At 43.1% G+C, this 576716-nt stretch overlaps 6 protein-coding genes and 1 pseudogene across 13 annotated transcripts; 4 read left to right on the top strand and 3 right to left on the bottom strand.

The window, feature by feature from the left end:
- Positions 1-87836: 87836 nt before the first annotated feature.
- On the bottom strand, positions 87837-171754 carry ITIH5 (inter-alpha-trypsin inhibitor heavy chain 5). Of its 2 annotated transcripts, XR_010411716.1 has the most exons (15): positions 171573-171754; positions 161590-161634; positions 141706-141869; positions 140642-140743; positions 137391-137641; positions 122378-122547; positions 121653-121769; positions 106227-106395; positions 103239-103548; positions 100847-101379; positions 99259-99312; positions 97297-97413; positions 95553-95930; positions 90623-94542; positions 87837-90206 (listed from the first exon to the last, which is right to left on the bottom strand). XR_010411716.1 is itself a non-coding variant. In XM_064592087.1 (14 exons), the coding sequence occupies exons 1-14, from the start codon at positions 171660-171662 to the stop codon at positions 94262-94264; spliced, it is 2781 nt and encodes a 926-aa protein (XP_064448157.1). In that variant the 5' UTR covers positions 171663-171754; the 3' UTR covers positions 87837-94261. The 2 variants fall into 2 exon arrangements, 1 of the variants encoding a protein (XP_064448157.1); XM_064592087.1 differs by having other exon boundaries at positions 87837-94542.
- Positions 171755-201054: 29300 nt separating this feature from the next.
- ITIH2 (inter-alpha-trypsin inhibitor heavy chain 2) lies at positions 201055-234774 on the top strand. Its single transcript, XM_064592086.1, has 21 exons — positions 201055-201273; positions 202593-202667; positions 204213-204245; positions 206095-206264; positions 209072-209176; positions 209897-210059; positions 214013-214120; positions 214778-214906; positions 216298-216414; positions 216704-216872; positions 217478-217603; positions 219346-219527; positions 220381-220566; positions 220949-221088; positions 222134-222303; positions 224707-224844; positions 229667-229780; positions 230173-230371; positions 230947-231119; positions 232319-232430; positions 234504-234774. Exons 1-21 carry the CDS (start codon positions 201190-201192, stop codon positions 234649-234651), a joined length of 2841 nt encoding a protein of 946 aa, XP_064448156.1. The 5' UTR covers positions 201055-201189; the 3' UTR covers positions 234652-234774.
- A 7295-nt stretch (positions 234775-242069) lies between these two features.
- Positions 242070-274888, bottom strand: KIN (Kin17 DNA and RNA binding protein). Its single transcript, XM_045874455.3, has 13 exons — positions 274648-274888; positions 269694-269788; positions 265455-265498; positions 265249-265371; positions 264011-264192; positions 261174-261222; positions 260115-260172; positions 253997-254126; positions 251866-251916; positions 248975-249043; positions 247973-248072; positions 245978-246078; positions 242070-242430 (listed from the first exon to the last, which is right to left on the bottom strand). The coding sequence occupies exons 1-13, from the start codon at positions 274759-274761 to the stop codon at positions 242368-242370; spliced, it is 1179 nt and encodes a 392-aa protein (XP_045730411.1). The 5' UTR covers positions 274762-274888; the 3' UTR covers positions 242070-242367.
- LOC123845074 (U6 spliceosomal RNA) lies at positions 244012-244110 on the bottom strand (annotated as a pseudogene).
- A 60-nt stretch (positions 274889-274948) lies between the features above and the next one.
- On the top strand, positions 274949-296216 carry ATP5F1C (ATP synthase F1 subunit gamma). Of its 3 annotated transcripts, XM_045874452.1 has the most exons (10): positions 274949-275102; positions 284965-284999; positions 285519-285650; positions 288685-288889; positions 290062-290205; positions 290323-290387; positions 291625-291780; positions 292285-292381; positions 295438-295474; positions 296071-296216. In XM_045874452.1, exons 1-9 carry the CDS (start codon positions 275047-275049, stop codon positions 295442-295444), a joined length of 897 nt encoding a protein of 298 aa, XP_045730408.1. In that variant the 5' UTR covers positions 274949-275046; the 3' UTR covers positions 295445-295474; positions 296071-296216. The 3 variants fall into 3 exon arrangements, with proteins under 3 accessions (XP_045730408.1, XP_045730409.1, XP_045730410.1); XM_045874453.1 differs by lacking the exon at positions 295438-295474; XM_045874454.1 differs by lacking the exons at positions 295438-295474; positions 296071-296216 and having other exon boundaries at positions 292285-292385.
- A 7704-nt stretch (positions 296217-303920) lies between these two features.
- Positions 303921-482082, top strand: TAF3 (TATA-box binding protein associated factor 3). Of its 2 annotated transcripts, none has more exons than XM_045874450.3 (7): positions 303921-304293; positions 309310-309552; positions 435204-437029; positions 447411-447493; positions 476634-476889; positions 479835-479941; positions 480717-482082. In XM_045874450.3, the coding sequence occupies exons 1-7, from the start codon at positions 304128-304130 to the stop codon at positions 480829-480831; spliced, it is 2796 nt and encodes a 931-aa protein (XP_045730406.1). In that variant the 5' UTR covers positions 303921-304127; the 3' UTR covers positions 480832-482082. The 2 variants fall into 2 exon arrangements, with proteins under 2 accessions (XP_045730406.1, XP_045730405.1); XM_045874449.3 differs by having other exon boundaries at positions 435201-437029.
- Positions 482083-513239: 31157 nt separating this feature from the next.
- Positions 513240-534437, top strand: GATA3 (GATA binding protein 3). Of its 4 annotated transcripts, none has more exons than XM_064592084.1 (6): positions 513240-513261; positions 514819-515470; positions 517875-518411; positions 523814-523959; positions 528278-528403; positions 532324-534437. In XM_064592084.1, exons 2-6 carry the CDS (start codon positions 515230-515232, stop codon positions 532606-532608), a joined length of 1335 nt encoding a protein of 444 aa, XP_064448154.1. In that variant the 5' UTR covers positions 513240-513261; positions 514819-515229; the 3' UTR covers positions 532609-534437. The 4 variants fall into 4 exon arrangements, with proteins under 4 accessions (XP_064448154.1, XP_064448155.1, XP_045727380.1 ...); XM_064592085.1 differs by lacking the exon at positions 513240-513261 and adding an exon at positions 514197-514385 and having other exon boundaries at positions 523817-523959; XM_045871424.3 differs by lacking the exon at positions 513240-513261 and adding an exon at positions 514199-514385.
- The last annotated feature ends 42279 nt before the right edge of the window (positions 534438-576716 follow it).

Raw genomic sequence — 576716 nt, 5'->3', positions numbered from 1 at the left:
AGTCCCTCCACGAAACTGTCTCCTTATTTTACGTGAGGACTAAACATCTTTCAATTAAAATTATGTAAATTTTCACAAACTCTCTTCAGAGAGAATGCAATATTGCCCATTGGTTTACAAAAAATAGAAACAGAGAGGAGGGGTGCCTGGCTGGCTCAGTCAGTGGAGCATGCGACTCTTGATCGGGTTGTAAGTTGGAGCCCCATGTTGGGTGTAGAGATTACTTAAGAATAAAATCTCTAGAAGAGAATGAGAGAGAGAGGGAGAGAGGGAGAACGGATCATTGGCTTTGATGAGGCAGTCCAAATTTTTAATGAAGAATATAGACAAGCGTCAGGGGGAAAGTCTACATATGGCCATCAGGAGAGGAACAGTGAAGAACTTTTCACGGGTTTCTGCATTCTAAGCCGAATGGGTTTGTGAGAGTCTTTTCAAAATTACCATGATTATAATAAATTCTCCCCTGGTAGTTATCACTTCGAAGTGTGTTTTAACTACAGCTTATATTCCACAAATAGCAGTTTAGCTCTTACTGGGAATACTTATTGCAGGAAACATCATCCACCAGTCCCTCTATTAGGATGAAATGTCACCAGTCATTTTTAGGGCAGTGTTTTTTTTTTTTTTAATATTGGTTGGGTTCCACCCTCTGGCAAAGGCAGGTTCAAAAATGGATGTCCTTCCATTGGCTCTTAAATGTTTATTTTACATACACTTGTAAGGGCTCCTTAGTAACAACTTAATAAAGAAGTTAGCAGGATTAATAAAATGTGATCCTGACAAACCACCACTAGTAGTTTTCCAGAGTTTATCCTAGATTCTAGCTCAGAATTCTGAAAAGCCTAACTACTTGTTTAGGGCTTGTTAATGTCACAAAGTTTCCCAAAGGGTGTTCTGTCCTCAGTGCATGATCACTCTCCGTGTGTCATTATATCAGGAAGGTTTGACAACAAATGATAGTATTCACTATCCCATGTAACAGCAAGTCCAAAGTTATGGTAGCTCTACTTCTCTGGGTTGTCTTGGCTTTGCTGCCCCCTAACCCTTATGTCAAGTTTGTCCCTCATGCTAGCACCTCTCAAGGTTGCAAGGTAGGTAAAGCATGTCTGGGCATTCCATCTGACCCAGCAATGTCCAGAAGAGCCTTGTGACCTGCCAGTGCCTAATGCAATCACCAGCAAGGAGAATTGGACATATGTAGACAAGCTAGACTCCACCATCTTCAGCTAGAGATGGGCAATTCTGAGCTTCATCAGGAAGGAGGAAGGATGAACAGATGTTAGGTGACTCAGGAAATTCTGCCCAAGTTAGAATGTTCCATTGCTGGTATTATTGGTTTTTCACCACAAATTATAGTTTCTTTAGTTTCGATGTTATTAATTTAGTTTGTTGTGGACTGTTTGGCTAAGCCTACAATGTGGAGAAACGCATATCTTTTTCAACAATGTTTTGGACTGTAATATTTCCCATAACTAAATTTAAAGACACGTGACCTTTGGGGGCCAAGAATAGATTATCCACATTCCATCACCAAAGCAGATAAATCCACAGTCCTCACCACCATCCTCAGTACCCCCAACTGGCTTCTCCAGTGACCATCGTTGTTACCAGAGTTTTTCTTATGAAAAGAGGAGTTATGTGTGCTTATGGAGTACACTATTCTGCCTAAGTGGACTTTGCTCAGAAAGGTGTGGGAGTGTCTGTTTTGGGTAGGAACTCCCTGTGAGTTTCTTTCCATTTTTCTGTGCCACCAGGAAGAGAGGAAATGACTCTGTGCCTTAGCACCATATATGCTGACCTAGTCTTAGGGTGTGAGGACCCAGGGTCTCCTCATTAGTCTCCCATCTGGAATTGGCAGCAGCGAGATCACTTTCTCCAGTTCATGTATAAAGAACAAAGATCAAGGCTCAGGAACTACAAACACAACTATTCTGGCTGGAGTCCTTCCAAGTCAATTACTACTATCATTAGGCATTAAATTAAAACATTGGCACTTAAAACTACACAAGCTTCAAAGTTCAGGCTCTCATCACCTCTCATGTACATTATTACAACTGCTTCTTCCTTGATCTCTCTGGCCCCTCCAATTCATCTTGCAAGCCATTCCCAAGGGCTCTTTCAAAAACACAAATCTGGTCATGTCATTTTCTGGCTTAGAATCCTCACAACAACATCTACACATGCTTTAGTCCATTTCAGCTGCTAGAACAGAACACCGTAGACTAGACAATAACAATAGAAATTTATTTCTCACAGTTCTGGAAGCTGGAAGTCCAAGATCAAGGCACCAGCAGATTTGGTGTCTGGTGAGGACCACTTCCTGGTTCGTAGATGACCTGACCACCATCTTGCTGAGAAAGGGTGAGGGAGCCTCCTGGGGTATGAGGGCTCACTTCCCAAAGGCCTCACCTCCCCATACCATTACACTGGGTTTTAGGATTTGAACATATGGATTTGATGGGGGGATGGGGATGGGAGTGGAGAGGAAAAGAAACTTTCAGTCCATAAATGGGCATACTGACCATTCATGTTCTGGCCTCTGCCTGCCTTTCCAAATTCACCTCTTGCCCCATTCCCCAGCAAAATTTCACTGGGCACTGCAGTCTGACAACACCATTCTTGCAGTGTCTGGAACATACCGGAAGCTTCCAGACTGCACAACTTGCTCCCACTACCTGGAATGTTCTTTCTCCCTTATCGTCTGTCACATACCCATTTTATGCCTCAAAATTCAATCGAAGCACCACATTCTCTTAAAAAAAAATCTGTGTTTACTCCACTCGGAAAAGTTATTTACCTATCCCTGATGCAGTGCTAGTGGTGTTTAAGACCGTGGACTTCAGAGCCAAACTATCCAGGTTTCAAATGCAAAGTTCACCACCACTTACTGGCCATGTGGTCTTGTCAAGAATGATGTGGGATTGAGATTTTATCCTACTTACCAACCATCAACCTTACCTGTTAGTGTTTCATAGTGTAGAAGACCTGACTCCTGGGTCAGAGACAAATGCAGTAGATTGAGCTTCATGTCAGCTAGTGTTTGCTCCCCATGACCGCCAAGTCTCATGGGGGCCATGCCGAGGGCCCATTAGGATGGCTGCATAGGCAGTGAGTTGCATTGCAGGAGAGGATCCCTGAGCATGGGGGCAATCATCCCTTTCATAATAAGTGGAATAAAAAGCCTTCCCTCTATCCAGGGGGAGATGTTACCTCCTCTCTCAAGGCTGCACTCTACAAACACAGCCCTGGGAATCAGCCCACAGAAAGAGCAGTGAGGACCTTGAGTTCTTGGCACACCCAGCAAGATCCTCCAGGAATGCTCAGGGTCCACAGTGGACTGTCTCTCCCAAAAGTCTTGCACATGCCATTTCACCTCTGACTATCTCACTTTTCTTGTCTCAAGTTGGGAAAATAATGGTACCAGTATCATGGGGACTTCGTAAGGGTTAAAAGACTTGCCGTATGTCCAGCACTTAGAACAGCTCCCAGCCCAGAATAAATGGTCAGTAAGAGCTAGTTATTAGTATTAACATCCCTCCCATATCTCCCCTTCCCACTATCCACATAGTTGATTTATAGCTTCATCACATGTCACGGTATTTGTTTACCCATTTTTCTTGTCCACCAGCCTAAGTGCTTTTTCAGGCAATTCATCTTTGGATCCCAGATGCCAGTCCAGGATGGGTAATTATTACTTTTGTTGGACAAAGGAATGATTGACTAGTCCGCCTGCATATCAAACAGTGTGATCTCTGTGGCATGCTCTCTATATGTTCGATCAAATTTGAAGACTCTAAACTCTTCAGCCCTTGGTGGGGTCAGGGGAGGGAAAGGATGTTCTCTTTTATGTAGCTCTTTTTTCTCCCAGAATGACATGACATGGCAATCATGCCACCCACATGGGTAGATTAAGTAGTTCTTCCAATTGAAGGAAAATTACCTATTCTTATCCGTTTCCAATTCAGTAAAATGGCAAGAATAGCAGGGTCGGCCTCATATGCTTAGGACAGTGCTGAGCACCTACAAAATGCATGTTCACCTCTCACTCCTCACTGGATCCCACATCGCGTTATCCCCACCCCGTTAGACGAAGTTACTGCAAGAGGTGTTTTAGTCACTGGTGATGCAGAAGGGAAAAAATAAATCTGGTTTCCACTCTTCCTGTTGCAATTCAGAACACAGACTATCTGGGGACAGGAGGCAGATGGGCCACTGTTTTATCCACCCTTGTTCAGAAAGTAACCCAGGAAGGTCCCTGGGTCCCTGGCCGGACCCTTACCAGCACCTATCACAGATCCTGGTCTGTGACTCCCATTCGATAAATAAAGGCACGCATGAATAAATTAATAAGGAAGGAAAAAGTTACTGAAACTAACATGGTCCTTTTTTCACGCGCCTGATAGAAAATCATCACTAGTACTTTTTTCCTGAAATCAAACAGGCTCTCAACGGATGGTTGACTTTCCTACTTTAATGCCCGGTCCTTTTAGCTGTGTTTCCATGAGATTATGGTCCTTCATGCCCAAACTGCTCTGACTACACAGACCTTGCTGGAAAAAGACTTCCCTGTCAGTTGGCGCCATGCACTGTTTTATTAGCTAAAAAATGTCGCCTTCCCATTGGTGCACACATTACTGGTCTCTGGTGTGTACTTAACAGCCACAGCCCCTCTGGCCCAGAAACACAAGAACTGAGAAACGTGCCCGGCCCCATGGTGAGAGCAGACTGACTCCAGGTCTGAGGTGTCGCGGGTTGCACAACAGGACCTGTGTTTCTTCCACCCATGGCCACCTCGGGCGGGACTGAACCCACTGATGCCACCAATGTTTTGATCGCCCCTGACAACACCCACCTGCCTGGCTGGTCACCCCGTGATCTGCAGAATACACACACTTCTTCTCGGAGGGGAGAGGAAGACCGTAAGAAGATGTGATGAACAGAGAAGGTAGTCCAGCAAGTATGGAGCATTTGAGAGTGGACCTTCTAGTCCCGGTTCTTACTCTGCCTGACCTCGTTGTATATCGTGTTCGTCAGGGTTCTCTGGGGAACAGAACCAATAGGACTTATATCCAGAAACACCCTCCCAGACACGCCCAGAAATAATGTTTCATCTGGGCACCCTGTGGCCCCCTCCAGTTGACTCTAAAATTAAATCATCATAGATATGTATAGGATTTTACATGGGTGTATAATACAATATGTGTATATATTAATAGATGCATAATATACATATATCTATACAAATATAAAATATACATATATACACATGTAAAAATATATATTCTTTTTTTAAGATTTTATTTATTCATTTGTCAGAGAGAGAGTGAGCGCGCACAAGCAGGGGGATTGGCAGGCAGAGGGAGAAGCAGACTCCCCGCCGAGCAAGGAGCCCCACGTGGGACTTGATACCAGGACCCTGGGATCATGACTTGAGCCAAAGGCAGACGCTTACCTGACTGAGCCACCCAGGCATCCTAAAAATATATATTCTTTAAAAAATAAATAACCAGCTACTTAGCTGCAGCAATCATCAAATATTATAGCTCTAAGAGACTTTATTATTTTTTACATCAAGACATGTGCTTTATGTCCCAAATCACATGCCCAATCAAAAGCAGGTCCAGAATGAGCGCATGGATGTTCTGACTCTCATTCTAAAGCCCTTGCCACCCTGGACCATGGTTTCTCTTCTGTGCTCCTCAGTATTAACTATTCCATGGAACCCGTTGCATCTGAAAGAGTCTATATAAAGAACTCAAGCTCATTTTCCAAAAAAACTAGAGTACAGTATCCAGTTCATACCAGCGATTTAGAGCACTCACGAGTTCAGACAGAGAAATGAGAAGCATGTCAAGATATCGCTATCCGCTCACCAACCCCCTTACCCTCTTCTTGGCCGCATAGGAGAGTACATTTCCATACCTCCTGTGCAGGGAGGTGAGGATCACGTGGCTGAGTTTTGGGAAAGGCTCCCGCAGAAGTGACATCCTATCAGCCTGGGCCACCCAGCACCTTCCACACCATCCCTCCTCCCTGTCCACGGGTGGCAGGTTGGGGCGGGGCGGGGGGAGGACAGAGGGCTCTGAGATGGAGAACTACACAATGGACAGAGATAAGATTTGAGGACAAGCTGTCTGCCCTGCAAAGTGTATCTGAGCAAAAAGGGAATTTGTATTCTGTTAAACTCTGTGATATTAGAGCTGTTTGTCACACAAGTGTATGAGATTCTGTCAGTACACCCCCCATGTCCCCTTGGTCCATCCCAGAGGTCCCCTGAAACTTCTTACTCAGGCCCTGGGTCTCCTAAGGGCCCCAGGGGATGGCTTGTCGTGCATATAGAACAGGTGGTAAGTGCTCAGGAGTTAAAACCTTTAGAATAAGCCCTCAACCAGTAAGGGACGGAGGTTGGTGGATGGATAGCTCCACTTTCTTCCCTCTTGGGGGGATAACTGTAAGGTATCTCTGCATATTCTTTCGGAGGTCTTACGCAGACCTGAGCCCGGGTGCCCTTAGGTTCTCTCACTACTGCAGACTTCGTTGGTTTTCCTTCTTTCCCATCTTGCTTCTCCATTCCCTCACCATGCTTCTGAGATCCCTTCCCAAATTAACTACTTACCCTCAAATCATGCCTTAGAGCCCCACTTTGTGGAAGGCCAAACTAATACGTGGCACCTAGCACTAATTTCCCAAGTAAGAAGAATATAGTTCATCGAGTAAAGCGTCTGGTCACAAATTCCTCAGATTGTGACTTCTAATTCTGTCTGTGGTTCCAGTGCTTGATGCAGGTAATTAGGACAGTCTTACTCATCTAATATTTGAGGGAGCCAGCAATCCAATCCTGAAATTATTTGCAAATGTTGGGTAGTAGTTTCAACATAATCAGCAAAAATAAGTAGTTGGTAAAGAGCGTTTTCTGGTTACAAAAACAAAATGTAAATTTTGGAAAACCTATAAAATATGGAAAACATAGGAAAGCCTAAAGAGGGAAGTAAAATGCTTCCTGTGGTTGCTTTTGCAATTTGGGTATACAGCTTCTTGGTACTTGGTGGAAACAAACTGATACACCTTTGTGCTATATTTAGCCAATTCAGGTACTTGATATACTAAAATAAAAATATTCGAAGATCAGGATGATTTCAAATTTACTTAGCGCCCTCCACGAGATCAGAGATTTTCGGGTTTTTATTTTGCTATCTCTGGAGTCTACAGTGATGCTTGGCACAATAAGCTTTCAATAAATATCTACTAAATTAAAAAATGAACAAAGGAGGCATTCGACACCATCTTCCTGCTGGGATTAGAGCCAGTGTATAGTTAGGATGAAACCAAGCTCAGTGTTTAATAACAAGCCCTCATGAATGTCAGGTTGCGGTGATAATTGCTTATGCATTGGATCTACTTTATTCCTTTATTCCTTGTATCAACGCCCTGCTTTTCCATAACAACTGAACATCCCAGAACAGAACTCATTCCTGTGGCGAGAACTTTCCCTTTCCCACAATATGTCCTCGTAAATCATTCACATGTGACGTTCGTCAAGAAAATGGTTGAGAGCATTTTATGATTCTGTCACCTAGATTTGATCTCTGTTGCCAACGTGTGATCTTCCACCATGGGGCCACTTGCCTGCCATTCAACAGAGGCCATGGACCCATTGTCAAAAAGCTTATGGCCCAAAGTGTCATTGACATTTAATACCCTGAAATCCTCAGAGGCACTGAAAACAGAGCATCAGGCAGGCTCTTAGTCCTTTCCCTCAGGTCCAGACAAGATCTTCATGATTTATATTCATGTTCCTTCCTCTTGAGGGCTGTTTGAGATTTGAGAGCTGTTGAAGTAGCCTTAGAGACATAACTTCATGACCAGTTAAGTGTAATTGTCACCATTCTGGTTACTGGTGATTTCAGATGTCACTTGGTTGAGTAACATTGAAAATGCTACTCCAAAGGGTACCTTAGTTGTATCTGCAAACTGGCTCCCCAGGCAGAGTACTCTGCACCATTTCCAACCCTTACCACCCCTCCGGCTGAAGGAGATGGGAGACCTAGAGGCTGGCCCAGCCCCCATTCCAGCCTTTCCGGGCCACACTGTGCCACCCCATTTTTAGGTCGTGTCCACCATTTTTTTCCCTGAAAAATTAGCTTCATGGCATAAATGCAATGGTGGCCATCCATGGGAACAATAGAGGGGAATCCCAGGACCTTGAATGTCGTGGACATCCATTCAGAGTGAATTAAATGGAACCAAAGAGAATAAGCCATTGACTTTGTATCTTCCTGGCTGGCTTTGTACTGTTTCGGGATCAATGTACCCCTCTATCACAAACCTGAAGAAACAAGAGGCAATAGTAATTAGTCTCCTATCTAACCAGGACAGAAAATGAGCTGTGCTTAGTGATGGAAGATGCGGAGATAACTGACGGAATCAGGCAGAGTATTCTGTGCGGATTACTCACTGGCAATCATTAGAACACAGTCCTAGCTCGAGCGAGCGCATCCCAGCAGTGTAGGTGCAGGAGGCGGTGGGAAGGGCGAGAGAAAAGAGAGAGAGAAAAGCCCGGGGCTGAGACTCAGCCCAGCACTGATGCCTCCCGCGCTCACCAGGAATGGGTATCCTCATTCGCCAAGTGATATGTCTATATTAGACAGTGGCTGGAGAATTGTCAGGTTCTAAAACATTTTGAGGAGGCTAAACACAGTAATACATTTGACATAGAGGTTTAAAGATAGGGAAGACAGAGGAAAAGTCAATCTTTAATATCATGGTGCATCAAAAATACCCCTTACGTCTATATCACAATTTGGGGTAAATAGATGACAGAGATGAAACGCCAGAAAATAACCATCTCTGGGATAATAAAAAGAAATAGAATAACATCTTTAAATCACTTACGGTCTGCTCCTTTACAAAGAGTAATGGAGAAAGGTTCTATCTGAATCTCTCAATGAGGGAGCTTTGGGTGAAGGTGACTGTTGGTGGCCGCGAGTGGCAGGTGAGTTGGGAACAAAGAGCCACATGGAACTGGCCCGAAACCCTGCTTCGGGTCCCGGCATCCCAGCTGGGGCTCTAAGCTGCTCAAAGAGTCAGTGGGATCACAGTGGAGTTTTTCTTTTTATAAAGCCAAAGTGAGGACCTTAAAAACACAAGCAAAAAAAGAATCAACCTCTTTGCTTAAAATTTACCCAGTAGGGAGAATAACTATCTGAAAAGTACACCCTAAGTTTTGCAGATCCTGGCCTAAAGGCAAGAGCATGGGTCTGGGAGGGCTGGAGACCTGGATGACTCCTTCAAGAAATCTTTATTCAATATCTATGAGGCACCAGGCGCCATGGGAAGCTCCATGTCCTACAACTAAGGGAAAGAGTTCTGAGTGTAGGGCTGATAGGGACACAACCCCAAAGCACCATGTGGTGGGCAGTGGTTGGGAGAGGTAAGTACAAAGTGCTCTCATAGCCTAGGGATTTGGGGGGTTTTCACAGAAATTATACCTGAAGTGGCCACCATGCTGAGAAGGACAAATAGAGGGTGGGGGTAGGGGGTAAGTGTTGGACATTTCCAAAAGTTTCGAGATTGAGAATACCGTATATACAGAAAGAAGCCCAGAAGGGAGACAAGACATCCCCCCCAACTCATGTGCAACTTTGCACAGATTTTACCACGAAGTTATGAGAACTTCTAATACGTATTCCTCACGTCCCTCCTGGGACATAATGAACTCATTACAATGGTTTTGCTCTCTCTCATTCAATACATGACCATTTGCAGTATTTACTTTAAAGATTAAAATTAGAATTCATGGAAGGGAAGACTTAGTGTGAGAAATGGGGAACTAAGTGCCTATGTAAAACAATAAACAATTCCGAAGTTATGTATCAGGGTATTCACTCAATACGACCAGGGCACCTTGCCAAATAATCGGCCAAAATGTTGATAAAGTGACCCTGGCAAAAAAAAAAAAAAAGCACTACACAAATTTCAGAGACATTCTAATACAGATTAGACATCTTACACAGTGGATTATGTGAAGGGGTGGATTGCTCTAAGCTTCCATCCTTCAGAAGACACAGACTTGACTTGAAAAATTTTTGACCATGTAGCAAAGAGGCGGCAAATTAGTGGCATGACTAAGGTTGACAGTGTGCTGTGGGCTCACTGCTGGGGAGCCTGGGGGAAGCTTGGTCCCATTTCTGCTCATCACTCCTCCACGTCTCATTTCCACTTGAGTACGCCTCCTCCCAAGCCCATCGCCAGGCTTTGAAGACGTGGAGGGAACCAGAGAGAAAGAGTGCGGAGTGCAGAAAAGGAGGCTGGAGAGGCAAGGTGGAGGGGATGAGGGGGAGTGGAGTGAAAAGAGCAATGTAGAACCGAGAGGAGAGAATCAGGACCGCTGCTCAACACCGAAATACTGAAAGCAAGACCATAGCCATTGTAGGGTTTAGTGTGGTTTTTTTTTTCGCCAATGTTTTTGCTTAAAAATAGAGTGAAAGTATGGATCTGAGTGCCAGGGATGGGGTCGAGACAAGAACATGGGGGACAAATGTCTCCCTAGAGTTCACGCTCTGGGCTTTAGGATTCGATATTCCAGAGCACTAAGTTGTACCAGGTGGCCTTCTTAATTCTTGGGTCTTTAGTGCCTTTACTACCTGTTGATCTCTAGGGTCTAACAACAACTAAAAATGCCAAGGTTTCACTCAGCAGGGCCCCTTCTGGAAGGCACGTGATTCCTGAATCTTTATTAAACATCGAAATGCACTCGTCTTCCCCGTGAGTGAGCTCTCTGCAAGAGAGTGGATGCTGGGGATTTGCTGAATCTAGAACCTCCATCTCTGTGCACACTTCCTACCCCTGCTTTCTCAAACAACATCCTGAGGCTTATCAGAAACCTCCCCTTCTTCATAGGAGTTAAACATTATTCCTTTTCCTCATTTAACCTTGATCCGCAGCAAACTTCCTTCAGCTGAAGTGTTAAGTTTCAGTAAGTGAGTGGAAATACTCGAAGCTCCTGAATGTGCTCCTAAGTGCTCTGTGTGACCTCCTGACCTCTATTTGGAAGGTGTTTCCCTGCTGGAAGCTCTTTATGAAGGACTAAATAGTCATGTCCTTTCCCTCTTCGGCTCTTTTTTCCTTATGGTCAAAGGAGGAAGCCCCTTTCTCAGTTGCAGGCCAGGTTCTTGTGAACAGCTTCTCTTGTTTATTTCCAAAGGACCCAGTAAATGATGGGTTCCCTTCCCCCTCCCAGAACGTGTTGGACTTTTCCAGTTCAGCGCCCTGTGCTCTATCTGCTCTTCCTTAAGAGCCGCCCTCAAACCTTCCTGCGCTCAGCCTCTTCCGCCCAAGGCTGCAGAGGAGATGTGAGCGGCTGAAATAAATACAAAAGCTCAACACCTCACAGCATGGTTTAGGTTGGTATTCACAGCTTCAGGAAACAAAACATACTCCTTTTCCCAATGAACTTGTTCTATTTTTATTTCGCTTTTTAAGAATTCCAATTAGGAGCGGCTGCCCCTGTCACAGCCCCACCACTGGTTTAAATCCTGCAGCTTGAAAGTGCTGGTCCCTCAGCTCCTGACTTTCTTCAAGGACACCTGCAGTCGTCCTAGCCTCCTACTTCCTTCACGCTCAAGCATAGATTAGCTAAAACTGCCTTCGCTGGTCCCTTCCCCCTGGAACACCCCCTCCCCAGCTCTGGAGTGGAGATGAGTAGCTGAGATGAGTAGCTGTACCCAGTGGGCCACCGAAGCATTCCCCAGGCTCTGGTGGAGTCTTTTACATCTCAAAGGAACTTCTGGCCACTGAATTCCCCCCGGGGCGGGGGTGGGGGTGGGGGGGGCTGCAGAAGTAATCTCACTGTACCGCCTCCTGCAGAACTACATCTTACCTGGGGAAGTTATCTGGCTTTTTGAGGCCATGCACCACCCCAGAGAATTTAAGCAGCCCAGAAAAGTGCATGGATCGCAAATACCCCCAAACCAGCTAATTCACTCCTCAGTACCCCAATGAGGCACATCAGAATCCCCTGCCAGGCCCTTGCGAAGCGGGCACATGCTGGAGACCTTACTTCAGAATTCAAAGTGGTTAAAGAGTCAAGGGTCTGCCCATGGGCTGGAAGATCGTTAAGATGGCAATATTCCCCCAACTGATCTTCAGGCTCAACGCAGTCCCTGTCAGAATCAAAGTCACTTTTATTTTGCAGAAATTAACCAACAGATCCTTAAATTCAGAGAGAAACATGAGGGACCCATAATAACCAAAACGGTCTTGAAAAAAGAACCCAGTGGGAGGACTCACGCTTCACAGTTTTACACCTTGTTGCAAAACTACAATAAGCGACGTGGCATGAGAGGGCCATAGGGATAGATATATAAGTCAGTAAACAGAATTAAGAGTCCAAAAGTAAACCTTTTGCACTAACAGCCAGTTGATTTTCAACAAGTATGCCCAAACGATGCAATGGAGAAACAATGGTCTCTTCAACAAAAGATGCTGGAAGGACTGGACATCCATATGCAAAAGAATGAATTTGGGCAGCAGGTCATCGCAGCAAAAGGCAATTTCCCTGGGAAAGCCAGGAGCCGCGTCATCATACTGGCCTTGAAACGGTTTTAAAGAGAGCCTGGAGTATTCTATACCTTCCTAGCAGAAACGAAACTGGGTTTGAAGAACTACCAAGACCAGATAGCACAGATGTTCAGACCGTCTCTTCAGAGAGCCTGAAAGACGAACACAGGAGAGAATCCCTCCCAAGGGACGACGTGCAGCTGCTGGAGCGTGTTGGGGGCTTGCCCGGAGTGCCAGAGACACTTGCCAGCCTGCAGCATCTGCTGGGGTGTGAGCACTGAAGAAGCCCATTCTCTGGATTTTCAGGCTGCTGATGTGGTTGTGCCAGGAGCAGTCCCAAAGCAATGGTAGAGAGCTCTCAACACAATTCTAGCTCGGGCATTGCTCCAAAAATGATTCACGAATGGCCGGGAAGCGGATGACAAGATGCTGGACATCAGCAGTCGTTAGCGGAATGCAAATCAAACCCACGATGAGACTCCACCTCACTTCCACAAGACTGTAATCAAAGAAACAGAAAAACAGATGGCGAGGATGTGCAGAAACTGGAACCTTCCCACGTTGCTGCTGGTGGGAATCCGAATGGCACAGCCACCATGCGTAATAGCTCGGCAGTTCCTCCAAGACTTAGACTGAGGTTTCCATACGATCTAATAATTCCACTCCTAAGTATATACCTGAGAGAACTGAAAACATGGGTGCGTACAAAAGTTGTCCATGAATGTCCATAGCAGCATTATTCGTACTAGGCAGAGTGTTGGAATAACCCAGATGTCCTTCGACAAATGTATGTACACCTATGGTATATCCATACCAGGGAATGTTATTCACCCGTAAAAAGGAATGAAGCACGGGTCCATGTGACCACATGGACGAACCTTGAAGACATCATATTAAGTGAAAGAAGCCAGGTCTCTAGGGGCTGGGGAAGGGAGGAGAACAGAGTGACTCCTTAGCTACAGAATTTCTTTTGGAGGGTGGTGGAAACGTTCTGGAACTAGATCATGTGATGATTGCACCACTTTGTGAACATACTAAACACCAGCGGCCAGGATGCTTTAAAATGGCTAAAATGTAGATATTCGGTCAATTTTGGTTCCATTTAAAAAAATGAAAAAAAAAAAAAGAAGAGAAAAGGGAAAGAAGGAAACCTCATAAAGCATGTGGTTCTGGTCTGGAGGCAACCCTTGTCCCTTTCTTTTTTTTTTTTTTTTTAAAGATTTTATTTATTTATTTGAGAGAGAGAGAATGAGAGAGAGCACATGAGAGGGGGGAGGGTCAGAGGGAGAAGCAGACTCCCTGCCGAGCAGGGAGCCCGATGCGGGACTCGATCCAGGGACCCCAGGATCACGACCTGAGCCGAAGGCAGTCGCTTAACTAAGTGAGCCACCCAGGCGCCCCCCTTGTCCCTTTCTTAGCCCCAGTCTGCAAGAGTGTGCAGTCCATCTCTTCCAGCCACGGAGAGGGTGCATCCTTCAACAAATATTTGTGGTTCTCCTTCTACACACGTGGTAGAGTAAACAATCTTACTCTGACTTGCTCCAGCCAGTGAAATGTGAGTGGAAGTCACACAAAGTTGCAGCCAGGTAGCTTGAAGAGCTGGTATGTGGGTCCCCAGGTTGTCTCTAGGTTGGCGGTGTGTCACTGTGGGGGCCCGGGGGCCCCAGCAACGCATGTTAGCTGTCCCATGATGCCTACTTGGCATGAGAAGCAAGCCTTTGCTGTCTTATGCCACTGAGGTTTGGACATTGCTATTATCATGGCATCTATCCTGCCTAACGCAGGGAAATGTGCCCAGATAGCCCTTGGGGCATTCTCCCAATACCCCAGAGGGATTGATAACTAGGTATGGCTGCCCATTCTTCTTGTGTTCAGAAACTTTTGCTGCAAATTCTTTTAAATGCTCTTAAGACCGTGATAGCTGACAGGTCCTGGAGAGCCGAGGGCGTCTGTATCTTGAATGACCTCTCTCTCCCCCTCCCCTAGAGTGCACGGGAAGATGCTCAGCAGGCCCATCACGCCTAACATGCTTTGCCATGTTCTCGGGGCAAATATCGGTGAAGGGAGAGGGACTACACTTGAGATACTGTCGGCTTGAACTAGGCAGCAAAATACCACGACAGAAAAATCTCAGTTGCAGCCAAACCAGACCAGTGTGTCCTAGTGAGGCGTTGCAGAGAACGTAATCATTACCAGGCTGTTCCCCGGCTCCTCTGGGTCTAATTAGCCCAGAGTTCACCTGGGTGCTGAAGGCACGGCGGGAAAAATCACTGGACTCCCCCTTCACGGCAACAGGTTGAAAGGGCTGATTTATGACTCTTTTTTAAAAAAATATTTTATTTATTTATTCATGAGAGTCAGAGAGAGAGAGAGAGAGATGCAGAGGCAGAGGGAGAAGCAGGCTCCCCGCCTAGCAGGGAGCCCGATGCGGAACTCGATCCCAGGACCCTGGGATCATGACCTGAGCCGAAGGCAGACGCTTAACCATCTGAGCCACCCAGGCGCCCTGACTTATGACTCTTGGCAGGAACAGCTTGGCCCCGTGCCAGGGGACGCCACAGCCACAGCCCCAAGAGCCCGTCGGTGCTCCCCGCCCCACCCACCACGAGGACGGTGCTCTGGGTTCCCAACTGCTCTGGCCTTGCAGAGAGAGGGACAGCCAGAAACTCCAGGGATGAACTATAAAGATGAGGGGCACCTCCTGGGAATGGCCCTGGCCAGCCCAGAGTTAAATCAACACTGTGCTATTTTGCTCCCAACCTTTCCTCCCCAGTCTCTCGCCCCGTCTAGCTTCCCACCAAGCTGTCGAGTGCCTTCCTGCTGATCCCAGCTGTTTCTTCCTTGAGGCGGCCTGGCAACCCTTCAGATCTCTGATCTTTGTCTTTGGAAGGCCACCCGTGTCCCTCCTTCCAGGGCCATGGAAGGGGACTGGTTAGTGTATCCTGATAAAGGTAACGGCGCAAAAGGGTTTGTGGTGATGCGTCTTTCCCTGCCAGGGAGGCTTGCATAGTAAGCACTCTCTTGGGACACTATACCTTCACACAAAGAGCTGAATCTTTAATGGGTGTTTATTTTCTTAGAAGAATGAGGTGGAAGTAGGAGCTTGAGGCATCTCTTAAAAATTCACTTTGAAATAAGTATCCTTATAAAGTAAGGCCATTCTTGCCGGCAAATTGTGAAATGTGTGTTGGGGGAAATACAGAGACTCCTACAAAGCTGGCCTTCGGGGCAATCTGGCAAAATGAGGCACAGAGGCATGCGGACAAGGGAGGGAGCTGGGGAGAAAAGTGTGTTTCTAATGACGATATAGTTAGCTCCGAAGAGAAAGAGTCCTGTCCCAACTCCTGGTGCATTTTATTTTTTTTAAAGATCTTATGTATTTGTCAGAGAGAGAGAGAGAGCACGAGCAGGGGGAGCAACAAGCAGAGGGAGAAGCAGGCTCCCCGCTGAGCTGGGAGCCCCACGCGGGACTGGATCCCAGGACCCTGGGATCATGACCTGAGCCCAAGGCATATGCTTAACCACAGAGCCACCCAGGCGTCCCCTGGCGCATTTGAAAATTGTCCTTCTTTTTATAGATTCCTCAATGTGTTTGGATTACTAACTTTAATAGGTATATAAGAGTTTTAAAAAAACTTACCAGAATGGGAATACAAAATGGCGCAGTCTCTTTGGAAGATAAGTAGCAGTTTCTTTTTTTTTTTTTTTTTAAAGATTTTATTTATTTATTTGAGAGAGAGAATGAGACAGAGAGAGAGCATGAGATGGGGAAGGATCAGAGGGAGAAGCAGACTCCCTGCGGAGCAGGGAGCCCGATGCGGGACTCGATCCCGGGACTCCAGGATCATGACCCGAGCCGAAGGCAGTCGCCCAACCAACTGAGCCACCCAGGTGCCCCTAAGTAGCAGTTTCTTACAAAACTACACATACTCTTCCCATTTGATACAGCAGTTGTGCTCCTCGGGATTTATCCAAAGGAGCGCAAAACTTAGGTCCACACAACCTGCCCATGGATGTTTATAACAGCTTTATTCATATATGCTAAAACTTGCCCGAGGCCATGACATCCTTCAGGAGATGAGCCCATCCAGACACTGGGATATTATACAGCACTTAACTGAAATGAGCTATCAAGCCAGGAAACCCATAGATGAACCTGAAATGCGTATCACCGAGTGAAAGAGCCCGGTCTGAGGAGGCTCCATACCGTATAATCCCAACTGTATGACATTCTGGAAAAGGCAGAACTATGGTAAAGAGATCAGTGGTCGCCAGGGAGAAGGGAGGGAGGGACAGAGGATTTTTAGGGCCGCAAAAGTCCTCTGTACACTACCACAATGGTGGATACATTTATTCAAGCCCGTAGGGAGTCCCCCATCAAGAGTGACCTCAGTGTAGACTCTTGGTGATGTTGCTGTGCGGTGTAGTTTTGTGGATTGTAACAGCTGTCCCTTCGTCTGGTGAAGGATGCGGAGAGGGGGAGGCTCTGTGCCCGGGGGGCAGGGGGGATATGGAAAATCTCTGTACCTTCCCCTCAGCTTTCCTGTGACCCTAACACTGCTCTAAAAAAATAAAGTGTTCTTTAAAAAAGCTTACCAGTATTGATAACTTTCCTATAGATTAAATATATTCTTTTTTTTTTAAGATTTTATTTATTTATTTGAGACAGAGAGAATGAGAGAGACATAGAGCACATGAAAGGGGGGAGGGTCAGAGGGAGAAGCAGGCTCCCCGCTGAGCAGGGAGCCCGATGCGGGACTCGATCCCGGGACTCCAGGATCATGACCTGAGCCAAAGGCAGTCGCTTAACCAACTGAGCCACCCAGGCGCCCTGGATTAAATATATTCTTAAATGGTCACTGCCTACATCCACCAGGTAGAAACATAATGAATTTCAGGGCAGAAGAACTCCTTGCCTTGAGACACTCAGAATATTACCAACCATGATATTACTGTCTGCCAGGTTATAAATAGTCTCCCAGTAATATAGGTAACTATCTATTCATAAGGGTTAATTTAGGATTTAAGCTCTTTTTTTCATTTAAAATTTGTAAGCTCTTCTTACATTTATTTTTCTTTATTAAAATGTATATTTTGCCTTACTACATTCACCATACTAGTTCATTACAGAGAATTGAGAAAACAAAAATCCTAAGAAAGAAAGTAAAAGTCCTTCATAATTTTACCACCAGGGGTTCTTCCCCTTAATTTTTTTCTATGCATATTGATTTTTAAAACTCAAGATCATACTATATTTAATGCAATCTTTTTATATTTAGTGGGTAGCTCCTTTCCATTTCTGGCTCCCACGTGACCTGACTGACCTTTCTTTCTCTGCTCTCATAAATGGGCTTGTTTCGATCTCTTGATATTTTGCCTTTTTACTTTAATTATTTGAATAGACTTCAACGGAAGAGATTGATTGAGACAATTTATAATGTCATTTTGAATAGCTGAATAGTTTTCTCTTGTATAAATACATAATTCAATTAGTTAATTCCCTGTTGGTTATATATTAACTTGTTGCTATTTCTTGGCCATTCGAAAGAACATTGTAATTATTATCACTATGGCGAGATCTTTGCAAATATCTCCTTAGGGTAAATTATTAGATGAGGAATTATGGGTTAAAGGAAATTAATATCATTTATGTGTTCCATCCCCAGTAATGGTGTGCATGAATATTCCTGTTTTCTGCACCCTTGCCAACATTAAACTGACAACTGAAAAAAAGAAACCACTCTGCCAATTAAAGTAGCTAAAAATATTGTCTCCCAGTATTAATTTATATTATTTCATCACTGGAGTTGTAGATACTTCCATATATTGATTACTCCATCACTTATGCTGCATTATGAAGTACTCATTTCACATCTTTATTCATTTTCTTCTATTTATTTGTTCATTTACAACCTCTTGACTTTTGAGTGTACTCTTTTTTTTTACGATTTTATTTATTTATTTGAGAAAGAGAGAGAGCAAGCATGAGCGGATGGGAGCGGCAGGGGGAGAGGGAGAAGCAGGCTCCCCACTGAGCAAGGAGCCCAATGCGGAGCTCGATCCCAGGACCCTGGGATCATGACCTGAGCCGAAGGCAGACGCTTAACCGCCTGAGCCACCCAGGTGCCCCAAGGAGTGCACTCTTTTAAAAATTAAGGACATTACACTTCTGATGGTCACATATTTTAAAGTTCTTCCTCCTCATTACCTATTTGCTTTTAATTTTACATATGAGATATTTTGATACGCATTAAACAGGGATTCATATTGTCATGTGGTTTATTCCTTCGGTGTCACAACTAGAGAGTGGTTCACCTACTGAAGATTACATAATTACATACTTTCATTTTTAAGTAGGTACATTAGAAAAAAGGTAAAATACCATAGCACTTAGAAATCAAACACTTAAATGACATAAAATGGAGACATAAAGCAACATATACTAAAATAAAGACAAAATCCATTACTAGACTATCTCTAAAGTTTAGACATACTGAAAGTTACCAGTTATGAGCCATTCCTTCTACAGGAAAACAAAGGCGTTCTATCTCAGAATGAATTTCTTTTTAAAAGCTTTCCATCCTGCCTCAGATTCGTCTGGATTACCTAAGCCATTAAACATTACCAGGGAAAAAAAATAAGACAAGAAAATATTAAGGAATTCAGGTGGCAAAGACTTTTAACTATTTGTCTCTTTCCTGTGGATAAATTTGCACAGAGGCAGTGATGAGAGAAAATTCACTCTGGACCTCCAAATTCCTATAACCCCATTCTTTTGTGTGGGGGAGTAAGAACAATTATCATCTAAATGTAAAATGCTCTCATCTAGTGGACTGTGGAGTTCATCAGCGACATGGTTCCTATTCAGAAATGTCCCTAGAGAATCTTGAGTTGTCCGCCGCTTAAGGCTGCATCATACGTATTAACATTTTTGGGGTCTTGTGGCTAGCAGAGAAGTAAAACATGCATCGGCGGTTACAGGAGTTTTTCCATGATGGGTTGCAGCGCAGACCAGGGATGCAGGAGTTGGAGGAGGAGAGTAAAACGGAGACTGAAACCAACATTATCAAGGGCATGGCACAAACTAGTTGTTCCGTATCTCAGGTCAGGATTATTACCCCATTTTATAGATGAACAAACAGAAGCCCAGAGAGGTCTAGCAGCTTCCATGGTCACACAGCCAACAAATGAGGAGACAGGATTTGAAAACCAGGATGTTGGAAATAGCAGGAATAACTGAAGACACCAAGAAGGGTAGCTTGTGAGACTCACATCAGTCCCCAAGGGTAGTGTTCGGGAAGACAAAATTTAGAGTTGAGCATCGAATTCTTTCTAGTCAAGCACAAAAATACGTGTCTTAGTAAGGGGTGACTTTGGTTGGTTTATAGAAATTCGCTGACTTAGGATGGGTTCAACATAATGATTTTTCAACATTATGATGGTGCAAAATGATATGTATTCAAGTAGAAACCATACTTGGAATTTGGAATGTGGATCTTGTCCTGGGCTAGCAATGTGTGGTCAGTCCTCTCTCTCGGATGCTGGGCAGTGAACCGCAGATCCCAGGCAGCAATCACGAGGGCGGACGACCCATCCCAACAACCATCTGCACCCATCACCGTTCTGTTCTTCCCTTTCAGGGCCATCCTCAACACATGACACGGGACAGTCAACCCCTGATGACCAAATAGGCTTCGTGTGAGGTGTCTTACCTACCTGTCAGCTGATGGGAGTGTTGTGGGCATGTTTAAGGCAGGCCAGGCTAAGTAAGCTGTGATGCTTGGTAGGTCAGATGTATTAAGAGCATTTTCCACTTATAATGTTTTCCACTTATGATGGGTCCATTGGGACATAACCCCATTTTAAGTGGACGATCTGTATTAATTTCTTCCTTCAAGTTTTGACATAGGTGGGTACCTCAAGGCTTTTGCTTCGGAGTCAAAAGTGCTTGCTAATTGATTTTATGTAAGAATATCTATAAATACGTTGCGATTTTATGGCCTGGTTATCCACTAAGACCTTAGGATTGTCCCTACTGAAAATCGACAGATATGCCCTCTCAAGAATATACGCCTTTGAGGGGGGCCATGCTTTCCTCTGAACATCATAGTGCTGCATACAAATGTTCTCCGCAGCTTTAGCTTGCTTATTCCTATTCAAAGGATATGCTCTGTTTTCCCCCCAAAATAAAAGCATTTCCAGGAACACCAAGCACATCTTTTTTTTTTCCCCCATAGACTTCCTCTTGGCAGGATCAATACGGTTGATTTACAAATTACATGGAGGTGCGCCGAATAGATGAAGGTTCATCGGATGTGAGCCCGCTCACTACACCTCCCATGTGACCAGATGTCGCCCTTAATTCTCAGCTAATCGCTTCTGCAAACATTGTTAGTTCCGGCCACTCAGGCTGCGCTCTGATCAAAGCAGCATTAGCCGTCCTCTGCGTAGGAGAGGGGAAATAAGGTCCTTCGTGTTGCAAATGAGTGCCCTCAAAGCACGACTTCCCTTGTTTGGTTTTTACTAATCCGTGTTTGAAATAGGTCTCTGTGCCTCCATATTAGGCCATCTTCATTGGCCAAGTAATTTGCCTCTGTCTTTTTTCACTATCAGCTGCAGCACTCTTTCTATTTGAATAAAGTCTTTACAGGAAAGAGGAAGTGTCTGCAATGATGTTCCTCTCCCATGATCTGACGCCAAAATGCAGCTGCGTGAAAGGCAGGGCGCTTCCCCTAAACACAGCTACCCCAAAGGAGGAATTCTTTGCCGTCATGGACTAATTACTTTGTGCCGACTAATTACTGGAACTCTGTGTGTGTGTGGTCGGGGAGGGGGGGTGCATTCCAAGATAGAATTTTGGGATGGGTAAAATGTCTGGATCTTTGCATCATCCTACTGCACAACACATAAAAACCACACCGGCACTCTGAAACCCCATGTTCTCTCTCTGCCTGCCCCTCCCAGCTAGCTGCCTCACCTCTTCAGGAATGAAAGAGGAGGGAGAGGGAGGAAAGGGGCAGACAAGTCCCCTGTACGGAGCGCCCGCTCACCCCTTGCCTCCCACGTGCACATACCCCGTCCCCCAGTGCACGCTCTGGACTGTAGCCCACAGATGATGAAGATCCACAGGATGTGGTTGCCTTTCCCCTTCCTGGCACCTGGAGGCTAGGTGGACTAACACTGGGATGCTGTGACTGTTGACCTTCTGTGTCAAGCGGACGGGGCGAAGGGCTGCCCCGAGAGCTGGTAGAAGATTATTTCTGCACGTGTCTGTGAGCATTTCCATCCATAGGCTGGGTGAAGAAGACCCGTTCCCTATTGCAGGTGGGAATCTCTAATCCATTCAGGGCCTGAGTAAACCAAAAAGATGGAGGAAGGGTGAATTTGTTCTCTTGTTCCATGTGACATTGTCTTCTCCCGCCCTTGGCCATTGGTGCTCCTGGTTCTCGCTTGGACTTTCGGACCTGGACTGAATATATCGCCGGCTTCGTAGTGTCTCCAGCTGGAGGATGGCAGGTATGGGACTTGTCAGCCTCGGGAATTGTGTGATCTAATCCCTTATAGTAAATCTCCTCTTCTAGATCTGTGGCTATATCCATATCTGCATCTATGTCTGTGCCAATATGTCTATATGTCTACATCGATAACCGTACCTATACCTATTGATCTGAGGAATATATAGATATACAAAAAATACATGTAAATAAGAAACTGCATAGACAGACACAGATACGGCGGTTCTGTTTCTCTGGGGAACACTGAGTGACACATATTTAAAAATTAGAAATTACTACAATTCCTTAGACACAAGGAACCAGGTGGAAAGACGGAGGGGAAGTGATTTTTCCATGGCCACCCACGGCTAACAAGCATGAGAGCCAGGGCTGGATGGCTGGTTTTCAGGGTTCTCTGTCCAACAGCACCTTGCTCCCCTCTACAAGGCTCGGCTCCCCAAGTTGGGCGCCATGACGCCAGACCCAGCCTTCTTTCATGCTCCCTGCTTGGCATCACCCTTGTTTGGTGACACTTGTCACTCAGAGTAGGAAGAACTGCCACCATATTTACGGACCCACCAGAGGAGTGGTTTTCAACCAAGGGTGATTTGTCTCCTCAGAGTTTTTTTGAGCGATGTCTGGAGATACTTTTTGCTGTCACAACTTCAGGGGTGCTACTGGCTTGTGGTTGAGTGGAGGTCAGGGACGTTGCTGAACATCCTACAGTGCACGGAACGGCCCCCGACAACAAAGACTCCTGCCCCAAATACCAACAGTGACAAGGTGGAGAAGCCTGCTCTTGAACATCCCCAAAGTTGGTCTGCCCGAATCCAGAGCCACATGGGTCCCTGGGATGTGGTTTTTGGCGGGAGCCTTCCCAGATCTCTGAGCACAATCAGGTAAGGTACAGAGTAGGGTAGCAGAAGGGTTAAGATATCTGGGTTGTGGTCCTGGCTCTGCTCTGAACCAGTCCTTGCATGAGAAGCCACTTCCTGTGTCAGGCCTAAGATAGGAAGTACCTATGCTCCCTGGGTGGTCATGGGTGCAGAGACCCGAAATCACTCAGATACCACCCATAGGAGATGCCGAGGACACATCTGAGCATGCTCAGCCAGGCTTGGCTAAGGATGGAGAACCACCCGCCCCCTTCCCCTCCACTCGGGGGAAAGTCTGTACAGTGACCTGACTCCGTCGGCTTCCCTGCCCCTCAAGTCCTCAGCCACCCTCCCTGACAGGCTGGGGTGCAACCCCCAGACCCCGGGCATTTACCCTCCCCTTTCCACGTCCCACAGCTTCCTGATACTATTGCTTATTTTCTGCTTTTGCTTTGCCTCCAAGCTCTAATTCCATTTTTTAAATAATCATCATTGACAATATTTAAGGCTCATTGCAGATCAGATGTTTGATAACAGTAGGTCCACGAGTCCATCGATTTTCCTACTAGCTTTGCACTAAATTCTCAAAACCAGTATGGAAGGGGCGCCTGGGTAACTCAGTCGGTTAAGCGTCTGCCTTTGGCTCAGGTCATGATCCCAGGGTCCCAGGATTGAGCCCCACGTCGGGCTCCCTGCTCAGCGGGAGTCTGCTTCTTCCTCTGCCCCTCACGCTGCTCATGTTCTCTCTCTCTTTCAATCTCTCTCTCAAATAAATAAATAAAATCTTAAAAAAAAACAAAAAAAAAAACCAAAACACCACTATGGAAGCATTTCTACTTTCTCTACCACTAAAGAAAAAAAAAAAGAAGGCCTGGCTTTCCTGCTCCATCCGGTCCAGATCCCTGCTCTGGCCGGATCCCTGGCCGGATCCCTGGCTGGATCCCTGACAACACCTGAACCACTCCGCAAGTCCCATATGCCTTCATTTCCCCGGATCTCCTCCGGCTAAAAAACTCTTCTTGGAGGACCTTCAAGGTTCTTTGAGAATCACTGTTCAAAAGAAATTTTCTCTACCTGAAATTTCTTAAGGCCCATGAATGGGTGTATTTGGTGCCTCACACACAAGAAATCCTCAACTAATATTTGAGCAATAACTCGATTTGATAATCAGCAGCCCCAACAAATGTCACTGTATCCTATTGCTCTGTGTGATCATTGCTTTATGTCTGGGGAAAGTCAACCGTGTGGCATTTCATGAGTTTCCACGTCATCCGTGGAAATGCACAGAGAGCGTGTCTTTTTCTTTTTTCTTTCTTTTCTTTTTTTTTTTTTTGGAGCATGTCTTTTTCTTATCCCTGTTAGTTTCTTATCCTCTCACTAGAAACCCACCGCAGTGGAGAAAAAAAACAAAACCAAAAACAAAAAAACTCAGAAAGATAAAGAAGAGATGGAACCCAACAGAAATCTTAGGGCTCCTGCTGACCCCAAATGTCAATTTTAGAGAACACTGCTCTAATTCGAAGCCTTTCAACAAGCACGGACCCCATGAGAACACTAAGTTAAAAATTAACAAGATCTGCCTCTCGTTTTATATATTTTATAATATGGAGACACATTCTTTGGGAGTCTCTGCCTTGTAGCCCAAAGGAGAATCAATTTCAGTAACTTGCTGTAAATGTGGCACTTTGTGAACAAGAATCTGTTAATGTGCAAAGCCATACTTTTCCATCAGGTCTATTCTGCTAACTGATACATCTCCCCAGAGCAGAAACCACAGCACAAAATGTCACAATGGGGAGGGAACCACAGAGGGCACTTGTAACTCACAAGCTATCACTCCCCAGCTCCAGAGCTGTGTAGCAGTGAGATCTTCATTATTTGTGTGGGGCCCCAGGATGTGTGCTGGTTTTGCAAAGCTCTCCGGCAGAGCCTGCCTTCCTGTTTATTTGCCCCGTACGCTCGCACAGCACACGCAATTCAAAACACAAGTGGATGTCTCTTACAACTCAGAACCAGAAGAGACTGGAGCATTTTTAATTAGACTGAAAATAAAAAGATAGCAGCTTTGGAAGATGTGTTCCCCTAGCTCCTTTCCTTTCGAAGGCTGCAATGAAACATGTTTTCAGGAGGACAGATCCTTGCCACCCCAAGGAAAGGGGGAACATGAACCCAATTATTTGGTAGTCAGTTTCGCCCCTAAAATAAATGAGACTGCAAAGCTGTCTTTTACCAGATGCCTAGGCACTGACAGAAAACTGCACGACCAGAGTTTCGTACAGTTCCCCTTGGGGCATGATTTAAACCAAGAAATCTGTCATTAGAAGGTAAGCAGGGAACAGCTCCAGGGAGAGCCAAAAATGATGGTGAAGGGTTTTTGTCTCCCTCTCAACCCTGTAAAACTAAGTGAAACCGATCTCTGATTGATTATTAAGTACTTTGCGTGAAATGGCTGGGGGATATTCTGCTCATTAAATCCACGATTCTTAGCAGAGCCATTTCTGCTGGATTATATCGTGGGGGTGGGGGGGAAAGGGACACAGATAATGAGAAGGAAGTAGTTGTACCAAGTTGGCAAAACTCCTGAGGAAGTTAAAAAAACAAAAAACAAACAACAACAACAACAACAAACCAAACTTAATATTAGCACCATCCCCTGCAAACTGGAGAGCATTCTTTCTGAGATGAAGGAATCAGGTGAGCAAACCCAAGTCCTCACCTTTACCATGGGAAGCAGTTACTCACTACCCTACTGGGAGTGGAAGAGTAAGGTCTAGAGGAATCCTTTGTTTGGAAGGGTATACACGCTCAACATTTCCCATTCGCCTCAAATTGATTCCTTGAAGTCGTAACGCCAATAAAGGTCAATGTGTTTCTCTTTACTTCGGCCATGAATTATAATTCTTTCTGGCATCATTTTGTGTGTGTGTGTGCCTTCTAAAAATTTTGCACACCAGTGCCTCACACCCTGGTATTTAAGAGAAATGAGTTTCTCTGGTCTTAAGCAGAACCTTTAGGGGGACTCTGTGGTGCAAGTGCGGGAGGCATCATTAGGCTTTTATTTACTAGATGTGTTTCCCCCCCCTTTTTCGTGGTTTTTACTTTTTCCCCACTTTACTTGGAATAACATTGTCTTCATTCTATCTGGGAATAAAAGATGATTACCTTTTTGTTCAGAATCCCCTAAACTAATACTGTTATTCTATGCGTTGCTAAGCAACTGAGCCAGATTCCCCAGAAGAATTTCACTTCGCTGTTAGATCCTGGTTCCCGTTTTGGTAATTGACCGCGGAGAGAGTCTGCTGATGGGAAGAAGGAGCTCGAAACCAAGAGACCGCAGGAGTAAAACAATTTCACTGTCCTGAGTTCTGTGAAAAACTTTCATCTCAGATAAACAAATTGTGGTATATTCCTCACAACAGAATACTGTTCGGTGATAAAAGGAACAGGACGCAGACGGACACAACATGGTTGAAACTGAAGTGTGCTAGAAAGGAGCCCGACACAAAAGAGGACTGGGCTGATGATGGGAATGTCCCTTCATCTGTCTCCCGATTGTGGTGGAGGTTGCACACCAACATGAAATGGAAATGGGTGCATTTTATTGTTTTTTTAATTGGAAGAACATTGACATCATCTATATAGGTAAAATGCACCTTCGTTGTTAAAGAAAGAGTTTTACTTGGGAAGAATTGCAACTAAAATTTCTCTCTTGGCTGCTTTTCTCCTTTCATTTTTATTTTTTCTTTTTCTTTTTTATTAAAGTTATACATGCAAATAATTTGAAGAGCCTCCTACTCCATAGACACAATTACTTTCAACTGTTTTTAACTGTTTCTCTTAATGTCATATTCCTAGTAAAATGCTTATACTGCTGCTTCTTGATCTTTCAGATTTTGCTTTATTGGCTTCTCACTCTGGAAATTTAGTATTGCGTATCCTGTCTCTCTCTCTGTCTCTATCACACACACACACACACACACACACACACACACACACACACATTTCCATCCTTCATCTTCCCAATGTGGTTATACCATACTTTTATTTAACTTTGTTTACCTTATTGTGATCATGGAAATGCCATTCATTGCTGAGACAAGTAGCAAACGGATTCTCTTTCCTTTCCTGCATGCTGGTTTCCCCTGGAGTGACTGAGAGCTGGGGTTTGTTTCAGTGTGTGTTTAGTTTCCTTGAGCGTGGTCCCATGATGTGCAGGTCCCCAAGACGATGGTCACGTGGGGTCTTCCTTCCCCATCCTCGCGTGCTCCCCTTCACCTCTCATTGGACTCGCCTCTTCACCTGGTTTACGAAACTCCCTTAAAAAGGATACACGGCAGGTCTGCTTGACTAGAACCCCTTTTTAATCTGCCTCATATGTAAATGACTGCTTACCTGGGTGTAGATGTCTAGATTGAAATTCATTCCCTTTCCGAAATTTGAAGCTCTTTCTCCACTTGAATCTCAGGTGCTAGTGTTGTTTTAAGAAGTCTGTGCCATTCTGATACAACGTAGCTGTAGGAGACCATTTTCTTTCTGTGCAAGATTCTCAGAGACTCTTCTTTCTATTGTCCCAGTGTTCTGAAACATCACAATGACGTACCCTAGCCGGGGGTCCATTTTCACCCATAGTGCTAATAACTCAACAGCCCCTTTCAATCTGGCAACTCATTTTCATCTGTTCTGGAAAACTCTTTGAATTGTGTCCCTGAGCATTTTTTTCCTGCCTACCATGTGTATGTCTGGATATCCCAGACCCATCTTCCAGTTACCTTATCTTTTTGTTCCAATTTTCTTTTGCTTTGTGTGTCCTTTCAATTTTAGTGTCCAACACGTCTACTGAGTTGCTTCTGGTCATCATAATTTCCAAGCACTGCTTCCAAGGGTTGATATATTATTTTATTTCTCTCCATATACTAATAAATGTCTCTTAAAGTTTTGTTCTCTCTATTTAGGATCCTCTAAGTTTCTATTTTCTGTATGATTTGGTCTCTGTCTTGGTCCATTTGGGTTGCTGTAACAAAAAATGCCATAGACTGGATGGCTTATAAACAACCCAAGTTTATTTCTCATAGTTCTGGAGGCTAGAAGTCCAAGATCAAAGCACTAGCAGATTTGGTGCCTGGCAAAAACCCACTTCCTGGTTCATAGCCTTCTCACTGTGTCTTCACATGGAGGAAGGGGTGGGGAGCTCTCCAGGGTCTCTTTTGTAAGGACACCAATCCATCAATGGGGCCTCCACTCTCATGACCTGATCACCTCCCACCCAAAGACCTACCCCAAATACCATCGCACTGAGGGTTAGGTTTCAATTTATGAACTTGGGGGAAGGGGCAAAGGGACAGTGAACATTCAGTCTATTGCAGGCTCTCTCTTAGGATGAAAGCTTTCCACAGATGTCTGGTGATCCTTTGCTATCTGCCCATTTTTAAGACTGGAGCATTAAAAGGCCAACAGGGAGCTCTCTCTGCGTAGATGGGGCTTGTGGAATGTGGACCTCGCTTTCTAGTCTTCCATTAGGTGGGGAAGGAGTGAGTGGAAATCAGAGTCCCAGCTGCTTCTTAAACAGACTCTCACCTAATCCTCTTGTGCTCAACCCCATTTTCAGTGCTATTCTAGAAATATCAGTGTGGCATATTCCTGAATCTTCTGGGTTCTGCTTCTTGGCTTCCCTTATTGCAAGCTTAGAATTCATCTTTCTAGAATCTGTATCTCTTTCTACCTCTTTCCAGCTTGCAAATTTCCTCCATTACTTCCCTCCTCAGTTCTTCTTTTCTGTGTGGATTTACTGCTTCTTAGCAGATAACCCCTTTTGGGTTGCTTCTGGAGGTTTTAGGAGAGCATGGAGACAAATGCATGAGGTCCACCTGCCATCTTTAACTAGAAAAAAAATATTGTTTTCCAGTTTTATTGAGAAATGATCACTGCAGAATTTGAAGGCACTCAGCATGATGGTTTGATTTACATATGTTGTGAAATGATCTCTACAGGAGGTTCAGCTCACGTCCATCTTCTTGTATGGATACAATAAAAAGAAAAGAACAAAGAAAATAATTTTTCCTTCTGATGAGAACTCATAGGATCTCCTCGCTTATCGTCCCCATATATCACACAACAGTGTAAGCTGTGGTCATCACATTGCACATTTCATCCTGTGAACTTATTTATCTTATTACTGGAAGTTTGTACCTTTCAATCACCTTCTTCCAATTTCTCCTTCCCACTCCCACCACTCGCCTCTGGTAACCACAGGGCTGATCTCTTTTCTATGAGTTTTGTTTTGTTTTGTTTTAGATTCTATATATAAGTGAGATCATGCCGTATTTGTCTTTCTCTGTCTGATTTATTTCACTTAATGTAATGCCTTCAAGGTCCGTCCAAGTTGTTGCAAATGTGAGGATTTCCTCATTTTCTGTGGCTGAATAATACTCCATTGTATATATATTTACCACAACTTCTTTATCCATTCACCCATCAGTGGACACTTGGGTTGCTTCCATGTGTTGGCTGTTGTAAATGATGGGGCAGTGAACATGGGGGGGTGGTGGAGGGGGACAGATATCTTCTCCAGTTCATGTTGTTTTTTTTGGTATGGTCCCAGAAATGGAATTGTTGGATCACATGATAGGTCTATTTGTAATTGTCTGAGGACTGCCCAACCTGTTTTCCATAGTGACTGTACCAACTTAAAATAATTTTAAAAGGGTTTTAATTTTATATTTTGGATCAGTAATAGAACAAAAGAAGGACCCAGAAAAACATACACATATAGACAAAGTAAATATGGGAAAATACACAGAGAAGAAAGAGAAAACGCTGACCAAGTGAGACATGCAACAAAGGAGGGCAATTAAAAAACACAGATTACTGGGGCGCCTGGGTGGCTCAGTCAGTTAAGCGTCTGCCTTCGGCTCAGGTCATGATCCCAGGGTCCTGGGATCGAGTCCCGCATCGGGATCCCTGCTCAGCGGGAAGCCTGCTTTTCCCTCTGCCTGCCGCTCCCCCTGCTTGTGCTCTCTCTCAAATAAATAAATAAAATCTTTAAAAACAAACAAAAAAACACAGATTACAGGGGCTTTGGGCTGGCTCAGTCAATAGAGTTTGCAACTCTTGATCTTGGGGTCCTGAGTTAGAGCCCCAAGTAGGGTTTTGAGATTACCTAAAAAAAAAAGATTTAGAAAAACCACAGACAATATTAGGAAACCACAGGTGGGTGGGGTGTTGTTGCTGTTGAAGTAGCATCCTAGTTACACAAGGAGGACATCAAGAGCCAAGGTCTTGCTGTAACTGACCCGAGCTACTGAAGCGAAGCCTGCCTGGCAGTTAAGCAAGCTGGTTACTTGTTACATAAAGACTCTGGACTTACGCCTTTTTTGCAACTGGGTTTTCCCTCTGCAGTCACCATTTCCTCTCCCATGTCCCCTGCACACCATAAACAAAGGAGGATACTCTGCTGGTTCCTGCAGAAGGTGAAGTTCTGAGGGGCCCAGAACAGACAGGACCTCAGGTGACCCTGATACCTTTGGATTGAAGAATCTCTCTGCCACCAGACAGTTCAGTCTAATATTATCTATAATAGCCAATCACCCCCAAACAACTCAAGGGTCCAGCCGTGGAGGGACAATTTAAACAAGGTTACATTTGTGTACTTTGGACAGATATTACCTCTTAACTCCGCAACAAGCCTACAAGACAGATATTTGCATCATTATTTAACAAAGGCTGAAACTGACATGCAAACAGGTGATGTGACTTCCCCAAAGCCACGAGGCACATAAAGTATTTACATTTAATTCCCAAGCCAGGGGCAAGACGTCCTTTTCAGACATCCTCTTCCAGGATTGTGTGTTTTTTGTTTCCCGAGTTGATTTAAACGCAACAGATACTAACCAGGGAAGCAAGAAACTGCGAGCTTCAAGCCTCACCAGCCAGAGAGAAGCATTTCAAATAGGCAAAGGGACAGATTCTTAGCAAGCCAGTGAGCTGCCGACACCGTCAGACTTTCCAAGGCCCAGAGTTAAAAAGGCAAACAGCACAAATCTATTGGCAGACTGCCCATGCTTCTGTCTGTCCTCACAGCACAAGATTCTCAGAACTGCATGCCCTTTGCTGATGGAAACCCTGAAAAATACCTTCCTTCGAAGTATTTTGAAGCTTGAGAGGACCACAGAAAAAAAATCAGATGGCTCCCTCCCAAGCGAAGTTTCGAGATTCCACAGAAAACCTAACAAGGCCCAAATGGGAGGATTTTCAATTATGTAGCAACTTGTGACACTTTCCCCCCCAAAAAAACACAGCTGTTCCTTTGGCTGCCAATGCCATAATCTTGTTTCCTAACTGAGGCTTAGTGGAGGAGATTAATCTTCACAAGTTTACTTTGAAATCAATCTGCGTAAGAACCAAACCCCAAATCAGAGAAAACAAGGTAGAGTTGGTAATTATCCTTCACCATTTCTGCAACAACTAGGCTGCTGAGTGCTCTGCAAAGCACCCAAACAATGGTTTGAAGGAGAACCCTCACTTTGAGGAAGATTACAAATTATCTGTCCTATGCAAAGTCTTCTATATTATCAATGATAAGACTCAAATTGAGGGGCGCTTGGGTGGCTCAGTTGGTTGAGCGTTTGCCTTTGGCTCAGGTTGTGATCCCGGGGTTCTGGGATGGAGTCTCGGATCCACCTCCTTCCTCAGCAGGGGACCTGCTTTCCCTTCTCCTCCTCGCTCGTGCTCTCTCTGTCTCTCTCTCAAATGAATAAAATCGTAAAAAAAAAAAAAAAAAGACTCAAATTGAAGTTTACAGCTTTATTTAATCACACTGCCAACAATAATTCCCTCTGAAGTGTAAGCTACCCAAAATGCATTAAGATGCCACCCCTCCTGGGAGCATTTGCCGTGAACCCTGAGACGGGGTAGGGGAACTTCAGGCAAAGATGTGACCTCCTCCCTGCAGAATTTCAGACAGGAGGGAGCAAAAGCAGAACCCCAGAGCTGGAAAAGACCCAAGGGGTGGTGTGCACCTGTTTCCTCGTTTACAGAAACCTCGGGCACCAAGACGTGGCTGGTGTCAGAACTCAAATTCCCTGACTCCCCAGTTCTGGGCTGGCTCCATGCGCTACCTTATCTTCTCTATGGGAGGGAAGCTGTGTGTTGTGACAGAGGGACCCGAGTAACCGCAGGGTCGGAGAGCTGGCTCCCCGTCTCCTCCCCCAAGGTTGTGTGTGGGGTGGCAGAGGTGGGGTGGGGGGGATAACTCAGAAAGAAATCCAACACAGAAGTGTTTTCTGAAGACCGTGACCTTCAGCCCAGTCTTACCCAAGGTGGCAAATAGGGAAGATCATTTTATTTTTTTATTTTTTTTTAAAGATTTTATTCATTCTCTTGAGAGAGAGAGAGCACAAGCAGGGGAAGAGGCAGAGTGAGAGGGAGAAGCAGGCTCTCTGCTGAGCTGGGAGCCCGATGTGGGGCTCGATCCCAGGACCTGGAGATCATGACCTGAGCCGAAGGCAGACGCTTAACCATCTGAGCCACCCAGGCGCCCCTAGGGAAGATCATTTTAAAGTTGTGTATCAATCGTCTGAGGTGTGATGAGTCTCTGCAGAGTATGCTCTCCACAGTGCAGTTAAACATCTTGAGATGCGCGTGTTTTCCATTTGGAAAAGGCTCGATTTAATATACATCTTAACAGCTCCCCTGAGCTGCATCTACACAGATGGACTCACCATTCCTATGTTTTTCTGTTCTTTGGCTCTCTATTCTTTCTTGTATATTCTTTCCCCTTATTCTGGTATGCACAAGTGTTGCTTGGAATAACAAGGACCCACCAAACAATTATTACTAATTATTCCCATGGAGAACTCAAAATTTTGAAAAGGCGGCCAACACAGTTTATTCATTTGCAGAAAGATGGCATTTTGGAAAAGTTATGGGAGAAGTCTCAGCAACCATATTTTGTCTAAAGCTTGAATACTGGAAGGCAGGGCAATGTTGTCCTGATAGGAATCCAAATGGAATTAGATTTCTGCTTCTAAAAGCCTGATCAGATCCCGCAGAGTGGAAAAGCTGGAAGGTCCACTTAAGACACCACATGAGAGACCTCTGTGTCCCCCTTATCCGAGCTTCTCACTGGGGATCAGGCACAAGGTAATTGGAGAGAAAGAGCCAGTTCTGCTTAGAAACATCTCCACGACATATTTGGCTGATTAGTCAGCTCTCAGAGCGAACATGCACGGAACCAGGAAAGCGGGGGCAACAGGTGGAAACCCCAAGAGGAAAAAGACTATCTTGCAGTTTTGCGGTGGGCTCTGGTTACCGCACAGATTTCAATGCCTCAGTGAAAGTATTACGGCCCAGTTGGAAAGCTGAAATGCTTAGTCAACCCCAAATCAGATATCTTCTTCTCCTCTGCTTCTCTGAAGGAGAGAGAGTGAGAAGGAAGGAAAAGGACAAGGAGGAGGGTAGATGCAAATATTCCCAGCATCCGACCTTCTCTAGTAGCTCCTATGTGCCAAGGATAAAGATGGCAGCCGTCCCAGAGTAAGAGAATGTTTGATGAGTTGTGTGGCCTCACGAACTGCAGGCCATATCCTTGGGAACAAAGTTCGTGAAGGTACTTAACATAGTGCTTGGCAGATGGTATGTGTTCTAGAAGTTTTTCTTAAATCTCAATCTAATCTGAGTGTCTAGGGCCTGGTGTGCTTTATTGTAGGAGTGTGACTTTCATGGTGTACAATTTCCAGGGGCAATTAGGGAGTAAGGGCCCAGTGAGTGAGATTGGATGGTTAGGGGGCAGCAGGCTCTGGAGATAGAAAGACAAGGGAGAACAGGAGGCCAGTTACTACCCAACAGCCATCCATGCTCCCTTCTGAAGCACCAAGCCTCTATTTTGACCTGGGCACTGAATATTACATTTCCTGACAGTTTGAAAGGACCACACAACTAAGTTGTGGTTGATCAGATGTAAGTGAAAATGTTGTACGGGATTCCCATGAAGTTTTCTTAAAGGGCATAGGCTACTGGAAAGAGACCTTTTGGCATCACTGTCATACTTCTTTCTGCTTCCTTCCTCAAGGATGTGATGGCTGGAGCTCCGGCAGCTATTTTGGGCCATGAAGTGCCCTTGGAAATGAAACCCATGCATGCACTGAAACTGTCAGAGTGGAAAGATCAGAGCATGGGTCTCCAAAGACCACTGTAGCAGCCCTGTACTGCCTGTCTGCAGAGTTATATGACACAGAAGCAAATTTCCGCCTTGCTGAAACAACCATTACCTGTGGTTTTCTGTTACATGTGTCTAACCCTAATTTTAACTAACCTAGAAATCCACTCTCCTTTGCATCCAAATGCCCCAAGTGAATGTGAATGGCTTATCATTTACAGTTACTTACATCGAGTGGTGACAGTGGATGGTAATAGTTTTCACATCGTTAGATGAGGAAGATCACTTTGTTTTATGATTTCTTTGATTAAAACACTCATTTCTTTTTTACACATGCTCTTTCTGGTTTGCTCTCAGATTTCCAAGGAAAGGAAAGAAGTCACCCTGCTTTTGACACACCAGTGGTGGCCAAAAGTAATGCAGGATCCCCAAAACAGAACAGCCTTGCCTCTCAATCCTCCCCCACTAGCTCTAGAAATCCCAAAGAGAGGGTCTCACACTTGCTGGTGACACAGCCCTTTGTCCAATGACATTTTTCCTCCCCGAAGCCGCCTATGAGTGGCCTTGGCTCCCAACAAGCGTGCAGTCCAGACCTGCTCCCCCTCTGCTTAGGTAATGGCTTCTCCACCCTATGATTTACTCCAAATGCACCCTTCCCATCTTCCTGCATACGCTGCCACACGTCTGCTCTAACAAGGAGGTCTTGTGCTTTCAATAGTTTAAGTCGCTTTATTGAAAGAGCTCTTTCAATATTTGCTTGGTTTTCCATCACAGACCCCCTTCTCTAGAACCCAAGCGGGATTGCAAGGCCCCGAGGGGAGGTTTATATTTTATGATTCTTTGCATGGCTTACGCCTACCATAGTGTCTTCATCTACTGGGGCTGATAAAACAAAACTACCACAGACTTGGGGGCTTACAAACAACAAGCATTTATCTCTCTCAGTTCTGGAGCCTGGCAGTCTAAGATCAAAGCACCAGCGGGCTTGGGGTCCAGTGAGGGTTGCTTCCTGGCTCACGGATGGCCACATTCTCGCTGCATCCTCATGTGGCAGAGGGGCATGGAGTTCTCTGGAGCCTCTTTTATAAGGGTCCACCCTCATGAGCTTAATCTCCTCCTAAAGGCCCCACCTCCTAATACCATCACATTGGGGGGTAGGATTCAACATATGAATTTGACGGTGGGGGGGAATACAAACATTTAGATCATAACACAGAGTCCCTGGCACCTGGAAGGTATTCATTAAAGTTTCTGAATGAATGAAGGCCCTCGTGGCCCATATCATAAATCCATTTATTCTCTCTTCTATTAGTCTCTATTCTAACTTAAATAATCACTCTGGAGTCAAACTCAGCTCTTGTCCTTAACGACAAGCTCTTTCCCCAGGGACTCTTATCGACCTCTGAATATCAAAAGGATTTCTCTTGGTATTAGGTACTGTACACACTACTGGGCTCTTAGAGGGTTGGGGGAGAGGAGACAGTCTTTTGCCTCGTGTGCTTGATGGATCATCCGAATTATTCCTACTCCTCTCATCCCTACTAATAAGCTCAACACAGCAGGTGTAAGGGTCAGCATTTACCTGCAGAATTGCATACTGAAAGTGTTCCAAATCCTCAACTTTCTATTTTTCTCCCCCCTATGCTTCCACGGTTCCTGTGCTGACAGGGGACACAGAGGAGACACAAGGAAATGCTAGTCTTGGGATAGCCATTTGGGATGGGCAGGTAGAGGCCAAGAGGACAACTTTTAGGGACTCGGGCTAGACTCCCTCATGGGATATGTTTAGGTGAAGATGTGGGGGGTTAGCCCCTTAGCCTCGTACAGCAGGAGAATGAGAGATGGACACACTTCAGCTCCTGAATCTGGATGAGAAAATGAGACGGGGTGCTGTTTATTAAACTGTTGGGAAGAGCCACCATGCTGCCCAAATCTAAAGGGTAACGGGTGTATCCCATGAACGAGTTTCTGCGGACTCCTTCTTTGGAAGGTGGGAGGTGGTAGGCAGCTGTGCCACAGAATGCTCCAGAGCGAGGTAGATTCTGCAGCCACGGGGCCTGGTGGGGGCTCCCAGAGCAACAGAACAAGGGAAACTGGCTTAGCAAGACCCCCCCTCCCCACCCCAACACCAGCCTGCTCTGAAGAGCTTCCCCACAGGACAACACACTCCAGCTCATTAAATCACAACGCAGAATGATCTGGCCTGCTTCCTTATTACATACCCAGCACCTCGAACAATGCTTGGCGTGGATCAGGAACCCCGTAAATATTTGTGGAGCAGATAAATGAATGCACGCACAACGCAATTGCCCATCTGTGACTTTAAAGCAAATCTTCGGGACCGTGGCAAGTAGTTAGTACAAAGGAGGTGCGGCGCTGGGAAGCTTTGGGATGTAAATGAGTAGGTGCTGCCTCAGAATTTTGATAAGCCGAGCAAGAAATCTGTGGGGTAGCCCTGACCTCCATGTCCTTTCAGCCCGAGATGGCAAAACCTCCTGCTCAGCCCCAGAGACATTCAGAAACTCCTTCCTCTCTTTCCCTTCGAGTTGGCATCTGGCTCTAGTGAAGCAGATCGGAAGTTGAGAGTCCTGGCTTCAAGTCAGAGTTGCTTTTGATTATTTTCTTCCAGTTTCAGGTGTTTATGAATCGGTGCAAGCCCCAACACAATACACCAACGTGATTCTGTGCGTTTAGAGAGGAACCGTTTCCTGCACGAGTGGGGGATTGTGCAAATGGCTTCGGGAAGACCTTCGTTCTTAGCAGCTTTGTAAGTGAAATGTTTCATTCAGAAGTCTGGACTTCCTTCACTCCTTTGTCAGCTTTATTCACGGAGTAGAACGTGTCTTGATCGCGGGGACCCAGTGCGTTTCCAGGGTTCTGGGTGATTCCTCCTATCCCAGCTGATGTCTGGATTGAACGATGCCAAGCCCAAGACCTACAGCGCTGCACCCGTACGTGCCACGAGGGAGCTAAGCTTGAATATTCCTCAGCCTGTCCGAGGATCGCGTGTAACGGGGTTGTGGCCAGGGGCCTCGTGATCAGAAGGAGGAAAGAATAAATCTGCAAGGCTCTGGACTAAGTAAGTAGTCTCTGCACTGAGGATGAATGCGCGTCCAAAGTTACCCACAACCCCAAGTCCTTGTGCACGTGAGGAAGGGTGTGTGGCTAGCGTGGTCAGATGATGTCATCTCTCTGCCCACCCCCCCGCCCCCGTCATGGGAATCCTGGAGGTTCTTGCTCAACTTAACTCACAAGTTTGAGTGGACACCAAACTGAGGGATTAGTTTGAAAAACACTTTTAAAGCTCCAAAGTCTCAAATACAGTGCATAATTTCTGGCTTTTTCTGTTTTTCCCCTTCTTTTGTCCTTAGCACACATCTTCTTTTCTCCTTTTCCAGTGGTCTACTTACCTGTTTTTGTTGTGCTTACATGGGCTTGCAGCCTTTTAAAAAATGCTGGAAAAACCCCTTCTGACCCTTGAGCTCCGTGTGCTTTTATTTTCCACTAAACTGAGCAAAGGACTCGGTACAAAGCAGGTGCTCAGTGTAGGTATGGCAACTGTATTCTCCAGAACTCACAGCCTCGACATAATTATGAGGAAGCTCCTGACATGTTTTATGTAAAGTTGTTCGTGTCACCTCTGCATTTCCCCAATTCCCTTTTTGAACATTCCTGGATGAATAACAACATACAATCTCCATGGGAACTTCTGTACAAAGAGCAAAGAAGCTAAACTATTAATTCCGAAAGCAGGGCCCAGGAGCACCCGGTTAAAGGAGGAAGATGGCTTGAGTTTCCCTCTGGACACAGAACGTCATTTTGGTTAAAAATAGGACAACAGTGTGAGTGATGAGAGGAGTTTATCCAGCCGAGCATCTCAGCTCCATGATTGACTCACAGCCACAGGGAAGAGGTAACTCCTGACACAGTCTTTTCTCCCATGGGTCTGCTGGTCTCTAGAAGAGTAAGGAACAATGACCACGCCCGACACTTAGCAAGTCTACACTCATTATGTCATTTAACATCACCCCCAAAAAAAGAAAGAAAGAAAGAAAAAAGCCAGCACTATTATTCCGATCCTTTGGGCAAGACAGAAACTGAACTTGAGAGAAGATTAATAACATGCTCAGGGTCAGCAATGATGAACTGGCTTTCTGGATCATTTTACAGGTTTCTTGATGGCTAATTTATAAATTTATTTTGATTTTAAATACAAGAGGAGGAAGTTATGCCATTCACACTGCAGTCATATTATAATTTAAGTAGTGTAAATAACTAATAGGATCCCTGAGCATTTTTCCTCTGGACTACGCATAAAGCTACATTGTTGACACCAAGGGCTCAGATCCAGTGTCACGAGAGAGGGGATGGTTTGAGTTGCTCCAGACCTAAGCCTGCTGACAGACTGTGGTTCCACACACCTTGCCTGGTCTACACCGCAGCCCTTGTGCGTTAATTTGATTAAAAAAAAAAATGTCCCTTAGTAATACAAAGTCATGTTTATAAATTATAAGTTTTGATGAAGTTGATAGTGATGATATGATGGAGCAGGCTTAAATATCCTGTTTTTCTTTTCTTTCTTTTTTTTTAAAGATTTTATTTATTTATTTGAGAGAGAGATGAGAGAGAGAGAGAACACAAGAAAGGGGAGGGTCAGAGGGAGAAGCAGACTTCCCGCTGAGCAGGGAGCCCGATGCTGTACTCCATCCTGGGACTCCATCCCGGGACTCCAGGGTCATGACCTAAGCCAAAGGCAGTCGCTTAAACAGCTGAGCCTCCCAGGTGCCCCAAACATCCTGTTTTTCATTTATAAAAGTAATTTATAGAAATTCTAAAAATTTCTATAAAAATTATAAAAGAATTGCGAATCTAACAGGAAGAAATCCCTTATAATTGCTACAAACCACAGGTTATGGAATATTGGAAAGTTTGTGCTATACTTCCTTCCAACCTTCTCTTTTAAGTCCATAATTGGCATCATGCTTTGTTTGCCAGAAGGGTGCTATTTTCTTCATATTAGGGTTTTTTTCCCTCCATGTCACTAAAAATTATGTGAAAATGTTTTTATACCTTTCAAAATGGCAACTTGCCATAATTTATTGAACTATGTTCCCTGTAGTTAGTTGGTCACTTAGATTATTTCCTTTAAGAAAAAAAGTCATAAATAACTGAATCTATTTGTGCTTAGTACACATTCCCAGAGGGGGGTGACTGGGATGGGGGAAGAAACAATTTGAACATTTGCAATGCAATAATATGTTGCCAGCAAGTTGCTTCCCAGAAGGGCTGGATCAATTTGCACTGGTGAGGTCGACGCCCTCCTTGTGGGGTCCCAGGTCTCCCCAACATTTTGGGATTCATTCACTCCTGCAGCAGCCCTCTATGGCAGACATTCCCACTGCCACCTCCATGATCTGGTCCCTTCACCTCAAACATCTGTTTCCTGACTCAGCCAGTGACAGAGCTAGATAGAGGAGGATGTCCGAAATCCCTTTTAGAAACCTGTGTCTACTGCCTAGCACAGGCATGGGCACCCTTGAGCATCCAATAGCGCCCCACACACCCCCTAGACCCCACTGTCCACATGGTATGTCTGTGCTCTGAGACCTGCCAGGCTCCCCGTCCTGCGTACCTGTCTCCTGCCTGGGTGGACGGGGCAGAGGACATTTCCCAAGAAAGCTAGCCCTGAGGACCCTCCTCCCGGTCTCCCCATGTGCATCTTGCATGTCCTTACCCTTGACTGCAACAACAGGGTACCGTTGGACCCGTCTGGGTCATCTTCCTGGCACTCCCAGCTGTAGGCGCCTCCAGCACCCCGATGTGTAAGTAAGAGCTCCAGTTTGTATTCCTGGGGACACCCCATACTTTTAGGGGGCCACAGAACAATGGTCTATGAGGTTGTTACGAGTTCCACAGAGGTTTGGGCTGTTTGCAAACGTGTTCCCAAGTGGTGGGAGCTACCAGTGAGGTTTGTATTAGGATTAAGGGTGGAAATGGCACAGGATGATGCAGCTCGGATGGCAGAAGGCTGGGACTTGAGCTTTTTAGGATTCCGGCAAAGGAAAAGATTAATTCAGAAGCTGACTCCTTGTCAAGGGTCTTGAATCCCCCAGCTGGTGGGTGATGTGAATGGAGAAACTGATGCTCCAGAAAGTCCGACAGTAAAGGACCCTAGACTTGGAGTCCTGAATTGAGGGGGATGATTTCCTCCTTGCAGACCGAGCCTTCCTGCTGGACAAGGATGAATAGATCTGATTACTCTTGTGAGCCAGCGACCACATCTCTCGTTCTCAGTCCTGTGATTTTTTTCTAGGTCAAAAATATGACTTCCCAAGTTGTGGATAAAAGCCAGCTTTTTAAAAATGGGACTGAATGCCAGTGGCTTAATATACACTGTTCCACTGAATTATGATCATTAAGTCCATCCAAAAGGGTCTCCGAATGAGAAGAGTCAGGAAGTGATTTTTGTTCTATAGAGAAAGAATATGTGGCAAATGATTGATCAGATACCACTGAAATCTTTTCCAGATGAACTCTGTCGTGACATCTGAAATGGAAGGAAATGGTACAATGATTAGAAATTAACTGTACCCTCTTGCTTCTTCAGGCAGGAGGGACGGAAGACAAAGCTGGGTTCCATGGCATGAAAGCCTGGCCTGATGAGGAGGAGAAAGTGAGAGGCTGTAAATGCTGGGGCTCACAGAACAGCAGATGGTTGGGTTGGAAGTGGATGTCTGCGAGGGAAATGCGCTAAGTGGGGCTAGCACAGGCTTCCTTAAGTCCCTGACCTGCTTGTGTCTCAAAAGACTTTATTAAATGCTTGGAAAAATAGATTGGGAAGTTGATACAGCAAAGGAAAGTTAGAAAAGGAAAGGGGAAAAAAAGGAAAAAAGGAAAAGAAAAGAGTGGAAAGAAGGAAGGAAGGAAAGAAGAAAAAAGGAAAGGAAAGGAAGGAAGGAAAGGAAGGAGGGGAGGAAGGAAAGAAGGAAGGAAAGAAAGAAAGAAAGAAATTAACTCCCCGAGAGTTGTGCCCTCTCTCCCCTATGTGATTGATTTGTATTACCAGTAAGAATTTCTTTCATCCTGAAAAATATCAAAGCACTACCCCATCCCCACCAAATTTCCTGCCCCCTTGTCCCTGGCCACCACCCTATGGGCAGCAGACAGAGAAGTAGAAAGCTAGGAGAGCAGCTGGGCCTTCGGCCTGTGGGCAGGTGCAGACTTGGTTTGACCCCACAAGGACTTCCTGCTGACTCTCATCCTGGGACCATCCACACGGGTGTTCATGGTGCAGCCCTGTTGGTAAGAAGGACACCACGTCTCTGAGCTGTTTATTCAATAAAGGAATATATTTCCGAAGTGTATCAACAGTTTTGCTCATGTTGGACCAAGACTTAACGTTTCTGTTTGGCTTTTCTCTGACTGAGAAGTAACCCATTGGCCTTATTTATGTCTATCCTTGGTTCATGATATTGTCAGCTCCCTGAAGGAAGGCTGCTTGTCTTCCCTGCACCCAGCATGGGGCTTCTACCTTGAGCAAGAAGATGCTCATTCATGATCCCACTGCATGGTCTATGAACGGTTCACTAGATTATCAGTTCTCTGGTGGCACAAGTCATGTTTTCTCTTTGAATGCGGTGATGCTCCATAGCAGCAGACAGACATCTTGCACCTCAGATGCTCACTAAAGGTGGAATCAGAGTCTGTGGTGGACAGAACACACCCTCTTCTCTTCCCAGCGGGAGAGAGCTTCGCGCGTGGGAAATGGGCTGCCGTGGGTCCATCTGGACCTGCCGGATACATCAGCGAGGATCAGACTGTGCCTGCCTCCTCCCTGGAGCTGCAGTCCTACAGAAAGCAGGGCTCTCTGGACGGCCCGTGGTATACTGCTCCCGAGACTGGATCTCTGCACCCCCAAAGCAACATTCCAGCCCTTCTGTTGGCCGCTGTTGGCTAGACAAGTGAACGACATCAAATCAAAAATCTTCTTTACACCAAAGGAAACAATCAAGAGAGTGAAAAGACAACCTACAGATGGGAAAAAAGTATTTGTAAGCCAGGTGAGGTGTTCATCTCCAAAATATATAAAGAACTCCTACCACTCAATGACAAAAAAACAAAAACAAAAACAACCCTAATATCCCAATTAAAACTGGGCTAAGGACTTAAATAGATATTCCTCTAAAAAAGACATGCAATGGCCAACGGATATGAACAAATGCCCATCATCACTAGTCATCAGGGAAATGTGAATCAAAACCACAATGAGAGATCATCCCACACCTGTTAGAATGGCAGTTATCAAAAAGATAGGAAACAGGAAGTGTCGGCGAGGCTACAGAGGAGTTAGAACCCTTGTAGAATGTTGGTGGGAATGCAGACTGGTGCAGCCACTGTGGAAAACAGTGTGGAGGTTCCTCAAAGAATTAAAAATAGAACTATCATGTGATCCAGCCATTTCACATCTGGGTATTTATCTGAAGAAAATAAAAACACTAATTCAGAAAGATGTATGCACCTGCCTATTCACTGCAGCATTTTTTACAGTAGCCAAGATATGGGGAAAACAACATGTGTCCATCGGTGAATGAATGGATAAAGAAGATGTGGTATATATGTATATAACAGAATATTATTTAGCCATAAAAAAGAATGAAATCTTGCAACAACATGGATGGACCTTGAGGGCTTTATGCTAAGTGAAATAAGTCAGGCTGAGAAAGATAAATCCACATGATTTCACTTAGATGTAGAATCTGAAGAAAAAAACCCCACCAAAACCCAAAGCAAAACAAACAAACAAACAAACAAACAAAAAACAAGTTCATAAATACATAGAACAGAATGACGGTTGCCAGAGGGGGTAGGAATGGGAAAAATGGGTGAAGGGAGCCAAAATTTCCAGTTATAAAATAAATGTCACAGAATATAATGTACAAGGTGGTGGCTATAGTGACGGATTCCGTATTTATCTGGAAGTTGCTAAAAAAATCTTAAAAGTTCTCACCACAAGAATAAAATTCTCTAACGATGCATGGTGATGGGTATTAACTAGACTTACTGTGCTGATCATTTCGTAATATATATGAACAGCGAATCGTTATGCTGCACATCTGAAACTAATATGGTGTCGTATGTCAATGATACTTCAATTTTTGGTGTATTTTTACGTATTCAGAAAGCATATCCAACAATTTTTAAAACACACACACACACACACACACACACAGGATACCATCCCTACAAGCCTCTCATTGTTTCTTTGGTGTTCAGCATATCCCAGGACTGCTTGATACAGTGTCTTGTTCTTAGGGCAGATAAATGCACCACTTTTTAACATGTTGTTGTAACCTTAGAGATTTCCAGCTTCAACAATGTAAGTTGTTTTTTCCCCCATGTAGCCAGGCACTGGATCAATAGAGTAAAAGCATAATGACTTTGCCCGCTTTATTTTAGTAGGTTATCTGATACTATTTGCTTCTTTAGTCTTAGTCAATATAGGTTCCTCCCGGGAGGCAGAGATGATATCTCCTCAGGAAACCCATTTCTCCACAAGCACAAATGAAAAGCCAGCCAGGACAAAGGATGTGGACCGGAGCTGGTCATTCTTCAAGAAGTTTTCCAACAAATGATAGCTCAGCCTAATTTGTATCATAATAATTTCCTGTGCTACCAGAAGCTAAGGTGTCCTCGCCTTTCACCAGTAGCTCCCAGCTGAGTCGTCCTTTAAGGACTGTGTTCTGTAATAGGGCAGCCTGTCCACATTGCTCCGCTGAGGGCCTGCCGCAGCTCGGGGACAGATTTGAAAACTCAGGTGCAGAAATTCGGGCTGCATTATCGAACAGGAGGGAGAAAAGAGATTCCTTCCACCCCCTAACACAAACCCTGGTTTTCTCAAGTTCATGACATTGTGGGAACACCATACCTTCCCCTTCCTCGTTTCTGACAGCTTCCTCTCCTTCCTTCTTTCTCTCCCTCCTGATTTCTTCAAGGGCTAATTTCAAATGATTAAGACCCCCCAGCTGCCTGATATGACCAAGAATAATTACCTACAGATCCTATCTCCTCGGGCTTTCAAACTTAATCCAGTGTCAGAGAGCCTGCGTTCATGGGCCTTTCTTCTTCCAAATCAGACTTTGACATCAACCGTGGCAGTGGTCCACCAGAAAGCCGGTCAGATGACTTCTCATCAACAATTAAAAAAGAAAATGTTTCCCAGGAAGTATCAACAGTATCTTTGTACGCCTTAACCTCATGCTGTGACCATGGTCATTGCCTGGGCTCTCATTCTGTATGTGGGTAGACTGAGGCAACCAGGAAATGGACTCTTTGAAACCCATAAATTGAGTATCGAAAATGCACTGCTGCTGGACGAGGTCCAGTGTGGCTGTGAAAATGATGTAGAAAGTATGGGCTGCTCTGAGCTCGATTCTCAGCCCTGACGGTAAGTGTTGTGTGACCCTGAACAGGTCCTTTTACCTGGGCATCCTCATTCATTGAAAGGGAAGAGGTGGGTGCACAGGGCTCTGAGGTGCTAACGTTTCCTGATTTCTGGTTGCATGTCCCATAGGACAAAGGGCATACACTGAAACATACTTACAATTTGCAACTTATCTGTGCAATGGAATAAAATACTTCTTTCATGATGTTATAATTTGCAAAAGGGGAAAACTTATCGGGCAAACTGTGTATGAGTCGCCAATAAAACATAGCTCTTGAAAGCCCTATCTGCTGAATCATCATCTTTTATGGCTTTCCCACGTGGAAAATGTTACCCTCCTTTCCTTGTCTCAAAGAGTCAAGATGATGGATGGAGAGGGTCGTTTTCTGAAGTTACATTTTTAGCCCTAGTGCTTCCGGTCTTTCAAGCTGCTATTTCCAAAACATTAAGCATAACATGTTGAATTTGGAGGAGCTCCCTTGCCTCTTCAATGTTTACGAGCTAGACACTCTCCTCACTGGTTCTGCTTTGGAAACCGAATTATTTTTATCCACCTAAAGATGAGAATTCAGCATGCGGGTCCTAGAATAAATACATTCAAATGAGTCCATTTTGTTTTCAATAAAATCTTACTCTTCCCTACTTATATTCAACTCCTGGAAAACGTTCAACAACAAAATTAAATATGGATTCCTTTACTCCTTATTTTCAGGATATTTCTAGATTAGTATTTCTTAACTAGGGGTTTGTGCATTGTGTCCTGAACAATAAAATGGTTTTGAGTCCTTGTAATGGGGTTTAAAAGACTTCACGTGTATGTCTCTCCCTGTCACTTTTTTTTTATACCTAGGAAGAAATTTCAGGGTTTTTATCCTATTTTCAAAGGAGACCATGACTCTCAACAGGAGAGGACTCTCTGCTGAGACAGTAATTCATACGCTTGACTTGCTGACAGCCTATGAGTTCTTTTCATCCACTTCCTTAGCAGATGGGAGCTGGGTTACTGGAACAGCACTAAGGTTTTCATTTGAACTAGTGAGCGCCTAGGCTTAAAAAAATACCCACATTTCCAAACTGTCCACTTTGTGGATCAGAATTGCTCCCAGTCTGGGGAGATGGGGAAATTCTGTGTCCTCGGGACTAAGGATCTCTTTGTGCCCCATTTGGTACAAAGTTAACGTGCCGCATTTATTGGTCTCAGGAAAACCCTTTTGTAAAATAAATGTGTACAAGATTGTGAATATCCTTTTTAAAATTGCATGTCTTTTGGGAAGATGTTTATGTTTCTTCTTTCTCTCATTACCAAGCAAACAAATAAAAATGCTACAAACCCTCTTTCGCTCTACAACTGAGCTCTCAAACCGGACCATTTTAAGACACGCTTGTTTTCCTTTTTCTCCCTTCCTATTCACCAGTTTTGAAATTTGACTGAAGTTAAGGGGCACCTGGGTGGCTCAGTCAGTTAAGCATCTGCCCTCGGCTTGGGTCATGATCTCGGGGTCCTGGGATCGAGCCCCACGTCAGGCTCTCTGCTCAGTGGGGAGTCTGCTTCTCCCTCTCCCTCTCTGTGCTCTCTCTCCGTCTCTCAAATAATTAAATAAAATTTTAAAAAATTCGACTGAAGTTAAGTGTATAAAATGTCTCCAGGAAGACTATTGGCAGAAATTGAGTAACTACAAAAAGATTTAATGAAATAATCTGTCCTGTATAAAGTCATGTGATTTATAATCTATGCCAAGAAGGTTCCTCTTTCTTTTTCCACTACCCACAAAATTAATCATGTTAATCTAGCCAAATAGTCATTTTAGACTGTATTTTTAAAAATGGATTCCACTGTGACCTCGGCCCCAGCAACTTCTTGCTAGACATGTCTCCAAAGGCAAGGGACACAAAAGCAAAGATAAACTCTTGGGGCTTCAAAGATAAAAAGCTTTTGCACAGCAGAGGAAACAGTCAACAAAACCAAAAGACAACCGACAGAATGGGAGAAGATATTTGTAAAGGACATATCAGACAAAGGGCTAGTATCCAAAATCTATGAAGAACTTATCAAACTCAACACCCAAAGAACAAATAATCCAATCAAGAAATAGGCAGAAGACTTGAACAGACATTTCTGCAAAGAAGACATCCAAATGGCCAACAGACACATGAAAAAGTGCTCAACATCACTCGACATCAGGGAAATACAGATCAACACCTCAATGAGCTACCACCTCACACCAGTCAGAATGGCTAAAATTAACAAGTCAGGAAATGACAGATGTTGGTGAGGATGCGGAGAAAGGGGAACCCTCCTACACTGTTGGTGGGAATGCAAGCTGGTGCAGCCACTCTGGAAAACAGTATGGAGGTTCCTCAAAAAATTGAAAATAGAGCTACCCTACGACCTAGCAATTGCACCACTGGGTATTTATCCCACAGATACAGAGGAAGTGATCCGAAGGGGCACGTGCACCTCAATGTTTATAGCAGCAATGTCCACAATGGCTAAACTATGGGAAGAGCCCAGATGTCCACCAGCAGATGATGGATAAAGAAGATGTGGGAGATATATACAAGGGAATATTACTCAGCCATCAAAAAGAATGAAATCTTGCCATTTGCAATGACGTGGATGGAACTAGAGGGTATTATGCTAAACAAAATAAGCCAATCAGAGAAAGACAATTATCATATGATCTCAGTCGTATATGGAATTTAAGAAACAAAACAGAGGATCGTAAGGGAAGGGAGGAAAAACTGAATGGGAAGAAATCAGAGAGGGACACAAACCGTAAGGAACTATTAATCATAGGAAACAAACTGAGGATTGCTGGAGGGGAGGTGGGTGAAGGATGGGGTAACTGAGTGATGGGCATTAAGGAGGGCATGTGATGTAATGAGCACTGGGTATTATATAAAATTGATGAATCACTGACCTCTACCTCTGAAACCAATAATACATTATATGTTATTAATTGAATTTAAATAAAATATCATAATAGATAAAAAAATAGATTCCAAATGCATACTGGGATCCACATAAAACAATCAAGGTCATCCTGCAGAAATGATGTTGTAGAAACTTCACGTCCACTTAATTCATGTCTTTTCCAGTCACCTCCTGAGTGTCTGGCACCCGGGGAAGGACTGAGGAAGTGATGTGGGGTGCCTGATCCTATCACCTGTTCACTTGCATTTGTGCCTGGGATTCTCACCAACAGAATAAGGAACCAATGAGTGGAGTGGACAGTTCAATTGTAAAGTAGACCCTGATTCAGTCTACAGGAAGTTGGAAGAGGGCTGATTGGAGGCACTGAAGCAGTTGAAGCCAGAGTTCTAAAAATATACTTGGAGGAGGCCCAGGAGGTGGAGAAAGCACTAGAAGTTGGGGCAACACATAGCAAAGGCTTTCTCAGGAACAGTGAGAACCTACTGGAAGGAAGAGGATGGGCTGGGAAGAGTGTGGGAAATGCTGCATGGGGGCATAAGCCCGGGCTGATGGTGACAAGGGTCAAGTCTCGTCCCTACTGATACAGTGGCTACTGGAAGTGGGGTGGGTGAAGACGCAGACCCCTGGAAAGAGCGAGGAGTCCCCTCACTTCAGGCACCTCCAGGGTCCAGCAGTGCCTGGACCGGGAATGGCGCCCGGAAGACTGGACACGTACAGTGGTAGAGGGAATGAGAGAGAGGATCAGGTGGTGAGGAAGGGAAGAGGGAGAAAGACAGAGAACAGAAGGGAATAGACTTATTCCATTGGATAGCTACTCATAAGCAGGGCTTCATAGGCCAACCCAACTCGGTGGCATTTCTGCTTCATGAAACGCTTCAGTGGGGATGGTAGCTCCCTGTGTCATAAACACAACTCCTCAGAGATGTTTTGATCTCCCTAAACTAATTTCTTTCCTGGGACCAAGCGCTTCTTGACATAGATGCACATCTTTACTCCCACCTAATCAGGAGACCAATAAATATGAATTAAACAGAAATAAAGTTCCTTTAATATAGTTTATGAAGGATGACCTTGATTTTTTTCCATGTGGATTCCTTAACTTAGATCCCACTGGAGTGTGTTCAAAAGGGTATGGCCCAACCACCTCACACCCATGAGGATGGTTATTATGCAAAATGAAACAAAACAAAACCAACCAACAAAGAAATTCCAGGACAAAAAAAGAGTTGGTGGGGATATGGAGAAATTGGAACCCTTGTGTACTATTGGCAGAAATGTAAGGTGATACAGTCACTGTGGAAAATAGTATGGTGGCTCCTGAAAAAAATTGAAAATTGAATTACCACACGATCCTGCGATTCCAGTTCTGGATATACACCCAGGAGAAGAGAAAGCAGAGTCTTGGAGAGGTATTTGTGCGCCCCTGTTCATAGCAGCGTTATTCACCGTAGGCAAATTGTGAAAGCAACCCAAAGGTCCATCACCAGATAAATGGGCAAGCAAAATGTGATATATACATACAATGGAATATTATTGAGCCTCAAAAAGGAGGGAAATTCTCATGCATGCTACACCATGGATGAACCTCCAGGACATACGAAGTGAAAGAAGCTAGTCACAAAAAATACAAATACAGTAGAATTCTGCCTGTAGGAGGAATCTGAAGTAGTCCAAGTCATAGGCACAGAAAGCAGAAGGGGGGTTGTTAGGGGCTGTGGGCAGAGGGCATGAGGACTTCTTATTTAACGGGGACAGAGTTTCAGTTTTGGGAGATGAAAAAGTCCTGGAGATGGATGGCAGTGATGCTTATAAAATGATGTGAATAATATAACTAATGCCACAGAACTGAACGCATAAAAATGGTTAAGATGGTAAATTTTACGTCACGTATAACTGACCACAATAAAAAACTTAAACAAAAGAGGATGTGGTCCAAATAATGATGTAGCATGAGGTCCCACGGAGCAGAAGGGCCCCCTCTGCAACCTCTCAGAGTCTGATCGCTGGACCCAGCAGCTAGCGAGTGCCCTATTAAGCACTTAATTATTTGTCTTTGATACTGGCTTTTTAAAAATTATCTTTTAATACAACAGTTTTACTGTCTCTGATAATTACTCTGTCTCGATAGCTCTGTTAAATCTAATGAGGCGTGGCAAGCTCTGCTCAACAAGGCAACACATCATTAGCTTCCTGCCTTTTTTGTCATCTTATCTCACTTAATTGCTATATCACCAGCCAGACACAAACCTGTCACTTGCCATTAGCCAAACAGTGTGAAATGACCTGCCGTCCGGGCAGTGAGAAGCGGTACTTAATAAACTTCCGGTCCTGCATTTTATCCTGCCCACAGTGTGGGTCGAGGGGACCCCTGGTAGAAATCAGCTTTCCACTTACCTAATAACAGGATCTTTAGACGGGGCCATCTGCTTTCTCACCCCCTGCTTCCAGGAGATTCTAAGGTTTTGTCTCAAGAGCCCCTGGGAGAAGTAATGCAATGAACATTGGGTTGAGTCAAAAAATGTTGGGACTCTCTTGCTGAGCTGCTCACCATCTGTATGGCTATGGGCAAACCATTTCATCTCTCTGAACCTAAGTCTCAGCCCAAACAGCATATGTATGAAGGTGTCTTGAAAGGTAAATGAATGAATTGCCATCTCCTTGGAATCTACTTTTAAAAAGAGATAGTGTTATAAGGGGGTGGGGGAAGAGTTAGGGTATAAATCAATAACAGAGTCGAGATGCTGTCAAAAATCTACCTCTTGGGGCGCCTGGGTGGCTCAGTCGTTAAGCGTCTGCCTTCGGCTCAGGTCGTGATCCCAGGGTCCTGGGATCGAGCCCCACATCGGGCTCCTTGCTCGGCCGGGAGCCTGCTCCTCCCTCTCCCACTCCCCCTGCTTGTGTTCCCTCTCTCGCTGTGTCTCTGTCAAATAAATAAATAAAATCTTAAAAAAAAAAAAATCTACTTCTTTAGGTCTTCCTTCTTCCCCACACTTTGTATAACTGCCACCAACTTTCTATTGCCTCGTTCCCAAATCATCTGGGGAATCCTGGGGGTTCATTTATTTCTTTGGCATCTACCTCTGTTCCAGACCGTGTGCACGGTGGCCCGTGAGGTAGGGATGGTCTCTGGCCCTGGGACACCGATTGGCTCAGTAAGTGTGTGCTCTGTGCAAGGGCACCCATAGTCACAGCTTCGTACAAACGGAAAGAACAGCAGAAAGCTCGTCACTTTCCACTTCCTTCTTCCCACTGCCCAGAGCAGTGTCCGGTCAAGTTCAAAGTTCAAAACACGGACACCAGTGGCCTTTACAGTGAGTGAGTGTAATGAGAAGGTAGACGGCAGTGACCACACAGAGGTACCATTTTGAGGTTGTGCGTGTGGTGTGGTGGAAAGTGCGGAAGATTTGGTGCTAAAAGACTGAGTTTTTGTTAATACTATGCCCTGGGCCTTTAGTAAAAGGGAGATGATAATGCCTCTCATAGGCTCTTGTGAAGACACGGCTGAAGCATCTGAAAATGATAGACTGGAAATAGCTATGGGAAATATTTTTATTGATTGTGGTAATTTCTTTTAGCTGTGGACAAGATAATTACTTACAATAGAAAGGGATGTTTTTAAGTTAAATATGCTCTATTAGAATAATTAAGATTTTGGGGATGCCTGAGTGACTCAGTTGGTTAAACGTCTGCCTTTGGCTCAGGTCATGATCCCAGGATCCTGGGTTCGAGTTCTGCATCGGGCTTCTTGCTCAGCAGGGAGCTTGCTTCTCCCTCGGCTTCTGCTCCCCCTGCTTGGGCTCTTTCTGTCTCTCTCTCTCTCTGGCAAATAAATAAATAAAATCTTTTTTTAAGCTTTTATTTATTTATTTGTTTGGCAGAGAGAGAGAGAAGGAGAGAGCACAAGCAGGGGGAGAAGAGGCAGAGGGAGAGGGAGAAGCGGGCTTGTAGCTGAGCAGGGAGCCCGATGTGGGGCTGGATACCAGGACCCTGCGATCATGACCTGAGTCGAAGGCAGCCACTTAACCAACTGAGCCACCCAGGCGCCCTAAATAAATAAAAGCTTAAAAAAAAAAAAAGAATAATTAAGATTTCAAGAACTATAATTTCAAGAACCATCTCTCCCTCTGCCATTTTTTTACATCCATATTCTTGCTTTGCTTCCAAGCTCATTCTAAATCTGATTCTGTCAATGAACATTGGAGGCAAGAACCCAAGGAAGGCTTTCCATCTTACCAGGATTACTGATAAGATTTTGAAACGGGTCTCAAACACGCATCTTTAATAGAAGGTCGGTTTTCACCCAAGCCCACAGGTATCTTTCATTTTCTGAAGATACAATGTCAAGTCATTTGTCATTTGTCATGTGTTTCTTCCAAGTTGTCATGATGTGAGTTTGATCAGTTTACAATAAATATAACAAACTACATTTTCATGCTTGCAAACCTGGAAAAAACATGGGATTGTTGTTACCTTCAAAAGCTCCGTCCTTAGCCCAAAGCAGAAAACCTTGGGGAGTGGGGTGTGAGTGGGCATGTGGGGGGAGGCTCTGAAAAATGTCGACAGCAGTGGGTGTCCTTGTTGCTGTGCGAACTGCTGGCTCCCAGGACGCTCAGGACCCCCAAGAAAAACCACACGTCTCTGTTTTCCTCACTCCTTACACTGTCCCAACTTTGCCACCAAGGTGTTTCCTCCTCCTGGTCTGTTCCAATACCCTGGAAGTTTCTTTTTCCCCCAGAGAAAACAGGTGAGGAGTGAGAGACTGCGGCCCCCATGAGTTAGTGCACCCTGTTCGGGGGCAATAAATATCCCCTGCTCCTTGACCGTAAGTACCATCCCTACCCAGAGGTGTAGACTCGGATGCACCCCTGTAACCATATAGGGACGCTCTTCAGAACATTGAGTAACAAGGGACCCTCATCCCCCTAGGCTATGCAAAGTGAGCTACCATGGCAGCCTCCACCTATCTAGTCCTTTGCATCCCTTACCAACTTCATAGGCTTAATCATTAATCCGTTCTTTCTTTCAACATATCAGCTGAGCACCTGCCATGTGCCAGATAGGCACTTAAAAAAAAATACATAATACATTTACACAACTCAAGAGTTCAAAATTAGATTAAAAAGATACAAACTGAGAAAGCTCCCCCACTGGTAGGCATTTTTACTTGTTTCTTATTTATAAACAAATATAAATATATAAATCTTGCTTTATGTGTTAGGAAGCGCCCTATGTATCCTGTTTTGTACCTGGATCTCTCCATGTCTGCACACAGATATCTTCTTCAGTATTTTTTATAGCTGTATAGTATTCCACTACCATATGTACCATAGTTTATTCAACTTGTTTTCTACTGATAGGCATGGGTTGTTTCTAATTTTTTGTTATTGGAATACAAACAAAGTCATGGTGACTCCTTTTATGTACACACGTGCAATCGAATCTGTAAGGATAAATGCCCACAAATGGGATTGCTGGATCAAAGGACAAAGGCATTTGCATTTGGGGGAGGTCAGATTCCCTTCAATAAGGGTTTACATTTTGCACCGCCTCCAGCAATGTATAAGGTCCAGGCATCGTCTGCCGGGAGTGAGGACACAGTGGGGACCAAGACGGACTGGAACTCAACTCTTACGGAACGTGCATTCCAGTATGGACAGCCTGACACCCTTCAAGTTCAAATAAAGAGATAATTGCAGTTGTGATTGAACGCAGTGAAGACAGTAAAGAAAGCTTGACACTGTGGTAGAGAGTCGTGCAGAGTGGTGGCTGGGGGTGATCCAAGACACAAATGGTGGGAAGGAGGCAGCCATGAGATCAACCATGAGGCCATGAAAATTCCAGAACATCTGGGGAGACACGGCAAAGACGTTTAGGTTCCTTCTGGAAAACAGTCCCTGCCCAACTCACCAGATTACCCCTAGAAACAGGTGGATCAGCAAGGCACACGGCTTAGTTCTGAGATTCCTGTGATGCATTAATCAAGGGTCATTGAATGTAGTTGTTCTATATTTCCAACCCAAAGAGCATGTCAAGGTAGGTGAGGTGGAGAAAAGCCAAGTTCACTTTGTTGCTTGAAATTGGATCTTTTTGTTGTTCCCAGATATTTTTTCATAATGCTTTTAAAGTTTCCAGAATATAGTAGGTACACAAATTTTTTAATTGTGCTTTTCAATTTCAACACATAACCTAAAGTTTACCCTCTTAACCATTTTTAAGTGTATAGTTTTGTTGTGTGAGGTTATATTCAGACTGTTGTAGATCTTTCTATTTTTTTAACTAAAAAATAAAATAAAATAAATAAGCCTAGGCTGTTTGTCAACCGAGATTGAAAGTAGGTAAAATAACTAAAATGTGCAGCAGAGTTAATGTGAGTACCTATGATTCCAAAGTTGAAAGGAAATCCAAAGAGGGAGCAGTCACTTGTGGATGAGGATGTCACTGGGGGTCCTTGGCACCTGGAGATGTCCTTTCTCTAAAAGGTTTCGGATGAAGCCACCGGCTCAGAGCATGCTCACTGTGCACTCCCCTCTGGGTTATAAAATTGTTGCAGCTTTTCAACTCCTACAGAGCGCTTTCATGTTTGGGAACGAATCACATCTTTTGCTCAGCGATAGAAAATAATTCATGCTATTTGGTAAATGACTGAATGAAATGAAGTCACCCCAGGCAGGTCAGTGTGGCTCTGAGACTCGGCGGCTGGCCCATGTGCTTCCTCAGATGCAGCCCCGCCAGTCTCATATTGTCACTGCCCCGGTTCCCGCAGAGTCAGTAAGTTCCTGACCCCATGTCCCACGTGCCTGCCCACATGTGCTCCTTAGCCTCCCACACCCCCAGTGGTAATTACAGGGAATATAAGAATTGGCTACTATATAATTTTATAACCAATGTATTAATTTAAAAAAAGATTAGAGACATATCATCTTAATGGCTGACAGTGGGCTGAATTCTGAGCCCCCCTTTATGGGGCGAGGATGTACATAGAGATGATGTAACAGAAAGTAGCTCTACTACCGAGAAATGAAGTGGGAAATCTACTGATAATGAAATAACATATCCTGGAGTGTCATCTCCGTTTCCCTCTCTCCGAGTTTTTGATTTGGTTCAGGTTGCCTTATGACTTTAATCCACTAGATGGTGCTGTCCACCCGTTTATCTGCCAGATGCCGCTAAGCCCTGCGCGGAACCCAATTTTGAGACTTGAAAGCTATAGGACAAGAGTTCCTTAGAAATAACTTGTCAGGGGCGCCTGGGTGGCTCAGTCGTTAAGCGTCTGCCTTCGGCTCAGGTCATGATCCCAGGGTCCTGGGATCGAGCCCCACATGGGGCTCCCTGCTCCGCGGGAAGCCTGCTTCTCCCTCTCCCACTCCCCCTGCTTGTGTTTCCTCTCTCACTGTCTCTCTGTCAAATAAATAAAATCTTAAAAAAAAAAAAAAAAGAAAGAAAGAAAGAAAGAAAGAAAAGAAAAGAAGAAATAACTTATCAGTTAAAAAATAAATACACTAAAGATCCCTTTGGGTACAAAATGCCTACGAAGGTCCCAGGCTTCTTAGCTGCAAAGCTGGGCTTGCCCCAAGGAAGCCATGGATGCGAGGGATTCGTGGTGTCCCGGAGGTGGACGGAAGGCATGGAGGACAGACTAAGAGGTGCCACGGAACACCTTCCCGAAGTTCAGTGATCCGTTGCACTGCCCGACAGTGCGTCTTAGGTCTGTGCGCTTTAGTCCCCGTTGCCAGCCCACTCTGGACGTGAGGACTGGGACGCGAGGGGCATCCCCCCCCTTGCCAGGGTGGGCGCGCGGAGCTCCGGCGGTGCGTCTGGGGAAGGCCGTCACCTGGAAGTCATAAAGCCACACTGGGATGTTACTGTTCGCGACCGGGGCTCAGGTTTCGAGGCCTTAACCGGGTCTGAGCCCCGAGGCCCGAGTGGGCAGGACGGAGCGCGCATTCCCACCGGAAGGTGTCGGGGCAGCTTTTGCGGGGCGAGCTCGGCCTTGCTGGGGGTTCCCTGGCCTGGACCCGCCGCGGCCCGCATGCTCTCCCTTCCTTTCTTCTCACTGCCGTTGTCCCCCCTCTCTCTTATCAGGAGCTTGATTTTCACCTGTTCTGTGACCTCCGGCCAGAACAGTCTGCTACTTTATCTCTTTTACAATCGTCCTTTTCAAGGTTTCCTCCAACATATTTTGGGGCGTAGGGAGGTATAGGGGCTGATTATTTCAGACGCACGAAGAATCGCCCTTGTCCTCAGAGGGCCTGATGACCAGCCCCTTCACGCCGATGACCGCCTCTCAACCTGGAAGTGGGGGGCAGGGGGGTCACGGAGGCTGGGGACAGGGCGCCCCTTCCTGCTAGACCGTCGAGCTGATGAGATGCAGGGTGCCGGCTCTCCCCAGACCACCCTGGGGCGCGCCCACCTGCATTAATATCAGCGTTGCCATGGCGACGCCCCTCCGCTCCCCAGGAAGGAGCCGCTGACCCATTTAGGAGAGGAATTCAAGCAAACTCGCCACCCACCCCCGTTTCTGTGCGGTCTCCCCCAGCGCCGCCTGTCCCGGGCCGCGTGCCCTTTCTCCCGGCCGAGGGACCTCGGCGACCTCATTTCCGCTGCTTTCCAAAACTGATTTTACTTCTTACTTATTTACTTTTTTAAGTAGACTCCACACCCAGCACACAGCCCAGAGCGGGGCTTGAACCCACCGCCCTGAGATCAAGACCTGAGCTGAGATTAAGAGTTTGACGCTTAAAGGATGGAGGCTCCCAGGCGCCCCTTTGATTTTACTTTTCAAGTTGAAGAAGGAGGGAATGTGTGGGGAAGCGGGAATGAGTATGAACAGCTTATACAATATGGGGTGAATTCCCCAATGTAAGTGGAGTCATCAGAAGAGTCAACTGATTGTGTTCATTTCATTTAACCAGAGATGTCAGAGATAGAGACAGAGATAGAGAGAGAGAGAGAAAGAGAGACAGAAAGAGAGAGGGAGACACATGACTGACAGGTGATGGACAGTGGAAGCTGGACAGATGGACTTCGTACTCCAGTTTATTTTTCATACCTGTAAAGGTAACCCAAAGGCACAATTTATTAGTTTACTTCATAGAGAAATCCTAGTAAAAGTGAGCTGTTTGCATATTTTGGATAAAATGAGCTATAGATCCTCCTCGAGTCTGCGATGTCTCAGCCAGGTGCTCTGCCCGTAGGAAGCAGGCAGTGGGAAGGGGCTGGACGGTCGATGCCTACAAACGGTAACAACACAGCAGAGCAAGAATTTCGGGGCAGCGCAATAAATACACGTTTATTCTACCTTTCAATGGCAGAGGGCTCAAAAGACCTCCCCCCAGGACGCTGCGTGTACACCTCCTTTTGAGGCAATCTCTAGGTGCAGGTCCAATGTCGTCCTGGGAGAACTGTTCTTCAACCCAAGAGCACCCTGCTGGTCAGTTGGCTGTTGGAGGAAGATGGGCTCCTTTTTTTAAAAAACAATTTTAATTCAATTAATTAACATATAATATATTATTGGTTCAGTGATTCATCAGCACATATAATACTCAGTGCTCATTGCATCACATGCCCTCTTTCATGCCCATCACCCAGTTACCCCATCCCTCCACCCCACTCCCCTCCAGCAACCCTCAGTTTGTTTCTTGTGATTAAAAGTCTGTTATGGTTTGTCTCCCTCTCTGGTTTTGTCTTGTTTTATTTTTTCCTCTGGAAGATGGGCTCCTTGATGGAGGACCTAACTGACAGAGTTCGGGCCCTTTTGTTGAGAAATCTAAATATTCAACTGGAAGTCACATTAGAAAATGCTCTTTTCAAATTTCTCTACAAGTCTTACACACATTCAGTGATCAATGCATCCTTAAGGTTTGTATACTTGCCCTGAATAAGCCACTTTAAAAATAAGAATGATTAATTACGACCAGCTCCACCTAGTCCTCTCTGCTTTTAAAAAGGATCCCCTCCCCTCCCCCCAACCACAGATTTGTTGTTTTCTGGTTTGGTTTGGATACAATGGGCTCGCTCAATAACAACAAAGCCACAGGCTTCACATTTTTTTGCTGAAACTGATCAGGTCCCAGGGAGACCCTCCATGACAAGGGAGGTTGTATAAATGCCCCCCCAAGGGGGGAGAAAATGAAGATCACTTCAAAGGTTTTGGTCTTGTGATTAATAACAATAAGAAAAAGACTCTACCAAGTTAGGACAGGTTCAAGCCTTCTGCCTTTACATCTTGTCAAAGACTTTTCCTATCTCGGTGAATCTGAAAACATTGTGGTGGAATTCTGACTTTTCTTTTTCCTTCTCCTCTCCTGGAACATTTTAAAGAACCAAAAGAAGAAAGACTTCTGTGGACAGCTGGTCAGATTTGGCCACTTTCAGTGTGGATGGAAAGAGTTCTACCAGTTTCTCTTAATGGATGGTAATCATACTGCTTTTCGTTCCTGAATATCCCAAACATGACCCATGTGGGAGGCATTTTTTCTTAGTTTATAATATAACCTCTCACACAAAAGTTGTTCTTATTCCTGACTACATGTGAAAGTCAACTGAGATAAACCTAACATTTACCCTCTCAAAGCATAAAACTTCGGCAGAAATACTTCCTGACTTGAACTTCAGCTTATTTGTAAGATGCTGTTGGTTTGGGTAAATCGACGTCGGCCAGATTTCTAGTTGATCCACAGTCTGGCTGATTCATCCCCGGATGTCTCTTAAGCTCTGCATGATTTCCTCATTTTGTGAAAATAAAATGGCCTTATTACTTACAATCAGAATTACAGTGAAAGCAAGTAAAATATAAATATTGTCACTTCATTCCTTCATTGAAGTCATTGGGACCAACATCACAATGTATAAAGAGCATAATATGTACTTTATGTTCCTCTCATTCTTTCCTAAATGTCTGCCCACGTGAATGGCATAAAATTGAATGCATTTGCAAATGTCTGAGGTAGAACAGGGCAGTGTGGACTCTGGTGGTGCACCATGATTATGGCTTTTAAGGAAACATATTTCTTGGTTCTCTGAGGACTCAAAAGGAGTAATAGGAGCTCTTTTCATACACTTTGCTGACATTTCCCCAACAGATCTTACAGAACAGGACCCCGTTCTCTGCACATATAGATTCTGTCTCTAAAACACGCCATTGTCCTTGTAACCAAAAGTAATTGAATTGTGCATATAAATAATATAGATAATGTATTTAACTGTCACTAATCGGCTCTTGTTGGCAATCAGCAGGTGCTAAGTGAATCTACAATTGGTGTTTGGTCTTTCTTTGCCACCATGGCACTTTTTAAGGGGGAAAAACTGATGTCATGGTGATAAGCTTTTCCTTTTCCTCAATCCTTATTTATTTGGCTAACAGCATTTAACATTAAATGAACACATCTTTAGGAAAAGAGCTCAATCCATTTTCACTGGATATGCTGCATTGCACCTTGCCTTTGATCTGGGAAAGTGCACTGGTCAGTTTTTTTGAAAGCTATTGAAGATTCAGTGGTTGTCAGAAATGAGACAAGCGTTCAATTCGACAGACATTGATTGGGACCTACCTCTACCTGCCAGATGTTGTGCTGGGTTTGGAACACACAGAAATTAATTAGTCTTTGCTCGGCTTTTTGATTTGTGAAAAACTCAGGCATCTGATTCTCCTGCCCTGTTCTATGCTAGGCCACATCCTTTTCTGTTTATTTCTAGGTATAATCAATTACTCAGCACTCATCTATTTTACAATTCATTCATTCATTCATTCATTCATTCATTCATTCATTCATTCAACAAGTCTCTCCTTAGGACCCACTACATGCCGGGCAATGTGCTGGGTACAAGGATGGATGGAATGAGTTGCAACAGTAAGACCTGATTCCTATTCGTGGAGCTCACTTCAGGAGAAAGATGTTTTGTTTTTTTTTAATTTATTTATTTGAGACAGGGAGATACAGAGAGAGAGAAAGAGTAGGAGCAGTGGGGAGAGGCAGAGGGAGAGGGAGAAGCAGACTCCCCGCTGAGCAGGAAGCCTGATGCGGGGCTCGATCCCAGGACCTGGAGATCATGACCTGAGCCAAAGGCAGACGCTTAACGACTGAGCCACCCAGGCGCCCCCAGGAGAAAGATGTTAATCAAAGAATTATCATGACCAAATGTAAAATTGTACCCATGACAAGGGCTGTGAAGGAGAAGGGTGGTGGGTGCTTGGGTCATGGGATGGTGGGGGCGGGCTCTGGGCTTAGGATCTGAAGGTGGGTGAGGGGATGAGAAGCAGGTGGTGTGTCCAGAGCAGAGAGCACAGGGTGGGAGAGGCAGTTTGGTGCAAGACCAGAGAAGAAAGAAGAGCAGGAGTCAAAGCATGGTGGGCCTTACAGGAATCATTCTGGATGGAGTGGTGACATATCAGGTTTGGATCTTGAAGGGATCTCTCTGGCTGCTGAGGCGTACCTTGTTGGAGGTTATAACTTCAAAGGACTTGTGATATATGAGGGAGAGCAGAAGGATGCTCATGCCCTGATGCCTAAGTGAGGGGCACTGTGTCCTGTGCACTTCCTAGCCAATCCTAGTGGTTGGGACTTGCTGGGTTGGTCTTTATCATCCATCTGCTAGAATAGACCAATAGCCCTGGGAATAAAGTTACTTCCAGTGGAGCCCTGAAAAATAATATGGATTTTATTCATTATCTGTCTATTGTAAAAAGCTATGAAAACATGGCAGAGTGAGTCAGATGGTAGAAGAAAATAACACTGTGGCCTCCTAAAATCCTCAGTACTTTGCAGACTGTTCTCTCCACGAGGGCAAAGACCATGCCTTCACTGCTGGGAAATCATGGTGCCTGTGTTCTTCAGCCAAAGAATAATGGGAAAAGACTGGATCATTTCAATAAAATGGGATTGCCATTAAAGAACTGCCAATAGAAAGCCTCTGAATTTCTTTAAGCCAGGGAAAGAGAAGCCACGTTTTCCACGGTGGAGACCCACCTATGGGGAACTTTTTGACGGGCCAAGCCCACAAGTCTTGGTTTAGCAGCTGTGTTCCCTTCCCTTTTTACTTTGTTACCCAGTGAATTTTGTCTGGGATGCCACCGTGGGAACGTTACTCCTACGGTCTGCAGTGGAACGAGGGGGACGCCGGGGTTCTTCCTGGTGGTGTTGGAGAGGATGCTGAGTAGAGATGAGATCCAGATCCACTCGGGTGTGGAGTATCTGTTTCCTTCGAGCTCCAGCTTCATTTCCCTCACACGGGCCTTCATAAAAGTTCTTTGTGAGACCACTGTCCCCCCCTCCGGCGTTCCGCTAACAAGAGCACTTCCAGGAGCTAAAGTGACCAATGTCCCACGTTGGTCAGGGTTCACTTGCCAAGAGCAGCAGTCCAAGCAGAGAAGGATTGATTACAGGGCGATAAATGACTCCCGGGATAGTTGGGAAGGCGGGAGAAATTGAAGAAACTCTAAGTGGAGTTTCCAGGAACGACTCCCAAAGTCACAATGCGGAATTGGGCCACCAGGGAGCTGTGGTCCTGTCATCATTCCAGCGGCAGCTCTGGGAGTTCAAGGTCCCGGCCGTGTCTGAGCCAGCACACAGCCTGCCTCGCACCCCGCCTCTGTCCCACGTTATGGAGGACGATCTGCTTTGGACTTAAAGGGTAATCTCACCCACAAACACCCTCACAGACACATCCAGAATAATGTTAGGACACATACCTGGGCACCACCATGGTGCACCCACATTGACACAGAAAATAAACCATCACAGGCCCATTAACAGACATCTCCCGTCCCTACTCCCTGCAGTACCCAAGGGACGCCCGAGGGAGGCTGGAGGAGATTGGCTGTGAGCCAGTCTGCAGAAGCTGCTAGATCATCCTTCTGCCGTTACGACAACTCTTCAGTTTATGTATGGAATCTTGAAAACCAAAAATCGGGTATCACTGTTCCCGTCCTTGGTTTCAATTCCAAACGAACAGTTCTGTTTAAGTTCTGTCCTAGATGTGGGGGTAAAAATATCTCTATTATAAGCATGACAATTTAAGTTACTAAAACAAGAGCAGGGTCATACACCAACAAAGAAAAACTTATAAAAAAGATTCTCCTAGTCTAGTTCATGGGTATTTCCAGGGGCTCCTGAAACAACGATCTTCAGTTTCCACCTTTCCTGTAAATAAGGTAGAAGTCTCCTAATTTTGGCCCTTTCCCCAAATTCATAGAAAGTGACCAAATTTCTCTCAAAATTTTTAGTTTCTCTCAAAATTTCTCTCAAAACTTCTGAGATGAGATCTCTCTCTTTTAAAATTTTAGTTTCTCTCAAAATTTCATCCCAATGCCCTTCCTTCGAGAGAACGCCTTGGGACCTCCCACTAGAATTGAGGCAGTGAAGGCTCAGAGCTTCTGTCTTGATGACTGAACAGGGCTGCCGGTGAATCAGGCGCTAATTAAAGCACATAATGTAATAATCCTTCACCTTTCTCTTTTGAAATGTTTTCGTATCTGTTGCATTCTTTGGTCTTCCTGACAACCCTTGAGGTTGGTTGGTTTGTTTCAGATGAAAAAAAACCCTGAAGTTCAGGTTCATTGACTGTTCCTTGGAACACAGGGTCAGTCCTGGAGGAGGCAAAGCCCACTCTCCTCACTCCACACCAGTTGGAGGTTCCAGTCCCTGGGATAGCTCAGCACACGTTCCCGAATTCCAACACGATCCGTAAGACACAAACTCTTAGGTCATCTCAGCCTTGGTTCATGACAATCTTATGTGAGCCTCCTCAAAAGTGTTATGAAATACGCCAAGGCCTTGATCCTAATTCACTCCACTGAAATGTCCGTGAGGTGTCTTATTCAAGGTGTACTCAAATGCACTTCTTCTGTCTCAATAGTTCTCAAACTGTCCCACAAGGGGGCGACCACAGTTCTTGGAGCGGGCGAAAATTCTCCTACAGTCTTTCTTGTGATAGTTTGTTAGATGGTCTTCGTCCACCATCAGACCAGAAAACTTACTGTTTACGAATTTTGTGACCAAAAACCCAAGAAAATTTACTACAGCTAACTTGGTAAAAATTCTGTTTTAACCCCCTAGTTTGACCTGTTTTCCTACCAGCAGTACATGCTAAATGTAAGGTTTATTTCCCTCACCCCCTTTTTGTTTCTCTCTGCCCCCTCTTTGTTTGTGTCAGTATTTTCTTATAATTAGGTCCCTCCGATGTTGATGAGATCCCCCGCCACCGTGCTCTCAGCATGCCCCCTCACAGGCCCCATGGCATCCTGGGTACAGCAACTCTAAGAACTAAGGTCAGAATCATGTTAATTTAATGTTGTAAGAGAAAAGAACCATGGCATGGACTTCTTTGTCTTTGCCATAAGCACTGGAAAATGGGGCCATCTTGGTTCCCATGTGGTAGGGTAGTTATCCTCTGCACAAAGCAACCCCTTGAACCCTTGTCGAAGGTATAGAAGAATAAAGGAGGACACGAGTGAATTAATCAATGATTGCTCTGCAGGAGAGATGGAACAAGAGGATCACGGACTCTAGAGTCCAGTGCCCGTTTCCACTAAATGATTTGCCATCCCTGAGACCCAGGTGCATCTCCTGAAGCCTCGACTCCTTTGTAGATAATAGTCACAAACCTTGTTGCGTATCTCTTTTAAATCTCTTGGAGATGCTGAAAAAGTGGTTTCCAGCCTGCAGTGTGTGCAAATCACCTCTGGAGCTTTAAAAAATTCAGATGCATGGGCCTCACCTCTAGAGATCCTGACCCAGTGAGTCTCTCCTGGGGCAAATTTTATGCAAGTTTAATGGTGTATCTGCACGCCAAAGGATAAAAACCACCGTCCTAAAGAAGACCACAGGGTCCAAGCTATTGAAATCTGCAAGAGCTTGAAAATAGTTTAATTTTTGTTCTTCCTCGTGATACGCTTTCTGCTGAGAAAGATGAGTCTATTTTTTTCTTTTATTCCCTACAAAGAGAACACTTCTACTACATTTACGCTCAGGAGGTCCTTCAGAGAATACTTCCAATTCTATCACCTGAGTGAGGCTTGGCTAATTTGTCATTGCCTCCCTGAAATAAACCGAAACCCACTTTCTCTTTGTCCCACTGGTGTTACTGGATATGAAAGTCGACGTCTAGAAAGTTACAGAAGACTTAAGGAAATTCCAGCAGATCCTCTCTAAGTCAGAGCAATACTCGTTGAACATCCACTGAGCACCTACTCTGTGTTGGGTCTTGCATTTCTCACGTGGCTTTTTCTCATTTAAGCCACATAACAATCTGATTTGGTACAGTTTCTTATTTGCACCTTAAAGATGAAAAAAGGCAGGCTCTCCGAGGCTAAGTGACTTGAATGGAGCTAAGGCACCAGGGCTCAGAGTCATGGTCAGAGTCAGAGTCATGAGAACCTCCATGGTTCTCAACCACTGTGCCATCCTATTTCCTACTGAAAACTCCATTTAAAAAGCATACATTTGAGCTTCCTTTAGCTGTCTTTAGAATTTGTTGCCCCTTTTTGTTGTTAAGTCAAGACGATTGAATGGCAGAAGGAAGGATGGGAGGAAGGAAGGGAGAAAGAGAGGGAGAAAAGAAGGAAGGAAGGGAGGGAGGAAGGAAGGAAGGGAAGGAGGAAGAGAGGAAGGAAGGAAGGGAGAGAGGAAGGAAGGGAGGAAGAGCAGAAAGAAGGAAGGAAGGATGAAGGAAGGAAGGAAAGGAGGAAGGGAGGGAGGAAGGAAGGAAGGGAGGGAGGAAGGAAGGAAAGGAGGAAGGGAGGGAGGAAGGAAGGAAAGAATCAGGAAGGAGAAGAAGATGATCTTTAATCATGCTCCAGGGAGTGGATAACTGGAAACTCAGCAGACCCAGCCGTGAATTGCAAGCTGGGAATCTTTCTAGATGGAACAGATTCTGGCAACTGCTTGTTATTTGGGGTGGTAACTGAATATGAACTAATTTACAGCTTCCCCTACAGACCTTATCAATTAGGGATACCTCCATTGCACTTGCCAAAGACCCCAGTTTTGCCCTTGCTAACTGAAAGAACATAATGCATGTTTGTAACTAGTCATGGCATCAACATATCAGAACAATGAAAAAGACATACAGACTTGAACCTGGAATTTTTTGGTTTTGTTTTTCAGTAAATATAGGTGCGTCTTCCTCCAAAGCCCCGTGTAAGACATAGAAACTGCTCAAGAGACTACAAGAGTCACGTGGACATGGATGAAGCTGGAGAGCATTATGCTAAGTGAAATAAGTCAGACACAGAAAGACGAATATCACATGATCTCATTTAAATGTGAAATCTTAAAAAAAAATGTCAAATTCAGAGTATCAGAGAGTAGAATGGTGGTAACCAGAGGCTGAAGGGAGGGGGGAAGGAAGAGATATTAATCAAAGTGCACAAACTTTTAGTTATATAACGAATAAGTTCTGGAGATCCAAGATACAGCATGGTGACTATAATTAATAGTGTGTTGTGTACTTGAAATCTGCTCAGAGAGTAGATTTCAGGTTTTCTCATCATACTCACAAAATAAGGCACCTACAGGAGGAGATGACTATGTTAGCTTGAGGGTAGTGATTATTTGACAAGGTATTCATATATCAGAACATCACACTGTATACCTTAAATATGTATTTTTTGTTAAAAGTAAATTTAAAAATTAAATTTCAGAAAGGAATTATGTAAAGTTCTAACCCTACCACTTATCTCTCTGATCCACAGGAACAGGAAGACAAGTTTAAATAAAGGGATGTGGACCACTTGTTCTAATGCAGTCTTCGTGGGAAATTTAACCTGAAAAACATGTTGATCGGCATCACCAAAATTGAAAGACAATGTGTATTCGACCAAAATGTCACTTTAACCTCACTGCCTTTTCAGATACTCTGATTTCCTGCTGGAGTTCTGGTACTAAGTGAAGGCTAGACGCGGGATCTGTTCTATTTATTGATTACCACTGAACGGACCGTTCCACAGGTTAGAGATTTAGAACAATAATAATATCTATTTTGGGGCACCTGGGTGGCTCAGTCATTAAGTGTCTGCCTTCGGCTCAGGTCATGATCCCAGTGTCTTGGGACTGAGCCCCACATCAGGCTCCCTGCTCAGTGGGTAGCCTTCTTCTCCCTCTCCCACTCCCCCTGCTTGTGTTCCCTCTCTTGCTGTCTCTCTCTCTGTCAATAAATAAAGCCTTTAAAAATAATAATAATAGGGGGCGCCTGAGTGGCTGAGTCATTAAGCGTCTACCTTCGGCTCAGGTCATGATCCCAGGGTCCTGGGATCGAGCCCCGCATTGGGCTCCCTGCTCTACGAGAAGCCTACTTCTCCCTCTCCCACTCCCTCTGCTTGTGTTCCTGCTCTCGCTATCTCTGTCTCTGTCAAATAAATAAATAAAATCTTAAAAAAATAATAATAATATTTATTTTGTTCATGAATCTGCAGTTCAGGCAGGGCTTGCAGGGGTAGCTTGTCTCTGCTCTACTCTGTCAGCTGGGGCTGGAATATTCTGAAAGCTCATTCACTCTGGTGATTCACACTCATGACTGGGTTTTTCTGCTGGAACATCTACATATGGCTTCTTCACAACATGGCGGCCAACTTCCAATGGATAGCGTCCTGAGAGAGATAGACAGAAGCCACGTCGCTGTTGATGACCTAGCCTCCGAAGTCCACTGCCATCCATTCATGGAGACAGCCACAAAGGGGGTCCCACCCACATTCAAGGGAAGAGGAAGACTCTATCTCTTGATGGGGGCATTGGAGATACCCTAGAATAGCATGTAGGACTGAAATATCATGGTGTCCATTTTCTTTCAAATATTTAATTAATTAATTTATTTATTTAGAGCACGTGTGAGGGGGGTGGGCAAAGGGAGAGGAAGAGTATCCCAAGCAGACTCTGAGCTGAGCATGGAACCTGATGCAGGGCTCTAGCCCACAACCCTGAGATCATGACCTGAATCAGATGCTTAACTGACGGAGCCACCCAGCGCCCCTGTCCCATTTTTGGAAAATAAAATCTGCCTCATAGTCCATTGTGTGGGAGTGCCCAGAGAGCCATATGGAGGCAGCAACATCCTTTGATGGTAGTTGGGCACTCTGAAGAGCAGATTACCTTGTCACCATGATAGGATGTCCCACTGCACCCCTATGCTAACCTCTGTCTGTTCCAGGAAGGGCTGTCTTCTGAGAGTGGGCCTTGAGCATTTCTCTCTCCTCTTGACTTCTGTTATCCTACCATATTCCCAGGCTCAGCCACACCAAATCCCATGCCTTCCCTGGCTTCTCTAGTTCACAATATTCTCTCCATCCTCTGAACTTTGACTCTATACCCCTGACCGAGCCCTGCATATAATTCCTCCTATTGTGACTTAATTTTCTTGTGTGCGTGTTTGCCTCTCAACTAATAGTAACCCCTCAGCATCTCTTATGCTGCCCTACAGAGAGTGGGCCATTCAACAAATGGTCCTTGACTAGATTATACATTCATTGCATCACTGTAAAGCTAGTCTCCATGGGTTACATGTCAACACGGAAGAAAACTGCAGCCTCATGGCTTATTTAAAAATGTGACATCTCACTTGAGTGCTGGACTGCCCTTCAAAGACAAGAAAATAAATGTCAGATTTTCTTCTTGTTTTTCTGATCTTCATGCAGTCATGGCTTTGTACCTCTAGGGATGGAAAGAATTGGATTATTTTGTGATTGCTTAGAATTAAGCATGAAAAGCGCTGAGGCATGTAGCTCTGGGGGTGGTAGGAAAGAAAGAAGCTGAGAAGGGTCAGCATTAATGGAATCTGGTGGGGCACTCCTCGCTTTTTCCCTTTGTGAGGAGAAGAGCAGATGGTGGGAGGGTGGAAGAAATGACTATTTCAAGTTGCTCCAAAAACTGGGAGTGGGTGGGAATAAAGCAACTACCAAGGCAAATTACTACTGGCTCGTTAGGGAAGTAGAGGATGGTGAGCCATGGCATTGATCTGTTTAGAAGAAATCAAAAGCCCCAGCTCTACCTAACTTAATGCTTATACTTTTCCAGAGGAAATTTCCATCGACTTACTGAGGCTCTGTTGTCATTATGAGTGAAAGTTTATATCTTTCTTAATCCGAAAAACCCAATGGGGAGAGAACTGGTGTTTGTTTTCCTCTGATCTCTTCACTTAATAACCCTGCTCCTGGTTGTCTTCAGAGAATATTCTTAGCAGAAGGGGTGGCCACACCCTCCCTCCTATGCCAAGACTTGAAGAATGTGCCCTGGTTGGAAGTGAAAAACAGACCGTGAAATGCGCTCTGCAGCGGTGGGCACCCTGGGGGAGAAGGAAGAAGACCGAGGAGCTGAGATGAATTGTAGCAGTAATGGGTTTAGAGGAATGGGATGATCCTGTTACTCATGCAAGAGTGGAGAATCCAGAATTCAGTTCTTTTTGATTGAGAATAATGATGTGCTGTTTTCATGTCAAGCTTTGCTTTTCAAATAGTGTTCTATCTGTTTAATTAAAATTTCTCTGTATTAAGGCAGTGAAATGTGTCCTGGAAATACGTTAGCTTCAGGAGTGAGACAAATTTGTACCAGGTATCCATTCACAGATAATAGACTTTTTTCATTCTTAGTTGACAAGTAATAGCTATGACTGATAAAAGGTGAGAAAACTTTGATTTTTAACATGTTAGGTGTCCGTTTCAATTCCTCCACATTTTTAAATTTTTAGAAAGATTTTATTTATTTATTTGTCAGAGAGAGCACGAGCAGGGGGAGCGGCAGGCAGAGGGAGAAGCAGACTCCCCGCCGAGCAGGGAGCCCTATGCGGGACTCGATCCCAGGACCCTGGGATCATGACCCGAGCCGAAGGCAGACGCCCAACCAACTGAGCCACCCAGGAGTGCCAATTCCGCCATACTTTTAAAGCAAAGATTGAAGTTCACGGAGAAGCCTTATTTTATTTCACCTTTTGCACTTTTGAGGTTAAACTCCTTGAGGACGGAGACTGTTTCTTAGGAAAAAACCCTGGAGCATGTCATACAACACCAGGCAAAACAGCAAGTATGTGGATGCCTGGGGGGGTAAGAACTCAAAAACATTCTGTACAAAGAACAGGATGCAAGTTTGCCCTTGGGATCTGTAGTCGTTCGTTGTGCAAAGGATGAGGAGGCATAATGCCCTCCAAACTAAGGTTGATGGTGAACTCGGCTGGTCCTTTGCAGTCCTGTGGCAGACACACACCCTGCCAGGGGTGGAGGCAAGGGGGGTGGGGGGTGGGGTTCCCAGCGCTGTTGCCATGGCGCCCTGCAGTGTTTCTACAACACAGCCTTCCCACACTCTGGGCAAGCCGACTTGGATGGTTTGCCCTGCATGATGCTAGTCAGGCTGGAAAGTGATCAAGGACCTTTTGGGATTGATCCTCTGGTTTTGTGTGTGGAAGTTTGACTCTGGCTGGAATGGGGCAAGTACACGAGCCTGGTTGGTCCTGGAGTTGCTCCGGGGTCATGGCACACACTCCGCCTCCTTTCCTTGCCGTTGGGATTTGGTGAGCTTGCAGGGTGTGCTGAGCGTGCACGTGGCAGGGCGTCTGTGTCCGTGAGACACAGCAGCTGTAGGGGGAGGAACCAGAGTGAGACAGAGGGGAGGAGGTGGCAGAGCTAATGACAAGGGCCCAGGTGGTGGCTGACTTTTGTGGCTTGGAGATTTTAGCCTTTTCTACAAAAAAGAGTGTGCCAGCTTCTCTTGTCCCCAAGCCCACCCATCCCAGAGTCCTCCCTCCGTCCCGCTGACTCCATCGCTCATCCTAGTGACCAAAATGGACCGGGTATCAGAATATTTTTTCCAAACTTTCCCAGCTGGTAAAGTATGAAATCATTATATATTTGCTTTTCTTATCTTCCCTATTAAACAGCATATTCATCGAAAACAGACATCATGCTTGCCCATGTTTGTATCCCCTAACTAACCTGTTCTGTGTATACATAATAAGCAAATATCTGTTTAAATAGCATAAATCAAATATTGTGATGGGTTTGGGAGTGGACATCTACCAAAAAGGTATCAAACACAGGCAATGGTGCGATTTCGGAACCCCTTGATCTACCAGGAAATTTTTGGTGACCATACAGATGATTTTCCCCCCACAATACCCCGCTCTTCCCATAGAATATATAAGACAATAATTTTGTAAATCTGTAAGCAATATTCACTTCTTTTCTTTCTTTCTAGACCCATCTTTGCATGTGTATGTACTCCATGTACTGCGGTGTGGTAAACACAAACAACCCTCGGTGTGGTAAACACAAACAACCCTGTCTTGATTCACAACCAGCATCCTTAGAAACAACTTTATTTATTTTTTTGGAAAAGCATATAACATGGGATCTACTCTAGGCAGATTTTTAAATGTACAGTGCCGTTCTGTGAACTATAGATACAATGTTGCACAGCAGATCCCTAGAACTTATTCACCCTGCAAAAGTGAAACTTCATACCAATTCGCAACTCCCCATCTCCATTCTACTCTCTGCTTCTCTGAGTTTGACGATTTTAGATTCCCCACATAAGTGAATCACACAGTATTTGTCTTTCTGTGACTGGCTTATTTTAGTGTAATGTGTGAAGTTTCCTCCATGTTGTCGAACAGTACAGGATTTCTTTTCTTTTTGAAGGCTGAATAACACTCCATTATATGTGTGTGCGCGCCATGTTTTCTTGATCCATTGCTCCACTGATGGACACTTAGCTTGCTTCCATGTCTTGGCTATCGGGAATAATGCTGCAATGAACATGGGAGGGAGGGTCTCTCTCGGAGATCTGGAATTCAGTTCCTTGGGATATACCTCTAGAACTGGGATTGCTGGATCTCATGTGGTGGTTCCAGGTTTAATTTTTTGAGGCAGCTCAGTACTGTTTTCCACAGATCCTGTACCATTCTGTGTTCTCACGACCAGTGATCAGATTTGCTCTTAATGTTTGTAGATTGGGTTAGTAGTTTGGCTGTTTATTTGCTCTGAAGAGATCCCCTATATAAAGTGCCCCACCTATGGTCAGGGTTCAGTAAATCCTACTAGTGCCCGCCTGTCCTCTCCCTGCTACTAAGACCCTAACAGTATGCACAGGCAGAGATTAGAGCCGGGAGCCCTGTGCTGGCTCCAGATTCTGCCACCTTGCTCAGGTGACCAGCAGGAAATCGTGTCAGCTTCTTTCATCTGCTGAGAGGGAGCCAGGGCTGTTTTTGCCTAAGAATAAGACACTACCTTTAAAGCACTTGGTGATATCCCAAGAAAAGAATGCTCAAGACCCCAGGTCATTTCTCTACTGCTTTTACCAAGAGTCTCGTGTGTCTGGTAACCAGTAAAATATTTGAGTGAATGAAGAAGCAAAGCCTGGACTATCAGTGGAGTGATGCATCAGTTTCTGGCCATCTCCTCCTTTGGGGACCCATCCAACTTTTGGGGAAATCCTCTGCTTTGAGCCCTGCCTCCCATGTGGAAACCTTCAGAGGGCTTTATATCGTGGGGCCAAGTTTCAAGTTGAACAAGAAAGCTCTGCACTCCACCCTCATGTTTTCTTTTGCTAGGGGAGACGCATTCTTAGCAGAGGATTCCAACTTTGGTCTTTCTTGGTCTAAAAAAGTTCAAATTCTGCAGTCCTGATTTTCAGAGGGAAAGAGAAGCACGAGGTAGAGCTGGTGGAGAGGGAAGAAGGTGAAGACAACCACAGTCAGGAATCAGTGTGTGGTCTGAGGACAGCTGCCTGGGCCTCCCCTGAGAGCTGGTTGGGAATGGAGAATCTCGGGTCCATCCTCCTCCCACCCAAAATCAGAGTCTACCATTCCGCAAATTCTCCGGGGGACTCATGAGCTCTTTCATGCTTGGGAAAACGGGTTTAGAGAAAAGCCCGAGCAGCAGTGTTCAGAACTGAGACAGGGAATGTGTCCTTGACCGAGTCAGAAAGAGTTACCCGGTGTCAACACTGAGAAAGAAAGTTCTAGAAGGATATAGAAAGAAGGGTGTAGTTCTAAAGCAGACATTCCATTGCAGAAGCTTCTGGGCTCCTTTAGCTGCAGATTACAGGGAGATTAACCGTCTGAGTAGGCGCAGGTAGGGGAGGCTGTGTGTGGCAGGAAGGCAGTGGTGGGCAGGAGAGAGAGGAGAGAGATCACATTATTTTCTTATGAGTTTTAAAGTGATACACATCCATTATAAAAATTTTAAACACTACATAAGAGCATAAAGTAAAAACAGACATTAGAATTGCCTTCTTGGGCACAGGCTCTGGAACCAAATCGACGGGGCTGGAAACCTGACGCTCACGCCTGCTGGCTGTGTGATCTTGGGCAAATTACAAACTTCCCTGTGCCTCAGTTTTCTCTGTCATAAAATGGAAACAACAGCAGAGATATGTGTGTTATGTTATGTGTGTAAAGCCCTTCACATCGAGCCTGCACATAAGTCTTATGCATTGGCTGTTACAATTCTAATACTTTAAAGATATTTCACATTTAAAACTTTGGTCCCTTTGAAGGGTGCCGGGGTGGCTCAGTCGGTTAAGTGGCCGACTCTTGGTTTTGGCTCAGGTCATGATCTTGGGGTTGTGGGGTTGTTCTCTCTACTTCTTCCTCTCACTTGCTCTCTCTCTCTCAAATAAATAAATAAAACCTTTAAAAAATTAAAAAAAAAACTTTGATCCCTTGGAAAAAAATGAGAAATAAAAAATAAAACTTTGATCCCTTTGGTATTTCAGCACAAGGAGTAAGGAATTAAAGGAATTCATTTTTCTCCCAAATGGTTAGCTCATTATCCACACATCATTTATTAATTAATTACTCTCTTTGCAGGTGTCTTCTGGGTTGAATTGTGTCCCCACAGCAGATATGTTGATGTCCTAACCCCCAGTCCCTCAGAATGGGACCTTATTTGGAAACAGGGTCACTGAAGATGTAATTAGGTAAGATGAGGTCATGCTGGAGTGGGGGAAGAGGGCCCTCATCCAATATGACTGGTGTCCTTGTAAAAAGATGAAAAGGACAGAGACGCAGGGGTGATGGGCAGCAGCAGACAGAAACAGGGACAGGAGTGATGTGGCCTTGAGCCCACGATCACACAGGCCTCCCAGAGCCTGGAAGATACGAGGAGGGACCCTCTCTTAGGGGCTTTAGAAAGAGCATGGCCCTGCCAGCACCCCGATTTCAGACCTCTTGCTTCCAGAATCGTGGGACCATAACTTTCTGCCTTTTAAGCCACCTTGTGGTTTATTCCTATGTGTTAGTGGTATGTTTTAATGACCTGTAAACCCAGTTCAGAAGAAAGAGATATTCAACATTCCCATTTTTTTTTTCCGATTCACAGTTTTTGAGATAAAATTCGATATCTTGATATGGAAAGGGCCAAATCAGCAACTAGTACAGGCCGTTGTAAAAATTCTCCTAGTTTTCTGAGAGTCTGAGCTCCCGTCAACCCCACTGCCCACTGTGGGGCTCCCGACACCGTGACCTCGTAAATGAAAAATTTAACATGTCAGCCGCCATGCCTCCTCCTATTAATTAAGGGGAGTTCATGAAACCTAGTGGGATGCCATCGATGATTAATAAGCTCTACCCATGGAGGGCGCTGAAGACTGTATTAGTGCAAAATACGTCTTCATTCCTTGGCTTATGACAATGTTAATTGTGTTAAGGACTCTCGGTGGCGCTGGAGAAAGAGAATGCCAATGCCAAGTTCGATTTCGCTTGAGTCAAGAAAATCAGATTAAAATAATGAATGACACTCCGGGAACTCTGAGGTTTCCGGGGGGAGCTAATGAGTGTCCATGGTCTTAGCATGAGACCCTCTCCGTGGCATAAATAGAGGTGCATTTCATAGCACCTAAACGTCAGGAAATATGCTTTTAATTATCACTTAAGATGTAACCTGTCAGAGGTATTAGTCTCACTTGTATTTAACGAGAATTGATTTTCAGATTGCATTACTCAGAAACCTGGTGCCTTCCTGAGACCTCAGTCGCCCCATGTATCTATGTCTGTGCTGTCCCCGGTCGGCAGCTGCCAGATACACGATCTGCTCACACGCGGCCCAGGCAGGGGCCTACTCATTAGCCTTGAAGTGATTCCTGATGAGTGAGACTCCGCAAAGCTGAGCCTGGCTCATGTACTTCACTGCAAAGTGGGGGAGTCCCACGGAAGGTTAATAAGGGGTTGAACTGCTGGCTGTGGTCACAGATGGGTCTGGCCCGCTCAGGGATATGGCGCAGAAACAAGGAATCGTGGGAGAAGCATCCATGTGAGCAGTGTCCACCTCCCGCTCGACCTTCCCCTGGTTTCCTTTCTGAGCTGGTCGAGCACGTCCTGGAGAGGCTGGCCAGGTGTGTCTCTGCCGAAAGGCAGCGAGAAGGAGGAAAGGGTGTCTGGCTTTGCGAGTGTTTCCCCAATTTAACTCATTCATGTATCATAACAGCTTCCTGTTTTTCTTGCTATAAACTGGTACTGCCTTTGCAATGATTTATGTAATATTGTGTAAGTTTGAGGTGTGCCCCATGCTGGTTTGGTACATTTAAATGTTGCATGCAGTGTTAGTTAGCACCTCGATTATGCCGCATAATTATCATGTCTTTTTTGTGGTGGTGGGAATAATTATGCTTCTCAGTTATAGATGGATATTGTGATGGTCTGATGGTCTTGCCTGGGATTCCTTTGTTCAAATGGATGTTCCAGAGGTATTCAAGGCATAGTCACATTATCCAGGACCTTCGCTTTTTCCTTGTCAGAATCAGAAGGGTTGAAAGAGAATTGGACAGGGAGTAAATTTTTCGCTATGAGATCCCACAGTGGTGATTTTTATGTCTGCATAAAACCTAAAACAATGGTAATGTGTGTCCCTGTATTTGGGAAAGTGATAGGATCCATGCATAATTGTGCGAGGGGCATGCTGGCAGATGATGTAGAGGGAGGTCAGAGGAAGGTGGAGGGAAAGAGACAAAGACGAGTGAAGAGGCCCCCACGATCAAAGGGCTGCTTCTCTCCAGTATGGAAGAAACAGAGCTCTGAAAAGAAAAATGGTCCAGCCTAAAATCAGCCCCACCTCAGTCTCATGGTCCCTCCAAATTACTCTTCCACTTGGTGAGTATTAATGGCCCCCCTTGTATCCACACCGTGAGACATCCTGGAGCCATGAGGACAAAGAATCGAAGGCCTCAAGGGCTTGTCTGGTTTGGTAGAGACAGAGAGGCATGTGGACAGCGGGGGGTCTACTCAGAAGTCCCCTGACTCAGATTCTGAGAGACAGGCTGCAGCAGAGGGGAGAACGTGGTTACTGGGGTATCACCCTAATGGAGTATTCTCATCTGGGAAGTGGAAAGTCATCCCAATCAAACCGGCACATTTTGGAAAATAGTACACACCATCCTGGCTGGTTCGGCCCCTGACTTTCTGGGCAGAGGGCAAATGTTGTTCCCTGCTTCACTGTTTGGCTGACTACAGAAGGGTAATATTAGTGCTCAACACCAGATGGCGCCAGTTATTAAAATTCCAAAGCCTGGGTCTCGCCATGTTGGAATTGGAAAGTTGGCTCTGAACTCGGGAACAGTGTGGCTAAATGGCTTGATGTGATTCCTTTGGGCATCCCCAGTGTGGGTATTAGCCAGTGGCTCCCACTGGGCTCATTCTGTCCTCCAAGGGGACCTTTCCCATCCAAGGAGTGGACGGGGCAGTGTCTCCTGAACTTGCTGACCATGGTGCATGAGAAGGTGGCCACTGGCTTTTTTCTGCTCATCCTAGGCTGGACCACGGTAAGAATTTGGGTGATGTCTCTGGCAGGTCTGTGGGCTGATGATCAAGAAAGTGGTGAAGTTTGAAGCCAGAAGGAGGATTGGATCTGGCCAACTCTTGTGTACTCAAGCACTGATGATAGGGATTCAACCAGCCACTCATATTTGACCATTTCCCTAATCCTCCAAGGGAACATAAACCAGCCCATTTTACTCATCTTGAAACAGTTCTGGCAAAACACATATTAGGGCAGAAAATGAAAATGAAATCTTTGTGGAGTTCCCCTGGGGCTGGGAACATTTCTTGGATTCGGGACTTTTCTCTGTGCTTCCATTACCCGAATAATGGAGAGTTGCTTCTACTTGATTTCAACTCACTGGCCCCAAGCATCACTGCTTCATTTGCTGTGTAATTGTGAGCTATATGCTTAATATCTATTTTCCTTCACATTTCCTGATGACGGGGAGAAGCACAGGGGATTTTAGCTCCCCAGTGGGAGGTTGCCATGGTGTCGATGACTGAGACCCCAAGACAGACTCTACTGCCTTGTTGTGTGGTGGTGTTACTCTCTCACCTAGCTCCAGAAGATTTTACTGCACAATATCCCAGACCCTCTGTGGGATCTGGTCCTTATGATGTTTATTGTGCCTTTCATTGTCATCGTAAGTGGGTCCAGAAGGGTTCTAGAGTAGCTCGTGGGTCAATACAGGAAACTGGCCTCTGGGCCCCCTCTGTTCAGGATGAGGTGGAAGCCAACAGAACCCCCATGTGTCTTCCTTGGCACAGGATGTTCTCTTAAGGATTGGGATTTCCTCCAAGGAACCCATAAAACAATAAAGCAATCTTTCCTTTGAGTGGACAGAAGCACATGTGTTTGGAGAGTGCATTGTGTGAGATGCACATCTCATATGTCCCACACGAGAGTTTTGCCTTGTTTGTTTTCAAAGTATTCTCCTTGGGACATAGATCTATTTTGGCTTTCTGTGAACAGCCTGGAAACTTTGATGACTTGACTTCTGTCCTGATGCTTCCTGTCCTTGATTCAGTCTCCAAATGAAGGAGGCATGATGGCAAGTTTAAACTAACATGATTGATGGCTCTCATTCGGTTCAAAGGACAGGAAGTGGAAAATAAGTGCATCAGTTATAAGAAGTAGAATGACCCCTTAGCTCCTTAGAGCATTCAGATACTTTTGGTTTATTCAAATCACTGTGGTTCTACACCATCCACACCATCACCCTCCCTTCTCCCCAACACTTTTAATCATAAAGATTCTTCCCACATTCTTTTCTTCCACTTCCTTAACTTCTAGAATCTTCTTTCACCAGAGACACATCAGATGACCAGGAACATGTGGTCGGGACGGCTGGAAGTGAGCTGACTATGGGGATCGAACTGGAGACACATGGACAAGAAACGGTAAATGCTCTCTGTCCTCATTTCTCCCCTTCCTCCTAAGACCTTTACCATCTTCACAATCCACTATCAGGATTTTATTCAAAATCATTTCCCATTAATAGTAATAATTATTAAAATTTACATATCTTATTTTCTTTTCAAGGCCACATTTTCTGGGTGGTGGACAATGTCATCATGAGGAAGTACAAAAAGAAGACAAATAGTGGGGATGATCTTTAATGCAGATGGGAAGTGGGCAGTCTACCAGTCACAAAGCAGGAAAGTATCATGTTCGGATTAGTCCGTGCAACTTTAAACGTGATCCTGTGGCTGAGTCAGGATGCATTAAGTCAGGCATCTGGGTGCAGAAATGGTGCAATTATATTTGCAATGTTTGTTACAAAAGATGGAGACACACACACCTATAAATTCACTCAGAAAATTTATCTTTATTGTAGGAACTTTGGATACTTCTAAGTTAAAAAAAAAGAGAAGTAATAATGGTGTTTAACCTTACCACCTAAAGGTAATCACTATTATTATTTTGGCACATTTCTTCCAGTTTTCTTTTCTATGATTTGTATATGGCTTTCTTTTCCATGAATGTAGATGAACATTTTCCCATGTCAGAAAACATGCTTTGCATCATGAGACTCCCTCGAATGAGTACACCAGGCTCAATGTCACCAACCCTCTCTTGTTAGACACCTGAACTGTTTCTAGTTGGACTACATCATCATCCACGGATCTCTTGCCTACATCATGATGATGTTCATAAATGACAACCCTTGTAGAAGTACACTGAGTCGGGGAGTATGCATGTGCTTAAGATAACACTTGCTGCCAAGTTGCCCCTAGACAGTCAGCACCAGTCTTTCCTCCCACCCTCAGTGTATGAAGTGCCTGTTTTGCTGGGAATTATCCTGTCTCATGGACGCTAGCGCAAGGCTTCAATATGAAATCTAGAGTGAGTTGGAGAAGACTTGATAATGATGAGGCACAAAAGATTGCCCTGAAAAGAAGAATTGGATTCTCCAAAATTAAATGAAGTTTCGGGGTCCTGAGTTCGAGTCCAGCTCCAACAAGCTGCATGACAAGCTTGAACAACTTTCCTTCTCTAGGCCTCAATTTCCTCTCCTAAAAAGTGAAGTAGTGATTGAAGCAATCAGCAATGGGCAAAAAAAAAAAAAATCCCTGAAATTAGGCTGCCTGCTTCCAAGTGGGCCCCGAGTGCAGGGCAGCTGCTGGAGCTGCATCCGTGGTTCTGCATGAGAACCCAGTCGCAGTGACGCTCATCCCCCTACAAGAAGGAAGCTCTGTTCTTGGCCAACACGCACATAGAGCCTTCCTCCCCTCGTAACCAGTGGGGTCAGATGTCAGTAGTGATAACCGACTTGTACAGTTCTTTTTTTTTTTTAAGAATTTTATTTTTCTTTTTTTTTTAAAAGATTTTATTTATTTGAGAGAGCGAGAATGAGAGAGAGAGAGAGAGAGGAGAGCACATGAGAGGGGGAAGGTCAGAGGGAGAAGCAGACTCCCTGCTGAGCAGGGAGCCCGACGTGGGACTCGATCCTGGGACTCCAGGATCATGATCTGAGCAGAAGGCAGTCGCTTAACCGACTGAGCCACCCAGGCACCCGACTTGTACAGTTCTTAAAACATTTATTGCAGCACCAGTAGTCTCCTTCCAGAGTTGAGGGAACCAAGTGGACCCCATGCTCGGGACCTGCCTAAAGGTTTTCTAGCTTTGGCGGACAAGACAGGAGTCCAAGCCTCCTCACTCCTCCCTGAATGCTTTCTTCCCATGGGTGACTGCCTCATGAGCTGTCAGCTCACCTGTTCTGTGAATGACGCGGGTTTAGGATTGTGCACAGTGAGTTATAATCGCACATTATGGACAGAATTGTGTTCTCCCAGAATTCATTTGTCAGATCCCTCACTCCCAATGTCATGGTAGTTGGAGTAAAGGGAGAATGAAGGATAAATGAGGTGATGAGGGTAGAGCTGTGATCCAGTAGGATTTGTGGCTTCACAAGGAGAGACGCCAGAGCTCGAGCACTCTCTCTCTCTCCTTCATATGAGGACGCAGCAAGATGGCGGCTGTCTGCAAGCCAGGAAGTTCTCACCCAATTGGTTAGCATCTTGCTTGCGGGCTTGCAGCCCCCCGAACTGTGAGAGATGAACGTTGTTTAGCCCCTTAGGCTGTGGTATTTTGGTATGGCAGCTCCTGCAGATGGAGACACCACATGACAGAATCAGGAAGAATCTATGAGGAATAAGCATGGCTTTCACCATGGCATGACCCCTACCAGACAAACACAACTGAGCCTTCGTGGTCTCCATCGAGGCCCCAGAGAGGGTGAGGGTGGGTGGGTCCCATGCCCCACACTGGTCTAGGGGCTGAGCGCCGAGCTCCCTGTGGCCACCCTGCTCTGGGCAGATGAGGGGTGGCTCTACCCTGTTGCAGAGCCCCGTTTGCTCCTGCTGGCAGCCCACACTTCTGGAACGCCATGGGGGGATCAAGTGTCTCCAGTAGACCTCAGCCTCCATCCCCAGGGCAGATTCTGTCTCTGGCCTGTGGTCCAGGAGTCACACACTTCTCACTTGCAACGGAGCAGGAAGACAGAAACATGATGAGGCTAACTCCTCACCGGCGCCTGGCGCCTGCCCCCCCGTCCCGAGAACCTGATAGCACCCCACAGGCTCAGGGCATCACAAGCCAAGTCAAAAAAAAAAAAAAAAAGACCAAGCAAGAGCAAGCTGACCACTCCTTGGATACACACACGTCTGTTGTCTTATTCAGAAACGCTCCCTGCCTAGAGGTATTCGTGGTGACTCAAGGTGCGTTGCGTGGTAGAGAAATCCAGCTGCTGGGCTGGTTACGGGCTATGCAGCTATCTCTCTTTTGAATACTTAGTGTATGCCAGACATGGCACCAGGCTCCAGACATTAGCTCACTGATCCCTCTCAACAGCTGGGAGGCCCTCACCGAGATTTCCAGATTACAGGTGAGGAAACGGTCAGGTCACCACGTGCTCGCTTGCCACCCTGGCGGGGACCAGGACCCTTTCCCACTCACGGATTTGTTTCTCCATGGGCCCAGTGTCTTTCTCCAGGGTCAGACAGACATTCACTGGCGAGGGACAGGGAATCTAATAATATAAAACTACTGGGACCTCATCTTTTTCTCAGTGTTAGCTAAATATTCTGAATCTCACTGCTGAGAACACATTTCTTGCTGTTCCCTGGCTTGGCTTGCTCAGACTGTCAGAAGAGGGGTTTTATTCCTCACAGATCATCTCCTGGAAGTAGGTCTCTCTTGAAAATAATCTTTCCCCCAAACAGGACCAAAGAAGATACAAAAATCAAATTAAAAAGAAATTGGTTCTTTGGGATTTTCTGTAATTTCCAAGGTTTAATTATTTAGACAGTGCATATGCATTATTTTGCAACCAGATAACAATTGCTCTTTGTTTATGATTGCAAATGGAACGCCATCAGCCCAGCTCTAAGTGGGAGCACAGAGCGCCATTTTGCAACGTGTTCCCCACCCCCACCCTGACTTTGGGTGCTGGCTTTGCGGAATGTTCTTTCCACCACTCTCCTAAAGAGGGAGGCTAATGCAATGTCTTCCAATCCAGGAACAAAGCACTTCCACACACAGTATCCCTTGTCAGCCACTGACAATTGAAGCAAAGTTCTTTTCAACAGTTGGTAGTTTAAATACGAGACTAGAAAGCTGAATATATTTGCAATCATTTTAGAAGTGATTTTGGAAGTAGGGGCATCTACTACTCATCTCAGACCCACGTCAACCTAGTACCTCCCTCTTTCTTAAAAAAAAAAGATGTAAAGTTGTTAAAACCATGATCTGAATGAATGATGGTCCATTTTGAATATTTTGAATTACGACAACTGCTACTCATTTAAAATGTTTTTTTCTTCAAGGTTTAGCTTCTTGCAATGAGGGGGGTTGGTCACAGTGTTCTGGGTGTGCAGACTGGAAAAGGAGGTGTCAGGGACACAGTGTTTGCTCAGTTCAGCACGGCCACGTGGGAACCTTCACCATCACAGGGGTGTCTATCTAAGCGTGCCTCCAGATCACATCAGAAAAGTGGGGGGAAATATGCTATGTGGCTTATGTGCAAGCACTAGGGTGACTTATTAAGAAACATAAGAGCAGATGTAAGGATTTGATATGGAGAAGAGAAGAGGAGGAATAGGGAGAGGAGGAGGAGGAAGAGGAAGAAAGAGGAGGAGGAGAGGAAGAGGAAAGGAAGGAAAGGAGGGGGAGGGGAGGAGAAGGGGCGAAGGGGGGAGGGAAGCCCGGGGAGGAGGGGGGAAGAAAAGAGAGAGGAGTTACCCCATCTCATCCTACAAAGAAGCTGGATATTTTCTTTTTAGAATTTTTAAAAAATTTTGGGCGCCTGGGTGGCTCAGTTGGTTAAGCGACTGCCTTTGGCTCAGGTCATGATCCTGGAGTCCTGGGATCGAGTCCCGCATCGGGCTCCCTGCTCAGCGGGGAGTCTGCTTCTCCCTCTGACCCTCCCCCCTCTCATGCTCTCTCTATCTCATTCTCTCTCTCAAATAAATAAATAAAATCTTTAAAAAAAAAGAATTTAAAAAAATCTTTTAATTTAAATCCAATTAATTAACATATACTGTGTTACCAGTTTCAGAGGTAGAGGTCAGTGATTCATCAGTTGCATAGAACACCCAGTGCTCATCACATAACGTACCCTCCTTAATGCCCATCACCCAGTTACCCCATCCCCCACCCCCTCCCCTCCAGCAACCCTCAGTTTGTTTCCCATGATTAAGAGTTTTTTATGGTTTGTCTCCCTCTCTGGTTTCGTCTTGTTTTTTTTTTTTCCTTTTAGAATTTAAAAACTATTTCTGGATCTGTCATCTACTTGTGCTTTTCTCTGCTTCCTAACTCTCAGGAAACTTGTCTGGACACAACCTCTTTTTTTTTCTTTTTTAAATAGTATTTTATTTTATTTTTTAAGTAGGCTCCATGCCCAATGTGGGTCTCGAACTCAAGACCCTGACGTCAAGAGTCATAGTCTACTGACTGAGCCAGCCGGGTGCCCCTATACAACCTCTTCTTCAGGCCCTGCTTTGAGGGACCTGGGGTCCCCTTTCCATCCCAGATGCTGATTGCCTGTCTTCCAAGCGAAATCTTGAGTTGCAAACATCCCAGAGGCCTGTGACCCTCCAGATCCCCCTGCCCGCAGCTGTGCCACCGACCAGAGAGGATCCAGGACTTGGTGACCGCCTGGGATCCCCCGCGGTCATGGCCGTGGCCCTCACTGCCCAGATCACCTTCCCTCTTCACTTTGGAGCCCGTGGGGGTCTGTTCTTCAGGTGGGAAAGCAAAAGACCCGGAGGGTTTGTTTAAATCATGGCAAAATATAGAACATAAAATTTTAACCATTTAACCATACTTTGTGTGTTATTCTTTTCATGTATTCTCTTCGCCGATAATTAATGACAAATTTTTTGCATCCATGTTCATAAATAAGTTTTTGTCTGTCATTTTTTCTCATCGTGCAGTTTGTCAGGTTTTTCTATCAATGTTGTGCTCACTTTGTCTGTCGTGGTAAAAAGCAAGTAACACTGGGTGACAGTGTGTCAGCTCCAGTGGGGTTGTCGACAGGGGGGAGGCTTTGGCGGGGGGCGGGGGGCAGAAGGGAACTCCCTGTACCTTCCTCTCAATTTCGCTGTGAACCTGAAATTGCTCTAAAAAATAAAGCCTAATTTTTTAAAATAACATAAAATGGACCGTCGTAACCACCGTTAGGTGTACAATTCAGTGGCGTTAAGTCGTAAATTAGATCTCCTGAACTTTTTTCACCTTGAAGATCTGCAACTCTGAACTCATCCGACAACTCCCCTCATCCGCTCTCCTCCAGCCCCTGGGAACCATCATTTGACTTTCTCTCTCTATCACTCTATTTGCAATACCCCATAGAAGTGGAATCATACAGTATTTGTCTTTTAGTGGCCAGTTCATTTCACTCAGCACTATGTCCCCAAAGTGCATCCATGTTGTAGCCTGTGACAGGATTTCCTTCCTCTTTAATGCTGAATTTGATTCCATTGTACCGAGAGACCGCATTTCGCTCATCCATTTACCCATCGATGGACCCTTGGGTTGCTTCCAAATCTTGGATTTTGTAAATAATGCTGCTATAAACGTCAGTGTGCAAATATCTCTTCAAAACTCTCTTTGGGCCATTTTCTTTAATACTTAAGTTTTACTCTCTTAGCAAATTCCTATTCTACAATACAGTTTACCAACTGAATTACCACACTATACAAGAGACCCTCAGATCTTATTCATCTTATAACCGGAAGTTTGCGCCCTTTGGCTAACACGTCCCCCTTTTCCCCGCCTCCCAGCCTGTGGCAACCACTTTTCTACTCTCTGTTCCCATGAGTTCGACTGTTGTTTTTTGTTTTGTTTTGTTTTGTTTTTTATTTTTTTAGGACTCCACACACAGTGATACCATGCAGTTTTTGTCTTTTTCTGTCTGGCTTATTTCACATAGTAGAATGCCCTCCAGATTCATCCATGTTGTCGCAAATTGTTTTTCAAGGCTGAGTAATATTCCATTTTCTGTATCCATTTATCCACTGAAAGACTGGTAGGTTCTTTCTGTGCCTTGGCTACTGTGAATAATATGAACTTGGGGATGCGGGTATCTCTTTGAGACAACAATTCCATTTCCTTCAGATGCATACCCATAAGCGGGGTTGCTGGATCGCATGGTAGATCTATCTATGACCATTTTTTAAGGCAAAATTCAGTGTCATCAAGTGCATTCACATTGCTGTGTGTGGAGGCTGAGGATTTTGAGATTAGGCACACAAAATCGGATTCCCCCAAGAGAGGTCACCCCAATCTCCAAGCCTAGAAAGGGAAATGTGGGGTGTTGTTGCTCTCCCAAAGGAGAGGGTTTCTCACCAGCTTGTCTAGGAGGCTATGGCAAGGGACTCTTTGCCAGGGGGGCCCCATCCCCAGCTCTGCTCACCACCACAGAGTCTGATCCATGCGCTGGTGCCCTGGGGCCTTCTAGCTGCCCACTCCCTCCCTCCACCCCGCCTGCCCAGGCCCCAGGCAGGACCCCCTCCTAGCTGTGCACCTGCCCCCCCCTGCAGACCCGTTATATCACCAGACCAGTAGTTGAATGGGCTGACCTGAGCAAACTCCCGCCTGCCCCTCTGGAAATGCACAGAGCCCCCTCCCTGGGCTTCGTTTCCCAGCCCATCCCCCACCCGCCCCAGGGCCCCTGCACTCTCCATGGAGTGCTAGAGTTTCCAGGCGGGTGCGGGGGAGAGTGCCTCCGGGTTTATCAGAGTTCATCTGACTGTCTAACAGCAGGCTCCGGGCTGCCAGCATCCCTGCGACTAGAATTTCAACCATTTTCTCTGCGTAACACCTCGCTGCCCCCTCCACCCCCCACCCCACATAATAAGCTCCATTCTTTCCCAGCCAGCCGGCAGCCAGGGCAGCCCGGGACCTCCCGCGTGGGGACACAGGCTTCACTGAGCCTGCCAGAGAGTCTCCCCTTTCTGCCAGCACATTTGGCTGTAATCCTAGCAGGCCCAGGTAGAGGGGCGCCAGGGCTGAGCTGGGGAGAGCCCGGGCCCCGCCGGGGTGGACGGTGTGCTCATCAGCAGGTCGCTGGCTCTCAGCTTCCACCATGACCCTGGAAGCAAGAAAGGATAGTCTTGCCCCTCCCTGACCTTGCAGGGAGGTCTGGGAGCTGCTTTTGTGTCACTGTGGAGGAAGGAGAGGGATTGAAGTGAGGAACACAAACCAGAAACAGGGTCAGGTGTTGTCCCGAGAATTAGGCTCCGTTCTCTCAAAGGGACGGGCAGTTGGGTGACCCAGGGGAGTGAGGGTCATTCGAGGACCCGGACCAGACGAATTCAGCTCAAATCATTGCACAGGACCCTTAGCTTGGACTGTAGTGTGGTGGCCGCCTGAATTTGGCAGGAAATGATGTGCTTGGACAACTTTTATTAAGAGAGTCAGCTGTGGTTAGCTTTTTTTTTTTTTTTTTTGTAGAGAGCGATTTCCTATTTTAGCTTTTGTATTTTGTCAGGTGCCCACGAGCATCCATGACTAAAGCGATGTCAAGCACCAAGATGCTACGATCTGGTAGGATCGTGCCGATGCAGTGACCTGTGTTCTGATTTCACAGGCGTTTGCTTTCTGCGGTAACATGTGCAGCTCCACCAGCCCTGGGATTGGTGTTCCCACGGTGACCATTCGCTGCCACCTTCTGATGGCCATTTATGCCATTCCTTGGTGTCTGTGTGTTTGTTTTTAATATTATTAAAAAGCAGCCAGGAACATCCTGCGCAAGTAACTTTGCAACCTTATGTGAGCTTCTGAAATAAATTCATACAAGTCAACTGAAAAAAACCAGATGGTGTGATGTGTCCAGACCCGTTGGGTCCCTGATGAGGGTGAAGATGCTCATCTTCTCCCTGTCCCTCCCCCTTTGCTCCAAGCAGCTGGTGGGGGGCAGGCAGTGTGGACGTGAGCCAGTGGACCCCACAGCAGGGATGGGGCCCAAAGTCCCTTGCGGGGCTCAGGTGGGGGTGAGGTGCCCCAGACAGAGGGAGGGTGAGGAAGCAGGAGACGGGACACATAGGGGGGCTGCCCTGCATGGGCCCAGGCAGCAAGGCCCATTGCAACAGAACCCAGCAGAACTGTAGAAATCTGTAATTGGCTCCAGACCCGGCAGGCTGTCCCTCCGGTTTGCTTCCCTCATCCCCATGCGATGATCTAGGATGTGCCAACAAGATTGGGTGACATGAGAGACCTTCTCCAGGTACTTTACCTCTGGGCACCTTCCCACCCTCCTGCCGTCCTTGCCTGTGGCCCCAGAGCTAAGTCTGGGTGGGCTCCTTCCTTCCTCCCTGCTCACGCAGGGCTCTGCAGGGGCTCGCCTGTCCCCTCTGCAGAAACTAGGACATGTCCCCTGTGCACTGCGGCGGCTGTCTGACAGTGGGAAAGGGAAGCTGCCAGAGCGCCCGCCTCCCCAGCCCGAGCCCCTGCCAGGGGCGCCTGCGGCTCATTAATCAACGTCCACAGCCGCTTTGTCTGCACCTCTCCAAGGAGGGCGAGTGACATTTCAAAGCCCTTGAGTGTGCACGGGAGTTCTGCGGCTCTCCGTTTCTGCGTATGTGATGGTTGCAGGTTGGGACCCCGTTCTCCAGCTGCTCCCCGTACCCGAGCTCCCCAGACCTGCTTCCATGTCCCTCCAGCCCACAAGGATCTGCTTCAGAGAGCTGCTTCCCCGGTGGTTTCTAAGGTAAAGGGAGAAAGATGTGCTTGGAGTGATCCTGTGGCCTCCAGCCCAGCACATCCCCTGCCCCTTTGGCGCCTGGACCAGAGCCAGAAAGCAGCCCAGCCTTCCTACCATGGACACCTGCTTTCAGAGGGTGATGCTCGACTTACCGCACCGGGCCGCCCTGCGCCGTCCTTTCTTCTGTCCTTGCTCTGTGACACGAAGCTGATCCCCCAGGGTGGGTGCTGGACGTGGGCTCCAGCGATCCACCGGAGTCGCAGCAGAAGCCGCCTTTGTGGTGTCCAGAGCATGCCAGGGTCACCAGATGAGCAAAGGCACTGTGGTCAGACCGGCCTATGCTCAAAGAGCAGCTCTGTGATGAGAGTGAGGCATTCGAAGTCTCTGGAGTTTTAGTTCTTTTACACAACTTATTTTCCTTTACCTTAGTGTTTTTATTAAGAATAATTAAAGTTCTGGAGGGTGCCTGGGTGGTGCCGTCGGTTAAGCATCCAACTCTTGGTTTCAGCTCAGGTTGTGATCTCAGGGTCATGAGATCGAGCCCCATGTTGCATCGGGCTCTGGGCTCAGCATGGAGTCTGCTTGAGATTCTCTCGCTCAGCCCCTCCCCTGCTCATGCTCTCTCTTTCTCTCTCAAAGAAATAAATAAATCCTTTTTTAAAGAAAAAAGAATAATAAGTTCTGGGGGGCACCTGGCTGGTGCAGCCGGCTAAGCATCCAACACTTGATCCAGCGCAGGTTGTGATCCCAGGGGATAGAGCCCCACATTGCACCCGGCTCCATGCTCAGGGGGGAGTCTGCTTTTCCCTCTCCCTCTGCCCCTCCCCCCTGCTCAGACTCTCTCTCTCTCTAAAACAGATGGATAAATCTTAAAACAAACAAACAAAAAACATAAGTTCTTGGGGCGCCTGGGTGGCTCAGTCGTTAAGCATCTGCCTTCGGCTCAGGTCATGATCCCAGGGTCCTGGGATCGAGTCCCACATCGGGCTCCCTCCTCGGGGGGAAGCCTGCTTCTCCCTCTCCCACTCCCCCTGCTTGTGTTCCCGCTCTCGCTATCGCTGTCTCTGTCAAATAAATAAATAAATAAAATCTTTAAAACAAAACAAAACAAAACAAAAACATAAGTTCTTACATAAAATACTCCTAGTTTTCCCCTCAAGCTTCCCCAGTTCTGTAAGACTAGACCCAATGCAAGTGCCCCTTCCCCCGACAGGCCGAAAACAGGCCCTTCCTTTTCAAACTTGCATACATTTTATCTGAACCTTTGTGTGGGCACACGGCTGTCCATCTTTTACAACTAATTGCATGAAATGTTATCTCCAGGGGTGCACTCTATCCCCTCCACATAGTTAGTGCCCACTAAATACTGGTTAAATGAAAGAATAGGTGAACATGTTAGTTTTGAAATATTTTGTCTTCTGGGAAGGTTGCATGAACAATAAAAAAAATGTTATGGCTCATCAGTAATACACACAGTTTTATATTATGTTTTCATCACAAGTTCTCAGAGTGCTCGATTTTAGTCTTCCAGGCAGGCTGAAAAGGCTGAAGAGGTTGAAAAAATAAAGAGTTGCCTCCAGATTGCAGAGGAGAACTTTCAGTTTCTAGAATATTCCTGGTCTCCAGCCTTCTTCAAAAGCAAATACACTTCGCTTCTGAGCTGAGCCTTCAGACTTTGAACTGGTTCCGCCTTCCCCGTGGAAAGGTCTGTTTTTTTTCATAGCGTCCATATGAACATGCAGACTAGAAGCTGGCTTTCAGCATTTTATGACATTTATAGAGCTGGAAAATTCTAGCAATGTGAGGCAGACTTCTAGTTGGAAATTTAATAGGATAAAACAGACATGTATACCACGCATACATTCATTCCACTCAAGTATCAGGACTATTGTCTCTTCTACATTGCCCTTATACATTTCCAGTAACATTTATTTTTAAAGAGCATACGAAAATGTATTTATAATGAATTTGGTACTGGCAGTGCAATGAAATTATTTAATTGACATATCAATAAACTTTGCACGTGTGATTTTCATCTTATATAACCAGAAATTCCCAGTGAGCAATCAGGACATTGGGTTTTCTCTTACACAAACACAGCTGTTGTTTTGAGAAAATAATATAATTAACAGAGAATTTTCAGGAAGAATGTTGTGTCAATAAAAATTAATTTTAAACTGGACTCCTATGAAATGTATCCAACACACACACACACACACACATACACACTTCTACCTTCATTTGCAACAACTGAAATAGAAAGGACTATTGCTAGAACTTCTTCCTTTCTTCCCAGATCCCAAACACTTATAATAAAAACATAGACACTTTGAAGATAGAAAGTTTGCTTCTATTCCTGAGTTTGAGCTGATGCCAGGATAACAAAAAGGAAGTGTCCCCAAACAAGCAGTCAAGCCCATAAATCTATTTTCGGGGGCCATCTATGCAGAGCCAGATGCTGAAGCAAGAAGTGAATGAGATCCCTATGGAAGAGCATAGAGGAGACCGAGGGGGAACCTGAGGGTAAGTCTATAGGTTGGTAGGAGGAAAGAAATTCAGCAAAAGAGACTAAGAAAAAAAAAAATTTAATCACACAAAAGAAGCAAAGTGGTCCAGGATTCCAAAGAGAAGAAGAGGCCGACATAGTCAGGTAGAAGAGGCTGAAGAGCCTGATGGCTAGAAGTGGGGGTCAGGACAGGGAGCGTGCCGTCTGAGATACACTTCTATTAACGTGGTGAGGACAGAAGCTAAATCTGATGAGTTAAGCACCTAAAAGGTAAAAAGAAAAAAAAAAAAGAAAGAAAGAAAGAAAAAAGAGGTTTTGAATACCAACCTCTATAGCAAGCCTGACGCAGACATGAAAGATGGAAGCTCGAGGGAACCAGGTTGGGGACAAGAGTTTCAGACCAGAGGAGACTTCCAGAGTGATATTTGGAAACAAGAGGCCATAACCTGGTGGGAAACAAGAGTCTGGAGATTTTAGAAAGAAAATCACCGACTCCCCTGCCCAGAGGCCGTGAGAATGGAGGTGGCCAGTGATACTTGGAAGGAAGGGGTGTGAAGATGACAGAGCCACTTCGATACGAGCGCGAGTGAAGGAGGGAGCTCCTTCCACAGTATTCTCCCGCACAGGAGGCCAGTGACGGGGGGCCGTGGGGCGAGGTGGTCCAGAGAGCTGGAGCAGAACAGAGAGGCTGCTGAGTGCAGGGCGTGTTGCAGAAAAGAGGGACCTGAGTTTGCTCAATGCCAGTGGGAGCCCTGGGGACGGGATGGGCCATGGGGAGCGGTGACTGTCCCTGGGCTGGGGACGGAAGCAACCCCCAAATCCGGTGCAAAGCGGGTAGAGTAAGAAGGCCCCTGCCATTCGGAAGATGCTCCCAGCCGCCTAACATTATAGAAGACGAGCTTCTCTGGTTGCCTCTGCACATGCTCTTCCTGCTTGTGGTGCAACACCCTCCATCTCTGGACTGGTTTCCCCACCACCTTCCTGCCTTCACAGCTGAGCTTCCTCTGCGCAGGGCGCAGCCCATGGCCAAGCCCACGCACAGCATTTCTGGTGCTGTTTCCACCCTTGCATTCGTTCTCCCTCCTGCTCGGAACTGTCACCTCCCTGGAAGCACGGGCTTTGTTTTCCTCTGAATCCCTGGGTCTGGAACACTGGATCTCAAAATCCACTGGAGTCATCAAGTGAATCATTCTGCATTGGTTACTTGGAAGTCTGGGAAGTATCTTCATCTGCCGGCAGCTGATAAAGACCCTGGGGTCTTAGTGCAGCCCCTTCGTGTTACAGATGAAGAAGCCAAAGCCCAGAGGGGCTGACTTGACGCCCCGGCTCTCGGTGTCCTCTGGTTTTCTCTTTCATGTGGCCTTCCAGTGCCTTTGCTCACGTTCCATTCCGTGCCTGCGCTGGCCCTGACCCTGGGGGTGCTCCATTCAGAATTTAACGGAGCTCAGCGGGGATCTCCATGAGCCCCGGCAGGACCCCTCAGCCCTGGGGGGACAATGCCACAACCACGGGCTAGAAAGACTGCTTGAGGAGGGAAGACGCCCCAGAGGCAAATGGAAGAAACAGCAGCAAGATGGTGGGGGTCGGGGTGTGCAAATGAGGGACCCGATGAGGTGGCAGAAGTTCTGGGATGTCGGAGCCCCAGAAGTTAAGGGACAGAGAGGTTTAAGGCGCTTCTCTCTGTTTGACAGTCACATAAATCCGGTCAGGACTGTTTGCTGCAGTTCTATAGCTTGTGTTGTTTTACCGTTACACTTCCGATGTCACTTACTCCTCCATTTACATATATCTTCATGTCATTCAGAAATTGCTATAAGCAAGCAGCACAGTTAGAATCATCCAGCTTTATTCTCTGCAGCCCTAACTCCATTTTCCCTCAAAACAGAAGCGTACCGATACGCTGTTTGTCTTTAGACATCAATCTCTTTGTTTAAAAAAAAATAGGCTCTTGAATGAGAACTATCTCATACCCTCCTTCTTAAACTGACTAAGATAAATATTTAAGGTTATGTTTCTAAGTCTTTGCTTAGCTATGTAACTTTATTTGCTGTTTATTTTAGCTGGACCATGGTCTCAGGGTTCCAGGAGCCCTCCCGATTAAATAACAGCACTGTATACATTCTGGGGAGCTTAACCAAGGGGACAGAATGCATATTTTGGCCTCAGTGTCTTAGTCAGCTCAGGCTGCTATTCCCAGAATACCATAGATCAGATGACTTAACGCACGTTTCTTGCTCACAGCTCTGGAGGCTGGAAGTCCGGGACCAGGGAGCCCGAAGATTTGGTGTCTGGTGAGAGCCTTCTTCCTCCTTCACAGACGGCCGACTTCTTGCATCCTCACATGGTGGAGAGCAGAAAGATCCTCTCTCCTGCGACTCCTCCTGGAAGGGCACTAATCCTGTCAGGGGCCCCACCCTCAGGACCTCATCCCCTTCCAAAGGCCCTGCCTCCAAATACCATCACACTGGGGGTTTAGGCTGCATCCTATGAATTTTAGGAGGGCCCAAATATTCATTCCATCCAGTTTAGCCAAGAAATACACATAAAGAAATGAATCCTGTCCCTCATCCCCCTATGAGGATTCCATGAAAGACTTCATGTCATGTCTGACAGAATCAAGGAGGGGTTCTATCCAGCTCCCAGCGCCAGAGCATCACCCTGTGGTTTATCCTCCAGGTCCCACTCCCTCTGGCTGGAAGTGGTAAATCCTTGAAAAGTCAGAATGAAGAAGATAAAGCACCCAGCATGAGTGGGTAGAGAATATCCCGTCCATTTTATTTGGGGAATGGGATGCTTTAAATTAGGAAACCCTTAGAGAGGACCCCCATTCAGATGTTTCTCTTTTTCAGATGAGGGAGGGCATAGGGACCCAGGAGGGGACCTGCTAAGACCCCGGTCAGTCAACTTTTCGGTTGTGGTGAGAACATGAGATTCATCTCCTCTGACTGCAACACAGTGGTCAGTCTCCTTTAACTGCTCACTTAGCACCCTACCCCCCATTTATAGGTGCTCAAGGGAGAGAAATGATGGCCCACATGGTGAAATCGTGGCCAAGCTAACAGAATGAATTCTGGGGGTTCAGCCTGGCCCTGTTCTACCATCTTTCACATAACGTGGGAAAAATCACTCAACTGGACTCTGCCTCAGTTTCCCCACCAGAGAAGGGAATTCCTCCTTTCCTCTGTTACTTTTAAGCAGTTTTTAATTTATTTTTTAATTTTATTTTTTTAGAGAGAGAGAGAGGGAATGTGTGCACAAGTTCGGGAAAGGGTAGAGGGAGAGCGAGAAAACCCAAGCAGTTTCCATGCCCAGCATGGAGCCCGACATGGGGCTCGATCCTATGACCCTGAGATCACGACCTGAGCTGAAATCAAGAGTCAGCCGCTCAACTGACTGAGCTACCCAGGCGCCCCTGTATTTACTTTTTAAAAAGCTTGCTACCCACAACACACATGACCAACAGAAAATACTATGTTTTCCGATTGAATTACAAGGTCCTAAGTATAACATGGCTGCAGAGTTTTTTGGAGATATCACAGCCTCAGGCTAATATAGATCATTTAATGGTAAATAAGTTTTTCAAAAAAAAGAGACAACGAAGAGGAGGAAAAAGAAAAGTGGGATTTGTCTAAAGTAAAAACATTAGAATAAAAGCTCAACCTTGATACTCAAAAAACATTTTTTTTTCCAGAAGAGGAGGGTGTGGGGGTAACTTGCTGGAATATTCCTCTCTGCTCTTAGAAAGCAGCAGTAACTGGTAATGTGCAGTAACAGCCCTCCCTGAAGTCTTTCTTTTTGAGCAAACTCCATGCCCAACGTGGGGCTTGAACTCACAACCCCGAGATCAAGCATCGCTCTTCTACCGACTGAGCCAGCCGGGTGCCGCTCTCCTAGGAGCCCTGAGGCCTACCCTGGACTGTGGGTCACGTCCGATGCTGACGGGCGGGCTGGGCCCCTAGGCTCGAGGGACATCTGGGGCTGAAGTTATGTAACAGGGGGGTCCCCTGGTGCACTGGCCCACCCCGGTGCACACTCCTCCGCTTCCTCTGAGCTCTGACATGTGGCTGTTTCTGCCGGCCGTCTGGGCTGGTGTCTTGGCATCGCTGGTATGAAAACAGGCGGTCGAGTCTGGGAAGATGGGAGTCCGAAAACCAAGAGCTGGCTGGGCGTAGCCCGGTGGGGGCGCAAAGTGGGGAGAGGCCGAGTCTCTGGGAACTGAAAATGCCTTCCCCCCCCCCCCCCCCGCCCACTCACAACCTCCCGAAGCCGCCTGGTCCAACAGGAACATGTGGATGTCATTTTGTTGCTCGAATGTTCCCCATGGGAGGGCAAATATGATAAACAATATTCTTAGCTCTGATTTCTCTCCAAGTCCTAAGTATGCTTCCACATCTCAGGAAAGCATGCTCTGGAGTCTCTCCCGACTGGAAGAAACCTCCTGTGAGGCCAGCACAAAAGCTTTTATTTAATTCAGCCTCACGTTAAAATATTCCATTTCTCTGTCCCCGATCTTTCTCTGCCGTGTGGCTCGAGGGGGGCCTGCGTCCATGTGCGTCCCGACTGCTCTCCTCACCCAGTGAGGACCAGGCTCTGCTGAACCTCCGTGGCTTCGAGAAGACCAAACAAGGCAAAAGCAAGAACTAGCGAGGAGGGCAGGGAAGGAGGATGCCTCCCCCGGCCTGGCTTCCCCTGGGTAGGGTGACGGGCTTCGCATGGGGGGTCCACTAGGAGAAGAGTGGTGCTCCCTGACCTCTGCAGCCCTGGCCACTGATTTTAACCTTTGCCTCGTGGCAGCAGATTGCTTGTCCAAGTTCTGGAACCAAAGTACCCCACCTCGCGCCCAATTCGCTGGCTTTGCCTCTCTGAGATGCGGACAGGCTTCTCAGCTGTGTAAGCACGCCCGCACCTTCAGCTGAGATCGTGCAAGCCGATCCCTGGAGGAGGCTGATGATGCGCTCCGTGCTGGCTCTACGTCCCATTCCAGGGCTGCGAGGGCCTAATCTGTCACCTCCCTGAGGACCGCCAGCAAGTAAGGCCGCAATTATGACAAGGAGAGGAGAGTGCCAAGTCAAAGGTGGGTCAGCTCTCCAACCAAGAGAGGCGAGTAAAAAACAGCCACGTGGGGTAGTCCTGTTTATTAGCTTTACTGGAATAAATAGGAGAATACCCATCAGCACAGTCAAGTGGTTTACAAAGCCCATTAGACATCGGTAGCTGGGATGAGGATTTTCTATTTTCAACCAATTTTTTTTTTTTAATGCAAACTCACTTTCAAGGGCAAGATATCACAGTGGAAGAAAATCCTCTCCCAAGAAAAGACTTAATTGTTTACAATGATCAAATCTATGAGCTATTTGCCTGACCCATGGCCAGGGCCCAAGGAGAGGTCCCCCTGAGGCAGAGGTTGGCCACACATCTGGAGAAGACGGTAGTTCTAAGAGGAGAGATTGCTAAGCATTAGAATAAGGCGGAAAGCAGAGTGCCCAAACTTGGTCATTTCTAGAGAAAGGGAGCTTTGTGGCAATGTTTCTTCATCAGTTACCTTATGACAGGCTAGGAGACAGACAAGCCAGTTGGAACGAGATGCAGACGTCTTGCTTTCCCCCTTGGGGCCACCATCTTTCCCTACCGGACAGAGGGAGGGGGGAGGCAGGAGCAGGAAGTAGAAGGAAATAACATTTCTGCTTCCGAGTCCTGACTCTACCCTTCACTCAAGCAGACCCCGGGCCTACATGCCACCGAGGGAAGGTCACTGGAGGCAGCTAACTGCCAAGACACCAGGCATGCGCGAGCGACAGGAAGCGCACCGCGGGGACCCCAGAGACCACTTCCCTGTCACGCTCTCGTGCGTTCAGGCTGCTGGTGTCAGAGTCCCCTGGAGAGTTCCAGGCCAAACGACGTCTCTGAGTCAAAAGGATGGGTTGCCAGGTAATCTTTGTACTCCCCGTCGATCAGTTTGGCTGCGCTGTTCCTGGCAAACCAGCAGTCCACCTGCTCTTCCCCATTGTAGATTTTCCGCTGTTTCCAGACCACCGGGACCTGGTGTCCTTTCACCTTTAGGAAGGTCTCAGACTGCTCGCCTGCCTTCTGGAACGCAGGGTGAGTAGGCTCCTCTGTGAGGCTGGCATCCTTGTTCAGGAACTGACCTGGGAGGACACAAAAAAGCATCGGGTCTAAGTCAAGCGCAGGCAACCATGGGTTGAAAGATCTCATGTCAGTTTCCACCACTGGTGACCAGTCAGTGCATGGTGTTACCCAGAGGCGGGGGGGACGGGTGCTCTCAGAGCGGGGGGTTAACTGACTGCAGTCCTAGGCTGGACTCTCCCAGAAGACTCACACCTGTCCCGTGTCAGGGACAAACGTGTGTTTGCTGGGTGTGGACGGGGAGTCCTAGGTGGGGTCCACAGTGGCCTCCTCTTCTGGAAGCCGCCCGGCTGCTAACACGGGAAAGCCACCTAGACTCATACAGACAGTTAACCACCGTCTCCTCGTGAGCTAGGAGAGCAAGACGGGCCAGACCCCTAGGGAAGAGGCTGGGGTCTTCCCTCTCCTCCAGGCCCCAGCTCCCCTCCCAGACCGTGCATCCGGTGGGTACGGCTGAGGGGGTGGAAAGCGGTCGGTTCGGCCCGTTCCTGATCCGCATCACCAGAATTCTGCAGGTCAAGTGAGGGCACTGCTAAGGCCGCAGGAATCCCAGGCTGCGTCTGGGCAAGGCGGCTCATGCTTGGCAGTCAAGCAGGACAGAAACACGTCCAGCTCAAGTGCCAGGAAATCCTGCTTTCTAAACTGGGCCCTGGCAGCAGCTCACCCTTTATTTGTCGAAAGCAGCCAGAGAGGACTGCCTGCCGCCCAGGGCAGGGTGGGGGACCCATGCCCGGGGCCTGGGGGCTGTGCCCTGCCCTTTACCAGCATCTTCTTGCCCGGAGTCAGGAGCCAGACGTTGAGAAGATGCCTCCCAAAGTCTTTGCTCACTTTCCCAGAAGGCCAGTGAGAATCACTGTGCGCAGCCCGTTCCCACTCCCGGGAGTCGCCAGGGGGCAAGGCATGCGATTTCGTGACTGCGTTTCTCAGTCAAGCTGACCGTATTGGCAACATCAGCCTCACTTCGGGAAACTGAATCCTGGGCTCGGAACCAGCGTGAAGAGCAGCGGCCTACCTAACAGTCCGTGGCAGTTGCCAGAGAGGCCCTCGCTGTTGGAGATGTAGAAACCCAGGTGGTTGCGCTGGTAGGGGGCCGGCTTTTTGTACAGGTGAATGAGGATGACGAAGGCAATGGTGCTCTGGACGGTAACGGTGACGTTGGCATTGGCGGACACGGACACCTCCAGCCCCCGACTCCCCACCGCCGTGCTCTGGTTGCAGGGCAGGACCAGCCTATCCCCACCGTCCCAGATGACTCTGTTGGGTGTGATCTCCAGATAAGATCTCTTGGGCTTATTGACGAGGATGGTGATGGTGCGGAAGTAGGTGCGCTGCTTCTTGTGGCCGCTTGGGGGCGCCGGGGCCCCAATCAGCTCCCCGTTCACCGTCACGCCTGGAGGGCCGAGGGGAAGGGCAGTGGTTAGCGCACCATCCCACCGTCACGCTCAAGGCTTCTAATACAGTTTCCTTCCTCCTTGGGCCCCAGCGCTGTATCTGGCCCGCGGGAAGGGGCCCCTCAGTCCCACGGAATGAGTGAAGGCACGCGTGCGGGACGGCGTGAAAGAAGCCATCCCCAGGTTATCAACACGTTGGAGGAGGGGAAGCAAGATGTAGGCTTGCCCTTGGGGCGCCTGGGTGGCTCAGTCGGTTAAGCGTCTGCCTTCGGCTCAGGTCATGATCCCGGGGTCCTGGGATCGAGCCCCGCATCGGGCTCCCTGCTCTGCGGGAAGCCTGCTTCTCCCTCTCCCACTCCCCCTGCTTGTGTTCCCTCTCTCGCTGTGTCTCTCTCTTTCAAATAAATAAATAAAATCTTTAAAAAAAAAAAAAAAAGATGTAGGCTTGCCCTCCCTGGGGCAAGGGGAAGGGGGGAAGGAGAAATCCCAGCCTGGGCAGAGACCAGGTAGGGCCGCCTCAAGGCTCCAGGCATCTCCGGCTGTTTCCCATCAGGCACGCCATGCTGATCACAGAAACACCAGGAACGGCCCCTAGGAAGGTGGGCGCCTCCAGGGAGGGGTACAGTCAGGCCCCCACTCCCTGCTGAGCCTGAGTTAGGACAAACTGAGATTTAGCTCAAAGGCCAGGAAGCCTCGCAAGAGAACAAGGTGGGAAAGGAGCCCCGGGATCACACGTTACATAATTACATCACACGTGTCACCTGGCCTTCAAGAAACACACCCTTTCCGAACCGAGAACTGCCCCATGGCCATCCCTGCGTGTGGTTCCAGAGCTATACGTGTACTGACCTCTTTCCCCCAGCCCCTCTACAGACCCAAGGGGGTCAGAGCCCTGTTTACCTCCGTGTTCAAGGCACACAGAGCTGGGGGCTGAACAGCGGCATTGCGGAGGAACCGAGAGAGATGGCTTTAGGACTCCGGCCTTCCCACCATTAAGGTTTGGGAATGGAGAGACATGAAAACAATAATAGATCCTCAATCTCTATAGCATCTGTGCATTTACAAAACCACTTCATACCCATTACTGAATCTGGTCTTTGCAATGATCTGATGAGCCTGGCAGAGCAAGGACCACTGTCTCCAGGTTACAAGGGAGACGTGTGCCCAGGGCTAAAGTCAGAGCAGGCTTCCAACGTTTGTCTTCTTGACTCCAAGCCCCACACACAGTCGACCTCCTTTAAAGAAGCACCAACAACCCTCAGTGAATGTCTGTGATGTGCCTCCTTATCTACGTGGACATCTGTCTCAAGAACAGAGGGGGTGGTCCTACCTACCTTACCCTTGCCCAGAGGTCACAGAACCTACCAGAGTCCGCGTGATCGGAGACGAGCCTTAGGATGTCCCCCGGCTGCCCATCGATGTTGAAGCAGACGGTGAGCTTGCTCAGGGGGAAATCCACGACAAAATGGGGATCTCCATCCACTGCCAGACCAGGAAAAACAGGAGAGAGCAAGAGAGACAAGACATTTACTGGGTGTCTCCTATGCGTATACTCTCCTGGCTCAGGCATTATTTGTTTAGCCTGTCACTGATCCTCGACTTCGAAGCGAGGAAGGTGCCTGGGGGTGAAGGGACACACCAGTGTTATGCATCAGTGTGTGAGGTGCATCTGTGAACTCGGGTCCCCTCCATCCAGACATGATACTCCTTCCACCACAATTCAGCAACAGAAAATCATTTCCTGTCTCCTCCGACCACCCAAGGGAAGAGATGTGGATGCAAACCCTCCCTCTCCTGGGACTGGAGCGCCACGGCCCAGAGACATGGCGCCGGACGTCCACAGTCCCTGCGTGACAGTGGCCATGAGCAAGCCCAACTGAACGCAGTGACCACGAGGGGTTCAGAGTCACTGGGGGTTAGGAAGGACGGTCAGTGGTGGCCATGGAAGTCCCTCCTCAGGGGCACGCAGACTTAAATGCTCTCAAAGTTCTGTCCACAGAGAAAACCCCAGCGTGTGGCCGGCCCCTGTTGCTTGAGCATTTTCGCCTCTGGTCAACATGAATAGCCTTGCCTCTTATTGTACAGACAAAATAATTCCCAACCATCTACATCAATGCTCTCCCCTCACAAGACTAGAGAGTTAGTTTCTTTCTAATTTTTATGCCAAACACAACGTGTTTCTGAATGCATCTCTATGTTATGTGCACACGCATGTACATACACGTGGATACGGTCAGCCTTTTCAAGTCTCAGCAAATTAATGTTCTCGGTTAACTATTTAAAAAAACAAAAACAAAAAACACTTTCTGTCCCTAGCATGACTCAGAAAGGCCCAGGAAAGAACCTGGCTGGTCTCACTGTGACGTGTGTCTAGCACCCTATGATATATAAAGAAATACAAGGTACTGGTCTTTTGTAGATGAGGAAAAAAAAAGAAAAGGCACCCATAGGAGACAAAAGTCCTGGTCCATATATTTGGCTCTCTGTAGGTATGAATGTAACTACGTGACGGTTCTTTGAGAGCTTCTTGTACTCACACCACTTCATTTCTACTCGAATCATCCAAATCCTGTTACCAGGAAAGCAGCTGCGGTTTGAAAAAGGAGGAGAGATGTCTGAAAGCCATTACTCCACACAGCACCCGAGAGGAAAGTTTCCTCGCATTCCACAAAGCACGTGTGTGCTCAAAAGAGTTGTACCTTCCCCATCAGAGACCGAGTGCATCCTCTCCTCGTGGCTAATCTCTAGAACTTTCCTGGCACGTTGAGTGCGTCAGCAGCACGGCAATTCACAGATTTACAAAGGAAGACGTGTACATTTCAAGACTAAAACCCTGCCTTCCTGTTGCTGTTCCATCTGGAGGCTTATTATAATCCCAGGAAGCTGGCCAAAGGAAACTCTATGGTATTTTTGTCTTTCCCTTCTAAAGCCAAAGACTAAAATAATAATAATAATAATAATAATAATAATAATAATAATAAACAACTCTGCCCATCACAGATATTCGTACCACTGGGAGCTGGAAGCACGTATATGTCACGTCTCTGAAACAAGTAACGTTTAAACTCAGTCATGATGCAAATGGGCCTCTGCTGTCCGTCTGTCCTGCTGTCAGGCTTGCCAGCCTCCTCGGGGCGGCAGCCGCGGTGTTTAGGGTTTACCGACCGCCCTGGTTCTCAGAACTGCCTCCTGCCATGGCTGAACGACCATGGGTCCTCGTGCCAAGTTCTAGGAGCTGGTATTTTCGCGGGCGTCAGGGAACTCCGGGCCCTCCGCCTGGAAACATCTCACCCCTCAAGTGACACAGAACCATGTTCTTTTCTTTACCTGAGGTTTTGGAGACTTTAATTCTTGGGCTGTATGGTTTCTTGAGAGCAGGTCCTAGAAAGAAGAGAACCCCCATTGTTATACATTAAGGAGGATGAGGTGAGAGGCACCAACAAGAGGTGTGGGGTGAGTAAACATAAAGCTTTCAAATGCAGTTGTGGTCATTTAAAAACATCACCTGTTGTGAAGAAGGAGCTTGGCCTCACAGCACACAAATATCACGTGAAGACTTATTTTATTCTTTTATAAATTAGAGCATATTCTTCCTGTCTAAGACTTCTGCGTGTACAAGAAAGGAAAACATTCTATCATACGTAATGTACAGTTATGGAGTTGGGGAGGGTAGAGTTGTTTAATGGGTATGGAGTTTCAGGTACGCAAGATGAAAAAAGTTCTGGAGACCTGTGAATATACTTCAAACTACCGAGCTGTACACTTAAAAGTGATTGATGGTAAATTTTATGTTATTTTTTACAATTTAAAAACTACGAAAATGTAAAAAAAAAAAAAAAAAGACAGTTATAATCCATATATAGTTATAATCTGAACCTTTTAATAAATGTCTGGGGCTACACCCCTCAAGGCAGAGGGATCTAACATTTGCAGAACACTGGCTTTGTACCAAAGATGTTAACACATCTAATCCTTGTAACAGCCCTTCAGAGAAATCATTAGTATCTACGTTTTATAGACCAGGAACAGAAGCCCAGAGAGGTTCAGACACCTGCCACGAGCCACACAGCGGGAACCGGACCCAGCTGTGCCTGGGTCCTACCCTTACGCTCTACCACACCCAGGTGCTTCTCAGAGTTTAGAGTGTGAGGAATACACGCGACAGCATTTGTACGCCCTGGGTTCCTGTCCGTTCCCTCTCTTTAGGAGATGTGAACTTGGCAGCCATTCAATAAAAATGTTAAAACGTAAAAAACATGCTGTTTCCCACAAGCCGTGATCGCTGAGATTATCATGCCCTGCTTCAGCAGAACTACCTTTCCTCTGCTTGTCGCTACTGATTTCCCCCAACAAAATGACAGGAGACCGGACGTGGCCGTTGCTGTTTAGACTCTGAGTGAGAAGCATGTAAAGGATGGCTTCTCTCGAGAATCCACAACGTGGTCCTTCACATACCTCGTCAGGACAATGCAAACCAAGCACCCCAGAGGAAGGTGTTCTCGTTGCCCAAAGCAGGTGTGTGGGGGCAGGAGCTAGGGTCCCCCCTTGGGGGCGGGGTCTCATCGCTAGATGCCCAGGCTCTGGGACGCTGCGCCCCCCGCCGGTAAGCGGCATGGCTCCGAGGGACTCACAGAGGCAGAGGGGACGCGAAAACACTGGTCTCTGCTCATCCTGGTGCCTCCGACACCGCGGCGCACGGGGCGGGCGCCCGACGCCGACGCTCTGCCGGTGGACTGACTTTGCCGGACACCATCTCTGGGACAAACGCCTCGTCTCCTAATTTCTCTACAGAGACGCCCCCTTTGCAAGCACCCGCCGCCCACCGTGCAACACCCCTCTGAGGCGGGCGCGACGCACGCGGCGCGGTAAGGCGCGCGGGACAGCGGGCCGCTGCCGCGGGGCGGGGCCTGCTCACCTGGCCGCCCGCCGGCGCCGCGCAGGCGCTGCACCACCGGCTCGGGGCCCAGGGCGGCGGCGGCGCCGCGCGCGTCCTCCAGCTGCTGCGTCTGCGGCGCCCGCCGCCTCAGGTGCAGCGCGGTGAGCGGCGTGAGGAAGCCGCGGGCCACGGCCAGAGTCCGCGCGCTCTGCGCCAGGCGCTGCTTCTCCCGCTCGTCGCCGCTGTGGCGCCAGGAGCTCAGCAGCTCCTTCAGCGTCAGGTAGCTCCAGAGCCGCTCCACGTGGTTGCGGCCCTCGGCGCCCCCGCCCCTGGCCGCCTGGGGGGGCTCCAGGGGCACGTCGGTCTTCAGGAGGACGAACCTCTGGCTGTTGCTGGCCGTGACCTCCACGCGCAGCCGCCCCGCCTGGCTGTCGGCCAGCTTCCCCGCGGTGACGATCTCCGAGCCGTTGAAGTAGTTGGGGAACGCGGTCCTGGTGGCGTGCTCCACCGAGGCCGGCGGATAATCGACGCGGATGTCCGAGAGCAGCGGGGTCCTGATCTCATCGTAGAACCTGCAGTGGAAGCAGAGAGACGGAGAGTCGCTGACACTCATTCAAGCATCCCCAGCTGACTGGCCTCTCGGTGACTCTCCTTTGTACACACCCCCGTTTCTCAAAGAGCCTCTTAAAACATTCTGAGAACGAAACACATATCCCAGGTGCACTTTAAGGAGCCCATTAGCCTTGAGAAATCTCATCTTGACTCTGATATTAAGCTTGTGGGTAATGCCTCATTTCCTTGCTTTAGCTTTCCTCCTGGTTGTTACAGGTTGCTTTTTGCTGAGGAAGGGGACAATCAAAATCCCCCTTCCAAAGAGCTAGACAGCACGGCTGCGGAAGGCAGCTCAGCCACTTCCTGGCTGTGTGTCTTGGGACATGTGAGGTAGCCTCTCTGAACTTCGGTTTCTTCCTCTATAAAGTTGGAATGTTGAAGTAACTGCTCTGGTAGATTACCAGCTGTCCCCTCAAGCTCAGTCTCCCCTTCTTTCCTAACTGAGTTCTACCCATCCAGGTATCAACCACATTTCTTAGCCTCTGCTCTGGCCAAATATGGCCATGTTCTCACCAACAGAGTATGAGTAGAAATGGTAAGTACAACCTCTGCAATGCTTGCTTGAAATAAAATGGCTTCTTACTCTGGTTTTCTTTTCTTTCCCCCTTTTTGGGGCCAGAATATAGATGCGATAGTGACCTAATTTCAGCCTTGCAGCTAAAGACGACACCTGAGGGGTGCAGAGCAACCAAAGGGAAGGAACGGGAGTCTCTGAGCGACTTCATGGAGCAGAATCTAGTGTGTCCAGACGTTACAGGAGAGGGTCATCTGCATGGCAGCTTTGCTTGGATCCTACTATACCTGCTCCTAGGCTTTCTGTGAAGCTCGCCAGAGACAACAGATGCAGGAAAGCCTGGCGCATCATAAGTTCTCGATAAATGCTGGGTATGGATGATGGTTTTGGTAATATGACAGTGGTTGGTTTGTTTCAATGTCATTGCTTTTGTTTTTGAGAGCGTTATTAAATCTTAATATACAGTGCAATAGATTCTGCCTCTTTGAATATAGTTTTGAATAATTTTGAAAATGTGGGAAGCAAATCTGTCTTTTTATTTAAATCTTTGACCGAAATCCTGGGGGCTGGGAGAACGGTGGCTATCCTCATACCAAGGAGCCACCTTTACTGCCCACCTTAGAGACCTCCAATTAGAATGCATATTCCTTGAATATGGCTGTTAAACAGCTGCGAATCTACCCAAACCTCACTTTTCCTTTGAAGTATCTACTATACATGCTGTAAAGAAGAACCAAGCACATCACGTCAAACGGAGAGTCAGCACTTCCTCAAATCAACAGCGAAGTCATACTCTGTGTTTGGCAACATGACAGCTGTGGGAAGGCTCCAAACGGAATTAGAAAACCTAAGAGCTAGTTTCTTCTCCACCTCAAAACAGTAAGAGAATCAGCGGCCGGTTTTAACCAGGACACAAAATGGAGACAGCACTACGTCTCCTACGTACACCTCAGCTGAATTAACGCAAACACACTAGACAGTGTACCAGCAACTATGCTAGAAGTGTCGAGAAGACGACAAGCTAACTGAACACCTAACATGCAACAGCCATCCTGACAATACTTGCCACTGGTTTTGTCACTCAGTTGTCAACCGACCATAATCCTCATTTTACAGATGAGGAAAGTGAGTAACACTGGCTTCAGTTTTGCCTAGTCACAAAGCAGGGCCCAGCATCGGAACCAGATCGACCTGGGTTAAACACCCCTTAGGACGTCTCCCAGTGTACTGAGTTATGACCCCACCACCCTCCATCCCCTTCTGAGAGCCCCAGTCTCCCTGTCTCGAGAGGACAGATGTACGGACCCGATGAGCTGCGAGCCCGCGTCGTCCTCCTCAAGAATTCGCCGTGTGAGGCCACAGTTCTCCAGTGACAGTTTCTCCAGCAACATGAAGTCCACGTCATTCCCGATGCCGATGGTGAAGATGCAGATTTGGCCTCGGGCGGCCTCCTTGGTGTTGTTGAGAATCTTGAGGGTGTGGGTCTCCCCAACAGTGGGCTTCCCATCGGTCAGGAAGATGATGAGGGACACGCTGTGGTCTTCGATGTCGTTGTGGGCCACATAGTCGTTGAGCAGCTTGATGCCCCTCTGCAGGGCCCCGTTGATGTCTGTGCCTGGGGAACACCAAAATGCACCCCCGCTCAAGCCTGTGTGCCCGCCTCCTTCACCTGGGCGCACGGTCAGGGTGATGCTTTACCCACCACCGTTCAAGCGGTAGCAGGAGGACGTGCATGGGGAAAGAAGTCACCTGGACCTACAGGGTGATGCCAGCCTATCTAGACACTTGGTAAGGGTTTGCTAAATGAATGGGAAAGGCCTGGAATTATCCCACTGTATGGCCCTTCTCCTGAATGCATCTGACGGCACCCTGGCTTAGAAATCTTCAGTACCTTAGCATCAATTGCTCCTACTCCTTTCCTGGGCCTAGCTTTGCAAAGGGCAGGAGGGGGTTAGGTAGAGGAATCTGGAGGGAGGGCGAGTCCCAGGGGGAAAGAAAGGGCACTCACTTTAGGTACACACTTAATTACTTTTAGTAAATTTATAAAGCTGTATACCCATCACCACAATCCATCACCCAGTCTGGAGTGATTTTTATCTACCCGCAAAATGTACCATGTTTGAGCGAACCAGGTGATTTCTCCCCATTGTTTCACATTCTCCAGAATTTCTGGCTAAAAAAAAAAAAAAAAAAAATACACGTCTAGTCTGTGCAAACACACTGAGAATTCGGAGATGCACACAGATTCTGAACGTAAGGGAAAGTTACAGCTGAAACAGTATCTACCATTTCTTTGGGCTCATTAATTTGCCTTTCTGAATGCCCAGCCTAGTTTCAGCTGACCTCTGGATGTATGAGCCCGGACAAAAAGGCAGATGTTTATTTTCCCTTTAATCGAGAAGTTGGCAATGGTGCCAAATTTTTTATTCCACTTTAAGGCCAAGGGGAGCCCAGGCAAAGGGACAGACTTAGCTTTCCTAGTACCAGGCACCAAGGCACAGCGGGGCGTGCAATCAAGCCTGTGCGAGGCCAGGGCATGTCCCATGCTCTTAAGAACAGGGGGGGCACGCTCCACAGGGAGACCCCCACAGAGCTGCCCCAGCCATCCTGCCGAGAGCCCCCCGGGTCAACAGAGGACCCAAGTGCACCAGCAAGAGGGACTACATGGGTGAAAATGGCTATGTCTGACTCTGAAAGAGGACTTCCCATGTGGCAGCCACTGTTGTAAGCACTTCAGATATTTTAACTGATTTCATCCTCATCACAACAATGTTATCGTCCACATGTGAGATGAGTAAACTTGGGCACGGACATAGCCAATGGCTTATAGATGGTGGGGCTAGCTTCAGATCCAGACAATCTGGCTTCAGAACCTATGCTCCAACCCTACCATTCCCCTTCTCTGAGAGGAACAGACTGACCTTCTGTTCACTGCAGAGCTTGGGGTGATGAAATGCTGAGAGAAAAGTAAAGGAAACTAATTAGGTTTCTAAGGTGTAGATTCCAAAAGAACATAATACACATCAGCTGTTTCCTAAAGCTTTATCCCCACACCCTCTGCCAACACACACACACACACACACACACACACACACACACACTGTTCTAGTAATGAGTAATGCCACTGAAATAACGTTTAATTGAACAAATACTCATTGAGCACGAGCTATACACGTCAGGACCTGTGCTGAGAACCAGGGGTCATACAAAGATGAAGAAGAGTTTCCTCCCTCGAGGACTTGACGATCTTGTCAACTTTCTCCCATATTATTATATCCAATCTTTTCTCTCTCTCATTAACCAGTAAATCAGTCCCTAGACCACACTGTTGTGGAGACCAGTAGGAAATCCCATGTCAGAGTTCCATCCAAGCAAAATCAAGTTCTAAATAAAGTTCATTTGGGAAATCACAGCTTCATCTTGGAAAGAAAATAATACATGGACGGAAGAGGAAAAATGCCAGCAGAAAACTGAACTGGATGTTTTATATGTTCCCCAATAACCAAATTAGAATTAACCAAGACAATAGCCCCAGAAGACGGCATCTCTGTAAAGGCCCTTGTAGAAGGGGCAGAGGGAGTCTAGATGAGCTTCCATACACGCTCCCGCACTGCGCACCTGTCATGGGTCCACTGTACTGGAAACAGAGAGCAGCGAGAGTAAGCCCCACATCCTGCGCTGAAGGAACCTGCCTCCAGCACGGCTAGGTAATGTTCTGTTCTGATTCTCTCCTCTCCCTAGAACCCTGGGGGACCTTTTCCATCCTCCGCACTCTCCCCAGGGGACCATACCCAAGCCAAGTGTGCAAAGACTCAGAGCCCATCACACTTCTCCAAGCACAGCATCTCCCTGGCCACCGGGGATGCATGCTCTACTTGCTGGCGCAGCCCTGCCGAGAGGCTGATGGTTCAGCAGCGCCGTCCCCCCTGCTGCCCCCCAAGGTGCAAACATTCAAACACACAAAACACCGAACCATCTCTGGCTTTGATTCCTCACCCAAGAGCAATTTCCAAAAACAGCTTCATTGTTCGGATCCATGAGATAAACCACGAAAGGCTCCAAAACCTATCAAGTATTTTCCCCCCTAACTTACTTGACCATCAGTTCGGGACCTGGAAGACGAGAATTTCCAGACTTGGTGTTCAGAGAAACATAAGCTTCTGGGAAAGCTCTCACCTTTATCTCCTTTCCTGTGATTGGCTTCAACTTTCAAATCCTCGTCTCCTGGCAGAAAATTAGCTACTCGCTTATTATCACGTCAAAGGCAACAAGAAAACAAGGTCTCGTATTTACCTCCAGTGGGCGACATGTGGTGAATATAGACTTTGCCGTCTCTCACATTGTCCGGAGTCACCGACACCAAATGGTCCTTCCACACTTTGATGCGGTTGGAAAATCCAATGATATTGAAATGATCCTGGGGTCGGAGGTCGTGGAGAATCCTGAACAGGGCATCCTTGGTCTAAACCAACACAGAAGCAAAATGGGTCACAGCTGATCACCTTCATCCTCACGTCTCCTGGCTTGGAAACTGCACGCGGGGAGCAATACTGGGGTTAATATTAAGTGCCTGAGATGTAAAGGGACTTGGATAAATGTCCAAGGAGCTCTGTCCTCTAGCTGGAAAAACACTGGCGTGAACATGTTACAATCACAAATGGGGGCTTTAACATCTGAAGTGTCACAGGCTGCTGCAAGTCTTGCTCTCTCAGGCCTCCATACCGTCATAGCGGTGATGGAAGGTTCTTTTCCTCTGCCTGACGCCCATTTGTCACCTGACAAGCTCCTACTCACTCTTCAAAACCCAGCTGATGTGCTATGGCCTCCATCTGAAACCTTTCCTAACTCCTCCAAAGAGAGCTGATCCTCTCTCCTCTAGGCTAGCACTGCCCTCAAAATACTCGGGTTATAAAGTGCATAATGACCCAGTCGTGATTATTTGCCTTTTATCTTTGTCCCTGACCGTACTGCAAGTTCTTGGCCAGCAGCTTCCAGTCATCTTCATATCACCCTGTGCACAGGAGAGTGCCCGACACACGGGGGGCGTAGACGGTTCAGTGAACGAATGAGTGCATACACATTTTACGAATTGTAAGACTAGAGGTATAAATAATAAACACCCCAAGAATTTAAAAGAGAATGAGAACACGGGGCGGGGCTGCTGCAGCGGTATGAGAAGACTTCACAGGGAAGCAGGAATAGGAGGGTAAAAGGAACCGCATAGCTTGGAAGACTAGGAAGGGCATTGTGGAAGGCAGCGAAGACAAGTGAGTTGAATGAGTAAATGAGAGAGAGAGGGAGAGGGAGGGAGGGAAGGAAAGGGAGAGAGAGAGAGAGGTGTGTGGAATGCCAAATACTTCCCGAATACAAAGGAAGTCAGAGACACCAGCCCCCACCCTTGAGAACCTCGGAAAGATAATCCTGAGAAGGACGATGGGTAGGAAACAGAACTGACTGCTAGATCATGTTGGAGTAAAAATCCATCAGATAACTACATTAAACAGATGTGGGGGGAGTGCCCTAAGCGTTGACCCGGTGTCAGCCAGGAAGCTGGCAGGACTCCGACTCCTCACCCTTCCTTCCACTCGGAGCCCACACAAGCCCGGCGTGAGCATCGGCCAGGCCCAGCCTCATCCCGGCCCCGCAGCCTAGACCTCTGGGAGGCCTGAAGGCCTGCAGCTGTGAGGCGACAGGACCACAGCTGACAGCCGTCCCTGAGACGGCCCCACTGGGAGCCCAGGCCCAAGGCAGGCACTGGGAAATGCTCGCGCTGCTCTCCACGGGAGCTCGGAGCTGGCCAGGCACCACCGGCTGGCTTCGGGCTTGGACAAGGGGCAGCTTGTCGGGAGGCGGGGCTTTGTTCAGCTGCTGACATCCTTAGGGATCCTTATAACGTGCGCCAATGACCTCGAGAGGAGCCCGCCTGGCTTCTCGGCGGCTGTTTTCCTCCCGTTGTGATGGATGCTCTGCTTTAGGAAGAGTTCTAGCCTCTCCACCCTCCTCCCCTTCACTCGGCAACTACAGGTTTCTTAGGACCTTGTAAGGCCACAGCTGCAGCGTATTCTCACGTGCACTGAAGGCGGGCAGGCCAGTGGGCTCACATGGCTCCGTTTCCAGTTGCATTGGGACCTTCTGGATGGCCTCCCCTCCCCCCCCGCCCCAGGGGCCTGGGGAGAAGCTGTGACCACTGCCTGCAGCCAGCACCATCCTTGATTGCTCTGTGGGTTCCTGCTCTCCCCTTAGATGGGCTGACAGCCCTGGGCGCTCCGCATTCTTGGAAGGCTTACAAGGCAAGCAGAAGGTCCAGATAGGAGAGTAAATGTGAGTGGACTTCAGCTGATGTTTCTGTGAACTGTGTTTACATGCTGAAGATGAACACCAACCTCGCCAGACTTCCCAAGAGTACAATCCAGAGAACAGGGTAAGCACATTCCAGAAAGATCAGAGGAAGCCCGGAAAGGCAGAGAATGTGCAGTCTGAAGGCCTGAACTACCCTGGAGGCAAAGAGGTGTCACAGGAGAGGGGCTGGTCTAAACCCTTAAGGGCCTGGAGGATGACAATGGAGAAGACCAGTTGACTCTTCCAGTGCATGCGGATGGACAACGATAGTTACCACCTCTCCCCCAGGGCCCTCTTCCAATGAATGTGACCTAAAGGGAAAGACCCTGGATGTCCCAGCAAGCCATGTTCCTTGGCCTTCTTCCCCGCCCCCAAAGCCCCACTTACTGCCCTTGCACACTAGGAAGAAGCCTGCCTGCTAGAGACAGGTAAACCCCAAGACACACCACCTGGAGTGAGGATGCCCTGAAATTGTTACTAGGTGACCACCGGAGACTGTGCAAATGTCCTCCTTGGAGACCTTTTAAAATAGGCACATACAATGTATGATTATGTACTTTGTACAGAGTTTCTGTGGAGATGAATACAACTGGTGGTTGTGTGTGATTAGTGAGGGCGGCTGGATGTCTGGCATTGACAAGCTACCCTCAGTCTTCGCGATCATCAGAGTACTTCCAGCGTGTCAACACCGTTCATGTTTATTGTCGGGGACGAGGACGGGGCTTTCTTGGGAAGAGAGGTTCGGGGTACCGTATGCAACTACCAGGTGGTCAGCCTGTTGGGGAGGAATCAGTGAGTCTTGGGGAGAGAGGGCGATCGGGAAGAGGCAGGAAGACCATCCCCTGTGCAGAGGGAGAGAAATGTAAGGAGCACAGGGGGACGTGGCTGAGGAGGAGGAGAGAATTCTTAGAGATCGGCCAGCCCCAGAGCCATGCATCTCCTCTGTTGGGGGGAGCAGTTCCTGGAGGCGCCCCTCCACAGACATGGGCTCCCACACGTTCCCTGCTGATCAGACAGGGCAGACACTGGTCCGCGTACAGACCAGAACATTCCAGATGGTGTCTGGCCTGAAGAAAGATGGAAGGTCCACAAATACAATTAATAACATAAAAGGACATATTTCTTACTATCCAGGTCATGAGGAAGCACCTTGGCCTGCCAGATCATTAAAGATGCCTTTTAGTCCTAGCTATCAAGAACAGCGAAGAATGGGGACCGTTCTCTGCTTAAAACAATTTCATGTGTACTTTCCTTAGGTGAGAAGGAGGAAGCATTTCCTTTGAAAACAATGCCTTAGAAGTTAATTTCAGCTCTGCCTTGGGGTTATTCTTAAGTTAGTCTTTTCATCTCTGTCCTTAAATTGAAGTACCTTCAGGAACAAGGTAGATATAAATAACTACAAATAAACTCTCTGTTTCAGGATCTCCATTCATTCAGTGTGGTTGGCTACGGTCCCCCGTTGTGGAGCTTCAGGAACGAGACGTGTATGGTGTCTTCTGATGGTGTCCATTGAAAGGGCAGAGCCGGGTCCCTGGGATTAATGCATGCCGCCCCTCGGCAGCGCCACGACCAGGGAGGGGAGTGTCCAGGAGGCAGCTCTGGCCCGTGCACTTGGGGTCCCTGCAGTAAACTAGGGCAAGGGATGGACACTTCCTCTCCCCCTTCCCGACAAAACGGAACCCTCGCAGCTGCAGGCTCTTGGCACAGGCCCTCAAGCGGGTGAGCATTCCACTGGTCGTGAATGACCATTCAACATTTCACAAGCAGGGAGGCACTGTACAATAAGACCCTCCGAGTGAAATGTCAGCGGAGCCCGTGACAAACCCAGCTGCCTGCCCACCCTTGGGACCACTTCCATCAGGGTTCCCAATGACGCAGCTTATCTCAAATATTTCTGTGTCTGCACCAAATCACACTCGACAGGAAATAACTCTGACACAAAAGGCCTTTTGTGCCACAAAGTCTGGGTTCTTGGGCATCTTACAAGGGGAGCCATGACATCATAGATGAAATCCAAGTTCAAGGGTAGTAGATATTAGCCATTCTATGTTCTCAGCAGAATGGTCGTGCTGTTCTCCTAAGCACTGCTATCACTTGCCTCATTTTAAAATGTTTACCAAGAAGTGCACATTTTCCCTTTCATTTTTCCACATGGTCCTTTGAATGAACTCAAGAGAAAAGGCGCCTATGATAAACAGCTTTAAAAAATCCCACAAAGAGACCTAAGTCCTTCTCACGTCTCCTTGGGCCACAAACGAGAATTGTGATCAACAGATACACACCATGAAAACAGCCTTAAATTTCGGAGAGAGAACACCAGGAAATGGACTACGTCTGGCTATGGGTCAGCCTTCTCCCTTCCCTAGGTGGGTACGGGTAATGGGGAGAAGGGGGAAGCATATTTATACAGTCCTCCTGTTAGCCCGCAGGGGGAAACCCTCACTACCTGGGTGGCAGTATGTCCTTGTAGTCCTTCTATGCAAAGGGACAGACACAATTAAAAAAGTCTGACTCAGGGGCGCCTGTGTGGCTCAGTGGGTTAAGCATCCGACTCTTGGTTTCAGCTTAGGTCATAATCTCAGGGCCATGGGATCAAGCCCCGAGACAGCCTCCATGATCAGCAGGGATTCTGTTTGGGATTCTATCCCTCTCCTCCTGCCCCCCTCTTAAAAAAAAAAAAAAGAGTCTGTGACTCCATGAAAGTTGGCAACATCAGATCCTCCCAGCAACCTTAAGGTGCGTAAGCCTGCAGCAGGAGACTCGATGCATCAGCCATCCCAGCATCTGTCTGCACACTCCACAGGCTTCCACTCATGGTGCTGTCCCAAGTCTCCCTGGAGTCAGGATCATGGTCAAGATCACAGTAACCATGAGGTGCCAGCAGAAGTTGCAGTCCACGGTATCAGTTATGCTGCAGGGGGACTATTTTAAGGCCACGGTATTTCAAGATCACCAAAAATCCGTAAGAGGCAAGAAAACATTATATTTATACACTACAAGTCTTTCAATGATTCGAAGGAAAGTTTCCTGAAATCTTACTGTGACTGACCCATGAAATTATCGGATTTTTTTGTTTTTAATCCCAACTTTAGGAGCAAGGCAAATTGAGTAAGAAAGACTGTTTCTCCATAACATATTCAAGTCTATATCATTGTTACACTTAAAACAACACCAACAACCAAAAAAAAAACCTAGCCACAGACTGGTTTCAGAGAAGACACCAAAACATTGAAAAATAATGTTACTCCACTGATTACAATATAAGGACCGCTCAGGAGGTTCTGTCAACTCACAAAGGAAATCAGTGATCACACAATGCCTCTTGTCACCTCTCTGCCACAAATATTCCCTAAAACCAACCTCATTATATAATTTACATTAAAAATAAAAATTCCAAACTATAATATAAGAAACAAAGTATTGAAAAAAAGTGTCTTGGTCAGATTTGAGGAATCTTGTTGGAAGAAGCTAAAACTCTTTTTCTAGTGGCCAATATGTTCTTTACAAAAAGAGTAGAAACTAGAAGTTGGCTTTATATAAATGGAAAATTTGGAATAGAAGTCATCACATCTTCTAATGCTTTCAAAGTTTAGTAGATGCTAAATAGTAACTTGAAATTTCACCCAGGAGTAAACGTAGAAAACACTATTTCTTTGGTCTCTACATTTTAATGCTCATACTAGTAAGAATGGAATATTAAATTAAGCAAAATTGTACGATTGCTGTATTTAAAAGTGTATGATTTTACGCTGTAATTTTCTTTACTGTTTGGATTCTAATTTCAAATGCTCTTTCAGTGCAGTAGTGTGTGAGGTTATATACAGCAGCTCTGTTCTGATACCTAATTACTTACGCTTTTGCCTGATCTGTATAAAAATATAAAGTGGTGGTTATTTCATAGAGAAAAACACCTTCTTAGCCTAAATATAGGTATTACTTCAGGACTGGATCTAAAAGAAAATGTTTGTTAAACACTAAATTCTGGCTAAATTCAGCCTTAATCAAAATAAAAAAAAAAGGTCTGAATAGGTTTAGATATTAGAATATCCTTTGCAATATAAACATAACCACATTTCACGAGTCTTTGTGTTTGAATAACCTTAATCTAACTTGAGAAGTAAATGATCTCTCATGTTAATGCTCTGGCTAATGTTAAGATTCATTACCTAATGTTTGGACTTTTTTTTGACAAATGTATGAAACATTTGCCTAATAATGTCGTTGTACATTTTTCTAAAAGGCTCTCTGCCAATAACATTAACATCTTTGATTTTTTAGAGATTAAGCACATCCATTTTTCATGCTTTATGTGTAAATAACTCAAGACTCAAAACAGATTATTTTTTCACTTCTCTTCATAGGTCAGGTTAATACTCCTCAGGATTTGCTCTCAGTGTTGATCCCACATTTCTCACCCTGGCCAAGGATGCAGCCCTACCACCTCTATCTGTAGACTCCCCGTGGCCATCCGCAGGTGTGGCTTCCTGCTCTGACAGGAAGTAAATAAGAGGATGCTGACCAAGAGATTTTCACCTACTTTTACACGTCTCCTTTGTAACTGGTGTCCTTCATCCATGTTCTGACACACCTACTGATCGACATGACTGAATCCTCAGTCCCCCCGTGCCTGGTCTAAATTGTTAAGTTTATATTGCCCAACTGCATGTTTGGATTCTGGAGCCCTGCCTGTTTCATTCTATAGATTTTTTTTTGGCGTCTGACTCTTTGACTGCCCTTTGACTCATTCAACTTTCTCCTACATGTGAGTTCTCATGATTCCCATTTCCCTGGCATGGGTCCACCTTATGCCCTCGCTATAAATCTCCGGGGATGTGCCTTGACAAACACTGAGAACATAACAGAAAGATTGGGGAGGCTGAGAAAAAGCTATGCTAGATATCAAACAGTGGAACAGTTAGCAAGTAAACACGGCATATCAGCACACCTACATGGTATCCACAAGAAATTATTTACAGGAAGGGGAGTCATCCCCCACCAGGCAGGGAGAGCAATGACATCCCTGTGTCTCTTCCATCTTCCCATACTCTTAACACTGTGAGACTGGAAAGTGAGATTCTGGTTGCAGGAGGGAAGAGATTCTAAAACCAGGTGAATTTCATTCTTGGGGCTTGGTTACTTTTTCTTCTGAGTTTGGTAACACTTATCCTTATTTGCAGAAGGGGACTCATTCTGGAGAGCTAGAGGAGTTTCCCTCTGCCCACTGTTCCACCAACAGGGCTGTCCTTCAAAGGAACCAGCTTTATGCAAGGGTCTCAGGCTCTAAGCCCCACTTTCCACAATGGCATATTCACTCTTGCTTCATGACTTTTTTCATGTTTTTCCTCAGCCAAGAATTCACTCCCTCCTTTCCTGTCAAGAAAACTGTGCCCTAGGGGCGCCCGGATGGCTCAGTTGGTTAAGCGTCTGCCTTTGGCTCAGGTCATGATCCTGGGGTCCTGGGATCAAGTCCCTGCTCAGCAGGGAGTCTCCTGCTCCCTCTCCCTCTACCCCTCCCCCTCCCCCCACTCATGCACTCTCTCTCTCTCTCTCAAATAAATAAATAAAATCTTAAAAAAAAAAAAAAGAAAACTGTGTTGCATCTTTAAGGACTAGTTTCTATGTCACCTCTGTCATTAATCTTTTGTTGACTACTTCAAACTCTTTATTGTCCCTAAAATTCTTTCCACTGTCTATGTGACATGTTGGTTTGATGAACATGTGATTGTTGCATATTTCTTTTCTCCAGCAAAAGTCTAAGGTCCTTTTAAAAATTTGTTTTTAAATTTAAATTCCATTTAATCAACATATAGTATATCATTAGTTTCAGAGTTAGAGGTCGTGATTCATCAGTTGCATAGAACACCCAGTGCTCATTCTATCACGTGCCCTCCTTCATGCCCATCACCCCACCTACAGCAAACCTCAGTTTGTTTCCTACAGCAACCCTCAGTTTGTTTCCTACAGCTAGGAGTCTCTTAATGGTTTGCCTCCCCCTCTGTTTTCATTTTCTTTTTTCTGAGGTCCTTAATTAGAGTGATTTAAGTAGGCTTCTCCAGTACACATGTTTTCTCTTGCTTCCATGCTTTGCACATGCTATCCATCCCCCTCTGTTTGGCTCCTCTATCCGTTCCCACCCCACCAACTTGACTAACTTCTAAAAGACCTTTAAGGCTCCACTACCCCTGCTCTGAAAAGTCCACAATCCCCTTCTCCACTCCTACAAAGGACTGATGGGCGCCCGCTCTGTGCCATGACCAGACCATACACACATCTCTACCACAGGGAGTGCTCTGCATACAACCGTCGCGTGACTTCGCTTCTCCCCGGGTGCCTCAAGAGAAAATGTTCTGTCGTATTTATCTTTGTATCCCCTCTGCCAATACCTCTCCCATGGCATATAATCAATATTTGTCTCATTCCTTGAGAATCTGGAGTGTGCAGCCAAAGCCAAGATGGGATCGGGAGGCCGAGTCGGGCGTCCTGCAGGAGGGAAGGGGGCTGCCGCACTATGGGGCAGGGGCAGTGCTGAGGCATTCCACCAGGCGTGGGTGGGCAATCCCTGTTACGACTCCCACATGTGTTATCTTGTGCAATTTATCTCCTTGTTACTTGTAGCAAGTTTCCTTTTGGGCCCTCCCCAGCCCTTTACAGAGAAAGTCTGCTGATCTGAGAGACTTGAGTACAAAATTAGGACGCCAGAAAGCAGAAGCTAGGCTTTTTGGTGACACCAGGACCGTGCCATCAGATGCTGACTAGGAGGGCTACCCCCTAAATGGATCGTGGGGGACAACTCAGAGCTCTAGCTTGTTCACTTTTTCTTTGTATGGGAGCCACACAGCGCCTTCATTCAGAGAGCCTCAGAACTTTTTAAACGTGGCCTCATTTGGGTAAATCTTAACTGCCTCAACAAAAATTTTTTAAATGGGTACCTCCAACCTATTTAAAATGATATCATCTTTGTGGAGGGGCGAATCTTTCTGAAATAAAAAATCCAAGTTTTCAGTTGTGACCTAGGGGAAAGAATACTGTGCCCTCTGTCCATCAATTATTTCCTCATATTCTGAGTCAGAGTCAAAAACACATTTTCCCCACTGCCTTCTGTCCCCTGCCCGAAGCCCCAGATCTCTGTTTTGCAATGTATTTCTGACCCACGCATCTGCTGGTGGCCATGTTTGGACAAGAGCAGCTCAGTAGACGAGAATAAATAGTACCAATTGGAATTATCTCTAGCCCTGCCCATTAGTCATCCCTGCGGACCAGGGGTCAGCAAACGATGGCCTGCGGGCCAAATCCAGCCTGCTGCCCGTTGTTTCTTCTGTGCAGATGGCCTGTGGCTGGCCTGTGTCTGTCTCTGTGCTAGGCAGCGCACCTGAGCAGGACAGAGACCATGTAGTCTGCAAAGCTGAAGATATTCACTATCTGTCGCCACTGAAAAAGTTTGATGACCCTTGTTCTAGAAAACCGGATGGGGGAAGCTAGACATTCTTATTATTAGCTGAAGCCATGCTTTCAGATGTTTACAACAAGGCCTATAGCCTGAAAGGGTAAGCAGGAGAACCCAAACCTTCCACCATCCATTTTTATTCGTTCGAGAGCCATATAGTGCCTATCTCTGAGACCCTCCATATTTCCGAGACACGATCTCATTTGGCCTTCCTGCATCCTCCTTGCCTGAGCTCCTTCACTTGTTCAGGTAGCTGTCTCCTCTAACCAGGTCACTACTCGCCTGATGCCCTCTGGGCTCGCTGGCCTTGTCTGGCAGTCTTCCTGGCCGCTCACTGACACTCAGGCTGCCCTTCCTTTGATCCCCATCACATGAAAGCTACTTTCTTGACAACCTAATGTTTTTCCAACATCTTCCCTTTCAAACTGTGGCAGATCCACACGTTCTTGAAGAAGACAGCTGGAATGAAGGTCATGACCACACGGGCCTCATAGTCACCAATGTCGTCCTTCTCTCCCCACCCCTGCTGTCTCCAGGCTGGCCCTCAGCCTGTCCAACCCAAATCGTGAAAGGAAAGATGTCTGCATCCCTGTCCATGGCCACAGTGTGCTTAAAGTTAAATAATAAATCTCTAATAGTTAATTCTATGCATCAGAGCAGAACAGCTCCATTCATGACACCAGCTGCTGGTTGAAGCCTCTTAGCCTCTCAGGGCAACTGACATCTGTGTGCACTCACCCCCATCACATCACTTGGCCCTGAGGACAGGTAGAGCCTGTCCTCTTGAGAGATGGTCTGATGTTAGGGTCTATGTCTAATGGTACAGTGAAGAATGGTATAGGGAAGAGCTGGGGGAGACTGCACTTGATGCTGAACTTCCCTACTTACAGCGTTCTGTATTTAGCATAGTGATGTCACCTCCCTGCCCCTCACCTTCTCGTTTATAAGAAGGGGATGACAATGTCTATTTCACTGGATTACTGAAAGATTCAATGAAAAAATGTATGTAAAATGTTTCAAGTGCTTGGTACATACTGGCCACTCCATGGTACGTACTCTGACTCAAAAGCGTGCGCCGCATTTAATGTTTATGTGCTGGTATGTATTTCAGCAAAAATCATTACCTGCTAAGTGTCAGGCCCAGTGCTGGGCACTGGGAATATGTACGCTAATGACCAAAAACAAGATGCTTCCCAAATCTATGGAGCTTACAGACAGGCTATTTGCCTGTAGGGTTGCACATAAAATGCCCAAATGCCTCTTGGAAGCTGAATTTTGGACATGAAGATGAAACTGATGACCTAGAGCATGAAGTAAGCCAATGAATGAGCACAAGCAACGTTCACGTTTCCCCTCACTTTAATCTGCAATTACAGATAAGAAACATCATGCTTGTTCTCTACCCTCCAAAACTGATGACTAAATTCAATGGAAAAAGGAAGACAAACTTCCAAAAGCTCCAGGGGAATCTAGGATTAGCCCAGAATGGCACAGATGATGGGAACGAGTCTGTAGAAAGTTGTAGCATGAAAGCATCTGGTAAACGATCCATTAGCCTCTGCTTGGTTGCCAGAGAGAGTCCCTCAACCAAGTTCCTTAATATGAAAGCGAAAGTAGATCTAGTTACATAGATTAGGGAAAGGGAAGAGAAGAACATGTAAACCTTGGTCGAGGAATAACGTATTTCACACATGTATTCTCCTTCTGTTCCCAAGGACGTGTATTTGCTAGTGCCAGGGCTTTACACCTGAAAGGAATCAGGAAAGAAAGGGCTATGCTGATCACATTTTCTGTGGCTCTTCTCAGCCCCTCCTCCCACTGAGAGGTTTTATAAGCTGAAATCGGGAGGCAGAAATCTTGCCTGACCTAGCATGAAGCCTCTCTCGCAGCCGATTCGCCGACAGAGGCTCGCGGGATAGAAAGCAAAGCAAAGTCATGCACCAGCAACCTGCGGGAGGCTCTGTCGCTGTTCCTAAGCCAGTCAAGTCCTGGCTTCCAGGCTCTCATTCCCACTGGGATTAGGACCAGAACCAGAAAGTGCCCAGGTACTGACATACCCTTTAGGGAGAATACATTTTAAGGTTAAAAAAATCTTACAATTCTTTATAAGTCAGTTGTTCGAATTATTATTCAATACCAACCCTGTGCCCTTCACTGGGATGAGCAAAGTGAAGTACTTCGGACCCGTCAACGATGAGGGGAGCCAAGAACCAGCCCCCACCACCCCGTGTGACAGGGAATGATTCTTCACAGGAGCCGAGGGGACTTGTGACAAATGTCCGATGTTGCCAAGCCTGTTGACACACCGCGAAAGCCCTGTGCTTGGAGCCATCTTCCTCTTCACCAGTGGCCATGACGTTGTGTATAAGGTTCCACCATCAACCAAGCTTTTCACTCAGCACTGTGGCCTTGGAGGAGCTGAGCGCTGCAACAACAACCAGCAGTTTTCCAAACACTCCAAGGCAGCAACGGGCTTTAGAAACTGCCTCGAGGCTTCTGACATGTGTTTGGCTGGTCCAGGGTGGTTCTCCTGGAAGGGGGCCGTGCTGTCACTTAGAAGCCAGCAGACTGCATGCCAGACTTTCAGTGCCCAGCAAGTAATGGAATTTTAATATCCAGGAATGAGGGAGGAGGGGAGGATAGCAACTGGAGTGACTTCTCCCGTTACACTGCTCTTGCACAGTGCATGGAAATCCCTCCTGAAATGCATCCATCTTCACTGGCTCTTGAGATGTCAAACTGCACTCACCTTGGATCCGCGGGCACCTTCTACCCTTGTACACGAGAGCACTGTCCCATCACACCACTAACCTGCACCAAGACGCCACGCCATTGTGGTTTGATGCATGGGCCTCAGAGTCAGACCGGGCTCTGGAGCCAGCCCTGCCACTGACTAACTGAGTTATCCACCAGTGTAAAGCCTCGGTTTCCCCATCATTAAAATGGGGATGCCAGCCAAATTGTTACAAAGATTAAATATTCTTTTATCCAATAATTCATGTAATACCTTTAGCATGATGCCTCCCGTGGTGAAAATGTTCCATGCTATATTTTTAAGAAGTGCCTGATTTTATTTTATCATTAATGGTGAGTCTAAGAGATCCTGATTTAGTTCACTGGTTTTCTCTGAACAATTTGGGGCAGGATTTACCTTTCTGGGAGTTTAGTAAGAAGGTTCTTGATTGTTCTCCCACTGGAAGTGGAAGATCCTGGGCACTAGAACGGATTGGGTTTGAGGTTAAAGCCTGATGTGACTCAGACGGCTAAAGATATGAGTCACTCAAGCTGCTGGGAAAGATGAAAATTTAAAGAGGCAGTCTCAGCATTTGGGATCACTTTTATCTAAAGGATGTTTGTCAAGGCCAAAGAAGTATCTGAGAAGCTGAGCATCACTTTAGTAGCTTAGGGGGTCAAAAGTTGAAGTCCAGAGCCCACCAGGGATGGGTGCTCTGGTAAACCTCTACATTTTGTGCTATACAGAAATAAACCAGTCTTGAAAGGATTGCAATCCAGCTTTGAGCCATCTGGGCTGCCCAGAAAAATCCCAAGCCCTGAAAATGGACTAAAATGATCCCAGATTGAGGTGCCTGGGTGGCTCAGTTGGTTAAGTGGCCAATTCTTGATTTCAGCTCAGGTCATAACCTCAGGGTTGTTGGATCAAGCCCTGCATTGGGCTCTGCACTCATGCGGGCTCTGCCCCTCTCCCCACTTGCACGAGCTCTCTAAAATAAGTAAAGAAATCTTTAAAAAAAATGATCCCAAATTATAATCCTCCAGGTACCTGACAAAAACATCCCTAACTTTCTCTAGCAGAAAAGATCATCATCCTAAGCCTTCAACTATTTCTAAAAACAAATGTTTGAATATAATGTTCATCATGCAATCATAAATGACCAGTCACACAAGGAGAGAAGAAAAATAATAAAAGCAGCTCCCAAGGGGCTCAAGTTTGGAATGATCAGATATGGACTTTAAAATAACTATGTTTATGATGCTCGAGAAAATAAAAAATGTTATTAAAAACTTTGTGAAATAACTAAACATTCTAAAAAGTGACAGAACAAATTTGAAAAGAACCAAATGGAAATTCTAGAATTAAAAAATGCAATAACTGAAATAACCCAATGGATGAGTTTGAGAGCAGACTGGACATACCTGAAAAGAGAATCTGTGAACTGTAAGATACGTTTGGAATGAAGTTTGGAAAGGCAAAAGTAGGAATAAATAGAAGAGAGCAAGGGAAACAGGATACTTTTCTAACACTGGAATCCCAGAAGAAGTGAGCCAGTGGGATTTCAAAAATAATGGCTGAGGATTTTCCCATGAATCCACAAATTCATGAAGTCCTAGCAACCTCAGGCAGAAAAAAAAAAAAGGAAAGAAATCCATCTCTGAAATCATCATATTATAAGTACAGAAAATTTAAGATAAAGAGGAAAATCTTAAAAACAGTCAACAATAAAAGATTACGTTTAGAGGAACAAGAGTTAATATGATTACTGACTTATCAACAGTAACAATGGAAGCCCAGAGACAATGGGATCTATCTTCAATGGAAAGAAAATCACTGTCAATGCAGAATTCCATTCCCAATAAAAATATCCGTCAAGAATGAGAATGAAATAAATGATTTTCAGACAAGCAAAAACTAAGAGAATTCTTTACTGGCAGACCCACATTTAAGAAGACCCCGATGAGTATTCTTCAGGCAAAAGAAAAGTAATCCCAGATGGAAGGTCAGAGATGCAAAAGGAAGGAAAAGCAATCAAAGTGGAGAAGTTAGCAGGTTGAATTCTGTACAAGGATGTGATGTGGAAGAACTACATGGAACTGACTGACAGGGCGAAGTTATCTTGCTCCTATACAAGTTAGAAATTATATCTGGCAATCTTCTGAAAGAAAAGAGTTAAACCCTATTTTTGCATAGAATGTATTTTTTACTATTTTGGGGTGGAGAAAAATAAGATGCCATGAAGAAAAAAAATCAACAGATTCTACATGATTTTTTAAATATAAACAGCCAAGGAAAGAACTTACAAAGTAGTAACTGAGAGAAAATATTTACAAGAGCTTATCAGCTAAGATCAGGTTCAACTACATGTGGAATAGGATGTAGGGGTGGAAGGAGGTAGGGTAGAGGGTTCTTTTGAGGTATGAGGGACTATTAAACCACATATTTATTATTAATTGATAAAAATAGATAATGAGTTAAGATAGAAAAACTAAGAGAACTAAGTGTTTGATGAATGTAGAATTATAATTTGGTCTGGCAGCCAGTAGCTTTTTTTGTTTTCTGTTATGTGAGTTGAAACTATATTATAAAAGCAAATTTGTGATATTTTATGATACCAGAGCAAGATAAGGAATAGCCCTTTCCAGTGGCTTTTTAAAAAAATTTTAATACTTATATTTTCAATATAGTTTAATATTTCAGCATAGACTACATGTCCCTTAATGTCCCTCCTATCCCTAGAATTTTAACATTTATCCTAAATGCTATAAGAATTTCACTCCTGAATTATTGAGATGGAAGTTCTTTGTTCTAAGGGTAGGCCAACAGGGCTGCCAATGACTCTCTTCCATTGCTCTGAAAGGACATGATTACCACACAGAATTATTCCATCAACAATAGTGCTGTTGAGTGTCCCTCTCAGCGTATTCCTGTCTCACATTATCTAGTTTTCCAGTCCCCTTTTTTTCAGAGTGTCTCTATACATGCCCCTCTGCTCTCTCTCTCTCTTTTTTTTAAACACCATCCTAAATGATAGTTTATGTCAATGGCTGAATTGGATCATCAGTTCAGAAAGGTTCTGTGTAGGCAGGAATAGCTGGCTGGTAAAGCAGACATTTGGCATCAACTGAATTTTATTCACAGAGTGCATCAAGGTTCCAGGCAAAAGTGAGAAAGAATAAAATTGGCAGTTGGCCTCACTCACCTGCCGGAGCTTGGTTCCTACCATGGAGGCACTGCTGTCAAGCACAAATACCACGTTCTTGGGCAAAGGAGGTAGGTCTTTGGGGGCAAAGTAGTGCACAAAATAGCCATTTAGAACCTGGTGGAGGAAGAGAAAGTAAAAATGTGCCTGGAATAGGCAGGAAAACTACCTGAAATGGAGATTCTATATAAGTTCTACAATGAATGAAACATATGAAACAGATTTTATAAAGATAAAATCATCCCTTTAATACTTACCGCCTATGTTGACTAATTCAATTTTAATTATCCACCCCCTATGGCCCTTGCCGCTTGGAATTCCTGCTTCCTAATATGTGGTTTTTACAAGTTGAGATATCAAAGTTGTCTACATTCTGGATGCGTGCTAATGCATCTTAATATTCCCACCCTGTCTCTGGAGCCATAAAACCTAAAGGGAAATGAGCCATGGAACAGGCTCTCTTAATTAAAATTGAAGATGAACTAAAATTCTAACTTCATCTAAAACACCGCAGGGAAAATTACATTACAGATTTCATTTGCTCTCCAGATTACTGAAGCAGGAAATAGGAAGGGAACACCCTAGTCCCCTTGGAGACATATTTTAGGTTAAAACAAATTTCTAAGAACCAGAAAGTTCTCCCTCCCTTAGATAAGAACTGGAATCCTCGTTCTAACTAAAAGTATCAAGCAACTAACACAAAATGGCAACAATGAGCCCATTACCTGGATGTCCCCAATGCTCTGTTCCCTGTTGACATCATATCTAATGATGAAATCTCCCAAAATGCCATTCTGAGCAATCCTGGCTTGTTGGACCACACTTGGCTTAAAAGTGACTTTGGCGAAAGTGTCATTTTGGTTGATAACAGTAGAAGGAGGCAGCCCAGAATCATCTGCAAATAAGATACAAACATAATTCATAACTGCATGTATCAATATTTTTTTTGGAAAAGAAGCACGGCTGTTTTGCATGGACACAGAGGGCTAGACTTTATTTTATTGCAGGTTTATATTCCATATGAATTTCACAGACTTCGTACCGATAATCCATCACAGTGCAAGAGATGTTAGAGATTTCACCTTTATGCCTTCTTTTTCATCTTTTATGTGAATTTTTTAAACACACAAAAGTAGAAAGAATAGTAAAATGAACCCCCATGTACGTTTCACCCAACTTTTAACCATTATCAACCTCTTACCAATCTTTCGTATCTGTTTTTATGAATCCCCTCACCATCTCTTGCTAGAGTATTTTAAAACAAATCCCAGATATCGTATTTCATCTGTAGATACTTCAGTATATATCTCTAACTATAAGGACTTTTTTCCACATAACCACAAAACCATCATCACAAATTACAAAACCAATGCTCAATGTCATATTATCCCGAATATACTCAGTCTGTATTGAAGTTCTCCTGATTCTTTAGAATGTGTCTTGATATGGCTGATTCCTTCGAATCTGGATCAAAAAAAAAGACCATACACCACATCGGGTTTATGTTTCTTAAATCTCTTTTAATTTACAAGTGTTTCTTCTCATGCTACGTAAATGTGTTGTAAAACCCTGGTTATTTGTCCTGTGGAATTTCTCACATTCTCACATTTTCATGATTGTTTTGTCTTATCTTTTAACTTGCGTCTCGATTCCCCTGGTTTCCATCCTTGGTTTGCGCTGTAACATCTGGGGGAACTAGAAAAAAATACCGATATCCAGGCCAAGAGCTCATTTAATTGGTTTGGGGCATAACCTGGGTATCAGATATTTAAAAATCCCCCATGTGAGTCTACTGTGCAGTCGATATTGACAACCCCAGATCCATCTTCTCTGCTTCCCTGTGTTCTGGTAGGAAAGTTAGAGGCTTGCTTAGATGCAGGTCAGTACCACTGACAAAAACACTTCACAGGTGATGAGGTGAGGCTGAGTGCTTACCATTTTTTCACATCAGAAGCACACAGTATCTACCTGTCTGCTCTCAGCTGTAGTGAGAAAGATGGTGGGCTCCCATATTGTCAATCTGATCACCCATTATAAAGCTCCTCATCGATCTTTCACTACATAGTTTTACCAGACACTGTCAATGTCTGTCTGGATCCCCTATTCCATTAGAGTTATAAAAGGGTGGGGTCTAATTCTATCACTCCTTCTATATGGAAGTCTTCCAGAAGAAACACCTTCCCCCACCAATCATTTGGTTGCCCTAACATACTGTTTGTCCAGAAAGTTTATGGTTCTTTAAAAACAAAAAACAAAAACAAAAAAAACTCCCAAAGTTTCCCCTAGCATAAATCTTCAAATATAAATTAGACTTACAGGAAAAAAAACCCATAAATGGATTTTATATGATTTAAGAAAAGTTAGTGGGATGAAAGATTAAGTACAGCACAGCCGTTTTTTACTCCTGAACTTCCCGACCAACAGGGAATTACTTTGCAGACTACCCACCTTTATAAATCCAAACATCACCAAGTCTATATACTTAACAACAGAAATTCAAATTTTTTAGCTCTGCATGTGCCAAGAGGAATATAAAAATAAAATGGAGGATACATAAATGTCAGTATATGTGGAGACTTTATCCAGATATTGAATCAAAGCCAGGCTTAAAACTGCTGCAAAGCATCTGATCATTTTTTTTAAATCTATTCAAGTCGATGCCATGCATAGAGTGAGCTGATCAGCAATCTTCCATCCCTAATTAGCAAAATAAAATAGGAAACAAGGCATAATTTGCCCATGGTAATTTGCACGTAAGAATAAACTTCCTCTTGCTAAGGGTTTATTAGACATTAAAATCAGAGGAAGTTTAAACATTTCCTTCAACAGAACAGACAATTATTTTTCAGAGACAATTTAGGTGTAACCTTAACAGGAACCACAGGGCAGAACTGATTCTTCTATTATTTGCACCCATTGAGGGCAGAGGTTTCAGGAGCGACCAGAAAGCCAGCAATTAGGAGATCTTCTTCTTATTGAAGACAGTTGTATGAAAGATAACATGCTTCCAACAGATCTGCCCATCTGAAGAAGGAGCTGGGAAAATCTCAATGGCACGTTGACAAGTGCTGGCCTCCAGCTCACCAGCATGGGCGTCGACACCTGAGAACCACTACAGAGCCGAAAGGAAGAAAGGCTGAAAATGGAAACGTTTTTGAAAGAGAAGGAACCTGCATACTCTTCCGAGTCAGTCTCTCATGCGGTGATTACTGGTAAAGCACCAAGAGTGAGAGGCATGATAACACAGCTGAGAACTCGGAATCATGAATGAGTCAGAAGGACCTGCATTCGATACTGGCTCAACCTCTCTTTACCAGTGAGACTTTGGGCAAGTTACCGAGCTTTGGTTATCTCATCTGCAAAATGGGTTAATGGTCTACCAAACTCACACTATTGAAAAGATCAAGTGATGTCATGGACCGTAGTCCCTCCTTATCCCCACCCTTATCCCTGTATATACTATGCTTTTTTGAATACATACATATGTATTAATTTATAAGTTAGGCATAGTAAGTGATTAACAACAACAGCTAATAATAAAATACAATTATTAGAACATACTGCAACAGGACTTATGTGTATGTGGTCTCTCTCTCAAAATATCATCCTTCTTAGGATGACGGGAGAGGATAAAGTGCTTACGTGCTGGATGAAGTGAGGTGAGGAATGTAGGCGCTGTGACACAGCATGAAGCTCCTACTGCCTTCTGACCACATGTCAGAACGAGGACCATCTGCTTCCAGGACCGTGGGTGACCGGGGATAACGGTGACTGAGGGACACGAAACCATGGGTAAGGGGGAACGACTGTACTTGGGCCATTCTGATTCATGCCAGCCAACGTTATTATAAACCTTAACAATATACAAAGTAGGAAAAGGGCCAGGGAATTAAATGTAAGACAATTCAACAGATGAAACTTGGGATAGTACATGCAGCAAAAAGGAAAGAACTACTGCTGTCTATGCAGCATCTTGTAGTCATTTTGAACATAGATACAGAAAAGAATACTCTCTAGACTTCTATTTACATACAGCTCAAGAGCAAGCACGACTTGGGGCGCCTGGGTGGCTCAGTCATTAAGCGTCTGCCTTTGGCTCAGGTCATGATCCCAGGGTCCTGGGATCGAGTCCCGCATCAGGCTCCCTGCTCGGCGGGAAGCCTGCTTCTCCCTCTGCCCCTACCCCTGCTTGTGTCCCTTTCTCGCTGTATCTCTCTGTCAAATAAATAAATAAAATCTTAAAAAAAAAAAAAAAAAAGAGCAAGCATGACTTTGTCCACAGGACGCAGAATGATGGTGAAGAATGGTAGCCACCTTTGGGGGGTGAGTACCTACTGGGAAAGGGTGCGGGAGTCCTTTGGGGTGGTGAAAATGCTCTAAGTCTTGGCCTGGAAGTAGCCGTCTGGGTGTATACACATGTGAAAATTCATCAAGCTGTACACATGAGATTTATACACTTTATTCTACGCATACCCCAATTTTTTAAAAATCGGAACTCGTTGGGAGTTGGGATGGCAGAACAGAATGAACAGGCATTCCCTAGAATGGAACGGATCAACGTTATTTGCCAAACAGAGCCTATCTGCTCTTTTCCTTAGGATAAGTCTGTTGTGTAGGCATTTATATGGGGATTAGGTGTATTCAGAGTAATTCCAGCTGGCAGAATTAGGACCGGGGGTAGGGTTACTGGGAAGCACTCTTCGTGCAGCCTCAAAAAGCTCTAGGAAAGATGTCCCCTGTGGGCAGAGGCAGCAGTCACAGCCCATCTCGCTGGAAGTGTTCAAACAAACCCACTGGCGGGGATGGTGCCGAGCGCCTCTCGTGACGTGGTCTGGGACCAGCAGCAGCGGCATCACCTGCGCACTTGCTAGAAACACAAATTCTTGGGCCCACCCAGAAACTCTGAATCCGAAACTCTGGAGGGGGACCCAGAAAGCTGTATTTGATTAAGGCTTGCAGGTGAGTCTGGTTCTTGCAGAGACAATGGTCACGTGCCCTTGGTGTATGTAATTAGGCGGCACTAGATTATCTCCAACTTTAAAATTCTACGTTAGATTCGACCCTCTTTATACTATCAGCATGTACCTACTCTTCCTTGTTTCAAATCTCTCTCATTGAAATGCTCTTTACAACTCCCCTGAATTAATACCATTCATGGTTGAGTGAAAGCACTGAGGATTAAAGAGTATAATTTCTCTCTTCATAATTCATTTGACTGGGGTCTTTGATATAAGCCATGAGAAAGATAGCGTATTATTATTTTGGTTTCCTATTGACCTCTGATGTTTGCTAGTTCATGATGAAAATTCATGAGATTCCTCTAAATGGGCTTATTTTCTATGCCCAAAGAGTGGGTTGATTCCCGCTTTGGTTAAATACCAAGAAGCCTAACTCCTGGGGCTGACTTCCACCCATTAAGTATCAGACAGTCAATGTGACCCAGTGAATTTGCCATTAACTACCAAAAAAAAAAAAAATTTTGCTGGGAAAAATTCCAGAGCAATAACTCTAGAAAATAAAATCATCTTTTTACCAGAGAAGGAAAAAACCTTTTCATCAATGAGGTTAATCTAGGCTGCCCCAGAGTTACTGACCAACATCTCAAACCAGAATAATACTGTTTAGCTTTTCCTTGTGTGAATCGTGGCTCGTCTTGCTGATGGCCACAAAACAGCTCATGAGCACAATGAACTTGATTTACAGGCCCTCCACAGTCACGTGTGCTCGTAACGTAATGAAGAGTGCAAGGGAAGAGGCCTGGAGCAGACCAAAAGAGTGAGACTCTGACCTACTTTTCTAATGAGAGCCCACACATCTCTTCCTGCTCTTGGCTTTCTCCCCTCAGTGCCCACTTTGTTAGGGGAAGGAGTGCAGTGCCGTGATTGCTCTGGATTGGAGAAAGCCAAGTCTCCTCATGTCATCTTCCCGTTTCGATGCAAGCATCTGTGCTCTTGTGCAAGATGACCTTCTGTGGCCCACCACGGAATCAAGCGCGTCCTCGGGAAGGTTCGCTAACCGCTCCTTCTCCACCCACTCTTCCCCGCTCCTCAGGTCGCCAGCATCCCCAGGATGCACTCTTCCTGTCTAGAGCCCGGTCTTTTTGAACAAGAAGGTACACGTTATTTTAGAAGCTGCATAATACCGAAGAAAGTGGGGTCTAAGTTTTGACAGACTCAAAATGACTGACTTAATATCTCTGAGCCTCAGTTCCACATCCATTCAACTGGAGTAAATCCACATCATAGAATCGCCATCAGAGTTAAGTGAGATCACATATATAAGGCACCGAGCATGGTGCCTGGCACATAGTAGATGCTCAATACATATTAGCCCCCAGCCTCTGCCCCTTCTGAAGTAGCTTCTTATACTCTTTGTATAGGATGAAAGGCAACTCATGAGGAAAAAAAAATACTCTTTGATAACATACAGTTCACATTTTTGCCATAATAGGTGTCTCCATACAACTGAGAGCTTAGTAAAAACAAAATAATCATTATTTGGAGGAAAAAAGATAAATCATAATAAACATTCATAACAGGGAGTTCAACAATATTTATAGAGATAATAATCTTTATAAAGTATAATGGAGTGGGTAGCTTCCCAAGAGGCCCCTGAAATTATATACAGAATTTTGCATAAAAGTATACATGTGTGTATTTTTTCTGGACAGAGGGCCCGTAGCTTTCCCTAGACTCTCCAAGGAGTCTACATAAGGCTAAGAAGCAAGTACACAAATTCTATTGAATATTCTTCCCACGGATTCTGTCTTGTAATGACAAAGCACTTCATATATTTTAGAGAACACGTATGTCTTTAGTTTTGTCCTGGAACATGGATGTTATTCACAAATAAACATTCTCCTCCTAGACAACCACATGGGGACAAAAGGAAGTCAATTGCTATGTAACGTGTCTAAAGGTGAAAAGATTTAGGAGCAAAGAACCACAGTCAAGGATATCAGCTGGAATCTGTGCCCTTTGGGGTCAACTGACAGAGGGGTTTCCTGCTTCCTTCCTGTGGACCCTGGGTTTGCTAACTGTCGGAGGAAAGCGGCCAACACCTGGTGCTTTTACAAAAAGGATTCCCAAACAAACACTGCCTGCTCATTTCCCTTGGAAAAGGGGCTAAATTGTCTATGTTTGTTTATGTAACCTGCTCACCTGGACCCCAGTGGAGAGATTACTTCAATATAGAGCAGTCAAAAGTATTGCAAATAACTGGGCAACTACCCTTTGATGGTAGCAATACAGAAAAAATTCAAGCAAATTGGCAGAGTATTAAAAGAAAAAGTGATGAGGAAGCAATGTACAGCATGGTGACTACAGTTAATAATGCTGAATTGTACATGTGACAGATGCTAAGAAAGTAAATATTAGGGCTCCTGGGTGGCTCAGTCAGTTAAGCATCTGCCTTCGGCTCAGGTCATGATCCCAGGGTTCTGGGATCGAGTCCCATGTGGGGCTCCACACTCAGTGGGGGAGTTCGCTTCTCCCTCTGCTGGTCCCCCTGCTTGTGTACTCTTTCGCTCTCTCTCTCTCAAATAAATAAATAAAATCTTTAAAAAAAGAGAGAGAGAGTAAATCTTAAAAGTTCTCATCACAAGAAAAAAATTTCCATAACTGTGTGGTGATGGATGTTAACTAGATTTAGTGCGGTGATCCTTTTGCAACATATACAAATATAGAATCATGCTGAAACTAATATAATGTGTGTGAATCACACTTCAATGAAAAATATATATTGGCGAGGTCTCGGGGGAAAAAGCGGTGAAGTTGGGCAATAAAGATGAGAAGGAATTTGGTTAAATACCTTCATAAGCCCCATAGTATCGTTTTTTCTTATGGGAACCCTTTTTGTCCCCTAGATTGATAATAGGTATTTTAAATCCTTTTGGAAAATAGCATCATATAGACATGATGGCAACATGTAGCATAAAATACTAATGCAAAATGACAGCTGAAAGAGTTCCGATTCAACTCTATCACTTTATAATTAAGTGGCATTTGCCTTCTTCACTAGTTACTCAATGCTTTTTCTTCCTAAAATCATACATTCCTGAGCCTCAGTTTTCCCTATGTGACTGACTTTCCCTGAGAAACTACACGTGAACCAAGTCACCTCTCACATATTCTATCCACCGTTACCCCCTAAAATCATGTGTTATATCACTTCATGATACCGTTTTGTGTCCATGGAAGACCTTAAATACTACTGCTCTAAGCATCTGAAACTAAACCAAATGGAAGCCTACCAAAAATGGTGCCAGAGAAGCAGAGGACTCTAAGATTGAGAGATTTCTGTTAAATGCCTCTACATTGCCCTCCTGCACGAAGGTGGAACATGGCCCAATCACTGGGAAAACCTTCATGGCATTTCACAGAGTCAACCTGCCAGGTTTTCTTTTGTTATTATTCAAAACTGCCAACTCTACACATCCACCAGGATGACTGCTATCAAAAAGACAGAACATAACTAGTGTCGGAGAGGATGTGGGAAAACTGGAACTCTTGTGCACCGTGAGTGGGATTGTAAAATGGCACAGCACTACAGAAGACAGGATGGAGGCTCCCCCCAAAATTAAAAATAGAACTACCAGATGATCCAGTAATTCCACTTTGGGGTATATGCTCAATAAAATTAAAAGCAGGATCTCAAAGATCATATACACCATGTTTATATAAGCAGCACTATTCACAGTAGCAAATAGTGGGAACAACCCAAGTGTTCTTCAACAAAATGTGGTCTATGCATTAAAATGGACTATTTTTCAGCCACGGAAAGGAAGGAAATCCTGCTCTATGCCACAATATGGCTGACCCCGGAGGGCATTGCACTAAGTGAAATAAACCAGTCACAAAAAGACAAATACTGTGTGGTTCTACTTACATGAGGTACCTAGAGTAGTCAGACTCACAGAGACAGAAAGGGAATTGGTAGTTGCCAGGCGCTGGGGGTGAGGCTGGGGGGGGGGGTGGGCAACAGGGAGCTGTTGTTAAGTGGATACAGAGTTTCAGTTTGGGAGGATGAAAAAGTTCTGGAGATTGGTTGCACAACAAAGTAAATAAACTCAACACTGTTCAACTGTACCTAGAACTGGTTTAGATGGTTAATTTAACATTGTGTGTTTTTTACCATAATTAAAATTTTTTTTAAGAATTGCTGACTATAAATTCTTCAAAGACAGTGACAATGTCTTAGACACATTGAGGTTCCAGGCATCTAGCACACCTGCCAGGAATGTGGTGAGAACTCAAGACAAGCTTGTTGAACACTTAACATGGAGGTGACTCAACACATTGGCACATAGTTGGGCAGATGAAGAGGGGAGCCTTTCAAGAGAATCCATCTTGAGAGTGTTTTGGTGGGCATGGCAGATGCTCTCAGTAACCCATGTCACATGCCATGGACACATCTCTGGCTTCAGCCACAGCTATGGTGGACAGTGCCACATGCCCAGACAACATTCCACCTCATACACCAAACAGACGCAGGAAAAAGGAATAGATAGAGTGTGGTCTCCTCGAGAAGAGTAGGTTGCTCACCAATGTCAAGTTCAAGAGAGAAGACCACCCTCCTGGGTCTCTCAGAGCCATCCTGCTCACAGCTGGCCCTGACTGAACTACAGCCCATGGCAGAACAAACAAGATAACATGGTTCTCATATCAGCATTAAAAACAAAACAAAACAAAACCAACTCTGGAGCCAAATGATTCATACCTGAATAATTTCTGCACTGAACAATGCTGGAAACCCTCACATAACAACCAGATTATTATTTCCTGGCAAATGTACAGAGGCCAAACAGGGCCATTCCCTTCCAGCTGTAGAGTGGAGACTGTATCTGGAGGAAGAATACAGAGCAGCAGGGAGTTGGAACCAGGGGTGAACCATCAGTCACAATGCAATCCCTTAATAGAGCAGAGCTGCCAGATTTAGCAAATAAAAACACAGGATGCCCAGTTAAATCTGAATTTCAGATAAACAAAAGAGATTTTTTTTTTTACTGTAAGTATGTCCCAGAGATTGCATGGATATAACTGTCTATCTGAAATTCAAATTTAACTGAGCGTCCTATATTTTATCTGGCAACCCAGGAAAAGGAGATCTATGTATTTGTAACCAGTCTTCTGGAACCATATTCTGCCTTCTAATCCCCCCTTCACAATGAAATAAGAGCTATGCCCAAGATCTGGCAAAATTAACCAACTTAGACCAGGAGAGTGTTGAAAACCTAGTTGCATCCTTTTTTTTTTTTTTAAGTCTTCTGCCCATATCTTAATTGGGTTGTTTATCTTTTTTTGGTTGAGTTGTAAGAATTCTTTATATATTCTGGACACCAGATGCTTAGACATATGATTTGCAAATATTTTCCCCATTCTGTAGGTTGTCTTTTTAGAACGTATTTTAAGAGCACAAACTGATACTCTAGCTTTCTTCTGTGTTCTTGAGTATGGGCCCGTATCATAGATGAACCATACACTGGGAGAAAATGAAGATGATCTTCTAGCTCCTGAAACTAAAATTTCCTTTATTGTCAGATTAGGGTGACTTCACATGAGTCCATTGGTTTTGACAAAGATGAGGAGTTGAGATTTACTCAGGAACTCCAGCTGGGAAGCTTGGAAACAGAGTCAGCAGCCCAGGACTAGAGTTTTAGGGAACAAAGAGGTAGGAATGAAGCCAAATAACACTTGAAAACAAGAAGGCAATCCTCTGATTTCCATCCCTGATGACTCTAATTTAATTGGCATGGCTAATTGATCTCCAAAAGCTCCCTGGTTGGTACTAATGTGCGCCAATGTTCGGGAGCCACTGAGCCAGGCAAAGGAGCTGTGTGAAACAGGCAGGATGAAGGCGGGACAGTAAGCCGGGCTTCGAAAGGTAGGAGCCTCTGCTCTCACTGTGGTGTGGGGAAGAGTGGGGAAGAGCAGAAGAGGTCAGAAAGTCACAGTGGGAATCAAGGAAAAGAGAGAAGCTCTTTTGACCCCAAAAATGCACTGAATGATCATATTTATCTTTTCCAAGAGAAAATGGGATACCTAGTTTAAGGAGCTCAAGACTATACTAAAAAGATTGCACCAACCCCACTGGGATGGCCTGTTGGTACTTTTCCATTTCAAGTTCCATCTATGTTGATGAACAGAAGACGCCGCATACAGGAAGAGGTTATTTTCCACCAACTGTGTGAGTAATCCTATGTTGGCCTGTATCCAGTAGTAAAAACATGTTGGTGGAAAAGAGGAACGATATACATTTTAATAAGGATCAAAGGTATTCTGAGGGTCCTGTGAAAGTTAAAGAACAATCTTACTTATTTTAAAAGGTGTTTCTGTAGGTTCAGATTTTGACATAGTTAATGTCCCTAAAGTCTGCTAGTAAATTCAAAGTAAAGTTCCCAACATTTATAGAGCATCAGAATCACCTGGGGTGCTTTTAAAACTACAGCTATCTGAAGAGACACAGCACGTGGATTAGTGGCTGCCTGGGGCTGGGTGGGAACAGGGAGTGACTGCAAAGAGATACAAGGATCTTTTGGAGTGATAGAAATGCTCTAAAACTGGATTGTGGAGATGGTTGCACAACTCTGCAAATTTACTAAAAATCAATGAATTATATACTTAAAATGAGCAAATTTTATGCTATGTAAATTAAACCTCAATAAAACTGCTTTTTTAAAAAGCAAAGAATATAAAGGGGAAACTCTATGAAAGTCATAGAGCCATACCTATTTAGTGGTAGAAAAATAAGCATTATTCTTTAGCTTTACAACTAAATAAACATGTCAAAAGCACTCATATATTTTTTTGGTTTCTTGTATAAATTCATAAAAGTATCACACCCAAAAATACAGCTACCTAAGCCTTACCCTGAGAAATTCTCATTCAAGTGTTTGAGGTGGGACTCAGGCATCTGTATCTTTTTTTTTTAACCTCTCCAGGTGACTAAAGGGTATAGCCAGGTTTGAGTGTCATTGATTTAAAGCAAAAGGCAATAAAACAGGCAAGACACCTTATTTCTTACTTTATCTCATTCTGTTTTATTCTCAGCTATCAGGGATCTTATCATAAATAAGAATTTTCTGCCAAAAGCAATTTGAAATCATGGAAAGGGCAGTAATTTAGGCACCCTGGAACATTAGGAAGTTCAAGATTTTAACACAGAAAGTGAAATAACCAGCCTTGAACCAACCACATACATGAAATATCTATCTTGGCATACACCTTCAGAGACTCACACATCCCATGATGTTCAAGGAAAAGTCTTAGTTTCAGAGACTCTGTCCCACTGAGCTCATAAATCACCAAAATATTTTAGGGGGGAGAGGAACTGGGGGTGGGGGGCATAAGAGAAAGAGTCTTGTGTTTCACTGGAAACCAATTTATAATCTTTTAGATTTTGAACCATGTACATGAGTTAAATATTTTAGTAATCCAGGGGCGCCTGGGTGGCTCAGATGGTTAAGCGTCTGCTTTTGGCACAGGTCATGATCCCAGGGTCCTGGGATCGAGTCCCGCATCGGGCTCCCTGCTCAGCGGGGAGCCTGCTTCTCCCTCTGCCTTTCTCTCTCTCTCTCTCTCTCTCTCTCTCTCCCCCTCTCCCTGTCTCTCATGAATAAATAAATAAAATCTTTAAAAATAATAATAATAAATATTTTAGTAATCCAATAAGTATAAAACTTTGGCTTCCAAATTAGATCTCACAGAAGTAGTTTTACACTGAGATGGAGCCCATGAATTTATGGTGTAATGGCTCTGGGCCCGATCCCAATATACCAGATGACTAAACTGATCAAAGACAAGTTCTATTGCTTTGAGCCTTTCTTTTCATTCTTACACAACTAGGGAGAGATGAGGAATGTGAACTCACATCCTCAGGATTTTACAATCTTCTATGTACTCAGTTCAGTGGGTAAGGGCATGAAGTTGGAGTCAGTTAGCTCTATGCTCAGATTCTGTTTCTAACAATAATTAAATATGAGTCCTTGTTCCTATTGCTTGAACTCTGCAAACCTTAGCTTCTTCACAAATACAATGGGGACAAAGAGTACAACCCAAGAAGGCTGTTATAAAGACTGAATGAGATACAATAGAGCAAGTGCTGAGTCTAGTACCAAGCACACAGTAGTCCTAATCCAGAAGCACATCCCTAAGGATGCGAATGGGTCCAGTGGTCAGAGATTTGCTTTGAGAAATTCCAGAAGTCTGATCTCTTAGTGGCAGGGAGATCTAGGAGAGGAATGTACTGGCATGGCTCCACATTCACACAATTACAGCTCATGTTCTGGTGCAAGCCTGATTCTGGTTTGATCTCTACCCTGGATTTCTTTTGGTAGCATGCAATAGTGTCCAGACAAAAATCACAACATCTTGTGCCTCTTCATGCTGGGCTGCCATTTTGCAGGGACAGTAACAGCTGAGTGCTGAAGGATAGGAATGAGCAGCCAAAAGGGAATCAGTCCACTGCACCTGGCTTGGGTACATACTTGTGAAATCTCCATGCTTTGGAAGGCTATATATCCGCTTTGGTACAAAAAGCTAGGAAAACAACTTTCTTAAAAATAATAGATCCCAGAGGTCAATGGTCTGGAAAAATTCCTCTGAGATTCTCACAGGCCCAGAATAAAAACAGTAAGCAACTTTTTGACTAACAATCATTAATTTGTAGGGCCTCCAAATATAACACACACACACACACCACAACTCATAAACATCCCTGGAAGGGTTGCGGTGGTTCTGAAAATGAGGCAAAGCGCATACATTTCATTACTGCAGCAGGACCACCTGCATAGTCCCCCACAGCTGAGTGCCTCCAGGCGTGGCTGAGCCCTAGGCCCCGTCCCATACACATGGGCCACAGTGGCCCTGCCCTCTCGGAGATGCCAGCAACTTGTAGAGAATCTTCTTCCTCCTGAAAATATCCCTCCTTCACATGGCTAAACATAGGAGAATTTCCCTAGAGATGATGATTAGGAAGAAATGAAATTTTAAAACATCCCTCGTTATTAGTTTGGGTGTGTATTTCTTTCTCTTTCTTAATTTGCAAGCACGTAATTAGCTATCCACTGTTTAAAAGGCATTGTGTTAAATACCGGAAGGAGACAAAGTAATCGGACACAGAACTGCCTTCCCAATCACTTATGCTCTAATAGGGGAGAGAAGATTTGCACAGAAAAAGTCAATATAAGGTAATAATGGTAATAATAATATAATACTTTGTTATTAAGCCCTTACTCTGGACAGGGCACTTCACACGCACACACACTTCCCAATGACCCTATGAAAGAGTTGTTGTCCCTGCTTTACAGTGCAAGCTGAGTCTTCCAAGGCCTAGGTAATTTTTTTCAGGGTTCTAGTTAACAGCTGAACTAAAATCCATTAACCACACACAGGGGGCCTCTAGGACATAAGAATGGTGTATTATATCTCACACCATTTCTGAAAGTCAGATACCTTGATAATATTTTTAATTTTTTAATGCAATCTAGATTGAGAGTATCAAACTCAGTGTTGGGAATGGCCACATAACAAAAGACCTGAGTTTCCCACAGAACCAAGACACACTCCAGTCTCTGAGATGAAACTCCTTGTCCCGTGGACAGTAATGAACAGAACTGTGTGCTGGCGAGAGGAAAGAGCATCTTCCGCATGGTTCACTCTTCTGCACACCAGCCCTGGGTCCTGACTATTTTCACATTACATTAAATAACAATGTTCTCCTTTCCCCCTTGTCAAGTCATGTCTCTACTCTCTTCTCAATCTCATTCCTAAATATTCCTGCCAAAGCAGCCTTCTTGGGATCCTCCAGACTCAGATACAGATACCCGAAATTGAGAGAGTCCAATCCTGGTGCAACTTTCTGACACATCTGTCTCGTTATCGGATTTGACATGAAGCCTGACTGGTCTACTTAGGGTAAGGCCCAACACCTGTAAACATTTCATATAAACTATCAGCTGAAATTAATATAGTAAATAAGACTAGATTGTATTGAATTTATCATTATCATTTCAACAGAGTGCGATTTTAAAAATCAGAATTTAAGAAAAATCTCACGGTGGTCCTGGTAATGAACCAAAATGTCCCTGCACTCAATCAAATGTACAGTACACAGTTTTCACTGTTTAATTTTAGAAAGAGTCTCATACATCATTGAAATGTGTATGTTAGTGTTAAATGTTTAGTGTTTCAAAAATAGATTTTTAGAAAAATAACCCTGTAATCCCTCACCCCCTAGAATAAAAGGATTATTTTATAGAACTTTCTAGTCTTTTGTCAACTTCACATTTAACAAACTTAACATATTTAACATTACAAAGTGCGTACAAGTGTGTCTTTTTCCTCCCCATCACATGCTGCATTGTTGTCATAACCCTATTTTACTAATCACGTTTGTATGGCTGAATATTTAGGATGACAGAATGTTTTTGCTACTACAAATGTTACCAAACAGAATTGCGCGTATAACATTCCCAATATTTTAGATGCTTCACCTGGATTAGATGCCCAGAAGTAAGATTACTGTGTCAAATGATTTAAACATCTTTAAATCTCCAGATAGAAACAGCTTTAAAAAAACAAAACAAAACTGTACAGGGCTTTGCCTTTGTTGTGTTGCTATCTTTCAGATTCTTGCCAACTCTTGGAGCCTTTGTTGAAGGGGTGCCCTCTGTCTTATAGATTTCTCTGAAGCCCACGCCCCGCTCTGAGTTAGCACAGGAGACCCGGCGATCACACTCACCTTCCCCTCTCCCACTGTCCTTCTGCCGGCTGTGCTGTAAGGGTAGCACCTCCAGGGACTCGATGCCGGACCTCTCCAGAATGTTCACTTCCACCATCAGCCTCCCCACCAACTGCTGGGGCCGCACACTGATAACGTGCTCATACTTCCCCAGCCGCCTCTGTAAGAGTTCTTCATAACTGAGGAGGAAGGCAGCTTTGTCCTTGCTGGGAATCACGACAGAGGCTCTGAACATATCAGTCCCCTTCTCCCTGTAAGGAAGAGAAAAGGGAACACAGGGTCGGTCAGAGAAAGCCAGGTTCCCTCAAATCCCTTCAGGGCACTGGCCACCCTCTCAAGAGAGTCCTTAGAAGAAAAACTACATATTAGTATTGGGAAGAGAAGCAAAGACCTGAACTAGAGGAAGGTTACAAAGTTTCAAGGAATACTGAAGAGTACAGAATTCAAAGACTGCTGAACTTTCCTACCTCTCCCTGAGTCACGCTTGAGGGGGCAAAGGGGAAAGGGAATATTGAAACCGGTGAACTGCTGGAAAAGAGAGTTTTGGAGTCAAGATGTGAACTGCATTTTTCTCTTTGCTGGAATGACCAAACGAGCCTGACATCTGAGGTCACTTTAAAATAGCTAATATATTAGGTTTTTACACTTTGCAAAGTTTGGTGGTTGTGGCTAGGGGTAAAGATAAAGAATAAAGGATTGCAAAGCATATAAAAATACAAGCCATTCCAAATGTTTTCAGTGCTCGGAGTGAAGGTTCTCTGATTCAAGATGGCAGACTGACCATAAAAGGGATAGTAAAGGATTGAACCAAAGGAATGAGTGGTAGGGGCAATCATCAGTGGGTATGGCACTTCAAAACATTTCTGGAAGATGGGGAATCCAGTAGAGCCAGAACTCTACAGCTCAGACTATGTAGGCAGGGGCTGCAGCGAAGGATCAAGATGCAAACCATCTACAGAACATCAGAGAGATGGCAGGCTCTGGCTCAGCATAAGATGTGAGTGGGAAGGGCACCAAATACAGGAAGGAGACCTCCAAGTCCATATATGAATGAATGACCAAGATGACAGACTTTCTACACTCCTCTTTCCCAGAGCTAAAAAGCTAGGAAGAATGACTGAAAAAAGACTGACACTTAAACCCATTATTGTAAACTCCCAAAACATCAGGTAGAGGAAACACAGAAAAGGAGTAGTATTAGACCACATTAGATGCATCATCAGCAATGCCAGATGTTATAAAACACTGGGAGCAATGTCTTCAAAGTTGGGATGATAAATTATTCTCAATCTTAAACTCCATATACAGTCAAAATATTAATCAAGGTCTCAGAAAGTGTGTCTCTCATACATCTATTCTGGGGGAGTTACTTTAGAATATACTCCAGCAAAGTGAAAGTGAAAAAGAAAGAGGAAGTTATGGAATATAAGGAGTAATAAAAGCAACCCAAAAGAAAATGAAAAGAAATCCCAGAGTAAACATTGATGACAAGGCTGCAAAGTAATGACAGTATTCCATGGACCTAGAGACACCATTCTTCCATGATAGACAGCTCTGAAATCATGATGTACCTCCCAATCAGTGATGCCTTCCAACTGCTGTTGGCAACAACAGCATTGCAGAATTTGCATCTGCAATGACAGCATCTGTAGCATTGTCATCGCTTGCAGAACTAGGTCATAGCTGTTCATTTAGTCACCATTTCAAAAGAGTTATGTGTCTTGCTAGATGTTAATAGTAACAAATTATGTTTTATGTCATAAGAAAAAAGAGAGACAATTAAAAACTCCAGGAAAAACAAATGCATATGTTGTGATCCAACTGAACTAAACTGTGGCATAATTATGAACAACTTATGAATTGTAATGTGAAAAATAATCTTCATAACACTCATCTAATAAAGACCACTCGGGATCCATCTGCAGTCCAACAAAATTAGATTTTAATAAACTGCTGCAGGAGGGGAGACTACATACCAAAGGCATCATGGAGAATCTTGCCAAACAAAGGAGGACATAGGGTAATATCATAGGATTGGGAGAAAAGTGGAGTGTAGATAAGGTTAAATGAAACAGTGTTTGGAGGCTTGAAAAAAAGCAGGGCTGTGTGTAAAGTGGTTAGTGGAGGGAGTCTTCCTTCTCAGCCTGGAGGGAGAAGCAAACTCGAGGTTCTCTGTCCTTAGGAACTACAAAGTTAAGATAAATGTGGACTTTTGTGTCCAACAATGCCTTATCTGAAGCTGTGGACCTTGGCTGCTTTTTGTATCAAAGTAAACCCATGACTCACATCTTCCAGGCAAGAGTGAGATGTTCCATTCTCGCTAATAGGATTTCCAACAGCAAAGTTTCTGACAGTCTATGATTTTAAAGAACAAGTTTTCCCCAAACTGCATCCTTTTATTAAGGAACAAAAACAGGGTCACATGTTCACACCAACTTATCTGGATACCAAGATCATTTTTCTTCAAAGGGAACAGATCACTTTTCTTCAAATGGGTAGAGAGGGAAATAGAATCTTAGTATACCAAGTGGCTCTGCAGTTAATGCCATTTATGTAATCATTAAAACTCAAATACTAGTTAATGGTTTTCAATGTTTAGATTCAAGTTATAGACAAAACAAAGAAAATACATGTCATTACAGATCAGAATTTAAATGTTGGTAACTCTGACAGCGCAAAAGTAAATGATCATGTAGAAAAAGATGGGCACTGGAAATGGGAAAGGAAAGGTAGGGTTTCAGTGAAGGAGAGGGAATTATCATTTAAGATAGTAGGGCTATTCTAAGATGGTGTAACACGGCTTACATTGATGGAAGAAGAGATAAGAATGTGAAAATGTGGAATGCAGAGGGAAAGTGGGAGTGTTGTACATATGCTAAATCGTCTTCCTTCACAGCAGAGAATCAACAGATAATGTCTGATGTTTATCAAGAAATTTTTAAAAAACAAGAAAGTACTGTAAGTTTTAGAGTTAGGGAGGTCACTACAAAAAGAAACTACAGAAATATTAGAAGTGGGTGTCTCTAGGAAGTGAGACCTGGGGAGTGGGAGTGGTAAAATATTCCTTTTTATTATAAACTCTTTCCTGCTATACTGTTAACTATATATATTTAATTACTTACTATATGATAACAATAAAAAGCAGATAAATCCTTGAAGGAAGGGAAGAGAAAAAGATGGGTAGGCAAAGGAGTAGGAAATGTGGCCCTTTGCTGAAGTGGATTTTAATTACTTAACTCCATGGCACTTACCCATTATCTTCTGAGGTTTTATTCCTTTTCTCTTTTACCTTATCACCATTTTTCTTTTCTCTCCCTGTAATTTCTCCCTGATACACCTTGTCTCCAATGAGCCTGAAATACAAGAGACAGCTGTGTTACCACCTTGCAGTTCCAAGACAAATTGAAACATGGATCTCATAACCATGACAACCCTAGAAAATATTTTTATGTGACTCTTGGATATCCAGAAAGAATGCATTCCAGACCAAGGCACTATCCTTGAATCATTCATTTCATTCTAGGGCAATTTTCAGCAGGTCCAAATAGTCAGGCCTGACCCATGGTGCCTCTGGGATTCTCCAGGAGGAAATCAGATCTGCTCAAATTTCCATGAAGATTCCCCAGCTTGAATCTTGCCCAGACCCAAAAGGACACCCCCCAAATCCACCCTATTTTGCATGTCTTTACCTCCTAGTTCAGAAGAAAAGATGAAATAATTCACCTCGTATATCATAGGGATCACGCCATCTCATCATTCAGATCTCGACTTAAACATGGCTTCTTCTGAGCCACCTCCCTGATTTCTCCCTGCCTAGACAAGCCCCTCTCAGTCCTATTTGCCATCTTTAAGCACTCGCTATGGTCTGAAATTATCTCACCTATTGATTTGTGTACTTACTTATTATTTCTCCCACTGCCATTTCTGCAGCCGAGCAACATTGTCTGTTTCATAGAAGTACACACTTCACTTTGAAGAGCTCCTGGCCCGGAGTGGGCACTTGTTTGTGGAGGGAAGGAGAGAAAGACAGAAGAAAAGAAGGGGAATCGAAGGCAGGAAGAAGACAGGAACAGAATGAAAGAAGAGATCGTGAAAAGGAGGGAAGGAAGAAGAAGGGGTGGAAGGGAGATAGAAAAGGAAAAAGGAAGGTAGAGAAGGAAGGAGACCAGGAAGGAGGGAGTCATCCTTCTCCCAACCATTCGCTGGGAGAAATTCTCACACCTGAAGGCTGTGGAGCTCACATCCTCTCAGGGTCACCCTGGCCACCCCACACAGACATCTCCATTCCAAGGTCTCTGACCAGACTGTCGCTTACAAAGTGAAGTTGGTGATGAAAGCTGCAGCTGGAATCTGCATCTGAAACTCAATTTCCTGGTCCTCGGAAGCTCTATTCAGCATTCTACAGGAAACCGTAGTGAAGGCGTAACGGGAAATAATGGTAGACTTCACCGAGAATTCCGTCATCAAGGGTTTGGTTTTCTGTTGGAATTAAAACACATGGTATTTTCAGTGATGTGTGAAAGTGGGAATCAACCATTCTGGGGAAGGTGTGAGGCTCTGTTTTCTTCAGAGAAATAATCTTCAACTTCGGAGCCTTTGGCATGTGATTCCTTTCTTCTCTATCTTGTCCTGGCTTTCCCATCTACCACTCTCTCCACTCATAAAACAACTGTGGTTGGACAACCAGCTCATGAGACAGAAGCACATCTTTTAACTTAACCTTAACAAATGGACACAGTTAAGATTTCCTATTTAACAGAGAATACACAGTGCTGAAGTAGTTTAATGAAGTATCGGAATTTTAGAAGTGAAGTATGAGAAGTACATAACGCTTTTCTGTTATAAACTCTTAGATCACATTTACAGGATCATGAATTGATGAACACATCAAGGCACACCCAAAGAAATTCTCATATTTTCAAATTAAATTCAATATCCACTTAGAGAAACTAGATTCCAGAGCTTTCCCATGGAGACTACAATCACATTACTGGAAAGTGGGAATCGATACTGAGCTCAAGACAGTATTTGGGCAATTAGAACCCAGAAAAAGGAAAGTTTCTGCTAATTAAATTTATCCCCAAAGGCTCTGATAAGAGAAGCTGCTACATGGAACAAATTTAAAAGCTGGTTAAAACTTTTCAGTGTATTTCTAGCCTTTACAACAATGCTCCAAGTGATGGCAGCAGACGCTGGAGAAGGAAGGAAGCATTCATGAGGAAAGTTAGCAGAGTGGCTCTCTAACTCCAAGAACTGGCTGAACAACTTACAGGCACGGACTGAACGTTTGTGTCCCCCGTCTTCCCCCATCCCACCACCACCACCAAATTCACATGGTAAAGCCCTAAACCACCCCCCCATGTGATGGTACTTGGGGATGGGCCTTTGGAGGTGAGTAGGGTTAGATGAGGTCACGAGGGCCTTCATGATGGGGTGAGTGCCCCACAAGAGGAGACACGAGAGAGCTTGTTCTTGCTCTCCATGGGGACCTGGAGAAAAGGCTGTGTGAGTGAGAATGTGGCCATCTACAAGCTAGCAAGAGTCTGCACCAGAAAATGAACCCTGCCAGATACTGATTTTGGACTTTCCAGTTTCCAGAACAGCAAGAATATAAATTTCTGTTGTTTATGGTATTTTGTTATGGCAGCCCAAGCAGACCTAGACGAGGCATTATCTCATTATGGACTTGGACACACATTCAAAGTAGGTGTTTTTTATTCCCATTTCATACATGAGAAGAAGTCAAGCTTGCAAGTTTACATATTGGCCCATCATTAATGGAGATGAGACTTGAATTCAATCCTACCTGCTCCAGAGTCCACACTCACCACCATGATGCTAGGCTGCCTCTGCGGATACATCTTTCTATCTCTGTGTACTCAAACCCCAGCATGGTCTTCAGCATACTGCAGGCTCTCAATAAATGCTGAACGGAACCAGGTTACTCTGATAGGATTCTACTTTCTCCTATGGGAATTGACCAACCTAGTCAATGTTTATCTCAACCTGTGTCTGCTCTCTAAACTTCTTTCCAGGCCTAAGCTAGTTTTCAAAATAACCATAAGATAATGACCTGCTGAAATCAAGGCATATTTAGCTCCTGTGATATACAGAGGGAAACTTAAACCCCATTTCAGTAGAGTTTCACAGTGCGTTGCTCTCTTTAAGTATATTTAAATGTTGGGAGTCAAATCATACCTTTCATAACAAACTACCAAAAGCTGACAGATACTTTATATGACATGTTACAGAAGTAAGACTGAGCCCTCCTTAGCCCCCTACATCTGAGAATACACAGGAACAGCTGCAAGATGGGGAGCTGCATAGGAGCGAGGCCAGAATGCACGAGTGCTGGGCACAGAGGTCAAGGGATTATTCATCTTTGTGGCTGAACTTCTGGTCTTGGTGACTCAAGGGATAAAGACAAATGGCAACATGTACCAGAACATGTACCTTTCTTGGAAAGTTGGAAAAATATAAGCACATAGGTTCAGTGAAATGATGATCAAGTAGAAAAAAAAAATCTAAACATATTTGAAAGATTTTTTTCACCAGCAAGAGGAAAAGAAGTTCTCTGATTTGGTCTGAGAAGGAATTAGGTCAAAGCAACGGTTCTCAAGTGTGGTCCCAGGACTAGCAATATGAGCATCACCTGGAAACTTGTTAAACATGCAGAATCTCAAACTCCGTCCCAGACTTGCAGAATTAGAAACACAGGAGATAGGGCCAGAAATCTGTATTTTAACAAGACTTCCAAGGGATCCTGATGCTCAAGTTTGAGAACCACTGTTTTTTTGTTTTTGTTTTTGTTTTTTTAGTTAACTGTGGATAGATTTTTTTATTATTATGTTATGTTAGTCACCATATAGTACATCATTAGTTTTTGATGTAGTGTTCCATGATTCATTGTTTGTATATAACACCCAGTGCTCCATGCAATACATTTTAAAGTAACACAAGGAGGTGGCCCTCTTCATATTTCTTCATCTCTAAGTTAAGAGAGCTTGAATAAATCACTAAAATTATGTCCACGTCGAGATCCAAGAACCTAAGGCAAAGCCAAAAGTAAGGAATAAAACTGGGTTTTAGGAAACTATTCCGGAATTCAGAAATACTTGATTATGAATAGTCTCCATGAAAATCTAGTCTCCTTAGGACAATATCTGACTCTCCAGAAGTGACTTGGATTAAAAAGAGATTCTAGGGGTGCCTGGGTGGCTCAGATGGTTAAGCGTCTGCCTCTGGCTCAGGTCATGATCCCAGGGTCCTGGGATAGAGCTCCACATTGGGGTCCCTGCTGAGCGGGAAGCCTGCTTCTCCCTCTCCCTCTTCCTGCTGCTTTCCCTGCTTGTACACACTCTCTCTCTGTCAAAAATAAATAAAATCTTTAAAAAAAAAGAGAGAGATTCTAGATGTGGTTTAACCAAATGCTTCTGTTAAAATATATACCACAGACCCTGAGCAAGATGGCAGAGGAGTAGGAGACCTAAATTTCGTCTGGTCCCAGGAATTCAGCTGGATAGGGATCAAACCATTCTGAACACCTACAAACTCAACAGGAGATCGAAGAAAAGAAGAGCAACAACTCTCTGAACAGAAAAGCGACCACTTTCTGGAAGGTAGGACATGTGGAGAAGCGAATCTGAGGCGATATTCGGGAGGATAGACAGCGGGGGAGGGGGCCTCCACCAGCCCCTACCGGCAAGTGACAGAGCAGTGGAGTACAAAATCGGAATGTTTAGAAGTCAGCTCCACTGAGGGACGTCACTCTGGTGGCTAAGCAGGGGGTGGAACCCTCACGGGACAGTGTGGTCTCAGGACCCTCGGGGTCACAGAAAGACCAGGGGTGACTGAGTGCGGCAGAGCTCCCAGGTATCGGAGCGGGGAAGCCGGCTGCTGAGACAGAGCCGAGGCGCGGGCTCTCAGCTCGGGGTTGCCATGGACCGTGATCCGCAGCACAGTCGGGCCACTGCTCCTCCAGCAGGGACCCAACAAGCGGCAGATCCAGGGAGACTCCCCTTCCTCCCCCGGGAGGAGCAGCGCGGGAGTGCACCGCAGGGATCTGCTGGGTTTGGGGACTCCACACGGTGTCAGGTGCCAGAGATAGAAACGCTTGGTCACAGGCCGGGTGAGCACGGAGTACAGCTGGAGACTGGGGAGACGGGAGTGACTGACTACTTTTCTCTGGGGGCTCACTGAGGAGCGGGGCCCTGAGTTCTCGGCTCCTCAGGGGTGGAGATTGGGAGGCCGTCATTTTCACTCTCATCCTCCAAAGCTGCACAGAAAGCCTGCAGGGAACAAAAGCTCCAGAGAGCAAACCCTAGCAGATTACTTAGTCCAGCCCAGCAGAGGCGGGACAATTCACCTCCAGCAAAGACATTTGGGAACTATGGCAACAGGCCCCTCCCCCAGAAGATCAGTGAGAACAGCCAGCCAAGACCAAGTTTACCAATCAATGAGAACGGCAGAACTCCAGCACTAGGGGAATACTGCACATAGAATCCATGGCTTTTTTACCATGAATCTTTAGCCTTTCACAGTTAATTTTTTTAACTGTCTTTTTTTTTTTTCTTTGTCCCTTTTTCAACCAACATTTTATCAATCCCTGTTTTAAAAAAACATTTTTATTTTTCATTTTTAGAGTCATATTCTATCCCTTCATAGTAGTTACCCTTATTTTTGGTATACATATATAAGTTGTTCTCTCTTTAAAATTTTGAGATACAGTTTCTTCTAATAGATCAAAATATACCCTAAATCTCTAGTGTATGGCTTTGTTCTAGTCTCCTGCTTGATCACATTCTCTCCCTTTTTTTTCTTTTTTTAATTTCTCTTCTTTCTCTTTTCAACCAACTTCTTATGAATTCCTTTTATAAAATCTTTTATAATTTTCTCTTTACACTCATATTCAATCCCTTCATTGTATTTACCCTTATTTTTGTACATATATAAGCTTTTCTTTCTTTAAAATTTTGGGAGACCGTTTCTTCTAACAGACGAAAATACGCCCAAAATCTAGTGTGTGGCACTGATCTGTTCACCAGGCTGATCATATTTGATCATATTCTTTTTTTTTCATGTTTTTCTTTTCCTTTTTTTTTTTTTCCTTCCCTTCCTTTACCCCTGGTTTCAGGTCTCTTCTTATCTGTTTAGTGTATATTTTTCTGGGGTCGTTTTTACCCTGTTAGCATTTTTTTCTCTCATTCATTTATTCTCCTCTGGACAAAATGACAAGACGGAAAAAATCACCTCAAAAAAAAGAACAAGAGGCAGTACTGACTGCCAGGGACCTAAACAATACAGACATTAGTAAGATGTCAGAACTAGAGTTCAAAATGACAATTATAAAGATATTAGCTGGGCTTGAAAAAAGCATGGAAGATATTAGAGAAATGCCTTCTGGAGAAATAAAAGAACTAAAATCTAACCAAGTCAAAATCAAAAAGGCTATTAATGAGGTGCAATCAAAAATGGAGCCTCTAACTGCTAGGATAAATGAGGCAGAAGAGAGAATCAGTGATATAGAAGATCAAATGATGGAAAATAAAGAAGCTGAGAAAAAGAGAGATAAACAACTACTGGATCACGAGGGCAGAATTCGAGAGATAAGCGATACCATAAGACAAAACAATATTAGAATAATTGGGATCCCAGAAGAAGAAAGAGAGAGAGGGGCAGAAGGTATACTGGACCAAATTATAGCAGAGAACTTCCCTAATTTCGGGTAGGAAACAGGCATCAAAATCCAGGAGGCACAGAGAACCCCCCTCAAAATCAATAAAAATAGGTCAACACCCCGACATGTAATAGTAAAACTTACAAGTCTCAGAGACAAAGAGAAAATCCTGAAAGCAGCTCGGGACAAGAGATGTGTAACCTACAATGGTAGAAACATTAGATTGGCAACAGACCTATCCACAGAGACCTGGCAGGCCAGAAAGTACTGGCATGATATATTCAGAGCATGAAATGAGAAAAATGTGGAGCCAAGAATACTATATCCAGCTAGGCTGTCATTGAAAATAGAAGGAGAGATAAAAACTTCCAGGACAAACAAAAACTAAAGGAATTTGCAAACACGAAATGAGCCCTACAAGAAATATTGAAAGGGGTCCTCTAAGCCAAGAAAGAGCCTAAAAGCAACATAGACCAGAAGGGAACACAGACAATATACAGTAACAGTCACCTTACAGGCAATACAATGGCACTAAATTCATATCTTTCAATAGTTACCCTGAATGTAAATGAGCCAAATGCCCCAATCAAAAGACACAGGCTATCAGATTGGGTAAAAAAACAAGACCCATCAATATGCTGTCTGCAAGAGACTCATTTTACACCCAAAGACACCCCCAGATTGAAAGTGAAGGGGTGGAAAACCATTTACCATGCTAATGGATACCAAAGAAAGCTGGGGTGGCAATCCTTATATCAGACAAATTAGATTTTAAACCAAAGACTATAATAAGAGATGAGGAAGAACACTATATCATACTTAAAGGGTCTATTCAACAAGAAGATCTAACAATTGTAAATATCTATGCCCCTAAGATGGGAACAGCCATTTATATAAGCCAATTAATAACAAAAGCAAAGAAACACATCGATAACAATACAATAATAATGGGGGATTTAAACACCCCCCTCACTGAAATGGACAGATCATCTAAGCAAAAGATCAAGAAGGAAATAAAGACTTTAAATGACACACTGGACCAAATGGACTTCACAGATATATTCAGAACATTCCATCCCAAAGCAACAGAATACACATTCTTCTCTAGTGCTCATGGAACATTCTCCAAAATAGATCACATCCTAGGTCATAAATCAGGTCTCAACCAGTACCAAAACACTGGGATCATTCCCTGCATATTTTCAGACCACAATGCTTTGAAACTAGAACTCAGTCACAAGAGGAAAGTCAGAAAGAACTCAAATACATGGAGGCTAAAGAACATCCTACTAAATAATGAATGGGTCAACCAGGAAATTAAAGAATTAAAAAATGCATGGAAACAAATAAAAATGAAAACACAACTGTTCAAAATCTTTGGGATGGAGGAAAGGCAGTCCTAAGAGGAAAGTATATAGCAATACATGCCTTTCTCAAGAAACAAGAAAGGTCTCAAATACACAACCTAACCCTACACCTAAAGGAGCTGGAGAGAGAACAGCAAATAAAGCCTAAACCCAGCAGGAGAAGAGAAATAATAAAGATCAGACAGAAATCAATGAAATATAAACCAAAAGAACAGTAGAACAGATCAACGAAACTAGGAGCTGGTTCTTTGAAAGAATTAACAAGATTGATAAACCCCCGGCCAGACTTATCAAAAAGAAAAGAGAAATGATCCAAATAAATAAAATCATGAATAAAAGAGGAGAGATCACAACCAACACCAAAGAAATACAAACAATTATAAGAACATATTATGAGCAACTCTATGCCAGCAAATTAGATAATCTGGAAGAAACGGATGCATTCCTAGAGATGTATCAACCACCAAAACTGAACCAGGAAGAAATAGAAAACCTGAACAGACCTATAACCACTAAGGAAATTGAAGCAGTCATCAAAAATCTCCCAACAAACAAAAGCCCAGGGCCAGATGGCTTCCCAGGGGAATTCTACCGAACATTTAAAGAAGAATTAATACCTATTCTTCTGAAACTGTTACAAAAAATAGAAATGGAAGGAAAACTTCCAAACTCGTTTTATGAGGCCATTACCTTGATCCCCAAACCAGACAAAGACCCCATCAAAAAGGAGAATTACAGACCAATATCCTTGATGAACATGGATGTAAAAATTCTCACCAAAATACTAGCCAGTAGGATCCAACAGTACATTAAAAGGATTATTCACCACAACCGAGTGGGATTTATCCCTGGGCTGCAAGTTTGGTTCAACATCCACAAATCAATCAATGTGATACAATACATTAATAAAAGAAAGAACAAGAACCATATGATCCTCTCAATAGATGCAGAAAAAGCATTCGACAAAGTCCAGCATCCTTTCTTGATCAAAACTCTTCAGAGTATAGGGATAGAGGGTACATACCTCAATATCATAAAAGCCATCTATGAAAAACCCACAGTGAATATCATTCTCAATGGGGAAAAACTGAGAGCTTTCCCCCTAAGGTCAGGAACACGACAGGGATGTCCACTATCACTACTTCTATTCAACATAGTATTAGAAGTCCTAGCCACAGTAATCAAACAACAAAAAGAAATAAAAGGCAAAGAAGAATTCAAACTCTCACTCTTTGTAGATGATATGATACTTTATATGGAAAACCCAAAAGACTCCACCCCAAAACTGCTAGAACTCATACAGGAATTCAGTAAAGTGGCAGGATATAAAATCAATGCACAGAAATCAGTGGCATTCCTATACACCAACAAGACAGAAGAAGGAGAAATTAAGGAGTCAATCCCATTTACAATTGCACACAAAACCATAAGATACCTAGGAATAAATCTAACCAAAGAGGCAAAGAATTTGTACTCAGAAAACTATAGAACACTCATGAAAGAAATTGAGGAAGACATAAAGAAATGGAAAAACGTTCCAAGCTCATGGATTGGAAGAACAAATATTGTGAAGATGTCAATGCTACCTAGAGCAATCTACACATTTAATGCAAACCCTATCAAAAGACCATCCACTTTTTTCAAAGAAATGGAACAAATAATCCTAAAATTTGTATAGGACCAGAAAAGACCCTGAATAGCCAGAGGAATTTGAAAAAGAAAAGCAAAGCTGGTGGCATCACAATTCCAGACTTCAAGCTCTATTACAAAGCTGTCATCATCAAGACAGTATGGTACTGACAAAAAAACAGACACATAGATCAATGGAACAGAATAGAGAGCCCAGAAATGGACCCTCAACTCCATGGTCAACTAATCTTCGACAAAGCAGGAAAGAATGTCCAACAGAAAAAAGACAGTCTCTTCAACAAATGGTGTTGGGAAAATTGGACAGCCACATGCAGAAGAATGAAACTGGGCCATTTCCTTACACCACACACAAAAATAGACTCCAAATGGTTGAAAGACCTCAATGTGAGACAGGAGTCCATCAAAATCCTAAAGGAGAACACAGGCAGCAACCTCTTCAACCTCAGCCACAGCCACTTCTTCCTAGAAACATCGCCAAAGGCAAGGGAAGCAAGGGCAAAAATGAACTATTGGGACTTCATCAAGATAAAAAGCTTTTTCACAGCAAAAGAAACAGTCAACAAAACCAAAAGACAACTGACAGAATGGGAGAAGATATTTGCAAATGACATATCAGATAAAGGGCTAGTATCCAAAATCTATAAAGAACTTATCAAACTCAACACCCAAAGAACAAAGAATCCAATCAAGAAATGGGCAGAAGACATGAACAGACATTTTTCCAAAGAAGACATCCAAATGGCCAACAGACACGTGAAAAAGTGCTCAACATCACTCAGCATCAGGGAAATCCAAATCAAAACCTCAATGAGATACCACCTCACACCAGTCAGAATGGCTAAAATTAACAAGTCAGGAAACGACAGATGTTGGCGGGGATGCGGAGAAAGGGGAACCCTCCTACACTGTTGGTGGGAATGCAAGCTGGTGCAGCCACTCTGGAAAACTGTATGGAGGTTCCTCAAAAAGTTGAAAATAGAGCTACCATATGATCCACAATTGCACTACTGGGTATTTACCCCAAAGATACAAAAGTAGGGATCCGAAGGGGTACGTGCACCCCGATGTTTATAGCAGCAATGTCCACAATAGCCAAACTGTGGAAAGAGCCAAGATGTCCATTGACAGATGAATGGATAAAGAAGATGTATATATATATATACAATGGAATATTATGCAACCATCAAAAGGAATGAAATCTTGCCATTTGCAATGACATGGATGGAACTGGAGGGTATTATGCTGAGCAAAATAAGTCAATCAGAGAAAGACATGTGTCATATGATCTCACTGATATGAGGAATTCTTAATCTCAGGAAACAAACTGAGGGTGGCTGGAGTGGTGGGGGTGGGAGGGATGGGGTGGCTGGGTGATAGACATTGCGGAGGGTATGTGCTATGGTGAGCACTGTGAATTGTGTAAGACTCTTTGAATCACAGACCTGTACCCCTGAAACAAATATTACATTATATGTTAAAAAAAAGAAGACGATAGTAGGAAGGGAAAAATGAAAGGCGGGGAAATCAGAGGGGGAGACGAACCATGAGAGACTATGGACTCTGACAAACAAACTGAGGGTTCTAGGGGTGGGGTGGGGGGATGGGTTAGCCTGGTGATGGGTATTAAAGAGGGCACGTATTGAATGGAGCACTGGGTGTTATACGCTAACAATGAATCATGGAAGACTACATCAAAAACTAATGATGTAATGTATGGTGATTAACATAACATAATAAAAGAAAAAAATATATATATATATATATTCCACAATTCAGGGCGTCTGGGTAGCTCAGTTGGTTAAGCATCTGACTCTTGATTTCTGCTCAGGTCATGATCTCAATCAGGTCTGTGGGATCAAGCCCTGCATATGGCTCTGTGCTGAACGTGGAGCCTGCCTGAAATTCTCTCTCTCCCTCTGCCCCTCCCCCCATTTGTGCATGTGCTAATGCTCTCTCTAAATTAAATAAATAAATCTTTAAAAATACACACACACAGACACACACACACCATATTTCAGTAAGGACAATGAGAATAAGGCTGGAGAAGGTGGTAATGGTAATGATCTCAAGAGCACAATAACCCGTTGGTTTTTTTTAAATTAAAATTTGTATCTCCTCATCTTTCCAAAATGGAACCCTGAGATAAATTAAAGCATAAATTGAGATGCAGTGTTTTACTTTTACTTAGGGTTTCCCTGGAGATAGGTTTTCTTCCTAAATTATCCATGTTTCAACATATTCTTTTATCTCCAGTATCCTTATATTCTTATAATGTGAATTTGTGAAGCATCTCAATACCACTGCGCACAACTCTAATTTCTATACATACATTGGGTAAAAAGGAGCCAATGCTTAAAAAAACAGAGAAAAATCCCATGAACTCAGAAAATTCTAGTTATCATTTTCCACTTTATTTAAAATGGAAACCAGTTTTTTAAAAAATATCAAGTAACAGATGCACGTGGTAAAACTTTCAAATTACACAGAAAATAAAAGGAAACACAATGGTCTCCCTCCCACCCTAGATCTAAGTTCTGTTTCCCAGAAGCAATACTTAAATTAACAGTTTTTGGTATATCCTTCCATAAATACATGCTGTATTGATTTGCTTTAATTTCACCTAATAATACAGTGTGTTCATCTTTCTGTATCTGTACATGTTCCAATTATCTCATGCTGCATAACAAACCACTCTAAAACTTAGTGGTTTAACAGTAGCAATCATGGCATTTTTCTCTTGTGGTTTCTGTGGTCAGGAATTCTAGAAAGGCTTGGCCGGGGAGGGGGAGCCAGTCAGAAGGTGGCTGGAGCTGGAAGAGTGAGCTCCTGAAGCGGCTCAGGGCTGACTGGCATCTCTCTATCTCGTGTTGTCCCAGGGCCCCTCTACATGGTCCTTCCACATGGTCAAGTTCAGGCTAACTCACAGCATGGACTACACACACATTAGTCCAACTGATGATGTGGAAGCCAGAGGCTTCATGAGTGCACATTTCCGAACATTGAGGTGGAAGCTATATCCCCTTTTATGCCCTAACATACTCTACCGGGCGAAAGAGTCACAAAAGCACATTTGATTTCAAAGGCAGATCTCAATGGGAGGAGTGGAATATCAAAGGGCCACTATCTTTGAAAAAATGCAATCTGCCACCGTACAAACCAATCCCTCTCATTCTTCTTTTAATGGATGCACAGCACTTTCTTTTCATAGATGCACTATATTTTAATTAACAAGTCCTCTATCCCCCATCAACCCTTTATAATTATTTTTCCTGATCGTGTGAAACTTCCTTCAGATGTCCCAGCCTTCTGACTCGTCTACACCAGGCATCGGCAAACTATAGCAGGCAGGCCCACAGGATTTTGTAAATAAAGTTTTATTGGAACAGAAATTCATTTATATCCATTCATCTGCATATTATCTGTGGCTATCTACTTTCATGTTACAGGGTAGAATGGTTGAGTAGCTCTGTAATTGTGACAGACTACATAGTCTTGCAAAGCCTGAAGTACTTACTATCTACGCCTTTAAGTAAAAGTTTGCTGATCCCTGGTCTGCACTATTTAAAGAGATAAAACCCTGATATCAGTCATTTGCATACCTTTACTGAGTGGTGTGTTTTAGGAAGAAATCTCAAATTACATAGACCACAGGCATTTTTATTTGACTTGCATAGTCTTTTAAAATTTTTCATTTAGGGGGACAACATTTAAAAATTGGAAAGTTCGCATCAAAATCCATAATGCCCATTTCTCTTGAAACAGATAGTGGGGGCAACTCTGGATGCACATTGCCACATGACCATAGCTGCTGGAACTAATTAATGGTGGCTGATGCTCTAGATCCAAGTCCTATACGAACAGCTCCCCACGCCTACCAATCCCAACTATCTCACAGACCCTATGGCTGAGAGTGAGCAGCCATTTCACTGTGTTTTTACTAGATTTTTCCTTATTCCAAGCTTATTCTGCTCATTCATGTCCTCTGTTCTACTAGATTAAAAGTGACCACCATCTCTACACCTATGTTCAGCACATTATTCACAGTAGCTAAAATGTGGAAGCAACCTGTGTCCATTGACAGATGGAGGGATAAACAAAATGTGGTTTATACATATAATGGAATATTAAAAAGGAAGGAAATTCTGACCCATGCTACAAGATGGATGAATTTTTTAAAAAGTCTTTTTAAAGATTTTTATTTATTTGACAGAGGGAAAGACAGCGAGAGAGGGAACACAAGCAGGGGGAGTGGGAGAGGGAGAAGCAGGCTTCCTGCCGAGCAGGGAGCCCGATGCGGGGCTCAATCCCAGGACCCCAGGATCATGTCCTGAGCTGAAGGCAGATGCTTAATGACTGAGCCACCCAGGTGCCCCTGGATGAATTTTTTTTTAAGATTTATTTATTTTAGAGAGAGAGGGCGTAAGCAGGGGGAGAGGCAGAGGGAGAGGGAGAGAGAGAATCTCAAGCAGACTCCAAGCTGAGTGTAGAGCCCAATGCGGAGCTCAGTCCCACAACCATGAGATCATGACCTGAGCTGAAACCAAGAGTCAGATGCTTAACTGACTGAACAACCCAGGTGCCCCAACATGGATGAATTTTGAAGACATTATGCTAAGTGAAATAAATCAGTCACCAAAGGACAAATACTGTATGGTTCCACTTGCATGAAATACCTAGAGTAAGCAAATTCATTGAGACAGAAAGGAAAATGGTGGTTGCCAGGGGCTGGGAGTAGGGAGGAATGGGGAGTTAGTGTTTAATGGGTGACTGGAGATTGATGGTGGTGATGTTTGTATGACTGTGTGAATGTACTTAATACCACTGAACTGTACACTTTACAATGGCTTAAAAGGTAACTTTTGTAGAAAGACATGTATCATATGATCTCACTGATATGAGGAATTCTTAATCGCAGGAAACAAACTGAGGGTTGCTGGAGTGGGGGGTGGGGTGGGAGGGATGGGGTGACTGGGTGATAGACACTGGGGAGGGTATGTGCTCTGGTAAGCGCTGTGAATTGTGCAAGACTATTGAATCTCAGATCTGTACCTCTGAAATAAATAATGCAATATATGTGAAGAGAAAAAAAAAGAAGAAGAAGAAGGTAGCGGGAGGGGAAGAATGAAGCGGGGGAAATCGGAGGGGTGGACGAACCATGAGAGACGATGGACTCTGAAAAACAAACTGAGGGTTCTAGAGGGGAGGGGGGTGGGAGGATGGGTTAGCCTGGTGGTGGGTATTGAGGAGGGCACATTCTGCACGGAGCACTAGGTGTTATGCACAAACAATGAATCATGGAACACTTCATCTAGAACTAATGATGTAATGTATGGGGATTAACATAAGAATAAAAAAAAAAGCAACAGAAAAAAAAAAAAGTAACTTTTGTGTTATATGTATTTTAATACAGTAATGAAAAAATTGAACAAAATTTTTTGATGACCACAAATTCTTTTTCTTGCCACTGAGAGGTGGAGTTGAATTCATTTAATCTTTGAATCTGGGCCACAGTGACCCACCGCTTACTTCTTTTACATAAAAGTAGAGTAATAATTGGGAAAAGAACTTAGTAAGTTCCCAACTTAGAGGAACACAGTACACAGCCCCAGCTGTAGACCATTCCAAGTGAAATCCAGCTCCTTCAGTAGGTAATCCTTGCCCAGCACTGTTCTGACAATAATATGAAATTTTCTTCACTTGGTACCCTTGAGACTGTTTGTAATGTCATGTTAATTTGTCCTTATTCATGAGATAATTGTCAATTATCATTTCATTAAACTTAAAATTCAAATGTGAAATTAGAAGACATCTGACAAAACACTAAGCTGAACCATTATGGTATTTTTTTTTTTGGCCTCAAATTAAGATTATGGATATGGTAGACATTTTCCACAGTACTACATCAAAAATAGGACACACAGTTTATGGGCCCAAGAGACAGATTGAGAAAAGTTTCAAGAAACTATTTTAGTTTTATTGCTTCTGCCCAGTTACTATTTTCCCACAGGAGACCCCACTGTTACTTATGCCTCGTGGCCCTTGCCCTACTGGACAGCACCCTCAGCCTACAATCTACTAAAGCCACTTATGTGCATTATCCACCCCACCCCCAAGCTGCTCATCCCTTCTCCTGTCCCTGTGAGACCATACACAGAACAGGGACCATGACTTCTTCCTTTTTTTTATTTATTTATTTTTTACCCATAGCTGTCAGCATAGAGTAAAACTCAAGAACATTAATGGAATTGAATTTTTGAACCTTGAACAATGAAAGAAAAACACACATCCCCCCCAAAAGAAATGGTAATTAACTCGAATTTATTAACCACTCCTCTAGATTAAATTCCATGAAGGACTGAGAAGAACCACTACACATGGATCCTTCTCTCAAGGCACCTATGATCACATTGGGAAGAAAGGGCAAAACATAGAAAGCAACATAGGAAGATATATAGAGATGTACATATTCACTCATTGCCTGAAGACCTTCCAGAATTCATAAGAAAGAGAAATCAGTGAGGTCTGTAAAAGTAAGAAAAGGTTTTAAAATAAATATTGAATTTGTATGTGGTGAAGGAGAACAAAAAGAACATTCTAAAAACACAAAAGGCATAGAAGCAGGAATGAGCCTTAGCACATTCCTGGAACAAAGAATCGAGCAGTTTAATTAGAAAGGGGGTGCATTGTGAGAACACTGGACGGGTACACAAGACTGTCAGGAAACCGACATGCCCAAAGCCAAGGACAGAACTTGGAATGGCAGAGGTTCGTGAAAATTTGTCATTAAAGGAAGGATATAAAATAGTTGCTTCAGTTTTTCCCAGTGCACGGTTCTTAAAAATCCAACATGCTTTCCATATTTATAGTTAACTCATTATTTCATTTGGGGATGTCAACTGGAAAATCGGAGGCAAAGTCAAGTCTTCCTGTGACAAAACAGCTTCTTCATTATTTTTCCTATAAAGGCTAAACAGATGGAAAAGCAGTTTGAAGCAGGGAGTGTCTTAATTAGCTGCTCAAGGGACCAAAGCCTTCTGTGTGACTCATGTGAGTCACTTAAAATCAAGCCACCCAGAGGATGTCCTGAATTACCCAAGATGCCATCTGGAAATTAACTGAGCAATGTTTGGTCAGAACCAGGACTCTTCCCAGAAGATTAACCTTTTGTTGTTTTATTCTGGTCTAACGGTTCCCTAGTGACCATTAGAAGAAATAATTTTGGAGATGGTAGAGAACCACAGAAATCACATAACTCAGCATCCCCTCACTTTATAAAGAAGGTTGGCACTGGGCACTTGGTGGACTCTGGGTCCAGAGACCTTCATGGCACCTTCATGTCTCTCCTTTTTGAGAAAAACAACCAGCCCATGTTGCTGTTACATGAAGCAGAAGACTTTTAGACAAGGCACCTCCCTGGGGACTGTATTTGCCACCTGGGTGACACAGTTTTACGCCTCTATAGACAGAGGGTGGCATCAGCTCTGAATTGCCTGTTTGTGGTAATACATTCTACTGAGCAACGTTTCATTACGATTAGAGGAGAGGAAACATAAAATGCAATTATCACTTCTATGTTAAGAAAAAAACCCTATTCTATGTTATACGAAAACAATGAATTGTGGATCACTACATCAAAATCTAATGATGTATTGTATGGTGACTAACATAATAAAATAAAATTAAAAAAAAAGAAAAATTAAAAAAAAGAGAAGACTGTAAAACAAAACAAAACAAAACAAAACAAAACAAAAAACCCTACTCTATACACCTCCTAACAAAAAATAAACCACAATGGCTAGAGTCGGGACAAAGGAGACAGACACATATGTAACTAGCCCTCAGTGAGGTAACAACGCTCAGCACCATACTGGTTGACTATATTTTCTATGTTCTTGATGCTCTGGCATTTGGGGCCTTGCTCCTGGAGAGACTGTCCCTCCCAGGGCAAGCTAATGCCTAGAGACAGCAAACTACTCCTGCGTGAGCCCACCTTTGACACACAACCCACCCGTCCAGAGCCCACACTCCCAGCCACCTCCTTTGTCAAGCTCTCATACACCAAGCCAAGATTCCCCTTTCCCCAAGTCACCCCAGGGCCAGATCCCAGACAACCAGAGACCAGCATGGGGCCTCCTGTTCCTAGGGACCTGTGAGTATAAACTCCTTTCTTCGTGATGATCAGTTCCAGGTCTCCATGTCTCACCATATCTGCTTATAACAAACCCCAGGTACAAATTTTAGACTACCAGCTATGAAGAAGATGCCAAGACATGCTCCTGCCACTGAGAGGTTAAATGATGACAGTGAAAATCAGGCCACTATCTGTTAAGGACCATGGATACTCAGATACAAAGATACCCCCTGATTTTTAAAATACAAATTTTCTTTGCGTATGTGTTTGCCAGAGAGTGTCATAAAAAGGGTATCTAATTAATTCAAAAGAAAATCAGGCAAATCTCTGTGGTTCATGAGCTGGCAGTGATACAAAAGGAACAGCTATTGCTGTCCACATTCTATTCATTACTTAGAGAACATCCAGAGACCTTCAAATTAGCATGGCCAACTAGAGCAGAAACTATAAGGAGACTCACAGGATAAACTGAGGCTACAGAGGCTGACCACAGTCAGATCACACAGGGCCTTAGGTGTCCTTGCAGTTTATCCTATAGGTAACATGAAGTCACCACAGACATTTGCAAAAGAGAATGATGCATCAGGTCTACTGCTGGGAAGAGCATTCCGGTACCCATTGGATGTACTAAAGTTCATGGTAAAAAGGCATAATGCGTGTTAAAGTAAGACTTTTAAAATTCTTAGAGATTTCTAAGAAAATCTCAGTGATTATATAAATATTGAAAGTCTAAGGGTCAAGAAAATCTTTGAAACCAAAAATGAAAATTCAAAGGCTATAAAGAAAAGATAAACTTATTTATTACCAAGGCACTTAAAACTTCTACATGGAAAACATACCATAAACAAAGTTAATCGACAAATGACACATTTGAGGGGGGAATTCTTCCAATTTGGAAGACAGAGATCTCTATTATTATTACAAAGATCTCTAACATACTGACCACTGGGGGATAAAAGACACAATAGAAAGATGGGTACAGGACACACACATGCACACGCGTGCACACACACACACACACAATTCACAGAAGAACCACTCTAAATGGCCAATAAATGTATGGGGAAAAAAGTCTAAATTCATAAGTAGTCAGGCAAATGCTAGTTAAAGGAACAATGAGATAGCACTTTATATCTAAGAGACTGACAAGCCAAAAAGAGTGATTATATGTTTGCTGGCAGAAATGTGCATATTTACCATCGCTCATAGAAATGGAATTAATACAGATAGTATTAAGAGAAATAGTATTCAAAAGCAGTCTGACATCTATCAAAATGTAAAACGTCCATGCACTTTGATCCAGCAATCTTTCTATTGAAAATCTAGGCCATAGACTAAAAAGCACCCACATAACAGAATGATCAGAAAAATTTTTTTGCAGCATTTTTTACAGAGGCCAAAAAACTGGAGACAAATTGAAAGCTCATCCAATTTATTAAGCACAATGCTTAATAAATTACGGTGTGCCAACAACGTGGAATTTTTTTCACCATCTAAAAGAATGGATACACCGTTAGGCCAAATGACATACTGTTGATTGAAAATAATAAGAAATGGGAAAAGAGACCAGTATTTGACAAGGCAGTGCGTGTGTAAAGAGTGCACGCAGAAGCCAGATGTGGGGCTCAAATCCTGGTTCTGTCACCTCTTCCCAAACATGTAGTCTTGGGTGAGTTAGTCAATCCCTCTGAGCCTCTGCTTTCTCCTCTGTAACGCCTCAAAGAATTGTACAACGTGACACACTTAGAATAATGCCAGGCCCACAGCAAGCCCTCAGCCAGCCTTAGCTGTCATTATATGATCCCCCTGTTTGAAAGCGAGGATCAGTAATCTCATATATGCAAATGTCTCTATTTCCGCCATCTTCTTGCGGCATGTTCTTTTTCTCAGTGGTACCTGTCATCTCCTCCGTTACTAATACACTTATCATTTGTTTATTCACTTTGTCTTCTTTGCCTATCTCTGCCCCACTTTAAAATTCAAGGTCTATGAAAGATAGGGTCTTTGGTCTGTCTTGTTCATTGCTGTATTCCCAATGCCTATGATGCAGGGTAAATAGTAAGCATTCAAAAAAAGAAAGATCAGCTGGAATAGATGCACGCATGAGTGAATGAATATGTGTACAGGTCCTGCCAGGAGACTATTCTCCAGGAGCCCCTGGTATTTCTGCACATTTTTCGAGCAGAGGCACTAGCTCCCTTTGTTCTGAATTGTCTTTTCAAGGATGTTTGGATGGTGAACAGCTCTGGAAGAGTGAGGTGGGATCTCCCTCCACAGCAAAGGGGAAGCTGGTTTAATATCTAGAATAATAAAGAGAACGTGCCCGTCCAGGGACAAAGATCAAGCAGGCTTGGTCCTCATAAGAGTCAGGTTCCCTCCGCGCAGAGCTCCTCTCCTGTGTCGGTGTCTCCAGGCGCCCTCCGTATGACCATATGGGAACAGGACGGGGCCCAGGAATGGTACAAACACTGACACTCTGGCACTGCTATTCTGTGAGCAATAATCGCCCTCTGTCTCTGACCCAGGAGTCTCCTGCATTCTGCTGGCATGCATGCAATGGCAACAAACCCACAATCCTTGGCTTGCAAGCTGGGGAAAATCCAGACTCTTCACAATTCTTGACATGTTTATGTTTGTCTACGTCTGTCTACGACTATGTGAATGTGGGAAAAAACGTGAAAGAATGATTATGAGGTTAACAAACTTGGGAGGATCAGGAGAAGGAAGGGGGAGGGGGAAGCCAAGCAGGGAATAACAAGAACACAACATCCCAGCCCGACAATGATGGTAATGATTGTGCCATGGGTCATGGTGAAGCTAGAACTGACTCAGACACCGCCCCGGTGTAGAGAGGCCCTGGAGGGACGCCTACCTCCTAAAGAACTGCTGCTGAATCCATATCTCGGAATGGAGATTGGTTCAAATAAGCTCTTCAAGTTCCTGAACACTTGCCCAAATTCCAATCCGATAGCCTCCAACACGCACTGAGAGCCTCGCTCAACTCCATTCCATGAAGCTGTAAGCTACCAATGTGAATTCTTTGCTTGCTTTAGTTGTTTACTTCACTACAAGGCCTTTATTTCTTGTGTAAGAATGCCATAAAAAGTACAGGTTAGTTTAAGTTTTTTATTTTTTTGAAACTCTTTGAAACTCCATCCTTTGTCCTTAGAGCCCTACGGAAATAATCAGGTCTCTTTCCAGACAGAAAAGTCCACTTCAAGAAAGCCTTATAAAAGCTACACTGTTTAATGTCAGCATTCTTCCGCAAGCAACTTTACAAGCTTTGGAGGAGCTGCAAGCCAAGCTAGGGCCTGATTCAAAATACACAGAGTAGCGAGGGAACAGACGTTGAAGATGCCCCCAGAACATACATACCAGCCTTTGCAACAGTCGGGCTTGCCTTGGCAACCTGCGTCCAACCTATAAGAAGAAAAGAGTCATGAAATATGATTGTGAGGTCATTCTGAAATGCATTACATGAGGGGGGTTAAAATCGATTCAAATTCACAGAAGAGACGGTCCATCCTGAAAAGTAGATTGGACCTTCGATGAAGGAGCTGCTGGGCCAGAGCGAGAACCCACCCCCTCAGCCCGGGTTGACTGCTTCAGCCGTGATGGCATTACCTCATCACCTGCGTGTTCTTCTGTCTGTTAGAGGAGTATGAAATGACAAGAGCAAAGAATTCATCAGAATATCCGCACTCCATTTTATCCTATTTCTGGCTTCAAAAGAAGCTCTTTGCTATTGTGTCTATTACAATGAGTAAATGTATTCAGTTCTTCTCTGAGGGGCTCAACTATTCAACTCAAAACTTCAGGAAACTGCAAGCAAAACTGAACTTACCTTGAATTTTCTCACTGTGTTTTTTCTGGTTATTTAACCATACTTTCCCACACGGGGAGTAGGGGCATGGGAAGGTGATAAAAATCCTCATTTAAAGAAAACTTGTATTATGGGAGGATGGGTTAGCCGGGTGATGGGTATTAAAGAGGGCACGTTCTGCATGGAGCACTGGGTGTTATGCACAAACAATGAATCATGGAACACTGCATCAAAAACTAATGATGTAATGTATGGTGATTAACATAACAATAAAAAATTAAAAAAAAAAAGAAAACTTGTATTAATTAATCAGCCACTCTGGACTAATTTAAAAGTCCTAGCTGGTTGTTGAACATTATTCATGGCAAATCACTGTTCAAATAAAGTGTTAACTACTATTGCTGTGAGTAATGAATCATCCTTTCTGGAGGGCAATTTGATAATGTTGATTGAAAACTTGAAAAATATGCTTGGATTTTAGGTGTATCTTTTTTTTTAACAGCTCAAGGATGTGTAACTTACAAACAATACAATTCATTCACTTAAAGTGCACAAGTCAATGTTTTTTAGCATATTCACAGAGTTGTGCACCCATCACCACCATCAATTTAGAACATTTTTATTATGTCAAAAAGAAACCATGCACCCCTTACCTGTCACCTCCCAACCAATAATCTACTTTGTCCCTGTGGATTTGCCCATTCTGGACATTTCAAAGGAATGGAATCATACAATATATAGTCTTTTATGACTGGCTTTTTTCACTTAACATAACCTTTTCAAGGTCATCCCTGTTGTAGCATTTATCAATACTTCATTCCTTTTCATGTCTAAGTAATATTCCATTGTATGGATATGACACATTTTGTTTATCCATTCACCAGGCGACATTCAGGTTTTTTCCAGTTTTGGGCTATTACAAATAACGTGAACTTTTATAAACATTCACATGCAAGTCTTTGTGTTGGACGTAAACATCCAGGAGTAGAATGCCCAGGTCATATGGTAAATTTAAGTTTCCCTTTTTTTTTTTTTTTTAAAGATTTTATTTATTTATTTGAAAGAATGAGAGAGAGAGAGCACATGAGAGGGGGGAGGGTCAGAGGGAGAAGCAGACCCCCTGCTGAGCAAGGAGCCCGATATGGGACTCGATCCTGGGACTCCAGGATCATGACCTGAGCCGAAGGCAGTCGCTTAACCAACTGAGCCACCCAGGCGCCCTAAGTTTCACTTTTTAAGAAATTGCCAAACTGTTTTCCAAAGTGGCTGCAACATTTTTCCATTCCCATCAGTATGCATATCTTTTAATTTAGAAATTCTACTTACAGAAAAGTACCATAAGAGGAAAAAAAATAAGAAAAAATTTTGCAACTTTTATAACAATTGTTAATAATTAGAAATAGCCTAAAATTTCTTTAAAAAAAGGTCTGGTTCAGTATATTATTCAGTATATTCAGTATATTATGGTACATAGATTAATTATATGGCTATAGAAAATAATGATGTGTGGGGTGCCTGGGTGGCTCAGTCATTAAGCGTCTGCCTTCAGCTCAGGTCATGATCCCAGGTCCTGGGATCGAGCCCCGCGTCGGGCTCCCTGCTTGGCAGGAAGCCTGCTTTTCCCTCTCCCACTCCCCCTGCTTGTGTTCCCTCTCTCGCTGTGTCTCTCTCTGTCAAATAAATAAATAAAATCTTTAAAAAAAAATAAAACAATTGTTAATAATTAGAAATAGCCTAAAATATCTTTAAAAAAAGGTCTGGTTCAGTATATTATTCAGTATATTCAGCATATTATGATACATGGATTAATTACACGGCTATAGAAAATAATGATGTGTGGGGTGCCTGGGTGGCTCAGTCAGTTAAGCGGCTCTTGGTTTTGGCTCAGGTCATGATTTCATGGTCATGACATCGAGCCCCACATCAGGCTCCTCGCTCAGCCCAGAGTCTGCTTGGGATTCTCTCTCCCTCACCCTCTGCCCCTCCTGCTCGAGCTCTCTCTCTCTCAAATAAATAATCTTTTTAAAAAAGAAAAGAATGGCGTGCATCTATATTTACTGGCATCAATAAATGTTCACTTTACTGGACTTCAGTGCTGTCCACCAAACATTTCTCTGGCTGTCTGCCAGAAGGGTTGCATTTTCTGGGACCATTGCAAAGGCAGGGGGCCATGCAACTAGCTCCAGCCAATAACTTAGGGATATAAGTAGCATTCGTCACTTCCGGGTCAAGTGATTTAATTACAGACGTACGATCCTACAGAACTGCTTTTGCTTTCTGGCACAGTAATTAGCAATGTTTGAACTGGTAGCTGCTCATCAAGCCCGACTTCCCAAGTGACCACCACCAATCCACGATGGACAGGTTGTGTAAGCAAGACATAAATGTGTGGTATTTAAGACACTGAGATTTTGAAGACATTGTTACCACAGGATAACCTAGCCTATCCTGATTAATATATCCATGACACATTTTAAGTGACTAAATCTGGTAATAAAATATTATAGAAGGGAAAAATGAAGGGGGGGAATCAGAGGGGGAGATGAACCATGAGAGACTATGGACTCTGAGAAACAAACTGAGGGTTCTAGAGGGGAGGGGGGTGGGAGGATGGGTTAGCCCAGTGATGGGTATTAAAGAGGGCACGTTCTGCATGGAGCACTGGGTGTTATACGAAAACAGTGGATCATGGAACACTACATCAAAAACTAATGATGTAATGTATGGTGACTAACATAACATAATAAAATAAAATTTTAAAAAATTGTATTTCACATGATCTAATTTTCATAAGTGTAAGTGTTTCTATGTGTAGAATGTGCAGCACAGTGCTAAGGGCTGCTACCTTTGGGTGGTTGAATTATTTTTCTTTAAACTTTCCTGTATTATCTCAGTTTTTCACAAATTAACATGCTTTACTTCCATAACAGAAAAAAACAATAAAGATATTTCTGTTTGGTAAACTAAAGTCATAACAGTAATGTTTTAATCCCTATCCTCCTTTGATCTCCCCTGAAAAAAAAAATATAGATACTATTGTAAATTATCATTATAAGCCATTACAGAGCCTCCTATTCTATAGAACACGGAACAGGAGAAACAGTACAGGATTTAGGTTGACACCCACCACCCTGAGTACAAATGAGAACCAAACAATTAGTAGGATGATACTGGTTTCTCTCTCTAAAATGAGGTTTTATATCTGAGACACTGTCCACGGAAAGCCAGAATAAGCATTCTGGGCAAGGTCTTCACCAGCTCTGCAGGTTCATGTCAGGTCTTTCTCTTCCTCAAATTGTGGAATAGGCTGGGGACCGCTTAACATCTCAATGGTCAGAAGGAAAGCCCAACCTCTCTCAGGTATTATAATCTGTGATTGATCTCAAGTATTTTCTTTGAAGTTTCGTCCTCTGTAAAATAGGTTTTCCAAGAAAATAAACAAGCTTTCAGGAGAACAAGAGAAGTTTGTTTTTCATTTTTGAGATGACTATCTGATGTCTCAGGGGATCACTATGGCAACGCTTCAGTCCAAGTTTAAAGGAGATTGAACCAGAATCAAAGCTTCCTGGTGGAGACAGACTCCTGGTGCCAGTGAGGATTGGAACTGGAAACGACACCAATGTCGTCATCGTTGTTTTTAGTTAGGAATTCCTGATCCCTTTTATGGTTCGAGTGTTTCCCAAAGCCTCATAAGAATTTGGGAGTGGGGTTTCAGGACAGATATGTAACTGACTCCAGCTCACTGTCAAGGGTGCCATGAGTAGTGATCTCAAGAGCTTGGAGTTCCAAATCATAGACTTAGGAGATGGCCCAAATAAGATTCTTTATTCTTCCTGAGCTGGGCTTATTCAGCATTGGAACAGAAGATGTCCAGGCCACAATATTTATTGAGAAACATAAGCCAGGATCCTTGCCATCAAGGACCATACTATATAAGTTGAAAGAAAGAAAAGTACTCATGAAAGCTTAATAGAGAGGGTGGTTTTTGTAAGTTACAAAGGAAATGGAAAAAAGTAGAGTTTGCTATGCCCCTGAGTGACCATGAGAGGCTCTACGCTAGAGGTGTGATTGAACCAGTCGTGCAGGCATTTGTTGGAGTGGGACAAAAGGGCAGGAAAAACTGATGGAGCATCAGGTTCAATACAGGAACTATGCTGAGAAATAGCTTCAGAGACCTACCACCGCCTCTCAAACTCGTATGGACCAAGCAGCACTCACTACCAGGAGTGAGAGGGTTAGTGAAGATTTCCTTTGCACAAAAAGTGTAGCAATAACACTGTCGGGGCTGTGGAGTCTAGAATCCCCCATCTATGTTATCATTTAGTCCACCTATAGGTAAAAGATAGCAGGCATTGCGTAAATATTCATAATTTGAGTAATATGGACTGTATTTTCCCCCCAGATTTATCACAGTGTTGGATCAGTATTAGAAGAAAGAGAAATACCCTTAGAGCTTTCCAAAAGGTCCATAAATGGGAAAGAGCATGGGAAGAGAGGAAAACAGCGAAACCTAATTCTAACCTGGGTGAAAGATACTCAGAATATGCAGAACATAGACATTCCCTTTTGGCATGGATGCTGTAATGACCCAGGTTGACTGAACAGAAATGTCTGGGTTCCATAACAGATCCAAGGGATGCTGCATTTGGGCCAACCTCAGCCACACCCTCATCAAGGGACAGAAGGGGAGAGTTCCTACAGGGCTCTGTACTAGGAACCTACTTATCATTTGGCCCCTGTCCACTGAGGGTGTTCTGATCCTGAAACCAAGAGCCAGGAACTCAGGAGTCTGGGCCTCAGAGATGTGCTAGAGGGCCTGACACAAAACCACAGGTTGGAAAAGCACTAGAGTCGCAGTCCGTCACCTGGGCTGAGAACAATTCATCTGGGAAGATTCCTTCCTGTTTGGGTAATGACATGCTTCGCACAAAAGTTTTATTCCTTCAGAGTAATGTTGCTGCAGGATGTTCAGCTAGTCATAGCTGAACATCCTGCATTTGCAATTCAGGGGCACCCATAATCTCAGCCATGGAAGAAGAAGAAACTTCACTTTTGGGCTACAATTCCAAACAATTTCCAGGTAGTTTTTTAAAAAAAAAAAGGCAACTGGCCTTAGGCAAGTCACTGTTTCTTTTCTTCACCTGTGAAAAACAAGGGAAATGGACTTTGCCTCTAGGAAAATAAGGAGATTCAGGAATCCCGCCCCCCGCCCTCCGAAATGCTTAGGTCTCCTTCCCATGGCCCCATCTTCCTAAATGGAGCCAGCCATCTGGTCGTTAGCTACAGGGAGATAGCCGGGGTCTCCGACCGAAACCCTGACAATACCGGAGGCAAGACTGCTTTCGATGAGCATCCGAGGTGTGGGGGAGATTGCTGGGTAGGAAAATGAAGTCAAATACAATTCATGGATCCGGTTCTCAATACGTCCCTCTCCTCCCTCCCCCTTCCACTCAATGAAACAAGAGACAGCTGGTTTGGGAGTGAGTAAATCTCTGAACCCTCTCCCACAATATCCTCCTTCCCATTCATTTGAGGACTCCTTTTTAACAATCACACCCATGCCTCTAAAGGAGACAGTCCGGAGTGGTTTGGAGCTCACAAAATCTTTTAGTAACTTTACTTTTTAAAGAGTTAAGAACAAAAACAAAAACAAAAAATTGTCTCGATTCTTCATTTGTGTTTCCAAATGCAGAGGTTTGGTTCTGAGCGGCAGATTATAAAAAACGAAAACTCCAGAAATTCTCAATTCAGGGAATCAGAAATGTATCCCCACAATCGATGTGGTACCACAAGCATATACTGAACACTATCCATATGCCAGAAGTCGCAAATAAAAGTGGCATTGAAACAAATTCTATTACGTTATAAATATGAAAGTGGCTTGGTCTTTGGAGGAGTCCGTAAAGCCCAGCCTTGGCATTCAGCACACCTGGGTTCTAATCCAGGCTCTGCACGTGTCACTAGGGTCTGTCACTTCCCCTAGGGGGAATTCTGTGGTTCTCCTGGAAAGTAAGCACACTAAGACTTTCCTTGCAATGGTAGTCAGAGATTTAACCAGGCGGTCCATAAACAATAAAAATAGCTAATATTACTTTGGTGCTTACTGAATGCATGTACTCTGTGTGAATTAACCCACTTACTCTTCACAGCAACTGTAAGAGAAGAAGTGGGTTTATTATTATTATTTAGAAGCTAATAAAATGTAAGCTTCAGAATCCCTCACTTGCACAGTCCCTCAACAGTGGCTGATGTCTGTGATGTTTGTCAGCCTTTAAAAAGGTGGCATTTGTTGTGAACTGTTTATCACCTTAAACAAATGTTCACTTTAGCACCTAATTTTTGTGGTCATAATTTGATACTCTTTTTCTTCAAGAGGGCCCTGCCAATTACATAAACTTGACTTGCCTCTAAAAACCTAGATCCACCCTTGCCAATGAGAGTAACAGTTCTATCTTGCAGATGATGAAACTGAGACCCAGAGAGGTTAAGTTACTTGCCCAGGTACACACAGCCAGTTAGTGCTGGGATGCAGATTTGAACCTAGACAGTCTGGCTCCACTTGGAGTGCTCTTCACCATATCCTTTATTGCTTCTTATTATTTTTACATAGAGCCACTAGCAAACTCTGTGGGACATTAGGAACACTCAATAATTAGTGGCTATCGTTATTTTGTAAATTAGAAACTGCTTTCATAGTAATAGGAATACAGCCCTATCCTGATTTAAGGAAACAATATCAATTTGAAATTTAGGAAACAGATAAATCTGTAACAGGCTGATTTTATACAAGAGACTTCCTTTTTAATATTAATTTCCTGAAAGATTCTTTTAAAGTAATAATACTCTACATGTGGTTGGTGGATCATCTGTATCAGAATCACCTGGGCCCCACCCCAAACCAAATGGATCTAAACTGAAGGGAGTGGGGTGGGGGCTGAGGAGTCTGCATTTTTTTAAAGATTTTATTTATTTATCTGACAGAGGGAGAGAGAGCACAAGGCAGGCAGAGAGGGAGAAGCAGGCTTCCCGCTGAGCAGGGAGCCCGATGCAGGCTCGATCACAGGACCCTGGGATCATAACCCAAGCTGAAGGCAGACGCTTAACTTACTGAGCCACCCAGGGCTCCGAGTCTGCATATTTGATGAGCGCCCTGAGTGTCCTTTTGCATACCAAAGTTTGAAGACCACTGCTGAGAGCAGTCCCTTCCTCTGGGTAATATTTACAAATGGGGTGGAGGGCCAGAGGTGATGAAGGAACTTGAATTTAAGGTGTTATTAGTAATATTGCCAGTTGAAGGTAAGCAACAAATAACAATTGCAATGCAAGCTAACAGGCATGTTCTTGGACATTAAAATTTACATAAAATTGACATACGCATTTACATTTATAAATTAAGTTTACATATAATTTTGAAGACCAAAATTATGGAGAATAAGCACTAACTCCATTGCTAGGTACTGTTTGAAGTTTCAATCTTCAAGATCCTTTTAATTAAGTAATTTCACCATCCCCATTCTAGAGATGAGTGAACAGAGACTCACAGATAATAAGGAACTCTCCAGGGAGTGCAGGGCCAGGATTTGGACCCAGGAAGTCTGGTTCTGGAGCCTGTGTTCTTAAATCCTACATCTCACACACACACACACACACACACACACACACACACACACGTTGTTACTTTTTTTTTTTTAATAGAGATAAAAAGGTAAAATTTGCAAATTTTCATAGAATTTCGTATCTTGGGAATTTCTGTCTGAGTCATTTTCAAGATGCATAAGTAGTGCTGTGGTTAGAAGGCAGCATGAAATCCCTAAAATGGGCCAAACGCATGTTATTCTATGCAGGAAAAGTTTAGTGTTAAGCCTACTTGCACTGGCAGATGTTGGAGCTTTAATCCCTCCTCCTAGCTCATAAACAGAATCCTTGTTTTGGTTCCTCCCACACTTTCCTCCCTCCGCCCCCCCCAAAACTTTCAAGCTCTTTACCCCAAATTCCTTCCCTCTGCGCTTCAGCAGCCCAAGCCTGATGGCAAGAGCTAACAGTAAGTGCGGACACTGTACCAAGCACTTTAGGAGTATTAACTCTTCAATCCTTAATACCCTATTATTTCCCACAGTTTACAGAATTGGAAATTGAAGCAACTAGTAACTTGCCCAGCATCCCAGAGCTGGACAGAACCAGGAATCAAACCCCGGCCGCCTGACACCAAGCCCATGCCCTTAGCCACTGACGAACACATCTAGCATTTATTGAGCGCCCACTGTATACCAGGTCCTTGACACAAACTAGCAGCTGGCTCCTTAAAGTATGCTCAAAAGGAGCTGTATTCCCTGCCATGACCAACCAGAAAGGAAGGCGAAGAGAAATTAAATAGCCTGTCTGGGCCACACAACTGTAAAGGGCAAAGTAAAGACTAGTCTTTCTTTCTGGATCCAAAGCGGGCACTTTCCCCCTTCCACCTCTCAGCCTCCTGGACTCTGTCCTGGTTATTCCTCCTGACGACCCTATAAGAGAAGTACCATTTCTTTCATTGTGCAGAAAGCACATCCATGGGCAGAGTCAACAAGAGAGTAACTGTCTTCCAGATCTGCTCTTCAGAGCAAGCTGCTAGAAAAGTATGTCTACTGATCTCTTGTTTCCATCCTGTGAAACATGCTTTAAGCTAAACAATTTTAAAATAATTTAAATGATACATGTGGAAACAGCACCAGGAGATGTAGATAAGCACTGCCTACTTTAATTGGGACACAGCCATTTCCCCCATAAGGTCTCTACATTGATATTTTTGTCAATTCGTTTTATATTTTTCAAAAAGCTTTTCTGTTCCTCAGACATGGCAATGAGATTTCATACTTGCAAGTTTTTATCCACCTGTGAGGTTGAGCCTTTCAAAACAAACTCTGGCAGATGCACGGAATATATATATATATATTTTTAGATGCACGGAATATTAACTCCAGTAAGTGAGCCCTCGGTTTTTGGTCCTCCCCCACCATCAGGCCACCTTTGAACTGCTAACCCATTGATAAGAACCTGATGGGAAAGTCGAGTTCCCCTGATTTTCAGATGGGGAAAGTGGAGCAGAGTTTGCAAGTTCTAGATTGTGCTTTTTTCTCTGAACAGCTAGGAACAACAGTAACAACACACCACCCCATACTTGCATCTTAAAGAAGAAACTTTGTAATTGTCTTGGGGCTCTCTCTCTCTCTCTCAAAACTGAACACCCTCAACAACAGGAGCCAATATTTGGTTCTGCAGAGCTTTCAAGTCCCAGACACAATTCTGCAGGAAAGTTCATCATCCAAACTCTCGCCAAGAGTGACCAACAGATGGAGAAGCTTGCGAGCAGAAGACTGGGGATCGGAGAGGAGAAGGGGGGACGATGTGACAGGAGGTGGGGGTGATCCCTCCCTTCCCTGCGTCCAGGAGCCATTCAAGGGAGTCTGTCCAACAGCCACGCGCCGGAAGAATGCGGCGGGAAGGGATGGCAGCCTGCGCCCCGGGGCCATCTCTAGGTCCTCCCAAATCTACTTACTTGTTCCGAAGTGTCATCCCGGGTTCTCGCGTCTTCCAGAGACCCCGCGCAGAGCGGCAGCCCCAAGCACAGCCCTAGCAGCAGGAGCATGGCGGGGGCGAGAGCGCGTTGGTGGCACTGGGACGAGGCGGGCCGCGCGCAGGGGACAGCTCCGGGGCGCCGTGGCTGCAGACGTGCTCCGCCCCCCTCCGGGCCCCGCCCCCGCGCGCCCCGCCCCCGGCCCGCCCCGCGTCCACCCGGGGCCCAGTTGAGGCCCTCCTGCCCCAGGGAGGGGCCCCGCAGGCCAGCCTCACCGCGAGCCCGGCTCGCCCCCGGGGCTCCTCTGCGGCCCGCCCTTCAGCTCCGCCCTCCTCGCCCCATTTCCCTCAGTCGCCTTCTGCCGCCACCTTCAGGGCTTGGGACACCTGCCACCCGACCCCCAAATCTTTCTCTCCTGCAAAGTGTGAAATGCTTCTTCCCGGACTAGCTTAAGTTCCTGTGGCAGGAGGATACGGGAGTAGCCCACCACCCCCTCACCTGCTCTATATACCACTCCCCCACCTGCTGTGGATACCACCACATCCCCTCACCTGCTATAAATACTACCCCTTGCCTGCTGTATATACCAATACCCCCCATCTGTTCTATATACAACTCCCAACCCGCTATATATACCCCCTGCCCTCACCTGCTATATATACCACCCCCAACTGTTCTATATACCACTCCACCTGCTGTGTATGCCATCCCCTGCCCTCACCTGCTGTATATACTACCACCACCACTCCCCACCTGCCAGCATAAAGCCAACATGAGACCTTCTTACTTCTGCCCAGGGAGCAGTACATGCTTCTTGGCATCCTGCATTGAAGCTTAGAAGCCAAATCAAGGGATGCTAATTAGTAGTTTAATGCAGAAAGTACCAGCAAAGTTGTCCCCTTTTATGCAGTTCTGGCTTAAGGGGGCAGAAAAGGAGAGGCTGGAATGGAACTGCGTAGCGTATTTCTAAGTGAATATCACTGTGTGTGTTAGTTACAAACTATTGGTGGTGATTTCTGTTCTGCCATAAGAATTATTATCTGCCAACTCTCCACACGCGGGCTTTCACACCTTGTGTCATTTTTTATCTGCTAGACGCACAGTGTAGCTAGAGCCACTTGTTTATTTCAACTTTCAAAAGCCAGTCGCTTTGTCAAAGATGTTTTCTCTGTCTCTATAAAAACTGCATCTAAATCCATGAGCTGAATGATAGTGAGAGACTGGCAACAACCTTGATGGCCAAGAACAGGGAAGTGGCTAATTCAAATGATGGAACATCCATCCTCTGGAATATTAGGCAGCCGTTAGATAAGAATCACAAGGTCTGTGGAAACATGAAAAATGTTTACAGTGTAATCTAGAGGAAAAAATCAGATTACATAACCATATCAACAGTATAAGGTAAAAATACAGACACATGGACATAAGAACTAGGGAAAAAAACATGAAAAATGAAAAGAATGGGTGGTTAGTTTACGGTGATATCTCTTAAAATATTTTATTTACTCTTATTGAAATGCTGTTTGTTCAACAAAGACATTAAGAAAGGAGGGAGAAACAGGTTGCCATTGTAAAAGAAAGGAAAGAAAATCATTGTCATTAGCAGTTAATCATTTCCAAGCCTAACCACTAGCTGAAATACACTCAACCAACAAGAAGCAACAGTAGCTGGTCCAGCGAGGTTTTACAACAAAACCACCAGTAACAGAGAACTCTGAAGCAGGTCAAAGGATTTTTATTTTCAGTTCTTCGACATAATCTAACCATGAGGTTGCCAATGTACCCCGTACCCAGGCTGACTCTGAAACTTGGCGGCATACGAATCATGTACACACCCTCTCCTCATTTCTAACTAAGGAGGATAGTCCCCAATCTTCTGGAATCAAAGCATGCCTGTTCCCCCCACCCCCCTTAAAGGAAATACCTACTTGTGAACTGAAAGTTGAATTGGAACAAAGCTGGGTTTTTTGAAAGGGGACCACAGAACTGGGATCCTGTCTTTGTCTTCCCCTTCCTACTGTTTCCCCTCTGTGTCTCAACTCTTTTTGGCCTTCAGTCTGCTCTTTTCCCAAATCTGTCCCAACTGGTTTCTGCAGGGGTCCAAGGTCAAGAAAAAGGAGTTTTCCTTTCTTCATCTTGTAGGACTCTGCAATTCTACTGTAGGCCATGGGGCTGGGGCTTATGATGTTCATTTTGAGGACATCTTTACCAATTGGATCAGCAATTCCTTGAGCAAAAGCATCTCCCACAACTTCTAGCACTGTGCTAAATATATGGTTAGCACTTAACGAACATCTGATGCAGGGAATTAGGAGACGGGAGGCCTGGGGGTGGGAGCCTGAGCTGGCTGTGCTGAGGACAAGGAGGCCTGGGCTGTAGTCCCAACCTGGTCACTATCTAGCTACATGGTTTGGGAGAGTTTCTGAAATTCCCAGTATTGGCAAACGATAATACAGGTCAGAGAGGCCCTCTGTGCCAGCTCTTGGTAGGAAACGGCTCCCCGAGTAACTGAAGGGTGGGCCAAGGGTCCCAAAATTTTAGCATCAGACTCATTAGAGTTAGGGGCTTTATCCTGCTCTTCTACTTGAGACTGCCAACCGATGGCTAAGCTAGCCAAGGCAGAGACTGAAGAGGAAAAGGTGGGTTGTTGTCCATTTATTTTCTTTTTCTCTCCCTTGAGTTTGTACCCTGAAGCCCCAGGTTCCTCTGTCTAGCTGTTCTGAGATTCAAGCCCTCCCCAAGTCCTCTGGGCTCCCCCTTCGGTCCCTCCTTTACTCCATTCTCCTTTTTGAGTGTCTATGAGGCCATTGTTCTAATCTGGGCCAGTTACTTCTTCCTTCCCTGGTCTCACATTTTTATCTACTTTTATGGCCTTGTGGTTCTCTGGGACCCCTGACAACTTTGCATAATTGCTACAGTTTCTTACAACTTTGGCTTTTTTTTTTTTTTTCCCCTCAATCAAAAGGCCTAAGGAGGAAATGGACTTCGGCTCCATATATCTCAGGAGCCCGGGATATCTTGGGAGTCTAGTTACACCCACTTTTTACCTATTTTACCAACCACTGATTTTTATCCAGGGAGAAGATTTGCAGAAGTAGAAATAGAGAATGCAGTTTTCTAATTTCTTCTGATAATGATTTGCTGAAGTTATCAACTAATCACAAAGTGTAATACATCATATTTTATTTTAATATGGTTTCCTAAACAGCCTCTTGCTCTCTCTTGACCCTTGCTTTTCATGGATTCCTCTCCTTTCTGGAATGCCTCCCATTGGCTCCCCACCCAATCCTGCAAATGTCACTTCCTCCATGGTCCTGGTCAAGTAGGTAAGTGCTATTCATACCTCTGATGGAGCCCTCATCTCTGTGTTTACATGTCTTTCTCACTAAACCAAGACCCAATGAAGGACAGGTTGCATGTTTTATTCATCTTTAGATGCTTTGTCAGCATCCAGTATGTCATCCAAGCTTGAGAAATATTTAATGAATAAATAAGGAAAACTCAGAATGGTATGCTTTCCATATTGCGCATTTCACTGAAAATTTGTATAACACCAGCCTGCGTGACTGGACGCAAGACCACAGAGTACTGACCTCTCTGGAGGTAAATATTTTCAAAGAAAAACATAATATTGACTCCTCAATTGCCAAAAACATTTTAACCCATAATTATCTATCTTTGTAAGAGTTATTACAAGAACTGGGGGAGGGCGCCTGGGTGGCTCAGTTCGTTAAGCGACTGCCTTCAGCTCAGGTCATGATCCTGGAGTCCTGGGATCGAGTCCCGCATCGGGCTCCCTGCTCAGCGGGGAGTCTGCTTCTCCCTCTGGCCTTCCTCCCTCTCATGCTCTCTGTCTCTCATTCTCTCTCTCTCAAATAAATAAATAAAATCTTTAAAAAAAAAAAAGAACTGGGGGAAAACAAGTGAATTTTAGACCCTCAATATAATACTCTATGGGATGCTCAATCTTCTCTCAGACTATTGAATTCCTGATAGACTTGAATTCTACATGGTGAGGGAAGCAAGTTCTAATCCAACAATTCCCCACTCTTACCTCTATTTTTCTATCCCAGACACCCTTGCTCCTTCAAGGATCTCCCCTCAAAAAATCCGCTTTCAGAGACTGCTACAATCTGTCTCCAAACACACACATAAGAAGCATCTCCCTCCCTTCAAAAATTTTAAGGTCTGTATGTAGTAATATAATTTTAATATTCCCTAGGTCCTCAGAAGGCACAATTAGCACTAATCTTGCCTTATTTTCTCTTGCCAGTTCTTCACTGTTTGGTATTAGCTGTAGGTGGGGTCTTTATCTTTATCTTTATCTTCTATATCTTTATCTTCTATATCTGCATTAATGTGTGATTCAAAGCCAGCAAACAATTCTAGAGAAATATTTGTCAGCTGAACAATGCTTTGTCCCTGTAGAAAAGCTTGTTAAACAGTGAACAATCTCAGTGCAAAGTTAAGAATCATTTTTATTTTCTTTTGGAAGGATTCCTAGAGAAACAAGTGGCATCCTAATTTTCTGGGCTTTAACGTGGGACCACAGAAGACTTGGAATAGCACAGAGGATCCACTGATGCCATCACGGAGATGGACATTCAGTTCAACCTGCCTCGGTGCCCGATATTAATGCCCCATCCTACTACTGTCTCTGACTCCAGGGCACGAAGACAGAAGCCAGCGAAACTGCAGTTGATCTACAGGGTGTGTTTCCTCCCTGAAGACTTGCCGGATCCTTTCCAGACAGATGTTGGGAGATGTCCAGAGAACTTTCACTGAAAGCCACAGGTGTGTCTTTGGAAGGCTCTTGGCTAAAACAAAACAGTGTTGGTTTTGTGGTTGATGCTGAGAGATATATTGTACTCCATGAATCAGACCTAAAAACAGAGCTGTCATCAAGTTCTTTCAGTGGTGCTCATGGGGTTGTTGCCTGCTGGCAAGCAAGAAAGCCTCCTGTCTATGTAACATATGCACCAGGTTTGGATCTCACAGGTGCGGACTTGCTGAACAAAAATATGTAATCCTTTCTTCCTTACATCTCAAGGTTTTCCCATACTGAGTTCCCATTCTCTTGCCAATTCATGATAAGTCATCAATATGGGTTTTTTAAAATTAAATTATTTAAATAATTTAATAATTAAATTAAATTATTATTTTTCTTAGTCAATTTAGGGTTCTTTGCCTTCTTACCTATCCATTGGATTGCTTCTAAATTCCATTAAGTCATCAGGGAATGGAGTGGAGGTGTAAAGGAGGAGCTCTGGTCCTTGGTCACCATCTGTGTTATGGACAGAATGTTCGTATCCCCCCTCCAAATTAATTATGTTGAAGCCTTAATCCCCAATGTGATGGTATTTGGAGGTGGAGCCTTCGGGAGGTAATTAGGGTTAGATGAGGTCATGAGGGTGGGGTTCCCATGATGGGATTCACGTCCTTCTAAGAAGAGCTGTGTAAGGACCCAGTGAGAAAGCCACCATTAACAAACTAAGAAGAAAATTCTCACCAGGAACTGAATTGGCTAGCACCTTGATCTTAGACTTCCAGCCTTTAGAACTATAAGAAATAATGTTGTTTCAGCCACCCAGTATGTAGTATTTTGTTATAGCAGCCTGCTGCTGACTAATCCAACCTATCCATGTTGACATGCATCATCCCATCTGGTTTAGGACCATATGTCTACCTCTGTGCTGGACTCCACTCAGTGACTCAAGTGCCCATATAGCCTCTGGTTATAAGGTTTATCTCCATCCACCCAAGTCCCCTCCTTCCATTCACAAGGCCCTTCCAGGTCTGCTGACTTTCAACATCACATGCCTACCATCGTCAATCACCTAGGGAAACCTAGACTCTTCCTCTCTCCATTAGGACCTCCACTGGACTTACTGAGGAGTTCTTAGATGTGACCCCCAAAGCACAATCCATACAAGTAAAAAATCATTAAATTATACTTCACCAAACTCAAAACTTTTGCTTATAAAAATACCTCACTAAAAGGATAAAAAGACAAGCTACAGACTGGAAGAAAATATTTGCAAATCACTTATCTAACAAACCACTTGTCTGACTTATCTCATACCTAGACTATATAAAGAACTCTCCAAACTCAACTGTAAACAAACAATCCTATTAGAAAATTGACAAAAGACATGTACAGACATTCACAAAGAGCATATATGGATTGCAGATAAAGACATGAAAAGATGTTCAATATCTTCAGCTATCAGGGAAATGCAAATTAAAACCACAACAAAATATCACTACACACCTATCAGAAGCACTACAATAATTTTTTTTTAAAACTGACAATACCAAATGCTAGCAAAGATGCAAAAAAACCCTGGATCTCTCAGAATTGAGGGTGGAAATGTAAAATGATACAACCACTTTGGAAAATAGTGTGGAAATGTCTTTAAAACAAACAAACAAAACATACATTTACCATACAACCCAGGAATCCCACTCTTACACATTTATCCCAGAGAAATAAAAACACAAAACCTGTGCATGAATATTCATAGCAGCTTTATTTGTAAAGAAGCCCAAAAAAATGGAGATAATCCAAATGTTCTTCCAAGGGTAAATGATGAAACAAGCTATGGTACGTTCACCCTCATGGAATATTACTTTGGCAATACATCCAACATCTTGAATGGATCTCAAGTACATTATGCTGAGTGAAAAAGCCAGTCCCAAAAGGTTGCATACTGTATGATCCCATTTATATGATGTTCTTGAAATAATAAACTTACAGAGGGATGCCTGGGTGGCTCAGTCAGTTAAGCGTCTGCCTTCAGCTCAGGTCATGATCCCCGGGTCCTGGGATCGAGTCCCACATCGGGCTCCTTGCTCAGCGGGGAGCCTGCTTCTCCCTCTTCCTTCCGTCCCCCCTGCTTGTGGTCTCTCTCTGTCCTTCTCTCTCTCTGACAAATAAATAAACAAAATCTTTAAAAAATAATAATAAACTTACAGAAATAAAGAAGAGATTAGTGTCTGCCAGGGTTTAGGGATGTGAGGAGGAGCTGGAGGAGGGAGGGACCGGGTATAATTACACAAGGGTAAGAGTTTGAGGCACATCTTTGTGGTGATAGAACACTTCTGCATCCTGGCTGTGGTGGTGGTTACACGAATCTACATGTGTGATAAACTGCAGACAATTGAGCACACACACATATGCATGTAAGACTGGTGAAATCTGTGTTAAATCTGTGGAGTACCAATGACAATGTCCTTGATTTTGATATTGTGCTATAGTTATACGAGATCTTACAAGTGAGGAAACTAAATGAAGGGTACATGGATAGAATGTATTATTTTTACAACTTCCTGTGTATCTATAGTCGTCTCAAAATGAAAGTTAGAAAATAAAGTTTGCTATACTCCATGTTCTTGTGAAAAATGGGGCTCGTGGTGGAGAAGGGGGCAGGGAGAGGAGGGAATGGCCTTTTCCTGCTATTTTTCCAGTAACTCTGTGTGTGTGTGTGTGCACGTGCATGTGTGTGGTCTTCTTCTACCTTCTCTATACCATAGTTACTTTTATTTTGATCTGTGTAATGAAAAATAGAAAAGAATGTCAACATATCTTGGTTTATTCTATCAACTAGACGTGACATACCTACTAGAGGAAACTGTTGACCAATGAAATCCTACTGTACACATTCATTTCTCATCTCTGCCACTGGTTATATAGAGTATCTTTTAAAAAAAATATTGCCGGGCGCCTGGGTGGCTCAGTTGGTTAAGCGACTGCCTTCGGCTCAGGTCATGATCCTGGAGTCCCTGGATGGAGTCCCGCATCAGGCTCCCTGCTCGGCAGGGAGTCTGCTTCTCCCTCTGACCCTCCCAACCCTCCCCCCTCTCATGTGCTCTCTCTCTCAGTCTCTCTCTCTCAAATAAATAAATAAAATCTTTAAAAATATATATATATATATATATATTGCCATGGCTTTACCACCATTTAAGTGAAAATACCAGTACATGCTCCCTTCTATCAGGAGTCCTGCTAAGATAACTTTATAAACACAAGAGGGAAATCCAACTTTCTTCTCTTAATACAGCCATATTCCAACATTATGCTCAGTGTTGTGTATGACCTATCTTATTTTCTCCTCAGGACAATCTCCAACACAGATAAAAATATGATTTCATGAAGGTGAAGTAACTTCTTCAGGTGTTGAAAATGGTAGAGCTGGGATTTAATAAATCCATAACTATCTGAACTTCAAAACAGCTACATGGCTGCCCAAAGAAAATGAAAATACAAATTCAAAAAGATATAAGCACCCCATGTTTATTGTAGTGTTATTTACGATAACCAAGATATAGGAGCAGCCCAAGTGTCCACTGAGAGACAAATAAAGTAGATGTACTACACACACACAAACACACACACACACACACTCACTGGAACATTCCTCGGCCACAGTAGTAAGAGCAGTCAGCTTTATCCAAAGTCCACCTATTTAAACGTTAATCTCATCCAAAAAACATCCTCACAGAAACGTCCAGAATAATATTTGACCAAATATCTGGGCACCGTGGCCCAGCCAAGTTGACACATAAGGTTAACCATCACAGTGCCTATGTTGGGTCATAGCTGTGTCTTTCCTGGCCCTTACCTCTCATCTCCCTCCCTGTGTATCCTAGAGGATATGCCTGATGAGAGGACAAGGACCAATTTAGGGAAAGAGAGGAGAGCCATCCACTCCCATGGACGGCTTCGAGCCTAATGCAAGACCAAGCAATAACCCAGGGACTTTGAGAGCTCCCAACGCTTACTTATGAATTTTGTGTTCAACTTCTTCACCCTCACTAGAAGTGATGGTTGTACCACACTGTGAATGTGCTAAATGCCACCAAATCATTCATGTTAAAATGCTTGATTTTATGTTATGTGAATTTCACCTGAATTTAAAACAAATTACATTTATAAAAACAAAAACAAAACCCAGCTTTCACATACTCCGATAGTGCTAATACGGTGAACTGACATTTAGGAGAACTTGGAACTACGAATTTGCAACAAGTACAAGTATGCTGGGGTGAAAATGTAGAGAAAATAAGGAAATAACGGAAATGTGTTTTTCCTGTGAAAAGTGGTCATCATGGGCACTCATGCTAGTCTTTCTTTTACTTCTGTTTTGAAATTTTCCATAAGAATTTTTTGTAACCATAATTGTGTATTTTAACTTTATCTTTTTATAGTTATTAAGTGTTTAATTTTAATTCCAGTATAGTTAGCATGCAGTATTATATTAGTTTTAAGTGTGCAATATAATGATTCAGCAACTCTATACATTACTCAGTGCTCATCATAAGTAAGTGTCCTCTTGATAAGTGTATGCTAAGTGCACTCTTGATCCCCATCATTTATTTCACCCATCCCCCCACCCACCTTCCCTCTGGTAACCATTAATTTGTTGTTGTTGTTTTTTTTTAAAGATTTATTTATTTATTTGAGAGACCGAGGAAGTACATGAGAGGGGGGAGGGTTAGAGGGAGAAGCAGGCTCCTCGCCGAGCAGGGAGCCCCATGCGGGACTCGATCCAGGGACTCCAGGATCATGACCTGAGCTGAAGGCAGTCGCTCAACCAACTGAGCCACCCAGGCGCCCACCATTAGTTTGTTTTCTATAGTTAAGAGCCTGTTTCCTGGTTTGTGTGTGTCTCTCTCTCTTCCTCCTTTGTTCATTTATTTTGTTTCTTAAATTCCGCATGTGAGTGAAATCATACGGTATTTGTCTTTCTCTGACTGACTTATTTTGCTTAGCACAATACTCTCTAGCTCCATCATGTTGTTGCAAATGGCAAGATTTCATTCTTTTTTATGGCTGAATAATATATACCACATCTTCTTTATCCATTCATCAGTCGATGGACACTTGGGCTGCTTCCATAATTTAGCTAATGTAAATAATGCTGCAAAATAAACATTGGGTGCATATATCCTTTTGAATCAGTGTTTTCATATTCTTTGGGTAAATACCCAGTAGTGCGATTACTGGATCATAGGGTAGTTCTATTTTTAACTTTTTGAGAAACCGCCATACTGTTTTCCACAGTGGCTACACCAGTTTGCGTTCCCACCAAGTCCATAAGGTTCCCTTTTTCCACATTCTTACTAACATCTGTTGTTTCTTATGTTTCTGATTTTAGCCATTCTGACAGGTGTGAGGTGGTATCTCATGGTAGTTTTGATTTGTATTTCCCTGATGATGAGTGATGTTGAGCATCTTTTCATGTGTCTGTTGGCCACCTGGATGTCTTCTCTGGAGAAATGTCTGTTCATGTCTTCTGCCTATTTTTTACTTAGATTATTTGGTTTTCACGGTGTTGAGTTAAGTTCTTTATATATTTTGGATACTAACCCTTTATCAGATATGTCATTTGTAAATATCTTTTCCCTTCAGTAGGTTGTCTTTTAATTGTGTTGATTGTTTCTTTTGCTGTACAGCAGCTTTCTTTTTTTAATTTTTTTTAAGTTTTTGTTTATTTATCTGACAGAGAAAGAGATAACGAGAGCAGGAGCAAAAGTAGGGGGAGTGGGAGAGAGAGAAGCAGGCTTCCCACGGAGCAGGGAGCCCGATGTGGGCCTCGATCCCAGGACCCTGGGATCATGATGTGAGCCGCAGGCAGACGCTTAAGGACTGAGCCACCCAGGGGCCCCTGTGCAGAAGCTTTTTTATTTTGATGTAGTCCCAACTGTTTATTTTTGCTTTTGTTTCCCGTGCCTCAGGAGCCATATCTAGAAAGATGCTGCTATGGCCAATGTCAGAGAAATCACTGCCTGTGTTCTTTTCTAGGATTTTTATGGTTTCAAGTCTCACGTTTACGTCTTTCATCCAGTTTGAGTTTATTTTTGTGTATAGTGTTAGGAAGTGGACCAGTTTTATTCTTTTGCATGTAGCTGTCCGGTTTTCCATAATAAGAATTTTTTTAAAAGACAACCTTGACTCTACCAGACAGGATATTTTTGGCCGCATGTAACAGAATACCTAGTGAACAGTGGCCAACTTCATAATGATATTTATTTTTCACATCACAGGAATTCCAAACAAAAGGTTGTCACCATTGATTCAACTCTCCCATCCAATACCCACATTCCTTTTTTTTTTTTTTTTTTTGAGAGAGAGAGAGCACAAAAGCAGGGGCTGAGGGCAGTGCAGAGGGAGAGGGAAAGAGAGAATCCCAAGCAGACTCCCTCCTGAGTGTGGAACCCAACATGGGGCTCCATCTCACAACCCTGATATCATGACCTTGAGCCAAAATCAAGAGTCAGACGCTTAACCCACTGAGCCACCCAGGCACCCCCAATACCCACATTCTTTTTATCTTCCTGTTTTGTGTTGACTTTTCATCCTCTTCCTTGTCACCTCAGGGTCTCAAGAAGATTGCTGTAACTGAAGGTGCTATAACATGCTTAAGACAGGAAAGAGAAGAGACAATCTCCAACTGTGTCAGTCCTTTTTGTCGGGAAAGCAAACACTTTCTCAGAAGCCACCCAGCCAACTTCTCCTTATGTCTAATCTGCTAGAACTGGATCACAGGGCCATTCCCAGCTGCAAACGAGATGAGAAGTCCAATAGATGATAAAGCAGTGTCCAACTGTCATAATACATATTAACCAATCATGATTCATCACCTTCTTGGCCGGGTCTTGTTGTCCAGGAAGAAGGAGAAATGACTGTTGAGTAAGGAACCAAGTAGGTCTGCCTGGCTGCCTATTGAATAAACTAGCAGGGCGTCACAGGCCTGCAAGATCATCTAGGTTCATATTCTCTTCCCAGACACGCTTTACTGAAGTTTCCATGCTTAATTCACTCCAGCCTTCTCTAGATCCCACGGGCATGTCCATGTGGCCCTGTTTATGAGTCTTTGTTCAGGCTTATAGTTGGCTGAGAATGCTTCCCGCATGTTCCCACCCACTGAACCCCTTGCCATTTGGGGAAGCTCTACTTAAAAGCTACTTTCCCCTTCCAGATTATCATAGTCACCAGCATCATTTGTGTTTCTTCATGGTTTAGTTATTTGAGTGATCTCACCTCTTCTATGAAATTCCTAGATTCTGCAAGGCAGAAACCATGCCTTCCACATTCTCATAGCCTTCTGATTCATCCACAGTGACCAGCACCGTGTCTTACACATAATAAGTACCTAATACTTGTTTGTTCAGTTGAACCCTAGAGTGAGTTCCTTTGTAAACTGGAGAATCAGGTTATAATAATTATGATGAAGACCAGCACTTACATAGCACTATATTCCAGGCAATATCTGAAATGCTTTACAAAGACTGACCCTTCCCAATACTCTGTGAGGTAGATAGTATTATTCCCATTTTACAGATAAAGAAACCAAGGCAAAGAGAAGTTAAGTAACCTTCCCAAGGTTATAGCTAATAAGTGATAGAAACTAAGGGTACAAATTTGGGCTGTTTGGCCCTAAAGTTTATGCTCTTAACCACTCTTGTATAGTGCCATAAAAAGTCTAACAACATGGGCGCATGGGTGGCTCAGTCGGTTAAGCGACTGCCTTCGGCTCAGGTCAGGATCCTGGAGTCCCGGGATCGAGTCCCGCATCGGGCTCCTTGCTCAGCGAGGAGTCTGCTTCTCCCTCTGACCCTCCTCCCTCTCATGCTCTCTGTCTCTCATTCTCTCTCTCAGATAAATAAATAAAAAATCTTTAAAAAATAAAAAAAAAATTTTTAAATAAGATTTTATTTATTTGGGCGCCTGGGTGGCTCAGATGGTTAAGCGACTGCCTTCGGCTCAGGTCATGATCCCGGAGTCCCGGGGTCGAGCCCCGCATCGGGCTCCCTGCTCATCAGGGAGCCTGCTTCTCCCTCTGACCCTCTCCCCTCTCATGCTGTATCGCTCTCTCTCTCTCTCTCTCTCAAATAAATAAATAAATTAAATAAAATCTTAAAAAAAAAAAAAAGTTTAACAATATGACTGTATACAGAAAGTATTCCGTGAATACTCGTTGGTTGACTGGCTGATTAGTTTACTATAAATAATTACCCACACCTTTTGTTTTGTAAGCAAAGTTTCTGGATAATACTTGAAAGTGAATCACTACTGTATATTCATTAGGCACATGTACTGTATCTCAGATCAATAGTTTTACTATATGACTACTTAAATATGTTTTTGGAGAGGAACACTACATAATTGGCTCTAGTGATATTAGGTGTATGCTTATTAATGACACTACAATATAGCTCCGTATTATGTTATTCTGGAAGGACATAGTAGTTCATATCCACCAACTGCCTGGTCAATATTATGTTCAAGTTCGTCGCCTACTTCGTACAAGGTCCTGTGGATCAGCGCAAAATAGGTGAGCACTTTACGCCATCTAGTGGGGACACATTTTGAAAAAACATTTCCAGTGAGTTACTTTGCTATAAGAACGGCGTACTGTTAACGTCCAAAAGCCATAGATACACTTACAAATCACGATAAAAACAGAAACTTCCAATAAAACTGGAATCTTTGCTCCAATTAGCAGCAGCTGTAAAGTCATTCTCCCAGACTCTTCCAGATTGCTCTCCCCCCTTTTCCCCTTTTCCCGATTCTGCCTAGCAACCACCTACTAAAAACACTCCAGTGTTTCCTAGAAGGGACCATTCTCCCTATCAGTTGACCCAAAGATATATTTTCTTCACAATATGATGAAAGCTCTCCTGGGAAAGTCGCTATTGTGTCTGGTGCCTAGAGGAGATGGGTGCAGGATCTGGTGGAAGGTGCAAATTTGTGATTTCAGTAACCCTTTGTCAGCTGGTCACCTTTGCTATCTAGGTAAATGTCATTTGAATGTGCTATTCCCTCTTTGATGGGGAGTTCAAGCCCCTCCCCCCCCCACCAAGATTTCCACAAATTCTGGAGCTAATTCCTATGGTGACATCTCCTTTTATTACCACCGAGCTCCTAACCTCTGGTAGCAGACATTATTCTACACGAAAACCTAGCTTCCTTCTACTTCCAAGCATAGTGAAAGATAGTAATTCCCTGCCCCTTGAAATTAAGCATGGCCATGTATGTGCCTTGCTCTGGCCAGTGAATTATGAATGGAAATGACATGTGTCACCTCCAGGTAGAAACATATAAACAAGGCACTCCTCCCCATTTTTCCATCCTCCCTACCATGGCTTTCTCAGCCTGAGCCTCTGAGTGAGGGCAACAGGGTGCAGAACCCTCTGCCCACCTACAATGGACAGAGAGTAAATATGTTCAAAGTCTGTTGTTTTAAGCCACTGGGATTTGGAGAATGTTTGTTACCTAAACATAGCCTAGTACTGACTAATATACTTCCCAAAGTAATTCTCTTGCTCTCGCTCGCATGCTCTCTCTCTCTCTCTCCACCCCCTCACCCTCTTTCTCTTATGCACTGATCTATCCATGGACTATGCCTCCTCTTTTTTTTAATTCTCCAAAATACCACTTTTGAAACCTTCCATGAAGATAGGAAACATCTTTAGATTAAGCATTATACATTCTTGATCTTAAAGATTCTTTGCCCACATTCTCATCATGCTCCTTTCTCTCTTCTCCCCGCCAACTCCTGGTACACACAAAGCATGTTAGCAGTTCCTTTGTCTTGTCTCCTCTAAACCCCTTGTTCTCAACTTTGTCAGATCCAATATCCTGTTTCTTATAATAAACATTTTAACATTCCCTTTACTACCTTGAAATAAAATTCATAATTAGCCTACCTACACACCTAATTTTTAAACTTCAATATAAGCTCTTAACCATATAAAGGAGAAAATAATCTATAATAAAATCTGATTTTCAATAGTTACCTGCTCAGGTGTAACAACATGAGATGTTATGAAGGAGTCAGATGCCTACACATGAACAGATCACTATGACAGACATAGCATTAATAATAGTAATAATAATAATTTTTAAATAATGATTATTATTATAGCAGTTACTATTTAATAAGAACTTGCTCTGTACCAGTTATTATAAAGATCTCCATATGTGCATTTCAGTTAATCTTCATAATAACCTCCATTAGGCAGTCATTTCCATTTGTTATTTGGAATCTCTGAAACTCCCTTCCCTTATATCATCTTCTATCTCCCATTATTCCTTGTAGTCGATTAAAGATGGTCCCAAATGCTTCACCACTCTTTTAATCAGAGATGAAATGTATTTGCCCTCCCTTTGAATCTGGAGAGACAGGAGATTTGATTTACCCAGTAGAATGTAACAGTGTCACTGTGTAACTTCCAAGGATGGTCCTTATGAGATCTACAGCTTCATTTTGGCACACTTGGAATGCTCCTCTGGGAATGCTCCTCTGGGAACCCAGCTGCTAGGCAGGGAGAAGCCCAACTCATATGGGGAGGCCACACAGGGGAAAACTGAGACGTTCTGGTCAACAGCCTAGGCTGAGCTTCCAGCCAACAGCCGGCACCAACACGAGCTGTGTAACGAGCTGTGTTGGATGTCATAATCCGGCTAAGCCTCCAGCCGACCGTGGGCAACACCACACGGAGCAGAAGAACCACCCATCTGAACTCAGTCAACCCACAGATTCAGGAAAAATATTAAACTGCTGTTTTAAAACACTCCATGGGGCGCCTGGGTGGCTCAGTTGGTTTTGTCCAACTCTTGGTTTCGGCTCAGGTCATGACCTCACATCATGAGATTGAGCCCCATGTTGGGCTCTGCACTCAGCTCGGAGTCTGCTTGAGAATTTCTCTCTCCTCTGCCTCTGCCCTTCCCCCCACTCATCATCTCTCTCTCTCTCTCTTTCTCTCTCTCTCTCTCTTATTTAAGATTTAAATAAAATCTTAAAAAAAAAAAAAAGCTGGAACATTCCAGATGCTGTTCTCTGGAAATATGGTGATTTAGTCCATCTCCACAGGACAGTTTGACCCAATTTACCACCAATGGAACCTCGTCCTGGCCTAATGAATCCTGCCAAATTGCACCTCAAAGAAATGTGCTGGCAGGCTCTCAGCATTCATGGTGTTAGCTCCAGAATGGTCTGGTTTAACCCAGTTGAAATTCCCCCTGTTCACAACCTCCTCATACAGTGTTGATCTTGCTCATTCTTCTGCCACAGAGATCGGCTACCTGCCCAGCTTCTTCCAGCTTGTGATTTCCTGGATTCTAACTTCTTTTGTCCATTCTGGCATGGAGTCTCCACAGAATGATCACCTCATAATTAACCTCCTCTTTAGCCAAGAGGTCTCATACTTGGATAGTTTTCATATACATCCCATGTTCTCATTGTCGGATGGCCTTTCTCTTGAGCTGTGTATTAACATTATGTCCTTATATGGTTGTTTTCAAATCCCTCTCTCGTAAATACCCTCCATGGTTTACCTCTAATTTATTAAAGTCCTTCATGATACTTCATTTAGAATTGGATGCAGGGGGGCGCCTGGGTGGCTCAGTTGGTTAAGTGACTGCCTTCGGCTCAGGTCATGATCCTGGAGTCCCGGGATCGAGTCCCACATCGGGCTCCCTGCTCATCAGGGAGTCTGCTTCTCCCTCTGACCCTCCCCACTCTCATGCTCTCTCTATCTCATTCTCTCTCTCAAATAAATAAATAAAATCTTTAAAAAAAAAAAAAAGAATTGGATGCAGGATTCCAGGTGTAGTCTATATTGGAGAATGTGCTCAGGCAATACAAGGAATGCTTTAAGAATTTATTTTTGCTTATAAAGATGCCTTTGAATGCTCAATCTGTCTTCCAAAACATTAGGCATCCTTCCCAACTACCTGTCATCTGAAATTTTGTTCAGCATTTAATTCAAGTTTATTTCGAGTATATTTTATTTTGAACAGGTTCCGTGGATTTTAGGACCCTGTTTCTCACCATTAAATTCATTCCTTCAAGTTAACATCAATCTGTTCATCAAAGCTCTTGTGCTTGGATTCATTCAAACAACTGGTTCTATAATTAACCAGTTGAAAAATCATTCTATTTTCATTTTCCACTTCACCCATGATAAGCACATTAAAATCCATCTGTGCTTGTAACAAATCTGGGTCTCCAGTTTGAAAACACCATGGTAAAAAGAAGTAAAATGCGTTCAACTTGACATTAATCAAGCACTATATAATCTCTGATATTTTAGGCAGTAAATGGCTCTTTGCCATTCACAATCTTAAAAATCCAGGGGAAGAACTTGGCTATGACATCTGGGCAGTGTCTATGAATTATGTGTTCATAATCTGGAGAGGCAGGAGATTTGATTTACCCAGTAGAATGTAACTATTCCCTCTTTGGGCACAAAGAGGTGTTTTGTGTTCCTGACTCTTCTGACAGATTAGTTTGCCTCTCAACGCCTAACCTTGGACTCAAGCCAACATCAGCATGCACCTGAAGATGGATTCGTTTCTCCTGCTTCCTGACCCTTCAGCGTGTCTTCACAGTATTCCTTCAGCTTACCTTGGTTTTCAAACTTCTCTCCTGCTTCCTGTGTACTCACCCCCCTAGGATTTCAGTGCCCAGGCTGTTCCCTGCCCTCTGTGGTCCGTTGACCCTTCAATTTCACACAGATTCCTCATCACCCAGTGAACCTCCCACTGTATTCCTGTCCCACATCTAATGAGCCTTAGTTGTCAAAGCCCTTCCACATAGATATAATATTTTTTTTCCAAATAAAGTCAACTTCAAGCTCCCCAACCCCTAATTTCTAGAATAGAAATTTTTCCTTTTTGGAAGAAAATTGAAACAACCTAATAGTATTAGTTTACAAGCTCTTTTAACCTAGAACTTTTTTTATTTCCCTGGAGTGTCATTAGTCTGGGCCTAGAAATGATTCATTTGAATTACTCTGGTGCAGTCTTATTATCCACATTTCTCTTGGGTTTATTATCCCCTGATCCATTGCTTATGCTACTCTTTCCAGGTTGGTGGTCATATTCCAAGGAAAAACCAAGCTAAAAGAACTACTCATTAACATGACCGCCTCTCTTCCTGATTGTAAACCTACTGCTTTTATTAATTTTTCCCGCTTGTTCCAAATGTGGTTTGGAAAGTGAGTTTAGGTGTGCTTATCTCTCCCGAGTCTCAACTTCTTCCCTCTTTTAGGCTTCCCAGCACTGCTCTTACGAGGGAGTGCCCCTCTTGATTATGATTTCTTCACTCCACTTCTTATCCCATGTCCCTCTCAACTTTCATTTCAGTAGAAGGAGAGAGGAGTGGGAGTGAAGGAGAGGATAAAGGTGGACAGCCCTTGATGAAAAGCTAATAAGGGCAGGCTTTCTCCTTAGCTATGTTCATTCTATTAAAATACCCTTAAGACCCCCTGAGAAGACAGAAGTAACATGAAGTGAAAAAATGTGTTGTACCTATCTAAACATCAGAATTCCCTAGATTGGATCTGCTTTAATGCTGCTGTTGCTAATGATAACAATAATAATAATAACTGAGCACTTAATGTGTTCCAGGCACTGTTCTAAGTCCTTTACATAGGCTCATATGTGAGTACTATTTATTATCCCCCCTTTTTCAGATGAGGACAGCAAGGCACGCAGCGATATGCCCAAAGTCATGAAGCCAGTTAGTGAGCAAGAGAGGCAGGTTAGGACTGTGGTTGGTAGTGAGGCTCTGGAACCAGATGGCCCAACTCTGAACCCATTGCTACTACCAGCCTGTCCCCTTATCCCTGCCCAACACCCCTTCTCTATCCATTACCAGCTTGGACAACTCTGAGCCTCTCTTCTATCATCTTTTAAATTAAGGGATCAGGCTAGATGGCCTCTAACATCCCTGTGGCTCAGATATCCAAAGATATTCCTCGCCCTATTTATACCTGAGAGCCAGCCACAATAACTTATATGAGGGTACTTCCCAGCCTGGACATCAGTACGAGATCACAGTGTGATGGTGAAAGCAGCTTCCAGTGAGGTCCTTCCCCACCAGAAACACCCCGATGCCCTGGGAGGAATTCTGGAAGCTGCTACACTGAATTGACATGTAACGGCTGGCCACTGGACACCCCTCGGCCCCACTGTCTCTACCTGGGCAGTGGGTTTGACTGTGAACTTCTGAAGGAACACAAAAATTGAGATGACTCAGCAGCAAAGCCAAGTTTCCATGGCCCAAGAACAAGGACGAAATCAGCCTCATACTCTCTAATTTCATATTTTTGGCTTGTGGTACCTCTATCCAATTTCTAACATGTCTCTTGCAAAACTTCTTTATATTCTGGCCCCAAATTACACTAACCCACACCTGTATTTGGTGTGGAAAAAAAAAAAAGAGATGTGACAGAATAATAGAATATCATCTAGAGAAATAAAATAAATAATCCTTGAAGAACCTAAAACAAAATGACTTAACTTCATTTTGAGTAGGAAGACATCAGACTTCAACTATGTGTAAAAAGCAGACTTTTTCCACGTTATGCCTCATCTGAACCAATGAACAAGCAAGTAAGGGTCAGATAGGGCTATTTGTAAGTTAGTTCACTTTCGACTTTGGACTTTAAAAAATATACTCTTTCACAATGGTGAAACTCCAACTGAGTTTTAGGAATGTGTGCTAGATTTGCCATGTTGTTAGCTAAGCTACGATGACTTACATTCAGAGTCATGAATCTCAAGTTTATGGATATTCCTTAGAATTCTCACTGAGTACTACATGAGTTATTATGTGATTTAAACATCATAATGTAGTGACACTTTCTTCTTTATACTTCCTATTGATTTTCACAGATATGCAAGTCAATATTCTTGTGGCATTTGCAGGAGTGATTTCCCTCCTACAAATCAGGAAAACTTAAGGAACAGCTCGCAGCGGCCCAGGCGCGAGGCAGGCTGGGAAAGCCCCAGGTTCAGGACCCAGTGACCTGAATACACATTACCCTGATAGGGATCCATGGTGCCTCCGAACATCAAGAGAGATCAAACATGGTGGTTTTTTCTCAACACCTTGGGATTAGGACAGAAGCTATCGGCATAAAGAGAGAAGAGTTCCCAGGTTGCCCAAAGTGTGGTTTTTGCTGAGGTCATTCTGAATATCCGATTACAATCAGGAGATGAAATGATCAATGGAAAGGGCCATAAGGTTGGAAATCACAATTATTTCTGAAAAACATGCCATGGGGTCTCAGTTACTCAGAGGCATTATCTCAGCAGAGAATGCAAAGCTGTGACAGCATTTTCCCGTGAGGAATGGGCTGAGGCACCCACTTGGCTGAGAGCTCAGTCAGCCTGTCCTACACAAGGAAGGGGAGGGTTGGCTTCCTCCTTTCCGTTGCTCCAGAAGTACATTTTCCCAGAACATACACCTCTGTGCCATTCCCGAGGCCAAGGGAAAACCTAGGCAGAAAAGTGGAGACAATTCTCAGGTCTAGGCCCTGTGATTATACCTCACACTCCCAGCTGGTTTTCTTTGGCCTTCTAGAACAATGACAGTGATGACACAGTCCCTGGAGTAGCCATTCGCTTTGTGCCAGGCACCATTTTCTTAACCTGCTCCTCGGTCACTCTTCGTCACAGCCCCCCCCCAGCCCGTAGATGTTATATCCCCATTCTACAGATGAGGAAACCTGCGAGAGTCACACACCTAGTAAGAGGTAGGCTCTTGGGAGTCAAACAGCATAATGGTAAAATGTGAAAGTATTTTGAAAAGTACAGTATATGGGCTCTCTCTCTCTCTCTCTGTCAAATAAATAAAATCTTTTAAAAAATGGTTAAGGGGGTAAATTTATGCTACGTGTTTTTATCACAATTTAAAAATATGCATACGTAAGTATATATGTATATGAAACAATAAACATTTCCAAATATTTTTCGTATTTGCTTCAAGTTCTTTTCTCTAAGAAAGAAAGCTGGCTACTACCAACGTCTCCTCCTTCCCTTTCTCCCTCCCTCTGCTGGGAAACCATCACTGAACATTAGTATGGATTATCCCGATGCATGTTTTCATAGTTTTCCTGCCTGGGTATACATTACTGAGCAATTTGGTACTATTGTTTTGTGTGTTTAAAAATTATACTTTTAATTTTTGCGGTACCTCTCCCTCCAGGGCCCTTCAGAAAGTCCGTGATGGGATGCTATGAATGATGGCTGAAGAAGCCCCCTTCCCAGAGTTGGCCCTTCTGGTAGATACATGGCAGCCACAAAGCGTGGCTTGGTGACCCCCCTCTAATGTCCCTTAAGGGGCTTCCCGCCCCCACTTAAACCTGACGTCCATGTGTCACCTGCATCTATACTCCCTGGGCATTGGAATAAATGTCCCCCAAATTCCCGTTTTCAAGCCAGGGGAGTTTGAGGCCCCACTTTTAACTCTGTGGGTCCCCAGCTATGAATCTCACTGGCTCCCACATTCTCGGATCCTGTGTCCACGGAGGCCACCACTCGATCATCCTGAGGACAAAGATCCATCACCAGAGCCTGTAGCCATCTTGCCCCCTTCCCCCCATGCTGGAAACGCTTTTCCCCTCTCTTAACTCTGCTTGAAACCCAAGAGGTGCCCAAATACAGGCTTCTTTGCTTTCCTTCTAAAATTCCTGCCATCAAAATTTCCAGTGGATATAGAGACGTAACAGAGGCCACCTGGTCAAATCCCTTCTTCCAATCTGCTGCTTTGCTAGAGTGGGGACGGCATCAAATGTAGCAGGAAGCTCCAGGCCCCCCGAAGCTGGCCCTGGGCTGAGACACGCTTCCCCATCACCTAATTCTTCCCGGGGCTGGAACTGCAGAGTTCCTCTCCTCCAGAGAGGCCGAATTTCGCTTTTGTGGCGAGGAAAATAAAATCCTCCCAGGATTGGCTAATACATAAAATCTCTCCACTGCATCAGTCTGCAATGTGGGAACAGCTTTATGTGCTAATCTGATAGGGAAAGTTGATGATAAACAAAGCATAAAATCTAGGGTATATGACAGTTGACCTGTTCAGAAGAAACAAAAACAAAAGCCAAAAGGCGGCAGCAGCTTGAAATAGTCTATGAAGAACTTCCAAAAGCATTTAGCAAATATCATTTACCATCTACAGTGGGCAACAAGGTGCGCTGGTAGGTGCAGAATTAAGATTCACTGTCCCAAATCTGGAAAAATAGGAGAGGTAAATTTATGGATAAAAATGTTTCCATAAGTATTAAAATCTGTGTGTGTGTGTGCCCTAAATTTCCTTACATAGAAATCGACACTCTAATGATAAAAGTAGTTCATAACTATAGCTACTGTTTATTGAGCATTTAGTATATGCTCAGTATTGCATATGCGTTATTGTACTTAACGCTCACGAGAACTCTGTAAGAATTCACCTGAGTGCCTCGGTCGGCTAGGGCTGCTATAGTAAAGCATTATACTGGGGGTGGCTTAGCAACACACATCTATTTCTCACGGTTTTGGAGGCTGGGAAGTTTAGGACCAACACTGAATCAGCCAACTGGGCTCATGGTGAGTGGTCCCCTCTAACCTTGCAGATAGTCACCTTCTCACTATGGACAGTGTATTCACCTGGTAGGGAGTGAGGGGTAGAGAGGGAGGCAGAGAACTCTTTGGTGTCTCTTCTTAGAAAGACACTAATCATGTAGGATCAGGGCCCTAGCTTTATGACCCTTGTTAAACTTAATTATCTTCTTACAGGCCCCATCTCCAAATACAGCCACATGGGGGGCGGGGAGAGGGGTTAGGGCTACAACAAAAGAATCTGGAGGGCATTTAATTCAGTCCATAGCAGTGGGAGCTCATTCTCATTTTACTAACAAGACTCCAATTAGGGGGCCACTTAAGGTCTCACAACTAGTAAGTGAAAGAACCAGAATTATGAGCACAGGAAGACAGACTCCAAAGCCCAATGCTCTTTTTTTTTTTTAAAGATTTTATTTATTTATTCATGAGAGACAGAGAGAGAGAGAGAGGCAGAGGGAGAAGCAGGCTCCCAAGGAGCAGAGAGCCCAATGCAGGACTCGATCCCAGGACCCTGGGATCATGACCTGAGCCGAAGGCAGATGCTTAACCATCTGAGCCACCCAGGCGCCCGAAAGCCCGATGCTCTTAACCACTTAACCTAAAGAAGAAAGAATTGTCCATAAACCTTCCACCTACACATGACATTTTAGTCACCAAGATTTCTTGACTGTTTGCCAACTTACACATTTTTTATAGCTATAAATGTAAGTCCTTACTAATCTGTGTGCTGTTAAACATTAATCAGCAATAATCAGCACATACTTTTTTTTTTGAGAGAGAGAGACAGAGAGTGGGCGTGGGAGGGGCAGAAGGAAAGAGAGAATCTTAAGCAGGCTCCACACCCAGCATGGAGCCCGACATGAGGCTCCATCCCACAACCCTGAGATCACAACCTGAACTGAGATCAACAGTCGGATGCTTAACTGACTGAGCCACCCCGCTGCCCCTGGCACATACAATTCTATATATCAAAAGCACATACTTGCCAACTGACACAAATATATAGCATCTTATGGGAGCATCTTCTGGTCGGTCCCCACTGCGGTTGCTTTGGTTTAGACCCTCATGCCACTCCACTGTGTGGGCACCGTCAGCCTCCTCAGGAGCTCCCTGGGTTTGGTCTTTCGTTTCCATCATCCTGGCTGCACCCAAAGTGATCTTTATAGAATGTGGATTTCGTCATGCCTCTGTCCTTCTACAAATCCTCCACCGGATCCCCGCTGCCTACAGCACAAAGTTGAGAGTCCCTTGACGCAGTGTGTCAGGCTCTCCTGCACCTGTCCCCGTGGCCATCTCCTGCCAGACTGAGGTGCGGCCAGTGCTCTGAATGCCCAGCCGCCTCTGCACACTCTAAGCTCACTTCCCAAGTGGGATTCTCCCGCTGTCAGCCTGGACAAACGCTGCCCTTCCTTCTAGACCCAATGGAAGCAATGTCTCCTCTGTGCAACGTGCATCCATATCCTTTCTCCAGTTTATCACAGGTTGCTGAGCGCTGTCTGCCCTTCACACATCCTTCTGCACCACCACGCTGAGCCACTTGAAAATCAGAACTCCCTGTGATGCGCTTTTAGTATTCAGTACCCAGTACAACTGATCAAGTCTCCATTGGTGTTTATGGTACATGAACTCATTCATGAACAAATGAACCATTCTCTTAGCCATCCCCCCATTATTTGTCAGTTTGCTTCTTGTCCATATCTCAGTGGCATCAAGTTTTCTATACAATTTGAATTATTTCCTGGGAATTTCTTTCCCGAGCAGAGAGCATGTGGCAATGGTTTTATAGTTTGTCATTTATACTTTTACCATATTACTCATGGGAGAGACTGGAGCAACTCACTGGGCCGCCAAGCAATTTGTGATCATCTGTTTCTCAATAACTTCCAGTACAGTTTGTAAGACTCTTAATTATTTTTTGGTGGAATTCACTAGTCCCCCCTCCCTTATCCAGAGTTCCAGTGTCCTGGTTTCAGTCTTCCCTCGGGGCCAGCCATGACCTAGAAGAAGAGGATCCTCCTCTGACGCGTGTCAGAGGGTCAATAGCAGCCCCGCGCTACGCGCCGACGCATACGTCACCTCCCCTTCATCTCATCATGTAGGCATTTTGTCATCTCACATCATTGCAAGAAGGGTCAGTGCCCGACAAGAAGGTATTTGGAGAGAGAGAACAGAGAGACCACATTTAGGGAACTTTTCTTACTATATTGTTATAATCGTCTCTATTATATGATCCCATGACACCCCTCAACTGTTGTTATTAATCTTTTCCTGTGCCTAGTTTATAAATTAAACTTTATCGTAGGTACGTATATATAAGATCAAACAGTGTGTATAGGGTTCAAGACTATCCACAGTTTCAAGCATCCACTGGGGATCTTGGAACTCATCCCCATGGATAATGGGAGGATTAAGGTACATGTTTGATAGTAAATTAAAACTGCTTTCATTCCATATGAGCATTTTTTTTACCTGTGTAATATAATGTCTGCATTTCATTATATGTCATCTCTCTGCTCATCCACGTCCCCCAGTGTGGGTAGGAGCCAGACCATCATCTTTTTTTTTTTTTAAGATTTATTTATTATTTATTTATTTGAGAGAGAGTGTGCATGTGCCCACGTGTGAGGTTTGGGGGGGTGGGGCAGGGAGAGAAACAGACTCCCGCTGAGCAGGGAACCTGCCTCAGGGCTTGATCCCATGACACCCCTCAACTCCTCCAACCCCCCTCCACCCCCAGATCATGAGGCCAGCTGAAATCAAGAGTCTGACGCTCAACCGACTGAGCCACCCAGGCTCCCCCAGGCCATCCCCTTGGCAGGTGATGGGCAGAATGCAGGCTTGCCAGCCGCAGGTCTATGTTCAGATCCTGCCAACCATCTAGACCCAGTTACTTAACCTCTCTGAGCCTCCGTGATTTCACCTATAAAGGAGGAGTAAGGAGATTGCTGCTTTCACCAGTCCTAGTAAATCTTTTTTTTTTTTTTTAAGATTTTAAGATTTTATTTATTTATGGGGCGCCTGGGTGGCTCAGTCATTAAGCGTCTGCCTTCAGCTCAGGTCGTGATCTCAGGGTCCTGGGACCCAGCCCCACATTGGGCTCCCTGCTCCCTGAGCCAAAGGCAGACGCTTAACTGACTGAGCCACCCAGGCGCCCAGTCCTAGTAAATCTTAACTAGTTTTGCTTATCATGTATATTTTACTCATTCTATTGTTTTCTTTTCTAAGTGCCTAAAAGAAGACCCAGCACATAGTAGCCTACCCAGTTTTCATTATTCTTTTTGGCATGAAATTCTTCAAACCATTGAAATTTTTGTTATATATGATATGAGCTATGGATTAAAGTTAATTCCTTTTCATACCATTATCTAATTGTCCCAGGAGCATTTATTAAGGACTGAATTCATTCCCTATTGTTTTGTTGCTATAGGTTTCTATATAGCAAGGAGCCAGATGTGGGACTCAATCCCAGGACCCCGGGATCATGACCTGAGCCGAAGGCAGACGCTTAACCATCTGAGCCACCCAGGCGCCCAACAATTAGTATTTTTAAGAATACAGTGCTCCATTTATTCATGGCTTCCTTCTTTTTACCAGAGTTTAAGATGTTTCTTGTTATAAATCTCTGTCCTGACTTAAATTCCTATGTGCTTTTGAAACAATTGGTAAAAAAGGACTTCTTTTCTTCTATTTCTCGTGCAACCACTAATAAAGAGAAATGTAACTGATTTTGTGGGTTCACCTTGTACCTTGTTGTTTGGCTAAATAATTTTGCTACTTCTAGTAATTTTTTTTATGAGACTCTCAAATTTTCTAGATTAGGACTCTCACCCTTGACAAAAACTAATATCTTGGTTTCTCTTTTTAAGAGAAGTGACTTTTCTACATGTGTTTCTTAATTTTTTCCGACTTGACTCTTGGTTTTATATACATGTATACACATACACACACACACACTTCCCATCAAGTTAAAAAAAATTGCCTCCTGAGACTAATATTTTAAGCACTTTCATCTGAAACAGATTGTGGAATTTACTGAATGGCTTCTTAATAGCTATTGAAATAGTGAAAAAATTTAGTATTTTTGTTGCTGAAGTTTTAATTGGATAAATTTTCTTGTGTAATATCAGCCTCAATTTCCTAGGTTAATCCACTTTCCACTATTGTGGATTATTCTTTCTTGGTACAAAAATGTTGTCCAGGATAATATCTACTGTTTTTAATAAGGTAAATTGGCCCCAGAGCACCTGGGTGGCTCAGTCGGTTAAGCATCTGCCTTTAGCTCAGGTCGTGATCTCAGGGTCCTGGGATCGAGTCCCGCATTGGGCTCTCTCTGCTCATCAGGGAGTCTGCTTCTGTCTCTCTGCCTCATGCTTGCTCTCGCTCTCTCTCAAATAAATAAATTAAATGTTTAAAAAAAAAAAAGGTAAATCGGTCCTAAAATTTTTTAAGTGTGTACTTCAGATTTGTGGATAAAAACAGAATCCACCTCATTAAATGAATTAAAAACCAGAGTGTCACTTTCTGCATATTGTTCAGATATTGTACATCCTATGAAGTTCCAAAAAAATTGTCAGGCTCAATGAATTTTTTATGCACCTTTTTCTATTTCTCTCTCCATTTTTTGGTCTGTTTACCTCTATATTATGGATTATTTTAAATATTTTACATTTCATGTAAGATGTCTTATAAATTTGACACACTGGTCAATTCATGTTACTATTGTACATCTCACTTTTTAAATTTATTTTTATTTTAAATTTAATTTTATTTTTAAATTCAATTTTAAATTCAATTTAAATTTGAATTTCAAATTTTTAAATTTTTAAATTAAATTAATTTAAAATTTAACTTAAAATTTAAATTTTAAATTAAATTTTTTAATTTAAAATTTAAAGTTTTTAAAAATTATCTTAAAAATAAATTTTTAATTTATTCTCATATATTCTGCATTTATTAATTGGATAGCTGGATCAATGTCTTCTAATTTAAAAATCTATTTTATCATTTTTCTCCAAATTTTTTATTTCTACTCTTAGATTTAACTTTCTTCTGACTTTTTGTTACTATTTGCCATGACATTTATTTTAACCTGATACCATCTTTGTAACACCTGTTTTCAAGTCTCTGAAATAAAGATTTTTAACATGATATCAACTTTTAGTCTATTTTTATCTCGCCGAGATAAAGTGTCTTATGGAGACAGCATAGGGTTGAAACTTAAAAAAAAAAAATTGTCAGTAACCCTTCCTAATCTTACAGATAAATTTTATCTGTGTGCATTTTATATTCTACTTGCCCCTACACTTTGAATTATTTTTGGCATGTGCTTGGGTATTATAAATAAAATTATAAGTTTTTAAGTATCATCCTACACATTTCAATTTATAAGTTTACCTTTTTGGTATTATTTTTTACTTTCTTTTTTTTCACTTGCATTGTTTCTGAAATCTTTTAAACCATTTCCCTTTAAACAAAATCCAAAGGCCGTCTCAGACAACGGCCCGGGGTTCAATGTAACTCTCACAGTGGGTCTTGGAGGCTCAAGGGAAGCTGCCCGTTGTGGTCAGAATGGGAGCCGCTGAAAAGAGCCCTAGAGCATCATGTTTCAGGGACCACAGCAGACTTCCTATGGCTATATGGGTGTGAGTTCCCCATGGGAGTGGACGTTTAGAGAGTGGTCCTTTCCAGCAAGCAGGTGCATGGCCAGGAGCTAGATCACAGAACATTAGGCAGGAAGCCATGCGTTCCATTCTGAGAAGGAAAGCCAGAAATAAAGTGAGGGCACAGGTCCCCTGCTGACCAAACTGGGATCCAGAGCATGATCCATGTTCAAGCAGATGTCTGCAATAGAGGTTCAAGAAAAAGACCCACTAAATAGACCTGCCACCCAGGTGGGAATTACAGGTGAATTCTAGCTTAGATTCACACCTGGAACCCTGGATCCCAGTGATGGATGGCAGGTTGCCCCTCCTAAGCCTATGGGGTCATGAGCAGCGAAGGCTTTGGGGTCAGGCCAGACTTGCTGGATCTCCGTCTTCACTTACTAACCTTGAGGTGGGATAAACGACTTAGCCTTACTTTCTTCAATTATAAAGGAGGACAAATAGAGTGCATACCTCCCATGGTTCTTTTGTAGATTAAAAAATAAAAGAGTTAGGGGCGCCTGGGTGGCTCAGTCATTAGGTGTCTGCCTTTGGCTCAGGTCATGATCCCGGGGTCCTGGGATCGAGCCCCGCGTCAGGCTACCTGCTCTGCGGGGAGCCTGCTTCTCCCTCTCCCACTCCCCCTGCTTGTGTTCCCTCTCTCGCTGTGTCTCTCTCTGTCAAATAAATAAATAAAATCTTTTTAAAAAAAATAAAAGAGTTAAAGATAATACAAGTGAAGGTACTTGACACCAGGAGGCTCAATACATCTTAGTTAACATTATTATTACATCCAGACCACACATGGGACGCATACTGCGCAGGGCTTCCAGGCTGGGTTTTCTCGGATTCTGGAACAGAGGAGATCGATTCTCCACTGACCTGAGCGAAGCTGATCAGGGGCAGCAGCAGGGACAGACACTGCTCTCTTAGTCAAAGACACTCGTGAAACGGCCCCACACTCTTCAGCGTGTCTTTGTATCTGGCCCAGCTGCATGCCCAGTTCTTTACTGCACTAGGTACTTAGTTCGCAAAGAGAGAGGGAAAAACACTAGCAGTGAATGCTTTGCTCAGAACACCACTGTGTTTCTTTTTCCACTTTTGCTAAACTTCTCCTGCTTTCATTTAAACAAAGGGATTTCATTTCCAGAAGCTTTACACTTTCGCCCTTTTCTCTCAGACTCTATTTCCCCGTCTAGCTTCCCACCTGGTCCTTCAAAGAGGATGAGGCTGATCTTAGGTCTCTGATTCTGAGATGAACAGAAATCAGCAAAGCCAAAGAAAGCACATCCTCCTGACCCTGATTTGTCCTCACAGCCCAGTGACTACCCCGGGCTCTGCTGTTTGAATAACCTCTGGGTGTCCGATCCACCCCCACAGCTCAAGTTTGAACTCCAGAACAAATATTTGTCCTGTTTTTGAACAAAGTTTGAGAGCTTTCTTCTTCTTTTTTTTTCTTCTTTTAAAACACGAACTCTTCTGCTGTTCCTTTGAACTGGGTTCAGCGAGGAGTGGCATTCTCCCGGGACCCTGCACGGAGAGCTTGGCAAAGCCAGCCCGCAAAATGAATCGACTCACGTGCTTTCTCATCTGCGTCTTTGTTTCTGAAACACAAGGCTTCGAAATCCCCACCAATGGACTTCCAGAAGTAAGTACTCCCAGAAAAGTCCTTGCTGTGGGCCTATACACAGGCTCAGTAAATAGCCTGTGGCTATTGCTATTCAAGGACTGTGCTCTGTGGCGAAAGGAAATTTATGATAAAATTCTTGTGAGCAGGAGTGTTCACTGTTCTAATTACTGGAACGTGTATTTACCTCTTAAAGCGTTAATGGGATTTGCATGAGAGTTCAGTCAAATTCAGTGGACCGGCCCCACAGAGCAACATTTATGGAACACAGCTGCCTACTCCTTATCTAAACAATGGGGATAATTGATCTAACCCAAAGGGGGTTAGGGGAATTAAATGACATATGTAAACTACTGAGCACAATGCAAGCACTAGGAAGCACTTAATAATTATTAGCTGTGATGAGGATGACACATCATTATCACTCTTGCACTAAGAGTGTAAGAAAAGTCATTATCAAAGCACCATTGTCTTTCCTACCTACGTGAACAATGAGTCCTGTCACGAGGGCAGTTTAAATATTGCTGTTAAGTGGGGGAGATGGCAAGTGGGCTGGCAGAGTGCAGGGATTATTTCCAGGGAGCTCAACGTTTCCACTTTGGATCCTTGGCCATCCCCAACATAAGGAAAGTTAAGTCTTGGACTGAGTCAAAAGGAATGTGTGTTATGGGAATATCCTAGGAGATGCAGAAGCTTTGTAATACTTGCAGAGTGGATTACCCACAGAAATGCCAAAGAACAGGATTGCATATTTGCAGGAAAGAAAAAAAATCACTCTGTCTGCTTAAAAAACGATCTTATTTTCCAACACCTTAAGAACCGCCAAAGTGTGTTGGAAATCTGATTAACAGAGCTGGGGATCGAAGCCAAGACATCCAAACATGTTTGTGCTTGCTCAGTCACTTCTTACTGGTATTCCTTTCCTATTGACATTTTTTTCCCAACATTTTTAATTGGAGGAGACGTATGGGCACATTTATCCACTCACACACTTGCTGATGCCAATGTTTACCCAATAGCTCCCCAGGTACCTACCTGATCATTGGGTTACTGTGACCCCGACCTGTATGCCCCATCATCTTCCAGCAAACTAAAAAATGCATTGCTTCATCCAACAAATTTGAAGAGAATAGCTTCCATGGATTCACCTCTGAGACATAGCTAGCAAATATAAACACATTAAAGAAGTAATTGTATTAAAAAAAAAAAAAGTGATTTCCCAAAGGTATAGGAAACAAGATAGAAAAACAGGATGAATGCCTTTATGCCTGTCCCCATCTGCTTCCTTTGCTCTGGATCTTTTTTATTAATAGAAATAAATATCCTAAATTTTTTTTAAGTTTGCAGAATACGAAGATCTTGTTGAACTGGCCCCAGGCAAATTTCAGTTTGTGCCGGAGAACCGGAGGTATCAGGTACAGTAAGCCTTAGTCTCGAAGGGGAAATTAGTGAAAGAGATCATGATTGATGAGGGAGGGGAAGGATTAAGGTGCTTTTTGCTAGATTATCTCAGAGCTTCTTTTTTATCATAGTGGTCACCTTAGTTCCTTAAAGGATGGATGGCTATGGATTTTCTTCAAATTCTAAGATGGTACGATGATTTTACTGCCTTATCAGGAAAGATTTCCTCTTAGGAGGGCATTGCCTCTCCCAGGGGTGGCAGATGCCGCCCACTGAGCAACACGTCCTCCTCGGGGCAGTCACTGCTGCCTTGGGGAGAAGCTCAGAGAGCATAGGGACCAGCCAGGTCCCAGGCTGCATCCTGGAGGCCGCCCGCAATAGCGCGGAGGCATCCTCTAATTCATAGGGGTGAGTTCTCCAAGAGGCCAGGAAGGGTGTGGCTTCTCCCACATGGAGCCCACGTGCTGAGAAAGGGGGTGTTTATGGAAGCAACACTAAGCTGACCAATGACTTATTTTGTATGGGTGTGAATTTTGGACTTCCTAGGAGTCCAGGTTTCTTGTAGATCAATAATATAAAAACCCAATGGGCAAGTTCTCGTGTCATCTAGCCACAAAAGAGAAAACTTCATCATTGAGAATTGCATTCAAAAAGTTGAAAAAAAGTCAACTGTTGGCCTCAAAAGGTCATATAACACTCCCTAAAACCCCAGTTCACTCCAAATCAGGCTAGCTAGCCTTATATCCAATACCTGACTTATTCTGTTAAAGTCCCACAGACATTAGATGTTCACCCATCGTTAAACCCAGTTCAGCTTTAAACCCAATTCAGCTTTCCATGCCTAGAGGACAGTCCTTCATGTGGATAATTCTCTAGCATAACAGTGAAAGTGCAGGATTTTCCACACGCCAGTCACTATGCCTGGCTCCAGGGTCACCCCAAAGAAGAAATGCCTCGAAATCCCGAGCCTCATGTAGCTGAGTCCAGTGGAAGAAACAGACAGCACTCCCACCGTCTTGCTTGGGAGGAAGAGCTTAGCTGCCATGAAAACTTAGTAAGAGAAGCTTACCTAGTTTGGGGGTGGGCATGAGAGAGCTTGACTGAGAAAATCTCCCTCAGCTGAGATCTGAAGGATGAGTGGGGCCTGGGGGATGAAAGCACTACAGATCTTGCAAATGTCATGTCCAGAGCCTCGTGGTAGCCTGGGGCATCCAGATTACCATTCAGCTAAATAAGAAAATAACTCAAACGGGATAAAGGGGAGATGGGCCACTCAGCATGAGTTCCGTTGAATATTTTCATTTAAAAGTACATGTTCTAGCATTATATCAAAGAATGGTGTGTTTGCAAAGTGGCTGAGAAATGTGTTCAAAGAAAAACACCAGTGGGAAAATAGTATTCTAGAATATTTGACATTTATGTCTGCTCCAATGAATGAATTGTAACTCAGTATTGAAGGAGGGAAAATTTTTTTTTTTGACTGAGAGAAAGCAGTTTTTGTCCTCTAGGTAATAAGTAACCCACTTTTGGAAGAATGATTATCTATCTTCCTTTCACAGAGAAGCGTTTCTGGAGAATCTGGAGAAACGATGGTGAGTTTACTTTGGTTTTGTTAAAAATTGATGACCGAATGATTTTCCTGTTACCTATTATCAGGAGATCAATGCGGTTTCCTCTTTGTCTCTAGCCCTGAGAGCATTTACCTGACTTTCGAAATACCCTCTTGCCTAATTCTGTTTGGAAGTATGTCTAAAATTCAGCATGAAAGAGTATAGGATATATGTAGGAGAGATGTCACCAGGTGAGATGTCACCAGGAGCTGAAAAAGTCCTTTCTCTCTATTCTCTTAAGTTTTGCGAAAAACCTAGTTTCACCCAAGCATACATATTCATTCCAATTTAGCCGTTTTAATTTAAACTATGACACCTAACGGATTTGGAGGAAGGAAAAAGACAGTGTGGGAAAGAAGTTCCCAAACATGAAATGGTCTGATTTCCTGAGATGTTCAAAAGTCCTTCCTGTGGCGAGAAAACATCAAAAGGAAATGGTTTCGGGGCGCCTGGGTGGCTCAGTTGGTTAGGCGACTGCCTTCGGCTCAGGTCATGATCCTGGAGTCCCTGGATCGAGTCCCGCATCGGGCTCCCTGCTCGGCAGGGAGCCTGCTTCTCCCTCTGACCCTCCCCTCTCTCATGTGCTCTCTCTCTCTCATTCTCTCTGTCTCAAATAAATAAATAAAATCTTTAAAAAAAAAAAAAAAAGGAAATGGTTTCCATTGGCTTCCTGCTCTGAACTGACAGAAACTGTGAGAAGCATACACTTAATGGGTAAGAAGGAAAAGTAACTCAGCCTGGATTTCTGTCTTAGTTTGAGGTGAGCTGGCTGTTATGGAGTTGAAAGGCTTAATCTTGCCTGACAAAGTTTTGGGGATGACACCTACTATCGAAATAAGCAAATCCTTTTGGAGAAGAAAGCAAAACCTAATGGGTCACCTAATTGCCCTAACCCTGAAGGAGCTTGCGGTTCTCAGGCATCTCCTGAAAGACATGAGCTTTTCAGCAAAGTGGTAGACTGCAATTTGTTACACCGGAGCTGCCTTAAATGAATAGACAAGGAGTAGCAAAGGAGGTCCAGAGCGCTGGACCAATCATGGCATCGACAAGATACTTTTTCTTCATATTCCAATTGTTGCTCACGCCCATCAGTGTGTCATATTTTGTTCTAATTGGAAGGAGAAAAGGACGAGAAGATGGCACCATAACAGATAAGATGGAAGAAGGCAAGGCGCCTGGCTGGCTCACTTGGTTCAGCATCTGCCTTTGGCTCAGGTCATGATCCCAGGATCCTGGGACGGAGCTCTGCATCATGCTCCCTGCTCAGGGGAGAGTCTGCTTCTCCCTCTTCCTCGGTGGCTCCCCCTGCTTGTGCCTTGTCTCTCTCATTCTCTCTCTCAAATAAATAAATAAAATCGTAAAAAAAAAAAAAAAAAGATGGAAGAAGGCAGATAGCAATATGGGGACCACAAGTGTACTTCCACCCCACTCTACCCTTGTTTGCACCTCCCTCTGAAGATACAGCCAGGGTCTCCTAAAACCCCGCCATCCTTATCCTTTCCCTTGCTGGGGTCCTGCCTTTGAAGTTATTTCTTGAACTTTCTCAATCCAATCTTGCATCGCACAACCATTTTCTGTATTCGCATTTTAAACGTCATTATGAATAGACTCACAGAGCTGAAAGGCATCCGGAGCTATCTCAAAACAAAGGCGGGCTTCTGCCTGGCGGGGGGATTCCAAGTTAGGAGAATGCTTAATACTACCTGAGTTATATGCTTACCAATACCTGAAAATTGTTCATAATAAAATGTGGTGCTCTTACCATCAAATACGTGGTGAAGTTCTATGTAATTTTGCTCTGAGTACCCCTATGCTTTCTTGCCAATTACAGGAAGAGGCTGATCAAGTAACTCTTTATAGCTATAAAGTCCAGTCCACTATTACTTCTCGTATGGCCAACACTGTCATACAGACCAAAGTGGTGAACAACTCCCCAGAGCCTCAGAATGTCGTGTTTGATGTTCAGATTCCCAAAGGAGCCTTCATCTCCAACTTTTCCATGTGAGTAACTCCTATGTAGACTAGAAATTGGATATGCTCTACTCATAGAATCCAAACTTCTCATAGTTAGAATAGAGCTTAATGGTCAACTGCTCCACTGGTTCTCACTCTCAGATCTGTGGACCCAGTGGATATCAAGGGTCCCCATAATTTGTTTCTGTTCAAAATATCAGGATTTGTGAAGGATTTGCTTTTCATATCTAATAAATTAAAGCAACCAAGCTATCTCCCTGGTAACAACTCTTACTTGCATTTTAATGTGTTTTCTTGCAGGGGAGGGGGTGGGGGGGCGGGGAGAAATCTATGGATTTGCCATGGCCTACAGGAAACCATATATGAGTGCAGAGCAGTTCCGTGTCACCTGTCATATGTTTCTCTATGGGGAAAAAACATGAGAACCACTGATTAAATCCAATCATCTGTCCAGTGATTGAATTCCTCTATTACACCGAGGACAAGTGGCTTATCCAGGCTTGACTTGAATATCTCCTTAATGATAAACTCACTACTTCCCAGAGCAATCCACTCAATGATTGACAGGTCTGTTAGAATTATTTCTCATACTTAATTGAAATCTGTTCCGTTTCTACCCAGTGACTCTGGTTCCACTCACAAATTTTTTTTCTAATTCTCTGCAAAATACGTACTGAAGTGTTCGAGGATGAAATGATATGCTCTCTGAGATTGGCTTCAAAATAATCGAGATGGAGAGGGTGGGGGTAGCAGTGAACTGAGACTGGCTGAGTACTGATAATGGTGTGGCTCAGGGATGGTTTCATGGAGGTTTCTTCTATTATTCTATTTTTTGTCTGTTTGAAGATTTCTGTAATTAAAAATACTTTTCAGCCACTCCAGTGCTTTTTAAAAAGTGAGGCCACTTATCTTCTTCCACCTGGTGGCTTCATGTATCAAGGCTAAACATTCCCTGTTCCTCCAAGTATTTGGATGGCTTTCTACCCCCGACCATTTACACAGCCATCCCCAGAGTGTTCTCTGCCTGGCCGTGTCCTGTCCCAGTTGCCTAGAACAGAGCACAAGACTCTGCATACAATCTGGCTATTTTTTTTTTTTTTTTACTAAGACATTAGATTGAGTTACTTCTCATCGGCTTTGGTCTTTCAACCACCAAGGTAACCAGAGATAACTGTGAATAGATAAAGCATTCAAACACCATGCACTTTGACTTCTAAAAATTACAGAGCATGTTAACTATATTTTTTAAACAAAACAAAGTAGGTGGGGAAAAGGCATTAGGTGACTTTGAATTGGTATCCTTTGAATTGGCTTAGAAATTTATTTTTCAAAAAATTTTTAGTTCTAAAAAAGGAAATGTAGAAAGAAGAGCTTTTATGTAGTGGCATTAGATGACACTGCGTCTGAAAAATTACATTTACAACTGTTGTAATAAATTTTTATTTTGAAGCTACATAACCAGAATTTATTCTAGATATTGCTTCTTTCTGTTTTCCTTTATTCTTTTCTTCTTCTCCATCTCATGTCATAGAAGATTTGAGGTGACAAAAGATAGAATTACAACATATACATTTACTCTGGTCTCCCTCCACTCAGGGCTGAATTTATGAAGACCAGAGAAGGTAGCCAGCTTGATCACTGCAATTTCATATGAATTGCACAAAATATTTCTTCTAGCAAAATATTTCTTCTGCCTTTTTAAAATCAAGGTTCCAAATATTCTCCCATTAGAGATAATTTTGTTTTGTATTAAAGACTTCTTGGTCTTTGAACCAGACTATGGATTGATGGGAATAGTGCAGACCTGGACACGTGGCGTCTAGTTCTAGCTGTCTCTGACCAACTGTGTGACCTTGAGCAAGTCACTGTCTCCTGGCTCTGACTTCTCATCTAAAGAGATGGCCTTCAAGTGAGCCTCACCAAGCATGTCATTGGCACTTGGGACAAGAAATTGGCCCTTATGCTGCCAGATATCTAGCGTTCTCCACATGGTGAGAGATCCTGTCCATTTGAATGCCATGGAGTCCATTTTACTTCTGAAATTCTGTAATTCGATGGCTCTCACCAATCATTACTTGGAACGCATTAGATGACAGTCACTGTGTTGAGAAGGAGTTGCAAAGGGAAGTCAGAGATCCCTAAGTGAGATGTTAGGGGGATAAACACAAATTTGCAAAGGGATTCCCCAATGCCTCCCTCCATCTTCCCTCACTCTCTTCTGCTCTTGCCAGAGAGTATGAGCCCCCAGGCTATTAGAGTCATCTTCTAAACAAATGTAAGCCAGATAACTAGTGATTTATCAATCACTTCTCCTCAGCATATTTGTAATTCAAAAGGGTTACCCAAAGAGAACAACACTTATCTGAAGGGTAAAGCTTGAAAATGAGGAACAATTTTAAACACAAGCAACAGCACCCAAGGAGAGGCTTTCAGGATGGGTGCCTCTTTTTTTAATTTTATTTATTTATTTGACAGAGAGAGAGAGCGAGAGCAGGAACACAAGCAGGGGAGTGGAAGAGGGAGAAACAGGCTTCCCGCCAAGCAGGGAGCCTGATGCGGGGCTTGATCCCAGGACCCTGGGATCATGACCTGAGCCGAAGGCGCTTAACCACCCCGGCGCTCAGGGTGCCTATCTCTTCAATCACACTCTCAGATAAAGGGACTCCTGACCAGGCGATAGGCAGATGTCTCTCTTCTCATTTCTTCTAGGTGCAAAATTATAATGGCCCACATTCACTAAATCCAACTGGTTGGGTTATTTGTTGTTAGTTTGTTTTGTTGAGACTACTGCGTGGGAAAACTCAACAACTCGGGGGCCTCCTGTCATTTTTTAGGACTGTAGACGGCACGACATTCACTAGTTCCATTAAGGAGAAGACTGTGGGTCGAGCTCTCTACTCCCAGGCAAGAGCCAAAGGCAAGACTGCGGGGTTGGTGAGGTAAGGGCTGGGCCAGCGCAGATCATGGTCTCATCCGCTAGCTGCTCCCACTCAGTCCCAAAGCCCCAATCAGCCTCATTTGATAATCCTGCCATTTCCTCTTTAAAACTAAACACCTCAAGCAATGATCACAGTAAACTTGATATATATGTGTTTAAATAAGGGCTTACGTTGGGAATACATATTCCACTTGATGCAATCATAGGTTTCTTCTTCCTGAAGACTTTCAAGGATGTAAAGAATCTCTAGAATAAGCCTCCAATGCACGAATTATCAGTTTGGGTTTGAGCCCCTGCCCCACAACTGAGTAGCCAAGTGGTCTTGAGCTGGTTACTAATAATCTATCAGCCTCATTTGTTATCATCTGGAAAACAAGGTTGATGATACCCATCCTGCAGAGCTGCCATGTCAGAAATGATACGTGTCAAGGTCCCGGCGTGGAATAGGGATCAGTAACTGGTAGCTTCTTGCAGATAACACTCAGATCTCTAAGAAGCTCTGGAAGAAAAAGGTCAGGTAGGAGAGGAGACTAAACTGTTGGTAGAATTAAAGCTACCCAGGAATTTCAGTGATCTGGATTGTACCTCCTGTCTGTTTTCATAAACACCTGAGCAGCCTGATTGCCCACAAAAACCTAGGTGCCCTCTGCATAGATGCGGGGTCTTGCTCTCCATCATGCATGTGCTGACTTACATCCCGGGGCGGGTGTTAAACCTTTAGGAGCAGGGCTCTTGATATGGAAAACTTCAAAACCGAAGTAAACATCCTCCCTGGAGCAAAGGTGCAGTTTGAACTTCACTACCAGGAAGTAAAGTGGAGGAAGCTGGGATCCTATGAACACAGGCTCCATCTGCAGCCAGGACGACTGGCCAAACACTTGGAGGTGAGTTGGAATTTGCAGGGCATGCAGGGACCGCATCCACTGATGGCTCCTAGCCCCGATTTATACTTTCCGGGGTCACCACTCTTTGTGGCCTTGGATACATGCAAGTCAGCAAGACGGTGATGGATTTGGAGTCCACCAGGACTCCTCAGGGATTTCAATGAGGGCTCGGCTCCATATTAGCTGTGTTAGTTTCCTAGGCTTGCTGCCACAAGCGATTACAGACTGGGTGGCTTAAAACAGTAGAAATTCATCTTCTCACAGTTTTGGAAGACCAAAGCCTGAAATCCAGGTGTTAGCAGGGCTTTACTGCTGAAAGCTTGGGGGAGAATCTGCTCCTTGCTTCTCCTCGTGTCTGGCAACTGCTGGTACTCCTTAACCCGTGGTCTCATAGCTACAGCACTCCAATCTCGACCTTGGTGGTCACACCATGTTCTCCTCCATGTGTCTCAAATCACCCTCTGCCTTCTTCTTATATGAAAACGTCACTGGACTTAGGGTCCACTGACATGATGATCTCATCTCAAGATCCTTACCTTTTAACTTCATCTATGAGGATACTTTTTCCAAGTGAGGTATCATTCAGTGTCCAGGGATTTCATGTAGACATGTCTTCGGGGTTACGGGTAGTGGGGGAGAGCGCCGTTCAACCCTTACACTAGCCTTCTCTGACATGGGACACATTCTCCTGATGGTCCCTTTTTTCATCTGAGGAAAGGGTGCTAGAACATATTTTCCATATAATTTATGGAAATAGGTGGCAAATAATAGGAACTCAGTGAATGCTAGCTGTCTTCCTTTACGACCCCGTGGCCCTACTGATACGAACTCACCTTTACTATCATCTTCACCTGTTGCCCTAAGAACTGAGACACTCTTTGGGGGCTTGAATCTTTGTGACATCACATGAACATTTTGTGTCAAAGGCAGAGCAGAGCCAGAAGCAGCCCGGGAGAGTATATGATCCAGTCTGCCTCTCCATTTGACTGATAGGAAGGTGGGGTCCACAGGCAGAGATGACTCCAAGGGATAAATGGATCATGATGAAATTTTTATTCCAATTTGAAAAGGTGCATATCTGACCAATGGAACCCACCTTCTTCCCATGACCACTGTGTGGCATCAACTTGCTCCCAGGGGATATGCCACTGAGTTCTTTTCAGTGTCCCTGCTGGCACATCTGGGGCCTTGGTGAAAATTAAGAAAAGATGCCCTTCATCCTGGCAAATGCAGCCCCATGTCAGGGCAAATGACTTGGCCATTGGGTTATGGGCAGGATCTCAGCACCCTCTTGAAGCCCTGGCTGGAGGCTCTGCACAACTCAACACGTGACCCTGGCTATTTTTCTAGGAGTGATGATGAATGTGTGCCATTCTCTTGCTCAATTCTATGAATCCCATGATAAATAGATGTGATTGGCATCTTGCCTACAATGATGCAAGTGCTCAGGTTGTTAATAATATTAATAGCAACTGAGTTAGTGCTATGAGAATACTTCTGTAATATTTTGGATAAGATACTTACATTATATGTCATTGATTCCTCCCCACAAGTTATAAAGTAAATCTCATTAACCCTGATTTAGAGAGATATATAAATAACTTGCCTAAGGAAACAGCTAAGAAACAATTAAGATTTGAAACTATGTTCTATGCTATTAATCCAAGAATTTGAGTTTGAGTCCATGAAGATAATGATTCTTAACACACATACTATGTAGCACATAAATCTTTCTTATATTTCTGAAATTTTGTTCATCCTTAAATTTTCCATGCTCTTAGGAATTCCTTGTCTTTAAAATAAGACAGATGGAGCTTAATTTATTAGCAAGAGTGTTAGACAAAGTGGCAAGTTTCCCAAATTCTGGTCCAGAATTAACACTCACAGCCCTGGGCTCTGGGCGAACCCATTTCCTGGCCTTCAGTGTCTCATCTGTGTTAGGCAAACGTGATAACCACTACACTACGGAAACCTAACTAGTGTCTCATCTGTGAAAGAAGTTTGGACCAGGTGATTCTTAAGGTACTTTCCAGCCGTAACCATCTATGAAATGTATTCATTTCTAAAGAGGTTTGATCTTATCCAGAGATAAGTTAAGGCAAAATCATAAAATTAGACCTTCTCCTTGTGTTTATTCCAGAAAAGCTTTCTAATCACCATCAGAAGGGCCACCTAACTGGAAATACGTTTTTCCCTCACAGGAATCACAGAGAACACATCTCTTTTTAACTCCCACCCCTACCTTCCGGATATATCAAATCTTGGAAAAAGATCTTATTTCAACTCCCATAGCTGGTTCCTTCCAGAAATGCCAATAAATATGTTGGGTGACAGGTTGGGACCTGTCAATGAACCAGTGATGGGATCGTAGGTACACACCCCCAAAGCACAGTTTCCTACTAGATTTGGGGGCCATGTCTGCATCAAATTGAGCACAGGACTACTAATAGCTTCTGTGACACTCGGGAAAAGACCCCTCTGCCATTTTTATGCTCTTATGGAGAGACTGAACTTTGTCCTGAGTAGTCTACACTTATTTATAGGTAGAACCTTATGGAAGAGAGAAAGCAGTGGACCCAGTTTTCTGCAACTCCCTGACTTTTCTCCCTTTCCTCCAGGAACTGCTCAATCAACTACTCAAAATGTCTGGGTCAAACTGTCCTGGGATGTCTGATCCACCTGATTCTATGTAGATTTAGTTCTTACCAACATGGAGAGCCTGGAGCTAATGGGAATCTTGGAGGCAAATTAAACTCACATCTTATGTTGGAATTTGTAATAACCAAGAAAGAAAATGTTGGCTCTGCTTAGACAAGTGTCCATGACTTTTTGAAAGAAGATTAAAAAAAAAATCAGGCCACCTGGGTGGCTCAGTCAGTTAAGCATCCGACTCTTGATCTCAGCTCAGGACTTGATCTCAGGGTTGTGAGTTCAAGCCCTGTGCTGGGCTCCATGCTGGACATGGAGCCTACTTTAAAAAAGTAAAAATTAGATAAAAATTTGGCATGATTCCAAAGGCAGGGACTTCCAAAAGAGAGCGAGCTCATCACTGTTATAAATGATCTTAAATGAGTAAGAGGCAGTAAGGAAACCAATGTGCATAGGGCTCCATCTGATGGCCTCACATTTAAGTGGGTGTATGCAAAAGCTGGGAAATCTCATGAAAAACAAATAGGATATTGTGGCCTGGGACTAATGAATAGTGTGGCCAAGTCAACTGAAAAGATGGAGCACAAGCTATTGGAAGTCAAGAAGCAGTGTAAAATGTATTAGGAGCTTGGGTCCTGGGTTTGAAGCCTGGCTCAGCCACTTCCAAGCTGGGTAATTCTGAGTCTGTTTTTTCATCCATAAAATAAGCAATAACAAATAAAATAGATAGTAAGAATATCGGTAAGAGTTAAATGGGTTCATACATGTGAAGTGCTTAGCAGAGCACTTAGAGTCTATAGAGAGAAATGAAAGCCGTGGTTATGGTTTTTCCAAGGATCATCCAAAGGGAGTTCCTTCTGCTTCGCTCTGTTCAAAGCACGTAGACAGAAAAGGAATGAAAGGGCCCTGGCCCTTTGTTGACAGATCCACAGACTAAGGGCAGAATCATTTCGCAATGGCTTTCCTTCCTTTGTTTCCTTTGACAACATGAATACTCTTATAAACAACAACAATAAAAATAGACTAGGATAGAGATGGGGAATGAAACCCAGAGGAATGAAGCAAGAGGAGGGGAGCACTGAGTTGCCCAAAGGGTCTTCAGCCCCTGTGGCCAGGTGAATCAGATCCACGGCAGTTAAGGAACGTGCAGAAGTGATCATGGACCCACACTGGGTCACTTCTGGGAAAGCCTGAAGATGAGAAAAACAGCAGAGGATGTAGTCATGGTACTTTTTGCTCAAAAAAAAAAAAAAAACCTTAAAAGATACCTTGATGCTTTGAGTAATTTTCTTTCTCAACTCTAGGTAGACGTATGGGTTATTGAACCTCAGGGAATCAAATTTCTCCATGTTCCTGACACATTTGATGGCCATTTTGATGGTGTTCCTGTCATATCTAAAGGACAGCAGAAGGTATCATAAGTATTGCTTGTTGTAAAGAGTCTTATTTTAAGTGGCCACAAGCTCATGGGTTCTTTGCCCCTCCTGTGCTCTGGGGAACAGAAAAGTGGTCAGGTAGTGAAGTCTGTGAAGGAACAGAGATCCCTGAGCAAAATCTATTGTTTCATTACATTTTGACCAGTGACTGTCCCTTTTGGGGCCCCATTTCCCTCAAGTCATGTGCTTGACTGTAGCTAAAAGACAGCTTTCACATAATCACATAAATCACGTGGTAGATTTTCATTAGTCACAGCAAGAGATGCTCAGCTTAATTCTCTTCGCTTCATGACCAATAATAACCAACAGTGGAGGAGTCAAACTCCTCTAAGAACCTTTCACAGACTTTCTCGAGCTGGTCGCCATCTCTCTGTTGGGGGAAGGGAGGAATTCTTTGAGTATCTTAAGAAGTCCTAAAACCTGGGCAGCAGCACCACAGGCTGGCAGATGCCCTGTCACATGCCCGGCCACTGTCCCTTACATTGGGAATGCGACTTCTGATGCTGCCTGGGTGGGGGCTGGCCATCAAGCCATGGGCAATACTCTTCACCTGTGTGCACAGGAAGCTGTCAGCCCCCCATCTTGGGAGGGAGAGGCACAGAGACTGGGCTCTGATGTCACTGTTCTTTCCAGGCACATGTGTCCTTCAAGCCCTCTGTGGTACAGCAAAGAAAATGCTCCAACTGCTCTGAGACTGCAGTAGACGGAGAGCTGGTGGTGATGTATGATGTGAACAGAGAAGAGAAAGCTGGAGAACTCGAGGTGAGTAAAACCAGTCTCCAAGAGGACTGCCATGCTGAGGCCAAACAAAGGTGTCTTTTGGAACAAGCCCCCCTGGCTTCTGGGTGGCTCCTAGCTGCCAAGGCAAGCGTCCAGTTTCAGAGAAGGGATAGAATCCTATTTCCCTAAGTGTTACTAAGCATCATCTTTTCATGTCAAGAAAACCACAAAGAGCATCATTGAGTTTCATGTTCTTGTCTCAGAAGGGTACTTCTAGGCCTTATATGAAGTACAATAGGAAAATCACAAAATGGGAGTTTTGGATAACCTACGAAGGCCCTTTGCAATTAAACTATCAAAGAAAGCAGAGAGATTATGGGGATGGGTGGACGGAACAACCAAGAGAACGATCTGGGCTAGTGGTGATTTCCAGGGCCAATGTTCACTGTGAGACTTCTTCAATTTCTTTTCCCCCTTTGTCGTGTCTTAGGTGTATGTCTGTATTTCCCTTGTGCTAAGGTAAAGCCCTTAGAGGGTATCTGGAAGTCTGTGCTTCTCTCCAGGACGGGGAGGTAGAGAAGTGTCCACAGCTACACATTTCCAGCTAGGCATTGTACTGTCCTGGTAGAAGTGACCAAGGGCAGTGGAAAGAGAACTAGGGGAGCCAGGCATTAGAGCCTAGAGCAGAAGACAAAGACGGAGATCCCAAATCCAGTTGGAGCGAACTTCTAGTAACTTCGAGAACAATCTAAACTCTCTAGAGTGCTGATAAAGGTCCTTCATGATCTGTCCTGCTGACTCTCCACTCTAATTCCTTGAATTCTTGAATTCAATAGCCCTCGTGGTGCTGAACCACTTACAGAGCCCCTAGTGTGCCATATTTTCTCACCCTTGTGTGGAACTCTCCTCCCCACTCCTACCTGCACCCCCCAAGCCTGCCCAAGTCCCAAACTCATGCTCAAGTCCAGTGCAGATTCCATTTCCATGGGAAAGACTCCCCCATCTGAGTCAGATACGTGTCCACTGGGCGTTCTCAGAGTCCTTTATTTTCCTGATCACAGCATGTAACACTCTGCTACAACTGTCTCTTTACTTGTCTGGATTCTGGGTTGGCCTATGAGCCCGGTGAGGGCAGAGATTCTGCCCGATTGGCTGTTGGCTAGCAGGGTGCCTGGAAGGCAGGCTGTCCATGAAGACTGGGTGGATGGAGGGGAGCAAAGTGAAATGCCCTGGGGAATGAAACTACCCAGAAGTCTTGGACCTTCCCAGCAGAGGAGTGGGGGAGAGCAGGAAGGAGGAGGGAGAGACATGGATGGACACCGAGCCTCCCCTTTATAACCAGCTTTCCTCCTGTTCCCTGTGGCTTGCCTCTTCTCTCTTAGTCCCTAGGGCCCTGCCTTCCTACATGCTAAACATTGTGTTCTGTTCTCCAGGTATTTAATGGATATTTTGTCCACTTTTTTGCACCTGAAAACCTGGACCCAATTCCCAAAAACATCCTCTTTGTCATTGATGTTAGCGGCTCAATGTGGGGAATAAAAATGAAACAAGTAAGTACCTCCTTGTTGGTAAGGGTGCTCAGGGCTCCCCGCTTTCTTTGATTCCCTCCCAACATGGCAGACATTCAATGCACCTTCCCCCCAGGCCTCATCTTGGTCACCTGGGGCTGCTCTGACAAAGTACCACAGATCTGCTGGCTTATGACCAAGAGGTTTTCTGGATGAATGACAGCTTGAGTTGGTACTTGCAAGATGATAGGATGAATTCTTGGTCTTCCTCCTTTCTTCTTGGGCTGAGAGTTAATGTAATGAGACCCTTCTTCATTCTTTTTTGAAATAGACAGTGGAAGCAATGAAGACCATATTGGATGACCTAAGAGATGAAGACCAATTCTCTGTGGTTGACTTCAACCACAATGTTAGAACCTGGAGAAATGATTTAGTCTCAGCTACTAAAACACAGATTGCAGATGCCAAGAAGTATATTGAGAAAATCCAGCCTAGTGGAGGTGAGTGACTTTACCCTAGAGCCCAGTGAGAAACATTCATAGGGTTCAAATCTTCATTCACTTAGCAAGTATCACTCCCTACCACAGTGGTCTTTGCCCAGCTTGCAATGGCCTGCCTTAAGTAATGCATGCATTATTCCATGATGAATACTAATTTCTTGTGAAAGTACGAGGCATAACCCATCTCACACAAGTCTGTGACCATCCCAATCTTTCTCAGAAAAGGATATCAGCAAGTGACACTAGCCTTCTTATTACTCTCAGCATAAAATGCAACTGTCCCCAGACCAATGTCCCAGCATGTCAGCAAGGCTGATTTAGGGACCTTCTATTGGGTGTTTAACAAAATGACAGATGGGTGCTTTGAAAGGATGAATTCATCTTTAAGGGAATAGTTTACTACAAAGTGAGTATTTTACTCCCCTGGGGAATCTTGGCCAGCCTGGGAGAAATTTGTGTCACTTGGAAAACAATCGAAGGATTTGGGTACTGAATAAAATGACGTATGAGTGATCACCAGACGGACGAACCTGAACCCAGGATGTGATGGTTTTTGTGCAAAGAGACAGTACATAACGGAACAGCACATAATGTTACTTTAACAGGCACAAATATCAACGAAGCCCTTCTGCGCGCCATCTTTATTTTGAATGAAGCCAATAATTTGGGAATGCTGGACCCTGAATCAGTCTCTCTGATCATTTTGGTTTCTGACGGCGACCCAACAGTAGGCAAGTAGCACTTCAATCTTCTAGTGACAAATATTTAACTCTTGCTTCAAATGGGAAATCTGATGGCATTTGCAAGTTTCTAAACCACTGTAGCCCCATGCTTTCTAACAGGAGACTTCTTTTGACCCTGGAGCACTCATTCCCTTGAAACCCAGTCCCAGACATTTCTTGGTGATGCTCTTGAAAGCGCCCATTTGGCCTCCACAACGTGGGGAAATTTGAGTATGAACTGTAATAATATGCTATTACATTTATTCCCTCAACTTAAGGTATGTGAGGTGGCGTACGGGAGTGGGTGGGATGAGTGTGTCCGTCCCCAGTCTCCAGAACACTTCTGGAGTCTGCATCCTTCTCCATCCTATTCCATCCTTCTCCACATTCCCCCAGTCACTCACGGCAACTGGAGAAATGACTTCTTTCTGATATATCCTGTACATTATGCATTCTTCGCCACAAAATGGCCCAACTTCTCCTGGCTTCTATCATGTGCTGTTATTTTTATCTGCTTCATCTGTGTCTTTCTACTGGCAAATACAAAAGTGCATGCTAGATTGTGTTGCAGTCTGCCATGCAGATAAGGACCTGTGCCAGACGCAGCTCAATGGAAGGAAGACCAGTGGACCAATCATGACAGTGGCCACTAGAGTTTTAGATGAAAAGCAACCATTTGTCATTATGGTTTTGTGGTAGATTCAGTGGTAGAGATTGAATTCTACCTCTCAGATCAGCTTACTTTTTAAATTCCATTTCAGGGGCACCTGCCTGGCTCACTTGGTGGAGCATGTGACTCTTGATCTCGGGGTTGTGAGTTTGAGCCCCACACTGGTGTAGAGATTACTTTAAAAAAATAAAATCTTGAAAAAAATAAAAATAGAAAACTCAATTTGAGAATAAACTCATAAAGAGGAAAAGGAAACATAGCAGAAAATTAAGTCTGCTTCTTATTTCTGTCCCTTAACCATCCAATTCCTGTCCCCAGAGGCAATCTTTGGTTAGCAATTTCTTGTGTATCTTTCCAGATATATTCTGTGCATATGTGTATACTCCATATACATCTATACACACTTATATGTGAATATATATACACACTCATACATACACACATGCCTATATGCAAATACATCCTACATATACCAATTTTTACAGTTTTCCCCCTTAAAAATGTATCTTTGAGATCATTCAATATAAATACATACAGTTACGTTGCTCTTTTTAATAACTGCATAGTTGCATAGTATCCCACAGTTTGAATGTATCATCATTTAACCAACCTCCCTTACTGCTGTGCATTTGTTTTCAATCTGTTGCTACTCCCAATAATGTTGCTATGTATGATTGCCCATACGTCATTTCCATTTGTGTGAGTGCAGCTTAAGAAAAACCCCTAGAAGTTGAGTCTCTGGGTCAAAGGGGAAGTGCAGGGGCACCTGGGTGGCTCAGTCGGTTAAGCGTCTGCCTTAGGCTCAGGTCATGATCCCGGGGTCCCGGGATCGAGCTCTACATTGGGCTCTCTGCTCCGCGGGAAGCCTGCTTCTCCCTCTCCCACCCCCCCGCTTGTGTTCCCTCTCTCGCTGTGTCTCTCTCTGTCAAATAAATAAATAGAATCTTAAAAAAAATTTTTTTTAAAAAGGGGAAGTGCATTTTTAATTCGACAAATTTTGCTAAACTGCCCTCCGTGGATTTTCCAAAAACATTATAACATTGCCCCTCATTCTCTTCCTCTCTGTCGTCATCAACTTTAGGTGAACTGAAATTGTCAAAAATTCAGAAAAACGTGAAGCAGAACATCCGAGACAATATCTCCTTGTTCAGCTTGGGGATAGGATTTGACGTTGATTATGATTTTTTGAAGAGACTATCCAATGAAAACCGTGGAATTGCTCAAAGGATTTATGGAAACCAGGACACATCCTCCCAGCTCAAAGTAACACTTTTTTTCTGTTCTTTCTTCCTCCTTCATTCAAAGTCATTCAACTAGCCAAATTTAAGTCACAATTGTCATCATTTCAGCTATGTTCGGCCGTGACAACCAGAAAGTGTTCGATTGCTCTCTCACCCCACCCTGCATGGGTATCTGCTCTGCATTGACAGTGAGATTTAAGGCAGGAGGGGGATGGGCACACACTCCCTACTCCCTGAGCAAGTCCTCCTACCCATCATCAAAGCTTCTGGGCTCTCCAGTCCCACTAAACAACTGGTCCTTCTTAACATCGCAGCCATTGTTTCCCCTTCAAAGTGCATTGGCATCTTGGTATCAGCTTTTTATAATGCAACACAGATCAAATGATAGCCTGTAAATGTACTTGAGCAGGGAGCCTGACGCGGGGCTCCATCCAGGACCCTGGAATCACGACCTGAGCCGAAGGCAGACGCTTAACTGACTGGCACCCCCAAGGGTAATATTCTTAACAATTTTTTAGTTTCTCCATTTCTCAGTTCATCTGATAATTGTGAGAATTTTCCCTGTCTCATAGCTTTCCACAGAGATCCTGTGAAAATAAATTAAGAGATACCAGCTAACCATTTGAGGAATCTCAGCAAAAAGCGCTTTAGGGGCACCTGGGTAGCTCAGTTGGTTAAGCGTCTGACTCTTGATTTCAGCTCAGGTCATGATCTCAGGGTCGTGAGACCCAGCCCTGAGTCGGGCTCTGTGCTGGGCGTGGGTCCTGCTTAAGATGCTCTCTCTCTCCTTCTGCCCCTCCTCCCTTTTAAAAAAGTGTGTTAGACTGATGAAGTAGTATGAAAATAATGATTTCTCTGTTTTTTATGAATTGTAGAAATTCTACAACCAGGTCTCTACTCCATTGCTCCGGAATGTTCAGTTCAACTATCCCCACTTATCAGTATCGGATGTCACTCAAAACAGTTTCCACAACTATTTTGGAGGCTCAGAGATTGTGGTGGCAGGAAAATATAACCCTGATAAATTGGAGCAGTTACAGAGCATCATCACTGCCACTTCGGTACTTCTACTTATCTCCTTATTTCTCAAAAGACTAACTGGTCCCCTCGATACAGTCCATCTTGTATATTAACAGGTTAATATTTTGCATTCCAAGAATCTTGCATGTGGAATAAAAGTGATAAAGTGGAAGGGAAGGCATGAGAATATCTCTGCCATGGTCCCCAAACCATTCTGTAAATCCTTCCCTTCTGATCCCAAAGCCAATCCCAAACCTTGCATGTGTGCACTTACTTCCTCTTTTGTATTCTTTTGAATTATTTTGCGCTTCCCTTGAAGTTACATAGCTCCCTGATTCACTCACAGTAGGTAGGAAAAATGCGGATTGATTAACTATAGTTCTGCTCCCCCGATGTCTTTCAACTGAATCTTCCATCATCCAGGCTAACACGGAGTTAGTCTTAGAAACTCTGGCCGAAATGGACGACTTGGAGGATTTTCTATCAAAAGACAAGCATGCAGATCCTGATTTCACCAGGAAATTGTGGGCCTATCTGACAATCAACCAACTTCTAGCTGAGCGGTAAGAAGAGAAGAGTATACATAACAGGGATTTGCAAAAGTAAGAGGTTTGCCTTGAATATTTTGAAAGTAATACACAAGAAGGATTTGGAACCAAGAAAAGCGGCAAATTAACTCGGGATTTGGATTGTCAGTTTCCACTGGTTCCAAGCACTTTAAGTAAAGCTGAGTTCACAATTTTCTTTTTTATCGAGGTATAACATACACAAAGTGGGTGAAGTGCATGAATTTTAAGCGTACAGTTTAATGAATCCTTAGATGTGTCACCCATGTAATCACCACCCGGATCGTTATAGAACACTTCTGTCCTCTCTGAAGGGTCCTTTGTTCTCCTTCCCACAGAACACCCCCCCACACACACACCTGTGGTAGAAATCATGGTCACCATCAATTAGTTTTCTGTGACTATCCCTGCCCCTTTACTGAAGCATGCTGGGTGCATTCACAGCAAAATTACAGATACACAGCACTTTGCTGAAGTTCAATACTGATTTTTCAGGAACAATCCCTGGAAAACAGATCAGTGGTTGCCAGGGGCTGAGGGGCAGGATGACCGGGCGGAGCACAGGGGATCTTTAGGGCAGTGAAAGTGTCTGTACGATAGTACAATCGTGAATACATGTCATCACACGGTTGTTAAAGCCCACAGAATGTGCACAGCCAAGAACAAACCCTAATGTAAACCATGGACTTTGGTGATGAGTAAATGTCTGCTTAGGTTCAGAGGTTGTAACAAATACACCACTCTGGTGGGGGGTTGTTGATAATGGGGGAGGCTGTGGTGTGTGGGCACAGGGAGTATCTGGGAAATCTGTCCTTTCTCCTCAATTTTACTGTGAACCAAAAACTGATCTGAAAAATAAAGTCTATTTTTTAAAAAAAAAAAAGTCCTGTAGGACTGCATGGCTAAATAAAATCCTGGCTTCATGGAGCCAGTTAGCCTTCTTTTATCTGGAGTCCCCAGGGTCCCGGCTGAGCCCAGAGGTGGTGGGGTGTGGGACGTAAGCACAGTAATGTTCTTGAATGCCTCTGTTTCCCAAATATAGAAGCCTGGCTCCTACAGCTGCTGCCAAAAGGAAAATTACAAAAACTATCCTGCAGATGTCTCTGGAACATCACATAGTGACCCCACTCACCGCGATGGTGATTGAGAACGAGGCCGGGGATGAGCGCATGCTGGCCGACTCTCCCCCTCAAGATCATTCCTGTTGCTCAGGTCAGTGCTTCCATCTGCTGGACAAATAGGACGGGTCAGCTTTCTTAGCCTGCACTGGGGTCCTCCAACCTCGGCTCCTCTCCCCCTGTAGCCCACCTCTTGCTCCCAGCCCTGGGTCCCCGTGTGTCCGAGTTCTTCCTGTCAATTTACTTTGGGGTAGTTTATTGTTATGGTCTTAGAACTTTTGCTCACTTAGCTCCCAAAGGAATTTTGAAGACCTACGTACCCCGGCACGCATTGTTTAAATCAGCATTTAACCATTTTTCACCACACTTAAATAGTTGCAGCGAATTTAATTTGGGGCGTATTGTAAACATTGAATTTTTTTTTAAGATTTCTTATTTAATTATTTGTCAGAGAGAGAGAGAGAAAGCACAGGCTTAGGGAGCAGCAAGCAGAGAGAGAAGCAAGCAGAGGGAGAAGCAGGCTCCCCACTGAGCAGGGAGCCCGATGCAGGACTCGATCCCAGGACCCTGGGATCCTGACCTGAGCCAGAGGCAGACGCCTAACTGACTGAGCCACCCAGGTGCCCCAGTAGTGAATGTTTAAAATAAACCTGTTACATCACTGTTTTAAGTGTATTCAACGACATGGAATACCTAACTTGGTACTCTCCATCATCCATTAAAAAAATACATAAACAAATTCTATTATTAGAAATTTTATATGGTTCCTTTTTCTAGTTGAACTGGTATTTCCATTACTGGCAGACTTATGTCTCAGTGTAATACACTGCTATGTGGGAAAGACTTTTACTGATCATCCTGCTCCTATGCAAGAAAAATGTTTACAAATTTAAATTTTTTTCAATTTCTTGTGACCATTAGATTCTGAGTGTTCAAATTTTTTTTCTAGATTGAGTTTTATTAAAATTACTACAAGTAGGCAATTGGTCAAAATAATATACATGGATTATAAATTTGATATCCCAAAGTAAAATTTTATTGAAAATCATCTCTTAATGAGAAAAAAATGTGGCTGTTTTTTCGAGTACCTATGGGTAAGTGTTATTTATTAATAGATGGAAAGAGATCAGATTCAGTGTCATTTCTTCTTTAAAAAAATTTTAGGGGTGCCTGGCTGGCTCAGTCGGTGGAGTGTGTGACTCTTGATCTTGGGGTTGTGAGTTCGAGCCCCAAGTTGGATGTAGAGATTCCTTAAAAATAAATCTTAAAAAAAATGTTTTTATAGGCCTAAGTCTGGATAAATCTTGTTGACATAGGTTAAGTAGATAGGAATGGAATGAATTTGGTCACAGCAACTGTCACTCACTTACAGCTTCTTCAAGGTTATATGCCAAACTCACATAGGATCTAGTATGCAAAAATTATTTTTAATGATCTAGCCCGTGACAGCTCGGGTCCCACTTCAACTGTTTAAAGCAAAGAACTGGAAACTGACTTGCAAACGGATTTGTGTCCCTTGCAACGGATTGGAGTCATTCCGGTTTTTGGCACTACACCAATTTTCCCGGGGGGGTTTTAGTGAGAGAGCATGCCTTCCACTTCTCAACTGGGAGAAAGGGGTTTTCTTAGGAAAAGTACACGTGGAGGCTGAGAACCTTGAAATTGCCACAAAGCCACCCATGATTTCTGTGTCCTGGGGAGAAGTCCTAAGCTGTGCTCAGGGGCACGTGTGCCAAGTTCAGAAGACGTTGGCTTATCACCTTCTTCCTGCCCTCCCTTTCTTAGGAACTAGTCCTATTGAAACACAGTCTTAAGAATGGCCTGCACACCCTGGAGGGATCACTTTCCACATTTTTCATTTTGTCCGAGTGAGATACCAGGTAACCACAGCAGTCTAGGGTTCAAGGAGCTCTTACTTCTGACATCCCAGTTACAAGAGCCTGGGGCCCCACAGCTAAATTTCTCTGGGCAGAAACTCGCCCTAGATAAACTGGCATTTATAAGTGATTTTGTATCAGCTAGGTAAGACGCCTAGGTGAACTGCCATTTGTTTTCTCTAAGACAGGAAGGCTGCCTGTATATCAGAAAGCAAAATGAACTTGCTATAACCAGCAGGGGAAATGAGCTGGCTGAGAAACTGAATTGTTTAGATTGTTGTTTGGTGAGGCAATAGGAAGGGACCCAGGCCGAGGCAGCTGTAATCCAGGACCTCTCCAGGGGCTGGCCTGGACATCATCTCCCGGGCCTGGGCTGAAGACGTGGGGCCCTTCTCCAGCCTCTGTGGGGCAGAGCCCACAGTCCGGGGCCCAGACTCTGCAGAGAGCCCTCGAGCAGGCCCCACAGTGGAAAAACAGGAAAAGCAGAAACAGAGAAAGTTCTGGAATAAAAGTAATGGGAGAAAACCATAGCCGAGAACCTCTAGGGTCTGCGTAACACAGATACTTGAAGTTGTAAGAAATTTCCATGGGAACTAATGGCTCCGGGTTTCTCTATACAGGCGCCCTGTATTATGGAAACAAGGTTGTTCTGAGTTCAGTCCCATCTTGGGTCAACCCTTCCCCAACACCGAAGATCCCAATGCCCGTACTGGGAGCCCAAGTGCTGGAGGCAACTCCTCCCCCACATGTGATGAGAGGTAAGAGACCTTTACCACCGCTTTCACATCCTGGCTTCCTGGATCGCAATCCCGTGGAGCATTTATTTATATACATTTAAAAGTTGTCCTGGTAAAATAAATAAATAAATACATAAATAAATAAATAAAATTAAAAAGTCCTGGTAAACCAGGTGACTTCTACAGGCATGGTTGACCTCCACTGAGAGAGGAGAGTTTCGTGTATGAATCAGCTTGGGCCAGACACCAGACAGTACTTCATTAGTTCCTGATGTAGTGTTCTATGATTCATCGTTTGCACACAACACCCAGTGCTCCTTGCAGTACATTCCCTCCTTAATACCCATCACCGGGCTAACCCATCTCCCTACCCCCTTTCCCTCTGAAACCTTCAGTTTGTTTCCCGGAGTCCATAGTCTCTCATGGTTCGTCTCCCCCTCCGATTTCCCCCCCTTCATTTTTCCCTTTCTTCTCCTAATGTCCTCCATGCTATTCCTTATGTTCCACAAATAAGTGAAACCATATGATAATTGACGTTCTCTGCTTGACTTATTTCACGTAGTATAATCCCCTCCAGCTCCATCCAGGTCAATGCAAATGGTGGGTATTCATCCTTTCTGATGGCTGAGTAATATTCCATCGTATATATGGACCCCATCTTCTTTATGCATTCATCTGTTGAAGGGCATCTTGGCTCTTTCCATAGTTTGGCTATTGTGGACATTTCTGCTATAAACATTGGGGTGCATGTGCCCCTTCTTTTCACTACATCTGTATCTTTGGGGTAAATACCCAGTAGTGTAATTGCTGGGTCATAGGGTAGCTCTATTTTCAATTTTTTGAGGAACCTCCATACTGTCTTCCAGAGTGGCTGCACCAGCTTGCGGTTCCCACCAACAGGGTTCTCCTTTCTCCACATCCTCACCAACATTTGTTGTTTCCTGCCTTGTTAATTTTTGCCATTCTAACTGGTGTGAGGTGGTATCTCATTGAGGTTTTGATTTGGATTTCCCTGATGACAAGTGATTTTGAACATTTTTTCATGTGTCTGGTAGCCATTTGTATGTCTTTGGAGAAGTGTTTGTTCATGTCTTCTGCCTGTTTTTTGACTTGATTATTTGTTTTTTGGGTGTTGAGTTTGAGAAGTTCTTTCTAGATCTTGGATATCAGCCCTTTATCTGAAATTTCAATAGCAGAGTAGCTCCTGATGTTCCTAGAAGCTTGCAGCTTTTCTAGGCTGCCTGGAACACAGAATCTTCTAGCAAGAACATTTCTGACTGTCAGAACTGATTTCTCAAGACTGTACACCCACCACTTACAGAGCACCAAATTGGCAGGAGAAAACATAGTGAGGACTTCGATTCAATTTTTAGAGCAAGTGCAACTCACCCCTATGGCTTGTCTCTAAAAGTATTCTTTGTGGGCCAAAAGTGATTTGCTTTTTCGCTCTTTCATCTGCGGCAATGCTTTATCCGGAGGTCCCTCCCCTGTCCTACCTGGCACGTCCGAGGACAGAGCTTTATGAGGGGCTCTGCACTGAGCTTCCGGCCAGCAGTGGTAATTTAACTTTACAACACTGCACACGTGGGGAGGGCATCCACAGGTCAGGTTACAGTGCTGGCAAAATTGCCATCTTTCCTGTGCTGAGTGGCTCTCAGAGCAAGAGACAAGGGCAAGGACAGGTGTGTGAGCCCCTCACACTGTGGCTTTGCAAGATGAAGCTTCTGTAGAAACGTGCAGAGATAAAGCTAACCTCATTTTTTATATTCTTTCCAGTAAGAATGCGGTGCTTCCTCTGAGTGTACATAGTCGGCTGTACGATGCAGTTAAAGGGACAAGGTCTTGAGAGTCAGACAGTACCGGGGTCAGACTCTGCCCCTGTGACAGTGGGCCAGACTCTGGGACCTCTCTAGGTCTCAGTGAGCCCACCAGTAAAATGGAGATGGTGATAAATTGCAGGGTGGTTATAACCTTAGTTCCTTGTGGAAGCTCATAAACACCAGGTCCTCAGGAATCTATGAAGTTAGTCATGGAAGCCCTCAATCTACCTTCAACCTGATCTAAATATAAGGCTACACAGACTCACCTAAACATGACGTTTCTGCTGCCTAGAGTGATACCAGTTCAGTAGTTGATTCGTGGTTACCTACCAGCAGGTCTGATTAGTGGGATTTTGGTTAATTAAAATGGCAAAATCAATGATGATCTCTAATAAAAGCTATGTCCTTCAAAAAATATTTCAAAACACCTTATTTGTGTAAAGGAAGAGGCTATCATCACAAAATGAATTTTTTTAATTGAAAAAGAGATGAGAACCTTTGTTCTGTGTTTTAATGATGCCCTCTAGTGCCCAGCTCAACACAAAATCAATTCACCAAGTATTTATTGACCTCACCACAAGAGTTTGGTAATGTGAGAGGTGCAAAGAAGTACCAGATTGTATTCCTGTTCTGCATTCGCTTATCTTCCATTTCATGTTCCAAAACACACACATGAACGTAAACGAGCGTATCAGAGCAGGTGGGAGAATGGGCTTGTCATTGGACAGCTTGGCTTTGCTCATAGCTCTGCCACGCACTAACTCTGTAATGTGACCTCGGGCAGGTGACCTGTCCTCTGCGAGGATACGAAGAGAATTAGTTGAGTTAATGTTTGCATGGGACTTTGTGACAACATCTAGAAGACAATAGCCTCTCAATGAGTGGAAGCCTGGTCTTTCATTTTAATCTGGAAAAGACGACCACTACGGTTCTTACAGCTCAGACCTTCCTGTCTCCGGGGCCTTGAGGGACTCAGGCGGGAAGCCTGGCAGATCTGAATTGTTCCTCTGCGCTAAGTTACCTGACATTGTGGATTCTACCACTGGTCTCTGGAATCTTCTGTCCCCCGTCTGTCCTGTTTCCCATTCAATGTAACATCTCTTGCCTGGGTTACTGCTGCGTTAGCTGCTAACTGATCTTCCCACGTCCACTTCCCAATACTTAATTTATACTGTGACAAGTAATTTCCCTAAAGTCAAATCATGTCCCATTTTTTTCTCAAAAACTACAAATAGCTCCCCAACTTAAAGCTTCATTCTTAGGTGTGGTGCTCCACCCATCTCCACAACCCCCATTTTTGGTCTTTTTCTACATTCTTCAAGAACCCATCCCCTAGTTACATTGAGGTACTTTGCCAACAAATCACCCACTTTTATACCTCCATGCTGTGTACTCAGACTAAAATCTGTTTCTTCTGTGTCTTTTGCCTCTCCTAGCTTCAAGGTTTTGTGTGAACTCCTTCACCAGGCCTTTCTCAACTGGCCAGGCGGGGCTGGTCACCCTTCATCTTTACCCTCAGAGCATTGCACTTGTGCTATTTTTGTGTCATTTATTTTATTCTCTCTTCCCTCAGTGGGTGTGTCTGTCTCAATGAAGAAAAACTGTGAAGGAAAAAATTATTCCTGATATTCGTTAGAGCACGCAAGGTCAGGAAGACCTTATTCAAGGGGGGCCATTACAATGGGTATGGGGACCCCCTCAATGGGGTCTTGCAGTTGGGTGGAGAAGATTGGACTCAGCTCCAAATACAGCATGGCAAAGTTGAAGTTTATAGACAAGGACAGGGTGAGGCAGTGGGTGCAAAATCACTCAGAGGAAACATCAGGATTAAGGGGGATTCTGGCCAAACCGACCTAACAGGATTCTTGCTGAAGGCAGTCAGGCGATCAGATGTCACCTGGAGGGCGGTGGGGAGTGAAGAACCCAGTTAGATATCAAGGGTGCTCAGTATGGCAGGTGGGGATTCTAGCTAAGCCAGCCTACTAGGATTCTTGCTAAAATTGGACAATGCAGAGACAAACATGTAAGTCCAAAAGTTGAGGCCTTGTTGAAAAGGTCGGGGGAGCCTAAGTGGAGTTTGGTCAAGGAGAGAATCTTGGTCACTCCTTCATTAAATTGTGACTTTCTTGAAGGTCTTATAAATAAGACCATGACTTATTTGTAGCTATACCAAACATTGCCTAATTCAGTGCTTTGGACATAGTTGGGTTTTTTTCTCACCAACTATTTGTTGAATGATTAAACAAACAAACAAACAAGAAAGATCAGTCAGAATAAGGTTATCTAGTAGCAAAGGAGTTCTTTCTTGAGAGAAGCTTGATGCTTCACTGCTCTTGGAATTGATTAATATCTGTATGCCAACAAATAATATTATGTCTCCTTTATTTTTATGTTTTGTGTATAGCTACTTAAAAAAACACACATCTTTTTCTCTATCTATACAACACTCATGGTATGTATATACACACATATAGTATATATATGTATACCTGATGTGTATGTGTGCTTTTCTTATTCTTTGTGTCTTTCTTTTTTTTAATATTTTATTTATTTATTTGACAGAGAGAGAGAGAGCAAGGTGTGGGGGACACAAGCAGGGGGAGTGGGAGAGGGAGAAGCAGGCTTCCAGCTGAGCAGGGAGCCCAATGTGGGGCTCGATCCTAGGACCCTGGGATCATGACCTGAGCCGAAGGCAGACGCTTAACGACTGAGCCACCCAGGCACCCCTTTTGTGTCTTTCTTATTCATTTTTTTATCTCTAGCCTAGATCATATGTGATAGTTTCAGAATAAGTATACACTATATTTGTAAAATAATAAAACTCTGACAGAAGCTCCATGGGGAAGGGACAATGGGTCTGCACCACTGGGTCCCCAATGCCTAGAACAGAACCTAGCATCTAGTAGAAGCACCATAAATACTTGTTCTTGTTAAGTTAAAGATGTTCAGGAATAAAGTACTGTTCAATGTCACCTTCCTTTCTATGATTTTGTTTGATTTCATTTTCTCTGTGTATTTTCCAGTTGAAAATGACCCACATTTCATCATTTACCTACCAAAAAATGAAAAGAATATTTGTTTCAATATTGACTCAGAACCTGGAAAGATTTTCAACCTTGTTTCTGATCCAGAATCAGGTAAAATAAAAAGATGCTATATTTGAAATAGGCAATTAGATCATTGTCATGTTTCACTGTCACTACTTGGAATTTCTTTCTTTCCCACCATAAAAGAAGTCCTGTACTTTTCAAACTCTGATAATTAGTGAGAAATGAATTATAAATATATTCCTAAGGGAATTAGAATAGCTAAGAAACTGTATGAACTAGCAGATCTTGCTGTGATATAAATCATTTAAAGTACAATAAGACATAGTAACAAAGTGAAAGTTGCTTAGGACAAAAATGTAAGTCCTGAAGCAAAAAATAATAATTTTCCCATATTGTCAAGTTTTGTAAATTTGAATAATGGTGCCCGCATGTGCAAAAAAATGGCACACAGAGAGAAAAAAGCGTGTTTTCTCCTCCAGGGATTTTGGTCAATGGGCAGCTCATTGGTGCTAAGAAACCCAAGAATGGAAAACTCAGCACCTATTTTGGAACACTGGGATTTTATTTACAAAGCGAAGACATGAAAATAGAGATCAGCACCAAGACCATCACTCTGAGTCGGGGCTCTCGGGTGTCTGTCCTTTCCTGGTCTGACACAGCTCATGTCATTAATCAGAGGCGAGTACTGTCACGTCCAGATGCGGGTCTGTCATCCACACATGACTACACAAATCGATCCAGAAATCCGTGATCGAAACACAGAACTTACAGTCATCATTTTAAATGTGAAGAAGTCGAGGTTCAGAGAGATTGTTGTTGCCTACTCAGCCCTCTGCCCCCCGCCCCCCGGCAGCTGAGTCCATGTCTTTTGGCCACTGTGTGTCTCAGCACCAGCCTGCGGCCTGGCATGTAGTGAGGACTCGATAAAGACGTGCCAGATAAGTGAATGAATCCATCAAAAATCCCCAGCCAACTCCATGTCGGAGTGTGCCCGGAAACACTATGATTGTGTCTTATGAGTCATATTTTCCCATGATTACCTGTTCATTGCTTTTATACAAACATATAAACTGACAGAATTCTGGAGCCAGGAGCAAAAACAACATTCTGTAATGAAAAGTGCTGTAGAGGGAGTAGAATACTCGTGGGATTGTCCAGGGCGGGATGGCGAGCTCAAGTTCATGGTGGGAGGAATGACTTCCTAAAAACAGTGTGTTCTAGAAACATTGACTCCATTTTGCCTTTTGCCCCAGGGTGCTTGTCTCTGTGAAGAAGGAGCAAACTGTGACTATCACCCTGGATAAAGACATGTCGTTCTCTGTTTTACTCCATCGCGTTTGGAAGAAGCATCCAATCAATGTAGACTTTTTGGGGATCTACATTCCCCCCACAAACAAGTTTTCACCTAAAGCACATGGACTAATAGGTACGGTGTTTATCACCCATCTGGCAAGTGAGTCTTGGTCTTGAGCAACTTTGGAGGTTAGAACTTGGACAGTGATGGGTCTGGACTCAAAGGACAGGTTGGGGCCATGCTCTGTGCCTGGGTCTTGATTTATACAGGGGACTGAGGACACACAGGGGCCAATGCCATTGACAGAACCATTTATTGTCACTCAGGTTCCCCTAGAAACAAAGAGGCATGACCCACAATGCAGGGCCACGGAAGAAGGCCAGGTTTTGGTCAGGGACCCGAAGCAACAGGTTTAGGCCAGAGCCTCTCCTGAGTTTCTGTGGGAAGACAAAGCAGAGCAGGGTAGTTCCGGGTTGGCTAGCTTGAATCATTTCGGCAGGCTTTGGGCTCTTGGGTGGTCTCTAGTTACCTGGCCGCTGGCCCTGGAATGCTTCCGGGTCACACAGGCCAGGTAGAGGAGGTCTGGCCCTGGGATGGTTTGCATGCAGATCATAGCATGCTCCTGAGTCCTCCGCTGTCTTTCAGAACTGGCTGGCCCTGGGAGGGGCAGTCTCTCCCCAGCCAGTCAGGGTTTTTGATGTCAGCTCATAATATACAGAAGATAACAAACATGATTCATGCAACCTGACAGAGCAGGGCAGGGGGACTCAGTGATGCTCTAGCCAAGACCATTTGCCGTTGCAGGTGAGGTTTTCCTAGAACCAGGATTTCATCCTCACACACTGGGCAAAAGGTTAGAGAAGCGATATACACTTTCAATTTTATGTGGAAGATGTTTTTTTTCTAACTGAAGAGAGGTGAACTGGTTTTGGAAGTCTGTGATAACAAGCAGGGTATGTAGGTCCACTTTTCCTACTACTTTTTAAGGAATGGTTCCAGTTTAAGCATGTGGCATCACAAACCTTGTCCCTGCGATTTAAGCCATGTGGCAGGTGCTCAACCCGTCATCAGGGCGGGCGTTCCGATCCACTTCTTGTCCAGTAGGTCAGCCTCATATGTGAGATGACTGTGGCTCGAGCAGCCCAGCTTTGCTCTTGGGAAGGACCCATCCCTTCCATCGCTCTGCCCTTCTCCTTTCAATATGTCTTTCTACCCCAGAAATTCTGGGGAGGGGGTAGACAGAAATGCAGCTTGGGCCAAATGAGATGAGACTGGTTTTTTATTTACCCTTGGGTTCTGTGTAAATCAGCGTCTGGACTTTGTCTCACTAGGCCAGTTCATGCATGAGCCGAAGATCCGTATCTTCAATGAACGACCGGGAAAGGTCCCCAAGAAGCCAGAGGCGAGCATGGAAGTGAAGGGATACACGCTGACTGTCACCAGGTAGGCCTTGGAGGCATACAACAGTAACGGAGAGCACGCCTCCTGGGATTAAACTCACACAGTATCATAGAAGCAAGAAAAGCTCTTGCAAGCGTTACCTATGTCAGACTGAACGGTTCATCAGGAAGAGACACATACACAACGTTTGCATAAGGACGCCACAGGTGGGCCAGGCTAAATGCAAATAAGGACTAGCTAGACAAACAGGTACCATAAAAGGCCAAGGACAATTAAGCTGTTGGTCTCACCGTCAAGCATTACTAGCCCTATGGACACAAGCTGGATTACTGAAAAAGCTGATCAAAGGAGGAAATCGTAAAAGTACCTGTGAACTAGGGCGCCTGGGTGGCTCAGTCAGTTGAGCGTCCGACTTTTGGTTTCCGCTCAGGTCATGATCTCAGAGTCATGGGACCGAGCCCTGAGTCAGGCTCCTCACTCAGCACGGAGTCTGCTTGAGATTCTCTCTCTCTCCCCCGCCCCTCCCCCCACTCGCTCTCTCTCAAAATACATCTTTAAAAAAAAATACCTGTGAACCACAGTGCTAGAGAATGAATGGATATGTTTACCTAAGACTGGAGCCTTCTTCTTCTTCTTGAGCATGAATCTACCCAATGCATTTTCGTGTAGCTTTTCTCATGCAAACCCTATCCATATGCTTCGTTTTGAAGTGAGAATTCCATATCGCAAAGCATTCTGAGTGTAATATTCTTATCAGTCTTTTCAATTTCTCCCAGTCCTCGACAGTAGTCTCCCCTGTGCTATCTGATAGCATCTTAAAGCAGGTGAGTTTTTTTTTTTTTGCCTTTTAAGAGTTTTTACAAAGCAATCAACTTTGCTTTATAAGAAATGACTTTTTTTTTAAAGATTTTATTCATGTATTTGACAGAAAGACACAGCGAGAGAGGGAACACAAGCAGGGGGAGTGGGAGAGGGAGAAGCAGGCCCCCCGCTGAGCAGGGAGCCCGATGTGAGGCTCGATCCCAGGACCCTGGGATCATGACCTGAGCCGAAGGCAAACGCTTAACGACTGAGCCACCCAGGCGCCCCAGAAATGACTTTCTTTGCATACAAATGTCATTGGCTTCTATGTAAGTAAGCGATAAAATTGCAGTCATAATTAAGCCATACATACCACCACACGTAGCTTTGTGTTTTACACAAAGTACAACGATGAACTCTTGGGGCGTCTGTTTCTCCCTCTCCCTCTGCCTGCCACTCCCCCTGCTTGTGCTTTCTCTCTCTCTGTCAAATAAATAAATAAGTCAAAATCTTTAAAAAGCAAAAGAGAACAAAAGATGAGCTCTTCGTGAGTATACCACTCACCTGGTTCTGGAGCACTGGAGACCAGTGAGTTACCAATGGGCATCAGGGTGTGTGTTTGATAAAGCAACGGTGAGCACAGGTAATCACAGTAAGAACAGTTATCTGGGGTTGGTGAACGCACATCTGCTATCCTCTAATGACAAAAGTAACTGTTAGGCCTCAAGTTCATCTACCGCAAGCACCTAGTGACGCATAACTGAAATTGAGCTGACCTGGGGCCGTGCACTATTGTATATATTCTAAAGCTCACTAGTGACAATAGGCCCTATGACTTTTTAAATCATTGGCTTCTTTGTCCTTTAAGTAAAAGGCATGAATTTCTCAGAAACAGCCGGCATCGCCCTTACATAGCACTCTCACCCGCCCAGGGAGGTGGGGGGCATCTTGGATTCATCCTGCAGGTGACATGTGAGGTTAGCCCACAGCACTCCAGTGTTGGGTTCCCGCCTTCTCTCCAACTGAAAGTTAATTTGCACTCCTCACCGGAAAAGTCTCTTTTGGTCAATCTCCAAAGGGTTATTTGAATTATCTAAGGATACACTGCTTATTCCCTGTCCTTCCAACACCAAGCCCCAGATAATGATGTTCCATACGACTTGGAGAGTGCGGATATGTGGGGGCGAGCAGATATGGCCCTAGAAGGAACATGCTACAAAGAACAGCAAGGGACAGAGCGTGTCTCCTTTCCAGATATGCAGAAGGGCCACGCCTTGGACTGTGTCCTAACTATATGCACCATTTTCCTTGCAGAGGTCTGCAGAAAGACTACCGAACAGATAGAGTGTTTGGAACGGAGGTCTCCTGTTGGTTTGTGCACAACAGTGGAAAAGGTTTCATCGATGGGCATTACAAGGATTACTTCGTGCCTCAGCTTTATAGCTTTCTCAAAAGGCCTTAAAGATTGATGGCTTTGGAAATTATCTGTAGGTACAGTTTTTCCCTGCAGTCATTCTTTGGTCTGAATAATTAAAACACTAACCAGATATCATGGTGGTTTTTAAAACCTGTTAATACATCTGAAGAAAAATAAACACTTTGCAAAGAAGAGTTAGGATTTTGTTGAGTCTTCCGATGTTAAGAGGTGTTCATCAAGGTCATGCAAAGGAGAGCTGCTTTGGCGAGTCAGACTGGCTTCTGGACAGAGCCCTACATTTGGCATTTACTATGATGATTTCATTATTCTCAAGTGTCAGGTCCTCAACCTTGCAGGCTGAGTACATTTTTACGTTGTCAGGTACATGGGATGTTCATTTCTGAGAAGGTGATTTGGCGAACATCGAGTAAGAACAGGGAAGTTCCTTGATCTTAACTGTTCTGTGGCTATAAATACTAAAGCCCTGTCACCAGCTGTTGGGATAGACTTGCCAAGGTACCTGTGATGGCCCAATACGGTTAGCAAGGATTCCCTCCACAGCGTTGGCCTTACAAGTCCTTTTTAGTCCATGAAGCCTGTGTAAGTAGGTGCTCCAGAGAAAGAGAAACACATATATGTGTGTGTGTATATTTAAATACACACACAGGGAGAGAGAGAGCTTTATTACAACAATTTGTTCCCGTTGTTACAAATGCTGGTAGTTTCCAACCTGCAGGGTGGGCTGACCGATGATGGTGCAGGAGAACCAGGGAAAGCCGATGCTTTTGTTTGAAGGCCATTAGGCAGGAAGAATCAGTGTTGCAGATGAAATCCACAGGCAGTCAGCGAGAGCATTCCCACTCACTGGGGGGAGGGTCATCCTCTCTCTGTTCCACACAGGCCTTCAACTGATTGGATGAGGCCCTCTTCAGGAAGGCCATCTGTTCTACTCAGTCTATGATTTAAATGTAAATGTCATCCAAAAACACCTTCATAGAAACCACCAAAAGCATGTTTGACTAACTCTGTGGGTACCCCATGGCCCAGCCAAGTTGACACATAAAATATACCGTCACAAGGCCTTAGTTCACCAACCTCTCTCTGTTCTCAAAGCCATTCTCCAAATAAGATATGATACAAATGGGAGGGGTCTGCTTATTAAATTACAATCTCTCCTAACAAGTCTGCCTCCCGTTATCCCAAGGTCACCTCAGAGATGGTGTTGCTCCCAAATTCTTCACATATTTAAAATCGCTCCGGACATTACCTGACATGGCTGTTGATGTTACTATGAATCTGTAGACAATCACAGTTCCAGATTCTCTGGAAGCCACATGTTTCACACCGATTTAATGATCTTGAACGCAGAGGCTTCCTGAGTATTCTTTGTAGACTTTTTGTCTGAGAGTAATGCCATTTACATTATTAAACCTTGTATGATTAGACTTCGTTTCAAAATAAATTTGACTAGCAAGTTATGTCCTAACAAAAGGCTAATGACATTTATAAGGCAGAATAAATAAACAACTAATCGGATGTCTTCATCACGTCCACATTAATCTAGTGGATCTTCGTGATATGGTGCCAGTTGGATTCATTTTAAGTCTGTACTTTCCTTTGTTTCTAACTGCCCTTTAAAAATCAATTCCTAGAATTAGGATATATTTCCAAAGGCCAAAGTGGTAAAATTGCACTTAAAAAAAGGTTTAAAGTTATATTGTTTTGAAGCTTTCTCTCCATAATTTATAAAAGTCATTTTTATTTTAGAAAGAACACAAAACTCCCTTTTTGGACACACCCAACCTCTATTTGAACAATCAAGTGATTATCTGTTGACCTAATTGTAAAATATTAAAGAAACGTGATATTTCTAGAATCCAAAGGTGACCCCAGTGCTAAAGAGGCAAATGGCATTGGTTTTCAGCTTCATCTATGGTTACCTATGATACATTAAAAAAGTCTATGACATCTTTCTCATTTTCTATTTCAAACATACTGATCTTAAAATGCTAATATTTAACACAGACTTCAAAAGTGGGTTCTTATAATTAATTCTGTTACTTGGTAACAATTTGGACCTTAAGACTTTTATGCCTTTAAGACTTTTATACCTTTAGATACATAAGTTTAGATCGATTCCTAGTATTTTATATGTGCTCTGTAGTTTTAAAAATAATAATGATGATCTTGGGCTGTGCATTTATACACAGGATATTGAACAAGGGTTCTATCAAATAAACTAGATTTAAAGTCAAATCCATGTTATTCAAATTATTAAAATCTTTATTAATAGCTGGTGTGTTGAATAATAAAACTAAACTTGTATTCATACTGTCCACATGTCCCCATTGAGACCAGTAATATGCCTTCTCTATATAATTAGTTACAAATGAATAATCAATTTTGAACTTCAAATGAAAGAACCAAATTAACAGGGATAGTTGGAAAAGAAGAAACTCTTCCACTGTCTACCTCTTGATTAGTTTCTGAAAGTATTATGCTTTCAGCAATAAAGGAAAATAACCTGACAATTACCTATATTATGTTCTTATTCTTTGGAGCACTTTGTAACCCACTGGGAATCGATCAGTATTTAATTTTGTATAGAGTAGAGGTATTCAACTTAAATCTCAGCTGGGGTATCACAGAGCTGCTATCTGTCATATATATTAATCATCTTTAGGACTTCTGTAGCCTAGCTTCAAAGCACTTTGTAAGTATCAATCTAAATGGTTTCCATTAAACCAAGCAAATATATGTCTTATTGTCAGGGAAATTAGAGCCCATGTTTGAAAAAAACAGCCTCTTGTCTCAGATTGCATCTCTGTCGTAAGTTTGTATGTTTACTTGTGTTTTTAAGTTACTGAAAATCAATTTTCTAAGAGTTGGAAAATTAGCAACCCGAAGAAATAACTGGGAAGAAAAGGAAATTAACGATTGTCTCAATGTATAGTAAAAATGAACTATGAATCAGGAGTTATTTTAGTACCTACTGGTGTGAGATATGCAAATCATTGTACATGTTTATAGGATCACTTAATACCATAAAAAGTGGCATTTTAACTTCAGCCTTATCCCAACTGAAAGAGATACGTCATTCCAAAGACTCTAAGATCAAAGTAAAAGTTACCTGGCTGCCGGAATACATAAAAATGCTTAAGTAATGCTCATATATGCTGGGCACATAAAAATGCAGTAAGAATTTAGTAGTATTATTTTTAACACTTTTTCCACACTGGCCAAGTCTACAGTAGTGACTTTTTCTGGGCTATCCATGTAGGAGAAAGAAAAATCAAGGATGTTTCCTTTTAATAGTATAATGATTCAGTTATTCACTGAATGTTTCTGGGGGACACTTCAGTCAATCCTATAACCAATTTAACAATCAAGGCTGATTCATATTCTAATTCTGTGGTTCTATTTTAGTGAAGTAGGAACTGAGGTGTATGCTGATATTAGTTAATGAAATCTCTTACTGAGGCCCAGCAAAGTTAGGGTGGATTTTTATTTTTTTTAAATTTTTATTTATTTATTTTTTTTATTAAAGATTTTATTTATTTATTTATTTGACAGAGAGAGACACAGCGAGAGAGGGAACACAAGCAGGGGGAGCGGGAGAGGGAGAAACAGGCTTCCCGCTGAGCAGGGAGCCCGATGCGGGGCTCGATCCCAGGACTCTGGGATCATGACCTGAGCCAAAGGCAGATGCTTAACGACTGAGCCACCCAGACGCCCCTAGGGTGGATTTTTAAGTTGCTGCCCTAGATTATCAAGTTCCTCTTTACTCGCCAATCATTTCATTTGAATATCAGTTCACTGAACATTGTCAATTCCTACATAACACACATCTTGGGTCTATACCCGCTTCTCACATCTTAATCTCCAGCACCTACTGCAATGACTTATTTACCAGAGGCACTAGGTAAATGTTTGTTGAATGAATTTACTCAAGTATGACAGCAAAAATGGATAGACAGAAGTAGACAAGGGGAAAAGCAGCACAGAAGGCAATAGGATCCAATGGCATGCCCAATGAAGAAAACTCAGGGAATCTGGTTTCCCAAGACACTATTACCAATAATTTGATATGACCTCAAGTGATATGATGAAAAATAGCTTTCTAAAAAATGAGAGGACAAGCCACGTATTGGGAGAAAATATATTTGCAAAAGACTTATCTGATAAAGGACTGTTTTCCAAAACACACAAAGAACTCTTAAAACTCAACAATAAGAAAATGAACAGCCCAATTAAAAAATGGGCAAAAGACTTAAACAGACACTTCACCAAAGAAACACAGATGGCAGATAAGCACATGAAAAGATGCTCAATGTCATGTCACTAGGGAATTGCAAATTAAAATAACAATGAGATACCACTACACACCTATCAGAATGGCCGAAAATCAAAACACTGACAACACCAAATGCTGGTGAGGATGTGGAGCAACAGGAACGCTCAATCATTGCTGGTGGGAATGCAAAATGGCACAGCCACTGTGGAAGACAGTTTGGCAGTTTCTTAGAAAACTAAACATATTCTTACCAGATGATCCAGCAATTGCGCTCCTTGGTATTTACCCTGAGTTGAAAACATGTCCACATAAAAACTACGCATGGATGTTTATAGCAGCTTTATTTATAATTGACAAAATCTAGAAGCAACGAAGATGTCCTTCAGTAGGGGAATGGGTAGATTGTGGTTCATCCAGAAAAAGAAATATTATTCAGCGCTGAAAGGAAGTGAGCTATCAAGCCATGAAGAGACATGGAGAAAACTTACATGCATATAAGTGAAGGAAGCCAATCTGAAAAGTTTACATAGTGTATGATTCCAACTATATGACATTATGGAGAAGGCAAAACTATGGGAGATAGCAAAAAAAATTCAGTGGTTGCCAAGCGGTTGAATTGTGGGGAGAGAGGGATGAATAGGCAAATCACAGGATTTTTAGGCTGGTGAAAGTATTCTGTATGATACTATAATGGTGAATACATTTCATTATCAATTTGTCCAAACCCATAGAATGTACAATACCAAGAGTGATGCTAATATAAACTACAGACTTTGGATGATGATGAGGCATCAATCATTATCATGGGTTCATTATTAACAAATGTGCCACTTTGGTGGGGGATGTGGATAGTGAGGGAGATTGTGCGTGTGTGGGGACAGGGAATAGATGTGAAATCTCCGTACCTTGTGCTCAATTTAAAAGTCTATGTAAAGAAAAGTAGCTTGTGATGCTTTAAAAAGGAAACAAAGAGTCCATATAAAACTTGATTTTAGGTGTCTGCAGTCACTTTGTGTAACATAACCACTACTGGGCTCTAAGAACTTATGGGAAAAAATGTCCTGTCACCTAGAATCATATTTTTGTGCTTCAGATTTTTAAAACTTAAAAGTCACCTCAATTATGCCACTTTATTTCATTCTGAAGATAATTTCAGGAAGATGTTGGGGAAAAGAATAAAAATGTGGGAGGCAGAGAGGAAATATTTTTTCCTATGAAGAAAACCAGGGAGGTGATTCCAAACAGATTTGGGGGAGGCATGTGAAATCTGTCGCGGTTTATTTACCATTTTATTATCGGGGAGAACCTTCTCCCTCCTGAAATCCTTCGGGCCAGATTAATACCAGGCCAGGCCACAGACCTGTGGCTCCATTTACTGAACCTACACCCACCACCACATCTGACATTTCCTATTATTTTCTGTAGTTCTCACAACCCTAGAGGGACACTTTTTTTTTTTTTTTTTGACAATTTGTATATGAAAAACATTGAAATTCGGGGCACCTGGGTGGCTCAGTCGTTAAGCGTCTGCCTTCAGCTCAGGTCATGATCCCAGGGTCCTGGGATCAAGCCCCACATCGGGCTCCCTGCTCAGCGGGAAGCCTGCTTCTGGCACTCCCACTCCCCCTGCTTGTGTTCCCTCTCTCGCTGTGTCTCTCTCTGTCAAATAAATAAATAAAATCTTTAAAAATAAATAAATAAATAAAAATTAAAAAAAAAACATTGAAATTCAAGAACATGATATTTTCTAAGATTACATAGCTGGTGAAAAGAACAGCCAAAATTCTATCTCAAGTCTGCTAGACTCTGAAACTCAGTTCCTTTTCATGTGACTATGCTGTCAAGTTAGTTCAGAAACACTTGAATTCCTCCTGGAAGAATTGTGTTGGCAAGGCTACTGACATCATCCTATTAGTATGTCTTATGCTGCGTCTTCTGTTTCTGTTCACCAGCATATATTCTCCCAGCTTCTGGCTAGAGAATTTCTCACCTCTCCCTGATGCTACATCCAAGAGAGTTGGCCTAGGGGCTGGCACACAACCCAAGTCTGGCCAATCAGTATATTCCAACCCTTGCATTTGGAGTGATCTGTCCCAATGTGGACTGGTTAAAACTCAATTCCAGTCTTCTGTTTGAACTGTGGGAGAAAGGAAGATGGGAAGCTGGAGATGCCAGCAGGCATCCTGCTGGTGTGAGGGGCTGAGAATGGAGCCAACACAGAGAAAGGAAGAGCCGCGGAGACCAAGCCCCAATAAGGCTGTTCACACTCTGAACCCCATTGGAAGCTAAGGGCTGCTCCTTTTGTCCTGTGACCTATACATTCATTTACTAAAAAAGATTTTTTTTTTTTCATAACCCAACTAGGAGGTGGATTTCCTATCTTTTGCATCCCTAAGTAATACACTGCTCTATTGCTTAAAAATGTATAGTTCAACATTGTTGATGGGATTGTAAAATGGTGCAGCCACTTTGGAACAGTCTGGCAGTTCCTCAAAATGTTAAACATGGTATCCCATGAGTTACAGTGAGACTCAGCGACTCCACTCCTGGGCGCTGAAAACATACGTCCACAGAAAATCTTGTACCTGAATGTTCATGTAGCAGCATTACTCAGAATAGCCCCAAAGCAGAAACAGCCAAAATGGCCACCAACTGACCGATGGATTTTAAAAATGTGGCCTACCCATACAGTAGGAAAATGGGAGTAGGCCTACCCATACAGCAAGAAAATGGGAGCGAAGTATTGATACGTGGCCCGACGTGGACAGACCTTGAAAACATGATGCTACATGAAAGAAGCTCGTCATAAAAAGACATGTCATATGATTACGAAGTGTCCAGAACGGCAAATCAGAGACTGGAAGTAGACTGGTGGTGGCCAGGGGCTGGGGAGAGACGGAGGACAGGGAGTGACCATGGGCACATACGGTGATGACAATGTTCTAAAAGTAAATAGCGGGGATGGGTGCGCGACTCTGTAGATATACGGTAAACCACTGAATTGTACGCTTTAAATGGGTAAGATTATATGGTGTGTGAGCTCTATCTCTATAATAACGCTGTGACTCTATTTATAGTCTGACTTTTTAAAATGTCATTATATTTATAGTTTGCAACTTTACTACAGAAAATATACAGTATATGAAGCATTTCCTCTAACTGTATGATTCTAAATAGTCTTATATAAAACACTGTACAATAACATTCTTTTAATGAAGATTAAAAAATCATTAAGGAAATATTACAAAGGAAACAAAAACAACAAGAACAAAATTACATTGTTTTGATACTTTGGGAGACATAATTTGATTTTTCTATAAGCTTAGCTGAACAACTATACAGTAGTATTTAAATAAATCCATCTGCTTTATACAAAAGAAACACCCTAACACAGTAGAGTCTCATAATGTCTTGGTGAACACCAATTTGATGCTTTAGGATTTTAATGTGTTAACAAATTTTCAAACTCAGGCAAGTTTTGAAATGTCTTCATATTGAATTCCTTCAACTCTGCGTCCTTTTAAAGGGCCCTACAAGTTAAAACAATAGAGAAAAAAAAAAAGATTAAAAACACACAGGGACTTAAAAGACAAGAAAGTGACACTACACTTAGAGATCCAAATGCGCCTTTTCCATACCCCCATAACCCCAGTACAGTAGCTAACGTTTCTCTGCGACTCTGAATTTTAAACTTTTCTAGGGCATCCTCATCACGAAGTGCAGTGACTTTTTCAATGACATGTGAAATGTGTCATCACTACATGCTGTGGCAGGGACCTGCTGGCTGCTCCGTGTGTCCTCTGATCCCAGGATGCTTTTTCCCCGGTTCCCCGCGTGGGGAGGTGTGGTCATAAGATGGAGCCCCGGCCACAGAGGGGAACGGAAGTGACGCACACGGTCCTCGCGTGCGGCCCACCTTGCTCAGCCTTGGCGTGTGTGAAGCACATGGCAGCTGTAAAAGCCACTTGTTGAAGGTGGTGGAGACACGAGCTGTAAAAATCCTGGGCTCACATATCGCCCCTCCGAGAAGAGCTGATCAAGCTCCCATCTTGATCTTCCTGATCAAGAACACCCATCCTGGACTTTCAGAAGGAGAAGTTAAATTTTACCGTGTTTATGCCATTTGGGGGTTTCTTTTTCAAGAGCAGATAGCATGTTAAGCAATTCAGATCCTCAAACATGTCTGTCTAGTTTAGCTCTGACAGCTCGGCTGGTCTTTATTACCGAAAATGAGCCCAACTTCAAATGTATTTGCTTTTTCTGTTCGTATCCAAAGGAAAGGAAAAGGGTTAAACTAGATACTGGGAAAGAACACCTGTCACAAAAGTGGATACAGCCTGGGAACAGAGAGGCACGAATGTGGGTCCTGAGCCCAGACTGACCAAGTTCAGATCCCACCTGCACAAGTGACTTGAGCCTTCGGTGCCCCACTATCCCCGAGGGGGGGATTAATAATAGGACCTAGGTTCCTGGGCTGTTGGGAAATAGAAACAAGTCAATAAAGTGCTTAAAACAATATCTGGAACATGATAGGAATAAGAGCTCAATAATTCTTGGCTCTTATTAAATCTTTTGGTTAAAATTTGAAAGCTGGTCCTCTCTCTTGCAAAGTATAAAATGACGATGATGATGATGACTCTAACCTTGAAGTGAGGTTTCAGTGTTTTTCATTGTGAATCATACCTCCCCTTAACAATCCTTTTTAAAATGCTACTCCTTTAATATATAACAATGACTGTATTTAAAGGAAGTAAGTTCCCAGATGAAGCATGACAAAGGGCTGAATCTTTCATTATCAAGTACAAAGGCCTGTGGTCAAGTTCGCTTTTCTCTCTTTTTTTTTTTACAAAGCTGGGGAATGGGAAGGGAGCCAGTCCCTCAGTTAATTAGGCAAACAGGCTAAAAGGCTGAGACAGTTTTTGAACAATTTGTTAGCTACTTAAAAATCTGCTTAATAAATGAGTAAATTTCAAATATTTTGATAGTGATCTACAATTTCAGATGTCAGAAATGATAAAAAATAGCAGGAGAAATCCCTTAGAAAGTTTGTGTGTTTCATGGCAATGATGTGAAGGAACCATGGGGACGCAGACGAGTGGACACAGGCTCACACAAACAGATTATTTTTTGCATGTCATCCTTGCGCAGGGGCCATGCTAATCTTCTCTGTATTGTCCCAATTTTAGCATATGTGCTGCCGAAGCGGGCACAAAAGATTATTTTTTAAATGGGGGCAAGCTGCAAAAGAAAAGAAAAGTAGTAGGTGGATTTCTCCTTTGAAACGTACATGCTGCTTGGCAGTCAAGAAGGCCTTCCATGTGGGGCCCTCCCAGGCCCTGCCTCACTGCAGTTCTGTGTGCCACACAAGCTTAGGAAGGAGGAGCCGCTCGGGTCACAGGGAGGGAGGAAAGGAACAGGCCCATGAAAACCACACACTGACCCAAAGGGATCTGGACGGAACCTAGAATGCCCTCCGCAGTGATTAGCTGTTTTGCATTTCCCTGAGATGAAAGCATGAATTGAAGCAGGATCTAATTTGGATAGGACTATGCATTTAAAAAAGTGCAGGAGAATCATTTCGCCAAGGAAATATGAGATGTTCCATGACCTTATGCTGGCTGAGAGAAAAACTGACCGAGTTTTTAAAAAAAACTCAATCTATGAATTCAGTCAGATCGGTACATTTCTCAGTACCAGGAGAGACGCCTTTTCCTTTCCTTCCCTTATGGTTTATGTTCGTGAATGCCAGTTTTTAAGTTCGTGTTGTCAGAGACAGAAAAAAAATGCTCAATTTACTTAAATGTGGTTTCTCTCATATAAGGACCTACACCATTTTCCAAACGCAGTCCAGTGTTGGGTTCAGGTGCCTACAACCCCTTAACGCAACGCATGAAACTGGGCAGTTACCTGTCAGTTCTAGAGAGTGCTCAGGACGGTCATCAGACTCTCCGAGGGGTCTATTAACCCCCCAAATGCTAATGAATGCTACAGTACTGGGTATGAAAACTGATTTCATTTGGAGGCACAGCACAGTCGTTTGCTGTTCCAAAATGCATTAGGTGGCAGGGGGGAAAAGCCCGCTTTAGGCCCTTCCTTCCCCCAGGAGACGTCTCAGGCCTTACAGGGCCATGCTCCCAGGCCTGTCAGTGAGCCATCAGTTCTGTCAATCAACACTTTGAATTGCACATCAGATTTCCTGAAATTACTTTACTGATCTCTGCTACCTTCTAGCCCTTTATGAAAGAAGGGGAGGACTGTTTAAAATATTGATCTCTGGGGCTTTTCCCCCATTGCTTCTGACTCTATATTCCCCACTAATTATACCATGTCAAATTGAGTTTTATATTAGATGTGAGAGAAAAAAAGTCGGGATGTGAAACTGTACACACGGCATACAATTTTATAAAATACCAAGACTGGAAAGGAACAGATCAAAATATTAAAGGGAGTTATCTGGCTGGGGGATTATGGGTAATTTTTAAAGCTATTTGTATTCAATTGTCCTTTTCAGGTTTTACACAATGAGTATTGCTATAGACTGAATGTGTCCCATCCAGAATTCATAGTTATGACCTAATGCCCAATGTGATCGTATTTGGTGGCAGGGCCTTTGGGGAGTGATGAGGTTGTGGGGGTGGGGCCCTCATGAATGGACTGGTGCCCTTATAAGACCCCAGAGAGCTCCTTTGTCCCTTCCACCAGGTGAGGACACATGAACCAGGAAGCAGGCCCTCCCCAGACGCTAAATCTGCCAGTGCCTTGTTCTTGCATTTCCAGCCATCAGAACTATGAAAAGCACATTTGCTTATAAGCTACCCGGTCTATGGCATGCTGTTACAGCAGCTTGAGTGGACTAAGACACATATGCATTTCTTTTGAAATCAGAACACAAAATACTTTACAATGGCAGAGTCATTACAGAAACTAAGCCGACAGATTTCCATATAGGAGAGAAGACAAACAAAAAACCCAAACAAAAAACCCAGACTCTAAAATAAAACAAAGACCAACCCAATGAAAAAGAATTCTGGCACATTTTTAAAGCATTTAGAAATTTCTTTGTGTCAACGTACGTACAGTTTCAATGACTATAGTAGCTGAGAAGGTCTTCTCATTGATGGATTCTAAGATGCCTTCATTCCCTCTGTAGCCTCCATTTAAAACGAGAATTCTTTTTCCTACAGTAGAAAAGAGTATCACACTGAATGCAAAGAAATGTTCACTTTTTTCTTCTACTTTGTTATAGCAAAGTGCAGCTACACTGAATGAACATAACGAAAACCAAAACCCATCTTAGAAGTTCTTCATCATTTTAGAACTCTGTAATATTCTAAAGGAGAGTTTATAGATGCCTTGATCACTGTTAACATTCTAAGAATCCTCATGTTTTTTTTCACTTACTTGTCAAAGGGATACATTTTAACTTAGATTGCAAGTAGAAGGTACTTAGGGGAAATGTCTACAGTCCAGAAATAATCAGAAAAAATTTTAGCTTACTTTGGCTTTTTTTTTTTTTTTTTTAAGAGATGGCGGGTGTGTGAGCAGAGGGGGAGGTGCAGAGGGAGAGAGAGAGAATCTTAAGCAGGCTCCACGCTCAGGCGGAGCATGACATAGGGTTTGATCTTAGGACCCTGAGATCATGACCTGAGCTGAAATCAAGAGACAGACACTTAACCAACTGAGCCACCCAGGTGCTCCACTTTGCCTCATTTTAAAAATCATAGGATTGGGGTGCCTGGGTGGCTCAGTCGTTGGGAGTCTGCCTTCGGCTCGGGGAGCCTACTTCTCCTTCTCCAACTCCCCCTGCTTGTGTTCCTGCTCTCACTATCCTGCTCTCTCTGTCAAATAAATAAAATCTTTTAAAAATAAATAAATAAATAAATAATAAAAATCATAGGATGGTTTGGCAGTTTCATAAAAATTTAAACATATCCCACTATGAGTGAACTATTCTACTTCTAAGTATTTTCCCAATAGAAAAGAAACCATATGCCCATATAAAGACTTGCATATGAATGTTCTTGGAGGTTTTATTTGCAACAACCAAAAAACTGTGACCAACTGAAATGTCTATCAAAAGGTGACCGAATACACAAAAAGTGGTACATCCATATAGTCAAACACTACTTAGTAATAGAAAGAAGTGAGCTATGTATACACTTGACAACATGCATGAACCCAAAATAATTATGCTTAATGAGAGATGCCAGACCAAAAAACAGGACACGTGGTATGATTTCATTCATATAAACTTCTAAACAGGAACTCTTCTGTAGTGATGGAAAGCAGACAAGTGGTTGCCTCGGGGTACATGGTAAGCAGGAGTGGAGGGGTGGCGGGGAAGAATTATAAAGGAAAGTGATAAAACTTTGGGGGGTGATGGGTACATTCATGATCTCGATTGTAGGGATGGTTTAAGACAGTATTCACGGGTTAAAGTGGATCAAATTGTATACTTTATATGAGTGCAGCTTACTGTGTGTCAGTCACATCTCACTAAAGCTGAAAAAAAATTTTAAGCCATAAAGTGAGTTTTGTTTTAGGGGGAAAGCATAAAGGATCCGATAAGCGGAAGTTTTAGAGTCTAACATCGCTGTGCTAGCAAGGATAGTATTGTGAAGTCTGGGTCAGAGGCAAACAACTTGGGCATAGCAGCATTCATGCTAGATATTCGGAAGTACTCAAATGATAGAGACAATTAAGGAAAAGAAAAAGCAAAACAATACAGACTTTTACTTTACTATCTCAGGTAGCTAGAGAAATATATTAATAATAACTATAGTACGATTAATTTTTTTTTCCTTGTGAGTTTGTTTTGTTTCAGAAAAAAAAAAAAAGAAGAATCCCAGAAAGGGAAAATTGATTCAGCCACAAAATAGCTTTCACAGAGGACTGGTAAACAAACTATCGTGTCACCTGAAATGAAGCGTATCAGTTACACCAGCAGCTATATATTTCTAGAATGGAAATCTGGGTCTGTAATTATCAAGTAATGTCAAGAAACTATGGTTTTAAGGCTGGGATCACTCGTTTCGATAGCATACACATTAAACGGTCTGCAAAAAGATTTACCTGGTGCTGGAATTACTGTTTCTAAATGAGTCTGGTCAAGTTTCAGCTTGTCTCCTGAGTCAATCATCTTTACAACAGCTGTATATTTGTCAATTACTTCCTGTCATGTGAAATCAACACTTTTATAATAGCAGAAATAAGTGCACACAAATTTCAAAGGACAGAAATAGATAAGATGAAAACAAATGAAATTCCAGTCAAAAGGTAAGTGCTGTAACTCCTATAAATGACACTATTTTATAGATTCCATATACGACTATTCATTCTAGGCTTCTTTTTAATTTTTTTAAAATTTTATTACGTTTTTAATTCCAGTAGAGTTCACAAACGATATTACGTTAGTTTCACATGTACAATATAGTGGTTCTATGCTTCCTAATAAAGAATTCAATTCAAGGCTTAGTGAAGGTTTTCGTCTGGAGAGAATAAAGGACTGGTTGGTGATCTTAGACTACGACTTCAACAAATACAGTGAGAAGAAGAATGCCTAGCTTCAAGTACAATAGAAGGGCATTTCTGCATGCACAATGCTGGGTTCCAGAATGAAACTATTTAGCAACAGCAAAGAGAGAAAAGGACTGGAGCGTCGACCTTTAACTTTTAAAATCCTAGAACAACTAAAAGTTTCTTGGGCAAAACACAACAAGGAAGTCCTCCTTAGAACTCTGGGGACATAGTTGTCTTGCCCATCATTAACAAAGAGGATGTGTCTCACTGATTGGCAAGGCACGCAGAGCAAGCGAGTTTAAGCTGTGCCAGTGGGATTTCATACATGCTATTTGCCCCAGTAAGAAAGCACACCAAAGTGAAATAGAAACTATGGCCACAAAGGAATCATTTTCTCACAAATTATGAATTCAGCTTTCCTTTTATGGAACCATCAAGATCCTGAGACACAATGTTCCTGCCCTGAGGACGTGATTTTTCAGGGATATCAAAATGGCTTGACTTGGCCAGGCCCAGCTCCTTCCACAAATTCCATTCACAGCCTCCCGTCCTTACCTTCACAACACCCTTTTTCTTATGATATTTCTCTCCGAGTTTTTTGGTTATAATTTTCACGATGATTTCCTAGAAAATAACAACAAAAAAATAAAGATGAAAGGGAACACATAAGTTAGCTTTCTGGTTTTACTCCTTCACTTTAAACCATGTTCACCAAAAATCATAGCAAAACGTAACTGCTCTGCTAAATAAGAAATTTTGGAGTTCTAAGCCTTCCCAATTATGCAAAACATTTCCTTAGTGATCTTTTATTTCTTCTTTCTCCCTTTATTCAACATGGTTACCAAGAGGTAAAAAAAATACCTGTCTCAAGGCTGATTTCCACACTGAAGGTCTCTTGAAATCTAGGACTTTTATCTGTCAATCTCAACCCTATTAATCCATGTCTTTCACAGATAGCTTCTTTCTCTCTCTGCATTCAAGGAAATGAAAAGGGCCAAAGATATTACAGTGTTGGTGTTCACTGCTGATAAAACCTCAGATGGCAGGTCTCACCGGGAATTGCAAGGAACTGAGTCTTTGAGCTTATGCATGACATTTTTCACAGTGTTATTTTCTCATTAGGTTACTCTGAATTTTTGATACAGACAGGATTCTTCAAGATTAGCTCCAGCTAAAAGTATCATTATTCTGAACATCTAATTCTCAAATGGGAGAGAAATCTGGGCTTATTTCATATTAATGCATTTTGAGTTTGCTTCTTTATCATCATTTTCCTGATTTAGATTAGCTGTCTAGTGGCTGATCATGAAAATTCATTCTTCTGACTTAATGCTATAATCACTGTAGTGATTCTGTATTTGCTACTTCAAGTGAATGTAACAGAGGTACTAGATGGTCACAAGTAAGCCAGGCTAAAAATTTTATTAATCAAAATTCAATAAGGACTTTGTAGGGAGGATATATTATAGCAGAAAAACACGTTTAAGAGAAAACGTGAATGGTCTTATTCTTAGGACTCTATTCTAAGAATCTAAGACTTTCTAAATGAAGCCAAGTAATGCCAAAACAGCTTCTCTGATTTAGCCAGAGTATTTCTGGGCTAAATTTCTCAAAGACCCTCATGGGTACACACTTAAAATTTGAAGCTAACTCATTACATCATTGGGCTTACTAACACTTGCTCACACAATAGAACGGTTCAAAATATTCTTTTCTGAGTTTAAATAAAGCTCTCCAATCTATCTGTGTGGACTGCTGGTTATTTTAACAAACATATTGACCATTTCAACCTAAGAGACACACTGAGTCATCAGAGCACTGTTGGATGATCCTCACTTTTAACGTAATACTCTGTTAGTAGGGAACTAGGAAAAACATTTGAATAATTTATTATAAGAGAGAATTATCAAACAGAAAATATAATTGAACTGAAAGTATTACCAGTGGGAAGAAAATTTTTGGACTAAAACTTGGAATGCTTTCTCTTTTTTTCTTTTGGTTTCTTTTTCCTTTAAACCAATGAAGGGCATACATCAGAATCACCTAGGAGGCTGGTCAAAATGTGCATTTCACTGCAGGAGACTGGAAGGTGGTAGTAGTAAACATATATAATCTGGAAAAAACACTTCTCTAAAAATCTGTGAATTACTCTCTGGGTAAGAACAAATGCTTTGAGCAAAATTCTTGATTACGTTTTCATAAACAATAATCAAACTATTAATATTTACGCTAGCTACTGGAATGGAGAAAACGAAACAATACAGGGGTGGTTTCTTCCCTTCAGGTCCAGCCTTTACTGATCTTGACTCAACCTGTACTCAGAGACGGGGAGTCAGGGCGCCTGAGACACCCCAGGATGCAGGTCTGTTGACCAGTTGAGAGCACAACCTACTGAATCAGATTGCCAGGGAGATCCTGGCTCAGGGCTTACTCTATGACCTTGGGGAAATTACTCAAATGCTTGATGCCTCAGTTTTCTCACCTCTACAATGGGAATTACAACAGGAATTACCTTATAGGGCTGATAGAAGAATTCGTTGAAGTAGTTCATACAGAGGACTCATTTGTGATGTAAAGCAGCAAGTATTTTCATGTTAGCTAACCTGCTTCCTGAGCCTTCACTTGGGTACCATGTAGAAATGCCTCCCATGCAGAAGACCACAAACTAAGACATGGAAATGAAATTGTTTTCCTGCTTAGAGGGAGCAGGACTCTGAAGATCTGAATGAGAACTCTGGACTTCATGACCTTCTAGGTTATTGTTAATCTTACTTTTTGCATCAAAATGATCTAAATGACACATATTCTCACTACTTTTCAGTCTCCTATTATTGATCAAACCAGCTTCTTTTAGAAGCTTTAACAAACGCACCCTGAGCGTCTTGCGAAAACTTTACATCTAGGTTCAAAACAGAGCATCAATAAATAATAATGTTTAAAATTATTTAACTGTTTCAAAATTATTATCTTAAAATAACAGCAATAATAAATATACAATAAAATACAAAGCTCTACTTGAGCTTGTAAAATGAAAACCGGCTTTTTCCGACAAAGTACCTAAAGGGAGATTCTAAGTTCAATAAGCTGTAAGTTGAAAACAAGTGCTTTGGCATTCACAATTCTACCTTTCAGTCCCGTTTCTGAAAACACAACCCTTGTCTTATAGCAAAATTGGAAATAACTACAGGCTTAAATTCAAGATGTCCACAAACGAATCTGGCATTAAACTCAAGAAATCTTACCAGCCTACAAACGTGAAGTAACTCTCCAATACAGGTGCAGCTGATCATTTAAGATCAGATGAAAAGAAAAGTCATGAATGTTATAGATCTATCCGTATGATTTAAGTATATTTGAGAAATTCAGTCATTTATACCAAATGTTCTTTACATGATTCACTTTTTTAAAAGCATTCAGGAAATAAGAAGCTTCAACTCAATACGTACAGGCTGTAGCCAGTGGTCTGTTCGGGCAGTTCTTTTCTTTTCCTCTTCGATCTGTAGCACACAGAAGATACAGAATTCTCTCTTTAAAATCCTCAATTTATTTCAAATACCATTCTGTGTAGCAAATGAACACCATAAAACATATACCTCAAAGGCGATCCGTGTAATTTACAAGCTCTGACAAATACAAATAAACATTTTTTGCAATTAATTTTTAATTAAAAGGAAAAAAAAACCCACTTGGTGGGGGGGGGCACACCTGGCTGGCTCAGTTGGTGGAGCATGCAATTCTTGATCTTGGGGTTGTGGGTTCGAGCCCCACGCTGGGTGCTGAGACTACTTAAAGATAAAATCTTTAAAAAAAAACCACACACACACATACTTGGATGTACAAAAATATGTGATAAAGCACGTCAACTGGCCAAGAAAATAAACACAAGCGACCTCTACTTAGTCAAGACTGCAAGGCCATATGCCAACGCTATATCGCCATTTCCCCACTTCCCTTGTGTGCCTGTCATGAGCTGGGAAACAAGCAACATGTTCATGTGGTAAAAACACAACACTTTAAACCAATTTTGCGCAGCACGGTTAGTCCTACAGTGATGGCCAAAAGGGGCTTCTCTGTATGATAAGGATAATAAATCTTGTGAATGTAGGGCAAGAAAAACATAACCACGAGAGATGTAAGCACAAGGGTGTCCAAACAAAGAGTGCTGAAGAGTCACATTGCGCCTTTTTCTTTCTCGATGGCTGTAAGTGAACCTGAAGTCCCAACTTTCAGTGGGACAGGATGCTGCAATTCTTTGGTTGATAATAAATTCCATTTTAATATCTCCAACTTTCCAGTATTAACAAAGAACATTCTAAATTTAGCAGGTTTTACAAGGCAGGTAGATCTGGCTTCCCATTTTACTTTGAATTAGATTCAGGAACCTCCTGTCATGGACTATTGAGACGTCTAAGATGTTGCTCCAACTTCTCTCTCAAACTGCAAATGCTACCACTCTCGCACTCACCATTCTCCAGCCACATGGACCTTTCCTTCAGGTGCCTGAATTCAAGGTCTTTCCTGCCTTGGCACCTTTTCACAAGCTACCCCCCATGGCCCGCCCTCAGACCGCCTCAGCACTTAGCGTTTTGTAATAACTTACTCACTCGTTCACTTGTTCATGAACTGTCTCTCCTACTAGAGAGAAAGCCCCATGACACAGCGGGACTGTATTTTTCTCCCTACTACACAGACACAGGACCTCGCACGATGCCTACCACACAACAGCGACTCAGTATATGCTCAGTGATGGAGCAACTACATCTCTTAGTGTACACATTTTATATTATACTCTCAACTGTTTAGACCGCCCTGTATCGTAAGAGCACCCAGAAATGGGGAAGACCAAACAGTTGTCTCTATCCCTTCACAAATAAAGAGGAAGGTTGGGGAGATTAGAGGAAATGATATTACAGGAAAAAACAAGTCAGCTTCTTCTATCCATTTCTTCTTTCTCTTCACCTGTCCTTCTTCTCCTTTCTACTTACTTCATAAATGTATTGATAAGGTAAGGTTATGTGTGGAAAGGGAAAGAGGAAGATTCAGAACAGCTCTAGAGGTGCAAGTAGATTTAGAGCCAAAGTGTGGTCCTCAATCTTAAATCACGGGTTTTCAAGGATTCATCACATAGGCTTAGCCATTAGGTAAAGTCAAATGAAAACAACGTCATCGCTTCCTGCTGCTGGCTAGGAGGTGGTAAGTGAAGTCAGAGGCAAGAGGAGAACAGAGGCTGGTGGGAGGAATCCACGGAGGATGACAATTTTACAGAGCCACAGAAGGGAAACAGAGCTTTTGTTTTTAGCTGCAGTGACCGCCCAGGTCCTTTTGATTGAATTCCACTGACCATGAACACATGGAGAGTTCTGAACACAGCACCTGAGGCACGAAAATAAACTTGTGATGAGGGATTCCAACTCTACCCAGATGGAACTGCGTCCAGACTACCTTCCCCTAACCTAGTCTGCATACATTTTCTGACTTTATATTAATCCAAGAATTGGTGAGACTAAAATTTCCTTAGTTTGAATTATGTCATTCCTCTAACTGCTAACACATCGATAAGCAGCTTGTAAACTATACCTCCATGATTTCGTCAAGGGCAGATTTCTTTTTTTTCTTTTCTTTTGATTGAGCTGAGCTCCGGGAAGATTCTTTTCTTTTAACTGATGCTGCATTCCCAATGGTATTCAATGCGCTTGGTCCCAAGGAACTGGTAAAAAGAAAAGCCATGCTTGTTAACAAAACCAATGCACAGAAGAAGGCTTTCTAACGTGCAGAACAGTACAGAAGAAATTTGTTACACGATTAATTTACAACAGATTAGTCAAAACAACAGAGGACCTAGGACCTAAGTAGCATGAGAACATGTAACCATTCCCACCTTAACGCCCTCTTCCCTCTCCTCACCCCTTCACTTAGTGCCAACCATGATCAGCACAGACCAGTGGGGTGCCGGCTTCGGGGTTAGGCAGATCAGGGGCTAAGGAGGCTTCTGCTTCTGACCTTGGGTGATTCACTTTTCTAAGCTTCAGTTTCTCATCTATTAATGAGGATAACAGTGTGAGCCAACTCAGAGCTCAATTGCAAGGATTAAATAAGAGGTTGGCAAAGAAGTCTAGCAATTACTGTCAGTTCTATTTTTTGAAAGCAATCTGAACATGTCACCTAATTTCTGATTGTTCCTAACTGCCTAGAATTGACAGTGTAAATTCTACTTTTTTAGTGTGGTATAAAATTGTCACCACTGGCCCAAGAATATTATCTCTGACTTATTGTATACACCAGCCATTCTGAATAACTCGTTACTGACTGAGCCATGCCATGTTTCATGCCTTTGCAAACTGCCTCTTTTATACCCAGCGCAATCTCTATTTGTTCCAATTAGAACAAATATCTATCTCTATTTGTTCCAATTCTTTAAGATCCATTCTTCATGAGGGTTTGAACTGCCATAGCACTTTCTAGCTTGTATCATACGCCACCTTATATTATAATCATTTGCATATATGATTTGTACATATAATAATGGGTATATATTTGTATATACTTATTTTTTTCCTGTAAAGAGAGTTGCTATCTTGTGACTCACATAAAATACATGCTCAGTTAATATCTCAATGAATCTTACCAGTGTAATCATTTAGTTTGTCATATTTGCAAAAGACGAACAAAGGATAAATACATGCACAAAGCTACCATGAAGATAACCAAGGAAAAAGGTGTGATTAACAGAAAAACAACAGAATTATTATTCAGGCTTTTAGTTTTCAGGGGAGAAAGCATGAGTGGAGGGGATGGAGCAGGGGCAGAGGGAGAGAGAGGGAGAGAGACGGAGCAGAAGTGGGAGAGCGGCAGGCAGAGGGAGAGAGAGAAGCAGGCTTCCCACGGAGCAGGGAGCCCGATACGGGGCTCGATCCCAGGACCCTGGGATCATGACCTGAGCCGAAGGCAGCTGCTTAACCGACTGAGCCACCCAGGCACCCCCCCAACCATTACTTTTCTGTACAGGGGCCCCAGGTCAGGATTCCCCCACTCAGTCATCACGGCAGGTATTCTTCGTTCACCGAACTGTAACGTTTTACATTTACCCTTTTGAAAAATCACTTACTGGGTTTTGTCCCATAATTCAATCCTCTGAATAGATTTCTAAGTTCTGATTCTGTTTCTGGGACCCTTGCACTCTGGTGGTGGGGATGTCAACTGGGGCAGCTGCTGTGGCAAATAGCGAGGCAGAACTATCATACAACCTGGCACCTCCGCTGCTGGGTCTCCATCCAAAGGGACTGAAAGCAGGGACCCAAACAGGTATCTGAACACCAATGTTCAGAAAAGCATGGTTCATGAACGCCCAGGGGTGGGAGTGACTCGAATGTCCAATGACTGATGAAGAGATGAAGCAAATGTGGTGCATACATACAAAAGGATATTATTCAGCCTTAGAAAGGAAGGAAATTCCAACACGTGCCACATCATGGATGAACCCTGAAGACATTAAAGCGGGTGAAAGAAGCCAGGCACAACAGGGCAATCGCTGTAGACTTCTTCTCCTATGAGGAGCCTAGAAGAGTCCAATCCACAGAGACAGAAAGCAGAATAGAGGCTACTGGGGGCTGGGGGCTACCGGGAAATGGGGAAGCAAGCATTTAATGGGGACAGAGTTTCAGTTTGGGCTGATGAGAAAGCCCGGGAGATGGATACTGGTGACGGCTGCACACGTGACATGAATCGCCCGAACTGTATGCTTAAAAATGGTGAAAATGGTCAACTTTATGTTATATGTATGTCACCGCACAAAAAAACTAAACTGAAGAGAAAGAAAGTTTCCTATCAAGAACATTTATTTGGCCTTATTTAATGTCTACAGCGTGACAAGCAATGGTGATAAAAACACAAACAGAACAGCCCATCGGGATCTCACGACAGGGTGGGAGAACAGACCCGGAAGGGCATTCCGGGAAGTAAGGACAGAAGATGTAAAGGCAAGAAAGGGTGAGCCACCGTGGCTCACTTAGGATGGGGCAAATAATTTAGCATAGCTGGAGGGCAAGGGGCGGGAGAGGCACCGGATCAGTAGCATGGACAAAAATGACGTTATCTCGCAGGTGAAAGAAAGACATTTAGAAAGATCTTCCTGCTTGCAATATCACGATTCTATTAGAGCTAAAATGAATAAGGAAGAATATAAGAAATGTTGACAGAAGAAATTATGAAGGACAGAAGTCAGTAACACAGAAACCAAAGAAATGACAATTTCAAGAAAACAAAAAGTTGGTATTCTAAAAGAGTAATAGAATAGCAAATTTGAGAGCCTAGGTAAAAAGAATATTCTAGAAAAATCAAAATTATACAAATTATTGAAATTTGTATGATCAAGATTATATTGAGAAGTTGAATAAACTAATGACCATAATGAAACTGAATCAGTAGTAAAAAAGTATTCCCTCACCTGTAAAAGATACTAGCACAATATTTTACCAAATTTTACCAAGCTTTCAAAGTGATAATCCCTATCCTAAAAACACTAGAGTCAAAAAAGAATACCTATACAAATCATTTTAAGAGTAGAAACTTAAGTATCAATCTCAATAATGAACATTAAAGTAAAATGCAAAACAAAATAGTCTGTTTTTTTCAGCTGTGTATTATTAATTAATTAATTTCAGCTGTGTATTATTATTAATTAATTAATTTACTTTTTTAGAGAGCGAGCACCCCCCAGTGCATGAGCACACAGAGGGGGGAGGCAGAGGGAGAGGGAGAGAGAATCTCAAGCAGACTCCCGACCAAGTGGAGAGGCTGATGCGGGGCTCAGTCTCACGGCCCTGAGATCATGAGCTGAGCTAAAATCAAGAGTCGGACGCTTAGCCAACCAAGCCGCCCAGGCGCCCCAGCTGTGCACTGTATTTGATCTTACACTACCTGCTCTAACAGTAACACCCCTCCTCCCCAAAGATGCTATTGGAGGCTGACAAATTGAGACGGGGCAAGATGGGACTCAAATCAAGGCAAGAAATGAACAGGAACAGACTGGAAATGGAATGTTTGCTTCTAGAACAGCCCTAGATTTCCGCTTTCAGTAACTGGAGTGAGTCCTAACGCAATTAAAGAAGAGAAGCCCCAAAAGAGAAATGGAAACTGAGTAACCTCTGTTCAAACACTGGAGAAGCAGGGCTTATCTTTGTGCCTCCATATAATCTAAAGTATCAATTTTTTATATCTAGATCCTTTTGTTCATTCTGAGTTTCAGATATACAAGAGATATAAATCAACAGGAAAATAAATCTCAAACTCTATAAAAATGGACCATAATCTCAGAAAAAGAAAATTTAGATGAGTCTTTCCATTGTATTATTTGAGACACTATATATGAGTTATTATAGATACTCGAGACTGAACTCATAGAACTTAGTCAAATAAAACTATTTTTACTAGTAACATCAGAGCCTGGCATCAGGCTATAGAAGGCTAACTAGCAGACCCGAGATAACAGGTCCTCATCCTTGGAGTTAATAAATGTTACCTTATTTGGAACAGGGTCTCTGCAAATGAGATTAAGTTATAGATTCTGAGATGAGATTATCCTGGGTTGCCTGAGCAGGCTCTCTATGGAACCACATACATCCTTTTACGTGAAGACGGAGCAAAGAGAAATGTGAAGACACTGCTTCTGAAACTGAAGGATGCAGCCACAAGCTAAAGAACTCCAGAAGCCACCAGAAGCTGAGCAAGGCAAAGACCGGATTCCCCCCAGAGCCTCCAGAGGAAGTGCCGCCCTGCATGCGGCCTGATTTTGGCTCAGGGATACTGACTTCAGACTTCTGGCTTCCAGAGAAAGAACACATTTCTGTTGTTTCAAGGCACTTGGTTTGGGGTGCCTGGATGGCTCAGTCAGTTAAGCATCTGCCTTTGGCTCAGGTCATGATCCCAGGGTCCTGGGATCGAGCCCCCCATTGGGCTCCCTGCTCGGTGGGGAGCCTTCTTCCCCTCCACCCCTCCCCCTGCTCGTGCTCTCTCTCTCACTTTGCTCTCTCTCAAATAAATAAATAAAATTAAAAAAAAAAAAAAGACACTTGGTTTATGGTAATTTGTTACAGCAGCCATAGAAAACTAATACAAGGGAGACCAATTTGGGGGCCACTGGGACCAATTTTAACATTTACCTACACTCAGGAATAACAAATAATAAAGGAGAACGGAGAGAAACACGTACGGGTCTAAAACCATAAGGCGTGTGTGACTGGATATATTTGACTCTGTCTTCCAGGTCATATCCTACCAATATTTTGAAAAGAATTTTCTTTTCAAATGTACTGTATGTGGGACCCAATTAACCATGTCCTTCATGGTATCTACTGTAGGTGTCAATTCTGAAGCATTTAGATCAGAGTGAAGATCTCTGGCAAGCCCAGAGAAGCAGTTATACATTGCTCCTCTATTTCCTTCACTTCTCCTGGCCACTTTTCTAGCTGTGCCAAGAAGCACTAGCCTATAACTTAACCAAGAAAACTGAGTTAGGTCTTAAATAAACAACACGTAAAATACTAAGTAAAGGGGCGCCTGGGTGGCTCAGATGGTTGGGTATCTGCCTTCTGCTCAGGTCATGGTCCCGGGGTCCTGGGATCAAGCTCCGCATCAGGCTTCCTGCTCTGCGGGGTGTCTGCTTCTCCTCCTCCTTCCTGCTCGGGCTCTCTCTATCTCTGTCTCTCTCAAATAAATAAATATTTAAAAAAATAAAAATAAAAATAAATAAATAAAATACTAAGTAAATATTGGCCAACTCAAAACAAAATTCTGGTAGACGCTGGGAAGGCACCTTCCTGAGTATCTTACCGTTTTGTTTTGTTTTGTTTTGAATCTCCATAACCAAACTGGACACGTTGCGCATCACAGATTGTGAATAAATATTTGGTGAAAAAACAGATAAGAACCGCAAGAGAAGAGAACATGAAAAGGGAACAGAAGCAACCTGACCACATGCTATATCAGGGTTTGGCAAACTCCAACCTGAGGGCCAAATGCAGCCTGCCACCTGTATTTAGAAGTAAGATCATATTGGAATACAGCCACGTGCATTTGTTGGCACATTGTCTGCGGCTGCTTTCTCACTCCGACAGCAGTCAAGTGGCTGTGACAAAGACAACCGGCCAATCATGTCTGAAATACTTACTATGTGGCCTTTTACAGAAAAGCTTGGTCAGGCCCTGCTCGGCTACTTACACCAGGCAGCCGGGAGCACAACTACGAGTACGTGCCTTCTGGTGCATTTATACTTTACCAGGGCCTAAGAAGGTGGGTGAATAACCTAGTCTCTGTTCTCACAAAATCTTAACACAGTAGGCAGAACAAAAACTGTATACCCAAGCTAATATTTAAACTTGGTGAGTGGGCTGTGATAGAAAAATCCATAGCACTGCAATAGCTTAGGGGAGCCACTAAGCGGAGAAGGACTCAGAGAAAAGCAAACACTTGTCATGTGAGGCATTTAATCAAAATGTGCCTTTCCTCAGAAGCATCGTATCACGGGCAGGTAAGGAAAAAGACAGGTGCTAACAAAAGAAAACCACCATCAAACAAAAATGAGACAAAGAAGAAAATTACAACCAGAAAAAAATAATTCACAATCCTGTGCTTTGAAAGTGCAGTAATCAATATCTCACAAAAATTCTCAGGTTCTAAGATGTATGTTCATGGAGCTCACCTTGATTTAGATGACGTTGCTGCTGAACTACATGCTCCTTTATTCAAATTAAATGTAACTGGAAGAAAAAAAATGATGTATTTTTTTACATGTATATTTCATCATATGTATTATATATATATATAATGTGTGTGTGTGTGTGTATATATATTTCAGGAAACTTATAAAACTTATCAGATAAGACACCACAATGTATCCACAAAGAAAGCTCACGGACATTTTGAATAAACGAGAGCTGGAATGCTCCTATCCAGAGATGACGAATTCCTGCAGATAATACTGAACGGATGCTCACAGAGCTGGGAAAGATCTACATATGATCAAGCTATAGGGGACTGCCTTGGCCGCTCCCCATCTCCACGGGCCCCCTCTCCCCATGCTAAGGGGACAGGACTCCAATTTTGTTTCTTACACCTCTCATGCATGGCTTGGAGGATGATAGAGTCTGAATGTTTGCATCCCCCTAAAACGGGTATGTTGAAAACCTAATGCCCAAAGTGATGGGATTAGGAGGTGGGGGGCTTCGGGAGGTAAATAGTAAGGTTCTTTTGCTCTAAACCAATCAAAATGATGCCACTTCCTTTCCCAGTGCCTGTTCTTGAGGTGGAGGCTGATATGGACTGGCCAGTGATATTCAAAAGGAAGTCTGCTGCCTGGAGGAGTGTCTCCTAGGAAAAGTTTTCCTGCTCACAGGGGACTCCAGAAGAGATGCTCTCTGTCATCCTCTGGACATTGTTGGGTGTGCATACGATGGCTGAAAGTGCCTACCACCACCTTGTGTCCAGCTCCTGATGGATGGCCTAGCATCCAGAACTGCCCTACCTCTGGGATTCTTGTTCTGGCAAGGTATTTCCTTATTATTTAGGCTAATTTTGGTCGGTTTTGTTACTTGCAGCTGAAAGCATCCTACCTGATTTATTGTTACCTTTTCATAAATCGGTAAAAACAATGCAATCCAGACAGATTATACATCTTGCCCCTAAACATGGTGCTAGTTTTTGGCAGAGCCAATATAAAATCATCCATATTAAAAGAAGAATAGGAAAAAAGTAAAGCCACCTTTTTCTTCATCATTTTCTCTGCTTAATTCTGTAAAAATAGGAGCCTCCTAAAAGGGAAAAAGAAAAAAGAGTATGAAGGTTTGGTTCACAGTGCATTTACTATCAATATTCAATAGTCCCAATTATGACTTGCTACCCATGTTGCAAGGCAGCTCCAACATGCAGCTCTAAAATGATGAAAATCCAGGCACCTGGATGGCTCAGTCAACCAGTTAAGCATCTGCCTTCGGCTCAGGTCATGATCCCAGAGTCCGGGGATCTAGTCCCGCATCAGGCTCTCTGCTCAGCGGGGAGTCTGCTTCTCCCTCCCCCTGCTAGTTCTCTCTTGCTCTCTCAAATAAATAAATGAAATCTTAATAAAAAAATAAAATGATTAAGAGCTTGTTAAGAAATTATATGTACTGCAAATATTCTTCAACTAAGAATTATTCTAAAGGGGAAAAAAGTGGCTTCTCTGTACCACATCCCAGAAGACTACTTACATTTTTATTTCTACTATAATTTAAACAGGAAACAACATAAAACAATAAACCTTAAGAATTTTAGCTAGAGGATGGGGCACCTGGGTGGCTCAGTCGGTTAAGCATCTGCCTTCGGCTCCGGTCATGGTCCCAGTGTCCTGGGATTGAGCCCTGCATTGAGTCTGTTTCTCCCTCTCCCTTCCCCTGCTCATGCTCTCTCTCGCTTGCTCTCTCAAATAAATAAATAAAATCTTAAAAAAAGAATTTTAGCTAGAGGATTACTTTAAAAAGCAAAACACTTCTATACTGTGGGATAGTTTAGTGTAAGATCAAGAGCCTAAAACGAACTCAGACAGAACTGCAGGTCAAACCCACCTCTGCACATTATTAGCTTCATCACCTGTCAATCTCACAATCTCCCTGTACCTCAATTATTCTGTCTTTAAAATGGGAATAATATGCATATGTAGGGATGTCATAAGGATAAAATAAAGGAAGCATTTAGCATAATGCCTGCAATAGTGTTTGATAAATGTTGATTGTTTTTTCTATTAATAAAAATGTTCTTGAGATCCTGCTGGGATATTCTTTCTCCATTAGGATCTCACAAAGGAAGGCGAAAGATGATGTTGCTTTTTAAAAATTTATAATATTTAAGAGTGCGATGAGGAAGCACTGATCAGTAGGACTTCCACTGCCTTTTAGGGGAAGATGCTATTTATACTTGAAAAGTACGAATTAACTTGAAGTTTTTAGTAGAATTACGCTAAAATGTTAAAAAACAATGCTATTCCAAAAAGTAAACCAATTTCCTCTGTACATGATGTGATCCTTCTTAATTTCCACAATAGGAAATTACCATTTTCCCTCTATTGAAAGCAGAGGTTTAAAATGAAAAAGGTAAGAGAAGAATTTCAAGAATAAAGAACTTTCAATCTTAGGCAAGGGTTTAAATTTGACAGTTACAGCAGTTTAATAACCATTGTTATTTTAATTTAATACAGAAAACTCCTAAAAGGCTGTGTGAATACACGCATATGAATACACGGATATGGAAAGAGTACCATAATACACATGCACACCCATCACTTATCAAGGAGGTCAACTAACATGGTATAAAAGTTGACTCATGAACGGATCTTTACTTTCTTATTGCCGACTAATTCCTGCATCTCTCTGTACAAAACAGCTTCTATAAGACATGTACACTAATGATCAGAGCAGCTGTATTCACCATAGCCAAAAACTGAAAACAATCCACATGTTTCTCAAAAGGGGAATGGATAAATTGTGTGACGTTCATAAAATGGAATAGCAAACATCACTTTTTAAAAAAGAGTTAAACACTGATAGGAAAGAATATAGGTACAGGAAACATAAAGAACTTCTGTTTAAGTTAAAGAAGCCAGACAGAGAGTATATGGTATGATCACATTTCTACAAAGTTCACAAACACACTAACAGATAATCAACAGTGGTACCGGAAGAACCCTGGTTCCTTCTTGGGGGACGGGGACTATTAACTGGGAATGACTATGACCCCTGGAAATGGTCTATTTCTTGATCTGGTGGGTCGCTACATAGGCTATGCGTCCATCTACTTCCATCCATCCTGCTAAAGACACATACATGTGTAAAATTTCACTGAGCTGTCACCTTAAGATTAACGCCCACCATACACTTTATCACATGTATCTTATACCACAAGAAGCTTTTTAAAAATATTAAATGGCTAGTAGTTTCACATATATACTAGGTTATATTTTCCTGTACTTTTGATATGTAAGCACCATGAGGCAGCGAGTTTTTACCTTCTGTTTACTGCTCTATCCCCAGTGCCTAGAAGAAGGCCTAGAAGAAGGGGGTACCCAATAAATATTTGTTAAAATAAATGCCTTATTCTAGTTATTCCAACATCTGAACCACCTGAACCATGTCTTCCTTCCCCCATTTGTCTGGGTTTTGCCTATTGATTCTTCAAGCCCAGAGGTTGTATCTACCTTCAGATACTCTGCATCTTCCCCAGAATGGGGTGAATGCTGGCCCTATAGGTTCCCACACTGTGTTTAACTCCAGCACTATGTTAATTCCAGCCCAGTGATGTGATCTGCTCTGTCTTCCCCATTAGCTATCGCCTCTGCCTTAGGGATAAGGAAACCAAGGTTTAGAAGATTATATAATTCTACGAGACCATGAGTCAGTAAGTTAGGAATTGAACCCAGATTTGTCTCAACTCCAAAACCTGGGCTTTTATACTTGGCCATCTTTCTTCTCTTAATTAAGGAACAAGACCTACAAAATTCAAGTCAATGCTTAAAAATTTTGCTTCCTGAAGCCTTTCTCTGTTGCCTCCCAGAATGATATTGTTGCCCACCTGTTCTTTCCCTTCCAGACCTCTTCTCACTTGTTCTTCAATAAATTTGGCTGTTTTTTCCTCATCATCAAGGTCCTGCTTCTTCTTTTTCTCTAGTTCCAGTTGCCGGCGGATAGTTTCTGGGTCCCTGTCTATGTACTGAATATACCAGCCTTTCGGGGTCTCATCCACCTTGCACAAACCTTAAAAGAAAAAACATTTTTGCATACAATCAAAACTAAAAGTAAATACAAATGTGTTCTATCTCTGCATCATGTGCTTATTCATTCAAATACATTCATTCAGTTTTGTATGGTGACGAACATAATAAAATAAAATTTAATTTAAAAAAGTTAAAAAAAATACATTCATTCAAACATTCAAATACACAAATTCATGCAGCACACAAATTTTCCATATTCACAGCTGATGAAACTTAGATATTTTAAGTAGAATATTTTATCTCCTTAAACAGAAAAAATTATTATCCTGATTTTTAACTAGCTAGGTTAAGTCAACTATTTAAGCAAGGGAAACACACAAAAGAAGTATTACCTCGCTTATTTAACTGTTTCTAAGTATTTAACATACAAGGAGTACATGATATTCTGCTAACTTACTAAGTAGAAATTTTCTCCATACAATGGAATAAAGTAACACACTGAATAAGTAATACATTGACAGAAAATTTCTTTCTCCTCTCTTCTCCCTAGCTTCAGCCTAGGAAGATCAGAAATGGAATAAACTGAAACAAAATGTTAAAAAGCTTGTGGTGTGCCTGGATGATTCCGGCTCAGGTTGTAATCTCAGGGTCTGAGATCGAGCCCTACGGGCTCCCTGCTCAGTGTGGAGTCTGCTTCAGACTCTCCCTCTGCCCCTCCCGCTTGTACTCTCTCTCTCTCTAAAATAAACAAATAAATGTTTTTTAAAAATAAATAAATAAAAACCTCCTTAAGCGGGGTAACAAAAGTTTCCGAAAGTAAAATGAATACAGCGATAAAAAAGGAAGGACTGATAATAATTCTTACCCCAGATGAGAGGATGCTTCGGTGATACATCTTTGAACTATCAAAAGAACCATTCCAGACACTCATATTCAAGTGTAACAAATGAAATCAATCCTGGAAGATTCTGCTCCTGTCCACAAGTTTTTAATTGCCCTACTCATCCTTGTTTCTGTAAATTTACACAGAAACTATGACAATTCTCTCTCCCTGCATTGGCGCCACATAACTATTTAAATCCTGTCTTATTCTTACCTTCTCTGCCCAGCCACTTAGTAAAATCAGTCAGAGTCTCCCACTGAGTGGCATTCATATGGATGTGCTCTCGATGGCTGATATACTCATTATAAACGATGTTGTTGTGAACTCTCTTAGTGCCTAAGAACAAAATACAACACTGTCAATCCTGCGCAGGTTATAAGATTATGACGTTGTTATATGCACAATACTCAGATGCTTACCAAAGCGTCTCCTGAGAAGTTCTAGGAAGTCATTTCGGAATTCCCTAATAAGGAAAGGAAAGAGAGCATTATGGTAATTCTACAAATATAAAGCATCATCTTCCTGAAATGTAAGCCAGCATACAGTGTGAACACCCAAATGATATACAAGACATCCATGTGAATATCTATTACGAACCTTTAAAAATTAAAAAAGGAAGGAATCCCAAAAGAGTGTAACTTTTAAGAACTATAGTTAAAAGTCAGCCTGGAGTTGAAACTGGAGCAGCCGTAACCAAACTGACTAAACATCTTTGCAGAGGTTCCTTCATCAAGTCTCTTAGTGCTACTGAATGTGGCATAATAATGCAGTTCTTCTTCTTCTTTTTTTTTTATTACATTATGTCAGTCGCCATACAGTACATCATTAGTTTTTGATGTAGTGTTCCATGATTCCTTGTTTGTGTACAACACCTGGTAACAAAACTTCCCTATTCCACAGGAAATTGGCACTTACCGTGTCCCTCTGAACTGAGTACCGTGCTAAGTGCTAGGTAAACATAGGTGAATAAAACAGGAATCTTGACCCAGGTTACAATCTAGCAAAAGCAATCATAACAGAAATCAAACTGCAAAAGAGATATAACGAAGTATCAGGGGAGTGGAGGGAGATGCCCAGAGGTGATCTCTAATATGTGCAGTGAAGTATAAATAGGACTTTAGAGGTGAAGAGGAAGAGGCCATTCCCAGATGGCAGAGAGACATGAAAGCATCACATCTGGGAAATGATAATCTAATTGAGCTAATGTTAAGAGTAGATAGAAATGAGAGACACAGGGGGATTGAACAGAATAGAATAATGGAGCGGGGATGGAAGACAATAGCTGGAAAATACTGGTAGGGCTAATCTTTGAAGTATCTTGAATGTTATGGTAAAGAGGGTGGGTTTTATGCGTGCAGTGGAAAAGCACCAAATAATTTATTTAGGAATTAGTCTGTGAAAATCTGTGATTTAGAAAGATAATCCTGTGGAAAGTATAGAACAAGAATTCTCGAAGTGTGGTCCCCAGCACAGCAGCATCAACATCACCTGGGAACTAGATAGAAATGCCAAGTCTCCAGCCCCACCTCAGATCTACTGACTCAGAACCTGCCACTGTGGTCACAAGCCCTGCAGGTGATTCGGATGCGTGTAGTGGTTTGTGATCCACTGGCATAAAACATGTCTGGGAGGAGCGGAAGCTGCAGCTGGGAGCCCAGTGCATCCTCTCATTTGGGGTAAGAATTATTATCAGTCCTTCCTTTTTTATCGCTGTATTCATTTTACTTTCGGAAACTTTTGTTACCCCACTTAAGGAGGTTTTTATTTATTTATTTTTAAAAAACATTTATTCATGGAATTAATTTAGGCGAGAAATGATGAGAACTATTATTACTAGAGCCGTGAGAATGGAGAGGATGCAAGTTTAAAGGACACCGTAGAGGAGAATTGACAACAGGGACTTCCCAGCCTCGCGTTCCGGGTAGGCAGTTATCAGCCAGCCCAGGATAACAAGCAGGTGTGGTGGGCAGAATACTGCCTTTAGCTTTAAAATGTTGGCTCTGAGAGAGCCTTCAGAAACATAGAACTGTGCAGAGAAAAAAAAAATCTACACCTTAAGACAGATGTTAGGAATGAACGGTGAGATTTAGGAGTCATCCAACACAAAGGTTAACAGCTGCAAGAATAACGGAACTCCTGGAACCCCTGTACTATGGAGGGAAGGAAGCCAAGCGGGCGTTCTGAAGAACGTTCTTGCATTTGAGGAGCTGGGGGGGACAGGCAGAGGGTTAAGGAAAAAAGTAAGCAGAGGGAGGAGGAGTAGGAAAGAATGGAAAACAGAGGCGTTCACGGACAGTTAAGAGCACCATCCACTGAGAAAAGATAGAGAGGAAAACGGAAAGAGGCACAAGCGACCCTCCAGGGAGCTGGTGGAGGCGGAGGGCAGCTACCGAGGACGCAGTGGACGGGCGTAGAGAGGAAGGCTCTGGCCAGACTGATATTTCCCCAAATGTGGCACATGTATCCAGTGTATTCCAGATGTTCTTAGGCGGTTCACAGATAAATCCTTTCTGCCCTTTTACACTGTGCTACTTGCCTTGATGGCACGAAAGCCATGCAGGGAGAACCTGCTGGCATCTCAGCCAAGTCCAGGCAGTAGGCAATGAGGCCACCCTGGACTAGCGGCCCAGGTCTTCTTCATGGGCAGGCGCTCTCGGTGAAAGTCAATGCCAGTCTCACTGAGAATGTCCTTGACAAAGCAGTATCAGTAACAGGATTAAATCTCAACCTGTGGGGCTACCTCTGTCCACTATCCTATGTGATGAAATGGGATTATGAGTAAACCACCTGTTGCTGGACAGTGATTGTCTTGAGCAAAGCACTTGTGCAATCGTTTGAGCTTTGCGCTGAACTACCTTTTTTCACGGAGCACCATTTTTATTGGAAAGAATGACTGACAAATCAACCATGATTATTCCAAATTGGATATTTAGTAGACATTTCCTCAAACATAAACAAAGGGAGCCTTGTCATATCCAGGAAAACAATGGACGGTATTTGTTGCCAATGATAAAATTTGAGCTTTCGAGCAAAAATTTGAATCTGGTCAACTAGCATCAGTCACTGTGAGTTTGACATACGTCCCAAAACTTAAAGACATTTCCAATGACACTGATGCTCACATTAATAAATATGATTTTATAGTTACTGTGTAACAAAATGTGTCAACATTCAGAATACTCAGTGAACCAATATTTTCCAAATGACCAACGCATGATGATATAAAATCATGCATGGGTACGAGATCCATTTAAAGTGAAAGATTGAGGGATCATAATGTAATAGAATATAAAAAGTTTGCTGATGTGGTTTCAGATTCCACACTGCAACTGATCTTTAAGAAACTACTCATGCCAGGGAAGCCTGGGTGGTTCAGTCGGTTGAGCCACTGACTCTTGATTTTGGTTCTGGTCATGATCGAGCCCTGCGTTGGGCTCCACCCTCAGCGGAGAGTTTGCTTGTGGATTCTCTCCCTCCTCGGCCCATCCTCCCACTCATGCACAGGCGGGTACACTCTTTAAATTAATAATAAATAAATATTAAAGAAAAAAGTTTAAAAAACTCCCATGCCGTTGTTTTGATGTAGTATCAAAGAACATCCAAAATTATCTGAAAAAGGCTATTAAAATATTCCCCCCTTCCAACTGTACATCTATGTACAGGGTAGGCTTTCTTTAAGTGCTTCCCAAAACATTTGAAACAGACTGAATGCAGAAGCAATTGTGGTATCCAACTGTCTTCTATTAAGTCAGACATTGGAGAGATTTGCAAAAATGTAAACAGTGCCACTTTTACTTTTTTGTTTTAGAAAATAAAGGTTTAAAAAAAAAAAGAAAATATAGGCTTTTTAAATTAAAAAATTCATTTATTTTGACATGTAATAGGTTTATTATTTTAAATAAATTAATAAATACTTTTTTTTCATTTTTAATCTCTAATTTACAAATAGCACTGTATCAATATCAGACATAAACAAAAGCTCTTTGGGGCTCTTCAATAATTTTTAAGGGTGCTTAAGTGCTAAGTCCACTCTCGGCCTCCTTAAGAGCTCTTCTCCTGTCCCTCGGCTCAATCCCATGCCACTGGCCTGATGTCAACGCTCCGTCCTAGAACTTTGGAAAGAAAGAGCTAGGAAACTAAACATTAATAGTAATAATAATTAACAGCTATTAATCGAGTACTGGGTACTCTTCTAAACACTTTAAAAGTATTAACTCATTAATCTTTATATAAGCTCTAGAAAATAAAGCAAACGCTTGGAAGATGCTGCTGTTTTTAGTCCCATTTTACAGATGAGCAGACAAAAGCACAAACAAATGTAAGTGGTTTAGCCAGTCACACAGCTCATGAGTAGAGAAGCCTGGATTTGCAGGCTTAAGGAAGGCAGTCTGACTCCAGAGCTATGCTCTGAGCCACAACTGAGTTAGAAAGAGTTTTTTATGCTTGAAGTGCAAGACTAAATTGTGAGGACCACTTTTGCAACAATTTCATACTCTGATAAACTGTCAAAGGAAAACAAAACCTGAGCACAGGATAATACAGCTATCGTGTTAATGTGTAAGGAATAAACACAGCTCCCAATATAGAAAATACTGAGCATCTACTAAATGTCCAACTCAGTAAAGCTTATGAGCAAAGGATGTCTTCAAGTTACTTACTCTGAAAAATAATCCATAAACTGCTGAGGATTTTCAGAAGCCAGCAAGAGTTGTCTCTGATGAGATTCGGACATACAGTGACATTTGAAGCCATTCTACAAACATGTAAAGGTAGTAGTTACATTCTGATTTAGGTCATCACAATGGGCCCTAAACAGAAGTATTTAATCAACCCTAAAAAGCTACTCTTTGATAATAAATTGTAAAGGGAAGAAAAAAAAATAGGAAAAAGGAAAAGAAAGGGGAAAAAAAGAAAAATCACTAGCTCTAAGCACACTATTATATTTATTTACAAGTTTTTTACGAGGTTGAGTTATGCAACACTGCTAACCAAAGAATAATTCCAGATTAAAGAGAGAAAAACAGCGCTTTGGAAAACAGACATTAGTGAGAAATGTGACAGGGCACAGTACCAGAAGAGTGACTTTGTTTTTTAAATCACTTTAACAAATTCTACTGAGCGCCTACTTCATGTAGGGCTGTGCAAGTGCTTGGAGGGATGGAATGAAGTAAGATGGGCCAGTAGTGAATTTCCACGAAGGGGACTATTTTCACTCTACTTTAGTTCATTATCCAAAACACACTGCGGCATATTACAGAAACCTCATGTGAAATACACTAAATCTGCATCTTCTTCAGATGACTATAAAAAAATTACAAGCTTTGACTTGTATCTACTCAACTTAACACTTACACCTGGTTCTTCATAGAAAGAGAAATGAAAAATGTGTCTCTCCTCCTGTATTCCCCATCTCGGTGAACAGCACAATCCCACACCCACAGCCAGGACCCTAAAGACAGGCATCCTCGAGTCCTCCTCTACGTCTCCCTTCCACGTACCACTAAGTCCACTCTCGGCCTCCTTAAGAGCTCTTCTCCTGTCCCTCGGCTCAATCCCACGCCACTGGCCTGATGTCAATGCTCCATCTTGATAAGCTTCCTAAGCTCTGGTCGCCCACAGACTACCTACACTATTCCTGCCTCATCTGTGTAGTACCTGTGAATTACTCTTACTTAATTGTATGTTAAAAGGAAACTTAGTATCAGTCTCATAAATGAAAAAACCAGTACTACTTTCCATAAATTGAAAATAAATCAATAAAATGAAAACAAAATGTTGTTACTAAATTCTAGAAACCCATGAGTGGATGGGCAGAAGGGGATACTCTGGATCTGATCTTCTCCCTCAATTTTCCAACACTGAGAGAGGGGAGGACCTTAGAGGGACTAACTTCTCCTCCTACAGGTCACCCTCCCAGGTAGGGAAGGCAATAAACAGATTTGAGGGCAAACAGGACAGAACCACCACAAGTGTCTTACTCTGAAATTGGTAACCAAAGGAAAGAATTAAGCCTTTAACCTCCTTTTCTCATAGGAATTATAATTTAGGGTAACATTTAAGGATAACCAAATAGGCCTAGTTAATGAGAAAAAGGACATTTTTTAGAAAAGAATGGTAGCCAATAATAAATTTAGAAAAATAGAGAAAAACAACCACTTTGCAACTCTTAAGGCAATAATGGACTCAAGCAAGGATGCTAAAACACCTAAGTAAAAGACTGATGGGAAACTAGATATATTCTTTACTAGTTACTTGCTCTTGCAAGAGGAAAAATATTACTTTCTAACATTACTTTACAGGCTGTCATATTTACTCAAATATCCTAGCACTATCAGATATTTATGAGCTTCCTTATGTGATGTAATAGGAAATACATGGGATCACCTATCAAGTAGTCTTCCCCAAAATATTTAACCTGAACCTAATCAAGCCTTCAGATCTAAGTTCCAGTTTATAGAAACTCTAAGTTAGAGAAGGAAGGTGAAAGACAACCACAAGAAAACCTAATTGTTTCATACCAGAAAGTGGCAATGCTCCAAGGCAGTTACTGGTCTAGTCTCTTCAAGCCAGTATCAGAAAAACAACTGAATAGCAAAGATACGAAAGTAACTTAAGAATCCAGTGATAGATGAATGGATAAAGAAGATGGATAAAGACATACACAATGGAATATCACTCAGCTATAAAAAGGAATGAGTTCTTGCCACTTATAACACTATGGACCTAGAGGGTATTATGCTATGTAAAATAAGTCAGAGAAAGGCAAATTTCATGATTTCACCTATATGTGGAATCTAAAAAACAAATGAATAAACAAAAACAAAAGCACAATCAGACCTATAAATACAGAGAACAAACTGATGGTTGCCAAGAGGGGAGAGGAAAGGGGGGTGGGAGGATGGGCAAAACCGGTGACGGGAAGTGGGAGATATAGGTCTCCAGTGATGGAATGAATATGTCATGGGAATAAAAGGTACAGCATGGGGTGGGGGTGGGGGGCGTCTGGGTGGCTCAGTTGGTTAAGCGGCTGCCTTCGGCTCAGGTCATGATCCTGGGGTCCTGGGATCGAGCCCCATGTCCGGCTCCCTGCTCAGCAGAGAGCCTGCTTCTCCCTCTCCCTCTGCCTGCCACTCTGCCTACTTGCTCTCTCTCTCTATCTCTCTGTCAAATAAATAAATAAAATCTTAAAAAAAAAAAAGATAGCATGGGGATTATAGTCAATGGTATAGTAATAATGTTGTATGGTATGGATGATAGCTATACTTGTGGTGAACACAGCATAAGGTATAAACTTGTATATGCATAAGGTATAAAATATGTTGTACACCTGAAACTAATGGAACTAATGTAATGTGTGTGTAATGTGTGTCAACTATAGGCATATAAAAAAATTAACTAGGGGCGCCTGGGTGGCTCAGTCATTGAGCGTCTGCCTTCGGCTCAGGTCATGATCCCAGAGTCCTGGGATCGAGCCCCGCATCAGGCTCCCGGCTCAGCGGGAAGCCTGCTTCTCCCTCTCCCACTCCCCCTGCTTGTGTTCCCTCTCTCGCTGTGTCTCTCTCTGTCAAATAAATAAAATCTTTAAAAAAAAAAAAAAAATTAACTAAAAAAAAGAAAAATAATTGGGTTTCAGGGGGGCAGAAGGAAGGGTGAGGGAAGTGGGTTCTATACTCAGTTTAGAATTGAGAGAGAAATAAAAGCCCTAATAACTGACTGCAGAAATTTTTAAGGAAACAAAACTATTCTGTATGATACTACAGTGATGGATATATGTGTCATTATACGTTTGTCCAAACCCATAGACCATCCAACATCAACAGTGAACCCTACTATAAACTAAAGACTCTGGTGATGATGATGTGTCAATGTAGCTTTACTGATTGTAATAAAAGTACTACTCTTTTGCAAGATGCTGATCCTGGGGAAGTTGTATATACGTGAGGCCTGAGTGTGTATGGGAAATCTCCGTACCTTCCGCTCATTATTGTTGTGAACCTAAAAACGCTCTTTAAAAAAAATCTGTTTTTTAAAGTCCAAATAACAAATCCAATTCATAGCTTTTGATTCGATCTTGGTTTGCAAATAACTTTTAAAAAGCATTTGTGGGAACAAGTGAGGACATGTGAATATGGAGTGTGTATCAGATGACATAAGGGAATTTTTATTAATTTTGTTATGTGGGATGATGTTCATCGTGGCTATTTTGAAAAATATCCAAATATCTTAGAATACTTAGGTATTTAAGTATTTAAATACCAAAGTATTCAGAGATGAAATATCCCGATATTTGCAACTTACTTTAAAATATTTCTGAGGGACGCCTGGGTGGCTCAGTCGTTAAGCATCTGCCTTTGGCTCAGGTCATGATCCCAGGGTCCTGGGATCGAGGCCCGCATCCGGCTCCCTGCTCAGCGGGGGGGCCTGCTTCTCCCTCTCCCTCTCCAACTTCCCCAGCTTGTGTTCCCTCTCTCGCTGTCTCTCTCTCTCTGTCAGAGAGATGAATAAAATCTTTTAAAAAAATATTTCTGAAAAAAGTAAAGATAGGCAAGTTGCTTAAAATGTTAAATATGGGTAATGGATATATTAATGTTCACTGTACCAGTTTCTAGTTTTCTGTGTGGGAATTTCACCCTGACTATTAAAAAGAAAGAACTGGAGAGAAATGAAAAGGAAAAACTGCATCAGTGTTATTCAGTGTAAGTCCTACTTAAGTATCTCATCTCTCGCTGCAGAAACACTCGAGTAGATTCTTCCAATTACCCAATGTTCCCCTGCACCTACCCAATCCAACTCAGTCTCCAGAGAAAAATAGGATCCTGTCACTAGCTTGCTCTCAATTCTTCAAGGTGCTTTATCATCCACCTCATTAATGAAAAAAAGTATAAACTCCATTGTATGGCATACAAAACTTCCTATATCTGCCCAAAGACCCCCTGAGCCACTGAACGCATAATTCACTGATTTAAAATTCACAATCTTACCGGTAGGTACAATTGTTATTTCCACTTTACAAGATAAGCATACAGGCAGAGGGAATGTAAGCAACGTGGCCAAAACTACATAGTTAGGAAGTGGCGCGGCTGGGATTCAGGATTCTGACAGTCTGACTCCCGTCCACGATCCTATCCACAGTAATCCCCTGGGCCCGACACACTGTAGGTGCTCCATAAACGCTTGTTAGGTGAGTAGTGTGCCAGAGCTTAGTTGTCCTTTTTCATCTAATCCCGAAAAGAGGTGTGAATCCTAACTATCCTGTTTCTCTTGAGTCGAGTCAGGTCAGAGATGATTGTTACTCTTCTCCCCCAGGCATCCGGTGCTGCACTATTCAACGCCCCCCGTTTCATGACAGCTTGAGTAGCATCACGTCTACGAGAGCTGCAAAACCTTTTCTTATTTCATTTGTTTTTGGAGGAAGATCGTGGAGGAATGAGGTGTTAGAGACCACTGGTCCCCCTAGGATGAGGGCTGCAGGTAAGGATGGCCCTACTGACTTGAGAAGCTGACTCGCCCAGCGCGAAACCCACGACTAGAGACCTGAGATCCACTCCCTCACCCCCAGTGTCAGGGGCTTGAACCTGGATCTCCAGCAGGGCCCCATCCAGGCCCGCCTACCTCGTCCCGGCACTGCTTCTGGCACATCTGGCAATACCAGCGCAGCTTCTGAAGCCCCTTGGATTTGATCCTGTTGGCGATGGCCTTTGGGGTAAGAAAATCTGACTTCCCCATCGCGACCACGGTAGCGACAACTTTGCTGAAGCCCAGCACCTCGCCAACCGGAAGCGGAATGAAGCTGTCGGGGGGGCGGGGGAGGAGTGGGCGGGCCAAATACCAGCCGCGAGCCGGAAGGAGGTGGGGCCTCCGGAGGCTGAGCACCCAACGCTCGCGAGGCTTCCCGTCCGGCGGGAGGAAGCGAGACTAAAGGGGAAAACTGGGTGGGAGGGCGCCTCGGGAAGGTCCCGCGCATGCGCGGTGAGGCCTGTCTGACCGACCTTCAGCAGGTCCGGTACCACCATGTTCTCTCGGGCGGGCGTCGCTGGGCTCTCGGCCTGCGCCGTGCAGCCGCAATGGTATGGCGGTTTGCGGAAGGAACGGGAGGGTTGCGAGGAATGGAGGAGTTCGGTTAGGGGGAAGAGGAAGCGAGTGGAGGCGAGTGGGAGGACAGGGGTCGCAGGGCCTGCGAGGCCCCCAGTCCCTAGGAGGCCCCGGGAAGCCCAGATTGCAGGAAGCCCCTCCGATCCGGGAAGGGTGCTCGAAGGGGCTGCGGTGACAGTAAGGGCTCGCCACGTCTCTTGAGGCGGGGTGGGGCGGGGTGAGGGCCACGAGGAGCGGTCATCTTGGACCGCGGGGTTGAGACTTTAGTCTGAATTGATTTCAGGGCGGTCTGGGATTCACTCAACTAACACTCACGGAGCCCCTGCTGCGTGCGGGCTGGTGAAGACCGAGTCTTTCCCCGGGCCCACAAAGGGGGTGGGGAAGACCTAAGAAAAGGTCTAGGGAAGGTTAGGTTGTGCTTTGTGTCCTTGACGCCTTTTGGAACCCTCTAGTGCTGGGCAGGGTTTGCATGGGCCAGTAAGACCTGTTCGATTCAGCCAGGACGTGTATGTAGCTCTTTGCTGGGCTCTTTGCTGGGCACTACTGCATAAAATAAGTGCCTTCGTGGGCTTATGGTAGTTTGGGTGCAAAAGGGACCTTAAAAATCCGCCTGATGGCGATCGGAAGGGAAAGACATCTAGCCCTGTCTTGAAACCATTATGTTGAAGCAGTAACCCTGCAAGGTCATGAAATGGTCCGAAGGTCCTGAGGAGGAGGAGATAGATGGCTTTCAATCGCCATCTGTTAACTGCCGTGCAAGTTTAAGGAATTTAAACATTGGTTTCCGAAAAAAAAATTGCATATTAGAAGGCCACGCAATAGGCAGATAAACGTTGGTTTGTGGGTTGTACCATATAATAGGATGAAATGTCTTAAAGCTAGACAGAGTCTGGAAGAATTTCAGACGCGGTGCTAAGGGGATTATTGGCTAAAAGCTGAGTGTAGCAATTCTCCGGTTTTACAGTAAAGAAGAATTCTAACGAGCTGCAGCGCAAAACTAGATTTTGTGTCCTAATTTTCATGTGGAGGGACTAGAAAGCCTTAATGGAAATAAGTACGTTTTTCATTAAGGAAATAATTCCTAACAATAGAGAAAAATTTTAGGGTAATGAGTAGGATGTGAATACCTACATAAAACTGTTGGTGGATTTGCCTTCAAAGTCAGATTTTTTTCTAATATTGAAAATGAGTATTCATGGCAATTAAGTCACCGTAGTTGGACTCTCAGTCATGTAGGTTGTCCCATTTGTTAATCACTCAGCACACATTTGTTGGGTGCCTGCCCTGCACCAAGTTGGTACTATGGAAAGTACTAAAAAGTGGTGCTAAACAAATACATAAGGTCTTAGTGAGCTTTATGGGACAGTTTCTGGCATGCAGTGGCGCTCAGCAAACATCAGCTCTCCTTCCCCTGTTGCGGTGCAGAAATGTCATCTGTCAGTATTTTCACCCGAGGTAGTATCCGAATTCATCTTTAAGAAATAGAGTTTCTGAAACGACAAAATATTTTGCGTAAAATTGTAGCAATTTTTAAAAAAAACTTGTAAGGCAGTTTGAAGATCTTATAATAAAGGATGGTTTTAAATAAGAGTAGTCTGACGGAACTGTTAGACTCCTAAATTGGAACCTACATCAGCAGATACAGGTTGTAATCCGGACCTTAACCCCTTTAGAATGTTGGTTTTAAATTGGTAGGTTATGAATATTCATCAAACATCAAGGGAAAGCATTTTCACGTATTCCATTATTCTGGGTGGCCTTTTGCTTCCCGTTCATAATTGCCTTTTAAATTCAGAAATGAAAACCATCTTAATGTTTTCACACTCCACAGAATTAATTTGGAAGGGGAGAAAAATAGCTTTGCCTTTACAGAACCAGGAAGGGGCATTTTCTCCGTTCTGTTTTGGTTATTGGAAGCTTTAAAAATGCCATTTGTTACTGTTACAGGTTTTGTTTCAGGGAGGTTAGCTTACTAACATTAGCTAAATATTAGGCCTTTTTAAAATCTTAGTGAAATTATATTAGTTGTTTAGGATATCAGTAAAATACCCAAAATTTCGGGAAATTAAACTTGTTTTTAAGTAGCATGTAAGAAAATGGAAATAAGGAAGAGAAGTGTGATTTTTTTTTTTTTCCTGTCTTCAGATCAGGGGAAGATACATTTCTATTTTGTGTTCCCCATTCTCTAAAGTGGAACTGTTTTATGGTAGCATACCGATAGCCATTAATTGAATTATATTTGTGGAAAAGGAAGGGAGATGGCATTTCAGGAGACAGAAGGCAGATTACATTCTGAGATTGAGGTGGCAGATATTTATTTACTTGTAAAAGTAAAAAAATGTGAGGCATCGGGGTATGTAGTGTAGGAGATCCACTCTGGAGCCAACTAACAGGATTTGAATCTCGACTGCCACTCACCTGGCTGTGTGACTCTGGACAAGTTACTCAGTGTCTGTGCCACCATTTCTTCATCTGTTAAATGGAGGTAATAATAGTGCACAGTTCATTGGGTTAGCATGAAGATTAAATGAGTATTTGTAAAGAACATAGCGTGGTAGAAGAAATGCTGGTATGGATCCAGATACATGAATTGAAAACGACATTATGCAGTTCCTACATAAAATGTAATATAAGAAGGTTTATTGTACTTGCCAAACAAGACTGGATCATGGGTGGTCGTGGGGGAAAAGTGCCAGGGAGTCATTTTTCGGCGGACAGGCAGGTGATGGACTTTCATACAATCATTTATTATTAGAATTAGACATACTTCATAATTTCCCCCTAAGAATTAGCTGATGCTGCTGCTTCCTTAATTTTTACATTTATACAGCATACATCTTAACATTCTTGCAAACTCTGAAATTTCTTTAAGGAATCATTCCCCTAGCAACCTTGCTGGGACTCCCTCCTCTATTACTACTCTTAGTTTTGCTAACACTGCTGTATGATCATAGTAAATAATGGTAATCCACGGGGGCGCCTGGGTGGCTCAGTCGGTTAAGCGTCTGCCCTGGGATTGAGCCCCGAGTTGGGCTCCCTGCTCTGCAGAAAGACTGCTTCTCCCTCTGCCCCTCCCCCTGCTTGTGTGCTTGCTCTCTCTCAAATAAATAAAATCTTAAAAATTTTTTTTAATTTGATTTTTTAGACTTCACATAGGAGCACCTGTGTGGCTCAGTCTGTTGAGCGTCTGCCTTTGGCTTGGTCATGATCCCAGGGTCCTGGGATCGAGTCCCACATCGGGCTCCCTGCTTGGCGGGGAGTCTGCTTCTCCCTCTGCCTGCCGCTCCCCCTGCTTGTGCTTTCTTTCTGTGTGTCAAATAAATAAATAAAATCTTTAAAAAAAATAATAAAATAAAATTAAAAATAACTTGGGACTCCTGGGTGGCTCAGTCAGTTAAGCGTCTGCCTTCGGCTCAGGTCATGATCCCAGGGTCCTGGGATCGAGTCCCGCATCAGGCTCTCTGCCCAGCAGGGAGTCTGCTTCTCCCTCTGCCGCTCCCCCCACTCATGTACGCTTGCTCTCTCTCACAAAAAATAAATAAAATCCTTAAAAAAAAATAATGGTAATCCACAACCTCTGACTTTTCTATCCACTATATCTGATATGTTTTAAGTTTCTCCAATAATCTCCCAAGGATTTCTCAGGATTTGATGCAGTTTCCAGAACAAACAACTGATTCAAAACTTTATATTTTCATTTGCAAAAATTATATATTCAGTAGAGCAAGCTGCCCCTAAAGAGTTGGGATCAGCTTATGGTTATTCTGTATGTACTCAAATTGTACTTAAAAATAACATAGACGTCTTTAGAACTGAATGAAAGCTAAACATGAGAGCACTTCAAAATAGGAAATTAGGGCATGTGCACAGCATAAAGAATCACAAAAGATCCTACCTCTTCATACCTCTCACTTGGGATACTTGTGGAAACCAAAACATTCTGTGTTCATCCAAATATAGCATGCAATTCAGATTTATTCCCTGATATTCTCTGACTAGAAACTTACGTCCGTTAAATTGGAGTATTTGCCTAAATCCATAATGTCCAAATGTCACTCCTTATAGTCTATACATTTAGATTGGTTGGGGTGAAAAAGTAGGTATTACCAAAAAAAAAAAAAAAAATCAACAAATGATGTTATTTTCCAAGCGCCATTATGAACAGATGTTAATGGAATGGTCAGTATGTCAGGTAAGTGCTCTGAAACAGCAGAACTTGTCAGTTTTTGACAACTTCTGTCTTACCCGTTAGTGGATCCATTCTTATAACTAAATCTAAAGTTTTTCATGTAGTCTCCGCCCTCTTCTCTATATTTCTTTGTCTATGGCTGCATAACACCAATAGTAAGATATATAAGTCAGATTTTGGGGCACCTGGGTGGCTCAGTCGGGTAAGCGTCTGCCTTTGGCTCGGGTCATGATCCCAGGGCTCTGTGATCGAGCCCCACATCGGGCTTCCTGCTCAGCAGGGAGTGTGCTTCTCCCTCTCCCTCTGCCCCCCCACTTGTGCTTGCTCTGTATCTCTCTCTCAAATGAATAAAATCTTTAAAGAGAGGGAGAGAAAGGTTGTTAAAAATACAGGTTTTGGTTATGACCTTTTCAAACTTTTTATGCATATTATATACATATAATCACAAAAATGGGATCATAAAACATAATTTTATAATATCCTTTTCTGAAGGTATTGTGAAGAGGCTTTATTTTTTAGTACAGTTTCAGATTTCTAGAAAAGTTGAGTACAGAGGGTTCCAGATACCCACATCCCACTCTGGACAGTTTCTCCACTTAACCACATCTGGCATTGGTGTGGTGTATGTACTACAATTAATGAAACAATATTGATACATTATTAAGGTGCATCGTTTCATTAAGGTCATTCTTTTTGTGGTATATTCTGTAGGTTTTGACAAATACGTAATGACATGTATCTACCATTACAGAATAGTTTCACTGCCCTAAAAGTCTCCCCAGAATCCTAGCAACCACTGATCTTACTCTTGCTGTAGTTTTGTCTTTTCTGGAATGTCAGATAGTTGGAATCAGACAGTATATAACCATTTGAGATTGGCTTCTTTGCTTAGCAATATACAGTTAAGGTTCCTCCATATCTTCTGTGGCATGATAGCTCATTTATTTTTATTGCTGGATAACTCCATTGTATGGATGTACACGTTTTTCCATTCATTCACATATTGAAAGACATTGGTTGCCTCCAGTTTTTGGCGATTGTGAATAAAACTGCTATAAACATTTGTGTGCAGGTTTTTGTGTAGACGTAAGTTTTCAGCTCAATTGGGTAAATACCTAGAAGCGTGATTGCTGTATCATACGTTAAGACTGTTTCGATTTTTAAGAAACTGTCAAACCATCTTCGAAGTAGCTGTACCATTTTGTATTCCCACCAGCAATCAGTGAGAGTTCCTGTTGCTCCACATCCTTGCCATCATTTAGAATTGTCATTTAGGGCGCTTGGGTGGCTCAGTTGGTTAGGCGACTGCCTTCGGCTCAGGTCATGATCCTGGAGTCCCGGGATCGAGTCCCGCATCGGGCTCCCTGCTTGGCAGGGAGTCTGTTTCTCTCTCTGACCCTCCTCCCTCTCATGCTCTCTGTCTTTCATTCTCTCTCTCTCAAATAAATAAATAAAATCTTTAAAAAAAAAAAAAAAGAATTGTCATTAAAAAAAAAAATTCAGCCGTTCTTGGGGCACCTGGATGGCTCAGTCAGTTAAGCATCTGACTCTTGGTTTCAGCTCAGGTCATGATCTCAGGGTTGTGGGATCAAGCCCTGAGACAGCTCCATGCTGGTCGTGGAGCCTGCTTAAGATTCTCTCTCTCTGCCTCCCTCTCTCAAAAAAAAAAAAAAAAAAAAAAAAAAAAAAAAAATTAGCCATTCTTACAGGTGTGAAGTGGTATTTCATTGTTTTAATTTGCAATTCCCTAATGACACGATACTGAGCGCCTTGTGCTTTTTTGCCATCTGTTTATCTTAGGCTTGTGTTTAGATCTTTTGTTCATTTTTTATTTGGGTGGTTTGTTTTCTTACTGAGTTTTAAGAGTTCTTTGTATATTTTAGATAACAGTCCTTTATCAGATAGGTATTTTGTAAACATTGTGTGGCTTGGATTTTCCTTCTCTTAATAGTGGCTTTTACAGAGCATAAGTTTTTAATAAAGTCCAGCTTAATCATTTTTTCTTTCATGGATCATGCTTTTCATGTTTATCTAAAAACTTAAGAGCCATACCCAAGGCACCTAGATTTTCTCCTGTGATATCTTATAGAAGTTTTATAGTTTTGTGTTTTATCCTTAAGATCTATGAGTCATTTCAAGTTAATTTTTGTGAAAGGTGTAGAATTATTTTCTAGATTAATATTTTTCCATATGGTTGTCCACTGTTCGGCACCACTTGTAGAAAAGTGTATCCTTTCGCCATTTAATTACCTTTGCTCCTGTATCAAACATAAATCAGTTGACTGTATTTGTGTGGGTCTATTTCTGGATTCTCTATTCCTTATGCTGTGTGTTTTATTCCCCAGACTTACTCATTCTGTAACTGGAAGCTGGTATCTCCCACTCCCCTTCACCCATTTTGCCTATCCCCCACCACCCCTCTCACCCTGGCAACCCTCAGTTTGTTCTCTGTGTTTGTAGGTCTCATTCTACTTTTTGTTTGTATTTTCATTTGTTTTTGTTGTTGTTTTTGACTTCACTTATGAGTGAAATTCTGGGTTCTCTCTTCCAGTGATCTACTTGCCCATTCTTTCACCAATACCATACTGTCTTGATTACCACACTTTTATAGTAAGTCTTGAAATCAGGTAGTGTCGGTTCTCTGGCTTTGTTCTTCAATATTGTGTTGGCTATTCTGGGTGTTTTGCTTTTCCATATAAATGTTAAAATCACTTTATTGATATATATAAAACAACTTGCTGAGGTTTTGTCAAAAATTGTATTGATCAAGTTGGGAAGAATTGATATTTTAGTAACATTGAATCTTCCTATTCATGAGTATGGAATCTCTCTCCATTTATTTAGATCTTTCATCAGTTTTGTTGTTTTCTTGTGGCATATTTTGTTAGATTTATATGTAGTCTTCCTGTGTGTTTTTTAATTGTAAAATACACATAACAAATTTACTATCTTAACCATTTTTTTAAAGATTTATTTCTATTTATATGTTACATATATTATGTATATTATATTTATAGATTTTATTTATTTGAGAGAAAGAACACCAGCTGGGGAGAGGGAGAAGCAGACTCCCTGCTGAGCAGGGAACCCCCCTTCCAGGCCCCCACCTCGGAGCTCCATCCTGGGATCGAGCTCCATCCTGGGATCGAGCTCCATCCTGGGATCGTGATCTGAGCCAAAGGCAGACGCTTAACTGACTGAGCCACCCAGGCACCCCCATCTTAACCATTTTTAAATCTACAATTCTATGATACTGTTTTTCTTTTTTTTTAATATGCTATTTTTCTAACTTGAAATTCCCAAGTGTTCATAGCTGATAAAAAGAAAGCAGTTGACTTTTGTATATATTGACCTTGTACTGTGCAACCTTATTATAATTGGTTCCAGGAGTTTTTTTGCCAATTCTTTGGGATTTTTCTACATAGACAGTTGTGTCATTTATGAACAAAGGTAGTTTTACTATTTCTTCCTTTCCAATCTGTACACCTTTTATTTCCTGTTTGTCTTATTGCATTAGGTAGGACTTCCGGTACAATGTTGAATAGGAGTGAGGAGAGAGGACATCCTCGCCTTAGTCCCAGCCTTAGGGGGAAACTCCTAGTTTCTTATCATTAAACCACAGGGGTTTTGGGTAGATGTTCTTCATCAGGTTCAGGAAGTTCTCTATTCATAATTTGCTGAGGGTTTTATTTTTACTGTTAATGGGCATTAGATTTTGTCAAAAAATTTTTCTGCATTTATTGGCCATATGATTTTTCTTCTTTAACCTGTGGGTGTGATGGATTATATTATTTGTTTTTTAAATGATGAACCAGCCTTGCATACCTGGAATAAATCTCACTTGGTTGTGGTATAAAATTCATTTTAATATATTGTTGGATTCAATTTGCTAATCTTTTGTTGAGGAATTCTGCATCTATGTTCATGAGAGACAATGTCCTTTAATTTTCATTTCTTACAATGATTTTATCTGGTTTTGATATTGGGGTAATGCTGGCCTCATAAAATTAGGAAATGTTCCCTCTGCTTCTAATTCTACTTCCCTATTTTGGCACCAACATCCATGTTCCATGAGTTAGAGATCTGTATCTCAAGGCTCAAAAATTTCACGTTTCCCAAGCCCATTGGACATTTCCACCTTGTCCCATGGTCTTTATGTCATATTCATTAAAATTCATTATCTCTAGAGAGATCATCCCCATTCAGTTTTTCTACCTTGGTTAATGACACTATGCACTCAGGTCATTAAATTGGAAATCATTCTTACTGGTTTCCTCTTCACTCTTGAGAACTTGCTCATAAATCTAGTCTTCCTGTTGCTTTGCCAACATGTTAGTTCACATTCTTGCCTTCTCCAGTCTGAAAACTGCAGCAGCCCCATGCAGTCCCCATGTCATCAATATTCCAACATCATTTTGTGTTTTTCACTGCCATCTGAGGTACTTTACTGAAAAACTAAACTGGTTGTGGGCTTGTATGTATTCATTGTTTCCCTGCTACCTATAAAATAAAATTTAAATTAACCCAACATATGTCTCCAGCTTCAAAACTACATCCTGTTTGGGAATGTCCTCCTTAGGCCTTCTTTCTTTATGCACAAATTCACAGATTCTTCAGTTCTCCCATGGAGCTTTCTGAGCCAACACAGACACTTTGTAGAGATTTAAGGCCTAACAGATAATTTCTATTTGATAGCATGTTGTCTTCCTTAGTAGGGTGGCAATCCTCTCGTATTTATCTTTCATAAATGTAGCTTTCATAAATGTAGATGTGTGTGTGTGTATTTAACATACATTGAAGTCAAATCATTTTTACTTTTATGCATTAGCACTGTAATCATAAAGATTAGAAAAATATTTAATGTACATTTTATGTAAATCTTAAGTTTTTATGAATCTTGTTTATGAGATAATAGTATGCTTCCTATGGTCACAGACCATGTCTGGGAGCATAGTAGATGCTTAGCACATTTTTCTTTTTTAAGATTTTATTTATTTATTTGAGAGAAAGAGAGAGCATGAGCGGGGAGGAGAGGGAGAATTAGGCTTCCCGCTGAGCAGGGAGCCCGATGCAGGATTCGATCCCAGGATCCTGAGATGATGACCTGTGCTGAAGGCAGATGCTTAACCGACTGAGCCACCCAGGCGCCCCTGCTTAGTACATTTTTTCTGAGTTGAAGAAGAACTGGTTTAAATAAACTGTACTTTAACACATGTGGTCATGTTAGAATGTATAATTGATCCTAAGTGTTCAGTGAACTAAGGAAGTCAAGGTAGCTTTTTATAGGTGGCTGACCTTGGTTTTAAGTATACTTGGATAGCCTAACAATGGGAAGGACTTTTTTTGTCATGGAAACTGTACAGGCAGAGGCATGAAGGTGGGACTAGGAGCATGTGTGATCTCCATCGTGACTGGTGGAAGGTCTGTGCTGTTAAGGCAGATGAAATGAGGCCTTTGGTAGTAAGGTTTGGTATCAGTATTAAGGGATTAAATATGTGTGTGTATGTGTATAAATATCTGTATATCAGAGTCCTATATTTAATAGATTGTTTTTTTATGGGGCATTCTTTAAATGTATTTGATAGTTTTTCTTGTATCAGGGGCTCTTTTTCAGAAAACTAAAATATTTTTAAAATCTTCATTTTCAGGATCCAAGTTCGAAATATGGCAACTTTAAAAGATAGTAAGTACTTTATCTCGATATGTGAATTAAGAAAAGCTAATTTTTGACAAATAGAAATAAAAATATGCTGCTTGAGCCCATTGTATATTTGATAAAACTTGACAAAATATTCTTTTTGTCAATTTGTGTGTGACATTGACCTGGTTTTGGAAAAGACCAGTGTGAGCCAACACACGGTGGTTCTGATTCTGTTGTCTGTACCATGACAGTGATAGCAGTAGAAGAAGCTATTTAAATGTTTTTAATGTGTGCCGCCCCGTTCTGCGGCCATCCTATTCTAAGTGGCAGCTGCGTTTGACCTTCTGTTAGCTTTCCCGTGGCCTCCTTGCCTGTCTGAGCAGCGGCTGGCTTTCACCTTTGCTCAGTACTCGTTCTAACTTCAAGCCTCAATTGGCATCATGCTGTTAATCGATGGTCTAAGTGCTACTTACTCTACCTCACAGTTTAGAAAGCTATTGCGATAAATTCACAAGTGAAATGGTAACTCCTTTATCATAACACGCTATTTCTCTTTTTCAGTTACCAGGCGACTGAAGTCAATCAAAAACATCCAGAAAATCACCAAGTCTATGAAAATGGTAGCAGCAGCAAAATATGCCCGAGCTGAGAGGGAGCTGAAACCAGCTCGAGTATATGGAATCGGATCTTTGGGTAAGTGAAGGGTATAATTCACAAGTTATGAAGAGCTGTTTAACAAAGATCACCACTAATGACTTTTATTTGGTGCTTGGTGACGACAGGTCTAGTCTGAGTGTTAGACAGTCCTCGTTTTTCACAACAATCCTACAAGGGTCAGAACTGCTAGAGTCCCTGCTTTACAGATGAGAAACACTAAAATCAAGTACCTTGCCCAAGGTCACATACTTAGTGGTTTGGCATCAAAGCCTGCCTGTTAACCGCTGTATGTGACTGTGAATATTGAAAATACTTTGAGGGCGCCTGGGTGGCTCAGTTGGTTAAGCGACTGCCTTCGGCTCAGGTCATGATCCTGGAGTCCCGGGATCGAGTCCCGCATCGGGCTCCCTGCTCGGCGGGGAGTCTGCTTCTCCCTCTGACCCTCCCCCCTCTCATGCTCTCTCTCTCTATCTCACTCTCTCTCTCAAATAAATAAAATCTTAAAAAAAAAATAAGATTTTATTTATTTGGGCGCGTGGGTGGCTCAGTTGGTTGGGCGACTGCCTTCGGCTCAGGTCATGATCCTGGAGTCCCGGGATCGAGTCCCACGTCGGACTCCCTGCTCGGCAGGGAGCCTGCTTCTGCCTCTGACCCTCTCCCCTCTCATGTGCTCTCTCTCATTCTCTCTGTCTCAAATAAATAAATAAAATCTTTAAAAAAAAAAGAAAATACTTTGAAAATTTTCCCAGATTATTAACTGTATATTCAAAAGAACTTAGAAATATAGTGCATTCGACTCAGGTGCTTGATGTCGTCCTGTGATGTTGTGATGTTGTGATGTGCTGGTTTAAGACTGCGGGGTGCAGAGGTGATAGCCTGCAGTGGAGTTGACTGAGCAGGCATGGACAGGACTCATGAATACTTGAGTGGAATGTTTAAACTCAACCATAAAGAAGGCAAATTTTGCTTATTAACTTTGCGTGAGAAAATGATAGAGCAGTAGGCCTTGGTGGAAATGAGTCCTCGCTCTAAAAATGCCACATTTAGTTTCATGTAACAGGTGCAGAGGACAGTTGGTAGGTTAGCTTTCAGCGATCCTTATCAACCCCAGCCCTTTGCTCTCACGAGTCCCATTCGCTGCACAATAAATCCTAAGCACCTTAGTGGCTCAGTAAAGTTTGATAAATTACATATTTATATGAAAAGGGAAAGTTATTTCAATATTTACCTTTTTTGCTGCTATGAATAAGTATAATAAATTTGTTTCCCTCCAAAGTCCATAATCACAAAATTATCTCATGAAGAAACTGGCTTAGATGTCTGATTAGAGTATTTGTGGTAAAATATTAAAAATTCAAGCCAAGGCTGCCAATCAGTTCTGAAGTCCTTCAAACCAAATACTACCTGCTAGATATTAAGTGGCTAATTATTTTAAATATTTAAATTAGAAAATTTTAACAGGCATTTTATGCTGTACAATATAAAACATAAAAAGAGACTTAAAAGAAATATTCTCGGGGCGCCCGGGTGGCTCAGTTGTTAAGCGTCTGCCTTCGGCTCAGGTCATGATCCCAGGGTCCCGGGATCGAGTCCCACATCGGGCTCCCTGCTCAGCGGGAAGCCTGCTTCTTCCTCTCCCACTCCCCCTGCTTGTGTTCCTGCTCTCGCTGTCTCTCTCTCTGTCAAATAAATAAATAAAATCTTTAAAAAAAAAAAAAAAAAGAAATATTCTCCCCATTCCCCTGAACTTTGGAGTTGAATATTTACTTCTCTCTGCTTTTGGTTTGTTTGTTTCAAAATTTTATTTAAATTCTAGTTGGGGTCACCTGGGTGGCTCATTTGGTTAAGTGTTCGACTCTTGATCTCAGCTCAGGCCTTGCTCTCAGTGGTGAGTTCAAGCCCTGCATTGGGCTCCATGCCCAGGGTGGAGCCTCTTTAAAAAGAAAAAAAAAAATTATCTAGTTAGTTAACATATAGTGTAACATTGGTTTCAGGAGTCGAACTTAGTGATTCATCACTTATATACAACACCCAGTGCTCATCACAATAAGTGCCCTCCTTAATGCCCATCACTCCACTTCTCTGCTTTTTATGGAGGGACCTCAGGTTTTGGCGTTTGAGAATCCCTGCTCTATAATGAAAAAGGTAATAGCAGGAATTTTGTTGAAATGGGCGAATGTGGTGGCTGTGAAGATGCACCTTGTACCTACAGGGGCACCAGCTGCTGGAATTCACTCTGCGTTTGCACCCAGGCCATGCTTCCTACGGGCCATGCCTAGCCAGCACCTGAGCAGGCAGGATACTTGAGCAAGCACGTTCTTGGGAGACTTGCAGCCTCCCCAGTGGTCTTGCTGAACTTCCCCGAAACTGCACAGTGGTCCAGGAAGCTGCCACCCGACCTCTCTTCCCTCTTTCCCGCAGGTCAGACCTGCATCATGTTGTGATGGCCCTTCTGACTCCTTCCTGCCTTTTCCCACAGCCATTTCCTCTGTTTTCCCCAGTAAAATCTGTGTATATTTCATCCCATTTAATCCCCTCTTGGCCTCTGCTGCTGACAAGGCTAGACCAACCAAGTAAGGTGGTCAAAGCAATCCCCAGAATAAAAGTGGCATCTGCTATTTTAATGCCAACAGTTTTTATAAGAGCTTGATATGCAGATTATATGAACAGGTCAGTGAATATTTGCTTCTTATTTTTTTGCTTGTATACTGACGATTTGCATCCTTCCCAAGTCTGGTATCTAGGTAAGTTGGTACTCTGTAATTCAGACCTCCTTATAAATTCTTTAATTGTACTAGAGATTTCTTTAAGTCAACATTTGAGGTAAATTGACCACTAATTGGCCCTTGGAGCCTTTATCACATAGAGAATTAAACCTTTATGGTTTTCAACCTGATTATAAATGGAATAAGTACACAGACAGTTTTGATTATATCAGATGCCACCTACATTTAAATGCATCATTTCGAAAACAGCCAACTCTTTCAGCTCTTTTGTAAATTAGGGATCTTTGCTTTATTTTGTATATGTTACATATTTTTAAATTCTTGCTTTTTTGTTTGTATTTAAGCTCTGTATGAAAAAGCTGATATTAAGGTGCCTGAAGACAAGAAGAAACACCTCCTTATTGGTGTGTCCTCAGATCGAGGGCTCTGTGGTGCTATTCATTCCTCGGTTGCTAAACAGATGAAAAGTGAGGCAGCCACGCTCACAGCAGCTGGGAAAGAAGTCATGCTTGTTGGAATTGGTGATAAAATCAGGGGTATACTTCATAGGTAATTTAAATAGATACTGTTTATGTGTAAATGGGTGCAAGCATGAGTAAGTGGGAGTATCTTTGATAGTTTATTTCAGCAAGGTGTGTCTTTTTTGGGTTACCTATTTTTATTTTATTTTATTTTTTTTTGTCATTTTATTTTATTTTATTATTTTTTTTAAATTCTTATGTTAATCCTCATACATTACATCATTAGTTTTAGATGAAGTGTTCCATGATTCATTGTTTGTGCACAACACCCAGTGCTCCATGCAGAATGTGCCCTCCTCAATACCCACCACCAGGCTAACCCATCCTCCCACCCCCCTCCCCTCTAGAACCCTGTTTGTTTTTCAGAGTCCATCGTCTCTCATGGTTCGTCTACCCCTCTGATTTCCCCCGCTTCATTCTTCCCCTCCCGCTACCTTCTTCTTCTTTTTTTCTTTTCTTAACATATATTGCATTATTTGTTTCAGAGGTACAGATCTGAGATTCAACAGTCTTGCACAATTCACAGCGCTTACCAGAGCACATACCCTCCCCAGTGTCCATCACCCAGTCACCCCATCCCTCCCACCCCACCCCCCACTCCAACAACACTCAGTTTGTTTCCTGCGATTAAGAATTCCTCATATCAGTGAGATCATATGATACATGTCTTTCTCTTTTTGACTTATTTCACTCAACATAATACCCTCCAGTTCCATCCACGTCGTTGCAAATTGGTTACCTATTTTTATACCCATAGAGAGGGTTTTGTTTTGTTTTTGTTTTTTTAGGACAATCAGAATATATAGATTTCTTCTGTTTTTTTACTTGTGTTTCTCCTTCATCCAACCCATGAGTGGAACACAGTAGGAATATCAAAAGCTAGTTGCCATTTTAAACAAAAAAGGACTCTGAAGAGCTAGCACAGCCTGGAAATGTCAGAAGTGAACAGCAGTTAATTGAGATGGGAAGAAGAGAAATCAAGGCATAGAGAAATATAACACAAGAGAGGCCTGATTATTAGTCCTTAGTTCTTGCCAGCCACTAAATAATCATAATAATGGATGGAACAACTCCATTCAGTGAACACCCCCCTCCCCCCCAAAAAAAAACTTGATCCAAAGTGATAATACTTTCCCTCGTTCCCTGTGTTCGGCAGAAGTATTCCTTTAAACTACTCTGTGTGATCTGATTCTCTTGTAGGACTCACTCTGACCAGTTTCTGGTGTCCTTCAAAGAAGTAGGAAGAAAACCTCCTACTTTTGGGGATGCGTCCACTATTGCCCTTGAACTGCTAAATTCCGGATATGAATTTGATGAAGGGTCTATCATCTTTAATCAGTTCAGGCAAGAAAAATTTAGAAATCGAAGCTTTTTCATGCTTGTGTTCGTCCTTTAAAATAAGTAAATGCTTACTTAACAGTTTATTATTTTGAGATTGACATTTGCTCGTATAATTTCTAGGTCTGTCATCTCCTACAAGACAGAAGAAAAGCCCATCTTTTCCCTTGAAACTGTTGCAAGTGCTGGTAAGTAGTTTTTGCAGGAAAAGGATTTTTCTGTGTAGAAAGCAGAGGTTTATACCTTTGGGAAAATAGTGTTTGTCAGGATGGCCTGTTTCGGCAGTAACAGAACCGTGTTGGGCTTTATCACCGTCTGTCAGTGGCTTCCATGATCTCTTGATCCATTCATTAATGACTCTGACTCCATTCCTTCATTAAGAGAACATAAATAAATAAATGATTAGATGTGTTTTCTGTTCTCAGAGATTGAAGAGCCTAGCTAGAATTGGCTTTGCAGTCTCTGTCTGGGCACTCTCCCAAAGCACAGTATATTCAGCAGCTCTGGAGTCGTGACGTGAACAGTCCTCACAACTGATTTGCGTTGACCCAGTCAGTTCTCTTGTCTTACTGTTTGAGTAACGTCATCATTGCTCAGGGTAGCATCATAGAAATAATATTCTGGAACCGATTTTATTTTCCTGAGGCATTTTCCCCTTCTGTACATAGTATTTCCTGTATTAAGATGTATACTTTTTAAACATTTTAATGTCTCTGAAGTTGGGATGTTTCTGCCAGTCAATGGCATGCCATTTTTAATTGTTGTTATTTTCTTTCTTAATGGTCTAAAATCGGGGTTATCATCCATAGCATTTTAAGTTTGATGAAGTACAATACTTTAGCACTTTACCCTAATAAATGAAGGTTGAGGTGTGCCACTAAATTTCTGCATTGTAATCAACAAGATGTAAGTCGGTCTCTGATTCCTGCCCCGCTCTTCTGTATTCCATTTCCCTCTCATTTACCTGATGGACACCTGCAGATTTCTCCAATAATCAAATGGCTAATTTGGGATTTTTGTATTCCACTAAATGAGTTTCAGTTTTTTCATTCATTCTTTTATTTTTTAAAAAAATATTTATTGAGTATTTGCTGACATTGTGCCAGGCACTCTGTTTGATGCTATCCAGAGGACCTCATGACCATGAAATGCAGAGAAGTTATTTTAATTGTTCGCTTCTTAGGTTTTAGTAAGTTAAGCATTTACAGTAGAATTTCAAATGCTTTGTTTACACATTATATTTTGGTGAAAACCTATAATCTATAGTGTGGAAATAGATGAAACTTTCAGAACTGAATGTTTTAACCTATCTTACATTGACTTCTGCTCTGTAATTATTAAGCGTTTTTATACTGGTAAGCTGTTTTTGTTTAATCCCTCTTTGCACTATGTAACTTCAAAGAAATTTATGACTTGTTCTTTCAGAGAGCATGAGTATCTATGATGATATTGATGCTGACGTGCTGCAGAATTACCAAGAATACAATCTGGCCAGCATCATCTACTATTCTCTAAAGGAATCCACCACGAGTGAGCAAAGTGCCAGGATGACGGCCATGGACAACGCTAGCAAGAACGCTTGTAAGCACACAGTGGATCTCTTCTGAAAGCGTTATTCTCTTGCTGAGAGTAGCATGAGGACCTTTGCATCAAAAACATTACTGTCCCTTGAGTAGACCAGGAAACAAGAGAACAAGGATCTAGTCCCAGTCCTCAGTTCTCTTGTCTTACTGTTTGAGTAAGACACTGATTCTGCCACTGATTCTATGACATTTTTGACCAATGACCATCTCTTTCCTTGAATTTTTCCGTCTCAAAAGACAGACAAATAATCATCTCTGCCTTTAAGGAAGTATATCTCACTTGGTAGGCAGTAAATTTGCAAGTACTTTGAAAAGGTATCTATGGAAGAGGTAAAAATATCTTTGTGAAATTTTTTGAGAGGCCAGGTTTGGTACCCAAAAACACATAAAAATTCTTATTTTTAAATTAAGCAACATACATCTCTGAATACATTAAGGAATGAGTTATTCTTTCGTAGTGTGAGATAGTGTTGTCTAATCCCTTTGTTTTGTTTGTTTGTAGCCGAGATGATTGACAAACTGACCTTGACGTTCAACCGCACCCGCCAGGCTGTCATCACGAAAGAGTTGATTGAAATCATCTCCGGCGCAGCAGCTCTGTAAGTAGCAGCAGATTGCCTCCAGACACTTTTCCTCCTCTCTTCCGTGTCTGCTGGCTTAACGTGACGATGTTTCAGTTTCGCTTTTGTTGTGCTAAAGGTGAAATGATCCGTTGCCTAACCTTGTAATCTACCTTAAGGATATAAAGATTTGGTGAAAATGAGATCTCTGGTTTCTTCTGCTTCTTTCAAGCTGAAACCTTTGGGCTTAGTTTCTTCTTTTAGAAATCAGTATATTGTTAGCTCTCACTTTCCTAAAACATTAGGAATAAAGATGTAAATAATTTAGTATCATTTATAAAATCTATCTTTGGAACTTAAAACATTACAAACCAAGCTTTCCAACTATAGGACTGGTTTTGGGTTTGGTTTCACTTAAATCTTGGGTTTTTTGGTAAATCTTGGTCAAAATTGGTTCTTCACTTACTAAATTTTCTATGTTAGTACCATATGATAATGTAGCATTTTCCTCAAGAAAATTTCTTGGTTGTCTAGAAATGTTAAGGTTGGGGCGCCTGGGTGGCTCAGCCGTTAAGCGTCTGCCTTCGGCTTGGGTCGTGGTCCCAGAGTCCTGGGATCGAGCCCCACATCGGGCTCCCTGCTCGGCGGGAAGCCTGCTTCTTCCTCTCCCACTCCCCCTGCTTGTGTTCCCTCTCTCGCTATGTCTCTGTCAAATAAATAAATAAAATCTTAAAAAAAAAAAAAAAAAGAAATGTTAAGGTTTATGAAACCAGGGTTGAGAAAATGGGGAGTCTATTTTTAAAATGACTAAACTGAACCCCCACCGTGTGTCAAGTTCAGTGCTAGGAAGTGTCAAAGGATGTGACCAAGGCTTTGCTATTGTAACAGGATAACAAAAATACGTAGGTAATTGTGATGAGAGGTAAATGTATAGTAAGTTATCTTTGACTCTTCTTTCTCACCTCCTCCTAATTGGTCACTAAGTTCTGTAAATTTTACCTTGTTAATATCCCTTGACTCTTTCCCCTTTATGCCCACCTAATGCAGATCCTTGTCATTTCTCTCCTGAATTAATAAGGATATCAAGTGCCCCTTATGTGTCAGACCCTGTGCTAGACACTGAGGATGTAGTAGGGACAGTATTTGCCCTCAGAGAGCTCACAGCCTCCACAGGGAAACTCTTTTCTTCTTTTCTAATTATCTTAGAAATTGCAGGAGAAAAGAGGGTCAGCGTACTATGGCTCAGAGCCAAGAGCAGTTTTGACATTTTGAAAGGGTTATTTTGTTTAAAAAAAGAGACAGTATGTGACTCACAAAGCCTACAATATTTACTGTCTGGCCTTGCAACAGGCTGTTACAAGGAAAAGAATAGAATCCATTCTCTTACATAATCATCCTGCAGAACACCTTAGCTTGAGATAATGTGATCCTGTGTTTTCTGGCCACCAACACTCTCTAGTCTAGTCTTAACCACCACGTCTCACTTCCCCTTGAACTTCAGCCGCATTGATGTACTTCAGTTCTACAAACACGTCATGTGCTTTTGCCTGAAATGCCATTCTTTTCTTCCTTTTGCACCCTGGATTCTTCATCTGATAGACAGACTTCCATTTCTCTCTCTCCTGAATTGAGAGAAGGCTTTCTTCCAGGAAGCCTTCCTTCACCATTCGGGTGGAGCACCCTTTAGCATCCTGTGCTTCCCCTTTTCAGCATTTACACTATTTTATTAGGAATTGCCTTTTTATTTGCCTGTACTCCTGTGGCTTGGGAGGGACTGTGTCTTACTTTTGTAGCCCTACCACCTGGCACATACTTCCTCGGTAAATACTTGTTGAGCGAATGAGTGATGTGCCCTAAGAGGTGGAAATTCAGAAGAGGGAGAGATAACATTTCAGTGGGTGTGTGAAAATGTGGATCCGTGTTTGAGAATCAGGAATAGATAGGTTCGTCACTAAGGTGAAATTTAAATTGGGTATTAAGTAATTCCTTAAATACTTAAGGAAGTATTATCTCCCCAGGATAGAAACTGGGCAGAATGCCAAAGAGACACACAAAACTGATGGAGACCATTGTATAAGTTGTCAGTCAGATCCATCAGCTTTGCTAGCCTAGGCGTTCTTGTCTTAGTTTGCTTTCCAAGCAGGACTTTGTTAAGACTAACCCATCTCTCAGTCTAGTCACTAATGTTGTGTTAGCATCAGAGAGTACAGTGCAATGATGAATGGCCCTGCCACTTCCTAGCATGATAAACTTGGGTGTGATACTCTTTCTGTGACTCAGTTTTGTCCTATAACACGGGGGCTAAGGCGAGGATTACATAAGCATATTATTCATTCTCTTCCTTGCTGTATGTCCTACTGCTAATGCTAAGCTGTTTTCTTCTTGGGTGGTAAGTGTGAGGGGGCCTGGGGGAGAAAGCTGCATTCTGAAGGTTCTAGGGACTGTGATCCAGGGAACCAAGGATCCTGTTTTGCTCTTGAAAAAGGAATGCTGGGAATAAAACGCGAGGAGACAGCATCTGCAGTATTGAGGACTGCCCTCTTCCTTGACTAGAAATATGGGAAACCTGGCTAAAAAGGAGCAAAACCAGGGGAAATGAGGAGAGGGAGACTGGGACATAAAAACTGAGAATCAGAAATTGACTATTAAATTTTGGCTCTCTAGAAGAGTAGTCTAAATCCTTTAGGGTTGGCTGTGCAGTCCAAGCTGGGAGTGTGTGTATGAGTGGATTGCATGCTCTGTAACCGATCAATTATTCTGGTTAAAACTTTACTGTTTAATACAAACACATTTGACTCCTTAGTAATACACTGTGTGCTATTTATCGGGCTTCAATTACACTTCAGTTACACTTACGTGGTCTTGCCTTCTTGCATCAACATGGTTTTATTGTTCCAACCAGAATGAAATTAGTAACTTTTTATAACAGGCATCGGATCTGTTTTAAAGGAATAGTTTGGTAACTAACTTACATGATTTCCTCGAGATACCGAGTGTGGAAACGGATGTTTTTAGTTGGAAATGATACCTGATTAACTAGCATGGATTGCTTCTTGACTGGCTTGTTTTGTCTTTTTTTCTAACATAATAACCAGGGATTAATGAAAACCAAGTTTCATCCTCAGACAAGAGGTAAAGTGGCAATATTTCACACTCTCTCCCCTAACCCCACCAGAAAGAAATCTAGCTAGATACGATTGACACTGATGAAGCAAGTGAAACAGATTCTCTGAGATTTAGATTTTGGCCCATTTATAGTAGCTGCCAGCTTGTGGTAGCATATGGGTAATGCCAGGCACTTTTTTTTTTTGATTTATTAAATAAATTTTACGGATAGAGAATTAGCATTATTTTGAAATATTAAATATAGACTGGTGGTTCTCAAACTTGATGGTCTCAGGACCCCTTCATCTCTGACATAATAGAAGAGAGCTAGATTCTCATTTGTTTCTGTATTCATTCTGTCCTGATAGTACATGTCATTTAGCCCTGGAAAATGCTACCATGTACTCTTGAGAATGAGTAAAACAGGCAAATAAGAAAGTAGTTTGCCTTCATGGACCGCGTGGAAAAGTCCCTAGACCAAAATTTGAGAACAACTAGTATATAGTAACATTTTATTGTGTAAAGTCAGTTCTTTAAACCCCACTTAAATAGGTATTGTCTCTTGACATCATTATTTTTCCCTCCAAAACTGACTTTTATTTGTTCTGTACTTTGTTTTTCAGATAAAGAAGGAAAATTCAGCCAGCGGATTTTATTTTTAGCTTACTGTTGTCCTTGTCAGAAGAAATTGTTGGTCCATTGTTTAAACTACTAAAGACAGCAAGAGGTTTGTAAATTATCTTACAATAAACAACTTACCGAAAGAAAATCACTGTCTTTTCTTATTATATAGGAACAGTAGTTAATAGTTTTCAAAGTGGGATGTTAAAAGTACTTAAAAATACTGACCTGCTACTGCTAAAATTTTTTGGTAAGAAGATAATCTAAGAGCCTCTGCTGATTTTACAGTTCCAGAACACCCTTCGCAAGTCCAGAGTATTTGGGGTTGGGGGGAAGGAAGAGGCAGCAGGCCACAAGCTAGCCCAGCCTTTCATTCTTCTGCTCTTTCAAAAAGAACATCCAACAAAATGAAGTAAAAATGCTATTGGAGTCATTTGCTCTTTCTCATCTATGGGATATAGAATTCCAGGCATATACTTACTTTAAATTTTAAATATCAGGGCACCTGAGTGGCTCAGTTGGGTAAGTGACTGCCTTTGGCTCAGGTCATGCTCTCAGGGTCCTGGGACCGAGCCCCCCGTTGGGCTCTCTGCTCAGTGGGAGTCTGCTTCTCCCTCTCTGTGATCTCTTTCACACTCGCTCTCTCAAATAAATAAATAAAATCTTCAATAAATAAATAAATAAAATTTAAGTAACTTTTCCAAGCACTGAGAAATCTTTCAGTATGATAACTCATTCCATATTCACATTTAGATAACCATTAAGATTGGATGCCTAACCTGATTATGCACAAGTTGGCTGTGCCAAAATGTCAGGGTTTTCCTATTTGTTTAAAATAGGGAAATTATTTTTTTAATTACAAAAGTAATATATAAATTACAAAAAGAACTATAAAAAAATAATATATAAAAATATAGGGGCGCCTGGGTGGCTCAGTAATAAGCGTCTGCCTTCAGCTCAGGTCATGATCCCGGGGTCCTGGGATCGAGCCCCGCATCGGGCTCCCTGCTCCGTGGAAGGACTGCCTCTCCCTCTCCCACTCCCCCTGCTTGTGTTCCCTCTCTCGCTGTCTGTCTCGCTGTCAAATAAATAAAAACTTTTAAATACATATATATATATATATAATATACCCATTCTCATTTAACAATTTGTATGCTGCTCTTGACTTTTAAAAACCATTAAATACATCTATTTAGAAAGATTTCTTCAAATGCTTTATTATTTTGCCAACAACTATTTTTACAAAAATGAAGTGAATGGTAAGTAATATAAAAATTGATGAGCAACCACAAGCCTGTAAGGAGCAGTACTGCCTTCTTACAAGAAGGCTGCGGAAGAGAAACTGAACAGCACCCAGGGTCCTTTTCTAGCTTCCCTGAGCCTTTACAGGAATCACTTGACGGGTCGATGAATGAGGCTGAGGCATCGGGCAGACACGTACGTGTGTTCAAACTACTAGATCACCTTCAGGAATGTTAGCGAGGAATGGGGCTAGGTGGCGTTTTTTATCTTGCTTCTAAACACGTTGGCCCATCTCCAGTTTTGAGGACAACAGAACACTTCCATGAGGGTGAACTGCATATTCTAGACAACCCAGCAGGAAGAAAAGCAGGAATGTAAGCACATTGTCGAGTAAAAATCTGTCAGGCTCAACGTGACAGACTCAGAGGTTCAGAAGAGAGGACAACAGTTGTGGGGGCCTCATGGTGCCAGCCCTCTGTTTGTCTCTGGAGTATGGACGTTCTGGTCTATCGGTGCTATGTCAGGTGCCTCGCTCTCCTGGGTTGGAGCTCACTTCCTGTGTCACACTTTTCCCTCTCTGATGTTTTGGTGGTGTACATCTTCCAGGTAAATAGGTAAACCTTTTAAGAGCTTGCATATCTTAAAATACCTATTCTATGACGTTTTCGTGGAGACCCCGCTCAACCCTTACTGGTGGTGTGATCTTGGGCAAGTGACTTATTCTTTCAGTCTTAACATCTGTGAAATGGAGATGAAAATAGTACTTCATAGGGTTGTTAGGAAAATCAAATGAGCTAATGCTTGCCAAATACTCAGAATCTGATACAGGGTGAGTGCTGAATACAAAGTGATGCCCCCAGTGTACTTGGGGCCCCCTAGGCCTGTGCTGTAACCCCCTCGGCTGGGTTCTTTCATCCCGGTCCCCAGCACTTCCACGTTCCACGTTCCACGTTCCACTGGGACGGGATGGTAAGGACCAGGGGTCCTTGGGTGAGTCAGCACTCTGCTTTCAGGATGAAAGTTCAGTCCGCAGGCCCTGGGTCCTACTGGTGTGTCAACAGACGGTGGATAGCAGCCACCCCTTGTCCCCACTGCTGCAGCTCTTGGAGGAGGTGCTTGTCTCCTTACCACCACTCAAATCCGATTCTCTCAAAATAACACCTTCACTGAGAGAAGACACGTGTGGTAAAATTCACTGTTTTAAAGTGCATAATTTGGGTTTCTAGTATAGACAGTTGTTCTCTAATTCTACACGTTATTGCAAGATGAATTGTTCTAGAAGGCATACGTTTATTGAGCACTGACTGCCTGCTAGATACGATGTTGTATACTGGGCACTGATTAGTAATTGAGGTGAACTGAAGTGTACAGCCAAGAACAGAAAGAACGATGAGTTTCATTTGGGGCATCCATCAAACACTAATTAAATGAGTTGTAGAAGGGATATCCAGATAGACATTAGTTGTTGAATAGACGCAGTTAGTTACACTAGTCTGAAACTTGGGAAAAATTTAGAATAAACCGTTATGTTAAGGAGTCATCTTTATATAACCATGAAAATTACTGGAGTGAAGCATATAAAAAGAGAACAAATACTTAAAAATTAGGCAAAGGCATTAGAGGAGAAAGCAAATATTTGCTATAATTGAAATCAGGGTTCTTACTTTGGGAGGAGGGAGATATAAATATGAAATGGGAGGAGGTAAAGAATATGGAGTTAGGGGTTTGAATCAGGCATCAGTATGTACTTCAGACTTTTGGAATATTCATATTTTCTAGTTTTCTCCACCAAAAGGTCCCTGAAGCAATGACACCCCAGTAATAATGAAGGTCAGCTAGAGCCCATATCTTGGTTTCTAAATAGCGAACCAGAGCCCCTTAGAGAGATGGCTAATTCTAAGTCTAGGGCAGGGAAGAGCATAAGGTGAGCCTGAGAAAATCTCGTGCCACCAAGTATGGAAACACTCAGTGAATGACAGAGGCATGTTAAAAGCACACAGCAACTGGCCTGAAAGGACTCCTGCTGGCCAAATACAGGATAACTTAAGCAGCAAAAGAATAATAATGTTAAGAGATTCTAGCTCACTGGATAAAAAGCATGTCTGACTCCATACTAACATCATACTAGAAAAAATGAGGGAACTTTCTAGAACGTCTGCTAAGAAAGGTAGGAAAAAACGCTCAGATTAGAAAAATCAACACTTAATAACTACCAGAGTAATGACTGACTGACTCAGTAAGAGATCAGACATGGATGCTCATAAAACCAGTGGCGAAAGGTTGTGGAGAAGCAGGTTATTCAAATCGGCTCAAAGTATCACCTTATGGATTACTTATTAATCTCAAAGTTAAAAAAAAAAAAAAAGGATACCTTACAATGGTGACTGGTAGGTACCTAACCTTTACAAATGACCAAACTTTGTCACTAGTGATGGCACAACATGACCCTTGCTGTTAACCTGTGTAGGAATATTGTTGCCAAAAATGTTTAGCTTGAACCTAATCAGGTGAGAAAACAATCAAAGATTGCAAGACATTCTATAAAATAACTGTCCTAAAAAACAAAACAAAACTCCTAGACTTTGCAAAAATGTCATAAAAGACCAAAAAAATAAAAGCCCTACAAACAACGGGGCGGGGCGGGGGGGAGTGCTGATCTTATTAAAAAAGACTATAGAGATGTCAATGAAATGCAAGGAGGGATTCTTAGATTATGGATTGAAAAATTAAAAAGCTAAAAGGCATTTGGGGACCATGGGAAGATCTGAATACCCACTGGATACTGGGTAATACTACTGTATCACCCTTGAGTCTGTTGTGTGTGACAATGGTATTATGGTGTAGCAGAAGGTGTGAAGCTCCTCCCAGATCCTCCCGCCTCCCCCCCCCCCCACCCACAGCAGGACTTAGGGGTGTGTCTCCCGAGCTTCTGGAACTGTGTCAGGACACAGCCCTCAGCACTTAACCCTCTTTGGAATCCTCAGCTGGAGACTGCCCTGCCCCAGATCACAGCCCCCTCCCTCCTGGGCAGCCCACACCCAGTGCCTGCTCAGTGTGGGAATATAAAGCCAGTCCCCCTTGTCTGAACTCACAGGATGTCTCCCTTCCCCCACCCCCACCTGCTTTCCTTCCCTGGGTCCTGATCCCAAGAGCACTCCTATAGACTGATCTCCATCTCAGAGGCTGCTTCCTGGAGAGTCTCACTTGGGGCATTTTTTTTATTTATTTGACAGAGAGAAAGCGAGAGAGGGAACACAAGCAGGGGGAGTGGGAGAGGGAGAAGCAGGCTTCCCGCTGAGCAGGGAGCCCAGATGCCAGAACTCTGGGATCATGACCTGAGCTGAAGGCAGATGCTTAATGACTGAACCATCCAGGCACCCCATCACTTGGGGCAATTTGTATTGGAAGGGGTGGAGACAGTAGATACTAAGACAGGAGGATTTTAGGAGCTGGGTCAGCCACCTGGCTGGCCCTGAGGACCTCAGCACTGGTGGTAGATGGAGCATGATAAGCCCCTGGCACAAGGTAGGTAGTTCCAGAATGTGCAGGTTGTAAAACTTTTACCAGGGGTGAACTAGGGCGGTATAAAGTGGAAACAAGCTGGTATGAGGTATCAGTGTTCAGATATTCAAGCAAAGTGGGGACAGTAGGACTATAAAATAATACAGGCCAAAAGGGCTGTACTTCGCTGTGTATTAGTCAGAAGCCACATGAATGAACTCACGATAAGAGAAGTTAAGAGGTGGGGGAGGAAGTCACCTGGTGAGTTTTAGAAATGGTTCCTGGAACAAGGGTGGGTGAAACAGACAGATGGGCCGCCGATGAGTGGGCTCCTCAATCTGTACCATCAAAATAATTCACGGATAGACAACTAGGTGGCTGAGGATGGTCGCCCCAATGAGCAGCCATGATTCCTTACCCAACGTCTGGATCCGAGCCAATTTTCAGACAGAAACTCTTAAGTCTTTAGGAAGAAGAACTCAACACCAAATGGAGAGGATAATGATTTCCCTACTCCTCTGGCAAAGGAACCAACGGTCACTTACTCAAGTAACCACCCACTGGAGAAAGGAAATACTCAAACATTTTAAGGATTTCAATTCCCTGATCCCCCAATGTGTAGTTACATTAGACATACAGGGAAGTTGGCACAACCTCCACACTGATTCCTTGGCCTGCGGGGTCAGAACTATGGTAGCAGGGAGGCTGAAACAAGCTCTTGAGATTGGTCCTGTACCTCAGGGAGAAGGGGAAGGGAGAAATTAGTGGCATCCTTAAAGACTCAAAGAATGCAGGTCCAGTGGTCCCCATTGTATCTCCATGTATCATTTGACAATTTTGGCCCCTACAAACGTTAACTCTCAGTGACCCACCTGTGAAACTTTTCTTGTCCCTGCAACTCTGGCTCCTCCAGGTTGATAGTTCTAATTTGCAAAAGGGGGAATGCTTTCACCACGGGACACACAGGAGTCCCACTGAAATATTAGCTACAGTTGCCAGTTGGGCACTTCAGCCAGGGGTCAGCATGCAGAAAGAGAAGTCATTGTGCAGGTAGGAGTAACTGACTCCGGTCATTAGGAGCCCACGCTGTAGTTACACAGTGGGCAGCAAGGAGAGATGGGTGGCACCCAAGTGGTCTGGCTGGGTGTCTCTTGGAACTCTCTTGCCCAATGTTGCTGGACCACGGACAGGTTCAGCAGCCACTGGAACACTCCTTAATAAACCTTCTGCAGGCTGATCTCCATCCCAGAAATAACTTCCTGGGGAATATCCTTGCTTTGAGGAGATACATACTGAAGTGTTTCTTTTCTTTTCTTTTTTTTTTTTTTTTAAAGATTTTATTTATTTATTTGACAGAGAGACACAGCGAGAGAGGGAACACAAGCAGGGGGAGTGGGAGAGGGAGAAGCAGGCCTCCCACGGAGCAGGGAGCCCGATGCGGGGCTCGATCCCAGGACCCCAAGATCATGACCCGAGCCAAAGGCAGACTCTTAACCAACTGAGTCACCCAGGCGCCCCAGTGTTTCTGAGTTAAGTGTGATGAAGTTTGCAACTTATTCTCAAACCGTTCTGAAAAAAAAGTATATGTCTATACGTATAGAGTAAATGTAACAAAGCATTAACAATTGATGAATCTAGGTGAAGTATATGCCTGTGCTTACACTTTTCCATTTCAACTTTGCTGTAGGTTTGAAATTTTCCGAAATAAAAGATTAAGGAGTTGAACACACACACAGAGGCAAATGAAGAAGGGTCTAATATAATACTGAAGGGACAGCAAGATAATAAGGTATTGTGAAATCCAAGGTATAAGAGAGTTTCAAAATTAAGGTAGTGTTCAACAGTAACAAATGGCTACAAAATGGTCAAGTAAGGTTAGGACTAAAAGTCCTAAGGCTAAAACTCCCATAGAGTTTGCACCCCAAAGGTCCCCGATAATCTTGAGGACACAAGTGTCACTGAAGAAAATATTATAGGCACCCCACCATGGAGCACCATCTCTTCAGAATTGTCATTTGGCTGAAGCACCACATTTTCAGTTCTGCTGTGGTTTTGACTTTTAAAAATTGAGTATCTATTATGTTCACAGTTCTGGAATACTCCCTATAGGGAGAATGTAGATCCATTCAGAAACACGATTTATTGGGAAAGGCGCATAAACTCAAAATACTAAATGCACTGTGCCAAGTAGAAGAATAGAGAAATTGACAGAGAAATACAGAGGAGAGAGATGAGGGGAAGGAAGGAAAGAACACTCTAGAAACTTGGGGTGGGGGGAGCACAAAAGGGCATATTTAAGAGATCATTAGATCAGCCATTGCAATTGACTACCCATAGGTTGGGTAATATTTATAACTCGAGATATTTATCACAAAGTCCAGAGTTCCGGTCGTCTGGAGAGATCTGGCAACACTTGACTGGGGCTGGGAGAAGAGTCTTGAGTAGGCAACAGTTCCCCATTCTCTCAGCCTGCTTCATCGATTTAAGGTACTTATTTGTCCTCTGTAGGCAACTGAGTTTTATTGAACCCAGGGCTGGGATTAGAATGAGGCGAGTAAGGCAAGAATTTGGGGGAAGTGGTTTGGATTTTTTTTTTTTTAATACTGTATTAAAAAATGATTGATCTTCAGTTTTCTTGTGCTCCCATAAATTTTGCACCGAGGCTAGTGTCTCACTCGCCTGATTCTAACCTCTGAGCAGCTTGGGTTTGATTTAACCTATCTATACATGGTAAGCAGCAGCATAGGCAAGATCGGATCAGATCCGCGTTTGGGGGCACTTAAGTTCCCACGCTCCAAATCCCGCCCCTGCACTCACAGCCTCTCAGGTTCCCACTTCTAACACCCGCATTTCGATTTCATATCCTGACTCCCTCTTTTGCTCCTAAACCACTGACGGTCCCCTCTCCTTTTCCCTCCAAGAGAGCCCACCCAAGGCCCCAAGCACCTGCCTCCCCGGGCACATCCTCCACCTGCGCTCAGCACAGCCGTTTCCTGCATCCTTCCAGGCCCAAGAGTCGCTTCCGACACCATCGCTCTGCTCCAACAGGGCGGAGCTTCCTCATTGACGCGATCAACATTCGGCTAGTGCTGCCTCGCCCCGGCGACCGTCCAGCGGGAGGCGGAGCGAGTCCAAAATGGCGGCTCTCAGGCTGGCGCGCTCCGTGCTGCTGGCGCTTTGAGGTGGTCGCCAGGGGTCGGGGGGACGATTTCCCCGCCGCGGGGGCCCTAGAGGATGAATCGAGGGCTCTGCTAAGGTTAGGCGGTGGGGGTGGAGAGAGTGGCAGCAAGGGCTGCGGTGGAGTCCACGGAGCGGGATGTGCGAGAGTTACTCCAGGTCGTTGTTGAGGGTCTCGGTGGCGCAGATCTGCCAGGCGCTGGGCTGGGACTCGGTGCAACTCAGCGCCTGCCACCTCCTCACGGACGTGCTGCAGCGCTATCTGCAGCAGTTGGGACGGGGCTGCCATCGGTACTCTGAGCTGTGTGAGTACCGGGCTGGGTGCGGGAGGGCTGCCTCTGGCCAGTCACGAGTGACACCTCCGGTCTTCCCTTCTCTATCTCACCGTCTCCAAGGTGTTCGTCCTCTACCCCTACCCCGAGATCGGGCATTTTCTCGCCCTCTGACGTCCCTCGGGTTCCACTGCCCCTGGAAACTCCAGTCATCCCTTTGGTGCCTCTTCCTCATCCACTAACTTCCCGCCTCCAGCCGGGACCCCTGTCTCCGCTCTCAGCTCCACACCCTCTCACGTCTTCTCATCGGAAATATGCATCGGTCTTTCTCATCATCTCATTTTTGCTGCGTGTAGAACCACCTCCAGAATGCCTTGCAGCCTCTTTTACTTTGGTCCTTTTCCTCCCTTGCCTGCAAACTACTACAACTAGTTGTCACAGGCGCTCCGTCTACCGGCCGTTTCTTACAAGGCTAGCCATTCTTCAGCTCATAACAGCATATACTCGTTGACAGCTCTGCTCCGTTGGGGACACTGCCTCTTCTTTCTGTATCTGTTCATTTCATAGACAGTTTACTCTTTCCCAAGGCCAACTTTGTCAGTTTCACTTAGATTAACTTTCACTTACATCCCCGTTACTCATTGATTTCCTCCTTGATATTTTCATATCAGTGGTTATAAAAGTGTAATAGAGGGAACATAGGCAATTTACAAGGGTCCCCAGGTAGTCTGGGCTGCAGTACTTGGTTTTTAAGTGAGTGTCCAGTAGTATCTATAGCTGATGGCATTTAATAATTCGGAATACTTAATAGAAACCACACAGCATCCCACTGATGTGAAGTAAGTGTGTGTGTGTCTATGTGTATGTATGGGGGAACTGCCATTCATTGAAATTTCAGGTCGTTAAGGTGGGTAAGCGGGAGAACTGGGTAAAGTGTTTCATAAGATACTTTGCTTCCTTGAAGTGGATCCTAGACTGGAAAATTGAGACCCACAGATACACTTTACTTCTTGAGCCCCCAGTTCCATTCCTGCTTCGACAGTGCTGCCAAAGTAATTTGTCCATAAACATATTTGATCGTGTCATTCTTAAAAATATTTTAATTTGTACACCATTGCTTGCAGGCTGAACATCTCAACTCTTCAACAGCATATTTTCTTTGTGAGCTTTTTCTTGCTCCTGCTGTTCCGATTGCAGCCATGCTGAATTACCTGCCTTATCCAAAACATTTTAAACTATCCATTCCTATACACATGGGGTTTCCTAGAGTATCCCTCACCCCCTGGTGCACCGGTGGTACTACTTCTGTTTTGAAATTCACTTATCACTTGATTTGGGAAATTCATATGTCATCTGTTCTCCTAATTCTGCACATATTCCTGTATGTAACACCTTGTTTTGTAATCATCTGTGTCTGTTTCTCACCCTTTCCTTTTCTTCTCCCTAGGCGACAAATTTATTATATTTGTATTCTGTAACCTAGTACGGTGCTATCATTTACTAGGCACCCAGGAGATATTTGCTGAAGAAATGAATGAACTGATAACCTACTACCATAATAGCTGTTTAGTCACTTGACTTTTTGAGTTCCAAACTGTGGTATTTTTTGAATGCTTGATTTCACTGATCCTTCTAATCTAAATATGGCACTGCAAAGTAACTCTCATTCATTGTTATCTTGAAAGTACACCACCAGCACACTGTTCTCTTGGCTTTTGCTTCTTTTCCTTCCCTCTCCCTTTTCATGGTCCTTGAGTATACTGTTGCGGTTATGCATAGTCCAGATTATATTTTTGCTACCAAGTTCCCTAAATAAGGACAGATGTTCTGTATTTTTAGGTAATGAAAATATCCCCTGAATACATAGTTACCTTTCCTGCCTTATACACAGAACAGTGCTGGCACTGCAAGTAACCAGGTATTCCAAAGTCATCAAGTAATCATTGTTATGTGTTAATGTTAATCCTTTTTCTAATTACCCAATTTTGGCAGCCAGTTTTCTTGCTTTTAGTGAGAATGTGATTATCAGGTTCATTATTCTCCATCATAGTTTTGTGACTTATTAAAAATGCCGATTCCTGGTATACTTACTAGTTACAGACTTTTTTTAGGTTCTTTTTTTTATACTATCCTAGTTTTAAACTCAGATTTTGATCTCAGGTTACCACTGTGCAGTCTTGTATTCTCCTTCTTTAAATCCTCTTTGTCTTTTTGACAACATTCACTGAGCACCACTGAGAACTGAGCAGTGGGGCCCCTGGGTGGCACAGTTGGTTAAGCGGCCAACTCTTGATTTTGGCTCAGGTCATGATCTCAGGGTCATGAAGTCAAGCCCAGTGTTGGGCTCTGCACTCAGTGCACTCAGTGAGAGTCTTACTTGAGATTCTCTCTCTCTCTCTGCCCTTCCCCCTGCTCATGCTCTAAATAAATAAATAAATAAATAAAATCTAAGAAAAAAAGAACTGAGCACTGTGTTGGAGACATCAATGTCCTGAGGCACAGTCCCTGCCCACAAGTTGTGGACAAAGGTGCAGACTGTCAACAAAATAAACTGATGATGTTTGCTCCTTTTAAAAAAAATTGCTCTCAAGTTAAAGCAAGTATCAGAAGTTGCTATTAATTCAACAAATGATGCATTTTTAAATTTCTCTAAGGTCATGATTTGTGAAAGCATTCAGGGCAGATATTTCTCGCTGTGTCGTATTATGTATTAAATATGTGTGCGTGCACCGAAAGTAGGTGCTAAATATTTCAGAATGACTCTTTAAGACTAGTACTTGTGACTTAATAATTGCATGATATAGGCAGTAAATGCAAAAGGAAGAAGGTAAAGGAAGATGACTGTGGGCTGGGGCAGGATGACTTCACAGAAAAGATGAAATTTGAGTTGAGCTGTGAAGCCTGCCTATATAGAGGTGGGAGTGGACGCCAGGCTAGAGAAAAGCATCACCTATGATACCCAAGTAGGACTGAGTGTGATGAAAGTACCAGTGAGGTGACCAACTTGACATATGTGGCCAGTTCATTAGGAAGGTGTTACAGGAACATGTGAAATCAGATTTGGGAGGGACATAGAGGAAATGAAAGCATGGTCAGAAACACTGCATGCTTCTAAGGAGGGAAACAGTATGATGAAAGTGATATCTTAAGAAAATTGTGCTCCCGCTGAGTGCAAGAGAGACTTAAGTGAGGATACCTGGAAACTGACCTAGGAGAGTGATGGTAGGAAGAGAGGGAAAGAAAATGTTCTGAAATCTGTGGCCAAAAATGGACAGGAAGAGGGGAGAACCAGGGAGGGGTCTTGCGTTGAAATTGCAAAGCATATGCAGGAATTCAAGATGATCATTTATTCTGGACTGAGAGAATACTACTGCTTTTCCTAGGAATAGAAGAGTTGAAATGCATATCTACATCATTAAGAGGAAGAATGAATATCCATTTTATTTATCCCTGCTATTTTATACATCATGGAAGTAACCCCTACTTGTAGCAAAACTGAGAGACTACAGAAATGTTTGAAGTTACAAGTGAGAGTCTCCTGCTTCCTTCCCTCTGCACTGCAGCTTTCAGCCCCTTAAACTGTTAACAGTTGGATGTATATCCTTCCAGAACTTTTTTATGTGGGTGTGAGCAAGCATGTGTCTAATTTTTATAAACTTTGGGTTATTTTCATTTTACAGCATGATTTAATTTCAGACATACTGAGTTTAAAGTGAAGTGATTTCAGTTAAAAAAACAAACAAACAAAAAACACCACTTTTGTAAAGAGAATCTCGCCTTAACTTTGTATCTATCTCTGTCCATTTTGTATGGTGTCTTCTAATGACATTTAAAATTTGCACATAGATTATCTTTCTGATCTAAGTGTTTTCTGTAAATTTTCTGGGATTTAAAAAATTGATTCAGTGCCATACAGTTGTCTCCCCTCATCCGCGGGGGATACATTCCAAGACCACCCCCCAGTGCATGCCTAAAACCACGAATAGTACCGAACCCCAAATATTCTGTGTTTTCTCCTGTACAGAGCTATGATGAAGTTTAATTTATAAATTTAGGCACATTAAAAGAGTAACAACAATAGCGAATAATAAACAGAACAGTTATAACAGCATATTGTAATAAAAGTTAAGTGAATGATCACTTTTCTCTGTCTCAGAATATCTTAATGTGCTCACTCGCCCTTGTGATGATGCGAAATGACAAAATTCCTACGTGATGAGATGAAGTGAGGTGAATGACGTAGGCATTGTGACATAGGGTTAGGCTACTGCTGACCCTCCAAGTCTGCTGCTTCACCGCGTTAACTGTGGGTAACCGAAACCAGACAGAGTGAAATCTGGGATGGCGGAGAGGAAGTACTAGAGTTCATTCAAAAAATATTTATTGAGTGCCAGCTGTATGCCAGCCACAGTTTTAGGTTCCAGAGATGCATCATTGAACAATGGTGAAAATGGAATGGACATTTACTTAGCACAGCATTCTAGTCATTTGATAAAAAACAGCAGTAGTAATATTTACTGGGCATTGGGGTGCCTGGGTGGCTCAGTCGTTAAGCGTCTGCCTTCGGCTCAGGTCATGATCCCAGGGTCCTGGGATCGAGCCCCGCATCAGGCTCCCTGCTCCGCGGGGGGCCTGCTTCTCCCTCTCCCACTCCCCCTGCTTGTGTTCCCTCTCTCGCTGTGTCTCTCTCTGTCAAATAAATAAATAAAAAATCTTAAAAAAATATATATTTACTGGGCATTTACATTTGGTCCGTCACTGTTCGTCTGTAAACTACTTCTGAAATTTATTCGGTACTAGCTGATTGTTAGTGTGAATTGTCTGGTTGTCAGATCGTATTTCAAATTGACTTCAGGAATCAGCTTTCTAATATTTAAACAGTATGCTCTTTCATTTAAAATCTGTTAAATTCTTTCCAATAACTCAGTCTTAAGTATGTATAGTATATTTGATTCTGAGCTACCTATGAACCCAGTACTTCTTAATATTTTAAAAAGTATTCATGGAATTTTCTTAAAGTAATTTGCTTGGCTTTTGACTTTGTTTCAGATGGCCGAACAGACCCAATTTTGGATGATGTTGGTGAAGCTTTCCAGCTTATGGGGGTTAGCCTTCATGAACTAGAAGACTATATTCACAATATTGAACCTGTGACTTTCCCACATCAAATTCCTTCATTTCCTGTTAGTAAGAACAATGTCCTCCAATTTCCTCAACCTGGAAGTAAAGATGCAGAGGAAAGAAAAGAGTACATTCCTGATTACATGCCACCCATTGTGTCTTCACAAGAAGGTTTGTGAGTTTTTTGTTTGTTTCTTACTCATTCATTTGTAACTATTTTAATGCGTTTATAATCTTCGTTTTCCTGAGTGAATTGTATAAAATGCTATGCCAATGTATAAATTCTAGAAATGCAATCAAGATGTTTTAATGTTGTTTACAAATTAGTCTAACCCTTTAGCCAACACCTTTGCGCTGGCATCACTAGGCAGAGCCATGGCACAGTCAAGGTTATGTCTGATGAGGCATCTGTTTCCTTTCTGAATTTTCAGTAGGGGAGAACAGAATGTGACCACAGAGAGAAGGCTTTCAAGGGATGTATTATTATTATTATTATTATTTTTAAAGATTTTATTTATTTATTTGAGACAGAGAGAATGAGAGAGAGAGAGCACATGAGAGGGGGGAGGGTCAGAGGCAGAAGCAGGCTCCCTGCCGAGCAGGGGGCCCGATGCGGAACTCGATCCCGGGACTCCAGGATCATGACCTGAGCCGAAGGCAGTCGCTTAACCAACTGAGCCACCCAGGCGCCCTCAAGAGATGTATTATATGGGAACAGGATATTAAATAAATTAGAAAATCTTTGCAACATAAAGGAAAACCGGGATCGCTCTTTTCCTCTCCTTCTTATTGTCAATGTGAGTCGGATGATACTGGGAACAGAGAGTGAGTAAATATTCACTAGTGTTCTGCAAATTTATCTCCACTTTTTAGTGATGAGTAGAAATGTTTATTGTTTGGCCAAACAGAATTTTTGATTAAAAAATAATAGCTAATCAGGCACAGTCATCAATCACTGCAGAGGTCCTTCCTCCCTGCAAGAGTTTACATGCTGATCATTTAAGTTCACTAAGGCTCTTAAGAGATACATAGTAATTTGTGATCTCTCATGCAGGTTCACAATATTTTTCCTTGTAAAAATGGAAAAGTTGCAATTCATTTCCTCTTTACCTTTATATTTGCACCATTTTACCTTCCACCAGCAATGCTTCAAGGTTCCAGTTTCTTGTCATTCATTTCTTATAATCTCCTGTTCCACTTTAATAGCATCTTGGAGTGCTCCCCATTTGTTTCATGGACTAGCTTTAGACTTGGAATAGTTGTACAATCTGTGTGCACGTTGCCCAATTTGAAAAACTGACCCTACGTGGTAGAGACTTATCGTGGGTTGGTGTATCTTCCTTAGACAGTTTGGATCTTGGGTGCAGGAGGCCCTCCCACAGAGTGCTGGTGCTGTTGTAAATGGGTTGAGGACGCAGTACCGTACCTGTGCTTGTTGGTAGCTGTATACATATGGAAATTTAGATAGGTAGGTATCCTAGTTTTCTGCGTTGAGTGGCTTGGGAAGTTGACTTTGCTTGTCAGCTCAGCACTTCTCCACTGCAGGGTCTTGGGGATTTAATACTGATGGATGCAGGAATTCGTATCACCAAGTGCTTCCCACAGAGCATGCCTTTGGTCAATGTTCTTGAACTGAGTGAGATGCTATTTATAAGGTCTTGTTTACGGAAGTTCGTTGTTTCTCCTCCTTTCCAGGCCGACATTTATATTACTAACAGTAGGACTTGGAAATCTACAGATGTATCTCAGTCATCCCAGCTTCCCATAGTACCTGCTTAAAATTCTGTCTCCTCCTCACCATTGACTTTTTTTGTGTCTGTTGCCTGTATTATCAGGAAATCTTACCCTTCATAGCCCCCATGTAAGGTCTATCTCTGTAAATGTCAGCGTCTTTGACCTTAGAAACCTATATTTGTTACAACTTTCTAAACACATATTTGTTTACTTTAAAAATATAACCAATGTATTGCAGTATCAACATTATCAAAGGAGGGTTGATAATGGGCAGAGGCCTGGCTAGTAGCTGGATTGCAGAGAATTCCATTTTCTGTTATAGACAGGTCACGAATATCAAGCAGGCCTGGAATTTTCTTCTTTGCTGTTGTCACTCAATATGATTTATTAAGCATCCTAGACATCTTTATGAAAGCAGTGCTAAGTTAGCCCATGATACGATCTCTTATGCTTTAAGAGTAATCTTTTAGTGGCTCTGAAATTTTTAGCTGAAAGGCCACTTAAAAGGACAAGAAACACAAAATTTGGAATTGTGCTAAGAAAGCCTAAGTGGTAATCCAGTGCTGGGAGAGACCTTAAGGTGTTATACAGGAGGAAACTGAGGGAGCCACGCTAGTGTAAATAACCGGCACGTCAGCAAGCCTCTGGATGATGGGTGATGATGAGTTTGATATCAGTGACTTAGCGGTAAGTTTCACCAACCAGGACTTCTGTGCATTATCAATTGGCATGTTTTTGAACCAAAACTACTATCTTCTCCATTTATAACATTTTAGTCCATTTTCTCTGTGCCTTTTGGAGCTCTCTCAATCTGTTTTGTGGTTTACGTATCTGTCTCCTCTTCTACCTCCTATTTAATAAATTGCGTAATTTTTTTTTCTGGCCTTTTAAAAAATCTGGACTCAGATGGACATTTGATTAATCTTAACCCATGATTCATGCACAAGCTCATCATTGGTCCATGCATAACCTGCATTTATTCACTTAGAGAGTTTATTGAATCATTTTTAATAATCTAATAAGCCCTACCAAGCTCACTACTGAAAACTAAGTTCGGGGCTTTGACAATCATCAACACTTAACCACTTAGTCCCTCTCGTTTTATTTTTATAGCATGCAAATGATACACAAGGAAATTCATGGTTAGCATTTGTAAATACTGCCACAGAAATGTAATTAAGGTATCAGTAAAGGAGTCTGAAAAACAGTTTAGGGATTTTAATACTGACTTCAGTCTGAAATTGCTACAGTAAATTTTTGAGTCACTCTTCTGAATTATTTGAAGTAGAATCTTATTTCATTTGAAGTTTTAGGCAATATAAATTACAAACGTTGTGAAAGGAAAATAACATAAGCCTTGAACACTCCTTTTTTCAGCTAACAGTTACAGATTCTCTCAGGAGCAGAAATATTGCTGATTCATAAGGTACGCATATGGTTCCTAAGGATGCAATAAGTGATAGTTAGTACAGTAAGATGCTTATCAGTCCGATTCCTCCTATTCAGGGAAAAGGATATCAAATGCAGTCCTGTGGTTACCATTTTTTAATATAGTCTCCCAAGTCAATTTAATACATCATTTACAATCTGAAATCTTTTTTTTTCCCCCACGGGTACAGCATGTTAGAAAGTTCCTAGTATTCTGGTTAGTGGTGCAGAGCGTGGTACAGATGTGCACACCTGTGATAGTCAGGCTTGTTCACCAACTTCTTTATTTTCCTTTTATTTCCTTAAGAGCCACAGACAGGGCTAGACTTTGGTTATAAAATATAATTAGCAAAGTATGGTCATGAGACTACCCACTTCTCGATCCTTCAGCTTGGCTCGTGTCAGGAAGGCATGGGAATGTCTTGTCTGCTTGCAGCACTGTGAGCAAGCACTCTGCTGAGGGTATAGGAACAGGCGGTCGTAGAGGCAACATGGGCCCCGTGGAGCCACTCAGGCATGACTCAACGGGTTATTGAGTTTATCGTCTGACCAACTTGCTTTGCCTTTCTTTTTTTTTAAAGATTTTACCTATTTATTTGACAGAGAGAGACACAGCGAGAGAGGGAACACAAGCAGGGGGAGTGGGAGAGGGAGAAGCAGGCTCCCCACGGAGCAGGGAGCCCGATGTGGGGCTTGATCCCAGGACCCTGGGATCATGACCTGAGCCGAAGGCAGACGCTTAAGGACTGAGCCACCCAGGCGCCCCCTTGCTTTGCCTTTCTGAACTTCATATGCATCATCTCTAAGAGGTTTAGTAATACCTACCACATGGATGTCTGTGAGGCTTAGGTGAGAGGGTTTTGTGAGACATTTGTGTAGAATCTTACAGCGCTTCACACATAAGATACAGAACAGTGAATGTTCGTTCTCTTCCCATTTCACCGTCCTCACTCTCAAGGAATTTACTTTTCAGTTGAAATAGCATATACATTTGTGAAGTAACTCTACAAGGAGAATAAATCCAGAACGGTGGTGATCATAGGCTTAGGGGCTGAGGGATGCACACCTAATAGCTGGGCTGGAGTAGATGCTTGACTGAGGAGCCGTGTGACTCTCTGCGGCACGGGGGTGATGCAGGAGATGACACGGAAGGAATATTTGCCTGTTGTATCCAGTTGTATGTTTAGAAATGAGACCTCCCTGAAAATGTCTTGTAAATGCACATTTTGCATAGACTGTTCCAGTTCTGATGGCTGGCACCCGGTGTGTTTTATCCAAGAACATTCTCTCCTCAGCTTGCCATACGTATTTTCAGATTCACATGAGTAACATATTTTTTGCTCCCTGTTTTGTTGTGCTGAAGAATGTCTGCAAATAGCATATTATGCCAGAGTCATGGTTGGGTTCTGAGGCTGGTCACTGGATCGCTGGTGTGTGAGAGTCTTCTAGGTGGTCTCTTGATTGGTCCAAGCTGTCTGTGTGAGAACAAGAGAAATAGAAGCCATTTGCTTGGCTTTACTTACTATAAGAAACTTACCCACCTTGGTGGCGCCTGGGTGGCTCAGTCGTTAAGCGTCTGCCTTCGGCTCAGGTCATGATCCCAGGGTCCTGGGATCGAGCCCCACATCAGGCTCCCTACTCAGCGGGAAGCCTGCTTCTCCCTCTCCCCCTCCCCCTGCTTGTGTTCTCTCTCGCTGTTTATCTCACCCTGTCAAATAAATAAAAAACAAAATCTTAAAAAAAAAAAAAAAAAAAGAAACTTACCCACCTTAACTTGCACTTGGTAGAGATACTGTGATGTTTTGGGTTTCTTTTTTTTTTTTTTTTTTTTAATTTCTAAATAGACTTTATTCTTTAAAATAGTTTTAGCTTTACCTAAAACTTGAGAAGGTAAATACAGAGTTCCCTTATATGCTGTACCCAGTTTCCCCTATTATTAATCTTACATTAGTATGCTACATTCATTATAATCAACGAACCATTATTAACTAAAATCCATTATCTTTAGTGTTTACCTAATGTCCTTTTTAGGTTCCAGGATCCCACCCAGGATGCTGATTATTTTATTGTCATGTCTTCTTGGCTCTTGTGGGCTGTGACTTTCTCAGACTTCCCTTGTTTTCGATGACCTTGATAGTTTTAGTTATAGAATGCCCCTCTCCTGGAATTGGATCAGATGGGGGTTACTAGTGTTGGGGAGGAAGGCCACAGAGGGAAAGCTCCACGGTCCTCACGTCGTATCGGGGTGCGCACTGTGAACATGGTTTACCACTGTTGATGTTGACCTGGATACCTGGCCTAGGTAGTGTCTTTGGGTTGTCTCCCTTTGAAGTTACTCTCTCCCCCCTTCCCACGCTGTCCTTTTTGGAAAGAAGTCGCTGTGCACAGCCCACACCTGGAGTCGGGAGTTAGACGCCCCTCCCTGAAGGTGGAGTATCTCCGTAAATTAAACTCTTCTGCAGAAATTATTTGGAGCTCTTTTGATTTGTCTCTTCTCCCCCCAGGGTTCCTATTTTTTTAATGAAGGCCTTTTAAAAAGTAAACATTTACAAGTTTAAAATAACAAAAGTAACATAAATGTTGAAAAATAAAATATTGTCCAAGTATATGAAGTATAAAATGAAAGGTCCTCCTCACTTTCCTTATACTCCCATTTCCCAAGAGTAACCTTGCTTAATAGGTATGAATCCTTCTAGATCTTTTCACGTGAGACACTGTGACTCCTGAGTCAAGACTCTGTGTCCACTTGGAAGCCTGCCATTTGTTTCTCAAGCTGTGCAATCTGACTTCTACCCGCATCCCTTTCTTGAAACAGCTCTCACTGAGATCGCCAATTCCTACCTAATTGGCTGACCTAAATGAAATTTTTATCCTAACTGCTCTTCTTTTGGGGGAGGTGTAGCTTCGTGTATTATTGTAAGGCAAATACCTCTTAAACGGTGTGCCAGTTCAAGACATAAAACTTTACCAGCTACCCCAGAAGCTCCTCCCAACCCACTGTGCCCAGCCGCCGCACTCAGCCCCTTGTCCATAGTCCCTCCAAAGTAACCCCATCCTAACCTCGTAGGGATTACTTCTTGCTTGCCTTCAGTCCTGTCAGTCAAACGTATATCCCTAGACCCTTTAGCTTAACCCCTCCCCCTTAAATATGATGTGTCTTCTAAGTCTCTTTTCCTGTACAGGTCCCCGCACACCAGCCCAATCCCTGTCTTTTTCTTACCATTTATTTATTTGTTGCGGAATCTGGGTCATTTGACTGGAATGATTTCCCACAGTGGATTTTGCTGATTGTGTGCTCATAGTGCAGTTCAGTGTGTTTTTGCACATTGGCAGCAAGAATCTGAGGCTTAATCAGACTCTGGTCCAATACCTTTGGCAAGATATACATACTGTTGTGTTCCTTCGTCAGGAGACTGATAATGTCTAGTTTTCACTTTTTTGATGTTAGCAGTGTTCATACTTACTGTGTAAATGGATTAATTCCTCGGAGTTGCAAGGTTTTTATTTCATTCTTTCGTTAGAATAATTTTATCAGGTAAGCTTTTCGCTCATTCACTAGTTACTTAGTGGCAGAGTTCAGACAGAGAAAGGAAGGTAAATGCTTGATGGTAAAATGCTCTTTCATTTTATACACCCAGTTTTCAAGATAATGAATTGGTTCCTTATCATCCGTAGGTGACTAGTTTTTTTTTTTTTTTTAAGGATTTATTTATTTGACAAAGAGAGACACAGCGAGAGAGGGAACACAAGCAGAGGGAGTCGGAGAGGGAGAAGCAGGCTTCCCACTGAGCAGGGAGCCCGATGTGGGGCTCGATCCCAGGACCCTGGGATCATGACCTGAGCCGAAGGCAGACGCTTAACCATCTGAGCCACCCAGGCGCCCCGTGACTAGTTATTTTTTTTAATATGGTTATGAATTCATAGATTTAAACATATTTGATAGGTTTCTTTCATTACAGCATTTACCCTTATTGCAACTCAGATTGTCCCATCCTTGGCCAGTGGCAGCCTCTTCAGTCTGGCCTCTGAATCCTTTTAACATGATGCTAGTAGTCTTTGATAACGTCCTTGCAGCCTGGTGTATCAAAATGTTGTAGGCTTATCTTGTGTATTCTTGTCCAACACTTGGAATCCTTTTCCAAGGAGCCCAGGCTTCCTGGGAAATGGCATTTCATGTCCATAATCTGGGCACTAGGGGTACTTGTTACAACTGGTCATTGTTTCTAGGAAGTAAGTAAATATTTATACTCAAAAATATATGTATACGTGTATGTTGATCGATAGATAAGGGGCAGGGTACCTCATGAGTTCATGCAGACATTTCCAATTCAAATTCAGGCCTATAGGATTTTTTACTGTTACATCAGTAGATACTTTGTTCATGACTAAGAATTCTGGTTCCCAGGCATAAACAGGAAGATATAATTAGAACATTCCAGAATCACCCTTTTGCTGCATCCGAGGTGGTGCATACAATGGTAGTACTGATACTGTCCTTCATGATTACTGAAACAGGCTAAATTTTTTTTCCTTTTGCTATCCTATTACTCATCCCAGTTGTCTGTGATCTCACCGTATACACATTGTCAGGTCATTTGGCTACTTTCTTGAGTTCCGTGTTCTTTCATATCTTTTAGACCATTTCAAAATAGTACATTAGCGTTTTCATCTGTTTTTTGAGTATGTGTTTCTCGTGTACTTTGGTTGCCTGTAGGGATATTGTTTTGGTGTTTAGTCTCCATTTTCTTATAGAAGTTGTGTGTGTATGAATGTAGTTCTTCTGAACGTCTAGAAGGAAGCTCACAGTGCTCCCTCTCCTGTTGTTCGCTGTCATGCGCAGAAAAAGCAGCTTGCTCTCAGAGATTTTCTATTTTCTTGCACCGGTTTTATTTGGATCTTCTCTTTCTGTGATGCCGGTTTCCTCTTCTGCTCAGTCATGATGTGGTCTTAACAAGTGTCTTCTCAGCAGGCTCTGTCCTGAGCAGAGCAGTGGAGGGTTGGATGTGAAAGCTCAGGGGCTGGACTCCTGAGCTTCCTTAGATCCTGCCTCGCTTCCTGTGTCTCCCCCCGCCCCCACCCTCTTCCTGTCCCTATCCTGGAAGAAGTCACACCTGTTGCAGCTTCTGAGCCACTCTTCGCACGTGGGTCTGCCAGGCTTTCAAGGAATACCTCCTGGCTTTTTGAGGTTCTGCTCTCTCGGGCCAGTCTCTCCATGGCTTCTCACCGTTTGCCCCTGCACAGATAGGTAATATTTGGCTTTTGTGGCTCTTGGCGGTTGGCCCTCACCCCTTGTATTTTGGTGTTGCTGGGTAAACCCTGTCACCTCGTTATGTTGCTGTATTTTTATGTAGCAGTTTGGGAAGATCCCAAAAGTACATTGCCACACCTGCCACTTTTCTTCCCAGGATTCCCTTCATTGAACCTTTTTGCTGAATTTATCACTGTTGGGCACTTCTTGAAACTACTTTTCTTCAGAGACAAAATACTCTAATGCTCCCTCTATTATTAATTCATTCTCTGTGTCTTTCATGGCCCATCTTCCATGGCTCTTCTACTTCTAAAATGTGGGTGCTCCTAAAATCTTATTCTTGACCTATTGCTTTTCTCACTTTATATAGTTTCATTGTGTGATCTAATCTACTTTCACGGTTTCAAGAACCGTTTATGATGACTCCCCAAACTGCTTCTCCATACCACACCTTTCAGACTCTCTATCCAGTTGGCAGTGGGCCATTTCCACATTTCCCGCAGGTGCCTCAAATTGCTGTGCCAAAGGCTCCACACAGTATTTCACCGTGAATACATTTGTATCATTTATCTCAGTTGGTGGCACCATCGAATCCCTAGTTCCTCAAGCTAGAAATGTGTCTTTGACCCCTTCCCTCATTCTATTCCTTCATTCCCCAAAAACAATTCTGCTAATTTTATTTCCTAAAAATTTCTAAAATACTGTGCCATCATTCCTTTGTTTAAACCTTTATCGTTTGTTTGAACTATCCTTGCCTTCCACAACAAACTGTTTAACAAAAAGTAAGTATATTCCACGGCGTAAAACACTTTATTAGCTTCCCACTGCTCACAGTTAAGGGGAGCAAACTCCTTCCTCCCCCACCGCCCAGGGAAAACCAATAATATCTGGGGAGCAATTGCATTTTTTCTTTCAAAATGAAAATAGCTTCAGTCATGTAGAGAAAAGATGCTTATTTTTACAATTTAGATTACTTACTAAATGAATAGAAGAACGTTAATGAGGAATTTTGTACTGCTTTTCAGATACTAAAATAGTAGTATTTGTATTTATTTGAAAATAGCACTATAAAAGCAGCCTTCAGATAATTTATTTTAGATACCACATGGTGTGTTCATAAGCATTATCTCATTTCATCTTGAAACAACCCCTAAAGGCCGATGCTAGTATCATTCCCACTTTACAGAAGAGAAATGGAAGTTCCAAAAAAGGGCGTGTTAATGTGCCTTGAATTACATTGTGAACTGGGAGCACTGGATCAGGATTTAGTCGATGACACTCGGTGCTGCCATTATGGGTGCCCACCATGTGTTGAGTCCTACACAAGGAACTGGAATTGAAGGTAGATGGATAAGATGTCCCTCCCTGCTCACTTTTGGCCTTTCTGTGGTTATTGGAGTGCTCTGCTTGGGTATGACTTTCCTAAGTGGAGAGGTACCATCATCAAACCAGTTTTCTCAATGGACAGGCTTGCAGAATTTCTTCTGGCCTCCCAAGTCCAACCTCACTCCTAACCCCTCTGTGAATATGTCTTTGCCTTGCCCTCGACACTCAGATACTTTCCCTTTGTTACCTTGCAGGGCTAGAGTGCAAGGGTCCTGGCCAAGTTTATTTTGTGTATCCAGGGTTGTTTGCTGGATGCATCGTGTTGTTTGTTTTTCTAGTTCTGCAGCATCTGAGCCAAAAGGTTGCATCTGAAGGATATCAAGGGCTGATAGGTGGTGACTTGCCTGTGACGTTTCAATCCCAGATATCTCAGTGAGAACGTAGGGCTGTCTAAAACCAGACTTCTGCCTCCATTACCTACTAGGTTTCTGCCCCTCGTTGCCTCAGGCTTTAATCTCCAGAATCACAAACTTGCTTTTGTTTCCCAGTAGAAACTGTGGGCCTCCATATCTTTCCTGAGGCTGATTTGGAGCTCCCCTGCCTCACCATGCTCCTCTGGGTAACCGTGTAATATGTACCTCTACCTCACACTGAATGTATTTTTTAATTACTGATTTTATTTTTTTCAAGAACCTACACTGGTCTTGCTCCCTCTTTCAAGCCTGCACTCACTCTGCCTTTCACCTTTTATTGCACAAAACTAAAGTCCTCTGAGGCTGCCCGAGAGGTAAATTCAAGACATGGACAAAGTTACCGCTGTCTTTAGGGAAATTTCTTCAGAATGTTGGGGAAGCTGTCTCAAAAAGTAACCTGCCTGAAGTCACACAGCTGTTGAGTGGCAGAGAAGACAGTCAAGTCCTAGATGTCCCAGTCTTAGCCTACTGTCCTTTGTGTCCTTTATTACCCTGGTATTATTCTCAGAATATAGATATAAAACAGAGAAAGGTTTATCTTGTGACCCTTCAAGTTTTTTTCTTTTCCTTTCACATTGACCTCTCAAATCTGGTTACCTGGGGGGAAAAAAAGCATGTTTTGATAACATCTTATTTGAATCTTTTACTCATGTTACTTTTCCTCCTTATTGTCATCCTTAGAAATAGTTTTTATCTACAGCAGAAGGATTACAGGTTTTAAAAAAATTGGGTATCTCAGGGCAGTTAAGCATCTGCCTCCCGCTCACGTCATGATCTCAGGGTCCTGGGATCGAGTCCCGCATCAGGCTCCCTGCTCAATGGGGAATCTGCTTCTCCCTCTGCCCCTCCTCCCTGCTCACACACACACTCTCTGTCTCAAATAAATAAATAAAATCTTTAAAAAAAAATTGGGGGGCGCCTGGGTGGCTCAGCCGGTTAAGCGTCTGCCTTCGGCTCAGGTCATGATCCCAGGGTCCTAGGATCGAGCCCCCGCATCGGGCTCCCTGCTCCGCAGGAAGCCTGCTTCTCCCTCTCCCACTCCCCCTGCTCGTGTTCCCTCTCTCGCTGTGTCTCTCTCTGTCAAATAAATAAATAAAATCTTTAAAAAAAAAAAATTGGGTATCTCTGGCTTTGCATTCAAACCAACAAAAGTAACCCTAAAGTAGAGATGTATGCATTTCAAGATAAAGAATAAAAGTACCATCATACGCAGATATGACAGATCATAATTTATAGTGGACTTGGTTAAAATTCTCTTCCCTACTCATTTTTTTTCCTTTAATCTCTGGATTTATAAAAATAACACATTTTCCAATATTACAGTAAGATAGTTTTTATTTTTCTAAATCAACAAAGTAGTCATACCTAGAGTCTTAGAAAAATTAAGTATTTTGATATTTTACTTACTATTTTCCCGTTGCAGGCTCCAGAACCACAACAAAAAAAGATTTTGATATTTTTTCCCCAAAATTTAAAAATATCCAGAAATTTTAACATCTCTTTTGTCCAGTTATATTTTTAGGAAAATTTCCCACACTAACCTGTGTGCGTGTGTGTGTGTGTGTGAGTGTGTGTTAAGAGAGGGAGGTCAGGCAGGCGTAGGGCAATAGATGTTACATGGCTGACGATATAAGACCCCAAAGTTAATGCTTTTGTTGTAAGTTAGGATTTATTCTGTCTTGCTTTCCTGAATTCGAATCTTTTCAGCAATTGCAGTAATTGCATTTTATTTAGCTAACTACCTGCCCTAGCTACATAGAGCTTTCCTGTTTCTGATAAAGCAATATGAAGTTGTTTGCTTCATTTACAGTGCTTATATCCTGATCTTGTGCCAGTGGTGCTCAAGGGGAATCAAAATCACTGCCAATCATGCATGTAGTTGTGGAGAGCCCACTGTACGCCAGGCATGCTGCTTATTGCTGGAGATACAGAGATGAACAAAAAAGAAAGGGCCTTCTTTTCCCTCCTACAGTCCGATCTATGTGGAGAAAGAGAGATGAGACTAATAATTAGATATGATTTTAATTTATAATATGGGATATCTACCCAGTATTATATAAGGAATGAGGGAATCGATGGATATTTTTAAGAAGCTGGGACGAGCTGCTTAGATTAGTGAATTCTGGTGGCAGTGAGAAGGGTAAACCCAAGAGAGAGGGGGCTGTGGGAAAAGAGTGTTTCTAGAGCTGCTTTTTGTAGTCATCCAGGGCAGGGATGATCCAGGCAGGGGCCTGGATCCTGACTGTGATGAAGAAGAGGGGAAGAGGAAGGGCCAGATTTGAGAGCTAGTGGATGGATGGCATTCAGTGATAGATTGTAGAGAGTATGATAGAGGAGCCAAGGTTTGGGAGACTGTGTGGGTAATCTAAATATCCAGCTCTTAAACAGACTGGCCTGATCTGGAGTTAAAATTTGGAATTGATCTCATATCCCTCAGGCAGTGGTCTAACATAACCATGTATTTATTTTTGAAATAAAGGAATCAGGTAGAGTTCAAGAGTGTGTAATCTGTCATGAACCTGAGACACAGTGCAGACTTTGTTGCTTGTTAAGGGCAGTGGATACACTTGCTTTAAAAAAGACCAGATCTACTTATTATTGTTCTTCTTATTGTTATTATTACTAGTTTAACTTAGAGTTTCCACTCTGTGCCAGGCACCATATTGGGGGTGCAGAGGCTCTCCTTTCATTGACCTGAGGTGCAGTGAGTATATTTAACCGTGGCCCTGTTTGTCATTGTAGGATACTGAATTAACGTTCATCGGATTCTTAGAAATTGCTGGAAAACACCTAACAGTTTTTTTTTTTTTAATTAAGAGATTAAACATTAAGTTTTAGTTTACTAGGTTAGGACTTTGACTGCCAAAAATTTATAACTTGGTATTTCATTGAAGTATGACAATTTTAAAACCATTGTTTTACTTTCTCCCGAGTGTGCCTACTCACTTTTTCCTCTCTCCTAGTTGCCACATTTATAAAATGGGAATAATAATCTCCATTGGATTGTTGTAAATGAATGAGAAAAATGTTATCTACTATGGTAGATCTTCAATACGGTCTTCTTAGAACCCTCCACATTTACAGTTCCTGAAGTTCCTGAAGATCTCAGCTCCAAGCATAATGGTTGTCATACCAAGATATCCAGAAAAAAACCCATGTACAGCGCAGTCAGTGTGCACGTTTGTGATGCTGTCCACCCTAGTTCTTTCAGATTTGGAAACCCTGAGGTGGTATGTGGAATGCCATGGTGTAGAGTAGGCTCAGTTCTCACCTGCTGGGGGACTGCCCTGCATGCTGGTGAAGTGGGATATTGTTCCAGCTGGCATGGATCCTTTGATCCTGAAGACCATAGCATCACTCAAGATTTTATGCGATCGATTAGTTTTGAGAGAAAGAAAATGACCCAGGCGGATGTGCAATTTGTGTTGGCCAGATCTCTATAGTTCCCTCTTAAATTTCTGTAAGTCTCTTCCATTGTTTATTTTAATGATAGACTTTAGTTTTACTGATCTACTTGTAGGAACTTTGAATCAACTTTTTCTAAACCTTAGACATATTTGGGAATTTCATTTGAGATAATTCGAATGGTTATTTGCATCTAATTTAACACAAGAAAGAAGCAGTAATTTCCCTCTCCTTTTTTTGTTGTGAGCATGGTGATGTTCTGTGATGGTGTTGGCTGATTGGTACTGGTCTGTGCTAATACACCACCCTGGGCACAGTTAACACTAATTATTTCTCATTCATGTAATCAGACTGATTTGAACTTATCATTCATTTTTATCAAGTATTAGTTTAGTAGCAAAAAGGTAATGTTTAAATATATTCAGTAATATTTAATTATCCATTTTATTCTTGCTGGGGACTTCAAATTCTGCAGTCTAAATAAGAATATTGATTTCTTTTTTTAATGCGAAAGTGATTGCAGTTCAGTAGGTGGCACTCTTTCCTTTTCTGTTAGTGTTAATGAATATCCAGTTAAATGACAAAAAAATTTTTCAAAGTCATAAGAAAAACCATACAGCTTAAACCATCACTGGCTTGTTTTAGAAAGAAAAACAACAATTTTGTTAATGATTTAGCTTCTGTGCGACTTTGTTAGAGCAGTTACAAATGAGTAGATTTAATATTTATTTTCTTAAGGAAGCTTGTATCCAGAGAAAAATCCCTTTTATCATTTAGCAAAAGCCTTATGTTCTCTTTTCTGAAACTAGATTTTCTTTTTAAAAATTTTAAATTATTATCTGTTAGTATCTACTTTCCTTCCATGTTTTGATTTTTAAACATTATCTTCAAAGTCCCATTTGAGGATACTTACTTTAAAAAATGAATGCACTTTCCCTGATTTAACGTAGCAGTTTTCCTGATTTTTCAGTGTGCCCATCCCTTTTGTAGTTATGAAGAGAATATTTAGTAGTTGAAATAATTAATACAATTTTCTTGTACTCTTTTTATTCAACATTATTTGTGTTCTGCTTTTTTTTTTTTTTAAGATTTTACTTATTTATTTGACACAGATTGCAAGAGAGCACGAGTAGGGGGAGCATCAGAGGCAGAGGGAGAAGCAGGCTCCCCGCTGAGCAGGCAGCCCTACGCAGGGCTCCATCCCAGGACCCTGGGATCATGACCTGAGCCGAAGGCAGATGCTTAATGACTGAGCCACCCAGGCGCCCTTGAGTTCCGCTTTTTTAATATAACACTTTTGTTCTGTGTTTTCCTTGAGCAGTTCTTACTCTTGGAAAGTACTGGCATTTCATGATATTTATTCCTTCTTAGAGGTTTTCAAAAGAAGAAAAGAGAAAATTTACTTTTTTTTTTATTCTTATGTTAATCCCCATACATTACATCATTAGTTTTAGATGAAGTGTTCCATGATTCATTGTTTGTGCATAATACCCAGTGCTCCATGCAGAATGTGCCCTTCTCAATACCCACCACTAGGCTAACCCATCCTCCCACCCCCCTCCCCTCTAGAACCCGCAGTTTGTTTTTCAGAGTCCATCGTCTCTCATGGTTCGTCTACCCCTCTGATTTCCCCCGCTTCATTCTTCCCCTCCCGCTACCTTCTTCTTCTTCTTCTTTTTTTTTTTCTTAACATATATTGCATTATTTGTTTCAGAGGTACAGATCTGAGATTCAATAGTCTTGCACAATTCACAGCGCTTACCAGAGCACATACCCTCCCCAGTGTCTATCACCCAGTCACCCCATCCCTCCCACCCCACGAAAATTTACTTTTTTTAATAAATTGAATAAAGCTCATTCTATCCTGCCATTACCATATGGCTCTATTGAGCTCTTTTATAAATCTAAGTTACATTGTGCAATCTTATGGATTGTATTTTCCTGTATCTTGAAACATTTTGCTTATTTTTCATCATAAGAATTATTTATTATGACTTATCATTGCTCATCAATTAGTCCCAACGATGCTTAAAAAAAGAAAACAAAAAAAGAACGTTGGAATCGCCTAGATAAGGATGATCCAATAGTGAAATAAATTGTCATCCTTCATTTTTTCTAACTGTGGGACCAGAGTATTATATTCTACTTCAAGAATGTATTAGGCCTAGAAACACTATGTTTTAGTCTACTTTTAGATTTCATTGAATATAGTTGAAAATTTGGAATTGTTCATTTTCCACTTAAAGTGGGAAAGAGAAAAACTGGCATGTTTTACAATTATGAGACAAATCAAAAATACATGCAAAGAGCTAGCCACATTTCTGGTCGATGATGATGATGATGATGTTGATGAAGAAGAGGAAGCGGAATGGGGAGGAGGAGAAATGAAAGTAGTTGATTATATAAAAGAAATCTCAGATTCTGGGTCTTCAGATGACAATGTGCTAGATGAATTTTCAGCTTAAAATTGACAACTGAACAGTGTTTCTCAGGTATGGTTTTCTTATCCAGCTAGTCATTCATTAGGAAATGCCTCATGATACCATATTTTTGTAACAAGAACCAAAACCATTTCTTTTGCTAAAAGAATGTGTGACAATACTTTTTCATGTTTCATGCTCTTATACATCAAAATTTACATGCTACAAAGGGTGTACTGTGTTTATAGTCTTATTATAATTTCTGATAAACTAGTTTTTGCTCTCCTTTTATTCTTACTTATGTAAATTATTTGTAAAATGGCTTAAAAATGTAAAGGTTCCATTGGACCCAGATGTCAAATGCTAATAGCTATTTTTCCTGATGTACTGAGGGTTAAAGTAAAAAAAGTATTTGTCAGATTTAATGGCACTATTACATTTTCACACTTCTTTTTAGTGTGCAACCCTAATTATGTCTGACAGACACAATTGGGAATAGTTAGAAGGAAATAGTAGTTCTGGACCAATCAGCAGTGGAGTAAAACCCTCAGGAAGTCCCAGTGCCATGGTAAAGGAGAAAAACTCACTTTTCATTTCCTCTCACGTACAGTGTGTTCAGATTAACTTTAAAGGAGCCCGGGATGTAGGTCGGAGACTTTGTCTGCAGTTGAGTGTTAGCTGTGTGTGGAGCCCGCCTCAGCAGGCCTCCCGTCATCAGCTGACAGACCTTCCCCCGTCCCTCGAGAGCTGCCGGATATCCTCTTGCAAGTGAAATATGAAACAGGGAGACCACTTAGGTTTTCGCTGAAAGGATTCGTTCAAGTTCAGCTTCAAATGAGGCTGATAGTGCCCTCACTAGTGGCTTTTTAGTTCAGGCTGACTTTGCTGGGAAGGAAAGGCTAGCTAGTACTGTCCTCCATGTTACGACGGAAGACACTTTGGAAGAATAACAATGGATGGCATAAATGCTGTACCTTTGCATACCTGTATGGTGGCTGTCATATGTCCTCTCGCTAGTACTGGGCAGTTGTCAGGCCTGCCGAAGTGATATTTAATGTCCTGTGTCGGGAGAGCCTATCAGCAAACGTGTATTTATAGTTTAACGAATGTTAAATGTTTCAACAAGTGCTTCATAGTGGGATTGCTTGGAGACTTTGTTTTTTCAACTTTGTCTTTCCAAACTTTGATCACAAAAAGAAATAACACATGGTGAGTTTATAACAGCTTGAGGGACAAGAGACCAAATTCTGGATTGGGTGAAACTTAGTAGACACCTGTGACACGTGGCTGGCGTGACTCGGGTGCTGCACACTTCTCTAGGCATCACCCGCACTGACTCATATGCTCCTTGTAATAGCCCTACGTCTTAACGGACTCTTTCTGTCCTCATTCTGCAGATGAGCAAACTGAGGTGCAAGGATGATAAATAACTTAAGGTCACACACTAGTGACTGGGGGATCCAGGATTTGAATCCAGGCAGTTTGACTCTGAAGAACTAGTTGCTTTTTTTTTTTTTAATTACTGAATAATTTTTGTACTTAAATTCTATTTCTAGGGGCGCCTGGGTGGCTCAGTTGGTTGAGCGACCGACTCTTGTTTTCGGCTCAGGTCATGACCTCATGAGTCCTAAGATGGAAACCACCCCCCATCAGGCTCCATGCTCAGCTGGGAGTCTGCTTGGGGTTCTCTCTCTCCCTCTTCCTCTGCCCCTCCCCCCACTCACACTTGTGTGTGTGTGTGTGTATGTGTGCACTCTTTCAAATAAATACAAATTCTATTTCTATAAGTGATATTCCCATTTATTTAAAAGGTTGAAATATTGATTAGGAAGATTTTAGACACTATACCACTGGTTTCATCCTGTAGATCTTAGACTTCTGGGAAGACTTGGGGTTATTGCAAGGGATGTGTGAATTTATATTGCATAAAGCATCATGTGTAGGCTAAGTAAAAAAATACATATAAATGTATACATACATACATATATGTACATAACTAAATGTGTATAACGGTGGTTGTGGTTCATAACATACAAATTCATTTAGTATAGCTTAGTTCAGAGCTTTCTGTTATGATGTATTTCCCTAATTAACATATAGTAAAATTACATCTGTATTGCTGGGGTTCTTCAAAGCTTTTGATGTTAAAAAAAGTGGGTATTTATTAGAAATGGTTGGGAGCCATTGAGTGACAGATGACAGGATTTGCCTGATACATGGATTCCCATCTCCTGATGAACCCTCTGTGTAAATTGCTCAGCTAACAACAACAGTGAAACTTGGTGTTATTTTCTATTCTCAATGCTATACCTGTAGATTACATCTTTGCTATGTTTTAATTAAGAAGCACACTTGACAGTTACCACTCTCTTCATTGATTTGCTCTCATGAATGAGAGCATTCATTTTATTTTGGAATTGATAGGACAACTCATGCCATCAATTTGGGGAAGTCATATGTGGGAGGCAAAATTCATACCATACATAAATTTAAACTTAAAAATTGATAGTATTTAAAATATTGGCTTTGCAGTACATAGTCCTTTATTAAACTTATTCAGCACATACTTATCAATCTCTGGTTGTGTGTGCCAGGCACTATTATGAACACAGAAAATACACAAGTGAGCAAAACAGACAAAAATCCTTGCCCTTATGGAGTTTATACTTCACTGGGTGGAGTAGACAGGAATAAACATAACAAAATAAGTAAACTGTATAACATTTTGTATAGTATTTATTGGGGAGGGTACTATGAGAAAAAAATAGAGCATTATAAGGAGAAATGAAATGCTAGGGGTGGGGAAGACAGTTGCAATTAAAAATATGGCAGTCACTGGGGCGCCTGGGTGGCTCAGTTGGTTAAGCGACTGCCTTCGGCTCAGGTCATGATCCTGGAGTCCCAGGATCGAGTCCCACATCAGGCTGCCTGCTCAGCAGGGAATCTGCTTCTCCCTTGGACCCTCCCCCCTCTCATGCTCTCTCTCTCTCTCAAATAAATAAATAAAATCTATAAAAAAATAATAAAAATATGGCAGTCAGGTAGATATTGAGAAAGGAGTACCTGAGCACAGATTGAAAGGGGATGAGGGAGACGTCTGGAGAAAGAGTGTTCAGAGAAAATCTGAGCAAAACCCAACAAAGGGCACATGGTTGTACATTTGACATGGGGGTCAGTACTGCTGATACAGAATGGTGATAGAGGGGCAGAGTGTTGAGAAGGGTGGAAAGAAGGTAACACTAGAAGGGATTGTCATAAGAGGCCTTGTGGTTGGAGTGAGATGTACTTTCAGTGAGATAAGATAGCTATTGAAGCATTTTAATATTTTTAAAAATGTATTATAGAAAAATTTCAACACGTAAAAGTGAACAGACTAGAATAATTCACTTCTCCATATCAGTTACTCAGATTCAACACTCTCTTCTCATGGCCAATCTTACTTATTCTGTCTGTATTCCTGTACACTTCTCCCCCTTTAATATTGTTTTGAAGAAAGTCCTTGACATCATGTTAATTTGCCAATAAACGTTTCAGTATACATCTCTAAAACATAAAAATGGGGCACCTGGGTGGCTCATTTGTTAAGTGTGTGCCTTTGGCTCAGGTCATGGTCCCAGGGTCCTGGGGTCGAGTACCACGTTGGGCTCCCTGCTCCGCGGAAAGCCTGCTTCTCCCTCTCCCGCTCCCCCTGCTTGTGTTCCCTCTTTTGCTGTGTCTCTCTCTGTCAAATAAATAAATAAAATCTTGAAAAAAAAACAAAAATGATTTTTTAGCATAACTACAATAGTATTGTCACATCCTCAGAATTAACAGTTCTTTAACATTGTCAAATAACCAGTCTTTTTTCAAATTTTAAATTGTCTGATAAATGTTATAAATGTTTATTGGTTATTTTCCATTTTTAAAAATCAGGATCCAAATGACACATTGTGATTTGTTGATATCTGTGTGTGTGTGTGTGTGTGTGTGTCTCCTTCTCCCTCTCTTTCCCTTTTGCATTTGCATATTTGTCGAAGAAATTTGGTTGTTTTATAGTTTTTCAGTCTGAATTTTGCTTATAGTATCTTAATGGCTTTGTTTTACATGGTCTTCTATATATCCTGTAGATAGAGTTGGATCTAAAAGTTTGATCACTGTCAGGTTTGATTGTTTGGGCAGCACCATTTCATAGTTGGAGATGTGTAATTCCATCTGGGACACATCGTGTGTGTGTGTGTGTGTGTGTGTCTGAACCCGTGTGTGTGTGTGTGTGTGTGTGTGTGTGTGTGTCTGAACCCATCAGTGGAAGTTGCAAAATGGTGATAGTCTAATCCTATCCTTCTTCCATCTTTTATCAGCTGGATTTCTTCTATAAAGAAAAATTTCCCTTCATCCACTACTTGGTTACCTAGTGGTACAGTTTATAAATGAAAGGCTGGATAAATGTTTGATCTCTTTTCTTCGTTCATCAGTTTTCCAAATAATGAATTGGTTCCCTAGCTTCTTCCAGCAGTCATCAACTAGTTGTGCGTGTATTTTTTTTTCCCCTAAGTATCATTGTGAACTCATGGATTTAAACAGATTTGATGGGTGTTAATCCATTGCGGTTATTATCCTTACTAATGTTCAGATTGTCCAGTCCTTGGTGTTTGGGACCTGGCTCATACCCTCCTCTGGGGACCAGTTGTTAAGTATTCCAGAAATTTGTGGGTTGGTTGTTAAACACAGCCTTTATTAAAAATTAAATCATATAACTTACAATCACATAACTTATATTAAATGCAAAGGTACTCAAAACTCATCACATCCTCATTATTTTGTCATGAGGTTAAGTTTACTGTGTCTGTAGGGTGGAGTGTACTGTATAACTGTGCATCCCTGTGTGTGTCATCCCAGCTCCCCACTCGAGACATGACATTGGCAGTTCGAAACCAGTTGCGGCACGAGTATTTATATCACAGAAATCAGCAAGTGCTATTTTGTTGATTGTCTAGACTTCAGAAAGTAATGGTGAAAAATGTTGGAAATAGAGATTAACTTCAAAATATATCATGCCTGTAACTGTTCCCTTGTAAATTGTACCAAAAAGTGAGGGAATATTTGTCTAGTATTCTAAAACTGTTAGATATGAGTTAGCTAAGAGGTTGCTCACATAGTTGACAATCACGTGAAGTTCTGACCTGAGCTTTCCTTATTTTACTTTAGTTTAAACCAGAGGTCGACAGACTATTTTTGGCCAGCGGCCTGATTTAATAAATAAAACTTAATTGGAAAACAGCTATGCCCATTTGTCCAGACCAAGATGAAATACCTAAAGATAGTGGCAGCAGACATTTTCCAACTAAGTAGCCTTGTCAGATCCCTCTAAAGTGAAGTCCCCGCTTCACAAGCCCCCAGCCCCACTGACTTACTCAGAGCTCCCAACTGGCTTTTTAATTCCACTCTGAAACATGAGCAGATAACCAGGGATTACCAGACAATTGAAAAAGCTGCTAAATGTGAAAGAAAACAAAACAAACAAAAAAGCAACCTGGAGGAAACACAATCATGCAAGGGAAAAAAAAAACTTGGTAGTTCTTTACTAATATCCTCAGAGACGTAAAAGGAAATATTGTAACCACGAAGCAAGAACAGGACACTGTTTTTAAAAAGGAGATGGAGGGGTGCCTGGGTGGCTCAGTCGTTAGGCGTCTGCATTCGGCTCAGGTCATGATCTCAGGGTTCTGGGATCGAGCCCTGCATCAGGCTCCCTGCTCAGCGGGAAGTCTGCTTCTCCTCCCACTCTCCCTGCTTGTGTTCCTCTCTCGCTGTGTCTCTCTCTGTCAAATAAATAAAATCTTTAAAAAATAAAAAAATAAAAAGGAGATGGAGGAGGAGAAGCAGCAGAAGCAGCAGAAAAACCATTCATTCCAAGACTAAAAGCACCTTCAGGAATTAAAAATCATAGCAGAAATAAAACAAAAAACTCAGTAGAGAATTAGAAGGTACAGGTATAGAAAGGAGAACAAAAAAGATTTTAAAAGGGAAAAGATCTTTTAACCGTTATAGGACCCATCCAGGAGAGCCCCTGTCTGACAGTGACCAATCCAGCAGCATTGAGTACCGTCAGAGCCAGATTGTTGTCTCGAATTTATTTCTCCTTAAAAGGAACCAGGGCTCCTTGGAAAAATGTCTGTTTCCAAGTCTGGGCAGGATATCTACAAGGTGTTCTAGAACATCTTGTTATACCAGATAGCAAGAAAGCAATCAAAGACTGCAAGGGTAGTATCGAAAGGACTCAGAAGCCAGTTTAAAGAGGGGCCCATTCACTGGCATTCTGATGTTTCACAAATGCTCCCTTCTTCCCCTCAAAAAGAAAGTAAATACATTCCCAAGTTTATGATAAATTTTACCAACATAAAAATGTGTGGTGCACAATTTACAAATAATTATTATTACCCTACTCTCCATTGAAGATTCCATGTAGGCACCTGATTTTCACAGCATGCTCTTGCTGAATTTTGCTAACCTCTTATATCTATGACCAAACTATAGTGCAGCTGACAAACAGGTATAGTGCCAACATGAAGGGTGGTTGTTATCTTCTCTTATGTTAATGAATAAGACAAAAGTGAAACAACAAATACGTATGTTGAAACTTGACTCATTCATTGATAATATGAGGGACTTATTTGCTGAGTTAGATGCTGGTTTTTGAATTCTGGCAAAATATTGTTTCATTTTTTTGTGCTGTTTACAATGGAATGGCTACAGGCACAACACACTTTTAAATTTAATCTGTATTTTCAACATTTTCTCAGTCATTTTCTTAAGCCTAGACAATCAACAAAACAGGAAATCATTCTGTGTTTGTAGCATTTGCCCATTTCAAAGATGTAAAATCCTCTCCCCATTGGTCAGTTTCACTGAATGCAGTGTTGTAAGAGAACCAGTGGCTTACATTATCATACAGTATTCTCATCGTACAGGTATAGTAGATGTAAATAACCAGAAGACGATCATAATCAGGAGTGATGAATTCTAAGCATTTGTTACTTTTTCTTTTCATATAATTTAATTAATTGTAAGCATATAATATTTAATTCTAAATCTTTTTTCTAAAGATTTTATTTATTTAATTTTGAGAGAGCGAGAGAGACAACATAAGGGGGGGAGTGGCAGACGGAGAAGCAGACTCCCTGCTGAGCAGGGAGCCCAATGTGGGACTCGATCTCAGGACCCTGAGATCACGACCTGAGCCAAAGGCAGATGCTTAACTGACTGAACCACCCAGATGTCCTTTAACTCTAAATCTTATATCTACTCCAGCACACATAGGTATGTATCTGGAAGTTAAAAATAGAATTTAAAATAAAGATAAAATACTCCCTACTTAAAAGGTGCTTGTTCCAAATTCTCTGTAAAGTGAGGAATCCTTCTGTAAAACAAGTAATGATCTAAGTTTCAGATTAGTTTTTTGAGGAATACCTGTCTACACACACAAATAAGATCATAAAACCCAAGAGAACTAGCTCGAACCTTCAGCTCACTAGAGGGAAGCTAGGTGGTGCCTTGTATTTAGAATATTATCATAATGATATTATATTCCATCATAAAAGAGTAACTTGAAGACTATAAATTTTCTGGTTAATGTTCTAAAATTTCTTTTGAATTTACTTCTTAATGAAATCAGATCTCTTTTATTTGAATAACGATCATTGCAAGTAAGCATTTAATTTAGTTTCTAAGGTGCTATTATTTGGATGGTCATGCTGACGCCTAAAATAAAGGAATGTGAAAGTAAGGAAGAAGAAGGACAAAACAAAGATTAATTGACTGAAAATGCAGGCTCATCAGCAAGCCATACAAACCTTTTTCTGAAACTGTGTCTTTCCTATCACAGGTACATCGTTTTATCCCATTAGTAAGTAAGAACTGTTTCTCACCACTGCTCTCTCAGACTATATGTCTAGGAAAAAGTTCTTTGGAATTGGAGGAGAAATTGGCTGGGTGCCTGCAGAATAGCAATAGGTACTCCCAGAGAGTCAGAGTTGGTGCCGGAAAGTCTTTGGGACATTAAAGTAGATACTGGATAGTGTATTATTTGGTGGATTGTCACAGGACTCTACTCAGACTTGTTCTCAAGTTTTAAAAGGCATTTTGATTTTATGTTGCTTGAATTCTTCATCCTATTTGTGAGTTATTTCATGAAAGGGTGATTGTATTTTGATTTGAGGGAAATAATGACTTTTTTCTTTCACACGGGTATAACTATCATCCAAGAACAGCTCTTGGCTCTCAGCTTTTTTACATGATTATTTACCTCAGTATCTTAAGTGATGTTTTGTTAAGCTTAAGAAAGAAAAAGGTAGGAGAAAATCAGAGAAGTTATGAAACTATTAGCTTTCTAAATTCATTAGGGGAGAACTCTGCTTTTCAGCTTTACCACACTCCAGGGTTCTTTGCAACATTTCTCAATTTTTTTTTTTCTACTGACCTCAGGGGTTTCTTAGAAACTTCAGCTATTTGTCAGTTGAATTATTTGGGGGAGCAAAAGTAGGGAAGAGTGGAATTAGAGGATATATAGGGTTAACAGCTTGTAAATAGGTTTGAATGGCTTTAGTAGCACTTTTGAGTTCTGTTTTAGTATAAATGGGGACATGAAATCATACTACCCTCTCTTATATCCCATAGTAAAAAAATACTCTTTCAAAATAGTGACTGATCTAGTTGTTAAAAAAGGTCTTCTGAAAAGAATTGTAATGGTAGAATAGTAAAATCTTCATCCTCGTTCTAAAGCCACCGATTTACAAATCATCAAAGAAATGAATGATATTATAGGAGATTTCCAGTAATTTTGTATAATTTGGACTTGGATTCTGGTTCCTGTCCCTAAATTACATATGTAATTTTTCTCCTTGGCAGTTGGTGCTTTAGAACCCCCAGTATGACATCGTAACTTACATCAGCTATGCTGTAGTTATTATCATCGACAGAGTTGATTTATTCTTGGAAAATAAAAAACTCCTTAACTAGTTTCTCATTAGTTAAGGAGATTAGTTGGGAAGCCTGTGGCTTTCCTATTCAAATGTGTCTGCAAACCGGAGCACTGAGCCTGAGTCAGAGCCTCAGCATTCATCCCCGGACTCCCAGCTCTGTAGTGTTGAACAGTCATAGCTTATAACTGAGTTCTGTCTTTTTGTTTGTTTTGACCTTCAAAGATACACCTGTTGTTAACTACTCACTTTAGGGTTGTTGTGAGGTTAATACACATAACACATTTAGGATACAAGTGTCAAGCGCCCAACACATGTTTCTAACTATTGATGGTTTTCATGTGAACAGCATCAGCGCTGGGTCCTTGGTATTACAGTTTTTTCTTGTTTTTCTTTGCTTGTTTAGTTCATCCAAGGCACTACTCTACTTTAGAACAGAGACATGAGAAAGTGCTTGCAGAGTTATGCCCATGGCTTTGCTGTTTATCTGAAACCAGCTCCCTTCAGAGTGCAGCGAGGTGGAAAATCGGGTATCCTCAGATGGGAAAGGAGTAAGAACTGAACCGTCAATTCCTCCACCTCCCCAAACAACGATTTTATATAGAAACAGTTCTCTCCTTTCCCTTCGGTGTGTCTCTCATGGACAGTGTTGTCTGACCGCAAGTGACCAAGCCCCTCCAGCCCACTTATTTTGAGAAATAGGATGCTGCAGAAAGCCAGTGTAAGCACAAAATGTAGATAATCTCTTATGCTTTGTTGTAATAAAACTTGGACTTAGTGTGCCTTCAGATGGTACTTAATTGTAAAGACTTGGTCTCCTCAAATTTCAAGCAAACAGCAGCTGACACTGTTGTTTGCAGCACTTGGTATCTGCTTTTGAGTGGAGCTTAAAATGGAGTTTCTGTTTGGACATTTAGGAATGAACCAGCTTATTTTGAGCATTTACCATGTGTTATGGTCTGCTTATTGCTTCAGATACATCATCTATTTCATCCTCACAGCCACGCTGGGAAGTAGCTATTGTCATCCTCATTTTTGATGAAGAACTGAGGCCTAGACAAGTGACATAATTGTCTGAGGTCCTGCATTTCTTACGTGGCACAGCCACGTTGTAAAGGCAGCTTTGCAGGACTGTCCGTGTACAAGTTTCTGCTGTTTCTTAATTAGTCTTGTATCACACAAGTACGAATGACAGTTGGGATGCATAGGGATTCTCAAACTTAATGTTGTCCCTCTCCTGTTTAAGTTAGAGACTTGTTGGTGGGGATGACATCGGAGGCTTTGCTGTCTACAGTATGTGTGTTTATGTGAGTGTGTGTGCAGGAGTATGTGTGTGTGGGAGAGAGAGAGAGAGTGTGTGTGTGTGTCCTGCCTTACTGTTTTCTTCCTCGCCTTCTGAAGGTCTTTATTAATGCCATCTTTTCATCGAGACCTTTCTAGAACACCTTGAGAATTGTAACCCCTCTTCTGTACACAAATATTCGATCTTCAAGTCCTGCTGTGTGGATTCTGGGTTCCAGGAGGGCTTGGTCAGGGAGTCACCTGACATGGGCTTGTTCTTTAGCCCATTCCAGGCTAGGGGGATGATGGGGACCCATATTCCAACTTCCCCAACTCCTGAAGTCATGTCCAGGATACGGTTGCCTACTGTTTACTGGCCCAATCTCTCTCTTTCATTTCTACCTTCAATGTCTTTACCCTTGATAAAGAAAAGAACTTCAGACCATCCTTCATTTGAGAATGAGGTAAGGAAATAGAAAGAGATTCATCTGCCAATTGTGTTATATTCCATTTTTTTCCCGGTGGTGCATTAATGGCTGCACTTTACTGTAATTTATTAATTTCATTTCTCTGTCTTCCTCTACTAGAACAGAATCCATGAGAAACTCCATATTATTAACTGTTTTGTTCCCTGTGCTTACGCAGTACATAGCCCCTAGTGGGCCCGCATTAAATGTTTGTGGAACAAGTGGCTATTTCTTGGAGAATTTATTTCATGCTGATGATTATGTGTACTGCCCTAGCATCCTTGTTTTGTGTCTCCCAGTTAATTTTACTCTAAATATGGTTACTAGTGGCTGTTATTTTGGTTGAAATTCATCCTTTGAAATTTTATTCAAGAAATGAATTCTTAGGGTGTTTGAGGTTTGTTGTTTGAAAAATTGATTTTATAAAAATGATTGGTGTGATAGGGAGATATCCATAGTGCAGTAAAATAGTGCTTTTTTTATAAGTGAATTTGATTTATTACCTTTAAAAATGTATAATAATTTGTATCACTAATTAACTAGTATGAGCAGATACTCAGTGACTAGTTATACTATTGCCAAACTATGCTGAGGCATTCTGGGGTAGCACAGTGAACTGACATGGGTACCATGGGATATTTTAAATTTCCAGCAGAAATGACTACTTAACATCTTCCAGACACTTGCAAATACTAGCTCAAAGTAGTTTATAGTATTAACATTGGATAACACTAAATATATTTAGATCACACTAAATATAATAAATATATAGTGTTAACATTAGATCACACCAGGTATATGTATTTACAAAACTAGATTTTTAGTGGTTGCTGTGATTAAAAATAAGAACTGTTTGTGAAAAGCACGAAAGAACAGGAGATGAGGATGCTTGTGTCCAACCTGGCTGCAGGAGTAGAGAAGTCGTGCACTGCACACAGGTGCACACATCCTATGAGTAAGTAACTGGGTTATCTAAGACCCAAAACACAGATATTAAAAAAAAAAAAGTATATGTGTTATTTAGTAGTTTAAATAGTTGTCAGGTTGTTAGGACAGAAGTGCTGAGTTAGTTTGGGTCTAATTACTGAATAAATGGAACTGTGAGATACTTCTTTTGGCCCTGGTGGACCATGAAAAAAATTACTGAGATCTGCTAAGGCCTCTGTGGAACTGAGATAGTTTGGGTACCTCTGATGTAGGCTGTAAGAGGTTATGGTGCCATCAACAACACGTGTTTTTTATGGGAGGGGGTGTATAGGAAGCAGTCAAGAGATAGGTAACAAACTCAAGGAATTTAAATAATCGATTAGATTTAATCAGCAATTCCTATCAACTTTAGTTTCTATAGTTCTGTGAACATTATATATATAATTCATGTATATGAATTTATTAAGCTTTGTTTTAAATCCTGTGTTGCTTCGTGAACTGTCTTTGGTAAATTTTACATTAGAACTCTTGGAAGCATTTATAGTTAGCAAACTTATGGAAGCCCTGTAGATCTTTAGGTCACTAATGGACTCCTCCAGCCAGGAGCAGGTGTTTTTGTCTTCTGAAAGGCTTTGTTCTGATCCAGCCCTCAAATTTCCATATCCCAGATAAGGCATTGCTAATGCCAGTGTTTTCAAATTGGAAAGATTCTACGTACCTATTTCAAAAGCAGTCTTAGAGGTTTATAACTGAGAAGTTGAAATGATCTATTAGGTTATTTTGCCCCTTTCCAATCACAATCCCACCAAAAGTAACTTATACATTAACTTTTGAGTACACACTGAAATGATTTTACAAGGACACACTTCCCCTCAGGAACTACTGGGTTATCTAGTAGGATAATTCATATAAAACAAAAGGCAGGATAAATACTTGACTTATTTTATGTACTGTGTTTTCAAGTGACTCCTTGACAAAAGCATATATAATGGATTTTAATCCATTTCCGTTCTTATCTTTATTGGAGCCCAGTTGCCTTGTCTTTTGCTAGCAGAAGCCTCTTAATATTTGCTCCTTATTCCTTTTGACTTGGTCTTTGATAGATTCCTTGCTATCTGATGTGTCAAGTTGCTACTGGTTCTTAGGGTTGGTCTCAGTTGATTACCTTTTCTTTGAGGATGGATCGGATTTTCCTGTTTCTTCATATGTCTAGTAATTTTTATTATGTTCTCTATATTGTGAATGACAGTTTATAGAGACTGTGGATTCTGTTATATTCCTCTGAAGAGTGTTGATTTTTTTCTTTGTGTGTTTGTTTCAGCAGGAAGCTAATTTGGCTCCACTCAGACTCCAAACTGTGCCTCTCATATATTGGGCAGCTGCTGTAATCTGAGTAGTGTTCGATTTTTTTTTTCTTATACTATTGTCTTAAATTTCTTTCCAGTTTAATTGAGGTATAACTGATGTACAGTAAGTTCCACATGTTTAAAAAATACAATTTGATAAGTTTTGACACATGAAAATTGACATTGTGAAATCATTGTCACAGTTAAAATAATGAACATGTTTGTCACCCTCAAAAGTTTGCTCAAGCCCTTTGTAATCCATCCCTTCTTCCCTCCTACCTAAATCCCTTTCCAGGCAACCACTGACCTGCTTTCTGTTGCTATTGATTATCTTGCATTTTCTAGAATTTTATATAAAAGAAATCATAGTATACTCTGTTTTTCTGTCTGGCTTTTTACATTTAGCATAATCATTTTGAGATCATTTCATGTTGTCACAAATACCCATATTTTGTTTATTTTTATTGCTGAGCAGTATTTTATTGTATGGGTATATCACAGTTTGTTTACCCACTTACTTATTCATAGACATTTGGCTTGTTTCCTCTCTTGGACTATTTCAAATAAAATTGCTGTGAACATTTATGCTTTCACTTCTCTTGGGTAATTACCCAGGAGTGGAATGGCTGTGAGTAATAAACTCTTCCTTCTCTGAGTCAGGGGTCTAGTGTCTTATACCAGAATCTATGAAACTGTGGCAGACTGACTTCTTAGCTTGCAAGTACAATAGCATTTCAGACCCTTTATGTAAGTTCTTGTCAGTAGGTCCTTTGCATTTCCATATAAAATTTAGAATCAATCTGTCAATTTCTATAAGAAAGAATGTTGGAATTTGTATTGAGATGGCACTGAATTTATACACCAGTTTGGAGAGAATGACATCTTAACACCATTGAGGCTTCCAATCAGTGAACATGGAATATCTACATTTATTTAGGTCCTTAATTGTTCTCAGCAATATTTATTAGTTTTCAGTGTACAGCTCATACATGTTTTATAACCTTTTTGATGCTGTTTTACGTGGCATTAAAAAAATAGACTTTATTTTTTTAGAACAGTTTTATGTTCACATCAAAATTGATCAGAAAATTCAGAGAGTTCACATATACCCCCTCCTACCACATGTACAGACCCCCCACCCTATCAACAACCCAAACCAGAGTGATATGTCTGTTATAATCAATGAACCTATACTGACAGATCATTATTACCCAGCATCCATAGTTTACATATTAGGGTTCATTCTTAGAGTTGTATATCCTGTGGGTTTTGATAAATGTATACATGTCATACATGATACCATTACAGTGTCATGCAGAGTGGTTTCACTACCCTAAAAATCATCTGTGCTCTACCTATTCATACCTCCCTTTGCACTAACTCCTGGCAACCAGGGATCATTTTGGTGTCTTCATAGTTTTGCCTTCCCCAGAATGTCACAGAGCTAGAATCATACAGTATTTGGTCTTTTCAGATTGGCTTCTTACACTTAGTAATATTCATTTAGGATTCTTCCATGTGTTTTCATAGCTTGATAGTTCATCTCTTTTAAGACCAAATAATAGTCCATCATCTGAATATACCACACTTTATTTATCCATTCACCTACTAGAGGACATCTGGGCTTCCAAATTTTGGCAATTATGAATAAAGCTGCCATAAATATCCGTGTGCAGGTTCTTGTGTGGGCATAATTTTTCCACTCATTTGGGTAACTGTTTAGTTTGTTTTGTGTTTTGTGTTTTGTTTTTGTTTTTTTTAATCATTATCTGATCTGCTTGGAGTCTGCCCTGCACGTGCATAGTTTAGAGGTCAGAGATTTGGGCAGAATTTTTAAGCAGGAATGGGGGCTCCCCCTCTGTGGCTCTCTCTTTTTAGGATTCTTCCCTTACTTTCCAGTTATTATAACTCCAAACCCTGTCCAGTAAAACTGTAGGCTTCTGAGTTCTAGTCCTTTCTCAGAGCCCAGACTGGGGCCCTCCCTTCAGCAGAGAGCTGTAGGACTAGGAAACTACTCAGGGCCTCTCCCTTTTCCCAAGTGGTGACATCCTTTCACATTCTACTTTCGGTTGCTCTCCAGTGCCTTCTGGTAATTGCTTTTAATATTTTCTACAGAATTCCTAATTGTTATCTGGGGAAGGCTTGGTCTGACCTGTGCTCTTCTGCCATTACTGGAAACTGAGCTCCAATCACCAGTTGTTCTTTTGGGAAATGGCATTTCAGAGCCCTTACTGGTTGTTGGGCTGCTCGCTGCCGTTGGCTTAGTCTGTCATTTCTGGGTCTTTCTTCATCGGTATGAATCACTTGTTCTTTTTGCTTCAATGCCCAAAGGAATGTTTTTTTCTTTTTCTAAAATGTCTATTGATTTTACCAGAATGTCTTGGCATTTGTTGCTCTGGATTGATATCCTCAGGTACAATGTGTCCTCTTTCAATATGAAGTTAAAAATCTTGAGGAAAATTTTCTTCAAGTATTGCCTTAGTGTTTGTTTTGTTCCTTTACATTGTTTATTTTTTCAGGACTTAGCCGTATGTCAGGGCTCTTTTGGCCTTTCATCAAATTCATTCTAATCTTCTAATTCCAATTTTCCAAATTTCCTTCTTTTCACCCCTATTTGCCTTCAGGCAGTTTTGTGTTTATTTCACTTTTTGTTTTCTAGTTTAGTCTTTGTTTCTGAAATGTTTTTTTTAAAATGTCTAATTATTTTGCTTTTATTACCTCATTTCTGAATTTTTCTAATTCTGTTACTTGTATAGCTTATATAATTTTTAAAGTGTTCATTAGCTTGTTTTGAGATAGTATGTTTCAGTGTTGAACTGTTTCTGTCTTTTCAATATGTTTTTTTTCAATGTTTTTCAATTTTGCTTCCATTTTTGATAGGATGTTAATCTGCTTCTTTTTTCATATAGTAACTTTGTTTGGGTTTTGACCTTGATACTTATCTGATGCTCATTTTCCTTGAGATTAGTTTTCTTGACTGCTTAGAAGAAGGCTAGATTCAGATAGCCATTCCAGCTTCCCAGAGCTCCCTCTTATGGTGTTTACACGTAGTGTTAAAAAATCTGGCAGTTTGACTTCTGAGATTAGCTGGCATTGTTCCCTTTGCCCACTTTATATGACTTCATCTTCCTTTCGTCTCTGGGGTCCATGCTGTGCTCAAGTTGGAGACCCGTGCTTTGGTTTCTCCTCATTGAGGGGCCCTTTTCTGAAAGGGTGCCCTGGCAGGTCTGTCCTGAGAGTTCACAGAGGCTGGACTTCACCAGCCCCTGCAGACTTGACTGCAGGGCTCAGAACTCGTCTGGTTTGGAGTGGCCAGAACCCCGACAATGTTGGCCACAGCTCTTGCAGTGGTCTCTGCGCTTTCCAGTGCATGTCTGTTGGTTATTGGGGTCCTTCTGTTCTCAGGTTAGGTCAGAGATCTGTTGCTTTCCTTGACTTTTTCCACAACATGCTGGAAACAGATGGATCTTTTGCCTCTTAGTTGTTTGTCCACTTCTGCTTGTCTTTTGAACTTGTTGAGGATACCTTATCCCTTAGTTTGTCATCAAGATGATCAGAGGTGTTCTGATTTTGCTATCTCCTTGTTCTGTCTTCGTATGGAACCTTAGAAAGAGCCAAATATTACGCTGCTCCCCCACCATTATTTTCCCAGAGTTTTCAAGGTACTTTTTAAAAGCGTGAATCACCCCAATAAGCCCCTTTGTCATCAATTTCCTCCTCTCCTGACCCTTCCTCCCCAGCAACCACTGATCTGTTCTACCCCTGTGATTTTGCCTTTCTAGAATGTCATAAAAGGAGTAATTCAGTACATAACCTTTTGAGTTTGTCTTTTTCTGCTTAGCGTAAATGCTTTTAAGATTCATCCATATAGGGGCACCTGGGTGGCTCAGTCATTAAGCATCTGCCTTCGGCTCAGGTCATGATCCCAGGGTCCTGGGTTCGAGCCCCGCATCGGCTCTCTGCTCAGCGGGAAGCCTGCTTCTCCCTCTCCACTTTTCCTGCTTGTGTTCCCTCTCTCGCTGTGTCTCTCTCTGTCAAATAAATAAATAAAATCTTTAAAAAAAAAAAAAAAAGATTCATCCATATAGTATGTGCCGGTGGTCATTACTTTTCATTGCTGAGTTGTATCCCATATTATGAATGTGCCACAATTTGGTTGTTCGTTCAGCAGCTGATGGACACTGTTTAAAGAATTTCTGGCGATTGTGATAGAGCTGGTCTGAAACTCGTGTGGGTTTAGGTATAGGCATGTGTTTTCATCTCTCTTGGGGGTAAATATCTAGGAGTAGAATATCCAGGTCATATGGCTTGTTTGTTTTTTTTTAATTATTATTGAAGCTGTCAAAATTCTTCATATTTTCTGGTCACCAGTCCTTTATCATACATGTGTTTTTCAAGTATTTTCTCTCAGCCTGTGTTTTGTCTTTACATTTTATTAACAGCGTCAGACATTTTACATCTTGGAGCAGCGTTTTACATTTTGATAAAGTATTTTTTTTTTATTTGTACTTTTCGTGTCCCGTGAAATCTTTGCCTAACCCAAGATCACACAGATTTTCTCATATGTTTCCTTCTAGAAGCTTTATAGTTGAAGGTCTTACATTTAGGGCTGTGATCCACTTTGAGTTAATCTTTGTGTATGGTGTAAGAATAGGCTGAGTTTCATTTGGCGCTTTTTGGTGCATATGGATGTCCAGTTGTTTCTTGCAACTTTTGTTGAAAAGCAACGCGTGCTTTGTTGACTTGCCTTGACTCCTTTGTTGAAAATCAGGTGACCAAATATGTGCGGAACAATGGTCTTTGATAAGACATTTGCCAATTGAAATGGGAGGATTCAGCAGAAATGGGGTCGATTTGGTGAGGGGGTCGGAGGGTAGGGGAGGTTTGTAGCCTTTGGCTGTGAGCCGAGTGTGTTGAGTGGAGAGCAGTCAGGAGCACAGAGAGAATGGAGAAGGTGGGAAGGTAGGAAGGCAGGCCCTGGACACAGGCAGTGTGGTTGTGGAGTTGTGTTGAGAGCCTCCTCTGAGGTTGGTACGAGTGACAGGACTGCTGGTTCTGTTCAGCTTTCACCGTGTCTAGCAGTCTGGATGCAGGTGCAGGGAAAATGGCCGTTGGGTTCGTCTAGACTTAGGGCTTCTCACAGGCAAGAGAGGATGAAATAGAAGGGTTAGTTATTTGTCTTGAATGGGCACTACTTTCACTTAGTTTGAAAATCAAAACAACCCAGAGAAGGTTGCTCCCTCCCAGGGCTTTGCCACTCTATTTCATTTCCTCCTCCTGCTCCCTGTGGGTATTAACTTCTCTGTTTCTCTTTGTAGTTTATTTATGCAGATGAAAACAACCATGACTGTATTTTACTCCCCTCCCCCCTTTCCTACACAAATTGGAGCTTCATTGTACACTGTTTTGCACCTTGCTTTTTTACTGTACCTAACACTAAATTCTATTGATTTTCCCCTGTTAGTAGTTAAGAACTTTTGAGTCATCTTAGTGATGAATGTGTCAAAATATTAATAGCAGTTTTATTTGGAGTGTAAAATAATTTTAAAATGTTTTCCCGTATTTTCTAAGTTCCTTCATTATGCATATGTTATTTTTATGATTAGTCAATTTGAAACATTAAATTTAGTTCTGTTAACAGATGTATACTTTGTGCCTTCATTGTTTTCTAAATACTGGGGATGTAGCAGTAAATAAAACCAGCAGGGTTCTGCTCCAGAGCACCTGCATTCTAGTGAGCGGTGATGGTAATAATCACCAAATAAGAAAAGAGAGAGAGAGAGAGAGAGAGAGAGAGAGAGAGAGTGTGTGTGTGTGTGTGTGTGTGTGTGTGTAGAGAATCAACATAGTGGGGCTGTGATTATGACCAACTATGGGATTTCAAGGAAAGCCTCCTTCAGGAGGAGAGCATGCAGACGGCGAGGACAGGGACCACAAAGCAGGTCATGATCAGGGAAAGAGTGTGCTAGGCAAGACAGGGAGCTGGTACCAGAGCTCTAAGGTAAGATTAAACGTGATGTTTTCGAGAAACAGAAATAAGGCCTGTCTAGAACCTGCTGAGAAGGAGAATGGTGTAAGATGAAGCAGGGGTCAGTTCTTATCTGGTAATCAGGGAGGAGAATGAGGATTTTCTTTTAACTACAGTGGGAAACCATGGAAGAGTTATTAGAAAGAAAACGAGCTTAGGAAAGGCTGCAGTTGACAGATGAGTCGAAAGAGAATCTAGAAAGCCCAGTTAGAAGCGAGTCTCAAGAAAACCCTGCAGTGTTAAATTCATCAGGTGGATGCTTAGGTTGAGGACCAAAAAGGTTTATTAATTTGTTTTTATGGTGCACTCTAAAATCTAATCTACCTGAAACGGTAACTCCAAATTCAAAAGATAAATTAAATTTTAGATCAATATACAGTTTAAATTCCAAACAGAGGAAAGCAGTTTTTAAAGATGTGATTTCAGGTATACATTTAAAAGGTATTTATGTTTTAAAGAAGTAGTACTTAGTCACTGCCTTCTTCCAGAATTATTATGCTGACATTGAGGCTTCAGGAAATCCAGTGTTTAAATTGGTGCTTAAAAACAAATACCTCCTCACTCATTTAAAAATCATAGCCTGGCTCCGAATTAGCCAAGATGTTTGTGTTTTACTGTTCCTAGATTTATAGTGTATTGGAGTATGTAGAGAATTCAAGGAAGGGCCATACTCATTCTGTATGGTGTTTAGATATGGAGCAAACAGGATGACTACTAGAAGTTGAAGGGTGAGGAGGGGTATAGTCTTGCACAGCTTTTAATAGGAAGGAAGATTGGGGGGCTCCTGGGGGGCTCAGTCAGTTAAGCGTCTGCCTTTGGCTCAGGTCCTGGGATCGAGCCCTGCGTCGTGCTCTCTGCTCAGCGGGGGAGTCTACTTCTCCCTCTCACTCTCTCTCTCTCAAATAAATGAATAAATCTTAAAAAAAAAAAAAAAGTAAGGAAGATTGGTGTATTTGTTAGCCAAAATGAAGTTAGATTTTTATTATACGGACAAGTGAAATGTTCTGGAGTAAGAGTAATAGAAAATCATCACCCAGCAGTAGTGATAAGAACAATAGTAGCACAACTATGGTGACCGTTTAGAGGTGGAGGTGCTATAACATAGTGGTTAAAACCTCGAGCTCTGTAGGCACGCAGTCTTGGGTTCAAATTCTGGAGCAACTCCTTAGTAGACATGTTTTATTGGATGAGTAACTTAAAAGTTCCAAGTCCTGTTTCCTTATATGTTACATATACATAATAAAGAGTTAACTTCGTCACAGGGTAGTAGAGGAGATGAAGTGATAAGCTGGGCAAAGTCTCAGTGCCCTGTATTCTGGCACCTAGAAGGTGCTGGGTAAACAACAGTAATATAATTAATATAATAATTATTATAATTTATTACCTGTTTCACTCATCCCATAAGGCAAGTATTAATACCCCCATTTTTCAGATGAAAAACCACTTAGAGGACTTTAAGAAATTTTCCAGAGTTCACACAGCTAGCAAATGCAAAGGTAGGGTTTCAATTCAAGATGATCTGACTCTAGGGGCCTGGGTGCCTCAGTTGTTAAGCACCTGCCTTCGGCTCAGGTCATGATCCCAGGGTCCTGGGATCGAGTCCCGCATCGGGCTCCTTGCCCAGCAGGGAGCTTGCTTCTCCCTCTGCCTGGAGCTCCCCCTGCTTGTGCTCGCGTGCTCTCTCTCTCTTTGACAAATAAATAAATAAAATCTTTAAAGAAAAAAAAAAGATGATCTGACTCTAGAATTCATGCTTTTAATCATAACCATAACATCATCTAAACAGGCCCTTCTAAGATTGGAGCTCAGGTCATCGGGATTCAGAGTTCAGAGAGAACAGTTGTTCAGATAGAACAATCCCCTTATTTTGTCTGTTACTCTGAAGGTTTTACAGCATATTCTCATGTCCCACTCCTATTTTAAAAATAAAAACTCTATCACATAAGAAAGATACTAATTTTAGAAAAATTTAAAAATACATATACGATCAAGAAAGACATCCCTTAATAACCTCACTACATAATGGGGTATGTCCTTCCTGATTTTTTTTCTCCTGTGTATGTGTATATATCTGTAGTTCTTCTTGGTTTCTTTTTTCCAAAATGAGATCACACCATACGTATATGTTCAGATTTGGTTTCCCTCCCCTCTCTTACTTTATTATGAATGTCTTTCCATGTCTATTACTGTAACCTAATGGCAGCTTAGTATTGCATTATATAGGTGTGCCATAATTCATTTACCTTGTTCCTTGTAACAATTAGGTTGTTTAGAATTTTTGCCATTTTAACAGTGCATTCATGAACGTCCTTGGTCACATACCTGTTTGTACTTTCTAATGATTTCCTTAAAAGAAATTCTTAGTTGTAGAATTGCTGCATTGACTCAAAGGTTGTTACCACATTATTTTTTAAAGATTTTATTTATTTGAGAGAGAGAACGAGAGAGAGGGAGAAAGAGAGCGAGAGCGCGTGAGCACTAGCAGGGGGAGGGGCAAAAGGAGAGGGAGAAACAGGCTCCCCCGCTGAGGAGGGAGGCAGACTTCAACTTTGGGGCTTGATCCCAGGACCCTGAGATCAGAACCTAAGCAAAAGGCAGATGCTTAACCACCTGAACCACCCATGCGTCCCTATTTTTAAGGAACTTTTAAGGATACATATTCCAAATTGCCCTCCAGGAAGGTCATCCCAGTGTGCTCTCCTGTAGCAGCATGAGACCATCTCTTTCCCAGCACTTGCATCTGTAGTGGGTATTAGTTTTTATCTTTGCCACACTGGCAAAGAATGGTTATATCTTACATGCCTTTAATTACCATTAAATACGTTTGTGAACTATTTGTCTTTTTTCCATTGTAAACTGCCTCTTTTCTTTTAAGATTATGAGAAGAAATGAAAGATGGTCTGTAATATACAAATAGTAATAAAGGTATCAGAAGAAAATAAACAACATGCTCTAAGGATTTGTCTTATTTCCTTCTATGTGTTAGATTAATTATTAGGAAATAATAAAATTTTGATCCCAAGAATGATCAATTGCATCCTTTCCTTCTTGTAATTCATAACTCCTGCTTTAATTCTGAAATTGTTATCAGTCATTGTTATACTTTGGAACTACTTAGACTTTTTAAGGAAGTATGTCCTTAAAAAAAAATCCTAAGATCCATCAGGAATCTATCTTTTCCATTTTTACTTATATTTTAATTCTCTGCTGGTGTCCTGTTTATTTTTGTTTCTTTTCTCCTAGTGGTCAGTTTGAATACAGTTACTTTCTTAATTGAAGATATTTTCTGGTGGTCTGTTACAAAATTGAGAATTAGCTGTGGTGAGAAATGGGGGTCTTTGTTGAAGCCAACTCAGGATGGTAACTGGTCAAACTGACCATCAACAAAACTCTTCTGACTTGGGAGTTTCAGCCCTGACCTAGCAGCAGACCTGGACCCATTTCTGCTTCCTTCTCTTTTTCTCTAGATCTGTTCTTTGAACCTCTCAACAGCCTGTCCAAGACTTTACACTCCAGTCTGACAGTCTCCTGCTCACGGCTGCTTTGTTCTTGATCCCTTTGGTCGAAGAAGGGATCTTACTCCTTGTTCCCATTCCTCCTACTCCTCCCTCCCTCCCATATTTAAGTTGCTGAAAAACTATATTCTGGGCATCACCATTCTTGAAGCTCAGAGGTTCATGTTCTGTAAAACAAATTGGTTTCCTATATAGACATGAAATTCTCATACTACTTTTTAAAGTACAATTTCCGGGCACCTAGGTGGCTCAGTCGTTACACGTCTGCCTTCGGCTCAGGTCATGGTCCCAGGGTCCTAGGATCAAGCCCCTCATCGGGCTCCCTGCTTGGCGGGAGGCGTGCTTCTCCCTTTTCCACTCCCCCTGCTTATGTTCCCTCTCTCGCTGTGTCTCTCTCTGTCAAATAAATAAGTAAATAAATAAATAAATAAATAAAGTACAATTTCCAAAACTTAGATTATAGGGATCTGTGACAAATACTATATACGAGGAAAGACAGTAGATAATTTTCTTCTGTTCTAGGGATAAGGAATAGTTTCTTTTGGCTAGAGATTTAAAAATCATAGTATGTTGAGGTCAATTGAATGTACTTGTTTTCAAACTTTATTTGTTCACTTTTTAAAAGTTTCCTATCTTACAATGTGTAAGATTCAAAGGTTTTAAAATACATGTAATTTTAAGTCTCCTGTTGTGATTTCTTGTAAGCCAGGCTTTCATATGTGTTTTTACTTGAAACAAAGGAACTATATAGTAACGATGGTTATTTTGTTATTAAAGTCCTCGTGCTAAAAGCATAGATTGCTAATTGTTACTGAGACCAAGGGTATTCTTACAGAAATACATATTGATTTAAATTGCTGGCTAAAAGAAATGGGAGAAATACATTTTCTCTGAATCTAAGTTGGTTTGAAATATCTATTGCTATTGTGACATTATAACATTATGTGCATGATGGTTTGAGAAGTAGATAAAAATCCATTTAATGAATATATATGAAATTCATTTAATGAATTGAATTCTAGTTTCTTTTACTAAATATGCAAATTTTAGATTAAGAAATAGTATTGATGAATTATCCAAACATTTCTAATATTTATTCATCATTTTTAAAAAGTTTGTCTTTTAGCCAGATGGTATATAGTTGGAAGCCATATTTCTAGAATTTAATTTTCAAAACTATAAATTTCATCAAGAAGCTTTTCAAATATAAAGTTAAATATTGATTTAGGTTTAAAGTGACACAAGTTGGATTTCATTATTTATATTAAAGTAAGGCAGCAAGATTTTCATAATTAAAGTTTGTTCTTCCTGGCTTTAGTTTCTAAGTAAAATGTCATTTTTTTCCCCTGCAAAGTTCTACACTTATCAGTAGAGGGCACTGTTGTAACGTGATAGAAGCATTTTATTGATTCACTAACTCCCCCAACTGCCTTTGCAGTTTGGAAAGTGTTTTTAAAAGCAATGTTCTCTGTGTAATTAAAATCAGTTTCCTGTATAATTAGCAATGGATCCTTATTCTTTGTGGCAGAGTTTGTGGATGGTGTTATTTTTTTTAGTCTGTTCTCTTCTATAGCCAATGCCAAAAACTGTGGCCTATTAAAATATAGAAAGTTGTATTGTGGTTTATCAGCACTAAGCAATATTGTAGATGGAATATATAAAGTTACAGTATGTTTCATTTATGTGCTCTGAGCAAATTATTTGATAGGGAACGTTTAAAATTCCTGGTTCTATCTTGAGAAATAGCAGAGTTAATGTGCCATAGTAATATCTTGTGTTCAGGTGCCCTGAATAATAATAGAGGACAACGAATTCTTGCAGGGCTTTTAAAAATGTACCAGCATTAGTGTACTGCTTTTAAAAAAAACATTGATCTACTTAGCAAATTCTCTGTATAATTTCTTTTTGTGCTTCTTTAGAATCATACAATATTGATATAGATATTTAACTACTAAAATAGTGACTATTAAAGCACAATTAAAGTTATACCTCTCTTTCTTAAAGGAACATAAATGTCATATAAAATGACAGTAAATAGGCATTTATTTCCTGGCTACCTTGGGAAATGTCTGGGGGCAGAGAGGTTAGAGGAAAAATCCAAGCCTGAATTTTTAAGTTGTCAGAGGTGTGATACATAAAGTTGTAATTTATCCATAAATCCCAGAGTCCCCTTTAGTAGTTTAAAGCCAAACAGAAATCTTATTTCAAATCAAATTATAGATTATTATCTTATAATTTTTAGGAACTTTAAAAAAATTTAAGTAGTAATTTAATGTGTTTGAGATTAATTTGTTTCTCTGCTTTAGCATTTGTAAAAGAAAAGAATTTGATAATTAAGAGTCTTAACTTTATTTTTTAATCTTTAGTTGATAGCCGTGTGAAACTAGGAAATTAACTAGCATTTTCTGTAATTTTTTTTTTTTTGGAACTTTATGAAATGCTCTAGTTAAGGATCTAATCAACTGTTGGATTTGTGTTTTTCTCAAAAAAGGCCTTTATTTTCAAAGGTGAAGAAGGGCTTGCTTTGGCTTACTTTGTATATCACAGACTTTGAAAAGCAGAATAGGTAGTTTCATGTTGCCTTATTTACTCTGACAATAAAAATGTAGGGGTAAAATCTGAGAGAGGTGTAAGATTGTTGAAGGAAGCTACCATGTAATTAAACAAACAAACAAACTTAGGAACGTCCTTTATGCATTAGTCACTGTAGGTGTAATTTTAGAACATTTTAGTTGAGTTGGAGTAAAGCATGAGCTGAAAATTTAAGTACACCTTAAAAAAGCTCTCTGTCACTTTTTTTTTCTCGTGTTATGATGTTACGGATGTCCCCAGAGGAAGACATTCTGGTTTTGTCGCTCCCTCATATTAGTAGTTCCACACTCCGGTGCTCTCCGGGTGCCTTCTGAGATATAGATGGAGCCAGGTGTTTTGAGGTAGTAGCCAAATAACAGAAGAATATTCTAGAAACTGCACTAGTTTCTTGTTAGGAAACTAAAATGTGTTAGGTTGATGAGAGAAAAACTTAATGCTATTTATCCATAGATCTAAAACTATTGTTTCCTCATTTCTTATTACCAAAGTGAGAATAAAGCAAGTTTTCATTTTGTTGAAACATTTGTATTGAGTACTTACAGTTCCCTCTATCATCTTGGTAATGATTATAGCTGTGTTTTCTTTCCCCAGGGAGACCATCCCAGGTTTTAGTCTAGGCCATTTGTATTCAGCAAGGTCAAGATAAGTTTTATCTCTGCAGATAAGTCAAGTGCGTTAGAATCAATAGGTAATAGTAAAATGCACTGAAAATATTATTGCCAAGCTCTTAATGAATTTTTAAAGCTGTGAGCTTGTCATAAAATATGCCTCTTATAAATTGTTTTTATTTATTTGTGTGGAGCTCAGGAGTACAATTAATTTTACAAACATTTTAAAGAAAAGAAACTTAGGAATGAATTAAAGTAACATTTTTAGAAATCCTTAACTGCTCTAGATTTAAACCTGTACTGATGAAGTTTCAGAGGCTCATATTTTTAAAGAAAAGAAATGCAAAAGAATAAATATTATAAGGCACTTATAAATTGCAAGCATAACTTGAGTTTGCTTGTTAAGATAATCATTTTTATGAAGTTGTATATATCTTACCCATGGGCTTTCCTGTGCAAATCAGATTTCTGCTTCCTTGATTGGGGGACAGTGGTGGGAAAAAGACCTCTGTATTACACTTATTGAAAGATGATGGTGAGTATTTCATTATTTTAGAATTTCTGTTCTAACCTAAATATATAAATAAGTTCTATGTGTTTAAAGACAAAAAGGATTTTCCATTGTTTGTTTTTTTTTTTTCCTTTCTTGGAGGAATACTTCAATGGCTTATATTCATGAATGTATTCAAAAGTATAGATGCTAAAAAGAATATGTTTTGTCCTCATTTTTTTCTAGTCAGTTTTTTGTGGTAAACATGACCACAATCTTAGAAATAGCAGTTGAATTAATTTTCTCTGTAGGCACAGATTACCTGGAAAAGTTGTCCACGGATTACTTACCTACAAATATCAACTAACTCTTCAGAACACATATACTAAGGAAATTATGTATTGAACTTCAGTTCTTTTCCTTCTTCAGTATTGCTGTTAAAAAAGAAAGTCTTTCTAAACTTGATGGGTTTATCATTTGGAATTACGCTGTGCCTGCTTGTGTGTTTATGCTTTGTTAATTTCCCCAAATGCACTGTTTTTCTTTTGACACATTTAAAAGAGACCAATTTGTAGGTTTTCCTTGTTTTAAATGAAGCTTGCTTATCTTGGCTGTTAATTGAAATAAGGAGACCAAAGCCAGTCTTCGTGTTGCTTTTAGGTATTATTTATCAGTCATTATTCGTATGGTAGTAAATAAAAGACTCTGTGCTGTCATAACTGACCCTTCCAATTTCTTTGCCCCCTCTCTCCATACTTCATACATTGTTTATTTATTTAACCATTTAAATTGAAGATAATATAAACATCTGGCACCGTTTCTGGAAATTGTAACTGTTTTCTTTGAAAGTTCTTCTAAAGGATGGTCTTGAGCCTTGCATTTATTAATCTTCATAATATGGGTCTACATTTTCACCCACTTAGCTGTTTCTCTTTCTGGCTGAAGGATGACGATTTCTCCTTAACATGAGGCCAGTTTATTTTTTTGCTGGAGTAGATAGGTTGTGCTATAACAAAGACAAAATCCGGAGGTATGCAGCAAGTATGGAAAACTCCTCTGGAAACAGGCGCTGGTCTGGAGTGCGCAGGCAGGAAGGGTGCCGCCGGCTGTCAGGGCAAAGGAGTTTGAAATAGAAGTTGACTCTCTATTGGAAAGTTATCTCTGCGTGGTGGTCCTTAATGCAATTTTCAGAAAATTAGAGCCTTGAAAATAGAACAATAGTCCTTTTAAAATATATCTAGTTTAGTGAATTTACCCCCCAAATGTCTGGTGTCTCATTACTCAAAACAAAAGAGAAAAAGGAGAAATCCTTATCTACTGACAGAAAAGTACATTACAAAAAGTGGCAAGTTTTTACTTTTCTTCGAGGAGAACATTTTCATTCTGCTTTAATCAGGAGGGCAGCTAAGAACAAACTGGGTTTCAAAAGCAGGCAGATTTTAAAATATTCATGCTTTCTCCACATAGGACTGATTTTACTGACAGACACAATCTCCAAGTGATAGCAATCTCATATTACTCTTAAACTTTAAAATGTATGTTTCTAAAAAAAAAAGTTTGTTTTCCCTTCTTACTTATGTTTGTCTCTTCTGTATAATAAAGGGAGACACCTAATGACCAAAAGAAAAATGTTACGTGTATATAAATTAGTGTGTGCAGGGATCTTTATGTTTTTCCTTTGTTCCTAATAGTCATAAAATAGGAAAGTCTAATAAGAAAGAGATGAGACTATTGTTTAGGGTTAATTTTCTAAAATAACATACAGTGGGTGTTGTGTTTTATTTTTAGTTTAAAAAGATGGTTACCCGAAAACAACATGTAGGGCCTCCATTTCTGACTGTGGACCTTGTAGCCTCTACATTTAATTATGAACTGTTGTATAGAGGTATTTTATTTTGAATTAAATGGGCCATGTGCAGGTATGTTAAAGTACAAACTGTCTTCTACAGGTTTTCCTGTTGGTTTTGTAAGAATTAAATTTGAGAGGACAACTTATTTACTGTCACAATAGCTACCAGAATGCTGTTATTAGAAATGATTTTATTGTCTACGTAGGAGAAAGAAGCGAATGGCAGTCTTATGGATTCATGTATGTGAGAGCTGTGTGCAAAATCATGGGTATTAATTGTTACGTCACATTCTTTGTATTTGTTTTTAATTAGCTTATTTGAAAATATAAATGTATTGTCCTAAAAGTTATAAAGCTTATGTGGTTATTTTCTTTATCTTTGGGGTATAGTCAAAATCTCTTGTTTTACAGAAATCTCTATCTAGGCTTTGAATTCTCTGCCACCTATTAAAACTGTTTTTTCACCTGTCCAAACAGACTGCTTAAACTTCGGAAAGTGCCTGATTCTTCCTCTGGACTTTTTTCTTGTACTGGAAATAGGACAGCACCAAACCTATCACTTTTACTTTGATTTGCTTCCTTTATCTTTAGCAAATCTAAATAAAACTGTCATCCTGATTTTCAAATCTGTCTTTGAACTTCCTTTACCCGAATTGCTCGCTTTCCTATCTGCTCACTACCTTTTTTTTTTTAATGGAGATTCTACATCTGATGTTTATTTTTTACTCTGTTACTGTACTTTTTGGATTTTTAAAAATACTTTTACTTTATAACTTATTAGTTGTTCCTCCCTTTCTATAACCACAAATTTAGTTGAGAATCTTAGAGAATAATTGAGAAAATTGTCAGTCTCCAAGAGTTTTGAAGAGTAATTAATACTGACTTTACAAATTTTTTAAAAGATATTTGAATTTGTAACTTTGGGAATCATCATTTGGGATTGAGGTAGTGGTAGTAAGATTGTGGGTACCTAGGAATTTTTTTTCTTTTACATTTGAATGTATTTCACATAATTAATCTCTCAGTATTATAAAAGCATTGAGTAAAATAGGTAGATAACTTCTTAGCCCAGAATTGTCAACAAAAGTTAAAACGAAAGGTTGGAATTTCTTGCTCGGTTCTTAATGACACATAGAAAAAAAATATTGTAAAAACTACCTGTTTATTTAATTCCTAAATATTTAGAATATGAGTGAGAATATTGCATGTTGTATTATTAGAATTTTCAAATATTCTTTCAACAAAACAATGCTCCTTCCTATATTGTTATTATCTTAGGGTAAGAGAATCTAAGAATCGCAGAGCTGAAGAGACCTATCACATTACAGCCCTTCTATCTAAAAGATAAGGTAACTGAGGCCAGAGTGACAAGTGACTTGACCAGGGCTTAAAGGCTACTTAGTGACAGGGGTAGAAATAGAATAAGGTTCCTTGGTTCTTACTCCACTTTTTAAAAAGTGTGAATTCAGTGTCCCTCCCTCCCCTATGAGTGCCCCTTATACACTATGTATATTGTTTTGAGAAAGGTCTAGCCGGAGAGGTAGTTTCTGTAGTGTAATGACAATTCAGATCTAAAATACATTTGAGCTAATGTGTCTGTCACCATTACTTGTCATGGTTTCCTTTGAGTGACTTTCATTGTACTTTCCGATGTGGTGTTTATTCAGGAGACATTTATGAGTACATGCCGTGTACCAGTGGAATGCCAAGTGGTAGGTCACAGATAATGTGGATCTTGACCTTCCCATGCTTTTAGTCATTCTAAAACATGACTTTCAAAAAGAACACAAGCTATTTCATCATATGTATTCAGGAGCAGATCCTGGTTTTGTGAGGCTGAAAGCTTATACAATTTTGGGAGCCTTTGTGAAGAAAGTAGTATAAAATGATAAATATGAAAGCAGATTCAAAGGCCTAGCAACTGTAGAATGGATAAATAGCTTGTGGAATATTACATGGCAATGAAAAGTGATGCCCAGCTGCACACAGTGCAGAAAAATCTTTCAAACACAAATCAAGTAAAAGCCAGACCCACCCAGTACTGCTTATGCTCTTAGAAGACCCTGTAGTGGTGACCAGAAGGGGTGGGAGTGGTTTGGGGGGGGGGCTGAGAGGAGCAGTGGGGTGCTGCTAAGGTTCTTCTCTTGATCTGAGTGTGTTTGGTTATGAAAATTCATCAAGCTATATGCTTATACTATTTGTACTTTGTGTATGCATATCATATCTTAATAAAACAGTTTTAAAAATCAGATATACAACCTTAGGAGAGGCTCATATAAGGAACCCAAAGGCTATTAGCTTCATGGTAAATCCCTCTCCACATATACCATAATAAATTCAGTTTACTAGTTTTAGACACACACCGGTTTTACTATAGATATCCCCTTGAAGCTGAAAGTTTACCAATTTATAATTTTATAAAATGTTTAATATGTCCATGTTTGGGGTTTTTTAAGTACTGTTTTCAAATTGAAGAATAACAAGGAGCTCTTGTTTTCTCTTTTTTCACACTTTTTATTTTAAGAGGTTGTGTCTTTGGTATAAAATTTTCGTCACCAATTTTAAATATTAAACTATGGTAGATAACTAATTGCAAACTTTTCTAGGAAAGATTTTTGGAACTATATACTATTAACGAAAGGCAGTTTTGCATCACAGCTGGTAGCATGCTACTACATACTCGATTATATATTTTATTTTGTATGGTTTTGAGTCAGAACTACTCTCAGTATATGTTAAAACAATGATGCTCACCCTTGTTTTGTCACAAGATTAAAATGAACAACAGACTTTTTTTTTAAGTTTCCAAATGACTGTTTTATCAGATTGTTTGAGTAACAGGAACTTTTTATTTGCAAAATGGCACAGTATTATTTTAGATGACATTTAGAAATTTTATGTTAATAAACCCCAAAATGGACTCCTAAAAGAAATACAAACTATAGCCACAGATTCTTTCGGTAAGATAATTTAGATAGCATTCGAAATAATGGGAGTTGTTTTTACGATATTAGCTTTCATCCTCCACCTGTTGGGTAAGTCACTTTGTCCCTCTAGTGGACCACAGTTACTTACCTTTCTAGCTTTTAAAATATTGTTTTGGAGGCGCCTGGGTGGCTCAGATGGTTAAGCGTCTGCCTTCGGAAGAGGTCATGATCTCCAGGTGCTGGGATCGAGCACCACGTCGGGCTCCCAGCTCAGCAGGGAGTCTGTTTCTCCCTCTCCCTCTGCCTCTCCCTCTGCCTCTCCCCCTGCTTGTGCTCTCCCTGTCTCTCTTTTTCTCTCTCTCAAATGAATAAATAAAATCGTTAAAAAAATAAAAATACTGTTTTGATTTTGGTTTTGCTTCTTAGTCCTATCAACCTGTATCATTGAAAGTAATGATGCATGTAAAGAAAAATACACACTTGAATATTAAACTTCATTCCTTAGACTTTGCGGAAAATAAAATCTTCATTTAGGAGAATGCATTCACTTGAAGCATTTTTGTACATTTGAAAACAAAAAATATTTTCTGATTAATGTGGTCATCTGTCATGAAATGTAATATGTTAGGTGAAATTCTGGAGGAAATTAGTGGATGTGAGAAATCAAAAATATACAGTGATTTTTTTTTTAAAGATTTTATTTATTTGAGAGAAAGAGAGAGAGTGAGAGAGAGACCAGGAGCAATGTTAGAAGCAGAGGGAGAGAAGCAGGCTCCCTGCTGAGCAGGGAACTTGATGTGGGACTCAATTCCAGGACCCTGGGATCATGACCTGAGCTGAAGGCAGACGCTTAACCGACTAAGCCACCCAGACGCCCAAAAATACACAGTGATCCTGACCAGTACCCCTGCACTGCATAACAGTGTTGAGGAGTATTTAAGATAGTAAATAGTGGCGTAACAGAAGCTGTATCAGAATGTTCTTATATTGAGTGTATGATAGCTCATCTTACTGCCATTGTTTTTTTGAGGGCAGTTTCTTATAAATGCATTCATATTCCTAGTATAAGCTAGAATCTATAGAACAAGTTACATCTTTCCACGCTTTAAGTCTCTCACCTGTGTGCATTTTCTGAATGGTTTCTATTCTGACCACCAGGGTTACCAGAATCAACTTATTACTCATCACTTAGCTTATTTACTGAGCTGTTTGTAATTTGGCAAACATCATTTTTGCTGATGAGTACCATAGAATGTATACTATTTAAACCACGTAACCTATTAATATTAGCATATCTGCTTTTCTGCAAATACAAAAAACATCAGTGTTCAGAGGGACAAAGAGAAAAATTAGGAAGAAATTCACATCACAAAAGGATTTCCTCAAAAAGTTCGTTCTTTTAATATACTATTTTCCCACCATGTGTTTCAATACTTTGGTGTATCTTAAGAGTCTTCAGTTATATTTTGATATCCTGGGTCCTAACCTTCAAGAGCTGCCTTTAATTAATACCTCCGTGTCAGCACTATATCAAAATTCCAGAATTCCCTTTAAAAGGACCATATGTCATAAAACAGGGTAATCTAATTCAATTAGGAAGGAGATAAACAAAAGGCTTTTGTCTCTGAAACACACAAATGGACAGCAGATTTAGGACAAAATTTTGTAATAACAACAGTAACTTTAGGAATAATTTGTTTTTATATCAAATATATGTTTATATATGTTTTACAAACAGAGAGAGCAAGACACAGTTTCTAGAGAGCCCGTCCAAACAGGATCGAGTGAGCTGTAGGTTTAAATGTAATGAAACCGGTCCCCTAGAAGCAGCATTTTCAGGTCAGGCCAGCAGACTGGTCCAGTAGGAGGAGCTCTACTGGGAAGACTTAGGCTTGAGTCCTAGTTCCAACTTTAAACCTCATTTACTGTACCTTTGGAGTTACTTACCTTCTCTGCCCAGGTTGACTCTCTCTCTCTCTCTCTCTCTCTCTCTATATATATATATATATTATGGAACTGCAGTTTGTGATTCTTCAACAGAGATACCACTAGAGACATTTCTGTTAGATGTGGATTGGCTTCCAGATAGTCTGTCCTGTAAATTCACATGTGTGTCATGGAATGAGTAATGTAAAGAATTAGTAAGTTCAGTTGAACAGTTACCGATTGGGCACCTCCCAATCAAAATATAAATCAAGCCATTTTAATGTATCCACAAGTTTTTGTGAACACAGTTACTTCCTAAGGTGATGCATTATATGTTTTACTGAATTACAGGGAAACAGTTAGGAATTTAAAGGTGTTTTCTTTTTAAAGATTTTTATTTATTTGTTTGAGAGAGAGCAAGTGCGAGCAAGAGAGCACAAGCAGAGGGAGCAGCAGAGAGAGAGGGAGAAGCAGACTCCCCCCAAGCAGGGAACCAGCCTGATGTGGGGCTCCATCTTAGGATCCTGAGATCATGACCTGAGCCCGAAGGCAGCGACTTAACCACCCAGGTGCCCCGAAAGGTGTTTTCTTATTCAAATTTTGGAAGGTTACATATAATCTGTGGCATAGTGCAGAGATCTGCTTATTAGAGAATATCAAAAAAGCATTGGTCTTATTTATTTAGCATGTTAGATTTGGAGGTTTCTTCAGTCCAATACCTGCGTCCCCCATTTACCATGCGTTAGTGTTGGTCCTACAGATACTCCACAGTCCTTGCCTCTAATAAACTCAGTCCCATGGTTAGGATCTCAGAGGCCATTAGTCCATCTACTTCATTTTATAGTAGAGGAGGTAATATTATTAAGGGGATGAGGAAAGGAATCTTCAGAAGCAAGAAATGAGAGCGAGAACTTTGGCCTTTGAAAAAGGAACATGTTACCATTAAACCTAAAGAATGATAGAAAGCCTTTGAAGAGATTTAGGGAAGTAACATTCCCTAAATGCAGATGGTTGAAAAATGCAGAGGGATAGATTTGGACTCTGTATAAGGAAGAATTCTCTAACAACTACAACTGTCTGAAGATGCAGTTGTTCATATCAGAAGGTGGTCGAAGCAACGAGATGGGCGTGGGTACTGCTCAAGCATTGCCCAGTAATCATTTGATGTTCTTGCAAAAATATTAAACAACAGCTGGTTTAATCCACTGGATGGTTTTGTTTTACTTCTTACTTTAAAGTAATTTCAGACTTAGACAAAAGACTTAAGAATAGCACAAGGAGGGGGAGCTGGGTGGTTCAGTCGGTTGGGCGTCCGCTTTCGGCTCGGGTCATGATCTCATGGTCCTGGGATTGGGCCCTGCATCGGGCTCCCCTGCTCGGCGGGGAGCCTATTTCTCCTCCCTCTGCCTGCCGGTCTCCCTTCTTGTGCTCTCTCTCTCTCTGTCAGATAAATAAAATAAAATCTTAAAAAAAAAAAAAGAATAGCACAAGAATTCCCATATATTCATCATCTGGATTCCCCAAACATTAATATCTTATCTCATTTACTTGTCATTCTATTTTGGTATATATACATGTTTTGTTTTGTTTTCTGAATTGTTTGAAAGTAAGTTCAGGACAAGATGCTCCTTGTATTTCTAAAACAAGAGATTTCTCATATGTAACCATAGTACAGTTATCAAAATCAAGAAATTAACATTGAAATGATGCTAGTAAGTAATCTATAGACCATATTCCACTTGCCATCAGTTGTTCCAGTAATAGCCTGCATAGCAGAAGGAAACAAGAACAAGTCTGGTCCAGGATCCAGTCCGGAATCACACATTGTGCTCAGTTGCCATGTCTCTTTAGTTCCTTTCATCTAGAACCTTCTTCAGGCTGTCTGTGCCTTTCATGACCTTGACGTTTTTGAAGTGAACAAGTTAGTTACTTTGTAGGGTGTCCTTCGACTTGGGTTTGTGTGATATTTACTCATGAGATTCAGGTTATGTATTTTTGTCACAAAGCAAGTCCCACAGCAGTGGTCTCGCGTTCTTCTCGAGTGGCAGGTGAAGAGCCCCGTGATGTCAATTTCTTGTTAATTGTACTTGGTGAAGGTGGTGCCTGTCAGGTTGTAATTTGGCAAACTGTCAAGTTACTAGTTTCCTCTTTGATATTGATAACTGTCTAGTGGGTAGATGGTTGGATATGACGTAAATATTCTGTTTCTCACCAAATTTTACCAGATTTTAACATCCATTGATGATATTTACTTGGATGAGTTATTACTGTCCTAGTTGCTGGAGGATGAATGTCTAATTCCATCTGTCTACATTTATTAGTTCGCATTCTACTTTAAGGAAGATTTTCCATTCTCTCCCACTTATTTATTTGTATATTTATGTCGGAGTTCACTTGTGGATTTTTATTTCAGTCAATGTATTATACTCCATTCATGTCATCATTTATTTTGGTGTACAGGTTGCCTCTGATTTGGCTCATGGAAGCCTCTCAAGCTGTCTCCTGTGCTCTTTGCCTTATTTTTTATCATTTGAGCAATTCATGACTTTCTGGCCCCACGAGATGATTTCTTTTTGTACTTCTCAGCTCTCGTCCTGGAATCAGCCCTCCTCCAGAGCACAGGCTCCTATTTTTTGAAGAACAGAGTTTAGAATCCAAGATCAGGACACTAGAAGGTCGTTGCTACTACACTGCCCTTGCTTTTGGATGCTTTTAGCAGACAGAGCTAGGAAATACATTTATGTGTATACACACACATCTGTATGTATTTCCACAATTATTTGTCCATAAGGAATAAAAGCAGGAGTTCCTACTGATAGCTCCAAATCTAATTCAAAGCACAGAGTTTATTCTTTTATTTCCTTTTTCTGGAATACACAGAAAGCAGCTTCAGAATTGCTAATCTTTGGCAATGTGAAAAACAAACCCACTAACTAGACTTCAGTTTTTGTTCACCGTTTTTTGTTTTGTTTTCATCTTTAGCTTGAAGATATGTAGTCAAAATTGTACACTCAGAAGTTACGTGGAAGGGCTAGCAGAATGGGGCATTACTGACTGCTTCCTGGCCACAGAGTTTCTGCTTGAGATGCTGAAAACAGCCTGGAAATAGACCGTGGTGATACCCGTACAACACGGGGAATGCAATTCATGCCTCCAAATGGCCCATTTACAAATGCTTTAATTGGCAAATTTTACATTATTATATGTTTTACCACACACACAAAACAGTGAACTCGGGTTAGTTTCCTTCCCTCCCCCCGTCTCCAGTATAGTTTCGATATGCATTTGAAATATAGGTAGGGCACCTGGGTGGCTCAGTCATTAAGCGTCTGCCTTCGGCTCAGGTCATGATCCCAGAGTCCTGGGATCAAGTCCCACATCAGGCTCCCTGCTCGGTGGGAAGCCTGCTTCTCCCATTCCCCCTGCTTGTGTTCTCTCTCTCTCTCTCTCTCTCTGTCGAAAAATAAAAAAAAAAAAGAAAGAAAGAAAGGTTATCTGTTTCTTTTTTTTTTAAGGTTTTATTTATTTGACACAGAGAAAGAGAATGAGAAAGGGAACATGAGCAGGGGGAGTGGGAGAGGGAGAAGCAGGCTTCCCGCTGAGCAGGGAGCCCGATGTGGGGCTCGATCCCAGAACCCTGGGATCATGACCTGAGCTGAAGGCAGACGCTTAACGACTGAGCCACCCAGGCGCCCCAGGTTATCTGTGTCTATTTATATTCCTTTTTAGGCTTGGCCCCTCACTGAGGATTTTTTCCTGTGTCAGGTACGAACATAGTTGCAAACCCTGGGTGTATACTCAGGCGGGTGTGTCACAGTATTACCACCGTCTCTCACCCCTCCATTTCTTCCCGCCCACCTCAGTAGGTTCTGCTCTATCCCTCGTGTCTCTTTCAGATTCCTCTGTTGTGCCTATATTTGATGATAAACGTTTCTAATTCAAATATTTCTTTGTGTGCCTTTGATCTTGGTACTTCCCTCATGGTGTCTGCTATCCCCCAAATAATCAACCGTTCCTCCCCAACGAGGACAAACATGCATATGTTCTCTCTTATTAGCAAATTCCCGTCTTTTCTCTAAATGGAGGCTCTTTGAGCTGAACCTTCTCATGGGTGCTTGTTTCCAGATGATTATTTTTGATTACCATTTATTAGGGTTTTAAGTTTGGAGAACCCTAGTTAGGCCAGATCTTCCCTGTTGACACTTTTAGACGAGTCAGCCACTTGTGACGTAGCGGGCCGCCTCTCACCTTATACCAGCTGTCTGTCTCCTTCTGCAGGACCGGCCTCACCTGGGTCCGCTCCTGCCCCTCTTCCGTTTCTTAAGTATGTTCTTTGTTTTCTTTCTCCTACTTCTTTCCTTTTTATTACCATCCTTCCACAGTCTCCTTTAATTTTTTTTTTATCCTTAGTATGTAACTATAGTTGTTTCTTTCTTTACTCACAATGTGTAGTAACCAAGGAAAAGTATGGGCTTTGCATTCATAGATCTGGCTTAAAATTGGCTTTCGCACTTATTAGCTATATGACTCTCTTAACGCCTGTGAACTGGCATTTTCTTATCCGCAAAATGAGGGTAATAATATCTTAAGGGGTTGTTGTAAAAAATAAATGAAATAACATATATACATCATAACACATAGCAGATATCCAATAAATGTTAATCCCTTTCACATTTACCCATCTTACTCGTTTTACTTTCACACTTATAACCTAATCTCTGCTTTCAAGTAACTTCTGTGAGTCTTATTTAGGAAGTGAAACTTACACTCATGCATTAATAAAAAATCATATAGACTGGAGTAATCTTATATTATACCCACTTGAAATACCTTCTTTAGGATTATCCTTACATTTTGTTTGAATGTTCTTTCTTATATAAGGGATACAAACTGGCTAGGGAAAGGGAATCTAAAGCAGTTTATGGACTGATACCGTCTTTAAAGGGGTTGCTAAGGAAAATGAAGTTACTCGGGGACTTGCCACTTTATGTAAAATAGTGTAGCTAAGAACCGGGCTTGGAATTTTGCTTGCAAAATTGTTGTTAAGTGTGGAGAGAACTTTGATCTCACAGAATTAAGAAAGGCTTTGTCCTCACAATGAAAAAGACTCGGTACGTAGTAGCTCTTCCCTCTTTTTCTCTTCTTCTCTTCTTTTTCTTTCCCCACTTCTGCTGCTTAGAGGGAAAGGAAGCAGGAGATCAGAGAGCAGAGTAGATGAAAATGCAACCTAAGACTTTGCCGGTGATAACCGCGAACTGTTTAGGCAAGATGAATTGACGGCCTGTGACTGAAACAGATAAGAACCCCAGGAGTGTTTTGATGCTGAATCATCTGAAGTCTGAGAACAAACCTCAAGAAAGGCTTTTCCATCCAAGCTAAAATTGGGGGTGATAGAGGAAAAGTTAAGAATTACAGGGGAAGATACCTGATTGTACCTTTAGGTTATTCAGAGTCTTTGTAATTTTAATTGGCCATTTAAAACAGAACGCCAGTGTAAATTAGAGTTGAAAAAAATGAAGCATTTTAAATCTGAGCTTTAGGTCAGTGGTTCCAGCTCCATGCCGTGGAGCAGTCATATCAGAATGACTTAAGGGCTTGCTTTCTTTTTTTTTTAAAGGAGATTTCTGGGCCGCTGAGTCCATATTCTAAAATGCCCCTGTGGTCATGGTGACAGGACCCACCTTCTAGCTTAGAGTCCTTACTCCCGGGAGAGCCATCACCTCTCTTCCCATCACATGGTCTCCCTTGGCTTCTTCCTGCAGCCCACACATCACTGCAGATTACGCCCATCTTAAGAAGACCGTTTAAAGCCCTTTAACTACATCTTTGTCAGAGCCAAGATCAACACCCTTTCTTTCTTTTATAGCCAAGCTTCCCCAAAGTGCTCAAATGCGTTTCCTTTACTTCCTCGCTCTCTTAACGTTTGCAGCGGTGGTTCCAGAGTGGAGTGCACCGGGTGACTCATTGGGACTCATGTTTAACTTCCATTCATTTGTATCTAAATTTATTTTTAAAAAATTTTATTACTATTTGATACATTTAACTTGTTTGTATTTCGTACATTTCAACATTAATACTCTAATTCAGTTCTTCAATGTTGAGGGGTTGACTGGAGTCATTCACCCATTTGTTTTCTGTCTGTAGCAATGTGTAACAGTTTATGTGTGTCCGGTTAAGTGCATTTATGGATTATGTAGGTTGAACCAGTTGAAATTGCCAATATTTGACCATTTTTTACCTACAAAAATGATGATTTCATATGGTTCAGGCAGATAACATCTAATTTTAGCTGAGCCTGCTCTTACCTACTCTGGTACATGCTTGTTGTTAGCTACATTGTACTTTAAAAGTCACCATCTAACCTGATCTAGCAAGAAATTGTCCCCCCAGATTGGAAGCTCATAAACTATTTGAATTGGATTTGACCTCTTGCATCATTGGTGTTTGAAAATGTCATTAGGCATATATTGTGCCTTGAGACATTAGTCAATGTTAGTAGTGTAAAGATGTTATTTGTAACTATAGATACAATAACTGATGTACAAATCTATTCTCCTATATATGGAGCATATAATCGTAAAAATTTGGAGACCAAACTATCGCTGCTTTTATTCGAATCGCCAATGACTTCTTAATTCCTGAATCCAGTTGACATTTTCAGAACTTGACTTCATATCTCTGAATTGCTCAATATTGCTGACTTTTCCCAAACTGTAGTCTTTTTTGGCTTCTCTGACAATACTCTGCCCTCTTCTGCTTCTGCTCTGCTGCTTTTTCGCTTGTTCTCCCTCTTGAATGGTAGTGTTTCTGGGGTTTCCTCTTTGGTCTCTTCCAGCTGTCCACATTTGGAGGCTGATCTCAGCCATACAAAAGCGTTGGTCACAGTAACAACAGGAGCAACATAAACCCAATACCCAGTAGCACTTACTACCTGCCAAGCTCTCTTGTAAACACTTCATATACACTCATTCTGTCATCACAACGACCTGGGAAGGAAGTACTATTATTAACCCCCCCCTTTTTTGGTACAGATGACAAAGCAAAGGCACAAAGAGGCTGAGTAATTTGCCCACAGTCGCAGAGCCAGGATGCACACTCAGCCTGGCTCCCAGGACCATGCTCTTCACCGTTCACAGATACTGCTACTGTGTACCTCTTCCTCACGCCCTCGCCTCTTTTGTGAGGTCCAGGCCCACGCATGCACTGGCTTCCTGGACAAGTCCCCTGTCCTATTCAGTATCTCAAACACTGGGTCAGTCATTTCTTCCGCTGGCCTGGGTCTCCCCGTGTCCACATCTTGGTCGCTGGCCTCCATCATGTGTCTCGTTTCTGGTGCTCAAAGCCTGCCGGTCTTCTCAGCTGCTTCCCTTCCACACTCATCTCATCAGCTTTCTCTATTTCTTATCAATTCTACCTCCTAAATATTGAAATGATACTCTTTTCTGGTCCCACGGGCCCTGTTCTGATTTGGATTTCTGAGTTTACAGTTAGCTTCCGATTTATAGTCTCCTCCCTCCTCCGTCTCCCATACTGCGCCAGAGCAGTATTTCTGAAATAGAAATCTGGTTAATGGTCTACTTAGTCCTTCACATTGTCTTGTCTTCCCAATAAAAATCAAACTCTTGGCCATGGCAGGTAAGACCAGCCTTACTTCCGGTCAGTTCCCCTTTACCCTTACTCACAGGCCCACAGTGCTGCCATCCGAATGTACCATGGTCTCTCACCTGCCCACCTCTGTCTCCTCTGTCTCACAGCCCTCTTCTATCTGCCTGCTGAGCTTCTGTTTCCCTTTTCACATTACCTCATGTTAGGTTCCCTTTAACCTCTCCTGGCTGTCCAAGCCTCGCTGGATGCTCTTAGCATCCTATTCCTATTTCCCTTGTGGCATTTTATATTACTGAATTCTCTCTCCCACCAGGTTAGGAAGCTCCTGTCTTTGTGGTTCAGGTTCCAACACAGTAGAGAACTCTTATCCTTTCACAGTTGGTCAGTTAAACACAGAGAAGAAGTTAAAGCAGGGAATTGTTTTTTAAAAGTCATATGTGAAAATCTTAAATACTGTATTTCCAGTTAAGATGTAGAAATGTACATTCACCTGTCTTTTTAAGTGGGGTCAGGGCTGTTGGAGTGTTGCTTCTCTGATTGGAATTTAACATTGCTTTTCTTGTGTAAACCACACTCTAGTGTATCACCTGGGATCTCCCGTTTCAGTGGAGTTAGAACTTTAAAAACTTGCAAAGTAATCAGTGCAGAATCCTTCTAGATTTTAACTTCTAATCCTTCTGGGTTATTTTTTAAATCCTTACCCACACTTAAATCAACAGACATTTCCCCCCAGTGATTAGTCTATATTGAGTCTTTCAATTTAGTTTTCATCAGAAACAAGTCTTCTTTTTGCACTCATATTTCCTTGGTTAATATTTAATTAAGCAACCCGACAACAGTAACCAGTACAACTGGCAAAAACGAGTTTGAGAACAGCACAACTGATTTCTTTTAAAGATTTCTTTTTTATTTATTTGAGAGAGAGAGAGAGAGAGAGGAAGAGCTTGGTGAGGATGGGCATAGGGAGAGGGAGAGAGAGAATTGCAAGTAAACTCGCCCCTGAGTGGGGAGCCCAACCCTGGGCTTGATCTCACAACCCTGAGATCACCACCTGAGCAGAAATCAAGGAGTCGGACACTTAACCTCCTGAGCCACCTAGGCGCCCTGCACAACTGATTTTTAATAAGCACATGGCTAAACTAGTGGATCTAGTTGTATGCTTTGTACAGACTGGGAATATCAAGAGATAGAGTTCAGAGAAAGGATGGAGCATGTTAGTTAATCTAGTGAGTCAGTTAAATGAAGGTTACAGGTATTTGATATAAAGTTATCTGCCTTTGTTTGGTTGATGGTTTTAATTGTTTTTAGCTGCTATCATAGTTTTATCCATTTTGATATATAGGAGTAAATTGTGAATCAGTTTTACCCTTTCATCTTTTATGGATTTATTATTTGCATCACTACTTGCAAAAAAGCCTGAAGATGCTTATAGTAAAAGATGCAGATAAAAGTTAAATTTTATACATGCAACCATTAAAAAAAATCTACAAATTAGGGCGCCTGGGTGGCTCAGTTGGTTAAGCGACTGCCTTCAGCTCAGGTCATGATCCCAGGGTCCTGGGATCGAGTCCCGCATCGGGCCCCCTGCTCTGCGGGGAGCCTGCTTCTCCCTCTCCCACTCCCCCTGCTTGTGTTCCCTCTCTCGCTGTGTCTCTCTCTGTCAAATAAATAAATAAAATCTTTAAAAAAAAAAATCTACAAATTAGATCAATTTCAAAAAAAAACTTAATGTAAGAATTCAGTTATTTTAAGTGATTATTTGTGTGCTAACTGACCCTATGGTACGAACCAACCAATAAATGTATTGAAAGGCATGATTGATTCCTGTGGTATACTACTTACAGAAGAAGTTAGAAAAACATTTTTTTCTAAAAATATCAGTAAGCTTTTAAAAAGTATTTTAATTCCCCTCTTTTTTCTCTTTACCCTCTTCCTTATGTTTTTGTTAAAAACTTTTTTTTCTTAAGATATTTGATTATGGCATAAGGCAGCTAATTTAAGCATCTGTTTATCACTGCCTGGCTAGACTGAATGTAAAATTTCAATTGAATTACCTCCCAAGAGAGCCTTGAGCTCTTAGGGTAAAACACATCATTTTCTCTTCTCTCCCCTGGGATTGTCAGCAGAAAGAATTCATCTAAATAGTTTACATGCATTTTGAAAATGTTATATCTACTGGACTTAGCTTTGTTGTTTGTGGAACATTGCCAATATAAATGGAATATCTACTCTGCTTGTTAACTCAAGCACAATAGTGTTATGTGGTATTATAATATACGTATAAATTGTAACAGTGAATGACTTTTGCTGATAGCTAACTTATAACCACTTTTCATATTAACAAGTAAGAGATTTTCCTCTTTTAAAAATTTAATTTCAAAACCCAGATGTTCATTCAATTAATTCATTCTTAAATTACTGTGTATACAACTTTATATATTATAAAATTCATATATACACTGTAAATGCATTTTTGCCCCCTTTCTCTGGAAGAGTTTTGGGTTTTCTGTGTACTTTCCTGTTTCGGAAGGGCTTGATTAAGAAATAATTGAACTGAACTCAACATATCAATCAGCAAAGTCAGTGTGTACTCTCTGTCAGGGACTGTAACATGGACTCAGCCTGCGTGGGTTCCTGAGCTCTTAACTTGCAGGACTCTTCATTCCTTTTTCAAATACAAATTGCATGAGAACAGCACCATAATTTTCTTTGTTCTACTTGATTGTAACATTTTTGCAAATATCACCGTGAAAAAAACAGACAAAAACTCGATGCTCTAGTTTTTCTTCTGTTATAACAACAACAACAACAAAAAGATTGTTTTTCAAAGCAGCACATGGTATTTTATAATTTCTTTAAATGTTTTAAAATATTAAACCTTATCTTGGTAAAATAGAATATTTGTCAGAGTATTAAAATGAAAATATTTGTTAGCTCTATCAGTTCTGTCAAATTTAGGTTGGTCTTTGAAACACACTGTGTTTTACAAAATCCCATAGTCAGCTCTTCAGTTGGTCAGTTGTCCATCTTTACTTTGAAATCTCAAGGAGTCTGAATTGGAAATAACTTTTCATTATTTCAGTATGTTTCATTAAAATTTGTAAATGGGCATTAAAATGCAATCTGATTCCAGTTATAAAATAAGTAAGTCACAGATAAAAAATAAAAATAAAATAACAAAAAATAAATCACAGATGAAAAGTACAGCATAGGGAAAATACTCAGTAATACTATAATAACGTTGTATGGTGACGGATAGTAACTACACTCACTGTCGGGAGTGAGCACTATGTAATGTATACTTGTTGTAACCCTATGACGTACACTTGAAGCTAATGGAACATTGTGTGCCAGCTACTATCCAGTAATAAAATAATAATAATAAAATAAAATACAGTTGTAGGGTATTTGAGATGTATGTTGGGAAAATGGCCTAATTGTTTCTTGAACTTGCTGTCTTTTAAGAGAAGGATGTGAAGGCCTAATTTCTGAAAGAAAGCTTTGTTATTTAATAATGGATTAGTATAGGCCTACCAGGGAGAAACGTTTTATCTATGATTTTAAATTTGGTAAGATTATCACTTAAAAGACACGTTGCTATTTGCGATCAAATACACAGGTAGGAAGCAGGGAGGAGCTGTGCGGTGGGTAAGTTCTGCAGGTCTGTCCTGAGGGGCGATCCATCGGGGACTGTTGCCCTTCCCCAAACATGCCTGCCTCAGAGCCTTTTCCTCTGCGCTCCTATCTCGGGTGGCTCTGGGCCTTCGCTGCTCGCTTGCCTTCCTATTGTCGGTTATATTTGTCACTTCTTTTTCATTCCTGGAGCCGGATCTGTCCTGGTCGTCTTCTGCTTTGACTGTTGCCACTCACTCCTCATGGCTCCCGATGCCTCTGGTGTTGTCCTCACCTATCTGACGCGTGTTTACTAAGGTTAATCTTTTCCTTCCGCTCTTGCAGCTGCAGCTTCTTACCTATGCTTTGCCCATATCAACCTTCTATCAGATATTCTCAATCCTTGTTAGGCACTTTCTTATATAAATTCATCCTCATAATTAAAGTACCATCTCTTTATATTTCAGTACACCCCATATCTATTTAATCATCCTTCTCAAAGGAAGCTTAAGAAAAACAGAAAGAGATGGGGTCAGTCTCCGTTACTGTCTCTTCCCCTGTCTTTAACCTGATGCTTTCACCAGCAGAGTAGGCACAAAACTCAAAATATATTTCTTCTCTCCAACTGAAATCTTCTGTCCTGTATCAGCAAGGGGATGGCACATTTTTTTTTTTATTAAGTCTAAAATTATCCTTTCTCTTTTTTATTTTTGTGTTGTCTTTTTTTTTTTTTGTCAGGGAGAGAACGTGCGCACAAGCAGGGGGAGTGGCAGGCAGAGGGAGAAGCAGGCTCCCTGCTCAGCAGGGAGCCCGATGCAGGGCTTGATCCTAGGATCCCAGGATCATGACCTGAGCTGAAGACAGTTGCTTAACTAAGCCACCCAGGTGTCTCTATTTTTATGTCGTCTTAAAAAATTAACAATTAGCTATTCTAATGAAAGCTGTGGAGTATAATCTAGAGTTATAGTTACTCTCTATTTGACTTTGGAAAGTCACACATTTTAGAAACTTTACCTTCCCCCACCAGTACACATTCTTCAGTGACATAATTACTGTCCCTACTGTCATCAGGGAATGTTAGTCCTCAAGAAACACATTTCGTCATAGAGCAAATAAGAAAATGACCACATACAGTAGAAAATGATAATGTAGAAAAACAGAAACAACCAAAAATTGTTGCCTAGCATTATCTCAGTGCTGCCTGGTTTCAAACATAGGTCTCTAAAGTAGAGACGAGGTCTCATTCATCCTAGCAAGTGCAGTGTGTTGTGTAAGTGAGCCAACTCATTCCCTGGTGATGACTGAACATTGAACTATTGAAAGTGGAATAATGATTTGCTGTTGGTCAGTGTTGTATTTTTTTATTATTTTTTAAAGATTAATTTATTGAGAGAGAGAGAAAGTTAGAGCATATGTGGCCTGTGTGTGTGGCGGGGGAGGTGGGGAGTGCAGAGGGAGAGAGAGAATCCCAAGCAGACTCCCCACTGAGCACGGAGCCCAATGCCAGGCTCAATCCCATGACCCTGAGATCATGACCTGAGCCAAAACCAAGAGTCAGACGCTTAACCAACTGAGCCACCCGGGCACCCCTCAGTCAGTGTTTTAAATTGGAGTTTATTTCCTGAAAACTTATTTTCTATTTATTTATTCAGTCACTTAACTTTTATTTACCACTCACTTAAAAATGTCAAAATCATCTTTGAAAATGTTATATATGTTTATTGAATATATAAAATCAAATATAAATATATCAAATATAAGTAAATATCTTGTCTTCCCTATGATTTTCTTAATGACATCTTCTTTTCTCTAGGTTACTTTATTATAAAACTATAGTATGTAATACATCTAACATACAAAATATGGGTTAATGGATGGTTTATGTTATCCGTAAGGCTTCCAGTCAACAGTAGGCTATTAGTAGTTAAGTTTGTGAGGAATCAAAAATTAGACACAGATTTTTGACTGTGTGATGGTGCCCCTAACCTCTGTGTTTTTCACGGGTCATCTGTATTTAACATGGAACTACTTTAATATATATTTCTCTTACAGAGTTTTTCTTGACAGGCTAGGGGTATAGGCTAAGACTTTATTTAAATATGAGTCTGATGATGTTTTGACCAGAATTCTTCATTTGCTGTATAGGAAGCCGTCATTGCTCCAGTAACCTTCAAACTGTATTCAAATTAGGGTCTTTTGCTCTCGAAACATTTTCTTTTTTCTTTGATGTACTTGTTTTAAGCCTCTACCTTTCTCCAAATGGTAAATTCTAAATAAGGGGCAGTTTCTTTGGTGATTACTTCAGTGAGCCCTTGCTTGCTGTTATTGGCCCATTAGATATCTGCCTAGAATTTTTTGCACCTTCCTTTTCAGTGATGTCAGCTTTTCTGGAAATTCTCTGATGGATCTATAATGGCTTCAGTTTCCCACTAAATTTAGATCGTGTGACAATTATTTCTCTCCTGAAGGTAGCAGACAATTCCCACTTGTTCCTTAGACGTGGCAGGGTTCTGTCTTCGGCATTTGGAAGTGAGGCAATTCTTTTCTTAGAATCATTGCATCACATTTCTTATTGCCTTTATTAGCTTGGCACCAGTTAACTTGTCCACCCACTTCTAATCCGCTAGGGCTTTGGATCACTACCATAGGAGTCTCATTTACGGTAAAAGGGAAAAGAGGATAAAAGCACAGGGCTGCTGGTTGAATCTTGGTAGACTGGGACCTGATTCTAACTGGAAAAAACAAAATGAATGGGCTTTGGAGTAAGACTTGCCATTGCACAGATCTTTTCACTAATTGTGTGGCCCTCACGAGTTAGAGAGCCCGTGCTTTCTCATCCTTAAAACGGGGGTGACGATACCTCCTCTTAGGGTTGATGGAAAGATAACATGAGATAATTTATACAGTTTCTCTGGTATATAGTGGACATCCACAATGCTGGTGTTGCTTGGTCCCCACCCCTGCTCCTAGTTATAACGTGATAGGAATCCACAGTGTGTTTGTAAATGCCAGCCTCAGCATGTGAAGGTGGAAATATTAAATTGGGCCGGTAACTATACTAGTAAAGGAGTAGAGATTATACTTGGGCGGCAGGGGTTGGGGGGGGACTGGAACAGGAGCATTGGGTCAGGAAGAGAAAAGACATGGGGTTGCCGATGACAGTTCAAAGTAGGTTACATCCATTGCTGCTATTTGGTCCCAAGCCTTAGGTTACCTAGCCCTGGAATAGAATATTGGAACTCTGTTCTCTTCTGTTATAATATAAAGCTAGGTACAAAGCAAGTCTTTTTCAACCTTTCAGTTTTCTAAGAAAGTAATAACACTCCTCTATATTTTTTTCTCAGATCTTTTAACATTGTATTTTGGTGAATGGGCGAGACAGGGATGAAGAGCCAAGCCAGTTCTTGGTGAAACCTTCCTCATTCTGGGTATGGTTCTTTAATACTATCCGGTGTGACTGCTCCCAAGGAGGAGGAGATCGTAATACTAGGGGCAGGCAAAGAAGGGGCTCTTACAGCATTGTATTTTAGATCTATTCTCTTCATGAGAAGATCCTTCACTGGCAGGTTTCAGTTCCTTGCAGCTGTAGGACTAAGGTCCCTGTTCCCTAGCAGCTGGCTACACGGAGGCTGCCCATGTTTCTTACTACATGTTCCCTTTATCCTCAAGCCAGTAAGGGCCCATCAAATTCTTTTCACACTTTGAATCCCTGATTTTTCTCTCTCTCTCTTTTTAAAGGACTTGTGTGATTAAATTAGGTCCAGTGGATTAATCTCATTTTTGTATAATCATGGGAGTGATATCTCATCATATTCACAGGTACCCCCACACTCAGAGGGGAGGAGATTATACAAGCAAGAATCACGTTTAGAGTTCTGCCTGCCACAAATCATTTGGCTGAATAAAAAATTCAAAATTGATGTTTATTTTCCTATAGAATTTTAAAAAGGATTTCTCCATTATCTTAGTGTTTAGAAATATAGTTGAGACATCCTGTACCATTCTGAATCCCAATTATATTAGTATTTTTTCTCTAGCAAATTTAGATTCTTCTCTTTATAAGCATATTTTAAAATTCCTCTGTGATTTGCCTTTTGTGGGTCTCTCTCTTTTTTTTTTTTCCTTTGTGCTACTGGGCACTTGGTGGGCTCTTTTGATACCCTTCTTTGATGAAAAACCTCAGGTCTTGTGCCAGAGCGAAGAAGGAAGAGTTAGTTGCCTGGCTGCTTAGGGTTGGGAAGGCCGTCCTGTGGCTGAGTTCTAGTGTGTTCAACCAGTCCCCCTTTGTTAGCCCTGTGCCCCACCTTCCCCGGGGACCCGGTGCCTTTGACTCCTGAACTTCATCATGATCTATCCTGGGCAGCAGTTGATTACTCATTTGCATTTCTCTTTGCAGCATTCTTTAAATAATAGCTTTTCCTTTCCCTTCAAAGTTAGATACACCCACTCATTCATCCCTTCCCATCTTCTAAAAACATTGACATCACCCTCTACTATGTTCTCCTCTCCTGTTTATCATTGTGGATTTAACACAGTTTTAAGTTCCTTTAATGACCTTTTTTTCTTTTTGGCAGGAGGATTGGATGGGAGCAGAGATAAATCCCTCTCATTCTGCCATGTTGATCCAGAAAGTCTCCCTTCTTTGATTGTTTAATCATGATGATTTAATCTTGGTTTCACTATAAAATGCCGTCTTGTGACATAGAGGACTGGATTACAACATGATTCCTTTTTAAGTCAACTAACTTTTGAATGTATATTCTGAGTACAGCAATGTGTAAAGTAGGGGGGCACCGGGCAGGAAGGACATAGTCTGTGTTCTCAGGAAGCTGTCAGTCCTGTCGATGTTGAAGAAGAGCACAGGGAGACATAAAGGAAAATTTGGAAGGGAAAACCTAACTGTTCAACAGTAGTAATGTTACTGAACAAATAATTTATTTATAAGATAGACTGTTGAGTGCTCATTGAATAATGTTTTTGAAAATGAATTAGGGATATGCTCTTCATAATGTGAAGTGAAAATGGGATGTAAACTGTTTAGTATGATTTCAGTTATGGAGGGAAAATATAGGAAAAAATGTAGAAAAATATTAAAAGAAAATGAAAACTCTCATATTAACTGGTTTTTTTTCTAGATTGCAGAATTATGGTGATTTTTAAAGAAAAGTATCTTTTCATCTATAATTAGGATTGCCTTTCCCTTCATTTTCTTCCATTGCCATATTAACTTGCATCTACTTATATCTACTAGGATATCAGCACTTTTTTATTTGCCTTCCCATTACTTGTCTATTGGAGTATATTGGAAAGGAGTAGATATTTCTGTAATGGTATAAAGCTTATACCAGTAAAATGTACTGACTAGTATAACTTAGTATGGCTGATTATAACGTCACTTTTGCCTTTACCTTAACGCTTTTAATACCATAAGTTTAACAACTGCTTACCATTTTTTTCCCATGTTATTTCATATTGCCAAAATAAGTCTTCTATTCTTTAAAAAAAGTCAAGTCTTGATAAAGTGTACAAATAGTCTTTTATAGCAATTATTGCTACGTTATACTTTTAATAGGGCATTTGTCTCAAAATCATGTTAATGAAGAAATAAATAGAATACAGTATCATTTCTTGGGGTTTTGATTGGTTTTGGTAGCTGGAATGTTACAGATAAAATAGGTGACTTTTTTTTTCCAAAATAAAGATATTTGTATTTCAGCAGTAACATCCGGGATTTATTTAATCCACTTCCACCATTTTTTTTTTTATGTTTCAAGTTTTTATTTAAATTCTAGCTAGTTAACATAGAGTGTAATATTAGTTTTAGGAGTAGAACTTAGTGATTCATCACTTATATATAACACCCAGTGCTCATCACAGAAAGTGCCCTCCTTAATGCCCATCACACATTTAGCCCATTGCCCCACCCACCTCCCCTCCAGCAACAGTCAGTTTGTTCTCTATTGTTAAGAGTCTCTCTTATGGTTTGCCTCCCTCTCTTTTTTTCTTTTTTTTTCCGCTATGTTCATCTGTTTTGTTTCTTAAATTCCACATATGAGTGAAATCATATGGTATTTGTCTTTCTCTGACTGGCTTATTTCACTTAGCATAATGAACTCTAGCTCAATCCACGTTGTTGCAAATGGTAGGATTTCATTCTTTTTGATGGCTGAGTAATATTCCATTGTATATCACATCTTCTTTATCCATTCATCAGTCAGTGGACATTTGGGCTCTTTCCATAATTTGGCTATTGTTGATTATGCTGCTATAAACATCGGGGTGCATGTACCCTTCGAATCAGTATTTTTGTATCCTTTGTTTGGGTAAATACGTAGTAGTGCAATTGCTGGGTCATAGGGTAGTTCTGTTTTTAACTTTTTGAGGAACCTCCATACTGTTCTCCAGAGTGACTGCACCAATTTGTATTCCCACCATCAGTGTAAGAGGGCTCCCCTTTCTCCACATCCACACCAACATCTGTTGTTTCCTGTGTTGTTAATTTTAGCCATTCTGATAGGTGTGAGGTGGTATTTCATTGTGGTTTTGATTTGTATTTCCCTGATGATGAGTGATGTTGAGCATCTTTTCATGTGTCTATTGGTCATCTGTGTGTCTCCTTTGGGAAAATGTCTCCTTTGGAAAAATGTCTGTTCATGTCTTCTGCCCGTTTCGTAACTGGATCAGTTTTGGGTTTGGTTAAGTTTTTTTATATATCTTGGATACTAACCCTGTATCAGATATGTCATTTGCAAATATCTTCTCCCATTCCAAAGGCTGCCTTCTAGTTTTGTTGATTGTTTCCTTCTCTGTACAGAGGCTTTTTATCTTGATGAGGTCTCGGTAGTTCATTTCTGCTCTTATGTATAACTACTGTTGCCAGGTGGGTGGCTGAGCAGTGAGCTGGCCAGCCAACTATTGTTTCGTGATTCTGAAGAGAACCAAGAAAACAAGCACAAATGTTATAAGCTGGCATCATTGAAAACTCATGTGCCCCTATCATGTGTGGCTGTGAAATCCTGTCTCAGAAAATAGAAAGTGGAGGACTAGGAAATGGTTTAGATTCCATGAATTACTACAAGAGAAAAACTCATTTTATAAAAAGCATCACTCATGAGATACATTTAAGTAACAATTTCCCCAACTTTCATGGAGATTGCATGAGGAAGGTACATCTGTAATCAGAGGATATTGTTTATTTTTAAGTTATTTTGGTTCATAAAAACATTTTTCTCTTTAGGATTCATATTAAGAAAATTCAGATTTTAATTGGAACTGTGTGAATTTTATCCTAAGTTAGCAAGAGATCATAAAAATTGTTTTAATCAACAAATTCATCACAAAACAAATCACATTTAGGATGTCATTTTAAAAATTATAAAATAATTTTCAAATTATTTTTTAAAGTCATGCTTCATAAATAAGTATATATAAATATTTATAATTTCTTTCAGCATGGTTAAGGCACCTTTCCAGGTGTTCACATTTTTTTTTTTTTAAACCTAGACTCAGGATCCCAAAACCAATGTTTAGGTTACATATTTAAAGTTACTAAGATCCATTGTATTTGATTATAGTTTACTTAATACCTCATATTATAAACCTATTTTATAAACATAAACCTATATTATAAAGCCTCTTTATGAGGCTTTATTTAGGCATGTACTGTCAATGATATTATTAAAGCTATTTGTCATGAAGTTTAAATACTATAACACCATAAGGTATATCCTTAAGATAAAAAAAATTCCAGAAGTAAGATTTTAAAACAAACAAAAACGTTCTTGGAGTGTTTCCAAACCTAAGCATAGTCCATGCCACAAAATAAGTCTTTCTTGAATGAAGTTAATTACCCACAGGGAGCATGTTGGTCACTCTTTAAAATTCTTATAAAAACAAAGAAATTAATTATCCAGTATAAAAACAAGTCATACTCTTTCTGGCAAACATTCAATTAACTTTTTAGTGCTTGCTGTTTAATGTTGTTTTTGACCAACCAACCATTGAAAACTACTTTCCTTTGAATTTGGGCTTGAGTGGAAAACCATGTTTGTAGCTATTTAGATGGTCAGTGCATTTGATCTGCAACTTCTCTCTTACAGTCTTTGAATTCAATGGCTCGTTATATTTTAGACTCACTGTGAGGTTTGCATTGAGCAAACCTCTGTGAGTTTGTGCTTAACAGAGTTAATCTCTAAAATCTATTGGGAATAAAATAAAAATTCTTAAATTAGTACTTAATATTAAAACATTTCAAAAATTCCTAGTATTGAGAAAGTTTTCTGCCTGATCAACTAAGGCCTCTGATAGTTAAATTAAAAAAAAAAAAAATGGGGGATGGGGTGGGGTTGCCTGGGTAGGTCAGTCGGTTAAGTGGCCAACTCTTGATTTCGGCTTAAGTCATGATCTCAGGGTCCCAGGGTCGGGCTCCTTGCTCAGCAGGGAGTCTGCTTGAGGATTCTCTTTTCCCTTTCCTCTCCCCTCCACCCCATGCACGCAATCTCTCTCTCTCCCTCAGAGAAAGAAATAAATCTCTTTAAAAACCTTTTTCCCCCCAGAAAATAAGTGCTTGCATTGCTCTTCTTTTTGATATTTTGACTGATAGATATCTTTTGTATTTTGGAAGGTGTATTATATTTGAAAGGTATTACTGATAATTTTAACAATTTGCTACATTGGCTTTCTTTCTCTTTGAACACACACACACACCAAACTTTATTTTCTGAACCACTTGAGAGTGATTGCAATATGGTGATACTTCACCCCTATATATTTCAGCATGTTTTCCCCAAAAAAAGGACATTTCTCCTGTATAACACACTTAGGAAATTTAACATCGACACAGTATTCTTGGCCAATATTTAGTTTTCCCCACTTTCCCAGTGATGTTATTTGTAGCTGTCTTTTTTTACCACTCAGTTCAGGATCCAGTCAAAGATCATACACTGCATTTAAGTTCTGTCTTTTTAGTCTCTAACAATCACTTAGCTTTTTGCCCTGAATCTTTTATTCCAGTGATATTATTGAAGAGCCCAGCCCAATATGGGTGTGTGTGATTGTTTCCTCATGATAAAATTCAGGTGAAAACGTTGTGGCAGGGATATGTCATAGGTGATGTTAGTTTCTTTCCAGCCCATTACATCAGGAGGTACATAATGTCAGCTCATACAGTTTGGTTTTTTGGTAACAATCATTAAGTGAAGGTAGTGTCTGCCAGCTTTTTTTCATTGTAAAGGTACCTTTCCCCCTTTGTAATTAATGTGTGGTATGCCAGGGGGTTAGTTGAGCCTGTACGAACACTGTATTCCTTAGCATTCATTTAGCATTAACTGATGATTCTTGCTTAAATCAGTTATTATGATGTTGGCTGTAAAATGTTGATTTCCAGGGGCGCCTGGGTGGCTCAGTCGGTTGAGCGTCTGCCTTCAGCTCAGGTTATGATCCCAGGGTCCTGGCTGGGATCAAGCCCTATATCAGGCTCCCTGCTCGGTGGGGAGTCTGCTTCTCCCTCTCCCTCTGCCCCTCCCCCTGCTTGTGCACTCTCCCTCTCTCTCTCCCCCTCTCAAATAAATAAAATCTTTTTTAAAAATGTTGATTTCCAGGGCGCCTGGGTGGCTCAGTTGATTAAGAGACTGCCTTCGGCTCAGGTCATGATCCTGGAGTCCCTGGATTGAATCCCGCATCGGGCTCCCTGCTCGGCAGGGAGTCTGCTTCTCCCTCTGACCCTCCCCCCTCTCATGTGCTCTCTCTCATTCTCTCTGTCTCAAGTAAATAAATAAAATCTTTTTAAAAAAAAATGTTGATTTCCATTGCTTTCATTTCTTCTCCGCAGAAATTCCTCTGTTTCTGTCCCCTTCCCGTCTCCTCTGCAGGTTATTAGACTGGACTCAGGGTTCTTTCTGTATTCAATTTGTAATCCTCTCTTCATGTCATTAAAGTATTACATATCTTGCTACTCTAATTTCCCCAAAGTGAGCCAGTGAGCATCCCTCAGAGCTGTCCTTTGACATGCCCCCATCTGCTTTGCAACACTCTTTTCCTTTCTGCCACCACATTTCTGGGCTCACTGCACTGTCCTTTCATTGTCTCAGCCTTGGAAGCAGCCATTTCTCATGAGGCCCCTGTTCCTTTTAGTGGGGAAATGGTAGGCAGCAAAATTTATGATTTTTAATAAGGTCGGAAGTGTTCAACTGTATTATAAATGTGTGGTTTAATATGCCTTTATCTTGGGGAGTAATTTCTTATCTATGAAGCAGGGAGGTGTTATGATTAGTTGGTATTTGAAATTACTTAGATGATCCAGAGCGTAGTACTGTATAATATATATGACATTAGAATTAATTGTAGGGACGCCTGGGTGGCTCAGATGGTTAAGCGTCTGCCTTTGGCTCAGGTGGTGATCTCCAGATCCTGGGATCCAGCCCCAAGTTGCATCAGGCTCCCGGCTCAGCAGGGAGTCAGCTTTCCCTCTGCCTCTCCCCTCTGCTTGTGCTCTCTTTCTCTCTCTTTCTCTCTCTTGCTCTCAAATGAATAGATAAAATCTTTAAAAAATAATAAAAAAAGAATTAATTGTAAAAGTGCAATTTTAAGAGGACTACTAATATAGTAAAGATGAGAATATTGATCTTCTCTTTGAATTTAATTATCTTTTTTCAGGAAGGCAAAATTATTTTTTTATTTAGCATGTGTTTATTCAAGAGGTATTTGTTATTGTGCTAGGGAGGTTCATAAGTATTAAGGTGAGTAGGACACAGATCTTACCCTTGAGGAGCTTATAATCTGAATATTCAGAGATCTGTAATAATCAGAGATCTATAGTCATTGCTTTATGTCATGAGATCTTTATTCAGAGATCTATAAGGTGAGATAACTATAATAAGCATCACAAAATATTTTAAGTTGGTCATGGGGATTCGGCAAATAGAGATCAAACCTGACTTCGGGTATCAGAAGAGTTTCATGGTGTGTTTGAGTTAGAGCAGAGTCCACTCTACCAAGGGCCACAAAGAGGGAAGTAATAAAATTGGCTAAAAATTAGATCGAAACCACCTCAGGAGGCCTTAAATTTCAGGCTAAATTTGTTCTGAATCCCTGGTAGACAATGAGGGACTGTTCATTCTTGAGTAGTGATGTTTGGGAATGTTCTTCAGAGAGAATGGGTGGATCTCAGTGGAGACTAATTTGAGTGAAATGATAGGGATCCCACATTAAAGAGTCTTCCTTAACCAGGGAAGAGTAGGCTGTGTTTTGGTTATGCTTTGTAGTCCTAACACAAATGAAATTAAATCATCTCTGATACATTTTTTTCTCTAATGTCACCCCCATTAGAATGCACGTAAATGGCCACAGAAAAGACCATGCCTGTCTTGTTCATAATTGAATATTCTCTCCCTAGCATAGTGCCTGGCACACAGTAAGTCTGCATCCCATATTTGTTGCATACTTGAAAGAATCAGAGAGTCAGTAACAGAACAAAGTGAAGGGACATGCAGAGGAATAGACAGATGAACTGATTGTGCACATAGTAGTGATGGGGAAAGCTGGAAGAAGAAGAGAGAAGGCCTGAGCAGAGGCTCAGGTGGTGGGCTGGATCTGTTTAGCTTTCAGTGTGGGCCTTCATGATCTTTTTAGGAAATTTGAAATCGTTGCCAGCATTTAAAACTTGGGATTTTTCTGACTTCTCTTGGAGAACTGGAAGATCTGGTGGTACTGGGCCTGCCTTAATTGGCTGAAGCGAAATAGAACCAGGCTTTCCACACTGCGGGTTGGCTGTGCCGACCCCAGCTCACTGCAGCTCCCTCCCCTCCCTGTAACTCCTCTGGGACTTGCCATTTCTCCTTTCACTTCCCTTGCACTGTCCTTTTGCTTGTGCTTTCCTTGTTTTGTGTGTGTGTGTGTGTGTGTTAAAGAGGAGAAGAGAAATATTTCCCATATCCCTGTATTTTAGAAGTGAAAAAAAAAATAGAATGAAAGGCTGTGTTCCAAGAAAGATGAGAGCATCTTTCTTTGTGGATGTGAAGAGTATTCTTAGTCTTTAATACACAAATAAAATGTGTCTGTATTGAAAGAATGCAACCCAAGGGGCTATTTCCGAAACCGACCCCAGAGACTTCCCCTGTAAGCATGGGAGTCTGAGAGATCTGAGGTGCCCTGGACAGAGCTGACAATGGGCAGATGAAGTGAGGGGCAGGAGATAAAACTGTTGGCCGAGTGAGGGCCACCACTAACAGAAACAGGAGAGTCAAGAGAAACATGTGCTTTTGGGGGAGCCAATGATTGTGACTTTTGAATTTCTGCATTTTTCCTAATTTTAATTCAAATAAATGACCGGGTATGTGTTTTCTCTCTTTTGGGCCTAGTCAGTTTATTTTCATACACCATGACAATGTAAGTAGTGCTTGTGATCCAACTTTATTTATATTTTGAGTGTGGTTAGCAAGAGTTTAGGTAGCTAGAGATGTCTGTGTTACAGTCTGTTCTTGAGTATTTTCTATGAAGTTTACAACTCAAAGGGTAAAAATATTACAAGGCAGTAACATTCCTTTAGGAACTTAAAATTAGGCAAAAATTCTACCTTATATAGTTATATTTCTAAAAAGAGGTGGTAAATGCACCGATTTGAGGCAGAAAGTTACATTCCAAAAGCTTTTTGACAACGGCCAACCAGGCCAAAGGCGATTTCCTAGAATGTGACTTAGTGAAATGCATTGGGGTGGTTGAGGTGCTCTGAGGGTAGGAGTTGGTGCTACGAAAACACTTCTTTCGTGGCTTGAGTGCTTTAGAATATATAGGTGAGGTCTCTTCTCTTATCCCCTCCCTCTCTCCCCTAACTTTTCCTTCAGTGTTTCCTACTGAAGTGACTGCTTCATAGTGTCCTATCTTGAATTTCAGTACTGGATGGTAACATTCCTCTTAGTTATCAGAACATCCTCCTAACCAAGAAGTAGAACAAGTAAGGTAGGTGATAAAGCCCATATTTAACCAGAACAGGATTGCGTTATATAAGAATATCCATTCTGACCAAGCTCTTAGAAATCAGTGGTAACTACAGCTACGTGAGTCTTATTCAGAGGAAAAACCTTACGTTTGATCAGAGAAGGGGTCAGTATGCTCATTAAGATTAATAGCTGAAGCTCTCTTCTTTCAGAGTTAAACTTTGAATTTGAAAAAAAAAAAAAAAACAGGAAAATATAGAAAGATTTAGAAAGGTGCCTGTTTTATGAAAGCTTAAAGATTTTCTGTTAGTTTGCTGTATGGGTCCAGTGCAGTATGAACGAAGACAACGTACTCTGTTGATTGGTCCTTTGTAGCCTCTTGACCCCCTAACCTAACCGTGTGTTTCTTATCTAAGACTCCATATGTGAGCACGAGCCTTTCCGTGAGTCTTTCCTTTCTCCCATGCATTTTGGGCTGAAACTTAGGTGACTCTTGTTGGGTGAACAGTGTGTCCTTGTGGCCAGCTGATTTAGCTTCCTGGGGACCTGAGTTGCTTGAATAACTTCGAGCAATTTTTGTAGAATCAGACCCAGGTTCTGGCACATGCAGAGTACCAGCAGTGCACACAGAATCTCCCCGAGTTCAAAGCCCAGGCACACTCACATCTCCATTTATTGTGTTGTTGTCTTTGACCTTCAGAGCACCAGTGGACCAACAGCCCTTCAGGAGGTATTGTAGAATTGCAGAATTGTAGAATTGTGAGATCGTATCAATCCAGCAGTTTCCAAAAAGGGAGATTCTGGCAAGTGGGGTGATTTTGGGTGACAAAAAGATGAGCATTTCAGTTTTTTAATTTTAATGTGTATTAGAAAAACATATTTGACACAAGAGTAAGGTGGCTGTGTAAGTTTAAAATTGGCTAAATGTTAAGAGAAATAAAGGAATAATAATTCAGACGTTATGCCAATACTGCAAAAAAAAGAAAAAATAGAAAGGTAATATGCAAATGCCAGAAATTTGGGAAATACTGACGTAGTTGAACCACAGACAAAAAAAATGAAAAGTTAAACGACTTTCCCAAAGTTAGACCGGTAATCGAACTTTGGAGTGCTGACCCATTGCCCTGTCCACTGTGTCCCACTGTCTTCTGTTCTCTGCTTACACCCCAGGAAGGACATCTGCAATAAGTCGCGTGGTGCGGCCTGCTCTTTGGGTTGCTGCCGTTTCACACCGCCTGTCTCTCTTCGCAATAGGAAGACTAGTTTTCTGTTCCCCACCCTTGCCGCATGTTGTGCTATCCTGTTCTCTACTTTTTTTTTTTTTTTTTTTTTTTTAAAGATTTTATTTATTTATTTGACAGAGAAAGACACAGCGAGAGCGGGAACACAAACGGGGAGTGGGAGAGGGAGAAGCAGACTCCCTGCCGAGCAGGGAGCCCGATGCGGGACTCGATCCTGGGACTCCAGGATCATGACCTGAGCCGAAGGCAGTCGCTTAACCAACTGAGCCACCCAGGCACCCCTGTTCTCTACTTTTTAAAAGTAAAAAAATAGATTGCTACCAGCCTTACCCCTAGCACTTGGGAAGGAAAGTTCCTGTGCCTATCTTCTCCCTACTAACTCCTTTTCTTTGTCCAGAATGTGCAGTTTGTTAGTTATTTTTGCTAGTGTGGTACCTGCGTGGGCGGTGGTTTACATTTTTTGTTATTTTAGAAAGCATAGCATTTTCTCAGAGCTTAGAACCTCTGGTTTATCATTGGCTTGCTTTCTAAAAGGGTTAAAAGGCTACATAAAAAAAAAAAACAAAACACACATACACACACAATTGTATTAACTAATGGTAAGGTTAAGCTGCAGTAATTAAAAGGCCAAATAAAACAGTGGCTTAAATAAGACAAGAGTCTGATTCCCCAGTGGACACTGTGGCTGGTGTAGGCTTGCAGGACAGCTGTCTTTCATGGAGTGCTGCATGGACTCCATTCTGGCCCATCTTACTCAGCTGTCCCTAGGAGAACTGACCCAGTCTACATGGGTGACTGAATGACTGCCAGCTGGGTGTCCCCAAATCCAAAGAGGCTTAATTGTCACTTGGAGATCCTTCAGCACTAACATGCTGCCGTGCCTACGCACTCGAGCCCTACTTAGTCACGTGGCCATACCTAGCTTCAAGGAAGGCTGTGGAATGAACTCCCTAGCTGGACAACAACAGGTGCCCAGGATGAAGGCAAGAAACAGATTGTAAGGGACAACCAGAGCAGTCCCGTGTTCATCTTTTTAATATATGTACATCTCAGGTGAATTTTCTCATGAAGAAGAAGGTTCTCTGTCTTTGTTTGAAAGCCCATATTATTATAGTGTGGAACTGTGAAAGGTTTTTGGCCAGAGGGCGGAATGATCAGGTATGTATTTTAGAAGGAGCACTTACAGCAGTGTAGAGGTGGACCAAAGCGGGGAAGGACTCAGGACAGGAGCTAATAAAGTGAGTTCTGTAATCATCAGCACAAGTTGGTGCAGACTTAAGCTCATTGCAGGAGGAACAGAAAGAAGGGATCAGTTCAAGAGGTATTGAGGCATTAGCAATAATAATGATGTACAGAGTAATGTATAGACTCTGCCCTGTGCCCACACAGAGAACGAATTCCCCACCAAAGCCTTTCTTCGACATTTCTTCCATTCTGCTCGTCCCTTTCTTCCCTGTCCCCTCTGTGTACAAGTAGATACTTTCCCCCCTAAAGCAGGGGCCACAAACTCAAATGCCTTCCAGAATGAAATGAATGAAAATGATTAAGGGGCCTGAGGGTGGGGGTAGGAACCTTCGACTAGAGAGTGCTTTTTCTGTCTAAAGTGCACAAGCCTATGTTGCCAGGTTTTTCAGTTTTAAAAATAGAAACTGGAAATTCAGGATATTAATTGAAATCTCCCAATGTTTAAATGGCGGTTACTTGAAATTCTGACAGTGGTTCTTGCATGGGATGTGTATGAAGATAAAACGGGCTAGTAGGGCACCTGGGTGGCTCAGATGGTTAAGCGTCTGCTTCGGCTCAGGTCATGATCCCAGAGTCCTGGGATCGAGTCCCACATCGGGCTCCCTGCTCCTTGGGAGCCTGCTTCTCCCTTTGCCTCTCTCTCTCTGTCTCTCATGAATAAATAAATAAAATCTTAAAAAAAAAAAAACGGGCTAGTAAATGCAAAGGTCTCAGAACAGTGCCAACATCTTGTAAATGTCATCTGTCGCTAGCCAGCATCATCATTGTTGAACCCCCCTTCTGTCCACCTTCTCTCCGTCTACATGTGCATTACTGAGAGCTGCTGGAGGAAAGCAGCAGAGCTCTTTCTTGCTAAAGCATCCAGGTCTCTCCACGCTGCCAGAGTCACAAAGCACATAATGAGACAGAAGCTAGTACCAAACATTTTTCAGGCCACAGAACCCTTTCTCCCACCAGTGCTTACCTGGAAACCCACCTACGTAGGGGAGATTAATTTAGCTCTGCTCTGTTTGCAGCGGTTATGGAGAGTTGAATAGAGCAGCGGTTCTCAAACTCTGGCTTGCTGCAGAATCACTCAGGAGGCTTAGTAAAGCACAGATTTCTGGGCCCTGAACCCAGAGTCTCTGAGGTAGTGGATCTGGGATGGGCCTAAGAATTTTTATTTCTAACCAGTTCCCAGGCCCTGCTGCTGCTTCTGGGGGCTGAGGGGAACCACAGTTGAGAACTCCTGTGCTGGAGGTTACAGTTCCATGTATCGAGAGACTTGCTTTGAAAGAAAAAAGAACCCGAGGAGGATTGTTGCTTCCCAACCCAAGCTGGAGCTCTTCCTTCCTGCTTGTCTGGAATGGGTTTGGTGGCCCAGACTAAGTGTGATCCACCGGCCAGCAAGCAGCATTAACATCGCCGGGAGCTTTGTGTGTATCCAAGTTCCTGAGCCCCATTCTAGACCTGTTGAGTCAGAATCTCTTGCGCACCCAGGATCTGTCTTTTTAAAAGCTCTCTGGTTGATTCTTATACATGCTTAAGTTTGAAAACTGCTGGCCCTACTCCAGAGTTGGGGACAGCCTTAGAAACTCCCCATGGCTAGAAGTGTTCGCTGCTCTCAGTTGAGCTCCACCACTGTCTACCCCTCTGAGTAGCCCTTCTGCGAAATGAAAAGGCCCTGGTTCTAACAGAAGCTTCCATGGCCTTCACTCCGCCGGTATCATTGCATAAACTGTCGCACCAGTTAACAGCTTAATTTCAGAAGTGGTTCAGGTTACAGGAAATAAGATGGGAGGATGAGCCGTTAATGTAGGAAGGATGATGAATTAAATTTTAGAAATATTATTTGTGGTTGGGTGGTCATAAATCTAGAGCAAAAGCAAACTAACGTTGTCCAGTGTATTAGGCTATTAAACACCATTAGTCTGCCGAATATGCCAGATTCTTTTGTGGGCCCCATTTAATTCTCATAACAACAAAGAGAATTACCATTGCAAAGTAGAATATGCAGAAGAGGAACCAATTAGGAATTGGCAGAGCCAGGATTTGAACCTGGGTCTATGTGACACTAAAACCTATGCCCTCCACTCTATGGTAGTAATTATTTCCCTGAGCTCTTAGAGTCCTTTAATCTCCTCCTTATAGTGAGCACTTACAATTTGTAAATGCCAAATTTTTCCTGCTTTATTTAGCTAGGAAGTGTTTAATAAAAATATATTGTATAGTATGATATATAGCAAATAGGCAACACTAACTACTGCAATATAAAAACTAGTAAATATCAGGGGCACCTGGGTGGCTCAGTCATTAAGCGTCTGCCTTTGGCTCAGGTCATGATCCCAGAGTGCTGGGATCAAGCCCCACATCGGGCTCCCTGCTCAGCGGGAAGTCTGCTGCCTCTGCCTGTGCTCTCTCTCTCTCTGTCAAATAAATAAATAAAATCTTAAAAAAAAAAAAAAACTTAAATATCAGGGCTTTTGAAATTAATTCTATACCTTCTAAACTTTAAATAGGTGCAATTGTGAGTATTAAACTAAAATTAATTTTTCAGGGACATTAACCCAACTACTGACCAAAAGCTAGAAATAATTTGGTGAATTCTGAACTGAATTTAAATATTCATTTGTATGCAGAATCATGAACCAGGTCAAAATCTTTAAGAAATATATCAATAAGTTCAAACCAGAAGTATGCATACTTTCTTAAGTTGTTGAATAAGAACAAAACTGGGGCAAATAGTATCTGACCCAAAATGATATTTTACTTGTTATGTAGAGCTCCTGATCTTGATAAGATAGCCGGTTGACTTTAGCTTTAAGTATCTTTGATTTTTTTTATCATTTGCCACAGCCTCGGTGCTAAATGATATATGATATGTTTTGGGGGTTTGATATGGTATTTTGACTTTGAGTCCATGAATTTGAGTAAAAAAACAGATTTGAAAGTTTAGTCTTACTATGTAGATCTTTCTAAGAAAGTGTTTAGATGGAAAACGTGTGTTAATTGTTGATCAAACACATATCTATAGAAAATAGAAATCATAACAAGCAGATGTGGGGAAAGGCTTGAATATTCAAATCCATGAGTCATTTTGATTATCTTGAATTGGTAAACGAAATCTGACCTAATCTGGAATGGTAATTTCTCTCATTTAAGGACGTAAATTTAGATTTTTAAAAGAAAATACTTAGGTTACTGAAATTATTTGTAAACAAAAATGTTTTCTCGAATTTCGCAAAAGACATCGATCCTAAGTTCTCTGCCAACTGGCAGAGAAGTAGATGCAAAATAAAATAATGTATTTTAACAGATGCCTTTGTTGTGCTTAGTGTGATAGAACAGCCCTAGCACAGTATTATTCTATGAAACTACTACAGTATATCATTTAGCTTGATTTTGTAGATTTCAGGGGCTGGCAACATCAGGACATTTACCAGAAGTTGCAAACAAGTTAGGGCATGGGGTATAATTTTCATTCATCCCGCAAATATGTTTAGTTTGACTCACACAGTGTATTTTAAAATTTTTTCTTTCATTGCCAACATTTTTAAATTGGATAAATTTTATATACCAAGCAACTTGTTTTTAGATCTTTCCTTAAAAACCAAAAGATTTGGGAACATTCAGCTTCTATTCTAGTAATGAACACAATTATCTAGAGCTGAGACTTGTTCTCTCTAGTTTGTTCAGGGGCCAGGACTCCTTTCTGTAACATATCCAGCTGGCTCTCCTTCTTGCTCTATTTCTACTGCTTGCTTCTACTTCTTGACTACATGTTTCTGGTCCCTGAGGGCACTGGGGTCGGGACCCATGCTGCCACAAGGAGTCACATTCACCTTAATAATTTTGTCGTCTAGAATTCTGAAATCCTAATTATGAAGGATTTATTTATTATATGTACATTTGTTTGGGGAGAGGTTTTTTTATATTAATAGAAAACATATTGTGCTCATTATCTCATCGTTCAGGAAGCATGTCTTTCAGGAATTGAAATGGAAAAATAAATAGCCAGTAGATCCAATAAAATGTGAACTTGGCACTATCTATGTTAACTAAACCAAGTCAATTAGGAGAAAAAAATCTTAAATGGTAATTTTTCTGAGTAAGAAATAACATGGTGTAGTGAAAGGAACAACAGTTTAGGATTCTTTTGTTCTGCGACCAGCTACACGTCTGGTTTTATAATTTCAGTAACTTAAGTTGATCTTGGTTTTAGCTGCGAAATTAAGACCCAGTGACCTAACCCTTCCAGGTATGAATGCTACCGTTTTCTTAATTTCTGGAAATATATAGTGATTCTGAAGGTAGAAACTTTCAGAAATCTTTGGGAATTGGCATGGCTACCAGTCAGAAGCTTTAGGAGACAATAGCGTTAATACAGGTAGATCAGTTAATATCTTCCCCCAAATCCACGTGCAACCCAACAGTTCTTGCCGGGGCTGCATCTGTCAGCTCAGGCCCTCTGTGGCTTTGGAAGTACTCTTTGGGGAGTAAGCTGCATTCCATGGTGCTTTTCTTTTTCTTTCTGAATTGGGTCTCAGGCTGCCCTTTGCTAGGTTTTTTCACCTATCAGGTTTTTAGATAGAAACGAAATAAGAGTGAGTGACGGGTTTCTTTTGAACGCCGGAATAACATGAGAATGTCCCATAGCAGCTACTTCACTTCTTTGTCCCTGTTTGCTCCAGGCAATTCCCGGTATCCTGTTTCTACCTCTTTATCTAATAAATAATGGAAATAGAGAAATCAGAAGCACGCTCCCCACTTCTGAAAGGTGGCTGACCCAGTTAGGCCATAGTATTTTAAGAGTAGTATTTCACATCCTTTCTGATGAGGAGCTTCCCACCCTGTGGACAAGCCTGTGTGTCTAAACCCATCTTCTCCAGCTTCATTGCTAGCCTTTATCTCCTAGATAGCCCCTCCTGCCTCAGGAGACACTGTTGTCCCCTGTGCTGGAGACATCCTTCCACGCTCGCTTCACATCATCTCATTGGTGAATGGTGGCAGTGCTAAAGTGGGACAGCTAGTGTGGCATGGTGAGAAGGGCACCGCATCTCCTCTGAAGTGTTCTTGCCAACAAGGTTGAACTTGAGTATAATCGAGACTTGGGACCCAGCTCTATGCTTATAGGAAGCATGGCGGATAGAGGGGCAAGTGGAACGGTACCACGAGGATGGACACAGCCACGTCTGGAAGGTGATGTTCTACTACACAAATGACCCAGCACATTAATGGCATGAAAAAGGAGAGGGCAGGGCACTGTCACTGCGTGAAAGAGATGTGACAGTTCAGCTAACTGCCCCGTGGGATCCTATTTTCGATGCTGGCTCCAAGAAACTGACTATAAAAGACAATTTTTTTTTTGCAGTTTTTGAGGGAACTTGAATATGAACTGTGTATTGAAATTCTTATTAATTTTGCTCAGCGTGATAATGGCAGCATGACTATATATTCTTTATATGTCTTTTAAAGATACGTATGGAAGGATTTGCTGGTGAAACAATATGTTGTCTGCGATTTGTGTTAAGATAGGTGGGGGGCAAAAGAGAGAGATGGTTGGTTCCTTATCCTTCAGGTCTCAGTTTCTGCTCCCTCCTTGGGGGGTCCTTGGCCAGAGTTTGTCCCCATCCCAGTAATTTCAATCATGCTTATTTCATAGCATTTGTCATAAGCTGTAATTAAGCACCTATGTCTATTTATTTACTGTCTTTCTTATGACCCCAGACTCTAGACTTGAGAAGACCAGGGACTACCTCTGGTTACCACTGTATACTCAGAACCTCGCATACCATACGGCACATGGTAGGCTTTCAGAAAATATGTATCAAAAAAAAATAAGTGACGTAAAATCTGATTTCATATAACGTTTGCATTTTCCTGTTTCCAAATTTGGACTTGCACTGTAAATTGTTATCATCTGTTGTAAATGCCTGAAGCTTCTTTGCTTACCTTCGTTTGGCAGGAGACTGGGGGAAACGGTAAATGCTGCCTAAACTTTGGTACTTGAGAACTCAAATATGAGATAAATGTGGACATCTTAAGTAGTAGCTTCTTTAACCGTTGGTACTTTTTTACTAGTTTTGATGGTAGAGTGAAAAGCTTATTGTTAAATCCCTGACCCATTAGGCCTTTCCTCGTGTGCAGTAAACACATACTTACAACATTTACCTCTTGTACCTGTATGCTTACACATGCTTTCCCTCAGTGCTTTCCTGAAAAACCTGTTGCTCTTTCCTTTGCTCTTACTTTCCTACAGGTGCATGAATCCTTGTTAGAGTTTAGAATGAGGACTGTTTAGGCTGCTGAAGAACGGTGCCATCCTGAGTTTATTAAGGCCATGGAGCTTTTAAGGCCCCAGTCTCCTTAAAAGTCTACATGGTCTATTAATCTGCCCTATCTGTTGTGTCAAAATGAACGAATGGGGGGCGCCTGGGAGGCTCAGTCGGTTAAGCGTCTGCCTTGGGCTCAGGTCATGATCTCAGGGTCCTGGGATCGAGCCCCGCATCGGGCTCCCTGCTCAGCGGGGAGCCTGCTTCTCTCTCTTCCTCTGCTGCTTCCCCTGCTTGTGCTCACTTTCTCTCTCAAATAAATAAATAAAATCTTTTAAAAAAGAAAGAATGTAAGAACTGAATTAATTCTAAATCTATGTCAGTACATCTATCGATATACCTACCCGTATCTCAGTTTCAGTAGGGTTTGTTTTAATAACTAACACCACATGTGGTACACACTTTTCTGTTTAGCAGAACTTTCCAGATAACTAAACTTATAAGACTTGTAAGGCATGTGTCTCAAAACCAGTGAGATTTTAAAAATTGAAGTTTGTGGATTTCATTTGTAGATCAAATCCCAGTTTAACGGCTCTAGTGTAATTTCTTACTTAAAGGAATTTTTTTTAAACTCAGTTTTATGTTTGTGTTTATAAATTTGAGCTATCCTGCATCTTGTTGCCTTAAACCAACCCAGGAGTGTATGTAGCTTTCTTCTTCCAATAAATGTTGCTTACTCTTTGAGGCATATTCTTTATCTTAAAACATAATAAAGTGTTGAAGTAAGTTAATTGGCTGACTGATAAAAAGTAACTTAATTGGGTTTAGACTCACTTCTCTAATTCTCTTGAGTAACACAGGCAGTATGTTGTGTCCTAGAAAGAACTCAGGCTTTGGACTGGTGGGGACCTGGGGTCGAAGGCTCGCCACTGTGTACTATAAGTTCCCCTGGTCAGCAGGTATTTACCGAGTACCCGACCTGTCTGCTCAGCACATGAGCGGGAGATACATCAGTGAACAAAACAAACAAGGTTCTTTCCCTAGTGGTACCACACTTTGCTTGGGGAGATAGACCATATAAAAAGTAACTAAAAAAATATTTGATTTCAGATAGCAATAGGTGCTGTAAGAAAAAGAAAGCAAGGAAGGGAAGAGAGTGAGGGTGAGGAGTCCAAAGAGGAGTTCCTTTTGAGGGAGTGGTCAGGTCCTCGGAGCAACCTAATGAAGACATTCACGTGGATGTCTTTTTTTCCTTCCACCTTGCAGATACCTTAGGTAAAACTATTTGAAGCAGAGGGTGCAGCAAGTACACCTGTTCTCCCACAGAAACAAGCTTTGCACTTTCTAGGAATAGCAAGGCGGTCTGTGGCAGAGCAGAGCCTGGAACGAATGGAAGGAAACAGATGTGGAGGGTTGATGAATGGGAGAGGCAAGCAGGAACCGGTTCATACTGGGCCTGTGGCAACAGTGTGGAGTAGAGTCTGGATTTGTTCTCATCTGAAAGGAGTTTTGATCAAGCGAGTGGCATGATCTCATCTATTTTTTAACAGAATCGCTTTGGATGCTGCTTGGAGACAAGAAGGTAGGGGTCACGTTGGGAGGCTGTTACCAGGCATGTGGGAAAGTTGGTTCATGCTCAGAGGTGGCAGTAGATGGGCTGAGAGGTGGATTTGCTCATAGATTGGAGATGGGAGTATGAGGAAAAGGGCCAACTTGGAAGCCAATGAGGAGAAAGGCAACTAAGAAGGAAATACTTTTGAGAAGTTATAGAAGATGAAGACTGAAAATAGACTGTTGACAAGACCTAGACAAGAGCGATTTCAGTGGAGGGATAAAAGTCTAATTGGAGGAGGCTGGAGAGAGAGAACAGGAGGTGAGGAAGCAGATACAAGGAGAGGCGATTTCAGAGCGTTTTTTTGTTTGTTTCGTTTTGCTTTTAGGATTGGAGATAGTACAGCCTGGATGTATGTTAATGGGAAAGTCCTGGTTGAGAGGAGTCAGTTGGTGGTTAAGACAGAGCATAAGTGGAGGAGTAAAGTCTTTGAGTAAATTGGCAGATTTGGGAACAAGAGGTTGTTCTGGTTGCTTCTATTGGTAAGATGAGCGAAATAAGAGGCATTTAAGGACTGAGAATGAAGGAAGGAGAAGGGGGTGTTGAAAGTTTGAACAGAGAGGAGAAGGTATGAAATAGTTTTTAAGAAAAATGGGAGAGAGGGGCACCTGAGTGGCTCACTTGTTTAAGCGTCCGACTCCTGATTTCAGCTCAGGTCATGATCTCAGGGTTGGGAGATTGAGCCCCATGTTGGGCACCATGATGGGCATGGAATCTGCTTGAATTTTCTCTCCCTCCTTCTGCCCCTCTCTCCCTTCTTTCTCTCTTTCTTTCTTTCTCTCTCAGAAGGAAGATGGGAGAGAGGGTTGCCAGGCAGTGCCAGGGGCCGATTTAAAATACATGTTTCTATGTTCAGAGAGAGTCCAGCCAGAGTGAGCTGGCTGGGTAGAGGCCTAGAGTCAGTGAAGAGCTGGGTTTAACTGGGATTGGGATTGGGCCAGTTAAGTGTGATGATGGGAAGGAGGAGCAAGACACTTGAGAGACCGCAAGACTGATTCAGGTTTGGCCTATGGTATCTAACCTGGGGAAAGAGGGACCTAAGAATGTGAGGGGAGGGTTGGATCCTGAGTATGTAGTTAGATCAGATTTTGTGATTTTCCTCCCATTACAGATGAGGAAACAAAAGCATAGGGAGGTAAGGCAATGTGCCCACCAGTAAGGGTTGAAGTGGGAATTCAAAACTTGGCATTTGGCCTTGGAAACCATTACATTATATTGCCTGGGTTCACTAGAGTAGAGGTGGAGAGCATAGTAAGCCAGGTACTGACGATGACTGCTATAAACAAGAGTAGCAAGTGGGATTACCTAATGGCCTGTGCTTCAGAGGAACTGTGGAAGAAGAGCAGGAGGAGGGGGTAGTCTAGAAGCAAAACGAGGAGCAAAGAGGGATTTACCTCACCTTGGGACACTTGGGTATGTGGCATATGGGAGAAAACCATGCCTCCAGTTGAGGACGCTATGATAGAAGTAGTATCCTAAGAGCTCTAGCAAAAAGGCGAAGGAAGCATCTGGAGAAGACCCTGGGCACATAGGAGATTCTGCTAAATGATAGATTGTGAGTTTCAGAGGGCACAGAGTCTGGGCAAGATGGGAGACTGAGGCAGACTAGGGGCTGGAAAACCATACAGGAATCAGCATCCAGGCGATGATGGATGGATAACCTGGGTGGTTTAGCCTCTGGGATGACAGATGACTGGGGTTATAGGCGATGTCAAGTATATGATATCCATCTTGATGTTCTCTTAAAGGGAGGTGATAATCTGCTTTATTCTCGGCCCCTTCTGCAGTGTGTGGCAGTGAGGTGGACAGTGTGGAGCCCAGGGGAGCGGCGGCCCTGCTGAGGACTCAGTAGTCCTTGCTTCCATCTTGCGGAGTGTGCTGTCCTGGTGTTACTTAGATTAACTATACGTGTGAGCAAGTCATGTGGCCTATCCAACCCTCAGTGTTTTCACTTGTAAAATAGAGAGAAAGTCCAGTCTTGCAGTTATTTAAGATTTAGGGATAATGTGTATATAGATCCCCGGTAGGGACTGGGGTTATAGTAGATGCTTAATGACATTTTTCCCCATGTATGTATTTAGAAAAATATTTTATACATTTCTATTCCTTGCTCATATTCTATGATCATTCATTCATTTGTTGCTGTTATCCTCAAAAATAGACACACACACGCACGTGCGGTTTATTTGTTGGGTTTTCTCCTCAACTAGATGAATGCTGTGTGGGAACTGTGTGATCCCAATCTTTGTTTATAGTGTTGAGCTTTTCATGCTGTCCATTTTGTTCCGAGATATAAATGATGAAATGTATTTCTAGCCATCTTATACCAAATAAAGTCATATTGATTTTTTGCGTAGCATATAATGAAATAGAAAATAATCTCCTGGTGTCTATTCTGTATTATTCACAGAAACAATTTCTAAAGAACAGGTCTGTGTTTGTACAATATAAATGCCTTATCTTGTTTACCGGATAGAAATTGGCATTTTTGAAGTCAGAATGGAGATAAGAGCCTGAGTTAATTGTTGTCCTTCTTTAACATAATGTGACTAAACCTAAAAAGCTTTTTGATTTGCAGGTAAAACATTTTTGAAATAAAGATTATCTTTTTACCAAATATTTTAAGGAAATTTGGTAGCACTGAAATACAGTGAAATCGTTTTTGTCAATTTAGAAAGTTAATAATTTTGTTAACAGCAATTTATACTGTAGCTAAAAAGCTGTTGTGAATCTCCCAAATCTTAAAGCTAACTGACCTTGCATTTGAACCCAGATGTAATGTAAACATTCTCTTGAGCCAGGGAGGGGTTGGGCTAGTCAGTCTGGAGGATATTAATGGTGTTCTGTGTGAGAGAAATTAGAATCCCTAGATAATTCTCGGGAGCTCTTTTTTAGGTCAGAAGCTGTCTTAAACATTATATATTTCTTAATTCTTCCTCAGCCTTGTTAACAATGCATACTATTTCTCTTGGAAATCTAATTAGTAAAAGACATAATTATCTTTACTTGGAAGTAGGAAGTAAGAGTAGGGTTTTTTTTGGGGGGGGGTGGTAGTTTTTCTACTCTTTCTACTTTATGTAGATGATAAAAAATTTGATGTAGTATTCAGAGTACTGGGCTTGAGCTTATTTCCCTACTGCCTTTAAAAATTCTTACCTCTCAGTATTCCATTACTTATCCAAAATATTTTGTTTAAAACTGAACTAAAGACTGATTCAGCTCCCTTTGACACCACCCTCCTGAGATGTACTGAGCGCTGTTTTCCAAACTTCAGGTCATGACCCATTAATGCTTGTTAAATCAGTTTAGTGGTTGGAAATCAACATTAAAAAAAAAAAAATGAACTAGAATACATCACTCACAGTGACGGATGGAAATTGTCTCGTGACACTTTTGTTGTATTTATTACATGTATGTGGTGTGTCTTTATGTAAGTATAAAAAACGTATATATACTTTATACTGTAAGTTGCCTTCAAGATTTGAAAACTATTGCTACAAAGAATATTTCAGGTAAAGGTTTCATTTTCTTTTTTTGCAAGTTCACTTTTTAAAATACTGAACTTTCAGCTAGATGGCTAATACTGTTGTTAGTTGGATATTTTAGAAGAAAAATACAGTAAAGTTTTTTTTAACTACATATTTTTTAAAAAGTGATTTTTAGTTTCTAGTTCTGACATTGTCATGACATTGTCAAATGATCAAAAGCTGAAATGCCAGAGCTACTACCCAAAAGTCATGCTTCTCTTAATTCAAGAAACATTTATTAAGGCTCTCATGCTAGTTAATAAGTATGTTGAGCTATATAAGGTACAATTTCCCATCTCCATTGTCAGACTCATGTTGAAATGCATATGTTCATATTTGTTTTAATTTTTTTCTCCTTAAAAATGGTGACCTGTTTACTTAATAAATTGACTCTCAGTATCCAAAGTCACTAAGAATTTTTTTTAAGATTTTATTTATTTATTTGACAGAGAGAGAGAGAGCACAAGCAAGGAGAATGGCAGGCAGAGGGAGAAGCAAGCTTCCCGCTGAGCAGGGAGCCCAATGCGGGGCTCGATCCCAGGACTCTGGGATCATGACCTGAGCTGAAGGCAGCCGCTTAACTGACTGAGCCACCCAGGTGCCCCCAAAGTCATAGGAATTTTAAAAAGAAATATTTGCCCCTGGAATCTTGTCAGATTCCTCAAGGCTATAATTATATATTTCTTCCTACTATAATTTTTTCTGCTCATTGAATAAATGAACTATCATTGAACCAATGTTAATTGTTAAGTTTTTGGAGTCGTTTGTATTTGGGTCCTAATTTGGTGGATATCGTGATTACTTTTTCTGGAATCAGGTGAGGACCAGTTTTGTGAGTTTTAAACATGGAGGGTTTTTCCACTGGGATATTTGCTCTGTCTTAATCCCATCCCTTAATGTTGCCAAACCTCTCTTTTCCTCTTCTGTAGAACATAGATAATAATCAAGTCAAACTCCAAATATCAAACAGATTCCTCAATATCTGATTTAAAATAATCCAGTACTCAAATCCTGAAGACATTACAAATTACAATATGCTGATTTATAATTTGGATCATAATATTTTATGGACAGTACTCTGTAGATAAAAGAACAGCATAACTGAGATGACTGCCCAGAGGTTGAGACTTGACTGTTGGCTCAGAACCGTGGTTGTCCTCTGTCCTCACTTAAGTCATTAGTTTTAAAACGGATGGCTAGTAGTCCCTCTCTCAGAGTGTATTACTTAGTTATTAGTGTTTCAGTGTGTGTGTTGACTACCTAACACCAGTTGTATATCCTAGAACATGTAAAAGGTAAAAGGTATTCGATCTTCAAGCAGTGATACAGAATAATGATGCTCCTCCTTGGAACATTTCAAAATCACCTCGAGTTCATATATCACTTTAGAGAAAACAAGAGCAGATTACAGTGCATAATTGGAACAGTACATTGGCCTGTCATAAATAATAGGTTTATTAGAGAACTTGTATCTCCTAGCTTACACATTCGAACCACTTAGTAACACTAGTTTCTCTGCATGTGTATAAACCTTCTGTGTAAGATTCCTGGTCTGCCCACCAAACAGTTAATTGCCTCATACTATATTTAGTAAAAGTTTTGCTTTCTATGTGAGTAAACAGAAGTCATTAAAATGAGCAACTGTGTTTAAATCCTAGTATGATTATGACAGACATCTCCAATAGCAAAAGAGTTCAACGTGAAAGCTGATATTCTATATCCTTGATTCATGGCATGTGAACAAAAATAGTCAGAAGAGCAGGGTATCAGATATAATTGAAAATTGCTTTGTGTCACATCTTAAATAATGATATATAGTTTGACTTTTTATTAACCTTTTTGTTAGAGGTTTTATATGCATGTGTCATGAAAATGGACTCCTGTGTACTTTGGTGGGGGGCTGTTTATTATCTGTAATCTGTAATATTACTTGCATGAAAACTCATGCTTATTCTTACTGTCCCAGTTTTGCCACATTTTTATGTTCAAAATGCTCAAAAGGATCTTAATTATTTTTTCTGCCTTTATTTTTGAAGTTAGCATGACTCCGTCTGCTGTACAGCAAAAAAAGCCTTTTTTTCTTCCAACCTAGTTGTCACATTAGTTTCTAGTTGCTTTGGTGTTCATCCTGAATTAAACACAATAGTTGATGCATGATGATAATTTTTTAAAAGAGTACCTTCCCACTTTAAATGCAATCAAAATATGGACTCCCTTCCCCAATTTTTTGGATTCCTATACAAACATTGCTGTAGTTGATAGTCTGCAGTGTCTGAATAAATGGGGAAAGAATTGAATTTTTGCACACATGATTGACTTTTTATATAAAAACCAAGGTTAGATATCTTGAATAAGAAATTTGTATAGAACTAACATTTGATATAATGAAACTGCTTATTTTCATTTTGAAAATAAAGGGACATCCCAAGGTATAAAGTATGTTTCATACTTGAATTTTATAAATATTGATAGAAACAGGAAAAGGAAGACAGTTGAACTATGCAGTTGACAATATTTAGACTATAATTTCATTTAAAAAAAATGTTGAGTACCCTCATGCCATTAAAAAGAAAGCATTCAGTGTCTTGACTGCCAACATGAATAAGTTCGAATATATCATTCTTAGACAATGTTTATTATTTACTCTTCTGTATTCAGTGCCGGGGTATTTGAGAGTCAAGGTAGAAACAGAAAGCCAAAGCTGATTTTTTGGTAGAATACACCAAGTTTGTTTTATTTTGTGCTAACCTGATGAGAAAATATATTGGCACAATAACATTGAAGAAAGCAACAGTTCTCTGCCAGCATGTTTCAATTTTCAAGTACATGTGAGTGGTCTGAGCTTTTTGTCCTGTTAATGTAGCTGGTTTGCTTGGTACTGGTGCTTCATTTATCATTTAGGAGTTTGAAATTCCCTGTGAGCCTTGCTTGTTAAGTCCAATGGCCTGACTACCAAACAATAACAAACATAGGAGTCAAGCATGTAGGTCATTTACACATCTTTATGGGATATGTCTGCCATTTTCTCTTGAGCCTTTTTCAACACTAAACTCATTTCTCTTGGTCGAAGTTAAGAGTTCACTATCTTGGTGGTGGCCCTATAAGCAAGATCAAGTGTTCTTTAAAAATCTGTTCTTTTTTTCTTTTAAAGTATGTGTAATGTTACAGAAAAATTGAAAAGTGGAAAAGAAAAACACCTATAACATCACCACCCCATCACTATCTGTGCTTACGTGTGTGTGTGTATGTTTGTGTGTGTGTGGCAGAGAAGGGAGATGGATTTTAAAATTTAGAGGAAAATCCCTAGTTCTCTAGTTGTCATATTAGTTTCATTCTATCATAGGACACAAGTGTGTCCAAATCTCATTTAAAAGATAAGCTATTCAGAAATTATAGGTTGCTGAAGATTCTGCTTTTTGGATAATCATGTCAATTTAGTTTCCTGATACCTTATCTTACTACCGTTTCATGTTTTTGAGAGTGAGAAATACCCTAGAGTCATATGTTCAAACTGTAATAATTTTTTTCAAAATTCCTTTGTTCAAATGCAGAGGGCACCAAATTTTAACCCTCAGGAGATCACCGAGATATTAACTAATACCAACAACCCAACATGTTTCCTGTGAACCTTGGGATAAAGCTCTTGTTATTTTTGATTAGTTTTAAACTCCATAAATGGGTAATTGACTAGAATTGTAGTTCTTTATTGGCCTTTTGAAGAGTTGTGTTCCTTACATGTTTGCTCCCATAAAAGTGAGCAAGGATGTGTCTTTTTGGCATGTGACACCCTCAGTTGCCAGCCAGGCAAGGTGCTGGTGTGTCACCTCAGCATAGACTTTTCATCTTGCTTAGTGCTCATCTTGGCTTTGTTGTAAAATAGCAAGTAAATGCATCTGAATATATTTTATCATGATGACCTTGGAATATGGAGGTTATAGCTTCTTTTATAAATATGGAATGCTTTTTGTCTGACACTTGATTCATATTATGTCATTACAAATAATTAATTGTGATAACAAAAACAAAGTTTTCTTGAAAACCCAAACTTATTATCTCAGTACCTTGATTAGTTTAACTGAAGAATATCCTGAGTTTACAAAGTAAGCTGTTAAAACTGTTAAATAATGCCTTCTATAGTTATGTATAAATTTTTGCTTTAAAAAGGATTTTACTAGGGTGCCTGGGTAACTTGAAGTGGTTAAGTGTCTGCCTTTGGCTCAGGTCATGATCCCAGGGTCCTGGGATCGAGCCCCACGTCAGGCTCTTTGCTCAGTGGGGAGCCTGCTTCTCCCTCTGCCTCTGCTGCTCCCCCTTCTTGTGCTGTCTCTCTCTCTCTCTCTCTGTCAAATACATAAATAAAATCTTTTAAAAATTTTTAAAAATTAAAAGGATTTTATTGTTTATCAATATTGAAAATGTCTGATATTAAAAAAAAGCAGAAATGGGGCACCTGGGTGGCTCAGTCGTTAAGCATCTGCCTTTGGCTCAAGTAATGATCCCAGGGTCCTGGGATCGAGCCCCGCATCGGTCTCCCTGCTCAGCGAGAAGCCTGCTTCTCCCTCTCCCACTCTCCCTGCTTGTGTTCCTTCTTGCTGTGTCTCTATCTGTCAAATAAATAAATAAAATATTTTTTAAAAAAGCAGAAATGACAAATATAGATACCCCTTTGATTTAAAAAATTGTTCAATGGAAATAATATCTTAAATAAACCAACCAAGTCACTGATCGGTATTACTGATCTGAATGAGAAACAGTGATTTAATTTCTAGCCATTCTGTGTGTGATCTAAATAATTTTATGGTATCCTTTTTACTTAGGACCTCAATGGGTTATTTATCTTGTAATATATAAAGGTTCCTTTCTTTTATTAAAGCACGAAAAAAGTGGGTTGGCTACCATAGCATTGTGTGTCCTGTGGATGTTCAGTAAGTGCTGTCTTACTTGACTGAATAAAAGTTAAAATTCATTCATTCAGAATTTTGATTGATCTGGGCTCAAAATTATTCTTCCACCACCTTAATTAGGAAAAGTGTTTCTGGGTACATTAAATTACAAACAGAATTGCAGAGTGCTTATATTTTGCCAATTTAAAAAAACCTATTTTTAAAAGACATTATAATACTAGTTTTGAATATGTGAACAATCATTGCTGCTTATTATATGAGTTATTTCTATTTATGAAGTACTTTCAGTATCATGTCTACCTAAGATCTTTGAAAATTTGTACAATTCATCTGGTCATTTGAAAATTAAAGCAAACATGGTCTTGAAAATGTATCCTCTATTACATTTACTACGCTAATTCTGTGCCCTCTTCCTTTTTAGTTTCTGAATTTGAGCTCATTATGTCTAAAATAAAAATTTCAATTCTTTGTGAAGTAAAAGACCAAGAAGTAGTATTTTTAAAACTTACTTCTTTTTAATCATGAGTGCATTAATTTTGTCAGCTTATTGCAACATTTTAATATTAACATTCTCCGAGAGAGAATTAACGATAATGTCCTGTTGGGTTCAATATCATCAATGACAGTGGATCCCCAGGTAAAAATGGCCTACCATTGAAAATATTACAGAGAGGGGGACAGACACAGAAAAAGACAAGCACATTATAACATGTGTTGAAAGATAAACTGAGGCCTGTTAAAATATTTAAGAGTTCATTCAAGCAAAAATTGATTCGAATCGGGCAGCATCTTACCTAGCAAGTAGAAAGAAGTTCCGAGGAGCTGTACAGAATGAGACTATTATAGCCAGAAGGGAGCGGAAATAAATTATACTAAGCAAACAAGCGTGTTGGTTATTGCAAGGTTACTTTCCCTTAGGAGGGGGCAGTGGTCTATCAGGCAGATGACCTAGCTAGAGCTGATCAGGAGATTCCTGATTGACTGGTTGAAGATTCTATTTCTGGGAGAGCTGTACTGTCATTAAGTCAATTTGGTGACATGGGGCTTAAGCATAAGCAACTCCATTTTGTACCTGTTGTCTTATTTTTTAACAATGATAACAGTGTAGCTTATCAAATGGTGGAGATGAAATGCATAGGTCCTTTGTAAGTACTGTGAAGGGGCACTCATTCAAACTGAAGATTCAGAGAAGGTTTTACTGAAGTCTAGCATATCAGTTATCTCTGTTGTGGATCATGCCTTTGGTGTTTTAACCAAAAAGTCATCACTGTGCCCAAGGTCATGTAGGTTTTGTCCTATGTGATCTTCTGGGTGTTTAGAGTTTCCTGTCTTACATTTAGGTCTGTGAACATTTGAGTTAATATTTGTGGTGGGTGTGAGTCTGTGTCTGATTCGTTTTTTGCATGTGGATGTCCAGTTGTCCCAGCACCATCTGTTGAGAAGATCGTTTCTGCTCCTTCGTATTGCTTTTGCTCTCTTATCAAAGATCAACTGACTATATTTTTTATGGGGGTCTATTTTCAGAGAAGTTTTTCCAAGTTAATGTTATATTCTTAACCTTTCAAATCCACAAGGTTAACATTAATTTTAAATGGTATTGAAAGTTAAGTGTGCCAAGGAGAGGACAATGAACACAGATTCTTTTGTCCCTGCTGATACATGCTGGCCATGCAACTTCAGTTACCCATATTCTCCTCTCCGTTCTCCGCTCTCGTTTCCATTTTTCATATCTTCTTCTGGACATCTTCCAACACGTTGGTGGGTGAAAGTCATTAAAGCAGTCCTTGCTAGTGGTCTTTCAGTTTTAAAGAATTGTTAGCTCTGGAACCCATGCATGGACGTGTAGAGGACAGTTTCTCCACTCTGCCTCTCTTTGAGCTCCCTTGAGTCCCCCCCGCCCCAACTAGGGTTCTTTTTTCTCTTCTCCACCAGTAAGTATCTCAGTCCCTCAGTACCAGTTTTAAATAATGTGGAATCAGAATCTTTCATGAGTTGACCAGTAACTAATTTACAAAATGGCTGTTCGGAATTTTAATAGCAGATAATGAATGTTCAGAATCGCTTTAGATTCTGCTTTATAAAAGTCTGTTATAACCCCATCCCTTTTTGGTCAAGTTGTGGTATCAAATAAATGTTCATATATGTAGTTGGTAATACAATATGTACCAAAAAAACTGTTAAAGTTATGCTAATGAAATAACAATTATTTCAGTGTTTTGCTAATAAAGTGGCATCATTCCCTTTTCTTTAATCATGATGAGTAACCAGGGAGTTGTGAAAATAGTGGTGTGTGTATGTGTAAAATGTGGTCTGCCTTGCATTCATAGGGAAGGTGTGTCTTCCTCTAAACCTGGACATTGTTTTCATGGCCTTTTCTCCCTGGAGTTCTGAATTGTTTGTTTGTTTATTTATTTATTTGGGGGGGATTTCTGAATTATAGATGAAGAATTTTTTTTTTTACTACTTCTAGCATTTTGTTTTATTTTATTTTATGTTTTAGTGGGGGGAGGAACAGAGAGAGAGGGAGGAGGGAGAAGGGGAGAGAGAGAGAGAGAGAGACTCTCAAGCGGATTTCCCTCTGAGTGTGGAGCCCAACATGGGCCTCAATCTCACGATCCTGAGATCATGACCTGAGCCAAAATCAAGAGTCGGATGCTTAATCGGCTGAGCCACCCAGGCACCCCTAGCATTTTATTTTTTAAAGAGACTGATCAATACTTGATTTTGAAACAAAGGATTAAGAGTTCAATTCATTTGTTCTGGTTTTAGATGTATAAAGTGATTTAAATACCTTTGATGTTTTCTACAGTAAAAGGACCTTAGAAATAAATAGAAACTACTCATACTGTTTTGTCTATCTGCCCTGGGATGTAAGTTCGACATGGACAGCTGTTTTGTCTGTTTTATTCACTGCTGTGAACAGTGCTAGAACAGTGCCTTGCACATAAGAAGCACTCGAGTAATTGTTGAATGAGCTCATCAAAAGAGTTATAACACAACAGAAGTACAATTATCCTGCATCTTTAGGTAATTGGAGGAGTTACATAAATAGATTTTCCATGAAACTTTACCTTTTGTGTCAAAAATGCCATTTTAATATATTTATAGATATTTTCAAATTATATCATGTTTTATTAATTTCTTAACCTGGAGTACTCCAAACATACTTCATCTGCTGACCCTAAATTGCTATTATCTAGGCAGTGGCCTACGACTGGCTCCCATCGTCTTATCCAAGTAATGCAGGTGATCTTTTTGGCAGATATTTACTATTTTAGTAGCTTTTGTTTTTAGGTTCAGAGAATGATATTCTGGAATATAAAGATTTTTTGATGCCTGACCGGTAGAGAAGTAGGCATATTATAAAATAGGTTACACTGTGTAGTTGAAGACATGCACTTATGATAAAATTTTCATCTCTAAAGCAGAATTACTTTTTTCTTTATTATGTTATGTTAATCACCATACATCACATCATTAGTTTTTGATGTAGTGTTCCATTATTCATTGTTTGCGTATAACACCCAGTGCTCCATGCAGAACTTGCCTTCTTTAATACCCATCACCAGGCTAACCCATCCTCCCACCCCCCTCCCCTCTAGAACCCTCAGTTTGTTTTTCAGAGTCCATTGTCTCTCATGGTTCATCTCCCCCTCCGATTTCCCCCCAGAATTACTTTTTAGTGGTCTGTATTTTTTAGTACTGTTTGAAATGGCACATTGAGAATATTAACTCTTTGCATAAACTTGAATTTAATGTAGTAACTATATTTGTTCTACAATACATAGTTATGTTTTAAGGAAGGTTTTTTGCCTTCCGGATTGTTTTCTTTCTGCTTTTTATTCCACTCAGAGGATTTAATTCATAAATGTTTTATAGAGAGACAGGCCTTACTAACTATAACTAGAAATACAAGAATCTCTTCATTTGTATTAACTGAGAGAGGTAATTTTTTTCCCTCTATTTATGGTAACAATTTTCCAAAATCTCTATTGTTGTTAGCAATTCAGTCCTTTCCAGTTAAGGAGGATTGTGTGAATGAAGACGAGCACCAGGGAGTAGTACCTCTCGGGGTAAAGATCATGTTTGGTTTTTGTTTGTTTTGTTTGTCCATTTCTTTGCTGATGTTCCACCTTATCTCTGTTTTCTACTTTTTAAAAATAATAAGTCTATTATTCAAACAGTATGTTACCAATAAATAAGAAAACTGTAGAATACTGTTTATGTTTACTTAAGAGTTGGGCTTTAATCTACAGTGGTTCTAAAGTAATAAGATGCAAAGAACAACAACAACAAAACATGTCTAGAAGCGATAAGAAAAGGGAAAAATAAGTCAGAGTGAATAAACCCAAATAAGAAGTATCTGTGTAAATTTGAAGGACTAAGCTTTAGAGAGGAACTAAAAGGCTAACAGTTACACAGGCAAGATATATTTTTAGGTAAGAGGTGGGCAGGTAGGAAAGGAGAAAAAGATGGATAAGTGTATACTTACTTGAATTATATATAATATATAATATATTATATTATATTATATTTATTTTATTATATTATATTATATTATATTATATTATATTATATTATATTATATTATATTATAACTGACTCTTGATCATCCCTGAGTAGGTTATTAAGGTCATGTGTTCCCTAAGAAATGGAGTCCATGTGAAAAAGTAATTTTGAATAATTAATTTTTGTAGTCAGCAATACTATAAATGTACTTAATGCTAGTGTTCAGTTTTTTCTCTTACTGCTAGAAGATTAGCATAGGAAAATATAGGGGCTCTATTTTTGTAGCACATGTAATATGCTAATATCTCTCCAGGAGAAAAGGATCTTTATCTTTAGAAATCCCACAGCTCTCCCTTTCCAAGATTGCATCTACCAAATCTGTGGAATACACTATAAGTATAGCAAGAAGAACGTAATGTGAACATACATTACCAACTAAGTCTGTTGCCATCTGATGTTAGTAAATGTGGTTAATTTAATTAGTAGCATTGCCTGCTTTTTCTAGTTGTTTTTGATTTTCATTTGGTTTTTGCTTTATTTAATATTATGCTTGATTAATCCATCAAATAACCCATATAACAGTTAAAATATATTGAGTGTTTAATATGTACCATGTGTTGTCTCAGTTAAAACCAACTCTTGGTTACTGTGAGAAGCGAATCATTATTATCTCCATTTTACTGATAATGAACGAGGGCGTGGAGAAGTCAAATTACCTCTTCATATTCTCCTGCTGATCAGTAGAAAAGTTGGACCTTGAACCCCAAGAAACTCTGTTCTCAATCACTGTGTTGTGTTTTTATTTCTGTTGTTCCTGAAGTTGGTTTAAGACTGAGATCTCTTACTTTTTCACCCTGGGGTAGACCTGCCATGGATACTTGAAACTGTGGTTAACTATGGGCTTGGGTCCCAGGGAATTGAAGCCCACAAGTTAAATTCTGGTAGACCACAAGGACAGGCCTTCAGTTATTTTATATTTCTGATACAATAAGATTTTGTAAATAAACAGAACACAGATCTTCATGAAGGTTCTAAAATGTAAATGTAATAATAACCTGAAGATTTCAAAATGGAAGATAAAGAGCCCATATTTTCAAATCTTAGATTGTGATAACATTTTATGTACTGCAGTTTGATTGCGTAAATTGATTCTGGATAAGTCCTGGGTGCTCATTTCCTTTGTTCTACAGACATTTTTAGGCAGTTACTGTATGCCAGGTACTGGACACACAGAAATGACTACGATAGTTCCTACCTTCTCAGAGTATTATCGTATTGTCTCTAACCTTATGAATAAGACAAACACATCGTTTATCATTCAGTGGATTGTTTATCATACAGTATGAGCAGGTGAAAATCACAGAAGTGCACTGGGTGTTTGAGGAGTACAGGGCGCTATCAAAGTGGCACTCTGCCAAAATGTTTTTCATATGCTATTGTTAGTCAAGAATATTACTGTAGGGGCGCCTGGGTGGCTCAGTCAGTCAAGCGTCTGCCTTCGGCTCAGGTCATGATCCCAGGGCCCTTGGGATCAAACCCGCCTCGGGCTCCCTGCTCAGTGGGGAGCCTGCTGCTCCCTCTCCCACTCCCCCTGCTTGTGTTCCCTCTCTGCCTGTGTCTCTCTCTGTCAAATAAATAAAATCTTTAAAAAAAAGAATGTTATTGTATTACCCTATGTGGGGATTCAGAAATTAAAAGAACCTGTATGGATTTGTGTTTTAGTTACTTTTTAGGAAAAATGAGTATCAGAAATTTAACTAGGGCCATATTCAATACTGGGAATATAGTCCATTTTTTAAAAAAAGTAAAACAAGATGAACACGCAATTAACTACAATGGTAACCCAATTCTTACTTGCTTTTCTTATTGATCTCATTTTCTCTTGACTCTACATCTCTTGCCTTCCCCTTCCCACCATTTCTTTACATTCTTAGAAAGGAAAAATGACCTGCATCAACCATTGTGACAGTTGGTCCTATTTGAAATGGTGTGAGGGATAGAGCTGTGCACTAAAGTGATACCAGTTTTCACCTGGGCTGATAATCCACTCTCTTTCCCCCCTCTTCTTAGAAACACTAAAGCTCAATGACTAAGGAGTATACTGGCCACGTTTGCATTCAGTCCAGTACGGAGAATGGCGCCTCCACTAGGCTAGTCAGTATTCCATCAGATAGCACAGACCCTGGAAGTACTGGGTCAATGTTTTCTGCAGTGAATATCCAGAAGGGCGGGGCGGAGGCAGTGGGGAGGATGACTGCTTGATGGCTTGATTGATTATGTGTGGAACCAGAATTTAAATGTACAGTCAGAATCACCAGTAAAACTAAAACATCTTTATATTCTCTAACTTAAAGTAATCCCAAATGTAAACACCAGTTGTATTAGCCTGTTTCTTAGCCCAAAATACAAATGTTTAACTGATGTTGATTTATGTTATACTTAATATTAAATGATCAATACTTGAAACCCAATTCTGCTTAAATCCTTGTAGTTTCAGTTTGACGGTCTTGGCTGCTTAAAAAAAAAAAAAAAAAAAAAAAAGTTGGAGCTCCTGGGTGGCTCAGTCAGTTAAGCAACTGCCTTCAGCTCAAGTTATGATCTTGGGGTCCTGGGATAGAGCCCCATGTCAGGCTCCTTGCTCAGCAGGGAGTCTGCTTCTCCCTCTCCCTCTGCCCCTCCCCCTGCTCATGCTCTCTCTCTCAAATAAATAAAATTTTTTAAAAAAGAATAATTAAAAAAAAAGTCATATAAAGTAAACCAAAAAAATAGCTGGTTACTCTGAAATGAGATGTGTTATATTGCCTTCAAGATTTCTTTCATCTCTACTGCGTATTTCATGTTACTGAAATGCAGTTACTTAAAACATACAGAAATTTGCTCTAAGAGCACAAACAGCACAAACGCTGTGGGCATTTTGCTTTTTTAAAATGTCAGTTCACTGAAAATACAAGTGGTTGCATGAAATAAATTCCAGATCAGAGATACACAATGGAAAGAGTTTATCTCGTCATTCTTACATTATAATGTTCTCAATGCAGCAGCTCTGTGGAACCCACCTAAGGGATGGAAATTCCCCAGTGTAGAGCCGGGGGCTGCATTGCAGGCTCTGAGGCAAGCTCAGATGAAACCGCACTTGGGTCATTGGAGAGCAGATCTATTACCGAAAATAACTTTTCCAGTCGTGATAACATCTCTAAGGGGAATTTCTGTGCTGGGTTCCCTCTCCGTCTTGTCCTCTTCCCTCCACCTCCTCCTCCTTAAATCCAAGTAGAAAGAAAAGTAGGACACTATTGACGGTGATAAAGCGATAGTACAAACTTGCTCAGCATTCTCTCACAGATGCATGCACGCGCGCACACACACATCTCAGTGCTATCTTTTAGAGATCTCTAGAGATGAGCCTTTCTGCTATAATCCTCAATGGGGAAAAAGGGAAAGAAAAAGAGCAACATAAAGTGAGTATACAAGACTAACAACAAAACTATGGAAAACATCCTAAGACTATTTCTTTGCTATTGTATATTAGGAAAAAAACACGTTTTCTGGATTCTAAGTTGCACATCTTTTCATATTTTAGCATTTCTGGAATCCAGATGCACCTTATTTATGGTCACTGCCTGGCAGCTCTCCTGACATAGTTGTCATCACCTGCCCACGTGCACCAGGGCTTACAAAACAAGTGTCATGGCTTGTGAGAAAATCCCAGAGATGTTCATTGAACACAGAATACTGTATTTCTCACACTCTTGATGGCATAGAGATTGATACTGTGTGGGAAAGCATGAATTTTGACAACTCAGCATTTAAAAGTAATTCAGAAGAATCAGGCACTGAACGTAAAGAAGTTTTAGGACTACCTTAAACTTATTTCACTTTTCTTTTTAATGTATGGATGAGTCATATATTAAAATCTGTCTAAATACATCTAGAGCAGCTTGTTCAATCAGTCTAAAATAAAATGTTCTAAGTGATGAAAATGCATTCTCATAATTGCCAGGTTTTTTTTTTCAATGGTACATAGCGTAAGTGTGTCTTATAATTGGCATCTTGCTTTCAAAGAAAAAGGTAGTTATTCTTTCCTTATGTAAAGATCTTTATCTCCTTCCACTTTGTTAATATTGAAAAGTACTGTGATTTTCTTGAGAAGTAATAACTGCTTTTAAACACCAAATGCTAGTTTGTTAAGTGGTCCATTCATTCATTTCAAAAATAGTCATTGTGCCTTTACTATGAGGCAGGCACTGTTCTAGAAGCTGGAAACACAGCAGTGAACAGAACTAAAGTCTGCTGTCATGAAACATATGTTCTAGGGAGTACAATATACATTAATAAATATTAGTGTCAAGCGATAAGTACTAAGAAGAAAAAGCTAGGCAGAGGGACAGAGAGTGGTGAGGCTTACTACATTAGATAGGTAATTAAGGGGAGGTCTCTCTAAGAAGTAGTAATTCCATAAGACTGGAAAGAAATAAGGGAACAGACCATGTGGTCACATAAGTGAGGGCATCCCAAACAGAGGGAACAGCAAATTCAAAGGCCTTGTGGCTGAAAAGTGTTTCGTTTACTCAGGGAACCGGGGTGGGGGGGGCGACAGGAGACAAATGTGACTGGAACTGAGTAAATGGGAGGGAGTAATAAGAGGTCTAGCAGGGAGGGTGTTTATGGACTGTGACAAGGGCTTGAAGTAGTGTTGTGAGGTGGGAAGCCTGAGGAAGCTCTGGACTAGAGGAGTAAAATTATCTGGACTCTCACTCTGGCTGCTAACCATCAAGGGCACAAGGATGGAGGCACCAAGACCTATTCAGAGATGGTGGGAATCATCCAGAAGAGACAGTGACATCTAGGACCAGTGAGCTGGTTGTATATTAAAATAGAGAGGTGATGTGATTCTAACCATGGTTTTGAAGTTGTAAAGCCAAACAATGGACAGTGAATTAAGATGGATTCTGGTAAAGAATATAAGTTATGTGCTCATTTCTTTGGATACATGGAAAATGAAACACTGTGGGTAACAATATTTTCTTGAATAAAGAAGCCTTGCATAATTTTTTAAAAGTAATTTACTAGGCATTGTGGGGTCTATCAAAAGCTATAAAATGTCATCTCTGGGAGCTTCTAGTTGAGGAGATAAAACATAGGAGAATTTCAGTAACAGGTCAAAGTAGTATATGCTTAAGGATCATATATCAGCTGGTTCTTTTAGAATTGAGAATAAAAATTCTGTGAAAAGCTTCACAGAAGTGTAAGACTTAAACTGTACCTTTTTTAAAAATAGACTTGATTTTTTAGAACAGTTTTAGCTTTACAGCAAAATTGAGCAGAAAGTACCAAGACTGCCATACATTTACTCCCCCTTGTCCCACACAGCCCCCCTTACTGAAGGCATCCCCAACCAGAGTGGCGCATTTGTTACAATCATGGAATCTACACTGACATGCCATTATCATCCAAAGTCTTTGGTTGACATTAGGGTTCACTCTTGGTGTTATACATTCCATAGGTTTTGACAAATGTGTAATGATAAGTATTCACCATTGTAGTATCATACAGAATAGTTTCACTGTCCTAAAATTCCTTTGTGCTCCTTCTATTCATCCTTCCCTCAGAAGGGGTCAGGAGCTGAAAACCAGAATTATTTGAAAGTCTGTAAGGAGCAGTGACCCTTAGGTACTCATTCACTGCTGCGTGACTGACCACTTCCCCATCATTTGCTTGTGTTTGTTAATGGGCAACAGTGAGTGAGTGAACTCAGCAGAGCACAGGGTTGGTGCTCAGTCCTGAAAGTGGAGTTGAGGTGCAAGTCTGCATTCCTACCTTACAGGAAGTTGGAGGAGCCTTCCCTGAAGACACCAAGTAGTTCAGAGAAAATACCTCCAGCAGAGTCCCAGCTGTGCCACACACAGCTTCCAGCAAGCTTTCTATTGACTGTCTAACTTTGTTGACTCTTAAGTCAATAGAAAGACAGCCAATAACTACCAGACATTGGAGGAAAAATAACCAACATGAAAAACAAAACAAAACATCAGAAAGAGAGACAATAAACAGGAGAGAACTCCACACGCAGGTACAAGTGTGTGTGCACACACGCACATATGCCCTTCAGGGAAATAAGAGCAAGAACTGTCAATGAGGAATAAACAATCACAGAACAAGAGCAAGTTGTTGGAAACTGGAAGTGTGGTAATCAGAATAAAATGTTCTACAGAGGGGTTTTAAGATAAAGTCAGGGAAATCTAAACAGTTAAATTGAGAGAGGAACAATAGAGGAGACAAAAGGGAGACAACTACAGAACCCATTGGAAGGTCCTAGAGCCTACTGAGAGGAATTCCAGGAAGGGAGAACAATATGAAAACAGTGAAAACAAAGGAAATGAAATTATCAAAGAAATAATACAAGAAAACTTCCCAGAACTAAAGGATATGAATCTCTATATTAAAAGGGCCTAAATGGTACCCATAGCAATGAATGAATAAAAAATGCACACTAAGGCACATTATTATGAAATCAGAGGCCATCAGAGATTAAGAGACAATCATACGTGCCTAAAATCACAAACGAAAGATTGCAATTCATCATGTTGTCTGGCTAAAGGAGCACTGTCTTCTAACTGACAGTGGTACATGGCATTGAAATTGAGAATGAAATCATTTCAACCTCGGTTTCTACATGCAGCCCAGCAAGCAGGTGATAGGAATAGAACAGGAACATCTTAGACATGCATGGTCTGAAAACATTTACTTCTCACGCAGCTCTTATCAGGAAATGACTAGATGATTTGGTCTAATTCAATGAAATATAATAAGTATATGAGCCCTCACTATGTCTTTTAGCATGATGTCATGCATATAATAAATATCTTATGCATACTTATAGACTGGCATGAAAAGATTCAAGAAACAAAGATAATTTAAGGCATAGTTTGTATCTTTGACAAACTTTGAGTTTTTAAATCCTGAGTAACACAGGTAAATAACTATATAAGACATAATAAGCACAAGTAGTCTCAGAAAGTTAGAAACTACCATGGGGATTTGGGAAATGAAGAGCTCAAATCAGATTGGAAGAAGGGTTTCATGAAGGAAGTTATTATTTGAGACTCTTCTTGTAAAATAGATGAGATTTTGATAAGCAAGTATGGGGAGAAAAGCTTTCAGACAGAAACAATATAACCAGAAGCACAGCACTGGAAAGCTCATGACTTGTTGATGTAAGTAGTTCAATGCTGTGGGGATGAAGGAAAGTTAGGGGAAAAAAGAGTGAAAGTCAAGGTCAAACCATATTATAGAGAGCCACAAAAATCTAGCTGAAGGTTAAAAGGGTCATCTTCAGTTAGGTAGACAAAAAGGGAATCACTGCAAGATTTCCATCTGGAGAGCTGTTTTTCAGGACAGTTAATCCAGCAGATTTATCATGTTTTGCCTGCTAGATAGAGCTCATTGACAGATTGAAAGTCTTCCTATGTCCAGTACTTTCCTTCCTTCTTGGCATTGAGTCAGTATGCAATAAATATTTGTTGAACTAAAGTTTAAATGAATGTAACGAAAGAGAATTTCAAGAAAGGGTGCCCAGCAGTCCTTATTATATTAGAGGTTGGGCAGGATGAGGATTATTTGTAAAGAGAAATGAGAAAGTTCCAAGGGACCGTGGGAAAGCATGTCCAGTGAATGGTCTGTCAGTCAGATAGGTAACAGTTTAAGAGCGAAAGAGTGGTGAAAGGGAGTGGTCAAGTAAAAATGTCTTCTTCGGAGCAATTGACAAAGGACCAAGAACCCTTCTTTTCTGATCTGACTGTCCCCTTGCCTCACTGTATTCTGAGTTTTTGTATGTATCTTTCCTGCTAGACTGAATTTCTTGGGGCTAGGAAATAACTATTCCTGATGACTGTTTACATTAGATCTGGAAAGCAGTAAGTTCTCAAGGAATCACAAATAGGTAAAAGAAAGCATTAACTTGAATTGGGTAGCAGTGTTGAGCAAAGATAGAAAGGTTGTAAGAGCTGAGTTTTTAGTCTTGGCTGTCGTTATAGAGAAGCGTTGAACCTCTTTGTAAGCAATGAAAGAGAAGGAAAGAAGTATATGTGGGATCTGGTATAAGGTTCCTACTTTCTTAAATAAGATTTTACTTTCGAATCTTGTTTGTTTTTAATGACTCATCTTAGTTACTTCTTGTCATTTCCCCCCAAAAGCGTCAAATTGACTGCAGCTCAAGGAGTCAGGAATACTTGTTCTGAGGTCAGTTTCTTCAAAAATGGGGTTGGATCCTGTGACTCCACTTCAGTTATATTTTAGAAGGTGACAGGTTCACATTTTTACTAAGTTCTGTAATGTTCTATTAGTTATATTCTTATAACTCATAATTCTGATTTGGAAGGGGTCTCTCTGTGAGAGTACAGGGAAAAGGAGAGTCAGTGTGGCAGTCATCTGTGGTGATACATAAATTGCCTTTTATAACTCTCAGTAGGGCTTTCCATATAGAATGAGTATACTGTATAAATACTACTTATCTGAAAAGATACTTAAGGTAAGTATTTTATCAAATATATTTCAGGCGCCTGGGTGGCTCAGTTGGTTGGGCGGCTGCCTTCGGCTCAGGTCATGATCCTGGAGTCCCGGGATCGAGTCCCGCATCGGGCTCCCTGCTCAGCGGGGAGCCTGCTTCTCCCTCTCACCCTCCCCCCTCTCATGTACTCTCTCTCATTCTCACTCTCTCAAATAAATAAATAAATCTTTAAATATATATATATATATATATATATATTTCTAGCCTATCTGTTTTAATTACATTCCATTGGCATCTTTATAGGACTTGTCTCTGGTAGTTCAGGGTTTTTTCTAGCTGAAAATTATAATACTTTTTTCTTCCAGACAGGAACATTTTAAAAATGTATCTTTATATTTATATGATACTGCCCCATGAAAGTAATAATAATACTATAAAACATTCTTGTTGGTGGGCCTTTAAAACCATACGTTTGGCCTTTCTTAGTTAAACGAAGTTCTAGAGAAAACTTTAGAGGATCTATTCAAGTCCTAAGTCATTGCCAACTGGGAGGATCCTGGGGTAGGTCCATTTCAGGCTTTCCAGGGAGATTAACATAGATTCCCAAGAGGAGCTAGGAGTGCATATGCCCCATCTCAGGTGGGTGGCTTTACTCTGCCCCCATGGAATGTGGGTATAGAATTCTAGATCTTCTGACATTTTTAGTAAAGGCAGGAAATTTAGATTTGGGAGGAAGAGGGATGTTTCTGGATTCTTAAATCTTGGTAGCCAATTAAAAATGTTTAAAAACATCAGGCACCCCCCACCCCCAGAAGAAAAAAAGCTGCTTTCAGGCCCTTGGGTTGACTGTTGGGATCTTCTGGTCTCAACAGGAATTTGACCACCAGTCACGATCTCCACTGCTTGGGTTCAAGCTCTGTCACCTCTCTCTTGGGCTACTGCAGTCAGCCCACAGCTTCTCTCTGTGACTGTGTTTGCGCCCCCAAAGTCAGTTCTCAACTCAGCAGCTGTTGTGATCCTGCTAAAATCAAGTGAAAGTCAGTCCTGTCATTCCTTTCTGTTGCATGAGACTCCTGAGAGCTGCATACAGCCTGTCAGCACTGCTCTTGTAGTCACCTCGGGATCAAGGAAGCAGGCTCATGTCAGCCTCGCCCTCTTGAATTCTTCTGGATCCTGGTCCTACAAATGCAGGTCCCTTGGTGGCTATGTGAGGCCTTCAAAGAGATGAGAGAGAAAGAAGAGTGAGGGAAGGAGGGAGAGGGAGAGAGCTCGCTCGCAGATTTTTCTAGCTGTTCTCTGCCTGGGCTTCATCTGGAGCAGCCTGGTCAGCCAGTGCTGATGGCAGAACTCCTCTCAGTGGTCCGCGTGGTGACGGAAGTCTTCCTCCCATAACCTAGTGACTTTCTGTAGGGGAGAGAACCTGGAAGAAGATGTGGATATAAGAAACAGCAAAATAAAATGCTGACATCTAGACAGAAGCACACATAAAAGGTATGATAATGAAGGTAAAGAAAAGGTGGTGAGAATTCAAATGTCCTCCCTCCAAAAAAGGAGAGCAAGAAAGTCTGAGAGGGGAGAGGCTTGAAAAGCGTACCAGAATGACAAGCATTCAGTGCAAGGATTACATTGTCATCTACAGAAGTGCCACTTAATGTCCCTTCTAAAGTGCTCAAATTAACCATAGTGAAGCTATCACTTACTCAGCAAATAAGATCTCACTGACTTCTTGACGTGGATTGAATACCTAGAAATACTTCAGGCATTTCACAGAAAAGACATTTCTCTTGCGTGTGGGTTTGCCATGTAAAACAGACCGTGTGAAAAGGAGAAACAGCAAATCCAGGGTAGAAGAGAGTCAAGCCAGTTGATGGGCTAGTTGTCTTTCTTTTCTCTCTCTCTCTCTCTCTTTTTCTCTGGCTGAATTTTTTACTCTACCATTTAGCCAAAGTAGTATTGAGGATATTAAGTCCATATGGTAATAATTTTTTAAATATTTGTAATCAAAATCAGTCATAAAATGATAGGAAGAGAAAGACATCTTTTTACAACAGTGCACTTTAGTTAGTTCACTGTGTTGGTCTTAGACTGAAGGATCCATTACGGAAGAAGTCTGTCTGCATGGGATCTCTATAGATTCCCATTCTGCACTGCCATCTAATTATAAAGCATACACACGCAAGTGCACAACACATGAACATGGGTGAAAACATGCCGTCACCCCTTCCCCATTTATAGTAGCACACCCCATCCTGCTCTGTCCCTTAATCCTGCCTTTTTTTTTTTCATAGCATATGTGTCTGGGATTTTTGTTTTCCATCCCTGTCAAGTTAGGAACTCTGTGTTTCCATCACTACAGTATCCCCAGTGCCAAGAGGAGTGCCAGCCAGCCAGTAGACATCCACATCATTGTTGAGTGAATGATTGGTGTAATATAACAACTGTATTGAGATATAATTCACATACTGTACAGTTCACCCATATGAAGTGTACACAGCTCACTGGTTTTTAGTATATTCATAGAGTCATGCAACCATCACCACAGTCAATTTTAGAACATTTTCTTCCTCCCCTGCAAATAAACCCCATACCCATTACCAGTCACTCCCCATCTCCCCCCAACTCCTGTCAGTCCCAGGGGGCTGCTAATCTACTTTCTGTCCCTATAGATTTGCCTGTTCTGGACATTACATATAAATGGAATCATGTAATATGTGATCTTTTGTGACTGGCCTCTTTCACTAAGCATACTGTTTTTAAGGTTCATCCATGTTGTAGGATGTACCCGAACTTCATCCCTTTCTGTTGCCAAATAATATTCTGTTGTATGAACACACCACATTTTGTTTATCCAGGAGTGAATGAGTTTTAATAGCAAGTGTACTACTCCTAAATTGATATCTCCTACCCACAGAGCATATTTCTGACCAGTGCACCCCTATTCCATCCCCAGTCTGCCTTCTAGTGAAATCTCAGCAAAGACCATGTAAGTTTCATATTAATCTAGAATAAACATGATTAGATGTTGCACATTCTGGAAAAGTGTGATTCATTTTAATTCAACAAAGATTTGTTAAACCTAGTGCCTATCATGTCTCGGGCACTGTAATATATACTAGGCCTTCAGGGTGAGTAAGTCAGGTTTTCTGACTCATAGGCTAAGAAGAGAAACAATGATAGAAACAAATGTCTCGAACCATGAGAGACGATGGACTCTGAAACAAACTGAGGGTTCTAGAGGGGAGGGGGGTGGGAGGATGGGTTAGCCCGGTGATGGGTATTAAAGAGGGCACGTTCTGCATGGAGCACTGGATGTTATGCACAAACAATGAATCATGGAACACTACATCTAAAGCTAATGATGTAATGTATGGTGATTAACATAACAATAAAAAATTAAAAAAAAAGAAAAAGAAACAAATGTCTCTTACTCACAGAGGAGGGAATTATTACCGGGAAAAGAAAAGGAAGGAAGCTGATCATCAGGTGCCCTTCATTTGGTAGATACTATGTTAGGGTTTTCACATCAACCCTACAAATTATATGTAGAGAAAAACATGCAGCTCAGAGAGGTTAAGTGCTTTGCCTGAAGTCTCAGAGCTGATACTTTTCAGAATCACACTTCTCACCTGGGGTCAGTATGATTCTAGGACTCTTGTTCATTTTTGTGCTCTATGGAAAGAAGATGAAAGTGATCATTCTCCAAGGAGAGGGTTGAGTCAGGGTTTTTCTGAATTCTTAAGATGTGTGTTAAGTGTCTTCTTTTTAAAAAAGTCTTCTATAATAAGGAGGGCATCGAAATTTCCTTCTATACTAGAAACGTAGGAAGAATTGTATGGTCATATGCAGAGTAGTGAAACCATTGAAGATTTTTTCAGCTGAAGAGTAGGCATGATTAATGTCCTTGATTTCAAAAGATAATTCTGATAACAAAGTAGATGTTGGATTGGAGGTAGCAAGAAATCAGAAACCAAAAGACCAGCTAGTATTTTGTTTTAGTAATCCAGGCAAGAGATGGTAAAGATCTGAACCGTTGGACTAATTATAACAACTACCTTTTACTGGCCACTTTGAATGTAATAGGTGCCACGCCAAGTGCTTTGGTGACATTAACTAGCTATATCCTTACACAAACCCCTATGACATAGATATTAATCCAGATCATCCCATTTTACAGACAAAGCTTAGAGACCTCCCCAGGTTTACACAGGTAGCAAGCAATGAAGACAGGATGTGAAGTCAAGCCATCTGACTCCCAAGCCCACATACTTAACCACTGCCTTATGTTGTGTTCTAGCAACCAGACAGATGAATGGAACAAAGTTAGCTGATTTGACAAATGGTGACATGAGTACAGGATTTAAAATCTACTCTTGTGAACACACTGCTATCTAGGGAACTACAGATAACAGTTCTAGAGTACCAAGTTTCTGTGTAACTCTGACCCCAACATCCCCTTGTTAGTACACCATCCACTGTAGACCATTAATAAGTGTTTGTTCCTTTTTGGTATCTTCTCCCCTTCTTTATAAACCGCAGTTTTCTGCAGCTATTTCTGATACTGCTTCTCTGGTTTTCTTTTAATTGCACATAGTCAACCACATATTCAGTCTTTTTCTTTCCGCTTCTCATTCACCTCTTAATCCAGACCTTAAAATTCAGTCTTTTTCTTTCTGCTTCTCATTCACCTCTTAATCCAGACCTTAAAAACATCTAGTCTCCAACCCAACTTGACCTGATGGAATTCTAGACCTGCAAATTCAGCAGGATGGCCACTAGCCACAGGGCTCCATAGAGTACTGGAAATGTGGCTCATCTGACTGAGGACTGATGTTTTAATTTTATTTAGTTTTTATTGTATTGTATATTTAGTATTTAGTTTTACTTAATTTAAATTTAAAAACTGATGATTTACTCACTATTAAAAAATTTCTAGGTATGTCTGGAACAACTCAGGTATGTGCGTCTACTTGTCAACTGTAAATATTATCTACGTACAGATCAAGTATTTCCAATGAAAATTTAGCATCTGAATCGATAGGTGCTATAAGTATAAAATACACCTCATATTGAAAGCTTAGTATGAAAAGAAGCTGAACTAGCTCATTAATAATTACTTTCGTATTGATTACATGTCAGAATAATATTTTTGATATATTGAGTTAAAATAAAATTGGTTTTGCTGTTCTTTTCGATATTTTAATGTGGCTACTGAACAGTTTTTAATTCTATTATGTGGCTTGTATTATATTTCTATTGGACAGTGCTGTTCTTACTATTTATTTCTGAGATGCCTTAGAGCTCTGCTTACTTTTTATTATTGCAAACTACCTCATTTTAAATGATATTTGTTTCTCAGCTGGCAAATTTCATGTGGATGAGCATTTTGAGGCTCTTTTACTTGAGTTCTTTTTTTTTTTTTTAAGATTTTATTTATTTATTTGTCAGAGAGAGAGAGAGCACAAGCGGGGGTGAGGGGGGGTGGGCAGCGGGAGAGGCTGAGCAAGGAGCCTGATGCTGGACTCCATCCCAGGACCCTGGGATCATGACCTGAGCCAAAGACAGATGCTTAACCAACTGAGCCACCCAGGCGCCTCTTACTTATTTGAGTTCTTAGCACGTGGTACCGAGCACATAGTAGGTGTATGACAAATGCTTACTGAATGGAAGCCTCTCTTTTGCAGACTTTGTCCACATGGCTTCCAGGTCACATACTGTTCTTCACTTTTACTGCCAATCCCATTCTAGCTGCCAGGGGTGTCTGAGAGCCACCAAACTTGGACACTGCCAGAGACAAAGTTAACATGGCCTTGAAGAGTACTTTTCAGTTTTCTTTGAATTGAAGGCTTACAGATGGTAGGTGCCCAGTAAACATTAAATGCATGTGTGCTTCTTAGCTTTTGTTCTTCTGTGCCAGCTGAAGTTCTAGGAGGAACTAGAGGCAAGCAAAAATTAGTTATGGGGTTTTCAGCTTTCTATTAGCATGCATTCCACAGCAATTACTAATGAATTTAGAATCATTGTTCTATCATATTCATCTGTTAGCAGAGATAGCCAACAAGTGATGTATCTGACTTGTTTTATTTGGAGGATAAGTAATTAAAAACAACTTTACCCCTTTGTAGACCATGTTTGAGTCAGGTTCTTTGAAAATGGGATGGGTTTTCTTGTTCTATCTGCAATTGATATTAAGAGAAGGATGCAAAACCATAAGTCTATTCATGAAATACACCTTTAAAATTATTTGCTCATTTTTAAAACGTGTGTATGTGTGTGTGCGTGCATTTGAGAGAGAGGGAGAGAGAGAGAAAGTAACTTATTTAGGCACGATTGTCAATTTGCTTTTATTTTCTATCTACTTATTGCTTTGGATAAACATACTGAACTACTGCCAAAAATTCAGGTGGCTGAATACTAATTTTGCTGAAATTAGATGGAACAACCGTCTCCTGCCAATTTTCTGTCTAAATTATGCAAAAATTTGACTCTTGCAAGACATAAATCTGGTCAAAAATAGAGTCCTAATTTTCTGGTTAGTCAGTAAGACCTTCACCAGACTAATTATTCTTGTTTCAGCTTTTATTTTTTATGTAGGAAAAGAAATCAAAGAAAAATAAAATGCAGGAAAAGTTACTAGTCATTTTTCTCATGTGACCCAAATGTAGATTTGCAGTGTTAAAGAACATAACATTCATAACTTGTCTGATACAGATCAGGAGTGAGCCTCGAAAAACAATTAGTGCATCTTTCAAACGTACGATAGTTATTGAATAATTACTCAAATAATGGTCAGTAATGGAATACAAAGGGTTATCTCTTAGCTAATCCTCAAGTAATGGAATTGGTGTATCTCTCATTTTTTCCGTAGCCTTCCAGGGTTTAGAAGAATGAGACAATAGTGATTATATGGGAACCAGAGGGAGCCACTGGAGGCCAGCAAGGAAAAGGAGGCTTTATCTTAAGCAATTAATCAAGAAACTCATATTGTGGGACAATTATTCCAAGCTAATTCTAAAATAGCTTTAGAGCCCCAGGTCTTGAGATCTTGCTTCTAGAATTTTGTCAAGGTCATTTAGAGCACCAGGACAGTCTTTCGTTAGAGTAGAAGTTTGGTTAACTGTATATATTACTCTGTACCTAGGAATATCTGCAACAAGAAGATGTAGCATCAAGCAACTTATGTGGTCGTAGTTTTTTACTTTATTTTCATTTTTGTGGTAGTAAACTGTCATCATAGAGTAAGGTATTATCCCAAAGATAAACAACCTTTAAGTGCATAGGCCTCTGGCATGTCTGTTTGCTTTACCATGTAAAAGTTGAATAACAATGCTGATTCATGAATGCCTAGTGGGGTTTGGTTTGTTTTTGTTTTTGTTTTTTGTATGTATGTCATTTCATAGGATAATTGGTTTCCTATTGGGTGTGGTTGTTTTCAATCGGATCAGTCATTATAAGCTTCATATTACTGTTTCTTTTTCTCCCCCCCCCCCCATTAGTGGAATATGTTAGTTTCTGGTTCTTTTGTATGTCTTATCTGATAGTGGATCTTGTTGATCTACACAGTGAACATTTTGAAACCTTTCCTTAGCTTTCTTTACCTTTCCTTTCTTTCAGTCAAGCTTCCTTGCTTGCAGCTGACCAGTGGCTTCCCATTGTGCTCAGACACTCCAGACCCCTGGGCACAGAGGACAAGACATGCTCTGACTGCCATGCACCAGCCTCCTCCACGGGCTTCCCCTCCAGCCCCAGCGCCTGGCTCCCGTGCGCTGAACACACGAGTCTGTTCCCACAGCAGGGCCTTGCCTTGCTCTCTTTTCTCCCCAAAAATGCTTGTGCAAAAGATCATCTCATGGCCACAGTCTTCTCGTGAATCTGGTCTCAACTAAAATGTCCCTTCTTCCGTGACTGTTCTTTCTAAAGTAGCCCTTCTCCCCCGGCACGTGATCTGTTCCGCTTTATTGTCTTCTCAGCACTTCATCACTATGAATTGCTTTTGTGTTGATTTGTTGCCTACCCACCCTACCAGCAGGGGAAGTCCATGAGAAGAGAAACCTTGGCTTTTGTTTCCTTACATCTGTGTTGCCCGTTGTACAGATTGTCGCAAGTATTTGTCAGGTGAATGAATGGATGAGACTGCTTTAGTGTGTGATAGACAATGTGCCCTCTGGCATTTGCCTCCACCACCAGACTGAAGCTGTTCACTCAGGTCACCAGTGACCTACTTCATATTCTTTTCACGGCTGCTGGAGTAATGTTTTTCCAAAACAGATCGGGGGGCGCCGGGGTGGCTCAGTCAGTTGAGCGTCTGACTCTTGATTTCAGCTCAGGTCATGATCTCAGGGTCGTGAGATCAAGCCCCACATTGGGCTCTGCACTCAGTGTGGAGTCAGCTTGGGATTCTCTCTCTCCCTCTCCCACTGCTCCCCCCCCAAATAAGTTAATAAATCTTTTAAAAAATGAATTAAAAAAAAACAGATCAAACTTATAAAACCGACTCTTCACATGACCCGTGAAGCCCCATCTACCTCTCCAGTCCATCACATTCCATCCTACTGTCACATTAGACTGACCACACTGGTTTCCTTTCAGTGCCTCAAACATACAACCTCGTTATACATATGGCTGTTCTCCTTGCTCTTCCCTGTGCCGAGAATACTTTCCCTCTGGCTTGTCTCTAACTAGCTGTTCTAATTATTCAGATCTGTATTTAATTGATATTAAGGTAGTTTCTTCATTCTACTGGAGAAGATGGTACTCTTTCTCACTACTGCCTCTGTAGTTGCTGTCTTCTATGACTTTATCCTGTTTATTTATTTCATAACATTTATCATGGAGAGTAATAACTTTTGAGGGGGCGTGTGGTAAGCTTGATGTTTTTGTGATCTTTGGCACAATTGAACACTCCTTTCTTGTTGAAACCCTCTCTTGTACTTGCTTATATTTTCTCTTCTGGTTTTCCTCCAACTTACTGGCTGTTCACACACTGTATATTTCCTCAGGCAATCTTTCTTACACCCCCAGCTTCAGCCATCCCCATGGGAAATACCGCATGGTCATTACGAGCTTTTGCTCAACAAATATTAAGGGCCTCCTCTGGGTTAGCTACTGTTTTAGACACTGGGAATACAATCTAGAAGATACAGCCCCTGCCCTCAGAAGGCTTACATTTTAGTGGGTGAGACAAAAATAGCTGAGCAAATAAATAATATAACGTGAAGTGGGAGTGACTGCAATGGATGTAAAGCAGGGCACGAAAGTCCTTGGAAGGCAGGTAGGTCACAGAGGGTGGGTGATCAGAGAAGACCTCTGAGGATGTGACCTAGGAGACCTGGATAAAATGAGAGAAGCAGCCATGAGAAGACCTGGAGGAAGAACATTCCGGGCCATCAGGAGAGTAAGTACTGGGAAGCAATGCATCGAATTTGAGGAATGCCAAAGAGGCCAGTGTGGTTAGAGAGGAGGAGCAGCAGGGCAGGGCAGTGCAAGGTCCTGATAGGACATTATAAGCCACAGTAAAGATTGGGATTTTAATCTCATTATGACTCGAAGCCATTGGGGAGGCCTTTGAGCAGGGAGATGATGCAGTTCTGCCTTTGGAGTTGGAGAGTCCTCCAGCTTCACCCATTCTGTAGCCTTAATGGTGAATAGGCACAGTCATGTTAGCTTTTGGTAGTCAGAACTGTTTATTTGCAAAGTCACACAAGTGCTGTAGGGAGACATCCATCCCTGAAACATTGTGGCTTCCTGACATACTTTCATCAAAGAAAGTTGACGTGAAGTTCCAAGTAGTTTGTTGTTAAATAGAGTACCTTCGATTAATCTGTAGTTGAGGTATATGGTAACTTTCTGTTACTCACAAGTTGATTAACCTCTTGGCTCCCCTCCCCTACCTTTCATCCCTGCCAGGAAAGAGTTGATTGTAATTTCATAGCATTTTTCTAGTAATTTTTATACCATTGTGATGTGCTTGTTTTTGTGGCCTATAATAATGGATGGCTTCTTGGGGTATTTTTTGCTAGTTTCGAATCACCAAATTTGAGAGACCAGCAGCAGATTTTATAGGCTATCTACTAAATATGAGGATCTTTGGGGTTGATGGAATGAGACAATAAAATCCAGAAGCTTAATTACTGTTTTCTTTCCCCATCAAATTTATCATTTGGTACTGAACTGATGTTTCTCTTACCACTTCACACTGGTGTTATCCTGAATTTGGTCTTCTTTCTAATCTTGCTTTTTAACAGCCATTGTGTAATTATCCTGAGCCTTCCTTTTTTCAGGATTTTGTGGAAATCTCTGGGGTCATACCTGCGTAGTTGGGGGAAGAGGGATAAGAGTGAGTGCAGGAGTGACTCCTCCCTGCAGCTGGCTCCTGGTTGGGGCCGGGTGAGTGGAGAGGGTCACAGCAAAGAGTCTGCCATCACTGATAATCCACGGCCATTGGGACAGTTTTCAACAGGATTTCACACTGAGTTTTTACCGACTGTGCATGATAATCCTGTGAAGCAAGTAGGGTCAACAGTATTTTTGTGTGCATGTACAGTGGAAGAGTCTTGTGCTCAGCAACACAAAGAACAAAAAGGGCTGGTTCCATAAACCAGGGTTGACTTCTAGTTCATTGTCATTTCCACTATAATGAAACACTGCCTTAATAATAAAGTTTGGACTTGAAATAAAGAGCGTGCGTCTGAACGCAGAGGTCATGTGCCAGATCAATCTAGTAAAAAGGATTGTATATAAGATATAACTGATGAAGGGATATCTTATGTAAGTGAGTATAGGAAGGGAAAGAAAATGCAGAACATAGGGCAACAACCAAATCATCACCACTTATCTGAGCCATTCTCGCTGAGTCACAGTTTGTAAACCCTCCCTTCTTGGGCCCTTGGGTTTTAGGTTTGTCCAGTTTACTATTGCTTTAATAGTTTAAAAGAGTTTCTCTGGGTTCTAGAGAAGGAATATAGTAAGCATTTAATTATAATTTGGAACAACTGTCATATTTCATTGATCCTAAGACATCATTAATGGTAAGAAGCACCATTCTGTTATGTGCCCCTAAGGAAAAAAAAAAAAACCACAACTGCCAATTAGACTAAGAAACAATTCTTTATCATAGAAAATGTTACTTTTTAACTGCATAGAACAAATATTTCTTCCCCAAATTTTTAAATGGTTTGTTGTCTGAAACATCTAGGAGTTACAGTGTCCAGCCATTTTACCAAGAATGACAGGTTTACCCACAGGCAGGAGATGACCTATATCACTATTATTACTTGTCCAACAGAGACAAGATGCTTTTTTTAAAAAAAAAAATTATTGTTATGTTAATCACCATACATTACATCATTAGTTTTTGATGTAGTGTTCCATTATTCATTGTTTGTGCATAACACCCAGTGCTCCATGCAGAACGTGCCCTCTTTAATACCCATCACCGGGCTAACCCATCCTCCCACCCCCCTCCCCTCTAGAACCCTCAGTTTGTTTTTCAGAGTCCATTGTCTCTCATGGTTCATCTCCCCCTCCGATTTCCCCCCCCTTCATCCTTCCCCTTCTGCTATCTTCTTTTTTTTTTCTTAACATATATTGCATTATTTGTTTCAGAGGGAGACAAGATGCTTTGATTATAAAACATATCCCAACTTCAGAGTTACACTTTTTTAACATGTTAAGAACTTAGAATCAATATAATCTGGTAAATAGTTTTATTATTTTTCTAATAGTAATACTGCTGAAAAAAATATTTATTGTCAGTGTGGGATGATTGTTTAGCAGCTACAGGCAAATGTGGTTCCTGTCTTGGTGGAGCTTAGTTGAGGAAACAGATAAAAACTGCTAAGAATCAGTTACCAGTTGTGACTCTTTATTTTGGAGGTAGGGAATGACCAAAGAATATTCCTTTGAGAAGGCAGTACATAAGCTTAAGATTTAAAGGGTGAGAGAGAGAGACAAGCATGGAAATAACGAAGGGGAGAGTGTTCCTAGTAGAGAGGAGCAGAATATGTCGCTGTAAAGATGCCGAGAAGGGAAAGAGCTTGGTAGGTTCCAGAAATTCAAAGAATGGTCATGTGGCGTGAGCAGAAAAGTTTGCGCATAGCTAATACTCTTGACAGCTTTAAACTGAAATATGTCCCAGTTTGGGTTTGGAAAAATGCCTTGCCAGATATGGTCACAATGTTACAGTTCTTAAGGCATGTTTAATCTTTTCATTAAATGCCTTCTGAGGACTGGAATTACTTTCAAATAAAATCTTTTATTTTAAATCCATAGTCCATAAAAGTATTTGACGCTGATGAATTTATAGCCATATAATTATATATAGTTGATCCTCATTACGCATGAATTCTGTTTTTGCAATTTTACCTGCTCACTAAAATGTATACGTAGCCCCAAATTCAGCGTGCGTGATGCTCTCCCAGGCACTCACAGATGTGCCAAGTGTGGCGAAGAATTTGAGTTCCCAACGTGTATGTTTCTAGCTGAGTCCAAGCAAGGGGACACTCTGCCTTATTGTTTTAGTTCTCATACTGTAAACAAGTGTCATTTCCATGGTCACTTTGTACCATGTTTTTCATATTTTTCGCTTTTGGGTTTTTTGGTTTTTTGTTTTTTGTTTTGGTGATTATGCTGTTTAAAACGACCCCCAGGCACGATGCTGAAATGCTGGGTAGTGTTCCCAAGTGTCAGAAGGCTAGGATATATATGCCTTATGGAAAAAATACATGTGTTAGATCAGCTTCATTCAGGTGTGAATTACAGTGCTGCTGGCTGTAAAAAATGAGTTCAGTGTTAATGAATCAACAATGTATATTAAATGACATAAAACAAGGCTATGTATTGATCTGCTGACAAAAATACAGTGACAAGAGCCTCACAGGAACCTAACCTTATATTTCCCCTGGGAGCAGCAGTTCAGTTTCTGCTAATTTAGTGTTCACAGCACCTTTGGAGAAAGAACCACTGCAGATGACATGAGTCCATTGTACATGTGTATGTGAATACATGATTAACATGTTGCTGTGTAGTGAGCCACCCCCAAATTGAGCGGCTTAGAGTAATAGCAACTGTTCATTAGCTCCCAAGTCTGTGGGTTGGTATTTGGGGTTGGCTCAGCTGTGCAGTTCTTTTGCTGGATGTGGCCGGCCTGGGTTGTACACTTGCAATCAGCTGGTCATTGATGGCCTCACTCGTGTCTGATGATTTGGCTGGGGCTCTAAGGCATGCACTTCTCATCCAGCAAGCTAACCTTGGCTCATTCATGTGGGGGTGGTTGCAAGTTTCCCATGAGCAGCAAGAGGGCAAGCCCCAGTATACGAGTCGTTTTCAAACCTCTGCTTATGTCTCATTTGCCAACTCTGACCCACTGGCCAAGGCAAGTAGGCTCCCCCTCTTGATGAGGAGTCCATTGAAAAGGCATTGATGTAGAGAGGGGAAGAATTTATCTTCTGTTTTTATACTCTAACTCATTTATTAAGCACTTGGCTGGATTCTTTACATACTTTGTCTTATTGTTACTGAGAAACCAAAGAGGTAGTACTTTCTGTTAACCCTAATTGGCGTGAAAGGAAATTGAAGTTCAGAAAGATGAAGTAACTACATAGCCAGTCATTGGCGAAGGCAGGTCGCACATATTTGAATGATTGCAAAGTTTATACTCTTTCTCTACTATTGGCCTTCTGATAGACAAATGGCTAATTTGCCTAATTTGTTTGGTCCTGGGGAAAAAAAAAAAACAGCAGTAAGATTAGTTTCATCAATATAGGAAAGAAAAACCTGCCATTGTTTGTCTTGGGAAAGGAACCGTCACTATTATAGTATAGTGCACGTGGTCTTACTGTGAGTTTGAGGAAGTCAGGGCAGCAGTGATGTGCAAATGTGTGGTGCTTGATTTGCACGAAGGGCCTACATCCTTGGTATGGAATCTTAGTTGTAATAGAATTTATTCCGAAATACTTAAAGGAAGTTGATTAAAATATTAGAGATATTGATGTTGTCTGATGAGATCTTGTATTTATTTCTTTTAAAAAAAATCCACAATATTACCATAGCTAGGCCCTATTATGCTATTGTAATCATAGTTGAACCAAGAAGGGTGATTAATGATAGCAATTTATTGTACCTGAGGAGGAGAGAAAATAGGAGATGTTGTCGTTATCATAAATCATATCATAAATAACCAAAAAGAAGCACTCAGAATGCTTGTGTGGTGTCAGCAGCCAGCCCCTTCAGGCCCGTTAGCCCAGGATGTAGCCATAGAAACCCCAAAGTCATATTGTTATCTTAGTCTTGCTGCAGTTATGTGATACAACAGCATTAACATATAGATTAGGCCATTTATAATACTAGGTGTCATTTCAGGTTGGCTTGCTTATATAGCATTTTAGTTTTTTATTGTGCAGAATGTTAGGGAAATAGTGCTTTTTTACAGGCCAGTGTGTGTATAAGTATTTATAACACATCATCTTCACTCTGCTATTAATTTATTGTGTTATTGATTGGTTGTACCATATGAATTGTCACTGCCTAATTGTCTTGTCTTTGCTAGTAATTTCATTTTTTTAAAGTAAATAGGTTTATTTAAAAAATACCTACTCACTTACACACACTGAGTTGTGTGTTAAGGGTCTAATTTCTGCTACATTATAGACAGCACAATTTGAAAAATATTTTATGAGGGGATGTAGATGGGATTTAAAAAAAATTTTTAGCCTCATTTGGAACTAAAAATAAAGTGTTGCTGTGGATTGTTTTTGTAGTGCTACTCTTCCTGTCTTTCCCAGGCATCCAGTGTCCGCTCACCATTTTCCAGCTGCCCCAGACACCTACTCACCCAGCATCTTACTCGACCGAGCCTCCCCCCCCACCACCCCCGGCAGTACCCTGTGCTCTAAACCCTCTTTGTCCCCAGTGGTCCATCAGGTTACTTCAGTTATGTTCCAGTTTCTCAGTCTCCTTACCTCAAAAAGTAGGGGAGAGTCATTCATTCATTAGCTTTACAGCCTCAAAAATATTTTGGCAGCCTCATTTATCTAAGACGTAAACAAAGTGGTCAGAATGCCAAGCACGGTTGTGTGTAGTCCGTGAAATATTTAGGGGCAGAAATAGCTCTGTCCTGCCCTTTAGATCATCCCACATATACGGTCGACTATGTGTGGAGATGGCCCCAATTAAAAAGATCCTCAGCTCTTACAAGTAGGAAGTCATATGTCAATACTGAGGTTTTGCAGATGAGAAAACTTCGATGTGGGAGAGTCAGCGGGCGGTGCGAGGTGAACTCATGGCACTGGTAACAGATGCCACACGTAGTTTCAGTCTGGACCCCCTCCGTCCTCATCTCCCTGGATGGGGCTGTATGTGGACCTTATACCGATCCCTGCCACAGCACTTGAGCTGATGGCCACAAAATGTGGTTGATTCTTAAGGATGGGAAATCATGTCCTATTTGACTTCATACAGGATGGAACAGAGTGCTTGCCACAGGGATATTCAGAAGACACCCAGTTGACGAGGTGAATGAATGAGTAATAGCAAGAGTGAGTCCCTTCAAGGAACTGGTGACAATAGTATCCAGATAGACAGAAAGGTGTTTTTTGAAAAAATACGCATTTTAAACAAACCTTTTCATATTTGTTAATAAAAGAGGAATCTATTATAAAAACAGCAGGATGCATAAACTAAGAAGAAAATAGGTAAGTTTGTGTCATAATTGCTAGAAATTTCTGCATGTGTATTTCTAAAAAAAAAATCACAAGATTTTTTAGTTTTAGAAATCACAAGAAATCTAGTTTTAAATACATTTAATTTTTGGTGAAATACGTACAGATAGCATTTTATTGTCCCTATATTTAAAGTTGAGAAATGCAAGTATAGTTTCTGCCTATTTTGAGATCATGCCACTAAATTTTAAAGTTGCATGCATCTGTGTAGTTAATGAGATAAAAAGCTTTCAATGCCATATGAAAACAATTTCCTTTTTTTCCCCTAATGTCCATGAGCTTTTTAGATTATAGTGTTTCTTTAAAGGCATTTATTGTTCTACTTAAAAAGATATTTTGTTCTGAGTCAATATTTATAGTAGCTTAGAATTAACCTATTAAAAACCCTTGCGGTGTGTTCAGGCCTTATTGCCTTGTTTTGTCTTTTGTTCGAGAAGTTTGGTAAAGAAGCATGTTTTTCTCATTACTCCTCTGGGAAAGGTAGCAAGTGTGGATTATTTATTTGTGTCATTAATGAAGAAAAATTGGTGTGGAGTTTGTAGTGACTTGCCTACCTGCATCAACATCTGTAAAAGTTTTAAAAAGATGGACGTTACCATGGACCCATCTTATTTCTGGTCCGTAAGTAGAAGGGAACTTGACCATTGTTCTGCAGTCAGTCACACACTGAAGGAAAATGTTAATTTGATGAAACTGGGTGAAGGGTATTCATGAGTTCTTTGTAATGTTCTTAGAACTTTTCTGTAAGTTTGAAATTATTTCAAATTAAAAAGTTAAAAAATCATTTTACAATCACATGTTGACCTGGAATCATTGATTGTTTAAATGAGAGGACACCTGAGAGATCATCTCTATCTCCTTCTTTTTCCATACCTTATGATAAGATACGGAATTTGCTACCAGTTAAGTGTCTCTTTTAAATTGTATTTCTGACCATGGTGATAAATTTGCGCTGAGTCATTCACATTATTTACCATCATTTCCTTTTTTTGACAAATGAGAAAGCATACCACGTATGCAAAACTCTGGCAGAATGAAAAGTTACTTTTTAATATGGTGGGTTTTCCTTAGATTGAATTATAGCACTTATGTAATTTATAATTATAGATTGAGTAGATTATAGATTGAATTATAGCATATGTGTGTGTGTGTGTGTGTATACACTTTAGTGAATTTATATGAAGAACAAGGTCGTTGATAGCGGGCATGAGCCTTTACCAGAGACTTGACATTTTTTTGAAAATAAAGTTTCCTCTACTGCTTTAAGTATGGTTCTTCGTATGTCTCTTTTCTTATTGTCAATATCTTTTTTTCTCCTAGAAGTGTAGGAGTTTTATCATAATTTATGGTATTCTTTGAAGAATGACAGTACTAATGATCAGTTATAACAGATATCACAGGTTTGAATAAATTCTCACACAAAGGATAATCAAATCAAAAGTCTTATCACCATTAACGTTAGCCAAATTTTAACACAAGCAGAATAGAAAGTCCCAGTTTTGTTAATAATTCCTTACCATACCTTTAGGAGCATGAGCAGTAACACTTGCCCAGAAGTAGCTTCCCTTACTAAAGTATCTGTTCTCCTTAAAAATTGTCCCCAGCATCTCTGGACTGCTTTCATTGCAGGATAGAGTTATTAGGCCAGATGGGGAGGAGGTGATATCCACTTGACCTAAATGCTAACTTAGGACTCAATGCTGTTATGTGGGATTTGAGAGAATTGGGCTTTTTTGTTTTTTGTTTTTTGTTTTTTATCTTCTCAAAAAGGATTGCAGGGTTAACTTTATAATGTATATCTCTGTTATTGACCAGTATTATTATTTTAGTAGTTTGAATATTGAACTCTAATTCGTTGTTCTAGCTCAAAAAAACAAAGAACAGGCCTTTCATCCGGAGGACCTATAACTAACTCTCTTTCTGTTGGTCCTGGGAGTTCCCTTTCTAGGGATTGCTTCCATTAGAGTAATCCCTCTGCCCTCCCAGGGCATCCACCTAAGGCCCTCTCTGGGGGACTCACCCTCCCAGAGCTGATCTAGATCCAGATGCACCTCCAGAGTTAGGAGAGCAAGGCATGCTTTAACATATTCTAAAGGCCCTGCTAAGCTGAACCTTCCTCTTTCTGCTTTGGCATCGTTGGGATTTATGAACTTCTGTCAGGTAGGAGGAGGTTATTTGGAATTCAGAAATAAAATGGTAATAAGTACTCTAAAATTTTTTATTCATTCGCTTGGAGAATATCCTAAAGCTCTCTTCTTTCCAATTTTTTCATGTTTGCCTCTTAGCAGTTAAGCAGATTTGAGGTCTGTCTCGTCATTCTGGTGAAGACAGGGTTGGAAGGGGCTGTTCAATTTTTCTGAATAGAGTAGATCTAGGACAGGGATCTGAAAACTTTTCTGTAAAAGGCCAGATAGTAAATATTCTAGACTTACTTGTTGCTTATATAACCAGAGTATGGTAGAGCCCAAAGCGGGAGCGTGGCTATTTCTAGGTGCTACGAAAAAGTGTCACGGAAGAGGGAACTCATGATTGGAGGCTAAGGAGAGATAGTCGCCAAAGTGTCAGGGGGGCAGAGCCCTCCAGAGGCTCCAGAGGCACAGAAGCGTGTCCTAGGGGAACTGCAAATCAGTCCGCATGGCTGAAAGGCAGTGTGCTCAGGGCGCAGTGAAAAGTGAGGTGAATTACGGATCAGGTGATGGAGCACCATATAGGTGGTGCTGGGGAAATTGGGTTAATTTTACATTTTAGAATACTGGTTTTCAACCTGTTTTAGCCTCACAGCAAAAGCTTTTGTGGAAGGCCGGCAGGTAAAATAGATAACATTAGGGGTAACCATTCCACTTAATAGAGAATAGGGGACCCAGTCTGCATTGTGTGGTGCCTCCAAAGGGGTCCCTCAGGCTCCAGGGAACTCCTTCGGCAAAGTAGTGCCATAGGGACCCATGAAAGGTTCTTGAGACGGGGAGTCACACACTCGGATTTGTGGTTTCAGAAGATCGGTGTAAGGCAATAGGAAAGATGGGAGCTGGAGGCAGAGAGACTAGTTAGAAGTACGGAGGGATGGGGTGGCTGGGTGACAGACACTGGGGAGGATATGTGCTACGGTGAGCGCTGTGAATTGTGTAAGACTGTTGAATCACAGATCTGTACCTCTGAAACAAATACTACATTATATGTTAAAAAGAAAAGAAGAAGATGGCAGGAAGGGAAGAATGAAGTGGGGAAATCGGAGGGGGAGACGAACCATGAGAGAGGATGGACTCTGAAAAACAAACTGAGGGTTCTAGAGGGGAGGGGGTAGGGGGATGGGTTAGCTCGGTGATGGGGATTAAGGAGGGCACGTTCTGCATGGAGCACTGGGTGTTATATGCAAACAATGAATCATGGAACAGTGCATCAAAAACTAATGATGTAATGTATGGTGACTACCATAACATAATAAAAAAAAAAAAGTACGGAGCAGAGGTGCTGAGGATTAGAACAAACAGTAGTAGCGATGGAGAGAGCGCGTTATGGGAAATGCATTAGAAAACTGTTCACGATGTGGAAATGGAGAAACAAAGGAAAGAAGGAGTCTGCAATGATGTTTTTACTTAGGTGCCTGGATGGGTGATAGTGTCGTTCTCAAGTCATGCTAACTAACAGTCCGTATGTCTCAAATTTGTCTTGTGCTAGTCATCATTAACTGTTTGCCCAACTGCGTGTCTAGGGCTTGAGCTAATTAATAATCATCTTCCTTCTCTACTTCTTTATTTCTCTTAATGACTGCATTGCTCACTCACCAGGGCTCAGAGCCTTGAGATGGTGCTTGACTCCTTTCTCCCCTCTTAGACCTAACCATGTATTAGATTCTGTTCATTCTATCTTCAAAATCTCATCTACCTCTATTGCTTCCTTTTGTTACCACTGTTCTAATTCAGACCCTGTTGTCACTAACCTACATCATTTCAGTAACTCCTAACTTGTCACCTCTCCATTATTATGTTACCTCCCATCCATCGTGTATGTTCCTGCCAGAAGAATTTGCTAACATATACCCTGTGATTTTTCTTCCTTGTCTAAAAATCTTCACCAGGTCCAAACTACCAGTAGAATAAAGATAATTCGTTCTCTCTGGAATTCAGAGCTTCTAGGGCCTGGATGCAACCTTAGTAGGCCTGCTTTGTACTATTCCCCATCTTACACCCTGCTTGCCAGACGAATTATTCCCCGGCCTCCTGTATTCTACCTCCATCTCTTCGCCATCTGTTCCTTCATCCTGTACTTCACCATTCCTAGTCTCCAGATATCCAAAGCACTACCTAATTAGTGAAATCTTCCTTAGATCTTTAATATTGCAGTAATCTTTCTGCTTTGAACTTCCCTAGCTCTTTATCTGTCTTATGGTGCTAATCACTTTCTGTGTGCTATACACATACACTGTGTCCCCATGCTAAACGGTAACATGCTTCGTTAATATGTGTAGAAAGAAATAATGTGATCTTAAAGCAACTGTCAAGTAGGCGGGCCAGTAACATTAGCTCCTTTTGAAAGGTCAGGAAACAGGCTGCAGGGGTAAGAGATTGCCCAAGGCCAGAATGCTAGCGGAAACACCATCTCTGTAATGCCAAAGCCAATATGTTTGTCACCCACCACTCTTGTCTCTCAGAGTGGCTCACGTCAAGCAAACAGAACAGAAGACGTAGTAGTATATGAATCGTATCCAGGTTGGAGGCTTGCATTTTCTAAACTCCAAGAATTAACATTTGTTATAAGAGTCCTAAAAAATGTATGCTTTTTTGTCATTTCTGAGGTAGTAGTCATATAATAACCCACCTCTTGATCTTTAGAGGTATGTGGCGGGGGGTAGGGGGGGCGGTGCACACGTATGCACAGCTGTACAAAAGAGGAAGAAGGAAGAGAAAGACAGTATTTAGTCAGGTTAGGAAAATAATTAAGGAAGCGGGAGACAAACAGGAAATACTTAGACTCCAGATCCTGAAAGTAGGGCCAAACCACTTGAAAAGAAAATAATCAGTCTAGATATCTGCTGTCTCTGATTGCCACTCTTCAGAGAACGATGGCGGGCAAGTTTGGAAGATCCTTGAGGATCTACCACTTTACTTACCTCTAAACACTGTCAATAAATTCCTGTCTTTCCTAGAAATCACGTTTGAAGCATTGCTGTTATTTGTTAGGACTTTCTAAATATTCCACTAACAGCTCTTTTCTTTTCCTTTCCCAGAAGAAGAAGAAGAGCAGGTGCCCACTGATGGTGGTACGTCTGCAGAAGCCATGCAAGTTCCACTGGAAGAAGATGATGAACTGGAGGAGGAGGAAATTATTAATGATGAGAATTTCTTGGGTAAGAGACCGTTGGATAGTCCCGAAGCTGAAGAAATGCCTGCCATCAAGCGACCACGGCTATTAAGCACTAAAGGGGACACCCTGGACGTAGTGGTATTGGAAGCGCGAGAACCCCTCAGCTCAATAAATACCCAAAAGATTCCGCCAATGCTCTCTCCAGTCCACGTACAGGACAGTACAGACCTGGCCCCTCCATCACCCGAGCCACCGATGTTAGCTCCAGTTGCAAAGTCACAAATGCCAATCACAAAACCATTAGAAACGAAGTCATTTACAGCGAAAACAAAGACTAAAACTAGTTCTCCGGGGCAGAAGACTAAATCACCTAAAACTACTCAGTCACCAGCAATGGTTGGAAGTCCCATTCGGTCACCAAAAACTTTATCCAAAGAGAAGAAATCTCCTGGACGCTCTAAGAGCCCCAAAAGCCCCAAGAGTCCCAAGGTGATGACTCATATTCCCCAAGCACCTGTCAGACCAGAAACACCAAATAGGACTCCTTCAGCTATGATAAGTGAAAAACTTAGTAAAGAGACCATTCAGGTAAAACAGATACAGACCCCGCCAGATCCTGGGAAACTCAACAATGAGAATCAGCCAAAGAAGGCTGTCGTGACGGATAAAACGATCGATGACTCTATCAATGCCGTGATTGCACGGGCTTGCGCTGAACGAGAGCCAGACCCTTTTGAGTTTTCTTCTGGATCGGAATCCGAAGGAGACATTTTTACCAGCCCTAAGAGGATTTCAGGTTCAGAATGCACTACTCCAAAAGCTTCCACCTCCTCCAACAATTTCACTAAGTCAGGATCCACTCCTCTGCCTCTTTCAGGCGGAACTTCAAGTTCTGACAATTCGTGGACAATGGATGCATCCATTGATGAGGTTGTGCGGAAAGCAAAAATGGGAGCCCCTCCAACTATGCCTCCCGGCTTTCCCTACATCTCTTCTCCTTCGGTCTCTCCTCCCACCCCTGAACCTCTGCACAAGGTGTATGAGGAGAAAACCAAGCTGCCTTCATCCGTGGAAGTCAAAAAGAAGTTGAAAAAGGAACTGAAGACCAAAATGAAGAAGAAGGAGAAGCAGAGAGATAAGGAGAGGGAAAGAGACAAAAGCAAGGAGAAGAGTAAAGAGAAGGACAAAGGGAAAGAGAAAGAGAAAGAGAAGGAGAGCAGCAAGGAAACCAAGTACCCCTGGAAGGAATTCCTTAAAGACGAAGAGCCAGATCCCTATAAGTTTAAAATAAAAGAATTTGAGGATGTCGATCCAAAAGTGAGATTGAAAGATGGAATAGTGAGGAAGGAGAGAGAGAAGCATAAAGATAAGAAGAAAGACAGAGACCGAGGCAGAAGGGATAAAGATAAGAGAGACCGGGAGAAGGTTAAAGAGAAGGGGCGGGAGGAGAGGCCCAGATCGGCCCCTGGGCCCCTGGTGCTGCCCCCGAAGGACGCACCGCTGCCCTTGTTCAGCCCCGTGGCGGCCGCCAGGGTCCCTGCAGTGTTGCCCGCTCTGTCGTCGGTGCTCCCTGAAAAACTGTTCGAAGAAAAAGAGAAGCCCAAGGAGAAAGAAAGGAAAAAGGACAAAAAGGAGAAGAAGAAAAAGAAGGAGAAAGAGAAGGAGAAGGAGAAGAAAGACAAGGAAAGGGAGAGAGAAAAGAGGGAGAGAGAGAAGAGAGAAAAAGAAAAGGACAAGCACAGGCATGAAAAAGTAAGCACATTGCTGTGTCCAGCGCTGTCCAGACCCAGTCGGGCTGAAAAATGCAGGTAGACAAAGCCCGTGGTCCTGTCTGTGTTCTGGATGTGCACTGCCCATAAGGAAACGGGAAGATACTTGTAATGTGGTGATGAGGTTTAATTTTAATTCTAAGACCCACAGACTTGTAATCAAGCCCCCTCCGTGCTAAAAAACGTTACAGATTCATAGCCCAAGAGGAATCTAATCTCAGACCGTAAACCCTCTAGTAACAGACAGACTAACTAGTCTCTAGCAGTTTAAAAACACCTGTCAGTCACCTTAAACTGTAAATAATATTTGTGTAATTATCAAGTGTACGGGACACTGCTTTGTGCCCAAATTATTAGATACCCCAAAAAAGACAGCATCCATTTTACTCAGGGCATGCAGAACTGTGGCACTATTTTCAGAGAACAGCTAGGCCTGTGGAGTCCCTCCTGGAGGATTCGTGTCCCTTTTTGGTGAGCCGTGTCTGTAAGTGTTTAAGGTTATGACTGTCTCCTCCTTTCTGTAGCGTCTCTTATCCTTCTATTTTCTGCTTTAATAAGATTAGGACATGTTTCCGAGTATCTAGGCTCATCGGGCTGCCTGGCCAGTGGGCAGAAAATAATTCCAAGTATTTTACAATATAAGTAAATCAGGCTCCCATAGAGTCAGCCAAGGAAACTGATCTATATCCCGCAGTTTTGTAGAAACGGGGACCCTAAGCCTTGGGGCCCAGGATGTGACCTCTGCTTTTATGGCTTTGCTCTTCTGTTCATGGTTCCTTGGATTACAGTGGTCGACAGGTTGGTTTGAACATTTCTTTTAAACTTTCTGAAAAAGTGTCTAAGTATTCATAGTGTCATACACACAGATTCTCAGAGACCCTTTCCCTGCCCTTTTAGAAGCAACCCTCTTGGAGGCTGGCCGGAAAATAACACACAGTCATTTTTTTTTCCACATAATAAAATAAGATGTACTTGACCCACGGCGGATCTTTGACCAGTACTTTTGCAATATTTCAAATTTTAGACTTACCTAGAAAACTTAGTTTGGCTGACAAGCAGTAATGGCAACTCTCACATTTTTCTGCCTAACTTTATGCTTTTTCTGTCCGCCTTGGCTGTTCCAACATATAACAAAGTAGAATGGAAATCCTGATATTAAGAACTAAACATCCGCAAGTTTAACAAGACACAGAACTCCAGCTCTTGTTTCCATTTTAAAAATCATCTTACTCTTCTGTTATGTTTATGTGGCACCTGGCACTTCCACGTACCTTATTTTCTCCTTCTAATACACCTGTGCCTGAGGGCCAGCAGGTACTGTTACCAACATTTGTGGATGAGGAAGTGAGTGTGAGAGGGTGAGTTGTCCAAGATCAAGGTCACACAAGCAGCAGAAGCCAGGTCACTGACACGGAGATACTCTTCACGGTTTCGAACCATTGACTGCTGGAGATCGTGCCCGGCAGCAGTTATCACTTCCCCATCATACACCTACCACCTTGGCTGCCGAGCCTTCAGTAGATCAAACAGGGTGCTGTTGCTTTCATCACCATCTTAACTTAGGAGAGCCAGTGGGTTTGTTTCAACAGCCATTATGAATTTGAGTAAAGCCCATCAGATTAGATTTGTAACAGCAGTCCTCACCTTTCTGCAGCTTCTACCTGGCTTTGGGAAAGAAAAGTTCCTCAGACCACCTTGGTTGGAGGTAAAGGCTTAGTTCCGAGTTGCTAGATTACACCTAACAGAAGAATACAAGTCCTTGTATCACGTCTCATGGGTTATGGCTCAGATGAATGACAAAAGATAAAAATTTATAAAAGTTGGCTATCTTATAAGGTCTTCAAAAAGAATAAACAGTATTGTCTCTAGAATTATACCTGAGTTCACATCCTGACTTTTTTTAGCTGTATGACACTGGGCAAATTACTTTAGTGAGTAATGAATGAGATTACATCTGAGACGTGCTCGGTACTGTATTTGGCACGTAAGTAAATGCCCAGTCAATGCAGATCATGCTGAGGATGGAGGCAAGTGTTATTTCATTTTGAATCAACCCGTAACATGTAGAAACCTAGAGTCTGCTACTTCATTAGACCGGACTAGCTAACTTAGAGGGCGTCAGCTATGCTTAGCAGTTTTGAAAAATTTCTCTTTCCTTGGCATTCTTTTAAAGTTTAGCTCTTTATGGAGAGAGGAGAGGATAAAAGCCAGTGCAGCCTAGGCAGATGCCACTGACAAGGTGTAGAAATTGAGATATTAACGTAAACCTTGACTTCTCCTCTTTCAACTCTCCACTTACTCCTCCCCGAGGATCAAGCCATATGAGTAAATGAAAGTATACCTAAAATTGGGTTACATAGGGCTTCAGAAGTCCCTTACATATCCGCAAATCAAAATAAGGTACATCTCAGCTGCCCCGAGAAAATGTCTTTTGTCACAAAAATGAGGGCCATGGTGTCCTTCTTCCTTCTCATCCTGACCAGCTTACAGGAGCAATTCTCACAGACATTGACCCAGACCAGTGAGCAAGGGCAGTGTTTTAATTAAAAAAAAATCTCCCCATATTTATTTAACCTGCCTATAAAGTTTTTACCAGCCACACCCACATTCATCAATACAAGAACCAAAAAAGATACCATTAGTTAGGTGGGGATCTGCATGGTATGTTGAAGGAGCCTTGGGCTCTGGAATCCAGCAAATCTGAGTTAGGATCCAGGGCATTTTTTTTTAGTTTCTTTACTCCTTAGGCACGCCATCTTTAAAGTAGGGATATGATGACACTCACTGAAAAGTAGGAAACACTAATAGTTAATATTTATTGAGTAATTACTATATGCTAAACACCATGTAAACACTATGTGTAAGTTTAATTTCTTACCACAACTCAGTAAGGTAGATACCATAATTGTATCACTTTAAGATGAGAAACTGAGGCTTGGAGAAATTAATAATGTTGCCCACAATCACACACCTTGGAAGTGATTGAACAGGAGCCACGATTTCAACCCAGGCTGTCAGGTGCTATCATTGATGTTTCTTAACCACTACACTTGCCTACATTAAATAAAAATGGATTAATTGAAATAACGTATGCAAGGCACCTGGCTTAGTAGGTGCATCATCGGGAGGAAAAATCATTTTTCTGGTAGTGGTAATAATCCACAGTGTAGTGACTTATGCACAATTTGTGGTCCCCTTTTTGTGCAATAATATGCACTAGTCAAGATTAGGAGTCTGATCTTTTAAATAGAAGCAAACTAACTTTTTATGGACAACATACTAAGAGCAATTATGCTGAGCAGTCGCAAACGTGACATGATAGATTGAGCAGCGAGAAACCTAGCAGTACCTTTCAGATCAGTTACAATTTCCCATTTGTACTTGTGTCAGTCGGTGTATGTACCACATGACTTAATTTATCAATGGTGGGTTTATGTAGTTTAGCTGAATGTTACAGGACTACTTTAATTCAGATTGACTCGATATTTTAAGTGATTTTTGGAAGGAGGATTGCTGTGAAAAAATTAAATAAGAAAATGTCTCATTATTTGTTAGTGGAATTGAACAGTTAGTTGTCCATATAACCCAATACAGGACGTAAACCAAAATCTACCTGTCAGATTTGGAGATGTGTTTTCATGCTCTTGAGTACAGTCTGAGAAGGCGTGGTAGAGTGTCATCTCAAAAATGATGATGTCACAACCTGCAAAGAAATAGGCCCAGTGCTGGCCCAGGAAGATCATGGGCTTTGGCAATCTGACTGACCTGGATCTAAATTCCAGCTCTACCACTTCCTAGTTTTTCACCAGCCTGTTCGTACCTCTCTGACCCTCTGCTCCCTTCCGTCTGTCTCCTTCTTCCCATTCAAAACTGGGAAGAGACAGCATCATCATAAAGTATGGGTTACCTCTGCTTTAAAAGAATAGTTTCATACCTTCTCCAAGAATAGTTTGGCTTATAAAGGCCTTCTCTTCTACCCTCTCATGGAAAACTCTTAAGTGAAGACCAGTTGGTGTCATTTAAGATGACTCTCCAGAGTTTCCTTACAACTAACCAATTATATTGATGATCAGCCCACAGATAATTGAGATTTGCTTGTGATGGAAAGGTCTTAAATTCTATAAAGGATTCCCCAGTTTTTATCCTATTGATTGATGAATGTTATTTTGAGCTAACATCCGCTATTGGATGAACTAACCCGGATAGTAAATGATAGTAGCAGCTGCTGCTTAGTGAGTGCATACAGGCACCAGACCTGGCCAGAATTCGATTAATTAATCCTCCCCAACAGCTCGGAGGGTTTGGTGCTGATGCCGCTGTTTTGAGTTGAAAAACTTCGGAGAAAGGTCAAATAGCTTGCTGTAGCTGGTGGGTGGAGGAGCTGGGACTGGCCGCAGGTCTCTCTTAGTGAAGCCTGTGTTCTTTGTCACCCAAAATGGCCTTCTCAGCCAGTCACCTCAGACAGAGCTGATGAGAGGATAAACACGGATTCACACTCGGGAGTAAGGTGAACGTCATGATTTTAGAAAATGGTAGTCCCTGAAGAGACCTTAGAGGGCTCCTCTTCAGCCACCATATTTCAAAGAACGGACAATGGCAGTCCTCTGCATTTTAATGACTTAAGTTATCAGAACAATTAAAATGTTTCACGTTTCTTTTTTTTGTTGTTGTTTCACGTTTCTTTAATCTACCCCAAATCCCTTTACATTTGTCCTCAAATAATCTTTTATTGAACTTAAACAGTTTGTTCTTTAGAGAATGACAGATGTACTGGTTTGTGCCTTTAACAAAAGGTTGTCATTGTTTTTCCGTCTGTTTGGAGTAAAATACTCTCATTTCCAGTCTTTTCTCATCAGCTCTCATAATTAATTAGTGAAATGAAGGGTTTTCAGTCAATACAACAGCCTGGTAAAAAGTGGGAGATACTCTCTTCCTGTTTTTTGTAACTGTTCCAAGAGGAAACCAGTAACTTAACGTTTACAAACACGAGTGTGTTTGAATTTGTAGACATTTACCAGGGGCCATCTTCAAGTCTCCATGTGAATGAACTTGAGCGTTTAGTGAAAGCCTGCGTTCCGTTTCACTTGCCCTTGCTGGATTCCACTTGTCGTACTTGACCACACCATAGAACTTCTTCTGTCTTTTTAATGTCTTAAACAGTTGATCAGTTTTTAGACTATGTTTCTAAACTGAATTAATGTAAAGACCTTAATTGCTAAGAAAGACAACAAGGTACTCACTGGTCATCATAATTCCGCATCCAAAATGTTAGCTTATTAAAATTAGCTCTTCATCAGTACTGTTTCTGGGGTATTTTGATGACCCATTAGCATAGATGGGAATCTGAACTAGCATTCGCTGAACTTGCTGCCACCCTATCTAGCACACATTTTTTTTTTTTTAATGAAAGAAGTTTAACATTAAAAACATAGAAAATAAAAACTTGGCCAGATTATATTGACAAAGCTGCCCATTACCTTTGCAGAAAGTCCCTGTCAGAAGATAAACTTTAAAGCTGGAATGCATGAAAGAGTTCCAAGATAGAATTTAAATTTAAACTGATTCTTTATAGATAAGCTTTTTAAAAATCCACCTCTTTGCTTCAAGTCAGGATTTTAAAAATAAATTTCCCCTTTAAATCTCTTGAGCGATTTTCATTTTTTGCAAGGCCGCACTGCTGGTGTCCTGGAAAAATGGAGAGTTAGAGCTTTATCAGTTGGTGCCCTGAGGTATGTGGCAAAGAAGCTAAATCCTTGAAGATTAGCAAAAAAAATGCAGCACATGGCAATAAGGGGCTTATATGACTACTAGTATTAGTTCAGGTGAAAGCAGTATTGCTTATACATAAAACTGGACAAATCCACTGACAATGTATTTTTAGTTAGCTACAAAGGAGTCTTCTATTACTGGACTTTGCTCTTTGGTGGATTGGGAAGCTTAGTAATCCACTGTAAATGCTCTGTGTGCCCCAATTCTCAGCTCACTCTCAAGTGCAGTGCTTTTATTTTAACCCTTAGAAGCTCATGTTGTCCCCAGAGTTTGGCTTCATGCCATTAAAAGATGGCCTTAGTCATATGGGTTAAGTAATTCAACTAATTGTCAGTTAGTTTATTGACTTCTGGGAAAGACACATGAGAAATTGCTTTGTGAATGCAGGACATGTCTTTGTTTTTATTTTAGTAGGCGTTTGGATAAAGTTAATGTAAATGGAAGTCTGGGTAAGAAATTTTAGTTTAGAGATGGTGTTTTCTGTATCTGTATTATTAGCATCCTCATTAATCTTTTTTTATACTTGCTTGAATATTATCTTTAGGTTAAATCCTATTTAGCTTCTTTAAGAATGAAACTAAGGTTTTAAGTGTTTGTAGGGAAGGTTACAGTCCTGGTTTGCCTAGGACAGTCCCAGTTTACACACTTTTGTGGTGTAAATAGCTCCCACTTTCACTCTCAAAGGTGTCTCTGGATAATATGGTCACCCTAATTTTACCCTAAGGTAAAATTTGGAGCTGAGGTAACGGGTTCTGAAGCATTCATTAATTCCACAAGTTTACGAAATATCTTTTGTCTTCAGGGCACATCCACATACCATTTTTAATTGGACTTACAAAATGTATCTCAATTTTTGTTTGCTTATTTTTTTACATATCGTATCATTTAACTTTTTAAAGTAGTAGGACATAAATAAACCATGTCTTGATTCTTTTATCCTGACGAGGTACTCAAGAGGACATCAAAACCCCAGCCAGTTTAGTTGAATGGAGGTGAGGCCAAAGTCAATCACTATTTCCATATGAACTAGTGAGCCTTACATAGAGAAAAAGTATTTTACAGCCAATGCTAGGGGCACGTGAGTCCTCAGTCAGTTAAGAATCCGACTCTTGATTTTGGCTCAGGTCATGAACTCAGGGTCGTGAGATTGAGCCTCATGTCGGGCTCTGCGCTGGGCATGGAGCCTACTTAAGACTCTCTCTCTCCTTCTCCCTCTGCCCCTCACCTCCGCTGCCCCCCTCTCTCGGCCTCTCTAAAAAACAACAACCAACCCTAGCCATCTCACAAATATATGTCATTTATCATAAAAGACATTTACACAGAAAGTGAATAAACAGCTCCACGTAAGACGCCAGCATTACCAGAACAAAGGACTCAGCAGCATGGTAAAGGTGAGGGTGAATTTAGTGTCAGGAGACCTACAGGTAGATCATTTACTTACTTAACTTTTTCACTCTGGGCAAACCACTTAATCTTTCTGGTCCCCAATACTTGGGGATGATAATACCTTCCACACCCAATTTAGCACAGAGTTCAAAGAGCAAATTGGATCATGTATATGGAACACACTTTGTGCTATGCAAGTGTGAGTTATAATTATTGTGCAGTGTGGTAATAGAAATGAAGCAAATGACGATGAGAAGCATAATAATAGTAAAGATATTTTTCAAGGTAAAGCAGCTTTATTTTTAAATAAAGCTTAAAAAAAGGTTAAGTGCTTTAATAATAGTATTGCAGGCTGAAGGAATGTGGAATATTACTCATCATTTATGACCATATGGCCCTAAAGTTTTTTAGAATTAAAAAAATATAGGAACTTTATGTAATTTTCCATTCTCTGAAACAAAACAACTGAATCCAATCCTAGTTTTGCTGTTTGTGTGACCTTAGAACAGAAAAAGGAAAAGGAAAAATGATTGCTTCATATATGATCAGTTTCCCTGTTAAACAGAAACCCTAATGCCTACCCCACATGTTTGTTAAAAAACCTATATGAGAACATCTGAAAAATATCCAACCACAGTGCCTGGCATGTAGTAAGTTGTTTAAAATGTTTGTTTGTTTTGGATATATTTGTCTGTTCTCCCACAGATAATACAGAAAGGTGAGAAAAATAGAGAAATCTTAATAGTTTACAAAATAGACCAAACCATTGGTTTTCAGATTTGGTTAGATCTGGAACTCTCTGTTAAAAAAGGAGTGGGGGGAAGTGGATGCAAACCCTAGCTAGTTGTCCATGGGTCTTGCTCTGACCACACCCCAGTGGCCCCTGGTCCCCTAGGGCCTTAAGGAGAACCACTGGACATGCTGTCCAAAGAACTGGGCAAATGGAGGAGACATGTGCCAAAAGTGAGAACATTTGGAGGAGCAGGTTTTTGTGGGGAAGTTGATAAAGTTTAGATGTGGTGAGATGAAACACAGGAAATTGTGTTCAAAATGTTTAGTAGGCAATATTCTATTTTGGTCTTAGCTTCAATCAGTGCTAGTCTAGAGACGGAGATTTTGAAGACATGACATATTGTAAAAACCTTCGATTAAAACCATGAACATGGATGAGCTCACTGAAGAAAGTGTCAAGGGACAAGGGGAGGGGGCCAAATAAGATCAGGCAAAGGCAGAGGACCTAGTAGAGGAGAAGGAAGGAGTATGATAAGATCCCCAGTGGAAAATATACCAAGATGTCAGGAAACGGTTGGTGTCTGAGGAGAGTGGTTTCAGTGACCTGCTTGGGGGAGAAAGTAGATTGGAGTGGGTTGAGGAATGAGTAAGTGAAGAAGGAGACAAAGATGTGAGACTGAAAAATGTAAGAGGTTGTCAGGGAGAGGCTGAAGGGCAGGCAGGTTTTTTAAGATAGTTGAGCACATTTAAAAGCTAGCGGAAAATTGTAGAACTGCGAAGTTGAAGATGCCTATGGGAGAAGGAAGTTTCCTCAAGATACCAGAGGAGACGGACTCTAGTATAGTTGTTGATGCAGAGAAGTCTGTAGGTCTGTAGGGGCTGAAGAAGCTCTCCTGCCTGGTGGCCTCATTGTTTTTTTCCTGTGGAGCCTGAGGGGCAAAAGAGGAAAGGAAATCACGGGAGACAGGTCTGGAAAGAGGTAAGGGTTTGAAATCCTCACTTCAGATACCTTCTTTCACTGCACTTAGGATATGTCAGCCCCCGTGATAGGCCCTGCGAAGCAGCAATAAGCAAAACCGATATGGTCTCTGCCCTCACCTCGCTGAGCTGTAATCCAAATAAACAGCATTGAAGGCATAGGCGGAATTCGAGGTTCTGATGGTAGACTTTTATGTGGTCTTGAAAATTTCCTTTGGAATTACACGGTGCCCTTGAGGATGATTTCAGATTGGTCCTGGACAGATGGCGAAATAACCAAGAGGCAAGGAGTTGAGGGTGCTTGAATTGTTAACTCTAAGTATTCGAGTGCCTCCTGTGTGCGGGCACTGTTCAAGAGAATGGTCGAAACCACAGGTCTTGATGTGACGATGGATTAAAAAAAAAAAAAAAAAACCCCGGGAGATAGTTAAAAACATATGAAAAAATAGTAAATTTGATCGATGTGCAATACAGTAATTAGACGATTGAGGATTATGTTATAGATTCATTCCCCTTTAGAACTACCACACTGTCCTGTTAGGATTTAATTCTTGGGCTTGAAATGTGTAAGTCAGTGGTTTGCAACTAGTTATCACAGGGACTAGCAGGGTACTGTTGGCAGGTGGCAGGACCCCAAGACAAGGGATGTTGAACAGCTCGCAGTGCCTCCACCTTTCCGTTCAACGAAGAACTGTCCCACCAAAAATCCCAAACACCTGTGGAAAAACTCTGATATAGATGATAATGTGAGCTACAGAGCTTTTGTTCAGTTTGTTCATTCAAAACATCATATCATAGGATCTTCACACCAACACATGTGAAGAACCCCTTTAAAATCACCCTTGAATTGTGTGTTCCCTTTCTGACCGTTGGCTCAAATATTTGTGAAGATCTTCAGCCTATTCAGCAGCTATCGCCTTCACTACAAATCCTTCTAAAAACCTCTGTTTTTTCTTTTACAGTATTTCAGATCTATTGACCACTAGCCAAAAAAACAGCAGTTTAATGCTGCAATTATACTTGGTATTACCGTTTTCTTGTATGGTAATGCAAACTTAGGATGAGTTTCATGTTTTTCAAGTTCTATAAAGAGATACATTTTATCTTATAGATGCAGATATCACTGCATTTTTTTTCTATTTACTTGAAGTCTGGCAGTTATTTAAATGTTCCCCAAATGTTCACCAGACTAGATGAGTTTTTGTGTAAAAATGCTAACAATAAAATCCAAGAAATTAACCAGAACTAAGAAAATGCAGAAATATTTCCCATCACTTACATGAAATAATTCAAGTTTGTAGAATTTCTCATGAAGCCAGAGAGCCTGCAATTTTTGAGAAACAGAATCAAAATAACCCTGATTGTCCTTGCAACTCACATTTTAGCCACATTTGAGGCTTAAACTGGCTTATCAGGCTCGTGGAGATGAGGAAGTAGGAGAAGAGGTAGGAGGAATTTTGTTGAAAATGCATTTAACTCTAATGTAATAACTTCAACAGATCAAAGTGGAGCCAGTTGTCCCAGCCCCAAGTCCGGTTATTCCCCGATTGACTCTCAGAGTTGGTGCTGGCCAAGACAAGATGTAAGTAGAAACGTTTTCAATTAGAGTGAAATAAACTGAACTTAATCTTCTCTGCTCTTTCCTAATGGGTTTAGAACTCTAACCTCTTCCAGGTACAAACACGGAGGGTCAAGCTTTACTTTGGGAATTCTTCATTTTCAAATTGTATCGGTTTCTTCCTCAGAGGAAATGCTTATTGCTTTATTTGTCTGTTTTTTAAAGACATGACACTGTGTCTGCGTAATTCTTAAGGTCCTGGTTATCTGAAAAGGAAGAAACTATATATTGAGTGAACTAACTGCCATATTCCGCCCAGGTGGGTGCAGTGTTATACCTTCTCAAGTATGTCTTCTCTACGCACCATGACAAAGAACGGAGATTCTCATGGTTTTATTCTGAAATAAATATACCTGTATATTCCGAAATAAGTATGCCTATAAATGAATTTATACCTGAAAACAAAGATACTGCCCAAGGCTTGGTGAAACAGTATATAATAGTAACAACTGAAGTCTTAATTACCAGCTCGTTTGCTTGTTTGCTGAAGAGAAGACTAGAAATGTGAACCCCGTGTTCACTGTCCATCTTAATTTTCACAGAATCACAGCCCACCCTTCTTTTAAAGTAAATTAGTCGGCTTTGTTTCTTTTATTCATTTTTGGGATATGAATTAAATACTCTTACATGATTTTAATAAGGTGGTAAAACATTTATTTTTGTAAATTATGTTAAAAATCATTCTTATTGTTGTAAAAATCATACTGTTTATCATTTAAATGAATTCCACAAGCTAGAAGTACTAGTTTACACCTTATTTTTCACCAGTAAGCCTGAAAATGGATTCGTTTACATTGCAAACAATCAAAGATTATGTAGAAAATGGGCTTCCAGGGCATTGAATTTTCATTCAGTTTTTAGCCATAGTAATGAAAGTAGGAGCCATGCACTTACATAGTGGGTAGAGTAGACAACAGAAAATATGCTTTGTGTTCTCAGTGGTTCATTCCATCTTAAAAGTTTGTATTTTATGCTGTTGCTTGTGTGAATTCCAAACATAACGCAATGAAAAGGCCCAATATCATTATGAGGAATGATGTTGTACAGGCAAACATGGTCTTCCAGGAAAATGTATGTGCTTCTGAAGAGTGAAAGAAGAAGAAGAAAATCCAGATAGTTCATCCTTTTCTCACCTAAATTATCCACATAATTTCCACATTGCTCTTTTTGGTTATATCAATAGAAACCTAGACAGTGGGTGGTAGTGTTACTGACAAGCTTAGACAGTGTTAACAAAAATACTGTAGATTCAGCTCTTCTTTAACCAGATGCTGGTTTACCCCATGCCCTCTATTTTACCTACAAAAATGTGAATAATGTCCTCCTCTGTCAACCAGTAGAAGGCTGATTACCAGGGAGACGCAGCCAGAGTAACTTGATATTATCTTTTTGGAAATTCTGTACTTGGGCTCATTCCTCTCATGGGAAGATATTCTTATATATCATTCAACAAATACTTTTCTCTTATTAGTTCACATTTATGACTATTTTCTCAGTAACTCATCATTACTTAATCTTTACTTCCACAAAAGAGTTTGGTTTGCTTGGGGCGCTTGGGTGGCTCAGTCGTTAAGTGTCTGCCTTCGGCTGAGGTCATAATCCCAGGGTCCTGGGATCGAGCCCCGCATCGGGCTCCCTGCTCAGCCAGGAGCCTGCTTCTCCCTCTCCCGCTCCCCCTGCTTGTGTTCCCTCTCTAGCTGTCTCTCTGTGTGTGTCAAATAAATAAATAAAATCTAAAAAAAAAAAAAAAAAAAATTTGGCTTGCTCATTCCCTTTAGAGAAATAAGGTCCGTGAAAAGACTTTGATGATAATATTCCTCTCATCCACCCTTAAGCATCTTTCATTCATTCTCTTGACTATTTTTCTCCTCTCAACAAATCACCTAAGATCCTGGGAAACGTGAGAAATAGATTCTGTTATCCTGGAACAGACTCTCCAGTATTAGGGAAACTATAATACTCAGACACTGTAGACAAATTGCCTGTGAGAGTATAACGTTATATAATATGTGAACTTCCAAACATTTAGGTAAATAACCCCCATGTTATATGAATCATTAATCACTTGACCAAAGTCAGACACAAGGGAATACTTATAATAAACAAAGGAATAAATTAAGTGAAATAGATTACATTTTAAATTAAAATAAGAGAAAAAACAGGCCCAAGTCACATAGTAATAGGATTTTATGTAAAATATATCTTAATCAGTAAAGAGCTTTTTTTAAAAAAATCTAAAAGATCAGCACACTATGGCCCCTGAGCCAAAATCTATCCCACTGCCAGTTTTTGGATGGCTCTCAAGCCAACAATGGTTGAAAAAAATTCAAAGAAGAATATTTTATGATGACACATGTAAATTATATGAAATTAAAAGTAATCTCTTATTGTTGTAGCATAAGGATACATGGCTTATTCCATGGCAGTAATAATGGAAAAGAGGCGGAAGATTCATATAAATGTGCCTTTACTTAGTTTGTACACACTTGGGGCTACAGTACTCTTTTGAAGTGAAATTAATGAGCAGAGATTCAGAAAGGGGGGTCTGAATAGTCCGGGCGAAGGGTTTGTTTATTGCTGAAGAACAGGCAGAGGATAGTCTTTTGAAATTATGGGAAAAAGGAAAAAGTTTTACAGGGTTCAAATTATACCCTCTCATTGGAAGATCTTTAAGACAATATTTAGTTTCTAAATTTTCCTAAATAAAGAAGGTCTTCTGCCCTTGATCCGGGAAAGTACTTTGAGGTTAGACTATTTCCTCTGTTCTCTGATGTTGTTCCTCATAGCAAGACAGAGACACCTTGTTTTTGCCTTCATTTAACATGCCTGGAATCTGTATTCTAAAGGGTCTGTGGGGAGTCCAGTGCCTCCAGCAGATAAGCGTTAGAACTCAAGATGACTTTGCAAGGACCTCAGATTCCTTTGACATGTCCCCCAGGAATGGGTCTCCAGAGTTGCCCTTAGTCAGTAATGAAGATGAAACCAGAATAGTAACCCTGAAATTGTAATCCCCGCCCGTATAAAGTTCGTGAGCAGTACGAGTGGGAAGCACATCTAAGTAAACTGCAAATACCTCAGCCTGGCCTAACTGTCAAGTAGGTCTCAGCTTGCCCAGGAACAGCTTTGCACCTGTGTTGATGAGGATCATGATGTCGCCCTTGTACTTGGGGACAAAGAGCAGGGTGAGTAGAGTGTATGTAGATGAGCAAGGGGCAGCACAGCGTGGCCATCTTACTTGTCATCCCGGTCTTTACCGTGGACTGAGTTAGTTTATGTTGAGCAAATTAGGACGAGTGAGCTAACTTATGGCATTCATTTATCCCTTCATTTCTATGAAGAAAATAGAGCTGGGACTGTTAAGACCAGCAGGAAGGACAGGGCAGAACAGGGCCTGCAGCTCTTCTAAGTTTAAATGTGTGTGGCTGGCTCCATGTTTAAAGTTCAAAATTCTGTTAAAGGAGCTTCTCATTAAAAGGAAAGATAATTTTAAATATTGGTAAAGTCTTAATAAATCAATAAATGTTGGTAATGTATTAAGAAAAAAATTAAATGTATATAAAGATTGGGGTGGATAATAGCAGCAGGTATGGGATTAGGCAAACACCCCCCGCCCCCTTGCATTTCTCAGATGCCTCTTCCTTGCTGCCCTCTGCCAGTGCTGGGGAGGAAGTCTCTGTCTTTTTTGCCCTTCTCCTTGAGTGGAGCTCTTCCCTGGTGAATCCCCCACCCGTCTGTCAGCTCTATTATTCCGGGTGGTCGATGGGGGTTACTGTGTTGGAGAAATTGTACACTGGTCCCTTTACCCTCAGGACACTGGTGCCCTTATGCAGTGAGCTCACCAGAGAAGGGATAATTACTTGAGCTCCACCCCTCAGACATCCAGTAACAGTTGGTCATTTTTTCCAATTACTCTCTGATAGTATATTTGATCAAGTGACACAGAATCATTTATGATGCCTTTCAGAGAACAATATTATTATCAATGATAATTCTAAATTTTCTTTTGACAGATTACAGTAGCTTGTCTTTTTATAGATGTAACCCCTTTCCCAAAATATGCAAATTATACTGAGATATTTTTCAGTGACCAGTTTACTGCTGGCAATTATAGTTTTCTTTTTACCAGCGTTTTGGTTTCCACTGTCAACACAGCCCTGAGTGTTTTCAGATTCCTTATGATTCAGGAAACTCTTTCATTGATCAGACTTCTCTCAGCAAAGGTGCTGAAAATTGGATGCTTTCCTTTTTGTGTAAGTAATTGTTTTTTGTTGCAGTTTACGGAACTTAGTTATTTCTGGGAGGGGGCTTTTTAATAGTTGGAATTTCTAAATCATATGTACTATGAAAATGGGAGCTAAAAGTTTGCTCATTAATCTTTAAAAACATAAAGGGTTTAATCTTTAAAAAGAAGATATTTATAGATATTTGTTGTCTTTTTATGATCCAAACTTTCCTCAGTAATGCTTTTTGACAGTACAGCTAGAAAGAAGTAGAGAATAATCATGAGCAATTACAGGAATAATCACTTAAAATATCTTTAAAGAAAATAAGCATTTTACATTTTAAAATGTAGCCAGGTTTAGCCGAAAGACATTTAACAGGGTGAAATGTGTGTTGTGGTTTTTATTGATAAGTTCTTTAGAGAAATAATAGCAACTGATTTTTATCCTACTTTCTGCATTTTCCCTCTTTATGTGAAATGTTGTTTTTTCATATATAATTTTTTTCCAGTCTAAACAAATTTATGGCAGCTTAGAGAGAGTACAATAAAGTTATTAGAAAAAAGGAATAGGAAACTAACACCAACAAGAGGAAAAAGAAACAAATGATTGCACATCAGGTAGGATTATGGCTTCCTAGCAAGGAGGGCAAACAGTGAAATACAGTTTTGAAAGGGAAGGTACCTCTGAGTTTCTCAGGAGAGAACAAGTTTTTCAAGGCGCCAAATTTAAAACTTTATCTCCATAGGGAACCAGCTGACAAACCCATGTCTTCCATAGCAGCTTTTATAGCAGTTACAAAGACAGTTTTTGTTTATTTCTTGTAGCTATCTCTAATCCCAGCTTATAGCATAGTAGTACCACGCTCAGTGAAGACGAGTCTGTAAAGAATCTTCTCATCTCTAGTTGGAACACTTGTGTTTTCTTTTTGTGTTAATCAGGACTGTTAGTTTCAAGTAACAGAAACCCAAATCAAACTAGCTGAAAGGGACAAAGTAAAAGAGGTTTCTTTGACTTCAGGTGAGGCGGTATCCAGGGTTCAAAACAATATCATTAGGATGCTGCTCACTTTCTTTGACTCCGTTGTGCCATCGTATGGTGGCAACCATGGTCCAAGTCACCCAAGGCTGGGATGGTTCCTAGTGCTCTGCACGCCTGGTTCCCCAGCACCTGTGGTTGCGGAGACACCGACGGAAGGGACAATGGTAGTCACAGAAGGAAAGGAGGACTCTCTTACTAAAGGACGAGGGGCAGGCAGAAACGACTGATCACGTTTTATTTAAGAAAAGGCAGTCATGGGCGCCTGGGTGGGTCAGTTGGTTAAGCGACTGCCTTCGGCTCAGGTCATGATCCTGGAGTCCCTGGATCGAGTCCCGCATCGGGCTCCCTGCTCAGCAAGGAACCTGCTTCTCCCTCTGACCCTCCCCCCTCTCATGTGCTCTCTCTCTTTCGTTCTCTCTGTCTAAAATAAATAAATTAAAAAAAAAAAAAGAAAAGGCAGTCATATTTCATATTTTTATAGAAGCATCCTGAGGAGGCCGAGCAAAACTTGTTGGTTTAAAAAATGATCCTTTAGGGTGCCTGGGTGGCTCAGTCGGCTAAGCGTCTGCCTTCAGCTCAGGTCATGATCCCGGGGTTCTGGGATCGAGTCCCTCATCAGGCTCCCTGCTCAGTTGGGACCCTGCCTCTCCCTCTCCCTCTGCCTGCCGCTCCCCCTGCTTATGTGCATGCATGCGCGCACGCTCGCTTGCTTGCTCTCACAAAAATAAATAAATAAAATCTTTTAAAAAAAATAAGAAATGACCCTTTAGAAGTAAAGCTCAGGAACATTTCAGAGTCAGACTTAGAAGGCCTTTTGCTTTTCTATTTTTAATTTGTCTCCCAATAAAACTGTCTGCTTTTGATTAAAAGAAAAAAAAAGATTGAAACATGTTGATAGTTTTGTTTTGCTCTGATAGCTTGTCACTGAGACTAAAACATTTCATAGGTATTTTGCCTATATTAGAAGCCAAATGATAGGAACAAGGACCCCCCCCAAAAAAAGTCCTAAGAATAACTATATTTTAAAATATATGGCAAATGACTTATTTGTAATGCTAGTGACAAATGGTAACATTACAAATGATGTTCCCTAGCGGCTGAACAGCTGCTGTATACATTATCCTTGCTACCTTATTAAGTACTTATAAATTCAACAGACCCAAGCCCTTATGTCTCAGCTGCAATTCTGAGGGGAAGCAGATAGTTAAAATTTTTCCTATTCAGGTCTTCGGCCTTTTTCTGACTTTCACAGACAAGGAGTTCTTGGCCTCCATCTCTGACTCTCTCATTGTTACTGACCTAAACTGATGATGAAATCTCCAAGTTTAATTTCCTCCCCTGGCATGTTGTAGTTTGTTCATTAACACCAAACATGCAGTATGTGTAAGGAAAAAAATAGCATGCTGTCCGGAAAACTGGCTTTAGGTTTGGGGAAATGCTTTTACTACACAGTAAAACAAGTGGAAAGATTATAATCAAAGCATTTCCATCTTACTTGTAAACAATTATAGCCGTTCTTACACGGATGCCACATTAGAAGACTTGGGGAAATTTACTGGATTCCATTCTAATGCAATTAGAGCTAATTTTGTTCTTTAAATGAATAAAAGGTCAGCTAGTAAATCTAGCTTATCTTGAGTCCAGACTTCAATAAATTGTTTTATTTAATTTGTTGTAAAAGATCTTATCCTTAATGGGTCTAGGTCTTATTAGTTCACTTAGGTTTTAAAATATTTATGAGCACCTTTTTAGATATGATTTGAATGATAGTTGGAAAGTTTCTCTCTGCAGTGTTATCAAGGCCCAAGATCACTAATTGAGTGAATATAGGAAGGTACTTAAGATTTGTTATCTAGAAAAAGCTGATGTGAACTTCCAGAATTTAAATGTTCTTTAACCTGTGACAGGCAGAGATAATTTAGCTATATCATGGTAACCTTTTGGATACTGTTGGACTATAATTTTCCCTACAGATCAAACTACTCACACTTCCAGTGTTTAAAAAGAATACGTACCTGCTGACAGAAACATGGAGGCACTCCTACCATTACTGACAAGAACACAGACAATTTAAATTATTTACATTCTCTTAATTTCCTGTCATTTTGTGGGGCTATGATATTAAAGTACATGCATAAAGACTCGAGAGGCATAGTGTAATGTTTCTTCTTCTCTGTACCCCCTCCTGCCCCTGATGTTTAGAAGACGGATAACCATGTCACTGCAGGACTTCTGTGGCTTAGAATCTTGCAGCTTATTTTAAAAATGTGATTGCCGAAGTCTTAACCCATGGGTTGAAGGATATGTCACCATGTGGGACTGAGCCATATCTAAACCTGCTCACCAGCTCCCCAGCTCCCTGCTAGATGCCAGAAAAGCTATGACTCCTCTTCTCGTTTTGACATCTCCAGATGTACTTCCTTCCAGGTGCTTCCAGATGCTTCATTCCTAAACCCATTGCATTCTGGTATCTGCCCTCGAAACTTTTCTGGAGCTTCAACAGTTCTTAGCTGCAACATTCATGCTTTGTGCTGCGGTAGACACTGCTGTTCCCCCCAGGCCCTCTCTGACACCTTCTATTCTTGTTTCCCTTGCTCCTTCACTTGACTGATTCTCTCCTTCTCTGTCGTTCCTTCTGTTTTTCTCATGGACTTCCTTCTTCTTCTTGCCTGTGGCCCACTTTACTTTGTTCTTTCTCTCCTGCTCACTCCTTAGGTTTCAGTTGTGTGGTGATGGTTTCCAGCTCAGAATTCTCCCCCAGGAGCAGACCAGCCTTCCTGGTTACTTGCTGCCAACTTCCGACTGGATGCACTGAGGCACCAAAAACATAGCATTTCCAAAACTGAACACCCGGTTACTTCTCCCAACATGGTTCTTCTTCTGTTTTTGAATCTGTTGATGATGAGACCAGAGCCTCCATTTTCCAAGGTAACTTGGAAGAAGGCAAAGGCTGTCTGACTAGTGGAATCGGGAGATTTTTATTTGCCGTAATACCAGCCTGGGCATCTTGAAAACTAAGCTCTAAGGGTGTCCATAGCTCCAAAAGGGTTGTTTTGAACAAAACTTAGGGAAAGAGAGACTCTGTCCAAAGGAGTCTCCTCGATCCTCATTTGAGCTCTCAGCATCTTACAACTTCTGGGCAGCATCTACAAGTGTGGAGCTCCTCCTTGGCCAGACGCCAGTGGCCAGCAGTACCAGAGAAAGGAAAGATGTCTACATCCTCATACACAGACATCCATCACGGGCTCCAGAGGAAACAAAAAGCCATGAGATACACACAGATATTTTGCTTCCCAGCGAGATTAAGTGATTATTTTTGAGATTTTTTCATTTCTCGAGTACCCAGCACAGATCATCCTGCATCTGAGAGTTCTGAGCTCTGTCCTCACAGCGTAAAAAGCTCCCAGCATTCCCAGCCACACTCACCGAAGAAACTCAGGGAGGAGTGACACCTGTCTCCCTACCTCACAGCCTCCCCCACCCAACAGCCAGCCTGTCCCCAGTCCCCGACCGTTTACCTACTAACATTTCTCAGTTCCTTAACCCCTTCTCCGTTCCTGCTGCACTCAGAACTATTCTCCATACTTGCCCGCTCCAGAGCCATCTAGCTAGAACCCTTGAAAGCGTTTGGGGGCTTGCTTGGTACATTTAGCACTACCGAACTGCTTGCGGTTCCCCACACAGAGCAGGGTATTTTTCATCTTTCTTTTCTCGGGTTGTACCACCTGCCTTGCAGTGCCTTCCACCACGCTGCCTCTTCATCAGAGGCATGTTCATATTCACCTTCTAAAATTGTCATCTGTTCTTGGGAGAGGCAGTCACAGCCCACCTCCCCATCCCTACCCCTAGCTGGTCATCCCTCTTCCAGGCGCCCAGAATACACTGTTTGCATCCGTGTTGGAGCACTCGGTATGCTTTGTATATCTGTCTGTGACTGTCTTCTCCCACAGACCAGGAGTTTCTTGGAAATTGGCGTGTGTGCCCCAGTCACCTTTTTATCTCCACTGCCAAAGAGTAGGAGATGTAGTAGACTGAAAATAAAGATTTGTGGGGATATATTCAAGGATTCAGACAGTCTCTTAGCTTTTCAACCATGGACTGATTTTTACTCTGTTTGAACAAGCTTTCCTAGATTTGGAGTAGTATCCAAATAGACTTTAATTGAGCTACTTTTATAGAATTGCTTTCACATTAGGAGCAACTGTGTTTTTATCAAGTTAAAAAAACACACACAAAAAATCCTTAAAATAAGAGAGTTAAAGGAGCCTACAGGAAGCTTGCACTTTTATTTTACTTTTTTGAGTATCGTTGATGAGGAAGCTTACTCTTAGCCCTATAGTAACATTTAAAATAAAGAAAACTGCATTTGGTGTGGAAGTCTTTTGTCAAAGATTGCTTTTCCTCCCTACCCATTGCTCTTGGTATTTTACTTAATTTTGGAGGTAATTTGAATACTAAGAAGATGCTGAAAATAAGTTGCTTAAAGGATTTGGAAGGTCTTACAGGTGGAGTGACTAAAATTTCCAAATTTGTTTTAAATAATATGAAGTTGGTCCCTCCACAGTCTATGTAAAAAGGAAATGTGGATCTTTTTAAGACTTGTATTATCTTTATAATAACAGATGTACCACTCTATACTCTGAATAAACAAAAAAAGGATAGCCATCAATTTGAAAATGAAATTATTAGAGTAGCTTTTCTTCCAAGGCGCACTGATTGTCCATCCGTGGCTCTCTGTCCCATATATAGTTAGGATTTTAATAAACAAGGAGTAAATAAGAATATCTGGGAAACAAAACTTGTAAAACCCTGATCAGGATATAATAGGTCTTTAATAAATGTTAGTTACATGTTTCTTCCTTTTAATAAGCTGACTGGACATTTGTTTTATTATTTATTTTTTTATTTATTTTTTTAAGATTTTTATTTATTTGACAGAGAGAGACACAGTGAAGTGAGAGAGGGAACACAAGCAGGGGGAGTGGGAAAGGGAGACGCAGGCTTCCCACTGAGCAGGGAGCCCGATGCGGGACTCGATCCCAGGACCCTGGGATCCTGACCAGAACCGAAGGCAGACACTTAATGACTGAGCCACCCAGGCGCCCCTGGACATTTAAAGAAAAATACTTTTCACAAAGATGTTATATATAGTCTTTTGCATCCTTTGGGTAAAACCAGGTATAAAAAGCAAAAGGGCTTTTCAAAACATTTTGAACAAGTGCTACTAACTGTTGAAGTACTTGGCTTTGTGTCTTAAATCTTTTTCTTTCTGATTATAAAAATAATACATAGTATTTTTTTGTTTCAGTTTTTTAAGATAAACTGTCTAGAAACGTGTAGCTTAGGACATGAACCCTCCCCTAAACCCATCCTTCTGATAATACTCATTGCTGGCTATTTGCTGGGGAAAAAACAAGACAGGATCATCTTACACATACGATTTTACAACTGGCCCTTCTTTAACATAGCAGCGCATCATAGACCTGACATAGACAGGTCGACATGACATGGTATCTTATTTTACTGTGGTATCATAACTAATTTATCTTTTGAGTTTTCAATTCTTGGACATTTCAATTGTTTCAGATTTTGCTATAACAGACAGCATCCTCATATACAGACCTTTGTGTGTTCGAATGTTGCATGGTCCAAAAATATGAACATTTAAGAGATTTTTAAGAAATTTTTATGCCAAATTATCAGCCAAAAGTCCATACCAATTAAAGTTCCCTCCACCAGAAACGAGAATGAAATGACTATATGTAAGGATTGGTCAGGGCACCTGGGTGGCTCAGTTGGTTAAGCATCTGCCTTCAGCTCAAGTCATGATCCCAGGGTCCTGGGATCGAGCCCCACATCGGGCTCCCTGCTCAGTGGGGAGTCTGCTTCTCTCTCTCCTTCCCGCTTGTGCTCTCTGTCACTATCTTCTGTCTCTCTCAAATAAAAAAATAAATTCTTAAAAAAAAAGAAGAAGAAGGATTGGTTAAACCTGACAGTGCTAAAGTTCTAAGGGACTGTGGGGCAGCTAATGAGTTATTTTATGTCCGTGACTAGCCTGACGTCTGTCCTTTCTTGACATATCCATCAGGCCAAGTTTGTAACCATCAGGCCAAGGTTTGCAACCTTTCTCGCCCTTCCAGGCCATTCTTGGAGTGACAGAACAGTAGGTAGAACTTTGAGGAGACTAGAGGACCAGACTCTGAAGCAGCCTCTAAAACTCACAAGGGGGGCGCCTGGGTGGCTCAGTTGTTAAGCGTCTGCCTTCGGCTCAGGTCATGATCCCAGGGTCCTGGGTTCGAGCCCCGCATCAGGCTCCCTGCTCAGTGGGAAGCCTGCTTCTCCCTCTCCCACTCCCCCTGCCTGTGTTCCCTCTCTCGCTGTCTCTCTCTCTCTCTGTCAAAATAAATAAATAAAATCTTTAAAAAATAAAAATAAAAAAAATAAAACTCACAATGAAATTCTGTATTTAGGCTACGAAGTATGTAGGAGTTGCGTGACCTTATCGTTTCTTCCTTTTTTTCATTCTTTTTCTCTCCTTCTGTTTGAATGATCTTCACTTTGAGTGTGACTCCGAAGTCAGTGGAATAATTCCAAAAGTCCTTTTCTGCCTCAGAGAAAATTTTAGAAATATAATTTCATTTTATTTTACTTTACTTATTGCTTTAAACTCCCTTGGACTTTTTTTTTTTTTAATGGATCTTCTTCTTCATAAAAATCCTTTAAACACTAAAGCAGCCAAAATGATTGCCCATTAAATATTTTATCAGTGGTAAGTGTAACTCATTTTTTCTGTTTTACATCCTTTTATCTCATCTCCTGTTTTACAGTTTAACCATTGGACATGTTCTTTTCCAAACAAATTGTTGAAATCCCCTTCACTCTCATTTTGGAAGATCATCTTTATTATCAAAGATATAAGATCAAACAGTCTAAGAGGAGAAGGATCCTGCAGCTGTCCAGAATAGGCTACATATTATGCTGTATATATACACAAGCCAATTGATATACACGCACAGTAACTGTCAGGGTAGGCTACATAGCAGAGTATATAAGTGAAGTATATAAGTGAATGAAAAAGTACATGTGCATGTAACTTGAAAGTTTAGCATATATACATGTATGTATATATACGCACATGTATTTTTTCCTGTATATATATATACATTATATATACAATGTATATTCACTTATTTTAGCCCACAAAGATGCCAGTACATATATGTGTGCATATCTATAAATATTTCGCATGCTGTTTACAGAGGAAGATGATAATTCATGGGAAACATGGTGATTTTTGGTGAAGACACAGCAGCTATTATCAGATTTTAATATCTTCTGAAGTAGTGGTGTTGGATTTTCCGAGCATGACTGCAGTAATAACTGAGTTTTATAACACTCCAGTGAGATACAAATCTCAATCACAATCTTGTTCATTTTTCAGGTTCACTGAGTATCATCTTATTGCTTTGAATGTTTTCAAATAACTGAGATGTTCTTTAATCCGAAAATCAATGAATGAGTGAATGAATGAATGAGTTTCTTATCTTTTATAGTTAACTTGCAACTTTAGCATATTTTCATCTAAAAGCATGTTTTTCTAAGTAATTAAGCATCCTCCTCAGAGAGGAGTATTAAGAGTAAAGTCTCACTGTGTTGAGTGTTAGTTGTATTTGGCTTTGCCCTTCCTTACTAAAGGCACCCTCTTACTTGCTGGAGAGAAGCAGAAGCCTTTCTGAAATGACAAAATCTTTTAGGATTTCTGACTCCAGAAAATTTAGTTTTTGGAAAGAACCCTGACAGTGCCCTAGAGAACACCTTCATGGGTTTCCGTTTTTTAGAAATTGATCTGCATTCAACAAATATTAATGTTGATTATATACGTAGTACAACTGTGTCGAAGGAGATAACACTTATGCAAGTGGTAAATTGGAATCAGATGTTGGTTCTCCTCTCAGGAACATAGATAGAAATAATCACAGTGGAAGGGAGAAAGTGTTAAAGGTGATTACTTCCAGCTAGGAAGAGTTAGAAAAGCCTGGAGAGGAGAATTTGAATAGAGCCCTAAAGGTGAGTAAAATTTGGAGATGGAGAAATGTGAAGAGGAAAAATAAAAGCAAAGATGTATTAAGGCAAATAACCAAAGCACATTTACTTTAAGAAATGTTAATTATTCTGTTGATATAAGAGTGCACACGTGCCCTGGATTTTTTGTGTTTTATGAACCTCAATCATTCTGGATAAAATGCATATTACCAATATTTTTAAAAAGTTTTTATTGTGAACATTTTCACACATAACCGAATAAGCTCATAGACTTTGATGTACCTAACACCTGATAGATTTAACAGTTAGCAGAAGGCTGCCACACTTCCTTGATTGAATCCTTCTCTTTTTTCCTGTCCAAGTCCTGGCTAAGCAAATCCAGGCCCAATGTCACTTTACATCCATGTACTTTAACATGCAGCTTCCAAAAATAAGGTTATTTTCTTGTGTAATCACAGTGCCATTACCACACATCAAGTATGGGAACATTTTCTTGCAATTTACTACCCAGCCCATATCCAGTTGTCTCCCTTTGTCTCAAAAATATATTTTGACAGTGGCTTTGTTTGAATCAGGATCCAAACCAGACTAAGCACTTGGAATCTAGAGCTCTCACCCTCTGTCCTGCTTTTTGCCACGCAGTTCACTCCTTGAAGAAACCAAGTCATTTGTCCAGCGAGAATGCCTCTCTTTCTAGATCTCTCTGCTTCTCTCGTGTAGCGTCATTTAAATGGCTATTCTATGCCTGTCACAGGCATTTAGCTCTGAAGACTTATAGTTCTAAAGATGTGATTAGATTCAAGTTCAGCTTCTGTTTGACAAGGATATTTTGCTCCTCTGTATTTCTACCTGCCGTCAGCAGGTACCTATCTAGCTGTCATGACGCCATGAATGCTGGACCAGTCATTTCATTAGGAGTTGTGAAACGGTAGATTTTTTTTTTAATTAAGTCATTCCTTTCACATTTATTAGCTGAAATGATTTTCTTCATCAACTAGGGCATTTTGGTTACCCTGAAATAGAGCTCATATAAGAGACAGGATAAATGCTTAATTCTTTCTTTTTACTTGCCAAACTTTAGTCTAAGGAGTTGGTGGAGTTCACGCCGTAGTTAATCTCCTGTGGTGATTGAGTTTTGGTTTTAGAAAGTACTCTCTCGCTCTCCCCCTCCCCATCTTCTTCCCCCTCTCTACCTCTCCCCCCTGTTCCTCCCTTTCCCTTTCTCTCTCTCTCCCTCTTCCTCCCCCCAATTCTTTTTAATATCCAAATGGTCCCAGCTTCGCCGATGGGTCTTTGTGTGGTTTTCTGGGATTTATCACAACCCCATTCATCTTTGATAGCTTTCTCACTTTCTGGTACGAAACGTTCCTGGTTTATCTTCTATATTTCCTGACCACAGACCTGAAATTAGTCATTCCTTCAAGGAACACTGGTTCCTTTTTATGGGGAATGGTTTTTAGGAATCACAGTCTGGTGCTGGAGGTACTCATTGCTGCTGGGGATGTCCTTGCTGCTAGCTAGGGCTTTACAGTGGAAACAGATTATAAATTTATACTGTTATTTCCAGCTAAGATTTAACATTAATTTCTTTGAATTTATTTCTGCATCTTTTCTTTTACATTAGAAGTCTTGATTGTTAACAGCATTAACATAATTACTTATTTGCTTTATTCTACAAGAACTGTATGAAAAAGTAATGCCCTTTTAGTAATGATTGTTACTAGAAGCAATAATACCACTATTACTTGTATTAATAAGACTGCTGAATAAAGTTAAAGATCACATTTTTTTTTCATTCCATTTGTTCTTAAGATAAATCCCCTATGGATGTGTGACCAAAATGCCATCCTTCTAAATTCACCTGAAATTATTTTTTTGCTGTGTGGTTGTATCACCAGCATGATATACTTGGAGGTTCCTTTATTTCCATTTATTTTCAACTTGTAGGCATTTTTATAAATTCGGTTTGTTGAATATGTGAAAAAGTGACTTGACTCCAAAGTTGAAGCTCTAATAAGATATATCCAAAGAGGTCCTGCTGTCATGTCTTTCCCCCTACCATTCCTATTCCTTTCCCTATAAATAGTGACCATTTTTTGTTCCATTTTTAAAAAATTATCCTTCCACTATATCTTTTTGCAAAAATGAAAAAATATTCATTATTTATTATTTATCTGAATATTAATACCCTTTTAAGAAATTTAACAGATTTTGAACATTTGACAATACAAGTATAATCATTTGGGTATCTCCTTTGGAAATGAAGATTTGACAATGGCTATATTTTCCTCTAATTACTTCATGCAATTCGTTTCATTTTTCAAATAGGTCATGCCTGAATTAAAAGATAAAATGTTTTCTACTTGATATGTTCTTGGACTATGACAAGATAAAATATCTGTTTTATGAGATGATGTAAATATTCAAGAGGCAAGCCATGAGCTTGAGGAATTAAATCCATTTACAGTTGTGTTAATTATACGAATGCTAAAAGTTGAGCTGTGAAGATCAAGAAGAATAAGGAGTAATGATTGATTTGAACAATCAATATAAAACCGATTCTCATAATTGATTTTGGGTATTTGTTCCTTTTGATGAAATGTGAAATATGGAAATGACACTGTTACAGTTTGGCATTTTAAGCACTGATACTCTAAAACATAATTTCCCCTAAATTTTGAATATTTATTTGTATACCTAAATGAAATAAAATAAATACTTGGTATATTTCTTACTTCCATATAACCAGTGACCCTAAAACTTAGCAACTTGAAGCAATAAACATTTGTTACTTCCTAGTTTGCAATGGGTCAGGAATCTGGGTGGTTCTGACTCAGGTCTCGCATCTAGCTGCTGTGCAGGGCGGCAATGAAGGCCTCGCCAGGGCTGGAGCATGTGCTGGGAGCTCACATGCATGGCTGTTGGCCGGAGGCTTCCATTGCCAGTCACGTGGGCCTCGTCCAAAGGCAGCTTCCGCGTCTCCCTGATGTAGCAGCGGACTTCCCAGAGCAGCCGACTTCCCCAGAGACTTCCCCGACTTCCCCATGATCCAAGAGACAGCAAATCAGAAGCTTCGGTGTCTCTTCTCACATAGCGTGGATGCTGCCCACCATTGTTTTCACAGAATCCTGTTAGTCCTACAAGTCAGCCAGCCTGTCTTGTGAGGGGACACACAGTGCAGGAAGACTAGGAAGTGGGGTCCTCGGATGCTGACTGCCATACTTTGGGGTAGCATTTCTCTCTTTCTTGGTTTTCTTTCTTTCTTTTTCTTTCTTTCTTTCTTTCTTTTTTCCTTTTTTTCTTTCTTTTCCTTTCTTTTCTTTCTTGATTTTATTTATTTATTTGAGAGAGAGAGTATGAGCAGGAGGAGGGGCAGAAGGGGAAGGAGGAGCAGGGAGCCTGAGGCGGGGCTCGATCCTGGGACTCCAGGATCATGACCTGAGCTGAAGGCAGACACTTAACCAATTGAGCCATCCAGGCACCCTGGCATAGCATTTCTAGGACTTTCAAAATAAAATAAGAAAACAAAACTGTGATGTTTTATAAAACCACTGTGACCCAATATGCAGTTTTATAGTAATATGAAAGTGAAATCTCAGTGGGCTTTTTGTATGTGTTGTAAGGAGTTAGTTTAAAATGCAACATGGGAATTTGGTTTATATGGTATTTCAAAAGGTACATGGTATTTCTGAGATTGGCTGAAATGTTAAATCTGAAGAAGAAAAGGGAGCTGTGGCTCAAGGAACATTTTTTTTCTTAAATCAAAATGGTTTTTCTCCCAAACAATGAAGAACTTGCCTGTCCCGAAGTTTACATTAAATTCCTGGAGGTGATTACAATAGTTTTTACCTATGGCTTTATTTTGTTACACTTAAAAATGGCCGTTCGCTTTTAAGGGTGAATAAGTGAACCATTGTGAGGGAACTTTTGAACTTTGTATGCAGGTTAGTAGCCAGTTATTCGGACTTTGATAATTCAGGTTACTGGCTTCATAGTATTTGCACGCAGTAGCTGAATAATGAGGATCATTAAACCCCCTGGGCAGACATATCCAAATTGTGTTTGCCTCTAACCTTGGAGGCTCTTTGTGGCTGGAGAGGTGAGGATTGGTTCTTTATTGACTTGTCAAGCTGTGAGTTTGCCTTGCAGGCCAAGCAGCCCATGACCCATTCTATTTCTTTCACTGTTTTGTGGTGGGGAAACAGGTAAAGAAATCCCGCTGAAAATCCTTCCTTCTACACGTTTTTATGAATAACGCCAGTGTTTATCGCAGTTAGGGCACTCTGATCAAATCCTCCAAAAGATGTAATGTTAGCAGCATGGAACCATTGTGGGACACGGCTGTGGGCGGTGTTGGTTACTCTGCGCGACATTGCTTATTCAACAGAAAGCTTTGGAGGGGAACCTGCTCTGCAGTTAAGTAGGGGAAAAGGTGATACTTCAGGGAGAAAAATATGGAGACACAAAACACTGTTTAGAAGTATGGGGGGAACAGTAAAGATTGGCAGTGAAGGCCCCTAGGAATCCAAAGTTACTTTTACAATGATCATAATTAGGTTAGGTGATGATAATTTATCTCACAAGCTATGAGAAATTATATCATGGTGAACTGTTTATTTTTTCTGGAATGTGCAAAATTGAAGAGATAATGAAAGGATTGTTCTTAAAGCTATGTATCCGGTTACCACAAAAGTCACCTAGCAGCTAAAATCAAAAATAACTTTTAAAACTCTCATGTATTTTCTCATAAAATGCAGAGGAATCGGGAAAAACAAGTCACTTTAGTCACTTTAGTGACCAGTCTAATCTCTTGGAAACAAAGTTAGGACACATTTTGTCTATCAATACTGAGTACCCACTTTAATGTTTTTCCTTTTGCCACTCGGGAAATTTGAATGAGAAACACACACACGTACCTTTAAGAGGAATAATTCACTTGAAGTAGAGGGGAGTATCAGGCATTTTGGAAGGATTATTGTTATTATGAGTAATTTTCATCAAACCACTGTCTGTCTAAATTGAAAAATAAGTTATGTATGAGCAGGTAGATCTCTGAGATTTTGGGCCCTGCCCCCATGAAGTGATGACCTGTCTCTACATCCATTGGCTGTACAGCTAATGCTAAGCCATTCTCGGGGGTACCATTCACAGGCCTTATAGGTAAGAGAGAAATCTAAGAGAAGTGAAAGAGTCAGGCAAGGCAGATAATGTTCATTATATGTTTGGTGGAGCTCAAAGCAACTTAAAAGCATTTCCAGACAATAGTTAGATTGAAACCTTCAAGATGTGCTTGATCCTGACATTGATGTGATCATCATTCTTGGTCTGAGGGTCAGTTCCCAGGTGAGGAAACCACATCCATGCTGTCAAATAGAAATCTCAGTGGTCTTGGAACTCTTTTAAGTATTATGCTAGGAAGGTAGGCAGGAAGGAAGGAAAAGAGGAAATTGGCCTAGTCTAAAATCTTGTAAACAGACAAAAATATTCAAAAGTAAAACACTTATTTTTAAGAATTCTCAATGTAGTATTAGGCCTTATGCTTATTAAAGTTGATGAATATGTATTAAGACACTGTTTTATACTGCAAATAATTCAAAGACAAATAAGATACCCACCTTACTCCCAAGAAATGTACTGCCTAATGTGGATGATGGAGACAGATGTGCACATAATTGGGACACAAAGCAACGGCACACATTTTATTCCTTTGAAAAGACAAGACTGTGAAGCACCTTAATACCTCGGTTCAAATTTATGATTTTAATTATGTACCAGAATAGCATAGCTTTATGGGGTTCTCCTCCCTTGACCCTTTTCTTGTTGATCTCTGTTAATGATGATACACTCAGCTTAGATACACTCACTTGAGCAGCTTTTGAATTTAGCTTGGGGCTTCTACAACCAGACCGTGGTCAGCATTTGGCTGGAAGGCTTTAGCGAGGCCATCGTGTTTTCCCAAAAGTTTATTAAATAAACTATAACATATGTACAGAAAAGTGGACAGATCGTAAGTGTGCAGTTCAAACCATCATTCACGATTCCCAGCAACATTTTAGATGTATATATTGTGGCAAGTGTTTTTAACTTAAATCTTTTATTACACAAGTTACATATGATACCAAAAGAAAAAAAACACCTATCACTATATCAGACACCTGAAACTAATATAACACTGTGTATTAACTATACTGGAATTAAAATGTTAAAAATAAAAAAATTTTAAAAAAAGAACTGCCTGTAGCCCCACCATGCAGAGCCAATTTCAGGACATTTTGGTGTGTATTCTTTTGAACTTCTTTCTAAATACACATTCATCCATTCTTATTTGCTTTTTTTTTTTCTTACAAAAATTGGATTCTCTTACGCATAGTATCCATAACTTGTTGGGGGGTAAACATCATTTATGTATGCGTGTATCATCTCTTCAGATAACAGTGGCATTTTGTTTATCTTCATTTATTTAACCGATCCCCTGTTTGGGGGTATTTTAAATTATAGTCATTGTAGTTTTGGGCAATCATAAACAATGCTATAAATAATATTCTTTACCCATATCTGTGCCTAGTTGTCTAATTATTTCTCAGAATCGATTTCTATACATGGAATTGCTGGTCAAGACTAGTACATTTTTAAGGTTTTGTTAACCATTCAGAAGTGCTGTACAACCATCCTTCCCATTCCCCCATCTTGACATCTTTTTAATTTGTATCCAAAAAGGTATTTTATTGTTGTTTTCATGTTCATGTCTTTGATTACCATGAATGTAGAACTTTTTTTTTTCTGTTGTCGATTTTTGTTTCTTTCACTCTCTATCACCTGCTTGTGTCCTTTGCTCACGTTTAATAAGAATGTTAGTCTTTTTGGTTTTGATTTGAAAGAACTCTTTCTGTAATAGGAAGTGAACCCTCTATCATGTATGTTGCAAGTAACTTTCCTCCATTTTGTCTTTTGCCTTTGCTTAAGATATTTTATGGTATTTTGCTTATGATATTTACAGTTTTTGCCCAATCAAATCAGTGTTTCCTTTTATGGTTTCTACTTTTGCGGACATACTTAGAAAATTCTCTTCTACCCCAAGATTAAAAACATATGTTTACTCATTTGTTAGGGTATTTTAATGGTTTTACATTTTCTTTTACCAAATACTTAATCCCTTTAGAATTTATGATTTGTGATATACCCTGTAATTTGAGTTATCTTTTTTCCAAATTAACTATACCGTCTTACAACTCAAACAAAGCTAATTGTCAATTTTGTATGATCATTGTCTATTAGATCACGTGAATACCATTTTAGGTAATAAGTTCAGTTGTTAACCTCCAGCAAACATTTTCCACTGGAATAGCTAATAGTAAAGTTGAAACAAAGTGATAATCAGAGGAACAAATTCTTTGCATGTCCTTTTCTAAGTCCCCGCCCATCATTCCTCTGAGTGGGTAGGAGATAGAAAATGTCCTTCCCTCCAATAGCCCCCTCTTGTTGATATCTTAGATTTCCAGGCGTATTTCCACCTCTGATCCTCACATCACAAGGCTGTTTCTTCTTCCTGTCCTCCTCCTGGTCGCCCCCCTCCCCCGCCCATTGGCTCTGCGGAACCCACAACCACAGGTGCCTGGGTCTCCCTATCCCCCTAACCTGTCTGGTATTTCTTTGCTTCATCTCCTTCTTGCTTTACTGACACCCCATATTTTCCTCTCCTGTCCTTTATCTGTCTTTCTTCCCACATCATAGTGCATATGACACAGTGCAGTTTTTTCCTGTAATTTTTGTTGGCTAGGAAAATTTCCTCAATGTATCATTTCTTTTTTTTTTTTTTCTTAAAGATTTTATTTATTTATTTGAGAGAGAGAGAGAGCATGAGAGGGGGAGGGTCAGAGGGAGAAGCAGACTCCCTGCCGAGCAGGGAGCCCGATGCGGGACTCGATCCTGGGACTCCAGGATCATGACCTGAGCTGAAGGCAGTCGCTTAACCAACTGAGCCACCCAGGCGCCCCCTCAATGTATCATTTCTTCTAGGAAACCACTACTTGCAGGACCAGCTTTTGTTTGTTTGATTAATAAAATTAACTGTGTTCAGATTTGTGAGGTGACTACAAGTGCCAGTTGCCATGTTAGGTACTGAGGATACAGAAACGCAAAGGCTTTGCATTCCTTTGAGGGACAACTAGCATCGCTGGGGTAACAGGTATGTGTACAGACTGTGCAGAGTATTTTTCGGTCTGATGGAATTGTTTGCTCAGTGTCTTTCAGTGTGTTCTTGAAAAGAATAAATAGTCTGTATTTGTTGAATACAGAGTTTTTTAAATGTCCATTGGGTCAGTTTTGTTATTTTTGTTATTTTGTTCAAACCTTATATATTGTTACTGGGATTTTTTTTTTTTTTTAAGATTTTATTTATTTGAGAGACACAGTGAATGAGAGAGGAGAGAGCACAAGCAGGGGGAGGAGGGGCAGAGGCAGAGGGAGAAGCAGACTCCCCGCTGAGCAGGGAGCCCGATGTGGGGCTCAATCCCAGGACTCCGAGATCATGATCCCAGGACGGGATCATGATCTGAGCCAAAGGTGGATGCATAACCAACTGAGCCACCCAGACAACCCTTTACTGGTTTTTTGACTGCTTACTCTCTCAGTTCCAGATAGATATCCTAAAATCCCCAGTTACACTTGTGGATTTGTCCATTTCTTACAGTTCTCTTGGTTTTGCTTTATATGTTTTAAGGATATGTTTCTAAGTGCATTCAAGTTTTAAATTGTTATATGTTCCTGGCACATAGGGACCTTTTATCATTATGGAGAAACCTTCATTACCACTGGTAGTTCTTGCCTTACAATCTGTTTTGTGTGCTGTCACGTTTCCGTGTGTCCACATGCCACTTTTGCTGGCCAATTCCCTCAGCCTTTCCATTGCTCTGTTATTAGACATGCCTCTTACAAATAGCATACTGTTAGGTTTCACTGTTTTCCCCAATCCGACAAGTAAATTGTTTAGACCATTTACATGATATAATTATTGATCTTTAGAGTTATAATCCACCTTATTTTGGGTTTTCTGTTTGTCTTATTGTTCTGGGTTTCTCCTTTCCTTCTATCAGATTGGTTATTTTTTTTTAACATTCCATTTTTCTCCATACTAGTTTAGAAGTTATACTTCATTCCTAATCTTTACATGGTTACCTAGAAATTACCACATTTTATTTTATTTTTTTTTTAAAGATTTTACTTATTTGACAGAGAGAGACACAGCAAGAGAGGGAACACAAGCAGGCAGAGTGGGAGAGGGAGAAGCAGGCTTCCCACAGAGCAGGGAGCCCAATGCAGGGCTTGATCCCAGGATCCTGGGATCATGACCTGAGCCGAAGGCGCTTAATGACTGAGCCACCCAGGCGCCCCTAGAAATTACCACATTTTAAATTTAATACCTTTTTTACCTCCTTCCAGATAATAGAAGTGCATTAGAATGCTTTAGCTCTATTCATCCCCTGCTGGTTTATGTATTATTGTTTCCATGTATTTTATTTAACTTTATTTAATTATATTTAACTTTACCGACATGTCTATCATTCTTCCTTGCATCTCAGACCTTCTGATGGGATCACCTTCCTTTTCCAGAAGTACTTCTTTTAGAACAGAGGTGCTCAGAGTGGTGCATAGGCCCTCAGGATATCCAGCTTTTTGATAGTTTGTGTGTGAAAGTGGATAGTGATGAAATAGGAAGCGTTAATAATAACACTTTCTCTCCATACCAAAATATGATAGTTGTCTTGAGGAGAAGTATTTGTGTGATTATTTAAGTTGCAAGCTCAACTAGCAGCTTTTCTCAAGATAACCATTTTTACTTGAAAGAGCAACTGACAAACAATGGTTATCCAGACTTAAGATATTTAGCCAACGTTTCCCCAAAAATGAAAAAAGGAAGCCTTTTACTTCAGGGAAAATACCTGTGAATATTTGTTATAAATGATAAAATGGCAACTTTGAAGTAAAAATTAGAGTAAAAATTAGAGAAAACATATTACAAGTTGACAGCTCCTCAGTACTCCAAGACATTTTTGATGAGATGATGTTAACACCAACAAATGTGATATTTTAATGCTGTATAATGAAATGTGTAAATATTTGGAAGATATGCATAATTCAGTGAACCAATATTACAAACCAGTGCATGATGTTATAAAACCATGTGTGGGTAAAATAACTATTCAAAGTGCTAGCAGTTCAATGAATTTTAATGTAACAAAATATGAAAAGCTTACCAATATCGTTTCAGATTGTACATAGCGACTAACTGAAGAAACTATCACTCATTGCATTTGGGTGCAGTATTGAAGAATTTACACAATTATCTGTAAAGGCCGTTAACACACTCCTCCCCTCTCCAATTACTTATGCATACATTAAGGTGATTTTCAAAAGTATGAAGCTAGTGTTAGTCTTCTCCGAATTGATTTTTAAAAAGTGTTATCTGTTAACATGTAATGGGTTTATTATTCTGACTTTTAAATGAATTACTAAGTAAGTATATTTTAAGTTCTCAGTTTTGATTTTTAATATGGCAAATATTGACAGATACAATGCACATAAGCAGAAGTTCTTTGGGTTTTTCAGTCATTTTTAAGAATGTGAAGTAGTCCCTAAGACCAAAACATTTGAGAATTGCTACTTTAGAATTTCTTTTAGTAAAGATCCACTGTTGGTGGGGCGCCTGGGTGGCTCAGATGGTTAAGCATCTGCCTTCGGCTCAGGTCATGATCCCAGGGTCCTGCGATCGAGCCCCACATCGGGCTCCTGGCTCAGCGGGGAGCCTGCTTCTCCTCCTCCCTCTGCCACTCTCCCTGCTCATGCTCTCTCTCTCCCTCTCTGTATCTCTGTGTCTCAAGTGAATAAATAAAATCTTAAAAAAAAGGATCCACTGTTGGCAAGTCCCTAGATTTTCCTTGCCTGAAAATGTCTTTATTTCATCCTTGTTCTTAAGAGATGTTTTCAAAGGGAAAATGGACTTTTCCTCAGCACATGGAAGATGTTATTCCACTGTCTTCCAGTTTCATCGTTGCCATGGAGAAGTCAGCTGCCATCGGTTTCTTTGAAAGTAATGTTCTTGGGGTCCCTGGGTGGCTCAGTCGTTGGGCGTCTGTCTTCGGCTCAGGTCATGATCCCAGGGTCCTGGGATCGAGCCCCGCATCGGGCTCCCTGCTCAGCTGGAAGTCTGCTTCTCCCTCTCCCACTCCCCCGCTTGTGTTCCTGCTCTCGCTAACTCTCTCTGTCAAATAAATAAATAAAATCTTAAAAAAAAAAAAAAAGTAATGTTCTTTTTCCCCTCTGGCCACTTTTCAGACTTTCCTCTTGGTGATGTTTTGTAGTTTCACTCTGATGTGTCCAGGTGCAGATTTCTCTTTCTTTATCTTGCTTGGGACTTGTTGGGCTGCATAAGTCTGTGGATTGGTATCTGCCATCAGTTCCATAAAAATCCTCAGATATTCTTGTTAACATTTGCCCTCTGCACCATTCTTTCTCTAGAATTATGATTAAATGTGTAGTAATTATTAAACAGGTTGTAATTTATTGTATTCTCTCCTTGCCCCTCCAAGCTACATTCTAGATCATGTCTTCTGTCTTCTTATAGAGTTTATAGTTCTCTCATTCTGCTGAGAGTAAATTTGTTGGTGTATTTTTCATTTCTAGGTCAGTTCGTTTCTTTTCAAATCTGCTAGATCACTCTTTATAACTTTCTATTACCTGCAGGTAATGTCATGCTTTACCTTTTATTTTTTTTGAATGTTGTAGGCTACAACTACATGTAGTTGCTACATAGTTGATAATTCTAGTCTCTGCACTCTTTACGGGTCCCTTTATTCTGTCTGTTATCTTCTGGTTCTCCCTGATGCTCTCTCTTATATTTGGTTTTCTTTGATTATGTGCTTTTTTTTTTTTCCCTCTTAATAACTATCTGCACTAATAATATAGGTAAAAGGCCTAGATTTCAAGTCACTTCCTCTCAAGATGATTAGTGCTGGGTACCTACGCACATTACAAGTCCAGAGTACTTTTTAATACAGTGTCCCAGACAAGCAGAGCTAAGAATTCACAAGGCCCTGATTCATTCTTCCTTAGTCAGTATAGCCTGCTGGGAGTTTTTAATGTGGGATGGGAGTTCTATTAGACTTTCCACTTTGGCAGGCCTGGGCATTGAAACTTGTCATCTTTATCAAAACCAAAGATCAGATTTGCGGTATGCACACACACCCTCAGGGCGAAACATCTGTGTTCAACTTACCTCTCTGGGTTCCTGCTTTTCCTTTAGTTTTGATTCCAGCACCTATATTTCAAACCATTATGGGAAATTGCCTCCAAAAATAGTGTGTAACATTTTGGTCTAACCATGAAAATAAGGAGTGCTTGCACTGCAGATATAAATATGCCCATAGTAAGGTCTTTGAACTCCCACCTTATGTGTAGGGCAAAACTCACTCAGTAAGCAGTGAGAGAGACAGCATAGTGTAGTTGTTAGGATCACAGGTTCTGAAATCAGACTGCCGGGGTTTAAATCCTGGCTCTGTCTCATAGTAGCCTATGAATTTGTACAGAGTACATAATCTCTGTGTGCCTTGGTTCATGAAAGGACAATAATCAGAGTTTTTAACCTCATTTAGTGGTTGTGAAGATCAAGTGAGTAAGGCAAGTAAACATTTAGCACAGTGCCTGCCATGCAGTTGGCTTTCAAGTGCTGAGAACAGTTGGGTACTTAGTAAGTGTTCAATAAATACTCACTATTAATTGTATCAAGCAGTACTGAGTGTCTCCTGCACAAACAGCCTCTGTTGAATTTTCTCGGTCTTTGGCTACATTCAAGTTAGGAGGGCAGTCACACTTGGATGAGACAAATGGAAAGCAATTTGAGAGCATTATTTGCTTACATTGTGGAATTTTTTTTTTTTAAGATTTTATTTATTTATTTGAGACAGAATGAGAGAGAGAGAGCACATGAGAGGGGGGAGGGTCAGAGGGAGAAGCAGGCTCCCTGCTGAGCAGGGAGCCCGATGCGGGACTCGATCCCGGGACTCCAGGATCATGACCTGAGCCGAAGGCAGTCGCTTAACCAACTGAGCCACCCAGGCGCCCAAATAAATAAAATCTTATTATTTTTTTTTTCTAAAGATTTTTTATTTATTTATCTGAGAGAGAGAATGAGAGACAGAGAGCATGAGAGGGAGGAGGGTCAGAGGGAGAAGCAGACTCCCCGCCGAGCAGGGAGCCCGATGCGGGACTCGATCCCGGGACTCCAGGATCATGACCTGAGCCGAAGGCAGTCGCTTAACCAACTGAGCCACCCAGGCGCCCAAATAAATAAAATCTTATTATTTTTTTTTTCTAAAGATTTTTTATTTATTTATCTGAGAGAGAGAATGAGAGACAGAGAGCATGAGAGGGGTGAGGGTCAGAGGGAGAAGCAGACTCCCCGCCGAGCAGGGAGCCCGACGCGGGACTCGATCCCGGGACTCCGGGATCATGACCTGAGCCGAAGGCAGTCGCTTAACCAACTGAGCCACCCAGGTGCCCAAATAAATAAAATCTTATTTTTTTTATTTTTTAAAGATTTTTTATTTATTTATCTGAGAGAGAGAATGGGAGACAGAGAGCATGAGAGGGAGGAGGGTCAGAGGGAGAAGCAGACTCCCCGCCGAGCAGGGAGCCCGATGCGGGACTCGATCCCGGGATTCCGGGATCATGACCTGAGCCGAAGGCAGTCGCTTAACCAACTGAGCCACCCAGGCGCCCTACATTGTGGAATTTTTAAAGTAATTTAATGTTGTATAAACTTCCAGTGAGAGTAGCAAAGAACCAGTGGTTTTCGTGGAGGTGCTTTCTAAACTCTAAGCCTTTAAGAAGGTAGAAAGATGCCGGCCGGTAACAGTGACGCCAGGCGTTACCATGAGCTACAGGCGTCGGTGTAATGCTGATGCTCACACTTTACATTTAATGTTTTCTGACACGTTTCTGTATATCCAGGTTCTCACGGTAACTCTCAGAGGCAGCTGTCTGTATTTGTACTTTGTTGCTCAGCAAGGCAGGGCTTGGAAAGTTTAGTGTGGGATAGTCGAAAGAGATGAGTTGGTGCAGTCATTTTAGGGAATAGATTGGATTTCCTGGTAGAGATGAGAATGTGCATGCCCTGCGACCCAGCAACTTTATTCCTGGGAATATAGCCTGGGGAAACTCTTGAACGTGTTTCCGGTCAACATGTAACATTTACAAGGTAGTCTGTTTTACCCTCAGTAGGGCAGTGGGCACAAACCTTTTGACTTATTCATACCATGGAATACTATATAGCAATTAAGGTGAATGCTACAGATCTATATGTATCAGCATGGATAAATCAGGAGACCTAAAACTAAGTGGGCAACTGTAGGTAGACAAGTAAGTTCTGGAGATCTAATGCAGAGCATAGAGATTATAGTCAACATTACTTCATTATAACCTTCCAAGTTGCTAAGAGACTAGATCTTAAATGTTCTCAACACAAAAAAGAAATAAGTATGTGACATGATAAAGGTATTTGCTGACGCTACCAAAAGAATCATATTATTACTGTACTGTAATAATCACTGCAATATACAAATATATCAAACCAGTACATTGTATACCTCAGACTTACACAGGTTATAGGGCAACTATATCTCAATTAAAAAAATAACTAGGGAAAGCTAGTTGACGAGAATAAATATAGTGTAATATTATATTGTTTATATAGTTAGAAAACATAAAACAGTGATACAGTATGTATCGTTTGTGTGTATCTACAAAGAGCATACTTGGGGCTTGAGGACAGTGGTTCCTTGCAGAGGAGGAAGGGAGATCAGAAGTGAATGTGGCAAAGGGCGCATATCTGTGTACCTCTGTTTCCTAAGCTGTCTGGAATACTGCCTTCTCTGCTCGAAATTATATATAGTATGTATGTGCATTATATATAACTTCTTTTCTTTCAAATAAGGCATCTTTTTTAAAAATGAAGAAAGAACTTGGAATCGAATAGACCTCCGTTCAAAGCCTGCCACCCATTTAGCCCCATTCCATTCTCTAATCCTGTTTCCTCATCTATGAAATGGGATCATGGAAATTTTTTGAAGTTGTTGTGAGGACTGGGTGAGGTGATATATGTAAAGTGCCCAGGATGATACCTACCTTGGTACAGGTGCTCAGGCACAGTATTTTGAAGTGACTTTCCCGAGCTCACAGGGCTGGCCTGTGGCAGATCGAGGGTTTGAGCTCGAGTCTGCAACTGCGTGAGTTCTGGGGATGCGCACTGCTCCTGGAGACCCCTCAGCTGCAAACGGCAGGAAGGGAGCCTCAGCTGCTCTTGCCCCCCCTAGGGGAGTGCCCCTCTCTCCTGCTACTAACTCTTCTCCGCAGGCCTGACTCTGACCAAGTTGAGAGGGGAATGGGTGGGGAGCCTTGCTATCCCCAGACGCTCGCTCAGAAGTGTTTTGCTCCTGGATGCCTGGGTGGCTCAGTCGGTTGGGCATCTGCTGTCGGCTCAGGTCGTGATCCCAGGGTGTTGGGATCGGGCCCACGTCGGGCTCCCTGCTCGGCGGGAGCCTGCTTCTCCCTCTCCTCCCGGCTTGTGCTCTCTCTCGCTAGCTCTGTCACTATCTGTCTCTCTCAAATAAATAAAGAAAATCTTAAAAAAAAAAAAAAAAGTGTTTTGCTCCTAGAAGAAGAAAGTTATTTTTGTGATAATGTTTTCAATGCCTGATTTGACTCCACTATCCTGTTGTGACTTCTCCTTTTCTCTCTCTTGTTGACAGCGTCATCAGCAAAGTGGTCCCAGCCCCGGAAGCTAAGCCGGCCCCTTCTCTGAGTAGACCGAAGACCCCACCACCTGCCGCAGTCCCTGCCCCTGTCCCTGTGCATGTCGCCCCCGCCCCGGTGCCTTCGCCGCTCCTCACGCAGTCCACTGCAGCCCCGGCTTTGATGCCGGCCCCGTCCCCAGCCATCTCTGGAGCCGGCACGTCCAAAGCCCCGGTCCGAAGTGTGGTCACGGAGACCGTCAGCACTTACGTGGTATGCTGCCTTTTATTTCTGTAGTGGTTAAGGAAGAGCCACCTAGGAGCTGACTCTTCCACCGTGAAAATGTTTTCAATTAAAAAGCAGTGTCTTATGTCCTTACGGAATTTCAGAGGCAATCCTTTATGACTAGACAGATATTTCCACCGCGTTTTCAAGCTTTGGGCTATAGAGTGTTGTTTAAGGTGTTTGCATATTTAGTCTCCATAAATAATATCAAAGCATTGTTTTTCTTTAGCTTATATTGTTTTATACGTATATACAACAATGTCAATGAAGAAATATAGGGATGAATAGTGATATTTAAATCCCACACTGAACTTCTTGATCAAGCAATTAAACTTTCACTTAAGAGTCTTAAGTTACATCATGTGCACAGATCCTATGGGCCAGATGCTGTTTCTGGGTAACAACCCTAATTACAGTATTTCATTGGCGAAGGTCTGGAATATACCAGGGCTTGCATGTTAAGGAAATGAGCTTGAGTATGGAAGCATGTCTTCAGATGGTAAAGCTCGGCTTGTTGAATGAATTCACACTGTTGTCATGGGACTGTTTTCAGGTGTTTTCCCCATGCTGAGTAGTATCAGGTCTCATTCAAACCCTGAAGTCAGTCTAGTAATGACGTGTTTTTATAAATATGTCCCTTGTACACTGTGGAGTGACATACACACAACAGAAAGATTTCAGGCGCATAGAGGCACTCTGTGTACAATACTGCTCTGACCACCAAATGTGTAAACTGTGATCTATCAGCCTCCTGGTGGCACAGACCTGTCTGAATAGATAGGATTAGAAAGTAGGACTCATGATGGTTGTTATAAGTCAGGTAAATATTATATCTCTTTAAGACATTTTAGAAGGAAATTTCAATAAATCATTATACGTTTAAGGCACTATAATGATATAAAGGATAAGAAAATCTCAGAAGTATTGAGAGAGGATATAAAGACATGTAAAATTAACAGAAAAATATCCAAGACAAAAATAGAAGATGTGATAAAATCTGTGATCACCGGGGTGCCTGGGTGCTCAGGCGGTTAAGCGTCTGACTCTTGGTTTCAGCTCAGGTCGTGATCTCAGGGTCGTGAGATGGAGCCCTGCTCAGGCTCTGCACTCCGTGTGAAGTCAGCTTAAGATTCTCTCTCTCCCTCTGCCCCTCTCTGCTCATGCTCACTCTCTCTCTCAAAATAAATAAATAAACAAACAAACAAACAAACAAATACGGCCCATTCAAGGACCAGTTGTTCCAGGTGTTTAAATTGAGGTTGCATCACCCCAAGATGGGTTGGTTGATCAGGAAAGATTTTATATTTAACCTCTTCTGCCTCCATTGCTTCATCTGTAATTAGGGGGTTCATGTCAGACTAGATGATCAATACAGTGTGTTCTAGCCTAAAATTTCTGATTCTCAAGTAGATTTTTGGGCTAACTCCCTGGATCTGACTGGCATAGGCAACATGGATGGAAAACCTTATATCTCCTCAGAGACACTTTGTAGACAGGGCCCAAAATGTGTGATCTGGGGAAAAACATGGGCTATCGGGCAAAAATGTCACTGCCTAATAGTGGGACTTTGCTGCTGTCACTGACATTCCCCCAGCTCCAGTTTCCCCGTTCGTCACCCATTCAAGGGTTGTTTCAGGATGAGTAAACAAAGTAAGATGTTTGGAAGAACTCAGTACACTGGTTGGATGTTAGTTATTAAGGATGCTACGGCCAATTTCTGATGTAGCAGCAGAGTCACGGCCTTCTCATTTCAAGAGAGGTCAACCAGCAGCCCGGCTGGCCACGCATGGCCGCTTCAGGGCATAGGACGCTGGACCGGTCTTACCTTTAGAGAGCTGGCACCTGGATCTCTGCCCTTAGACGTCGGGAGGCCTAAACCAGAGCTGTAGCGGCCCAGGTTTTCTCAGGAAGCTTTCGTGTCAGTGGAATGAAGCATCTGTGTCCGCAGTACGCCCATCGCACACGAAGAGAGCCATTCTTTTCTGAATATCGGGTCAGTGTTGTATTTGAAAGTATAGGAACCGACTGTACCTTGCAAAATAAACTGAATGAGACTATTTGCCGTGTTACTCTAAAAACCTTTGAAAATCAGCTCGTAGTCTGCTGTTTTTTGAAGGCCCGTCATAGATTTGTTTCTTCAAATTGGTTTGGTTAACATGGAATTTGAGGAAGCGACATAATTCGGGATGCTTCTCATTTGGAGCTGCTAAGTTAAGGAAAGCAAACTCCAGAGCACACCACAGTTACAGCAAAATGATGTTAAAATGTGTAGCTCATTGGCCTCCTGCACCCCTTATTTTATTTGCCCTTTACTTGATTGTGCTTTACTGAAAAATGTCATAAAGGGAATGGAAAGTTACTTAGTAACAGCTCTTTTATATCCTTGATCTTATCAGCTAGTTCAGGAGAAGGGCTTGGCTAATAAGTAATAAGGTGATGCACGCACACTGGGCTGCATACATTAATTCCATGCCCGTGGATGTGACTGAGGAGGCTGCATATGGTCGAGCTCCATGGCTTGCACAAATATCAGCTTTCACTGCCGTGATGACCCGAATCAGTACCAACCCATGTGTTTACGGTAGTTTTTAGATCATAGTGGCTACAGGTCATACCATTCGTAGAACTGGTTATAAAATGCTTTGTTTTTATGACTTACAAAAGAGAGTTGAAAATATTCATTACAAATGTCTTCTCACTGAGTACCTAGTAGCTCTCTCTTTTTCATGCGATCCCAGGGTAGTGATGATGGCGATCATGACTTCAATAAATTGTAAAACCACCGGCTCTCTTTTTAGTTTAACTTGTTTATGAGGTTCACGGGAGAAAATGATAAAGTAATCATTCTTATCCTGTCCTCTTTTTGGTTCTTTTTTCCCATTCCGTCTCTGTTTTTGCCCCTCCCACCCCATTCCCCCATCTAAAAACCTCAGATCCGAGATGAGTGGGGGAATCAGATCTGGATCTGTCCTGGATGCAACAAGCCCGACGACGGGAGTCCCATGATCGGTTGTGATGACTGTGACGACTGGTATCACTGGTGAGCGCTGCAGGCCGGGCCGGCCGCGAGGGGGGCTCCTCGGGGCACAGCGGTGACCGCAGTCCGTCCTGGACGCACTCCCAATTCCACGACTGTCCGAGGAGCAGTGTAGGGAGCACAGTCACAGTCAGATTAACATGTGATTAGTATTAACGCCAAAAATCAAGAATCTTAGGACTGTTGTTCTTCAACCTAAATCCCAAATATTTGGCCTAGCCTATATATCCTTCTTATTAAAAAAAGAGAGAGAGAAAGAGACAAAGGGTTTCCCTTTCCTTTTTTTCCAGTAACTTTCTATAAGCTGCAGCACTTGACGGTAGCGTGGAGGGAACCCCTTGCTAAACACATCACAAGGTGCAGGAAGAGACGGCTGGTGTGCTCTTCATAGCTCTCCCAACCGTGCCCCGAACTGAAGAAACACTGCCAGAGTTTATGCAAATAATCTCCTCATTTTATAGTTTAAAAATCAGATATAAAAAGATAGAAATCCATTCGGTCACACGATATAGCCAGGCCACTGCTCGGAAGAACTAGCCCATTGTGGCTGAAAGGAGGAATGACCACTAACTCCCACAGCAGGGCGTCCGAAAGGGCCCTACCGCGAAATCCAGTAATGCACACGTCTAGCAGCACCGCTGTCTGTGCTAGAACTCTTCAGCCTGGACTCTGCTAAATGGGCTGCAGACTTAGAAATTATTTAATTATATACATAAATATTTACATAAATTAAGCTGGTTTATCCAAAATCTTTTTTTGTTTGTTTACGCCCGTGTAGGCCCTGTGTTGGAATAATGGCTGCACCACCAGAAGAAATGCAGTGGTTCTGTCCCAAGTGTGCCAACAAGAAGAAGGATAAAAAGCACAAAAAGCGAAAGCACCGGGCCCACTGACGTGTCAGGTGGCATGGACGAGTGGCATCGCCTCGGAGGGGAGTTGGGGCAGTCCTGGCATCCCGTCTACCACCCACATTCCCGCAGAGAGCGGATCTCGGAAGCCCAAGGACAAGAATGCACTGTCCACTCTGGATTTGGCCCCCGTGACAGACTGGCCTGGGCCCACATGGCCGTGTGACTGAAGACAGACTCAAGTCGAGGCGTGGCTCAGGACCGCCACGTCCCCGCTTTTCTATGACCAGTGACAAGTATTATTAATAAAAAGACTGTAATCTTCCCTTCTGATTCTCTTTATTCTCTCCAGGGCCTTTTCGCTAAGATATTAGATGAGAAGACAATGTGTCAGCCGCCTCGACTGTAACTCCTGGACGCCATTAGTCTGTACAGTTTGCAACCTCTCCCCTCTCTCTAGTAAGATAATCATAATGACAGAAAAGAAAACTCCACTTGGAGTACCGGTAAATATTTTTGTGATGAAAATATATGAAGCTTCCCCGCCCCCACCCCACCCCCCATTTTTAGTACTAACATGTAAAATGTTCAGGCTTTTGTGAAATACCTTATATTTTTTAAGAAAAAGGTTTCTATCATGTCCTGTTTGCTTTTGCGCAGATTATTTTTGTTGACTCGCACGTGGTTTCTACGTTCGTGGCATCCTGACTGTGCCCTTCTCCAAACTGCTGGCTTTCTCACGGCTTCTACATTTCACCGACTTGTATAAAAACACCCCGACTAGAAGATCTCCCCTAATGTAAATAATAAATATTTATGAAGTAGTTATTTTTTAAATTTTTATCGTGTTTAATTCTGGCTTTCTCTGAAATCCACGGTGGTTTCAGCCGTGTCTGTAATTACTGCTGTACACACACAAAGAAGGCTAGAAGCAGAGCCATAGTTCCAAGTAATCTACCTTGAGCTGAGCCCGTGCCGTGCCCCGGACACCGTGGGGCAGAGGGCCTTACAGTTGGAAGGACAGCAAGGCAATTTAAGTCTATACTTTATGATTTGAGATTGTTTTGTTAACTCTAAGTTTCTTTGACTTACTTTTACTAAATGGACATGTAGATTCCCCGAAAGTAAAAAAAAAAAACAACAAAAAACAAACAAAAACAAAAAACAAAAACCCGAAAAAACATATATACTGTAGCATTTTGTGTTTATATTGTTTTATTTCTGCAAATCTGTTCATTGAGATTGTGGTTTAAGGCTGAAATGAAGTATATTATGAATTTTTTTTTTAAAGAAAACTCATCAAATTTCAGGGTATCACAAAACTTTATTATATTACTATACTGCCCACTATTTATTATATGTTGTAGATGTCTGAGAGATAAACCAAATATTTTATTTTTAATGTAAAACATCAAATTTAACTTTATTAGCGTATTTTAGCAACTTTGGAATAAATATGGACTTTTACTTGATTTTGAAATAATCCCAATTTGGGCCAGTGTAATGGATATGTTGAATGCTAGAATATTGGCTTTGAACCTAATACAAATATATTAATAGAAATTGTGAATTTTTTTAATGCCAAGTAAATTGATAGTGTATGAATTAGTCATATTTTAAAACTTATTATGTGGTTAGAGAAATGAGGTTTTCTGCCATGAATGTTAAATTGCAAATCAGTGGAAACGGAGCCAACCTTTTCAGGGTGCAGTATTTCACTGCCCTCCTTGTTCTAGAAGCCAAAATGTTTCTATCCCTACGAAGAAACGAAGCATCTATGTTGAGATATGTGGTTTTTTTGTTTTGTTTTGTTTTGTTTTATTAATTTGAGATCATCCTAAATACTTTATACAGTATTTTCACATGCACAGATCTACCCATTAGTGCTTTTTGGAGAGGGATGGGGGCGGTGGGGAAGTGCAAAATAAAGATTATTGGCTATTTCATAGTTTGCTTTTCCATTTTATTTATTTAGGATTTAGTTCCTTGAGGCACGGTCAGTGGATCTAAAGTTGCCACGTTTAAGTGAGCCGGTCACACTACTGAAATAAGAACGGAGGTGCCTCTATATAACTTTCCCCCCAATCCTACTGTCGAGAAACTTCAGCCCATAATACATTGAAGGAATTTCAATCAGTTGTTGTCCCTTGCTATTTCATGGTTGCTTTCCTAAATCCAGTTCATGATTTTATAAATGGCCTTTGCAATAATAAAACCAAAGAATCATTTTCAGGGGGCTGGATAGCTCAGGGGATTAGTAATGGAATACAGAGCCTTTCACCTCTAGGTCAGTGAGTTGAATCCAGTGCAGGTCACCAGAGACCCCAAGTTGTTACCATCTTCTGACTGCTCCGTGGCCTGTGCTAACTGGCCTGGTGGTCTCGGTGTTTGCCGGACGGCCGTCCATGCACCAGCCAAGGGAAGTACAAGAAACTGCACGGAGATATGGATTTGAAAATAAAACACCGAGGGTACAGAGCAAAGTGAGAAAGCTGGGCATCGCCATTCTCCATCAAGTCGAATGAAGAACAACAGATAGGTAACTTAGGAGGAGTACAGACAGCGCGGACGTGACTCGCTTTGCTTAATGAAGTCGAACAAAATCGGCAAAGAGGAGGCCGGCGCTGGACGAGAGGTGAGAGGACACTTGTTGGGAAAGATGATGTAATCCGGAGAAAAGCTTTAGGGGACTCGAGCCATAAGAAGAAAGCGGGTTCTGACTTTTGGCAGAGAAGAAAAGCCGAGTAGCAGTGACATGAGGAAGAACTGTGACAGAACTGGGCACCACGGGACAGAAAGGGCCCGCCTCTGCAGCGGCGGAGGCCTCCCCGTTGTCCACCAGCCCGGCTGTCCCCACCCGGGCCACCACCACCACCTGCCCTGGGCAGGCCCCGCTTTATAAAGGGAGGTGGTTGGGGGCGGGGGACCCACAACATCCTGGCTGGTGATTTTCCTGGAGGAGGTGGAAACTAATTTCTGATGAGACCATCCACATGCCGAGCCCTATGTGGCCGGCAAAGTGCGATTCCTGTGTGTGACCGACGTGCGGTTTCTCTTCTGAAGTTGTCTGCAGCGAAGTACAGTGAGGATCCTTCTCCTCTGGCTGACTCATGCCTCCCAACGTCCCAAAGAAAATCAGAGGGTATCAGAGCATTCCGGCTTTGTCGGGCTTTTTTCAGAGATAAACTCTAGTGCCTTACTCGACCGTATCACCTAAGCCGTCTTTGTTCCTTTTTCAATAGGACCATGAAACAAAGGCCCACTAACCAAATGAAAGTCTAAAATGAACACTGAGATATGGAAATGTTGCCAGTAAGAATGCTAATGAACGAAGTTCACGAAAGGCATGCTGGCTAAGTTTTCAATGCAAACAGTTTTATGGCCAATCTCTTTAGATCACAGCAGTTTTCTTTAGAAGGTCTAAGTCTAAAAGTAGATGAGTTCCCCTGACTGAAGAGCGAGACAGATAATGTTCCGAATGAGGTCTCTCTGCAGCGGGATCAGCCGTTCCTCAAGGAGAGGATTTCTTTGAGAATCTTGCATTAGTAGTAGCTAAAAAGTATAAAGTAACTATTAATCCATGCGTGAAGGCCAGTCGATGACACTGGAAATTAGATCTTTAGATGGACAGCGAAACAGTGCATGCTTAATATCGTTTCAACACAACATTGGGTTTAGGTGTGAGTTATTAGAACGACTGCAATTAACTACCTTTTCAACCTGGACAACCCGGTCGTTCGTTTCTTTTGTGGAAGAACAGTTGTAAACGCTTCCATCTGTCGATTCAACATTTGCTGGGCACCTTTCAAGCAGATGGCAAAAACGGGTTAGAGCCAAGTTTGGTTTTTCCCAGGGTCTGGCTTGTGAGGTATGCTAGTTGTTTCTCTTTCTCCAGGCTATAAATACACACACATACATACATACACACTAGGTGTTAAAATATTTCATCGAATCCTGAGAACCTTCCGTGCTGTTCTTCTGCCATTGTTCTATACATAACCTTTTATCCACTCCAGACCGCAGGTGGTTTTGATGTTAATAGAGCTTTCCGCTTTGAAATGTTTGTGTTTACGACAAAAGATTTAAAAGCTTGGCAAGTGGTTACATTACCGGAGGAACTAGCAGAGCTGATATTATGTGAACATACATACATACTCCACAAGATTTAAATGTGTGAGGCTTTCAGAACAGAAGCAGGATCTGGGGCACCTGGGTGGCTCAGTCGGTTAAGCAGCTGCCATCAGCTCAGGTCACGATCTCAGCATCCTGGGATCGAGCCCCATGTGGGCTCCCTGCTCAGCGGGGAGCCTGTTTCTCCCTCTCCCTCAAAAAAAAGAAACAGAAGCAGCATCTTTTTGGTACTTTGCCCTAAACAATAATTTCCTATTGTATCCTGGCAACCTAGTCAGTATTTTGGTAAACTTTGGAAGTTTTGTCAGGGTTTTGAGTTTGGTCTTATTTTTGACTAATGGAACATTTAGAATGAGACTATCTTGGGCAAAATGATACAAACCTGAAGAATACCATTGGTACTGTCCCTTAATGAGCTAAGTATTGCCAGGTTAAGTGCTTTGAAGAAAATATTGGTGCTGCTTCCAGTTATCTCATTTAGACCTATCGAAGTACTTATCAGAGGGAGTTCTAATAGTCCAAAAATATTACCAGGTTATATTCTGATTCTTTCTTTTTTTTTTTTTTTTTAAAGACTTCATTTACTTGAGAGAGAGAGGGAGAGAGAGAGAGAGCATGATCGGGCTGAGGGGAAGAGGGAAAAGCAGGCTCCCCGCTGAGCAGGGAGGCCGATGCAGGACTCGATCCCGGGACCCCGGTATCATGACCTGAGCCCAAGGCAGCTGCTTAACTGACTGAGCCACCAGGCGCCCCTCTGATTATTTCTTTTGGAATGTTTGTTAAACTTCTTTTGCTAGCTTTTAGAAAGGGAATTCTCTGTAAATGGATTTCTAAATAACCCAATTCCTCACCTTTCCTCTCTTCTGTTAATTTCGACGTAGCTATTTGCAACATTCACAAAAACAAATAATAGGCCCAGGATGTCTTACACTTAGCTGTATCCTAACACTTCTCAAAAAAATCTTCACCCGTCCTCTCTCTGGGCAGGCACATCATGCATGGGGGTGCAGAGGTGAAATGAGACACGTCCTCAGTGCTGTAGAGAGCTGTCCCCAGCAATCACATTGGAAACATGTTCTGCACCTCACAAAGGATCCCAGCCTGAAGTTCACGGTAAGATGACCAGTCCTGCCGGCTGTTTGACCGACTCTGTCCCCATCAAGGTGCTTATGGTGTTTCTGATGAGCTTCACGCATTAAACTGATACTTGCTGCTTTGCACATCTTCTCTTCAAATTGTGTTCAGATTTTTCACTGGATATTGAGGAATCTAGCATGATAGCTGCCAAAAGCACACACTTTTTTTTTTTTTTTGTAAGTCAGAACCTGGATTTGAATCCTGGCTCTGTTGCTCAACTGCTGAATGAACTTGAATAAATCACATCTCTAACTCTCAGTTTCCTGCTCTGTAAAAAAAGAGAATAAAAACACCTGCTTTGGATAGGTGTGAAATTTAATGAAGTCGTATACCACTTTGCACATGCTCAGTGAATGACAGCTATACCATCTATCGAGGCTTCTTTTTTTAGCTTACTCCGTTAATATGTATTATCTTGCTCTTTCAATAATTTCTCAGCACTCTATGAATTCTGGATTTTTCTACGAGCCTCAGATTATGAGTTTCAACACCCCTCCAAGAGGGATCTTGATATGACCATTGAGGCTTGAAAAGTTGGACAAGGCAGTAACTAGGCAATTTTATTATCAAATGATTTGATTATTGGCCATGGATGATCACCAGGAGAGAGAGGCTTTCTCCCAGTGCCCTGGTTTCTCCAGAACGGGCAGCAGTTCGACTTTAATCTCGCCTCTATGCTGAACAGAGGCAGAGAGTAGAAGGAGATACATGCCACCGTCCCAGACCCCAGCGCATCCTTTGGCAGGACTGTATGACCAAGGCCAATATGCCACGAGTCAAAACGCAGTTGATTTGGCATTGGCATTTTCTAATTCTTCTGCTGAACAATCTTGGGGAACTAACCAGAACAGTAAACCACGGAGGACACGCCGTATTCGCTTCGCTTACGTTCAGCAGCCCGTTTTTGAACAACCTCAGGCTGCGGTGCAGCAAACGTATCCGATAAGGAAACCCAACTCACACTTAAAATGAGGAGAGAGTGTTTTTCACAGCCTGGGCAATGCGGTCCTCCCGTGGGGAGGCACCAACTTTGGGGGCGCCCTCTGGTGGCGGAGCTACCACGGCCGCCTCCCTCTCCGGGTTGAAGAAGCTGTTCAATACGCAAATACTCCGACTCGGGGCTCAGGCTGGTGAGCAGTTTCCTGCCCTGATGGGCATGTCCCATAATTTCTGCACCGTCCAGTACGGCAGCCGTGGCCACATGGCCTCTTGGCACTGGACGTGTAGCTACGCCAACGAAGAAACTGAACTTTTAACTTTATTTCATTTTAACTCATTGGAAGTTAAACAACCACAGGCGGCCGGTCGCTGCCGCACTGCGCGGGGCAGTTCTAGAACATCCACAAATGTCGATGTTCCTTGCCGCTGCGCTGTAGTCCAGTCGTCCCTGTGCGTGAGGACGCCGTGGTCACAGCCACACTTTCTAACGACAGGCTCTTCTCCGCCCTTTTGTTTTGACACGAAGACGTCATGTGCCATCTGTATACACTTGCAGCTCTAGCGTTCTCTGCTCAAGATTTGACCCGTCAGGTCTGTTTCAGAGGCGGTGGCCCATGAAATCTCTCCAATGCCTGTTACGAGTCAGACCCAGAGGTGAAGGGGTGCGCGCGTTGTGTAGTGGAACCCAACTGAAAACTACTTACCCTCAACACTTTTAAAGTACGGGTGTGTTTTAAAATCACCAAGAATAGGGACGCCTGGGTGGCTCAGCCATCAAGCGTCTGCCTTCGGCTCAGGTCGTGATCCCAGGGTCCTGGGATCGAGCCCCGCATGGGAGTCTGCTTCTCCCTCTCCTCTCTGCTTGTGCTCTCTTTCACCATCTCTGTCTCTGTCTCTCTCAAATAAAGAAATAAAATCTTTTAAACAAATAAATAAAATCACAAAGAATAGGCTTATTCCCCCCTCCTTTTTTTTTTTTTTTTAAAGATTTTATTTATTTGACAGAGAGACACAGCGAGAGAGGGAACACAAGCAGGGGGAGTGGGAGAGGGAGAAGCAGGCTTCCCTCTGAGCAGGGAGCCCGATGCGGGGCTCGATCCCAGAACCCTGCGATCATGACCTGAGCCGAAGGCAAGATGCTTAACGACTGAGCCACCCAGTGCCCCACAAAGAATAAGCTTAAAGTACAAAAAGAAGTCAAGTTAGGATACAGAAAGTAGGCACAGAAGCTCTCCTTTTCAGATTGTTTACCTCTTGCAAGAGCAAATTTTAAAAAGAACAGCAGAAGGATGTTTGTCCATCAGGCATGATGGCTGTGGCCGGGCTGGGGTGGGGTAAGCATACTGACCAACATTTCCTGCACAGACAGCATCTTGGCTAAAACAACATGGAAGCATGTGTATTGCTTATTGTCAGATAAAATGGAAAAAGGCAAGTTGAAGAAAGAGTTTGTTTTCAACTTACTAACAATTCCTCACTAAGTACATCCTTTATGTCTCCAGGACTCTGAGCCTATGTACAAAGGATCAGTTGTCAGGGGTTCATATTAGACTTCAGTGAAAATTTTGTCTACTGCGTTGATTTAACCATTCATATGAACACGAGATGTACTTGTTCATATATACACATTCAACCTGTGGCCATGTGAACTGCTTGCATGAGGTTGGTAGCTTCTGGGAGGTAATATAAACCATTTCAGCATCCACTTCATTTCTTGGATGGAGAGTTATTTTTTTCAAACATTTTCAATGTGCAAATCATTGTCACCGAACTTTGTTTCAAATCACTAAAAACAACAGAGAAGGTCCACTCTTTGATTGCAAAATACCAGGCCCCCCACTGGAGGGCTTCGGATTACCAGACCACCGAAACAAAGTTGGCCCATGTTTCAGTTCGTAGTCACAGACAATACAGCGATTTAATGCAGCAGAAATCCTGACCGGATTCGAAAGATAGATGGTATTTCTGCCGTAAGGGGTTATTCACCTCCTTTCCCAAGTAGCTGGTTCACGTAGTCAGTTGCCCACTTTGTCTCTGAGAGGCGTATCAGAGTTTGCCTCTCAGATTCGTCTGAAGGACGTCCGTATGAAAACACACGGCGTCATTATTTCGTACACCCCACAACACTTCATACTTACCTATATATTTGTGTCGAACGTCTGCAGTTATGCGGTTTACAGACAGAAAAGTCACACTAACTGGCTACCATTTTTAGTGGGTGTCATGCACTCGGGAACAAGATCAGAGTCTACAAGTTCTGGTGGTTAATCTCGTTGCTTTCGTCCTCGAAGGTCAGAAGAAAAAGAAGAGGTTTGGAGCTATAGTAAGGAAGGGTCCAGGTGAGCTGTCTCCCCCAGTCCCTGCTCAGGCATGATGACAGCCCATATCACTAAAACAAACAAACCTCACCCCAGCCTTTCGCTGGCCTTCGCTGGCATGGTCGGATTGTTTTTCCCCCCAAAAGAAAAGCTGGCCTTTCATATGAAGTGGAGTCATGTCAGCAATCGGGCAGACGGGGTGTGCAAGGACGAGTGGAAATAGTGCGCCTTATGTAAAGAAGCTGCACAGGTTGAAAACGTGTGCTAGAATTTCAGTAACTTGATTGTTCGGACTCAGGTGAGGGAACTAGCTCTTTGAGCCAAAAAAAAAAAAAGGAAAGAAAAGAAAAAGGAAAAAGAAAGAAACATTAATCATGTTGTACCTAAGCCAACCCACTAATCAGGAATACAAATATGGTGCTAAGATATTAAGGCGCTATGGAAATGCGGCCGAATAGCAAACATGAAAGTAAACATTCCAAATTCCCTACCCCTCTTGCACCTAATCTGATAGAGCCACCCAATGGCTTCACACAGGGTAAGCAGAGACGGCTCCCTCTGCGTCTATCGCACGCTTTCAAATGGACTTCTATTAAAAACCCAGTTGAAGTATCTCCTGGGATCAGTGTGATAGTTGCCGGCTGGCCCAGATTGGCTCAGCCACCCTGCAGTTAAACCCCCACGGTAAATGGAAAGCACCACGTGATCGCCCAGGTCCACCCGGGCTCTGGTTTCAAGGTCTTTCCTGAAAGTTGGCCACATAGATAACCTGGTTTCCATGCTATTTATTGCCTAGGAAGGAGGAAGGGTTGAGCCCAGCCCCTCTGGGATGTGAACTTGCGGTTCCAGGGAGTCTAGGCAATCAAATCTCTTGCCTTCAGGACCGCACTGCCCCAAAGAGAGAATCCAGCCAGAGTTTTCTCTTAGAACCAAGATGAGAACTGAATTACAATAGCTCTTTCTTAGTTGTGACACATTAAAAAAAAAGAAGAAGAAGAAAGGGGAAAGAAGCTTTCCCTAGTACTTTAGGACACATTTCACCTGTGGCCTTTGCAAATAGCAATTTTTCTACATTAATTTTTTTTTGTTACCTGAAACATCATTTCACCCGGGACCTCCATTTACCGGTGGCAAATCTGGTTAACTTCCGAGACCCAGTATCACTTCTGCCATCAAAATTGATTAGTCTGCAGGTTGGGAAAGATTATATGGTCGGGTCAAACTCCGCCCCTCCTGCCCAGCATTTTAGTAAAGATAAAATTCAAATGATGTTTTTAGTAAAAATGATTGCCTTCTTTTAAAAGATTGCATTAAAGATAACAGCGCCATGATAAATGTTCTGCGACCGCACCAAAGTTTGGTCTCTTTGTAACGGGATTTATGCAACAGCCTCCTTCCATGTACTTTGAGGCTTTGGCTCTGGCTGAGTTCTGGGCAAAGCATACTGCGTGGCCCCCTCTTGTTAACACAGTGATGAACCTCAGCAGGCAAGACTTATTTAAAGACAGTGACAAAATTTACCTCCTCGGCTTCTGAAAATAAATTCTTAGGCTGCTATCAGTTTTGGATACGATTTTGCAACTTCCAAAGAGTGGCAGGGAGGAGCATCTCTGGCCACCATGTTCCTCCGGAGGATTGAAAAGCAGATTTTCACCTATTCAAAGCTCCTAGGAAAATATCTGTTTCGATTTCTCAAGGTTCTGCCACTCTGTGGAAGACTCGTCTGAGAAATCCGGTTCCTCAGACTTGCTCGGGTTTCAGGTGACTGGAACACAGTGCGCCCCGAACCCCTGTCAAGGGGCACCTTGGTTTCGAGCTCTCGCTGATGGTTTAAAATTATTTAGAGAAAGTCGAGTACTGACTTACAATGACGTATGTGTCCTCACGCGCAGAAAATGCTTCCTCCTCACTCCAAAGAGCTAAAAATTTGGGCCCCATGCCCGGCACTTTAAATAAAGTTGCCTGTTCTAGGATTATTTATCATGGTTAGTGGTGGCCATCAGTCATGAAAAGTTAACAAAGACCTATTGGGTTTATCTATAGGCAGCTAAACAAACATATCTTGCTCTTCTGTTATCTTCTTGTTAACAAAGCCCTATCAGGATGTTCTAAACATCAGCATTTACTGCACTGGGGTCCTTTATCTAGGATGATATATAGAGAGCCCATCAATTAGCGTGAGGGTTCGTAGATACCTGCCATATATTGCTGAGCAGGCACGGCTCTTCTCTCTCCCACCGCCGCCCCGGTGCTGTGGGGGGGCTCCCTCCGTAGTGTCACCACTCGCCTTCTGGCCTTTGGTTCATCCCGGTGGGAGTGGGGAGACTGTGAGAGCGCCTCGGGGACCGCGGTTCTCAGAACACTTACACAACCCACGGGACTGAGGTCCCGCGCGGCAAGATGGAAACCACACATAGAGAAGCACGAGCCTTGGTGGATGTCGCTTTGGCCCAGGCGTTTTGAGAAACGAAAACCCAGTGTTATCACCCACTTTGCTCATGAAGTTGGAAATAGGGAGGCAAACACTTTCATTCCTGGTGTGTGTCTGAGAGAAGGGAGGGAGCTACTCAGCAGAAGGGCATTGAGAATCTACAACTTACCTCCCGATCACACGGCCCCTCAGCTTAGAGACTCCCCTCCCTGGTTCCCCAGCACCCACAGCATAAAGCCATTTGGCTTGACCTTCAAGGCCCTTCATGGTCACGTGTCCCGACCCCTGTCACTTCTCTCCTCCCAGGGCAGGCCACGTTTCTCAGTTTATTGACCTCCCTGTGCCCCTTCCTCAACCCTGTGCCACTGCACTTGCCTGCTCCTTTCTGGAATGCTCTTTGATACCTGCTCTGCTCCACGAGCTCCTAAGCATCCCCTGAGATCCAGATCAAGCGGTTGCCAATTTGGTAAGCACCGGGAGACGCTCCCGGCCATTCCGTCCTCTGGGCTCACACACCAACATGGCACGCACTTACTGGAGTGTTTATTGCATCTGTAAAGGTCCATTTGCTTGTCTTTCTTGCCACTCTGCCCATCAAGGTTTCCACCAGAGAAAGTTTCCTACTTTGTAGTCTCAGAGCTTAGCAAGGTGCTCATTAGGAGAACACAATGTCAAAGGAAGGAAGGAGTGATAAGTGAATAAAAAGAAATGCTCATACCTTTGTGGGTAGCCCTCAGCCTATCCTGAGGTCTGGCAGGAGAGAAGGAAGTCCGCGGAGCGGTGATGAGAGCTGGGGTCAGGCCAGGCGACCGCGTCACCTGTATAGAAGGGACAGACCTATCTTAGAGGATGCTCTAAGTATTTAACGAGCATTATCCTGTAGCCCGCAGATGTTATGATGGATGCAATTACTATTATTATATAATAATACTGTTACAGTTTTGGGCACCAGTGCCTAAGCCTTAGTAATCAGGGGGACCATCTCCCAGAGCAGGATTTCCAGCGGTTTCCCCCAAGATAGCTCAGTTGGGGGGTGAGTGGTGTAACCTGCGCTGCCTTAAAATGCATGGATGGCAGACTTGTCAGACCGAAAGCTGCCCGGCAGTCAAGGCTCCCGCGGCCCCCATTACTGTGTTTGCCCCCACTTACTATAAGCTGGCCTGCAGCTTGGAGCACCCGTGGGCCTCCCCCTGCACCCCAGAGATCTGTGGCCGCTCTCCTACCACTCCTCAAACGCCCGGCTCCCACACACGCCCGGACCCCCTCCTGCCCTCGACCCTCTCCCCGCAGTTGGAATCTGACACACCTCCACACCTAGGATCTCCACTGGGGCCACCACTGCCCACCCCATGCCCCACGTCCCCTCTCCACCCCCTGCCCTGCCTGGGTCAGGCTGCTCTAGATGCCAGCATCCTGACGCCTCTTTGGGAAGGCCCTGCAGAAGGCGAGCTGGAACGAGGGTTCATGTTTCTAGATGATGTTCCTGCGGGAGGTGTGTCGGTGTGGAGAGGACAGACACCAGGAAAAGCCTGCTGACTTGCAGAGAAAGGTTCCCTCCTCCCTTTCTCTCCAGGATCTCCCTTGCACGAGGGGCCCCACTGCCCCTTGAGTGGGGGTGCTGTTAAGGGGCCGTGAGGACCCCCCCACCCCCGATCGTTTGGTGCTAGCTAGCCTTGAGCCAGGCGTGTTCCTCACGGGGCGGGCAACGTCACCTCCGTGGTTGAGCAGAGCATCACCACTCTAGCAATAGGACAGGAGTTGGGGGGCCCCCTTCTAATGGCAACCCCTCTGGCCTCCATCGCCACCTGCTGGTGGAGACAGACCGTTGGGCAACCCCAGGCTTGGGGAAGGAGGTTGACCCTAGGAGCCCCTTGGAGCACCTTGTACCTGCTGATCTAGGAGCCCAGCCCCTAACCCTTACCCCGGCACATGTCTGTCCCTGCCCAGCTCAGGGACCCCCACCTAGATGTGCAGAGTAACCAGCTGTGGCATGATCCTGACGGGTGGGTGGCCCAGAAAGCCCTCCTTTGGGATACGCCCCCTAGCTGTGGGCTGAGGCAGGCTGATGGCAGCGGGATGATGGGAGGCAGGCACTGTGGGGGCTCTAGGAGCCCACGAAAGCAGTCACTGAGGCAGAAGACTGGTGGGAGCTCCCTCTTGCGGGTTGAGCTCACAAAAGCCTCTGGAGCCCAAGACTCCCACCCTAAGGCCCCAGTGGGTCTACCACTCCCATTACAAGGGAAAAAAAAAGACAAAGTCTTGGAGGCTGAAAGCGAAGAAAAAGAAAGGAAGGAAAGGAGAGAGGGAAGAATTGGGAGATGGTGAGGGAAACCGAGGCAGTGGCCATCAATGGCCTTCGAAACTGCCCTTGGGTATGGGTGGCCTTGCAGTTTGGGAACAGAATATTTGCCATGCTTGCTGGAACCTGGACCAGTCTCCGGGTTATGTCCTTGACTGACTTGGCCCAGAGGTCCCAGTCTTGGGCTCAGCCCACCCACCAGCCCCACCCCAGGCCCCCCTGCAAGAGAAGACTGAAAACCAAATCCATGCTTTCCCCAGTGCCCCTGACGTCCTGGACACCGGGCCAGGAATGTGCGCCCCCAGCAGGCCCTTTGCAAGGCTGAAATGGGAAGAGAAACCCAAGACCCCTGCACCCTCCGGGCGGCCAGCACGGGTGACCACAGGCACCCTGGGAAGAGGCAGCTCCAGGGCTGGCGAGGAGAAAGGGATGCTGCCCAGAGGGGACACAAGGTGACTGTTCATCAAGGCTCGCGGAGTGGCACACCCGGGAAGCCCGCTGCCGTCTGCACTTAAGATGTTGCTCCTGCCTCTTACCCTCCAGGTCCCAGAGGTGGCGTCTGAGAAGACCCTAGGGACTGATGGGGACGCGAAGAGACCTGTGGCCCCCGCGCGGACGAGCGCTGCGCGTAGATGATGGTCCACGGGGGGGCCGCGGTCCCCAGCAGGCGCTGGCAACACACAGCGGCACAATGCCACCCCCCCGCTACAAGTGCAAACTAGTTTCTGTGTTGGGGGAAAAAAGGGAATAAAAGTTTAATAAACGTGTGCTGTGTCGTGAATGACTTTGTGACGACCTCTGCTGCAAATGGCCTATGCATGCGGAATAATGGTCTCCTTGCAGAGAGGGAAATAGCTTAGTGCTATCGTCGTTGCCTCGGTAACCATCAGAGCCCCCATCTAGCAGGAGAGAAATGAGTTATGAAAAGGCTTGAGTGAAGAAGGGATTAACACATGATCCCAGGGACAGTATGTCAATCAAAATCAACTGAGAAATTACACTGCTCTATTTGAGAATTTCTCCGGAACCCGAACGCTAGTGGAGTCGGGTGCGTATTTTTTTTTTTTCGTCTTTTTTTAATTTGAGAAAGAAGGGGAAAAGTAGCATCGTGATTAGTCTTCATGACTATCATTGAGAATTACACTGAGGGAAGGGAAAGACTCCCCCAAAGAGGGTTATTTAAGAAGACAGGGCCCCCCAGCCCGCCCCGCGAGGTCCGGGCATCTCGCTCTTGTGTCCCCCCCCAGCCCCCCCCGCACCTTGTGCCCCACCCTGCTGCCCCCAACCCCACCCCCGCCGGCTTGGAGCCCAGACCCCCCCCCACCCCGCACTCCGCAGTCTCACGCACACCCGACGAGAGGCGTGGGGCCTGGCGCTGGGCCTGGGACGCAGCCCCAGACGCGCGCGAGGAGTGGGGGGCTGGGGGGCTGGGGGGCTGGGGGGCGGGCAGGACAGTGCGGACCTGGGCTCCCAGCCCGGGGGGCCTGAGCAGCAGCCTTCGAAGCAACCTCTGGCCGGCTGCCTACTGCCTCCACTGCATTTCCGACTCAGCGCGGGGGGAAATAAGCCGCAGAGTCGGCTGCACCCCCCGCCCCACCCATGAACCCCCCCACTCTGGGAGGAGCGGGGCTGAAACGCCCACGCACGCAGACCCGGCGCACGTGCGGGCGCCCCCCGCCCCGCCCCCGGCGCTGAAACCCGGGTCAAAAATAAAGGAAAAAGACACCATGAATGGCACGCAGCGGGCCTCGGTTAATCGATTTCTAACGTGGCGCGCGGTCCCCGCTCTCCGCCCAAAGGCTGCTTCTGCGGGGACTTCCGCTCTGGCGCTGGAGTCGGGAATTTTAAGAGCAACCTCAAGCCGCTCCCCCCCACCTCCCCCTCCAACAAAGATGTTCTGCTTTGGAAACGCCCAAGAGACACAGGACGCGGAGGAGAGACAGCGCCGCAGGAACGTGGGTGGGCCGCAGGAGGGGAAGCTGGACGGCGACCCCAGGATAGTCGTTGCTGCTCCCGGCCACCGAGCTCTGGGCTCTGGCGGAGCCCCACAGTGCTCGAGTTGAGGAGCGTTTGGGCTCACTCTTCTGGAAGTCTGGTCAGCGCCTGTGGGCCAAGCTGGGGGCAGTAGCGGGGTCCCCAGGGCGCCTTGGGGCTGCACCCTCCACTCGCGATTAACCGCCCTGGGCCCAGAGCCTGCTCTTTTTTCCCGGCAGGAAGGGACCTTGGCCATCATTTGACCAACCCCCTCAATCAGCCGATGGGGAAACTGAGGCCTTGAGCTAATAACAGTTACTAAAGGCACACATTGACAGGGCCAGGACCAGGGCCCAACTTCTCCACCTCGCTTTATAAAATTGGCCTCATTAAAAAAAGTTTCAAGCAACTTTTCTCAAACCGAGAGCCTTTCTTTGCCCTGCGAGGGCGGGGAGGCTTGTGGAGGTGCGCTCAGCCCACCTGTGTCTAGGGCTCCTGTCCACCCTCCCACCCACCCATCCCTCCATCCGCCCGCCCAGCCTCCCGCCGCCGGCCTCACTCCCCGGCGAGTCCCACACAAGTTTCGAGTCCTGAGCGCCCTGCACGGTTAACTAAACCGCCTTGACCCCGGCGCTATTTGATATTTGCCTCCCTGACACTCATTTAGGAGCTCGCAGCGGTAACGCAGACATTGGACAAGTCCAGCCTGAAACCGAAGCCCTGTGGAAGGGGGGAGATGGGGAGAACCTGATAGCTGGAAACTCGTTTTCTCCAAAGGCTTTCGGGACATTTTAGCCCGGCTCCGGGTCCTCGGAGCGCCAGGGCGCCGCCAGTGCGGGTGTAAACGCTAAATGTTAGCTATTTGTTCCAATGATTGGCATGAAAATCGACTCTTTCTTGTCTTCTTTTTTTCCTCCTTCTCCCTCTTTCCTTTCCCTTCTCTCTCTACCCCTCCGGATTCCCACAAATACTCATGCAACCAGTGGCTCCTTTAATCCACTTTCCCTCCCCCCCCCCCCAAGTCAGAAAACTTCATTGGAGAAAAGTAACACAACAGTAACAACCAGGAGGAGACTAGGGGGCCACTTGGCTGGTTTTGCCCCACTACAGGAGGTGACACCGCTCGCTAGGACGGACTCCCCTGTCCTCCTGCTTTTCCTTTCCCTCTGTCTCTTCACTTCCCCCCCCCTTCTTTTCTTAGAGAGGGGGTGGCTTTTATTTCTCATAAACAGCAATGGGCAGAATGCAACTGTCTGTGGCATATTAGAGATGCAGGAGCGCTGTGCTCTCTATTAAGGAGAGACGACCAGATGAGCAGATAAGAGAGTCGCCTGGTTTCAAAAGTTCCAGTTTCTGCTTGAGGGGAGCTACCCGACTGAGCGCCTTCCTTGGAGTCCCAGCAGGGACCCGGTTGTTGTTTTTTTTCCCCCAGAAGGGAGGAAGGGCCACAGAGTTGAGGCTGACCACCCACCACTCTCCCCCCAACCTCAGCCCTGTTCCAGATCTCCAGCCCCACCCCCTGTAGCCCCACTCCTGAATTCTCTCAATAATAACCCGCTGATTCCAGATTCTCCCCCTTCCAAGAGGCTGGTCCCACCTCTCCCCACCCCCACCCACCGTAATTCTCCATTCCTCTTATTCGTTCTGTCGCTACCTCTACCTTCTTCCATCGTAACCGGCTCAAACTCTGACTAGTGAAGCTTCATTCTCCTCACTCACACTTTTCCCCAAACCCCCTCTCTCCCTTTCTCCCTCCTTCTTAAAAGATTTTGGAGCCGAGAAGATAAGATATGCAATCCTCTATCGGGAATCCTGTAATATTAAAGATCAAATGTGGCATCAGTGGAAGACCAAATGCAGAGAGAGACAAAAGGGGGAGGCTGGGAGATGCTCATCAGCTAATTACAGCTGCAAATATTATGCAAATTTATCTTGGCACAGAAATGGAGCACGCGAGTTTAAGTGCGGAGATAATGCCGGAAAATTGAATGTTCATCTGGGCATGGGAAATGGCCCAGTAGGCTCCATTGGTCTGTTTCATCTAGGGAAGCACCGTTTTTATACTCCTATCAGATCATCCACACTTCACTGGTTGGGGCTGAGAAATTAATATTACTTATAATTGATACTTGAAATTCTTGGAGTGATGTGTCCTAAAGAGAGGAAGAGAGGAAAGGGAGAAGGAGCAGGGGTGAAGAAGAGAAGGAGAGGGAGAGGAAGAGAAAGGCAGGAGAGGAAAGTCGTGCGATATTTAATACATAATTGGAACTAGACAACTGAAATCCACTGTAGTAAGGCCAAAGTGAACCGAAAGATAAAAGGAGAGTATTCCCAGAAAATCAGGTCTCTCCCTCTCTACTACCACCTAAAACCTGAAGTGTCTTTATCATCAAGATCCAAGTTTTTAAAATCTGTAATGATCTGGATGCCTACTTTGCTTAAGAGTGTGGGACCGGGATCAGGAATTGGCACTTGAACTCCAGCTAGCTGGGGACCTAGGGTGATCCTAGGGGTTGAAAGCTGAATGGTGGGAGGGGGTGACTGACCAGAACTCTTGTAGGTCTAAGTAGAGGAAAAGTGGATTTGGCTCTACAGAACCTCACCCCTGCTTCTGCCCCAACTGCACCCCCCACTTCCTTCATCTTGACCACCCGTGTTCCACATTCTTCAACCCACTGTAGAACTGTCAGGGAAATGACATTCCCAGGAAACAAACCACGTCGTGACATTTCAAAAGTAAATGTCCCCAAGTGTGGGGAGGAAGGGAGACAATAGGACTATGATGAACTGAAAAGAATTCTTAAAGAAAAAAAAAAAATCAAATCCTGCCCCCCCCCCACCTCCCAGTATAAAATCTACCGCAACCTAGAGAAACGTAGAGAATTTCATAGATGAACGTTATTCGGGTACAAACCATCCAATTATCAAGAAATTATGATCTGACGTCAGGAGGTACAATTGGAGAACGAATATGTATGAATCTCCTCTCACTGGTTTGCATATTTGCAATGATTGTTTAATCCAAGCAACCAGAAAGTAATCAACAGGCACAAGCTTAAAGAGCAAATTACCGGTGACTCCTGCCCCTTCTGCTTCCTGAAGCCGGGAGGTTACTAGTGTCAGTTGTTGGGAGGGGACTCGGGGTAGAGTCTGGGATTCTGAAATCCATCCTGAGAGAGGCAGAGAGTAAAGCCTGTTGCGTTTAGATGGCTTTTGTTTCTTTGGCGTTAGGGCAAAATACAAAAGAAACAAAAATGCCAATTATCGTAACTAATTAACCATTAAATGAGATGTGTGTCCTCTTCTTTCCAACCTTAAAATGGAGGGAAGATGATGAGGGTAGGTGCAGGGGGGATCTGGGAGAACAGGCAGATCCACCCACCATTCTGCTCTGGGGGAAAAAAAAAAACAAAAAACCTCATGCACATTCTGCATGTGTTGACAGACAAAGCCAGAAGAGCTGAATATATAAATAAATATATATGTACTTTTAAAAAGAGAGCAATGAATAAGAGAAACCTGGAATTGATTTTTTTTTTCTTGTTTACTTAGAATGGGGCTGGAGTGGGCAGCGGTCGGGGTGGGAGCTGTTTGGGGGCAGGAGATGGCGAGGAGAGAGGACATCTCAGAAAAATTAACATTATTGGTATCTTTCTATATAAAGATGCAAATGGCATTTTATCTTAACTTGGCTCTGTGCTTTAGTCAGTGTTTATGATTAATTATCTCCTTTTTCATAAAAATAAATCATGTTAAAAATTAGGATCTCGGGGCTGGGGAGAAACTAAGCGCTCATTTCAGGTCGATCTTGTTAATTTCAGCCTGAAATTGACACACTAATTAAAGAGCCGCGTGGTAAGGCACGAGCAGGCAAGATTATACCCAGCTCTTTTTTTTTTTTTTATCAGATCTACCTTATATTTTCCCAATTAAAAACTGCAAAAAGCAGTTTCATTGCCCCAGGATAAAAAATAAGGGCCCCCTTTTCACAACGCTGGCCATCACTTTCTACCATCAGATTCATTGTGATGTATTAGATGCAATAAATTATCCCATGTAACAAAACATTGGGAGCTGAAAGGCAGATAATCTGGAAAGCAGAGATAAGGATTCATTATTCCAAATCATTATGAATCCAACGTTGCCTCTGACTTCTTTCTTAATCAGCTCCTCTGATCCTGGATATGTGAGCAGTACAGATAAGGAAAGAGTCGTTTATAATTCTCCACCTCGTCTAATATTTTAAAATAAAGTCAGAGGCAAGAAAACGCCATAAAACACTGGTGAGCAGGCAAGCGCCGAATGAAAAATCACTTCCATGTTATTATATCCACAGTAAGATTTAATTAAAATTCTCCACGTCCACGTGCTTTATTTTCAGATAGGATTTTTTCCCATCACGTAATAATTGATAGGAATTTGCAAACGGGGCTATTTATTTAGGGCGCCTGGGTGGAATAGGTCTGATTTTTTTTTTAAATTTCCAGTCACTGCTTTGTGAAACTTTCATTTGAGATGTCCATGGTTCCACACCACCCAGGCCCCCACCCCACCATGCAGTCCTGTACCACCCTCCCCCCGCGGCGGTCATGGAAACATAGGCAAAGTCACAGACCTAAAAGTTGAGTTTAATAAAAATGTTCTGTCAGAAAAAAAGAAAAGAAAAATGAAAGAACTGGTTTTCCTCACTCTAGACTCCTTTACACCCTCCCAATTCCCCCTATCCTACACATTTATAATAAATCTCAATGGGTGGAGTTGAAAGATTAGGACTTTTAAACCCAGGTTAATATTGAGTGTGCGTTTTCACCTGGTAGAGAGCGCATGGGAAAAAGTACACCAATCTGAGGGAATATCCAGGAAGGTAGAAAAATGGAAAGGGGGATGATGCTGAGGACCGATAGGCAGAAAGAAAAATATTACCTGTGTTCTAGGGGAAAGAAATGGGATGTGGAAAACCTGTAAGAATAAATATACGGTTCCCCAACCCTGCTGAGAACAACCAGAAGTGGCCACACATTCTTAGAAAGATTGGAGATTCTGCCAGCGATTATTTCTCCCTACAGGGTCTCCTTTTTCTTTATCCAACAGGTGAACTTCCTATCTCTGCGGCCATCGCAGAGATCTGGGACACAGTGTTTCTATTATCATTAGTCATTTACTGATCCATCTTCTACCTCCACAGGCCCAGTGACTTCCTTTTATATTTAAAATCCAATCAAATGCCTTAGCTGTAGGAATGTGGCCCAGCACACCACAGTATTTAAAGCAGTTGATGCTGGTGCCCATTGGGATGTCGTGATTGCCTCCAGGGAGAATCCCAAACCAAGCTCTGTCCCCAGGCCCAGGAGCCTCAGCCAGCACATTTCTCTACTAGGTTCAGCCTCTGAATCCTAGCCCAGGAAAGGACGGATAATGGCTTGCCCAGGGTTAAGGGGCTAAGAAGCTGGTGGTAGGTGCTCCAGGGAAGGGGAAAAGGAGTCAGGGAAGCCAGCAGCAGGGTATGTGGGCAAAGGGTGCAGGCGATGGGTGAGGAGCAGCCCCCCCCCCCCCCCCCCCCCAGTGTGACTGGGTAGCAGAGAGCTGGGTCCTTGCCTTCTGGCCTTGATGTTCCATTGTGAACCAAACAAGCACTGCTCAATGAAAAGGTTCACTTGAGAGTCCTGAGATCTTGGGAGTGGAACCACCCTGTCCCCTCACACTTGCTAGCATGGGGCAGGCTCTTGAGCACCTAGGATCCGCTGCTCCTCATCACTGAACACAGACAGCGCCCCAGAATAATGGAGGGTGCTTTTGCTCTCTCGCACACACAGGTATACACACACGCACAGAGACCTGAACCTCGAATCTGCGGGCCCGAGTGGTAGCTTTTAAAATTCAGAAAGTGACTTGTAGCTTCATTAAAGCACCATCTTTACAATGGGCAGGGCCGGTGTCCACGAATCAAGAATCCATCTCCAGCGTCTGACTGAGCGACCAGCGCCTTTCCCCCACTGTTTGCTTCTCAGGATAAATTCTCCCCTTTCTTCACCCCCTCCTCCCCCCACCATCAAATCGCCCCCAACCTTCCTGGAAGAATTCGCCCCTGTATCCCTAATTAGCAGCAGTTGCCGCCCCTAAGTCCCTCTCGACGACCCGCACTGCCCAGCGGGTATCTCTCTGAATCTTGCTCTGCCTGACCATTACACTGAAAATCAGTTACATTTTCATTAAGTCCTTTTCAGCCCGAGTGTCTTCGGCGGCCGAATTTGCTTCAATGAAGCCTTCCTTCGCTGAAGGTGGTATTAGGGTGATGGGGGAGCGGGGTATGCGATCAGATTTCTCAGTCCCCGACCCAAGCGTCACTTCAGACCTGGAGTCTAGCAAGTGCCCGCGTCAGCAGAAAAGGAACGGGGGAGAGGGGCCTCCAGACCGGCCGGAACCGCGCGCCAGGGCCGGGCGGCGAGGGTGTGGGTGGGAGGGGTGGCGGAGAGGGACTCGAGGGGTGGGAGCCGGGGCCAGCCTTGGGTCCCGGGGGGTGCCGGGCGGCATGCCGGCGCTGAGGGGGCAGTGCAGCCGCGGCGGGGAGAGGGAGGAGAGGAGGGGGGCTTGCGGGGAGACGCAAAGCACCCCACGGGCCTGGTGGACGGCCAGTCGGGGTTCGGCTAACACCCAGGCCGGGGAGACAACCGTCGCAGTGTCCCGGGGCCCCGCGGTCAATCCCCCAGGAGGCAGCACTCGAGGAGGAGCAAGGTGGTCCGGGGAGCCTGCGGGGCTCCGCACTCCCCGCCACCCTCCGCTCGCCGCGGGCCGCGGCCCTCCCGGCACAGCCCCCGCCGCCCCCCTGGAAGGGGCCGGGGCAACAGGTTGGGGGGAAGCTGTCGAGCGAGTGACCTTCTCTCCTACGTCCTCGCGACGCGCAGCCCTGCCGACTCCGCGTCCCGGCGCCCAAGAACTTGGCTCCGCCGCTGGGTGGCGGAAGGCGGGAGGGAGCGGGCAGGGGGGCGGGGAGGGGCTGACTTCGTGACGCCAGGTGGGCTGCGGGGCTCCCTCGGTGGCAGGGAGACCCCCTTCTCTCCTGGCCCCGCTGGCAAATGAGAAGCCCCTCCGCCCCCTCCCTCGGCTGGAACCCGGAACCCCGACGGTGCGGAGCGGAGGGAGCGGGCGGCTCGGCGGTGGGTCGCAGTCCAGGGGCTCTGAGCCCGGGGAGCCAGGGCGCGGGCCCCTCGAGGAGCCCCGAAGGGGCGCCCCTCGACTGGGCTTCGCTCTGACCTCCTCTCCCTACCCGGCGCTCCAGCTTCACTCTCCCGCCGCACCCCTTGACCCTCCCCACTTCCCTCCTCGGGTTGCGGCCCACCTCTGCACCCCTCATTCTGCGCTTGCTGACCGGTGGCCTCTTTCTCCCCCCACCCCCACCCCTACGGAACGACCACCCCTAAACACTTGCCAGCACGAAGCGGGCTACTCCTTATATACCGACCTGGGACCGCCGCAAGAAAGTTCTTAACTTCCTGTCCCAGGGATGGATAAATTTTGTTTTATTTCTAACCAAAGATTTATTTATTTTTAAAGTCAGTCTCCATATTCTTGTTGTATAAATATTGTGAAGGGAAAGCGCTACCTGTCAAAACGAATGGACCCTGACCTTTCTACCCTAGTGTTTACTGGGTTTCATTTTACTCTTGCAGAAATTTATTCATGACAGATTTCCTTCTCCGTGGATTATTTGGTCTCCCACCAGCAGAAGTAGAGATGGTACAGGAGAGGGCTGAGGTTTGCTGGGTCTGGTGGGCAGACTAATAGGATAATTTTCCTTCAGACCTTTTATCCCCAGAGCTACTTCTGATTCTCGCTCCCTTATCTCACTCCCCTAGATGGTAAATTTCCTTCTTTTCTTCTTGAAAAGAGTTGGGACCCCTAGAGAGTCTCCTTCCCAAACCTCTACTTAGTGTGTGCACGGATCTCCCTACCTCCACATGTTTTTATGCCTACGGTGAGGGCTAAACAGTACCAGCAAGTCCAGAGCCTAGTCGCCAACCATTCTGCTTCCCCTAACTTGTCCTGGACAGCTAGACCCAAGACAGATGAAGGCAGAGCACAGGCATTTGTGAGCGTTAGCATAAACAAACAGGAGGAAGAGTCAGAAGGGAGAGGGAGAGCCCTGAGAGGCCCTGCGAATGGTGGCTATGGGTTGTACCTCTAGACGCTCCCACTGGGTCCCCACTCGCTCCAAAAATGGGAAGAAGAGACTCCACCAAAGCTTTTATATCTATGGTAGGTAATGACCCAGTCAACACTACTGATGACATTTGCAGTCGATTCCATCCCTGCCAGAGACAGTGGGCTGTGTAGGCGCCAGGGGCTGGTCACATTTCAGGCCGTCTTCCCCGGCCCCCTCCCCCAACTCTGCCCGTTTCACACACCCCTGATGGGCGGTTTGCGTGTTTGCAAGAGGGGGTGAAATCCATTCCTCACTTAGTCTTCTTTCCTCCCTCCCTTTCCCCCTTTGCAACCCGGAAGAGCTCCGCTCTCTACAGTGAGCAGAAGGCGGAGGGAGGGGATTCCTAGGAAGGATGCACATCACCCAGGTTTTACTGCTCGCTGGAAGCCCGCGTGAGATGCCGTAAGCAGCTGGGGCGTTTAGGACCGCAGCGGGGACAAGAGTGGCCAAGTCTGCCTGTCATTTCTGCCTTTGGATCTCCGGCAAGTCAGGAAAAAAAAACAAAAAACAAAAAACCAAAAAAAAAAAAAATACAGCTGGCCCGCGGGAGCAAAATACCCAGGTCAGTGAATATTGTTATCTTCTCTCTAACTCTGCACTCGCTTTCCCTGCTCCACGTGGAGAGAATTAGGAGGAGGTCTAGACTGCAAAGGGACAGCTGCCCCTGGAAGAAAGTGAACTAGACCCCAGTCTTTATTGCTTTTTTCTGGTCACTGGCAATCTTTGGCGTTCTGCAATGACCTTGGGCGAGCATGGTGTGTGCATGTGTGTACGCCCTTGTTTGGAGGAAAGAGCTAGTAGAGCTAAGCATGTGGAGAAAACCTAAACAGAAGTATGAGGGATGGTAGGAATGCTTGGGAAGGGCTGGACACCCGTTTTCCACTTCAGGGAGGGCAGAGGACTGGCGAAAAGAAAGCATTAGGGGGAAGCCACTCAGCTGCTGGGTCTGAGTGTCAATTGCTTGTTTATTTCCCTCTGCTTACAAGTGTGTGCTTAGGCTCATTGTCTCTGCATATAATTAAAGAAACAGCTCTGCGCTGTGATGTAAAAGTTGGAGTCCAGATGTGTGGGCATCTGGTATCCCTGGAGAGCTGGGGGTGGCCGGGAGGCACCTTTGCTTCCAGGGGCACCCTGAATCGAGTGAGAAAACCACAACCTGTAAGAGAGGGTGCCCAGGGTCGTGGGGAGCAGGACGGGCAGAAGGGGCAAGAATTCTACTTTCTCCTGGAACATCGGACCAACAGACCTCCAAGCAGTCACTCAATCAGAGGCAGTTCCCAACAAGGACAGAAATTGTTAAAATGCGTAGGAAGTTGAGTGAATCTGGATGGGAGAGTTGCTTTGATATACCTTTCTTCCTCTTGGAGACAGACCGCAGCCTGAGGAACCGGCCCTGGGCGATTCTGTCTAGGGCTGGGGATGGAAAGGAGTCTACCCTCCAGGACCTTCCCTCAGTTTGGTTCCATGTTTCTTGGCTATTTTCTCCTCCCCTTGTTGCCCACATTCACTAGGACACTGGGGTAATGGGTGGAAGCTTATGAACTTGAAAGCGACAAATAATAAAGTAGCGTTGGCAGTCCTCCACCCCTTAGTGGTTGTGGCAGAAAAGGTGTGTGTTGAGGATGGAGGGTGGGGGAGGAGGGAGGCTGTTGGTCCTGTGGCTGGCTTTGGGGACAGGGAGTCCCAGTCAGGCCAGCGGAGTCCATCCAGGTGTCTGGATGTGAGATGGTTTCAGGGCCCAAGTGGCTGATTGTGGGGAGGCGGCTTGCCATTAACCCTTTTAAACGTTTGTGTGATTCTGAGGACAAGAAGAGTTTGCTGCCCATTTGAATGGGGAGGGGGTATGGCATCCAGGTCAGACAGACCAAGCCCTAGGGGGGTGTCTGGTCCCCGGGACTCCCACTATTGATTCCCTTGTGGGATCTAGGAGCAGGTCCAGCTTTCAGCTTCCAGCCAGCTGCCCTGCCAGGCCTAAGGTTCCTGGCTTGAGAACCCAGCCGGGTTCAGAGGATACGGGTGAGTGGCGCATGGTACACAATCTCCGCAAGCCCACCTCCATTCCACACAAGCTGTCTCTGCCAGCCCGCGGGGAGGGGGGTTGGGGGGGTGGGGGGAGCTGCTCAGGCTTGGGGTTAGCCGGTACTGCCAAAAGCCCAGAGACAGGGGAAGCTGCATATTCCTTTATTGCTATTTCCACCCTGCCTTTTCACAGCTGATATATGAGGTGGGGGTAAGTCGGGGGTGCAGTGAGTGGATGGGAGTGGGCGCCCCTGGGCACTCATTGGTGGAGCCTCTGTGTTGGGCCGCCCAGCAGCTCAGGGCCACACAGAGCCTCAGGAAGGGGCAGGGATGTGGGAGGCGGGTGGCTGAGAACCCCTCTTTTGGAATTTAAGGCGATTTGTGTCTGGGAACCCTTGGAGGTGGCAGGGAATTAGGAATCCTGATAAGGTGTGTGGGGGTAGAATCCCAAAGCCCAGTGTTCTCTAGCCCCGCTTATTCTGATCATTTCTGGGGTGTACTGAGATGTTTCCTCCTCCGCCTCTGAGCCTTTTCACGCAGAAATGTGCATTCGTTTTGTGGTATGTCTTTGTGTGTGGACCGAATATTCCTGATCACCTTCTTCTTCATGGTTGGGTGTAACTGGAGAGAGGTTTAACAGCTGTGGCCATCGGGCCAGGGAAGCCAGGGAGCTGGAGTGCGAACCGCGCTTTGCTTCGGGTCGCTGGGCAGACGGGGACCAGAGGTGGTGGCGCTGATAGGGTCGCTGGGCAGACGGGGACCAGAGGTGGTGGCGCTGATAGGGTCGCTGGGCAGACGGGGACTAGAGGTGGTGGCACTGAAAGTATTGCTGAGGGAGGATGAGGAAGAAACGCGGTGCCCAAGGCGCTGGAGCAGGGTGTCTCCCTGGGTGTCCGTCGCTGCGGGTCTGCAGGCACATGTGTGTGGTTGCTGTTTTGTTTTATATAACAAATTGCCTGAGGTCCACGAGGTGGCAGACGGCGGAGAGCGGAGCGCGAGCCAGGGGCCTGCCGGGGAGAGGCGGTCGGGTGCGCACGGTCCGGGAGGGCGCGCGAGGCGGAGGGCGAACGCGGGAGGCCGTCCTCGTCTCCCCCCGGAACCCCGCACGCTTGCAGATTTTATCATGGAGTCTCCCGCGTGTCCAGAGGAGGACACGAACAATTCGTGCTTTTAGAAGCTCGCCTCTCCGGTCTCCTGACCTGAATGAAATCATCTGCCCCCACTTTCCCCTCTCCGGGTGTGTTATGAAGCCCCCTTTCCCTGGAAGCCCACTGCAGGTTGTCCAGGAACAAACACACCGCAGTCTCCCGGCTAATCCAGAGAGGTAGAAACACGAGAGCTCCAAGAGAAAGCCCTCCTCCTGCAATGCCAAGTTTGAGTGGCCAGAGAGTCGGGTAAGGCGAGCGCTCGAGGCTCCGAGCCGGGGCCCGGCCAGGGGCGGAGAGGCGGCGGCCGACGAACTCGGAGCGCCCGCAGGCGAAACGGGGTGGGGCAGATGGCCCAAGGGCACCCCTTCTCGCCCGAAAAATGCTGGGGCCTGGAGTTCGCACGGGTGACTCCAACTGCCCACTACTTTCCTGGCTGCGGTGGCCGCCCCCTTCCCAGGAACCCCGAAGGCTTCAGCGGAGTGGCCTGAGAACCCCCCAGGAGGAGAACCTGAGTCTAGACACAGCGAGGCTCTACCTCAGGGCCCGTGGTCCTGCTGGGAGCTGCATAAACGGCTTATGACCCGGGAGGGACCAGGCGACCCGCTGGAGCCCCTCCATCTCTTCTTCCTCTGTTGGGGCTCTCGCTGTCCCCCAGACCGCCAAGGCCAGGAGGGAGGGACAGCTGGGAGGTGCACCCCTCCTCCGGGGTGACTCTCATTCCTTCTGAATCATCCTCCAGGGGAATCTTTCTCTCTTACCCCAATACCGGGGCTCCCCCCAACGCCACCCTCCAACCTGTGCGCTGTTACACTCGAAAACAGAAATCCCCCGTCCTCTCCCTCCTTCTTCCCACTTTCCGCTACACCCCTACCTACCTAATTTTTTATCTCGTTACAATCGGGGTTTTTCTCACCCGAGGAGAAGAGGGTAGCGGCAGAGGGAGGGCCAGGACCTCCCGAAGCAGGAGGGCCCAACCTGGCGGTGGGGAGCGGAGCAGGAGGGGGTAATCTCAGCATCTCCTCTCTCTTTGACTCTCCACATCTCTCGCCGCTCCTTCTGGCCTGGGCGGGTTTCCTTCTGAGTTTTAAACGCTGATAGATGAATTAGCAAAAAAAAAAAAAAAAAAAAAAAAGTAAATCAAACCACCTACCACCCCCAAAGCGATGGCTCATTTCCCAGGGCAGGTAGACCCTAGGCCCGAGGCGGGTGGGCGTGGGAACCGGGAGGAGAGCTGCGCGTGCGGAACTCTTTTCGCCTGGGTACCCGTGGGTTTCCCCTTTGACGTTTCCACCTCCAGCATGTGCCCTCTGACAGTGAGTTTTGGGGTCCCCCTTTTCTCTTCATTCCCCGAGTCCCCTGCTCACGGTGTTTCATTTGAAAAGAACAGCCGTCATGCCCACTGTCTGCTTCTTTCTTATCACCTTTCTTTCTCTCCCCACGCTCTGCATTTCAGTTTATGCGGGAAAGAGAAAGGGGGCTTGGATGGGAACTGCATAGATCCAACATAATCTGTGTTTAACCTGCGCTGTCCCGGGGCGCCGCGTCCAGGCAGGCTCCCCCGCCATTTCACCCGTGCCGCGCACGCCCCGCGGTGGCGCCTTGGGCCGTGTCCCCGGCGTAACCCTCCCGCCCGGCAAGCCTGCAAGCTGTTTATACAGCTTTACCTGTGCTATTCTCGTAACCAGTAAAAATCCTCTCCTGGCCATGGTAACCTAATCCGAGGGCCGAGACAGAGGAGGGGGAGGTCTGTACGCGCCAGAAGGGGGTATCTTCTCTCTTCCCGATTGGGAAGGAAATTGGGTGATGGAGGTGGGGGCCCAAGGGCTGAGGAGGAAGAGGGCCTGTTTTCCACGTCCCTGTCGTCTCTGCTTTTCTCCCTCTAACAGGCATCGGGGACCCGCGCAGTGGTCGCAGCCAGGACGCATGCTGCCAGCAGGCGCGGCGGCCCCGGAGGCGCCCCCCGGGCTAGCGAGGCCCAGGACTGGTTTCCCGGTCCGGGACCAGGACCCGGTTGCTCTCGTCCCGCTTTCCGCTTGCCCCATTAGAACTCCCACACCTAAGACCAAACCAGCAGGGAGGGGAGCCGGCACTTAAGCAGATCCTCCCTGCCGGCCTCTTCCAGAGCGCCCCTATGCGGGGCGCAGCCAGAGCAAGGAATCGAATTAAACGCCTCTTGGCGGTTATTGTCTCTCGCTAATTGCTCCAACAATGGCTACTATTAAAATGGAGACACCCAATTAAAGGCCCCGCCGGGCAGCGCTCGGCTCCGGGCGACGAACTGGCCTCCAGCCTGGAGCGAGCAGACCGCCCCGCCGCGGACCAGGCTGGTGCGGGGGTTGCCGGCGCCGGCCTCGGCACCTCTGGCCCCCACTTCCTCCCCAGACGTACAGCAACCACGGCCGATTCACACCATTTTTATTGACCGATCGCAGCCACGGAAGATTGATCGAGCTGGAATGGGAAGGGACTTCTCCCCCCAGCCCCGGCTCGCCAGGGCCTCGGGGCCGCGCTCCAATTTCTGGCCTTCGCTGTAGCTCTGCGCCCTCCCTGCCCCCAGCCCGGCAGGTTCCTGGCTTCATTTCTGTCTTTAACTGCGCGGCCGGGTCCGCCCAGGCCGGCGCCGCGGCTCCGGGGGGAGGGACGCGGCGTCGCGGCCCGGCTCCGCTTCTTTCTCCTGCCTGCAAATATTTGCTGCCTCGCTGGAAATCCGACTATTTCGCGCGCGCTCCGCTTGCAAAGTCCTTAAGTAAACACGCTCAAATGACCGCCCCAGGCGGCCCGAAGCACGCTCACTCCCCCTGCGCCGGATTAGTAACTTTATGACTTCGACCCCGAGGCTCGGCTCTCCGGTTATCCTCCGCGGGCAGCGCGCGGGCGCCCGGGGCGGCTTCTCCAGGCACCTCGGCCCCGCGGAGCTCGCCTGGATGCGCCGGTCGCCAGGCTCGGGTGGGTGACGCTGGCCGCGTGGATCTCCGCTCTCTGGGTCCTGCGACCCCAGGGGTGAGCCTGGGGGCACGCTCCTCCCCCTCTGCGCCGCGGGCTCCCTTTCCTTTGCGGGACTGAGCGTCCCACTTCCATCAGGACGGAGCCTCTGCAGTCCCGGGAGGGCGGGTGGGAGGGACCTGTACTTGGGCATGTGTTTGGGGGTGTGTGTGGGTCCCAGCTTACCCCAACCGAGGAGAGAAAGTTAGGCTCCATTTCTTACCCTTTCCCCAAGAGGGCACACACACCCCGCTCAACTTGACGCCTACAGCAGCCGCCTCGAGGCCTGGCGTTTCAGATAGGCCAAGCTGGCTCCTGCCGCACCACACACGGCCCTGGGCCCCGGCTCCTGGGCGGGGGGCCGGTGGCTGCGCCCCGTCGCTCACTCGGCTCCCGGATGCTTGCCCCCAGGGTCCCAGGCATCCAGGCCGTTCGACCGCCCCTTACCCTGGTGAGGGAGGCCTCGCGCCCTGCAGGAGCCCGGGGCCCTGCTGCGGCGGCGGCGGCGATATCCTCCTGGGTCTCCTCGCTTCCTCTACCGGCGCTCCGCCGGCTGCTCCCGGGGAGGAGGGGGAGACTCGCTAGACCAGGCCAGGGCCGGGGTTCCTGGGGAGGGGGCCGTCAGGGCGGCAGGAGGGCGCTGAGGCATCTCTGCAGGAGGCCAGGATCCCAGCTTTGCGGGCTACGGCAGAGGGGGAGTCTGGACCACCTTTCCCCCCTCCCCTTCCCCGGGCCTCGAGCCCCATCCCCTCCCCCGCCCGCCCTGGGAGGAGGGAGCCCGGCCTGCATTTGCCGGCGTGGCGGGTCAGGCCGGCGCCGGGCCTGGCTCAGACCCCCGCAGCCCGGCTCTCCGCCTCAGGCCACGCGCTTCAGCCTCTCTCCGGCCTCGCTCCCTCCCCCCCTGCTTCCCCACGGATCCCGGGGCCGACCTCGGCCCTCCCTACTGGGTATCCCCCTCCCCTCCTTTTCCCTACCCACCCCCCGCCCCCCTTCTCTGTGCTCCCGGCTCTGGGGCTGGGCCCGTGACGTCAAACCCAGTGTGGCGTCGGCGAGACTGGCCGGCGCGGGCCATCAAAAGAGCAACGTCCTCTTTCCCAATTACCCACTGTCAGTCCGGGAACAGGGGCGGACCGGCTGGGAATTAAATGTTAAATACCCCCTACAGGCTGGCTCCATTACACCGGGCATCCAGCCTCAGCCCCCCACACCTCTCTGCCAGCTTCAAACCATCCAGACCAAGGGCCTTCGAGATCTTTTATTTTTCCAAGGTGTGGGGAGGGGGCGGGGGTGGGGTGCGGTGGGAGGACTCGCCATCGCTGCGCGGCCCGACTCGGTGCTTTTTAATGAAAATGAATACTGCCCGCCCCCCAAGTTCTGGGCGTTATCGGAGAGGCGCCGCGCCACACCGCAAGGCCTCGTCCTCACAAATATTTTCCCTTTGTCTTTTAAAATTGTTCTAAGCTCACAAGTTAACATTTTCAAGTCCTGGCGTCAGCAGCTTTTTTCTCCCGAGGATGGCTCCCTTTTTTCTTTTCCCTGGCTTCCAGGTCTCAGACCAAAAAACCACGTTTGGGATTCCCCGCGTGACTTTGAACCGGGGTCCGGGTGTAGCGTCGCCTCGTCCCGGGCTGACGCGCCAAGAAGCGCTCTTCCTTCCTTCCTTCCTTCCTTCCTTCCTTCCTTCCTTCCTTCCTTCCTTCCTTCCTTCCTTCCTTCCTTCCTTCCTTCCTTCTTTCTTTTCTTTTTCTTTCTCTGCTTCCATCCTTCATCTTAATCTCGGGGACTTGTAGCAAAAATGTGTGCGCGCTGGTCCGTCCTTGTTTATGAAGCGGTTTCCGGTGGATGGTAGACAGAAACTAAATAATTAAAAGGTTTGGAGAGCACCGTGAGCAGGAGTAGAAGCCGGCAGCTTGGCTGGCTCTAGGGAGAAGTGGTCAGACTGAAAAGAAAAATCGATGCTTCTTTACTGGGCCGCCCTAATAAACGGGAACTAAATGGGCTCAGGAGAAACGTGGGGGGAGGGCGGTGTGTGCGTGTGTTTAATTTAGGAATTTTCTTCCTGTCCCGTATCTAGAAACTCAACCCTGATTTCTAACAAACATCATCAGATTTAAGAAGACGGAGCCTCAGGAGAAGCTCCAAATCCGAGATCGGGAGGACCCACGTTCCCACTACTCTAAAATAAATTTTACTAATCTTTCTACAGGGATTGTGTATTAAAACAAGTCATCTCTCGCCCCTACCCCAACACACACACACCAAGTTAGGCTGAATATTGATGATTTTCCTTGACCGCCTGAAAGGAATCCTCCAGAACTTACTTTTAGGGACGGTCTCTTCTGTTTCGACTTTTTGTATTTGTAGGGAGTTTTATGGGGGAGAGGAGCGAAGAAGGAATAATGGCTTCAATTCAAATAAACCCCCCAATCCAGCTCTTAGTACGGTCCGTGGGATAGCCTGCGGGGTGAACCCACACTCTCCTCGCACACATTGCTCTGGGGTGAGCAGAGGGTGGAACCTGAGTCTTCTCTTCCCCCGCCTGACCCCTGCTCGCCCCGGCCGCGTTTTCGGGACGGGCGGCTGCAGGAGCCTGGGCGCCGCTAGGGGATGCAGTGGCTCAAAGGACCAAAAGAGGCCGGGGAGGTTGGAGCCCGCGGGGCCGACCAATCGCGGCCCGGCCACAGCCTCGCCCGCTGATTGGCCCCTTCCAGACCCCGCCCCGCGCGCCCCGCCCCCTCGCCGGGGCTTCTGGAGCCGCACCCCCTCCGCCTGGGGCTGCGGGGCTGGGCCGGGCGGAGCGAGTCCGGGGAAGGTCGCCGCAGTCCTGCCCGCCGGCCGGGATGGGGGTAGGTGGAGGGGGCTGGTTCCTCGGCTGGGGAAAAACGCCGGGAGCCAGAGTAAGTAGGGCCCTGGGCGGGGTGAAGGGAAAAGTTGGGTAACTGGAAAGAAGACCCGAGTTCTTTCTTTGCAACCACTCTCTCGCTCTGTACTCCGAGGGCTAGTTAGCGTCTTCCTCTCTCTCCCTTTCATTTTCTTCCGTCCCTACTGCCACTCAAGTCAGAAGCACGCATCGATTACAAATATCAGGTCTGGAAGGGACAGCTGCAACAGCGGAAACGTCCATCCGAGGGGCTTGCGAACACAAAAGGCTGGGGGAAATGTTGACAACGACCACCAAAGTAACACGGACATTCCAATAAAGGTTACTCCTCTTGCCCCATTCCTCAGTCTCTTAGGCAATTCTCTCCAGAGGCAAATCTCAAAAGGACTTCGGCATTTAAAAAAAAATTTTTTTTTTCCTGATCAGTTTTATATGCACGTAGCCCCAAATCAGTAGCCTCCCAAATACCCTGGATTGAATTTAAAAACAAGTTTGGCCATTAAAAAAAGTCTGGAAAATAAAGGCTGCCTGTAGAAATTGACTTTATGAATGGGGCAGGTCGGTTTCCCCGGCACGGAATAATCACCCGAGCCGGAATGAATTGGCAGGAGCGGGAACCACATTTAAAGGGCCAGAGCGCAAATTCCCTCCTGCCCACCCCCTCCGCCCCAAACCCCGCGGGCCTTGCCCACCCGCCCCGCCGCCCCTCCGCCCGGGCGGCCCTCCGCGGCGCCCCCCTTCCGGTCAGTGGAGGGGCGGGAGCAGGGGCGGAGGGGTGCAGGGGAGGGGTGGTGAGGTCCTGGAGCGGGTTTGGGTTGCAGTTTCCTTGTGCTGGTGATCCTGTCCCCTCCTCGCCAGCGCCAGGCTCCTCCCCCTCGGCGCGGATGACACTAGAACCTCCTTAAGTTGCGTCGCGCCACAGCTGTCTGCGAACACTGAGCTGCCTGGCGCCGTCTTGATACTTTCAGAAAGAATGCATTCCCTGTAAAAAAAAAAAAAATACTGAGAGAGGGAGAGAGAGAGAGAGGAAAAGAGAGAGAGACGGAGAGCGCGCGCGACAGAGCGAGCCACACAATCTGACCGAGCAGTTTCTGCTCTCCCAGGTCACACGCCTCCTCCTCTCTGCTCCTCGCTACCCAGGTTGGTACTGGCAACTTTTTTTTTTTTTAAGTTTGAATTTTTTTTTTTTCCCCTCGCTCCATTTGGGAGGACTTTAAAACACTTTAAACTCAACCCTCCTCTTTTGGAGAGTTGCTAGAGGCCTGGAAGGAAGGTCCCGGGATCGCTGTCCCCGGGGGGGAGGGAGCTGTCGGCCGAACTGGAACCGCTCAGTCACTGCAGGGCCCTCGGGAGAGCCGGGCTGCTGGCGATGTACTTGGGAGTCGTTCCCTGGGCGGCCGCGTCCCGGTTGGCCTCGCTCGGGAGGAGGCGTGCGCGTGTGCGCGTGTGTGCGCGTGTCCTGGGTGCGCGGGCGCGGGGCCGGGCGGCTCGCGGGGAGGTGGTGCCACTTCATAAGCTCAGGTGCTCAGGTACTTAGGAGCTCATCCAGGTCTCCCCCTTCTCTCCTCCGCAGGTGACCCGAGGAGAGCCTCAGCCTCCGAGCCGCTGAGGAAGCCCCGGTGCAGAAGAGCCTCACTTGCAGAATTCCAGCCACCTTCGCTCGCCCTCCTCCCCCTTTAGAATTTGGTTCCCCCTTTATCCTTCCGTACCTGTTTTTCTGGAATTTCTTTTTTCTTCCTCTTCTTCTCTTAGCTGAACTACTGCTTAAAGGTTTTTGTTTTTGTTTTTTGTATCTCCTTTGCTCACCTTTCCTTCCTAGTTTTCCCATTGCCCCACTGAAAACAAATCATTAAACGACCCCCGCCCCTCCGACGGCAGGAGCACCTGCAGAGCCTCAGAGCCCCGCGACCCTCCAGCCCGACCGCCCTCCCTCTCCGCGCGCGGGTTCCGGGCCCGGCGAGAGGGCGCGAGCGCAGCCGGGGCCATGGAGGTGACGGCGGACCAGCCGCGCTGGGTGAGCCACCACCACCCCGCGGTCCTCAACGGGCAGCACCCGGACACGCACCACCCGGGCCTCGGCCACTCCTACATGGACCCCGCGCAGTACCCCCTGCCCGAGGAGGTGGATGTACTTTTTAACATCGACGGTCAAGGCAACCACGTCCCTTCCTACTACGGAAACTCAGTGAGGGCCACGGTGCAGAGGTACCCTCCGACCCACCACGGTGAGTCCGCCCCGGGGTGCGGGGACCCCCGCCCAGCCGCCGCCGCTGCCCACCCCCCCCAGGCCCGGGAGGCGGGGAGGGACCAGGGGGTGGGAGACCCAGCCAAAGCCCCCAAGGGCCGTTCCCGCTACAATTAAAAAAATTGGGGCCCGGAAATGGGCGAGGAAGCAGTCTCAATCGCCGCGAGAGTGTGTTTTTAAAAAGTCGCAGCAGGCGTCTCTCCGCGGCTGGCTGCTCTGCCTCGGGCCTGGCGCTCACCTGGCAGGCGCCCTACTGCAACCCTCTGTCCCCGCACGGCCGGCCGCAGGTTCGGGGGGCCCCCGGGGGCCGGGGCTCCGGGGGCCGAGACTCTGCCCCTGCGGCCACGGCTCCGTGGGCCCGCAGCCGGCGCCGGCCAAACCCGGCTCGGACTTGGTTCCTTCAAAAAGGGCTTCGCTCCCCCAGTTACCCTGTAGTTCTTTCTCGGGGTGGGGTTGTGGGGGCGGGAGGAGGCTTCTGCCAGCGTTCTTCGGTTTCTTTTTTCCGGCACATTTTCAGAAAGGCCCGAGAGAAATTTAATTCGCATCCCTGATCCCTGTTTTTTGACTTTTCCCCAAAGTTAGTGCATTTGGTTCCTAGGCAGGTCTGCCACCTCTTGGCTCTGAGGAATGGAATTCTGGTACTTTGACGGGGTTTTGGTGGAGAGACTACTGTCTTAAATGGGAGACATTTGAAATTTCCTAGACTCCCGGCTGCACAGAATTTTCCTGCGTCTTTGCTTTTAGGTTGCCTCATTGCCTGCTCCCCAAAACCCTTGCCTTACTCTCCTCCGGCCTACAACAGTTCCATTAGGCTCCCAAATAAGATTTAGGATCCACCGGGGTTTCTTTCTTATGTGGGAGCGATTCCAGTTGTCTTTTCTTTTTTTTCTTTCTCTTTCACCTTTGAAAAGTTTAGACGAGTTCTAAAAGGTTAAGAAATCAAGCCCTGTGTAGTTAGGGGTCGGGGTTTGGGAAAGCTCTAAGTTTTCCAGTGTAAGTGGGTTCCTAAAGAAGAAATAGAGGCACCATCTCAGGCAGAGAAAATGTGAGTCTTTCTTAGTCCGGGTGCCTGGAGTCTTTCCTGGTCCCCCTACTCAGAGCCTGCATCGGCGCCGGTGACAGAGCCCCTCTGCAGCAGGCGTCCTCCGCCCTGCTGTCACCAGCTTTTAAACAATTGTTCCTGCGGATGGGGCGCTCTCTGCCCTTGTTCTGTGCAGATCAGCAGTTAAGTGGAAATGCGGTAGATGCAGACTTAATATTATTTACTATACTACTTCCTGCATAACATTGAGTCTTGACCCTTGGCGTTCAGAGAACTCTCCTTCCCTCTCCCCTCCCCTTCCTCTCTCAAGATTTTAGTTTCAGTATTGTTCTTCATGGTTAAATAGAATGTCAGATGCTGAGGCAGGTAGTGGATTAAAAGATCAATAAGTGTGTGGATTTGCACTTGCCCCCTGCATGGACCCGTCTCAGGGTGTATGGACGTGTCTGAGTTATGGCCATCTGAAAACTCTGTATTTCGAATGCTCTGTGGAGAAGTAAAATATATATGTCAACAGGAATTTTGTGTCGCCGGGGGGCTCAGGTGAAAATCCACCTATGGCACTGGTGGAATCCCAACTTTGGGGGCAAATATGGGGTTTACTTTATTTTCCTTCTGGAGGATTTGGGAGGGTGAGAAAGGCAGAGTCCAGCCTTGGAAACTACCTCCAACAGTCTGGGCAATTAAAATGTCCTTGCAAATCCCACTTCAGGCCTCGCCAGTTATGAGCAAGCACTGAAGCAGGGTTCCGGGGAAGTAACCCCAAAATGCTCCCTCCCCTCCTTTCCGAGAGCGAGCACCCTCCTTCCTGCACTGGATTTCGGGAGTGGGCCTCTCTCCAGGTCCGTGTCTTTTCCTGGTGTGGAGCCCTTGTGCGGCCAGGCTCACCCCATCAGGCCTCATTATTCACAACCGACTCTTATCAGGCTGGCTGGGATTAGGTCTGGGATGGGGGACGCTGGGCCATGGAAGGAAACCAATAAATCAAGTCAGGTTCTAGAGATGGACCTCAGGGGATGCCATTAAGTGTATCTGGAGAGACCAAATATGCCCAGGGGCTCTCTCCACTCCGTCCCAGCACCTCTTGGGTGTCAGACACAGGCCCCTAATTCTGCTGGATTTGAGGGGACCTTCATGTGGTAGACACGGGCATAAAGCGTGTGCTGGCCAAGGTCCTGGGGCGGGGGGACGGGGGGCGGCGGCCTGGGTGAAGGAGTGGGCCCGCCTGCAGATCCAGGGTGTATTTGGGAGGGGGAGAACCCCCAGGTGTGTCGAGGGCCTCCGAAGCGGCTCTCACGGGCATTTCTCTCTCCTGCATCCCGCACCCCCCCTTCCTGCGCAGGGAGTCAGGTGTGCCGCCCGCCCCTGCTGCACGGATCCCTGCCCTGGCTGGACGGCGGCAAAGCTCTGGGCAGCCACCACACCGCGTCGCCCTGGAACCTCAGCCCCTTCTCCAAGACGTCCATCCATCACGGCTCCCCGGGGCCCCTCTCCGTCTACCCCCCGGCCTCGTCCTCCTCGCTGTCGGCGGGCCACTCCAGCCCGCACCTCTTCACCTTCCCGCCCACCCCGCCGAAGGACGTCTCCCCGGACCCGTCCCTGTCCACTCCGGGCTCGGCCGGCTCGGCCCGGCAGGACGAGAAAGAGTGCATCAAGTACCAGGTGCCGCTGCCCGACAGCATGAAGCTCGAGTCCACGCACTCGCGGGGCAGCATGACCACCCTGGGAGGGGCGGCCTCGTCGGCGCACCACCCCATCACCACGTACCCGCCCTACGTCCCCGAATACAGCTCCGGACTCTTCCCGCCCAGCAGCCTGCTGGGGGGCTCCCCCACCGGCTTCGGATGTAAGTCGAGACCCAAGGCGAGATCCAGCACAGGTAGGAACCTTCTCCACCTCCCCCGGGGCCTTTTCTCCTCCTCCCACCTCTCCTTTCTCCTAAATCCAGGGCGCGGAGGAGGGAGCCTCAGTCTGGCCCCTGGGGGGTGGGGGGGATCTGGTTGGTGTTCCAGACCCTTCTGAGATTTGATTTCTTCCCTTTCTTCCAACGGGGGCAAAGAATGAGGTGTGTCCTATCTCATTCCAGTCCACAGAGCAGAGGGGAAGTGGAATCTAATTTAACTCCCCCCCCCCCCCCCGCCCCCCAGCTGGGGAAGGAAAAAGACAAACAAAAACAAATACCCTGTCCCGCCTGCTCAGGGACCTTTGGGTTCTGCCAGTAACCTCTAGTCAGTTTCCAAGACCAAATGGAAAGCCCAGGGAATAAATCTTTAGTGTTTAATGCTAAAACGAAACCTCCTCAAACCTAAACAAACACAGGTCCCTCCTTTGACCCCCCTGGCCTCTGCAGCCCCATTTGCCTGTTCCTCTGGGCTCAGCTCAGAGGGGGCCATGCAGGCAACAGAGGACATGGATAAATAAAGCATGGGTATATTTTTGTGTGTGTGTGTGGGGGGGGGCAGGACCCTCCTTGACCTATTCTTTGCATGGAAAAGAGGCTGCCCCCCTAAGTTCTGGGAGAGAGGTGGGCTCTGCCCTGGGGAAACTGGAATGAAAATCCAAAGTCCAGGGGCGCCAGTTACCTGTGGTGGCCGCACAGGCAGGGGCAGGAAGGCATCTCAGGACCTATTCCTCTACTGATCTGAAGCCAGAGGAGGTAGGCAAGACTGAACGACATTCCCTAGGTGTGGGTCTCCGCTTCCTCTGCTCATCCTCTCTCAAAAAAGCACCCCCTGTCTAAAAGCGTGCTGCATCTTTATTCTCTGGCTCTAGACACTTGCTTAAAAAAAAAACAAAAAACAACACCAAACCCACACAAAATATTCTGGCTTTCAAGATAAAATAATCCATTGCCAATGTTGCTTCTAACCCAAGCAGTGAAGAGACCTTGGGATTTTCTCAGATGAGATTTAGCTAGTTTAAAAGATGATTTTTCTTCGAAGATTGTTCTGTCTCCTTGGGTGGGTCCATTTCGGGGTGGGTCTGTTCTGTCCTGGCTCATTCCAACGTCTCACCTCCGCCCTCTATCTATGGAGATCCTATATACAAAGAAGTGGTGAAAATCACTTGTCTTTTATGGGTGGGACGAGCAGTCTTGAAACCGGGCTTGCAAAACCCGGGTTTGAAAAACTTCCGAGGGAGGGCTCTGGGAGCCCAGTGACCATGAGATCAGTTTTCAGGGTTTTTTTTTTTTTTTCCAGGGTGACATTCACTCCGACTGCCTGGGCAGGACTGTCTCTATTTAGTTGATATGTTTTAGCTAATCCAATTATTTTCAGACTGCTGCGTGCGACAGTTGCATTGTTTATCCCGCGCCAGGAACTTTAATAGAGTCCGGATGCGGTTAGGCTGACAGAGAAACTCAGACCTGCATGTTCAGTACATGAAAGTCGGCAGAGGGAGAGGGAGGTAGGCTCGCTGGTGGAGTCAAAGAGAAAGCAAGAGGAAGGGAGAACAGGCGGAGGAAAGTGGCCAAGCTGCCTTGCCGGGGGCTGGGCTTGGGCGCGGAGTGGAGGGTTCCAGAGAAATGGGGTTCAGCTTGGCTCAGAAAAGCCGGGATTAGATGAGGGCTTGAGGACTGATTTCAAAGAGAGCAAACGGATGCATTTTGAGGTAGTGATGGGAATTTTTTTTTTTTTAAGTTCTCTTTTCTGGTAGCACAAAGTTTTGGGGGAAAGATCGTGGCATCTGAGGCTGGGGTGGTGGTTTGAGTGGAGGAGGGGACAGAACGACTTTTCCAGAGTCTCTGGTTTCTCTCCCCTCTGTGTGCACGCCTTCGGGCCTTCGGCTAGTCTTTTCCTTCCTCTCCCTCATTCCTCAAGCCCCTGAATATTTGGGTGTGGGTGGGAGGAAGGGGTGCAGTTACCCTAAACCAGAACCAGGAGCACCTACGGACCGATTGTATTATATATATATATGTATATATATATATATTTTTTTTCTTTTTTACTTTTTCTTTTTTCTTTTTTGGTAGGTGGGGAGAGGAGAGAAGACATTGCAATTTGGCTTTTTACTTCCTCCTTCTTATTCCTTTCTCACAGTCAGAAACCCCAAAACAGCACACCTGGGCAGCTAGGGAGCTGGGACTTTCGGGAGTGTGGGAGTGGGGGAGGAGGGTTTCTAGACCCTTCTGGGTAGAGGGTGGAAATGGTAGCAGTTCTTCAGGGAGTTCTCTGGGGTTTCGTGGTTGCGTTTTTTGTTTTTGTTTTTTTAACTCTGTGCAAATGCACTTGCCTAAGGTAGAGAGAGGAGGAGAGAGGGTTGTTGCATTTTGGAGGAACGGTTGAAGCAGTGGTTAGGGCACCTCGTGCTTTTCTAACGCCGGGCTGTCAGTGCTGGGTCTCCCTCTGCAAACAAAAGACAAAGCTTTTTAGCGAAGGGCCCTTTCTGGGCACCCCCCCCACCCCCCGGCTGTTGGTATCTCGCCCCACCTTCCCCTTCGCAGCCTCCGGCCCCAGCTCCTGCTCCTTTCGTCCAGCCCCGGTCTCAGGATTTCAGCTGGAGGCAGGGAGGGTGTTTGAAAATGGCTGTCGAATGTCAAGAGGCCTCGCAGCCCTGTGGTTCTTGTCACCTACGAGAGAGAGGTATCTGTCTGAGCAGCTCACACCAGGCAGTGAGCGAGGAGAGGGAAAGAAAGCAGGAGACAGTCGGGGCCTCCATTAGGAAAATTGGTTGTTTGCTGAAGTCACAGACTAGCGGCAACAATGAGAAAAGAAAAAAAAAAATAAGAAAAAGCCAGACAAGGCAATCGCAAACTTGCGGAGTGAATCAAGACAGAAAATTGCTCTAGTGTGCAGAGCCTGGCTGAAGAGGCAACCGTTGCTAGTTTTGAAGGTCCCTCTGAAAAGGAAGCTGTCATCCTCCCCACTGGGCTGACAAAGGAAAGGAAATCAGACTAATCACGTCAGGCCGGGAGATCCCCCAGCCCCGGGTGCCTAGGAGCAGGGCTGCCGGCCCCAAGCCAGCGGGGACTCCACCCCGAGCGGGTGCTGCGGGAGCGGAGGGAGGAGGGGGCCAGCGAAACCTCGCCCGAGCCCTCCCTGCGCAGCGGGAAAGGGACTGGGTGCCGAGGGACCGAGAGGCCCCTGTCTTGGCCGGATGGGGAGTGGGTTTGGGGCCCCAGCCAGCAAAGGCCGGTATCGCTGTCCTCAGAAAGGCCCACCCGGTGCCTGCGTGGGGCACGGGGGCTGCTGGGCCTGCCTGTCCCCAGGCTAGGCTGCAGCAGGCACCTCCTCGCCCACTCGCCCTTTCCCCCTTCCTCTGTGCCTCCCCCTCGTTCCACCACCGAGGCCGCAGGCTTCTGACTCCAGTGGAAGGTGTCGAGGTAATTTGGTCCCGAGCCTTTTTGAGGCCCGGTAGATACTGTTGGGTACCTGGACGTGTGCTTCTGGCTCAGTAGCGCCCGAATTTGGGGAGAAGGCCAGTGGCTCGTGGGAGGCTTTCTGTAGACCCTGGGTTGAACAGCTTTTTGGAATTTGGTGGGGAAAAAAAAAAAAAAAAAAAAATATATATATATATATATATATAACATTTCTCTTAACTCCTCATATTCTTTTTTTTTTTTCTTTTAAAAGGAAAGTGGACAAAAACTAGTTAGCACCATTATGAACTCCAATGTCAGGCAAAGCCCTCCATTTCTGAAAGTCTTTTTCCTTCCCCAGAACCTGTCCCTGGAGAACAAAACAAAACAAAACAAAACAGGCTTACAGGTGTGAACCCCCAACGTCCTCATACTTGGTCTAGGGGTTTCCAAAGGCCAAACAGGCCCCCAAGCCTGCTGTGTTCTGGTGTAAGGAGTCACCTAGATTCCCAAGCAGCCTGCCTGGTTCTCTTCCTCCACCCTGTCTTCTTGGTACTTTGGAATTAGCCGATTAATCTCATAAAACGAAACAACGCTTAGGGGCTCATCTTTGTCCCCTACCATCCTCCCAAACCTCCCTCCTAGCACCCCCAGAGAAAGCGAAATCCTCTGCCCGACTCCTCCTCTTGGGAGACCGGCTCCATTGGAGCTACTGCCTCCTGCAGGGGCGGGGGGGGGGGGTGAGGTGGGGGGGGGGAGGCAGCTCCTCCCAGTCTGGCTTAGTTGGCAGAGATGCTGGTACATGCCTGCCAGGAGGATGAGGCCCCCCAAGAGCTGGGCAGGTTCTCCCAGAAACTGTCCTCCCTTTCCTTCTCCCACAGAAGTTGGAAAGAAATCAGTGAGCAAAACTCCTCTGTGGTCCTAAAATGGTATTTTGAGGGATTCTCTCCAGGAGCTTTCCCTCAGGAGATGGGTCTGGGTCACTCTCCTGCCCCTGGAGTGAACCGGCCTGGCCGGTTTTTTGTTTATTTTATTTGTTTGTTTTTTTGGGAAAAAAGCTACTGCAGGAAGGCCTTGGTTAATAAGCTGACCGAGAGGCCGCCCCCCCCCCTTTCTTTAATTGGCCTATTCTCCCGATCTGCCCCTCATGCTGCTCCTTCCGACTCTTTCCTCCCGCCAATACCTCCAGGGGTATTTCCCTCCAACACCTCCTGGCCTGGTCCAGCTGGGGTCATACTTCACCTTTGGTGTCTGTCACAGTGGCCGGTAAATCATAGAAAACCTTGGCCTTTTCTACAGAGAGAAAAAAGGTGGTGGGGGAGAATGAGTGGACCCCACTGGGTCTTCATCTATTATTTGCCAGCCGGGGACATTTCCAGTTTTATTGGAAGTAAAATCTAAAGTCCTGGGTCCTCAAAATCAATCAGCCCATTGATCAGTCTATTCATGGATTTATTCTCTGTTTATCTAGCCATCAATTTATCTTTCCTTTTCCCCCATCTGAATCGACAGGATTTAATTGATCTCTATAGACACACCCCGCGATGGTAATGGGGCCCCTTTGTTTTCCTTTGAGGGAACCAACTTGGAATGTTTTGCTTTGCCACAGTCCAGGACTTCACATTTTCTCAGGGAACTATTTCAAGTTGCCATTTGCCTTCTTCCTTGGCTGCACTTGATCTTCCCCATCAAGTCAGGCAGGCCCAGAGCAAGGTTCTGCTGCTGTTTATTCATGAGCCACTTCTTGGGGCGGGAGCTGAGTGTGTGCGGGAATGGTTAAGCCATGACAGGGCCAGGGGGTGACTCTTCCCCACTTGGGAGCCGCCTTAAGGGAGTTGGGGGGTGGGAGGTGGGGGGAAAGTTCCCCAATAGAGGGAGCAGAGAGGGGGGAGAAAAAAGTGCCCAATTTTACTCTCATGCCCTCCTTCTGAGTGCTGTCAGTGTTCCTTCCATAAGTGACTTATGTGTGGTCTTGTTTCCAGAAGGCAGGGAGTGTGTGAACTGTGGGGCCACCTCAACCCCGCTGTGGCGGCGGGACGGCACCGGGCATTACCTGTGCAACGCCTGTGGGCTCTACCACAAAATGAACGGACAGAACCGACCCCTCATCAAGCCCAAGCGAAGGCTGGTGAGTTCTCCTCCAGAAACACTGACCCAACACGAACCATTGTGTGTTTTTAATTTCCTCTCTTCAGGAAGGAGAGCTTGCTGCAGGAAATTGGCAGGACAGCTCAAAATCCTGTCAGCTTGCTTGGGGATCCTTCCCCCCTGCCCCCCCTTTTCTTTTCTCAAATTGGATATACAGAAAAGTTCGCTCTCTCTCTCTCTCTCTTTTTGTTTCCCCCTTCATATTTCCTAAGTCACTTACCAAATTTTTTAAGGATGCTGGGTTTTTGGTTATCAAATCTCTAATGTGTTTGCAAATAGAATGAGAGCGGACCAGGGCAAGTGAGTTCAGAGTCATTGATAATCGCTGTGCCACAGACGGAGAGATGTTGTGTGCAGATGCATGTACCAGGAACAATCTAGACCCCGTCCCTGAGCGGCAGGCCCCCAAGGAAGTGAGCCAGGTTCAGTGCCACGGAGGGGTCTCCTGTGCCCGTGCTTTAAGAAGGATGGGGCCCATTAGCTGAATCTCACTAGCAGCAGCCCCTGAATCGAGCTGAGTTTTTCTTCTTTCCTGATCTTAAGGACTGAGGACTTTCCACAGCTCATGCCTTTGGGAAAAACTTGTGATTCCTGTCTTGCCTCTTGGTCTCATGTAACATTTGCTCTTATTTCCCCTTTGAACCACTACCGGGAGGGTGATGGTTTTTAATCCCCTCCTTTTTTCTTTCTCAAAAGTCTTGACCCTTAGGAATACTTGAGCAATTTATAAGGAAGACTAGCAGGAGGAGTTCATTGGTGAACTTGTCTTTGGAACCTCAGGCTTGGATTGAATAGCAAGTGTATGTAACAGACAAATAAAAGCAGGCTGGGCAAATGATAACTCTAACCACAGTCAAGAGATCAAAATGCTTTTTGTAGTGATGACATTCACCAAGTAGAGAGGGGAGGAGGGGAATTTCCCCATGCAGATTAGTGGATAAAGCAGCATCCATCAAATTCTAAGTGTGTGTTTTTGTTCATTTTAAAGAATTGTCATCTCCATCAGATTTTAGTGCAACTTAACACCTTTCACATCCTTTTCAGAAGAAGGAAAAACTTTCTAGGGATGGAAGTGCCCACGTGACTTTAATTTTTGGCAATCCTGGGTCTCCCGGCTTTATTCCTTCTGATCTTTGCCCCCTTCTCCAGCATTCTCAACCTCCCCCCACTTGTCCCCATGCACTTGGGTATTTTTTTTTCCTTTCTCTCATGTGCAAAGCTAACTTCCTAGGAAAAAGCTGCCGGATATCTGAGCACTGGAGATAACTCATAAACAACAACTCAGCTTCCCCAACCTAAACATCAAGATGTTTGAACATATCAGAACAAGTGTTTGAAAAAAAAATGGCTGGAGGTGTTAGCAGAGAATGAATATGATCGCACCACAAAAGAATGTTCTGAATCACTCAAACCTGGCCTTAGTTAAAAAAAAAAAAGAAAGAAAGAAAAAAGAAAAAAGAAAGAGAGGAAAAGAAAACCACCAACAACAACTTTCTTGTTAAAATAAGTCATGGTAACATCCTTATAATTAGACTTTTTTAAGGTAAAAAAAAAGAGAGAAGAAAAAAGAGGGTATAAAGTCTCAGACTATGGGCTGGTTGATGAGCAAGAGTGTATTTGACATTTTCTTGGGGTTTCTTCTGTCTGGGAAGATTGCATAGGAGGGCTGTACTTGCATTTTATATAAGTTTGTCTTCATTTGCCTTTCATAAGAAATCTCTAGAACTCTGAGTAATAATTGCTTTTAATTCTGGAGTTCATTGGCTGTCACATTTTAAGCTGTCTTTTCTTTCTTACTCATCTGTTCTGGGTGGTTTTGTATTTTTAGTTCCCTGGAATTCATATGCTCCGGAGAGCGACTCAGAGCACATTCAGGATTTTTTTTATTTTTTTATTTTTTTTAGCCCTTAGATGTGTTTGACTTCTTTCTGAGTACCTAGAACTTTCTTTTTCTTCTTCCCTATATTTCCTGTTCCTTCACGCCAGCCCCGCCTCCCCAATTTGCTATTTTGGCTGTACACATTTCCAGATTTGCTGAAGACCACCCAGCCCATAATGTAGCTAGCTCTTCAGTAAGATGCCTATCTAACCCTGAATAAACTCATGCAGGAAATAGAAGAAATGACTAGAGAGGAGATCCATAGAATATTTTTTCCGAGTCTTGCCAGGGTTTTCGTATGTCTAACTGGCCAGCCGAGTCGAGCTTGCTTTATTAATGTACTTTGTCTCCTGCTAGTGAACCAAACAGTGTGGCTTTTAGAGTCTGTATAAATTCGCATCAAGTCTGTGGACCAGAGACGTATTCTGAGGCCGCTTGTATTTACGTTACTGTCAATACACTGGGAAGGACTGCACCAGGGACCTCCTGGCTTGGAGCTTGACTTTTACCAGCTGGTATTATGCGCTTGTGGCACACATTTAAACCTGCTGAGCTAGGAAATCTGCTGCCTGCGTAGATATTAATCGACTCGATCTCAGTATCTGTTGTCAAGAAAAAAGTACAGGGAGATAATAATCACACGATCACATCGTTGTCAGAATCATCAAGCACTGATTTTCTGTATTGATTTCTTCCCAAGAGTATACAAGTACCAGTTAGTCTGGTCTCAGCCCAGCACGGTTCACGAGTGGTGGGTGGGCATGGACGTGCGGGGTCAGAGGCGGCGCCCCTGGGCTATGGGGAACTGTTTCCCAAATGGACAGCCAGAAAGTAGGACTTTCTCAGTGATGACGGAGAAGAGCTGGTTTTTCTTCCCGGTTTTTGTAGAACACAGAAAAAAGAGAATACCCCCCCAAATATAAATAAATAAAAGCCATAACTCTGCTCTTCAAGCTTGTAGGAAAGAGGAGCCTATCTGTGGGACAGTGTAGTGGTTTGAAGGGAAGGGAATCAGTCGGCTTGATTCAGAATAGCCACGAGGTTGCCCATATCTGGCAGCTTTGGGTGTTGGGCCTAACTTTTTGCTTGATGAAATATTGATGGAAAAGCATACCATGATCCCTCTAGTTTGATCTCAGGCTCTTGTAAACATGCCGGAGTTTTCTAGATCACAGATAGCTGAATTCTTGCTCCTCCTCTGGGCTTTGATAATATATTTCAGTCCAGAGCCGGGGAATACTTCTTTTGTAGTTAAAATTGTCCTTGTAGGTCGGGGGAAGAGGAGAAGGAATTGACAGAGGTATATGTTAAAAGGGACCCAACTTCGTTTTCTTTGGAAAGTGTTTGAGTTTACATTTTTTTTCTTTAGAGTGTGGACGTAGAGAATAGTACCCTCCGTAAGTTTAAGTGTGTCAAAAAGTGAAAGAAAAATCTCCCTCTTAAAGGAAATGAATTCAGTGACACAACCAAATAATTAAAATTCAAGCTGAGCCTGACATCTGACCTGCCACTCTTGGGCTCTGTGAACAGCAAATAGGAAATACCTAATTTCACGAAGGTGAAATGAAATGAGAGCAGGATGGGGGGTGGGGGTGGGTTCCTGTTGATTAGCAGAATTCTCCGTGCTTTTCAGTTTGGCTCATGAACTGAAAGCCACCTAACGAGAAGGAGGGTGGCGGTCACCAGGAGTGTGGGCCAGGCAAGTATAAGGCTGCTGCAGATTTGCTGGGGGTCTGGCTCATGAAGGATGTCCTGCTTGGTGCTTCCTAAGTGGCCGGTCCTGTGGGTGCGTGACACACACACACACGCACGCACGCACACAGGCGTGGACGCTCTCATACTGTGCGGGCCCCCTGTTCTCTTTTGAATTCAGCATTTCTTTATTTGGGAGCTGTCAAGTGCTCTGGATGTTTGGGTTCGCTCTCCCTTTGCTGTTCATGTGTTGTGATGGCCTCGTTGAGCATCGATCTTCTTGGCAGTTGCCCTTGCAAGCGGCTTCCCGGGAGTCTGGTGCACGGGGGTCCTGAGAGCCCGGTACCACGCTAATTCAAAGTTGCTACCCGTGCAAGTTAAACAGCGGGCAACTTTGCTGGCTGAGGCTTGGGGGACCATTAGCTCCGGGCGGTGGTGTGGGCTCTCTGAGCCTCCCGATCCTGCCCCGTAGAGTGGCAGGCGAGATTCTGGCCCCTTGACGACCGTGCAACTCGATCCTGTGCCAGGGGATTGGCTGTATTTTTCTTCTTGAGGCGGCTTTTGGGGATCTTTATTACTTTCATGTGGGCCACTTGCTAGTTTTGATTTCAATGATAATTTTTTTCTTTTTCTTGTTGTCAGTGTGTCTCCGTGGTTCTGAAAGCCCATTTCACCTTTGTTTTGATTTTGCCCTCTCTCTCTCTCTCCCCCCACCCCCCACTCCCAGTCGGCAGCAAGAAGAGCAGGTACGTCCTGTGCGAACTGTCAAACCACCACCACGACGCTCTGGAGAAGAAATGCCAACGGGGACCCCGTCTGTAATGCCTGTGGGCTGTACTACAAGCTTCACAATGTAAGTGTCCCGGGACCAGACCTGGTTCCTGTCCTGGGGGTGCCCGGGACACGGCGTCCCCCGCCCCGGGTCCCCTTCTCCATTGGATCGCCCTCCCTTGGACCAAACAGCAGGCCTCAGAGCAGCAATGTCAGAGTGGACCTGCTCTGTCCCCCCGGCGGTGCTGAGACGGGACAGTGTGGGGCTGAGGACGCCCCGCGCCCCACATCTGTGTGGACCAACATGGCAGTGCGGCCATCCAGCGCCTCAAGGGGGGCCTGGCCTACGCTTTCCAGTCTCCCTTTTGGGAAACCGGTATAGTTTGATGGTTTCCCTGCAGCTGACACTTTTTTTTTTTTTTTTTTTTTTTTGCAAAAGAGGGAATGAGAGCAGGCAAGAGCAGGGGAGGGGAAGGTGGAGAGAATTGAGGGGAGTCGTGTGCGCGGCCGTGCAGGGCTGAGGACGGCAGCCTCACCTCACCTGCCCTGCGGATGTTACATGGACTCTGTGTAAAAGATGGGAAATGAGATGCCTGGCAGATTGCCTCCGACGTCTCTGTCCTCACCAGCAGAGACCGGAGGACAGCCACCGAGTGGGGTTATCCGTCCCAGGGAAGAGAAGCTCTTGTCTCCTCTCCCGTGTCTTCTTCGCAGAATGAGAATCACCTGGGTGTAGCTGTGTCGTTTCTAATCTTTCCATTGCCGACCCACCCCCCTGCTCCGTCTTGTAATATCTTTATGTTCAAAACAGAAAAGATCAGGTATTTTTGTGTGTGCCGGAAATAACTCTGGCTAACAGGCCGTGACCTCATGTGGCCTGAAGTTTTAATTCATCCCGAAGAAGAAAATGGCCATTTCGTCCTCTCTCTCTGTCTCTCTCACTCGCCTCTTTTGCTCGGATTCTGCTAACGTCTCTTTGCCAACCTAACTTTGGCAGAGTCTGGGGCTGAATGGGGAAGAGGCTTCTTGCTCAGGGCCATGCTGGCTGGGAACTCATCTCACCCAGGAATACCTGGGAATCGGGAGGAAGCTTCTCTGGTTAGATTTTTTTTGAGTCACAGGAGAACTTCTTCAGGGTGATCCCAGCACCCTAGTCCCTCTTTGCCTTTTGGGAGTAAGTTGTTGCCATGTCCAGGGACCCCGTGACACTCCGGTCCCTGCCTTCCATGTCATCCCCTCCTACCACGGTCCCTGTGTGATGCCCAGCCTAATGGAACTGGTCTTACTAGTCACTGCCTCTCGAACCTCGGACTGCAGCATATACTTGCTTATCAGCAGTGAACCCCGAGTTCCGCTTTCACTTTGGGGAATTTACTTGCTCCCTGCGGTGCCGAGAAACAGATCTGTGATGAAAATCTGGAAGATTTGGGGCATCAGAGTTCCTGGGCTACCCAGCCATTGGCCCAGCCTCTCCCGATTGTGTTTGGCTGTAATTTATGGTTTTCAAAGAACTTTCAAGTTTCTTGATTACATTCGAGCCACGATGCAGGCAGGGCAGAAATTATTTTATTTCCGTTGTACTTGAAGGCGTTATGACTCAGAGTGTCAAGTATCACAGGATACTGGCCAATGAACATGGCTGCTGGAGCGGAAGAGTGGGGACTGATTTCAGAGCGGCCCAGACCTGCCGGCGAGGTCAGGCAGGAGTGTGAGGACTGATAGGGACTGGTGGAAAGTAAACACTTTCTCATCTCAGCGTGTCCTGGAGTTCAATTCAAAGTAATGAATTGGCTGAATATAGAGATTTCTTTTCTCTTCCCACAGAAGCACAGGAACGCTGGGAGATTAACCAGCCGTAAATTTCTGGGACTGCTTAGCCATGGTGAGATGTGGTCTCGACTATGTCCGATCTAAGGGAAAGTTCGGAAGCCTATCGGTTTCTCATCAGATCTTCACTGCTCACTCCCACCCTATTCTTAACTTGCTCCCGACTTCGTGGCTGGGCTCCAGTGGCTGGGGGAGGACCTTGCTCCCCAACAGGAGTGGTTTTTCTGTCTTCTCTGCTTTAGCAAGACTTCACGAAAGGAGGCAATTTAGGTGTATCTAACAACAGGAGATCATAATCTATTAACATTCTCATCGCATCGTGTTTGTTATGCCCATCTGGATGCCTGTATATGTATGCTATGAGGGAGCTCCTTTCTTCTTATCTGGGTGTTTCGATAACTACCTATCTCAGGATCAGTGTACCTAGGTGGTGTTGAGACTAGTTATCTGGGTTTGTGCTGCTATCTGTGTAACTAGATATTATATTTCGATATCTGGCTGTGTATATCTAGATATCCCCGTAAAGAGCCGTGTGTCTAGACATTATCTTGGGGGAAGATTTGATGGGACCGTAGATTCCTATCACCTGTGCAGCCTGTGTCTTTATCTTGACTGTTACTTTGAAGAAGGAACCCTGAGATGTTCTTTTGGCAGTGACCTTTTAGCCCTTCTACCTTCCTGGCGCACGAGGGAATTGGGTCTCAGCTCCAGCGTGTGGTTCTGTGCCCCTCTTTGGGGTGACCTCTCCCAGCTCAGCCCCAGGAAGCTGTGTGTCTGCTGTCTCCAGAAGCGTTGTTGGCAGCCTTTTGCTCTTGGCTGTTGGCTTCTGTCTCCCTTAACTGTCCTTTTCCAGCTTGGGGAGCAGACAGGTAGATCCTGGAGCCAGGAGAGCCTCTTCTCTTCCTCCATCCTCGAGGACCCGGGTGGAAGAGGATGCTTTTTTCCCTAAGGAGTCAGGAACGACTGGGACCCTGACATTCCGTCCTCGAGGTGGTTTGCCACGTTTCCCTGATGCTTGGCCAGATGCGTGGTTTGCTGGATGGGGCAGCTGTCTGCCATTGAGGTGCCTCCGATTCTGACTCCTTGTGGGGAGTGATCTCTGCTTGCTTTGTAAAGTCCCCTCTCTTGATTCTACCCACCTTCCCTACTCCCTGCAAATGCATTTTAAGAACAAAACAGACAGAGGCTTCTCAAAAAAAGAGAGAGACGGTATGCTGTCTCGGATGCGGAAGACTAGTTGAAGACCTTCAGAGTAGGCCCTTGCTTGTCTCTTTCCTGGAGCTCACTCCCGCTCTCGAATTTTCAGGATGAGGGTGCTTTCATGTCAGCTCAGTTCTGCACGCCCCGAAGTGCTTATTAGCAAGTATTCGGTGACGGGTCGGTTGGCTCTTTGACTGGTTAGGAGTGCAGAGTCAGAACTAGGCAGAAATCGCAACTTTCAGTCATTGCTCCGTTGCTGTGATGGGGGCGAGGGACCAACCTTCTGGAGAGACACACTGCATTCAAACATGGCCCCAGAACCTACACATTCCAGGGGAGGATTTTTACAGCACCTGATACTGCGAGAAAGCCGGGCAGAAGAGAGGCAACCGAATGTTAGTTTGGAGAGGGGTGCAGCCCTAGTCTCCCCAAGCAGAGGGACTTCAACTCTCGAAATTGATCACATTGTCAGTGCTTTCTTGGTCCGTAGTGCAGATTTCCGATGAGGGCACAGAGTGTTACTTCCGTCTTAAAGATTCCTTCCTAGCCTCCATTTTCATGAAATGCTTGAAAGAGTTTCTAGTGCAATCAGACCAGTTACTATATTTTAGTTACCAGAGAAAGGCAATCGTATGAGGTGGGTCTCTAGAACATAGTCCTTGGGAATGCAGAGTTTCCTGGGGAACATTTTCCCCAAAGTGACTGATGTAGATGAACATAATTAACACCCTCTGCAATGGAACACCTCACCCCTGATCTCTTGGTTGCTGCAACTGACCGAACTGGCCACAGACCGAATCTGCAGGACGCGGGGTCCCCAGGAAGGAGACAGGAAGGGGTGGGGAGGAAGGGGGCCCCTGAAAGCAGATCCCTGGCGTGGGGCGGTCAGAGCAGCCGTGTTGAGGGGTGAAAGCCTATGCCCTTTCAGAGCCAGCCAAAAAGTAAAAAAAAAAAAAAAAATTGATCTTTGTTTAGATTAACAGACCCCTGACCATGAAGAAGGAAGGCATCCAGACCAGAAACCGAAAAATGTCTAGCAAATCCAAAAAGTGCAAAAAGGTGCACGACACGCTGGAGGACTTCCCCAAGAGCAGCTCGTTCAACCCGGCTGCCCTCTCCAGACACATGACCTCCCTCAGCCACATCTCCCCGTTCAGCCACTCCAGCCACATGCTGACCACTCCGTCGCCGATGCACCCCCCGTCTAGCCTCTCCTTCGGACCTCACCACCCTTCCAGTATGGTCACCGCCATGGGCTAGAGCCCCTGCTCGATGCTTCTAGGCCTCCCGGCGAGAGCCCCTCCAGCCCTCCTACGTGCATTTTTTGCAGGAGCAGTATCATGAAGCCGAGAACCGATGGATCTATGTTTTGAAGGCAGAAAGCAAAAGGGCGGTTGTCCCTTTTGCAAAGGACCTCACTGTGCTGTGTTCTCGATCACCGAATCTGGATCCCATTTGTGAATAAGCCATTCAGACTCATATTCCCTATTTATCAGGGTCTCTCTAGTGCTGTGAAAAAAAAAAAAAAGAAAAAAAAAAGAAAACAAACCATGCCGAACATTGCGTATAACTTATATTGTAAGAAAATACTGTACATTTGAAGAAGACGTTATTGCATCTGGGGAGCTGTAAGAAAGGCATAAAGGACGCCAAGAATCTTAAGGAATACGGGGGAAATAAAGTGTGGAAATTAAGAAGAAACTAGGTCTGCTATTCACATGGACAGACCGCCAGTGTTGATTCCTTGCACTGGTCACAGTTGGATGCATTAAGAGGAAAAAAAAAAAAAGAAAAAAAGAAAAAAAAAAAGAAAAAAGTCGTAGGCAAATCATTCGTTCAAAGCGGTGGGCCTCTGTCTAGAAAATTCTATCAGTTCTGGGCAGTCAGTGTGGCCACTCATGCACACATTGCCATCGAGGGGGTCCCAGAGCCTCACTCAGGCCTCCCCGCTTTGTGAACAAGTCCCTGTAATTGTTGTTTGTATGTATAATTCAAAGCACCAAAATAAGAAGAGATGTAGATTTATTTCATCATATTATACAGACTGAATTGTTGTACAAATTTATTTACTGCTAGTGTTAAGAACTACTTTTTGTTTTCATATTTTCCTTCTTTCTCAATTTTTTGGTTGAATAAACTAGATGACATTCAGTTGACCTAAGGTGGTTTGTGCTCTGGAGGGCTTCTTTTCCATTTTGTTTTTTGATGATATTTATTAACTAGCTTCTAAGGGTACAGCAGCATCTGTCTCTTCCCTCACGCCTCCCGAAGCCTGGGCTGTCCGGGGAGCGATGTATGAGCTCCCGACGTGCATGCCAGCGACCTCGGCCGGACAGACGGGGTCCTGAGAGCAGCCGGGCTGACTGTTAGCTCCTATTGTGTTCTGTGTTAGTGATCACTGCCTTTCACACAGTCTGTTGGAATACTAATATAAAAATAAGGTGAACATATTTTAAAAACCACCAAATAACATCGTTATTGAAGCGGTGGCCAAGCTCTTATAGAATGTGGTAGCTCTAGCTAATTTAAAAACAAAACCCAAACATGTTAAGTTATTCACTAGGAGGTAATGCAAATATTTATTCCTTTGGGAAGCCGGGCATCTTTGGAGCTCTCTCTGCAGCCCAGAGGCTGCCCCCCCGCTTCCCTCGGGGGGACCGGAGTACCTTCTGTGTCCCCTCGTGAGCTGCAGACCCTGGGCCTGGGCAGCCAAGTCTCCTCGCAGGAGCAAGGGGGACAGTTTCCTCGAGGAGATCCACAGGTGGACTGCAGATGATGGATTCCTCGTGCTTCTCTCCAAGACGTGAAGGAGCTGGGCTGGGGCTTGAGTTCATCTCTGTTTTGCTTTTCTACTGTTGAATTGAATAACACGGCAGTGGAGGGTTTATTGGCATGTTTGCGACACACGAAATAGCCGTTTTTGTAACTTAACGCTGTATAGTTTCCTTTTACTCTGTTGACAGAATGTGTAACCAATGGCACACACTTTAAAATTTCTGTTAAATCGCCTCTCTGCTTTCTTAGCAAATATTTTAAACCTAAAGCTAAATGTTGAAATAAAGGAGTTAGAGACTTAACTGAGATGCAAACGGAGATCTTACTGGCTCCTAATTTAATGACCTGCCCTTGGAATGTTGTTTTCAGCGACTTCTAAAGCACCGAAGGAACTCATCATCTGTTGCCATATTAAATTTGGGAGATTTTCTCGTGTAGCTCCAATGTCTCAGGGTCTGCCACCTACTTTCTTCGTGAACAGATTTGAGTCCATGCTCTTTCACCTTAAGAACAGGGAGTTCAAATTCTTGACATTCTTGGGGCGGGATGGTGGGGGTGGGGGGGCGCACACGTAGAAAAGTCCCAAACTCAGTACTCCAGCTATGTTTTGTTTGAGGGACTGCGGTGATACAGCATCTCTGATCCTACTCCTTCTCAGAGAAGTGTCATTTTATCATTCTGTCCGTTGATTTGGCATTCTAAGATATTTCTAGAAGATGGTGCAAAAGATCTAAAATGTACATGATAACGATGATTCAGTTTCTTCGTTAGAGCGTTACCACGTGTTTCCGTGGTTTTGTTCTTTTTTTTTTTCCTTTTGACTTCACTTAAATAGAAGACACTAGAAGGGCAGTTGGAGAGAGGGTTTAATCTAGAAAACACAGAACAAGATTGTAGATCTAAAATATTGCTCAGATATTTTTGAGGCAATTGTATCCCTAATTAATTTTCAAACTTTTTTTTTTTAATTTTATTTCTTTGAGAGAGAGGTAGAGAGGGGCAGAGGGAGAGGGAGAAGCAGGCTCCCCACTGAGCAGAGACCCCAATGTGGGGCTCGATTCCAGGACCCCAGGATCATGACCTGAGCTGAAGGCAGCTGCTTAACCGACTGAGCCACCGATTTTCAACCTGTTTTGTCTCACTTTTGAGATAGTTGCATTAGCTTATCCCTAGGAGGTTAGTGTGATATATATGTGCAAATTTGGATGATTTCTTTAAAACATTTAAAAAGCCAACCTATTAAAAAAATAAAGGACATAGTTACGGAATGCTTTTGCTGTTTATGAACCCCTCTTATATACGGCAGTGGAAATTCATGAAGTAAAAATTTAGATTTTGCGTGCTTCTAGCATGTAGTCAATACACACCTAGGGAGTGTCTAGACTGAAGTCCGTTTCAAACCACTTTTTTTTCTCTTTTTTTAAAGCAGACCAGGAAATCAAGAAACCCAAACTCCAGTGTCTTACTCTTAGTGTGTGACATTTACATCTTATTCCCCTTTATGGACGACGGGCCCCGAGGTGAAACTCCCAGCTGGGCCTCTGGGTTAGTCGCAGACGTGGGGACACCCAGAGCCCGCCTTCTGAGATCCGTGTCTATTTTCTGAACCTCGCTCTGGTGTCAGAACCATTTTTCAAGCTTTGTCCTCATCGCAGGACTTTATTTTAGTGTACCTTACTTAAGAACTGAGTGGAGGAAGGCAGCAAAGCCTTCCCAGGTACTGTGTGCCTGACCCGAATTCAGGAAAAAAAGGTTTGTTCACAAAATTCAGACGCAGGAACTCACATGCCGTCTTTCCCTCCCCGCTTCCCGTATTTTCCTCACAATGTGACTTGTCCCATTTACATTTCAGAGACTTCGAAGCATTGTGACTCCATGCTCTCTTTCATTCCACATCCTCATCCTCCATCCTCAACCTCAAATCCACCCTGAAATCTAGAATCATTTTTGTGATCTCTCCTGGACAGCAGTTATGATTTGACTCCTCTAGGTAAATTCCCTTCAATTTCCAGGCTAAGCAGAGATTAGAAATAATAATAATAATAATCACTTAGAAATTTAAAAAATGATTGAAAGTTCAAGAGAAAACATTGGAATGAGATCGTGTCTTATATATCATCTTTACCACGAAGCAAACATTGTAACTATTATCTGGAAACAGCTGAGTGGCACGCCAACCCCTTTCCTGCTCTTTCAAATGAACTTCTGGGACACATTTTCGTTTCTGTGTATTTCACGTTGCTCAAACAGGGTGCATACACCCTCAGATTGGACGTGTCCACACCCTTTGCAGAAATGCAGTGCAGTGGTCAGTTGGGACTTCAGAGAAATTCATTGATCATTTGAATGTGTGAGGACAACTGTCCTAGAGTTTGGAAGCTTGGGTTTCATCTCTGGCTCTTCCGCCAATGAACGGAATGATCTGAGGCCATTTATTTGATTTCTCTGGGAATGGGCTCTTGATCTGTATAATTGGATGGGATGCTCTCTAAGACACACCGGGGAAGACAAATACTATGATTCCATTTTTTTTTTTTTTTAGACTATCCTTTATTAGGAAAGACGTCCTCACACCCACAGTCAGAGTATAGACCAGGGTATTCTAAAAGCCTAGAGTGATCATAGTTCATAAGATTCCAGATGGGCCGGGGGTAATCCCACTCCCATCTGTCCTTGGTCTTATCTTGCAAAACACAAATTAACTTGTATTTTGTGACTGTCAGCTCAGGACAGGAGTTAGTGTCCCAGTCTGCAGATTTTCCCTACTCTTTCTGAAATGTGTCCAGGCCCCTCTTGAGTGGAATACACAGGACTTGCTTGTCCTGCTGATGTTGGCAGCGTGGTTCATATTTCAGTCATCCATTGTGTAAAGAAATTCTGCCTGAATTGCTTACAGGCTATTCTAGGGAGATAACCAGAGCCCAGTGTTTCATTTTCCTGGTCCCCCTCTCTCTCTTTCTCCTTAGAGAAGGGGATAGGCAGAGGAAGTAGATCAATGTCCCCCCAGAGCTGTTCCTTTTAGGGTGCTCTATCTGGATTCTGATGTCTCTAGGCCCTTCCTTGCTCACCCTCTAGCTCCTTTGCTGGGGATCCCGGTACATTAGCCACATTGTTTGTGGTGCGTTTTTACAATCCCCTGTCATGTCTGTGTGCAGTTTGGCAGGCTGCACATTGGAGTGGGGATTTGGAGAGCTGGCCCACTGTCCCTCCTCCCCCCCCCCCCGCCCCCTGCCTTCCCCTCCCTTGCCCCCACCAGGTCTCAGGCTAAACACAAGGCCTGCATTATAAAGCCCTCATCTGTACCTCCTGGGCCCCAGCCCCAGCCCAAAGACGTGCAAACACCTGGAGGGGAGTGTGTGTTCCGAAGGAAGCAGCTCTGGGCTGAGAATTGTGCAACTTCGGGATGTGTGTGGACACATGCAAGGCCATCAGCTCCTGGACAGGGATCCTAATTCTTTGACATGATCTGAAGGGGACCCCACTGCAGAAAGATTGGGATGGTGTCTGCAAGATGCCGAAACTGCTAGGTAGTCGACTAAGAAATCAACCAATCTGGGTTTCCTTTGTTTTTGGCCTTGGTGCATAAAAACCTTCTAGAAAATGAAAGTTTTGTTTCCTTCCTTTGCTTTCTTTTTCTGACTATCAAATTCGCGAAGACGTTAGTGAGCAAATTTGTTTTGCTTTTTTTTTTTTTTTAAAGCAAAGTAGTGGAAGAGACAGGATTTTGGGGGGTTGCTGTTGAATCGGCCACAGGCAGTTGGGTCTTTCCATTAGTTGCTCTCACATGCCTGAACGAATCTGCTAGGCCCGGGGTGGGGATGGGGGCGGAGGTTGGGGGGGGCAGGAGGGGCTTGGGTAGAATATTTGCTCTTTGAGGGTTATTAAAATTCCATTTCATGAACTGGATGGGATCATTAAGTAAAATCCACCTTGTAAAAAGCGGCCGCCCTCACCTCTCTTGTGATCAGGGGAGAGACTCCACTCCCCTGTATCGGGACCTGCATTTCCGGGCCAAAGCGAGAAGAGCCCATGTACTGCTTGAACACCAAGGAGCCACTCTGAACACACCAGCCACGGCCCCTGGCCACGGTCATTGCTGCTTCAGCTGCAGCTGCCTGGAATTGCCTCCAGCGACAGTCCCATAACACCGAGTCCAAAATTCAAGTTCTCTACCACAGGCAGACCCCTCCTGTGCTAGGCTCGTAAGCTGACCCGTCTTGGACCAACTTGAGAACCGAGTGTGTCTTCACTTGGGGCATCTGCAGAGCTCCCTTGTGGCAGCAAGCTGGGCCTCCCTCAGAGAATTCCAAATTTCCCAGTGGTCCACTGGTTAGGTTCACTCTTCTGAGGACCCCACGACTCCTGACACCTGCCTGGACCCATGGGGACCTCCTGGAAAGATGAGGGGACTGGTCATGTGTTTGGTCTGACCCTTGGGACAGGGACACTGGACAATTCGAGGAATCGGAGTGGGAAGATGGGCAGGGAGGCCGCCATTTGGTTCACATACCTAACAAAGCTCCTAACCGATAAGCCCATAAGTGGATGCTCTCACTTAATTCCCAGAAAAGCCCTGTTAAGTGGGAAGGTTATTATTCTCCTTTTATGGATCAGAACACTGTGGGTTAGAGAGCAAGTAACCTGCTCAAAGCCACACCTCTGATGAGTGGGTTTTTGTAGACTTGGACCAGCTGGTTGCAGAGCCCACCACGCGATGGAGGGCCTGCCCTCTACGGAGCAGCCAGGTCTACTGTGCTCATTGGCAGCCCGGCGAGCAGGTGCCTGGCACAGAAGCCACACTCAGCGTTTTATTGGAAACAAGAATGACTATGCTATGCTGCTTTGAACATGTATTGGTCCCTTTCTCAGAGGAGAAATTGAAATCGCTTCCAGTCAATCAGACCTCATTCTGGGCAGGTAGGAGTGTGGGAGACAGACAGGACAGGATGTGCTCGAAGTTCCTCAGATGCCTGGTAATAGATCCACCGGAACACCTGAATCTTTGACTTCCAGGCGAACTCTTTGTGAATATCAAGTTCAATGCCTCCATGAAGCCAAAATCTGTATTAGTTTACTGTTGCTGCTGTAACAAATGACCACAAATTCATTCTCTTTACATGTCTGGAGGACCTGGGGATGATCTGTGCCCCCTGCATCCTTGGCTCGTGGCCCTTTCTCATGCCATGCCAGCCTCTGGTTTCCACCCTCACATCTGCTACTCCTTGTGTATCAAAAGGGAGTAGCTGTCCCTCCCCCTGGGGAAAGAAGTAGCTTGGGAGACCCCATCCTCTCCCCTCCTGGGTTGGGTGTGCAACATGAAGCTGGGGGTTTTTCTGCTCTGCGTATTGAATAAGCCCCATCCGGAGCCAGGGCACCATCTTGCCTCCATCAGCATCGGGCATTAGTCCACTGAAGTTGGTTCCACGGGCTGCTGCCCAGTCTGATGCCAAGGTACTGGTGAAAGAAATATCAGAAATGAAGAAATACCCTTACCCAAGCCCAGGGCAGTTTTGTTCAACACCTGTCATCTCACAGGGCGACTCGGGTTCCTTGGACCCCAAGGTGAGGTGAGAGTGTGATCTTTTTCATTTCATGTGAACATCTCAAGACACGCTGAGGAGATGGCTTCCCGTAATGATGAGTGTAATGGAATGACCAAGACCCCTGTTATTCTGTGTTCTTAACTGTGTATCAGTGAGGGCATTTCACCCTCACTGATTTTCGAATGGAACTTCAGAGACTCTGGTGGGTGAAGGGCAGGACATAGCTGGGCAGGGAGCAGCCTTCTCTTGGCCCCTGATAAATGATACATGTAAGTGAGCATCCAATCCAACTACGTATGAGCTCAACCCTCCTTTAGAGGCTGACTATCTCTGTGCCTGAGAACAGGTTGTGACTGCGGATCTGGCTCACTGCTTGAGCACATTCTGGGGCTCAATCCCATGTTTACAATGGAGGAGACCAGAGGGCCATGCCTCCTTAACTGCATCGGGGCCTGGCCCCTGGGTGTGACAGGTGGTGGCCCGAAGGGGTGGGGCCTGAAGCCTGACTCTCTTCACTGCTGCGCTGCCCGCACCACATCCCCGGGGCCATCAGAGGCTGACCCACCATTGTGGGGATTAGACAGGCCCTTTACCTCTGCAGCTTTTCCTTCTAGACTCCGGATCCAGCCCATCCTCTGCTGCTTAGCATGTCCATTCAAAGAAGGGGGGAGGAAAGGCAGCGACATCTTTGCCGGCATGCTTTCCTCATCACCGACGGCTCTGGTGCAGGTAGAGGTTGTCAGCTATAGCAGTGTCGAAGACAAAGCTTGGGGATTAGGTGTCTCTGCTTTCCATTACCGCAGATAGAAGGGCTGGCGGGGTGTCTGCCCCGACAGCCAGCTGGCTGGACAAAGGTGAAAGGAGAGGAGGAAAGAAAGAGGCATGTATCAATCCGTTTTTTCCATCACCCTGGTCCTCTAAGGTACACTGCTGGCCTTTGTCATGACCTGGGAAACTGAAGCTCTAGGGGCATCTCTGAGTTACCCAAAGACACAGAAAGGCCTGTCCCCAAGGGCCTGTAGACTGCGGGAGAGCTGGTATACCTGTCCTCAGCGTGAACAGTATAAAAGAGAAGTCTACAGTGTGTAAGTCTTAAACTTTAGGGAAATGCTGCCTTGGCTTACCACGGAGAAAAAGATGGTTAACATCTAGATGAAGATATCCCCAATGAAAGATGTCACCTTGACTTCACGTCTTAAAAAAAAGTCCCATTTATGTCAATGGATGTCCCATTTGATGTCTTAGAACTGTGCTTTGCACCCATCAGCCTCTGAACTTAACGTCTGCGATGATGTGACCGGAGAGTTCCAGCTTGGTCTTGGAGTCTCCGTGGACTTTCAGTGAAGACAGACGGCTGTAATGTAGTGAGAACAGATGCTCACGACGGGCTGATGTTTGCAAATCAATACAATATGTTGGCTTGCTCGCAACTTCCCCATTTTGTTAAGGATTACATTTCTACATAGTTGGCAGACTAGATGTTAATCAGTGGCTGTTGGCCAGAGGGCCAACCCTTCCAGCAAATAAATGCATGTGAGGTGTTGGAGAGGAAGAAGAGGAAGAAGTCCACAGAAGCCTGAAGAATATGAAACCAGTTAAGGACTCAAAGGTCATTTTGTTCAGGGCAAAATTCTTGTGCCTGGTGCTGACAGTTTGCCCTCTGGTGTTTTCAGAGCTTAAAGGATCAAACTCGTCCACATGAAATATGGAATGTCTGATACAGAAGCCCCATGAAGCCCTTCAGCCGAACCTTTTTGCCCTATAATTAACATGGCTCCAGCTTCCTGTTGGATACCGCCCTGCCTATCACTATTGCATAGGCATGGCCTCGCTGAACTTATGGGCTGGTACCTCTAGGGGATGTTTAAAGAAGGCTTCTAGGGAATAAAGCAAAATGGAATCCTCGGCAATCCATAGTTTATTTTAGGCTGTGTGTAGGAGGGGAGAGTTACTCTTCTGCGTGTCTAAATCAGTTCCCAGTGGTAATGGAGCCTTTTTGCCACCATGTGGCAAATCCCACCAAGGCTGACCTGAGAATGTCACTGCCAAAATTGACTGCCATCTAAGGGAGGGGTGAACTATGATCTTTCACTTAAAAAAAAAAAAAAAAAAAAGGTTTGTTTTCCCAGAGGTTGATAAGGCAGAGCAGGCATTTATTTTGTGGGATGTTGACTTTAAGAACCATGAGTTTTGCCGAGAGATGGATTATGGGTAGGGAATATGTGACTGATTCAAGAAGGTGAAGTTTGCCTTGGATCCGCTTCCATCCGCCCGAGCTGAAGCCCACCTACAGTCTTGCTTATCTGTCACTATGATGCTGAGCTCCTGGGACTGTCCGAATTTAGCTGCAGAACCCCCATTCGAGAGGCTCCCTGTACTCTGGGCCACATCAACTAATCTTCCCTCCGGACTCCGAGCTTGTAGCTAGTCAGAGATGACACACTCTTTTAAGCTAAGGTGTAGATGGCTCTTAACAGCTTACAGTTACCCATTTTTGTTGAGCTTTGCATGCAAAAGAAGACTTTAACGCCTTAAAACTTAAAGCGAGTACTTGAGTCCCATGGGAATCCTAAGTGCCGTCGACAATGTAATATCTTTTGGCAAAGGGGCCTTTTGGTGTCTTTCAACACCTAACAGTGCAATTTATTGAATAATAATATCAGCTAATGCATAAGGTGGCCTCCAAGTCTGGAAACGTAGCAATTATTTTATCGTGTCAGGAAATTAGTATCAGGAAATCACTGATGTATTAGCCTATGTTTCTAGACTCGGTGGACACCCTGCATATGAGTTCCTTCTACGTGCTTCCCATGTTTTCTCACTTAATCATCCCAACGGCCCCAAAGATGTAGTTGTTTACCATCCCCGGTTTGCATAGGAGGACACAGAGGCTTAGTTAGAGAAGCTACATTGAGTAACTAACTCACAGCCAGTCAGACCCCAGAGCTGTGTTGCTACTTCTAGTCTCCACTGTGGGCAGCCACCGCTCCTCCACCCAAATCAGGAGCTGAGGGAAGGACGCTGTGCTCCTATGTCCTCGGGCTCTTTTTCCCTGAGAGCGCTTTCCCTTGGCTCTTTGGGTTGAGCAACTGTCTTGCAGCTTCTCCCTCATCGGCGAAGCCTAATCATTGAACCCGCTCTCCCAAGAGGGGAAGTGACTTGCCCTGTGCCTCATGGCAGGTGATGGTCAAAGCTGGAATAAAGCCTCATAGCCGGGGTGCCTTGGCAGAAGCATGTTGTGTTTAGATTCCATTGCTTGGTGGTCATTGGTGATCAGGAGCCCAGCATCATCTCCATCGTGGAAGCTCTGGTTTCAAAATCCTCTTCCACGACAGAAGGAGGATGCAGTTTCTTACTGGATGACCTGTGAAGAGTGGTCATGTTCTTTCAAATGGCTTGCTTGCCCACACACTTGAGTGGATAACGGGTTTTCAGGCACTCTTGGAGACTTGCCGCCTTTAATTATACATGGCTGGTAAAACGCAACCAAACTAATCACAAAACACTCAGTCCAATAAAAGAACCCACTTTTTATAATGGAGAAATTAACCAGTGTTGAGCAGTAAAGGTTAGGGAAACTGCCATAAGATATAATTATAATAATAATATTATTAATAGTGGTACGCTGTACAGGGCCTCTTGTCTTTCATCCTGGATCTGAGAGTGACTGGCTAATGCTAATTAATATGACTCGCCCTGTCAGAACTATGTATGGATCTAGAAAAAGAAGCAGGGATTCTGTTTGTTTGTTTTTATAAATGGTACCGCTTGGCGTGTTCAAAATGAAGATGGAGATGCAACACTGGAGCATTTGTCCAAGGACCGGAAGGGCATTCCAAAGCTGTGTATTGAAAGGAAGTGGTAAATGTCCAGGACTGAGATTCAGAAGCCCCCCATATTGTCAGGTCTCCTTGTCACTGACTTCCTGTGATATATGGGTCCAGTCTTGCTTTCTTTTGGGGAGTGTTGGGGGAAGGAGATGGTGGGTTTTATTTACATGGTGCCCTTTCCCCTCTGGGGTTTGAACAGAATTACCGTAAGGACAGAATTTTAGAAGCCTGTTTTCAACTTCTGGTGCTGTGTACTTTGCCTCTGGGTGTGTTTGGTTTCTATTCCCAGGCTTGCTGGGCTTGGCCAAGAAGCAGGTTTGGTTAGTGATTGAAATTGGTTCCCAAGGACCTGGATCATGGACGCTGTTGCTTTGGAAAAAGGAATGAAAGTGAGGGGGAGGACCCAGTACATGTGGCCAGTTTGGGGTGGAAGGGTGACAGCCTGGGGGACACCAGAGCCCCCCAGACTCCCACCCATTGGATGGAAGATCTGGGAATGGGCAGGGATAGAAGGGCCCAGATAGATTCCTTGATCTGCAGACTGGGCTGCCAAGGCGAGTAGGCCCTGTAACAGGCAGCTCGCTGTCCCCTTCATTGTCTAGCTATGGCAGAGTGGTAAAAAGTAAATCCCGGAGCCAGATGGCCTGGATGCAGATTTTGGCTCTGTCGCTTGGTAGCAAACTACTTAACCTCTCTAGGTGCTAGTTGCTTTGTCTGCCATAAGAGAATATTCTATGCATTTAGTCATTCTGGAGGTTGAGTGAAATACTGTATATAATGTCCTTAGAACTATGTTGGGCACCAATTCAGCCTACAGTGTTGAGGAGTTATTATTATCTCTTTAACTCCTGAAGTCTTTCCAGAGTTTATTACCAGTGGATTACCGGGCAAGGATTAGGTAGTGACAGGGTCACAGGAAAGGTATCCTAGATAATCAGGGATCATTTGGATAGGGAGAGCAGAGGGCTATAGAGATACACTTTCCTTGTTCTATCTCTGCCATTCAGAATCCTGCTTGGGACCTTCCAATGGTCCTTGAACAGTGGACTTAAAACTGCCTCTCTAGAACATTCATGGGCAAAGACGGGACTGGGGTATGTGAGATGCTAAGTGGCCCCAAACCTGAAGCTTTGGAAAATGATTCCAAATAATTTATTCAGGATAAACATCCCAGATTGGGAGAATCTTCTGGAGTCAGCATGTAAGATGGAATCATGGAGGATGGGTGGATGTGTGCCGGAAGGGACACTTGAAGAAGCCTTAGAATCGGGATGACACTACTGGGGAGGACTGCTTTAGTGCATTTCTGTTTCTAGATATGTTAAAGACAACAAGACTCATATAAGAAGCCTTAAGCCTTAATGAAGAATGGTCTTGCATCCCAGGGAGGCCAACCATTATATTTTTTAGGGGCTCTGAAGGTGGCACAGTTACTATCTGTGATATCCAGGATAAGGCTGGCACTATGATTCACTCTTGTGCATTATTCCTGACACCAGAGCATCCCAGAAACCAAACAATTCCATGTTGCATTGAATAGGTAAGTCAACATTGGCATACCTCAAGTGATACCCATCAAGGACTGGTAGAATAAATGAGAGCATTTATAATGAGCCAGAACTAAATGAAAATCAAAACGACTTAACTTTCCAAGAGGTGGCTACTGGACTTTGAAAAGGCAGCTATAGGACAATGAAAAGATCTGCTTTACAAAGGCAATAAGCAGGAATATGGAGGCTGCTACTCACCAAGAATTGTCCAACAAAGTTAAATTTCTAAATGTCTGAAATTCCTTTTTTAAAAAATCCCTAGAATTTGAAGGATTGGTATAGCAAGGATAAGTACAGTTCAGGGTCTCATTTTTTTTTTTTCAGTTTGACAAAAAGGGCAAGAACTCAAGTCATTGGTATGCAGAGAAATGGGTGTCCGCTAAGGGCTTGGAGCTGATTCTTCAACTTCTCTATTCTACCTCTTGGAATCAGTAGATTTGTGACAGCAAGTGATGCAAAGTATCCAGAATGCCAGAGATCCTTGGTTTTGCCTTAAGTTTCACCTGTTATGTGATACTTGGCAAGAGGTTTACTTTCCTCATGCTTCAGTTCTCCCACTTCAAGACCATGAGATATCATGGTAATTATAGTTTCGGTAAGTCCTTTGGTGAAGGGCGAATCAATAAGAAAGTGCTGTCAGCTCTATCTTGGCCTATTTTGTTACCCCTGAGGGTTACTAGTCTAACCAAGGGTAAGGTCAAGTATTGGACAACATTGAAAAATGTTACAAGGCAACACGCTATTTAACGCAATGTATAAAATATTCTTGGCATCCCAAGTAAAATATTGGCAATGTTGATATCAGCCAGAACATCAGCCCCACGTGTGTTCAGGGGAATCCTCAGAAAAAAGAAAAAGTTAATAACACTTAACATTATGGAGACATTGGCCTCTGATCATAGGGTCGGATTCAAGTCAGACTGAGCATGGTCACAAGAGTGGGTGCTTCTGTCTGGGAGCATGTGTATACGTGTTTCTCCACGGATGTGCAAGCATTTTCCTGCTTGTGTGTCCATCTTGTTATTCCCAATCCAAACATAAATTAGTTTAGGTTTATTCATTATCTTGAAATGATTGTGGGTTTTTTTTTTTTTCCCTCTGCCATCAGAGCAGATAGTGGAAGCTCAGTATTTGGGTGGGAAAGAAGATATTTTGCAGGGTTGCCTTCTCTTTATGTAGGGCTAAATTTACTGGAGGAAAATGTTGGTGAGATCCACTCTGATTCTCTGATGATGAGATTGGCCAGCGACTTGGCAAGAGCTCAGAGGCCCCGTGATTCCTCGGGGAGGCAGGCTCAGGGGAGTGTGCTGTCCTCTGTGTAGACTGGCTTCTCTTCTGTGTGGACTTGCTGGCCTTGTGCTTCTTGTGGAGCACAAAAAGGCTGGGAAGAGTCCTTGGAATTTCTTTAAGGTTAATCAGCGATCTGAACTCTTTACTAAACCTGTTTTCTAAAACATTCACGCCAGGTCTGCAATCAGTTGTCATATAGACTCTGGTGTCTGACTTTCCCAAATATGTAGGAGTCTTAGAACCCTAGAGGGGATGAGGAGGCCCGTTCTTTCTCCTTTGAACTTTTGGAAGATGTGTTTCCATGTGAGCAAGCACACTTGCCTGGTTATGTATTATGTGTACATACACAATGATTCGATCACATTCTGAAAAGGAAAAGGACATTTCAATAAAGGTATTACATGCCCACTATGTCCCAGATATTAGCCTATGCCTTCAGTGGTGATCAGTGGTATAAAAGATGCATAAAAGTTCAAAACTGAAAAAGATATGATTCAGACACATTAAGACAAACAGGTTTGACTGCTTCGTCAGCCTCTGGTATCCTAGTGACTCGTGGCTAGGGCTGATTAATAGCAGTGGCAAATTCCATATGAGTGGCTCTTCATAAAGAGAATTAGTGGCTACACAGACTCAGATATTCTTACAATTAGGCACCAAGGCGAAGTCCCAGTTACCTGCTTAGGTTCCAGAGCTTAAATAAAGTTCACAGGGGCAGAATCACTGACTTGTGCATTTTTAGATGATTGTAGAAAATACATTTTCTCATATGTAAAATGGGGATTTCTATGCAGATTGGATGAGGTAACATAGGTAGAACATTTAGTCTAGGGCAAGGCATAGAAAGCTATTCAACAGATGGTGGCTAGTAGTTTTATTAGAAGGGTCCAGCCATCGATATGTTTAATGCCTTTGAAAATGATGCTAGAGAGAACACGTGTTGGTGAGGATGCAGAGAAATTGGAATTTTTGTACATCAAAAAATTAAAAATAGAACTACCATCTGATCCACTTTTGGGTCTTTTTCCAAAAGAACCGAAATCAGGATTTTGAAAGACATTAGCACTCTTATGTTCATTGCAGCATTATTCACAATAACCAAGGTGTAAAGACAACCTAAATGTCCATTGACAGGTGCCTAGGTAAAGAAAATGTGGGATATATATACAAGGGAATACTGTTCAGCCTTAGAAAACAAGCAAGACAATTCGGGGCGCCTGGGTGGCTCAGTCATTAAGTGTCTGCCTTCGGCTCAGGTCATGATCCTGGGGTCCTGGGATCGAGCCCCGCATCGGGCTCTCTGCTCAACGGGAAGACTGCTCCTCCCTCTCCCACTCCCCCTGCTTGTGTTCCCTCTCTCGCTGTCTCTCTCTCTGTCAAATAAATAAATAAAATCTTAAAAAACAACAAAACAAAACAATTCTTCAGTATATGAGAATGGGAAGGAGAGATGATGCTGTGCTAAGTGAAATAAGCCATTATAGAAGGACTGCATGATTCCACTTATAGGAGGTATCCAAAATAGTCAGATCCCTAGAGTCACATAGTGGGATGATGGTGGTAAAGAGCTGGGTGAAGGGAAGGCACAGGGGGAGGGGTGTGACTAATCAATGGGCATATTGTTTCAGTTGAGCAAGATGAGTGAGCTCTGCTCTTCAATCCGGTGCCTGTAGTCAACAGTATTGCATGAGGTGGATTATAAAGAGTGAAATCAAGGAGGATTTGGGAAGTGAGTGTCATCTGCACTGGGTTGGAAGGGAGGTAGGATTTCATCAGGCACAGTAGTGTGAAGAGCAAAGGCAACCTGTGCAGATGTAAGGATGTGAACTTCACATGGAGGTGGGAGAGGAGGAGACCCTCACCTGGAGTTGCCTGGATTTTTAAGAGTATAGAGGACATATAAAATCTGAAAAGGGAAGTTGGGGCCAGATTATGAATGGTAGGTCAAAAGGTTGGGGCTTTCTTCAGTACTCAGTATGGAGGCAAAAGATGTTTTAGCAGAGAAGTGGTCCAGGTGTGCTCACACACTTGCCAACAAGTAGAGGAAGGGTTGGGGGCAGAAAGATGAGCAGAAGAGAAACCAGCCAGGAAGCCATGGCAGGCTCCTAAGTAGAAGGTAATAGATGGCATCTAATTCAGGGTCACAACTCGAAAGGTGGGGATGGATGGGAAAGACATTCTGAAGGAAAAATCAATAGACCTTAGGAACAGATTAGATGAAATGGGCTGAGGTCAAGTGAGCCTACACTAGGTGTCAGTGAAAATGGACCCACCATTCTCACCTGCTCTGCCTCCCAGACACCCCCCTAACTCTTAGAAGAGCATGTCAGGTCCCAAGGATGCAGGGAATCCATGAAAAAACAATAAACCTCGCCCCAAACATCTTCAGTTGTTGGTGAGATGAGATATCTTGATCAAATTGCCCAACAGGGAGTTAGATACATGGCACCGATGTGTGGAAGAGGTGAGCATTTGGGGGTGGTTTGTGTAGAATGATCCTTGCAGTCATGGTAAGACTATGAGATCACAGAGAGAGCTTGAGGGCAGAAAATGCAGATGAATAGATGGGGACATAACTTTGAAGATCACCCCCATTTCAGAGGTGGAGGCAGGAAAGACAGGGGCTGGCCAGGCAAATAGGGACGGCTGTCTGAGAGGCAAGGGCAGAACCTGGGTAGGGCTGTCTCTTAGAAGCCAAGAGAAGAGACATTTTAAGAAGAAAAGCCAAGGGGCGCCTGAGTGGCTCAGTCAGTTGAACATCTGACTCTTGATTTCGGCTCAGGTCACGATCTCAGTGGTTTGTGAGATCGAGCCCCATGTCGGGCTCCATGTTGAGTGTGGTTTGCTTGGGATTCTCTCTCTCCCTTTCCCTCTGTCTCTCCACCCTCCCTGGCTTGCACACACTCTCTCCCTCTCTCTAAAGAAGAAGAAGGAGGAGAAGAAGAAGAAGAAGAAGAAGAAGAAGAAGAAGAAGAAGAAGAGGAAGAAGAAGAAGAAGAAGAAGAAGAAGAAGAAGAAGAAGAAGAAGAAGAAGAAGAAGAAGAAGAAGAAGAGGAAGAAGAAGAAGAAGAAGAGGAAGAAGAAGAAGAAGAAGAAGAAGAAGAAGAAGAAGAAGAAGAAGAAGAAGAAGAAGAAGAAGAAGTAGGAGGAGGAGAAGAAGAGCCAAGTGTTGCAGAAATCAAGGGTTAAGAACTGAGAAGAGGCCACCAGCTTTTGAGTTAGGTAGCTATTCTGACCTGGAATAGATGGCTATGGGGGGTGGAGGATTGTTAGGGGTAAAAAAGGTGAGGAAGTAGAAGAGGCCCAAGACACTCAGACACCTTCCTGGAGATCTCTGACCAGGAAAAGATGGAGGCTAGAGGGTCACAGTCCAATTAGGCTGTTGAGCAGAAGGGAAGGAGAAATAGGAGAAAAGACAAGATTCCAGATGCACGATGGGCATGCCACACAGAGAGAAATCCTACAGGAGATGGGAGAGAAAGGGGTCAGCAGCAAAGGCCTAGTAAAAAGAGGTAGATTCAGTCTTCTACTAAAAAAAACCCAAAGAGATGGAAAGAGATTTAGAAGTTAGAGAGCAGGCAGAGAAGGGGATGACTGCACAGACGTCACACCTCCAGTTGGTTGAAGCTGATGGTGGGAACCTGAGAGACAGCATGACGATGACCCCATTCTCAGCTGGGCAGGAGGCCAGGCCGTGGGCAGGGAGGATGGGTGGGCCAGGCAGGTGGTCGGACTGTGGCAGGGAGTCAGCGCCAGGTGACTGAAGGATTTCCAAGCAGTTGGACAGGCCCGTGAAGTCTGGGACTTTCTGCAGCAATGCTCTGAGGTCCCGGGACCAGAGTGGGGACATCCGGCTCAGGCCATGAGTGGGCTGGCACGCCAGGCCAGCCGTCCTGAGGCTGAGTGGGTCCCACACCAAGGGGGGTAAATAATGCAAATGAGGGAGCTAGACAACGAGAATTCAGAAGAAATAAAATTACTTTCTACTTCTCAGCTGGACACAGGAACGTGGGCAACAGCAGGTCTGGGTGGGCCTCTGTCCAGGCTACCTCTCCTGACCCTTGCCCTCCCCTGGGCCTCCTTTAGGTGACTCTCATTGCACGAGGGTGGTTTTTTGTTTTTTTTGTTTTTTTTTTCTGTGAAAGATGAGAGTGAGTCTCCTGAGAGACAGGAAAATCTGGCTCATTGTTTGTGCCCCACTCTGCTCATCCATGCAGGATGTCTGGCTTCTTTATGGCCCCTTTAATAGGCAATGTTTAATCATTGCTGTCAGGCACTGAAGGGCAGGCTTCAGCAGCAATGGCCTGGTGGCAGTTTATAGTCTCGGGGCCATATGTCCCAGGGTGACATTCAGGGTTGCAATTCTATCATGACAAAGAACAGCAGCCGCAACAGCAACATGAACCACGACTCATGGAGATCTGCGGGGAATTTTGCATCCACCTGGAAAAGTTGATCTTGCGATGGGTAGAGGCACTCAAGTTCCGATGGAAAGCTGTGTTCAGCATCTAGTGGTGTTCTGAGTCACCCTTAGGAAGTCTGCCTGCCGCTCAGGAGAAAAGGGACGGGCGAATATGGATCACAAAGCACTAGGGTTGGACTCAGAAGACCTGGGTTCAAGTCCACAAGTGTCCACGAACCAATGGTTGATCTCTGGACCTCAGCCTCATCATGTGTAAAATGGGCACCCTAATGTTGGCCTTGCGGCATTATTGGGGAGATACACGAGATCGTCTGCAAAAGAACAGTTGTCATATGCACCTCATGGAATTTGTTGTGTGACGACATGGTTGTTGACTTTCACGCTTGTCTCCCCACTGGATGATGACGTCCTCGAAGGCAGAAACCACGAATCCTTGGGAGGCACGCCGGCGATCAGTAAATCAATGTTGAGCGACTGAGTTGTTGGACGTGAACAGCAGCGGTCCCTGTTTAGGCACCAGATTCTGTACACATGTTATCTTATGGAATCGCCCTACAACTTCATGAGGGGAATACTATTATTATGCTCCAGATGAGGGTGGCAGAGGCTCACAGAGGCTCGGTGACCGGCTTGAGCTCACACTGGCCATCAGTGGTGGAGTGACCTGTTGCCCACTGTTCTGAGCTGTCTCAGGAGAGAAAGACCGAGGGGCAGGAAAATGCTTACGTCAAAGAGTTGACTCTCAGGGGTGTACCAGCCACTGGGAACCCGAGATGGGGAGATATCTGGTCAGGAGCTTCCCTCCGATGGCCTTCAAGTTGTTGTCTCCTCCCGAACTGCATGAAGAGATAAGGCCACTGGCCTGCCACCCACCTCACGTCTTAGACTTTGCCGGCTGGTGGACATCCACGAAGGGGGATACAATGGAAGGCCACTCAGCTCGGGAATGGCGAGTGGTGGGGGGGCTGGGTGGGCCCTAAGACCTGGAATGCTTGCCACAATATTTCCTGCGCTCAGACTGCTGCTCTCATGATTAATGGGCCAGTGGAAAATTCTTCTCTTGGTTTATTTTTTTCCCTGAACTGAGAACTCGATTTAGGAGCGGTCAGTGCCCCAGGATGACGCTTCCCCATTTGTCAGGACGGGGAGCGCTCCACCCTCACCTGGACGGGTGTCTGGCATTGCGGACAGGCCAGGTGGGGATTGGGCCAGGTTCCGGCTCCTGTGCTTGGGCAGGAGGAAGGGGTCCTGGGAATGTGATTCTCCAGGCTCCCAAGCTTTAACCATCTTGTTCCATGGATTGCAGTCTTCGATGGCAGGAACCCGCGGCCATAATGTGGAATTAAAATGTTCTGCCCTCGAAGAGCCCTCATTTACACAGAAAGCAGACAATGTTCTGTCTTTAGAAAGCTCCAGAACTATGCCTCTGAATGAACAGTGGTCATCTGTGGGTGTGGTTGGGATTAGGGATGCTCCTAATTCTTTGTGCTTTATCTTCCAGATTTCCCACAATGAGCATGAATTGCTTTAATGATCAGAGGACACGAAGAAAACTCTAGCAGAATGTCAGCCATCCTTTGAGCTTGCCCCGATTCCACACTGCGCTTCTTTGGGGGAGGAGGAAAAGCCAGCCATCCCCTCACTCTGAATGGACCCTACCTCGGATTAACCTTGAAGAACCTTAAATTTTTCTTTACATTTTACTTAAAAAACACAACTAACAATCAACCTAAAAATTATTTATTGAGCATCTGTGATTAAGGGTTTAAACCCTTAATCAATTTCTTTATTTTCCTCTTTTCTGCATCCGTCCCAGATGTGCCCTCTCGTGTCCTCCCTTTGGACTAATGCTGCCGAGAATCAGTGAACATTTGCCTTTTGATACTATTTATTCTTCACTTGAACATAAGCTTCTTTGTCTACACTGTTAATGACTATTTTTTTCATAGAATTCCCCCAAAACCTTTATTCAGGGCATAAACGTCAGGGCTTTGTTCTGGTAATGAAGATGGGAAAAATTAGGAAAGAAGCAAATCTGTATGAATTATCTCCAGGATCCACTTCCACTCAAGCGCTTTCTTCCCAAGCTGCTCCCAAAGTGACGTTCTTTATGGAATCCGAGATGTGCTTCGAATAATATAGGGATTAGCTTTCCATACAGATATACACTTATGAACATCAAGAGGAATTATTTGCCTTGCAAAAGATGCTTTAGCTAATAAAAAGGATTCACCATAGGATTACTTTCGATAGCCAACTTGCCAACGCATTCAAAGGCCATCACTCCAAAAATTCAATACAAATACAATAGGGTAGAATTTTCGGGAAGTAGGACATACCCACCTTTAATTTTCTATATTATTATGAACCCCAATGTCACGGTTTTTCTTTTTTTTTGAGACTTCGGGACCACTGTCTTTTTACCCCAAAGGTGGTATTGCTGATAGTATTCATAATTCAAGTTGTGGTTAAACTCGTAAGCAATGTGCTTACGGAAGTATTCTGTATTTAGGCTAGCATGGTGCGGGGTGGGGGTGGCTACCTAACTTTGCTGATGCTAAGTCCTTCTTGTCATTATTAACTGGAGATCATGAGATCAGGATTCTAGGGCCAGTTTAGCCAATTCCTAACATGTTCTTGGGCAAGCCACACAGCCCTTTGAGTGTGGCCTGGATATAGTCTCCATTGACCTTTCTAGACCTAATTCATTTAATTTTTCCTCACATTGAGCTGTGTGGATGGGCAGATAGGACTCTCTTCAGCAGTTACACACGTGATCTTGGGGTCCTATTTTATCTGGTCGTAGTTCTATTGCTTTTAAGGAATTCCATGGGAAAGATGGGGACAAGACACATTTCTAGAAGATGGTGTTTGTTACATACTTTTGGGAAAGGAGTTCAAAGCTCAGCTTGGATTGACTCAACATCATAGACATTCCCATTCTCCTTGCAGGAACAACAGGGAAATGGAGGTTATTATAGCACAGGCAGTGGGCTGTAAATACTTTGTGTCTCATGCAGGCCGCTGGAGATGGGGGTCTTCTTTGCTATGGCACCATTGCTCCTGAGGCTTAACCCTTCCCTTTGCAGTGTCTCAGTTTCCCTATCTATCAAACGGTGCATTTGTCAGTTCTCAGCTTGACCCATGGAACATTTGAGAGAAATAGAAGACTGCTAATCAAGTGTACGGGGCTGAGAAAGATGCCTCTGATTAGAACAAGAGAAATACCCAGGACCCCCCACCTTTATGATGTAGAAATTCTCACTGCTTCCCCGGCAGATCTTGGAAGAAGGGGTGCAGCCAGGCACCTAAAAAGGAATGATTGCCATCAGGTGTAATCCCCCAATCCTGGTTGACTGCTTCTGGGAAAAGTTTCCTTCAACCCAAGCATCCAGTGGCTGGATTTTTAGCAGAAAGGAGCTGGGGGCCTGACTGGGGTCTGAGCTCGTCCTTGTCCACAACAGAATGGACACAGGCCCTCCGAGGGGCCCGAGCACAGCGGATGATGAACAACAGAAGAGCGCCTGCCTCTTACCACATCTCCTGCTCATTTTCTAGGGTTCCATATTTCTTCTCCATTGCACTTTATATGCCAACCCATCCTGTCCCTGTCTCTGGCTTTCTTCTCCACGTCTCTGTCTTTCCATTTTGTGTCCAGTGTTTAAGGTGAAAAAAAAGTCCCTGATCTCTAGGTTGGAACAATGTTCATTGTTGGTCAAAATTACAATTATGTTTAAACCTTGGCACCTTTCTGGGGTGGATTTTCGAGGCTAGGCCACTTTTGTCATCCCTACCATCCTATCATTCTTCTTCTACCTGCATGTCCCTGCTGGCCTCTAGCTGGGCTTCCTTGGAGCTCCTTCTCCCTCCTGCTTGCCTTTTCTCTCTTCTGGAAGGCCAACATGGCAGGTCTGGATCTTTGGGGTTCTCCTTATTTCCATAGAATGCTACATCCTAATAGCTCCCCGCCAGGTAGGGGAATGTGTCCTGAGGCAGCGGCCCTTTTCTGGAGGGGTAGGGATGGATTGGGGGTGGTAGAATGTGCTGTGATGGGTTGACCTTAGTCTATCTGGGATTCCACCCAACAGCCCTGAATGCAGGCAAGGCCAAGGCCAGGCCAGGTGCACACTCAGTGGCCATTTCCTGGAAGGGCCCTCCATGCTTTCAATCTCCTGCCAGTACCCTTTCCCACCCAGTCACACGCATGTCTTTCATGGGCCTGCGGTTCTGTGTGGAGAGCATCTAGAGAAGATCCCATTACCATCTTCCACCCTCAACCTTCCTATTCTTGAAGAATTCTCTTTCCCCCTCCTTTCCATCGTGGGAATCAGATATGGGAGAGACGAGGTATGAACTCCCAAAGTCCTCTTCTGTCAGGGGTCAGATGAGATCCAGGAGCAGGCACAAAGAGATTTTATCTGGCCAGAGCTTTAGGTAGGATGGGTGTGTACATCTATGTAGCCAAATTGCCATCTCCTGGGGCTGACTCTAAACTCCTCGAGGCCAGGCCTACTTCTTACATTTCAGCAGAGTTGCCCCAGTCGCTCGGGGCTGGGACGGCAGCAGCAAGTGACAACAGATTTGAGTAAGAGTCGCAAGTCATGTAGAAAGCAGAACCCATGAGTCCATAAAGCTACTTGGAGGTGGTAGTGTTGGTGGGAAAGACGTGGGGGCGGTGGGGTTTGGATCATGGGCTCCAGCCTTCTGCTCTGAGAAAGGAGTGGTAGCAGAGGTACCTCCCTAAACCACCAGCCCTGGGGGGCCGGAGGGAGAGGCTGGGACACCTCCCTAGCCGCCCACTCCCACTAGGAGGAAAGAGGGAGAGGCAGGAGGCACCTGCATTTGCCTCTTGCCCCGGGAGAAAAGGCGAGGCAGAGACACCTGCTGGGACTTCAGCCTGGCTCCCTCCCTCCCCAGCAATGCCCGAGCTGCTGCATGCCCTCCCTGCTGGGACCTCAGCCTGGCTCCCTCCCTCCCCAGCAAGAGGGAGGGGAGCTGGGCTCTCCCAAGCTGCTGCATGCCCAAGGGGAGAGACCTGGGAGCAGGGAGATGTTTGCGGGGGTTTGGAGAAGTAGGGAGTAGATCTCAGGATGGTGGTGTTTCCTTGCAGAGCCTTGTCCAGAATTTTGTAGGCCATGAGAGTTGCCCTCTAACTTGGAAGGTCAGAGTCTGGAATGATGTTGTTCTGGAAGGAGGACCTAGGTATAGAAGATCAGCCTTGGCACAGATCATCTTTGGTGTTGGAATCAGACCCATCAGAATTTGCAGCCTGGTCCAGCGTGTTCTCCCTCCCCACCCCCGCCTCATTCTCGGTGGGAGAGGAAGCAGTAGCTGCTGGCTCTCTAACCTTCCTGACCTTTCCAAAGGCAGTGACCTACCTGGTTGGGGAACCAGGTCACTAGACTGAGGAGAGCCCCCTAGTCCTGTTGGGGGGAGGACAGCTCAGCTCCGCAGGATGGTTTCTGTGCGGGTTCCTGATGTTCCATCTCTGCAATTTACCCCACCTCGGGTTATCAGACCCTGTGATCTGATCTTGTTTTCATGTGCAAGCTATCAGTTCTTCCTAGGGGTGTGTGCATGTGTGTGTGTGCGTGTGTGCATGCATGTGTGTGTGTGTGAATTCGATGAACAAGGGAATGTTTTTCCAGTCCAGAAGTTAAGAACTTGCAATAAAGCCCTTCCCACCGACGACAATGAGGGTGCTGTTGACCAGTCTTAAAGGCCAGTTGAAGAGGCAACGGGTTAACGCCCCTAAGGTCTAGTTTCTTATAGCTCCCAGCTCATCTTGACAGTTTGGGGATTTTCAGTGACTCAACTGGCAGGATGACAGTCCGGGAAGTGCAGCTCCCTGAGTTGGGACTCAGCCCCACCAGCGATCACTATCCTTCCCAGAAGGCCCAGCTCCCACTCACCTGCCAAAGAAGGTCATGGAGACCTCTGATCTGGCGGTCTCCCAAATATTTGTGATCCAATGTGAAATAGAGCACTGAGTTTGCCCCCTGGGCCACACCATGCCCAACTAGTCAATGAGACCCACACAGAAACTCTGTTCAGTGGCAGGGATGAGTGAGGGCCCACCAAGCTTTGCCTAATCCCGGATCTTAACTGTTTCACTTTGACTTCTTCAAACAATGGACTCTCGTGGGCTGGCAGAGACTCCTGTCCTTAGCGTATAAAAAGAGAAAGTCTTTTCTTGGTGTTTGTTTTTAAAAATGGCATGGTGAACTTCTCTGCAGTCCCTGGGAAGCAGGCTACCCCAGCGTGGAAGCCTCCGGCAGGGGAGTAATTCCCAAGAGCTGGAGGGAAGTCACCACTGAGTCAGGCTGGGAGCAGGGAGTCAAGCCCCTTATCCCGAGGAGGATCGCAGACATCAAAGAGATCTCTTACTGGGATCAAATATTGGAAGAGGCTCCAGCCCAGGTAGCCAAAACTTATCATCTGAGCCATTATCTGATGGTAGCAGAGGGGAGCTGAGCTGACTTACCTGAAAATGACCAGGGGGCATTCCCCACGTTCTGGGCATTTACAACCCTGCTGAATGCGTACTTGGGCATTCTGCAAATAATAATCATAATGATGAACAATGCCAGCCGCTATCACTGGGTCATAAAACACGTTCTTGCTCCAACCCCGGATTTGTACCAGCAGAGGAAGGAAGCAGAACTTTGACCAATTCCCCAAAACTCCAATTTGATGAGAGAGTAGGATGGGTTCCTCGTGCTCAGGTGTGACTTGGAAGGAATCAAAGCGGGGACAGAGGTGTTCGTTTGATTGGCAGCTTTTAGATGCCCGTGTTGTCACCCTAGCTTCGGCTATCCCAGGCTTGTTTGCTGCAGAAGCATCAGCTTGCAAACACCCAGGCACAGAATAAGGCCCAGCCTTCTCTCCTGACTGGGAACTGCATGGAGGCTGCGTGGTGGGTGGTTTGGGAGGGCAACTCCCTCCTCACTCTCTGGCCATGGTCATGCCCTCTCTCCCAGCCCCTCGCTCTCCCGTGGAAAAGCAAACAGGTGCATGGCACGTTGTGCCTTCTGATGTTTTCCAAACTGGCCTTCAAGAGTCCCATGACAGCTCTCTGAGGACACTTTGATCCCTGTGTCCATGGCCTGAGGCATGTGCGGCAGAAAGAAGCCCAGTCTGGGGCAGAGCCTTGCAGAAATGGTACAGAGTGTGCGCGCTCTTCCTGGGCGGGCTCCCTGAAACCTCTGAGACACAGCACTGGGATCCTGGGCTGTCAGAAGCACGACCCGCTCCCGTCCCACAACAACAGTGGACAGTGCTGAAACTACAGACAGTTTTAGAGTGCCGGGCCCTTCTCTGTGGCACCTGTGATTTAGGTGATCGTGAGTAGCTTTGGCTTTCTGAGTCCCAGGCGGGGCTGTGGCCAGAATCTTGCACCCAGCATCACACCTCCAAAAGGATGTAGCACTTTGGTGGAGTGCAGGGTTTTGGGGATCAGACAGGTCTGCGTTCCGATCCCAGCTGCACAACTTGCCAGCCCGTTGATCTCTGGCAAGTAGTGATCTTGACCTCAGTCAGCTTCAATGCCTTGTTGGTACTTGAGGATAACGATGTCTCACCGAGTTGCTGGGAAGATGGAAGGTGATCATGTAGTCTACTTCTTAATGCAGGGCTTCGCATTTAGTAAGTGCTCAAGAATTAAAAGCTAAAGTAGCTAAAGCCTTAATCCTCACTCCCACTACAGCAGAACCCACCGGTCTCCTGCCTCCTTTGTCCGCCAGCCTTGAGCGTTACCATAGGGGGGGTTCTCTAGCCTGGAGGTCTGTGGGGAAAAAAATGGGTGGTAATGACTGGGGGGAGAACCAGGGGACCAGGAGACGTTCTCTGTCTTTTTAATTTTTGCCCTTTTTCTCATATGCTCCTGAAACTTGGCAACTTGACATACCAATTTTTTTTTAGAAGGTGGAAAAAGGGGGTTAAATAAAATTATTGGTAATCATTTCCTTTTCTAAATTTCTAAATTTTCTAAACAAAATTTTAGTTTTTGTCAAGGTTATACAAGTGCATGGATGAAAATCCAAACACTACTGCTAAGGCCTAAGAAAAACAGCAGTCCCTTGACCCGAACATTCCCCGCTCTCAATTCTTGTTTCCTAGAGAAAACCGCTTAAACTCTTTTAGCTGTTTCTTGGGATTGTTACTTTTGTACCTCTAAACAATGCACTTACAATCATTCCTCTTTCCTGATTTTTCACTTTTATACACGGCAAACCTTTTCCTGTTGTTAGGGCTGCCAGATCTAGCAAATAAAAACATGGAAATGCCCATTTAAATGTGAATTTCAGGGAAATTAAAATGATGAGTATTCTATGAGTATAAGTATGTCCCATGCGATATTTGGGACATACTTATACTAAATGGTTATTTGTTGCTTACCTGAAATTCCAAGTTTAACTGAGTGTTCTGTATGTTACCTGCTGACCCTAGCTGGGAGAGAGAACATTTTAACTTTTGCACAGCCAACCAGCTGACCACTCCTGCTACGCCTCACAAGTATTTTCTATAGGGGAGAATCCTAGCAACATGCCCCTATTCTATATTTCTCCTCTGTCCCATCACCTCAAATCTCATATCTCATCCCCTTTTATCTTTACTCAGGGGTTTGGGGATGAGAAAGGCCAAGTGCGGGGGTCATAAGTGTACATGTGTGGCCAGTGTCCCTTTGTGGCGGGAGGGTCATATCTTCTGCTTTTTCAAGTCACCCGGTGTTTATTCCTTAGCTCCTTTTACCTCTGCAAGAAATAAAATCGAGTCTAAGGCCAAAAAAAAAACAAACAAAAAAAACAACTGGGATCTGAAATCCACCTTGTGAGTCTACCTGGCTCAAGACTGTTAAGCTAATAGCACTTAATTACTTTAATTCCAATAGTTAATTCCATAAAAACAACATAAACAAAAAGCACCCCCCCAACCTTCAACTCCTGATTCTGCATGAACGCCTCTCATTTACGCTTTAGGAGAAAATTTGTGAGTTAAATATTTATGATTTTATTTTTTTCCTGGCATTTGCTTTGGGAACCAAGTTATACCATCCCCTAATAGCAAGACTATAATTTTGTCCTGGGATATATTGTCTGTTTGGAGTTTTCAGCCATGCTGCTCATGAGCATGGGATAAACTTGGTTTGACTTCTCAGGGAGTTTTAAATGGAAGTATTTATAAGCTGCAGACATGAAGCGCTCAGTGTTCACTTTTAAGAGTTTCTTGCTGCACAAAATGAATGTTATCTGTTTCGGAACACAAGAGATATGTACTTCACAGGGTTTAGGTTGGGGCTGCCTGCTATTACCCTATATCCCCCTTCCTCCGAAGAGCCATGTGTGGTTACTATGATTCAGAACAACAGGAAATTCTATTACTTAAAAGTCAATAAGTGCTCTTCAACTCATGTCCTTTCCTTCGGTCAGGCCCCCTGACTCTCTCCTCCTTCTTATCTCTGTGTTTTCATACGCGCTAAGTGTGGAATGTCCTCGCCACACACTCCTAGTGACCCACCCCTGTGGTCCTTGCAGACGCTGAGCCAGCCATACCTTCCAGAATTTGTCTTTTAGGACCTCCCCCCACATCTTTCCCGCACTCTGGCTGCCCTTGGCTTTGGTATTCAGTCTATTTCCATAGGCCAGAGGGCCTGGAGATAGGTAACTCATTTTAATAAGAATCTCAAATATTCGTTTCCAGCCCTGCCCTGATGACTAGAGTTATAATCTGGACTTTACAGATGGGAAAACTGAGGCAGAGTTAAGTGAGCCGTCGTGGGCCAGAGTCAGCGTTCGAGCCAGGATTTGACGTTGCCGATACCCAATTCTGTGTTGGGGCTGACATACCCCCCACGCTGCTCATTCTAAATAAAGGCCTCCTGAGTAAGGCTGCAAAACACATCACGCTGGATGAGGTGCATGGTTCTATACTGTGCTGGTAATTGGAATCTGTGTTTAGTAGTTAAGAGTCTTGGGTTGTCTTTGGGAGAGTTAAGTCATTTAGCTTTCTGCCAAACAAATCCGTCACAATTTCCTACTGAGCACCTTAACATCTGAGACCAGAAGTACTAATCCCCCTAATCATATGCTACATTCTGTCACTTGACCGTGACTAGTTGTTTTTATTTCTGTCACCAACTGAGGATTCCCACAGCTTCCAGTGTCATCGTGTCTCATTTCTCTTTCTCTCTCTCTGAAATCTTATTCTAGGAGGAAGCTGGTGAGAGAGCAGGAAGTGGGTAACAGTTTTCAGTTGGCTCTCATCCGCCATATGCATTTTACATGTGCAGTACCAAGTTTTCTGAAGAAAGTAAGACCCCACGGGAAGCCCATTGTCTGTCCTTTTTGTTGGTTATCCCAGCAGGAAGCTGAACCTGAGCCTGGAGAGTTACAAAAACATTGAATGAAAGAATCAGACTCATGCCTCCAACACTGAGGACACAGTTTCGATGGATGGAGAGGCCTGTCCACACACTTCCTCAGGAGCCATTTATTTAGAATGAGCAGGGTCTGGGATATGTCAGCCTCGCACAGAATTTAGGTATCTGCAACTTCAAATCCTAGCTCGGATGCTGACTCTGGCCTGCGGCAGCTCACTTAAAATCTGCCTCAGTTTCCCCATCTGTAAAATGGGAATTATACCTGTAGTCACCAGGGCAGGGCCGTGCCTTAATTAGCTAATGATTGTAAAAGGCTTTGAAGAGGCTCGTAGAAGCCGCAGTTTAAGCGTTAAGTACTATTATTAAATGGATCACACCATTGGGCAGCCAGCCCTGGGGAGACTAACCACAGGTTAGGAGTCATGCCTTGACATTCGCAGAGGCTGCGCTCCAAGTACCAGGGCCCCGGGTGAGTGACACATGATGGCCCCTGGTCAGACAGAGATCAGCAGAATGCACTCCGTCTCTTTCTGGAACAACAAGAAATGGAGCTGCATCCTGGTCAGTGCAAGGGGACAGAGCAGGGGACGGACAGGGAAAGACCACACTGATGAGAGTCAACCTCCATCATTCAGCAAATGTTTATGAAATCCTTTCCTTTGTGCTACATACCAAGGGTGCTTGAAAGAGGAACAAGACAGAGTTTCTGCCCTCAAGGAATTTACAGTCTGGTTTGATGTCACAGGCACAAATACCGACCAAAAAAAAAAAAGAAAGAAAGAAAGAAAAAAGGAAAAAAAAAAAAGAAGGAGAATTTTTAGAGGCAGAAAATTCCTGAGGGTGTTAAACAAAGCCAAACAACAAAACCCTAGGATTGTTTTGCAAATGTTCCAAACTCTGGGTAGCTCTCAGAAGTCAGGGACTGGGGGGGGGTGGGGGGTGGGGGGTACAAGTGTCCTAACAAAGATGAGATATTACAGAGATGTTGCCCTATGGCTTCTCTGTCACCTGCTGTGCAGTCCCTGTCCCAGACTTCTTGCCACTGATGGGGCGGTTGACTGGGAATCTGGAGAAGACTCAAATTCCATATTGGTAGCCACAGGTTTGAAAAAAAAAAATTATATGACTTTGTCTCTTATTGTGGTAAAATACACGGAACAGAAAATTTACCGTCTTGACCATTCTGAAGTGTGCCGTTCAGTGGTATTAAAGACATTTCGAATGTTGTGCAACCATCAGCACCATCTACCTCCAGAACCCCTTTCACATCCTTCTCTCCACCCCTTTGTCCCTTGAGTGTTGATTCTCTGGGGCTCAGGAGGGTACCCCCCGGGGAAAGAGTGCGGTTCAGGGCCAATATTGCTGGTCCATCCCTGCTCCCTTCCCAGAGCCCTGAGAGGCCACACAGAATGTTCCTGAGATGGGCCACAGCCACGGCCCCGTCCTCCAGAGCCAGTCCTAGAAATGAAGACTGATCTGCCCTTCTTTGGCGTATGTTTTCAACCCCAGCCAGGCGAATGTATTCGCATTCCCTTATCTCCCACTGCCATTTTACTGCCCCCAATTCTATTCATCTTGCTCACAATTCTTTTCTCTTGTCTTTCCTATTTGTCTTCCTTCCTGTCTTTTCAAGCTAGCACCATCTGGCCCCAGTCCCTGCGGTCTTTGCCTTTCTTAAATGCTCGGTGCTGATGCGTTCCTATCTGTACAAATTCTGACCTATTTATTCGAGGGCCCACTTTGTGGCGGATGCTCAGGTACATTTTTTCAAGGGACAATTAATGGTGGGTTTTCCTAGAGCATTACAGCTATTGTTAGTTAAGCATCCGTTCTTATAAAGAAATGTGTTGACACAAGTCATGTGCATGGCGCAAACCTATCTTATTCCTTTAGTGGAGATTTAGTTCTACCAAACATGCTTGTTCAGTTCCACTTACAGATTGAAAACCCATTGAAGACAGGGACCCTCTCTGCTTTCTATCACCTTGGTGCACATACTCAGTGTTCATTGTGTTAACTTATTTCCCCCCGAGTCCTATGAGGTAGATACTTTTGTCATCTTGTTTTATAGAAGATTGCCAAGGTCATACAACTGTTAGGGGATAGAGCCAGCACTTGATCCACATCCAGGTCTAAGACCCCACAGCCCCTGGCCTTGACCACCACTAACTTTGGAATTCAAAAAGCCACTTTGGCCCAGCCTCATCATTGTTTGGACGAAGCCACCAGGGCCCCAAGAAATGAGCAGCTTTTCCAAGTCTCACGGCAAATTTTATACCTCCCTGGGAGTGCTTGACTCCTATTCTCATAGTTTTGATGACAGAAAAATCCATATTGGGGGCACCTGGGCGGTGCAGTCGGTGAGGCATCTGGTTCTTGGTTTCAGCTCAGGTCATGACCTCAGGGTCCTGGGATTGAGCCCCGCATGGGGCTCCACACTCAGCATGGAGTCTGCTTGAGATTTTCTCTCTCCCTCTCCTTCTGCCCCTCCCACTCGTGCTGTCTTTCTCTCTCTCTCTTTCTAAAGTAAATAAATAAAATCTTAAAAAAAAAGAAAAAGGAAAACTCATTTTGCTTGCCCCCTACTGGGAACCAGCCCTGGGTCTGTCTGACGCTCTGTGACACAGCGTGGGGTCACCGACAGCAAGGGTGCTGCACTGAGTCCCCAGTCTAATTACTTTTAGTCATCGCTCTGTGTTCCAAGCATCTCTTTAAGGTGACATGGTGTAACAGATGATGACCTCTCTTTCCAACTTAATGATATGATCCTTTAATCCATTATCTTTAATGATAGACAGTCATACAGACAAGACAGCATCAAAGTATAGAGAACATTTGCTCTTCAGGCTTTTTTTTCCTTTGAGTTCCCAAAAAAGGGGAAGCCCTTGAACTCATTAAAGGATGAGTCTTCAGTGGGACCCTGTCTGGAAGTCCTGAAGATTCGACAGGAGGACAGTTGGCCGTGGCCTTCCTTACTTCCTTGTTCTCCTCTCTTCTGGCTGTTGCTTGACCTGAGATAGAATATGCTGTTCACGAAGGTTGATGCTATTAACGAAACGACCCTTATAGGCACCACCTTTCCGGTTTGGGTGTTGGGTGGTGGCTTAAGCTTCAGCCAATATAGTACCGATGGTCACTGGATCTGTCTCTGGTGCGTGTTTTTTCCATTCTTCTTCCATTTATGTAGGAAGGCAAACACATGACTTTGAAGGCAAGTATGGGCCTTCTGTCCTCTGGCTGGCTTGCCTCATCTGGTATAGGTAGTGATTCTTGCTTTTTTCTGGACCTTCTTCCATGCATTCGCTTCTCCCTGCCTCGCTATTGTTATTAGCACGTGGAGAATGCCTTGTCACTTCATGAGTTAACTCCCTTCATTCCTGAAGTTCTTCTCAGTCCTGGTCCTTCCCTTCCCTCTAGCCAGAGTCTGTTTAGACCCTTGACAAAGAGAACCTGGCCCCCTTCTGTTCCTGAATCTTCCCTGCGGGATAGAAATTCCTTCCTCTGCTCCTAAAAAGGAGGCCAGACGGGTAATTTGGGCCCATCTCCCAGGCCGATGCAAGCTGGTTTCCCGCCAGCATACTTTAGGTGTTTGTCGAAACCACTGCTGATCTCCCCAGTCCCTTCGCTGGAATATTCATAGCTAGTTTGTGGAGTATCTAATATGTACTGGGCACTGGGCATTACGTCGTATGTGTCATTTCATTTGATCTTTTCATCATTCTGAAAGGGACTTACCATGGGCTACAAAAGGAAGCTCAGGTGTAGCGAGACTAAGTAATTTACTCAAAATCACACACAATTTACACAAAATCAGTGAAACACTGGGCCTCGAAACCAAGACTTCTTGGCTTCAGAGCCAGTGTCTCCCACTATGCTCTGGCTCCGTGGCCACGTGTGGCTGAAGTGGTGGCATCTCTATCCTCTTCTAATTTGCAGAAAGCCCTTAGTTTGGTGAGCAGGGGCTCCGTGTTGGTGTCTCCTGGGGATGGCATGAAGTGCTGGCCTGTTCACAAGTCCACCATTTTTGTTCTGAGTTCAGCATGCGACGTCCTGGTTTCACACAAAGACGCCAAGGCCAAGTTTTTATTTTTATTTATTTATTTAAAAAGATTTTATTGATTTATTTGATACAGAGAGAGAGAGCACAAGCTGGGCAAGCAGCAGGCAGGGGAGAAGCAGGCCCGGCCCCCTGCCAAGCAAGGAGCCTAACTCGGGACTTGATCCCAGGACCCTGAGATCACGACCCGACCCGAAGACAGACGCTCACCCGACTGAGCTACCCAGCCGCCCCCAAGGCCAACTTTTGACTCTGGCCTTCCTATCCTGTCAAAGAGGAGACTCTTTTTCAAAGAATTGGCACTAGATTGACTTAAACCAGCTTTCTTTTTCCGGGGCTTTGGCTCTGGTAATTTCTGTAAGGTCTTCAGATGGTCTGGATTGTCAGGACGACACTCATTCTGGAGGCTTTCTCTCTTGAACATATACTGAGAATCCTGGATTAGAAGGGGCTTCGGGGAGCCTGAGTCTAATATACTCATTTCACAGATGAGAAAACTGAGAGCCGAAGCAGCTCAGTGACTTGCTGAAATCCATAAGGGTAAGAAGCAGTAAAGACAGGAGAGCCTCATGAACACCCAGAGGACTGTCGATCCATGCTGCTTCCTGGGGCTTGCTTTTTCCATTTTTGTTCCTTTGACAGTTCCTTATGACTTTAAGATTATTTGATAGGGGGCGCCTGGGTGTCTTAGTTGGGTAAGCATCTGCCTTCAGCTCAGGTCATGATCCCAGAGTCCTGGGATCGAGCCCTGCATCACGCTCTCTGCTCAGCAGGGAGCCTGCTTCTTCCTCCCCCTCTGCTGCTCCCCCTGCTTGCTCTCTCTCTCTGTCAAATAAATAAATAAAATCTTAAAAAAAAAGATTATTTGATAAAAAGTTAACCTTATTTTTGGTAGTACCATCAACCCCAAAGTATTAGAAATCATCAACACGCAAAACCAAAACCAAAACCAAAACCAGCATGTTCACCCTGGTAACCAGCTAAAATCCGACTAGCGCAGCGATTCTCTGCAGGGCGGGGTGGCTAGGGAGTGGTGTCTACTCTTCCTGCTGCTTTGGGCAAAACAACATTAATTCTCCATCTCCATAGACTTTAAATGGTGACTTGCACACAAACCAGATCCACTGTCTTTCATTTATAAGAGGGGGAGCCAGAGAAGAGATAAGAGGCAAACCCCCCGGGGCAATATGAAGAAAGCCATACTGACCAGCATTTTTAGCTGACCAGCAGCCACTCCCTTGACTGGTCTGATAACAAAGCTTTTACTGTCATGGGCATCCTTTATAACAGATGATGATTGCTCTGCCGTTCATTTAATTTTATTTTTTAAAAAATCTGATTTCAGGGGCGCCTGGGTGGCTCAGTTGGTTAAGCGACTGCCTTCGGCTCAGGTCATGATCCCAGAGTCCCAGGATCGAGTCCTGCATCCGGCTCCCTGCTCGGCAGGGAGTCTGCTTCTCCCTTTGACCCTCCTCCCTCTCATGCTCTCTGTCTCTCATTCTCTCGCTCTCAAATAAATAAATAAAATCTTTTAAAAAAAAATCTGATTTCAGGATGGAGCTCGATTTGCTTGGATTTCTCAAGCAGACTCTTCTGTGCCGTGGGCGTGCCTAGCTGGGACATGTTAAGTGCTGCGCCCTGTTTCCCATGTTCTGCATTTCGCCTCTAGTTCAGGAGAACTTTCTGTCTTGAGCTGAATTCTGACTCCAGGTTTGGGGCCATCTTTAGGGGGAGTGCAATGGCCAGGGGAAGGCATGTGGTGCACTGATCCTCTCCACCAAGTCGACTCTTAAAGGCAAACTCATGTTAAAAGGAACCCAGAGGGAGCTTTGAAGGGCATAAGCCTAGCAGAGGCAAGGCCCGAAGGCTGTTCAACTTTCTGGCTCAGAGGGTGTGGGAGGAGGTGGAGGCCGTGTACATGAAAGGGCCTTGGATGATTTTTAGCACAACAGGTCAATCCTTGCCCCCATTTTCCATGTTCTTCTGGAATCTTCACCAGCAAGTGAAGCATCATGGACTTCATAAAAGACTAGGTCACCAGATGGGAAACAAGGTGATGGGCCTTTTGCTTTAACTTGGAAATGTGTCCACCATGAGTCAAAACTAAACCTCAAATGTTTTCTTTTGAGACAGAGACATGACAGATAGGGTCATGAATGCCCCAGAGACATTTCCTGAAGTACGCTCTCTTTAGAAATGGTCACCTTGGGAGAGCTGGCCTAAGGCTTGGTTGGGCTTGGCTTAGGTTTGAAAAGACCTATGTAATGGGAGCTGAGTTGCACTCTTTTCTGCTCCTTTAGCTGTTGGCACCCTCAAGGAAATCTGGAAAGATGTAATAGTTAATCTACGATTACTACTGTCCTTTAATTTATTTTTAATATAGTTTTAAAAATTTTATTTTTAGTGATCTCTACGCCTACTGTGGGGCTCAAACCTACAACCCCGAGATCAAGAGTCACATGCTCCACTGACTGAGCCAGGCAGGCTCCCCTGCCTTTTAATTCTTATCTGCCAATTTAGGAACCCGAAACTCTAGCTCAACTGAGGATGTGGTGGGTTTGAATTCATAATCTCCTCCTTCGATTGTCAATAATAGGAGTCATTATGGAGAAAAGGAAGAATGGAGAAGGGAGATTAGTACATTGCTCCCACAGGGAAATGCACATCATTAGAGAGTCATATCTCCTCCATTAGACTTGAGGCACATTAGTCTCCAGGTCAGCCACAGCTCTGAGTTCTCTTCTTAACCTGGGATGAGTATGCACTTGACCAAATGGGGCAATGAGTTGGGTACTGGTTGATAACTTATGGCTAAGTTGCAAAGTGAAATAGTGCCTATCTTGGGGCTTCAATGGAACACTTTGATTCTTCCTTGAACCTTTGGATTATGAAAGCAACTTCTTGGAAAATGAAGCTAAACCACATGTACAGCTCAATATCCAAATGTTTGATTGCCTATTCATTTCCAAGAGAAACAGAAACAAGAGAAACAAACGAGTGTTTCAACACTGCTTCAGAATAGATCGAAAAGCAAATGATTTAGCCCATCAAAAGCTTGGGCTTCTTTATTTATTTATCTATGTATTGACTTTACTTCCAAAGAAATGGTTGTTTTGGTTGTCAATAGACTTTGCTGTAGGATCACAACACCTGAAGTCAATATTCTACCTTAGCAAGATAATCACTGCTGAGTGGGAAATTGCCAGGTCTGAAACTACTGCTGGAAAAAAAAAAAACAAAAAGCATGTTGGTAGAAGACCACACTTGAGACTCTTCAATTTTATGTCCTTCTCAAAGCTTCTGGATGAGAGTTTATTTATATGGAGAAAAGTTCTTTAGTGAAACATTCAAAATAACAAACATCAATTAGAGACTGTGCTCATGGGATGTCTTTCATCTTCAGGCCTGGGAGTGCTCTACAAACACTCATTAAATCCTTCCAAATGTTGCTGCTTCTAGGTGCTAGTATCTTCCTTCCCACTGAGAAGGAAGTGATGGTGTCAGTAAAGAGTTCTTTGTGTGGGGTGCGGTCATCATCTCAAATGCACGGTTCCCCAACCAGGGTAGAATATAGGAGTGCATCTAGACATTTTAATAAAATGAATACAGAGGGAGCCACAATTCCTTAGCAGAATACAAACTGATGAATGGAGACCTTGCAAAAGTTTGTACCTTCTACTAGCCAAACCATTCTCTGGGCGAGACAGGTCATATTTTCTAAGGTGTATATAACTTTTCATTGAATACATTTATTTCATGGCCTGTTTTCTCTTAATTATATACTCCCTGCCTGTACGTCTAGTGGAAAGACACAATTTTGGCTTCGTTGCTGCAAAGACATTGGTGAATTTGGAATCCAACCTCTGTAAACATTTGTATCCTTGGAATGAGAGCAAATGTCTCCATAGTAAAAACCTTCCTTTGGTCACAGTGTTTTGCATTGCCTTAGTTTTGAAACTTCTGTTAATGCATCTGGACGACAGTTTGGTGGGTTGGTTGATTTGTGCCTTATGTTCATGCCTCTCCCAGTTTGAACGTCTTCCTGGTTCCCACCTATTGGAGAAAGAATTGGATGGATCTACATTGCCGGAGAGGAATGGGCCGGAATGAGCTACTGAGGCAGAATTGCCCTGTGGCTTGCTGTGGCTGGGAGAAATAGGATCATCCAGAGGTCAGCAAGAGCCGTGGGAGGGAAGAGGGAACTGTGTCTCCTTATTTTGGCGAGTGGCACCGGGAGCCACCCTGCTACCCGAACTAGAGCCTGGCGGTTGTTCATAATTCCTCCTCGTTCACCTCTAATTGGCCATAAAATCCTGTTGATATTCCCTGCAGAACTATTCTCATGGCATTAGTTCAAACCTTCCTCATTTTTTTAGCCTGGATTTTTCCAACTGTTTCCTGACAGGTCTCTTTGTCTCTCATCTGGGTCCACCTGACAATCACCTCCACGTGGCCGTCAGAGGGAGCTTCCCACAGCCCCAATATGACCACATCTGTCCCCTGTCACGCTCTTCCTGGCTTCCCTACTGTTCTCCCAATAGCGTCCAGGTTCACAAGAGGCCATGGCGCCAGGGGGTCAGTGTCCTCAGTGACGACTGTCCTTACTCCGGCTGTGGCCCGTGTTTCAGCCCTTCTGGCTCTCTCACGCGATCTTGTGGTTTTGCCAATCCCTCTGTCTGATTCGGATGTCACCTCCTCCAGAAAACCTTCCCTAAAACTGCTGCCTCCACCCAGACCTGGATGAAGGAAGACCCTGTTCATCAGCCAGCAGCACCCTGTGCTCACCTGTGTCAAGCATTTGTCAAACTCAGTCATTGTGTCTTTGCCTCCCCCCTTCAGCTCTTTTTCTAAATTTAAAAAAATTTTAAAAATATTTTATTTACTTATTTGACACAGAGAGAGAGACACAGCGAGAGAGGGAACATAAGCAGGGGGAGTGGGAGAGGGAGAAGCAGGGTCCGCACTGAGCAGGGAGCCCAATGCAGGGCTTGATCCCAGGACCCTGGGATCATGACCTGAACCAAAGGCAGACACTCAACGACTGAGCCACCCAGGTGCCCCAGCTCTTTTTTTTTTAAAAAAGATTTTGTTTATTTGAGTGAGAGAGAGAGAGAGAGAGAGAACAAGTGGGGGGAAGGGCAGAGGGAGAGGGAGAAGCAGGCTCCCCACTGAGCTTGGAGCCCGATGTGACAGGACCCGAGATCATGACCTGAGTCAAAGGCAGATACTTAGGGGACTGAGCCACCCAGGTGCCCTAGACCTCGAGCTCTTTAAGGGCAAAGAATGTCTTTCATCCCTAAAGCCTCCCATACAGCAAGGAGTATAATGGTGGTGGATAAAGTTTGCAAAATTAGTGATTTAAGAATTTAGCATTGGATTTCATTGTTAGTAGAAAAACATTTAGAGATTCTTCTCATGTTGTATTTTGTTGACTGCTCTATGACGCATATATTTGTATAAAGTTTGGCATTCACAGACATATTCCTAAGCATTGTGCTATTGGGTTGCACAGCTCCTGTTCGTGGGACCCCTGTGAAGAGCAAGGTTTCATTTGCACCTTGAATCAGTATCCACAGGTGTTGTTGAAGAGAAGAACGATTTTAAGAGGATCCAGTAGACTTTTTCCAAAAAGAAAAAAAAAAAAATCCTGCTTTGCATTTGGGATCAGCACTATTTGAATCGCTTCCTCTCTATTTTGATTAAAGTGATTCTCCTTGAGTCCCCTCTTCATATGCTTCTAACCTTGTCTGGTTTGTATCATCAACATCTCGGAAAGAACTCATTCAAATCCATCTTGCCTCTCCTCTGGTTAATGGGCAGAAACGTGCGCTTTCCTTGTTCCCCTTGGGGCTGTGCCACAGCTGAAAACACTCCCTTAGCCTCTACCCCACTGCCAGTCAGTGCTTGGGCTAATATTTCTGTGGTCACTAACTGAGATTTCAAAATGGTGAGAAGGTCTCCAGAGGCAAATGCTATAAGGGAGCCAATGACAGTTATTAAATATGTACATGGAGTGCATGCTTTTTTAATGGAAACAATGTGTTTTGATGGTATTTACATGATATCTAGGGTTGTTTTAGGATGTCGTGAATGGCTCCCCATTCCAGATTGCCCTTCACCTCTGTGTCTCCGTGTCTTCCAGCCTGCCCCAGCCTCAAGAAGATTGCTTTCTTTTGCAGTGTTTTGCATGAACAACATTCACTAAGAAGGTAGTTCAAGCATCACTTGCTCATGTTTCCATAAGCATGAGCCCAGCTAGGTCATGAGCACAGAAAATATGCATTTTCTATGGTGTATCATTCAATCCAAGTCTTTACTGCAAAGCTGCGGGACAGCTAATGGGTTTGCCTTCAAAGTTCCTGCCAGCAAGAGGATACTCGGATAAAGGTAGGGTTATGATTCCCAAAGAAAATCTTTAGGAGTCCCCTTTTCCTCCTAGGTGCTCTCCTGCTCTGAAATCCCAATACACAAAGACGTGAAAGGGAGACAAAAATCTCATGCCATTTTTGTTTTTCTGTAGTAACGTATATGTCAGTGGGTGCAGGTGAGTTTTACTCCAAGGTAAATCTCAGGAGTCTCTATCTCCATTGATACCGACCACCACAGTGAACGTTGGAAGTTAATTCAGACTAATGCTAGGATGTGGCTCTATTGTGTGTCAGTCAGCGTCTTCGTTAAGTTAGTTGTCTTAGTGATTGAATCAAATGGCCCCATGTGATAGGATTGTTGGACTGCTCATCAGTCTGGAGAATGTCAATCCCGTAGAGATACAGGGACTGTGGGAAAAGGCAAACCAAACAGGTATAATATTCCATACAAGGAGTTTCAGTATTACAACCTGTTTTTTTTCACAGTATCTACCAAGGAATGTTATACAATATTTTTTAAAAATCTCTTTAAAACGGACACAGAATGAAATACAAATGTTTATTTGCATAAAATGGAAATTTTCTTCTGTATTACACAAGAGAGAGGCTATAAGGTTTTCGAAGGAAGCAAACAGGACACATGTGTGAATTTGTACCTTATATAATTGAAAATATTAGAGCTTATTCTATTTGATTTGGGATTTTGGTCTAATAGTCTTGCTCAAACTTTCTATTTATCATACTTTGCTTCAACAGGTCGATACTACACCTATAAAAGGAAAGAAAATACCCAGGAGATCAAAGCAATCTACTTCCCAGCTTCAATTTTCAATTTTCCAGATTTTTAAATATTTCAGATAAGCTTATTTTGTTTTTAAAGTTTCAGCTAATTGCCTCAATTTCTTTAGCTTATAGGAACAGAAAAAAATAATCTAGATGATCATTGAATAACATGATCAAGAACAGTGTCCGTTTATTCCATGCGCACCTCGGGCTCTGGGCTAAGTGACGGACATGCATCAGCTCATTCAAATCTCGAAACACCCAGAAGGTGTTGGAGGAGTTAGAGCATCTGCCCAAGGCCGCCAGCTTCAGTGTGAAGTCAGGACTCAGTTCCAGGCCTCTCCGGCTGTGATGTACATGCTCTTAGCACTGGGCTCATTTGGGAACCGAGAGGCATCTCCACTATCACCAGTCCCACCCTGATGCAAAAAGAACATGGAGATGCTGAGAAATGAGTGGCCAGAATGACTATGCTTGTTAGTCCTCCAGCACTGCCCTTGGATCCCAGGCTCCCGGCTCCCAGTTTGGGTAGAAAAGTCCTTTCCATTTTCCTACTGCCTTGGTTCCGCATCTCAAAGCCGTGCAAGGTGCACATTGACCTAATTGAATGGGGCTGGTAAAGAAGCTGAAGGGATGGGGGTCCTTAGCACTCACTGTGGCCTTTGAGATGAGGCTTGAACTTTCTACCAAGTCTCTGGCATAAAGTTACCATAATAACACAGCCCGGATAAAAGCTCTACATTCTCCCAAGAGCTATCATTGGAAAAGTAACATAGACTCTCAGTTGTTGTCCTACTTGGTAGAGGGGGTCTGCATGTGGCCACTGAGCCCTTGAAATGTGGCTGGTCTGAACTGAGCTGTGCTGTAAGTGTAAAACACACCCTGATTTTGGACTTAGAACAACCAAGAGAATGTAAAATAGCCCATTAATAACTTTTACATTGATTACGTGTTGAAATGTTAATACTTGGTATAACTGGGTGAAATAAAACACATTATTTTTTAAGAAAATATATTATTAAAAATAATTGCACCTGCTTCTTTTTTCCTTTTTTAAAAAATGTGGCTCATAAAAAATTTTAAATTATGTATGTGGCTAGTATTATATCTACCAGACAGTACTGCTCTGGAAGTATACTATTTGGGTTTGAATTCTGCCTCTGTCATTTCCAGGCTGGATGACTTTGGGCAAGTTATTTAACTCCTCCATGCCTCAGTTTCCCCATTTAAAAAACAGGGATAAAAAAAAAGGTATGCCATAAGGACTAAATGAGTTAACATCTTTGCAAGATGCTTGGGACTCAAAGGGCTCATGATAAACAACACATACATGTTTGTTTATAACAAATTAAATAAAGTCTTTTTTTTTTTTTTTTAGGGGAGAAAATGACTGTTTTCAAGTCCTACCCTCAGTGATTTTTTTGCTAGGGGCAAATATTTTTCCAGGACTTTTATGCCCAATAGTTACTTCCATACTTCACCAGCTGGGTAAATCTATAATAAAGGCAAGAATTTCTAAAGGCAAGTAAGCCTAGCAACCTTCTCAAAGTAGAATCCATTTCTGGCTAATCTAGACTGACTTGAAGGGTTGAGATAAGTTATTGGTCAAGGGAGAAGCAATGCATGTAATTATTTAGCTTAAAAAATCCATATCTAGGGATGCCTAGGTGACTGAGTCGGTTGGGCATCTGACTCTTGGTTTCGGCTCAGGTCACGATCTCAGGGTCATTGAATCGAGCCTCAAGTTGGGCTTCTCTCTCTTTCTCTAAAATAAATAAATAAAATCTTTTTAAAAAATCCATATCTATGTTTAAAATAATTAGGCAGCTGAAGACTTGGGTGTGTGTAGGGGTGGTTGTTGACTTTGTATTGGGGAATTGTTCAGAGATCGGAAACTAAGAGTCAGAGCGTTGCTGTGGACAACAGTGCTGAGATATACGCTTGTCAGAATTTTATTCTAGAGAACCTTTATTGGCAGAGGATCATGAACTTGAGTCTCAGGGAATCTGGGAGCTTAGCAAATGGGGACTTTCCTTGCAGTCTCGTGTTTTCTCTTAACATTTTGTACAGCCTACTCTTTAGTATACCCATGTTTATTTTAATATGAAAATGGAATATTAAATTACTCATCTTCAAGTAAAATTTATACTCTAAGGAATTATCCACGAATATGTGACAGCCAATATTTATTTGCCAGGCATCTATTCTAGGTTGTGGGGATATTACAGTGAATAAGACAAAATTCTTGTTCTGATGGAATTGGCATTCTACTGCAAAATAGGGGCAATAAATGCACATGCAGATAAGGGATTTCAAGATGACACAATGAGAGGGTGATGTAATAGATATTTGGGGAAAAGTGTTGTGATTGGTATAGAAAGAACAGAGGATTCTCTGAGGAGATGTTATTTGAACTAAGATCTGAGTGTTGAGGAGTCAAAGGGAAGAGCCTCTGAGGGAAGAACATTTCAGGCAGAGGGTCAGCAAGTGCAAAGGTCCTGTGGGCAAGGAGGCTGGGGTTTATGTGTTTGAAATTTATTTGTTCATCCAACTCATTCTGCTGCAGGCCAGTGGGCACAATGAGAGGGTAGGAGATGAGGTTGGAGATGGGAGAGTAGGCTGATCATGGAGGGTTTTGTAGGCCAAGGATGTTTGGATTTTTATTTGAAGTGCCATGGGAAATGACTGGAGATTGACACAGGGGACTGACAAAACCTGATAGATATTATTAAGCTTACTTTGGCTGTTGTGAAGACAAGGTATGATAGTGGAGGCAAAGTGAAGAAGCACGTTCAGTTACAGGGTTCTTGCAGTAATCCAAGGCAAGAAAAATGGTGGCTTATATGGTGGGGAAAAGAGGATAGGGAATTGGGATTTTTGAGAAGTCAAGTTGATACTTGCCTATGTATTAGAAGTGGTGTATGGATTGGATATGGGGCAGGCATTGCTTATGAATTGGATACAAATGAGAGGGATCAAGGTAAATGCCTAGACTTCTCACTTGAGCAAATGGGTGGATGGTGGTTTCATTTATGAGATGGCCAGATATCTTTGAGACTTTCAAGTGGAAATGTTAAGTTTCTGTTGGATGTATGGGTCTGGAGCTCAGGGAGGGCCCAGGGTTAGAGATCTGAATTTGGAGGTCATTACCACGTAGATATTTAAACTATAGATCTGTGCAAGGATACCTGGGAAGAGATGAAGAGAAGAGGAGAGCACACAGAAGGTCTCTGATTTCGATTTTCTTCTTTGAGTCGTTTAATGGTTTCCATTCCTGTGACCACAGGACCGAGGCTTAGAAAGCAGAGCTCTGACACCAGAACTGACAATAGTCTTCTATAAACTCTTCAGAGCACAAACCTGTCAGCACAAACACACAATAAAATCTCCAGGTTTTGTTAATGATGATTGGCTCTTTTGGATAACAAAATACTATGGGAAGACAGAACAGGGAGAGCCCAAGAGAATGTAAACAGGCAGAAAAGCAGCAGGCTGTACTTCTGTGTGGGCAAGAGGAAGTTAATGAACCAGGGAAAACAATCCAAGGCATACTGACAGAAACCTTGACCCCGAGCTCTCACTTGCCAGCCTGGGAAGTGATCTAGTTCTATGGCTAGAGTCATGAGTCATCAAATAATCAACCCACAGATATTTATTGAGTAACTGATAGATGTTCAGGTGTTGAGACTTTTCAGGCTCCACCAGAAGACTCTTGAGAACAAAATAAATATGATTATCCACATTTTGCCAACAACAGAGAGATTTTGTCATTCAGGTTATTCTAAAATTGGAGAAGGCCCAGAGATGAAAAAACTACGAGTATTGAGGTGGAATTTCGGTTGCATTTGCCCCGTTAATTATAGGGATTTTTAAATGGCGTTCAGAATATCAACACTAGACTACTTGGGTTGTGTTTTGGATGGTTCTGGTGTGACTGTGTAGATATATTGCTGTTTTTTTTTCTTTTAACAAATAGGGGAATATTTTGTTATTTAAAAGGAGTATAGAACTCTATAGAACTACAGACCATTATTAGAATCAAATCATTAAGCATTTATTTGTCCATCAAACTCATTCTGCTAGCTTCTTTCAGGTGTATAGTAAGTATTCAGTATATGCTTGGTACATAGATTAATGAATGAGCTATGTTGGTCAAAAAGCTTTTGTCTGGAGAAGGTCTTTGCCTGAAAAATATTAGAAAATATAATAGTGTAAGAGAGCAATACAAAGAAAAGGCAGAAAATGGCACAAATATATGTAAAAAATACATCAAATAAATTGAAAGTTTTTAAAACTAAGCTTTCACATTCAGGAAGTGCAAATTGTATCATGGTGAGTTCTGGAGGAACCCCCAGGACAGGGTGGAAATGG

This window comes from Mirounga angustirostris, unplaced genomic scaffold (genome assembly GCF_029215605.1).
Source record: "Mirounga angustirostris isolate CCGP_5_RB_7025 unplaced genomic scaffold, mMirAng1.0.hap1 SCAF_5, whole genome shotgun sequence".
NCBI lineage: Eukaryota > Metazoa > Chordata > Mammalia > Carnivora > Phocidae > Mirounga > Mirounga angustirostris.
Note: the sequence above shows the minus strand (reverse complement) of the source record. Positions and strands in the feature narration are given on the sequence as shown.

Bases quoted from the DNA above. Each gene is read 5' to 3' on its own strand.
- ITIH5 (XM_064592087.1), bottom strand. From the start codon at position 171,662: ATGCTCCTGCTGCTAGGGCTGTGCTTGGGGCTGCCGCTCTGCGCGGGG. The intron at 106,396-121,652 runs GTGAGTGAGGCC...GTGTTGGTTTAG, and splicing joins TAGGAACCAAGCTCCGGCAG to ACCAAGGATGCCCTGTTCAG. The intron at 103,549-106,226 runs GTAAATACGAGA...GGTGTTCCCCAG, and splicing joins CCACATGTCGCCCACTGGAG to GCACAGACATCAACGGGGCC.
- KIN (XM_045874455.3), bottom strand. From the start codon at position 274,761: ATGGGGAAGTCAGATTTTCTTACCCCAAAGGCCATCGCCAACAGGATC. The intron at 269,789-274,647 runs GTAGGCGGGCCT...ACATGTTTGTAG, and splicing joins AGAAGCAGTGCCGGGACGAG to AATGGCTTCAAATGTCACTG. The intron at 242,431-245,977 runs GTACGTACGTTG...TTTAACTTGTAG, and splicing joins CTACTATAGTCATTGAAACT to GGCCCTTTAAAAGGACGCAG.
- TAF3 (XM_045874449.3), top strand. From the start codon at position 304,128: ATGTGCGAGAGTTACTCCAGGTCGTTGTTGAGGGTCTCGGTGGCGCAG. The intron at 304,294-309,309 runs GTGAGTACCGGG...ACTTTGTTTCAG, and splicing joins CCATCGGTACTCTGAGCTGT to ATGGCCGAACAGACCCAATT. The intron at 447,494-476,633 runs GTAAGTAGAAAC...TCTTGTTGACAG, and splicing joins GGTGCTGGCCAAGACAAGAT to CGTCATCAGCAAAGTGGTCC.
- ATP5F1C (XM_045874452.1), top strand. From the start codon at position 275,047: ATGTTCTCTCGGGCGGGCGTCGCTGGGCTCTCGGCCTGCGCCGTGCAG. The intron at 288,890-290,061 runs GTAATTTAAATA...ATTCTCTTGTAG, and splicing joins ATCAGGGGTATACTTCATAG to GACTCACTCTGACCAGTTTC. The intron at 291,781-292,284 runs GTAAGCACACAG...GTTTGTTTGTAG, and splicing joins CAACGCTAGCAAGAACGCTT to CCGAGATGATTGACAAACTG.
- GATA3 (XM_064592084.1), top strand. From the start codon at position 515,230: ATGGAGGTGACGGCGGACCAGCCGCGCTGGGTGAGCCACCACCACCCC. The intron at 515,471-517,874 runs GTGAGTCCGCCC...CTTCCTGCGCAG, and splicing joins GTACCCTCCGACCCACCACG to GGAGTCAGGTGTGCCGCCCG. The intron at 528,404-532,323 runs GTAAGTGTCCCG...ATCTTTGTTTAG, and splicing joins TGTACTACAAGCTTCACAAT to ATTAACAGACCCCTGACCAT.
- ITIH2 (XM_064592086.1), top strand. From the start codon at position 201,190: ATGAATCGACTCACGTGCTTTCTCATCTGCGTCTTTGTTTCTGAAACA. The intron at 202,668-204,212 runs GTACAGTAAGCC...TTCCTTTCACAG, and splicing joins CGGAGAACCGGAGGTATCAG to AGAAGCGTTTCTGGAGAATC. The intron at 216,873-217,477 runs GTGAGTGACTTT...TTACTTTAACAG, and splicing joins GAAAATCCAGCCTAGTGGAG to GCACAAATATCAACGAAGCC.